The 523,702-nt window shown below is 34.5% G+C and overlaps 8 protein-coding genes across 14 annotated transcripts; 2 read left to right on the top strand and 6 right to left on the bottom strand.

The window, feature by feature from the left end:
* The first annotated feature begins 23,105 nt into the window (after positions 1 to 23,105).
* Positions 23,106 to 41,699, top strand: MS3_00002404 (uncharacterized protein). 2 transcript variants are annotated; one of them, XM_051209979.1, is made up of 6 exons: positions 23,106 to 23,287; positions 23,320 to 23,613; positions 23,646 to 23,720; positions 28,099 to 28,449; positions 30,880 to 31,171; positions 39,272 to 41,699. In XM_051209979.1, the coding sequence occupies exons 1-6, from the start codon at positions 23,182 to 23,184 to the stop codon at positions 39,315 to 39,317; spliced, it is 1,164 nt and encodes a 387-aa protein (XP_051075463.1). In that variant the 5' UTR covers positions 23,106 to 23,181; the 3' UTR covers positions 39,318 to 41,699. The 2 variants fall into 2 exon arrangements, with proteins under 2 accessions (XP_051075463.1, XP_051075464.1); XM_051209980.1 differs by lacking the exons at positions 28,099 to 28,449; positions 30,880 to 31,171; positions 39,272 to 41,699 and adding an exon at positions 24,027 to 25,815 and having other exon boundaries at positions 23,646 to 23,973.
* Positions 41,700 to 41,813: 114 nt separating this feature from the next.
* Positions 41,814 to 51,965, bottom strand: TMBIM6 (Bax inhibitor 1). Its single transcript, XM_051209977.1, has 7 exons — positions 51,657 to 51,965; positions 51,509 to 51,617; positions 49,079 to 49,214; positions 48,181 to 48,327; positions 46,599 to 46,779; positions 45,536 to 45,608; positions 41,814 to 45,145 (listed from the first exon to the last, which is right to left on the bottom strand). The coding sequence occupies exons 1-7, from the start codon at positions 51,716 to 51,718 to the stop codon at positions 45,122 to 45,124; spliced, it is 732 nt and encodes a 243-aa protein (XP_051075462.1). The 5' UTR covers positions 51,719 to 51,965; the 3' UTR covers positions 41,814 to 45,121.
* Positions 51,966 to 68,685: 16,720 nt separating this feature from the next.
* On the bottom strand, positions 68,686 to 91,400 carry MS3_00002401 (Tropomyosin-1). Its single transcript, XM_051209976.1, has 9 exons — positions 91,115 to 91,400; positions 89,517 to 89,694; positions 85,266 to 85,399; positions 84,861 to 84,978; positions 82,570 to 82,640; positions 78,347 to 78,422; positions 75,401 to 75,463; positions 72,516 to 72,585; positions 68,686 to 69,421 (listed from the first exon to the last, which is right to left on the bottom strand). Exons 1-9 carry the CDS (start codon positions 91,174 to 91,176, stop codon positions 69,339 to 69,341), a joined length of 855 nt encoding a protein of 284 aa, XP_051075461.1. The 5' UTR covers positions 91,177 to 91,400; the 3' UTR covers positions 68,686 to 69,338.
* Positions 91,401 to 96,159: 4,759 nt separating this feature from the next.
* Positions 96,160 to 109,085, bottom strand: MS3_00002400 (uncharacterized protein). 2 transcript variants are annotated; one of them, XM_051209974.1, is made up of 7 exons: positions 109,001 to 109,085; positions 106,641 to 106,899; positions 105,958 to 106,086; positions 105,023 to 105,111; positions 104,022 to 104,329; positions 101,350 to 101,495; positions 96,160 to 98,271 (listed from the first exon to the last, which is right to left on the bottom strand). In XM_051209974.1, exons 2-7 carry the CDS (start codon positions 106,784 to 106,786, stop codon positions 98,148 to 98,150), a joined length of 942 nt encoding a protein of 313 aa, XP_051075459.1. In that variant the 5' UTR covers positions 106,787 to 106,899; positions 109,001 to 109,085; the 3' UTR covers positions 96,160 to 98,147. The 2 variants fall into 2 exon arrangements, with proteins under 2 accessions (XP_051075459.1, XP_051075460.1); XM_051209975.1 differs by having other exon boundaries at positions 105,958 to 106,899; positions 109,001 to 109,047.
* Positions 109,086 to 117,284: 8,199 nt separating this feature from the next.
* Positions 117,285 to 221,458, top strand: MS3_00002399 (uncharacterized protein). The gene is made up of 9 exons (XM_035732448.2): positions 117,285 to 118,263; positions 136,826 to 138,181; positions 178,747 to 178,851; positions 196,437 to 196,566; positions 199,087 to 200,289; positions 203,335 to 204,281; positions 211,770 to 211,836; positions 214,825 to 215,312; positions 217,266 to 221,458. The coding sequence occupies exons 1-9, from the start codon at positions 117,874 to 117,876 to the stop codon at positions 218,517 to 218,519; spliced, it is 5,940 nt and encodes a 1,979-aa protein (XP_035587464.2). The 5' UTR covers positions 117,285 to 117,873; the 3' UTR covers positions 218,520 to 221,458.
* A 2,203-nt stretch (positions 221,459 to 223,661) lies between these two features.
* On the bottom strand, positions 223,662 to 365,770 carry PDE8A (High affinity cAMP-specific and IBMX-insensitive 3',5'-cyclic phosphodiesterase 8A). Of its 2 annotated transcripts, XM_051209972.1 has the most exons (22): positions 365,407 to 365,770; positions 361,456 to 362,458; positions 355,496 to 355,582; positions 350,756 to 350,870; positions 337,711 to 337,798; positions 292,143 to 292,304; positions 288,074 to 288,276; positions 284,048 to 284,105; positions 269,609 to 269,902; positions 265,299 to 265,447; positions 261,169 to 261,212; positions 252,139 to 252,212; positions 250,373 to 250,546; positions 248,297 to 248,363; positions 247,185 to 247,308; positions 244,963 to 245,161; positions 242,220 to 242,350; positions 241,537 to 241,623; positions 238,197 to 238,323; positions 235,942 to 236,196; positions 228,700 to 228,829; positions 223,662 to 225,522 (listed from the first exon to the last, which is right to left on the bottom strand). In XM_051209972.1, exons 4-22 carry the CDS (start codon positions 350,806 to 350,808, stop codon positions 225,386 to 225,388), a joined length of 2,556 nt encoding a protein of 851 aa, XP_051075457.1. In that variant the 5' UTR covers positions 350,809 to 350,870; positions 355,496 to 355,582; positions 361,456 to 362,458; positions 365,407 to 365,770; the 3' UTR covers positions 223,662 to 225,385. The 2 variants fall into 2 exon arrangements, with proteins under 2 accessions (XP_051075457.1, XP_051075458.1); XM_051209973.1 differs by lacking the exons at positions 269,609 to 269,902; positions 284,048 to 284,105; positions 288,074 to 288,276; ... (4 more) ...; positions 361,456 to 362,458; positions 365,407 to 365,770 and having other exon boundaries at positions 261,169 to 265,619.
* A 24,566-nt stretch (positions 365,771 to 390,336) lies between these two features.
* MS3_00002397 (uncharacterized protein) lies at positions 390,337 to 400,162 on the bottom strand. Of its 2 annotated transcripts, XM_051209970.1 has the most exons (5): positions 399,794 to 400,162; positions 399,692 to 399,751; positions 390,934 to 391,165; positions 390,742 to 390,841; positions 390,337 to 390,694 (listed from the first exon to the last, which is right to left on the bottom strand). In XM_051209970.1, the coding sequence occupies exons 3-5, from the start codon at positions 391,099 to 391,101 to the stop codon at positions 390,588 to 390,590; spliced, it is 375 nt and encodes a 124-aa protein (XP_051075455.1). In that variant the 5' UTR covers positions 391,102 to 391,165; positions 399,692 to 399,751; positions 399,794 to 400,162; the 3' UTR covers positions 390,337 to 390,587. The 2 variants fall into 2 exon arrangements, with proteins under 2 accessions (XP_051075455.1, XP_051075456.1); XM_051209971.1 differs by lacking the exons at positions 399,692 to 399,751; positions 399,794 to 400,162 and adding an exon at positions 393,668 to 394,718.
* Positions 400,163 to 427,573: 27,411 nt separating this feature from the next.
* Positions 427,574 to 523,413, bottom strand: MS3_00002396 (uncharacterized protein). Of its 3 annotated transcripts, none has more exons than XM_051209968.1 (12): positions 521,696 to 523,413; positions 500,502 to 501,245; positions 488,095 to 488,223; positions 485,134 to 485,331; positions 477,416 to 477,523; positions 465,648 to 465,797; positions 462,964 to 463,119; positions 457,953 to 458,262; positions 452,692 to 453,056; positions 447,125 to 447,172; positions 442,489 to 442,850; positions 427,574 to 428,468 (listed from the first exon to the last, which is right to left on the bottom strand). In XM_051209968.1, exons 1-11 carry the CDS (start codon positions 522,962 to 522,964, stop codon positions 442,782 to 442,784), a joined length of 3,546 nt encoding a protein of 1,181 aa, XP_051075453.1. In that variant the 5' UTR covers positions 522,965 to 523,413; the 3' UTR covers positions 427,574 to 428,468; positions 442,489 to 442,781. The 3 variants fall into 3 exon arrangements, with proteins under 3 accessions (XP_051075453.1, XP_051075452.1, XP_051075454.1); XM_051209967.1 differs by lacking the exon at positions 442,489 to 442,850 and adding an exon at positions 431,143 to 431,330; XM_051209969.1 differs by lacking the exons at positions 427,574 to 428,468; positions 457,953 to 458,262; positions 477,416 to 477,523; ... (2 more) ...; positions 500,502 to 501,245; positions 521,696 to 523,413 and having other exon boundaries at positions 442,254 to 442,850; positions 465,648 to 467,064.
* Between the last annotated feature and the right edge of the window lie 289 nt (positions 523,414 to 523,702).

Genomic DNA, 523,702 nt, shown 5'->3' with positions numbered 1-523,702 from the left:
ATAGTAAATTTTTTCTGTCCTCATTTTCTTCATGAGTTAAGATCTTTTTTTAATAGTTGAATTCATGAGTCCATCCAAGCTAGACCATCATGGAAAACCTGGAAGCGTTAGAAGGCCATTTCTTCCTAGCATGGGACTCCTCAACTGTGCGCACCCATGATCCCGCACGCGGGATTCAAGCCCAAGACCTTCAGTTTCACACGCGAACGCTTAACCCCTAGACCACTGAGCCGGCATCCAACAGTGTTAATATCTAACTTCTATCGATCTTTGAATGGATGCGCAGCCATTCATCCATTGTGTGCGGTAGATACTTGTCTCTACTCGACACAAATTGGACTCCACTGGTTATGGCTTCTCATTGGAACTCTAGGAAACCATCTCGGAGCCAGTCATTGATTGAAACTGGAACATGTCAACTACTGTTTAGTAATCAATTCTTGATTTGTAAATTGTCTCCACGTTAAAATTTATTGAATACAATATGGATACTCAACAATGTTTAAATATATCCATAATACTTACTTACGCCTGTTACTCCCAATAAAGCATAAGCTGCCGACCATGAATTATATTTTTCCAGTTAGCGTTTTTTTTTGTTGTTAGTGAGTTAATTTTCTACAGGATGAGGTCTCTAACCCTATGCGTAACCCTCCTCCTTTATCCGTACTTAGGACCCGCAGTAGTTCCAGTAGAACTCCAGGCACAGTTATAATACCTGTATCATATCAATCTAATCTATATACTAACACTCATAAGTATAAAACCAAGTCTTCTCAATTATATTATATACATATATGATTTTAAAGTCGATTCATTTCAAACTATAAACTTGTGTATATTCTATTGTTTACCCTTGTCTATTTTATTATTCTATAGTGACCAGAATAAATCAATCTACTCAGTGGAAATGTATATTTTATTGCTACTTAACGTAACTGCAGGTTACCACTATACCATACTATACTATACTATATATATAATAGACATATATAATGTTTTCCGTCTTGTTCTTTTAAAGCATTACCTTTTTATAAAAAACAAACAAAATTCATGTTAAAGAAGCAGTCAATTTTATTGAGTGTATTATATACTCGTGAGTAGTTGCCTGTTTGTGCATTATACACACACATATAATGTATAATAATAATATTATTATTACTATTACTATTATTATTATTATAGATAGATAGATAGCTTATACACTTAGATGAATATTCTATAAATTGTTCATATAGAAACATATGATCAAATGTATATACACAAAATTACTCACTATGAATAACACAGTTCACGTATACAAAATAAAAAAGACAAAAAAAAAATCGGTTGGTAACAGGAATATTTTTAACTAACATTTTCAAATGCTACTGACTGTGCAAATGATGATAATGATGATGGTATTCTCAAGTAGTTAATAACAAATTCAATAGCGTATTAACCCGTATATCTATCTATCTATAATTTTATTCAAATTAATATTGACTATGAGTTGATGATAGCCCTTCATCTTCTTAATTCAACTTATGTTCTTTTTCTTTTTTGTTTAAATATATTAACTGAACAGTTAATGTTTGAACTGTTTTATATTCAAGGTTATTTTTCTCTTTTCCAAGAACTCACAAACAAACAAATAAATAAACACACACACACATCTACACATAGGTGCCCAAATATGAATTAGTCAAATGAAATAACAGTACCAATTAAGGTCATTATAAAAAAAAAAGAAAAGAAAAGAGAGAACCTTTTCGATTACAATAGAAGATGAATAAAAATGAAAATATTACAGTAAAACAAGAAGAATAAACAATGATAAACTGAATTTAGTTAAGTAAAACAGAAAAGAAAAGAAAAAAAGAAAGAAAGAAAGAAAACACTCACAATCATCATATAGAAAACAATTAAAATTAGCTTAATTGAACCTTTCAAATATTTCATTATTAATTAAATTATACATAGTAACTATTCAAGCTGTGTTTTATCTATTCAATATTTATCATTTGAATAATAATGAATAAATGGTATTGGATAAAGTTATTTTTACTTCATTCTAACAAACATTTATATGTATACGTTTGTGATGTGTAGAAAGAAAAAAAAAAGAAAACAATTGTATGTATTATAAGCAAAGATGGATAGTGACTAGCAGTGGACTTGTCAGCTGGATGTATCTGTATCTCAGAGTTGATGTTCACTCTGCGATTCCAACCCAGTACCGTTCATTACAAACGATATATATGTATTGTATATTTTTGACATTTTGTAAGAATTTTAAAAATGAAAATAATCAGTAGAATAATCATTTAGTTTGGATAAACTAATGATAATCAATGAACAAGTGTTGAAAATTAATCGTTGATATCTCTATGTTTTCATTCAACAACAAAAAAAAAACACGACAGAATATCAATGCAGTCACTGCTTTAAATCATTCAATACTTTATACACTATGTTTCAGTGTAAAATATGTCATCTGTAGACGGTCCTTGACTTAGGTTACTTTGTAGATAGAAACTGTCAGTCAGTCAGTCAATAACAACGTAGAACTTCGTACGTACGTACATCAGTTCGCGTTGCCACACCACATTAGCACACAGATACAATTGTCGATTCGAATCCCATAGTGATAGAAGTAGTGAAAGTATAACCTGTTATCAGAAAAATTAGGGTTTGAAGATGTTATTCAAGGAGTATAATCCAGTGAAATAAATTTGGAAAGAGAAAAAAGAAAGGGACATGAAGAATTCAAAAGATTAGAATTTTGGAGAACACAAAGAGTGGATAGACCTGCGCCATTGCAAACGATTTTGAGCCATGTCATTCAGGGTCTCTAACCATCGGTTGCTATCATCTCGCGGTCCCCAACCAGGTAGTCTACACCTACCAACATGACTCAGTTCACTTGTCAGTGACTTCATGGACTTGTGCCATGTTTTGGTCTGACCGCCCCTTGCTTTCTTCCAACCTACTCCTATACCACTGAACATCGCACGTCGAGGCAGTTGGTGGTTAGGCATACGTAACACGTGTCCAAGCCATCTCAACTGATGAAGTTTCACTACGTCATCAATTGATTTTCCATCCTTACCTAGTAACCGTTTCCTAACAACTGCATTACTTACTCGATGATCCCAGGGTATACGAGTGATGTTTCGAAGACACCTATGATCAAATACTGGTAGCCTACAAATATCCTCTACTCTTACCGGCCATGTTTCACTGCCATAAAGTAGGACGGAACGAAATGTTTCACAATAAAAACGTCCTTTGGTTGGTAGATGAATAACTCGCCCACGTCATAAATGACGCAAGTTGGCAAAAGCTAATCGAGCCTTCTGTATCCGTGCTGAGATTTCGTCACACACCAAACCACAAGGGTTGATGAGACTTCCATGATAAGTGAATCAGTCGACACGCTCAATTACTTCACTCCCTATTATTAGTTTGGATGTCGATGCAACCCAATCCTGAAGCAACATTTTGCATTTCGAGGGGGAGAATCGCATCCCGAACATGCTTGCATTGTTGTTTAGAGTGGTCAGAAGACTCTGCATTTTGTCAGCGTCTTCACCAAATAAAACTATGTCATCGGCATATGCTAAGTCAACAAGTGAATCTCCCGGTAGAAGTTCAACCCCTGGAAATTTATATGAGGAAAGTGTTATCTCTAATAGCACGTCAATGACAAAGTTAAACAAGAATGGAGGGAGTGGACAGCCCTGAGATAGAAACCGTCAGTAAATATTAGTTACAAACTTGATGGAGTTGATTAATTTCGTGGAATTCGAATGCACATCATTCCATGTTACAGTCAGAGATGTTATTGAATTCCTGATCGAATGACCTTTTACAGGAATTAGATATTTACATTGGTTAACTAATGAATATTTACTACATTCAACTTGATATTTACGCTGGAGGGATGAATAAAATATGTATATCCTGATTAGTCGAGAATCGAATAATGTCTAATGGGTTTATTCACACTATGTAACAGTATGGATCAAAATAACATGCAAGGAAATCTTTACTTCATCGACTAAAAACCTGAAATGTTAGTATTTAATCTATCTTCTTCGTATCACTGGATAAAATAAATATTTATGCATACAGATGTTAGCAGAAGCGGTCTGTCATTTGAATCACTGAATAGGTCTTCGTAAATTTTCAGATATACTTCATTATTTAACGTCAATATTATATGAAACTTCATAAGTATAAGACTGGCTACCGATAACAGTTTTAACATCAAGTGCCTAGATCTCAAGTTAATGTCCGTTTGCCTATCATTTGGTGAGTATATTCTACAACAATTCACTTTATATTAGTCATGAATGTGAAATCCAAAATCTTGAAAGTGAATTAAAAAAGGTAGGTTGTTAGATGATAGACACTTTTCAACAATTACTTGTATACGGTGAAACTACCATTTGGTTAACGCAAAGATCAAGTGTATTTTTGCTAGCTAGAGATACTATAGCAATTGAGAAGACATGAACTTCCGCTGATAGTGGTAATTGAGACTGATAGGTCCTGGGCCCGAATCCCGTGACGCGGGGTCGTGGATGCTCACTGCCGAGGAGTCCCACAATAGGGCAAAACGACCGTCCAATGCTTCCAGGTTTTCCATGGCGGTCTAGCTTCAGTTGATTCATGGTCTCAACTATTAAAATTATTACAACCTCCACAAAACCCCTTCTAATTGAGATATATAAAGTACCTACTTAACCAATCAAGTATCTGAACATGAGCAACAGGCCAATACGGCTATATAATTAGAAGGGTTATGAAGAAATCGCTTTCTGACATCAATAATCATTTATATCAGCCTTTTATTTCTGAACGATCTAGAATTCGCAGATGATCTGGCTCTTATATCGCGAAAGCAACAACAAATGCAGGAGAACATGACCAGCGTGGCAGCAGCCTCAGCAGCAGTAGGTCACAATATACACAAAGGGAAAAGCAAGATTCTCCGATACAACACAGCATACAAGAATCCAATCACAATTGACGGAGAAGATTTGGAAGATGTAAAAACCTTTACATATTTCGGCAGCATCATTGATGAACATGGTGGATCTGATGCAGATGTGAAGGCGCGGATCGGCAAAGCAAGAGCAGCATATTTACAACTGAGGAACATCTGGAACTCAAAGCAACTGTCAGCCAACACCAAGGTCAGGATTTTCAATACAAATGCCAACACAGTTCTACTGTATGGGGCAGAAACCTGGAGAACTACAAAAGCCATCATCCAGAAAATACAGGTGTTTATCAACAATTGTCTACGCAAAATACTTCAGATCCATTGGCCGGACACTATTAGCAACAACGTACTGTGGGAGAGAATAAACCAGATGTCAGAGGAGGAAGAAATCAGGAAGAAGTTCTGGAAGTGGATAGGACACACATTGAGGAAAGCACCCAACTGCATCATAAGACAAGCCCTCACATGGAATCCTGAAGGCCAAAGGAGGAGAGGAAGACCACAGAACACATTACGCCAGGAAATGGAAATAGACATAAGAAAAATGAACAAGAATTGGATGGAACTAGAAAAGAAGGCCCAGAGCAGAGTGGGTTGAAGAATGCTGGTGTGCGGCCTATGCTCCATTAGGAGTAACAGGCGTAAGTACGTTTCTTTATGAATAGATATACTGATTGTGAAGTAACATTTATCTGTAGTTTCAGACAATGAGTGAAATCTGTGAAAACAGATCTCAGTTAGATAGACAAACAGACAGACATACATACGTAATTTTATCTCCATTTAAGCCAAGAGTTCTACTATTTTTTTTCCTTTCTATGGTTTTGTACATCTAACTTTGTCACTATCATCGTTACTAATATGTAGATTTTTTTAAATTTTTGTCTTGTTATTGATTTATTCAATAAAGACAGATTTAAATGAAACTGTAAAAAACATTTGTAAACAAGCTTCTCTTACTCTACACAGAATGTCAATTATTACTTTAAAAGGGATTTATCTCAATATCTTATGATGAATGTACCAGTACATTTTGTTCATGCTTTTTATTGATCAAATAATCCGACCTAATTTATACATTATAAATACTGAATGTTAACTTGAAAATATTGTGGTTTTTTGGATCTTTTGTTTTGTATCTTTTAATAAGGATCAATGCAATCATTTATCCATAGAAACAGTAAACAATTTATTGATTTAATTTATTGATTTATTTGAACACACAAATATTTGGTACAATGGGGAACCAGATACATATGCGCCACACAATAATAATGAGAATTGGAAGAGATAAAGAATGTAAGGTTTGTATAAAAAGAAAAAAAGAACAATAACGATCACAAATTAGTGTACGGTAGTGAAATAATTATGATAATGGGGGAAACAGAAAGGTACAATCAGAAAGAATTCTCTCAGTTAAGGAAGATACAACCATTTTCTATGAAGAAAGTAAAAGAAGGTTACAGCAGGATCATTACTGGTTTCTATTCTGAGCCATATCTGATAACGTCTCTGGCCACTATGTTGCACCATTTCTGGGACCGCAGCCAGGGAGTCAGGAAGGACCAACAGAAGCCAGTCTTGTGAAGCTTTCTTTCATACCACGACACCATGTCATACACTGACCACCTCTCCGTTTCTTCCAACTAGTCCCAGTGTCGGCAAATAATGCACGACTCGGAATTCTCTGGAACGATATTCGTAGAACATATCCAAGTCACCGAAGTCGGTGTTTCAAGATGGTGACACCAATTGCATTATCGTCTCTGTGCCCGAACGCCCGATGCCGAACCTCTGTATTACTAACATGCCAGCAATCCTTCGGAGACAACGATGATCAGACACAGAGAGTTGTTTAACATCCTCAACTCGGAGAGGCCAGGTTTCTCAAACATCGAGCAAAACTACTCTCACGGACGCATTGTAGATCCGACCTTTTACAGCCAGACTAACATCACAAAGTCTCCAAAGATTATCCAAATTGGCATAAGCCGCTCTGGCTTTCATCATACGTGTATTGATCTCATCACTCACATCATCACTAACACTTATGCAGCTACCTAGATACACGAACTTCTCGACTACTTCTATCTCCTCACCATCCAGGGTGAGTACAGGATCAAGGTCCTGCTATTCTTGTACTTAGAAGGTGTGAAGCACATGTCAGGAGGGGCAGTTAACAATCTAAACTTAACTCAATAATGATCTTTAATAATGCTGCTATTTTTTTTCTTACAGAAAAACTATTTCACATTGTATTGAATTCTTTACTCAAATATGTATTCTTATTTAAATGTAATACGTACACACGTATATGTATAAATATAGAGAGTGTATTTCTTGTTTAAACCTGTTTTCTTTAAGAGAAGAAAAATTATTCCATTGTAGTGTACAGAAGGCAGAGTAAGAAAGCGTAAATATAAGCACATGAGCTTAAATATTGACAAGATGAAACTTGAGCATAATAATAATAATAACAATAATAATAAGGTTACAGAGGTATTGATGAATCAGGTTATATGATGTTGTCTATTGTTAGAATCACATACATACACACATTCATGTTGTATATACTTACATTTAAGCACAGCATCGTGCATCAAAGTATGAAACTATAAGACGAGAGATAATATGAAACATGTTACAGAGAAGAAGAAAACAAAATTGAATATACAGAAAAGAACTTCCAAAAAAAAACATTTGACAACTAACTATGTTAAGTTTATTATTTCCTTTGTGAAACATTATTCTTACTCTACTGAAGGTATAGATTTGTTCATTCACGTAACGCCTTCTTTTTTCTTACCTTTATCATTGTCTAACAATGACAACAAATACAGTAGAAGTTAAGAAAATTTAAAGAAATTCAAAAGACAATGATGGATGTGTCGCTCAATTTTGTGGATTAGTTAAAGTTAGACATTAACACCAACGGATGCCGGCTCAGTGGTCTAGAGGTTAAGCGTTTGCGCACGATATCGATAGGTCCTGGGTTTGAATCTCGTGAGGCGGGATCGTGGATGCACACTACTGAAGAGTCCCACAATAGAATGAAACAGTTGTCCAATGCTTCCAGGTTTTCCATAGTGGTCTAACTTCAATTGACTCATGATCTCAACTACTGAAATTCAAAAGCGTTCAAAATTAAATAAACAAATTTATTAACAAAATACCTTCATATTTAGACTAACTAATAAACAGAGAATATAAATCCACTTGAAGCATCATCAAACTGATCAGTGAATGTTTTCTGTTATCACAATAAAAATAATTATTATCTTCATCCTTGAACAGTGTAATTGGTTAACTAATCTAGTTAATAAAGTTGACAAAACCCTGATTGTTTTTAAGTGATAGATATTGAGTCTCAGTGTGGACGTTAACACTGGGATACAGGTACATCTAGTTGATACTGTTGAGAAACAGGACGAAATCCGAGCTTGAAACACTACTGTTAGACAATATCTAAAAACATAATACAAACTGGTAGCAATTTCATGATATAATACTTAGGTGCATATATGATTTTAGATTTTGCGTATGCCACGACCAACCAGTGAGCGATTCTGAATTTGAGTGTATGGTACAAGGTTAATCAGTTGATGAGTTAGTGAGATGACTTGGATACATGATACGTATGCTTATTGACCACCTAGTTAGATCCGTGATATTGGCTGGAGTAAAAATGGATTAGAAGAAATATCTGAGGATTATCAATACAAGATATAGAGTCAGTTTATGTAAGCATAAACTTTTAAAATGAGCTATAGTGGTAGATTCAAACTGCTAGGTTAGGGTCTAGGTGACTATTTAGTTTGACACATTAGATGATATGAATCAGAATCAATCACAGTATTTAAGATGCATTCAATCTTTGTCGTCCATTGGATTTTGACCTTAAAATTTAATTTGAACATTCTTTCTTTCATGTTGAACTAGATTATGCATGAGTAATCATTTTTACTATCACTAATACAACAACAACTAATGCTACCAACAATTCTACGATTACTTTTTATTCATCTAATTAATTTCATCTCGGTTTATGTTGTAGCAACTTGGTCTGTAGACAACATGTAATATATTCTACGTTGTTTATGACTGACAAACTAATAAACCACTGAAAAAAATCCAATCACTTGAGAATAGTGAACATTACTAAATATAAATATTTTGTCAAATTAAAATACAAATATACATGGAACAATGTTAATATTAGGAGGATGGATTCATTATGATAGTTGTGCACAATACTGATTTCATAGCACACAGTTATTATCTTGAAACCAAAAAATAGTTCAACCACATTTCTGTCTCGTAAACAGACATTCTTTCAATAAACATACTGAATATTTAAAATACTAACAAGATATTCTGAATATGATAATCAAAAGTACACCAATTTACACACATGTTCAGATTTACACGAAACTTTCTACTACAAACACACAAATATATGCAATGATAAACGTGTCCTTTTCAAGCAACTGTAGTACCTTTACAAAATATACACTGAGTAGTAAAATTTAAACTCCGCCTCCAGCTCTTTTAGGGTTACTGCCGGTCACAAAATCGGGTAAAGAGGAAGATGGAGGATGGACTCAGCAAACCCATCATGCAGAATTAAACATTGCTAGGAAACACTAACCAAAAGTTGGGCGCCGTATGTAAGTAAGTCAGTATAATTGTTTATAATCTGGTCTGTAAGATAGTTGTACGTAGTTGACAGAATACAATGAACCTATGTTTCATACTATTTGATACTCATTAACAAGGTGAGCATGTAAGCTTGAGGTGACTGGTCCCACCGAGTAAATTTAAATCTGGATCAATCAGCTTTACAGTTCGAGACGTTACCATTAAACTATCCAGCACTATACTGATCTCCTGTAGGACCGATATTTTCAAATTTCGTTGGTCACTCCGTAATGACCAGTGTCACTTTTTTCAACACTATAAGGTGCTAGCATGAATCTTTGGTGAAACACCAATTTTAAGCATGAAAACCTTCAATGAAATTAACTAGATCATTTCCGATAGTGGTGGTTCCTATGGCTTCACCGTTGATGTCACGTCAACTGTTAGTCTTTCACATTCTATAAAGCATAAATATAACTTCTAAATAGGTTCCGAGTTGGATTTGAACTTGACACATCACGAATGAATACTGTGGCTCGTGTTGGAATACATTCTTATTCATTTTCCAAATAAAACACAAAACACTACGTCTCTTCACTCTAATTCAGGCTGAACGAAAACTCTTACTACTATCAAATCAGTCATTAATCCCATGTTCATATCGATTGCAGAAATCAGGTCAACACCATTATTTATCCAGTCAAAATAAATTCATAATCTAATCTAATCTCCTCAAATTATCAACAATCTCGACAACTCTCCCATACCACTTCTACTACTATTATTATTATTAATAATAATAAACATGGGCTCACTAACTACAGATTTCATACATCCTTCTCCAATTTCTGAACAAAAAACCGTAACAGCTGTAGTTTCTCTTAGTCTTTCCTCGGAATTCACACTACTATTCCGAATGACAGTAGATCATTAACATGGAGTAGATAGAGATTCAGCTCGTAATCATGAAAGTCATCTATTTCGATCCAGAGTATAGGGTCGACAGTGTGTATATATTCAAAAAGTCACAAACTACGACGAAACATCAGTTCAGTGCTTTTTGACATACGGTAACTGCATAGTGGAATTTTAAACAATTCTTACTCATAACACATTAGGTCAACATTTTGAAATCTGTCATGGTGATTAGCAAATAATCAAGCTTCAGTATTCTGAACTTTGATGTCTCTATCACAAGTGAGAAAAGCGATTGACATGTTCAAAATTAAACATTTCTCTGTTTCCCTAACATTAATTACGAAATCCAACAATCACCACAATCCCGTCTTATTAATCAACTTTATTCCATTATATTACAAAATGACTTCCAACTCCTTATCTCAAATGATGGTATCATTCTTTTATTTTAACAATCTTATTCCTGACTGAATGATCTCAACTCACATATTATGTTGTAAACTACCATTATACCTGTATTCAAGTACTTTGTTATGTAATTAACAGACATTTTTAGCTACGTGATCTGTGACAAATATCTTAGTGTGTACAGTTTTTCCTTGAACATTGTACTTATTTGTAATATTTTTTCAATCTTATCAACTTAATCAAAATCTTCACTTCATCAATGATAACACATATATTCACATTTAACCAATTCGTTCCGTTTTGTAAGTGTAATTTTGTTTATTGAAACATAAGAGATTGTAATCAGCTGATAAGGATCTAATGAAATAATTTCAATTCATATTGTTCTGTTCAAGTGTTTATTCTTATTTTCTTCTATCTAATGAAGAGAATTATATTTATAATATTTCAATAATTTACTAAATGAAATCATGAGTCAATTGAAGCTAGACCACCATGGAAAAACTAGAAGCACTGGACGGCCATTTCGTCCTAGTATGGGACTCCTCAGTGCTCCTCCAGTGCTTCCAGGTTTCCCATGGTGATCTAGCTTCAAATTGACTCATGATTTCAATCAGTGAAATTTCTAAAATCTCCACAAAAAGCCCCTTCTGATCTACTAAGTAACATCAGTCTATGTTAATAGTATTCATCAAGATTGAATCTGGAAAATAATATTGATTGATCATTTACATACATCAATCTTATTAACTCAGATACATGATAAAGAATTCATAGATCATTCATAGACTATATTCAATAGAATTTTATTTGTTCATTAGTAACACTTTCTCAGTGATTTGTCTCTTTGAAAAATCTTCAATAAAATGGAGGGATAAAAAGAAAAAAAAATTCTTTTTATAATTTAATTATTTTAAATCAGAAACTATATTATAAATGTCATTTAATTAATTCATCCGTAATATATAGTGTCACCAGGTTAATGTTCATTTGTGAATTAATTAGTTAGGTCTAATAATTTAGGACGATCTAGACTTGGCAGATGATCTGGCTTTTTTATCGTATACGCGCAAACAAATGTAGGAGAAGACGAGCAGTGCAGCAGTAGGTTTCAATATACACAAACGGAAAAAGCAAAATTCTTCGATACAACACAAAATGCACCAATTGAATTACAAATGACTGAGAAGCTTTCGAGAATGTAAAAACCTTTACATATCTGGGCAGCATCATTGATGAACATGGTGGATCTAATGCACATGTGAAGGCGTCGATTGGCAAAGCAAGAGAATCATATCTACAACTGAAGAATATCTAGAACTCAAAACAACTGTCTGTCAACCAACAGTAAGGTCAGAATTTTCAACACAAATGTCAAGACAGTTCTACTGTATGAGGCGGTAACTTGGAGAACTACGAAAGCCATCATCCAGATGATATAAGTGTTTATTAACAGTTGTCTATTCAAAATACTTCGGATCCGTTTGTTAGACACTGTTACCAGCAACCTACTCTGGGAAAGAACAAACCAGATTTCAGAGGACGAAAAAATCAAGAAGAAGCGCTGGAAGTAGATAGGACACACATTGAGGAAAGCACCGAACTGCGTTACATTGCAAGCCCTTACCTGGAATACTCAAGGTGAAAAGGGAAGCAGGAAAACCAAAGTACAAATTACACCGACAAATGGAGACAGACATGAAAAGAATGAATAACAATTAGATAGAACTAGAAAGGAATGACCATGATAGAGTGGGTTGAAGAATGCTGGTCGATAACCTATGCTCTACTGAGATTAACAGTAAATAATTTAGGAATACTATCGATTCACCTGTTATACATAATCGATCAAAAGAAATTTGACCATTTATAACACTTAACATTACCATTTTTAACTCTATAATAGTAAAAGAAAAAACTGACTTACTATTATCATACTAGACGTTTTAAGACTTAATATAAAGGGATTCCTATTTAGTGTTATTCATAAGGTTTGAATTCCTTACGAAAAGAATCGAAAAGTCTCTGTCACAATTGTGAGTTCCTCATCTTTACACTATATAATAATAATAATTTTTTCTAGTTTATTTAATGTAATACACTATTTGGTTCTAATTCTACTCTAATTATTACAGTTTTATTTGATCGGATCAAAGTTTGAAATTATGTTATTCAAACCCTTAGTTATTATTTAATGTCAATTCTCTGAATAATATCAACTCTTTTTTATTGCATAATACAACTAACTATGCTATAAAATAAACGTTAATTTTTCCAGAATTTACACTTTCAGGTTACATTATACATCACTTACTTACTTACTTACTTACGCCTGTTACTCTTAATTGAGCATAGGCCGCCGACTAGCATCCTCTAACCCACTCTTTCCTGCGCCTTCCTTTCCAGTTCTATTCAATTTTTGTTCATTTTTTCTCATGTCTGTCTCCATTTATTGCAGTAATGTGGTCATTGGTCTTCCTCTTTTCCTTTGGCCTTCAGGATTCCATGTGAGGACTTACCTTGTGACGCCGTTCATTGCCTTCCTCAATGTGCATCCTATCCACTTCCAGAGGCTACACATCACTAGTATATATATATATATATATATATATATATATATATATATATATATGATAACATTCGTCTAAATTTGATCGAATAGTTTCACAGTATTTGGGTTCCGAGTTAATGTGAGAAATTAAAAAGGAAGAATGTATTTGTAAACTTTCAGCGAATGAATATGGATCGTGGATGCGCACTGCAGAGGAATCTCACAATAGAACAAAACGGCCATCCAATGCTTCCAGGTTTTCAATGGTGGTTTAACATCAAACGATTCAAGATCTCAATCAATAACTTATTAATCTCCACAACCATATAACGAAAATGAATATGAAGTAAATATAACGTTTCATCTGGCAATCTGGTTCAAGCTTTTTCAAGTTCTAAACTTTTGGTCAATTGGTCACGAACTTGTGTTCTGCGCTATTCACCTATCAATAACATGATTAATCTGCATACAATAGATGTGGCTTATACGTATATAGAATAACCTGTAAGTAGACGATAATTTATGACACTAACTCTCTCTCTCTTATATGTTACAATTTAGCATCCACTTTGGAGATAAGGTAGACAAATGGATATCAGCAGATAATCAAAACAAAGAAATTGTTACGAATCATAAGTGGCGCAACTTTGTGGATTGGTTGAAGTTAGACATTAACACCGTTGGATGCCGGCTCAGTGGTCCAATGGTTAAGTGCTTGCGCGCGAAGCCAGTAGGTCCTGGGTTCGGATCCCGCGGGGTGCGTGATCATGGATGAGCACTGTTGAGGAGTCCCATACTAGGACGAAACGGCTGTCCGGTGCTTCCAGGTTTTCCATGGTGATCTAGCTTCATCTGACTCATGATTTCAATCTGTGAAAATGTATAATAACTTATGTATTTCTTTTAATCTACAATTAATCAGATGAATACGAATCAATTTTTTTAGGAGTTTACTGATTTCAAATGAAGTAAACGAACACTTGACCAACAGTTGGCTCTCTTTAAAAACGTCCAATTATTTTTTAAAAAAAAACAAAATATTATCATTAATACAAATTGGTTTCTAAATAGGGGATGGAATACTTTCAAACACTTAGTCAAATGAAGTATCAACTGTTATCTAGAAATTGATAATGTATAGTGTATCAGACATTATTTGAATGTATGTTATTCAATTCATTAGAGTTATAATCAGGGTGTCTAAATGTTATTTGGTTACTACTTCCAGGAAATACACACTAAATGATAATATCTAACGATAACAATATTATTATTAAAATAATAAAATGATATTTCACTGGTTGAGTCAATTGAATCTAGACCACCATGGAAAACCTGGAAGCACTGGACGGCCATTTCGTCCTAGTATGGGACTCCTCAGCAGTGCGCATCCATGATCCCGCACCCCGCGAGATTCGAACCCAGGGCCGACCAGTCTCGCACCAGGCGCTTAACCAACTAGACCACTGAGGCGGCATCTAACTTCAACCAATCCACGAAGTTGCGCCACCGTACATCATTGTCTTCAGTGAGTTGATATCTCACAACAGACCTGATTGAACTCCACTGGTAACGACTTCTCAGTAGAACTCCATGAGTATCTCCTGAAGTCAGTCACAAGTGAGCAGGTGATTATTATCAGAATGGGCTTTGTGGAGATTTTAGAAATTTCACTGGTCTAGCTTCAATTGACTCATGATTTCAACCAGTGAAATTTTTAAAATCTCCACAAAACCCATTCTGATAATAAAATGATACTTGTTTATTGATGATAATTTCAACAAGAAAACATGTATAAATTCATGAAATCTACAAGACAGAACTTACGAGATTGTTTTTGTAATCAACAAATGTTTTCCCATTTCTGTATGCTGTTCTATACTGAGATGGAAGTGAGTGCACTTTCTAGTCATGTGATGTAAAGAGGATGCACACTAAAGCAGTGAGCTTCAACTGCTGTACCATGGACAAGAAAGGGACCCACAACCATATACATATATATATGTGATGATTAAAGTTTTTTTAGGGGCAAAAAACAAAGTTCCATCACACATATATATCCCAGCACATAAAGGATAATCCATTTAAAAGGTATACTGAAATAAGCTAACGATGTTGAAGTAAAAAAAAAATAAGGCTAAATATCATCGTTATTTACTCTGGTCTTTTATTTAATTCAAATAGCTGAAGAAATAGTCTAGCGAAATATACACTATGTGCCGCCCACGTTGTTTTTTACAAACTAACAGAGCTCATAAGTCGTAAAAATTAATGATTTCTTGTAATTGTAGTCACGGCATAGAATATAGCACAATATATTAAAGTAACTAGGGTGGAATCACTACTCTCGTCCCTTTACTCGCTCACACGCATACATACACACACATACACATGCTCATAAACACTACATATATGTTAGGGTTTTATTATTGTCTTGAGACTCAGACCTATATATATGTGTGCATACATATAATATTTTGTAGTGTGTATACACCAACCATTACCTACAGACATATCAACCTTGGTTATTTGTCAAGGTATACAACAACAGCAAGACCTTAATAGTGTCTTATAGATAGACTATAATTTATGTCATTTTCATTGGTTAGTTAAATTATGACCTAGTCGAAAATGGTCTGAGCATACTGTGATAAGACCACAAGTTTTTGTAGTCAAGTTCACCTTGAATCTAGAATTAATTGAATAATACAAGTGGTGATTCTTACTACAATATTAACATACATGATTTGCATAAATTGTCACTTATAGACTAACACAACGGATACATTTTTATGCTTCTCTCTTTAATCATGTTATTTGTTTTTATAGACTGTTTATTATTTTTTTGTAATTCAAATCTAATATCTACTTTAAAGAAACTCAGTATGAGAAAACGGAGAGGTTTAATTCATACGTAAAGAAAAATCAATAAGTTTAACTAAACTATTGAGTAAAATATTGAATGTTCTCTAAGAATTACTTATTCTAATAGTTGAGATCATGAGTCAATTGAAGGTAAACCATTATGAGAACTCTGGAAGCACTAGACGATCGTTTCGTCCCATTGTGGGACTCCTCAGCAGTGTGCATCTACGATTCCGCCTTGTGAGATTCGAACTCAGGACCTATCGGTCTTGCGTGCGAACGCTTAATTTCTAGACCACTGAACAGGCATCCTTTCGTGTTAATGTCTGACTTCAACTAATCCACGAAATTGAGTGACACATTCACTGTTGTCTTCAATGAGTTATTATCTCACAACAGACCAGGATGCGCACTGCTGAGGATCCCCGAAATAGGACAAAATGGCCGTCCAGTGCTTCCAGGTTTTCCACGGTGGTCTAGCTTCAATTGAATCATGATCTCAACTATTAAAATTACCAATAATATCCATAAAACCCCTTCTGTTACTTACTTATTCATCTTTCAACTTCCAACTTTTAATCAACTCATGCTATTACTGAGATCAAGATGATATCATAAGAGAACACATTAAATCTTATTTAACAACATATATTAATCATCGTGATTAGCAGTTTCTTGCATGGTACTTTCAAAATTTTTAGTTACTATTTTAATGTATGACTTTACTTTTTGATAAATGGGATATTTAATGGTCACATGAAGGTTCAATCATATAAAGAAAGTTCATAGAAAGCTTTTACAAAGCTTTAATTTAAATTTATGGTATGATTTCAAGACGAGACGTTCTTCATCCATGATTTTGTAACGGATCCAATAATTTTGGTTCATTTATTATTGATCAATGAAGTTGATCAAAATAACTTTATTTACACAATATGGTGAATATTTTGTTTCATGTGTTACAAAATCCCGGGCGGTTCATCAGTTCTAGTGAACTTAGTTAAATGATCTTAAATGGTTAAATGTAACTATCAGAAACACTTCATTGATGTTTCTTTCTAACTGGAGTTTTTTTTTTTTAAAAAAAGTGTGATTTCTAGCTTTGGAAAATAATGTTATCCCAAATATCACAGTTAGAAATTATCACTTAGTTGTTTGAGGCACAACAGAATTTGTGTAAAATTTAGATGTTAATACTGATTGGTCAGTTTGTAGTCACCAATTTCACGTTGTTTAGTTCATAATACTAGTCGAAACCTATCAGTCAGGTTGATATTGTAGCTATTAAGTTAAATCGTTTTACATTCTTATGGTTTTTGTATGAACTAATGATTCGTTTGTACTCCATGTGAGCCTGATTCCGAATTCCAAATATAAAATGTTCATTTATGCTCACATAGTTCTAGCTGACTGAAATTGCATTATTTCGGGAATTCCTAATTTGTATAAAAATTCAAATACTCCTAAATATCACATTTTCTTTACTCATCGACCATCTCCCAAATATATTTTCGAACTCTTTTATTCCTGACTTCTGATGTGACTCGCTTTAGGATCTTCAGTTATCAAGGCATTAGGGTCAACAGCGTTGTCAAGCACTGGACATCCATGATCATTTTTAAAAAGATTTACTTACCATAATGACAATACTACTTAAAGGAATATAAGCACCAACAACTTTGAGTTCTTGGATCGTGGAATATCTGGGTATCAGTGGGGTTGTCAAAGTTTGATCACAAGATAATCACCTAACAAAAATCTGGTCAGTAAGAATGAAGCCACAGCACGCACTACTAGTAAAAATGCATAGTATACAGCTATGTCTAGCTAGAGTAATAGTAAGTAATGGAAATTGCTTGCTTAATTATTTACGCCTGTTACCCCTCGTCGAGGAGCGTAGGCCGTCCACCAGCACTCTCTGTCCCACCCTGTCCTGGACAATCCTTTCCAGTTGCTATTCATACTTTTCATGTCTGCTTCTAGGTCCCAAATTAGTGTGTTCTTTGGCCTTCATCTTTTCCGTTTCCCTTCACGATTCCAAGTTAAAGCTTACCTCGTGGTGCGATTTGGTGATTTCCGTAATGTATATCCTATCCATTTCTATCGTCTTTTCCTAATTTCCTCCTCAACTCGAAGCTAGATTGTTCTCTCCCACAGTGGTTGTTGCTGACTGAGAATCTTACGTGGACAAATGTTTATAAAAACGTGTACCTTTTGTTGATGGTCCTAGTAGTTCTCTACAGTAGAACTGTCTTGACGTTCGTATGGAAGATTCTGACTTTGCTGTTAGTTTACAGTTGTTTTGATTTCCATATGTTCTTCGGTTGTAGGAATGCGGCACTTGTTTTGCCAATCCCCACCTTTACGTCTGCATCGGATCCGCCTTGTTCATCGACGATGCTGTTCAGGCAGGTACGTCAAAGTTTCCCCTTCCAGAGCTCCTCCATCAAGTGTGATTGGATTGGTGTTTTCTGTATTGCATTTGAGGATCTTAGTATTTCTCTTGTGAATGTTGAGGCCTACTGCTACAGGGGTTGTTGTTAAATTGGCTGTCTTCACTTGCATTCGTTGGTGTGTATAGGATAGAAGAGTTTGGTCATCTGTGATATCCAAATCTTCTAGTTGCATGCAGCCTGTCCATTGTATTTTCATAGTCTAGGAAGTTGACGTATGGTGATGAGTTGCATTCAATTGATTGTTCAACGACGTTCCGTGGTGTCGCCATTTGGTCTGTACACGACTTATCCTTTCAAAATTCAGCCTGTTGATCTCGAAGTTGGGCGTCTACTGTGTCTTTCATCCGGTTCAGCAACACTCTGTAGAAAATCTTTCCTGATACCGATAGTAGTGTGATGTCTAGGTAGTTCTCACATTTGCCTAGACCTCCTGTCTTTGGTATCTTGATGAGGTATCCTTCTTCCTAATCCATCGGCTCTTGTTCTTCCCCCCAATCTTCTCGAATAGAACGTGAAGCATACTTGCAGTTGCTTCTATGTGTGACTTTAGTGCTTTGGCTGGTTTGTTGTCGGGTCCTACTGCTTCCGCACTCTTGATTTGTCTGATGTCTATGTTGATTTCTTCGGTTGTTGTTGGAGTGACATTTATAGGAAGGTCTGTTTGTTCTGCTTCGATGTCAATTGAATCAACTGACTCATAATTATAATTACTGAAATGAATGTGTGTTAATTTAATTCGTTTATTTATTTACCGTGAAGAAGTGGCTTACAGTAAGTCGCTAATAGTCAGAAATGAAATTCTACTCGGTGGGATATAGCAAAAAAGTTTTTTTATTGACTTTCTACCCAATGATCAATTTACTTGAAACTATCAAATCCAACCTTGACATTGGTACCTACAAACTCATTATTAATGGTAATTTATGTCATATAACAATTTATCACAGAATACAAGCCAGTTTACATGTGAGATCAAAATACCACAAACGTTACGGGGTTTGCTTTAATAGGTTACTCAGTTAGGCTAATACGTAATATGATGTAGAATAAGGGGGTAGATTCGTGTACATAAGAATATGAATAGTGTTATTGAAGATGCCACAGGTATTCAGAGCTTGATAACGCCTTTACACGTAACCCTCTTATAGTCGAAGTATACCAACTCAGTGAAATCGAAAGTTAGAAATGTGGGGGATCTAAGATATTGAGATGGTGGAGAAGATTTGTAGCTCAGGTGGATGATTTTGATTTGGTTTTGTTCTCTGAGCTGCATGGTTGGTTGTGGAGCTTTCATTGTTCTTCTGAACAACATCATCAGTTTGTACAAAGTCAAAAAAGTTCCGGCGTCGACATAACTAAAGGCCATACGTACTGACCATAAGGTTCTAAAACCTTTGGTGGTAGCGTGCAGTGGTTTTTAATTCTTGGCTAACGATGACTCCCAAGTCGTAGTGTGTCTGAACAACAGGTAGTTCAGTGTTGTTCACCATATATGTACCTGTACTTTGATGACCGATATGCATCACAATACACTTGGGAGTACTTATCGGCATCTGCCAAGTTCGAGATTATTCGGGTCTAAGCTATCACCCTTACGTCGTATCGCTCTCCATATCTTGAAATTGTCAGCATATAGCAAGACCGATGATGATAACGGACGATGAAGGTCACTTACAAACAAGAGGACTAACACTGGTCCCAAAACTATACCCTGATGCACTCCGCTAAGCACAGTTTCTCAGCTAGATAACTTTGAGTTTACCCGTACTCTTGGTTAGAGCCCAACTAGGAAGTCTGCAATCCACATCAATAGATTGCTTCCAACACCGACATTTCTTAGCTTACATAACGGCCGGTTGTGCGGGACTTTGTCAAAAGGTTTGCTGGAGTCAATGTAGGCTACGTCTATAGGTTTTTGAGAGCGCACCAGCTTTGACGGGAATAATCTATTCTAAAACCATGCTGCTTATCCGAAAGGATCCGATTTTCACCAAGGTACTTAAACAGCTCCTTACGAATAAATTTTTCCAAAATTTTAACGACCACGATAGTTAGGCTAACGGGTCGGTAGTTCTCAGGTTTATGTTTCATACCTGTTTTGAAGAGAGGACTTACTATGGCGCTCTTCCAGTCTTTTGGTAAACGCCCCTGGGTTACGGATGGATTAAAGCATGTATTCAAAGGGTTCATAACGAGGTTATGTAATTCATTTAGTAACCTAGGATGCAGTTCATAGGGTCCTGTGGATTCGCCTATGTCAAGCATACTTAGCAGACCAAAGAAATTGAGTTCTTTAATAGTTACGTTGTCCAGTGTGTGTGGGGGGGGGATTTGTATGAACTGACGAGAAGGGCGTTTCCATGGTATATACATTGCTAAAGTAGTTTGAGAATACGTGAACCTTACCAAAGTCGTCCTCCACTGATTATGAAGCATAACTGTCTCCTCATAGTGTTGGAATACTTTTCCTTCTTTTTTCTTCTGGTTTATATACGAATACAGACGTTTAGGGCATTCTATAAATTCCTTAACAATTTTTTTTATTTGTACAACCTTCTAGACTTACGGAGTGTAGAGGTACAGGTATTTCGACATTCTCAGTCCCAGTAACCTGAATCCATCCCACATTCTTCTCCTCTTGCGGAGAAGGGTGCGGACCTCCCTACTGGATTATGGTGTAGAGTTTCTTGGACCCATTGGTGCAGTCCAGAGGGTGTGGGGTGCAGCAACGTTTTAGTATAACCTTCGAAATACATCCCAAGCTGTTTCAATTGGGGGAAACTGGCTCTATTGTCCAATATATTGACGATGCTGAGTGTATAATGTCTTGTATATTTGCTTTCCAGACGTTAGGTCTGGATTAAGCTAACGCGTGCTCAAAGGTTAGGTCAAAGGTTAGAACTGCATGATCACTTTTACCTAGGTGTGGCATGTAATCTAGGTTCGTGATGTCATCCGCATGATCGGTCAACATAAGATCTAGTAAGGGTGATTCAGAGTCCGGGTCGTACCTAATCTCTTGCTTCACATGTTTTACCAGGGAACATGTGATAACCGCATCAACTAGGTCCTGCTCGAAAGAATTTTTTGACAACTCAGTCCTCAGATTTATTCAGTCTACCGTAGGTGCATTAAAGTCTCTTAGGATTAGACACCGACCACTTTGTGACCAAGTATTGAGACTGCTTAGCAGGACCCCATTCACCTCACAGGTTGGACTACGATAGACCGAACCAATCAGCAGCTCTTGTCCCTTGCATTTCAAGCGGCAACTAACTAATCCACACGTCTTACTCTCATGGGATACACTGTCGATAATGGCAAATGCGATAGTATTCCTAATGAATAGAGCTACTCCCCCTCCATTGCGCTTCTGAATTTCGCCGGCTCTTACCAACATAAAACCATCAAAATCAAGTTCCATAATATCTATAGGCTGTGTCAGCCAAGTTCCTGTGACTAAGATTACATCTGGCTTGGTAGAGTCAATCTGTACACCTATTACCGACCGCTTATTGAGCAAGCTTTGGGCATTAGTGTAACATATACGAAGCCTATTTAAATGAATTCGTGCTGCACCAATAGCGGTTTCGGCATCATTCTCCGTCGAAGCCTTACAACCCGAAAATTTACAATTTTTATGTCCTTTTCGCCAGGGTCTAACATAAGTTGTAGTCCCTTTTCGGCTTCTCATCTTTTTACACGGTTTGCGAGCGGAAAGTCCCTACTGACGAAAGTTCCTGAACCCTTTAGTTTGTGTTCATTTTTTAATATTTAGTCCCGTTCTTTAGGATATCTAAATACTACTTCAAGTATCCTGGTTTGATTTTAAGTTCGCTTAGCTACCTAGTCTGTACATCTTTAGTATCCCGAAGCACAAGCTGATTTAGTGGCTGTTTTATCAACCTAATGTCATGCTTAAAACGACTTTTAGGTTCTGAGCTTTTGTTCTCCTTGATTCTATAAAAGATAACCGGCCTGTCACTGGGATCAGTCATTAAATTCTCGGTTTTGGATTGGATTTTCTTTTATATCGTTCTGTCGTTTCTTGTTCACGACCTGTATCTATTCATCAACTTTCATTGGAATAGCAACCACATTCGCGTCAAACATACCGTGGGATTCCGGAAAGTTATCGACGACTTGGGCAGTCAGTTTGTGTTGTCTGCTACCAACAGATCTGGCTTTGAGCCTGGGATTCTTAGGCGTTTCCTGCTGACCACCATTTAGAGGATAGGACACATGTTCCGGGAATCACAAAGTTATGTTGTTAATAATCGTTCTCCACTCATCAGAAGTGAATTCCGAAGATCAACTAATCCACTACCCGTCGAGGAAATGTTGAAGCTTGAATGACACCACTCGCTTTCAAACGCGCTCAGGAGTCAGTTTTAAGAATGTTCGTGTTCCTGGGGTTTTTGCTTTTGAAGTTAGCTTTAGTTTGCAGTGGGTTAGAAGGTATTTCAGTTTGTGTAGTCACAGTGCTTTAGTTCGTCCTAAGGCTAATGGAGAAGTTGAAACTTATATGTCGGCGGTAAAACTGGAAGGTCTTCCGTATATCAAGCGTGCAGTAAACATCTCAGTTTCCGTGACTGTAAAATATGAAATCACAGGAGTTAGTGATCCATCCACTGTTACATTGTCTTGGAAGCGTAATGGCGAAGAAATTTCAGTTAGCCGACGTAAGGCAGATGATGCGCCTATCCTTTCCGGAGATTACTCTTCAGAGACATTCTCTGACACTACGCATACTCTGGAAGTTACTTTAAATTTAAATCAAAAAGGTATCCTTGTTATTATGCCTTACACAAATTAGGTCCAGTTCCTGGAAATTATACTTTGATTGCAACAATGGGTGGGGTTACGTCTTCTGGTTCTGGCCAAGCATATAGTATGTTTTCTTTTAAGTATTTATTATGATCACTGTTGTGGGTTTGTGTAATTTTTTATCTTGTCTTAAATGGTTTTCACAGTGAATTCGTCCCTAGGTATGATGACCTGTAACCCAGTCTCAGGAAGCATTGTCAGATGTAAGGTCACATAAACTAGGTTCAGGCAACTGAATAAAATTATCAGGCATCTCCAAGTTGTGTCGGAAAGTCTATGAATGGACGAGCAAAGTCATGTTTCAGTTTGGAAAGGAAGTAATATCGTTTGCTATCACGTAAAATATGCAAATCTTTGTTTTCCATGATAGAAAACAACAAGAAAGTCAATAACGACTTAATACAGTGTAGTACTCAGTCATGATCCAAGCCAAAACAGGACACGACCAAGTATTGTATTTGCTTGATAGTAAATGTAATTTGTAGTTATAGCTCGAATGGCTTAGTGTTTTAACATGTAAATTCGTAAAATACAACGAGAACGGATTAAATGATTTGTTTCACACAGAAATCCACTAACTGACCTTAGGTCTTGTATTTCCTACAAATTCAGAACTGACAGGAAGCGTGATGAATTTAGAGTGCTAATAGTGCATTTCATAATAGTCATATTTAGATTGCGGGACAGGCAATATACTCATTTGGCAACCAGAACGTGAATATACTGCTGAACAGTTTTTATCCTGTTAATATGGCTGTGAAATGTCGATAAAGGTTAAGACAGGATTTGACTGCGGGTTTTTGATCATGTGTCTTCGAATCCTTGGTTGTGTGTCAGGACAACTTCCTAATTAGGTAAGGCATAGAATATTGGATAAATATAGCAAGTCTTTATCAGGCAATAGTTTCATAAAGTAGGGTGACTAGGACATGTGCTATATATGTTCAACCTCCGCTTAACTAAACTCTCACTGATAGCTGGAGTAGGGATAGAGATGATAACATAGTTCATGGACGAACCAATTAGATTTGAGGTAGCAGGTCTTGAATTTTGTCGCGAATTTCATTCGTTTGGTGAAATTTTATTTTGGCATTGTAGCTTATGTCATTTCGTGATAAAAACACTAAATCTAATTCCTAACCCTAACGTTCGATCCTGATTCTTCATACTAACACAACCCTCACTTAACCATAGTAAGTAGTTGGACATTTCAGGGTTATTTTAGCGTTGCTCAAAGGTCGTCCATAATATATATCCTCACCGTGATAAATTGGAAAGGAACTGCAGTTGGCCATCACAAGGCATGGCGATAGTTCACAAAGTTGCTGGATGCTAGTCGGAGCCACGCTAGTAGATCCAAATGACCTTGTTCAGTCTTCTGAACAACTGTACGATGGTTAGGCGACGTGGCTTAGAATTTGGTTCAATGACATCCAATCTTTATCTTCGATTTGATCTTGGTTGACTGGTCCTCGTATATGTAGGTGAATGTCTCACCCATGCCACAGGTGTCTACTGATCTTCGTACTCCGTTCCCCATCGTCCCTAAGTAACATTTTGCCTTTTAAGACGCTTTGTAGATTATGATTCGATGACGGGTTTGGGGATTGTTAAGTTGTAGAGAGAGAATACTGGCAACACGATGTGATTGAGTAATAGCTGGTCGTTTTACTGAATTGTTGGCACGAGCCTTCGATTAGACTGGTATGAAAGACTACTAACAAGTAGTGTAGTTTTTTCGTCTAACCAAATAATACCCGCTTATAACAGTCATTTCGATAATGCAACGAGAAGACGAAGGCTATCAGAATTGTGATGTGGGCAATACATTTCGAACAATCTGATCACACATTTTATGACATTTTTGTACGAAAACTAGAAGGTCATCTAGACAGGCTAAAGGTGAGTCGTAACAGAAAACTAAAGTACACAAAAACCATGTGGTAACCACTCTGGATAACAAATCAGTAGTACCAGGGTAGGCTAAAGGTGAGAACAAATTGTTCTCGAACATATAGAGTTTCAGTTTCCGTATAGCCAAGGCTTCAGTAAACCTAATTATACGCCCTTGAAGGCTTTTGTACAACTATGATTTTTTACTTGATATCAACCTTATGACCAGTCTCAACCAAATGTTTCGCAATGGGGTAAGATGTCTGTCCTTCATGTGATCTTATTTGACTATTGGAATTCATTTGGGTATGTGTTCCGCCACCCTTATTTGCAGATCACAATTTCTCCTCTTTATGTACATGTTTCCGCACATATATGTAAATTGATAGGCACAGTGGGATGTGACAGAATCGCTCATGTGCTGTTTGAGTTTTTAGTGAAACATAGACCTTGTCTTTTCAGTAATGACAAGTTGGGCTGTATAAAATGTCTTGTTGATGACTGATTCAGGTCTCGGTTTCAACATGAGACTATTTGAGTCATTACCATGAAAAAAGCGTGATTAAACATCATGTGCAATCAAAGGATGTCAGCTGTGTAGGTCACTTATCAAGAAAATAAGACTTGACCATTAAGCTTAGTTCTTTCCTACCATATCAACTTGACTCTGAATCAATGTGTCGCAACTTCAAATCTCGATTTGATTTCAGCAACAGCATTGTACTTTCATTTTTGTGAATTGACTGGTCTGCTATATCATCTTATATTTGGGATGCCTAGTTCACCTTAATTTATGTTGTCCTTAAATTCAGGAACTAGAAATATTTAAGTGATCATAATTCATTCTGTTGACAAACGGACTGTTAATTGTTATTCTCTGTCTCCAAGGTTTGGTGTTTCATTGATGAACTGGAAATTTAAACAGTATATATTCCAATGTAAATCACATCATGCAGACGATTACCAGTTGTTTAATTTTTTACGGGTTACTTTCTAGTAAAAGAAATTGCTTCCCTATACGTATGATCATAAGGCTTCTATTTGCTACTACATACCTTCAGAGCAGTATCATACAGGATAAAATTTATAGATAAATCTGGAACATTCGAGGTAGGGACTAAGAACTAGTGAGGTATGGTACGAGGAAAGCGTAAAGTTACACGTTTACTTTATTTGTATGTAGTATTCTAAAAACGTGCTCATAATCTAATAGTTGCGTACGATTCAGTATTAAAGTACTAAAACATTAAATGCATAAGTAACAGCTATCTTCGCGTAAAAAACTGGGATTAAGAAAAACAAATTATAGATTTATTAATCCCCATTCTCCAAAATTGCCATAAAAGCCTTGTAGTCCTACAATGTTTCAACACACACTATCAAGCTGGTTTACTGGATTTTAACTAGCGTATGAAATAATTATTTCTTTATTTGTACTTATAATTTACAGGTAGAAAACTATTCTTTCATATATTTTTTTCGCCCGCAGAATATCCTAAAATGATGAATATATTTTCTGCGTCGCATTTTTGTAACGTTTGTTGTAGCGTATGCCTAAGTAAGGTGTTGTACTCCTGTAATATAAAATAATGCGACTCAATTACTACACTTGGATTTGAGCTGAGATATGACTATACTATCTGTTCTTCTAAACCTTATTTAGTGAAGGAAGTTCAGCCATTGTTTAGAGACTTAAAATGACATGTTTCAAAATCGCTCGCAGTGGCGCAGGTGCATCCATTATTTGTCTTTCAAATTCTAAAATTTCTTTTTATTTTGTTGATTTATATTGTCTTTATCTTCGATGCCTAATTCTTCCTATCACTGATACTGTTACTAACTCTACTAGTCTGGAATTTGGCCTGAAAACTTCATCTTTCTGTGCTGATGGAGCATGCCAACCTGAACCGATGTACGTACGTACAGGTTCTACGTTGTGTCTGACTTATGGAAAGTCAAACCTCTTGTTTACCGCTATCATTTTCTGTTTGTTTTTGGAACTGTAAACTAGCTAATTATCTTAACAATTGAGTCAGTTGTCATCATCAAAAAGGTACAAGTATTTATAAATAGTTGTCTACGGAATATACTCAATATCCGTTAACCGTATACCACCAGCAACAGCCTACTGTGGTAGAAAACAAACCAGCTTCCATCTAAAGAAGAAATTAGGGAAAGACGTTGGAGGTGGATAGGACATACATTACGGAAATGATCAAACTGCATCACGAATCAAGCGCTAACTTGGAATCCTGAAGGGAAAGGGAAAAGGAAGGTCGAAGAACACACTACTTCGGGACTTAAAAGCAGACATGGAAAGTATAAATAGCAACTGGAAAGGATTGCCCGGGACAGGATGGGATAGAGAGTGCTGGTGGACGACCTATGCTCCTCCACGAGAGATAACAGGTGTAAGTGAGTCAGTTATTTGTCAACTTAAATCCATGCCACGTGTTATTTCATACATTTCGCTTGGAAATCTAACTAGTTAGAATTGTAGTCCTAGCCTCAAACTAAATCATCTTTCGTTGTTAATCACTATTACTCAGGCGCACCTGTTCTTCCACTATTTACTAAGCCAAAACGTGTCTTGGAGGGTGATATTATGCGGCTGGTTTGTCGTGTTAGTAGTTATCCTCAGCCATCTTCAGTAATATGGAGTTTTGCATCGATACAAGCTAGTCAAATGGATGATGACAATGCCATTAATACAGCCTTATATAATTTACTTCCTCTGTTGACCAATGAAACTCACTATGTCCTGGAAACAAGTGATGGTGGTACGCCGAATGATACTCTGCGCTTCTTGGATTTAAAAGAAAGTGATAATGGTCTGTATGCATGTAACGTTTCAACTGAACGCGGTACTGATTTCGCTTTGATGGTTGTCAACGTTAAAGGTAATGTTCAAGTTTGATTATCGAATTGTAAGTTTTATAACTATTTAGTCTTGATTTAAGATATCCAATAATAAAAAACCTAAAAAACTTTGAACGGGGCATAATTGTAAGTACATAAACTCAATTCACCGTATTGCAATTACAAGCAAACTGTTATTTGTAATTTCATATGCGATTTCTCAAATGATTGGATTATACCACTCACTATTCTTCACACATCAACCTCTACTATCTCTAAAACTAAAATATAGTCAGTGTATTTAAACAAATTAATGTACAAACTGTATCCTTATTGTATAGCCGTTTTAGTGGATTCCTTTATCTCGTTCCTATCCTTATTAACTCCATGAACCATGTTCGGTTGAACCTTTCCAGTTGATATGCGTTTACCGGATTTCCTGTCTTACACTATACCTGGCTACGTTATAATGTATTTAATACCTCCATTATCTCTTCATAAAAGTCAATTCGAAAGTTGTCGGATTGATTTGAGTTTATGGTAAACAGATACTTGATTCATTTTCTCAATTGAGTAGTTTATTTGCTAAGTTCAAACTGTTTTGCCAGAAGAAATTGCTTGTGTTGCTTTTACAAACTAACCCAATTATTTGTCTTCATAACATACTGATCAAGATATAGCTTAAGAAACAGGTAATATTGTACATAAAATTAACCCAGTAAGGATGGCTGTGTTAAACAAAGTGGACATTCCGCTTTCATTTATATTTACATGCTATATGCTTTCGCACCATATAAGATAATGCTTGTAGAAACATACAAAGGGCTATGACTGATTTATCGCTTTTCATGTTTTGATTAGTAATTACCAAAGTTGATCAATGTTACACAGATAATAATGAGCAGATATTCCTAAAAATCGTTTTCTCCAAGAAGGAGGACATCAGCTACAGAATCGTCGAAACCAGGGAGTACTTGGCTACTTGTGTCCTAGTTTGGAACTCTTCAGAAATTCACAGTCAATTGACCCGTCCATCCGGTATAAGAGTTAGTACTTTAGACTTGGGTAGTAGTGCGTTACCTGTAAACCACACTGGGTTTGTGGGAGACCAATAAAGTTATGAAGATACCTTTACTCACTTAGTGCCCCAAAAGATATAAAAAGAATGAGTTAGTAGGACACAGAAACAAATATGTAAGAAATTTATGAGTTACTTGTTATTGTCAGAAGGGTCCATGTTGACACGTCCTAATATATATCTACAATTATGATAATGTAGGAAAGATAATTCCACAGTTCCAGATATAGATCCAATTTACTTGTATGTAATTGACAAGTAATATGCTGTATGACGTGAACTAAAACGTGTGCAACGGGATTGTTAGTAAACAGATTAAAAAAGGCAGCCAACAAAGTCAGAAAAAGGTGTGTATGCGAACACTTGTAATTAGCGAATGGCAATCAGTAAGACAGGCGAAAAGCGAACATGGATAATAGCAGTCAACTTCAACAAGATCCTTTATTTAATATAATCCTTGTATACATTGAGCGGAATTATAAAAAATCACAAATAATGAAAAAAACTGTACAAATTAGGTTCATTTCAACTATTCAGCTCCACGTGTTCCCAACTTCAATCATATATATTAAATAAACAAGTTAGACAGTCAAAACAAAAAAAACTGTACATCGTAGAACCACTTACAGTAAATTCATATGTTTACCTCATAACTTCTTGTTTGGGAATTCTTGATGACCTGGTTTGTTGTTTCCTGAATGTCCGGTGATTAAACGAACGTTTCAGTAAAGAAATTTAAGTCTTGTTTTTTGCTTTCATTGGTATGAGTTTCTGCATAATAGTTTAAATTAAATTCAGTCGTATATATTTGTCGTCCAACCTTCCTCATTGAGTGAAATTAATCAATGTGGACAGTAAAATTACCAAGTGAACTTTTTTATCACTAAGCACAAATGAGTCAACGCCATATCGTAGTAGGATGGTAAATTTGTGGTCAGGAGACTCGGGAGGTTTGAACCTCACTTTACTTGCGCCAGTTTGAGCATCTGGGTAAGTATCATCAGGCCCTATACAAGCTGATGTAGCTCGTAGTTGAATACATAGCTTTTGTTTATTACTTTTTTCACCATGGAACAAAACCATAGGGCTTGGATGGTGCTGTCTCTGATCCTCATATAAATTATTTTATAATTATATTCTTGACTTATTGAACTCATCAGTTTTACTTGAGTTTGTATAACCGCTGCTAAAATGATATGAATGTCATTTTCTATTGACTTTCTTTTTTAACCCGTCTATCTCTCTATCCACTGATGATTTGACAGTGAATTTTTCGTTGATGATATTATTACGTTTAAAATCATAATCAACAGTCCAGAGTTGAAAGCATAAATATTGCTTGTTTATTTTTTTTTTGCTTTTTTTTCAAAATTTATTCTTAACTGTATTTTAGATCGTTGGGCCGCTCTTTGGCCATTTATTGGAATTATTGTTGAAGTTACTATTTTGGTTGCCGCTATCCTATTATATGAACGTCACCAAATGCATACAAAACCAACTAATCTCAGCGCTAAATGTGATACTACTAGTGGTACTGGTGCAGTTTCTGGCCAAGATAATGTATCAGCAATACCTAATAATAAAATTCAAACCAATAATAACAATACAGGTCAAAATAATCTTACAGTTCCTGTTCATGCTGGTGATGTGCATACTGAAAATCTCGATGTAAATGTTGAAGGAAGGTAAGTTTGGTTTCGTTAGGAGTAGTACGTCATACGAACTTATTTATATTGAATAGATATTCATTAGTCATGAGGAAATAAACTGTTGTATTTATCATTATTATCTGGCATATAAGTTTATTTTTTGGCTTCATATTTGCTGACTAGTTGGTTTGACTACACTTACTAACGCTTGTTACTCCTCGTGGAGGAGCATGGGCCACCCACTGGCATTCGCCACCGAACTCTGACAATGTCACTAACCTCCATGCCAAAAATGTGACTGAAAAATAAGTAGATAAACGTATACCTGGAGAGTGAGCTACGTTTATATGCATTTTAAGAAGGTCGTAAATAAATGATTTGACACCGACTACATGGGTTTATTTCCTTGTCTCTGAGTCATACTTTCTAGGTATATTACCATTCGACCCACCAAACTGGTGTAATTGGGTGTGGTTCAAACCTAAGCACGTTGAGCCAATAATCCTCCTCTTAGCATTCGAATGGAGTCTGTCGTAGACGTTTTTCTCATCACCTTATGCGTTTCTGCGAATTGTATCTTACGTAAATCGCGTTTCTCACTTGTGATAGAGACATCAAAGTTCAGAATACTGGAGCTTGATTATTTGCTAATCACCATGACAGATTTCAAAATGTTGACCTAATGTGTTATAAGTAAGAATTGTTTAAAATTCCACTATGCAGTTACCGTATGTCAAAAAGCACTGAACTGATGTTTCGTCGTAGTTTGTGACTTTTTGAATATATACACACTGTCGATCCTATACTCTGGGTCGAAATAGATGACTTTCATGATTACGAGCTGAATCTCTATCTACTCCATGTTAATGATCTACTGTCATTCGGAATAGTAGTGTGAATTCCGAGGAAAGACTAAGAGAAACTACAGCTGTTACGGTTTTTTGTTCAGAAATTGGAGAAGGATGTATGAAATCTGTAGTTAGTGAGCCCATGTTTATTATTATTAATAATAATAATAGTAGTAGAAGTGGTATGGGAGAGTTGTCGAGATTGTTGATAATTTGAGGAGATTAGATTAGATTATGAATTTATTTTGACTGGATAAATAATGGTGTTGACCTGATTTCTGCAATCGATATGAACATGGGATTAATGACTGATTTGATAGTAGTAAGAGTTTTAGTGCAGTCTTCAGTAATAAGGATAGTAGGTTGGTGAACCTGTATTAATCCTGACACATTGCTTTCCAGTGAAGGTCCAACTTCTCCTTGAAAGTATTCACTGATAGGGCTGATATCACTTGTTCGGGTAAGGCATTCCAATCATTGACGACTCGATGAGAAAAACGGAGCCCCAATTTAAGTTTACTAGATCGCGGTTTGTGAACCTACTTGCTATGACCTCGGAGATTATTAGTGCTGGAGGGAGCAAAAAGATAAGACATATTAACACCCAAATCATAATTAGAGATACGAAATGCCAGTATTAGGTCACCTCGTATCCTACGATACGACAAGGAGAAAGGTTTTAGGAGTTTTAAACGCTCATCGTAAGGGAGTCGAGGAATACCCTTCACTAATTTCGTTCCCACACGCTGGACACGCTCAAGTGAGTTAGTATCCTTTGCCAGACATGGGCTAATTGCTTGGATACAGTGCTCTAAATGTGGTCTTTCATAGGTGGGACATAAAATTCGAAACATTTCCTCGTCAAAAGATTTGAACGCTCGGTGAAGTGACCATAACGCACGAAAACCTTTGACAGCGGCTGCTTTGCAATACGTAGTTGTTTATAAGTCATGACTTATTACTCCTAAGTCTTTATGTTCTTGAACGCATGGAAGAGGTTTACCCTCAATAGTATAACGGTAACTATTACCGTGACCGATGTGCATTAACACACTCTTCCTAGCATGGATTTCTAAGCCCCACTCTCGAGCCCATCTAACTAAATCGTCTAAGTCAGCTCGAAGATCCAGATGATCAGCCGCACTTTTTATTGTTCTCCAGATTTTTACACCATCCGCAAACAATAATGTCGACAACCTAAGCAACAGCGGTAACTCATTAACGTAGAGAAGGAAGAGCAGAGGGCCTAAGATGGTGCCTTGGGGTACACCACTTTTGACCGGCTTCCAATCGGATAGCGTTCCGTTGACCCTCACTCTCTGTCTGCGTTCACATAATAAGTTTCCTATCCACTCATGTACAGTACCTATTATTCCGAAGCTCGTGAGCTTCTGCATAAGACCTACGTGTGAAACCTTATCAAATGCTTCGCTAAAATCTATGAATATCACATCGACAGACAGACCGTTATCTAGGGCTGTTGTCCAATCCTCTCTCGCAATAAGCAAGTTAGTCAAGCATGAACGCTTGTTACGAAATCCGTGTTGCTCAGGAGCTAACAGATTTTGTAAATCTATGTGGCTTAGCAACCTAACCTGAATTATCTTTTCAAGTAACTTAACGACTATGCTAGTTAGACTTACAGGCCGGTAGTTAGATACTATCTGTCTCTGACCATCTTTAAATATAGGACTGACTATAGCGTCCTTCCAATCTCTAGGGAGTTGAGCGAGTGAAAGGGACATGTTGAAGAGTGTCGCGAGCGGTTTTGAAATAATGTCCGCAAGAGATGACAGCAACCGTGGATGTAACCCGTCAGGGCCCGGTATCTTACCAGGTTTGAGGTTAGTTGTCAACGGAAGGACAGTTTCCTCAGTCACCGGTACAGATCCAATGGTTGGTATCTCGGTGTGAGTGGGACAAGTATTTGTTACAATAAACGTAGAGTAGACTTCGCTAAAATAGTTTGAAAAAGTCTCAGCTTTTGCTCGATCTGATTCAGCTAGTAAATCTGAATTTTCGTGTAACAGTAACGGGAGAATACCATCACTACGTTTCATTCGCCGTTTAACATACGAAAACAATCGTTTCGGACAAGTATGGCTATCATATACTAACTGTCGTTCGTAAGTGGTACGGGATTTGGCTATGGTTTTCTTACAGATATTACGGAATTTTTGGTACTCACGCTTAAATGGTGCATGACCAGTCAACAAAAATAAGTCCTAGAAATGTTTCCTACGCTTTAACAGCTTCCGGGTTTCTTTATTAATCCATGGAGGGCAATGTGGTAGCTTACGTGCCGACCATGGGATAAACGGCGACGTTACGGACTCGAATGTAGCCTTAAACTTATTCCATTCATCTTCGAACAATCCATCCGCGTCGACCGACCAATCAATCAAGATAGCACAGTTTCTGATTGCCGGAATATTGGCTCGCCAGATATTGGGACGGGGTGGAGCAGATACGAATTGTATACCATGTGTCCTAAACTTAAAGTGAATTACAACGTGATCGCTGTTCACTAGTGGGGGAAGGTGCTGAATATCAAAGACATCCTCACAGTGGTGGGTGAGGGCGAGGTCCAGCAGCGACGGATCATGTTGCAAATCGATATGTGTCGGTTTTGTGATACATTGTACAAGTGCACACTGAATAACGGTAGATAAAAGGTCGCTATCGAAACCACTACCTGGAGCTGTAAGCTCTACCCAGTTGATATGCGGTGCGTTGAAGTCCCCAATGATGAGACAACATTCTGCCATACTCCAAGAACAGATGTGTCTTAGAATAAAGTCGTCAGCAAGACAAAACGGACTACGGTATATTCCCCCTATAGTCACTAACCCATTTCTAGATTTAATCTTACAATATGCAACCTCACATGTGCCACTGATATGAGCCTCCGATATGGTTGATTGTATACGAAAGTGATCCCTTACTTATAATATTATACCTCCCCCTTTGCGACTTGAAACTATCACTTCTAATACAGATATAGCCTGCAATGAAAGGAGAACAGTCTATATCTACTGTGAATCAAGTTTCTGTAACAACGAATATATCGGGATATAATTCTTCCACCATCAGACTTAGCTCGGACGTTTTATTTCTAAGACTACGAGCGTTCGTGTAGCACACACATAAGGTGTTTTGGCAATCAATCGTTCTACCCATAAAGGCGTCGGAAGCATTGGCTTCCAAGAACTGACTACCCGAAAACCATTAATGGTAAGGTTATTATCGCAATTTAATTTGCGAGTCCTCAATTCCGTAAGAGCATTCTTCAACTTGATTCGATACCCAAGCGGACAGTCTGGTCGAATACTGATATTTGAGTCACGAATCTTTAGTGCGTTTTTCAATAATATATCTTTCTTCAAAACTCCCGAGAACCAGCTTCAGGATTCTTCTTGGTTGGGTCTCGCCTCCAACCCATTTACCAAGTCGTATTACTTTTGTAATATGTACCCCTGAAATCTCTTCAGGTAGTACATTTCTTACCACAGACTCCACTAACTGCAGGTCATGTGCATGTCTTCTAGCAGGGTCGTTATCTTTCGACTCCTCTAGATTCCAAATAATTAAACTAGGGAGGGGTTTAGCTTCTTTTGAAACTGTGTTCACAGCTTTCGACCGTGACGATAGATCCTGTATTTTAACCACTGGTATCTTACGATTAGTTTTTATTGTAACAGAGTCCTGTGAGTCGAGCGAGTGACTCACAACAATGTTAGACGGAGCTTTACTTTGGGACTTTGGCGGATTGGTCTGAGAGTCCATCAAGGACTTATCAAGTAAACGCTCATTAGTTTTAGCTGTCTTTCCTACTTTTCTGCGTTTTCGCGTCATCCATTCTCCATCAGTCGAAACATTTACATTAGAACCACTCGGGACAGTAATTGTCTTACCTGGATCACTAGTCGCAGCTGTAGCAATATGGCCACCAACCTCTAATGAGGTGTCACTCACTGATCGTTTCAGGGGAGAACGTTTAACTGCGAGTTGCACATGTAGATGTCTGGCTTGCGCCGTGACAGCACTTACGACACTAACGCAATCTTCGCCATCAGTACCAATGTTGCCAGTACGGCCCTCACCAACCTTCTCATTAGCCAACATCAGGAGGCTAACTGCTTCCTGAATGAGTAATGTTTTGCTCGAGCGACAAAAACTACAAAGCCAATGAGAGTTGGGCTTTGAGCACCTTTTATATGCAGTGGGGCTTAATCGGGTGCACATCTTATGGAACCACTTATTACACTCATCACATTGCATCCCTTCCTCCACGGGAAATAAGCAATATGGTTGTCCACATTTATGAGCAGATCTAGCCATCTTGAAAATCAACTAAAACGGTGACACAAACAGGATATGTAAAAGGATTCTCAAACCTTAACTAAATAAATCAAGTAAAGTCGACCAAGTATGCTTCGATGCAATAAATACACAAAAGCAAGGTCGAAACACTCAATACAGTATCACTTTAACTGGGGTAGATGCAATTAAAGTGTGAACAGTAGTTTTGATACGTAATTTACTATCAAAACAGTTAATTAACTCAACGAGAAACAATACCACTGTCCTTTTAAATAGAGCGCGAAGTGAATGAACGTAGTGTTTTGTGTTTTATTTGGAAAATGAATAAGAATGTATTCCAACACGAGCCACAGTATTCATTCGTGATGTGTCAAGTTCAAATCCAACTCGGAACCTATTTAGAAGTTATATTTATGCTTTATAGAATGTGAAAGACTAACAGTTGACGTGACATCAACGGTGAAGCCATAGGAACCACCACTATCGGAAATGATCTAGTTAATTTCATTGAAGGTTTTCATGCTTAAAATTGGTGTTTCACCAAAGATTCATGCTAGCACCTTATAGTGTTGAAAAAAGTGACACTGGTCATTACGGAGTGACCAACGAAATTTGAAAATATCGGTCCTACAGGAGATCAGTATAGTGCTGGATAGTTTAATGGTAACGTCTCGAACTGTAAAGCTGATTGATCCAGATTTAAATTTACTCGGTGGGACCAGTCACCTCAAGCTTACATGCTCACCTTGTTAATGAGTATCAAATAGTATGAAACATAGGTTCATTGTATTCTGTCAACTACGTACAACTATCTTACAGACCAGATTATAAACAATTATACTGACTTACTTACATACGGTGCCCAACTTTTGGTTAGTGTTTCCTAGCAATGTTTAATTCTGCATGATGGGTTTGCTGAGTCCATCCTCCATCTTCCTCTTTACCCGATTTTGTGACCGGCAGTAACCCTAAAAGAGCTGGAGGCGGAGTTTAAATTTTACTACTCAGTGTATATTTTGTAAAGGTACTACAGTTGCTTGAAAAGGACACGTTTATCATTGCATATATTTGTGTGTTTGTAGTAGAAAGTTTCGTGTAAATCTGAACATGTGTGTAAATTGGTGTACTTTTGATTATCATATTCAGAATATCTTGTTAGTATTTTAAATATTCAGTATGTTTATTGAAAGAATGTCTGTTTACGAGACAGAAATGTGGTTGAACTATTTTTTGGTTTCAAGATAATAACTGTGTGCTATGAAATCAGTATTGTGCACAACTATCATAATGAATCCATCCTCCTAATATTAACATTGTTCCATGTATATTTGTATTTTAATTTGACAAAATATTTATATTTAGTAATGTTCACTATTCTCAACGACCTTTATAACATTCATTCATTGATTGTTTCACTGCAATTTCAAGCGTTGATAGGTTCAATCATACTTGCCGCAACGTTTTTTAAAAAAAAATGATAACATTATTCGGAAAATAATTGAATTTTTCTTTATCAACTTGAAATTCAAATATTCATAGTTTTGTTTGTAACAAAAAAACTTTCTTTTTGAAGTTGGTGTTTTAAATCAAATTCTTTACGCATGAATCAGAATTTCAACGTATTATGAGGTTTTTTAAAAAAATTATTAAACACGAGTACCAATTGGTGATTGATATTTCTTTAAAATTATTTTCATTATTTGATTGAGATCATGAACCGATTAATTTTAGACCACCATTGGAAAGTTGGAAGCACTGGATAGTTGTTTCGTCCTTTTGTAGGACTCCTCAGCAGTTCGCATCCACAATCGCGCTAGCGGGATCCAAACCCAGGGCCTTCAGTCTCGCATGCGAACGCTTCACCTACTGGATCACTGACCCGCAACCAATGGTGTTAGTGTCTAAAATCAACCAATCCACGAAATTGCGCGACCATCTTCCATTGTACTGAGGTAGATACCTTTCTCTGTCCGACACGGATTAGCTCCACTGGTCATGGCCTCTCACTAGAACTCCGAGAATTCCCTCACGAAGCTAGTCACTAGTGAGCACATGTTAATTAACAGTATAGTTGTGGAGATCAATAAGTTCACACGTAAGACTGAAGGCCCTGGGTTCGGATCCCGCTAGCGGGATCGTAGATGCACACTGTTGAGTAGTTCTACAATAGAACGAAACGACCGTCCAGTGCTTCCAGTTTTCCAACGGTCTAACACTAACCGGTTCATGATCGCAATCAAAAAAGCTTCATAATCTCCACAACCCCTATACTGGTATTTTCATCATCTTTTTCTCTTGGTAATGGTACGATTGTTTTATGGTTATCTATTCAAGTTTTGCATTGTGTTCAGATGCATTGGTAATGGATCTTTATGTTGCTGCGATAAGTTAGTGAAAATATTCAGTTCACAGATTAAGAAGAAACTTATTCTATTTCATAAACCTAAGAAAAAGATATTGACTATCCGTTAACCATGTGCTGTACATACACGCTAAATACGTCTTCTACTTGTATGTGCAGTAATGATGACATTGATTTATGGAACAAAGCATCATCTTGATACCAAACCCTCAATAGTTTATCACAACATTTACAAAATTCCTGGCTGCCGGTTAAAATGTATTTCCGATGCCTAATATTTACTATTACCACTGATGCTGTTACTCCCTCCACAACACTGGAATTCGCTCTGACAATTTCATCTCACTGTGCTAATAAGAGTGTGGCAATTTAAATGTATACGGGTTCTACTTTGTGTATAATTGACTGACAGGTGAAACCTTATTTATTAGAGATCATGAACCAATCAATGTTAAACCATCTTTTAAAAGCTGAAAGCACTGAACATTTGCATTTTTTCTCTCTCTTGAAATCTTTAAAAAGACTGCTTAAATTTAATAAATCATTGGTATTTATTAAGTTGCAAAATAATAAATACTAATCTCATTGTTTTTATTCTTGTAGAGACCAAAAAGCCGATGAGATTCGTTTACGTGCACATGTCAAATAAGAATGATTTTATTCATTAAGCACCCACATTTTATTTAATCGCAAAAAATAAAACACAACTATCGTGGTTAATGTTATTCGATGTGTAGATGCATACAATGCTTGCTGGTGTAATTATTAAACAATCTGCTTATATCTGCATAGTTTTATTGACTTCACTTATTCAGTACAATTGAATTTTGCATATTAGTTTCATTACTATTATTTTCTACTTGTTTGTTTTTTTAAAGAAAATAATCGTTAGAATCTCACTTTAGTTAAGATTTTTGATCTATCTGTTTCGTAATATTCCCCCCACCGCCATCGTCTAATCTCTCTCTCTCTCCCTCTCTCATATGAACTCACACGTTTTACGTTTGATGATCTGTTAGTCATTTTCCGCTGTTGTGTAGTTCCGACATTTGTTCAAATGATCATTTAATTTATAACATTGTTTCTCTTGATCAATTAATCAATCAGTTAATCGATCAACCAACTAACGATGCACATACACATGTTATTTCTGTCCAGTTCATTATTGTTTCCACACACACACAAAACGTTACTTTTTGTCTTAATGATTTATAATGCGCATTATTTTTTGTTCTCTGCTTAACCCTCATCTTAAAATTATTGTCAATAATGGTTATATTTATATGAAAGTATAGATCACCATATTTTTTAAGTAAATGCATTGAATGTTTTATTAGTATAGATTTATAGAAAGTTAATCGAGATTTTCTCGACTTTATTATTACATATTGTTTAATACATCAGTTAAGACGGAATCATAGTTTAAAAAACAAACATCTTAATTTATTTTACAGACAAATATAAACACTGGATGATCTGAATGAACTTTGAGTGTATGAAGTGACCTAAATTTCATTGATATACAGTTTGTGATATTGTGAACATTGAAAATACATGTAGACAAAGTACGTAAAATACGGTATTCATTGTATTATAAGTGGTTGGTGGATGAATATGTTTTTTTGTAACTAGCTTTATGAAAATTGTATTCGATTATGTACCTAAACTTAAGTTAATAGCTCTCATTCGGGTCGTAAAAGGACTTGTGTTCTTAGATAACGCGATATATCCGGCCGAGATTTAAACTTGATCATTGATATTGTGTTAATTCGACAGTTATCCCTTCCGTACTAGTGATTGTGAAGTTTTCAATTGGTACCGTGTATTCTTAACGATTACTATACGAAGAACATTTGTATCCAAATGAGTGTTTTTAGTAATTTGATGATTAATGCCCTAATAACGTCTATTTTAAGACATAAGACAGCATTATGTCGACAGGTTTATAGTGAGACCATCAAGCCAGCACATTTGTATCCGTGTTATGTGCTACGCAGTCGAAAAGGCTAATCGATTAAATAAAACCCAAATTTACGGTAGTCATTTTGATCTAAGTACTGTAGTTAATATCGACTATAAAGGGATGTACGAAGTGTGATTTAAAACATGTATTGACGCGTCGACTTTTGAAGGATTGACGAACGATCACATCTACAACTTAGTGACTGATATTCAGTAACTAGTTGAGGTCAATCCGGACCTATTTCAACGAGCAGGCTAGCTATGTTAATGTCTACCTCTACTTTGTGATGTACACGTGTCTTGTAATTAATGGATTAATATTTTTTTGCGTGAAACAAGTGTCAGCAATCCTTCCCATATTTCTATTTCATCAGCTACCAAGATGAACATAGTGGTCGACTTTCTTAGTTCTTATGGTTAGATGAATGGACGACACATACCATTACTGAAGCAACATTCTGTATTTAGGAGGGAAACTTTTAAAGACCTTTCTGGTACTGGCAAAGTACATTATATGTGAGAAAAAATTGTCTGTTGAACTGCTTAGAAAAGTTCAAGAGTGAAAGTGGCCTGCTGCTAATCATTAATAGATGTTAAGAGAGACTGATATGCTGTATGATAGTGGACGAGTCTGATTGTTATCGCAAAGTAAGATCAGGTAATACTTCAGTAAACCTCAGTGATATCCTAGGAAAAGTTACAGCCAGACTTCGCGCAGTATGTTAACACTTATGGCTTAATTGGTTATTTTGTAATGGTGTTTCTATCCGGTAAAGCATCATGTGGGGTAATCATCTTAGGTATCATTATAGTTAGGCGTATTGTTTTCGATGCCACTAGATTTGTTTTTTCATTAAATGAACGATTAACGAGTTCATCCAGTAAGATTGTGTTCAACTAACAACCACTTCATAATAACTATTGGACTGCGGCAAACTAACAAACAGTGATCGAGCAAGTTAGTTCTCAACAGTTCAATTAATATTAAGAAGCACATGACATATTCTTACTTACACCTGTTACCCTTCGTACAAGTGTGTAGGCTGCCCACCACCATTTTCTATCGAACTCTGTCCTAGGCAGTTGTTATTCATCCTTTTCATGTCTGCTTCCTAGTGTGTTCTTGGGTCTTCTACTCCATTCCCCTTCAAGATTCCTAGTCAGTGTTTACCTCGTAATTCGGTTTGATGATTTCAGCAATGAATTTCCTATCGACTTCCAGCGTCTTTCCCTAATTCCCTCGTTAGTTGGAAGCTGGTATGTCCTCTCCCACAGCAAGCTGTCGCCGGTGGTATCCAACCATCGGACATTGAGTAGACATTCTGTAGACAAATGTTTATAAATTCATACGCATTCTTGATGATGGTTGTAGTGGTTCCCCAAGTTTCAGCACCCTACAGTAGAACTGTCTTGACGCTCGTACTGACGATCCTGAATTAGATATTGGTTGCTAGTCGTGAGTCCCACGAGTTATTCAGTTACAGGAATGCTGCCTTTGTTTTGGCAATCCTCGCCTTTATATCTGCATCGGATCCACCTTGTTCGTCGATGATGCTGTCAAGGCAGATACCTGGAAGTTTCCACCTCTCCCAGAGTTTCTCCATCAAGTGTGATTGGATTGGTGCTCTCCGTGTTGTGTTTGAGGGTCCTTGTTTTGCCCTTATATATATGCTGAGGCCTATTGCTGCTACACTTGTCTTGACCTGCATTTGTTGATGTGTATGGGATAGAATGACCAGGTCATCTGCGAAGACCAGATCGTCTATTTGCATGCAAGCCGTCCATTGTATTCCGTGCTTCCCCTCAGATATATGTGTCTTCATAATCATGTCGACCACCATAAGAGAAAAGAGAGAGAGGGAGTTATCAAAGTTGTCTAACACCAGTATTCACTTGGATTAAATTTGTCAGCGGACCTCGATACATGGATGTGCATTGTGGTTCGTCGTAAAGACTCCGGATGATGTTGATGACCTCAGCTACTCACTCTATAGTGTCGAAGAAGTTTTCATAAGTTTATTCTATCCATACTGTCGAACGCCTCATTCTCAATGAAGTCGAGGTTTAGTGACGAGTTCCATCCCATTGATTGTTCAACGATGATTTGTGGCAACACTATTTCGCCTGTACACGACCAGTCCTTTCGGAATACAGCCTGTTGATCTCGAAGTTGGGCGTCTACTGTGTCTTTCATCCGGTTCAGCAACACTGTAGAAAATCTTTCCTGATACCGATAGTAGTGTGATGCCTATGTAGTTCTCATACGTATTCAGATCTCCTTTCTTTGCTATCCTTCTTTCCAGTTCATCGGCACTTTTCCCCCCAAATCTTCCTGAATAGAACGTGAAGCATACGTGCAGTTGCTTCTATGTGTGACTTTAGCTGGTATTTTGTCAGGTCCTGCTGCTTTACCGCTCTTGATTTGTCTGATGGCCATGTTGATTTCTTCCGTCGTTGGTGGAGTGACATCTATAGGAAGGTGTGTCTGTGTTGCTTCAATGTTCAGTAGATTCAATCGTACTGGCCTATTCAAGATTTCCACCCATCTGTTCCTCTTGTTGAATTTCAGTGATTGGCTTGCCTTCTCTGTTCTTGACCGGTCTCGTTGGTTTACTATATTTCCCTGTCAGTCTCTTCGTATAGTTGCCTCATATTTCTTTCTGTTGCAGCTTTTTCCGCCGTCGTTGTTAGGTCTTCCATATATGATATCGCTCAGTACAAATGACATACCTACTTCAAACATTTATTTGCCAACGATTACTGACCCATCCCATGCTGTTTACAGAATGAACGAAAATAAGTTTAGAATTCCACTGTTACCATAAGTAAGAAATCCAAATTATAATGTGGAGTTTCCCATTAATGATGAGCGCAACGATATGATGTGGTCGAGTGTTAGTTGCAATTGTCTTAAGCCTCTGAATGTTTAGAAAAAAAGATCTGGACCCAACGTTTAATTTTTGGGCATTGTGTCAGTTAGTTGACGCGAAAATTCGAAATGACTTCCGAGTAATACCATTAGTAACTGTAAACGACGTGCTTTCATGACTATCCACGGACAGACAGGCAATCCAGATAGATTCGGTGTTTCTAATCGTTGTGAACGTCTGAGCTATATGTTGCACCCAAACAGTGGTTGCTGAAATTCAGACGGTTGGACCACGTATTCCAGATACAAAAACCTTAAAGTTATTGTTTGCGAAGTAGCTTTGATGAACGGAATACTTAAGTGAACATTAGAGAATTTGACGTTTATTTTCATTAATTTCATGTAATATCATTGTCCTCCTAATGAGGCAGCCATTAACATATAAGTTCACAAAAGTACGAAATTTTGGTTCAACCTTTAACTTTAAGACTGCTAATTGATACACGGTTCCAGCATCAAAACAATAAACTTAAATAACACCAACAACTTGGACAATGTAGCGAAAACTTCAATCATGACACACTGGAACGACTAACACATTAGTCAACTAAAACATATGCAACTAATGTTCGCCCATTTGGATTATACACGAGTCCTCAGCAAATAGTAGAGAATAAGTGCGACGTTCTAAACGTGACTGAATGAAGTGCCAACCTTTCACTAAGCCCTATATAGTTAAGCAAGTGTCAAACACGTTTAGTCTCTCACAACTAGGTTTTATGGCTAAACTAAGTAAAACCGAAGTCCTTGAAGTCACTAACTTCTAGTCTGATCCATGTTAGTAGATGCAGACTACTTGGTTGGGGTCCGCGTGACTATTGTAACCAATGATTGGAGACTCTGAGTGACATGGTTCAGAATCGACTATGGCGTAGGTGTATACACTATCTATCTTCCCTTAAACTATGATTAAGATTATTTCGCATCTTTCTCTCTATGAACTAATTCTTTCTTTCTGTACTATATCCTTACATAAAATCTTTCCTCTATATATTACACCACCGAGTTAACTGCTTCTATGAATCCGGTGTTCGTCTTGCTGTGCTAATGAGGTGTGACAACTTGGACTGATCCATGTATGTGCCTGGTTCTACGTTGTAACTGATTAACATTCGGAACCTAATGAATGAATTAAATCTAAAAAATATCTCAATAGCTTACTCTTCTATTCAATATGGATCACAAGAATAGGAAACCAAAAGACGAAGTGGAAAAAAAACAACCAATTTTATTAGTGCAAGGTAAAGTTAGGGCATATTTCTCAATATATTTTGATATTCGAAGCAAAAGAGTTTTACAATACACTTTTTTTTATAAATAAAACAGAAATATATTTGTGTTAAGCCCATGTAAATCTCGACTTAATCAGAACAACGTAAATTTATAACAAATTATTAATTAAGTACTTTAGTTGTGTTTTTTTTATATAAATTTTGTTCGTAAGGTTTCTCAACAAAATGCGAAGTAGAAAGATTAAGTGAAATAATACCAATAAAGAGTAGTATTATTATTAAGCAATTTAAGCAAATTAACCGACTGCTAAACAAATGAAGACCATTTTTTTAATCGTCATCACGATCACGTCTCTAAAAGAGAGAATTGATAATATAAATTAGATCTGTTCAATAATTCATTTGAAAATCAAAATATATAGACGCTTTTAATCTAGTGGTAATTATACGTAATATGACCAGATTGTTAATAACATTTGCTTTACATTTATTTCGATTGTGTAAAAGTTCTTGGTACTTAGTTTTATACAAACATCTTGGAAACCAAGTCACACAACAGGATTATTACTATCATGCAGTAAAATAATTAGTGGAAGTACTAGGTGAAATACAATAAATACCTGTCTAGAACTTTAATCACTTGCAATAATAAGAATAGTGTTAAATGTTGGGAAGTAGACAGCAAAACTCTTAAGTTACAGTTCACATTCAAAATATCGTAGAGATATAAAACTAGGAACATACCCTTTTAGAGTTGAGGATTATAAGAAGATGACGGAATATTTCGACAAAATCAATGAACAAATCCAACGTGTGCCTGAAACAGGGCAGAAAATAAGCAAAATTGAGAAAAAGTTCAGTGAACGCTTCATGATATTTTACACTGAGTCTTAATACGTAACTTGTTGAACTGTGATAGTCAGATGAATATCCTATCAGATTATAATGTTGAGTGTATGTTTTATTTCTAAGACATATATACTGGACCTACATGCACTGATATCCACATGATTGACTTGTAGGTCAGGAATGGCAAATCCAAAACAAACAAGTTTTAGCCTGGTAGATTAGGTATCAATGTTTCATCTCTGCCATTACCATGTCCCAGCTATTGGGACTTTACGGTTGTTGGATTATTTAAACTTTTCTTCAAGTGAACTTCCATTATTCGGTATATTAAAAATCTATCAGTTTAGAGCGGTAACCACTTTTAAAAACATAAAACTATTATTCTATTTATGACCTTATCTTACTGAGAGAATTCAGGTTTACACTATGACATGATACTCTAGCAAAGCACTCGGTATCGAACTGAACATAGTTGCAAAATCTCTATATGTAAATGATTCAAATTGAACACTCAAGCTCTTAAACAGGTTGAAGTGGAACCAGATACTAGTAACTGGATTTTATTTTATTTCAACGCAGTAACCGGAAGCGGTTGCACACAGAAATTGATACCTGAATGAAAGCGATATGTTGACTACTAATTTTTAAATTTTCGTATTTTGTTTTGATCAATCTATTGGTGAGTGGACAAGTTGGCCTTATTATCTTGAATAGAATGTAGGTAGTGCCACGTTGCATTTAGCTTTTCATTGCAATGAATGTCACTTACTATCTTCTGCTCTTTATCATGTTAATATTCTCTTTTGCATTGTAACAATCTGGGTAGACAAACATTCGTGTCAGCCTTTGACTGATATTTTGCATTAATCCCGACTCGATATGCAGAGTACATAGTGTTTGTATGAATTCTGAGGTCAATCAGTAGTGAAAGCTCTACCATGTAACTCAGTGAACTCACCATACAAAATCAGTATCCCCATTACGGCGCTTTTCAACAATTAATTGGGTATCGAAAATCACAAATGCACAAAATATAGCCAATCCAATGTAAAGTTCAGCGTTATATATGGCCGGAGAACGAATAAAGAGGTTCATGAAGCTAAATGTTGTCAGCAAACTGATTGCAGACATCAATCCAGCTATGGAACAAAGAGAAAAATTCCAATGCATCGACACCAAAAAATCGTATTAGTAATAGAACTACAACTTTTTATCTATCCAGTTAAGCTATTATTTAAGTTTTCGTTCATCTATGATGATAAATATTCACCTCTAACAAGCTTCATCTGTATAGGTTGTAAGCAACTGAGAGAACCCAAACAAACAAAATGAAATTGTCATTCTGCTTAAAACTTTATTCTTACTATTTTCAACATGCGACATTACCAAATATAGATCAATTGTTTCTTTATCACTAGTTACATACTATATAAGTCTTCGCTCATTTTGCATTTTACGGATTTACGCACACGTATGGCACAAAGCCGAGTGGATAAACCTGTATCTAGTAAATGAGTTACTTAAATCCAAATTGTACAGCTAAATGAAATATAGTGGTACCAACGATCAAACACAAACTTACGTATGTAAATGTCGCGGAGCAGTAACTCAGTGGTTAACGTGTTTGACTATCAACCAATTCGCAAGTTAGAACTCCGTCCTACTTCGTTTTGGGAAAATAGGCAGCATTACTAGTCATCAAACCTAGATTATAACTCGAAGCTAAATACAAGAATCTGTACCCGAGAGATAAGCAGTAGACTAGATCAGATGTGAACACTAGAAACTGAGACTAAATAATCAAAGTGTGGAGGACAATTTCCTAGCTAATAAATACAATAGTTGTTGATTTTGAAATGACAAAAATAACTGATGAAAACTAGGATTTAGATTTAACCGATATTTTATTGTCGGAACAACAATAGCACTCACAGTATCACAACTAGCGTGCCTTCGAGGTTAAGGTGTCCATCGTCAGGGGTGACTTTATGATTACAATATTCAAATAACAAAAAGCACAAACAAATGAATGGATTGAACTTGATATATTACTCAATAAAATCACATTCGGTTGTAATGAATAGCTTTCGGTCACTCGAAAGTGGAATTCTAATATAAAAACACTGTTTGTCCCTAGACAGACACTGTTGTGAGATGCCACAGCGTTTGACAGGGCAAGGTCTCTCCTGCTCATTAAATTACAATGAAGCTGATCTGACTCAGTGGTCGGTTTCGATATAAGAACATTAATTTATGATAGCTTAAAAAGGCGCTAAGCAACACAAATTTACTATAACTTAATAAGTTATTGGTTGATGTTTGAATATATTTTAGCACTACAAACAATTCACATAGGGTTTAAGACCAAAATAATCTATAGTGGGATGTATGAAGTGCCAAATGCAAACTCATATTCAACTTCAACACCATTAGACATGAAATACATCAGTACTTGCTATTACACATAATGGTTGGGTTAGAAAACATACAAAACAAGGCAATTAAGTCATCAGTGAAACAAGAAAAAAAAACAAACTCACCACCAAGATAGATGTAATATCGTTTTCGTGTAAACAGTGCTGTTAATGTGAACGAGACGAAAATCAAAGCAGTACCCAAAAGGGCAGTTGGAATAGTATCAGGACTGATTACTGACAAAGCTTGAAGAAGTGGACCAAAACCAATACCTAGAATGAAAACAGGTAACTAGAATCTGCATGATGGGATGAACTAGTCTTATGCATTTAACTGATAAAAACTACCACTCATTCACCACGATTGACGTGACTGCACTTTAATAAATACTGATAAAAAGTTTGAATCCTAAAACTCTGCTATTCTAAGGAAAGGAAATTTGAACAGCTTCTATAAGTTTGTAGAGATCCTTGGTAGGATCATGGACAATTATTGCTGAGTCTTTTGCTAGGCTGAAATAGTTGGTCGGTGCTTCTTGGATTTTTAATAGCTGTCTGACTAATATCAGTTTGTAATGTAAACTAACAAACAGTTTCGTAGGGAAAGCGACATTAGGCTGCTAGGTGGAATGAAATGACATAGACCTGATGATAAGTCGAGTAAGTATGTATCAATGTAGCCTGGACTAATTAAACGCCTATGAACAGCAAACAATTACGCGAGATGAATTAACCTGAATCAGAGGTAAGAAATGAGCTTATGTAGTTCATGACACGTCAGGAACCAGTTACTTGGAAAGTGATGACTAGAAACTAATCCAAATTAACAGGACCTGCTTGCACTACAAGTCCTTACAAGTAGATGATCGTATCATTTTACTTATATTTGTTGCATTCCCACGTTATCTTAATTCTTTATGAGAAGGTTTAACGGATAACATTGTCGTGTTACGGATTGAAGACCAACAAGATAGGCAGACTAAAACCACCTTTCAGAACTACACTCAGGACAAGAAACTCTTACCTGTAGAAAAACAGAACAAGAAGAAAGCACCAAGTCTAGAATGAAGGGTTTCTCTTGAGTGTTGTGTGAAATAAATGAACAAAGAGCTTCCAAGGGATAAAATGAATGACAAGACCACCAAAGAAGTTGTAATCGACTAAGAAAATGGTGAAAAAAGTATTAATAAAAGTGATTATAGTATTATGAGATGTGATATAATGCACAGATAATTATGACAAAATTTTAGTGGGATTTTGAAAGAGCAAGTGTAACAGACGAAAACAGATATGAATCTAGCTTTTTAAGTCTTGGAACATCCTTCAATTTAGCACTGACGCCACTTACCATTGCTTTCCTTACAAGCAGTTTTATTTGGTTCAAACACAGTCCTGCTATGACAAAACCTATGAGGCCTTTATCGCTAGTATCTAAAACACTGGATGCATAAATGGACACAATTGTGACTGATTTTAAGCCATACCATCAAGCGTTCCTGACTAGTGGTTATAATAATCGTATAGGTTCTAAGCTGGAAGTCTGCAACTACCCAAACGACTCGTTTTAACAGCTGGTGAATTTGCGGACCAATGCCATATTCTTACCTACTAAATTTATTAGGACATAAAAACATTGATAGAAAGGGGTACCAAAAGCATATGCGCCACATAATAACAATGAGGTTGTGAAGAGAGAGAATGTAAAGTGAGGATAATAAAAAGGACAACAGTGACCAGAAATTAGTGTATGAGTGAAATAAGTGATAATAATAATAATAATCACAATAATTGGAGTCAGTTCAGTTGGGAAAAATATAACCAGAAAGAATTCTCTCATTTAGAGGAGTTACGTTTACTTTCACGAACAGAAAGTTACAGCAGGATCGCCACTGGTCTGATAACTTCTCTAACCAGTGTTGCACCATTTCTAGGACCCCAACTAGAGATTCGTGAATTTACTCATACCAGCCATTATTGCGGATAGTAGTGGTAGTTAGACATGAGTAATACGCTTCAAATGCAAGACGATGAAGGTTCATGGGTTCATTAACTATGACTTTTCCAAGTAAAACCTCATACGTAGCCTGAGTCACCTACTTTGTAGTGACGCCATATGTGAACAATGTTACGAAAACGCTCATAACTGGACAACTACAACCTGAATTTTTCTCTACTTTCATGAATTATACCTACATAGATTTGTCGAAAACCACATTTTTAGGGTTGTAAGAAATGACAATTTATACTTTGAAAACTAGTTATCCCAAGATGACATCAAACATATCCTATCTTACACTGTGAACAAGCTACTCGTGTATACTCGATTTTTCCTCTAATTTACAACTGGTAGGACCACTTTATGATTTTTTTTCGCTTTTCTGTGATGAAATATGTCATCTCAGATGAGCGTACTAAAACCGTTTTTAACATGAACCCTTCGACTAGAAGCTTACGAAAGTACAACAGAGCTAAGCTTAACAGCAGTGCTCAATTGTTTGTGGGTATTTTTTAAATAAGAACTAAACGGAATACTAACTTAAGTAGGAAAAATGTTAAAGTAAGTAGTCAACAAACAGCACTTAAGTTCCTTAAATATTTAGTTGTTCTCGACTCACCAAACTAATCTTAGGTTAGTTTGCATCAACACAGAACCTGGCATAATTGTGAGTCAGTAAAAGTTGCTTTATCATCAGATGAAATTAACAAAAACAGTAAACGAACTAAAACGTAATAGTAACGAGAAATTAGGTATTGAAAGCATGGTTTGTAAAGATGAAAAACGTATACGCGAACCAATAATGGGACTCGGAATCTACGGCAAGACAAAGCAAACGCATCTGCGTCACTAAGATCGATCCCGAAATGTCATCAATTGCCTTCAAACGATGAACACCACTGCTGTATAGATTCAAACCAGACGGACACAGTTCAATTCGACTGTTAGTGACCTCCCTGATTTATGTTAAATCCTGTAATTGATGTCCCAACCTTCACAAATCAGTGGATAACGCTTATGGCCAATCTTCAGAAAAGCCTAATGCCCTAGCTTCATCAACCTAAGACGGCGGCTGTTCTCTGTATACTCTCGGTGGTATGAATTTTATTAATAAAGTCACGACCCACAACATCGCTTTGAGAGTCATGTTTTAGTTGGTGACATCGTTTATTTTCTGCAGATACTTTGATTGAGGATTAGAAATAATAACTGGACGATTCTCCTGTGTCAGTAGTGTCACTTATAGATAAAACGACTGTAGATTTCCCGGTAGCATTGAGCAATAAACGAACTTCAATTATTCGTAAATGCATAGAGTAATTACAGTTTAGACTGTACTACTGTTAATCCAAATAGTTATACTATTACTACACAGATTTATAGCTTTACTACAAAGGACGGATTAGTAACAGTAACCAGTCTTCAACTAAACTAGTATTTAATATAAACGTAACTCACCTGCAGAAAAGAGTTTATTTGAAATAAGTATGCCCCAACACATGATATTATCATACCAACAGAGAGGGTACTGTATACGTTCTTAAGATGGACTTGAACATTTTTGTCACTAAGGTGGAGTAAAGCTGAGTAAGCACGATAAACTTACAGATCTCGAAAATTAAAAACAGTCCCCAGATTCATCCTCTGGGAATGCGAGTAGCGCGACATAGCCAACAGAATATACGTGTACTAAGAACGAAAGGAGCTTTTTAAAACAAGGGCGTACAAATTTCAACAGCTTCCTCTCACGGTACATTCATATTTCAATATAATTAAACGGGGTTAGTGTAAGCTGATTTACATTTTATTACTAAATATCGGTATTGGAGTGTAGCTTCTGTCCTTTGATAATATCTAGTATGATGTGTCAAGATGATCTGGCCAAACTATTTGTTGATATATGTAGTGTTCAAACAGTTCGAACTATTGAACACGAAAAATAAGTTTACATTAAATAAGTCTTCATGTTTATAAGCAGTGGATTACTGGCACTTCTGGATAAATAATTAGATAGTGAAACGAACAGCAATGAAACTGTCTTAGTAAATACATGTTATACACTGTATTAAGAATAAATCAAGTCTCCATTAAGAAGACAAAAATTAAGGCTCGTTCTCTGATTTAATTTTATTGTGTGGAGATAAACGAATCCCCGGAACAAGTGGGTTTTCTGGACCTTTGATAGTTCTGATGGTTCAAATGGTTGCGGACGGAATAGAAGAAGCTTTCGCGTAACGGGCTTCTGTGTCTAGTAGCAGTGGATCACCAATACCTTCAGGCAGGAACCTAGACATATTGACGATAATAGAGGCAAATAAAAATTGGTGAATCATAGTAAGATACTATCCTTAGTCCTTAACTCAGCCTGTAGCTCTTCTAGAGTTACTGCCGGTCCTAAGCCCGGGTAAAGGAGAAGAGTTGTGCATGGGGTTAGCGTCCCCATCCCGTAGAAAACTAACTCACTAAAAAACTGCTAACCAGAAAAAATAATTCAAACCATTTAAACTCTGTCCTGGGAGCTAGAAGGTCTTCATTTAGAAGAACTATGACGCTTCATGGTGAAAGCCGAGTTCCTTCGGAAGTTACGAGGCTGATGCCTCTTCTGACAACGAGAACAACAATTTTTATAAGTACATGTAACGTCCGGACAATGTGGGAGACCGGGAAGACCAGTCAAATAGCAATGGAAATGAGGAGATACAACTTAGCAGTACTGGGAATCAGCGAAACCCACTGGACCCAAGCTGGACAGAAAAGGCTAGCTACGGGAGAGATGCTGCTATACTCCGGTTACGAAGAGGAAAGTGCTCCATACACTCAGGGAGTCGCTCTAATGCTGTTCAAAGTAGCACGAAATGCACTTGTAGGATGGGAATCTCACGGATCCAGAATCACCAAAGCATCATTCAAAACAAAGAAGGAGGGTATCACAATGAATATTATCCAATGTTATGCACCCACCAATGATAGCAACGACGATATTAAAGATCAACTCTACGAGCGGCTGCAGTCAATCATATAGAAGTGCCGAAGAAAGGACCTCACCATTCTGATGGGAGATCTAAATGCCAAAGTTGGAATAGACAACACCGGATATGAAGATATTATGGGATGACATGGATTGACTGGGAGAGAGCAACGAAAATGGTGAAAGATTTGCAAATCTGTGTGCATTCAACAAATTTGTCATAGGAGGCACAATATTTCAACACAAACGTATACACAAAGCTACATGAATCTCGCCGGACCACACTACAGAGAACCAGATAAATCATATTTGCATCAATAAAAAGTTCCGAAAGACAATGGAAGATGTGAGAACCAGGAGAGGAGCTGACACGGCTTCAGATCACCACCTAGTTGTGGCCAATTTAGGACTGAAGCTAAAGAAGAACTGGACAACTGGACAAACAACACTACAAAGGTTCAATACAGCCTTCCTTCGAGACATACAAACTAAACGAATTAAAGATAGCCCTCAACAACAGGTTCCAAGCCTCACAAGACAACTGGAAAGGTATCAAACAAGCATTAACTTAAACGTGTCAAGAGGTCCTGGGTCTAAAGAAGCACCATCATAAGGAACCAATCTCTATGGTGTAGTGACCTACTTTTATCAGCAGAACGCGATTAGTGTAATGGAAACAGTTATTATTATAACCAATCGTACCAGTGATTGTTTTACTGTACTTTTTTGTTTAACTGTACCAAACACATACATTCTTCCGTTGCGCGTGACCTTGCACGAATTCGGTTACGCTCAGTAACCACACTTGTAATCTAAGACGATCTCGGTATTCTTTCGATACCACGAGATCGCCAAAAAATACATCTCGACTGTAACCATCAACTGCCTTCTGATATTTCGTCTACAGGGGATCTTATCGGTTAACTGGCACGTAGTCTTCCTGTAGTGGTGATCATAGTCAACCGCGACTCGACGCCACACTACAATAGAAACACTGGACAAGATCAAAGAAAGGAAGAACAAGAAGACAGCAATTAACAACAACCGAACACGAGCAGAGAAAGTCCAAGCACAAGCTGAGTACATAGAAGCAAACAAGCAAGTGAAGAAGAGCATTAGAGCCGACAAGAAGAAGTACGTGGAAGAACTAGCAACGACGGCGGAAAAAGCTGCAAGGGAAGGAAATATGAAACAGCTTCACGATACAACGAAGAAACTATCAGGGAAATACAGTGAACCAGAGAGGCTGGTCAAAGACAAAGAAGGCAAGCCAATCCCTGAAATTCAACAACAGCGTAACAGATGGGTAGAATACTTCGAGGAACTCCTGAATAGGCCGGCTCCAATGAATCCACCGGACATCGAAGCAGCACACACAGATCTTCCTATAGATGTCAACCCACCAACGACGGAAGAAATTAGAATGGCCGTCAGACAAATCAAGAACGGGAAAGCAGCAGGACCCGACAACATACCAGCTGAAGCACTGAAATCAGACGTCGAAGTAACCACAAGCATGCTTTACCCTCTATTCAAAAAGATTTGGGAGGAGGAACAAGTGCCAATGGACTGGAAAGAAGGACACCTCGTCAAGATTCCAAAGAAAGGAGATCTGAGCAAATATGAGAACTACAGAGGCATTACACTACTGTCAATACCAAAGAAGGTCTTCAGCAGAGTGTTGCTGAACCGGATGAAGGATGCAGTAGACGCTCAACTTCGAGATCAACAAGCTGGACTCCATAAGGATCGGTCGTGCACAGACCAAATTGCGACACTACGGATCATCATCGAACTCGTCACTATATATCAACTTCATTGGTTATGAAAGTGTGTTTGACAGTGTAGATAGGAGGACGTTATGACGGCTATGACGGACTACAATGCAAAGTAGTGCATGTAGGACAACTGACAGATGCATTCCAAGTAAGGACCGGAGTCAGACAAGGCTGTTTACTCTCTCCCTTCCTCTTTCTTCTGGTGGTCGACTGGATTATGAAGACCTCGACATCTGAAGGAAAACACGGAATACAATGGACAGCTCAGAATCAATTAGACGATTTGGACTTCGCAGATGACCTAGCCCTCCTATCACGTACACACGAACAGATGCAGATGAAGACAGCCAATGTAGCAGCAGTCTCTGCATCAGTAGGCCTCAGTATACACAAAGGGAAAACCAAGGTCCTCAAATTCAAGGCGGAGAACAGCAATCCAATCACTCTTGATGGCGAAACTCTGGAAGATGTAGAATCCTTCATATACCTGGGAAGCATCATCGACGAACAAGGAGGCTCAGATGCAGACGTAAAGGCGAGGATCGGCAAAGCAATGGTCGCATTCCTACAATTGAAGAACATATGGAACTCAAAACAACTTTCAACCAATATCAAAGTGAGAATCTTCAATACGAACGTCAAGGCAGTTCTACTGTACGGAGCTGAAACTTGGAGAACTACAACAACCACAATCAAGAAAGTACAAGTATTTATAAATAGCTGTCTACGCAAGATACTCAACATCCATTGGCCGGATACCATCAGCAATAGCCTTCTGTGGGAGAGAACAAACCAACTTCCAGCTGAAGAAGAAATTATTAAAAGACGATGGAAATAGATAGGACATACATTACGCAAATCGTCAAACTGCATCATGAGGCAAGCCCTAACTTGGAATCCTGAAGGAAGGCGGAAAAGAGGAAGGCCAAATAAATAGAAGCAGATATGAAAAGAATGAATAAAACCTGGAAGGAGCTGGAAAGGATTGCTTTGGACAGGGTTGGACGGAGAATGCTGGTGAGAGGTCTATGCCCCTTCACGAGGAGTAACAGGCGTATGTAAGTTAGTAAGTTTTACAACTAGTGACTGCAGATTAGATGGCAGCGTATTATCGACCGGACGAAAGACGCGTAAACACGTGAGAACAACTTAGAGTCCTGATTGGCCCTGCTTCCCTGCATAGCCCAGTCAGTTAAGTCCAGAACATAAGTCTCAGCCTCTGAGATATGAATCATTATATTTCAAACATACCCTGTTTATATACCAATCAAGCAAACCACATCGTACCATAAAATAGAAAATAACATTTGTACAGTATTTGGCCAACAGAAAAATGACACGTGAAATAAGTATTGACCAGTAGGAAAATGACACGTGTTATAATCTCTTTCTTACAGTTATGACCCAGCTAATACTATTGCTTAGTATTCTCGGACACCAATTCACTCGACAAGTCCCCAAATCAGAACACGGTTGAACAGGAAAGAGATTATATTCCAAACAACAAAGTTAGATGGAAGTAAGATGCACAATAGAGAAAACGTTGGTATATTTATAGTTTTTACATGAGAAGATTCCAGAGTATTCTCCAAGTGTCGACTAGTGAGGACTGGATAAGAATTCGCCAATCAGCGTGCACCAAAGCAATCATGCATTGAGCATGCTATAATCCAGTCTATGTCCCGCCAACACCTCCCCTTTGAGCAGATTCGTAGGATCTGGCGCTAGGAGGATGCTTACGCTGCCTCTTGGGCCGAGACGTACTATTCGGTGGACAATGAGCTTCTTCATGTCCACGTTTGTTGCACATCTGACATTTATGCTTCTTAAACTTGCCTTTGTGCTTAATCCTGGTGTCGTACGGCCTATCCGGGTGCATATGGATTCCATTTAGCAACCGGTATTTGTTGTCACGAGATGCTTCCATAGTTGCAGCCGCCATGTGAGAGGATGGGAGGGTTGTCTTCATCAGCCGGGTTCTAGAATCACTGTCCTTGTTAGCTAGCCTCAGCTCTTGTTGAGTCAATATGTTTTTGAGCTTCAAAGACTGCTTGATGAAGTTCCATCCCCTAATATCAGAGTTAGCGTGGTCAGGGTCCGTGTTTTCTGGTACGTCTCGCGACATTCCTTAGGGATGTTCCGGATGATATTGCGCTCAGAATACGATATGTTAGGCGGTATTTTCACGTTTTCATCTAATTTCAGTAGGTGACTAGCCAGTAGGGTATCCTCTGCGTCGGTAGCGTTAGTGAGTCTTACACGACGTACCCTTGAGTCCTTTTCCCATGTGAGCCGTGTGACACCCAAAGGCTCTATTTAGGGAAGTTCGAGCTTCTTGTTTCACTCTTCCCAGAACATCCTGTCATTTTTGTCCTGCAAACTGAGGGGTAGGTCAGGGCTGTCTTTACGGTTCATGACTGTGAGAGAATTATCGCCAAACGTTATTGATTTCTCAGATTTTCGGGTACGCCCAGGGTGAAAACCTGTTGTTTGGGCGTTGAATCGCGTTTCCGATTCCTGTTGCGTTTGCTGACCGGTTGGACATTATTTGGGGTAGACTGTGCGGCCAGATCACCAGTTGATTTCGTTGCAATACTTGGAATGTCCAGTTCCTTGGACGGTGACTCCAGATCACTCTTAACTTTGTTAACTGGGTCCAATCACCTACAGAGTTTTTGAGAACCACCGTTGCATTCGGAGATCCTGTTCTAGGAGACCCAATTCTGCTGAGGGAGTCTGGTACCGTCAATGTTGTGATGGTGCTAAGCTTCAGCATGTCCTCACTAGTGTCGTTAGATGCTCTATCAATTGCAGCGTTGTCGAGATCCCTCTTCTTGTCTTCACTGTGCGTCTTGGTTTGTTTACCCGTTTTAGGACTACCTCTTTTCAAGATTGCTGACGACTTATTTCGCACACCTGCTTTAGAATGATGATGTCGCTCAGCAAAACCTTAGCATTCGTGTTATTATTATTATTATTCACAAACATCTTATGGGTACATAAGTGTTGTGAAGAAACCATTTTGGGTTTCTTCAAAAAAATGCAATAATACACAATTTTCAATAATGTCAGCATTTTACTTGCCATTAAAAAAATTTTTTGAGCAATAATAGTAGAATATTAATAATAATAAATCGAGTCTGTGTAATTGAGAAGAATATTGAATTGAGTCTAAAGAAGGAAATGCAGAAAATAAGGGAATAGAAATAAAGGAGACGTGAAATACGCAAACATTCTAATAGGCGTGTTTACGAACACAGAACAAGAATAAACGACTGTGTGTATCGTTAAATTAGTAACAAAAAATAATTAAGAAAAAATAACTTATAATTGCAGTAAGATATGACGCTAGAGTATAAATGTTTGTGCAGTCACATAGTTTGGAGTGATGCTATGAAAGTCTCAATTAAGTGAAAAGGATAACGAAATATCAATATGTATGAGTCATATATGCATAGTGAAGATAAAACGGGTCTGAGAAGTTAATGTAAGTGTAACACAAGTTATTGTTTTAATTACAAACTTCGTAATCTTAAGAATAATATTTATTTAGAGGGAAAGAATGGAGTGAAAAGAAGTGAACACCTAGTGAAAAGTTTTGATCCATGATAAGAATAATAATTGTGTAATAAATATCAACCTCAGAAGGAAACCAGCAATTGAAAAAAATAAAATAAAAATCCGTTAAAGCACTCGGATGAATACATTTAGATTTATGTAATAGTATACAGAGTGAAACCGGATATTAGTATAAATATTTGTGCAATAATAATTAAGATTGATGCTATAAAAGCCAAAATTGATTTTAAAGGACAATCTGGAGTTAAATATGTTTAGAAGGATAAGAAGATACAAAAAGAATATCTAATGTGTCAGGGAACTAATAATGATATTAATAACGGAAATAATGATAAACACGAACATAATCAGATTTCATATATTAAGATAAATAGAAATAAAATAAAATAGACGTGGAAAGATTTAAAGGTTTTATTTTGCTTTTCAGTCAATTAGATAGATGACGGACCTTGTTTGTATAAATCATTATTGAATACATTGATATTTAATAGGTGACATAATCCACTTTCGGAAAGAAAATCGTCAAGGAGACTTTTGAACCGGGTTGTAGTTTCACTGCAACGGAGGTTCACTGGCAGTCTGTTCCACATGGTTGAGTAGCGAATAAGGAAAAAATTCTGACGTAAGTTTGTGTGGGTTCTTGGAATCGCTAGAATATTCTCCTTATTGCGTAGATTGTGGGATGATATCATAAGGTATGAAGGGGTGGATACCGAAGAGTAGGAAATACCGTTAATAAGCCGGTAGATAAAGACAAGATTTAATTTGATACGTCTGATCCAAAGAGGCTCTAAATTGAGTTGTTGACATCTTTGGTAATAGTCTTTGTTATCGGAATACCCCAGAACAGCTTTAGTGAACCTTCTTTGAACACCTTCAATTCTAATCAGGTCAGTATGTCTACAATTACTGTAAACTAAAATACCATATTCAAGAATGGGTAAGATACATTTTCTGTATAGTAACAATCTCGATTCGATATTATTGAAGTTTATCATTATCAATCCGACCAGCTTTCTAGCTTTGGATACTTGAGATATAACGTGTTCAGAAAAGTTCAGACTGTTGCTATATTTTAAACCCAGGTCACGAACAGTGTTAAGAGGTTTGAGTGTATGTGTCTGTACAGTCAGATTTAAGTTAAGACAGCGACCAATGTGAATAAATCCACTTTTGTCAACATTAAGTGGCATATTCCACGAAATAGTCCATTCGTACAACTTGTTTATTTCCTCTTGGATTACCGCTGAAATATAGCTTTCTTTCGTGGGAGAAGAGAATGAATAAACTACTTTCAGGTCATCAGCAAAAAGAAAAGGCTTACCATACTGAAAGAGGGAACACACATCATTGATAAAAAGGAGAGAGAGTAATGGACCAACCACACTTCCTTGTATAACCCCACTGGTTACATTCACAGGTTTAGAGTAGCAAGATCCAAAGCGAACGATTTGGCTATGTTCTTCTAAAAAAGATTTGAGCCAAGATAAAAGGGGATTCTGTATGCCAAATGAAGAGAGTTTTAAAAGAAGAAGTTTGTGTGAGACACTGTCGAAAGCCTTACTAAAATCGAAGTAAAGAATTATCACTGACTGACCAACATCTCTTTTCTGGGTAATTTGATCAAAAAACTCCAGGTGCGATGTGAAACATGAGCGTTTAGTCATAAACCCGTGTTGGGATGGGCTGATCAGACTAGCCGAAAGTAAAAATGATAGTAGCTATTTGTGGATGATTTTTTCCATGGTTCTTGAGAGCACGGATGTCAAATTAATTGGCCTATAGTTAATAATATCACTACGTGGTCCTGTTTTGAATCTAGGGGTGATAAGGGATGTTTTCCATACAGATGGATAGGTCCCATATTCCATAGATAGATTGAAAAGTTTCAAACATAATAGTGGAAATTCTCTACTTCCATATTTCACAAATGATGAAGGTATCCCGTCAGGTCCACCATCATAAGACTTTTTCAGGGCAGCTATGGCCTGCTTGATGTTGGAGAGTGTAAAATCAATTTTCGACAGATGTCTGGATGTCAGCATTGGAAATGTAATGATGGAGTTTTCAGTTCCAGTTTTGTAGCACTGCGAGAAGTGCTTGCTGAATTGTTCACATATAGTATTCGGGTCGTTAACGATGCTTCCGTTAACTATGAAGAATTTAGTCGTGCCAAGGGAATTTGACTTTACACGGGATTTAAAAAGCCGAAGTATTGATAATTCTGGGCTTTTACTACGTAGAGCTTTATTTTCTATATTCATAAAATACTTACGTTTAGATGAAGCATTTCTGTTGATTAATTTAAGTATACTCTGAAGTGCATACACATCATTCTGCTCGTAGTAGCGGCATTTTAATTTCCTCAGCTTTCTTTTAAAAGTATTTTGGCCCCTATTAGCATTATAAGCCACACGGCCAATAACTGGAGCAGTGCAGTCAAGACAATATATCAGGTTGTGGTATAGATTGGAAAGCGCAATGTCAACACTATTTGTGGTAAAATAAGTTTCCCATGGTAAAAATTGAATGAGAGTTCCAGTCCGTTTCCATGTTTGTTGATCAAAATGTCTGCTTTGGTACATCAATGAAGCTTTAGAGTTCAATTGTATGGCGTTTAAAGAGTGAATAATACCCAATACAACTCTATGGCCACTCATAAAAAACTCATGACTGGTATGTACTGAGATAGAGTCTATGTTGATTGTGAACATTAACTCAAGTGTATTATTCCTCCTGGTTGGTTTTCGGACCTGTTGAACCCATCCACAAATTTCTAATGTTTCAATTAGCTTGTTATATCGACCTGGTACCGGAGTCAAGCCCCATTTAATTTTTGGCAGGTTAAAATCGCCTCCGATGATTTTAAAAGTATGCGGTTGGTGCGAAGCAATGGAAAATATGTTTGTTAGTAATTTGTCAAACTTAGTATCCGCATGAGGTGGTCTATATATGCATCCCACAAGTAAATAATTTTGGGATCCACAGTTTACAGTAACCCAAGTGGAGTCGTCTATAGCATCAAGGGATTTATCCTCAAATTTGCACGCTTGAATGTCTGAACGGACATAGATAATTGTACTGCCTCCTATTCCATAACATCTATCGGTTCTAAAGAAAACGTAGTTATCTACATTCAAGGAATGATCGGATATAGATGAATTACACCACGTTTCCGTGATAAGTACAATGGTTGGATTAACAAGGAATAAAAGAGTTTTAAGATGAATAATTTTATTAGACAGAGAGCGGGCATTGAACGAAAGAATAAGAAACTCAGAGTCATCATAGTGAAGCAGGTTAGAGTATAAATCACAATTGGTAGTTCCATGAATACTCATAGGATTAGCTAAGGTAAGAGTCGTGTTGAGAGGGGAAATAGATTCAACCACTTTGTCATCATGTGAAATATGTCTACACGTGACATATACCTACCTATGACCCAACTCACTGAGTCTATTGTAAGCAGTTACTGTAAGGTATGTGGACGCTTCGTGGAACCAACCTTTTTATTTAATCACACTGCATGCCAGGTGTAAATGCAAGACAGAAACCGGGTCGCTTGCATGAGTTCTTTGTGACTATTTTGACGCAACTTGTTATGCAGATCTTAGCAAAAGTTTACGACCAAAAAACAAAAGCAGTACACTAAAAACGGGAAAAAATGGATAGAAACGGGTGGTACAAGAAGTTAGGATAAACTTAAACTAGCCTAGACGTAAAAAACTGAATAGTAAGCTGAGGCAAAACCAGTTATCTGTTAAGTTGGGTAAAACTCAAAAGGAAAAGTAATCTACCGGACGTAAAGCTCATGACAGATTCCTTAGATTAGAAGTAATACTTTTGTTGAGTAGGAACACAACAAAATTCGAGAAATGCGAATCACGTTAAGACTAAACTCTCCGTTCATAAAGCGCGTTAATTTTAGTGGATACCAACTAACGGGAGGGGGTCGACGAGTGTAATAAGTGACCCGATCAGTTGGTTGGGATTGTCATTGGAGTAAGTCCACTTATGAGATGTGTATAAACTCTGAACCCGATTAGCTTCTAATTAATTGAAACTGCACAAAATAAAAGGTATCGATCCAAACAATCAAGCAAACATTTTAAATCAAAAGTCGTTTTTATCCTATCATGTTGCTAACGCTACTCAAGCTTCTACACTAGGTTATGTTTAAGCCTCAACTGTGAAGCGCTATCTGCTCTTATCATTATTATTGCTGGCCGGTTCAGAAGACAAAACTTACATTGTCTCTGAATAATATTCAAATATATTATTTATGTTGATGATGTCACAGGTATTCAGTGTTTGACAACGCTTCTACCAGTAACACCTTCTAATATATTTCGTTCCCACTAAGAGAAATCAAAAGACAGAGTCGAGAAGATCGGAAAAGTATATTTGGCGATGACCAATATATCGGAATTCTCTGATCTGATCTGGCTAGCGATTGCGGTTGTTGTTGAGCACGGCGTTACCACACGTGATCTGGTACGGATGCCTGACCGAGCGCCTTCAGCTAGATGAGTCCACTAAAACATATGGTCAGCATCCAATGTCGAAAACTTACAGGGATATTTATTTTGGGGATTTATTTACCGCTACAATGTCAAAAATCATCAAGTGTGTTCGTTTTGGTATCACTTCTGCTAACTCTGTAGTATCTGAGTTATTTCTTGTTCATTCTAATGTGCTCCTTTGTACATCTAGTGTCATATTAAATTAATATAATGAAGAATCGAAAATCATCACTTTCGGTATTTGGTTCCTGGAGCTGAAATCCATGTGTAGCGCCAGTAAAGTATCGCTAAGACTCAGCCAAAAGAACAATCAAGCCAACTGATTTCGCACTAGACAAGAGATCACGGGACATAAGGTAGTTTCTTGAATATTGTCTATGGCAAAGATGAATGATGACGATTAATCAATTAAACATCTCTCGCTTCATGAAGCAGTGACTTAACCATGTGCTTCTCTGACATTTTCTCTGTAATAGAACATCTATGTGTTGTATGGCCCTGTTTATTTTAGGCAATCAAAGAAATAGCTATGATATAGGAATACCACTACGGGATAATCTAGACTGGGCATAAATCTGAGGGTTTGACCCCGATGAAAGTTAGCAATTCACACCATATCCATCCCAACTCCACTGAAACCACCTACCATCCACGTGTCCCGTGGGATTTAGGTGTAAGATCAGCATCAGTGCATCTATTTATCCGATAAGAATGATAGACTCCACCCAATATTGTGGAGATGCAGCCATATAAAGACCTGGTTCATATGATCTTACGTTAATGTGACATCGTGGGCCATCCTGAAATGCTCAGTTCTGGGAGTCAGGGGTACCTCTTGGTAAGACAGTAGAATAAATAGTCTAACCGACAGGATAATTTGTTGAATGTAAATATGAAAGAGATGAACTTGGGGTGACCACTCTCATATACCCGACCAATCATGTTTCGGCCGTGTTCCTGCGTCAGCCTTCTGACCTTCACCATTTCTCATCAGCATCCAGTGTTTTACTGCCTATTTTAGAGGCGGTTAAGATTGATAAATTATTTTTGGTGAGGGCTCAGTATTATCATACACTTTTGACACTCTTAAGCATGAATATCATTAGTTCCACGTTTATTCTAGTATTTTGAACTCGCGTGTTATGTCCTCTAAATTGCCTTGATCAATCTAGGACAGAAAACAGTAAATACGCTCGTTTCACAATGATTTCATAGAGTCGTGTACATTATCGTCTCGTTTTGTCTTACATTACAAAGGCCTGAATGCTAAAGCCTCTCGTTTTCAGGTTAGGCAGGTGTCCCTAGAATCATCGGGTAGAAGTCCACCGTACATTTTACAAGAGATATCAGTCGCTTAATAAATTAGGTCATGTGGATTGAGTACAACTCCTAATATGTACGTTACTAAGACTGAAAAAAATGACTCTTTAATTAATATCTTAACCCTGTCACGCCTAGTGTAGCACAAACCAACAATCAAGATTTCTCAAACAAAGCCGTCCTGGCCAATCTTTCCTAGTGGTTTTGAAGTGCCTCCACTTCATGGCGTATTATTTTTTGGTCTGCTTCCTTTGCTGTTGTATTTAAGATTCCAAATTAGAGCTTATCTTATTATGAAATATTTATCCTATCCACTTTCAGCGTTTTCCTCTCATTTCCACTTCAGTTGGAAGCTAATCTGTCTTCTCCTGCAGTAGGCTGTCGCCGGTGGTATCCAGTTATCGGACATTGAGTATCTTCTGTAGACAAATGTTTATAAATACATGCGCTTTTTTGAAGATGGTTGTAGTGGTTCTTCAAGTTTCAGCACCCTACAGTAGAAATATCTTGACGTTCGTACTGAAGATCCTGAATTTGATATTGTTTGACAGTTGTTTTGAGTCCCATATGTTCTTAAAGTGTAGGAACGCTGCCTTTGTTTCGGCAATCCTCGCCTTTATATCTGCATCGGATCCACCTTGTTCGTCGATGATGCTGTCAAGGCAGATACCTGGAAGTTTCCACCTCTCCCAGAGTTTCTCCATCAAGTGTGATTGGATTGGTGCTCTCCGTGTTGTGTTTGAGGGTCCTTGTTTTGCCCTTATATATATGCTGAGGCCTATTGCTGCTACACTTGTCTTGACCTGCATTTGTTGATGTGTATGGGATAGAATGACCAGGTCATCTGCGAAGACCAGATCGTCTATTTGCATGCAAGCCGTCCATTGTATTCCGTGCTTCCCCTCAGATATATGTGTCTTCATAATCATGTCGACCACCATAAGAGAAAAGAGAGAGAGGGAGTTATCAAAGTTGTCTAACACCAGTATTCACTTGGATTAAATCTGTCAGCGGACCTCGATACATGGATGTGCGTTGTGGTTCGTCGTAAAGACTCCGGATGATGTTGATGACCTCAGCTACTCACTCTATAGTGTCGAAGAAGTTTTCATAAGTTTCTTCTATTCATACTGTCGAACGCCTTCTCATTCTCAATGAAGTCGAGGTTTAGTGACGAGTTCCATCCCATTGATTGTTCAGCGATGATTTGTGGCAACACCATTTGGTCTGTACACGACCAGTCCTTTCGGAATACAGCCTGTTGATCTCGAAGTTGGGTGTCTACTGCGTATTTCAACTGCTTCAGCAGCACTGCTGAAAAGTTTTCTTTTCACCGACAGTAGTGTGATGTTTATATAATATTTTTTCGGCATCTTGATGGTATATCCTCCTTTCTGGTCTTTCGGTACTTGATCTTGTTACTAAATCCTTCTAAAATAGAACGTTGAGCATCTTTGTGGTTACCTTTGTGTCTGAATTCAGTGTTTCAGCGGTATGTTTTCTGGTCCATCTCGCCCTTCTTTCTTGGAGTGTTTGACTATCTTTTTCGTTTCGATGATTGCCGGTGGGCTAACAGCTGCAAAGATCTGTATAATTATGGTCTGACTCGGTGTGAGTACATTTATCCTTTCTACTTTAGCGATAGGCCTAATCCTAAGATTGTAGATATGTCAATATATGACTACCTAATCTATAAGATCTTACGTGGAATTCATATCATAGTCTTCACTGACTCGTCGTATTGTGACAATCAGAAATATAACTATTTTGTCCTTTTGGGGGATTCATTACGGCTCACGATGTTGCGGACTAGGTACGAAAACGAACTAACTACTCTAATACAATCAGTTTTCTTCGGAACTGACTACAGCAAATTATATTCAACACGTCAAGCCTCAACGGCTAAGACAGGCAGGAGACGGAATTGCAGGTAACTTGATGTTTTTTGTAGAACAAGCAACTCAAACGAAATTAGTAAAAAATTTGTTACGATAGTTGCAGAATATGACCCATGGGTATATGTCAATTTAGCGGACTAAAAAAGCATGACAACTAACCAGAGGGCAAAGATCATGCAGAAAATCGAATTGGTAGAAAGTGTGCGAGCGGTTATCGTTCCTGAGGAGACTATTCTTGCGACTTCCTTATCACCTCGTTATTTTTGAAGTTCTTTCACTGTTTCTGAATTTGACGGTCTTCGTTTGCCGTCGTTTACTTCTTCGTGGTAATAACTTTTATGCAGATTCATGTGATACTGCTTCTGTTCCGAGTTGTATCATTTCTGGAATTATTGAAACGTCTAGGATGGTATCTAGGCTGTTCTGTTTTCTTATGGTGGTCATCCTTGGGTCTTTTACGTTGCTGTAGGGATGGTAAAACCAGATTTTTTTTACGTATTTAGTTTTGTTACTATTTCCATTTGTCATTAATACCCACAATCTGCACAATTATCATTATTACTTGTAAAACTGTCATTTAAAAAGCATGACATTTGACTTTCCGTTTCAGTTTGTCAACACACATAACATGATCCATTGATTATCGCTCACAAATACACTGCTGCACATATAGGCTGTTTTAATTTCTGGTCAGACCTATCTATTCATTATTCCCAAGCCACATTTGCACCTTGTCACTTACTGAATTATAAACCCTGACTACTTTTATATGATCGTATTTGTGTTGATTGCTTATCCTATTCGTTACGTGTCTGTAATTTATTTTCGCACTGATTATAAATATTGAGTAAGGCGTGATAAATTCGACTTTTCTCACATAACTTGTCCGATTCGTTTCGTTTCGTTTCGCTCTCTCTCCTTCAATTCCTTGGCTGCATTTTCCTGATTATCTGTTCCGATCAACGATTGTGCGAAATATACTTATTCAAACTCCATTCGCGTCCATTTTTGGTTAGAATGCGTAACTATGTGTTTAATATGAAATCGTTTAAGTACTTTCTTCTGTAATTTTTGTGGTATCACCACACGTTCCCCAGATATAAGGCGTTCTCCGACTGAGCACATAGATTGCTTTCGTTGAAATAGGTGTAGTGACCTACGTTTATCAAGAGAACGCGATTGGTGTAATGGAAACAATTATTATAACCAATTGTACCAGTGATTGTTTTACCGTACTTGTTTGTTCAACTTTACTAAAGACATTCCTCCTTTCGTTGATTGTGACCTTGCACGAACTAACGTTTGCTCAGTAGTTCCGCTTGTACTCCTTTGGCACGATCTCGGCATTCTTTCAATACCACGAGATCGCCAACAAATATATCTCGCTACAACCCTCAATCGTCTTCGGATTTCTGGTTTACTTGGAGGTTTAGCCTGTTCTGGTACGCAATCTTCTTGTAGTGGTGATCATAGTCAAAAGTGACTCGACGCCACACTACATAGACGTTTTATTTCTTCATCTAAAGACAATGGCCATTTATTTTGAAGGAAATGAATCGCCCGTTGAACCGTCGAGTCTCATTTTGTGGCACATGCTACTTGGTAAGTAGTAGTTGATAAAATAATGCTCACTTTTCATTCAGGGATGGCAAAAATGCGGAGTAATAACTAATAAGTCTGATGAACAAGCGTAGAGTCTGTAGGTTGTGTGATGTCCAGCAGATCGGCTAGAATAGCATCAATCAATTTGTCAGTAATGTTGTTATACAGCAATGTACGTGTAACTTTGAAATTTTTAGGCTCATAAAATCTCACGAGGATATTACCAAAGTACACTCACTATAAGTTTTACCAACTTCTGAAGCAATTAACCAAACTCTCACTTAAAATTGCCTTTATCCATTAACGGAAAATAATTCTCCCATGCCATTGATAATTCTTACTCATGTGGCGGTCTTTTAGATGCAGATAAAAGCATCACGTTTATCATATAAACCACCAATCATAAAAAGGTTGGAGTTACTAACACCAATGAGACACATCACACCTGCCATCATACATCTAACTTCTATGGAGAGTTTAATCTTACCAATCGACCAAACTGATAACCTCCTTCGGTTGATGTACATGTCAATAACGCGTGTACCAGGAAAAATGAAAACTGACAATCATTCTGCAGATCAGTCTAGTTGAGCGAATTACGAGAACCTGGAAGACTCTTAGCACTGGTTACAAACGAAAGAACACCGAACTGGTTACCTGAATTTCCTTGAGGAACAAACTTAGGTGGAAATACGGCAATAAATGTCATATCAGGAAGTTAAGTATCGTGTCCAGCCATTAAAGATTAAAGTCTATGACCTAAATTCTTGGTGAATAATTCCCATAATTCTAGGTTCTATCAAACCAGTCCTTACTCGTGTGTAGTATTTCCTAGATACATTTAGATTACGAAAGTTGAACGAGCGGATTTTAATACAGCTAAACAATTTCATCAGCGTCAACAGGTCAAATCCATTAACGAAAATAAATTACTGAATGAAGATCTAATTGTAAAGACTGAAATCCGGAGAAAATGTGTTTGTTCACGGCCAATACGGAGTAATAATCTTAGACCTAACAAGAGTCGATACACTTCCAGTATAGATAGTATCAGTGGCTATGCTAGCAACACTTACGTACATCAGGAGATAGCACAACAATTGCCCACATTTGTGATAAAATTCGGCTGTTATCATAAAAATCACAACCAGTACTATGTAAAACTTCGAATCCCATACTTATTTATGGTTTCAGAAATATCAAATCGAACTTTTTGTCTACATATTTATGAATTTGAATAGCTAATATTTATCTTAGAATTGTCGATAAAAAGAAAAACTCTCATGTGGGAAAACGATTTTATTGATTTCGTTAGTTTAGTGCAGTGATTAGATAGGCTACAATATATAAACGCCTAAAATCGTATTGTTTAGATTGAAAGAGGGTGAGTGGGGGGGGGGAAAGATGACAATAAAGAAGTTGGTGCAGGTAGTAACGAATAATAAAAGCATATTTTGCAGAAGTGAAGTATTGCAAATTGAATATAACATAATAGTACTCTCTAGAGCACAGATTTGAAGATATAGTTTTAATTTTTTGAACAGGTTAATAATATCTTTACGACCAGTCTCGTTTTCTGGAAATGAAGATAATGGTAATGAATATCCTGACTGCATGTTATTAATAACCAGTGAGTTCTGCGAAAGTTTGATCCAGTTCACCGCTAAGAGCTTTGTATCGTTCTTTCTCAGCCAATAAGTCATCTAGATTGGGAAAAAGTTTTAGCATAGAAAAGGATGATAGATTAATTTTTGTGCTGGTACTCCTAAACTGTTCATATGAAACCAGCTTAAACCTTATTGCATTGTCAAATTAAAAGGGTAATCCTTATTCCATAAGGAATTCAAAAATAGAGGTATCCTCCACAGCCGATCTGTAATGTATACAAGGGTACCCTCTTAATTGTACTGAAAGTATTTGCACGAAAGTAGAAAATACTCATTTCATCTGGTAAATGTCTCCATGTGACTCGTATACCAAGCTCAACACTATGTAATTGATTTTGAGTCACATTATTTATGGGAGCTGGTGATACTATTCGGCTATTGAAAGTGATATAGGTGGGGCGAAGTTCATGATCATATTCATATTTCAACAGAACACAAAATTAAAACACTTAAATTTATTAAAGATTAAACAAACAAATAAACAACATGATGCTTTAAAAGTAAAATATAAATAAGCAAAATGCACACAAAAACTAGGACAAATTGAGCATTCACAAGAGTATAAACTGTGGAAGAAAAAAAAAGCCCAAACCAAGAATTGAACAAAAAAAATAAAGTAACAATGGACAAACTACATGCGTATTAATGATTCATATTTGATTTAGTTCAATTATGTTATTCATGACAAAAGAAGCTTGATAAATAAAATGAATAAACAAGCCGAACAATACAACCATGTGCATACAATACATGCAATTTTGTATTCAGGTTGTGAAATGTTGATGTAAACAGAAAGTAAGCTGAATAAATTAGATCGAATGAAATTCATTGATCATTGTATCCATTTCTTTGCGTAATGTTTCATACATAGTACGTTCCGTAATTATACGTTCTAAACAAGAAGACAAATTTATTGAGATTAATTATTGAAAATCTTATTAATGTAAGATATATATTTATACGAAAATACGGTGTGTTTAACAGAAACTGTATAGGCACCTCAATTTGTAGTTCAATTGTACGGTATGGCGTTATCAGCTTACACTGTAACTTCATCATAAATGACTTAGAATAATCTATTAAATGTAGATAATCAGGTCAATCTAACACAATAATCAATGGGAAAGTGAATCTGCATAAAGATAACATGATGGTAAATAATTGTTAGAATACACAGTCCACTCAAAGAATTCAACAACAATTAATTTTAAAAGGAAATTTCTAAACCATGTAGGTACAGTAAAACTCAAACGTTTCAAAAACCTGCATCCACAACATCTGATTTTTCAAGACATCAAAATCTACCTAAACATGGATACATTATTATGAGTCGACTCTAACCTTACTAAGGAGTACAGTGTAATTTATTTTTGCGTTGTGATTTTGAAACGCATAGCTTAAGACAGTCATAACAACTACTTTGACAGATAATCTTCGTCTTCTTATCACACTATTGAAATTTATCAAAGGCACTAATTGCTTTACATATATAACATTTATGAAATTGTTCTCAAAATAAGTTTGACACAATCGTTTAAATTTATCCATATGATTAAATTCAACTCATTCACAATAGAGGTGAATAAATTTCTTAGTTTAACTGAAGTGAATCCCAAAAATTTGACATAATATAAAAGCATTGAATAACATCAACTCCGCCTGGAGTCCCTCCGGGGGCTACTGCCGGTCTCAAGCCCGGATAAAGAAGGAGGGTTGGGCATAGGGTTAGCGACCCCATCCGGTAGAAAACTAACTCGCTAAAAAAACGCTAACCAGAAAAAAATTATTCAAGCAATTGAATAACATCACAATGTAACTATTCTTTCAAGGTCAAGTGGCAAATTATAATGTATATGTGTATTAAACAGTTCATTATATTTGTATCTTTTCAGTGTTTGTTCACTGACTATAATTAACCAGTGACAATGAGTGAATATTTCTGCCAGGTGGAATCTAATGAATAGTGAAAATCGGTTTTTGAATATTGTGCTATTGGAATGTATAATTTTTTACTTTTTACCTAATATTAGATATATATTCTCTGAAATCCACTTCTTTACTGACTTTAGTATTTGGCATTGCTTGTTATCAAATCTAGCTTACTGTGTTATTTGAATTAGTAGTAACTGGGATCAAGTGAATGCTGATTAAGGGTTAAATATTGTTACGTTCACCTAATTAGAGAAATTTTAATGGAATAGAATTTGATCGATAAAGTTACAATATGACCACTAGACTGGGTGACTCGACATTGCATACACTATGTTGAAATGTAAGGTGGTGGTTGAAGGTATTCCATGTCAAGTCATCTAGACTAGTGGCCACATTTCAACTTGGTCGATAGAATTTGATCTGCACTAGGAAGGACCTGACAAACGTGAAATTGGTTACTACCCAGTGATCAATCAATTGTAAATATATACCACTCTTACAGAAGGTCAGTCGCAACCCCAGTATCTCAGTGGTAACATCCCTGACTGTGAAGCTGGGTGACGCAGAATCGAGTTCGTCAGGGAGTATCAGTTCCCTCAAGATTAAAGGTACACCTTGATGACATAACAGTGTCCTGACGACTAGTTTTAATCACCACTTTACACAGATGTTCGTTGTGTCGTGGAATTACTACTGTCAACTATGATGGCAAACACTGACAAATGAACCACATGACCAGTCAATGAGGAAGAAGCATACATCTGGAATGAAGTTTAGAGTATCCAGACAAAAACAGCTAACACCGTAATAAATATATTTCAAAAAAGTCAATCCATATTATTTATTAAATCAAAATATCAGAAATATCATATTAATCACCTTTTGCTTTTTTTATTTCCATAAGACGTCGATTAACTTCCGCTTCAGCAGTATCAGCTCGAAATTCAGCCTGAATATTAGTATTTCATGGTAATGAGAGAAACGAGTAATACGAAAAAGCATAGACAAATAGAATGATAAATGGAGATCAAACAAAAAACAAAGGATAGGAGTTTAAAACATGCCAGAGCATTCAAACAAATATCTATGATCAAGATACTTTTAACCAATGTTTCAATGCACAATCCTATAATCTATACATAAGTACAGGCATGTTTTATTATCATAGTTAAGATGGAAATAGGAAAAAAATTCCCACCTTCCAAATGATCAACCTCATTTTGTAGTTTGGATACTTGACGTTCAGCTTCAGTTGCTCTTTGCTCAGCCTATTTATAATACATATAGATTAACAAAAGTTACTTAATTCAATAGTTTATCTCATGATTATTTCTTTTCGTAAGAAATTGATGCAACACTGACATTCGATAGCTAAAGGGGAGCAAGTAACCATTGAGTATAATTATTCTATTTCATGCAAATGTAGATCCTTCAAAATAAAATACACATGCAAAATAGAAAACAAGTCTTCTTGTGAATAGAATTATTCATATCTGAATATTGATTGATCGTAAAAGAAGTTATTGTTGTCAACAGCAATCTAACGTTATAATACATGAAATAATGAGTTCAATTAACGTTGTAAACACAATAACATTATTGGAAAGTGATATATAAGTCAAATCACAGGCTTATGGATTCGTTGTAAGAAAATGAATTAATATCAATGTTGATATTTTTCAGAAGGGGTTTTATGGAGATTTTAGTAATTTCAATAGTTGAAATCTCCTTCCCTAAAATAACCGGACTAACTACTAAGTTATTATATGATATGTTTAACGAACAAGTCAGTCATAGTTATAGTTAACATACAGCTTGGGATAATATGTACGAATAAAAGAATCAATCTTTTGAGTATATTAGTTTAATTTCACACACATAGTTCCCTTAATTATCTTGAAGAGAACAAAAACAATGATTGATACAGAATAATATGAGTTCATTTTATTTTGTTAGGTTCTCATCAGTTGTTTACAACCTATAATATTTTGAAATCAACATGAGATTTGTATTTAATAAATGAGTTCTACTTTACTTCCTTTAATCTACGCAGTTCACTTAGTAGCGATCAGTGTTTTCACACAATCCCAATCTTGGATAAGATTACATTTAGCTTCATCGGTCAGTCTGTCATTGAAAGGCGTACCTCAGAAGTACATAAACCTTGTGAAGGCTCTTTATTCGAACACTACTAGTCGAGTCAGAGCTTATGGCGAAATCTCAGCACGGATTCGAAAAGCTCGTTTGGCTTTCGCCAACTTATGTCACCTATGGCGAGATATCCGTCTGTCAATGAAGGGACGAATATACTGCGAGGCAGTTCGTTGCGTTTTACTTTTCGGCTGCGAAACATGGCTATCAAGAGTTGAAGATATTCGCAAGCTACTAATATTTGACCACAGATGCCTTAGAAATATTGCTCGCATCTGTTGGGATCACCGGGTAAGTAATAGTAAGGTACTATATCTTTATATACAATCTTTCTTTTATATATTACCACCACTGACTTAACTACTTCTATGAATCCGGTGTTCATCTTGCTGTGCTAATGCGGTATGGCAACTTGAACCGATGCATATATGTATGCCTGGCCCTACGTTGTAGCTGACTGACTGACTAAATAGTTATGTTGTAATATTTATCCAAATCCGCGATAATGACAGATACAAAGAATTGAACCTCAACAATGTAACATAAATCCTTCCGTGTTTCTAGGGTAATCTTTATCTTCATAATTAAAAAGATAATTAGAAAATAAAGATTTCTATTAGATTATGAAATAGACAACAGACTTCCTTCATTTGACTGACAGAATCCAACGATATTTATTTATTGCTGAAAATACATGATACACATATGTTTTTCTTATTATAAATAAGTCAACTTACCTCTTTAACATGATGAGTTAAAACACTTAAACGTTCTTCCAAATCTTTTTCAATTTCAGCAGACTAAAATACGCCATGCATAATCGATGAATATTTCAAATGCATGCAATTTTAGACAAAATAGATGTATGTATCGACCGAAAGAGAAACAAAATGTAGATAAATGAGTTTGTCATGGCAAAATGGAGTTCTAAAAATAATTTGTAATGATTTATAGTGTAATATCGAGGCATACGCACAGTATGCACATATGCCAATAACAAACTGATCAATTGCAGTCTTAAACTTCAATGGGAAGATACAAGCCAAGCAATACCAAGTGAATTTATAGTGTACATCTACATTTATAATAATTATTATATTCAGACTAGAAATGTTACATCCTAAGGATGAACACATTGCAACATGATCGATAGCATTCGATCTGCACTAATAGGGACTAGACAAGCATGAGATTGATCACCACCCAGTGATCAATCAATTGTGATTACATCTCAGTCCTACAGGAGGTTAGTCACGGCTCGGATAGCTCAGTGGTAACGTCTCTGACTGTGAAGCTGGGTGACACGAGATCGAATCCGCCAGGGAGCACCAGTTCCCTCAAGATTACAGGTACACCTTGCTGACGAGTGCCAAGTAGCACGAAACCCGGGTCCAGGGTTTCCTGTTGACTACCTCCAACCACCATCTAATCTCAATACATAGTGCCCGCAGTGTCGAGTCACCTAGACTGGTGGCCACATTGCAACATGATCGATAGCATTCGATCTGCACTAATAGGGACTAGACAAGCATGAGATTGATCACCACCCAGTGATCAATCAATTGTGAAGGATGAACTAAGCCCAGTATGAAAAGTAGATCAAACTACTAGTCCGGTAGAATGTAAAAAAAAAACAACAGATTTTGTCTATGCAAAGATATGTGTTTGTACTTATTTAAGAAATGTTAAGTAAATAAACAGGAAGTGAATAAAGGTCAGTTAGTACTAAGGTCATTCTCTGTGAGAATAAGTGGAACAATCATTCAATAGTAAAAATCGATGGCGAACAATGCAATGTAGAAAAATATCAAAACACATGCAAAACCGATTTGCACACATATATATTCCTACGAACAAACGATTAAATGCCAAATAATAAATTCATCATAACCAAACAGACACACACACACACACAAACTAAACAAGGCTTACAGCCTTCAATCGTTCTGTTAAATCTCGGATTGTTTCTTCATAGCTTTCCTCACGTTGGGCTGACTAGATGACAGAAAACAGTAAGTCATTTTTCCGAATAGAAAACAAGACAACAGTAACAAATATAAACATTTGATCAGGTAAAAACTGTCATCATTAGATAAGAACAAGAACAGTAGTCAGTCAATATCATTTTATTTGTTTACCAGTACTAACTGAGTTCTGTTGATCGAATTTTCAATATGGTCATCAAGCTAACTGATATGATATGAAATTACGAAACCGGCTAGTTCGAGTTTGAATTTTTCAAAGTGGATCAATTTTCAAAGAGATGGGGATATATCTTGTAGATGAATGTCGAGTAGAACAAGTGAATATCGAAGACGATAAATAACCAACCTGATTTGTATGAACTAAATTAGCAGTTGAATGAAATGTTTTGTAAAGATTTATCCAATTTGAAGATAGCTATGGTTACAAATTGGGAGAGCAAGGCCAGTATTCCGTTGATTGAAGAACATCTGGAACACTAAACAACTGTCAGGCAACATTAGTCAGAATTTTCAATACAAATGCTAAGACAATCCTATTGTATGGAGCTAGGACTTGGAGAACTACTACAGCCATTGTCCAGGAAGTACAGGGATTTATAAACAGTTGTCTACGCAAGATACTCTAAATCAGTTGACTAAACGCCATCAGCGACAACCGAATGTGGAAGAAGACAAACCAACTTCCAGCTGAAGAGAAAATTAGGAAAAGTTGCTGAACGCATTACGGAAACCATCAAATTGCACGAGGCAAGCCCTAACTTAAAATCCTGAAGGCAATAGCGAAAAAGACAGACCAAAGAACACATTACGCCTGGAACTGGAGGCGGACATAAAAATAAATTTCACTTGGTAATAATTGGGAAAGAGATCCCAGGTCAGAGTAGGTTGGAGAATCCTGACTGGCGTTCTATGCTCCACAAGAGGTAATAGGTGTACATAAGTAATTGTTACGAAGAGAAGCCAGCAGAGGAATTCTTATAAATCGATTGAATATCGAACAACCCACTCCCCTCGTTGACACTACACGACAGGATTTTATGATAGGCACAGTATCATTTGAGATACAAAGGATAACTATATTTAAATTTTACTAGTCAGCCACTTCCTTGTGACTGGTTTCATTCCACAGGTCACATATTTCCTACTTAAAAACTTTACCCAACCCATCTAAAACGAAATCACTGATGAAGGCGAAATTAATATTCAATAAAGTGGTTTGCTGAATTTTAAAAGGGTAACCACCACTTTCGTTTTCTACTTAATTTTGACAGCATACGCTATACCGTCATTTTGCTGATTCTACTAGAAATATAATTTTTAAGCAAATAAAAAACAAACTAACAAATAGATTTACTGACGCAAGGAAAATACTAGGCTATTATCCATAACTCTCCCAGAAGCACCACTAAAACCCATCTAATCATTGAGGAGTAGGGACTTATTGGTTAGAAAAGCTTAACTTCCAATCAGTAGGTCAGTAGTTTAAACATTGGTTAACCTATATAGATTAGAACATCCAGGTAGAAGTTGTGTACAAAAGTATGTACTTGGTGAATGAGTCGCATTACGATTATTATAGAGATTTATAAACAAAGGACACCCATTTTAAACTATTACATGTTTATACCATTAGGAACATTAAGAAATGTATTTTATATATGTTGTTGAATAACTTATCGACCAATGTGAGGCATAGACTCCATTTAAAGCCTAATTTTAGTCACATGGTAACAAATTATCAGTTCAGATTAATAAAGATTATGATACAAGTAGCACACCTCAACTTACCCACTGGATTTCAGTCTTCAGCACTAATGTCTTTAAAGTATAGAGCTAAGACATCAAGAACAACTCAAAGGAAGTTCGTGTGTGACTGGCCTTAAGCGATTGTCTTTTCCCTGCTTCGGTCTGGGAACCTAGGGGGTGTCGTAGCCCACACACAAATCAAGTGACTTGTGTGGCTCGTACGTATTCGGTGTCCCTTTGTACCAATATTTATGTGTTCAAATAAATAATAAAATAATAATTGTCTCTTGAGCCCTGGGATGACGCTTCAAAGTGGCTAAGACCGCCACTAGTTCAATTCTTTTTTTAGGTACCTTAAGAGAAAGTATCCTCAGATGATGTGGGCAATAGAAAAGTTATGACTGCTTGCATACTTCAAATGGCACTTGAGACCATGTTTAATGATAGTGAAAATACATCAAGAATGAAATTAATATATGGAGGTGTATAACTTAATGATTATAGTACTCGACTTCCACGATCAGTAGGTAGGATTTGAAAACGCCTTCTTCGTGAGTGACTGTCTGGCCAAAAGAATGGCAGTGGAATTGAGTTTGAACTTGTGACTTGCTGGTCAAAATCTGAGTGCTTTAACCAGTTAGCTAACCATCCCGATTGAGTGTTAAAATGAAAGTCAACAAACGTTATCACAGTGGGGTGGCAATTATAATTATTTTACTTAGCAACAAGCAGTTTTTATGTATAAAATTCTCAAAAGAATGTTGAATACTAGAACAGTGGCAGTGACTACTACGTAGCTTAGTAATTATATAGAAGCTTACTTTACGAATTTACGAACCATATCTACACATATATCAGGTGAAATGAAACGACCTGGATGGCTGTGATAGATAATTCAACAAAAGTCGAACTCTGAGTAATTTATGGACCATATCAACTCCCAGCATAAGACAAAGGTTAGACAATATTTATCATTCAGTTGTCCAGGTTAATACATATGAGTGTTTAAACTAAAATAAACATATTACGCACTTTAGTTATCTAGACTGTCAAATTTTCTTTAAAGAACGAATGAGCAAAGAAAGATTCTCATTTCTACATAGTCGAACTATCAATACAGATAAATATATACGTATTGTGAAATTACCTCTTGTTCGGAAATTTCAAGAGCTTTCATGTTATTACCAACAACTCGTAGTTCCTCTTCCAATTCTACTATTTTGCTTAAATTTGAGAGGGAAAAATGTATGATGGTTAATTATATAGCATTCCTATATTGGTTTGAAAGAGGTGTAGGATGCAGAAGCATATATTTGTCGATGTATATGTGATAAACAATCACGCAAACTAATCATGCAATACTACATATCATACAAACTTTCATACAAGTCAAAAACGAACAGCAGTAAAAAAAAGGTTGCAAGAAAGTATTGACAGGCAAGTTTAGTTAAATAAAACAGTAAAAGAAAAGCTAACTAAAAAGAAGTCTGGCAAAGTAAGTTATATTCACATGAATATGATGTACTATCTAAAGAAATGGTAAAAGAAAAGTGGAGAAAAAAGTAATGATTTAAAAAGAATCAGATTATGTTATTTAAAGCTAAATCTTGTTAGTTAGATTGCTTTAAATATTTTTAGTGTCATGTTTCACTTATTGTGATTGTTAAACTAAACCTTGTCACATGGAAATCTAAGTGTTAGTCAGTAACAACGTAGAACTTCTTACGTACGTACATCAGTTCGAGTTGCCACACCACATTAGCACAGAGATGTAGTTGTCGATTCATATCCCGTAGTGGTGGAAGTAGTAAAATTATAAGCAATAATCAGAAAGATTAGGGTTTGAAGATGTTATTCAAGGAGTATAATACAGTGAAATAAATTTGGAAAGAGAAAAAAAGAAGGGACATGAAGAATTCAGAAGATTAGAATTTGGGAGAACACGAAGAGTAGATGCACCTGTGCCATTGCAAACGATTTTGAGCCATGTCATTCAAGGTCTCTAACCATCGGTTGCTATCGTCTCGCGGATCCCAACCATGTAGTTTACACCTATCAATATGACTCAGTCCACTTGTCAGTGAATTCATGGATTTATACCATGTTTTGGTCTGGCCACCCCTAGCTTTCTTCCAACCTACTCCTACGCCGTAAAACATCGCAAGTCGGGGTAGTCGGTAGTTGGGCATACGTAACACGTGTCCCAACTATCTCAACTGATGAAGTTTCACTACTTCATCAATTGATTTGCCATCCTTACCTAGTACCCGTTTCTTAACAACTACATTACTTACTCGGTGGTCTCAGGATATACGAGTAATGAAAATCTAAGTGTATTTAATCCGGACAAATAAATTACTAAAACCAATTTTCAATAATTTGCACTTACAATACAGATGAGTATTTGTAAATTCTAAGAATTATTTGTCAGTAGTATCTATTCATGTGCATATTTCTTCTATCTGGATGATTTCAATTGAAATAGTGAATATTATAAGTTGAAGTGTATTTTCCACAATTAAAGATCCAAGTATGCTACATCAATGATCTTTGTTTCAAAATAATTCAATGTAACTTAGTGAAAAAATATCAGATTAATGATCTGAGATTTAGATTATAACATATTTTGTACGAGAATGCTAGTGACATGAGTTGGCTACTTTAAACGAAGTAGGTGGAGCAAAGTTTGAAAGTAGAACTCAAAGATTGAAAATTGGTTGCTTTAGTTATTATTCTATCTTACGAAGACGGTATAACACTACTATTTTGTTCGAGTAAATTGTTGGGATCGGTTTATACATCTTGAATACTGGGTTAAAAATTTAAGACATGTCTAGTTACATAACTAATATTGCCAATAGGAGTTGTAATTTCCATAAGATTTATGCATGTAAATTTACTAGGAAAACTTTCTATTAGATTAAAAAATGAGGATACATTTCAACTGAGTTAGTAAACAAAATATCGCCTTTGATACGAGTCGACAAAATAAAATAAAGTTGACGTTGACTGTCATCATGGATAGCTACCAGTTGAAGAACCGCCGAAGATGCATTGTACGGTCTTTTTCTTTCCAAATGGAAGCTCTTAAGAATTGCAAACTTACACAAAATCAACATTAGACTTTTACATAAGCACAACACAGTTCTAAATTCATGTATATAATGTTCGAACACGGTGGTAAGCCATCTTTACAAAACTACTGTAGACTAAATCAAAACTTGACATGAAAAAAATAATGTATATACCTGTTCTTTTTTAATCTCCATAGATTTCCATTTACCTGCCAAACCCCTTAGAGTATTCTCCAGTTCAGTGACGAGTCTACAGAGGAAAAACACGAGGCTGGTAAAATGAAAATTTTGAGTGAGCAAAATCAATTTTGTGAAGATAGCACTGAGGGGAAATTAGTCTCTACTATAAATCATGGTGATTTTAAACAATATTATTAACATTGATGGGACTAGAATCTAGCTTTTCGTATATCAAGAAAGTTATATGCACCATAACAATTAGTATTATTCTTTTTCCATTCCCTCTTATTATTTAAATCGTCATAGTTTTAAGATTGGTTTCTTATTTCCAAAAAGAGATTTGTGTACAGAAACGAAAACAAAAGGAATATGATTACATTTGTGTTGGGATATTCAGAAAAATATCCCAAAAATTATTTTGTTAAGTCTAATGCTATCCTTGGACTTGAGATGGTGTCATTTTCTTATTGGTCAATGTTTATTTCACATGTCATTTTCCTACTGGTCAATATTGTACAATGTTATTTTCTATTTTATGGTACGATGTGGTCTGCTTGACTGGTATATAAACAAAGTATGTTTGAAATATAACGATTCATATCTCCGAGGCTGAGACTTGCGTTCTGGACTCAACTGGCTAGGCTAGACAGGGAAGCGGGACCAATCAGAACCCTAGGCCGTTCTTACGTGTTTGTGCGTCTTTGGTCCGATCGACAATTCGCTGTCCTCTGATTTGCAGCATCACAGTTATAGCAATTTGAAAGTAAAATCATCAAAATTATGATTATCTAACAACTTCTATTTACAGAATAGGAAAATCAATCATCGGATATATATCACCGAAATTTGAACAGAATCGTATTTTTAGACAGAGTATGACCAAAGTTGTTATGCCACGTATATTTGTAATAACTTCACATTGTAAATGATAAGATATTGAATAGATGGGAAGCAGCTAAAATAAACAGTTATGGGATCTTCTTCAAGTTGTAGTTCAACTGACTATGAAATAACCGCTTCATCACAGGTCTAGGAATTAGAGATATTTGTCTTGCATTGTTTACCTTGATCACATCGTTAAGATCAGATAAAAAGATATACCTTACAATCTGTGATGTATTGGTGATTGACACTTCTAGCTATTAACTTTTTAAGGTCATTCGATCTAAGATAACTAGGAAGAGAAAAGTAAAAATTAGCAATGTAACCTCGCAGTCTAAGATAGAAATGGCGATATTATGTATGGATTTTTTGAATATTTACCACTACGTCGAGTTTATACTTTGAAATTTTCACTTCAATAACGATAAATCCATCAAGCAACATTTTTTAGCGCGCTGACGTTGCACCAAGAAACAGTTAACGGCATTTGTAATATCCCGATGAGTAGAAAAAATAGATTTTCTGACATCTCGTGACTCAGTGTAATCTAAGTTTAACCTCGGATTAATTTTGATTTGGTTATTTATTCTCTGAAGAGATGGCTTAAACTGAGTCAAGAAACGTTAGAAAACCTAATTTTTCTACTCATTGGGATATTACAAATATATTACTATTATTTATAACAATCTACCCAATTCTCAATTTATTCGAAATTTTCAAATCGAACCTTGATAATGATACCTAGTTAACAACATTACTTTCCTTTTAGACGTGACGTTTGCTGCTATAATACTTTCTTGGTGTGGATACGACCTTACGGAACAAGAATCTCAAGCAACTTAAAAGTAACAAAATAAACAACTTACAACGGATTGAAAAACAACTGAACACAAACTTACTCTTCGGATTTAGCCATGCGTGTTTCAGCTTCAGCTAAATTCTTCTCAGTTAAGGCCAGTGTACAAGAGATCTTCAGGTGATTTGAACAAATTCACAGGCAGTTATAATAAAGTGCAGATTATGGTCACGGAGTGGAAGACATTTTTAATACGAAACAAAGAGAAAGACATGCGGTTAATAAATGCACAAAAACTACAAATACTTAACACGAATAGTAATAATAATTTCAAGACAGTTGTTGACGTTTATTTAAACACAATAAAACCATGCAGCATAATGGACGATGCATGAAATACGTTGTTTGCTTGTTATGCATATATGTGTTTCTGGCTACCTTTCTGCAGCTTCGAGACGAGCTTCCGCACGCTCAAAATCAACTTCTGCAATAGCTAATTTACGTGCAGCCTAAAAAGGGAGAGAAAATAGCATCAAATAGGGCTTGCAATCGTGATAAACAAATAAATATATCAAAACACAAATGTAACTGTATAATTTTAATAATACCAATGAATATTAACTCATCTATTAATGTGATTACGACATATGGTCAGGGTTCAACCCATGGTCCATAAAATTTATTTATACTCTTGGTGGCCTGAGCGCTACAACATGGCGATTAATACATCAATAAAGAGAAAAATGGCATCTTTGAGGACTAGATAGGTATTTTTTCTGATTAACGGCAGGAAAAAAATAGGGATGCGGAAATAGCTTAAATGTGTTTACGTACTAAGCTTTTAAATAATGACTGGTTGGTTAAGGTCCTGCTCTATCCACGACGATTTGGGTAGCCAGGTAATATTATTGGGGTCTACGGGAGCGGTTAGGTTTAGAAACAAATCTAATAACTAATACATCGTTGCTTTAATTCATGATATTAATGGTAATTAATGCAGATTTAATGGATCCCGAACACGATCAAGGAAAATCACAGTTGGAAAAGAGTTTAGCCTTACAAACTAGTGGCAAATAGATGGAGGACAAACGTTCATGTGATTAAAAGGATACTGATAATCAGTATTATCGCTTGTACAACAATATATTTCTTATAAAGACTGTAGTTAACTATATTATTGCCACATAAGATGTCCGGTATTAATCTTTGAGAACAAGCGATAAAAACGTAACACAGAATGATTTGAAGAGTCTAATCAGACTCGGGTGTTTTAGAAGCTTAAAATTTATTTTAAGTTTTATTCAAGTGATAAAATTAACCTTCAAAAGTTATTATAGATTGAGTTGTACATTGTCCGTCGTACGAAATCACAAAATATGTTTAAATTGTGGTAAAAAAAGGCTAGGTAGTGATGTCAGTCACTTAAATGAGTGTAGGAAAAGTAAGTAACATTGCTAAATATCAAACAGATGACCAGCTTTCATTATATAAGCTCAATAAAAAATGATGGTTTTTATCAATGTTTGATTTGTGAGAAAACGGTTTTTGTAGGCCTCGTTGTAACATGGCTCCACAACGACTGAAGAGTTTTTCCATACATATTTGAGCCAGAACCAAAGTGTGCATGATCTCACTCTAAGTTGTCTACCGGGTACAGATTAGTGTAGTTGGCCTTGGGCAGAACATAACAGTTGTTTTGACGTATGGAGCCAAATACTTTTAACATACAAATGTGGCTTTCAGACTAATGTAATTACATGTGTAGTCGATAAATGGTGGCTTGAAGTGCAGTTTACTTACTTTATTGTGAATAACATTAATGGATCAGAAAGTCTAAAAGATACAGGTACCTCTACTGATTAACTAGCTAATCTTACGTACTATAGTGGTGAAACATCCATTTAACTACTAACTTTCAGTGATATAGTTCATCTAGTAACTTCAACCAAACAAAAAAAGTGTAGAGATAGGATACATTGTGTATGCTCAATTTACTACACTTTATGACGAAACGGAAGTCGGATATTAACACGAACGGAAAGATATTAGAATCAGTAAGAAGAGATGAAAAACGGATAATGAAATATTTTGGATTCACAGGAAAGAGAAATTCATCTACACCACTGCGATCGATTTGAAGCCGTGATGCCTGTCATATTTAATAGCTGATATCTATCACTTTGAAGGTCTTAATTAGGATGTATATACTTGTCTACACGACAGTTACTTCATGGACAGACAGGATGTTTTGATCTGAACTGTGACTATAATTGAGATGAGACTCCAGGTCGTAGCAGATGATCGGTTGGGATGTGAAGCAATAATAAGTCGTGGTCAGTGCAGACTTACAGCTAGTCGACTAGCATTCCTTGCATTTAGAATTGCACCTGAAACTAATATTATTTAGTGAAATGTTTCACTAAATTTCAGGCACTATTGAAAAGATACCTGTGACTGGATATCAATGATGTATATATACGCATTTTTTTAATGCCTCTAATAACTTCCCATATGCTTTGCCGACGCCACAGATGGTGTTGGCTGACAAATAAATCTATTATACCGTGAGGCTTCATCAGCGAACAGCCCACCAAGGTTGATGTAACACTAAGATTTTTCCTGCTCTTATACTATTAAACCAGATATCATTAAAAACCATGCTTATAATACCCAGTTCGCCATCTCTACAACACAAAGAATATATGCCTCATAAAGTATCCAGGACTCACCTCGTCATATTTACGGTCTGCATCCTCGGCAATATACTTGGCTTCTTTTTGTTGATCCTCCAGTTGGTTAAGCCGCTCATCATCAGCAATCGAACGAATCTCAAGGTCTTTTCGTCCACTATGTGCAGGTTATTAAATTAAAGAAAGTGTGGGATTAATATATAGACATTTAAAAACCTAACAAATCTTCTAAAATCTCTACCTCTTTATATTTCTTATCAGTTTCCTTAGCAGCTTCTGTTGCGTCCTCGACAGCTTTCTGTAGCTGCTCTACTTTCTTGTCGTACGTGTCCATTTTATTTTGAACTTGACGCCACGCACTGCATGCATACATGCAAAAAATTACGTTAAAATTATGCATGCGAAAAAGGTGAACAAGTGAGAATACTTGCCACGAACGCTTACCGTTCACTTTCCTCTGCGGTTTTACTTGCTTCCTCTAACTTGGTCAATGTTTCAGTTAGACGGCTTGAAGAAACTTCAAGATCTTCCTCTAACAAACGAATTCTACGAGTCATCGCTGCCACTTCAGCTTCAGCCTGAAAAAGCGACAAAGAGCAAACTATAAAATGTGCCAAATAACAATGTGTACACGGGGTACACAAGCTAAAAAATAATTAAAAAATTGGCTTGAAAAGTTCAACATCAAACTTTGATTAGAAATTAACAAGTACGTACCAAGAATGGTACTCTCATGTACCCATGTTGTAGAAACCACTAATTCATAGTATTCCTCTTTGAGAATGGAGGGTTGTACATTTGCGTTAGTTCTTTTATCAGTGGGTTTAATTAGTGTATCCTACATTTTCTTGAACAATCTACTACAAAACACTAATAACTTTTGACGTTACATGCTTAGAAAAGTTTTTAGATCGGAATAACAGTACCGTGGACGAGATTGATCAAATAGTAAGGCTAGACTATATGTTTAAGATATTATGAATTGTTATACATAAATAATTTCGAAAGCCTATGGAGATGTCATGACTTTTCAGTATCCTAATTGCAGTGGCTAACGTTAGCAAAGACCAGAGAACAAAAACAGAAGCTCATTGGATTTATTTTAATTGAGAATCATAGTAATAATATATTACATTTCTCAATATATCACTGTCTACAGTTACCATTCATACCTTTTCACGCAAGGCTGTCTCTTGTCTCAGTATTTCATCTTCTGCGATAACATCAAACTGTAATTTTTCTAACTCGGTCTGCATCTCCTTGATTTTCTTCTTAACGACAGTCGCAACATTTGATTCACCCATCATTGCTAAAGATGTAGCGCGACAGACAAGTGTACCTCTTTACCCAGCCTTGAGATGTCTAAATGTTTTTAATGTTAAATAAATTGTCGAGACACCAAAAATTTATTTCAACACTTTTTAAGGCATGTTTGAGCAACCGATCTAATCAGAGATTAGCTTTAGTATGATGTAGATAGTGCTTGACTTTCTCAGGGATATTAGACAGAGTTTCCCGGTAAACAAGTATCCACCGACGTGGGAATCTGTAGACAATAGAGTCCTTCAATGTAAAAGTCTTGTTGGTGTCTTCATTTGCTTTATTTAAATATATTCTCGAAGGTAGCAAAGTCATTTGTCTTACTCCATGCTGATGACAAAGATTTTGAGACCCATGCACTATATATATAAAAAAATGGTGCTTTTACAAAGCAACCAACATTTAACAATGGAATTAATGTACGGGTTGTCAAAGAAATGATTCTATGGAGAAAGTTACGATGCAATTGAATGACACAACAAGCGAGGTGCTGCAACCTAAAGTAATGAATTATAAAGATTTAGGGGTCATAATAAGCAACGACCTTTAAGTGAAGGGTAACTGTAAGACTGCTGCTGCTGAAGGCTTCAGGAACTTGTAGGCAACTTATAAGCCATTACATTACTTTGACGAAGGAATGTTTAAGGTTTTTTGCTCAAATTCCGTCTGTCTGCATCTCGAATATGGGATACAGGCAGTGAGTCCTTGTTTTAAGTATGAGATTGATATGATAGAATAAGTTCAACAGCGAGGAACCAAAATATCGAAAGGCCTCTCTGACCCATCTTAAGAGGACAGAACTAGGATAGCTCAACCTACTTCTTCTATATTACCACAGGTTATGGGATGATCTAATACGATGATTTTGGTATCACTATATCATTTCTTTTTCCTTTACTTAGAATTGATTCTCTGAGAGAACGTTTGTATAAAGCTCAAAAACTGAGACCCAATAGTTTATGTCTAGGGTTCCGTTTCTTGCACCGGGCATTGAATTGGTGGAAATCTTTACCACAACACGTAATACCAGCACCTTCTGTTAATACATTCAAAAGGAGATATGATCATTACAGTACTCAGTCAGTCAGTCAGTAACAACGTAGAACTTCTTACGTACGTACATCAGTTCGAGTTGCCACACCACATTAGCACAGAGATGCAGTTGTCGATTCAAATCCCGTAGTGGTAGAGGTAATAAGAGTATAAGCAGTAATCGGGAAGATTAGGGTTTGGAGATGTTATTTAAAGAGTATAATTCAGTGAAATAAATTTGGAAAGAGGAAAAAAGAAGGGACATGAAGAATTCAGAAGATTAGAATTTGGGAGAACACAGAGAGTGGATGCACCTGTGCCATTGCAAACGATTTTGAGCCATGTCATTCAGGCTCTCTAACCATCGGTTGCTATCATCTCGTGGTCCCCAACCATGTAGTCTACACCTACCAATATGACTCAGTTCACTTGTCAGTGACTTCATGGACTTGTGCCATGTTTTGGTTTGGCCGCCCCTAGCTTTCTTCCAACCTACTCCTATACCACTGAACATAGCACGTCGAGGCAGTACTACAAATTGCAGTGATTAACATAAGTTGATTGACTTCCTTTCCTTACTGCTGAAGACTAATATCAACCAGATGACTATTTCCACGGAATCTTTTTCAGGATAATCATATGTAACATGTAAGGAATGTGGATGCTTGATCATTTAAATGATATTATTTTAATTTAAACCTTGAGCAAAATAGTTTTAAATGACAGTAAGTCTATAAAAACTTAGGATGATTGATTAAGGGTTGACTGAAAACATCTAAGCAAATATCAAGACAGTAACGCTTAAGTATTCACTCACTTCCTTATTTTGTATGGAGATTATATCTCCTATTATGTCATGTTGAACGTTGAAAGCTTTGTGTGTTTGAAGAGGTAATATTGCACTCCACTGTATGCTGTCACACGATCTAAATAAAGAACTATTCGTTGCTGGTCTGGTTCCTATCAATAGAACGAGGTGTAACCACCGGAGCAAAAAGTATGTCTTACAACAGAACACAACTTATGAATTTAATTGTTGATCACCCAGAAATATAAGCAGTTGTTCAGTGTATTTTCAGAAGCACGAATTGTCGAGAAATTACTAAAACGATGGACGAACATCACAACTAAACCACACACTACATTGGATGACTCTACTGCTATTTTAGTAAATTTCAATCAATGGTTATTACTTGATGACCAGCAACTATAAACATCCCAACTATATGGGAAGTCAATTGCAGACAGATTAGCTCAGTGGTAACGTCTGGTAACGATAGTGAAGCTTGGTGGGGAGTATCCGAACCCCACATGTAACAACAGTTCCCTTATGATTATAGGTAAGCCTTACTGAGGAGTGCCAACTAGCACGATACATAAGTTCAGGGTTTCCTACTGATTATTTGGAATCAGTTAAAACATAGTGTGTTGTTCTAGTGATTACTGTGAATTATTTCACACTAACAATTTTCTGAAGCATGGAGTTATGCACAGTATAAATGAAAAAGAAATCATTCTACTTAATTGTCGCAGGTTTACAATCTCATTTACTCACGTAGCCGAACCTCCCAGTTTTTGCAAACTGCTTAAGCTCAATGGTCTCACTTTAAAGTCTGTAGCTATAACCAGTTACGGTGGTAGATTATTCTCAATGTAACTAAATTCTATGTGAATTTATGTAGATTTTTTGTCGAACTATTTGTTTCATGAAGACACATAAACAAGGAATAAGCATGATGATGTAATAAAAAATAATGATACTAGATTTAAGAAAAGGTTTTCAAATGTATATACGATTATACAGCTTGATGATAAATTCGTTGCAAATAGATCCTTCTACCGAATGTCGTTTTATTTATCTTTTAGTACTTGACATTAAATGACCTATTGAAAGCCCATTGATGTCTAGAGAGTGCATATAATTATTATTGTCAAAGTGTTAGTTTATTTTTCAATGATGAAACACATTATTCCTAGATCTTGACATCATTCTTAGCATTTCTTCGAATGCTTAAACTTGAATTTAATGAAATCTTAATTGAAAGTTGCTTTCTCACTCCTTTTAGTCACGGTGTAGTAATAATATTTACAAACTCTATCATAACCTATTTGCTAAGTAACAATTTATATACTTGATCTTGAATTGCACTTCAGGTATAAAAGTTGGTTGCACTACCGAAATGCTTAAAGATGATTGAATCAAGTTGAACTCGAACTTGTGACCGAAAGGTTGGCACCACTAGTTCATTTGCAATCATAATAACCAGTCACTGAAACATCTTCATGTGTATCCAAATAACAATCATTTATATATTATATAGTTAAAAGTTGTTATCAACTTACATTAGTAGCACGTTTGTCAGTTTCCTCTAATTTATTCATTTGTTCTTGTAATGTTTCTTGTACTTCATCACAATCAATTTGTGCTTGTTTCATTTTAGTATTTAATTCAGCAATTTCACTTTCACGTTTTTCACGTTCTTCTTCTTTCTTTTTAAGTAATTCTTCATATTGTACTGCTCTAAATAATAAATAAAATGAAAAAAATTTAACAAAATGAATAAAGACTTTATATCTTAAGAACAATTTTAATTGTTGCTATGTCCAAGTGATTACTTAGTCCAAAACATTCAATGAATAGAAAAAAAATGTTTTTTTTTTCATAATAAAATTAATGGAAATATAACATTTCATCATGTAGAAAGATGAATTTTCTATTCATTTAAAATTATCAGAAGGGATTTTGTGGGGATTTTAGAAATTTCACTGATTGAAATCATGAGTCAATTGAAGTTAGACCACCACAGAAAACCTGGAAGCAGCAGACGGTCGTTTCGTCCTAGTATGGGACTCCTCAACAGTGCGCATCCACGATCTCGCACCCCGCGAGATTCGAACCCAGGACCTATCAGTCTCGCGCCAGGCAATTAACCAACTAGACCACTGAGCCGGCTGGTATCCAACGGTGTCAATATCTGACTTCAACTAATCTACGAAGTCGGGCCAGCATACACCATTGTCTTCAGTGAGTTAATATCTCACAACAGACCTGGTTGAACTCCACTGGTAACGGCTTCTCACTAGAACTCCAGGAAATACCTCTTGCAAACAATCACTAATGAGCAGATGATTATTATCAGAAGGAGCCGTCCAGTGCTTCCAGGTTTTCCATGGTGGTCTAGCTTCAATTGACTCATTTAAAATTGTCAACTTAACTTCTAGTTAGTGATACTTGTAAACTTGCAATTAAATTTAGTCATTCATTGAAGTCTATAGATGATACAAATCAACGTGAAAAACACTGTTTCAATCAATTTAGGTATCATTTTTTTTGTTTGGTAAAATTGAAAATTAAAGGAATTTTTTCTTTAAAAAAAACGTTTTAAATAATGTTTACGATCACCTTTATTGAATCCATTTGATATATGAACTAATTCTTTCTTCCTGTATTATGCCCTGATATACAATCTTTCATTTATATATTATCACCATTGAATTAACTACATCTATGAATCCAGTGTTCATCTTGTTGTGCTAATGAGGTATGGATCGATGCATATATATGCCTGATCCTATGTTGTAGCTGACTGACTGACTGGTGATTATGATATGAAAACATTGTATATCTTTGCATATATGTATATGAGTACGTGCTTATTTCGTATGTGGAAAGATTTTAATAATAATAAGAATAATGATATCATTATTGGACGTTATCACTGAGCTAATCTAACTGTAACTGATCTCTTATATAGTTGGAACAACTACAGTTGCTGGTCATTAAGTTATAACTATTGATTGAAATTGACTAATATAGAGTAGTAGAGTTATTCAACACATATCAATTAGTTTCAATAACAAGTATATTACACATTGTAATCGTGTTATTTACAACAATGACATATTATTATTATTATTATTATTATTATTACACAACTAACCTTTCCATTGCATTCTCCTTCTCTAATTTCATTGCAATCATTTTCTTTTTAATTCCATCCATTTTTTATTATTATTAGGACTTTTTCTTTTATATAATGAAAACTAAAGTTACTTCTTATGGTTAATTCAGAATAGATCCTGTTATGAAGATTGAATTGAATTGAACTGAAGTGAACTTATCACTACAATGAATAATGAATACTGTAAATGATTTCAATAATGAAAATAAATAGGATCAAATGGAATTTATAATAATAAGAAGAAAAGAAATAATAATCAATTGTGCAACACATATACCCTAATGACATGTCATGTCAATTGGATACACAATGATTTTATAACCAATCAGAATAGGATTTAAAAAAATTCTTTTTCTGTATAAAGGTGGGGGGGAAGGAAAACACAAAAAAAAGGGGATACAATCACCTATTTAGAGTTAAACAAAAATGATGATACCAATGATCGATGAAGATTCTTTTCTTTTAAGAAAAAAATAATTTACAAATTACCTATTTTTCTTTATCATCATAATCAATTGTTGATTGTATTTGCACTTCGATTGTGATGACCTTGGGATTTAAATAATGTGTAGGGTAGAATGTATGATCCACCCACTCAAATATCTATTTGTTTAAATATGTATCAATATATACATATATAGGTGTGAACGCACATACGTGTGTGTGTGTATAGACACATATAAACAATTGGGAAAATGTTGAATGATTACTTCTGATAAGATAATCAATTTCATGTAATTTTAATATAACCTAAATTGATAGAAAATTAGGTAATAGGAAATGGGAATAAAATGAAACTGTTAGCCATTATCTATCTTTTGCTTGAACAATTTGTAACTTAAGGTTAGATTGAGGCAATCCCCGTACAAGATGTATATATGCCAATAAGAGACTTATCAGTTGTAGTCGTTAAACAATAACAGGAAGATACAAGTAAAACAATACCAAGTGAATTTAAACTTCATACTATTATTGCAAAATCAGGTGGCTATCAGGACTTGGTAGCTAAGTGGATAACGTGATGACATTTGAAATGAACGGTACTTGGTTTGAGGCCTAGAGTGAACATGAACTTTGAAATGCAGGTACATTCAGTTGACAAGTCCCAAATAGGAGGAAGCGCGCAACAAACTGGATTCCACTACTAATCTTTGCTTAAACAGCTTGTGTCAGTCAGTCAGTCAGCTACAACGTAGGACTAGGCACATATATGTATCGGTCCAATTTGCCATACCTCATTAACGCAGCAAGATGGACACCGGATTCATAAAAGTAGTTAATTCAGAGGTGGTAATATATAAAAGAAAGATTGCATATAAGGATATAATTGAGGAAGAAAGAATTAGTTGGTAGAAAGAAAGATATGAAGTGATTTTATTCTCTTAGTATACATCTACACCATTAACATCGATTCTGAGCCATGTCACCAGGATTCTCCAACCATTGGTTATGAAAGTCGTGTGGACCCCAACCAAGTAGTCTGCATCTACCAACATGGCTCAGACTAGAAGTTAGTGACTTCAAGGACTAATGCCACGTTTTGGTTTGGCCGCCACTAACTTTCTCCCAACCATCTCCAACATCGGTTAGCATTGCACTTCGTGGTAATCAGTGTTCAGGCATACGTAACACGTGGCCCAACCATCTCAGTCGATGAAGATTCACAACGTCATCAACTGAGTTACCATCATTCCTAATACCCTGTGTCTAACCTCACTATTACTTACCCGGTGACCCCAGCAGACGCTAGCCTGTGACTTGAGGATATATTGAGGTAATCCCCGCACACGATGTACATATAACAATGCGGTGATACAAGTAAAACGACACATAAGTGAATGTAATTGAAATAATTGATAGATTTAATAGATCAAGAATATTTTAGATGTATTTTCCACTATAGTCATCTTTTTTTTCAGATTCAAAATGTGATTACTTAAGGTAAAAGAATTCATATAAATTAAAATTGATGAAGTAACCATTTACTTTACTAAATCATTCTTCTAATCTTCTTATAACTGATAATAATCCACCATGAATCTGTGCATTAACATAATATAATATACTGACTATGTCTATGTATCTTTATGATTATTAAAACAATAGTTCGTATTAAAGTTGAAACAATTTTAATAAATAGTAAATTAGTGAACATATTGCCCTTGTGGAAAGTTCAAAGCAGATACTCATACTGTTTTTAATTTATAGACATCTACTTCCCCTTCCATTTTCTCCTAAAATCATCTACCCTCAACTGTTTTATTTCTCTTCCTATGATCCTACTGATTAAATTTAATATCAATTTCAAAATTATATCTTGTCATACTGAGTCGTCCTTTACTTACTTATTTACGCCTCTTACTCCTCATGGAGGAGTATAGGCCGCCAACCAGCATTCTCCATTCAACTATGTCCTCAACTATCCGTTCCAGCTGTTTCCAGTTACTCCTCATCCTTTTCATGTCTACTTCCGATTACCAACGCATCGTGTTCATTGGCCTTCATCTTTTCCGTTCCCCTTCACGATTCCGAGTTAGCGCTTGCTTCGTGATACAGTTTGATGATTTCCTTAATATATGTCCTATCCACTCCCAACGTCTTTTCCTAATTTCCTAATCAGCTCGAAGATAGTTTGTTCTCTCCCACAGTAAACTGTTGTTGATGGTATTCGACCAACAGATATTGAGTATCTTGTGTAGACAATTGTTTAGAAATAAATGTAATATTTTGATGATAGTTGTAGTAGTTCTCCAAGTTTCATCTAGCTATAGTAGAACTGTTTCGATGGTCATGTTGAAGATTGTGACTTTGATGTTGGTTGACAGTTGTTTTGAGTTCCATATGTTCTTCGATTGTAGGAATGCTCTTCTTACTTTGCTAACCCTTACCTTTTCGTCTGTATCAAATCCTCCATGTTCATCGATGATGCTGTCTGGGTACGTGAAAGTTTCCACCTCTTCTCCATCAAGCGTGATTGGGTTGGTGTTTCCCGTGTTTTATTTGAGGATCTTGGTTTTTCTCTTGGGAATGTTGAGGCCTATTAATGCAGAGGCTGCTTCTGCTACCCTTTTGCCAACGATGATTTCCCTATCTGTCTTTTGATGAATATTTGAACTATTAAGAATCAAACGATTATTAGTTTCCTTGTTTAAAAATTTTTTAAATAGCTTTGTTTATTCTACCTCACTTTCACTATGTCTAACAAAAGTTTATTATCATTATTATTGTAATTATTATCATCCTGAAAAAAATAAGTAGATATATGCGATTGTACAGCTTTGAAAATGAATTCGCCGAACCGATTTTTCTTATTTACTGTCCTGATAGATGTAATCCGTTTAACTAATATTCTAATTGGTATCTAATCTTCAGCTACATATATCACTTTGTAGAGTTCGTGTTGGTACAACATAGGATGCACCGATCAAATTACACTTGATGGAGCTTTGGAGGATGTAAACACATTTACATATCTGCGCAGCATCATTGATGAACATGGTGGATCTGATGCAGATGTGAAGGAGCGAATCAGCATAGTAAGAGCAGCATATCCACAATTGACGAACACCTGGAAATCAATACAACTGTCTGTAAGTCAACACCAAAGTCAGAATTTTCAATACAAATGTCAAGACAGTTCTGCTGTATGGGGCGGAAACCTGGAGAACTACGAAAACCATCATCCAGAAGATACAAGTGTTTATTAACAATTGTCTACACAAAATACTTCGGCTCCGTTGACCAGATACTACCAGCAACAACCTGCTGTAGGGGCACTCAACTGCGTCACAAGCCAAACCCTCACTTGGAACCTCAAGTCCAAAGGAGAATAGGAAGAAGAAAGAACACATCGCGTCGAGAAATGGATATAGATATGCAAACAATGGACAAAAATTGGATAGAAGAAGAAAGGAATGCCCGGGACAGAGTGGGTTGGAGAATCCTGGTCGGCGGCCTATGCTCCAGGACTCATCAGTCTCGCGCCAGGCGCTTAACAAACTAGACCACTGAGCCGGCCGGCATCCAACGGTGTTAATGTCCCATACTAGGACGAAACGGGCGTCCAGTGTTTCCATGGTGGTCTAGCTTCAATTGACTCATGATTTCAATCAGTGATTAGTTTATTGAACCAATTATGTGATTAGAATTTGTTTTATTCTGAAACTTGTTAATTCGAATGAAACTATCCTTTCCGTTTTAAAAGGATTCTATTAAAATGATACGAATTCAACTAGAATCAGATTTTTAAAAATGGTTACTAAGATGTAAGTAGGTAGTTAGAATTTCTTTTAGAAATATTTAATTACATATATAATTTTTCCTCAATACAAAATCATGTGAAAACACTTAGTCGGTTGAAAGAAAGATAGGAGCAGCTAAACTATCAAGTCATTTATTATTGAAATGAAGCATGTTGGTACCTGCCGACTACTTGGTTGTAGTTTAACAATTATCGTGACCAACATTTAGTGATAAAGAATATTGATTTCAATAGTGCAAATAAATCCACATTTTGCATTTCCTTTAGATCCTGAATTTCAAAATTGTCTTTATTCTTTTTTTTTCATTTATATTGTTTATGTCTAATAGTTTCTAATGTCAATGGTACTATTTGAATTTTACTACTCCAACATATATTCCGATAATTTTATTTAGTTGTGCTGATATGGTGTGGTGACATGAACCGACACATGTATGTTCCACGGCCTAGGTTACTTATAGCTGATTGATGTGAGAACGTTATAGTAAGCGAGTATTACGACATATTTTAACAGAATAAGCTTCATGAAACAATATTCATATCAAATTATAAAACGAATTCTTCAAGTATATAAATTTGTTTTTATCTCTTTGAATTGGATTAGATAACTGACTTAAAAACTGATACGGTAATGTCATATCTATCCAAAGAAATACGTCGGACTACTATTTAAACCTTCGGAATACTGAAAGCTGCTTTGAAATATTCATTGACCGAATTTAGCAAAGGATAATATATCCCTGGTCGTGGCCAGCGTTACGAACTTTTCAGAACACATCAAACTTCAAAGTCAAGACTTGATGGGTCGTATCGACTTGTGTCTAACAACATATTTCCAATTTAATAAGTAGTTCTATGAAGATGATGAAGAAATTAGACAAATGTTCTCAAAATATATTCAAAACAAACGAACTCGAGGAATGTACGACTTTTTGCCTACCACGAATTAATTGATCTCAGAGTATATATGAGGTGTCAAATATGAATACAAAGACTGGGTGCTGTATAACTGATACAATAAACTTTCCAATGCACAGATTTCTATTGGGAAATACATCGAATGTACCCCGGAAATCCAGGAGAATCAACAAGGGATCATTCATACAATCAGTAGTTGAAATAAATCAACATGTCGAGTAACCTTTACAATTAGCATTCATCATTAGCCGACAATCTTCGAAGATATCAGTATATAAATTTGTTAGGACAACAGAAATTAATGTGAAGAATGCTTTGCTTGGGTGACAACTTTCAACAAATTCCAACATACATTAGTATTTCTTTGCTAACTAGATTTACAATTTTGAGATTTGTATCAACCTCTTGGCTACGACAGTTCAGTACAGAGCTCAATTCAAAGTTATTAAATTTAATAGGATTGGTATAACTGATTCTACTAATCGAAATAACTAATGCAAATATTGGGTCCCCAAATGTAAACTTTTTTTTGTTACTTAACAATTGTAATATAGGGATCGGTGGAAACGAACTAACTTAAGTGAGACAATCGCTAAAAACTAGAAAGTGTGAAATAGCTTTTTTGTCTTAGTACAGGACTCATTCGTAGTGCACACCCACGAACCTACTAGCGACCGAACCCAGGACCTTCATACTTAGGAGAGTCGTCAACTATCAAAACGTCTTGAGCCTAATCCCCGATGGCCAAAAAAATTTGAATTTTTTTGGGGAATATAAAATATACTCAACAGACTACAAACAATATAAGTGAAGAATGTTGGTTAACAGTCATAATCAGTCAATGAGTTTTTAAATTAACTATTGCACTGTTAATAAAATAGTGTATAGATTGCTTAACTTTCAACTAGTAATCTTTATTTCTGTAAAGTTATAGCTTTCACTTCTTATCACTAGCCCTCGATTGTGAAAAGTGACTCGGCATCAGCTGTGTACTTTATTAGTGAATAATATCAGTGTAAACGTTGTGTAGTGAGATTTAATGAATGAAACAGAATCGTGGGATTTGTCATGCATGGGCATACGCATAAAATAGCATTTTAGATTAGCTTTCCCGCTAACAAAATGGTAATTTATTTTGTGAACGAATATTTTGAATATATAATCCCTTATTATGATCTTGTCAATCATCATCTGGAAAAAAATTCATGCTAATAAGTGTAGTTGTGGTGGTTACAATTTTAATAATTTCATCTCATTATGTTGATGCCCATGCGGAAACTTGAACCGATGACAATAAATCAAAGTTTATGTTGTTCTTGTCTGACTGACATTTTGAGAATGATTTTACATTAACAATTAACCCTAAATAAGCTATAAAAAGTCACAGTAAATCGAATGGCAACTTCGCCTGGAGCCCCTCTTGGGCTACTATTGGTCCTAAGTCTGGCTTCATATCAACTACGCTGTATGTAAAGACATTCACTGTTCACTTTTTCTTGCACACTTTCCACTCTATAACGTTGAATGCTTTAGCATTTCACCTTCCTGTGCTGATTTGTGATGTGACAAGAATGATTGACTAGAGATAAAATAGTTGGTTTTTCCCAGTCCCAAACTCCTTAGAAAAATGTAAATCAACTCTAATAAGCAATTCATTATAAGAATACAGAGAATGTAGAAATGGGGTAGAATTAAATTGACAACAATCTACAAATCAGAAAAATTATGATCACTGGTATATACATACAAATTCTACAAAATGTAAGTCAAAGACATCTACGTGTAAAACAAATTAAGCATAATTAACTATATATAATTGAAAGCTAACTATTGTCATTTGATCCAATCAAATATGATTAAACTATATTCATATACAAGAAATGTAATTCCACAAGCAGGAGTACATCGGAGTACATATGGAAGAAGTCCTTTATAAAATCCATGAACACCTTCACCTCTATATTATAAAAAAACAAAAAGATGAACAAGTATATATATATATATATATATATATATATATATATATATGCGGAACAACGATGACAATTACATATGTAAAGTGTGGTATCTAATTTGACATCAATACGTAATCTTCCCATACACGAGTACGACCGGCTACTAGAGTGAGAAGGAAGTTTATAAGCTATGCAGAATGGAAAATGTATGTACTCATCTGAATATATATATACAAACTGGTCATCAACAGAAGCGTGAAAGACGTTTTCGACTTCATTTCCAAGGTTGAGCATATGAACTTGGATGGGGAACGGATGTTATGTCTAGATGTTGCTTCCTTGTTCACCAATGTACCGTTAGCCGAGAATACTGAGTTTGTGTGCCAACAACTACTTGAAAAACAGATGAATATTAGAATTCCCGAAGTTAGTCTCAAAGAATTACTCCTGAAATGTACAGTGAATGTCCATTTTGTCTTTAATAATAACACATTATAGACAAATTGATGAAATAGAGATGGGTTCACCTCTAGGTTCTACCCTCGCTGACTTTTTTCTTGTGAAACTAGAAAACGGACCTGCCATAAAGGTCATTGACCTATTTCCCATTATGAAAGATTGATTCAAGCCTTTATTAGTGTTATCACAACTAACACACTACCAATTTTTACTTTTCACTTATTATTTTTATTTATGTAATCTAGTCCCACTGTTATCATTGACTCATAAACTGCCCTGATTGGCTTAATGATTTAAAATTCGTAGATGACCTGATCTGATGCAGACGTAAAGGCAAGTTTTAACAAAGTAATGACACTACTCATGCAATTGAACAACATACGGAACTCAAAACAACTGTCAACCAACATCAAAGTCACAATCTTCAACATGACCATCGAGACAGTTCTACTATAGCTAGATGAAACTTGGAGAACTACTACAACTATCATCAAAATATTACATTTATTTCTAAACAATTGTCTACACAAGATACTCAATATCTGTTGGTCGAATACCATCAACAACAGTTTACTGTGGGAGAGAACAAACTATCTTCGAGCTGATTAGGAAATTAGGAAAAGACGTTGGGAGTGGATAGGACATATATTAAGGAAATCATCAAACTGTATCACAAAGCAAGAGCTAAATTGGAATCGTGAAGGGGAACGGAAAAGATGAAGGCCAATGAATACGATGCGTTGGTAATCGGAAGTAGACATGAAGAGGATGAGTAGCAACTGGAAACAGCTGGAACGGATAGCCGAGGACATAGTTCGATGGAGAATGCTGGTTGGAGGCCTATGCTCCTCTACGAGAGGTAGCAGGCTTATAGGAGTAATATGTCTATGAACAGAGTTATGAACGATTTAATATCCTAGACTTTAAGAAGTAACTGATATTAATCAATGATACCTTCCAAAACACTGATCATGTATGGTAAAATTATTGAATAGCCAATACCGAAATAAGACCTAAGTTATTAGACAGCAGTGATAATTTGATTGGTAAAGTTTTGAATGTTAATCAATTAAGATTATTAGAACATGTGCTACACTAACAAACCAAAACTTGTAATTAATATACGTTAAGTCAGTCACCGTTAATCTGAACTGTGTGGGAAGTGGATGAGTTGTAAAATTTCAAGTTGTAGTCTTCGAGATAATCATGCATATACAAAGCTGTTAATTTCGAGCGATATGGTACAAAATTGACTGCAACAGTCAAATATGTTTGTTATTTATCCCCCAAAAGATTATAAGTCTCATTTTTTTTCTAATATACAAGATTTTGGATTTACGAACAGCTGAAATTATTATTGTCATTACTATTATGAAATGATTCTTTGTTTTCCTTCACTCTTGCTTTCCTGATGTAAGATGTCACCAGTTAATTGATACACATTTATTCTAAATCGTACATTCTCTATACTTTTGTGACGTGTGCTACCTATGCCCCCAAGTGCACTGGTATGGCCGAGAGTGGGGTGGGCCCGCCCTCCCTCTCGAAATGCTCTCACACGGCCACGCGTATACAGCCTCTGCCAGGGAAATCCTACTCACTGCCTTCTCATGGCACTACTGTTGTTTACCAAATTGAGAGGATGAAAAGCGAATGTCCGGCGCTTTAACCGGATTCCAAACTAATGGTGCACATGGGCTCCAGTATCCTGCGGGAACAAATGGCGTATGAACCAGTTGTTGGTCACCGGTTACCATGGGACTGCATCTCCTCACGATGCTCCACTGCCTTGTGGGTCAGACCTTTAGGTCAAAGGCTCGGGGTGTGGCCCCCTAAGAAAACCACCTGCTTCGGTCTGGGCACCCGGGCGGTATCACAGCCCACACACACAAATATGGTGTGGCGCATATATATTTGGTGCCCCCTTGTACCAATATTTATGTGTCCAAATAAACAATAATAATAATAATAATGATAATAATAATGTGTGCTACTTATATTGACATAAGTAGTATATAACGCGACTTAAGAATACAATGTCTGGCAGCAGAAAATTGAGAAGATCAAGAAAGGAACAATGGGAATAGAAAGTAATTAGTATGGAAATGCAAGAACAATGAAGTCCGAGACAATTATTAAACATTTCGCAAATTAAGTATTAGAGTATGGTTTTTTCTATTTTATCAAGTAACTCGGTAATTTTGTGCTAAATATAATTCGGTTGTCCTCACCTGTGTTCACCTTCACTACACCTTTACCTAGTAGATGTCCGCAATTGTATCCAAATGTAAAGGGTTCCGGGATCTAAGTTATCTATGACTGACTAACTATTGCAGTACACAGAAAGATTTAAAGTTGACAATGGAACTCAAATAAACATCATGAAATCTTTTATTCTCTTTTCGAAGGATTTTATTGATCATGGAATGTTACTTATATCAGAGTCTAATATTAAAGGGTATATGGGAACTTTATTTTTCTACTTTATATTTAACTAGTAAATTTAATAAAACTAAAACTCAAATTTTCATTTATGAATATAAAATTTCAATGAAATAATAGTATTTCCTTACGAACAAAAAAGAGTAATTCAATTGAAATTGAAATTGAAACTGACTAACCTCCACAATTGTCGAATAACATCAGTAACGCCATCGTATTTCCTATGCTGGTCTTGCATTCTTGAACGAATAACTTGATACGGATAAGTTATTACAGCTGCGATCAGTTTAGAAGCAGATGAAAATGTCAGGTACTCGACAGCGGACTGAAATTAAAGTGAAGAGAGTCAGAAAGAAAGTATTGAAAGGGGATCAAATGTTTTGCTTTAAAAAGTTTAACAATTTTTCTAGCCCATAAACGACAAGTTACATCTATTATATGAGAACTAATAACGCTATCTAACTAATGTAAAATATATTCTGAACACTATTTCTCTCTTGCTCGTTCGTTGTGTATCACACTAAACTACTTATTAATATTCAGTAGTTTTTGCCCTTAAATGGCATGATGCGGCGCGGAAGAGTCTACTCTCCCTATCGAAATGCTCTCATACGACCAAGTGTATACAGCCACTGGCATTCAAGTCCTACTCACGTCGAGGATGTTGTCCATGAAATTAGAAGAACGAAGAGCAAATGTCCGACAATGAGGTAGGGTTGGTGGGTACGGAAGATCTAGTTAGGAGAGTTGGAAAACACTAATACGAAACTAATGGTGCACATGGGCTCCAGGATCTTGAGAGAATAAATAGGGTACGGACAGGTATTGTAGTACTAACCGGAGACTTGAATGCACAAGTCGGGCGTCTAGGCATAGAGGAGAGTCGTTTGGTTGCCAATGGGGGCTTGTTGGTCTCAGGTCTGATAACGGCAGCTGTATCTGGTAACTACCAGAAGCTCTTTTAATTCATCCGACACACTGGCAACGAGAAGTCTTATGTGAGTGGAAGTCTCTGAAGCTGACGTAATGCCAACCAATAACATCTCCCGACGTTTTGGACGATGAACAGATTTTTTCGTGGAACAATTCAGCTGGTTTGTTGCCCCAGTAACATCGGTCAGATTGTCCTGTCCATGATGGCCGGTGACGACTGACCCGCTAACGAGGCGGAAGTCTGCAGGAAACTCCAACTTCAGAAGTGCCACAAACCACCAGACCCAAATGACTTTAAAAGATAGTGGCGACCTTCAGGTTAAAAAAATTGACTGAGTTGTTCACAAGTGTCTAGAAGTTGGAGAGTGTTCCAACATCGTGGAATGAGTCGATAGTTGTCTCTATCTTTAGAAAGGGTTCACTTCATCTATGTAACAACTACTGGAGAATAAATCTACTTCCGATTGCGTCCAAACTATTGGCTTCCGTCATACTTCGTAGATTGTTCAAAACCTGGGAAACATTGATTCGCGAATAGCAGGCTGGTTTTCGTTCTGGTCGAGGATGCATTGATCATATCTTCACTTTACGCCAAATGTTAGAGCACCGTCATACTTATCACAAGCCAAAAATTGTAGTGTTTCTTGACATTACGACTGCCTTCGATTGGTTGGACAGGGCTGTTCTCTGGGATTGTCTATTGAAGGTATGCATAAGAAGTTTATTAATATCTTGAAAGCCCTACATAATAACACCTCAGTCAGAGTGAGGACATACAACCACCTTTCTCCACTGTTCCATTCAGGTAGTGGGGTTAGGCGGGGTTGCTTGACCTCATCATTCCTCTTCAACTTTGCGATTGATGACCTTCTGGAATCAGCTCTGATGGTTGCAGGTAATGGTGGTGTGGATCGGCTCCCAAGAAGTATGTGGATGATATTGTCTTACTGTACGTTGATACACAAGCTAATCAAACCGAACTTAATCAGTTGGCTACAAATGTCCGCGAGCGTGGCACGTGCCTTTCACCTTCTAAATGCAAAGTACTTCTACAAGACTGTCAAGAGACTATGCCTACACTCACTCTTGATAGTGAGCATGTAGAATTAGTTGGAAATTTTATGTTTCTGAGTTCTTGCGTAAGTGTTAGTCGTGGCGTGTGACGAGATGGATTCAAGTATAGTGAAAGTAAGGGCTGGTTATGCCAATTTGGTCCATCTTTGGTGCCTTCGTGATGTTAGTTCGGCCGTAAACGGTCGAGTTTACTCGTTGGTGAAAGTAGTTTTGCCCCATGCTTGTAAGATTTGGCCTCTCTGAGTTGAGGATATTAGACAAATCTCTGTGTTTGATCATCGTTTTCTCCACCTATGACTATCCTGTTGAATGCACATAAATTTGCGAATCTGTCACCATTCTCGCTCCTTTCACCTAGTCCATGTCGGTGTTGTCCATCCCGACTTTGACGTTTAGATCTCCCATCAGGATTTCCAGGTCTTTTTCTGGGCACTTCACTGAAATCGACTACAGCCTCTTATATAACTCATTTTTATCGTCATCACTGATATAATTGGTGGGTTACTAATTGTTACTCTGGTTGTTAGAAGCGGCATCGGCCTCGTGACTTCCGAAGAATCATGGCTTTCATCATGAGGCGTCATAATTGTTTCGAAAGATCTTTCAACTCGGATGGTAGATTTTTAATGGTTTGATTTGTTTAATCTGGTTAGCGGTTTTTAGCAAGGTTGCTTTCTACGGGATAGGGGTTATTAACCCCATGCCCAACCCCCTCCTTTAACCAGGCTAAGGACCTGCAGTAGTCCTGAAAGAGCTACGGGCGGAGTTACTATTAATGAATAGTTATTATTCTATTTGAAGACATTGATAATAGAATAGTTGAGAAAAATGAAAGACAACCTACCAGTTTCTCACTAACTGACCTTCCTCGATAACGTGTATTATAAGAATTTTTAAAATGTTCATAAAACATAAACTGGATAGCACCATGACTAACGCCGAATAAACCGGGTACATAACCACGATACAACCCAGCAAAACCTTCATGAATCCATAGATTATGCAAAGCATGCCATGTAGATTGAGAATGTATTACTAATGATGGATTTGTAATTTGAGATTTCGGAAAAGATTTCGTTACCTTTTCATATTGTAAACATAATCTAGTTTTAATCACCCAAATTGGATTTACAATTGAAAGTGTAATCACACCTGAAAATGTAATTAGTTTGAAATATATGAGCATTTATAGTTCTTTTTATGGTTTTAGAAATCGCCTAATAAAAATTTGATTTGGAGTTACTATGAGGTTTTGGTGATTTAACAAATCTTATTAAGGAGATTATGATCGAATGTTTAAAACTAAAGTACATTTTAAAAACTTGCAATTTGAAAAGTATTTTGTCTTCTGGTATTCGAATCTATGTAATTCGACACGTCAACATTAAGCTATCTGTGCCATGACAGCTCAACTGTTGTGATATATATATATATATATATATATATATATATATAATTCATACACTATTCTAATTTGTCCAACCACTAGTCAGTACTGCTGATACTTGATGATGCATTATCCCGAACATACGCAAAAGAAATTTTGGTCGATGAATATGAATTTTCAAAGGTATAACGTTTATTTGGTGTACGACTAAATAATGCAACTGCATGACCACGAGCCGAAACATACACATCACTTTTGGACCTGATACTAAGTAGTTAGTCGAAAGTAGAGGGGTATAAACACTAGGGCATTGATCAGATAGTTTACCAACGTGCGTTAGCAATAAGCGTAACTCGGACTTTTTTAAAACTGCGTTTAGGTGATTTTAATACTTAGTTATTTAAAATTACACATCATTAAACGGGATAAGAAAATGAAGTTATTATTTTAGAAATTACCTGACAAAGCAGCAAATGTGAGATATTGATTGGTAGTGAGAGATTTGGTTTTATCACCGCGCTGAGCAAATCTTTTCAAGCTTTCATAGCTGTTAAGTGAAAGATAGATGTTCCAACGTGAATTAGTGAGGACTTAATTAGTTAAAATGTGATAAGGATGTTGATGTAATAATATAATCAAGGTAAAACTTGAAAAAGACAGTACATAAACTGTTTAAAAAAACGAAACTGTTGGATTTTGACGCAAATTGTACTGAAATATAACCGTTCGTAATTGGTACTTGGGTGTTTAGTTTTTTTATCTTGACATTTCAAAGATTTAGTCGCCTGGTTCAGTTTGAACGACTGGTTTTATTACCTCTACTACAAAAAGTTTGATCAAAGGCCTGAATGCATAAACCTGCATTTGGTTAGAGATGTGTATAAGCAATAACGATTGATCAAAGTTATCCGAATAATTGTCAAAACTCATTTTAATTACACTATAGACGTTGTACGTGTTTTATAATTACCTGGTAGCTTTTCAGATATTCCTAGCTTACTCAAGATGATGATAACTAATTTTACCAAGTATATTTACCTGTGATATAGAAATTAACTGCTGAAATTCAACCGGATCTGATGACTCAAGCAGTAATCAGGTTAGTGAAAAATAAGAACAATCAAGGTTTATCTTACACTTTTGTTGATGTTAGCCCAGTTTATGAATATATATCCAATTTTCAACCGAAATAACTTGTTGGGCACATAGACAGTCAAAGACATGCGAATGCATTTGTCTAGTTATTCACTAAGTTATCCTGTGTGACCCATATATATTTGGTGCCCTCTTGTACCAATATTTATGTGTTCAAATAAATAGATAAATAAAAGTTATCCTGTGGATAAACCAACTCTGGTAAATATATAGTTATACCACAGAAAAAATTACTTACAAGAAAAAATACAAACCCCATGAACTACCCGCTCCAATAGCATTCGGGGTGAAACCAAGATAAAGACCACGAAGACCTCTACACTGAACTATCTCATACAATGTTTGAATAGTTCCCGTTGTTTTGGGTCTACACAATAAATAAGTAGTAAGTACTGATGGCGGTCATTTTTATGAAATAACAAAATAATAATAACAAAAACTATAAAATTCAACCAGGGAATTTATGTTTTTCAAACATCTAGAATCGTTTATTAGAGAGTGACCTTTTATGCTCACTGAGTGACTAATGGTAACAAACATTTTGCGACAAAAAACGACTCAAATGAGATCAGTTACTAATATATAAAAAAATGCAAACTTCAGAATCTGAGCTTAATAAATAGGTGGTTTTCTTAGGGGCCACGCCCGGAGCCTTCGACCTAAAGGTCTGATCCACAAGGCAGTGAAGCAACGTTAGGAGATGCAGTCCCACAGTAGCCAGTGACCAACGATTGGTTCATATTGCCATTTCTTCCTTCAGGATCCTGGAACCCACGATTATTGGGATATGCAGTTGGTTCAATCAAAACGAACGTTCCTTAAACCACAGAAAGCTTATTGCGGGAACTAGTACACCGACCTTACTGACCTCACTGAGACCAAAAAATATGTGAAACGCAGCGACCAAAAACCAATCCCAACCTGCATGCGATAACACCTGTACCTTCATTCACCTGCAATCTGATCTTGGCCAAATCCAATGGATGCAAAACCAAAACGGATACAACTCCCCCAGTAACACCAGCCACCAAGTGCTGCCACTGAGTTTTGTCCAAAAAATTGGTCATATATTATGTTAGTTAGTTTATTGATATCCTCAGAAAAGAATGATGAAATCTTGAGGGAGTGTTTGAGAACTGATCAGTATTTTTAGATTAATTAAGGAGCTAAGAGTTCATACCTAAAGAACGAAGGCGAGAGAGATATGAAGATTGTGGTCTAGAATGTTTATAGGATTTTCAGAACAATTGTATCGTAGTGAATTCAAGAAAATATCAAAAACAGCCGTTTAAATTACAAGTTAGGTGGTGGCTTAGCAGTAATAAAGTAAAATACTCGATTATCAAGTAGTAAGTAACAAATTCGCCAGAGTAGAAATGTTACTAACCATTATAAAGTAGTTTTAGATTGAGTCAGTGGTCTTGAGTGCTGTTAGAGGTATGAGGGCGGTTATCAATTCCCGGTTGCCCACACCGCGGAAGGGTTGTTCTGGAGGTACTTGAAAAGGAAATTGGATTAGAGGTGGTCTTAGTGATCTGAGAGCGTGACCGCAGTGCCCAATGGACAACTACTTGAGGTCGGTCACACGCGACCTTTTTATGGGCAATTTTCGTGTTAGCTCCGTATTTGTTGAGAACTTACCGCCGGAGACGGATATCCGTGGGATAAGGCGAGGTGTGCATTTTTAGGGTTGACCTTTTCTAACCCCACCCCTCCTTGTAGGAAGGCAGCATCGCTGTCATGCTGGTCGTCTGAAGGAAACACCTTACTGCTGTCACACCTCTGTACAGTCAGCAGTACGACTTCACCTTCGGACCTTGGGTTTGTTGCTTTTAGTCTTACCGCTCTTCAACCGACCTGTCTAACATGGTAGGACCTTGAGGAACGGTTGTTCCAGTCAGTATAGCTCGGTTGCTTCATCACGATAGGCAACCCTGACCACCACGTCAAGGTAGCAACAATGGTCGGGAGTTTTAGATTGAAGCAATACCTGTTTACTAATTTGTAATGCTTCAACATCTACGAACTTACAGTAATAAGCAGTGTGTGTATCCTGACATACTCTAAATTTTTGGCCCTAACAGAGCCAATTTAGCTAAATAGTAGCTAACAGGAAATGTCCAATGGACTGAAACGAAAGTCTACATAAAGGCCTGAAATTATTCTACTCTGTGTTATCTTAGCTGCGAAACGTGGCCATTAAGAGTAGAGGATACTCGTAAACTAGTATTTGGTCACAGATGTCTTAAAAATATTGCTTGCATTTGCTGGGATCACTGGGTAAGTAATAGTGAGGTTAGATAAAGGGTATTAGGGAATGATGGTGAATCAGTTGATGACGTTGTGAATCTTCATCGACTCAGATGGTTGGGCCGTGTTACGTATGCCTGAACACCGATTACCACGATGTGTAATGCTAACCGATGTTAGGGATGGTTGGAAGAAAGTTAGGGGTGGCCAAAGAAAAACGTAGCATCAGTGCTTGAAGTCACTAACTTCTAGTCTGAGCCATGTTGGTAGATTCGGACCACTTGGTTGGAGTCCACGCGACTTCCGTAACCAATTGTTGGAGACTCTTAGTGACATGGCTCAGAATCGATCACAACGGCGTCAGTGTATACGCTCTTTGTCTTCCCTTGAACTGTGAGATTAAAACTGCTTTATATCTTTCTTTCCTCCTGTACTATATCATTACACACAATCTTTCTTTTATGTGTCACCACCATCGAAGTAACTACTTTGTGAATTTAGTGATCATTTTGTTGTGCTAATGAGGTGTGGCAACTTGGACTGATGCATATATGTGCCTGGTCCTACGTTGTAGCTGACTAACAATGTTATCAGAACCTAAAGGAATGTAGACAGGGAATATATCTATGCATAACTTAACAAAGGCGACATGACTGTATACAATCCTCAGTTTATAAATTGGGGATTAATTCACTATAGTTAATAAGTTTGGCGTTGAAGACTGACTTGATATATCAGATATGTTTACTTTTGGGATTTATTGAGTCTTTTCTCTCACTCAACAAACTACAGTAGTAATCACTACCCTTAAAGGTAGAAGACCCATTAACATGCGCCAATTCTTTTAAAGTATACCTGTGAATATTAGATAGAATAGGATGTAATGATTTATAAGACAGATTACTCGCCAGATGATTTTCCAAGACTATGGTCTTGGAAGGCTTATAAGCTTAAGAGTTTAAAAACTGCGAATTAGATGATAAAATTTGGATCATACACAGCAACTACCAGTATATTCAATTTACATTTACCTAGTAAACAATTCACGACGGTAGCGCTGAAGTTCGTAAAGAAAAACGAACATAGTTCAAATGGTTCAAATGGTTCAAATGGTTGTGGACGGAATAGAAGAAGCTTTCGCTTAACAGGCTTCCGTGTCTAGTAGCAGGGGATCACCAAATCCTCCAGGCAGGAACCTAGGTATGTTAACAATAAAAGAGGAAAAAGAAATTGGTAAATCATAGTATGATGCTGTCCTTGGTCCTTAAGAATGGGTCAAGTTGCCTCTTGAAGGACTCCTGGGAAGTCGCTTGGACTAGCTCGGCCGGTAGCGAGTTACAGCATTTGACAACTCTTAAGGAGTAGAAGTTGTGTCTACATTCCGTTTTGCTATGTTGTGTCTCCAGTTTCTGGGTGTTACCCCTTAGGTTAGTGTTGGAACTAAGCTTAAGTGGGTGTTTGAGAGGATGACCAGAAGTGTTAAGGATACTATAAGCCGTCAGAAGGTTACCTCTAAGACGTCTGTACTCTAATGGGTAAAGTTTATGTGAATGGAGGCGCTCTTCATAAGGTTTAACTTTGAGTCCTCGAACTGATTTCGTGTCTCGCCGTTGGATACGCTCCAGGGTGTCCTTATCCTTTTTGAATGAGGGAGGAAATACTCTGTTTCCGTACTCCAAATGAGGACGGATAAAACTATTGAAGATTATATGGCCAAAAATGAGCTTCAATGTTACCAGTGCAAGGTTTGCTCGGAAGGCATTTTTGTCACAGTTAGCGTAAGACTTTAAGTCATGGGGCACCAGGACTCCTAAATCTTTTTCGACTTGGGATACTACTAGAGAGGAGTTTCCTAAGTTGTAACTGTAGTCTGCGACATGTCGCGGATGGACTACTTTACACTTTCAAGTGTTAAAGGCAAGTCCGTTATCGTCTGACCAACTTTGAAGTCGAGTCAGATCCTCCTGGAGTGCCTGTATATCGTCTTGGTTGCGTATCTCTCTCCAAAGTTTCATGTCGTCGGCAAAAAGTAATAAGTCTGACATTAACTGTCGAGGAAGATCATTTATGTAGATCAAGAAGAGAAGAGGTCCTAGTACTGAGCCCTGAGGGACCCTACTAGGACATTCCATAGCCTGAGATAAAGTGAAATTAACCCTGACCTTAAAATGTCGATTTTTCAGGTATGAAGTGAGCCAATAGATTAGAGGTGGTCTGATACCCAATCGTTTGAGCTTATTGATAAGTCATGTATGGTTAACCTTATCAAAAGCTTTTGAGAAGTCTAGGTAGATGATATCAACCTTCCTTTTGTGATCAAGGGTGCTTGTCCATCTGTCCACCGCAGTCAGCAGGTTGGTAATACAAGAGTAACCCTCCCTGAAACCGTGCTGTTGGGGTGAGAAGAAATTTAAGGACAGTAAATAGTCTTTTATACCATCACATATCAGGGACTCCATGAGTTTTGAAGGTATGGAGAGAAGAGCCACCGGTCGGTAACTTGAAAGTTTCCTGAGTCGACCTCCTTTGAAAATTGGTGTGATGTGAGCCAACTTCCAATTTTCCGGTAGTTTTCCTCGACTTAGCGAGTGTGAGGACATCACGCTAAGCGGCGTTGCCAGGACTGAGGCGGCTTCCCTCATTATGGCGGAGTGAACCATGTTCGGGCCAGGAGAAGTGTCTAGTCTCATGTGCTGCAATTTCCGGAACACCAAGTCAGCGCTTAGGTCCACTTCGGAAAGTCCTGTGGAATTGCAGATGAGACTGTCATCAGTAAAGTTGATGTCGGTCGGTTGAAATGTCTGGGAGTAATGTTCAGCCAGAAGGTTAGCGGTGTCGCCATCGTTGTTGGTCAGGCCGTTAAGACCTAGCAGTTGGGAAACTCCGGTTTTGGCTTGACGAAGAGAGGCTGCATAACGGAATAAGCTTTTAGGATTAGAGGCAAATTTGTCCATAAGCTATGTCTGGTACTGAAGCATATCCTCTCTTATAGCCTTCGTGCATATGTTCCTGATATGTTTACACTGCCTATACGCTCCGTCGTTGTCAGTTCGCTTGTATTCCGCCCAACAGTACCTTTTGCGGCTTAGAAGGCGAAGGGTGCGGTTCTTGATTACTGTAGGTGATTTGCAGCTTTTGGGAATCGTTTGAGGAACTGAATGGTTTGTAGCACACAAGAAGTCCCAATGACCGTCCGCATCGAGTTGAGGGTGAACATCCCAAACTACCTGTTGTAGATAGTTGTGTAGAGCTGGCACATTCAACCGTTTAAAATTCCAATGCAAGTTATTGGTGGGATATCTTAGCTTAGTTTTGCTGACAAAACTGAAAGCTATGACGGTATGATCACTTTTTCCCAGGGGAGCCAGGATTGAGAGGTTGTCAATTAGGAATTCTTCATTCGTGAATACACAGTCTAAGCGCGATGGTGTCTGACTGTTTCTCCAACGAGTTGCCGACCTCACATTTTCGTATAATCCCAAATCATCGATGAGTTTGAAGAACCGAGCTTCAATTAAGTTGTCGCCTCCAGTATACGTGTGTTCCACGGAGTTGACTCTAGGGAGATTAAAGTCCCCTAGAATCAGGATGTGTGTGAAACCAAGACGAGTAGAGCGGGATAGTCCTTCCAGCGTACGACTGTCGTACTCGATGTCGGCAGTTGGCTTCCTGTAAATGACTCCGAATAGGCACCTCAAAGTACTAGAAAATCTTACAGAGCACCATATAGATTCCTCAAGATTGTTAAACTCGAGGTTATGAACTTGGTGCACCTCCAAGCAAGAACGTATGTAAACGGCTACTCTGCCGCCAATTCCTGATTTTCTGTCATTGCGAACAAAGACATCCCAAGTAATGCTAACTCATGGTCCGAGAACTGAGAAGATATCCAGGTTTCAGATATTCCTATCAGATGGGCCTTATTAGCATTGCTGAGTTCACGTAGCTCATCCAATTTGTTTGGTAGACTCGTGGCGTTCATATATAAGCAGTTTATGCCCTCAATTTGGAACGCGTGAGCTTCGTCTTGTTTGTCTGTATGAGCCTTACGTGAATGGACAGGTAGCCCACCTATATGAGGTTTGCCGAGGTGGTAGGCCCTGTCCTTTACACGTTTTTTATCGTCTAGATAGTCCACAAGTGAAATGGTCAGCTCCAACTTACCTTTGTGTTTGGTCCTAGCTTCGTATGGCCTATCCGGGTGCATGTGGATTCCAGGTGGCAGTCGACGTCTACTGGCACGAAATGCTTCCAGAATTGCAGCCGCCATACGGGAAGATGGGGAGGTTATCTTCATTAGACAGGGTCTAAGATCACCATCCTTCTTGGCTAGTATTGTCACATGCTGAGTCAGTATGTGTTTGAGCCTCAAGGACTGCTTGATGAATTTCCATTCCCTGATATCAGAGTTTGGTTGAGTAGGGTCCGTATTTTCCGGTATACCTTGCACGATTATATTCCTCCCTCGGAAAAACTTCTCGCGAGATTCTTTGGGGATAATTCGTATGAGATTGCGCTCAGAATACGGTATGTCAGGAAGTATTCTTACATTCGCATCTGACTTCAGTAAATGACTCGCTAGTAAGACATCCTCTACGTCGGTAGCATTCTTAAGTGTTACACGAAGTAGCCTCGGGTGATTTTGATGCTTAGATTCATTTCCTCGAGTAAGCCGTGTGTCTGTCACAGGTTCTATTCTTGGAAGTTCAAGTTTCTTGTTTAATTCTCCCCAGAGCATCCTATCATTTTTGTCCTGCAAACTGAGGGGAAGGTCAGGGTTGTCTTTGAAGTTCATAACTATGAGAGTGTCATCACGAACCGTTATTGTCGTCCCAGGTTTTCCGGTGCGTTTAGGTTTAGCACCTTGTTGTTTGGGGGTCGAAGCAAGTTTATGAATCCTTGGCTCTTTGATGACTGGACGGACATTCTTGGGGGTAGACTGTGCGAACAGATCATCAGTTGACTTCCGTCCAACAGCTGGGATGTTCAACTTAGACTGTGACGCCTGGCCCTTTTTAGCTTTTTTGACGTAGGTTCAATCACCTATGGAGTTTTCAGAAACCACTGTCGCGTTCAAGGACCTTGAGCTGTGAGACCCGAGTTTGCTGAGGGAGTCGAGTACCGTCGTCGTAATCATGGTGCTGAGTTTCAGCGTGTCATCATCAATGCTGTTGCATGCTCCATCGTCGGTAGACCTGTCGACATCCCTGTTCTCGTTTTCAATGCGCTCTCTTGTTTGTCTATCCACTTTTTGACCGTTTTTTCCCGAGTTTGCCGACAACTTGCTCTGCAGACCTGTCAGCAGGACAATGATATTACTTAGCAAGACTACAGCATCCGTGCTGCACGTAACACATTCCCACTTATGATCCGACTAGCTGAGTCTGTTGTAAGCAGTTGCCGTGTGATCTGTGCACGCTTCGCGGAACCAACCTTTGCAGTTGTCGCAGTGCATGCCAGATGTAACAGCAAAACGGCATCCAGTTCGTTTGCATGAATTTTTCATGACTGTATTGACCTAAACTGTGTTGTAGATGCTAGCAAAAGCCTAAGACCGTGAAAACTACACTAAAAAGCACACTGAAAACGGACAAAAATGGATAAAACGGATGAGATAAACTGAACTAGTCTTTACGTGAAAAACTAAAAAAACCGAGTAGTAAGCTGAGGCAAAACCACAGTTAACTATTAAATTGGGTGAAACTGAAAAAAAAGTAATCTACCAAACGTATTACTCAGGATAGATTCTTTTGTTCGGAAATGGTACTTTTGTTGCGTAAAAACACAGCACAAGTTTGATGAATGCAAATCACGTTAGGACTAAACTTCCCGTTGGAAGTACGCGGAAGCCAAATGGTTCAAATGGTTGTGGACGGAATAGAAGAAGCTTTCGCTTAACGGGGTTCCGTATTTAGTAGCTGTGGTTCACCACTACCTGTAGGCATGAACCTAGGTATATTACCGATAAAAGAGGAAAAAGAAACTGGGAAATCATAGTAAGATACTATCCATAGTCCTTAAGAATATGTCAAGTTTTCTCTTAAAGGACTCCTGGGGAGTCGCTTGGACTAGCTCAGCCGGTAGAGAATTCAAGCAGATTAATTCAAACTGTTTTAATGGTTATGGACAGAATCTGCAATCTGAATAGAAGAAGCATTCACTTAATGGGTTTCTTATCTAGTAGCAGTGGATCACAGATGCCTCAAATTAGGAACCTAACTATATTTATGGTAAAATGAAAAAAAGTATTAGAAATGCGCCTATGGCGGGCTAGAAAAAGCTGAGATCTGAGTTGCCAGAAAGTCCCTTCGAAAGGGAACTAGCTGATGTGGTTATCATATTTGCCCCGACGCAACATGAGAAGAAGGTAACTAGGTACGACCTGGACTCCAACTCATTCTTACTAGATCTCACCACTTGCAGACTTAAGAATGCTACCCATTATGCAGAAATATAGGCCGCTCATCATCCGACTATGTCATCAGCTGTCGTTTCCAGATGTTTCCAGTTGCTACTCATCCTTTTCATGTCTACTTCCGATTACCAACGCATCGTGTTCATTGGCCTTCATCTTTTCCGTTCCCCTTCACGATTCCGAGTTAGCGCTTGCTTCGTGATACAGTTTGATGATTTCCTTAATATATGTCCTATCCACTCCCAACGTCTTTTCCTAATTTCCTAATCAGCTCGAAGATAGTTTGTTCTCTCCCACAGTAAACTGTTGTTGATGGTATTCGACCAACAGATATTGAGTATCTTGTGTAGACAATTGTTTAGAAATAAATGTAATATTTTGATGATAGTTGTAGTAGTTCTCCAAGTTTCATCTAGCTATAGTAGAACTGTTTCGATGGTCATGTTGAAGATTGTGACTTTGATGTTGGTTGACAGTTGTTTTGAGTTCCATATGTTCTTCGATTGTAGGAATGCTCTTCTTACTTTGCTAACCCTTACCTTTTCGTCTGTATCAAATCCTCCATGTTCATCGATGATGCTGTCTGGGTACGTGAAAGTTTCCACCTCTTCTCCATCAAGCGTGATTGGGTTGGTGTTTCCCGTGTTTTATTTGAGGATCTTGGTTTTTCTCTTGGGAATGTTGAGGCTTACCGACACAGAGACTGCTGCTACACAGTTTGTTTTGACCTGAATTCGTACTATAGCTAGCGGAAATTTGGAGAACTACTACAACCATCATCAAAAGGGTACCAGTATTTCTAACTAGTTGTAATTAGATGACAAACAATACTACTTGTGGAATAAGTAACCCAAAATGGTATCAAAACTGTTTTTCACGATACCATGTCATATCTTTCTTGTCTATAGAGATACATTGCATGTGGTGTAGTTGGAAAACCCTGCAAAACAGGTACGGCCAGTAATTATACCTCAAAAATAGCTAGGAAATCGTTATGAAGCGGTTGAGGAACATTTTGTCTACTAGCTAACAATCTCGTAGGTGGTGGGCATTTTGTTGCGTGCAATGCTGTGAGTTTAGTGGTGATATTTGTTCCGATCTCTTCAGCCAATAACATACAATAAATCTTCCTTGGTTAGCGCAAATGACCAATACTTGGAAGGCTGTTAAGTTCAAAACTACTTCTGTTACTTTCTCATGGGAAAATTGTGGAGACTACGCTCAGTCTTTCTAGTCTGGGACGGTTGGCTACTCATTCTTTCATCTGAGAAGGTTGTTATGACCCACGACGCCTGATATCATTATGGTGCGTATAATTAAATGACTGGTCGTTATTGGCGAGGAATGAAGTCATTTAAAAGGGTTGGATATAATAGAATTTCATCCTGCATCTTATTGTCGTAAAAGTCTTAGTTTGAAAGATTTTGTGTGTGTATTTAAAACAGACTACTTACTACCTGTCTTAGTTTTTTTATAAGCTTCTCCGAGTGCCTAATCTTATCTTGATTGAGTTGATTGAAGGCGTGGTCATCACTTCTCAAGGTAAAGGCTTCAAGAATTGACGAGTTAGTGTAAAAACATGTATGCCACGAGTATTTTGTTCGTTCTTGGTGTGTCCTCTGAGTTGCCCGGGTATGATAGAAATGAAAAAAGAGAATACATTTGGTCCAAAATTATTTTTTGGCATTCCATAAACCAAAATAAGATCACCTCTTGACCTGTGGTATGATAGAACAAAAGGATCTAGCTCCTGAAGCAACTCTATGTATGGTAAACTCCGGAGTTCTGAAATTGCATGGGTACATTTTCCAAGATATCTGAGTCACCTTTTAGACAGAGGGTTTCAGCCTGAACCCAGTTTTGAAGGTTGTGTATTTCGTAGCCAACATAGTGATGTTTCGCTTAAGAAATGTCCGTTTAAAACCTATAGTGTTCTAAACCGCTTAGGTGATACATTATGACAATGGGCCGTGGTCTTAAGATTTTAAGACTCATTGTCACCTCAAGATCCGTGTGAGACTGGACTATGATCGCGGGCAACTCCTCTCTGATGTACCTAATTACCTTTGTATGCTCAATGTGCATGTAGACACACTTGGCCGCGTTGATAGACATCAATCAGAGCATCTTATTCCACCTAAAGCACACATGCATCTGCATCTCCTCTTATTTCTTGACAGATTATTATATCATCAGCGCATGGCAGAATCGAGGACTCAACTATATTTAGTAGTTAGTTTACGTACAGTACAAAAAGTAAAAGAACTTAGGACGGAGCCATGTGGCACTCCACTAAGTACTGGTTTCCAGGACTAGCATTTGGAATTTATTCTAACTTTCTGTTCACAATCTATCAAGGTCTGGTAATTCTTCGATTTTCCAGCCTCAAGAGTAGTCCATCTATCGGCACCTCATCAAATGTTTCCTTGAAATTTGTAGACAACATCCCCTAGTTTTGCATTATCTAGAAACTACATCCATTGCCCACTTGATATATGAGAGTTTGTTGTGCGAGACCATCCTTTCCTGGTACCATGTTGTTTTGTGTTTAATAAGTTGTTGGTTTCCAGGAATGTCACTGTAGTCCTTTAGTCATTCTTTCCAAGTTTTAACTACAACACTGGTGAGGCTGACAGGTCTGTTGTTTGATGTTAGTTGTCTTGGTCCTGTTTCATGTATAGGTGTGCCAATTGCATCCTTCAAGTCTGTAGGTAACTCAATTTAATCAAGTGACACATTAAATGTTGTAGCCAGCGTGGAGGCAAAATATCATGAAACTTGTCTCAAGATTTTATGTTATAGTTCATCCATTCCTGTTGCTTTTACCGTGTTCAAAGTGCTAATGGCCTTGAGTTTACCGTCACTGAAAATTCCATGTTAAATACATATATCTATTTATTCAGGATGTAACTCTGAGACGTAATCCCTACCTAGTGACAAGAAAAAGAAGTTACAAACATAATCGAACAAGAGCTTATTAGTCTGCATTTCGTTCTTTCAGATTTTTGTTCAAGAAATCTAAACAGCTTCAAACTAGAAGACTAGGTTCTACTTCGTAAACACAGATCTCGAATGGCATTCTTTTTGCTCATTTTATTCGAAGTATAGTTTGTTCTGAAAGTATTCAAGTATTTTGTTTTGTTTGTCTTGTCGATATTTTCCACTTGGCCTTGAAATGTGACAAGTTTTTAAAAACTGCAATTAGATTTCAATATCTGTTGTGGACTGAAATATTATTTTGTATTTAGACCTTCTAATACACACGATACCGTTAATTATATTCTTCACTTTGCAAAAGTCATAGTTCCTCATCTTTAATTGAAAATTCAGTAATTGATATTCGTTATTATTACGAAAAGATTTTCATAATGTAAGATACATTTATTTGACTTACTTTCGAACCCATCAAAGTGCCTTACCTTGGATTATGCCTGAAAGATGTCTTTCAATGACTTGAGTTCACTCAGGAATTTTTTACTTGAACTGTGAATGATAGAACTGGACGCTTCCCCAAAGAAGGGTCGATGGGAGGAGGTGACCAGTTTATTACCTTCTTCCAAGTGCACTATTGGTAACAAACCCTTTGAGATGAATAAAGCCAGTGGAGTGCTTTGCATTGATATTGAAAATTTAGGTTCATTCGGAGGAAACCAACAGTCAAATTATCTTAGTCCGTTACAACCACATTATAGTATAACGTTCAAAGACTATCCTTCCGAATACGGAGCACTACCTCAGGCCGATTGTGCAGCATCAAATGTTGAATTTCTTTCATACCCTCATTCCATGGCCGATTCACAAGGCAATCGTGACGAACTCAGCACTCCAATAACAATAACTGGATTTGATAATTCTTCTGGCATAAGCGCGGATTCCTATGTAAGTTTGTTTTGTTGTAAAATGATATTATAACACACATGTCGATCAGATTCGATTTATTATTAGTAACTAAACTTAAATAGCTTGATTTACATGGACACGGATACTGATGCAAATAATCTATATCAATTCTTGTATTCTTTATTTACTTAAATATTAGGTATTTTTAAAACGTCTTATAGACAAATCTCTATTGATTCCAGTTTTTAACTACCAAATAGAAAAGATAAACCTTTTTCCTCGTTTAACTGCCCACGGTTTCAATTTTTCAATGGTAAAAAACCTTTCCCAAACCAACCTCCGTAACCAAAAGTAGGAAACCACTGGTGCCGTTATGTAAGAACCTTGGGGTGAAAGAATTAAAACGGGAATTAAAACTTCTGGAGAATCGGTACTCATTATTATATTGAGTTCAACTGAGATCTTCAGAGTTTAGCTTAATTGTGTTTCCTCTAAGTTTAGCGCTTAGATCAGTCCTTCACATTAATCTTGGTGAAGGTCTACAAGTACTTAGGGCATTCTCAGTGTATAGGTCCGCACGTCATCTATCATTATACCTGTAAGTTCAAAACATTTATGTCACTACATGCTAGAATAATTTTTCTTATTGACGTAAAAAAAGAAACGGTGGTGCAAAACTTTGTTCGTGAACTCAGATATAATTGCGAAAATGTGTTGTGTTTTATTATGGCAGCCATAAATTATTTACCATTTAGCCATTTAAACCGCTATAAAGTTCTTATAAGTAACTTAATACTGTTTGGCTAACTGTAGAGAAGTATTATTTGTATCAGTAAATATCTAATTCAAGTGCTGCAACCAAAGTTAAAGCTGCTTAGATAGCTATCACGTGATTTCTATGACCTTTATCGTTTTCCTAACACTGTGTTTTTCCTAAAGCACATTTTTAGTACATATCTTGTGTTTTGAATAGCATCAAAGTCATTTTGTTCTAGTGTCTAGGGATAGATCTAGGAGTAATATTACTAACGTAACATTAAAAGAACCTAAATTATTTATGTGTTGTTAGTTGAATAAGAATCGTGTCAACTAGTTTACTCTAATCGATTATCTGAGTTTTTTATTACTCAGGAAAATGTGATCACAATATTATGTACATTATCTTGGTGTTACCTTACCCTCTGATCTCTCTTGGTCTTCCCACGTTTTACTGTTATCTAAGAAGATTTGCCGTCTGACTTACTACATAAAGAGATTGCATGCTTTTGGGATTACTCGTCATTTACTCTTACAATTTGTCAATTCTTGCATATTACCTATTATTCTCTACTGTTCTCCATTTTTCTTTCCCGGGCTTTTGAGAAAAGACCTTGCTGTATTGCGGAGAGTGCTGAGGGCAGTTAGCAAGATGTGTGGTGAATATTTTGAGGTCATAATTAATATGGTTGTGGATAGACATCCAAAGTCATGCAAACTCATAGCAGGTGTTATTTTATCAAATACTAACCATCCCCTGCACTCTTATCTTTCTCCTTGTATATCATCTGGTAGAACGAGACGTAATTACACTAAAATCTATGCACGCAAAAAAATAAAAGTTCTATAACACCTTACCTAGCAAATATACGCTGTGACAAACAGGTTGTTGGAGTCAATCTAATCAATAACCTGCATTCTTAACATGTCTCTAATTTGAAAAGCTGTACAGTTTTTCAGATTTCTTTTTTTATACCTTTTTTTCCTCTTTTATCTTTGTCACTGCTTTTTGCGTAAGTAACTTGTTGAAATACCCTGTGCTGAGAATTCTATATTGTACAAAAATATAATATTGAATAAAGCCGTTAATAATATAATATATAATTTTGTGTTTGAAGTTTGTACTGGCTTGACTCAATGATTTTGAGTGATCATCAATAACAACAGTTCAAGACCATTTAGTGTATTCTTTTGACTCTAAGACAATCAAAATTTAATTAAAAGTAGTTTATCATCCACCTCCTAAAATTCGTCAATCTACTAAACAGGACTAAGGTTTCGATTCTGAAGTATAGAGACTTTCGAAAAATTCTATTGATAAATATGTCACAAAGGATATGTTTCCCAATGTTTCTTCATAATCCTAATAGAGTGCTTTAATTTAAATGTTTGCGTTTGTAATATGTAAATGAAGGACAAACAACACTGCATTATTCATTATCATGGGTCTGGAATTTGTGATTCAACATATTTTATATTTATGATTGAGTAATTATTTGACAAAAGTAGAAAAAGCTTTTTATTTGTTTAAAATAATGATAGACAAACAGTCTCCACCAAGGTAAACTCTTAATATGAAACGTTTTATGATGATACTAATAAACGAATAAAAATATATATAGATTTACATATCACGGGATGTTATTGCGGCTATTATTTGTCATAAAGATATTTTGTATTGCCACAGTAATTAATGTTGAATAATATTGGCTTAAGCCTGAATCTACGAAGTATATTAAATAGATCAACTTTTATGATTGTTTAACCTAAGCAATACATTTAACCAAACACATATTATAGAACAAAATTATGCAATTTGAATAGAATTCTTTAGTCAAGTAGAAACGTGTTTATTAAAGTCTGAAAAGCAAAAAAGAACATTTTGAGCATCTTACCTCACAACAGCGTGAAGTGTACAAAACGCAAAGCTCTTAATTTGAAATGTATTTCAAGTAATGTTATGCCTGAATTTTTAACACTTCCTTAAACACGAAGAAGTTTCTGAAGTAAGTTATAGCAATTGTATTCTGACGACTTATAATAAATCTTCAAACGAAAAACAAAGTTTAGCACTGCATTACATTTTTATCAGCCGTAAATTTTTGTCTATTTCGTGGTAATGGTGTTTACATTACGATTACTTTACAACATTTTTCGAACAACACGGTCTAGATTTCGAATCAGTTTGTTTTGAAATCCGAAAGGTATTTGGCAGTTTGATTTAAGTCTAAATTTTCAAGCTTAACCAAATGCGCTACATGAAGGGCTCTAAAAAAATTACACTGGTTTGATTTAATTTGATTCACATTGCTACACGGGTATGGCGCGACAAAACTGCCGATTTCAACGTTAAATCATTATTAAATTCCTTGTGATCTCAACGAACATGCCGGACTCAAAATATGGAGCTTATCCAGACAATCATTTGTCACTGATCTCAGTAATACCAAGTGATGAAAAGACTGCCTGAAATCCACGGGATAATTGTGAACTAGATTTAGATAAGTTAGTCGGCATATCCTAGAATAACTTTTTAGTGACGTATGCTTATTCACCCTTGGTTTTTATTCATATGTTGAGCCTTATATTATCCTATAAGTTCCGTTTGAAAAGTACGTTTCTTTGCTTAAAATATTCCTAGACTTCTAAACCATTGCCAGCATTGTCATTTAAAACCATCGGCAAGTAATCTGGCTAATTTCTTCAGGCCATGCTGTGGTTAAATGTGTAAACTCAAACTTTATCAGATCTATATCAGATCGTAGGTCGCCAATGGCTGACAAACACTGATACGTTTTGTTCTGAATAGACAATATATACGTAATTTAAGTCCTTTTATTTTTAAAGACGCGCTAAAAAAATACTTTTCCCTTATTGCTTTTTTCTATTTAGGCTATTGAAGCAAAATAAAAAAACGATACCTTGATATCCATAAACGTTAGTTGATGGTTTTAAAAAAAGTATTTAAGACAAAATAAGACACTTGATACCTGATTTATGTTGTTCACTCTATACCACAAATTATGTCTTGAGTGTTTTAAAACTATATGCTAGAGCATTTAAACGTAACCATAGAAACAATCGTTATAAAGTTTGATGTATTAAGCAATTTTTCACCTTCTGGATTACAGGTAGTTATTTACTTGGACACTAAGACTAGTAAAGATGTTTGCGATAGCCATGTAGATTTTGGTCACAGATATGTTTTTCAGCACCAATATGTATTTTAGAATTCCATATTTTTAATGCTAACTATTTGATGCTGTGATTTACTGAGTGTTATTCTGGATGAGTTTTTATAAGAATACGCTTCCAGTCCCTTGAATTGATCACAGTTTTTCTGGTAAATTACTCAGTGTTATTTGGTTCTTAATAAAGAAGTGCATTTACTACTACATATTCTAAGTTTCTCATTTCTTTGTTGTTAGAAGTGGTTGGTATGTCACTTATATTATATTAGGGAGATAGTTATGTGTGAAGCTCTCCAGGCGTGAAACATTAAAATTCGTTTATTAATATTTAAAAGATTTCAAGTCGAAGCATTTTGAAGAAATCTTATGTTTATTCTTTGCTATTGTCGTGTATATCTTACCAGAAAAGAATAATTTCATCTTTTGTTCATTGTTATTGTATAATACATTGAATCGTTTTTTTTATCAAACTGGTTTAAATATGTGGTCAATAATCATAAGACGTTTAGTAGTATATAAATAAAATCAAAGTATTACTTGGTATTATCAACTAACGTGGATATTTAATTAAAGGATAATTTCTGTTGTGAGACAAGAAGTTCGTCACAAAATGTTAGGCTCGATAATAGTCATTAAATAATCGACAAATAGATTTGAAATGAATTTTTTCGAATTTCACATGGGACACTGACAGATATTTAGTGAATCCAGTCCAGAGGTCAAACAGTTATTATTGATCATATTTAGTTTGTACTGTTTTCAATTAACCAAGGTTGGATGCGTAAATTTCTTAAATTTCGAATAAAAATTTTGGAAGTAGGATTGTTGGTGCGGGATTAGAAGATGATGTGTTCAATCTTATGTAGGATCACTGGTGTACGATAGCGAGAATTATCTAACTTAGACTAAGCCTTTATCGATGACTCCATCATTTTAGATTGTTTTTGAGTGATAATAATTTGTGATTATTAGAGTCAGCAGAATAAATGAAGTGCAAATCTCTGAATTACATGTTAAATTGGAATCAAAGCGTGTAACACAGGATTTGCCTTTTCAGCAATCGACTAATTATGTTTACATAGAATGACAAGGTATTTTGACATCCTAATAAACTGTTGGGATTCCTGGTTGTTCGAACTCATCTATTTAGTATTAAATTAATATTTATGATCGTGCAAAAACGTTCTTGTCCTTGTCTCGAAGATATTTAGTAATGGTTAGGGTGAATATCCGTCAAAATATGGATCACTTGGGTTCCGGACTTTATCGGTGCTCACGAAGCCCTTATTTGGACAGGGGTTTATCAAGTGTAGTCTTAAATATCGACAGTGAGAAAACAGAGATCCCTAAAAATAATTATAGACACCGAATTCGTTGTATAATCTGGTAGCTATTTTTAGTCAGTAGTCGAATTGACAACCCATCAGTATTTAGAGGATTGGCTCTAGGTTTAAATGTCAATCTAAACTTTACTGGAATTGAAATGTATCCAGCTGACATCTCAAGCATCTCAAACGTCAGTTTCTGAACTCGATTGTTAATAGTTATTTAAAATATAAATCATATATACTTATAAAATGAGTTTGTGTATATTCATATTCATAACTGAATAAAAAAACAAATTAGGGTGTTGATTTTGTCGTTACATAAATCGGAAGATCATATGATTAACTACCTTTTCTTCTGCTGTTTTAATGGTGTCCTTAACCAGTTCAATTCCGAACAGAAGCCTGTATTAATGAGATTCTCTTTCAGATAGAAATTATTTTAAGGTCATAGATTTACAAATTATAAACTGTTATATGTTATTATGGTTAGTATTATTTAATTCTTAGTTGTCATTATTTCTGTGCCTCACTCTTTTTCTAGAGGAGAATAATTTATCCTGAGTGATGTAGTATAAATATATAAAATAGTGAGATATAAAGTTTTTGTGCCTTAGTTCCAATAAGTAAATTATGATGTGGTTGAGTCGAGTTCTCTCGGACGATGTACAGGGGAAAGATATGAATGGAGTAGATAGTTAATGTTTGATAAAATAACAATTTTCAGTAATTTGCAAGATTCTAAGTGTTTATTCACGATCATATTGGTAATGACATCAGATGACTCAACACTTAGCCTTAATAACAGCAACTCAAAATTCCAACAAAGTATGATAGAGTATTATATAAGAACTCACAAATTGAGTAATCCCAAAAATATTTGCAATTCGATATAATTAGTTAGACGAAAAACGTTCTTTGATATTCACAGAACAATAGTGAGTCAAGAACAATGCGACGAAAAAACTACACCAAGATAAGAGACATTTGATTTGATTGTTACAAAAAAATATCCAGCAATACAGATTTCATGTGAATTCGACTGTAATTTAATTACGTTTTACGTCTCAGGTAAAGTTGACAGTTTGGCAGTTATGGGAATTAGATGTCCTATCACTAAATTTGGATCGTCGTGTAATGAACATTAGGAAATTATATATTTCACGGTAACTTACAGGGTCGTGAACATGCTTAGATAAAATGTCTTTTTTAGATAGTAAGTCATTAGAAAAAAGGAGAAAAAGAAAGGAATTTAATAATTTCATGTAGTGCACCACCCTTGGACTGTTGCTAGCAGTGGAATCCTAAGATGTAGGATTGTATATTCAAGAAGACAAGTTATATTCCAACGAACAAGCAGTTCTTCTATAGACCTTTAAGTTAACAATCATATGCTTAAGTTTACAAACCTTTGAAAATCAGTTAGTTCAAAATTATTCGTTAGTTACATTATTCATTTTATTTAAAGCCAAAAATTCTTTGAAAATTCTAGATAATAATTAACTACTAGTATTTCTACTACATAGCCGGTTTGCGGATATTGATGGATTTCATAGTTAGGATCATAGAATGGTCTTACATAAGAAATCATTTAAAAATATGAAGTTTCAGACAACTGTTTGGATATTAGAATAGACCTCATCAGCTTACCTACAGCTCAATTATTCGAAAGTTAAGGGCTCGCTGAGAGACTTGAATTTCCTAGATTTTATCCCTGGCAGGGTTTTTCTATGTGCACAGTTAGAACGAAATAGGTGTCGAGCGCTTCGTGGTTTTTAATAGTTTTCTAACAAACTCAATCCGCAATGCAGATTATAAGAAAATGATTGCAGATAAATAATTGAAATTTCCATTTAATTCCCATCAAATTGTTTCAAGGTTCTACATTTTGATTATGTGAAGATTTATTGTCATGTTAGCTAGTATTATCTGGTTAGCGTATTTTAGCGAGTTAGTTTTCTACGGGAAGATGTAGAATCCTTCACATACCTGGGAAGCATCATCGATGAACAAGGAGATTCAAATTCAGACGTAAAGGCGAGGATCGGCAAAGCAAGGGCCGCATTTCTACAACTGAAGAATATATGGAACTTGAAACAACTTTCAACCAATATCAAAGTGAGAATCTTCAATACGAATGTCAAGGCAGTTCTACTGTACGAGCTGAAACTTGGAGAACTACTACAACCATCATCAAGAAGGTACAAGTATTTATAAATAGTTGTCTACGCAGGATACTCAACATCCATTGGCCGGATACCATCAGAAGCAGCCTTTTGTGGGAGAGAACAAACCAGATTCCAGCTGAAGAAGAAATTAGGAAAAGTCGATGGAAATGGATAGGACATACATTACGCAAATCATCAAACTGCATCACGAGGCAATCACTAACTTGGAATCCTGAAGGTAAGAGGAAAAGAGGAAGGTCAAATAACACATTACGTTGGGAAATAATAACAGATATGAAAAGGATGAATAACAACTGAAAAGAACTTGAAAGGATTGTCTAGGACAGGATTGGATGGAGAATGCTTGTGAGCGGCCTATGCTCCTTCACGAGGAGTAACAGGCGTAAGTAAGCTAACGTTATTAGTCAATTATTTGGTAGTGATGCCAATTACTACTTCCAGGAATTGAGTTGAATACTGTTTGACTGAACAAACATGTTTACATAGAATTTTTATCTTAGCTTAATAATAGGTTATAACTTGGTATTTTAAAGCATCTACCAAGGAAATAAATCAACCCTGAAGCTGTTAAAATTCAATTCCAAAGTTTTAATGACGATTACTGTGAAAAATTTTATTGAGATATTTTTCATTTGGGTAATTGTCCACGATTTATACAACATATACAATTGAAGTATATATTTCTTACATAATATTATTATTCGTATGACATTATATATGTTGATTAATCAGTCAGAGTATTGTTTACCTAGCCCTCAGCCTTAACTGGATATTTATTATTAACTACATTTGGAGTGTGACTATTCAACTTTTCCTCAACATTATACTGCACGATATTTTATATCGAGTGGTTGAGGTTACCCATAGAACTTCATTCAGCCGCCATATATATGTTGTCCCTTTGAAATTAAAATGTTAACTAAATTAACTACCGAAAAATATTCATCTAATTGATCATATCACAATCTTTCTTGCTTGTTCCGTTACCCTATGAATTGAATTGAATGTGAATATTAAAAGTCATTGTAATTATTTTTTGCCACTGAAATTAAATTAATTTAAGGATATTTCACATTAAATTACATAGTGACAATTTAAGAGAACGCAAACAGATGAAGTTAATTTATTTTACATCAACTCTGAAATGCAGGTATATCCAGCTAACAAGTCCCAGAAAGAAGACGAAACGCTCGTTAAACTGTATTCCACTGCTAGACACTATTCATCTTTACTTAAAAAGCTTTTGACTTAAGGCTATATCAAAGCAATCCGCATAGGATGCACATATGTCAATAAGAGACTGATCAATTGCAGTGCTAGAACGACAATAGGAAGATACAAGTAAAACAGCACCAATTGAATCATTTTAATAATACATGCTATTTTTAGTTTACATTAGCTTATCAAACAAATTAATTGTGAGAAATATCCCTAAAATGTTGGATATATACAGTAAATCAATATGATCTAAAGGTGGATATTGGCTAGTGGTAGAATCCACGACGTGCGTTCCATCGTATTTGGGACTCGTCAGCTGGATGTACCTGCATCACAGAGTTCATGTTCACTCTTTAGACTTGAACCCAGTACCGTTCACTTCAAACACTATCGAGTTATCCACTTAGCTACTAAATCCTAATAACCACCTGCTTGTGTACTGGGGTGAAGTTTAAATTCACTTGGTGTTGTTTTACTTATATATTCACATTGTTATTGAGGACTGCAATTGATCAGTCTCTTGTTGACATATGTGCATCGCCTCAATATAGCCTTAAGTCACAAGCTTTTTAAGTAAAAATGGATAGTGGCTAGCAGTGGAATCCAGTTTGATGCGCGTTTCATCCTCTTTTTGGGACTCGTCAGCTGGATATACCTGCATCCCAGAGTCGATATTCACTCCACTATATCGAGGCAATCCGCACAGGATGCACATATACCAATAAGAGACTGATCAATTGCAGTCCTAAAACAACAGTAGGAAGATACAAGTAAAACAACACCAAGTGAATTTAAATCCATACAATATTAACAGATTGCTTAAAAAGAGAGTTTTCTTATTTTATATTTATTTTATACCATCATTATAATCATCACTTCTCATTTATGCTTCTTGTCAACACGATCCAAGTTTTTTTTTAAATAAGATACGAATTACAAAATTTCAATTAATCTAAAAGTAGTGATTACGGTGATCATGCAAACAAGCGGACAAAAATGGTTATCGTTACTCTTTGTTTATTATTTATTGATAACACTATAGATAGTTGTAAGTATTAATAGTTGGCGTCAAAATTAATATTTGTCTGTTGATGCTTATGAAAGAGATAAGACAAACCAAGTAATAATAAAGAGATGACCTCAAAATGAACTGTTAAGTTGAATTGTAATGGGGTATTGAAATTCATTTGACATTTAATCATTAATAATAAGATTATTAATAATTTTATTATAAAAAAGTCCAAGTATAATTTAGTTGTGTGGCAAGAAAAAGAAAAATTTTTATTTCGAGAATATAAAATTTAAAAAAATTGTTTTTGAAGGTTAAAATGATTTTGATGGTAAAGAGTAGTTGGTACTTTTTTAAATCATTTATTTACTTATTTAATTACGACTGTTATTCCTTGTGGATGAGCATAATGGCCTCCCACTAGTACTCTCCATTCAACCCTGCCCTAGACAATCCTTTCAAGTTCTTTTCAGTTGTTATTCATCCTTTTCATATCTGTTATTATTTCCCGATGTAATGTGTTATTTGGCCTTCCTTTTGTTCCGCTTCCCTTCAGGATTCCAAGTTAGGGCTTGCGTCGTGATGCAGTTTGATGATTTGCGTAATGTATGTCCTATCCATTTTCAACGTCTTTTCCTAATTTCATCCCCAGCTCAAAGCTGGTTTGTTCTCTCCCACAGAAGGCTGTTGCTGATGGTATCCGGCCAATGGATGTTGAGTATCTTGCGTAGACAATTGTTTAGAAATCCTTGTAATATTTTGATGATAGTTGTAGTAGTTCTTCACGTTTCAGCTCCATTCAGTAGTATTTGTTCGTGTGTATGGGATAGAAAGGCTAGGTCATCTGCGTAGTCCAAATTATCTAATTAATTTCAAGCTGTTTATTTTATTCCATGCTACCCTACAGGTGTGGAGGTATTCATAATCCAGTCAACCACTGTAAAAAAGAGGGAAGGGAAAAATCATCTAGTTATTTAAAAAAAAATTGGATACGAACACTGATTATTCCGGGAAATATTTAATAGTTAATCATGATTAGAGTATTAAAATGAAAATAAATTGGTTATGATAATGATATCAGCCTATAAAGTTACTAGGTGTTAATTGGAGCTATGGGAAAGGATTTGATTTGTTTACTTAATGACTTCAACTGAAATGTAAATAAAAGTCTTTTTTTTAAAAAGTATGTTATCAGGAGTGAAATAGTTACCCATTACAAAGATGTTTGCAAAATATAATGATTTAACTATCACTATGACAGATGAACGTAGTGGGTTTATAGATTCGTATTACTCTTATTGTCTTTAGGGATCTTTGAACTTACAGTGTTTAGTTTACAAAGTGGAAAATAAAAAATAGAAAAAAGGTAGTTGAAATTAACTAAATTCCAATCTCATTTACTTAGAAGTATTTTGTATAAGCAAGGAAATGGGAGTTAATTAATTGAATAAGTTTTATACGGTAACCTTTGTCGAGAGAGCTTTATTCTCAATGCGACCAAATTTAATGATAGTATATTCGTTGATTAAAGATGTCGCAGTGCGGTTTTTAAAAAAAACAGGTTAGTATGGTCTCAGTAAACACTAGTTTACATGTTGTATAGGAAGCAATAGTTCAATCTTGATAATACTTTACACTGTAAGAGAATGTAAAGTCTTCTAACAGAAAAAGTGTAACCAATTTTATTTGGGGTAAAATAGATACACACAAATTTATTTTTACACAAACACTTTAATTAAACATTTGTGCCTTTTACTTACTGAATGACCGTATAACAAAAGTAAGAGTTGGTTTTCTTAGAAACCTGGTAAGCTGTCTAAAACCATCAATATTGCTCACTAGCAGTTCTTAGGGGAACTGATGTTACCTGTGGGATTCAAATCCATATGACTTAGTGTCAAAGCTCAACTTGGTACTTATAGAGAAACTGATACTTTCATGGAAGACAGAGATATTCAAAATGGATATTGGCTGAGTAATAACTAATATCATGTCATCCTATAGTGTTCATCAATTTACCTAAGATTATAAGTATGCCTTATTCATGTGAATCAACCAGCATGGAACTCAAGGAAAACATAGCTTCCTGTCTATCACATCCAGTTATCTAATGTTTCAGCTTACTAAAAGATGCTGAATTATTTAATCTACAAGCCTTAATATTGTTATCATTAGAGTCGTGCTAATTGTATTTGATGTAATACGATTTTCTCACATGTAATTTTTATATATCTCACAGACCTTTACCATAAGTATTTTTATCAAATATAATTTCAATATGTTTCTATTCACGTTAATTGCTACTACTACTATTACTACTACTACTACTACTGCTACTACTACTACTACTACTGCTGCTAATACTACTACTACAACTACTACTACTACTACCACTATTATCACCACCACCCCTACTACTACTACTGCTACTACTATTGCTACTACTACTACCACTATTACTACTACTATTTCTACTACTGCCACTATTATCACTACTACTACTACTACTATTACTACTAGCACTACCATCACTACTACTACTAATACTACTACTATCAGTTACAATACTGAAAAAATATTTTGATTTATAAATACATGAATTTAGATTTTTTATATACTAAAAATGTACTCAATTTTTAATTTTCTTCTAATAAAAAATTAGTCGATGTTTCCTTTGATAAAGTGCACTTATTGAAATATATATATTCATTATTTCCAACACTGACCTGCCTTTTCCCCCTCCCCTTGTTACCCAACACTAACATCATCAAGTAAGAAAATAAATTTTCTAAATAATCCGACCGCTATTCATGATATTTACTACACATTATTTTTTTTTCTTACACCGAATCATAGATTGTTTATGTATAAAGTTTTGTTTTTTTTTGTATTCATTGCTCTCCCTTCATCTTCCTCTCTTGTTTGCCTCTTTTTGTTATTCGAGAAAAAAAAAACATTGGAGTGCAATAAAGGTTGGTGGAATAAACAACAACAACAACAACAACAAAAAATTGATATCGATTAGAAAAAAAAGTTTTTGATAACAATGAGTAACTGAGATAAAAAAAACAAGTCACTTGGATTAGTAAAATATGTTAAAAATATGAGTAGAAGTGCGTGTGTATACGTAAACTTAAAGAAGGAAAAATATAATTAAATGTGAACTCATACTTTTTGTATGTTTGTTATAAAGATTAAATAGGGAGAGGGAAGTGAAGAGAATGAGCAAAATGGAAAAGACAACAATTATTAAACACCATTACTATTATGTACTAATATGGTTTATTGAATTTATTTTTTTAAAAAAAAAAAAAACTTTTGATCAATTAGCATGATAATGTTTATCTGTTTGCTTATTTATGTCGATATTATGATTATTATAATGATTTCATCTTTCGGGCTTGTAAACTGAGAAGACATCTATTGATTTAGACTAATATAATGCACTCTATGAACCACATCTAGAAAAATGACATTTTAAGATTAAAAAAAAAGAACAGTTGAAGAATACATATTTGAGTTATGTCTTTGTACCTTAGGAGGAAAAAAAAGAAACATCAACACAATGTAACTCTACTAGCTTTATTAAAAAAGGAAATCATATTTGTTAAAATATCGGTGATTGTAATAAAAAGAATCACTGTAACATTTTATTGGACAGTTTGGTTCAAGATTTCTTAAAGTTAACAATTAATCAGTATGAAAGTCGTATACATTGTTACTTCCTATTAATTTTATAAACTGATCTAAATTAGATAACCATAGTTCAACCGTGTCAGTTGTGAAGAAGATACGCATTGAAGATAATGAAAGATAGTCACAAAATACTATGGAGTAACTGAAGCTAGATTTGTATACTACCGAACTCAGGATTACTAATTCATAGGTTAAGTGTTCATGAGTGAAACTAAAGGTATTAGTTTCTATCACTGACAAGGTCGTGGAGGTGCACTATCAAAGTCCCATAATATAGCTGACTAGTCATTTGTTATTATCAGCTTTATTCGATAATATATTTTTGGTACAATATATAATTCTCAGTACAAAGTATTTCAACAAGTTTGCATTTCTTACTTCTTGGTTTATTCTAACCAGCTAGAAATTAGCAGTCCAGAAATTGACATCTGAATAATCTACATTCATTTCGTTGCATATTGTCAACAACCACGATGTCTCTGATTGAGCGTTTTTAAAACTTCTACAGCAGAAGGTTGTAAACTTTTCATAAACCCACCTTAAAAAAGTTGTACGATTAATAAACATAATGATCTGTTAAAACAAACAAAAACAGATAAATTGTTGAAATATCTAGATGGCAGAAACAGGTAGCCTAAATGATCAAGCAGGTCGTCGATTTCAGGTTTACATTAGTGTATAACTATTAGCCAGCTCATGTTCTCAATAAAATAATGACTTTTTTAATGTTTACCATTAACTCAGTGTCCAACTCCTATGAATTTATCCATTCAGATTTTTCAGTAATTTGGTCAAACATTTCGACTATCTAATTTCCAATTGTATAAATAATGCAATTAAACTATCAATCTTCGATTTGTTTGAACAGAATCATTCTAAAAGTTAAGTGTATGTACACTCTGATTATTTTAAAGGTCCGATGAATTAATTTAATACTGGTAAATCTGAATGCAAATAGTGATGACATTACCATAGAAACGGTATGCAATTACATTAGAAATGATTATGTATGATAAATAGGAAAATATATTTCCAAAATGTATACACGTAATAGCCAGATAGTTATTTGGATATATTTATAAAGTATTTTTTGAATAATGACAATTTCAATACAATGTGGTGGTTGGAGGTAGTTGTCAGGAGATTGTGGACCTAGGTTTTGTGTTATTTGGAACTTTTCAAAACAGAAACAATAGGAATCTGACAATTTGAGTAGGGAATTAAAATAAATACTAAAACATCATGAGGTTGATAATTTAATGAAAAGTTTTGTAACAGAAAATTATACTTACCACAAAGACTATAAGTTTCTGGGTTAAATTTTTGGCTAGGTCATGTGCACATACTGTTGAAAAGGTTTAGACATGGACAAAATTGTTTTGACTGTTTCTTTGGGATGATGGAGAAGATTTGTAGCTCAGGTGGATGATTTTGATGGAGTTTTGTTCTGTAAGCTAGATGGTTTAGTCGTGGAGCTTTCATCATTCTTCTGAACGACATCATTAGCAAAAGCGTCATGATAAAAATTATCAAAATATTTAATTTATCTTCATAAATTACAGTAATGTTTTTTAGAAAAAATTGTTAGTATTAATTGTGGGATAAATCTCATCTCATAACCATAATAATTCAAATGATACTTTCATCAAACTGTTTTCAAATGAAGTTGAGACATGATAGAGCGGTTCAATCTTTATTCACCAATTTTCATTCAAATAACCTTAAATATAAAGTTTAAACGTCCATATAACAAAAACTATACTTCATGTTAGTAATAATTACTATTTAGAAACATTATTGATCATTAGTGATTTTTATCAGAAGGGGTTTGTAGAGATTTTAGAAATTTCACAGATTGAAATCATGAGTCAATTGAAGCTAGACCACCATGGAAAACCTGAAAGCAGTGGAAGGCCGTTTCGTCCTAGTACGGGACTACTCAGCAGTGAGCGTCCACGATCCCGCACCTCGCGAGATTCGAACCCAGGGCCTATTGGTTTCGCGCGCGAGCACTTAACCACTAGACCACTGAGCCGGCATCCAATGGTGTTAATGTCTAAATTCAACCAATCCACGAAGTTGCGCCACCGTACACCATTGTCTTCAGTGAGCTGATATCTCACAACAGACGTGGTTGAAATCCACTGGTAACGGCTTCTTACTAGAACTCCAGGAGTATCTCCTGAATTCAGTCACTAGTGAGCAGATGATTATTATCAGAAAGGGTTCGTGGAGATTTTAGAAATTTCACAGATTGAAATCATGAGTCAGACCAGTAGGTCCTGGGTTCGAATCTCGCGGGGTGCGGGATCGTGGATGCGCACTGCTAAGGAGTCGCATACTAGGACGAAACGGCCGTCCAGTACTTTCAGGTTTTCCATGGTGGTCTAGCTTCAATTGACTCATGATTTCAATCTGTGGAATTTCTAAAATCTCCACAAACCCCTTCTGATAATAATCATCTGCTCACTAGTGACTGACTTCAGGCGATACTCCTGGAGTTCTAGTGAGAAGGTGTTACCGTTAGTGATATGTTTGTTAAGTAATTAGAAAGTTCTAGACAACGTATTAGATTTAGAACAACACTGGTGTTCTAGATTGTTTTAGATAAAGTTTATTATCTAACATTTCAAACAGTTTATAACGTTTTAATTATACAACGATCTTTCTATACTAACGTTCTTTTGATGCCATTTATTAAAGATAATTAATATAATAACAAGACTAATAACTATTATGGTATATAAACAGATACTGAAACAAGACTCTTAAATGATGTCATCATTGACAATGAATTCTTTGTCGGTGTTCTCTACTTTACATCATTGTAATAAATGTTTAATCACATTGTTTTATGAAGTCTGATCTTTCAAATAATATGGATTAATTTATTTCTTTTTCAATGTTATATTAATTTTGTATCCACTTGTTGATGCCTGTGAATTGGTATGCATTCTGTAACTATATGTATATAAACTTAGAAGCGTAAAATGGGAACATGGAAAGGTGATGAAAATACAAGGTCATAATTGCTTTAGAACGACAGTTATCACATTTTGACTAAGGAATATATATTAAGCAGTTTCTGTGACAAAGTGATAGATTGACATTACACAAAACTGTGTATAAAGTATTCATTAAGGAACAATTATTACTATTTAAACATTTCACATGCCGAAAAATTATAAAAGCCATTTAATTTTTACAAGAAGACTGAGTTGATGAGTTTAGAACTAATAATAGTAATATATTATGACGATATCACCATATTATATTCAGATTGATAAATGTTTACTAACTACAGGTTACAACTTGTGATAAGAAAACTGAAACGTCACCTTTGTGAAGATAATAAATGTGGTAAGAAATAGAACTCATTCAGAGAGGAAAACTTCTCATCAATTTCATTTATTTATACTCCTATTTTTAGTCAATTTATTTATTCAACAAGGTGAGACTATAATTGATGAATGACCTTTGAACGAAGATAAAATAACCTTGAGAGTATCTACCTACTTACTGGAACCAAATGAGCATTCTAAACTTGTATGAGGAATTTGAATTATGATTTACAGTTGATGATTAAGGTTAGAAATTATATTGAGGGTTTTCATCACGGACTGATATCAGCTATAATGTTAAAACTCCATTTATCTAAATAAATGAGTGCATGTCACGCCAAAATCTGAGATCTGTTATCTTATACCTGATTGGTTCATCCATAGATTATAGTCTCGCCCTAAAAAGTAACAGTAATTTACAATAAAATAGAAGGATGTTGTATCATTAAAAAAAATAATGATTAAAGACAATATTCAACGCTTCTTTGTTTTTTTTTTTTTTGATCAAAAGGTTACTATTTTAGTAGACAATTTAAATATAAATAGTATTGTACAGTATAACTTGTTAAACATTGTCGTAAACAAACTTTTTTGTTCTCATTTGAAACGTGTTTATTTTTTTCTTCAATGGTACAATAGATTTCATTCATTACTTAGTATAGTATAAGGGCAATTTCATTCTTGTCACAAAATTCACATTAACATTTACAGCTAAAATGCTCTAAATGAAAACAGAAGAAACAGGACGAAAAAATTACTACAATCATAAAGGATTTATGGAGATTGTTAAGTCTCACAGTTAACATCACAGATTGATCTTAATTAAATAATTATGGAAAACTAAGAGGTACTGAATAGTTGTTTAGTGCTTGTGGGAAGCCGTGACTAATGAAGTCTAGCCAAGTAAAATTTGTAGCAATTACCAACCAAATGAGAGTTCACTTGATATTGTTTTACTTGAATCTTCCCATTGATGTTTTAGGACTGAAATTGATCAGTCTCTTATTGGCATATGTGCATCCTGTGCGTATGCCTCGATACTGCCTTAATTTACAAGTATTATAATCAAAGATGGATAGTGGCTAGCAGTGGAATCCAGTTTGACGAACGTTTCGTCCTGTTTGGGACTCGTCGGCTGGATGTAACTGCACCTCAGAGTTGATGTTCACTCTGGGACTTGAACTCAGTACCGTTCGCTTCAAACGCCATCGCGTTATCCGCTTAGCTGCTGAGTTCGAGTCCCAGAGTGAACATCAACTCTGAGATGCAGGTACATCCAGCTGACGAGTCCAAAACAGGACGAAACGCGCGTCCTGGATTCCACTGCTAGCCACTATCCATCTTTGCTTACAAATGAGAGTTGACTGAAGTTGAACATTTAAACCATTTGGTGCTGAATCAATGGTCTGAAGGTTAGGCGTTCACGGGTGAAATCGACGGTTCTAGGTTCAATCTTTGATGGTTCGTGCAGTTATTTTGTTAAAGAGTCCTGTATTGAGCTGAAGCAGTTATTCAGTGCTTCCTAGTATACATAGGTTGTTTAACTTCGGATCAATCTATGGTGCAAACCGCAGAAAATAAAAACAATGTACTGTCTCACCTCGCGCATACTCTTAAATATTTCTTAATATGCTGATTTAATAGCGGAGAAGAAACCTCTTCAGTATATAATGGTTTTACAGCTTGTCTACGGTTTTTTGTTAGGACAAAACTTATTCTCAATATATGCTAAAATCGTCATTAAATACATTCATTCATATAAATAGTTAGTAAATAATTAAAAGGTTAATATTTTTTAAACTCAACTATTTTCATTGTTGGGGAACAAATATATTTAAAAAAGAACTTTATATATTTCTCTTATTCTCATTATTAGTTATCTAATCAATTCAATGATATTTCACAACAATTACCTGGTCATAATCCTTTCTATGCATTTGAACAATCAAATTTGGTAATTCCCAATCCACTTCATTCACATCCTCATCCATCTCATCATCTTCATCATCATCATCATCATCATCATCATGAACATCAGCATTATGGTATGGATCAATCAACAGATCAACTGCACAATTCTAATAATGATAATATAATTCCTAATGAAATTTCAACTAATCCAATTCCTCAAGGTGATTATATATTAACACAACAACAAAAAAATGAATTATATTCATCAATATTTTCAGAATCGAATTATTTTCTATCAAATACCACGGTAAATAATTTATCAAATGTACAATATTCCAATTCAAAATGTATTCAACAGCATATACCTGAATCATATCAATCAGTGATATGGTTAAATCAAGAACATTCACAAATACAATTACAAGAACATTTACATTATACATCGGATGAAATAATTACAACACATAATCATAATAATAATTATCCATTAATAATTAATAATGAGAATAATGAGAACATGAATAAAAATTGTAATGAATTATCAAATATTAAAGTAAATAATACAGAAATGGATAATATTTTACCTGTTCCAACTGAGACTGTGTCAACCACCATGACTGATGGTGAAAATATTCATGTTCAGGACAGTGATAATGATGTTATCATGATGCGACCTTTAGTTGAACAGTCAAATCATTTTGAAACGTCTGAACATTTATCTGGGAATACTGTGATATCAAATGATTTAATTGATAATATCTACTGTAATAATAATAACAATAATAATAATAATGAGACTACTGTTACTTCTGCCAATAATAATAATCATCATCATTATGATACAAATATAATTCCATTACAAATTTATCCTACAATATTTCAACCAAATTATTCACCGGCTACATCATCATCATTATCTTCATCGTCGTCCTCTTGTTCATCTTCTTCATTTTCATCATTATCATCATTGTCATCTTCAATGGTTTTATGCACAGAAACATTAACAATAACTCCAGCAACAGCAAAATCATCATTAGTAACAACAACCACAACAAACATTTCACCTTCATCTTCATATTATACAAATCAAGATTATAAATTGACTGGTTTGAATTTTCACCAACAACATTTAAAATCGAACAATCATACTGATTGTAATAACACTCTGGTTACTAATAATGTTAATAGTAATAATAATAATAGCAATAATCATTCTAATGAAAAAAAGTGTAAAGTGTGCGGTGATCGAGCTGTAAATCATAATTTTGGTCAATTAACTTGTGAATCATGTAAAGCATTTTTTAGACGTAATGCCCACAAAGTAAGTTAATTATTAATGTAGAAATATAATACTGGTTATGTATTATTTTAATTGAATAAAGTATTTGTGTTTTATAGTTGAATTCATGAGTCAATTGAGGCTAGACTACCATGGAACATCTGAACGCACTGGATGGCTGTTTCGTCCTAATGTGAAACTCCTCAGCAGTGCGCATCCACGATCCCGCACCCCGAGGGATTTGAACCCGGAACTTATCGATCTAGCATGCGAACGCTTAGCTCCTAGACCACTGTTTTGTTTTTTCAGGTCAACATTTAAAAAAAGTTGTACTTATATCGATATCATCCTAGGTATATTGCCTAATGTGAAAGATATAAATCGATTTCAGACTATATTAATGTTCAAATGAAAACATGTTGTACTAAGCCATTGATACAAAGAAATGTATATCAATCCTCCAAAGTTAATTATTTGTTGAACAATAATCCATTAATCAAGTCTATTTACTACAGATTGATAACTTCACTGAATTCTAATATTGTAATTAATTCTTTTCTATAGACTAGATAAATCATGGTAATATATATCATCGGTTTGCCTATCTGGTTGAATTTATACAGTTGAAAGCTATAAAAAGATATCATAACATTCACTATAACAAATAGTAGATATTATCATGTAGCAGATGAATACAATATCAAGTTCAATGAGACTATAATTTATGAACGACCTTTGAGTGACGCTAGACTGACCTCAAGCGTGTCCACTTGATAGCTAGGACCAAATGAGGATTATAAACTTGTGTGGGGAATTCGACTTATGATTTGCAGTTGATGATTAAAGTTAGAAATTACATCTAAGGTTTTCATCACGGACTGATATCATCTATAATGCCAAAACTATGTTTAACCAAATGGATGAACGCATGTCACACCAAAATCCTAGATCTGTTATCTTATATCTGATTGGTTTATCCATCAATTATGGTCTCACCTCAAGTACTGGTAACTTTTCTTAATATCTCTCAATGTAACAATGATATGACGGCGTAGATAGAAAAAAATTGTTTTTTTTCTTAAAATTCACAATGAAACCAACAATTCCAAAATATGTAATAAACTGTTATTTATTATCTCAGTCGTTTTGCTTTATGGCACCTACTTACCTACTTACGCCTGTTGCTCTCAATGGAGTATAGGCCGCCGTTCAGCATTTATGGTAGATATTAAATAAATATATTCATAAAAAAATTGGTAGAAATTTGTTGCAGCACTCCTACTTATGGATCGTATAGTATTGGTGTATACATATATATGTAATTTGTAGACTTGTTGGCCCTTATCGAACAAGCTTTTTATCAATAAATGCAATGAAGACGAGATCAAACTGAATTCCTCATCGAGGTTTTACGCACCAGAATAGATGACATTGTTATAATAAATTATCTGTTTAACACGGTATTTAATCATAATACGTTTAGTGTATTATAACGCATATAATGATTAGTATTAGATCGTTCCTATTTTCTAAATAAATTATTTGGGTATTGCTTTAGACTGACAAATATGGAATATATAATTTTCAACTCAATGGTTTAAAACCGGTAAAATCGGTATTGGCAAACTTAAAGTTTGAGGATTCAAAATCTAATATTTTGAGCATTGATGGATGATGGCTAGTATTGAAGTTCAAGACGTACGTTTTATCTAATTCGGGACTCGTCAGTTGGATATACTTATATCTTAGAGTTGATGTATACCCCGGGACTCGAACCTGATACCGTTCACTTTAAACGCCACCACATTTTGTTTTTCTTAAGGAACTGGTTACAATTCTAATTGATACATAAATACATAATCATTTGATTTACAATTTATATGTAAACACAATAATCCCGTGTACAATTTGTTATTGTCTTGTAAGAGTTTATTTTACAGAGAAAAAAAATCAAATTTTTTTTTACTGACATTTCTAATATTTTTGGCATTTCTTTATTCGAAACTTTTGTGTTAATCTATCATTAGATGATCAACAAAATGAATAGAGATTATATATATATGTATGTATATATGTATATAGTTAGTTTCTATTGTATGTATGCATTGTTGCAACATTAGTCTGTATTTTTTCCGTTAGCTGAATCAATACATTTGACAATTTTCAGTAATCATTTCTATTGTAAATCAAAATATTTACGAACATTTATTGGTTTATAATCAAATCATGAATAATCATAGTAGTACTCATGGTTACTTACTTATGCCTGTTACTCTCAATGGAGCATAGGCCTCCAACAGTAAATGGTTTGAATAATTTTTTTCTGATTAGTGTCCAACCCTCCTTCTTTATCCGGACTTTGGACCGGCAGTAGCCCCAGATGGGCTCCAGGCGGAGTTAGTACTCACGGTTACAACTGTAAAATATGAAGAATGAGATGAAAATTTCATTGAATTTGTATAGTTTGTTGTAATTTGAGTAAGAGACTAACTGATTGATTCTTGTGAAATCATTTGTCAATTCATTCCTAGTGTTTTAAAACAATAGCATCAGTATATTAAAAGAATTGATTAGAATAAGTTGTTTATCTCATGGTAACGTAAACTTTAAATGAAGAGATATGTCAGCTGATAAACATGGTGTACATAAAGGCATTTAAGTTGTTTGAAGTGTTTCATATAATGAAATCTCGCTCTTTATTGATAAACCATTCGATTGAAGGTAGAGAAGTAATTTTGTACAAAGGCTAGAATTAACTCAATGGTAGATATGATATCCATTTAAAAAATTATTAATATGTAGAATAGTATAAATTTCTTGACTATAGTCTGTGAAATGTTAAGCATCAGTTTAACATTTTACCCTTTAATCCTTTTCTGTTGTTTTTTTTTCACATTGATTAACACTTTACTTTTGTATTCAATACAGTTTAAACTTTGACTTATACTTTGTTATCTGTTACGTAATATGGAAATCCTATTGAATATAATTCGATTTGGAATTCTGAATGTATAAATATTTCAGTCTACTTATTTGTCCATTTATCTGTTATGTAAATAACAATATTTCAATAGTTGAGATCATGAGTCAATTGAAGCTAGACCAGTTCTTCCAGGTTTTCCATGGTGGTCAATGTTATATTCATGTTGTATACACTTGATGATGCCTGTGAATTGGTATGCATTCTGTAACTATATATATATAAACTGAGAAGCATAAAATGGAAGCGTGGAAGAGTCTTTAATAACCAGAGTAAATACTTTAGTAAGGTGATGGAAATACAAGGTCATAATCGTTTTAGAACGACAGTTATCACATCCTGACTAAGGCTTATCTATGTAAAGTACTCAGTAACAATAATTTATGATTTCAGATTTCTATAAGTCAGTTATAAATATATAAAAGAGATTGGGATAAAGTATTACAAAAATAAGTTTTAATGATTTATATCATAAAGATGTTTGTTCTAGAATTTTATTTGTTTGTTTAAATTTCTATTCTTGTGTTTATAAATCACATCTTACTGATATGTATACGTATCGTCAATCTATAGTAATATAAACTGGACAACTAAACTGTAAATTATACAGTCAATCGATAAATAAAGTGATAATCTAAAGTTTACATTTGGATTATCACTTTACATATATATATATATATATATATATATATATATATATATCGTTTCTCAATTTTCCAGTTTTGCTACTACGCTTATTTACACAATCTCCCCCCCCCCACTCTACATGCACACACAGTTACAACAAGCACTTACATATAAATATTCTTTCCGTATAAAACGAGGTGATGGATTTGTATCACATAAACAAATAAATATAATTTAAGTAAAAATTGCTATATTTGGTCTGTTAATTTTCAAAAAAAAACGATAACTACTAAGAATCATGTATATATATATGTATGTGTATCTTGGGTAATAATGAATATGATTTGTATGAGGGATTTTGGCGAAGAAACATGATGTTTAATAATGGATAATATAGGACCCTAGTGAAGATATACATTAGTTTAAGTTGTTACCCTAAACTATTAGAACAATTGGAGAAAAAAAATAATACAAATACTACTGTAGTGAAGGAGAATACAGGTGAGGACAACTGAATGTATTTGAGCACAAAATTACAGAAAATCTCACTAAAATCTGAGAACTATACAGTAAATAGTTTATTTGAAAAATATCAGTCAATCGTCTCAGATTTCATTGTTTATACATTTTCATGCCAATTGCTTTCTGTTTCCGTTCTTTCCTTCTCGATCTTCTATTAAAATACATTCTATTCCTGACCATGGTTATATACTACTTATGTGGCTGTAAGTAGCTCATATCACACTATTACTAGTAACAAGTTAAAATTTAAATACAGAATCTATAATTGAATAGGACAAATATAACTAAAAGACTAATTTATTTTGTAACCCAATAACCACGTAGTCAATTTATGGTCTCATTTTTTAATGTGATGAACAATGATACTAGCCACCTTGTTGATTAACCTAACAAAGATTCAAAGAGTCTATACATGTAATCTGATAGTTGAAATGTAACTGTCTCAACCACTAAGCTATCAATAATGGGTTTGGGTTTATTTCCTGAAATTTACTATTTCAAAGTTGTGAACTCTCAGATATTGAACTTCTGTATGCTATTTTATTTTATTCATTCGTTTACAATGCCTAATCAGTTTCTATAACATTTATTACCCCTATTTTTCCATATGATACTGTTTAGAGATGAAAATAGACTGTTATTTTGTTTCTAAAACTGTTGTGTAACGCGAATTCGTCTAGTGATGTCCCGAACAGTATATGTTGACGAAGAAGGTATGAGGAACTTTTAACGTAGCTAATCTTATGATGGAAATTCCTAGTGGACTCTTAGCGTCTACTCAATCAAAGAATAATTTACTTGAGTTCACCTCATCACTGTGTATAAATAAGTTCAGTTGCTCATGAGATGTTATTCATATTGGCCATACTATCAGACAACTTAACTGATAAACATGTAAATATCTCCCAGCTTTGATTGGTAAGGGCAAGACGAAGGCAATGGATATTGGCACAATCATTTGACAGTGGTCATGTGACTGATAAAACCATATGATTTTGAGTGCTCTACCATATACCTTCCTAGTTTTCTGTTCGTTTGAAACGATTCAGCATTGCGTAAATATAGCAACATACATGGGAACCATAGTTCGCTATATAATGATAATTCGTCCAAATACTCTTTTTCAGTTGAATTAGTCCCCACAAATCTATTTAAATGTTTACAAATAACAGAAAAAATTGGTAATTATTAGCTTAGTAAAACTGATATTCGTAACTTTTATGTTTCACACTACGAACCGATAACTACCAAAAAAAAACGAAATCACTGAATGGCCAGTTTGTAATAGTATAGGACTCTCTTGAACTGCTCTTTTTCTAGCACACTAGCGCCTGATGACAACTATTTAACCTTCACAATTACTGAGTTAGCATCCAACGGCTTAGATTTACAACTTCAGTCAATCTGTAATAGTTTACGATCATCATCTACTGATTTTGTAGATATATAGGTAAAGAAAAAAGAAGTGACAATACCAGTTATCAAATGCTCTATAACCAAAAAAAAACAAAAACAAACTTAATGTATTCTATGAAACGCCTCAATTTTAGATAAGTGATTTATTTGTATACATTACAATCTGACTGGTTGTTGAATTAGCAACAATGTATTCTGATACTTGTAAATATCAGTTAAATAATCTCATATTATAGTATTGTTATATTTTGTGAAGTACTTCTATGAATGGCATTATAATCACCATGTATGCAATTTAACTAAAAACAATATTTAGTGCATTTTGATTTGACATATCTATTGTGTCTAAAATGTCAGTAATCAAGGTATTTCCCAGTGTATTTGATAAATTTTTTTTATATTTTTCTGTTTTACGTAGTTTTGCCACTTTTTGTTTTTAAGTTTTAAAATTTTTGCACAGAATGACTTTTTTTCACAAAAATAACTGTTATACATCCTTATAACATTGTTACTTACTTACTTACGCCTGTTACTCTTAATCGAGCATAGGCAGTCGATCAGCATTCTCCAACACACTCTGTCCTGGGCCTTCCATTCCAGTTCTATCCAATTTTTGTTTATTCTTCTCATGTTTGTCTCCATGTATCGGCGTAATGTGTTCTTTAGTCTTCCACTTTTCCTTTGGCCTTCAGGATTCCATGTGAAGGCTTGTGTTGTGACGTAGTTGGGTGCTTTCCTCAATGTGTGTCCCATCCACTTCCAGTGCTTCTTCTTGCTGAAATCTGGTTTGTTCTCTCCTACAATAGGTTGTTGCTGATAGTGTCTGGCCAACGGATCCTAAGTATTTTGCTTAGACAACTGTTAATAAACACTTGTATCTTCTGTATGATGGTTTTAGTAGTTCTCCAAGTTTCTACCCCATACAGTAGAACTGTCTTGAAAATTGTGACTTCACTGTTGGTTGACAGTTGTTTTGAGTTTCAGATGTTCTTCAGTTGTAGATATTCTTCTCTTGCTTTACCGATCCATGCCTTCACATCTGCATCAGATCCACCGTGTTCATCAATGATGCTGCCCAGATATGTGAAGGTTTTTACGTCCTTCAAAGCTTCCCTGTCAAGTGTGATTCGATTGGTGCATGCTGTGTTGTATCAGAGAATTTCGCTTTTCCCTTTGTGTATATTGAGATCTATTGCTGCTGAGGTTGCTGCTACACTGGTCATCTCCTTATAACATTGTAGAACACTGAAAATGAGGAAGAATATTGACAATAATAGTTTTAACTATTAATCTATCATTACTGTTTGGGTATTTCTAAAACATTGTTTGCTAGGCGGTTGGAAGTAATAAAAAAATATGTGACTTAGGTTTTATGATGGGTATCACCTATCAGTAGGAGATACCTGTAATCTTGATGAAACTGGTGCCTCCTGTGACTGACGCTGATTCCAATTCTTCTGGGAATATCAGTTGCATCAATATTTCAGGAGCCCCTTAATGACGAGTATCATTTAGCACCAAACCTACGTTTAGTATTTTAAAACTAGTGTCCGTTATGTAAAGAATTTCTGAGTGATCAGTCAACTGTAAGAGATTGCTAAGATCTGGTCCATTATAAAGACCAGCAGTAGAACAAAAAGCACAACTTTCGTTTAATTTTACAGTTATATATTAATCACTTTGTATCGAACTACATCTTTATGAAATGAATTCACTTTAAAGTAATAAATAGAAGTCAGTCAACACTAAGGACTAAACAGCACTGGTTGCCATACAACGATCAATCATTTTAGAAATCTCAGTTCTAAGGGAGATCTGTTTAACCTGAAAAGTTTAATGGTTACATCTTTGATAGTGATATTAGGTGACGTTTGTTTGAATCCTACAGGAAGTATTATATCTTACAAGATTACACATACATCTTGATGAAAAGTGCCAATTAGGATGAAAAACAGATCAAGTATAGCTTTTTATCTCCTGTATTTGACCAATGAACATTTTCCCGGAATGCTCTGTCTCCCCCTCCAAAATGCATTCTTTATACATTTCATATGAATATCACCTTTAAACTATTGGTATCAGCATGCACATTTACTATTTTTGTCTATTTCCATATATTACTGTTACCAAAATATTTCAGGCTTGCACAATTTATAATTTATTATTTAATTATTGTTATTTATTTATTGGGAATATACATCTAGTTTCCATACAGAATAAAAATATACAAACTTAAGAATGTAGATATACAATTTGTAACTGAAATAGTATATTTTGAAGGCGTTGAATTCACTGAACTGAGAAAATACATGGTAATTAAACAAAATTGTTCATTTACTGAAGATGTTTATTTAAGTGTTTCTCATTTAACAGGGAACATGTTTTGATGACGTTAATTGAGATTATGAACCGGTCAATGGTAAACCATCTGAAAGCACTAGACATCCGTTTGATCTTAGTGTGTGACTCACCATTAGTGTGCATCCACAGCTCCGCACACAGAACTCGAACACAGAACCTTCGATCTCGCGTACGAACGCTTAAACTCCAAGCCAATGAGCCAGTATCTTACAGTATTAATATCTTACTTCAACTAATATACAATATTGATGGTGCTGCATTCTTTGATCTGAATAGTCTTACTTTAAAATTCATATTAATGTGAAAGCATTACACTTAAATTAGTCAGTTCAGAAGGTAGAAGAGCTTTTTAAACCACGTCCTAAGAGAGAAATTGTTCTCATAATCTGGAAAGATGGGATAAAACTAATAACTTTATATTGTATTCTTTTTTAAAAGATAGGTCTTTGTAAAAATTATGTATACATTCAATGAATTTAGATAGATGTTAAACTTGAAATAGTAATTGAATTTATCAATCATTTCGAAATTTAGACATTCAATCTATCTTGATAATTCAACAAAGGTTTAGTACATAGTTATATCTTCAATAATTTAAAGTTCAAAGCAAACTTTCAAGGAAAACGTTGTAGTTATGTGATTTGACAAGATTTGTGGAAATATACTTTCTTTTGTTAATACCATCTATTAAATAGACATTTATCATGAAACCAACAGTTCCAATTTAGATGAAAGTTCATATGTAGTTTAGTAAATCTCTAAATAAAGTTTGATTGTAGATGGAACAACTTGAATTACACTTTCTTCCTAAATGCATAATATCATCTTCATTTGGACAGTTTTTACAGCTAAAATAAGTACCAGATAAAGATTATTTCACAGGTTTATTGATGTTTGTTCACTGTATATATGCGCACTGCTGAGGAGTTCTACAGTAGGACGAAACGGCCGTCCAGTGCTTCCAGGCTTCCTGCGGTGGTCTAGCTTCAACCGACTCATGATCTCCTCTATTAAAATCATTATATATACCCTGTTAACTTTAATTTCAGTACCATTTGGAACATCTACATTAGAGACAATATGAACATTGACTTAGGACAAATTTCTTTCTTTCTTCTGTGATTTTGTTTTTATCACAAAAGTTATATTTCCAAAAACTGAAATTTCGTAAGATTCTTTAGATTGTATGTTTGTTTGTTTGTTTGTGTATGTGTATTTTGCAAATAAAGTTGATTAGGAAAGATGTAGTTAACTATTTAGACTTGATTATTCCTCAGCAAGGGGTCATTAGAGTAATTTTTAACTTTTGCAAAAGCATATTAAACAAAAAGGAAATCATTTTTCGTCTATATATATATATATATATATATATATATATATATACTAGATTCTTAAAATCTCAGTTTATAAAAGATAAGTTCTGTGGAGTATCTTTCTCTTTGCTAATGAAACAAACTATTTTTTTTGGTCATACAGACTTGAGATTTATGTAAAACCATGTGTCTTTGAATATCAACCATCAAATATCTCATGTTGAAACTTAGAACATAATTGAACTCCTTATTAAGAACAACCTACAATATTGAGGAAAATCATAATTTCTTTGAAACGTACAAATGACCTATAGTGCTATATTGATGACCATTTATATATGAATCCTATTCAAGTTCTTGTCTCAAATACAAAATTGATCAAAATGTAATATTAATTATATGAGAGAAGGTTTTTTGTGGATATTATAGTAATTTAATAGTTGAGATCACGAGTCGATCAAAGTTAGATCACTATGAAAAACCTGGAAGCATTGGATAGCCATTTCATCCTCTCAGCAGTGCGTATCCACAACACCGCCTTAGGACATATCAGTCTCGCGCAAGAGCAACATATCCACCATTGTTATCAGTGAGTTACTACCTCACAATTGACAACATTGAATAGGTGTTCAATTCATAACTATTTATAATGAAAAAAATTCATTTGACTAGTTATGTAATCTTCCGATCTTGCTGTAAAAACAAGCAAGCAAACATTCTCATTCTCTTTTGTTTATTACATTTATCTATTTTATTTTATCAAATAAATATATATTTATGTATTTCTCTTTTTCTTATCTCTGGAACATGTACAGACAAATAGAAATAAATAAACAAAATAAATTAAGTAATCATAACTATTCATATCAGTCACTTTTTATTAGACTGTCAACAACAACAAAAAAAAACAAAAAAAAACAAAAAATCAACAAATAAAAAGAAAACAAAACGGGAAGAAAAATAAAATCAAAATGGTCACTGAAATTATTATTGTTAATTCCCTTTTATTTGACATACAAAAAAAGGTGTGTTTAACACTAATATGTTTGCTATTAATTAAAATCATTGTTGTTTATTTTTTTTGTTGAGAAAAATGTTAACACCTTTCTTAAACTTGTTATTCATTGTTTGTTGATTCAGTTCTTTCTTTCTTGTTGTTGTTGTTGAAAAAAGTGACATTTTAGTCTCTTTTTGTTGTTGTTTTTTATAACATGAAATTGAAGTTAGACTATTATGGAAAATGTAGAAGCACTGAATGGTCGTTTTGTCCTAGTATGACACTTCACTAGTGCGTATTCACGATCACGATTTGCGAGATTTGAACTCAGGACTTATCGGTCTGAATGTTTAACTTTTAGACTACTGAGTTGGCCGGCATCCAATGGTGGTCATGTTTAACTTCAACCAATAAGTGTTTGCTATGTTGTGTATAGACAATAGACAGTTAACTATTTAACCCATTTCATCTAGTTCATATACCCTGTTGCTTATTTTGTTAAATAGCTAAAGTGTTTTTTGGAAGGTCATATATTTGTTTTATTAATAATAATAATAGCTTATAAAAAATTTTTAAGATTTTTCCCAGTGAAATAGTAAAATGTAATACGTTAATGATAGAAGAACAATTCTTTCTTTGAATACATTGTACTTCTTCAATTAGAGATTTTATTTAGTATATTAGATTATTATGTAATTATTAATGTAATTGTCTTGATTCATGTATAAATGCAATAACCATGTGTAATGTAGGTACACACAATTATAAATTACTTACTTACTTAGGCCTGTTACTCCTAATGGAGCATAGACCGCCGACCAGCATTCTACAAACCCACTTTGTCCTAGGAACACAATTATAAATAAGTAAACAATAATAATTGACATATTGAGACAAAATGATTCCTAGTTGTAACTTAATAAGTGAGAATTTTTCTATGGTTAGCGTCTTTTAGCGAGTTAATTTTCTACGGGATAAGGTCACTAACCCCATACCCAACCTTTCCTCTTTATCCAGGCTTGAGACTGGCAGTAGCCTCAGTGGGGCTCTAGGCGAAGTTAATAACACAGGATATAAATTTTATTAAGATCATATCTCTAAAATATTTAAAATGAAGAAAACAAATAAGAATATAATCAGTTTATTAATGAAATATCATTATTAGTGACCATCATCATTAATAAACGATAATATATATAGATTGTGTAATCCATATGATAGATCCTTCTGAAATTAGAAAATAGACAAGAACTGAGTTCAGTTTATGTTATATCATAGAATTACAGTTGCTCTAGTAATATTTATAACTGCATCAATTGAATGATTATGCTCATTATACAATAATGTCGTTGAAGGTATTTCATTACGTCATTTAGAAGTGGACACTAACTAATACATGTTCTCAACAGTTTTTTAATCATAAAGTTATATAAAAAAAGTATAAATAATATAACTTGTAAATAAATTAATATGTTTTTAATCTCCTAATGATGGATAGTGACTAGCAGTGGAATCCAGTTTGACGAGCGCTTCGTCCTATTTGGGACTCGTGAGCTGGATGCACCTGCACCACAGAGTTGATGTTCACTACGGAACCCGAACCCAGTACCGTTCACTTCAAACGCCATTGCGCTATCCACTTAGCTAATGAGCCCTGTTAGCCACCTGCTAGTGCAATAGGGTGAAATTTAAACTCACTTGGTGTTGTTTTACTTGTATCTTCCCATTCTTATTGAGGACTGCAATTGATCAGTCTCATGTTGTCATATGTGCATCCTATGCGATCAATTGCAGTCCTCAATAAGAATGGGAAGATACAAGTAAAACAACACCAAGTGAACATTCCAATGAGTAGAGTAATCGAAATTTCCTGACGTTTCGTAACTCAGTATAGGTCACTTCTTCAGAGAATAAATAACCAAATCAAAACCTTGGTAATGATACTTATTTAATATAACTTGACTTGGTTTTTAATTAAAAGATATACTATAATTCATAATGATTCAGTCCTTTACTGAATAACATTTATAATGGCAAAAATAGGTTTGAATTACATTGTAACGTTCAAGATTAGGATACATGTACACATCTTGATAATATGTCATAAAACAAGAAGAGGAGAAGGAAACACACTCTTTGGATTAAAATTTAATAATCTTTAAACAAAACAGGATTTAAAATAAATTTACTAATCATTTCTGGTTAGAGCATAATAACTTTACTATAGACTGCATCCATATTTTAGCAGTTAAAAAGATATACCGTGATGATGCCACAGGTATTTGGTGTTTATTCACAAACATCTATTATAAATCGTACCCACCTAGTGATATCAGAAGTCGGAAGGAAGGAAGTTCAAAGATATGTGTGATAGGCTATCAATAAGTCAAAAATCGACTGATCTAGACTGGCTAGCGATTGCATGAGGATGTTGAGCACGGCGTTCCCATTCGTAATCTTTTGCGGATGCATGACCGAGAGCCTTCAGCTAAGTGAATCCATTAAAACTAATGTGGTCAGCATCCAATGTCGAAGACTTACAGAGCTATTGATTTTGGGGATTTATTTATCGCTACAATTGAATAATCACACAGATATGCATAAACTATTAGTTTTAATACAACATTTGTACTCAGACTCTTAATGAATATTATTAAACTTCCCTCACGATTCTCTCTTACAATAACACATTGATTCGTTATATTACTTATATATTCTTCTTTATTTAGTTATTTTCTTTTTGAAGAAGGAATAAATCAAAGTAAATGCAAAGACAGTTTTCTTATTTTTTTTTTCAACGCATTAAAAATGTTTTAATTAGACTGTCTTAATACATTTTATGCAGGTTTTTTTCTTCTATGGAACGTTTATCTTTATTACAGTATAATTGTTCTTATCATTATAAACAAATTATAAGAACAAGGGTTGATTTCCAGCACAATTTCGGACAATTCTTTCTTTTCTCCTTTTATTTATATTATATTATATATAGACGTATATAAACTGTATAACTCTGTATCATTTTCATGGAACGTTTATTATCATTTACAGTACATAGATTCAAATAAAGCTGAGTCAAATTTTGATTGTAGTTGTAAATGTAGAAAAAATAAATAATAGTAATAATAATACAATATACATTAAGTACGAAAAAAAGCGATTCCACCCTTTTCCACTCCACCCCCCTCCGGTCAACAAAAAAAAAGAAAAAAAACGAAAGAAAGAGGGGGAGTATTCTAAATGAAACAAACATAAATGTTTGTTTGTCTATTTGATTGTTTGTTTAATGTGTATACATCAAATGAATGTAGTAACTCATTATTATTATTATTATTATTATTATTACATATGATATGATATTCATCGCATTCATATAATCATATAAGTAAAATGGCTAATAAAAAAAATATAAAAAAAATTAATAAGCGGTTTTTATGTTTACTTTAACTGACTTTTGATTATATCTTTCAACCAGCCTACAAGTCTTTTTTCATCGTCACCGTCATCCTTCTCCTCCTCCTCCTCATCATCATCATCATTATAATTATCATTATCGGCATCATCGTCATCGTCTTTCGCTTCATTTTTTATTTTTTCATGTATAATATAAAATAATAATAATAATCAGAGAAATTTGTTATTTACTTGATTATGATTCTCTATTCAACTCTATTTATTTGTGTATATTGACATTTGTTTAATTAGTTGTTTACAATGCGTTGACCTTACTTTTTCCCAAATGTGTATACAATGAAAACTATTATATACATATATATACAGGTATATGTATATATATTCACGTTGTTGTTACTTTGGGTATGGGTCCTGTTATCTACTATTTTATTTTCTATTGCTTTTCTCTTTTTCTTTTTCTTCTTTTTTTCTATACTTGTGTTTACTTTTATTCTATAAATCTACAAGACAAAGATTAATTTATCGTTCATAAAATACGAATGGGAGAAGAAATTTCAATGAAATTGACATTATAAAATTACTAGTGAATAATGCAAAAGAGGAGTAACTAAAAGAGACCTCCCATTTTTTCATTTATATCAACATTTATTCTACTATTACTGCCTAGTGTTAATCAAGGTAAAGTGAGAAAAGAATTTCATATTTTGAACAAACAAATCACTTTAAATGTGTCGCCCAGTTTTGTGGATCAGTTGAAGTTAGACATTAACACCGTTGGATGCCGGCCGGCTCAGTGGTCTAGTGGTTAAGCGTTCGCATGCGAGACTGATAGATCCTGGGTTTCTGATCTTGCGAAGTGCGGTCGTGGATGCGCACTGCTGAGAAGTCCCACAATAGGATGAAACGGCCATCCAGTGCTTGCAGGTTTTCTATGATGGTCTAGATTCAGTTAACTCATAATTTCAACTATTGAAATTACTAAAATCTCCACAAAACCCCTTCTGATACAAATTACTTTAACCCATACATCCACTTTTAAATCAGAAAAGATGATAGAATAGTATGTTGACATTATTTCATTAATCATTACAATATTGAAAAAGAGGAGAAACTATACAATGAAAGGAAAGAAAATGAATGAATTATGTTGATACATTTCGGATGCTATATATTATATAGTATGCTGTTGAATAATCTTTCTGTATTGTAAAATCGTATAATTCATTGAAGTTTATGCACTGTTTGAAAAGGTCTTTAATTCTTCCAAATGAGATTTTTCAGTGTCAACTGTGACCATAAGCAGTGAAGTAGTTAAAGATGTTCTGAATTTTACTTCATCTTTAAGCTTCATGGTTTTTGGTGAGCTGGTGCGCTGATAGGGATTAGCGCGAATACAAAAATTGAGCCTGCAGTTTGTTAACGTGGAATACTTGTAACATGAGAAAGTTATACTCCTCTAACTAGGCGGCATATGTGTAACGCAGACGACGAAAAAGCAATTGTACGGCATAACCAGCGGGTAACCAGTCGTGGAACTTGACACAAAGGTGTAAATTAGATATATTAGATTTTCTATAGTGAATTATAAAAATGGATTTTTATCTAAATTAATTGTCGTCTAAACACATTATTTCCATGGTTTAAATCATATACTGATCTTACCCAGATAACCAATGAATACCTTGAAGTACTGGATCGCCCTTGGTGAGAGAGATTGTCACTACAGACAATCGATGAGGGCTATTGAATATTGTGGACCGATTGGACTTAAACATATACACAGTGGTTTGGCGGTATAACGTTCATGGAAGAGCCCGAAGGTCCTGGTTTTGACTCCGAGTTGCAAAGTCTTAGGTGTGCAGTTCTGATAAGTCTTGCACCGAGACTAATTGACAGTTCAGTGGTTTCAAGTTTTCGGCGGTGTCTAGATAAGACCAGCTTGTGGTTTGAATTATAAAAACTATCGTCTTCGTTCAACTTCTTACAGAAATCTCCAACTAACTTGTATAAGGATTACTGTTATGGCAACGATAATATGAACTAACCCAAATATTCAATCAGTCAGCTACAAAGTAGGACCAGGCACATATATGCATCCGTCCAAGTCGCCATACCTCATTAGCACAACAAGGTGAACACCGAATTCATACAAGTAGTTAATTCAGTGGTGGTAATATATAAATGAAAGATTGCATGTAAGGATATAATTGAGGAAGAAAGAATTAGTTGGTAGAAAGAAAGATATGAAGTGATTTTAATCTCTTAGTATACACCTACACCATTGAGATCGATTCTGAGCCATGTCACACAGAGTCTCCAACCATTGGTTACGAAAGTCGCGTGGACTCCAACCAAGTGGTCCGAATCTACCAACATGGCTCAGACTAGAAGTTAGTGACTTCAAGGACTGATGCCACTTTTTGGTTTGGCCGCCCCCAACTTTCTTCCAACCATCCCTAACATCGGTTAGCATTACACATCGTGGTAATCGGTGTTCGGGCATACGTAACATGTGGCCCAATCATCTCAGTTGATGAAGATTTACAATCTCACCAAGTGATTCGTCGACATTCCCTAATACTGTGCGTCTAACCTCGCTATTATTTTCCCGATGATCCCAGGAGATGCGAGCAATATTTGCAAGGCATCTGTGATACCCAAATATTAATCGATGTAGTGGCATTTTGCTCCACCAACCAATTAATCATGAAGATCCATTAATATATATACATAGTTTTAAGAACTGGTTTTTCAACTGCATACGCCTGCCTACTTGTTTCGTATTCCATTCCGACTGTCTAGTAATAGAATCAACAGTAGAAACAGTCATGGTATTAGTAGTTGTATTTAAACTGATTAGCTTAATCAACAGTCTAGTCGGATATCATTTCATAAAAGTATTGAACTAGACATTTTTCAATTTAATTTTTCTTATATACATGTATATATAGACATATTTTATCATCAACTATTTAGTGGTTTACTTTTTACCACACCAAAATCTCTTATTCGTCTCCTTTCAATTGACCATGACAACATGCATTCAATATTACCCATTAACTTATACCTTATCAACCATTAAAAAAAACAAAACAAAACACTTTACTACTATTTTTGGTAAACTTTATTTAAATATACAAACATTTTTGTTTGTACAAATCTTGTCCTGTAGTTTTTCACTCACTTTGTGTCTGTTCTTTCTCTTCCTCATTTTTTTTCTTTTCTCTAAAACAAAAAACGATGGAGAACTAGAATTAGTAGAGGCGGTAAAGTTAGTCGACGATTGTACTTTCAACACATCTTGAACATGTATGTATATGTATGTATGCATGTGTGTATGTGTGTATATGTTTTTTAACGCCACTACTCTTAAAAATGTCAACTATTTTATTACATTTTTCAACAATATGTTTTCTATATCATAGAAAAACTATCATTTCATACTCTTCTTACTGAATACACTTTACAATGATAAATTAAGTAGATGTGAATGTGGTTTTTTCCACATGCGAAAATTAAAAAAAACTGTTATATTAGTTTTCATTAAACATGTCACTAACATTAGCAAATTACAATGTGTTTCACTTCAAGTCGATTATATCATAGCTATATATTAAATGTCTTGTTACTTCGGTGAGATTGTAACTTATGAACGACCTTTGAGCAACACTAAAGTGACCTTGAGAGTGATCACCTAACTACTAGGACCAAATGAGAGTTATAAACCAATGTGAGGAATTATGACTTACAGCTGACGGTTAAGGTTAAGAATTACATTTAGGGTTTTCATCATGAACTGACATCAGGTATAACGCCAAAACTCTATTTAACCAAATGGATGAGTGAATTTCGTGCCAAAATCCGTGATCTGTTATTTTATATCTGATTGGTTTGTCCATCAATTATAGTCTCGCCGTTATCTCTTATAAAAGAATCATTTTGGTTTCGATTATATTACCATACCTTCACTAAAACTTAGCAACAATACGATTTTATTCAGCTAAATTCCTTGGACTGTTACAACTAATGCATAGACATTGTATAATATATCATAAAATTAATAATTTATGGTGAAATAGTGACTTACATCTGCTATGTATGAACGATGCATATATATGCTTGAATTATACTTTTTTTTGCAATAAATACTCACATTCTTACGAGTCCAAACTAGATATTAACCCCCCGAAAAAAAAATTGGGTAGCCACAAATATATCTGTTTCTTCCAAAATCAATCATTGAACCAAGTTTGTCATTATTTAAAAACTTTTGTGTGACTAGTGTATAGTATATAATTGAATCTAGTTATGAGGTAAATTGAATTTTCCAAATGATAATAAATAGAAGGAAGAATTATATGATGACTAAATTAGATGCTTAAAATGATATAGACTGAGCAAGAGATGATAAATCTAATGAAGGATAAAAAAAATAATTAAATCGGAGATACTTAAGTCATTAGAATATAAAGAGAAGAGAAATAATAATTAAGTTAAAGAGAGCAAGAACGATGATTGATGAAGAATAATGTGAATTCATTTGATTTCGTTGGGTTCTCATCAGTTGCTTACAACCTGTAATATTCTCAAACCAAAGTTATGACAGATATTGGGATATTTATACACACGAAGGTAATTAGAGATGAATATGTTTATCATAATGTAACGAAGATTTCAATAGAGTTGAATAAGGTCATAAAAATTGTTTTGTTTTGGGTAAACATAGTTTAGGAGGGAAGGTTCCAGAACATCGGAATAATGATAAGAACTCTTGGAGTTAACAAACATTAGATGTTTATGTAATGAAGTAATTGAATATAGATTAATGGTAATAAAGATATGAATTGAAACCAATCAGTTACGAATTGAAGAAAAATGACAATGACGTAATTTAAGCTTCAGAAAGAGTTGAAATAATGAATGATGTAATAAATAAAAAGGGGTGTAATGTCATCAAGACAAAGAAAGATTATTACTGCCTCCTTTTGTGTATATAGATCTAGTTATAGACGTTTGGTTGCTATCACTTCGCCAAATTTCAAAAGGTTGGAGTTAATCATCTTGAAGGATTTTAGTGTGTCAATTTCATGTCCTGTGACAAGAAGATGTCTTGCGATGGCACTGCTGAATAATTTTATACCATTTAACTTTAACCTTTTTCTGAATATGTTCTTTGAATCGGACGTAGACTCTCCTTTCTGTTCTACCAATGTAATCGCTTTGACGGATACATGTAACTTTGTATACACAGTTAATGGTAACGTGAAAAGGATACCTATCGTCCTTCGATTGTGTTAAGGAAACATGTTATTTTGAACAAGATAATCAGTTTAGCTGCAGCATAAGTTCTTATCAACGCAGATTTTAGTTTCATATTGATTGACCCTGTGACATCATCACCTTTGAATTTAAGTTGAATACAAATAGGTTTGTCAATGTGATAGGCGAGGTTTGGTTTATTTTCTTTCTAATATACAACTGCAGGTTTTTAATTTCCACAATAATTGCTTCTATCATTTGTAAAATTTGAAGTTTAATTATTTCCAAGAAATTCTTCCCTAAAAATTATAACCTACCAGAAATGTTTGATTAGTTTTAATCATATAATTAGCATTAAATAATTTAAGATAAAACAGTTTGCAAAAATGGATAGTGGCTAGTAGTGAAATCCAGTTTGACGCATGTTTATTCCTATTTGCGACTTGTCAGCTGGATGTACCTGCATCTCAAAGTTCATGTTCACTCTGGGATTTGAACCCAGTACCGTTCACGTCAAACGCCATTGCGTTCTCCATTTAGCTACTGAGTCCTGATATGCCAACATAAGACTGATCAATTGCTGTCCTAAATAAAAATGAGAAGATACAACTAAAACAACACAAACTGAATTTATAACAGTTCTCAGTTTTATTCATATTTATGTTTAAACACGCAGCTGATAATGTTACCCCCCCGTTACCCCCGCAAAACACTTAATAAAATTGGTTATCATTATTGATAGAAAGTAAAACTGAATAAATCAATAAATTGGTTACCATCGGTGTAAACATCTTTTTTTGAATTTTGTAATAATATGAATGTTTTGTATTCTGGTTTCATTAATATGATAATAATAGTAATAACTATTATTGTTTTTATATTAACTGACATTTGATTTCATTATGATTACGTATAATAGTAATTCTATCAATTACATTAATAGTGTTTATGTTGAATTCATTCTTTTACTATGATGAATACAATGATTTGTTTTGGACGCATATTAAATTAGATTGTAAATAGATAGTAGTGCATAATGAATAAATCTGATTTTCTATGTATGATATATTGTATGATTAGAAATAAAACATGTATACTTTTAATTGACCAGTTATTCGAAGTAGCTAGCAGTGGAATCTAGTATGAGTATTTCATCTTATTTGAAACTAGTCAGTGTTATAATGCTTGGATTTTTTTTGTTTTTACGAATGGGATGTTAATTTGTCTTAGACGAATATCTATACTACATTCTTTCCTAGTGTCTATTCTACAGGACTTCAACATAACTCAAACCAAGAACACGTGATTGGCCGGACTAGAACGAAAATATATTTCCACACTGAAAAACAACAACAATCCGACATAATCCAACAACAATCAGTAATAATAATAAACATAGGAGAATGTATCACTCATCTAACGCGTCGTACTATCTACCAGTCTAAACCAACAAACGACCAATCATTATCATCCGCGCTCATACATCAGCCAGCCGAATGTTGTTGAGTGTATTACGTTGATTGATGATGTCTTAACGTTTAAAGCAACAGACTGCTAGGTACCAGACTCACTGGTAACACCAACATTAGGATAAGGGCATGTACAATTGAATTAGTATGAAACACGTATCCTATACTTTACTGCTAGCCAAAATCAATCTATTCCATAAAAGTGTAATAAAATGGTTATATCGAGGCGATCTCGACAAGATAGACTGGATGATAAAAATTAATTCAAGGATATCAATAACGGGATAATTCACGCCGATTATGATGATACGTAGATAAACTCAAAATTAACAAAATCAGTTGTTAAGAAATAAGTTTAATTCAATAATAGTCGTTTAATAGTTGAATTCATGAGTCAATTGAATCTAGACCACCATGGAAAATCTGGAAGTACTGGACATCTGTTTCGTTCTAGTGTGGGACTCCTCAGCAGTACTATTCATGATTGAATTCTGTCGATCCGATTTTTATTTGATTGTGTAATTTTTAATAAATCCAAAATAACTAATTTGAATGGTAATTAACAAGGATTTTCTTAAGACATATAAAATACGTTGTTTCAATTGACTAATCCATTTGATAGGATGACATAAGAGGTCCTTCCGGCCCACTAGTTAGACAGGCCACCCACCGAAGCATGCGTAAATTTCTGTAACAAAGTAACCACCTCTACTGCCCACATTAATAATTGTATTTTAATATAATGGTAATTTTTCAGCGATTAATCCATTTGAAATCATACTGAAAATAATAAAAAACGTCAATACAGCTATGTTTGAGTAATATGGTCATTTCAAGTAGGATTGATGAATATGCAATCTATTTATAGAAAGCTAACTTATTATCATAAAGAACGCATTATATGAGATATCTATACTAATATAAGTGGAATGATGTAACTAATATAAGTTAACGAGATAAACTAATATGGATATGACTAAAATCAGCATATAAAAAGCCAGAAGTTCAGTAGTAGTGTTTAAGGAAGAATTTACTTCACTTTAACATTCATCAACAATAATATTAAAGAGACAGTAAGAATAAGTTAAAAGATAAGTAGAGGTAAACAAACCTAACCATGAGATCAGTCCATGTATTCATTGATTGTTAGATTGAGGCTTGACAGTAGTTGCAGATTATTTTACCGTGTTCTGTGAGATAATTGCTAACACTGATTGAGAATGTTATATGTTAGAATGAGCTATAATATTGAAAATATATCTACTTTTTATCTTGCCTTAAATCTCGAATTCCAATATTATCCCGTAATTTTTATTCTATTATTTTTGAATAGATTTCTTTAGTGTTTATTTGTCCACACTATTGTTAGTAATGTCATCTTTCTGACCCATTCACCATGCATATTATTAACTTTATCTCGCTGAGCAAAGACAGTATGGTAACTTATAGCAATGCATGTTTGTGTTAGTCTTTATATTGATCAAGACTGACGAAATGAATGACTATCAAAATCTCCAGGATTCACAGTATAGTCTTTAAATATCGTATAAATTATTATTATTATTATTATTATCATTATTACCATTATTATAATTTATAGACGACCTTTGAATAATACTAAAGTGACCTTGAGAGTGTCTACCTACTTACTAAGAATAAATGAGGGTTATAAAGCAGTTTGAAGAATAAGGATTATTATTCACAACTGATGGTTAGCAATTAGATTTAGAGTTTTCATCACGAAATGACATCAGCTATAATGCCAAGACTCCATTTAGACAAGTTAGTGAATGAATTCCGCGCCAAAATCTAAGACTTGTTATCGTAAATCTGAGTGGTTCGTCCATAAATTATAGTCTCGCTTAGTTATTATCGTTATTATTATTGTTGGGGTGATCCAGAAAATTGCTTGCAGAAGACAAGCAAGCATCAGGAAACACTAAGAAGCGTTTCATTCAATCAGCGTTCACTTGGAGTTTTTGCCAAAAATATCAAGGAAGCGAATCGTCTCATGTAGAGGCCCTGATTAGTTGGTTGCTACATTGCTACTATGTTTAGTAGCATTCCCAGAATCTTCTAGCAACCCAAGGACATTTAAAATATTATAAAAACCCTGTATTTTCTGTATTAAAAGGAACTTTGGAGTAAACTACTTCTCTCTCGTGTTCAGGTCGCTGTTTAGTTCTAGCTTGAGGGTTTCCAGAATAGCTTTGGAAACGGATATAGCGTTCAATCCACAAGACTTATCAATTATCTAAACAGATTGTTTCTTCCCAGCAATATATTCATATCTCATTAATTCTAGTTCTTTTTATTTCTTTACCTCAAACAGTTTGTAGATTAAATAAAATCAATAATAGTAGTTTTCCGTATTGAATCAAGTTCAATTTCACGTCATAATTCATAACTGTCATACTGTTTACGTTCTTTTACTTTTCCATCTAACTTTTAAATTTATTCTAATCACAGCAACAAGCTGGATAAATAACTTAGCACATAAAGTATGTATAATTGGAAGTAATCAACCCTGAATTCACTTACATTACCAATGCAAAATATAAAAAACAACAGTAAAGATTAAGATTTGAATGCGGAATGATAAAATATATGTGATAAGTATTTTACTGACATCTATAAATCATTACTGGTTTGCAACAAACAAACAAAAAAAAACACAACAACAATCAAACCCAAGTTATATTCTCTTTTTTTATTTTTATTTTTTAAAAAAAACCCCTGATAATTGAGGAATAGAACAGAAATGAAGAAAAACAAAAAAAAAAACGTTGTTTACATAAACATTATGAATTATGTATACTTATTCACACCTACTACGTGTATATATATACATATGTCTCAAATTATATGCATATAAAGTGATATAAGTAGTATAAAAAAATATAAACCTGATTAGGATGCCTTTATGCCTTTAAAAGTAAACACACTAATAAATACACTAATAAAGATAAACGTCTGAAGAAAAACTATATGTATGTATGTATAGATATATATAAACTCTTTCTAAAACCTTTTTTATGTGTAAATTTGTCGCTGAATCTCCATTTGTATGCCTCATTATTATGAAGAAGGTGTGGTTTCTATTTTCGGTTACTTGCTAGCTAAGCACAGTTAAAATAATGATATAAACTAATAATAATTCTTATTAATCATACAATAATAATAATGATAATAAGCTACTTAACTGTTATAACACGCAAACTGGTCGTGATCGTGGTGGTGGTGGTGGAGGGGGGAAACAAAGTTAGTTTTATTGAAGAAAAAGATTAAAAAAAAGACACTTTAAAAATCTTCCCATTTTGCTTAGTTATTTTAATACGTGTGTCAACTTCATTTGTACATTTCCACTGTAAAGTTGTTCTCTTCATTCCATAAAAAGAAAATTAGACTTTTTGTCTGATTATTTTTGTCCCTAACGTTCTTTTCTCTCGTTTTCTTTTTGTTTCTGTATTTCGTTTGCTCACTCACTCACTCGCTTAGCAGCCCCCCCTCTCTCACACTCATTCTGTCTGCAGGCTTATTTCGTTGATTGACAGACAAGTGGACAAAATAAATGAATAGAGAAAGAAAGTGAAAAGGAATATTTTTTTAGAGAAAAAAAAGGAAATAAGAATAAACTAAAATTCAGAAATAATGATTATGATGATGATAACAGAATGTTAAAAAACTTTGTCTGATATAGAAGTTACGTCTGTGACAAAATATTTTGTATTGAAACATTTGAAGGGATTTTTTTTGTGTATTATTGATTGACATTTGATGAAACATTATTGATAAACAAATGAGAATAAGAAGAATTTTGTTTTAATTTTAATTCGAATAATCCTAGATGATCATTTCAATAAAAGAAATCTGAGATTAAAACTTTTTGGTTCTGTAGTTTAGTATAATGTGATTTCTACCTGAAGGTCGTGCTGACGATTTCGTTCAGAAGAGTGGTGAAAACTTTACAACTAATCTATTCAGATCAAAGAACAAAACTCCATTAAAAACAATATGTCTTTCCCTTGTGATGTTTTAATTAACCATTAGTCTACAATTATCAATTCAATTATATTAAGATATAACAGGCAAGTGGCTATCAGGACTCAGTATCTAAGTGAATATCGCAATGGCATTTGAAGTGAACGTTACTGGGTTCAAATCCCATAGTGAACGTCAACTCTAAGATGTAATTAAATCAAGCTGACGAGTGTCAAACAGGACGGAATACGCGTCAAACTGGATTCCACTACGAACCACTATCCATCATTGCTTATTAATCAAAATAGTTTTTAAAGATAAAAATAACGTTGTATCAATGATCCTCAAGGTCATACTCCATCATTATAATCTTTTATACTCATATAGTTATTAAACAAGTTTTGAATTCTTTTAATAAAATGTACTTTTAAGGTGTGGAACATTCTCTATATAACATTTATTATTCTGTTCCAACATGGAATTCTTTAAATTACAATAGGCTCTAAAGAGTTATTTCAACAACAACAACAACAACAACAAAAAGAACAACAAAAATGAGTAAAATTTACCTTGTGAATACATCATCTAATTATATTAACAAAACAATAATGATTAAGTTATGATCAACTAATAGTTTAATTAATAATAATGTAATAAAGGAATGTTATACATTAGTTAGTCAGTAATCAGTAACTGATATTGTACTCTCTTGATTCTTGTATTATTGAATCTATTCTACATCTTGTGATTAGTAATGAAAATAAATCAATATTTTTCTTTGATAAATGATCCGAAGGAATTGATATACAATTTCTTAATTATTTATTTACTTACACCTGTTACTCCTAGTGGAGCATAAGTCGCTGACTAGTATTCTTTAACTCACTCTGTCCTTCCTTTCTAGTACTATTCAATTGTCGTTCATTCTTCTCATGTCTATTACCATTTCTCGGCGTAATGTGTTCTTCGGTCTTTCTCTTCTCCTTTGGCCTTGAGGATTCCGATAAAGGAGTTGTCTTGTGATGCAGTTGGGTGCTTTCCTCAATGTGTGTCCTATTCACTCCTAACGCATCTTCCTGATTTCTTCCTTCGCTGGGATCTGGTTTGTTCTTTCTCACAATGGGTTGTTCCCGATAAAATGTGTTTATGGTTTCATAAAAGTAATCAATTCACAAGATGAATTTCACTACACATTAATAGTATCTTTAATGTAACAAATAATCATAGACTTGAATGTATTTAGAACATTTAAGCCAATTATTGTTTCTTTTTTTATCATTTATAATTTCTATTACATTTGAGTAGGCTAATAAATATCCATTTTCTACCTAAAATTGAAATGTTAATATAACAATTAGTAAACTTAAAGCTTAATATGCACTACTAAAGAGTCCCATAGTAGGATGAAACGGCCGTCCAATGCTTCCAGATATTCCATGGTGATCTAAATTCAATTGACTCATGATCTCAGCTACTAAAAGTTACTATATAATATCCACAAAACCCCTTGTGATATAAATATTTAATTGTTCCAACTGAATATGTTTGTGATAGTAATAGTTAAAAGAATATTGATACTATACCTGGTGAATTATTCAAATTTTTTATTTTTCACAACTATCTATGATTAAAATTATATTCCTTATAATATTAATGAGTCTCCATTCATGATTGCAAGTAATATGTAGATATTACAGTGCTGTGATGAATCTAAAAGTAAGGTAACATGTTAAGGGAGTACAGTATTTTCATGTGTTGTTTCAACTGTTCTTGTATAACTGTTAGTGTCTAACTTTGATCGATCCATAATCTTGTGAAATCATTCATCCATTGTCTGATGTGGATAACTGTCTCCACTCGACATGGATTGTGCTCTACTGTTCACAGATTCTCACTAGAACTACAGGAGATCCATTTTTGTACTAGTCACTAGTGAGCACATGACTATTATCAGAATGGGTTTTGTGGAGTCAGAGATTAACGCCATTGGATGCCGTCTCAGTGGTCTAGAGGTTAAGCGTTCGCGTGTGAAACTGATGTTCCTGAGTTCAAAATGTCAAAATTTATAAAATACTTGATATATTCTTCTGTATCGGTGTAAATCTTTTCATTTAAATTGTGCCACTGCATACAACTGTAGGTGGTATTCAACGTAAAAACGTTTTACATTTTAATTGAAGTGATAACCACTTATACATTACAATAAATTTTACTGGATCATTTCAAATGCACAACTCAACATTGATCTTGGTCACCACATTTTTAATTTCAATTGATATAATGAATGGATAACTATTATATCACCATTAAAAACCTGGAAGCACTAGACGGCCGTTTCGTCCTAGTATGGAACTCATTACTGAATGGCTTCAAGATAGATTTCCTAGAGTTCTAGTGAGAAACTGTGACCAGTGGAGTTCAACCGTGTCTGTTGTAGAGATAAGTACTCATTAAAGACAACAGAGGACGGTAGGACAACTTCATGGATCAGCTGAAGTTAGACATTAACACCATTAGACACCGGCTCAGTGATCTGAAGGTTACACGTTCACATGCCAGACCGAAGGTACTAGGTTATAATCTCACGTATGGAATCTTCGATATATGCACTGCTGAGGAGTCCTATACTACGACAAAACGGTTGTCCATTGCTTCCAAGTTTTCAATGATGATCCATCACTGATTCATGCATGATATTAATCTCATCTTAACAATCTTCACAACTCTATAATGACATAATCATTCACTTAGTTCTTACATAATAAAATGTAAATAAATACTTTATAATGATTCTTTCAATGATATATAAACAGTTTTTGTTTTTTGGACAAAATCTTAGTGAAATAAACTAGACACGTTTTCTTCATGTTCCGTTTGTTTATTTCTCTGTTTGTTTGTTTTTCTTTTTTTTTTAGTTTTTAACACCTGTCAACTTTACAGACAAAATGTATACACCTATCATATGAGTAAATTAATGATAAATAAATACATAATAATACCCTTGTGTTTCTAACCAAAAATTACAAAAAAATCATTGATTATTTAATATTGTTTATTTATAAATTAAATGGGATATCAGTCTGACAATTGACAATCAATTCATGATTAGATTCTATTCGTTTAGATTAATAGAAGAAAACAATGTGATTACTAGTAGACAAAACATTATTATTATTATTATTGTTTCAGAACAGTACTTAGTCTGACAAGTAATTACTGACTTTTATTAAACATACATAAACAAAGTTACGTCATAGACAGTTGATTACTGAAAGTATTCTAATTGGATAAAAACTGAATAGGGGATGAATCAATTAGTTAAGATGAATTATTAGTATAGAATTGTGGAGATTATTAAGTTATTAAGGAAGATGGTCACGCAATTTGAGGTTAAACATTAACACCGTTGAACGCCGGCCGGCTCAGTGGTCTAGAGGTTAAGCGTTCGAGCGCGAGACTGAAGGCCCTGGGTTCAAATCCCGCGAGCTTGATTGTGGATAAGCACTGCGGAGGACTTCCATAATAGGATGAATCGACCGTCTAGTGCTTCTAGGTTTTCAGTGATGGTCTAATATCATGATCTCAATTTAAAATGAATATTAGACCAGTAATAAACATAATGCTACTGCTACCAGTAACAGTAATAATACTAACATGATAATAACAATACCTTCATAAAAGTTGATTAAATTAATGACTATCTGGACCCATTATTTTAATGAACATACTAGATTCAAGCCTTAGTATAAGCATTGACACCTGAATGAATGTGTATTCAGCTGACGAATTGTGAGCAAGGTGAAACATGTGTCTTTGATTATAATGTTAACCACAAGCCAACTTTTCTATAACACTATGAAAATTATTGTCTACATAAATTTCTATTTAATAATAGGTCCCAGTTTGATTACATATGTGTGTTAGTATGAAGCAGTCATGCAGTTATTTTTTTGGAACATGTATTTCAGTTGTAGATATACATATATATACCGATTCTAAATAGTTTCTAGTTTAAGGTATAATTTTATGACCTTACAAAAAGAATCATATTGAAGTGTAGTTTTATAATTGAACATTATATGATTACGAAACGAGTGAAAAATTCTAGCCTACCGATTGTTAACTAATTTTTTTTAAAGGAACAACTCGATGTTTTATTTTTTAAAAAGAACATGTCTTATCAGGAGGGGTTTGTGGAGATTTTAGAAATTTCACTGATTGAAGTCATGAGTCAATTGAAGCTAGACCACCATGGAAAACCTGGAAGCACTTGATGGTCGTTTCTTCCTAGTATGGGACTCCTCAGCAGTGCGCATCCACGATCCCGCACGCCGCGGGACTCGAACACTGGACCTATCAGTTTCGCACCAGGCGCTTAACCAACTAGACCACTGAGCCGGCATCCAATGGTGTTAATGTCTAACTTCAACCAATCCACGAATCTGCGCTACCGTACACCATTGTCTTCAGTGAGTTCTTATCCCACAATAGACCTGGTTGAACTCCACTGGTAACGGCTTCTCACTAGAACTCCCATACTAGGACGAAACGGCCGTCCAGTGCTTCCAGGTTTTCCATGGTGGTCTAACATGTCTTATGTCCATTCTTTACAATTACATAAATTATCTATAATCGAACTAATATTGATTGTAGAATAGTAACATTTTGTTACTTTCAAAAAAATCACAATAAATCTCATTTCATTTATCACTCTCTCTTGTTCACATCTATAATCCCTCATGGAGTATAAGGCATCGAACGGAATTCTCCAATCTACTCTGATATGGGATCTCCTTCCTGGTTGTTACCAAGTGCTATTCACTCTTTCAACGTTCTTTCACTAGTCACTCTTTCTTTTGTGCCAATGAATTCAAGTTACAGCTTGTATTGTGATAGAGTTAGATGGTTTCTGTAATGTGTTTCTTATTGAACTTCAGTAATGTTTTTCTTAATTTCCTCTACATATGGAAATTCGTATGCTTTATACTACAGTAGGTTGTTGCTTAAGCTGTCTCATCAACGGATGTAGTGTAGCTTGGGTAAACAGTTGTCTAAAAATACCTGTTTCATTTGGCTATTCAATTTTGAGATCAATCAGCTATAATCAATATAAGATCTAGTTCCAATGAGTATCAATCTAGTTTGTTATATTTAACTTCAGTGGAGAAACAGAGCCGACTTATAATGATGAAGAATATTAAAAATGTTGAAATAATAATACCAAGTTAAGTTAAGCTTAAATATTAGTGTGTATGATGAGTAAAGATGTACACTACGAGTCTAGATAGTCCTTCAAAAGGACTGAATAAAAAAACTCAAATATTTTTGTATGTTGTCTATTGAACAGGTTAACCTTAGCATTGAATGTTATAGGTTCAGGTTTTTTATAAGAAATATCAATTTTCCGAATGTTTCTATTACATCTAGTTGATAAATATCAGCTAATATGAAAATTATCTTTAAAGTTTCTTGTTGTTAATCTCTTGTTACGTCATACGAAAGCATAGTATATGTAATGTTCTAACTTTGATCAATCATCACTTAATGTCATAATATCAAACACCTTGGTAACAAACAAATGTTCATAAGTTTACTTCATTGACTTAGATTAATAATTCTTTTACTCTGAAGAAGTGCTTTATATGAAGTTACGAAACGTCAGAAATACAATTTTTCTATTCACTGGGATATGACAAACTATATATTTATCATGAGTCAATGCAAATTTAAATGGCTTAACAAAAAAGTTTTCAGAAAGACACTAACACAGTTAAACACCGGCTCAATGTTCTAGAGGTCAAGCGTTTGCATACTAAACTGAAAGTACTGGGTTCGAATCCCTTGTGTGGGGTCGTCGATGGCGAGTCCAATACTAGGACAAAACAGCCGTCCAGTGCTACCACGTTTTCAACGGTAGTCTAATATTGATCCATTCATGATCTCGACTTAAAAAAATACATATATAAAACAGCCGATACTACATAGAGGTTATCTTGTTAAACTTCTTAACTACCCATCTATTTATTTGCTTCCATTCAATTGTATACTATTTTTAAAACATGTTTTAAGGTGATCATTTCATAGAACACAATATTTTTTCCCATTCATTCACACATACAAACATACATGCATGTGTGCACATACATGGCACATATACACAATGAAACATATATGTTTTTAGTCATTTTACACAATTAATTGGATTTTATTAATATTCTAATTATATAATACGGATAAATCATTTCTCCTGTTAAATTACTGTAATCTATTAGTTGTTAAGCCATAAACTATTTACTATATCTACGTATTTTTTTCAACAATTAAATGCAAAATATTCTATGTAGACAACAGAATTAGTGATTAGTTTTGTATGATTGATCAGAATTGGCGGAGGGGGTGAGGTGAGGGAAAGGGGAAACCATTTAACGTTGGATAAGTATTGTTTGATCAATGAATGATGACTAGGATTATCTATTGAAGCCATTTGAAGTATTAAGATTAGACGAATTTTTGTCTTTTATTTTTCTTTTTTTTGAAACAAAAAAATTAAAACGGTAGATGCAAATCAAGAGAAAAATGTATGAAATGATTGTAGAAGATCGATTGAAAGTTTTTTTCTCTCGAATCACTGTGTACACGGTACATAATGAAATAATTATAGTGTTAAATTTCTGCAGTAATTTAGATGACTCTCCCGGTCTCCCATATTGTACGAGCATTCTATGTATCTAAATTAATGATTGTTCTGGTTGTCAGAAATGATATCAGCCTCGTGACTTCCAAATGAAATTGGCCTTCAACATGAGGCGTCATAACTCTTCTAAATGAAAACCTTCCAAATCACAGGGCAAAGTTTAGATGGTTTGAATTATTTTTTCTGGTTAGCATTTTTTTTAGCGAGTTAGTTTTCCATGGGATGGGGTCGCTAACCTCATGCTCAACCCTCCCCCTTTATCCGGGATTGGGACCGGCAGTAGCCCCAGAGGTGCTTCAGGAGGAGTTAAACTTACATGTGGTATTTTGAATGCATACTTAGAAACTAATTATCTCACCTCTTAGTAATGTTCAATCTACATAATAGTTTTATTGATAAAACCGATGAAGTTTAACTGAACCAGTAACTGTCCATTACTATTTGATTTCCATAATAAGTTTGAAATTTATTAGCGTTGTTCCTCTACTATCCTAAAGTAGAGTTAAAATAAAGACATTTAATTCTTATAGTAGGTATAATATATTTCCATGACTAATGTGGAATTCAGTATTTTAAGTTTGAAGTTTTAGTCAATTTGTGATATTGTGAGATTCCTAACGAGATGAATTTTGATAGAAATCACGATACAATCTTTGTACATTTTATATTACATAGAACCACTCTATACCCACACATCTTACTGCATAGTATAACAGTAGATTTGAAAAATACAATAGAAAAGTTGAGTTAAGACATGGCTTTACTACATGGAACTATTGGTTATTCAATTAAACCGGTTTCGAAAGTTACTATTGTTTTGATGTGGTCCATTTTTAGAATTGTAATTCATGACTGTTAGCTGCAGAAGATAATTGTATCAATTCAGATGCATTCTAATTTAATGTGCCATTTATTTTGTAATTCACTATTATTAGATACTTTTGACTTTCTAATTTCATTTATTATTCTCAAAATTACATTCTTCAGGTTTATAAACAAAGATGGATAGTGGCTTGCAGTGAGAGCCAGTTTCACACTCATTTCGTCCTATTTGGGACATGTCAGCTAGATGTACCTCCACCTTAAAGTTGATGTTCACTCTAGAAATCGAACCCAGCATCATTCTCTTTAAACATCATCGCGTTCCCAGTTAGCTACTGAGTCCTGATAGTCACCTGATTGTGCTTGGTTCGAGTCCGGGAGTGAACATCAACTCTGAGATGCAGTTAAATCCAGCTGACGAGTCCCACATAGGACGAAACGCGCGTCAGACTGGAATCCACTGTTAGCCACCATCCACCTTTGCTTAAAAAGCCTGTGACTTAAGGCTATATCAAAGTAATCCGCATAGGATGCACATATGCCAACATGAGACTGATCAATTACAGCCGTAAATAAAAATTGGAGGATACGAGTATAACAACATCAACTGAATTCCTCAGGTTTAGTTTTCGCTAACACTAATAATATTATCATCGGTTGGATCGCTTCTCATTTTGTAAATTTATTCTGATATGAAATACCATGTCTTTCATCATCACATTCCGCATTTTATACAAGTGACTCACTAATGGAACATTGTCTTTCTGTTAATCTGATTACAAGCGCTATTATAATTTTTAATATGAGGTTGTGGAGATTATTGAATCTTATTCAAATCATGCGCCAATTCAAGTTAGATAATTTTGAAAACTTTGGAGCTTTAGAAGACTGTTCCGTTAACACATTTATATGACTGCTCGGTGGTCTAAAGATTAAGCGTTTGCACGGGCTTGATCTCTGCGTGAGAGTCGGGGGTGCGCACTGCTGAGGAGTTCCATAATAAAACGGAATGATCGTCCAAACCTTCAAAGTTTTCAATGTTGGTATAACTTAAATCGGTTGATGATTTCAATGAAACTCTTGTAACCGTATTATATTACCACTTTACTCATTATAAACCAGTTAGATAAGTAGTAACTGTCACATTTATAGAAAAAGAAAACTTTACTGATTAATATTAACATTATTGATATTAGAAGCTTAAGACATGGAATTTTAGTTAGCCGTCAAGCAAATTTAATTTAAACAAATAAATTCAGACATGAGAAATTGTCGCCGAAGAGTAAACTTTACATTATTTTGTTTTAACAACCATGATAATAGTGTGGTGCGCGCTACTTATATTGACATAAGTAGTATATAACGAGGGTCAGGAATATAATGTCTGGCAGCAGAAGATTGGGGAGATCAAGAAAGAAAGAACGGGAATAGAAAGCAATTAGTATAGAAATGCAAGAACAATGAAGTCCGAGACAATTATTGAGCATTTTGCAAATTAGGTATTATAGTATGGTTGTTCTGTTTTACCAAGTAACTCTGTAATGTTGTGCTAAATATAATTTGGTTGTCGTCACCTGTGTTCTTCATCACTACAGTAGTACCTCATAATTGGTGTATATATATAACCGAAAGTTTATTAGCTCTTTTGTTTCTATTTATCTTTTCAGTTTTTTGTTTATCTGACATTTTAGATCCTTTATTTATAGGTTCATTTACAAATACAGAATATTAATAGCTGAGATCATGAGACAATTTAAGCTAGACTCAACTATTAAAATTATTACCATATCCACGAAACCCCTTCCGGTTTTGATCAACATATGCTCACTGGTGACTGGATTCAAGAGGTATTTCCTAGAGTTCTAGTGAGAAGCAGTGGCAAGTGGAGTTCAACCGGATCTGTTGTGAGATAGTAACTCATTGAAAACAATGGTGGATGTATCGCTTAGTTTCGTCGATTAGTTGAAATTAGACATTAACACCGTCGGATGCCGGCTCAGTGGTCTAGAGGTACATGACCGATGGTTCCTGGGTTCGAATCCCGCGAGGCGAGATTGTGGATGCACACTGCTGAAGAGTCTCACAGTAGAACGAAATGGCCGTCCAGTGCTTCTAGGTTTTCCATGGTGGTCTAGCTTCAACTGACTCTTGATCTCAACTATTAAAATACAGAATACGAGGTTTATATAGTTCTGTTTGATAAAAATGTGGAGAATGAACACAGTCACACAAGCACTTTGAGCAACAATGTAAGAGTGTTCTGCACAAGATTTTCTCCTTGTAGATATTATATTTCACTTCAGCACATTTCATTGTATAGATTATAACAGTTATGGATATTGATCTTCTCGGTTAACTTATTCATTCCTGGTTAGTTGATGGATAGTGAAACTTCGTTAAGATTACAGAAAACATCTTTCTCTTTTGTCAGCTCATTGATAACTGGTTGTTATTATTTTCAACATTCCATTCATAGCTTGTAGAGTTTTATCAGAGCATTTACTATAGTTGTTGTACTTTAGAGTAACTTTGATCCAGAAACTATAATTTTGGCACCTTTATCTAACTAATAATGTTGGTTAAGAAATTTCATTAATCTATTTGTAAGTATTGTTCTACAACCCTAATTACTATCGGTGACTTTGAAGCTAAATCAAATATAACAATTATGTGGTATACTGAAAGCCGTATTAAAGAAAATAAAATATACCCCAACGAACGACAGTAAGCAGTAGATCTAATGATATTGTTAACAGTCTGATTTGTGACGATGTACAAAATCATTTCAAACGTTTGTAGTCTAGACCAATAACTAGACATTTTACTCAGTTCTTTTGTCATCTCTTTGATATATTGTTACATTGTAGTGTATGTTTTTCACCTTGGATAATTTTACTGCTTACCATTGTGTAATAACTGATATTTCATCGTTAACCATAATTACATAATTACTGATCCTGTATTTTTTAGAAAACTACTCTCCATCTGAATGATTTACTAGCACAACAGTACTTCTTTCCTAGGTTATTTCAGTGTTTTGGAAAAGATCAGCTATCTTAAATCCTGTGATTATATTGTTGAGGTAACAACTAGTAACTGTGTTTCATACAAAAATCTCTGTAACAGTAATACATACATTTTAACCCACGTGTATGCATGCATTCAAAATCCAAATAGATCATAGTAAATAAATGTAACATATTCAATAAAACAAACTAAAACTAACTCAGGTCTTGTTACGTATGCGACAGAAGAAAATGTTTACCTTTTTTGGAAATTCTACTTTTGCCCCCCATAGGTTTTTTGTTGGGTTTTTCACTTTCAATAAAGTAACAGTTTAAGTAGTTATGAAATATAAAAGATGTAAACAATGTATGCAATATCTAGTCTTCTAACGAAGTTATACTGTTTCAGTTATTAGATAAGTGTCTTTTGTTTCCTGCATTGTTTTGTATCAAATTGTGTTGCAAATTTTATTAGTAAGTTACAAGAAATTAATAATTCCAACTAATCACTGGTTACTATCTTAATGATTATCTTATTTGGTGACACAGATTTGCTGTGCAGCAGCCCGTTTTACATGAATAATGTCTTAGATCCCGTTGAAATGTAGCAGATGAATTCATTCTTTGTATTCTCATGGGTCTTAAATTTCAAATGTTGATTCAATGAATTCATTCACTGTTCTAAAATCATATGATGTACACCTAGTCTTTACTGTTACAGATACTGTTCTTCGTTTTGGCATATGTAATGATAATTTCATCTCAGTGTGCTGATATGAATCGATCACTTGAATCGATGTAAATATGTTTCAGGTTCTATAATGCTTATGGCTGATTGATTATTTTGTATAATAATGATGTTGACTAAGAATATTTGAATGAATCGAGCATTCAAAAAAGTCTTTCACTGGATTTTATTACTTCAGAGCATCTTGTGCTCATACAACTTGTATTTTGACTAGTGGTATTATTAACATATTTGAACACTACACCAATTTATTCAGATCTTGAAATAGTTTATGATAGACCTCCATAGAAAACTTGGAAGCGCTGGACGGCCGTTTCGTCCTATGGTGAGACTCCAGAGAAGTGTGCATCCACGATTCCGCTTGCGGAATTCGAACCCAGGGCCTTCAGTCTTGCGCGTGAGCGCTTAATCTACTGGACCACAACCCTATACTGATAACTAACCTAATTTATTAGTTAGTAGAAGTTGTATTTGTCTCGTTCGTTTTATATTTAGCACTGATCAAATGTTATCGATGAATTTGCAATATGATCACCAGTTTAAGTGACTTGTTATTAGATTAAATGTGATGAATATTAATCAGCTGTCAACGGTAATCCTCGGTTAATATTGTTTTTGTGATTATTGACATACCTCAACAATTTGTATTAGAGAGGGTTAGTCCTAGTTCGATTCGTTCACGAGTAATATCTGTAATTGTGAAACTGAATGAAAAGTATTTTAATTATGCACTAGCCATCTATTTCCCAACGATTGAAGATATATCCTTTTACCGAATTCATCCCACTATGGTGGAAAAAACCCTGGATACAAGTTTTCTGATTGTTGTTAGGTTCCATTTAATTGTTTTTTTAATCTTTAATCTTCATAAAAATAATGATTCATTATGCTACAAACCTGTTTAGGCCATTGAGCTCTGATATGTTTCATAGGATATCATCGTGGAATCTTTTTATTATATTGAATATTTTTCTTAACAATTAATAGGCTCCGCAAATAAATATGGCTGTTTTATTGAAATGTGAATATTTGATAAGTCTGTTTTTAAATCGGAAGATAACTATAAACAGATAGGGATTTTATGGATATTATAGTAATTTTAATAGTTGAATTCACGAGCCAATTGAAGCTAGACCACTATGGAAAACCTGGGAGCAGTGGACGACTGTTTCATCATAGTATGAGACTCTTCGGTAGGTCGCATGCACGATCCTGCCTTGCGGGATTCGAACCCGGGACCTATCGTTCTCGAGAGCGAGTGCTTATAATCATCATATTCTCACTAGTGAATAGCTTCAAGAGGTATTTCCTGGAGTTCAACTGAGAAGCAGTGACCAGTGAAGTTCAGTCGGGTCTATTGTGAGATAATAACTCAGTGAAGACTATATTAGACGGTGATACAATTTCGTGAATTGGTTGAAAATAGACAATAACACCGTCGGATGCCGGCTAACTCAATGGTCTAGACGTTAAGCGTTCACGCGCGAGACTGATAGGTTATGGGTTAAAATCTCGTGAGGTGGGATCGTGAATGCGCACTGCTGTAGAGTCCCGCAGTAGGACAAAACGGCTATCCACTGCTTCTAGGTTTTCCATGATTATCTAGCTTCAATTGATTCATGAATTCAACTATTAACTTACTATAATATCTACAAAACCCCTCTCTGATTATAAATGGATGAATGATCAAAAGATTTTACAATAAGCATTTATTCATTCTCATCTAAAATGATGCTTATTCAAGAAATCCTAGTTGTATTTCCATAAATATTTTACTCATATTGAAAATACTGACAAAAAATAAACACAGTCAATATTAATATGTAATTAGATAATGGTAAAACAAAAAAAACATTTTTTAGTGACAATCTAATATATTACTGATTTTCTCGTGTATTCTTTTTCTTCTTTCTCTCACTCTCTCCCTCTCTCTCTGACACTTTTTTTTCGGGTAATTTTTATCAAATTCAAATGTGTCTTTGTTAAAAAATAGTTTCTTTTCGCTATTTTGCAATATGACTCGTTTAAGCTTTACTGAGTAACTAACTAGGCTTATTTGTCCGCACATGAATGTATGTATGTATGTATGTATGTGTGTTTCTTGTTTTTACTTTTCATTGTTTGTTGAATCTCTATGGGGTTTTTTTTAATGAACAAATATTTTGTCAGAATAACGCAGAAACTCATTAAGTTCCTTTACTGTCGAAGGGTCCTTGGAATTTTTTAAAAATTCCGTTTGTATTCCGTTTATCAAACATTGTGTGACTTATTTATAATATTACTGTATGATTTCTTTTAATAAAAAGAAATAAGACAAAGATTACTCCATCACAATCTTTTTACAGTTAGTCCCTTTCTATGTATATATAACTTTTGTACAAAAATGCCTTAGGTGTCACTTCCTACCCACACTGGTATACATATATGTGTATATATACATATCGTTTCAGACTGTTTTCTTTTATATTTTACTGTCACCCATCTTTTTTTTTCTTTTTGACTATCCATTCACTTTTTTTCTGAAGTTCCAGTATTAAGTAAACATATAGATACTTTACATTTAAGATAATAAAGAAATAACTTTATACTTTATGTATTTCTACTTATTGTAAAAATATTTTTTTTTAATTTATAAACTCTGATTAAGAAACTAGACATATATTAATCTACATTTATTTGTGGCACTAACTTCTAGTCTTAGCCATGTTGGTAGATGTAGACTACTTGGTTGGGATCCATGTGACTAGTATAAACAATGGTTGGAGACTGTGAGTGATATGACTTAGAATCGATCACAATGGTGTCGGTGTACATACTTTCTATCTTGCCTTAAACTATGAGATTAAAATCGCCCCATATCTTTCTTTCTATGAACTAATTCTTCGTTCCTGTGCCATATCCTTATATACAATCTTTCTTTTATATATTGCCACCATTGAATTAACTACATGTATGAATTTGGTGTTCATCTAGTTCTGCTGAGTTATAGCAACTTGGATTGATCCATGTATGTGCCTAGTCATACGTTGTAGCTGACTGACTGATTGACGGACATTTATTCATTATTCATCGTGAATAGATCGAGTGTTCACTTTAAGTAATTTGTATTATTTTTCTATGTGTAAATTATGTTATATAATTAGTCAATACTGTTATATTTATTAAAATATTAAGCTTGTATTGACAAGTAACAAGACATATGTCATCCAGGTTGTACAGGATGTCCTATTAGATTACCTACAGACTAATGACGTTGAACCTAACCGATTTTTTGTTACCAATCATCAGTGTCACTATCATTGTGTTTACTGCTTAAACAGACTTCTTCAAAATTGTTATTTTGTACAGCCTAAAACTATTATTAAAAACATGTAATAAAATTAGAAAAGAGTGAGAATTCTAAAATAGCGAATAATGATAAGCCATCAATATGACCTTTATAATTATGTCGATGGAAGTACATTCTTTTAAAGGGATTGTATCATCTGAGTTGAATTGTCTGTTTGCATGTAGCTTTCCTTATCACTCTAGACAACATGATTATTGCAATCTTTGAAAAGAATTTAAACCTTTCGAATGTATCTCAGTGACTAATAACTTGTTCTGTAAACTTGAAATTTAATTGGTTGTTGTCCATAATGATATGGCCCTTGTTTGTATACAAAACTCGGTAAATAATGAACAATCCAAGCTTCTGTGATTCGTAATTAAGTGTTTAGCATAAGTTAATCATTTAAAAATGTCCTTGATCAAACACAACTGAAGTTGAGTTATTCTGTATGTCTATAAACATCAGGTTAACGGTTTAACTTTATTTAAATAACTCCCTAATCAAATTTGTAATTGAATTATCTTCCGTATGTTCATCGGTAAGCTCAATTAAAAAGAGTGTTATCCCTTATTGCAGACTAATATTCAATTTGGTGACTAGTGAAATTCAACCGGGTCTGTTGTGAGATAGTAACCCACTGAAGACTATTGTGGATGTGTCGCTGAATTTTATGGATTATTTGAAGTTAGACCTTAACACTATTGGATGCTGGTTGAGTGGTCTAGAAGTTAGGCACTCGCGTGTGTTACCGATAGGTTCTGGGTTCGAATCTCGCGAGGTGGGATCGTGAATGCGCACTCCTAAGGGGTCTTACAATGAGACAAAACGACCGTCCAGTGCTTCTATGTTTTCCATGGTGGTCTAGCTTCAATTGACTCATGATCGCAACTATTAAAATTACTACAATATCCACAAAAACCCCTTCTGATACTAAATCTTATAAGTAGCAATCCAAGTCATTATGTAAAATGTGTCGTCTCCGATATGATTTCGATATTACATTATTCTAAGCTAAAATTGTATGTCTACGCTCTACCTCAAGTTGTATTCTTCGTACTTACTCTGCATCTTTTCTTGTTATACCACTTTATCAAATAATACATCAAAAGATGTAGTAATGAAGTAATTTTGAAACGATAATTCTGGTTATACATATTTCTTACTGACAAACAACGATGACCGGTGATAGGTTGTCTACGAATTTCATTAGTTTTCAGTCAACTTCCATAAATTACGATAACTCCTGACAATACAGTAGAGCAGTTTTATAATGATGAGAAATGGAATGTTGATCTTAATCTTACAAATAAAAGAATTTTTTAAACCCTCATTATTAAATTTTGAACAGTTCATGCATTGCTGAATGAGACATAATTAATCTCGTACTCTGAATGGCTGATTTTCAAGGTCACTTTGAGTGATCGTCAGCTGAAGCGGCTGATGAACCTTTCACTTCTATTTACTAGTTAGGTATTTGTACATCTTACATTTCTTACATTAAATTTTTCGTTCACTACTGCTATAATGTTTAATTTTGAATAGTTCGTAAAGGGTTGTAACAATAATATACATCTATACATTTTTGCTGTCATTTTTATATGTAACGAAGTTATTTCCAAACTTATAAGCCAATTACTCTTATTATTATTATTACTGTTATTATTTGAGGGTCTATCCACTTTGATGGTAACTCGCATGCTTCGTACAAATGATACATCATCATTGATATATGAACCGAATCGTACAGCACATATAAAATCAAGAGGTCTTGTGGTAAGTGTTTGCTGGTGTTAGTGCATTGTGTGTGTATTACGGTTATTATTACCTTTGGTGTTTTCGCTTTTTGTTGCAAAGTTGTGTTTTTTTTATGTTCAGTGTCATCTTTGATGTTTGTATGTGTAAGTGAGTATGATGTGGCGAATGCATGTAATTTTATGCGTATTTAGAGGTTTTTACATTCTTTTAAGTATTCCATGTCATATTTTGATCGATGAATATTTTAGATTGAAAATTGTAATTCTCTCATTGTGAAAAAAATAGTAACTCACTGAGCAACATTTAGTTGCTCATTATTTATTTCTTTGTATTTTTTATAAATTTCTCCCTCATTTTTATGTATTCATTGGTTTGTTGGTGTTTATACATGTCGCTCATTTTCAAGCACCATTTCCTGTCTACTATTAACTTATTTCAGTAGATAATCTCAGAAGTTTCAATGAGAAGCTATGACTATGTCGGTTATGCGACAGACATCACTAAAGGTAAAAAAATGACCACTGTACAACTACGCGAATGGATTAAGGTTAGACATATGTTAACTCAGTAGTCTATAGTTTGAGTAATCACCTCGAGACTTGATGGGAGTGTGTTTGGCTCCTAGAGACGTCACTTATGTATACTGCTGAGAAATTCCATAGTAGAACAATGTAGCTATCTAATGCTACCTAGATTTTAATGGTTGTCTGACTAAATTTAGTCCTTGATGTGAACCTAGAAAATCAAAGGTTTTGGTATGTGTAAACTAGTCAGTTTCTCAAATAGAAACAAAACTGACTTTACTGTTATCACAGTGATGATTATAATTTAACCTTTAATACATCTAATCATCTCTATTTGCAACCTACGATTACTCTTCACTACGCTTGTATGTTCACACACACAGAGTTTATAATTGGCGTGTAAAATGAGATAACATTTACATGTTTACCAAAACAAATCAATCTCACTAAGGAGATAAAAAGGAGATGATGGACAACCTTTTCCTATATTACTTATCAGTTATTTGGGACGAATCATAGAAACAATCTCAACCCAGGCGTACAACATAGTTCTTCAGTGAACGCTGAGATTTTTTTAAAGCCGTAGTCATATGAAAAATCGTTCTCTTTGAAATGGACATCAAATCTGATCTATCTGTAAGGATGTTAATTCTTAATATTGACGATAGGATAACAAATGTTTATTTTTCTTCATCTTTATGTTCTTCTTATATGAAAGAAAATATTTACTGTCGATTACATTTATGAGCATTTAGTTCATTTAAGTTAAAATACTTACTTTATTACAACCAGTAGAGTAGAATGTCACTTGATGTTGTTTTAGTTGTATCTTCCCCTTGTTGTTTAGGACTGCAATTGATCAGTCTCTTGTTGTCATATGTGCATCCTATGCGGATTGCCTTGATATAGCTATAGTTGTAAAGCCATATATATAACTTGACTACTTAATAAAACATTCTTATTGGGAATGATAATTAGAATCTTTATTTCAGGTGAATACTTTAGAGTTGCTACATTCTTTGAATTTAATGGTTTAACTGGGTCGTTCTTCATTTTCGTCAACTATCTGTACATTTTATCAGATGAAAATTGTACAGTTACAGATAAAGGGAGTAGTTAAATAGATTTAATTCAGTGTGTAGCAAATATTGAGATAAACCATCGGTAACGGGCTACATGTTTATAATAATAACTATTATAAGCCCTTACAAACATTTATTAACAACTATCATAAGCAGAGTTGGTTGATGATTAGCAGTGGAGTCCAGAAAACGTGTTTCTTCTATTTATGGACTCGTCGAGTGGATGAATCGGCATCTCAGAGTTGATGTTCATTTATGAATTTGAACTCAATACCGTTTGCTTCAAATACCATCAAGTTACTCACTTAGTCACTATCCGAATGTTTTACTAAAGTTTGTGACTTAACGGCAATTTTGAAGTAATCCTCACACATGCCAACACAGTATAACCGATTACAGTGCTAAATATCAATGAGAAGATGCATATAAACAATACAAATGAATCAATTAACAACTGCTCTCAATAAAAACTGACCACCCACTATACTTTTGAGCTTATCACCATTTAATTGTCTACCTGCATTTGTTAATTGGTCATCCAACATAAATCACTGCCATCTTGTCAAATACTAGGAGATATAATCGACCAAATTGTAATGTAACCGTTACCTTTAGTATTCTCACGCTACCTTGAAAATCCCTTTCATTTCCTTCAAGTACATAATACTCTCAACATATTTTAACAGCATGAATTGGAGCTTTGCATTATTTAACTTTAATTTCTTCCCAAAAGTTTATAACCTTTCTCCATTTCATGCATCTATAAACCCATATTGGACATGATATATTTTCAATGTTTATTTACCTTCCATTAATCAAATCACTAATATTCATAATACTGCCCTCATTAGAATACTTTTTTTCCTTTTTTCCCTTGTTTTTACTGATTATCCTAGTTGCGTAATCAGTAAGAACACACACACACACGCGTGCATAGATACTGACACATGTATCTATGTATATAACTAAATCGATTTATGACCATTTATACATTTGAAATTTATAAATAAATTTAACCGATAAATAAATAATAATACACATAAAAAGCCATTTTTGTGGAAACAAAAAAATATATAAATAACTTCCAAATGTAAAGTTTACATTTCTTTCTATTACAAGGTATTCAAACCAAACTAGAACACTAATGGTAATAACAGTAATGGTAATCATAATCATAATCATAATAATGGCATTGATAATGAAGAGGTATAAAGATTGTTCCCTACTTCACTCAAATAAACTTCTAAAAAGTACATATATATATATATATATATATATATATAATGAAAATGCTAACATTACAATGTAATTCAGTCAGTTATTCAAAATAACATTTCTTAATTTAAAATAGATACTACTAATAATTTTATTAGTAGTAATCTGTTATATAATGGAATTGAAGTAATACAGAAAGAATTACATAATATATACAATTTTATTAAGTAATATAAATCGAACAAACGAAAAAATGTCTTATTTTCTTAAATTAAAAACAAGGATTGAAATAATATTAAGCTTATAGATTATTAAGTGGAAATACTATGAGCTAACATGATTATCCATTTTCAAATATTGAACTCAATGGGAAGTCAAATTTAAGGATTAATGAAGTTATTTGATATAAAAGTAGATTAAAAGAAATCTGGAGCTGATGTATTCACGATATATCATAAGTCTATAAACTTATTGAATGTTAATCTGTGTCATGTTAGTGGATCCGTACTACTACCGGTCAAAGACAAAGAAGGCAAGCCAATCACTGAAATTCAACAACAGCGTAACAGATGGGTATAATACTTCGAGGAACTCCTGAATAGGCAGGCTCCAATGAATCCACCGGACATCGAAGCAGCACACAAAGATGTTCCTATAGATGTCAACCAACCAACGACAGAAGAAATTAGATTGGCCGTCAGACAAATCAAGAACGGGAAAGCAGCAGGACCCGACAATATACCAGCTGAAGCACTGAAGTCAGACATCGAAGTAACTACAAACATGCTTCACCTTCTATTAGAACAGATTTGGGAGGAGGAACAAGTGCCGATGGACTGGAAAGAAGGACACCTCGTCAAGATTCCAAAGAAAGGAGATCTGAGCAAATGTGAAAACTACAGAGGCATTACACTACTGCCAATACCAGGGAAAGTCTTCAACAGAGTGTTGCTGAACAGGATGAAGGATGCAGTAGACGCCCAACTTCGAGATTAACAAGCTGGATTCCGTAAGGATCGGTCGTTCACAGACCACATTGCAACACTACGGATCATCGTCGAACGATCAGTTGAGTGGAACTCATCACCATACATCAACTTCATTGATTATGAAAATGCATTTGACAGTGTAGATAGGAGGACATTATAGAAACTTCTTCGACACTACGGAGTTCCTGAGAAGATTGTCAATATTATCCGGAACTCATACGACGGACTACAGTGCAAAGTAGTGCATGGAGGCCAGCTGACAAATGCATTCCAAGTAAGGACCGGAGTCAGACAAGGCTGTTTACTCTCTCCCTTCCCCTTTCTTCTGGTGGTTGACTGGATTATGAAAACCTTGACATCTGAGGGAAAACACGGAATACAATGGATAGCTCAAAATCAATTAGACGATTTGGACTTCGCAGATGACCTAGTCCTCCTATCACGTACACACGAACAGATGCAGATGAAGACAGCCAATGTAGCAGCAGTCTCTGCATCAGTAGGCCTCAGCATACACAAAGGGAAAACCAAGGTCCTAAAATTCAAGGCGGAGAACAGCAATCCAATCACTCTTGATGGCGAAACTCTGGAAGATGTAGAATCCTTCACATACCTAGGAAGCATCATCGATGAACAAGGAGGTTCAGATGCAGACGTAAAGGCGAGGATTGGCAAAGCAAGTGTCGCATTCCTACAATTGAAGAACATATGGAACTCAAAACAACTTTCAACCAATATCAAAGTGAGAATCTTCAATACGAATGTCAAGGCAGTTCTACTGTACGGAGCTGAAACTTGGAGAACTACAACAACCACAATCAAGAAGGTACAAGTATTTATAAATGGTTGTCTACGCAAGACACTCAACATCCATTGGCCGGATACCATCAGCAATAGCCTTCTGTGGGAGAGAGAAAACAAACTCCCAGCTGAAGAAGAAATTAGGAAAAGTCGATGGAAATGGATAGGACATACATTACGTAAATCGTCAAACTGCATCAGGAGGCAAGCCCTAACCTGGAATCCTGAAGGAAGCGAAAAAGAGGAAGGCCAAAGAACACATTGCGTCGGATAATAGAAACAGGTATGAAAAGGATCAATAGGAACTGGACGGAGCTAGAAAGGATTGCTTTGGACAGGGTTGGATGGAGAATGCTGGTGAGCGGCCTATGCTCCTTCACGAGGAGTAACAGGCGTAAGTAAGTAAGTAAGTAACTACTTGGATGTGGTTAGTTTCATAAGTGAATCAGGTTTTGACGGTTTTAAATGAAATGGTTTAGAACCGTTCTTAACTGTGTAAGTGTATTCACTCTTTATCTTCCTATCGATCTTAAATTCCAGTATTCCCATATATTACCCTTTGTCTTTTTAAACAATATTCTCAATATTTAGTTTTGCTCATTAGCATTCCTACTGAATATTTCTATTCATTTTATCATTGTGTTGTGATACGGCTATGAGAGTTAACTTACATCTTTACCAGACTGTGAGTTAATTAAGACAAACTGACTAGCTAGTGGATTGTATATCCATAACATACGTTTGATTTTAATAGATTTAATGCATTCTATATTATAATGATTAAAAGATATATAAACTGAAGTTGAGAAAATTAGATATTTTATAAACTAAATACGTTTAGTACAGTCGCACAGAAAGAATATCAGTAAGTTCGTTGAATGTTGATTATTGTTAATCGAGTACTCAAATTAAAGGAAACAGTAGCTTTCAAGTAAGTAAATCATTTCTGAGAAAGTTATGAATACTGATAGATATCACAACAAAAAAACGTTCACTCCTTGTGTTAATGAAAATATCTGTTGTATTTTCAGATAGCCAATAATTAACTACATCGAGAAGACCAACATGAGAGTACAATTTTTAATAGTTGAATCCATGAATTAAATCATCATGGAAAACCTGGAAGCACTGAACAGCCGTTTCGTTCTAGTGACTATCTCCAAGATGTATTTTCATGGAGTTCTAGGGAGAAGCCGTGAATTGTAGAAATCAACCGGGTTTATTGTGAGATAGTAACTCACCAAAGACAATGGTGTACGGTGGCGCAACTTCGTGGATTGGTTGAATTCAGGCATTAACACCGTTGGATGCAGGCTCAGTGGTTTATAGGTTAATTGTTCGCTCACGAGACTGATAGGTTCTGAGTTAAAATCTTGTGGGGCGGGATAGCGAATGCGCACTGCTGAGAAGTTCCATAATAGGACAAAACAGCAGTCCAGTGATTCTTGGTTTTTTATGGTGGTGTAGCTTTAACTGGCTTATGAATTCAAATATTAAATTACTATAATATCCACATCACCTCTCTCTGGTTATAATATGTATATTTGGTGAAATAAATTGATTGAAGTTGTGAATGGAAACCATCGGATTTTAAGTCAGTTTTCTAACGGTAAAAGGAAATTGGTAGTTTACATGGTCAATATTTATCAACCCAGATTGTTGGGATATATATTACGTATTCCTGACAAACGCTTTTATATATGTGTGTTACATGTTTGCGTAAAAGTAAGAAAACTAGGAGTAGCCACATCAAAACATATCATCATTTCATAACGTCTCGAATAACCGAAATAAGCTATATAATTAAGTGCAGACTACCTGATGGCGGTCTTTGAGATTATTATAATCAATGGTTGGTGACATTAGACATCATATCTCAGATTCAATCAAAATCTTTCTGATCCTTTCACGTTTTATCTTCGCTGTTATGTTTATTCTAATATCACTGATACTATTGCTTTTTCTACTACGTTTATATTTTTACCTTCATAAATTCATTTCATTATACTTACATATGTTAACACAAATCGATCCACAAATATGTCACAGTCTATGTTGGTCATGACTAATTGACAATTACTCCTGGAGTTCTAGTGAGAAGCCGTCACCAGTGGAGTTCAACCAGGTCTCTTGTGAGATATCAACTCACTAAAGACAATGGTGTACGATGGCGCAACTTCGTGGATTGGTCGAAGTTAGACATTAAAACCGTTGAATGCCGGCCGGCTCAGTGGTCTAGTTGGTTAAGCGCCTGGCGCGAGACTGATCGGTCCTGGGTTCAAATCTCGCGGGGGACTGGATCGTGGATGCGCACTGCTGAGGAGTCCCGTACTAGGACGGAACGGCCGTCCAGTGCTTCCAGGTTTTCCATGGTGGTCTAGCTTCGATTGACTCATCATTTCAACCAGTGAAATTATTTGTAAACCATGCCTATCAAGATTATGAATTAAGACTTTGATGAGACCATCAGCATACATATTTGTAGAGACACAAATTAGCTATAAAAAAACAATGCTCATCTGTTTTCTCAAGTTTCATAATGAACATTAGTCCATTAGAAAAATATTAAAAAAAACCCAACTATAAACCTAGATTATTCCTTACAAAATTTTTGTTTGAATCGAACAAGTTAAATGTATGTAACGGGAGGGGGGTGGAAAAAGTATTTTTTCCCATTCTGTACTCAATACATACCTCTTGTTTATTGTTTGTTTTCTGTTGTGGTTTTTTTGGTGTTTAATATTATAATAAACTATAAAAAAAACATTTTCATCTTATTTCAAATGGTTTCTAGGTTGACTTGATTTATTGCCTGTATACACTACTTATTTACATATATAAATTAGTATTCACGTGTAATCTTAAATATATTACATATTTCCTATAGTTCTTACTTACCTGGTGTTTTATTAGTTTAAAAGAATTCCTAATTCTTTTTCTGGTTCAGTTGTACTTATCCCTTTATTTGGAATATATATATATATATATATATATATATATAACTATGAAACGATATAACTAACTTCATGTTAAATTCACTTGATATTGTTTATATGCACCTTCCTATTATTGTTTAGGACAGTAACTGATCAGTTTCTTGTGTGCATCCTATGTGGATTGCCTGAATATGGCCTTAAGTCAAAAGCATCCAAAGCATAGATGGATAGGACTAGTAGTAGAACCAAGTTTGATCCGCATTTCGTCCCATTTGGGACTCGCCAGTTGGATGTACCAGAGTGGATGTCCTCTCCAGGACTCGAACCCAATACTGTTTACTCCGAACTCTATCTTGTTATCCACTTTGTTAGTGAGTCCTGATAGCCACTACATTGCGTAATCGGGTGAAGTTCAAATTCATTTGGTATTGTTTGCTTGTATTTTCCCACTGATGCTTAGAACTGTAATTGATCAGTCTCTTATTGGTTTATGTGCATCCTGTGCGGATTGCCTCGATATTGACTAAAGTCACAAGCTTGATAAGCAAAATTGGTTTAGAGTCCCAGAGTGAATATCAACTCTGAGATGCAGATACATCCGGATGACGAGTCAAAAATAGGACGAAACGCGTGTTTTGGTATCCACTGCTAGCTACTATCCATAATTACTTAAAATGGTTTAGTACTTAAACCTATACGTTATGGTTGTTAACATTGAAATATTGGAAATGATTTTCTTTTTGCACTAACATTAACGTTGCTAGAATTATCTGTCAAAATCCTAAGAAAAAATATATTCTTTTGGCTATGGGCTCCCAAACGTTTACTATACCTCTACAATCTTAGATGGACTAAAAAGCTGAAATTTCATAGAGCACTCATCAGCTAATAGGAATTAAACATATTTACTAGATTTGCTTAATACCTACCATGTCAGTTTGTTCCTAAGATGTCCGGTTCTCTGACATTCAATAGCCCACCGATATGCAACAATTAAAGAAAATTTGAGCATCAAAAACACTTTTTTCAATACTTATTTGCTTATCAATACTTACGAAGTGAATTGACGTTAAGATACTGATGACGAGCTTTTCAGTTTCACACACCACTGTAAATGCTCTTGTGAAATGAGGTCAGCCTTGATAGGACTTAGTCTGTCAATATGAACCAACACTGTCAGGAAAGGGAATCATAAAACCTTTTACTAGACTAGTACTTCTTCACCAAGTATGTATTGAAGACCATATCAAAATAGATGAATCTCTGTCGACTGTAAATTATGTCCTGAGAAATCTTCCTAGAAAAATGTGATTATATCCATTTCACATAGCTAAGGCCAATGAGATCAACTACGAAAAACCCAACATATGCATCTATTCCTTCTCCTTAACATTGCCCACGTTTGCGTCGCTCCATATACAAGCCATATATTCTAACTTATTACCCTCTCATTCTCGTACTGTTAAATACTTCATCTACATAGTCATCTACATCAATACGCATGTGTTTTTTTTATTATAATTACATTGGTAATATTTACTATATTAAACAATATATTCAAACAACTTTATTATTATCACATAACATGACATAGTATCCCTTCTATTATGCCTTATATTCATATGATTTATTATACTAGATTAACCGCGACTCGATACGTTACTAAGTTTTCCATTTCTTTTTTACACAAACTTCAAAATGATAAAAATATTTTTACCATCATTGAGATGGTAGAAGAAAGTCCTAATCCAAGTAAAGGTTTTTGATAGAGTTTCGTTCTCTGAGTTAATCGTTTGGTCGTTGAATTGTCGTTGTTCTTTTGAACAACATCATCAGCAAAAATGTCAGGTAGAAGCAAAGTATCCGACTTTCTTCACATATGCCTACCGAGAATCAGATCTAAATCAAAAAGCAGATAATGACTGAGCGAAGGTTAACAAAAATCAATCAAAATCGAATTCAACAGGACAACCTATGAGTTATATGTGGGGGAAGTTGAATACTTGACTTTTACCTAAAGTTTGTGCTGATGATCTTGTTCAGAAGAACATTAAGAATTTCACGACCAAACTATTCAGCTCAGAGAACGAAACTCCACAATAAAAATATTACGAACATCTTTAAACAGTAACCAAAGTAAAAATTAACTTTTTCATTTAACATAAAACCATAACCTTCTTCACTCATTTATGTACTCATTATTTTAGGCACTGGAAAACAACAACTATAATCAGAGATGGATAGTGGGTAGTACTAGAATCCATCACACTCATTTCGTCCCAGTTGGGATTCGTCAGCTTGATGTATCCTCATACCATAGTTGGGACTCGAACCCAGTACTATTCGCTTCACATAATGATCATAGTTTAGCTACGGTAGAGCATGATAATGTAGTAGTCGAATACAACTGCTCATTTAAATATTCCTTATTTTACGCATATTTAATGTTATCCAGACTAGGAAATTCAAAGCTTAAATGGAAAAAAATACAATCCAATGAATTTGTTGTTGAATAATCATATAAACAACACTGAACAATAAGGAATATTACTTGTCATAGACTAATCATATGAAGCTATCGTTTTATTATTCAGCAAATAGGTGAATTGCATTTTAACCATTTGAGATTTCGTCACTGAAAGTATTTGTTTTCGTTTAATATACAGAATAATGGAGAGTGAACATCTTAATGACTAGTATAGGGGTTGTGGAGATTATTAATTTTTTGATTGAGATCATGAACCGATTGATGTTAAACCACCTTTGGAAACCTGGAAGCACTGGACGGCCGTTTCGTCCTATTGTGGGACTCCTCAGCAATGAATTGGCGCCAAACTAATAGACAAGAAGAAAACTATGATTTTACTCAGCATTCAAGCTGGAATAAAGTCTTGTTACGTCGACTGTATATATATATATATATATATATATATATATATATATATATATATATATCATTATCATTATCAGGCTACGTAGTCGTCAATTGATTACTTACGATAACTGTCATCATTTTACCTTATTTCTATCATGCTTAAACTATGTCTCGTTCATTCTATTGATATACACAGGTAGATATACATATATACATACCTTAATAAAAACTTTATGATAAGATGAATATATTTGCTTTTATTTATCTAGTTGAATTTAGTAATAAAATAAGCATTGTTTATGATAGTGTTCACATTAAGTTTACTTTACTCTCTGTCTCTCACATTCTTTGTATATGTGAATTGATTTTTCAAGCTAAAGTGAATCTGTTTATTACCGATATCTACGTATCCACCTGGTTTTAAGTGACCAACGTCTTATTTTATTATTATTATTACCACTATTATTATTATTATTATTATTATCGACTTCATGTAACAACAAGGCGACTGAAATTAGTTCTTGGACATTATCTTCATGGTATATATGATATACTACTATGACTATCATAAACAGTTTAAATACTTAGTTATGTAAAAGATGTATATTGAAATGTCACTATTTACTAGTTCAATAGAACTAGGATAATGTATATAATAACATTTTACAACTATTTACAATATCAGAGTGAACACCATTCATGATAATTGATTATGATTAGTTCATGAATGAAGGGGATCCAGACTTCTAACTAGTTGGTACATGTTTGCTTGATGTATCTCTTATCTTAAGTGAACTGATGCTTATTACTTACCCTTGTGTCTATAATATCATAGTAATTGAAGCACTGATGTATGTAAATAGTAGTGCTCGGAAATGTTGAGCTTTCAAGTCTATTGTTTGTTAACTAGTACTTACCACGTATATACCACTTAATAAAACTCCCTACCCAGTTTGGCTCGTAAGTTACTTTTAGGCTTCGAATGGATGTTTATTAGGCTGACACACACACACACAACTGGTTTGCACTGATATTTTAAACAATAAGAGCTGTTGAAAACAAAGATTTCTTCATAAAATTGTTTATATTCATTAACCATCTTGTTTTGTGGATAAACCGAATATCTTTTTTTGAGAAAAATACAGTTGAATCATGAATACAACAATATGTTTACATTGTACTGGTAAACCTTAGTGACGTAATCAGAGTAGAAAAATAGTGATGATGGTTTTAGTCAGATAACTATTGTGTTATGACCTAGATCCGTCTGCCCACTTTCAGTGCTGCGGATACTTATCTAATCCATATTAAGACCTTGGTGCGATAGGCTGACCGACCTAACCTTGAGGCTAGTACGGGTGAGTTCGAAGTGGGGTAGAGAGAAGAAAACTATTCTATCACCTGATTGGCTGACAAGCACGCGAATGAGAGGAGACAAGACAACTGGAACACTAGTCGATCTATTCCCGGTATCCTGATTTCAGTTCAGTTTAGTTCAGTGTAAAAAGGTACACAAATAAATAGGTGAATAACCTGACCACAACGTACGATAATTAGGAAAAATACAATTATGTCCAAAGCTGGGAATTAGAGTAGAAAATAGGGTGCAAAATGTTTTGTTTAAATTACAATAGCTTCGGGACAAAAAGGGCTATGACAGTGAATCAAACGTCAAACGAAAGCTTATGTTCTGTAGAACAGATTAGGAACAAAAATAAATGTCAGTGTTTTACAAGCTTTGAATAAAATGGAATAACGCCCCGAAAAGCAGCTTTCTAGTTTGTCAGAGCTTCTTGTTTCCCTGTTCACATCATATTGAAATTAATTAACAATGAGCAGATGATTCCTTTCAGCACTCTATTCGTTAATATTGGTTATGCACCTGAAGTTCTAGTGAACAACTGTAATTGAGATCAATATCACTGATTGTAATAAGTTATCATCATGTTATGTCAGAAATTCTTTACAGTAGGAAATGTAAAGTCATTTTATGAGTCAAATTATTTCTAATTTATACGAAAACTTTACGAAGATATTAAACACTGATTGATGCCAATTTGAGTCCCACAATCAGTATTAGTCCAGCCAAAATGAATGAATAAGCATTATATATAAGTTTCAACCAGTATGAAACTTTATCTAAGGTCTTTCTCCAAACTGCCTTCAACGATAATAACATTAAATAAATGATGTCATCTAGCTTAGTGAATAAATTGTAAAGGTATTTGAGTATAGTGTTAGTTAACACATCAAGTGATACCATCTTAAAACTGATAAAATCCAATAGCAAATAGATTAAAAGCCAAATAAATTACATCCTAACTTTTGTATAATCTGTCAGAAATTCATATTGAGATTATGGAGATTTGTAGCTTAGGTGGATGATTTGGAGAGATTATAATTTATGGATGAATCAATCAGATATAAGATAATAGGTCTCGGATTTTGGCGAGAAATTCACTGATCCATTTGGCTAAATAAAGTTTTGGCATTATAGTTGGTGTCATTTCGTGATGAAAACCTTAAATCTAATTCTTAATAATTAACGGTAAATCATAATTCTTATTCCTCACAAAAGTTTATAATCCTCATTTGGTCCTAGTTATTAGGTGGACACTTTCACGGTCAGTTTAGCGTCACTGAAACGTCGTCCATATATTATAGTCTCACCGATGAGTTTGATGCAGTTCTGTTCTCTGAGCTGAATAGTTTAATCATGACCAAATTCATATGATTAAAGTTACAGTTGTGGTTGAGCCCTTTTTAAAAACAGTTTAGTACACTGATTTATAATAATTTCTCTTATTTAATATACCATTTAATAATCTAAATTAATTCTTAGTCATATGATAACCCACAGAAAATCGCTTTAGCATTGTTTAGCTTTGTTTACAGTTATAGTGTGTTCATGTGAAGTAATTGGTACCTTTTATGAAGAAAACACTATACAACATAAAAATACACAAAGATAACTCTTTCTTAGATGGTGATTGGAGGTAGTTGACAGGAAACCCTGGACCCGGGTTTCGTGCTACTTGGCACTCGTCAGCAAGGTGTACCTGTAATCTCGAGGGAGCTGGTGCTCGTCTACCTCCAACCACCATCTAATTTCAATATATAGTGCATGAAGTGTCGAGTCACCTAGACCGGTGGCCACATTGCAGCATGGTCGATAGCATTGGATCTGCAATAAGTAAGAACTTGAGACACATGACACTGATCACCACCCAGTGATCAATCAATTGTGATAACTCTTTCTTATTTATCTTTTTCATATAACAAATTAAGTTAACTGATCGATTACATATCACTTATACACTGAATGCAATGTATAATTTACTGTTTGATTTTAAAATTATTCAAATGTAATTATAATTATTGTATTATTATTATTATATTGCTCGCATCTGCTGTGATCACCGGGTAAGTAATAGTAAGGTTAGACTCAGGGTATTAAGGAATGATGGTAAATCACTTTATGAGGTTGTAAATCTTCATCAACTGAGATGGTTGGACCATGGATGGCCGTCTAGTCCTAGTGTGAGACTATCCAGCAGTGCGCATCCACAACCCTGCCTCGCGAGATTCGAACCAGCTCAGTGGTCTAGTGGTTAAGCGCTCACGCGCGAGACCGGTAGGTCATGGGTTTGAATCTCGCGAGTGGGATCGTGGAAGTGCACTGCTGAAGAGTCCCAATATAGGACGTATCGGCCGTTCAGTGCTTCCAGGTTTTCCATGGTGGTCTAGCTTCAATTGACTCATGAATTCAACTGTTAAAATAATTATGAGTTTATTAAGTTGGCTTGTGAAATTTTGTCTCATCAATAAAATAGTTCTTTATTAGATAAATTAAACATAACTGGAGGGGACTTGGAACTATGGGTAATATTTATATTTTAGATGCTTGGAGGTAGTCAACAGGAAACTCTAGATTTATGTTTCTTGCTAGTTAAAACCTGTCAGCAAAACGCAGATGTGATCTTGAGGATATTAATGTTTTTAGGGTGGCTCCAAGTGCGGCCATCCCACTGTATAGATTAAGACGTTACCATTAAGTTATTCCTGTCACAATTTACCTTCTGCAAGATTAACATTATTAAGATTTACATACTAATATCGTTCATTTTTTATTTGATGACATCAATTAAATGTGCAGTATAATCACTGGAATCTTCACATTATTTCATAATCGTTAACATTAGGGTGTACAAAACAAAAGCAGCAAATCTTAATTTGACAAGTTTGTTGTCATACAAGTTCCAAGTTGATTTATAATCTATTGACTGTGATAAATGTTATTTAAGTTAGTTTCACTTACCAAGGACAGTGTAAAGGTAAAATATTTGCATAAAGGGTAATCTAATAATGACGCTAAGTAATAACAGTGATTAGACATTTTATTACCCTATAGTTTAACTTGTAGGATGGATTATAGTCAAAGGTGTTAGCATATCTAATTCAGTATCCAAGCTAAAGTTCAAATTGATAATATGAATAAATGATAGTAGTATTTTGGTTATGTGAAGAGATTGCAGTAAATTATTCCATAGAAAATAATGTAACATACTAAAAGTTAGTCAGAACAAGTTCAAAAGATATGCATCTTTATTTCTACGAGGTAAGCAGTTAGAGCTTTCATACATCATAGTTCCCTTTATCATTTTGAAAAGAGTAAAAACAAAGATTCTAGCAGAATAGCATGAATTCATTTTTATTTCGTAGATTCTCGTCAGCTGCTTACAACCTGTGATATTTAAGAATCATAATTACATAATGGGTTTAGATTACATACATGAAAGAGTTTGATTGAAAGTTGTATTGAAGACACATTAGTATAGTAGAGAAAGGGTGTAAATAGATTGAATAGACTGAATATTGTAAATATATATATATATATATATTATGCAAAAGAGCAAAGTCCTGTATCAAGGAAATGTTTGATGATTGTACTGTTTAGATTCTTTCTTTCCCTTGTTCTGAGACGTTTTGGAACATGTTAAGAAAAATCTAAGGTTTGCCCTCCTTTCTGTTCGGCCAGTATAGCTGCTTTGGCAGGTACACGTAAATTTATAAATATAGTTGGTGGTAACATGAAAGGGTTGCTTGTCGATCTTTGATTGGGTTATTGAACACGTTGTTTTATAGAGAAGTAAGAGTTTGACAGCCGGATAAGTTCTGGCTAGCTCAGTATTCAGCCTCCTGTTGATTATGTATGTGACATCATTACCTTTGAAGTTAGAATTTATAGATATTGACTTTTTATTGACCGTAATTATTTTCGTCTTGTTTTCTTTAGGCTTTTTATATTTGTCAATAAACCTTTGTGGGTAAAATTTGTCTCTTAGATATTTTTCCACGTTCATTAATTCTTCCAGTTTGTCGATGGTACATTTCCTTTCTACCCTGAGAAATAGTGTTTTAACCAATGCTTTCTTGTAACTGATTGGACAAAAACTATTGAAATTCAGGTAAAGGCCATTTCAAGTACTTTTTCAATGAACCAAACGTTGAACTGTTAGAACGTTGGAACGTTAGAACTTTGTTTAGAACCTGAGACAATTGAAGTATTCAATCCTACTATAAATTATCTTATAAGAAATATTTCTTTGATAAGTATAAGTATATTGATTATGTTAATATAGTCTCAAAAATTACTAAACTATATTTATGACAGTTCAACTAGGTGATACCAATGAAAAAGTGAAGTAAATACGTTTTGTATACAATTCACAGTTTCAAAATTTAAAAGGGATTCACTAAGGTTTATTCCCTATTCATATTTCAAAAGTCAAATCATTCCGGTAGTGTTGGCTTCTAATTTTAGAATCTATGCAGAAAAGAATAGGTCTAAGACCCAAGTTAGTCGTTTTTTATTTACCTATTATTAAGAAGCCTGTACGACATTTACTTTCTTTTTATCCTTCAGTTTTACGATATAACCAGAAAGAATAATCGATGTGCTATATTAGTCAAGTATAGATGTATTTAGTATGATTCACTACTATGTTAAAGTCACTAAGTGAACAGTGTTGAGATTTGACTCAAACCCTTTAATTACTTCAAGCAAATCAGTTGATGAAACTATAAACCTACACAGATTGTGTTATTTATCAATCAGCTTGTAACGGATAAATAATCTAGGACACCGTAAAAATTAATGAAATAAGTGAGTGTTTCATTTGAGAATATGTATACATCTTAGTATTAGTCACTTAACCGGTAAGTTACCGGTTAAGGACCAGCCAAACGAGGATAAAATAAAACATAGATTTAAATGCTTCTACTCTTCGTATTCATGTATTCTCCCCCTATCGACTTACATCTATCTTTCACCACATTTCCTTCAAACATATTGTGTAACAAAACTGGGAAGACACGAATTCATGCAAGTTTCTAATCGATGATTTTATTTATATATAGTAGGATTTTAAGACTTTGATGTTGGTTGGAACTTCAACTGTTTTTCTACCTAAACCCATATCGATATTTATATTAAGACAAACACGAATCATTTGAATGAATTCATATCTACTAAATTACAATGATCAACACTTTTCTGAGCGTGAAATGTTCTAATGACTGAAGACTGTTTATCAATATAAATTTGAATACAGTAATCAATTTATTTACATCCATTTCATAAATCTTGCATAACTTGTAATATATATCTTGGATTTCATAAATGTTCACTACTACTTCTAATCCTGTCTTCTTCATTTCTTTATACTTTGACTCTATCTATTATATTTTTGTAATTAATTTAGAGATTTTAATCCCAATCAGGGTTATACAAACGAACAAATACAATTCCAGCCTTTACCAGTGGAGTTCAACCAGGTCTGTTGTAAGATATCAGCTCACTGAAGAAAATGGTGTACGGTGGCGCAATTTTCTGGATTAGTTGAGGTTAGACGTTAACACCGTCAGATGCCGGACGGCTCAGTGGTCCAGTGGTTAAGCACTCGCGCGCGAGACTGATAGGTCCTGGGTTCGAATCGGGATCGTGGATGCACACTAGGATGAAACGATCATCCAGTGCTTCCACGTTATCCATGGTGGTCTAGCTTCAATTGACTCATGATTTCAACTATTGGAATTACTAAAATCTCCACAAAACCCTTTTTGATAATTCCAGCTATGTTAATTTACGTGAGAAATTATTATTTTTCTTGTTTTTTTAGGAATTAACATGTACAGCGAAATCCGGAGAACATGTAATCACACCAACTACTCGTCGTGAATGTCCATCGTGTAGATTAAAACAATGTTTTCGAGTTGGTATGAGACCAGACCTTATACAAGTTCGTAAAAGTAAGTAAAGTGAAGCATTTAAAACTATTCAACTTTAAAAACTCTCCTTTAGTATATTTTTAAACTGATGTACTTTTATTAACACGATTATTTCATTCACATTCAATGAAACATTAAAATTTAAATAAATAGGCCATACTTGCAGACAACGGCCCATTTATTAGGGTTTAAATTTCTAAGTACAGTCACAGTTTATCTATACATGATCCGTATGGTTCCTAGCATTTTGCTGATTTATATTTCTGAAGGTTCAATGTTCATAACCTTCTACAATGCAAGATCATCATTAGCTTACTAACAATCTACTTCAAAGGATAATTCAACAAGTTCTAGTATGTTGAAACTGGTGAAATTTAAACATTCGACAAGAATCACCAGTAGCGACAGAGGATAGTCGCTTAACATAGTGAATCGACTGCAGTTCCAAGTGTAAATCATTTGATGTCAACTTAGTGATTTACATGTTAAGGTCTTCATCTGAGCTAAAGAGGTTGTCAATTCGAACTTAAGTGGAGTTTTGAATGAGGAACGTTATGGAATTCTATAATGAGACAGAAAAACTGTCCAGTTGTTCTTGATTTTCAATAGTTCCTCAAATGAAATCAATTTATTAAGAATGCTATCTAAATCATGATAATGTGGTTTATTAAGCTACCGTTTTTTGTGAAGTCCAATAGTTCTGACAGTGAACAAAGAAAACTAAATATTTTGAGCAAAGAGATCATAGAAATTATGTAATAAATTAATGAAATGAAATTGTAGTAGCGGTTAATAAGCACTTTACAAGTACAAAACTAGTAGCATAATTTTTAATGAAGTTTTGTTCTCTAAGCTGGATGGTTTGGTTGTGTGTTTTTTCTTTGTTCTCTGTGTCGTTTGCATGATATTTCGATGGCTGTTGTCAAGATTTTCAACTGTTCTGACGTGAGCGTCCTTTGTAACTTCATTTTTTGGTCTTCTATGACGTGTTGGTATTTGCGGATCCTGTAATGTGCATCCGTTATCTTTAGCTGCACCATTTTTCTTCCACTTTGCCCAGCTATTCTCCATCCCAATGGGCAGCTGATTGGAGGTCTGTATCTTACGCTTGTTGGTAGAAAATGCTGACAAGTCACCAGTGGAAAAAATACAGCTGTTCTTGAGTGGGAGCCTGCTTTTTGGAGAGATTCTCCCATTTTGTCATCACGACCATACCATCCAGCTCAGAGAACAAAACTCCATCAAAAATAGTAGCGTAATTGCTTATTTATGTTCAACATTTAAACTATTAGACTTCATTACATTGTAAAAATCTGTTGCCTATTACCACTGAAACGTTACTTGAATATCTAAAAGGTCAATATATATTATGACAAAAGTTTAGTCTGTTTTAACAGTCACAAACTGAAAGTAAAGTGAACATCATAGTTTATCCGAAAATTAGAATGAAATTGTTCTTCTTTTTTTGTCAAAGGCTACAACTTCAAGATATGATCATACGAAGAAATTTCAATTTAGATCCACTGATGATACAGAAAATTGTTTAAATTCTTTATTCACAGCAGATAATTAATTCCTAATTCACTGACTAAATGTTTTGAAATATTTTGCATGATTTGTACATCTTTACTTACTTACACCTGTTACCCATTATGGAAGAGCATAGGCTACCTACCAGAATTCTTCATTGAACTCTGTTTTGGTGTAGATCTTTGGTTTGATTATATTCGACAAGACTGTAATTTATGGACGAATCAATCAGATATAAAATGACAGATCTCAGATTTTGGTGCGAAATTCACTCATCTATTTGGACAAATAGAGTTCTGGCATTATAGCTGATGTCAGTTTATGATGAAAACCCTAAGTCGAATTCCTAACCTTAATCATCAACTGTAAATAATAATTCTCATTTTTCACACAGGTTTATAACCCTCATTTGACCGTAATTATTAGGTGGACACTCTCAAGGTCAGTTTAGCGTCACTAAAAGGTCGTCCATAAATTATAGTCTTACCAATTGTATTAATATTTTTATTATTTTTACTATTAGTATCCATGCCAAGGTTGGACTTGATAGTTTCAAATTAATTGAGCATTAACTAGAAAGTTGATAATGAATACATATTTTGGTTACATCCCAATGAGTAGAAAAATTGTATTTCTGAAGACGTTTTTCATAGCTTAATGTGAACCACTTCTTCAGAGGAAATAAATAGTCGACACTAAATTAACCCAAGTTTAAATAGTACAAATGAAATAATGCGGAATATTTTTAGTACAATCAAAATCATAATAGGTCAGAATAATTATGATTTTGATTGCACCCAAAATATTCTGCATTGTTTCCTTTGTACTATTCGGTTACTTATTTACTCTGAAGAAGTGGTTTACATTAAATTACGAAACGTCTTCAGAAATACAATTTTTCTAATCATTGGAATATAAAAAAAGTACATTCTTTATTATTATTATTATTATTATTATTATTATTATTATTTTACTCACTAATTTTTTATTGGTTTAATTATGTTTATTTAGAAGACGGAAGTAAACCACGATGGTTGGATAAAGTTCCACGTGCAGCTATTGTTCATGAACAACATTTACAATCTTCTGAAGCATTACAATGGTCAACAAATATTAATAGTACTACGTTTCACAATAATAATCACAGTGATAATAATAACAGTAATAGTAATAGTAATGGTAATAGTACAATTAATAATTCTAATCATCGCATAAAATACCGCTTAAATCCTGATAAATTTTCTAAAAATAAAACGAAAGAATTGAAGCCTCATCTAACTGAACATCAACCTATAGATATCAACAATAATAATAATAATAGTAATCGTAATAATAATAATAATAACAATAAAGAAAACAATATAAGCTGTATGGAAAAATCGATTAATTTGAAAAGATTCAACATTAACTCGAATGATTCGGTAGAAATCCTGTCAGATCCTTCATATCCTTCAATCCTTGCTCCTCATCAGCAACATCATTATCATCATCATTCAACTTCTATTTCACCTCGTTCCCATCATCATCATCATCATCAACAGCGTCAACAATATGTAAAAGAAGAAGAAGTGACTAATGATGACCGATTAAATGATTATATTATATGCGTAACATCAAGTCCGTCATTGAATACATCAAATATTTTAAATAATGTTCATTATTCAATTACTTCAAATAATCTTGATAAAGACTTAATTATAAATTCAGTAGCCACTGAAATAATTACTGATAACAATACTAATAGTAGTACAAGTGATAGGACAAGTCCTAGAATAACAACTACCATAGCAACTAATTATTTTCCAGCTGATACAGTTTTTCATTTCAATAGTTTAATCATTCCGAATTCATGTCAAAATAATAAATACGGTGATATCAATTTAACTGATTGGAATACATCATCGGAAAATGGTGACAATAATGAAACTACTATAAATAATGTCAACTGTATTACGTCCTCACCATTATTATCATCATCGTCTCTTATCATACCATCTACAACGACGTTGACAGAAGCGACAGTAGAGATGGTAAAAGTAACTTCTGGTAGTACTGTTACAAATACCAAGAAAACAACGATAGCAAATACAAGAATTAATAATAATAATGATGATAAGCAACCTTCATTGAATTTACTTTACACAGAACATCAACAACATCATCATCATCACCAAAATGTGGACTTCAGCACTTTGAATGATATCAATCACTTAGGTTAGTGGATTTTCAAAAAAGCTGATAATAAATTTGTTTGGAAATAACAGAATAAGATTAGTATAATTGTTTTCAGTGGTTTTTATTATTCTGAGATTCCTTGATAACACCTTGGAAAATTCTTCGAGAATCAAGTGAAAACTATGGATTAATCAGTGTTCATTTAGATCCTCATCAAACTTTGCTCTAATATAAAGTAATAGGCATGTCTATGTATGAAATACACTATTCTAACTAAGGCATTTAAGACTTAGTGTTTATAGGGAAACAGATTACATAAACGTTACACAATCAATGTTTCGTAATAGGAAATTGATGAGTGATCCAGAAAAATTGACCCTGAATTAACATTCATTGAAAAAAACCAATAAAATTAAGTAATAAGAAGTGTTCTGATAATTAGACAATGAAGAATGGATTTGACAAAGACGGGAATACAAATAAACGAACAAAATGTATAAAGACTAATAAGTAAGTAAAACCATTCACTAAGCCTAATTCGGTCAAGGAAGTGATAAGTACTATAAATATAGTACGAATTCAAATACTTAGGTCGTTACCTTGAATCCTTATAGTTTTTTTCTATATATAAAGAGACGAGATTGAGCCTCATGATGAAAAGTATTAAGTATACAACAAACTACTTACTTACGCCTGTTACTCTCAATGGAGCGTAGGCCGCCGACCAGCATTCTCCAACCCACTCTGTCCTGGACCTTCTTTTCTAGTTCCATCCAATTCTTGTTCAATTTTCTCATGTCCGTCTTCATTTCTCGACGTAATGTGTTCATTGGTCTTCCTTTTCTCCTCCTCCTTTGACCTTGAGGATTCCATGTGAGGGCTTGCCTTGTGACGCAGTTGGGTGCTTTCCTCAATGTGTGTCCTATACACTTCCAGCAAGTCTTCCTGATTTCTTCCTCCACTGGAATCTAGTTTTTTCTCCCCCATAGTAGGTTGTTGCTGATTCTGTCTGACCAACGGATCCGAAGTATTTTGCATAGACAACTGTTAATAAACACCTGTATCTTCTGGATGATGGCTTTCGTAGTTCTCCAGGTTTCCGCCCCATATAGTAGAACTGTGTTGATATTTGTGTTGAAAATCTTGGCCTTGGTGTTGGTTGACATTTGTTTTGAGTTCCAGATGTTCTTCAGTTGTAAATATACTGCTCTTGCTTTGTTGATCCGCGCCTTTATATCTGCATCAGACTCACCCTGTTCATCAATGATGCTGCCCAAATATGTGAAGGTTTTTACATCTTCCAAATCCTCTCCATCAATTGTGATTGGATTGGTGCATTCTGTGTTGTATCGGAGAATCCTGCTTTTCCCTTTGTGTACATTGAGACCTACTGCTGCTGAGGCTGCTGCTACACTGGTCGTCTTTTCCTGCATCTGTTGTTGCGTTTGCGATAGGAGGTTCAGAATACAGCAAATTACTTTAAACGATTTGTTCTTATGACAGCTATAGAAAATCTTAGTGTAATCATCAGTGTTCTTTGTAAATGTCCAGTAAAAATCTAAACAAAGGTTGCTTATTCCTTGTCTATTCTCACTCAACAATCACTCAATGCAGCCTCTTTTCATAACGCTTTATGAATTACAATGTTGTTTATTATTGTACAAATACAGATATTTTCAGTACATCCAAACATAAGTTCTTCAGTTTATTTCTAGCCATCTTTACGTTTAGAGTTCCAGAATAGACATATATCTAAGACTAGAATGCACTCAAGATGTTGGTGTTTAAAGTGTACATAGTACTCGTCAACTCATCGAAATACTACCGTAGACAGATGGATTTATTCTAAGAGCGATTCATATAAAAGCTTAATTTTTAATACAGTGATGTCAGCTAGAAAGCTGACCATGAGAATTAGACACAAACATTCGGGTTTCAATGTTCAATATCGGAACAGTTATTATATTTGACAAGAGATAAATCTTGGCTAGTGATTTTCGAATCTTGTTTTCCTTTATATTAAGACATAGGAGTGACCTTAAGTTAAACGCAAGGACTTGTGTTTTTCTTAATCTTCTGAACGTGACTCTTCGATATCTGGTAGATATATATTTGAATAAAATCTTCAATTAAAGCTGACCAATATTATTTAATGGTTTTGATGGAGTTCTGTTCTCTGAGTTGGTTGGTTTGGTCGTACTATTCTCCATCCCAATGGGAAGTTGATTGGGGATCGTATCTTCCACTTGTTGGGTGAACATACTAACGAAGTCACTTATAGAGAAAATATAGTTGTTCTCGAGTGAAAGCTTGTCTTTTGGTTCAATTCTCCCATTTTCGAACAACGAAAAGCGTACTACGCTCATATGATTTTTAGATAGTGGAGAAGGTTTGTAGCTTAGGTGGATGATTTTGATGGAGTTTTATTCTCTGAGCTGGATGGCTTGCTCAGAAAACAAAACTCCATCAAAACCATCCACTTAAGCTACAAATCTTCTCCACCACCTCATTATGTAATGCTTTTTTTGTTAATCAATAATTTCTTATTTGATATAATGTGTAGAGAAAAGAAATAAATTCCCAGAAACCAGCATTTATGGCTTTTTAATAATTTAATAGTTGAATTCGTGGGTCGATTAAACCTCGACCACCATGAAAAATCTGGAAGCACTAGACGGCCGTTTCGTCTTAATATATAACTCCTCAGTAGTGCGCATCCACGATCCTGCCCGCGGGATTCAAACCTAGAACCATCAGTCTTTCACGCGAATGCTTAACCCTTAATAATTATTTCATTCAAAATCAACTTGTGATATAAATTATCATCATCTTTTTGAAAACAGAATAGTGGTACAATTCTTTATATTGTTTGCGTAAAATTTGTTTAACTAGATGGTTTATGTTTTCTCGGCCAGAAAAAGGCTGAAAGAAGAATGCGGTTAACAGATTAGTGTTTATGACTGTCATGACGGATTATTGTACATCTTGAGTGAAATCAATTTTTATTATTTCATATTTTATTAAATACATTAATAAAGAAAATCTCATTGAATAATTGTTTTACTCTCATTAAAAAAAACCTAGATGACCTCATTCTATTAACTGATTCTACTGAATTGATTGAACAACAAGAAAGTACAAATCAATTAAAACCACCTTCGAAAATTCTATCACCATCAGCTTTTACACTACCACAACCACCACCACCAACAACAACAACAACACCACCACCACCAATGACAACAACAACATCTTTAACCTCGGCAATAATATTACATAATAATTTATCTAAAAATAATTTAATGTGCAATTTTATGAATGATCATTCAATTGTTTCACCCTGTATAACATCTAGCTTAATGTATTCAACTGATACATTAATTATACCTAATATACCGAATATACCAAATAGTTTGACAGAAATGTGTAAACATTCAAATGTTACACCATTATGGAGTACTTCATCAATAGATGAACAATTCACAATACCGATAATCACTACACAACAAAATGAATCTTTGTTATCAACTTATTCAACAAATAGTAATCATAATAATAATTCAGTCGATCAATCTTTAGAATGTATTTCAATAAATAGTCATGATAAATTATCATTTGATTTATCACTAAAAACTACAATGAATTCATTGTCAAGTGAACTGTCTCCATTATTACCAACTTCTTCTGTTTCCTTGTTCTCTTCTTCGTCTTCTTCTTTGTCGTCGTCGTCATCATCATCGTCGTCTATTTCAATTAGATGCAATGAACTACAATTAGATGTGAATTCTATTAAATCTTTACAATTTGAACAAAACAGTAATAACAATAATAATTACACGAATACTAATTACATCTTACCGGTTGATTTAAATAATATACTATTATTGAATGAAAGTAAATTATCAGATGATTATCCAGTAATAAGTATTCCCGATAGTGACAATAATAATAATAATAATAATTCTTGGTCAAATCTGAATCATCATCAATTGGATTCAAATAAACCAGAATTACAAACAAAATGTGAACAAGTAAGTTATTCAAAAAAAAAAAAGAATGCAATTAAAAAGTTATATAAAGTACTTTTTACAGAATTGATGGATCTATGGTAGAGAAGATTTGTAGATCAGGTAGATGATTTTGATGGAGTTTTGTTCTCTGAGCAGGATGGTTTGGTTGTGGAGCTTTCATCGTTCTTCTGGACGACATCATCAGCACAAAATTTCAGATAGAAGTGAAGTGTTCAAATTTCTCCATATGCGTTTTACAGCTTGTTCTGTACATCTCGACGTTAAGTTGGTTCTTATTGACCTTACATTTGTCATTGTTTACTCCTTTGTTTTGGTTGTGTCTCCCATTGGTTTGATTTTTGTTCCTATATTTGTGCATAATTTTCCTGATTGGTTGATAAATTGGATCTATTTCAATGTGCATGTTGATTGCTGATTGACCTGCCACTCATCCTATTTATGACCTATGTCGTGTAGAGGAATGTGAATACCAGTGTTAATGTTCACAATGAGACTTAAATCTGGTACCTTTTAGTTTTAATGGCAAAACATACACTGAACTACTTAGTTCAAATAACTACTAAATTCTTCATTGGATATGATGTTTAGATTATTGTTAGTAAGCGATTGAATCATTGCACTGTTAACATTCAGCACAGAAATTTCATCATTTTTTACTGGCAGAAGTGTATCCTGTGTAGATTGCTTCGATATAATTATTTTGTTACACGTTTTATGAAATATATAGATTGTAGTTAGTAGTGAGTTAGTGAGATTGAGGACAACGACTTCATTCGGTGTTGAATTTTTCAGCTCGCTGTAAGTGCATTGCAGTCTTAGTGTTCACACTTAGTAATCAAGTAGAAAACACTATTTTTCGTCATAACAACTATGATAATTTTGTAATTCAATAGATCGTTATTACTAAGCGTGACAACGGACCACGGGTAAACTCGAGGAAGCTGTAGGAGGCTCAGAAGGAGCCAAAGATATTTCATCCAATCACCTTTGGGAAGAATATTCTAGAATTCTTGCATGTAGCTTCCTGATTGGACGATGCCAATAACCCCCTGTATGCGGACTGAAGGACTGTAATGATGATTTCGTTCTTACTAAAAACTATAAATACCGAACAATTTTGTACTATAATTGACACTGTCTGTGAATAACATTGCTTTCATTAGTCTTCTGTCTTCTCATTGCGACTTGGAAGGGTTCTGGCGTTCTAGTGATCACGTTATACGCGGTATATCAAGTGCAACCTTCAAGATATAACACTAAGAATACATCTCAATATATTCATTTGTTTTAAGAAAAATACATACTCCTGGAATCCTAATCAGAAACTATGAGTAGTGGGGTTAAAACTTGTCAGGTATGGGTAGTTAGTCACATAAAACAATTGCAGGTGGTCTAAAAATATTGTGAGCTCGTTAAAGTTCGGCATGTACACTATTGTAGAGGTCTGAAGATTGAACCTTATCGGTAAACCGAAAGCCCTGAGTTTTGTCCTTTTTGATGAGGTTATGGATTCATTTTTTTAAGGAGTCCCACAATATGAAAAGACAGCTGTGCTGTACCGCCTTGTTTTCAGTTGATGCTGAACTTATATTGGTTCATGATATCAACAATATTCAACAATTTGATTTACAGTCTAACTATCGTTCGTTATTAACAACTATATTTTTCTTACTGCCAACATGGTTGAACTTCAATGATCATAAATCCCGACGAGAAATTTAAGAACAGAGTTTATAGTCAGCTATCAAGTTGTATGCGGTTTATGATTTTTCTTTATTCGTTTGAGTATATCAATATTTTTCATTCACAACTGAATGACTTTCACCTTAGCGATTAATGTCCAACCATAAAATGTTGTTCTGTTTGGGGTTTTCAACTATTGAATAGAATATTTTGTAGTCAGCATAGTCAGGTATTTTATCCATAATACCAAAATCATTTTACTATTAGCAAACTACATTCCGCAGGAAATTGTCACATATTTTTCATATGAAATAATGCGGCCAATAGACACTAAATAATTTTAACGATAAACCATCACTATTATACTGTATTTTTCTATCTTTTCATTACTATAATGTAATGCGTTATGTTTCATTTGTTAAACTTTCTAACATTCCCAAAACTTAGATTGGTGGTTGGAGTTAGTCAACAGGAAACCCTGGACCTAGGTTTTGTGCTACTTGGCACTCCTCAGCAAGGTGTTCGTGTAATCTTGAGAGAACTGATGCTCCCTGACGGATTTGATCCTGTGACATTCAGCTTTACAGTCAGGGACGTTACCACTGGGCTGTCCGGGCAGTGACTGACCTCCTGTAGGACTGAGAATTCGATCTGCATTAAAATGGACCTGACATACACGACATTGATCACCACCCAGCGATCAATCAATTGTAAATCCCTAAAACTTATCTATATTAGTGATTAATGAAATTCTATTACTTATATATTTAATAGTTTTGTATACTACTGGTAGTATCAGTCCCCTTAAGATTGCTGGTACTCCTTAGTGACGAGTGGCAATTAAGATATAACCTAGGTCAGGCAGGGTTTTCTACCAAACACCCACAACCACCTGTCATAAAAACTGTAGCAACAAAATATGAATTAGCAAAGTAAATGAATTTATTCATTAATAAATTTAGGATAGACGTTTCATAGTGAGTTTTCAATCTGAAGATTGTTTGCATCATGAAATGACGAATCAACAAACTAGACGTAATTCTCTAACCCCAACATCTGAATATCTTGAATACGAACAATCTTGATAGTTGTTAGTATCCATTGCTAACGAGTCCTAAACTAGAATGAAAAAGCTATTAATGGTTCCCTGGTCGTCAATTGGTGTATAGTTCAAGTCAATCCAGATTATTTTGTAGAATTGTAGTAAGCAAAAACCCAAGTAGGGTAAATCGAATGTGTTTGAATGCAAAATTACAGAACATCTTAATAAAATCTGTGAACCATACATTAAATACTCCATTTGCAAAAGTATCAATCAATCAACTTAGATTTCACATTTATTTCATTTCCACAGCAATCATTCACTGTTCTTGTTCTCTATTCTTCAATCAACCTAACCTTCTTCTGTCAGGTATTTCATATTCGATTGATGATACACATTACTTATATCTGTTGATATCAGTAGTATACACCGTAGAATGAACTAATCAAACTAACTAATTATTTGACTCCTCAGCAGTGCGCATCCATGATCCCGCACCCCGCGAGATTCGAACCCAGGACCTATCAGTCTACGGTATACGGTGGCGCAACTTCGTAGATTGATTGAAGTTAGACATTAATACCATTGGATGTCAGCTAATTATTTATCCACATCTATATTACTAGAATAAGTTGCTTTTAAAAATATTTAAAAAAAAACAACAAATATTTACATCCCTTATTCTAAGGTGACAATTATGACAGTTCAAAATCATTTACCATTTGAAATGAAATCATCTCAAGTTGATTTTATCATTACTTTCTTTGTTTTCATTTTCTATTACAATATAACTAACTGATTTCCTACTGAGTTAACATAGAATCATGTTACATAATACTGTTGCATTTCTTGACAGGCAATCTATATATATATGATCGAAATAAGTTGAGATCTGATCTTGTTAAGTGAATATAAGTTTTTTTCATTTCAAAATGTAGTCCCTAGAATTTTTTGTTCCCTAGAATTATAAAACAATGGGATGTGATAGAGTTGAATGGTAAGTATTGTATATTGTGTTAGATATAATGAATCTATCAAAATCTTAGATTGTTATGATTTAGAAAAGTCATTAATGATTAAATCTGAATAGAGCTTTAATGAATTAATGTCCTTAATAATTGATGGTAATTTTATAAGAATGATTAGTTGAACGAAGTATTCTGTTTTCAGTGAATTCATTATTAAAGCTGTACAATCACAGTGACTATCAGGATTCAGTACCTAAGTAGATAACGGCGATGATGTTTGAAGTGAACGGTAGTGGGTTTGAGTCCTTGGGGTGAACGTCAACTCTGGGATGCGGGTACATCCAGTTAACAAGTCTCAAATAGGACGAAACGCGTGTCAAACTGCATTCCACTGCTAGCCACTATTATCCTTTGCTTATCAAGCTTGCGACTTAAGGCTATATGGAGACAGTACGCACAGTAGGCATATATGCCAACAAGAGACTGATCAAGTGCACTCCTAAATAACAATGGGAAGATACAAGTAAAACAATACCGGGTGAATTTATGATTATTGTTATCGTAATTATTATCATCCTGAAATATATATATATATATATATATATTTGTGATTTTACAGCTTTGAAAATGAATCCGCCGACAAGAGAACTCTTCATTGAACTAATCTTTCTTACTTAATATCTTAGTGGGTGTACTCCATTTACTAGATAATGTTATAAACTGAATAGTTTAGAAGTTGATTTCCGCGTGGTTTTTGATAAATATGAATCACAGGTGATACTTAAAATAAATGCCAACTGTTGCTTAATACTTTATTTTAATCAGTTAACAATAACACTATGATCAGCTAATAAGTTTTTGTTACAATCGATATGATGAAACGATACTGCTACGTTCAGCTTACGATAACTTCGTTTAATAGATGTGTGATCTAATGAGAACTCAATGAAACGGCGAGCGATACAAGGCATTTACTCAGTAATCCTCAAAACAGTGAGAGATATGTGATCAGGAAAACGTTGTTTTCAAGAAGACATATTCGAAATGAAACAACTCTGTACATACAATAGCCAAACACGACCTTGGGACAAATGGTAAAATTCGTAAAATAAGATAATAGCAAAGATCAGCATAGAAATACGAATAAGAACCAAGTTATCATTGTTACTCTTACTAAAAAACAACAAAAATTCAACTACAAGAAAACTAAATAATCTTATGTCTCTTAAGTAGATATCAATTGGATTAACATTAAAAATTATAGAGAGAATTATACAAGTGTTTTGACTTTGTAGCTCTTCGAAGATGTACATGTATAACTTGGAGTGGGATACAACCTCTATAATCAAATGGGACACATTTCAATGACTGTTTCATCCTATTTCACAATAGGTGATATTTCAAACTGGCGTTAGAGATGTTTACATAAATATGACTATCATAACTATCATACGATTATATAATTTTATAGACTTATAATAGTGCAGTCGAGTAAAAAAATTCTTACAAAACTCGACATCTTGGTATTATATCTCGTTGAAAAACTTCAGTCGATAATATAAAAGTGATACCTTTACAAACAATTGAATATCAACCATGAATTGTATAGATAACTCATGAGCTTATAAAAGTAAACTTTGATTATTAAGAGTATTTATTACCTTACTTACTTACGTGTGTTACTCTCCATGGAGCATAGGCCGCCAACCAGCGTTCTCCAACTTACTCTGTTCTGAGCCTTCCTTTACAGTTCTATCCAATTGTTGTTCAGTCTTCCCATATCTGTCTACATTTCTCGACGTAATGTGTTCTTTGGTCTTCCACTTCTCCTCCTCCTTTGACCTTGAGGATTCCACGTGGAAGCTTGTCTTGTGACGCAGTTGGGTGTGTGTTCTATACACTTCCAGCAAGTCTTCCTGATTTCTTCCTTCACTGGGATCTAGTTTCTTCTCTCCCATAGTAGGTTGTTGCTGATTGTGTCTGACCAACGGATCCGAAGTATTCTGTTTAGACAGCTGTTAATAAACACTTTTATCTTCTAGATGATGGCTTTCGTAGTTTTCCAAGATTCCGCCTTATACGGTAGAACTATTTTGATATTGGTATTGAAAATTCTGACTTTGTTGATAGTTGTTTTGAGTTTCACATATTCTTCATAAGGGTCTTTATCTGTTCGATATTTGCAAAAAGAAATTACAAACATGAATAATGAATAATAGGGGTGTATATTTGTATAAACGTTTAAATAATGCGTGATAAACAATAAGGATGCCGATGTGATGATGTCTATCAATCAGTAATAATACTCATTTCATTGTAAAATAAACTTTCATATCATTAAATAGAACTGTATGAATGACTAAATTGGATGGAAACTGCCTATTAACTTAGTATGATAATCTTTTATGACTAAACTGCTTTATGTTTATTTCAAGAATCAGTTAGTTTATGTATAAATGTTCTTGCAGATAAAGAGGAAATTCATTCTTTTTGTGACTTTTCATTCTTTTTATTTCTTTCAACTTGAAAAGATGCTTGTATAAATAGAAAATACTATCTATCTATCTATCTATCTATCTATCTATCTATCTATCTATCTATCTATCTATCTATCTATCTATCTATCGTAAAGCTGAATTCTTTAACCCAATTGAATCTATTAAAATCAACTTTATGAACTGTTTGTTTAGATGAGAATTTGATTTTCATTCATTTTCTTTTAGATAGCAAACTATCGTTATGTAATGTTACAATTGCTGGCAGTATACTATGGTTTGTTATGTGAATTAATGAAATCAATAGGAAAACCTTCTTCACCTAGGTTTTATATTACATATGGATTGTTAACAAAAGACATCTATAATCCTGAGGTAGCTATTGATTCACTTGAGATTGGAATCTTTGTTCAAGACTGTTACATAAATGTTACCAGTACACGCTAGGTACTTTAATGAGTTGGTCACAACACTTTTCAAGGTTGTCTCATCATGCACTAATGGCTGATTTATCATTCCTTTTGTAAAGAAACTATTCTTTACGCATATTCAACTGTATCCTACTCTAGCCTGCTACGCTCGCTAGTATCTGGGTCGGTTGAAAAAGCCTAGACCAAACATGGATAAGTTATTAGTCCTTTAAAATCACTGAATCTTTATATGAATGTTGCCAAAGTAATATCCGTCCATTCTTTAGAAGTATGTTCCAAATGTGTTTATTATAAACTACAACTGTAACTATTATTATTATTTTCACTGTTTCGTTTTTAGCTTCAATTATCATGACCTCTCTTTTTATTTACTTTGAATTGATGAAAAGTTTGGAAAGTTTATTCGCGATACTTGTACCGGATCCTACAACATATATGTTAATCTGTTTCAGTCAGTTAGTCAGTCAGCTATAACGTAGGACCAGTCACATATATGCATCAATCCAAGTTCCCATACCTCATAAGCACAACAAGATGAACACCAAATTCATACAAGTAGTTAATTCAGTGGCGGCAATATATAAAAAAAAGATTGAATATAAGGAGATGGTAAAGGAAGAAAGGACTAGTTGGTAGAAAGAAAGACACAAAGTGATTTTAATCTCACGGTTTAAGGGAAGACTTATAACTACACCTTGGTCCACTGTATTCATAATCAACCTCTGTTAATCTCTTTAGTTAATTTAATGTTATCACTATTCAACAGTGTTGGTCAGTATCAAACTAATAGGTTACTAATACATTAAAAGCTTATCATTGAAATCAGTGTTTAAAAAAGCGTTTTTATATATTTTCATTCTTTTTTTCAGATTTTCACTGTTCTAAACAAAAATGATAATGAAATTGATGGAATGTCTGGTATTTTCCAAAATAAAAGTAAGTTATCCTATTATCAATTGATGTAATGTGATTTGTACTGATCCGAAATGATCGCAGATCAGATTGTTAGGTGAAATTAAGATTATGTATAATCGCTGAAAAATTCCCATTATATTAAAAACACAATTTATATGAATGAAGAATATTCTTTTCAATGAATTTCTCATCAGGTTCTACAATTATCTCATATCCAAATTAATAATCCATAAAATTGGCCAGATTTAAGGGCAAAGAGTACATCATCATTTGGAAATTGTAATATATGAATCAGGAATTGTTTGTTATATAAAATAAAATCGTTAATCATGGGGCTGACTAATATAAAGTGTTAACTTGAATCAGTTTATAAGCGAAATGAAATTGTGAGATAAATGATCAGAATAAATATGGTCAACATGGGGTAAGAAAGAGAGAGAGAGAATATTGTGATTACAAATCGGAAATTGCGTAATATGTAGAATAATTAGGTCAAATATAGTGTAGATTCAGGGATGGATATTGAATAAATTCCTCAAAAAGGGTTTATCAAGTGTAAAGACAATAATAGTAATAATAATAATAATAGCAGTAATAATGATAATAAGTTTGGGATATAAAATGAACATTAATCAGATTACGTCACCACATTATAAGATTGATTATTAGCTAGTTGGCCAGGGTAAAAGGAGTGGCTGAACATACTTCTTTTGGATACAAAGCTCTGACTTTTTGATCCGAATAGCAATTGCTTCAGCCGTCTGTAGGATTCGCAGTCTGACGGAATTACGTAGACTTCTGTTGACACGATAGATTATTGCAAAAGATTGCTCCATAATTGCTGTATGTCCTGTTTGGAATAAATGGTCTAAGATGGAGCTGTTAACAGTTTTGACAACACCTTTGATTAACCACACAGGTAGGTGCTCACGAGCCCGAATGTACAAATTCCTAGAACATCTGCCAATATAACTTGCTCCACAGGAGCAGTCGAATTTATAGATACAGCAGGAGGTGGCTAGTCTAGGTAATTTATCTTTCAACTTCGGAGTGATTATTGGTCGTGTGGAGAACATTAATTGTAGTCTAGCTGCGTTAAAAGTCCTTTGAATTGATCTACTCAACTTAAGTCTTAACATTTCACTTGGCGCGTCGCCTCTGAATTGTAAGCGTATATATAGAGGCTTTTTTATTCACCGTTGGGCATTCTCTACGCTGTCCTTTATTGGCTAAGTTTTTATTTATAAATTTCTCTGGATATTCATTTTCCTTCAGGGTTGTAAACAATGTCTTTGTTTCATCTTCAATCGTATCCATAGTGCATATAGTCTTGATTCTATGATATAGTGTCTTGATAAGGTTCTTTTTTCGTTGTAAAGGAACGAAACTGAGAAAGTTAGTATAGATTAATACTATTCAAATCAGGTTCTCATTTCTATCACATATACATATGATCAACATTAAGAGAATAAATGACATGTTGCTTGGTAATATTACTCAGTGATTAATAACTATGGGACTACAAGTGATTATGAATGATATATCGAGCAAAAATTAGATATTTAGCCGGGAAATTAAATGTTCTTGGTAGTTCATACTCATAACTGCAGATGTAATCGAATTCTAGGTCTTTTAGTCTAGTAATGTCTTATACTGTTCTTATCTCCCACTTCCGAATAACGTAAATTCTCGATGTAAAGAATCATCAGTTTTAATTAATATCTAATAGCTAACTGATCAGATAATGAACAGAGTTATTATAATTATAGATTCAAAAATAATAATACTTGTCTAAAAACCAGGTTTCTAATGCAGATATTTACCGCTTAGTATATATGGCTAATGTTACGCCGAACATTTCCAGTATGCACTTATTGCATCGTACCATTCACTTTCAGTATCGTTTCAGTTTAATTAGTTGCTAAGTGATGAATATTGTAGTGTAAATGTTATCAAATACAAGCGACTAACGTTATACATAGCAATCTACGGCAAATATGTTCAGTGAACTACATTAAGATATGTTCAATGAAAAAATTACTAGTACTGTTAATGTTAAAGCTGGAAATGGAATATTTAACGGTATCTGCACTCAAACATACAGAGCACAATTTTAAATTAAACAAAATATGATAAATTTCGTAGACGTTTAAATTTTAACGGATGGCCACAACCTATGACATCATTTCGGCATGAATATTAAAATGCCACAATATTTTGTTTATCTCTTTTTACTACTTATTAGTAGGCAAACATTTTATTTAAAACAATTAGTCCCTTTGATAAATTTCGATAGTGTAATAAGAAGACGAAGATTATCGGAACTATATGATGATATATTAGCGCAATACATTTCGAACAATCATATCACACATAACATACTTGTTAAGAACATTTATATATAAAAAAATAAAAGGTCAGCTGGACTGCGAAATGGGGTAAGAGGAGACAAGAATAATAATAAATGTGATAATAATAATAAAGTGAACATAATTTGAAACCTAATCACTCTGGATAATAAGCCAATATTACCAGGGTAGATTTAAGGCGAGAACAAACTGTTTTTGAATACTTAAAGGGGGTTTGAATAAGAAATGATAATGATACTACTTTGTTAAGGAATTTCACTTTATACAGTTCACTTTCAAATCGAATCTCGGCAAGACTATAATTTATCGACGATTCAATCAGGTAAAAGATAACAGGTCTTAGGTTTTGGCGCGAAATTCATTCATTCATTCATTTGGCACAATACCGTTTTCGGATTATAGCTGATGTCAGTTCGTGATGTAAACCCTAAATCTAATTCCATTACGTTGACAATCAACTTTAAATCATAATTCTAATTGCTCACACTGGTTTATAACCCTCATTTGGTCCTGGTTACTAGGTGGACACGGTCAATCTAGCGTCACTGAAAGGTCGTCTATAAATGATAGTCTCACCTTAATCTCTAATAATAAATTGATGTTAATTATGAAAATTTCTTATCTATTCATTCATATTTAGATCAATTATATAATGAAAATACCATAACAATTCCAATAAATTTAACTAAAGTAAAGAAATCATGGTCAAATATATGGCAAAATGGATTCATTCCAAATCCTGAAAAAATTGATTTAAATTTAGATTACACTGAATATCCTACATTGAAATGGTGTCTTACAATAGCTAATATATGGAGTGATTTATTTCTACGTCGTATTTCAGTATTTGCAATGTCATTATTAGGTGATCTTATACAAGATAATAATAATCATGATGATAAAATGGGATCTTTGTCAAGTTGTCATAACAACAATAATCATGAACATGAGGATAATAATCAAAGCATTAATGAATCTAATATATACATTTCAACAAATGAATATTTTAATGATTGTAATCAAATTCATGGATTATTTCAAAATGAAAGAGAAAATAATATAAATCATGTATTGAATGATATGAATGATCCATATTTAACATGGGATGATATGTTATGGATAGCAAAAGTAAGTGATTTATTGAAATTCAATATATATTTATCAATGATGTTTTATATCATCAATGTGAGGAATGGATAATTATACGATTCTGGATGAGTGATCTAATAGTTAAGCACTCGAGCGCAACACTGATAGGTCCAGGGTTCGAGCCCCAAGAGGAGGGATAGTAGATGCATAACGCTGAAGAGTCTCATACTAGGATGAAACAGTCGTCCTATGCTTCCAGGTTTTTTGTGGTGGTCTAGATTCAATTGACTCATCATCTCGCCTATGAAAAATTACTATAATATCTACAAAACTCCTTCTGATATTAATTAACATATGCTCACTAGGACGGTCTTTAAGACGTATTTCCTGGAGTTCTAGTGAGAAGTAGTGACCAGTACAGTTCAACCGGGTCTGTTGTGAGATAGTAATCCACCGATGACAATGATGTATGTATCTCTCAATTTCGTGGATCAGTTGAAGTTGGACCTTAACGCCGTTGAATACCGGCCGGCTCAGGGGTCTAGATGTTAAGCGCTCGTGTGTGTGACTGACAGGTTTTAGATTCTAATCTTGAATTCCAAAACCCGTTCTAATATTAATTATATGTTTATTTTTTAAATGTGTTGACCAATAAAATGGGGAATGAATTCCTGGTAAAGATTATTGATGAGCTTGACTTTTTTGTTGCCTTTGCATTTATGATTATTTCATCATCGTTGATTAGAATATTAAAATAAAAGAACCTCTGGGCCAACTTTAATGGTATACATTCAGCTATCTAATGATGTGGAATTTTTGTAATAAATTACATTTTCTTGACGTTTTATTACACTGAAAAGAAGTTCTATACTAGTAAACAATATGTTAGTTTTGTGCACATTCGTTGCAAACGAAAGCTGGCAAGATGTCTTGCAAATAGAGTTAGGAAGAGATGCACAGTTGACATATGGAGTTTATTCATAATAGATGATTATAATGGGAGGCAAATGTTTGGTGATCCCTGTCTTTCAATGATATTTCTAGTCGGACCAATGTGACGAAAGCCGCTAACAAATTATAATCAATCTACATATACAAATGTACAGATACCTACAAAGAGTTGTTTACGCAAGGTACTCCATATCCATTGTCAAGAAACTATCAGAAACAACGTTATGTGTAAAAGAACAAACCAAATTTTAGCTGAAACTTTACACAGGACACACATTACGGGTACTACCAAATTACATCATGCGGCAAGCCTTAATCTCTAATTCTTGTGGGAATAGGAGAAGAAGCAGGTCAAATAATACTTTGCGTTGGATATTGGAATCGGACGCAAAAATAGCGGATAGTAATTAAGAATAACTAGAAATGTTAGTGGGCGATATAGAATAGGTTGGAGAAACCTTATCTGTAGCGTATGACTCACAATGAGTAATAGCCCTAAGTAAGTAAGTAGGTAAAGTGAAATAGGTTTCAAAGATAGAATACATGGCAATGCTAACTTCAAAATATCCGATTAAATGTTTAGTATTTTAAATAAGTAAAGTAGATGCTTGCTTTTTAGTTTGAAACTTGTTCGTTCATAAACAACAATGATTCATATTATCAGATTAACAATTAAGCACGCATAGAACATTATTAAGCAAAAATGGATAGTGGCTAGCAATGGAATCCAAAACGCACGTTTCGTCCCATTTGGAACTCGTCAGCTGGATGTGCCTGCTTCGCAGAGTTGTTGTTCACTCCTGTACACGAACCCAGTACCGTTTGCTTCAAACGCCATGGCGTTATCCACTTATCTACTAAGTCCTCTTAGCCACCTGCTTGTGCATTAGACTGATCAATTGCAGTCTTAAATAACAATGGGAAGATACGAGTAAAACAAACCCAAGTGAATTTACAGAGCATTATTATTCAATCAATATGCACAACATCATATTAAATTAGTTATTGAGTAAATATTATTTTTGAATTTTTTTCTTCCAGAATCGATTTACAGATTGTGTCCCCGTTTTATTAATTGGTTGTTCTTTGTTGGTTAATAAAACTATGATACCATCATCATCATCATCAGCAGCAGCATCGTCATCATCATCAACATTATTATCAACCAATTTTAATCAAGAAACCCCAACAGATTTAAATCATTCAAGTAACCATTTTTCAATTGGTAACAATAAATTCACTGATGATTTAGAAAAACTATCATTTCAGTGTTCAATTAATCATCATCATCATAATAATAATAACAAAGATGGGGATCATTGTTTAATATCCTCCTCCTCATCATCATCATCATCGTCGTCGTGCTCGTCATCATCATCATCAACCAGAGTAACGACATCAAATAAGAAATATAATACAAAATTAATATATTTTCAAACAGAACCTAATTGTGTACATGTTTTAGATTTAACAAAATTAAGTAATGCTTTAGGAGATTTAAGTACAGAAGACTCACTTATCAATACTACTACTAATACTACTGATAATCACAATAATAATAACAGTAGTAGTAATGGCAATAATCATAATAATAATGGGATAATTCATTCTAAAATTGTAAATCATCATCATCATCATAATAGTAATAAACAAGTTGCTTATCCAATATTAAAATATCTTGATGCTTATATATCTCAATTAAGTAGTTTCTTAGCTCATCATCCATTATTATTAAGTGCATATATGGCATTAAAATTAACTGATCCAATATTAATAAAAAATGAAGAAATTTCTGATCAAATTATAAATGATTCTCATTTAAATCATATACAATATGAATGGAATATAATTAAAATTAAACGTAATCAACGTTTACAACGTTTACATGAACATTTTTTAAATTTATTTCATGAAGCAATTGATATTGTTGCTATGGAAACAACACAATTGAATATTGATTTACAAATGAATAATCATAATCAATATATCAATAATAATAATAATACATTTATATCACAAGAGAAAATTGCTGCAAATTCACGACGTATTATGTTAACAGAATTTTTAGAATGGAGTCGTGAATTTGATGCTACATGGCATCATTTTCAATATGATATATGGAAACAAGTTAGAATGAAACAAACTATAGAATTATTATATCATAATAATGAAAATTATGAATATAAAATATCAAAAGGATTAAATGGATTATTTAATAAACAATTAAAATTGAATGAAAATGATTTATTCAGTATATTATGGGATGCTAAAAATGAACAATCATTCACTATGTAGTAGCATATTGATGTTAATGATGATGCCGATGATGATGATGATGATAATGATGGTGATGATGATGATGCTGCTGCTGATGATGATGATGCTGATGATGGTGATGATATGGTTGAAATTTCGTGATATTCACTTCATGTGATCATCAAAATGTCTTCCAAAATTGATTTATTTTCATTTAAACAAAAAAAGAGAATTCCTTATCTTAATCTACTCTAATATAAAACAATATTCTGCTGAATAATTGTGACGTTTGGAGAATCAGAAAAGTATACACTCACACACACACACACACACGCATACACATATATACCTACAGAGAGAGACAGAGGGAGAGAGAGAGAGAAAGACATAGGAAGGAGACTAAAACTTGAGAAAGAATCCCTTACATAATTGTACAGATAAACAATCTTAATCATATATGCTTGTATAATTTAGAAAAGAACAAAAAACTAAACATGATCCAAATAAAGATATTCCTTCTTTTTTTTCTCTTCACATTCACATATATAGATCACTGCAAATACAGTAAAGACATGTAATAATAATAATAATAATAATAATAATAATACGTTGCAATTTACAAATTCACTATTTTCAGTACACAAACTATTTAAACAAGAATACAGAAATCGTTTGTTTCTTAAAAAAAAAAAAATTTTCTCCCGCCTTTTTTTCGTTTCTATTTGTACTCACGTGTGCACGTACATGCGCACACACATACACACATATATATACTCACACTCACATACATACAATCATTAAATAATTCATGAATAGTAATTGTATGATATAGTGAATTGTGTTCTTTCTAGCAATTGCTCAATGGAAACTAATGTGTTTTGGCTTTGTTAATAACTCTGTTTTCTTTTTCTTTTTCTTTTCTTCAGTAGTATATATTGTATTTACTTTATATTAATATTGATCTGTCATTGTTTGTTTGCATTTTGTTTGAGTCAAAAGTCTTCTATTTCTGTTTTTGTTTTCTTTCTTTTTCTTCTTTAATACCTGGTTACCTGGTTATTTCGAATTTCTTTTTTTTTCTTTCCAATATGTATTCCTTTAAATATTTTAGATCTATCAAAGTGCCTTCAATACTTTGTCAGATTATCATTTTCTTCTTTATCTTCTTCTTGTTTTTTGCATTTTATTCTTAAGTTATAACAATACAGTGTTGTTTTTGTTTTGATTATAATCATTTCTTCTATCTGTTTTCTTAAATGGATCTTTATATAATAGATAAAAATAGTTACCATGGCTACAATCATTTTAAGCGTGTCTCTATTCAAACATAATGTACATGCTTAAAAAAAGCCAATAGTATTCAATTCATTTAATGTTAATAAGAAATTTCGAATTACATTATTTGTAATTCCATAAAGATGTTTGTCTAACTGGGGATTGTTTTCTTTTTTTCGAGGAAAGTAACGATTACATAATATTTTTCTGATAACAGTACTAAGTGCCCTTCTGATTTTTCGGTTACTTCTAATCGATGAACATATTTCACGATTTTGCATTTGGTTTTCTTGGTTATTTTGTTTTGAATTAGCCATCTATTTAAGCACTACTGCAATGAACATTAATATTCTGATGAGGATGATGATAATATTAGCAGTAGTCATAGTTATACAGTAATATTGTACTGACTTTTATTGTACTCAAATCAATATCTTTGTGTTTTGTTGATAAATCTACGTTTTTTTTTTGTTTTTGTTTATATATACATACAATATTAGTAAGTTTTTGAAATCCAATCAACAAACAATGTTCTAGGCATCTTTATTTTCTTTTGTTTTTCTTTTTCTTTTCTTTTCTTTCTTTTATGTTTGTTCTTTTTCTTTTTTAAGAAATCCTTCTTATTGTATACAATTTTCTTGCCTTATATTCAATAATTCATTTCAATTGTTCCTTATACTAACTAAAACTTCATTATTATTATTATTGTATATGTATCTTTATTGTACTTCAACTTCAACATTATTCAATTGAAATTGAATTCATTGAACAAGTTACAAAACAAAGAAAGAAAGAAAAAAAGAAAAAAAACCAATTTTTTTCTTCTTCTACTTTTTTTTTTCATTCTGGTTTATAGTTTGTATTGTTCAGTTCATTTCAACTATGCGACATTTAAATTTTAAAGTCGCGCCAGTTGATTTTTCAACAAAAAAAAGAAGAAGAGGAAAGAAAATTATTTGTATAAATCAATGGAAGGAAAGAAATAAGAAAAAAAAAGAAATAGAATTTTAATTAATAAAAATAAACGTTTGTTATAAATTGGAATGTTGCTTTTTTTTTCTTCTTAAATCGAATTGCTACGTAGGTATGATAAAAAGTAAGCTAACCAACTTGTTCATTAGTCAACCAGATAGATAGATAGACAGATAGATAGATGTGTGGACAGATAGACAGTCATGACTGTCTGATACCGGTTGAAGTTTTGTTGAGACTTTAGGTCCCGACCGTTGTTGCTACCTTGACGTGGTAGTCCAGCTTGCCTATCGTGATCAAGCAACTGAGCTATACTGGCCGAAACAACTGTTCCTCAAGGTCCTACCATGTTAGACAGGTCGGTTGAAGAGCGGTAAGACTAAAAACAGCAAACCCAAGGTCCGAAGGCGAATTCGTACTGCTGACTGTACAGAGGTGTGACAGCAGTAAGGTGTTTCCTTCAGACGACCAGCATGACAGCGATGCTGCCTTCCCACAAGGAGGGGTGGGATTAGAAAAGGTCGACACTAAAAATGCACACCTCGCCTTATCCCACAGATATCCGTCTCCAACGGTAAGGTCTCAAAAAGTACGGAGCTAACACGAAAATTACCCATAAAAAGTCGTGTGCGACCGATTTCAAGCAGTTGTCCCTTGGGCACTGTGGTCACGCTCTCAGGTCACTAATCCAATTTCCTCTTCAGGCACCTCCCGAAGAACCCTCCCACGGTGTGGGCGACCGGGAAGTGATAACCGCCTTCATACCGCTAAGAGCACTCAAGACCACTGGACTGTAACTTTAGGTGGCATAAAGTTAATAATAAAGATCAAGTGAAGTTTATCAAAAAAACATTATTGAAACATTTCATTATTTCAAGATTAAAATTCAAAGGCCTAATCCATGTCGGGTAGAAACAGGTATTTACCTTTGTGCAATGGAAGATCGTTGCACAATTTCGTGGATTGGTTGAGGCTACACACTAACACCGTTAGATGCCGGTTAGGCATTTGCGCGCGAGACCGAAGGCCCTGGGTTTGAATATCGCAAGGTGTGATCATGGTTGCTCACTGCTTAGGAGTCCCACAATAGGACGAAATGGCCGTTCACTGCTTCCTGGGTTTAAATGGTGATCTAACATCAATTGATTCATGATCTCAACCAAAATATAATGTTTAGGAATCTTGTTTTCATTTATCACTTCTTGAGAGAATTCGCGTAACTAGGCGGCCTGCTTGAATATCTGGACTGCCTGTTCCTGCCATCTAGATATTTCAACAAGTTAACTAAGTTTCGTTTGTTTGAACAGATCATTATGTCAATTAATTGCACAACTTATTCAGTCAGGAAATTGCACAGCCAGTAACTTTCTGGTTACTGACATTATATATAGAAAATAATGTACATTATTCAGATATCGATTCCTAAACTGCCAACATCTAATTGGCGATCACTCAATATTTATCATCAGGATGGAAAACGAAACTTGTTGAAATACTTTGTGCTGAGAATTCTATATGGTACCAAGAATATAATACTGAATAAAGCTAATAATAATAATGTAACACTTAACCCATAACGAACATAGAATTTTATCAATGAATTGAAATCCGAGAGCCAACAAAGTTTGGTGGATTTATGATATTCTAATCAGTAAAATCAATGAACATGGACTTAATCTTCAAAATGGTTAGATTTACAAGTGGTAACTTTTAATTAGAGGTTGTATTTTTCATCACAAACTGGACATACATTACTTGACCTAGTTTTTACCAAGTAGAAAGCCCTTATCAGTTAAAAATTAGAGATTCCTTAAAATCTTCAGCTTCAAAACTCATATATTGAAAACTTAGTGAAGAAATGTTAGATGATATGTCAGAATAGTTTATCATCTTTCTAAATCTATCAAATGAACAAAGGACAATGGTATTTAGATAGTCAGGAAAGTTCGAAACCCACGAAGAAGAAGAATGATATTACTGCTATTACATTCATTGAATAAACTGCAGCTGGACGATATAGACTTTGCTGATGATCTGACTCTCCTATCCCACACGCAAGAACAAATGAAGGAGAAGACAATTAGTGTAGCAGCAGCCTCAACAGTAATAGGTCTCAACAGACACAAACGGAAAAGCAAGATTCTCCGTTACAACACAATATGCAACAATCGAATCACAATTTATGGAGAAAATTTGGAAGATGTGAAAACCTTCACGTATCTGGGGAGAATCATTGATGAACACGGTGGATCTGGTACAGATATGAAGGCATGAATCAACAAAGTAAGAGCAGCATATCTACAATTGAAGAATATCTGGAACTAAAAAGAACTATCTATAAACCAACACCAAACTCAGAATTTTCAATACAAATGTCAAGATAGTTCTAATGCATCAGGCGGGAACTTGGAGAACTACAAAAGCCATCATCCAGAAGATACAAGTGTTTATTAACAACTGTCTACTCAAAATACTTTGGATCCGTTAGTCAGACACAATTAGCAACAATCTACTATGGGAGAGAACAAACCAGATCCCAGTGGAGGAAGAAATCAGGAACAACCGCTGGAAGTGGATAGGACATACATTGAGGAAAGCACTGAACTGCTTCACAAGGCAAACCCTCACATGGAATCCTCAGGGTCAAAGGAGAAGTTGAAGAACAAAGGACATATTATGTCAATGAATAAAGAAAGACGTGAGAAGGCTGAACAACAATTGGATAAAACTAGAAAGGAAAATCCAGGATAGAGTGAGTTGGAGAATGCTGGTCAGCGGCCTATACTCCATTAAGAGTAACAGGTGTAAGTAAATGTAAGTAAGTAAACAATCAGCATACAATCCAATGAGAGTCAGATACTTAGTCACAAATCATCGTCAGACTATCAAATATACCATCGTATAAAAAAAACAAAAACAATACACAATGACAAGAATAATTTATATCGATTCATAATATTTTCTAATAACAATTTGCATACTGTTGATTTACAATAGTCTTATTACATCAACAACATAATAAGTATGATTACATCATCATAAGCTTATCTTCAATGATCTGGATGGATTATATGTGATTATAATGAATGTTAAGTTATCACTGTACAATACAAGTTGAGAATATATCTCAATCATAATTACTATTCACACAGTAATGATAATAATACATTTCTATTATGGAAGAACAATTCTTTGAGGATGTTCATAGTTACCAACAAAATAAACGAATACATTTAGACATATAATAGACATAGAAATATAAACTTATCCATATATATATAAACATTATTTTGTATCCATATATAGACATATGGTGAATGCTAGTCGGTAGCCTATGCTCCATCGATAGGAATAGGCGTAAATAAGTACGTAATGGATCAATAAAAGTGTCATAAATCAATATAATAACACAATCAAACATGATTCTACACGAGGTAGACAATTAGTAATATAGAATAGAAAGATTAAAGTAAAATTTGATTGTTTTACATGGTAGAAAACAAACAAACAAACAAGCAAACAATGAAATGAAATAAAATATTGATCAAGTTTTAAAAAAAATACTACTTATATTAATCTCTATGATTAATAATGGATTGTAAGACATAAATGAAGAATATCCATTGAATAATATTGAATTGTTGAATAATATGAATGAGTTAAAATGGTTTATTTGAATAAACAAAATTATTTTTAAGAAATAATACTACTACTTATAAGAGTAATAGTAGTAGTAGTACTAGAAGTAGTAGTAGTAGTAGTAGCGGCAGTGGTAATAGTAGTAGTGGTAGTGATGATGTCATTATGTAATTATAAGCATACTTGTACAACAACCAAAATCTTCTCTATCAACATAATTTGGCATCTTATTAAAAAAAAGAGAAAACAAAAAAGACGTCATTAAAAATGAATAGAATGACAAGTGACAATATCAATATGAATATCATGAAGATGGATCTAGAATTAGACGATGATTCTATTGAACGATTTCGAAGAATTTAACAACTGAACAATTATTTATCATACAAAACCAAAAAAAGAGAAAAACAAGAAAAAAAGAAAAGAAAAAAGAATGAACAATTTTTAGAAAAAAAATTACTCAGAAGAATTTTCAACAAAAATTCTAGACTGTTTTGTTTATTTTCCATTTTATTGTTTGTTTGTTTTTCTTCGTTTTCAAGTACACTGTGTATAGTTTGTACAGAATTAACTAATGAATGAGTATTCAGTTGGAACTGACTAATTGAATCCAATTAAAAACAATAACCACAACAATATTAATAGTGGATGAGTAAACAACCGATATGATTCTGTTAGATTATTCTTTCTTCTATATCAATGCGATAGATACATGGATTCATTAGTTGATTGATTGATAGATAGATAGGATAGGACAGGACAGGATAGGATAGGATAGAGTAGGATAGGACAGGAAAGGATAGAATAGGATAGATATAGATAGATAGATAGATTTGATGTATATGCATACATGCATATCTATGTATGTGTGTATGACCTAATATGTATATTTAATATGCTTACATTAATTTATTTCTAACCTGGTAACAAAGGAACAAATAAATGTGAAGTATTGAAAAATAAATATAAAACCGAAAACAAACAAAAACAAAAAACAAAAAAATAAAATAAAATAAGGTTTAATCCTGGTGAACAGATATTGATTTTGTTTCTGTTTGATAAGTTACATGTGTTTTTTTCTCTTTTTCAATATTATTGGCCCAATAAGCTGTATTACTTTCTAGATTACTCATTAGTTCAGGGATTGGAAAAACACCTAATAGGATATGAAAAGAAAACACAAAATGGAAAAAATTAAAATGTGTATTATAAATAAGTTAAGCTCAAATTAGTTTCTTAATAAGTTAAGTGCTCGAGCGCGACACTGATAGGTCCTGGGTTGGAATCTCGCAAGACGGGATCGTGGATGTGTAATGCTGAGGAAACTCACAATAGGACGAAACGGCTATTTTAGTGCTTCGAAGTTTTCTGTGATGATCTAACTTCAATTGACTCATGACCTCAACAATTGAAATTTATATTATAATAATTATCAGTATGTAGATTTTGGGATTTAAGTTAGACTATCGATAATCTGTAAGCAATAAATAGTCATTTCATCTTGGTTTTAGACTCCACAGAGGTGCCTATTTAGAACCTTATAACAAGGAATCAAACCGAGGAACTTGGGTTTTGTTCGTTTCTAACCTGTAGTGTCGATTACTATGTTAAGCCAATACAACTTATTCTAGCTTCTGAACAGGCCAATTTATCCATCCTTCTTGAGTCACGTTTTAGACTTCTTCATTATTTACTTATCCACCCTGACTATTTTTGTATGAGTGCATGTGCATGTACATCTTATTCAATTCATCACATATCTGTAACTTATTTTTGTGTGACTATAAGTGATAATTAACGCTTCATTAAATGGAGTTAGCTCACATGCAGTTTTCATTGAGCGTCATTTCGCTTCGTTAGTCAGATTGTCTGTCCAGATCAGCTAGCGTACAAATTATGTGTATTCAAAAATCCATTTTCTTATTCAACTTATTTAATTCCGTTATGCACCGACGCGAGTTAAGTCAATAAAGACATACGAGAATAGTAAGTATGTATATTTTGATAACAATCATTCACCCGATCTAATTAGAGTCAGATCTCTGGCCACTAAAGTGATGAACCCGTAAACAACATTGTCGGATCTAATTGATGTCTAAATAAATGGACCCACTAAAAACCCACTCCTACAGTGATGGCCAAGTTTGAGAGGGTTTAACCAAACTTTTTTTAGGTTGAAAAACTGGGTTCTGATACCTTCAGTGATAGCGAAAAGACAAACTCTTAATTCAGGTGGTGAATTTCATGTCATACAATAAATAATCTCAAAACCTTTGTTTAAGTCAACCTGATATCTGTTGTCCACCAAGTTATCGAGTATAAAACTCAGAATCATCCTTAATTATGCTTTGCTCAACTAGGTTGAATGATGTTCGACATTAAGATTATCTAGTTGTCGAAATGTGCCTCTAATGTAGCTGGTTGATAGATACTCATGAGTTTGGCGAATTCTGAAAGTCTGTCTTTGTTATTGGTTTTCACTATTCGGGCAATTGTAAAAATCTGATTTGAATCGGCTGTAGGGAATGTTTTCTGTTAAGCTTTTCTTGATCTCTGTATTAGTATCTGTCTGGTAGCATCATTTATAAACTGTAACTTCAAGAAAATTAACTTATTCTGAAAGATTGTTATCATCGATATGATTTTATTCACTTTTGTGCGACGAATTTAGTAAGAAAATCAGTTTTATTAAAAAGGTTACAGATACTCCTGAATTAATCTTCGATAATGCCATCGGTGCAAATCACTGTTGCACGATTGGTTATGACTTTCGTTAATTTTATTCATATTCGATTAGTACTGAGTTGTGAAAATGAGTATGCTAGCTGGTCACTGATCTTCTATGTATGCCTCTTTTTCTGAAACACTTCTACCCTGTTAGTGTTATCTTGTTGTTGTAAATCATATATATGTGTATGACGAAAAACTGATTGGAACGAAATACTTCTGTTTACTAAATATCCATTGATTTGAAATCCATGGGTAACATCATGGATGATTTCCTGAAGAATCAGTTGGCAACATCATTGAAGATAGCGTTTGATACAACCTTACTATGAGTACCATGCATTAGCTCATCATTAGTGCATATATGAGTAAGCAACGACATACTGTGACTTATTAATTGCATGTATATAATTAAGCTAAGTAATTAGCTGTTCATTAAAGAATATTTCTCAATAAGTTAGAAAGTACTTTCCATTATGACTTGTCAAAAACAACAGTGTTATAAAGTTTCTCTTGGATCAAAAATATGTACATTTAGTCGGGACAAACGTTTTCTTTAATGAGATTTTTATTCCAAAGATCTTTATAAGCTTCTAATTTTGCCAACAGTAATAAAAAAACGAAATCTTGCTAACTCAACTAACTCATTAGTAACATGTTTGACTGTGACTATGTGTGACATGAATCTCAATTTTATGAGGTACGTTTGTGGTATGTGCTACTGATATCGACTGATATCAGTAGTATATATCATCAGTCGAAAGTGAAATGTCAGGCGGCAGAAGATTAAGAAGATCGAAGGAAAGAGAACGAGAAACGAAAGAACATTGAAGTCTGAGACAATTAACTGACATTTTGTAAATCAGGTATTTCATGTATAGTTCTCAGATTTTATTAAAATGTTCTGTAATTTTATATTCAAATACGTTCGATTGTTCTCGTTTGTGTTCTCATTCACTAAATATTCAATCCCTCAAAACTGCAGATGGACTATTCTGACAAGTATCACTTAGGAAGAAACTGTGCTTTAAGTCTTCATGCTTATTTCCTGTTGTGTCTTGTGGATTGCAGATTAGATGCGCAGCGTATTTATCGATCGAATCAATGACACGTAAACACGAAATGAACGACCTAGAGTCCCGATTGGCCCTACTTCGCTGTATAGCGCAGCCAGTTGAGTCCAGAACGCAAGTCTTAGCCTCTGAGATATGAATCATTATATTTCAGACATACTCTATTTATATACCAATCAACCAGACCACATCGTATCATAAAATAGAAAACAACATTTGTATAATATTTAACAAGTGAAATAAATATCGACCAATAGGGAGTGTACATTTAAAGTCCAAGGCCATCATTACACTTAAGATGATAATTATTGGTATATTTCTCTGCACATCCTAACATTTCCTTTAACGTCGGACCATCTAAACTCTCATTGGTTATCCAAACAACACAGGGGGTGCCAACTGGAGTTTCATTTAAAAAAAAACACAATCTTTACTGTTGCACAATTTAATAACTTCTTAGTTTCCTATTAATACATTGAACTAATGGGACTAATTTTAAAATATATTTTTACCATAATATGTAACTGACTTACAGTCAAATCCTGAAAACATTCCTTTTAAAAAGAAATCGATAAATGATAACTGTGATTGAGAAATATTACAAGTTTGTCGATCAAAATTTGGCATAACAATAGGCAAATTGCGTCGTTTCTCTTCTTCCGTCTAAATTTTAAAATAGTTAAATGCATAGAATAAGAAAATGCTGCTTATACATTTTGGAAAACGTATCTTTGATATTTACTCGTTAAACACATTTCATTGACCATGAATATAATCACATTAAAAAGAAGAATGTTGTATTTGTGAAAATCTCAGCGAATGAATTTGAAGTAAATCCAACGTTTCACCTGACAATCTGGTTCAAGCTTTTTCAAGGAAAAAAATATAATCAAACAACAAAATTATCGAATATAAATAGTCGTTTAAAGATCCCCATCAAATCCCCCCGTCTTTTGAATATAAATAGGTACCATGGTTCTCCAGTTTACTGTATACTGAATAAGTCATCCAATCAAGGTGAAGGATTTTTTTTATAAATAGGTATTTGTATTAATGTGTAAGAGATATGTTTATTATCAAAATGGGTTTTGTGGAGAGTTTTAGAAATTTCACAGGTTGAAATCATGAGTCCACCATGGAAAACCTGGAAGCACTGGACGGCCGTTTCGTTCTAGTATGGGACTCCTCAGCAGTGCGCATCCATGATGTGTTTATATGAAAATAAATATGAAAAATAATAAAGGTCAACCAAATATAAGTTCATTTGAAAATAACCAAGGGAAGAGAAAGAATAAGAAAAATTGCTGTGTTATCCTAGGCCATATAGAATGACTTAAGGATTATCAAGGTAAATTCAAGGTTATGACAAACTTGTCATTGTACACATAAGGAACAAGGTGTGTGATTATGGAACCAAAAATGTATTAAGACAACAGAATGTATGTTATACGCAAGTGATGTGAGAAGAAATTTCATTCAACTAACTATTGACTACGGTCTGTGTATATTAAGAAAAACAGATGATTTTATATATGAAATGAATCAAAAAATGCCACAGCCTGCATTAAATGAAGATAAATAAGATTAGTAAACAAAATAAAAGAGGGATGTATATGTAATTGAAAGTGTGTGTCCGCCTAGAGTCCCTCTGGGGGCTACTGCCGGTCCCAAGACCGGATAAAGGAGGAGGGTTGGGCATGGGGTTAGCGTCCCCATCCCGTAGAAAACTAACTCGCTAAAAAAACGCTAACCAGAAAAAATTATTCAAACCTTTTAAACTCTGCCCTGGGAGTCAGAAGGTCTTCATTTAGAAGAATTATGACGCCTCATGATGAAAGCTGAATTCCTTCGAAAGTTACGAGGCCGATGCCCCTTCTGACAACCAGAGCGACCATTTATTTAGGTACATGGAATGTTCGTACAATGTGGGATACCGGAAGAGCCTTTCAAATTGCTGCAGAAATGAGAAGATACAACCTAGAGGTACTTGGGATCAGTGAAACACATTGGACACAAGTTGGACAACAACGACTAACTTCAAGAGAGCTTCTGTTATACTCCGGCCATGAAGAAGAAAATGCCCCACATACACAAGGAGTTGCATTGATGCTGTCCAAACAAGCACAAAATGCGCTTATAGGATGGGAATCTCATGGACCAAAGATCATCAAAGCCTCCTTCGAAACAAAGAAAAGGGCATTTCAATGAACATCATCCAATGCTATGCGCCTACCAACGACTACAATGAAGACGCTAAAGATCAATTCTACAATAGGCTGCAGTCAATAGTCGAGAAGTGCCCAACAAAGGACCTGACCATTATGATGGGAGATTTCAACGCCAAGGTTGGAACGGACAACACTGGATATGAAGACATCATGGGACGACACGGACTGGGAGAAAGAAACGAAAATGGTGAGAGATTTGCAAATCTATGTGCCTTCAATAAGCTGGTCATAGGCGGCAGCATATTCCCACATAAACGCATACACAAAACCACATGGACTTCACCGGATCACTATACACAAAACCAAATCGACCATATTTGCATCAACAAAACGTTCAGGAGGACTATAGAGGACGTGAGAACCAAGAGAGGAGCTGATATATCATCAGATCATCACTTGCTGGTCGCCAAGATGAAATTGAAACTCAAGAAACACTGGACAACGGGGTGGACAATATCACAAAAGTTCAATACAGCCTTTCTTCAGGATACTAACAAACTCAACAAATTCAAGATAGTCCTCAGCAATAAGTTCCAGGCCTTTCATGATCTACTCAATTGAGAGGGAACTACTGTGGAGAGCAACTGGAAGGGGATCAACGAGGCAATCACTTCAACATGTCATGAGGTCCTGGGTCATAAGAAGCACCATCACAAGGAATGGATCACTGTTGATACACTGGATAAGATTCAAGAAAGGAGGAACAAGAAGGCAGCGATCAATACCAGTCGAACAAGAGCAGAAAAAGCCAAGGCACAAGCTGAATACACAGAAGTAAACAAACAAGTGAAGAGGAGCATCAGAACCGACAAACGTAAATATGTGGAAGATTTAGCAACAACCGTGGAAAAGGCTGCAAGAGAAGGAAACATAAGACAACTGCATGACACAACAAAGAAACTCTCTGGAAATCACCGTAAACCAGAACGACCAGTAAAAAGCAAGGAAGGCAAAGTGATTACCAGCATTGACGAACAACGAAACAGGTGGGTAGAACACTCCAAAAAACACTTGAATCAATCAGCTCCACTGAACCCACCCAATATCGAAGTAGCACCCACGGACCTCCCAATCAATGTTGGCCCACCAACAATTGAAGAAATCAGCATGGCCATCAGACAAATCAAGAGTGGCAAAGCAGCAGGACCGGACAACATCCCAGCAGAGGCACTAAAAGCAGACGTAGCGGCAACTGCAAGGATACTCCACATTCTCTTCAATAAGATTTGGGATGAGGAACAAGTACCAACAGACTGGAAAGAAGGACTTCTGATCAAAATACCGAAGAAAGGCGATCTCAGCAAGTGTGATAACTACAGGGGCATCACTCTTCTCTCAATACCGGGAAAAGTCTTCAACAGGGTATTATTAAACAGGATGAAGGACTGCGTAGACGCCCAACTTCGTAACCAACAGGAAGGATTCCGTAAGGATAGATCGTGTACAGACCAAATCGTAACTCTATGGATCAGTGTGGAACAATCAATTGAATGGAATTCATCACTCTACATCAACTTCATTGACTGCGAAGAGGCATTTGATAGCGTGGACAGAACAACACTATGGAAACTTCTTCGATACTACGGCGTGCCTCAGAAGATAGTCAATATCATACAGAGTTCATATGATGGATTACACTGCAAAATTGTGCATTGAGGACAGTAGACAAAGTCGTTCGAAGTGAAGACCGCTGTTAGGCAAGGTTGCTTAATCTCGCTCTTTCTCTTTCTCCTGGTGATCGACTGGATTATGAAGACGTCAACATCTGAATAGAAGCACGGCATACAATGAGCATCTAGGATGCAGTTAGACGATCTAGACTTCACAGATGATCTGGCCCTTCTATCCCAAACGCAACAACAAATGCATGAGAAGACGAATAGTGTGGTAGCAGTCTCAGCAGCAATAGGTCTCAATATACACAAAGGGAAAAGCAAGATTCTCCGATACAGCACAGAATGCACCAATCCAATCACAATTGACGGAGAAGATTTGGAAGATGTAAAAACCTTTACGTATTCGGGCAGCATCATTGACGAACAGGGTGGATCTGATGCAGATGTGAAGGCGCGGATCGGCAAAGCAAGAGCAGCATATTTACAACTGAGGAACATCTGGAACTCAAAGCAACTATCAACCAACACCAAAATCAGGATTTTCAATACAAATGTCAAGACAGTTCTATTGTATGGGGCAGAAACCTGGAGAACTACGAAAGCCATCATCCAGAAAATACAGGTGTTTATTAACAACTGTCTATGCAAAATACTTCAGATCCATTGACCGGACACTATTAACAACAACGTACTGTGGGAGAGAAAAAACCAGATGCCAGTGGAGGAAGAAATCAGGGAGACTTGCTGGAAGTGTATAGGACACACATTGAGGAAAGCACCCAAATGCGTTACAAGACAAGCCCTCACATGGAATCCTGAAGGTCAAAGGAAAGGAGGAAGACCAAAGAACACATTACGCCGAGAAATGGAGATAGACATGAGAAAAATGAACAAGAATTAGATGGAACTAGAAAAGAAGGCCCAGGACAGAGTGGGTTGGAGAATGCTGGTCAGCGGCCTATGCTCCATTGGGAGTAACAGGCGTAAGTAAGTAAGTAAGTAAGTTATTTTAATGTCCCCGTCAATTGTATAACACATTCAGATAAGATAACGGATTTGAATCATTGAACAATTAGTTACTATGGCATAGATATATCAAATTGCAAAAAAGGAGATCAGGTTTACTTATTAATTATTAGTTTCCATCTCTCCTATTAATATAGTTTAAAGTAGCCCATATATGTAGGGCTTCGACTGTTAGTCGTTCTTTGTAAGAATTAAATCCTTTTTGAATGATTCTCGTGCCATTGAAATCAATTGTATGACCCGATTCAATCGAGTTTTATGCTGTCACTGATCTGTTCTCAAGCTTTTTTTTACATCAATTGATGATTTAGGAATGTGCTTTAAGCACAGTATGTGTTCCTTCACCCTCACATTCAGTTGCCTTGATGTTTCACCTACATACGTTGCATTACAGTCATTACATTTGATTTCATAAACACAATTCTGTTGATCATCCTTGTGTATTGGATCTTTGATTCTTACTAGTTTTGATCTTAGAGTATTATCTGTTCGAAAGAATACTCTTATATTTTGACGAGTTAAAATCCTTCTGATATCTTCTGAGATACCTTTACGATATGGGATCACTACTGTGTTCATCCAATCTTGCTTAACTCTTTTTTCAAAAATATCATTCCGTTCTTCATTCTTAATTATTCTTTTAATAAAACCTTTCGGATAATTATTCATTAATAGAGTGGATACAACTAAATTCATTTCCATTTTTATATCATTTTGTTCAGTGACAAGTTTTTTGACTCTGGTGATCAAATTTTTGGCCATTGTCACTTTGGTCGAGTGTCGATACACAGACTTAAAATCTAAAAATTTCCCTGAATATGTAGGCTTTCGGAATATATTAATTTTTAAACAATCATTATCCTTCCTTTCAATCAGGCAGTCTAGAAAAGGTAATCTGCATTCAGGCGATTCCAACTCTTTCGTAAACTTGGTTTTGTCATCTAAGCTGTCGTTGTTTGATTATATTTTTCTTGAGAAAGCTTGGACCAGATTGCCAAGCGAAACGTTGGATTTACTTCAAATTCGCTTGCTGAGATTTTACAAATATATATTATTCCTCTTTAATGACTCACATTAACTCGGCGCCCAAATATTGTGAAACTATTCATTCAAATTTAGACGAAAGTTCTTATTGAATATAATCACAGTTTAAGAAAGTATTGATTAGTGTAACCATTTAGGTGAACTAAGAATATCGTACAAATCATCAAATCTAAGACTGTATCCTCACTTAGATACAAGCATTGAGGAGCTACAATAGGACAAAACGGTCATCTATTGCTTTTAGGTTTTCCATAGTGGTCTAGCTTCAATTGACTGATGATCTCAACTATTGTAATTGGTCATTTACCTTTAACCTTATTTGATTAATCAACTTATCACATTAAATTTAAACTTGTTACATTGATTTCATCTTAATGTAATGCATATACACTGGTGAAGAGACATGTACTTAAATGAAATTGATGTTCAGTTGTTCTTTAGTTTTGGATGGTTCTACAAGTGACATGAATTTCTTGATAGAAACGATTTTTCATTCAGTATGTTTTAGTTCTTTTTAAAAAGAACATATAGAAAATAGCTATTACTTTTGTTATATCCGAGTGAAGATTAAATCACGAGTAACTTCTGCTGAGACATAGATTAATTGACTAATATTATCTATACATTCTTATGGTATAACTATTCAACAAGTAGATTATGTATATTTATATTCCTCTTATCATGAGCTTTATTTTGACCTATAATTTATTAATGTACGATTTACTGTTCTTAAGCTATGTTCAGTTTATTGGCTACTGCCTCCCATCTTCACAGTCACCTTTTGGCTTTATTGTGTATGAATGTTATTTCCTATTTTATGGTGCGTTGTGGTCTGTTTGGTTGATATATAAACCCAGTATGTCTGAAATGAACGATTCGATTCGATTCGCATAGTGGAAGCTGGTATTGGTGTTCTGGATTCAAGTGGACGGGCTAGGCGGACATACGGCCAATGAGGACGTTAGGCTGCCCATACCGGTTGAACCTCATTGGTTCTGGCACAGTGCTAAGATTGTATAAGTCGTATTTTGATTGGTGGATAAATCACGTGATAAAAAGCCGGACATAAAGTCATAACAACTTTGTGTTATAGGTTTCCATATTGTTATTGAATAAACTATTAAAGACCTAAATAGTTCGATAAATTATTTTTTTTTAATGAAACTTATAATACTGTGAGATACTACATGACTGGTATCTTAGTAACATAAATGAGTCTAGTTGTTAGCTCACATCAATTGAATCTGAATGAAGGTTTGCTTTTTATTATGATATCACAGAAACTATATGGAAAAATGCCAATAAAGACAAAATGATTTATGAAGCACTACTAAGACATTTGTTTGACATATCATAAAAAGTTAGTACATCTGTCTGCATCGGAATACCTTAATTTATTGACTGTAGGAGTTCTGTCAAAAAAATATATGAATTCAAACGTCTATTCACCTGTCTTATAGTTGAACCGTGGAAGAAATCATGATATAAATTTTTGTTTAGTAGACAAAAAGGAAACAAAGTTCAGCAAAGATGGATGGTGGCTTGCAGTGGAATCCACAACGAGCGTTTCGACCTATTTGGGACTAGTCAGCTGGATGTACCTGCATCACCAAGTTGATGTTTACTCCTGTACTCGAACCCAGTAGCGTTCGCTTCAAACACCATCGCGTTATCCACTTAACTACTGAGTGCTAATAGCCACCTGCTTGTGAAATGGGGTGCTTAAAAAGCTTATGACTTAAGGCTATATCGAGGCAATACGCACAGGATGCACATATACTAACATGAGACTGATGGGAACGTACAAGTAAAATAACATCAAGTGAATGAAAACAAATTTCAGTTTAAAAAATTTACTAACTTGACAAAAGTATTCTTCCGCTATTCTTGTTGCCCATTCTTTACATATAGATAATGGTCTTGTAGGATTATTAACATCGGAACATTTAATAATTAAACGTTTAATTAATGTTCTATTTTCTGCAGTTGATAAGTTTTCTAGTGTACTAGATATACGTTCTTGTCCAGGGCTTGGTGAAGTAGAATGAGACATTGTCATTCCCATAGAACACGATTCCATAGAACTCATACTACCGACAGATGAACGATCATGGTGCTATATTGAAACAAAATAATAAAATGTTTTGCGATCAGTGTATTATATGGAACTGACATACATATTTATGTTACAGAATTAGTTTGAAGAGAGATAACATTGAGTTAAAATACTTTAATGAAGTAGAAATGTAAGATGCTCTGTAGTACTACATCAATTGATCAATTCTGATTTAATGGTATTGTGGTGTGTGCTACTTATATTGACATAAGTAGTATATGATATTAGTCGTGAACAGAAGATCTGGCAGCAGAGAGACAAGAGGATCGAACAGTAACGAATAGAAACAGAATGCAATTTGTATGAAAATGCATGAACAATGAAGTCTGAATCATTTTGAGACAATTGATGGACATTTTGCAAATTAGGCATTGACTATTTGATTGTTAGATTTTATTAACAGGTCCTGTAATTTTGTGTTGAATACATTCGATTGTCCCCACTTGTGTTCTGTTCATTACAGTATGACTCAGGTGTAATGTAATCACAGTCTAAGTATATCAATGTAACGTATTCTACCTCTAAGACTGACTATTTTGACGGTTGTCATCATATTTCTATATATATTTAAAAAAAACGTTTACTTGCTAATCTTATGATCACTCATGATCTTTATAATAATAATGATCAAAAACGTTACTGATTTGAAAATTACTTATGATAAACTTAACTCACATTTAGGCTATAAGGCAAACTTCTAAACAAAGATGGACAGCGGCTATCAGTGGAATACAGGACGCACATTTCATCCAATTTGGGACTCGTCAGTTGGATGTAACTGCATCTCAGAGTTGATGTTCACTTTGGAACTCAAACCCATCTTTGCTTAGAATGCATGTAAATTAAGGCAATATCAAAGAAATGCACACATGATACACATATGCCAATAAGAGACTGATCAATTTCAGCCGTAAACTTCACCCTATGACTCAGTAGTTAGGTGGATAACGCTATAGCATTTGAGGCGAACGGTACTGGGTTCGAGTCCCAGAGTGAGCATAAACTCTATGATGCAGGTACATTCAGCTGACGAGTCCCAAATAGGAAAAAACGGGGGTCGTGGATTCCACTGCAAGCCACCTTCCATCTTTGTTAATAATGCTTGTGAATTAAGGCAATATCCAGTCAATCCGCATAGGATGTAAATATGCCAACATGAGACTAACCGACTGCAGTTTTAAACATCAACGGGAAGATTCAAGTAAAGAATACCAAGTGAATATAAGACAATCTGTTTTTAATATTGATTTGTTCATACAATCAACCATCTAATGCAATACTTTCACTATTGACTAGTTTCAAAATTAATGATTGAGATAATTAACCTGATGTAATAGAACAACCTCTGGGAAAATTAATAACCCCTTGATCAACTATATAAGTTTAAATTTCAACTAATCCGAATACAATCAAGGAGTAAAATTCATTTAAACTAACTTAATAAATAATAATTAGGAGAGACGGGTTTTGTGGATATTATAGTAATTTAATAGTCGGATTCACGAGTCAATTGAAGTTAGACCATCATAAAAAACCTGAAAGCATTGGATGGCCGTTACATCCTAGTATGGGACTCCTCAGCAGCACGCATCCACGATCCCGCCTCGTCAGATTCGAACCCATGATCTATCAGTCTCGCGCGCAAACGCTTAACCAATAGACCACTCAGCCCTCCGGCATACAACCGCATTAATGTCTAACTTCAACTAATTCACGAAATTGAGCAACACATACATCGTTGTTTTAAGTGAATTACTATCTTATAATAGACCCAGTTGAACTCCACTAGTCACTGCTTCTCACTAGAACTCCAGGAAATAACTCTTGGAGACAGTCACTAGTGAACATATAATGATTATAATCAGAGACGGGTTTTGAAATCTAACTTCAATTGACTCATGAATTCAATTATTATATCATCAGAAAAATGAAAAATTGAAGTTTATCTTCAAAATGAATTATCATCCAAAAACAATATTATATAGACAATAATCACTTACACGATTCTTTGCAAGCATTGGTTTACTTAATGTGTTTACAAATTTTGTAACAATATCAAAATGTCGTACCATTTCAGTAGATAATACCATATCAACAATATAGCTACGTATTGTACGATATTCTTCACTGTATAATGAATGAAGATTAAAAAAAACATAATCATCCAAATGAAACACTAATCATAACAATAATAAAACTTACTCACTTACGCCTGTTACTCCTCACGAAGGAACATAAGCCGCTCACCAGCATTCTCCATTCAATCCTGTCCCGTGCAATCCTTTCCAGCTATTTCCAGTTGTTATTCATTCTTTTCATATGTGATTCCATTTCTCGACGTAATGTGTTCTTTGGCCTACCGCTTTTCCGCTTAACTTCAGGATTCCAAGTTAGGGCTTACCTCATGATGTAGTTTGATGATTTGCGTAATGTATGTCCTATCCATTTCCTTCTTCTCTTCCTAATTTCCTCTTTAGCTAAGAGCTGGTTTGTTCTCGTCCACAAAAGGCTGTTGCTGATGATATCCAGCAGATGGGTGTTGAGTATATTACGTAAACAGCTATTTATAAATACTTGTACCTTTTTGATGATGGTTGTAGTAGTTCTCCAAGTTTCAGCTCTGTACAGTAGAACTGACTGTCTTGACGTTCTTATTGAAGATTCTCACTTTGATATTGGTTGAAAGTTGTTTTGAATTCCATATGTTCTTCAATTGTAGGAATGTGACCCTTGCTTTGAGAATCTTTGACTTTACGTTTGCATCTGATCCTCCTTGTTCATCGATGATGCTTCCCAGGTATGTGAAGGATTCTACATCTTCCAGAGTTTCGCCATCAAGAGTGATTGGATTGCTGTTCTTCGTTTTAATAATAATAATAATAATAATAACTAACAACAAAACTCATAATGATGGATTATGTCACTGGATAAATATCAGAGAGGGTTTTTACGAAGAGATTTTTCAAATTTAATAATTGAATTCATGAGTCAATTGAATTTAGACAATCATAGAAAACCTAGAGACTGATAGGTCCTGAGTTCGAATCTCGTGGGATGGGATCGTGCATGAACATTCCTGAGGAGTCTTATACTAGGATAAATATCAGTTGGTTAAAAAACAATTAAAAACCAATAGTAGACTGAAAAAGGTTCTGATCCTATTTTGTTTATTATCGAGAATGCTCACTCATAAAGCCATCGGATGTTATGAGGTACCTTTGGATTAATGGATTGTTTTTTCCCCAATATTGATATATTCGACTTCAGTTTGTTTATAGTATGGTGTGAAAACTACACAATCACATCGAAGAATAAGTGATTTTCACTTGAAATGACTTAGTGAAATCATTCATCATTTCTATTTATTAAGTCTTGATGGATTACATAATCCATTCAGCTAAATACGAATTATACATAACCTTTCTGAAGTAGAAACGTTTTAAGAAGCGTCTATTACAGTGTAAATAAAATAGATCTTTCGTATGGATGATATGATAGTGTAGGTGTTTAAATATCGTATAAATTAAATAGGCTAGCAGTTATCATAATCCATCTGTCTATGTGAACTCAAAACAACTTTCAACCAATATCAATGTGAGAATCTTCAATACGAACGTCAAGGCAGTTCTACTGTACAAGTACTATAAATATTACAAGTATTTATAAAAACGTTGTCTACGCAAGATACTCAACATCCATCGGCCGGATACTGTCAGTAACAGCCTTCTGTGGGAGAGAACAAACCAGCTCTTAGCTAAAGAGGAAATTAGGAAGAGAAGAAGGAAATGGATAGGACATACATTACGCAAATCATCAAACTACATCATGAGGCAAGCCCTAACTTGGAATCCTGAAGTTAAGCGGAAAAGCGGTAGGCCAAAGAACACATTACGTCGAGAAATGGAATCACATATGAAAAGAATGAATAACAACTGGAAATAGCTGGAAAGGATTGCACGGGACAGGATTGAATGGAGAATGCTGGTGAGCGGCTTATGCTCCTTTGTGAGGAGTAACAGGCGTAAGTAAGTAAGTAACTATCTGTCTATATGATACATCAACAGATCATGTACTTATGTATGATACTTTACAAACATTGTCGTAACATTTTGGAACTTCCGTCATTAGGATCGACTTGATTATTACAAATGATGTGATGTTGGTCGGACACTCAAACCTACTCCATCTGTCATGTAGTAATTATCGTCCTAGCCAGTGATCATGAACTGTTGTAATATGTTTCATTTTCCCTTAGTTATTTTTAACTAATTACGAAGAAATCGCTCAGTTTTGTGTTAATAGTGGCTTAGTTATGTACAAACTATGATTTCTGGTTTATGATGTGGTATGGTCTGATAGTGTATATCACTCTTGCGAGTGTTTAAGATGTAAGACATAGAAGGATAATATTAGAGATCTGCTTGTTAACTTCGTCCTCTGATTGGACACTGGGATTGGAAGTGTTCGTGGGCTAATAAGCGTTAAGGTTTGGGTCAGTTTTTCATATTGATTGGGTGGTTCGTCTAGAGTAGGTCATTGATTCTGATTATACATATAAGTCAATATTCACAAAATAACTGCATAAGCAACAGGAATTTCTCATGATATAGGTAGTTTTGAACGGAGAACTTTATTCTGTAATCAAAGCAAAACGTTGAATAAGTGAGCTTTTGTTACTGTCAAAATAGATTGAAACGGTAATTATTCCTCTACGATTTTGGTGCTGTATCCACCTCTAATTTGGAATTACCGCATAACAATTACCGTGAATGGATACTTGTCATCCACCGACTCAGTATGATGTTGCGGCGTTTTCTCTAATACTCTTGGTGTTTCGGAAATAAGAATATTTTGTAAGGTAGAATGAGATCTTCCTAACGTTCATTGGAACGGTGAGTTTGATGCATGTGTAGCGTGATGTCGATGTCGAAATTGACTATGAACGCCACTACAAGGAAACGTGTACCAAACAAATCAGAAGGCGAAGGTTGAACGTAACCAGATTTATTTCGTTGGCGATCTCGTGGTATCGAACGAATACCAAGATCGTGCCAAGAAATGGTACAAGCGAAAGCAGGAGAATGGAGTACGTGAGAACAAAGACAAAAACCGCGGAACAACAATGATGGAAGGTAATGGAAGCACAAAATGGCTGTAATTAGCCCAGTTAAACAAAAGCACATTAAAACAAGCACTGGTACAGTTGGTTATAATAATAATTGTTTTCATTAAACCAGTTGTGTTCTCGTGATAAAAGTGAGTCACTACACATGAATGGTCAACTTATAGAAAATGTGAGTGTATGAAATACACCACAAGATTTTTAAAGACGTCACTTACCGTGTCAAATTCTGAAAAATATTGATGTCAGGTGATCGGAGGGTTAATTCAAATGAAACAGCCGCATGATGACTTTCTAATACAGCACTTGAATAAAAAAAACAATAAAAGAATACAAATATATTGACTGAATAATTCCAGCTTAACATTTTAGATTCACTAAATAAGCATTAAAATACATGTTTAAGAAAGCCTAGTTATTGCTTTATAAAAGTGTACCAAAAAACAGAAAGACGAATATAAGCACGGATGTGTAGTGGCTAACTTTTGGATCCAGGATACGCACTTCGTCCCATTTGGGACTCATCAGTTGGATGTGAACAATAACTCTAGGTCCCAGGCATGTCCAACTTGAAGAAGTCAAATTCTACTAAAAATCATTCATATCCACCTTAGCCATTAAGTATTTATTAATTTTGAATTACATGCATTATGTGATCTTGTCCAACTATCGAAATCCGGACAAGTAAAGTATGTTTTTAATTACAGCTTACTTAAACTACATAACTAAGGTTGAATATGTCATTTAGTCAATTTCTAGATTAACTGGAACGACAGCTGCATAGGTATTCTGGATGATATTGAACCAATATTCATCAAAAATTACTCAATCGTAAGTCAAATCATTTCATAGTCAAACGATAATAAATAAGTTACACAGTAAATTTCACTTCAGCACTTACATATCATTGTATAGAATAGCTAATGGATCATTACTATTCACAAGAAATGGATTTGTTTTCCCCGGGTGGTCTACATCATGTACTATCGCGGCTAAAAGTGTAGCAACTTCATCGATATTTGTGCAAATTGACTGGAATTAAATAATAAGCAACAAGAATCGAGATAGTTATTTAAGAATGTATATGAAAAAGCAAGTCTAATAAGTAGATTTTTATTAGCAATGACTTTAAATCATATTCTTTTGTTGTGTCAGATAGTTGATAGTGCCAACTAATTATTCAATGAATTGCACTAAAACCATTCTTGACGAAGTTAAGTCCAAATAGCGAACGATTGAACAACAATGATCAATGTCACATTGAGAGACTTTAAAGGTAAACTCCTCATCAACAGTGCGATTATCGACCGACATTTAAATTACGTGGTTGACGCTTAACATTTTGAACATCGATTGTTTTACAACTATAAATTGAGTCAATTCGAGATATTTTGACTTCATATTCTAATTACACTAATGGGTAACTGTCTCACACTCGACTTGGTTAAACTTCACCTATCAGGGTTTTATGCTAGAATTCCAAGACTTATCTCATGGAATCAGAATACAGTGAACATACAATTACTTAAACATTACAGGTTTGTGAATATTATTCACTTTCATGATTTATGTATCAATTTGACTAGCAAATCAACATATGCTCACTAGTGACTGGTTTGAAGAGGTATTTCCTGGAGTTCTAGTGAGAAGCAGTGAATAGTAGAGTTCAACTGGGTCTGTTATGAGATAGTAGTTCACTTGAAACAACGGTGTATGTGTTGCTCAATTTCGTGGATTATTTGAAGTTAGACATTAATACTGTGGGATACCGGAGGGCTGAGTGATCTATTGGTTAAGTGTTTGCGCGCGAGACTGATAGATCATGGGTTCGAATCCCGAGAGGCGGGATCGTGGATGCGTGCTGCTGAGGAGTCCTATGCTGGGACGAAACGGCCGTTCAGGGCTTCCACGTTTTCCATGGTGGTCTAGCTTCAACTGACTGATGGTTTCTACTAATGTTTAAAATGTCAACCATTGGAACTCTTGATATCCTTTATTTCATCTTGTATAAAGTTGTAGGTGTGCAATGCTGCAAAGCCATATAAGATAAGGAATACAGCTGTCTAGTGCTTACAGGATTATATATTCCGGTTATTAAACTAGATACTTGTATTAAAACAGTTGATATTGACGACAAAATGTTCAGTTATCATATTTTCATCCAAACTAATAAATTACCACTGGGTTATAGACATTGAATCTTCATATATTGTTGCTCACATTAAAATGATCTTTAACTTCATTATGTACTGGAAACAGTTTTCTTTTCATAAATTCCTCATGAACACAAAGACGTGGATTGTTAACTCGAATTCTTATAGCTTTTCCTATGTGTAAGAGACGAGATTGAACACCATATGGAAACCTATTATGAATACGACAACTAACTTTAAATGACTTGTTTCTGTCCACTAAATGACCGCTATCGATCAAGTGTGATAGAACCGAGCTACGTATTGTCTTGACATTACCTTTTCCTAACGACGAAGGGAGATGTTCATTAACTCTTTGATTCAGTAGCCTGGTAGTGCGCCCAATATAACTTTCTCCAAAGGAGCAGCTGAATTCGTAGATTCACATGTATCTACACCTTGATTAGTTTAATAATTTCATATATGCATATAAATATTACTGTATATTCAAGTAAAGCTTGATGAGGATCTAATCGAAAACAATATTGTTCGCTTATATCTATGTTGTTCTAAAGTTAAATCGTTATGGGAATTAGAAACGAAGCAGTATAAGGGAATATCAACATCTCGCTAGGTTTGTACCATAGTTAGTTTTTTTTATAAATCCAAAAATGTCAAATAATGTTGAAACAATACAGTCTCTCCTTCCTAAATATTGATTAGTTCACTGAAGTTCGTTGAAATTTCGTAGTTAATGGCATGTACAAAATCTTTGTTATCTGAAAAGATATTTATGAAAGATCTAGTGCACATGAAATGGTGAAGTAAAGCCATCCCTCTTTTCGAAATGTTTAATTGTACGACTACGTAAGTTTCAGTTCGAATGACACAATACTTCCAAAATATTAGCAAAAAAACAACTCTCATTATTGATAACATATTATGCGGATACAGTTTCAGGTACAAGAAACTTGTACTGTCAGTTACTATGTTAAGCCAGTACAACGTATTCTAGCTTCTGGACAGGCCAACTTATCCATTCTTCTTGAGTCACGTTTTATACTTCTTCATTATTTACTTATCCACCCTGACTGCTTTTATATGAGCGTATGTCTATGTACATCTTATTCCATTCATCACATATCTGTAACTTATTTTTGTGTGACTATAAGTGGTAATTAACGCTTCATTAAACGGAGTTGGCTCATGCACGTTCTCTACCGTGAGTCCTTTCACTTTGTTCTTCTGACTATCCGCCCGGATCAATGATTGTACAAAATATACATATCCGAGATCCATTCTCGTATTCAACTTAGTTAATTCCATTATTCAGTAACGCGAGTTAATTCAACAATTCTATACAAGGATAGCCAGGATGTATATTTCAATAACAATCATTCATACAATCTAATTGGAGTCAGATCTCAGGCCACTAAAAACGTAACGAAAAATTCACATTGAAGTCATATGACTCTTAGTCTTTTCATTTTAATATTAGACTGGTAAACTTACTCTTATTAAACTATGTTGTAGAAAGTAAGCTGATGCTTGTAGAACATCACCTGCATGTGTAGCATTATGGTATGGATTATCCACATGATAATGTTCTTCAATTACTGTTAACCAACCGACTAAAATTTGACTAGGTACACGTAGTACACTAAGAGCATTGAAACTGTCCAATATCTTCATGCCTAAATAAGTGAGAGGTCTAAAGAAGAAGAAAAGATATACAAACAACGGATCTATTTTTAGAAACGATTAGGTTGCCGATGAAATAGTAAAGTTGAGCTCATATGAAATCAACTTGTATCGTTTTACATTTTTCTATTGGTTGTTTGAATCTTCATATTGATGTTTAGGACTGTAATTGATCAGTGTCTTGTTAGAATATGTGAATCCTGTGAGGATTTTCTTAAGTCCTAGAATAAATGTTAACCCTGGGATGCAGGTATATCCAACTAACAAGTTTCGAATAGAACGAAACGCGCAATCTAAAGTCCACTGCTAGTCACCATTCATCTCTGCTTATAATTGTATTCTTTTATGTTGTATGAATAAGAATTGTCGGTTGGTTACGACCAGCGCGTGAGGTGATTTAAATAAACTTTATGTGTCACACTAACACAATCAGTGAAGAAGTCAAAAACGGGAAGTACAGTAATATCATAGTTATGTGACTCAATATGTTGAGTCATTTGAACGACGTATCTATACAAGTCAATGAGAACAAACCATTACTAAACATTTTCCACGAACTTTAACCAGAACGTTCAGATAATCAGAATCCCATGTTTTGCAACACCGATATCTAAAACACATTTTCCTCTATTTTCATTGGGTACAGACTTTAGACAAAGACAAAGGGAATTTGAATATTCAATTAAAGATGAATTTATTTCATTTTCTATGGCGAATGCTTCAATAGGCAAATTCTGAGCGATTTCAAATCATCTAGTATATAAGTATAGTTTTTCAACTCAACCCTTCAGTTAAACTATGTGAATATTTAATGGTTTCAGACACTCAATTAACAAAGTATATTTACACTCTTGAAAGGAACTGATCTTCCTGATGGCTAATTTTGCAACTATACAAACAAATATAATTCTTTATATAATATTGACTACGAAAAAGCATTTGATGTGGACAGAACAACACTATGGAAACTTCTTCGATACTACGGCCTGCCTCAGAAGATAGTCAATATGCTACAGAATCCCTATGATGGATTAAACTGCAAAATCGTGCATGGAAGACAGGTCACAGACTCGTTCGAAGTGAAGACCAGTGTCATGTAAGACTGCTTAATCCCACTCTTTCTCTTTCTTCTGGTGGTCGACTGGATCATGAAGACGTCAGCATCTAAGGGGAAGCATGGGATAAAGTAAACATCTGGGATGCAGTTGGACGATCTAGACTTCACAGATGATCTGGCCCTCGTATCGCAAACGCAACAACAAATTCAGGAGAAGACGACCGGTGTAGTAGCAGCAGTAGGTCTCAATATACACAAAGGGAAAAGCAAGATTCTCCGATACAGCACAGCATGCACCAATCCAATCACAATCGACGGAGAAGATTTGGAAGATGTAAAAACCTTTACGTATTTGGGCAGCATCATTGGTGAACATAGTGGATCTGATGCAGATGTAGGAGCGCGGATCGGTAAATCAAGAGCAGTATATTTGAAACTGAAGGACATTTGGATCTCAAAACAACTTTCTGTAAGCCAACACCAAACTCAGAATTTACAATACAAATGTCAAGACACTCTTACTGTATGGGGCGGAAACATGGTGAACTACGAAACCCGTCATCCAGAAAATACGGGTGTTTATTGATAGTTGTCTACGCAAAATACTTCGGATCCGTTGTCCGGACACAATCAATAACGACTTACTATGAGAGAGAATAAACTAGATTATAGCGGAGGAAGAAATCAGGAAGAAGTGCTGGAAGTGTATAGGACACACATTGAAGAAAGCACTGAACTGCGCCACAAGTCAAGCCCTCACATGGAATCCTCAAGGCCGAAGAAAAAGTGGAAGAATACATTACGTCGAGAAATGAAGACGGACATGAAAAGAATGAATAACAATTGGATGGAACTAGAAAAGAAGGCCCATGACAGAGTGGATTGCAGAATGCTGGTCGTTGGCCTATGCTCCATTAGGAGTAACAAGCGTAAGTAAATAATATTATTTTAAATACAAAAATACTCTAATATTTACTTTTTACTGGTTAACCGTTCAAGATCAAATATGTTGAAGTCCCATTTATCAAAATTTGATAGGCAAGTTTCAATTTCTGGACTATTTTGTAAAGTTGACAGTGTTGTTGTAACATTTTCGGATCCTGAAAAAGAAAATCAAAAACATATAAAATCATTTGAAGTAACTATGCGAATAAGTACTAATTGAACTCTGTCTATTACGTTTCAGTTTTTGATGGAGTTTTGTTTTCGGAGCTGCATGGTTTGATTGTGGACCTTTCATTATTCTTCTGAACAATATCATCAGTACAAATCTTCTCCTGCATCTCCAAGTTTCAGTTTTCCCAATGATTTAAACGACTTGCTATCGAAATACATTTAAGCTTTCTCAAACATTTAAGACGTCCGTTTTAAAAGTGTTTTAATATTGCAATGATTTCTTTTCAACTTATTAATTATTCATGCTTATGGTATATACTCACAAGCTTTGATTAAAAGCTAACATCCTATCGCAATTTTACGAAATGGGAAGTTTAAACCTCGGCAGTGCAGCCGTTGATTACCTCCCCCCATGTTTATCCTTTGAATAAACGAAGGTGAATTACATTGGAATTCATGGAATCAATAATTGACAGGCCGAAAAAAAATAGATGCAGTAGCTAAAACGATGGAAAACCTACTCAATTAAGAATAGACATGAGACACATATGAAATATTCCATTGAACTATTACGATTCGAACATACATTAGAAAGAAATTTGTTGATGTCCTACTACTGAGAATTCTTCATTGTTCCAAAGTTCATGGCATAGAAAAAAAAACAACAAGTAATAATAGTTAGATAAATGAAAGTACGTTCTAGACATGAGATTTCGGAGATTGGAACTCATTAATGAGATGTATCCATACTCTTAAGAGAACTTATTATTCAAATATGAATAGAACCTAATATTACCTAGTCTCAGGTAAAATACATTATCAATTTTGTCATTTGGGTAATAACTGACCTTCTTCAAGATGAAATTGTTTACACCACTAAGTCATAGATTAGTTATCATTATCATATAATATTTTAGAGAAAGTGATTTAGCTATATCACTATTATCTTATTAAATGTGCATTATTACTTACCTTTTAGAGATTTAGCCAAAGATCGAAGTTTGAGTAAGTTCTCTGGTTCTCTAGCTAGGTTTGATCCCTATTAATAAAAAGGGATAATGTTCAAACATTCAATTTATCATATACTACTACTACTACTAATAATAATAATAATAGTAACAGTAATAATAATAATAATGAATAATTCGGCATAACAATACGCTACATAAAAGTATTTTCTTATATTAGAATGACTGCAATGCGACGTATGACGTAAGAATTCACTGATCGCATCCGGAATCAGATTAAAAATACAGTTAAATAAAAAAATATAGAAGATATATTTTAAAGGAGAAATTCTTAAATACATAAATAGATGATTGAGATCATGAGCCGATTGATGTTAGACCACCATTGAGAACCTAGAAGCACTAGACGGCCGTTTCATCCTAGTCTGGGACTCCCCAGCAGTGCGCATTCCGCCCGTGGGATTAGAACCCAGGGCCTTCAGTCTCGCGCGCGAACGCTCAACCTACTGGACCACTGAGACGGCATCCAATAGTGTTAATGTCTAACTTCAACCAATCCACGAAATTGCGTGACCATCTTCCATTGTAATGAGGTAGACACCTGTTTTTACCCGACACGGATTAGCTCCACTGGTCACGGCTTTTCAATGGTGGTCTGACACCGATCGGTTCATGATCTCAATCAAAAAATCTTAACAATCTCCACAACTCCTAAACTGACATAATTATATGAAGGGAAAATAGGTCGTAGTGTCGGTTACTATGTTAAGCCCATATAACTTATTCAAGCTTCTGGGTAGGGCAATCTATTCATTCTGTTTGAGTCATATTTTAACCTTGTTAATTATTTGCTTATCAACGCTGACTTTTTATATAAGTGCATACGTATGTGTACACTTTTACTCATCACATATCAGCAGCTTATTTTTGTGTGACTATAAATAATGATTAACGCTTGATTAAATCGAGTTAGCTCATATGCCTTCTCCACTGAGCGTCATTTCGTATCTCTCTCTTCTATTTGCTTCGTTCCTCTGATTGTCTGTCCAGATCAGCTAGCGTACAAAATATATGTATTCAAAAATCCATTATCGTATTCAACTTATTTAATTCCGTTATTCGCCAACGCAAGTTAAGTCGACAATTATATACGGGGACAGCCAGGATGTATATTTCAATAACAATCATTCATACGATCTAACTGGAGTCAGATATCGAGTTACTAAAAGCTATAAAGCGAATATATAATATGTGTTCATTAGTGACCAATCTTGAGAGGAAATTCCTGGAGTTCCAGTTAGTAACCGTAACCAGTGGAGCAAATCTGTGTAGCGTGTGAAGCAGTTAACCAACTAAAACAATACAAGATAGTCACATAGTGTCGTAAATTGATTGAAGTTAGATGTCAACACGGTTTGATGCAGACTCATTGATCTAAAGTTTATGCGTTCGTCCTAGGTTCGAGTCCTGTATAAAGTGTGGTAGATGAGAATCTCTGAGCAGTCACACATTAGGACGATACGGTCGTCCAGTGATTCCAGGTTTTCGATGCTGGTCTAACATAGATGGATTCATGATTTCAATGAAATTTAAAAAACAGAGGGTCCATATATATATATATAAGTGAACAATACTGTATTTGGTTAGATCATCGTCATACTTTACTCAGATATACAGGAATATTTATATAGATACATGGAAACATCAAACTAATCAAGGCAATTTTCTTAGTCAATGATCATGATGAACAAATTCCTTAACTACATATATTAGATAAAGTATACAACTGATATCAATTGGGTAAATGAACTAATGATAAGAATAATGAAATAACAAACTCCTAATCAATCATTAAACGTAGGAAGTAGGTCAAACTTGGCTAAACAAACTTTAAAATAATAATCACACAAAACCGAACACTCTCTTGTAAAATCAAACTGAATTACTGATACGGAGTGTAATCAAAAGTTGATTCACATGAATTATCAATAATAAAACAAAATAGTTTAATCTAATTTCATAGAAAGATCTATGAAAAATAAATTGATTGAAACCATTTAGCATGAATAATTAGACTTACAGTAATCAAACCTTCAATTAGATCTGCTGTGATAGGATCATTTGTTCGACTTAATGGTTTCATTATTTGATCAACAAATACATTTGAACTACATATTAAATTAATAGCTTTTTGTAAATCTTTTGCTACTGGTAATGGACTGCGAACACGTGCAGAGTTCAAAATTCCAATTACCTGAAATAAAAAAACAAAGTAAAATCAATTTTATGAACATTTTAACCGAATTATTCAACTGTTTTCAATAATATGATTTGTAACCCTCAAATGCTATGATACGGTCGAGGGTGAGGAGAGTCATCTCACCATTTCGAAATGTTCTCACATGGCCACGTGTATACAGGCACTACCAAGGGAGTCCTACTCACTGCCTTCTTGAGGCAGGGGTATTGTTTACAACCTAGAGGAGTTGGAAAATACTGATTCCAAACCAATGGTGCACATGAGTTCGAGTATCCTGAAGGGACAAATGACGTATGAACCAATTCTTGGTCACTGGCTACTATGGGACTGCATCTCCTGACGTAGCACCACTGCTTTGTGGATCAGACCTTTAGGTCGAACGCTCGGGGCGTAGCTCCCTAAGAAAACCATCTGAATTGATCTGGACACCTGGGCAGTATTACAGCTCACACACAAATAGAATGGTTTGTGTGGCGCATATGTATTCGGCGCCCCTTTGTACCAATATATATATATATATATATATATATATATATAATAAATATGACTTGTAAACCTGTTTTCTTTTCAGTTTTGAAACAACCATCTAGTGTACAAAATATAAACAAGAAAAATCAGGAAAATACCAAACGTATATGTAGATGGCTGACACAGTAAATCAAGAGAACTAACTGTCCTTATTATTTTCAGATAATATTTGGATAAATAACTATTTAAAGGTAATAAGTCTTCTATACCAGGATGAATTAGATGTCTAGTTTTATTTAGTTGTCCAGGTCAAGTCAGTGAATGATGCGAGCTGAGAGAGATTCAAAGTAAATGAATTTCTGATATTAACAGGCAAAACACTAAAATTTACCGAACCACAAATTATTAACTGGAAGTTACTTTGACATAAAGATACAAGCTATATAATGTAACACATTATCGAGTGAAAAATATCAACATTCAAGTGGAGAGCAGTGATGGTATTCGGGGATAGTAGGCTATATACCTAGTGTGTTAACATGAGTTCAACAGTTAACCTCCACTAGCATTAATCGGATTGTGTATTTTTTATATTGATGTATTACATTCATTTATGTTTACATTGTCATAAATACTTTGATTTTAGACAATTGAAACATACTACTAATTCAAATAACAGTAGTTTGTGTAGTTACTAAGTTTTTATGAAACCCTACACTGTTTAGTGCAAGTAATTAAATGGAACTAATAGGTTCATTATTTTTTCAAAATATATATTTAGTAAATATATTTAAGAAGAGGAACACCAACGAACACATTACGTCGAGAAAAATGGAGACAGACATCAGGATAATGAACAACAATTGGATAGAACCAGAAATGAAGGCTCAGAACAGAGTGGGTTGGAGAATGCTGGTCGGCGGCCTATACTCCATTGGGAGTAACAGTCGTAAGTAAGTAATTAGTGGTGTCACACAGACTGTATTGACTGTGTTTTTCTGCCTCCTATATATATACATTAAAGGATAAGTTATTAATTATTCGATAAATAACTTTATGACTACAATTCAAAATTGGGAATTATGTGAACAATAACTAAGAATATCTATGAAACTCACTTTACACATTGGTGACGAAAAGTCCGGACATCTAGAATGTAATAACGCACTTAAACCAACAATATTGTTTGTATCTATAAAACAAATCACAAATAGATAAATATAAAAACATTGTACCCAAAATGAATATAGAGTGTATTGATGTCAGTTAAAAGTATATAAAAACACACGTAATAATAAGCATTAATAATTTTAAAAGTGATTAGAATTGTAAACATGTATCTCGTTATTTGTTGTTTTCATTTGTATGCCTTTGCAGGTACACTAGTGTTGAATAATCAATTGAGTAGAACTCAACATATGGAACTCAAAACAACTTTCAACCAATATCAATGTGAGAATCTTCAATACGAACGTCAAGGCAGTTCTACTGTACAAGTACTATAAATATTACAAGTATTTATAAAAACGTTGTCTACGCAAGATACTCAACATCCATTGGTCGGATTCCATCAGCAACAGCCTTCTGTGGGAGAGAACAAACCAGCTTCCAGCTGAATAAGACATTAGGAAAAGACGATGGAAATGGATAGGACATACATTACGCGAATCATCAAACTGCATCACGAGGCAAGCCCTAACTTGGAATCCTGAAGGGAAGCGGAAAAGTGGAAGGTCAAAGAACATATTACGTCGGGAAATAGGAGCAGATGTGAAAAAGACGAATAACAACTGGAAGAAGTTGGAAAGGATTGTCCAGGACAGGGTTCGATGGCGATTGCTGGTGAGCGGCCTATGCTCCTTCACGAGGAGTAAGAAGCGTAAGTGAGTAAGTAACAGGTACTCTAGTACATTAATCTATATTGCTGAAGACTTTAGGAAAATATGATTTGTCCTTCGAAAGGTTAAAAGCTCCACGACTAAACCATCTAGGTTAGAGAATAAAACTCTATCAAAATAATTTACCTGATCTACAAATCATCTCTACCATTTCAATAAGATTTGTTATATGAAAATGGATATATTTGTAGTTTATGTAATATTATGTGATCTTTTTGATGACTGTTTTAATCTTTCACTGATCTCAAAAATTAAAAACTACATTAGTAGTCCATTTATTCATAGTTTCAAATGTATGAAAATGTCTTGGTATTATAAAGTGATATAATCACACGAAACGTTGAGATGGTGTAGAAGATTTGTAGCTCAGGTGGATGATTTTGATGGAGTTTTGTTCTCTGAGAAGTTTATCAATCTGAAGCTTGTGCTGATGATGTCGTTCAGAAGAACGATGAAAGCTCCACGACCAAACCATCCATCTCAGAGAACAAAACTCCATCAAAAACATGAAACGTTATCAAACGAGAAATAATATCTGGTCAACATTATAACTAATGATGATGATAATAAACATGATATAATTTTCAATAAAAGTAAGTAAAACCAACCTATGAAACAAAGATTTACGAGAATTATTATGTAATTTGAAATCGTTATGAATTTCAATAGTTGAATCACTTGAAGCTAAACCAGTGAGAACCTGCAAGCATTGGATAATCGTTTCGTCCTATCATGGGACTCCTCAGCAGTGTACATCCACGATCCCGCTCGGGGGATTTGAACCCTGGACCTATCGATCTCACATGCGAACCCCTAACCTCTAAATCACTGAGCCGGTCGGCATCCAACGGTGTTAATGTCTAACTTCAACTAATCCACGAAATTGAGCGACACATCCACCATTGTCTTCAATGAGTCACTCCCTCACAACAAACACGGTTGAATACCACTGATCACAGTTTCTCACTAGAACTCTAAGAAATGACTCTTGAAGGCAGTTACTAGTGAGCATATGTTGATTAGTATCAGAAGAGGTTTATGTGGATATTATGGTGATTTTTCTAATAGTTGAGATCATGGGTCAATTAAAACTAGACTATACTATCCACAAAAACCCCTTCTGATTATGAATTATCAAAAGAGTAGTCAATAAACAAATAATTCATTCTAATATCATAAACTAAAACGCTTTCAACTAATCACACTGGGTTTCATAGTAAACTTTAAAGAGATTAATGTGTTCATTAGATAGTGAGCAACATATATTTTACAAATGTTAATACTTTAGTATATTTTTTTAACATTTAACGAGATGTTCATCTGTTTTGATCGCTTTTGATATAAGTACAATAATGAATGTATGTATAAATGAAATGTAGAACCATATTGTCTTATTGTGTTGTGTGCTACTGATGTCAACAGATATAAGTAGTATGTATCACTAATCAAAAGTGAAATGTCAGGCGACAGAAGATTAAGAAGATCGAAGGAAAAGAACGAGAACATAGGTTAATTGGTGTGGAAACGAAAGAACAATAAAGTCCGGGACTATTGGTTGGAACTTTACTGTATTGTTCTCAGATTTTAATAAGATGCTCTGTGATTTTGTATTCAAATACATTTGGTTGTCCCCACTTATGTTCTCGTTCACTACACAATTATATGAAAAAGAATTCAAAACTATAGCTGTTCTATGCCAATCTACTTAACTGATTTATCAGGGTACAGAATGATAACTATCCTCCAATGGGTAAAACTTCAGAAAACTACTCATCTAAGTTAACACAGTGTTTTAGTTTATTCACTGGTAATGTATTGAGATACAAGATCTTTGCTTTAAGTAATGGGTTACTGATCATGAAAGAAAAACAAGTAATTAATATGGTTGATTAACTTAATATCAACATTTTACATCACTGATATATTTTTCTACCTTCGATTTTGATCGATTCTTCTATGTAGTTTGCATGATCATTTTGAGCAATTTACTTATTACAATGGCACAAAGCACAAGATTATTCTCTATTGAAATTTAAGTTTGGTTGAGATTTTATGCAAACAGCTATATTTTGACTCAATAAAAATTCTTTACATTTACAAAGTAGGTATTGTATACTTATATTCCCACTGTAAGGTGTTAGTTTGTAGTAGGCAACAGAAAACAGTGTTATTAGGCAATCATCACCAATAGGTACTTTTAATCGTGATAAAAATAATGCTTTTTGGCGGATTCGATCTCTTGTCACTCACTCTCACATTTAAAGACTTTACCAATGAGCTAATCGGGCAGTAATTGACCTTCTTTAGCATTCAGATATATCTACAACTAATTTATCACTGGGCAGTGACCAGTATCGTGTTTGTCAGATCGTTCTTAGCAATGATCAAATTCTATCGACCAAGTTTAGATGTAGCCACTAATCAAAGTGGACTACATCGAGAATTCAATCAGCACAAAGAAAGACTTGACATACATGACACTGGTCACTACCCAATGATCCGTGATTGTAAGTATACTCTAGCTTCTCATGGAAACATGGAACACCAGAAGAAATAATTCTTAATTTTTCTCATTCTTTTTGTTAATAAATCATAATTCTAATCTATTCATATTATATCAGAGACAATCTATAACTTCAAGAAGATCTTAACTCTCAACTAAAGTCAACCCAGAAAAACTCATTTACAAAAATTAACAAGAATCAAAATCTTGACACTACATGGTCCAATTTAATTCAACACTGAAATCGAACGCGTCGACAACTCCACTTATCTTGGAAGTTTGATCAGCCCTAATGGGTTGGTGTCTGACGAATTCTCAGCACCAATTCAAAAGGTTCGTTTGGCTTTTACCAACGTACATCACGTATAGCGAAGGCGAGATATCCATCTATCAATAAAAGGATGACTATACTGCGCAGCAGTTCGTTCTGTTCTACTTTATGGCCATTGAGAGTAGACGATACTCGTAATTTGTCAGGGTTCGATCACAGATGTCTCTGAAATATTGCTCGCATCTTCTGGAATCACTGGGTAAATAATAGTGAGGTTAGATACAGGGTATTAAGGAATGATAGTAAATCAGTTGATGAGGTTGTGAATCTTCATCAACCGAGATCGTTGAGTCACGTGTTATGTACGCCTGAACACCGATTATCATGACGCGTAATGCTAACTAGTGTTGGAGATGGTTGGAAGAACGTTAGGTGCAGCCAAACCAATACGTAGCATCAGTCATTGAAGCCATTTGCTTCTAGTCTGAGCCATGTAGATAGATGCAGACTACTTGGTTGGTGTCCACATGACTATCGTAACCAATAGTTGGAGACTGTGTGTGACGTGACTCAGAATCGATCACAATGGCGTCAGCGTATAGGGTAGTTTAATTTCATTTATGTTCTTTTCTTTTCTCATTTTTTTCCTTCTTCTTCTTCTTCATTATTTTAATTTTTTTATATTTTAATAGTTAAAATGTGATTTTGTTTATTACTTAAACCTTAGAACAAAAACCTTTTTTCTTTCTTAAAAAATATACAAAAACAAAAACTTTTTGGTGTAAAAATGAACAACAGAATGATGATGAATTTGAAAACTTTTAATTTACTTTAATAAATTCAGCCATGTTTTAAAAAAAAGTATTTGTTATTTATGACATGAATGTATATCATTGCATGTTGTGCACATGTTGAAATAGGTAAATGGTTGTTGCTATATCATTCTTCTTTTTTATAGAATAATCAACTAAGATACAACATAGCAGAACGGACTGTAGACACAATGTCTACTCCTTAAGAGTTATCAAATGCTAGAAATCGCTTCCGGCCGAGCTAGTTCAAGCGACTTCCAAGGAGTCCTTTAAGAGGCAACTTGATCTATTCTTAAACACTAAGGATAGTATCATACTATGATTTACCAATTTCTTTTTCCTCTTTTATCGTTAACATACCTAGGTTCCTGCCTGAAGTTATTCGTGATCCTCTGCTACTAGACACGGAAGCTTGTTAAACGAAAGCTTCTTCTATTCCGTCCACAATCATTTGAAGTAATTTCAATGGAAGTTTTAGTAAAAAGGATCATAATAGATTGTGTTAAAATCAGTTTGCTTTTTATGTTGTTGAAAAATCCAAACATATACTTATTAATTTAATAGATGAATTCATGAGTCAATTGAAGCTAGATGGCGATTCCGTTCAGTGTATAAGACTATTCAACTGTGCGCATCCATGATTCTGCCTCATGAGATTTGAACCCAACTTTGTGGATTGGTTAAAATTAGATATTAACACTATTGGATGTTGGCTCAGTGGTCTGGAGGTTAAGCATTAGCGCGCGAGACTGATCGGTCCTAGGTTCGAGTCTCGCGAGACGGGATCGTCAATGCATACAGCTGAAGAGTTTCAAACTAGAACGAGACGGTCGTCCAGTTCTTTTAGGTTTTCCATGGTGGTCTAACTTCAATTAACTCACGAATTCAAGTATTAAATCACTAAAATATCCCCAAAAACCCATCTCTGATTATATAGTTTTTTTGGAAATGAGTGAAACTATAATTTATAAATGAACCAATCTGGTTTAAGATAGCACGTTTTCAATTTAGACTCGAAATTAATTCGTTCATTTGGCTTAATGGCGTTTTGGCATTATAGTTTATGTCAGTTCGTGATCTAATTCTTAATCTTAACATTCAGCTGTAAATCCTAATCCCAGTTCCTCATATTAACCGTTAACCCTCATTTAATCGTGGTAAGTAGGTGGACGTTTTCAAGATCATTCTAGCGTTGTTCAAAAAATGTCCATATATTATAGTCTTACTTATCAGTCAGTATCAATACATAGACAGTAGATTGAATATTTTTTCGAAAGATTATTTCATTCAACATTGAATCATTCTTGTTTTCTGAAATCTACAGATAGCTGAAGAAGAAATTAGCAAAAGACGATGGAAATGGATAGGACATACATTACGCAAATCATCAAACTACATCATGAGGCAAGCTCTAACTTGGAATCCTGAAGGGAAGAGGAAAAGAGGAAAGCCAAAGAACACATTACGTTGAGAAATAGAATCAGATATGAAAAGGATGAATAACAATTGGAAGGAGCTGCAAGGGATTGCATTGGACAGGGTTGAATGGAGAATGCTGGTGAGCGGCCTATGCTCGTTCACGAGGGGTGACAGGCGTAAGTTAGTAAGTAAGTAAGTAAGTAAGAGATAGATCTGTTATTCGAATGGTTTAGTAAATGATTACAGCAATATACTACTGTTTTATGTTAGAAATTGATTGTTAATCATATTTAATTTTGGATAATCAGTTGATCTGTTTCTTTTTTTACATTCAATCATTAAAAGTGTTGAATCAAATAATTTTAGTTATGTTATTTATCATCACTTAGTTATATTTACTATTTAGATCATTTCCAAAGGATTGTTCATACTTACAAAATTAGATGATTTTCAATTCGGTATATTATTATCTAAAACAATGTGAATGAATTATGACTCGAGGTTTGAGTTCAGTGACTGAGAAAGAAAAATCAAAACAAAGAAGTAAACAATGATAGGTTTAAGTTCAACAAGAACCAATCAACATTGAGGTATACAGAACAAGCTGTGAACCGTATATGAAGAAATTCGAACATTTCATTTCTATCTTAAGTTTGTACTGATGATGTCGTTCAGATGAATGATGAAAGCTCTATGACCAAACTATTCAGCTCAGAGAACAAAACTCCATCAAAATCATCCACCTGAGCTACAAATATTCGCTATCACCTCAGAAAAAACTATTTCGTAGATTCATTGAAATGTCAATGTTGACATATAATGAATATATTCCACATCTTCTATTTAACAAAATAATGGGCATCATAACTAGATCTTTAAAATTAGAAATCAAATAAGGTGAATAAAATATTTATCTAGATCAATGAGATAGTGCTTTAAGTGATGTTTGAAGAGTATAGGTGTAATCATTAGGGTTTACTAAGTTTTAATCAAATACAAAATAGCTGTTTGTTGATGTTAACATATTGAATACTTTAATTTGAAAATCGCAACTATATACCCTGCCAACTCATTTCATCACTTTGTTGGACCCTAGAAATATCACCTCAGAAATGGATATTAAAAAAGAAAGTAAAAGTAATTTGAAGAAGATCGTGACTTTTGACTAAATATAACTTATTCAGGTGGTTGTTCTGTCTGAAATGGTTCACCTAGAAATAGAGTACATTCTACTTCAATAACGTACTATTTCCAGTATCATAATTCTCAGTTTATACTACTTACATACTTACCTACTTAAGCTTGTAACCCCCAATGGAGAATAGGCATTCTCTAAAATACTCTGTCCTGCACCTTCCTATCTAATTATATCCAATTGTTATTCAGTCTTCTCATGTCTGTCTCCATTTATCGGCATAATATGTTCTTTATTCTTCATCTTCCCCTTTCGCTTCGAGGATTCCAATTGAGGGCTTGCCTTGTGAAGAGGTTCAGTGCTTTCCTCAACGTGTGTCCCATTCACTTCTAGCGCATCTTTCTGATTTCTTCCTCCAATGGGATCTGGTTTGTTCTTTCCCATAGTAGGTTGTTTGCGATGCTATTTGGCCAACGGATCCGGAGTTTATTATTATGATTTTTATTGTTATTATTATCAGCTTTATTCAATATTATATTTTTGGTACAATATTAGAATTCTCAGCACAAAGTATTTCAACAAGTTTCCGTTTCTTTCTTCTTGGTCGGTCCTGGCGATAAATATTGAGTGATCGCCAGTTAGATGTTAGCAGTTCACTAATTGAACATCTGAATAATGTACATTCTTTTCGTTGTACATTGCCAGCAACCACAATGTCTCTTATTGAGTTTTTTGTAACTTTGATAAAGAAAGGTTGTACACTTTTGAGAAACGCGGCAGAATAGGTTATCCGATTAATAAACGTAATGATATATTAAAACAAACAAAAATAGATAACTTGTTGAAATATCTAGATGGCAGGAACAGGTAGCCCAGATGATCAAGCAAGCATAGACATCTGTTATTAAACACCTGTATCTTCTGGATGATGGCTTTCGTAGTTCTCCCGGTTTCCGCCTCATACAGTAAAATTGACTTGACATTCGCATTGGGAATTCTGAGTTTGGTGTTGGTTTACAGACCGTTGCTTTTAGTTCCAGATATTCTTTAATTGTAGATATGCTGTTCTTGAATTGTCGATCCGTGCCTTCGTATCTGTATCAGATTCATCGTGTTAATCAATGATTCTTCCCAGAAATATAAAGCTTTCTACAGCTTTATAGGAAATGGGTACTGGGTAAGGATGGAAAATCAATTAATGAGGGAGTGAAATGTCATCAGTTGAGATGGCTGGAACATGTGTTACGTATGCCCAACCAACGACTGCCCCGACGTGCGATGTTCAGTGGGATAGGAGTAGTTTGGGAGAAATCAAAGGGGGCGACCATACCAATACATGGCACAAATTCATGAAGTCTCTGACAAGTGGACTGTGTGAACCATGTTGGTGGGTATAGACTATGTGGTTGGGATCCGCAAGATGATAGCAATCGACGGTAAGAGACCTTGAATGACATGGCTCAAAATCGTTTACAATGTCTCAGGTGCATCCACTCTTTGTGTTCTCCCAAATTCTAATCTCAATTCTTCATGTCCCTTTCCTTTTTCTCTTCTCAAATTTATTTCAGTGGATTATGTTTCTTGAATAACATCTTCAAACCCTAATCTTTCAGATTACTGCTTATATTTTTACTACCTCTATCACTAGGGGATTTGAATAGACAATTGCATCCGTTTGCTAATGTAGTATAGCAATTCGAATTAATGTACTTACATACGAAGTCTACGTTATCACTAACTGACTAAAAACTTTCTACATCTTCCAAAACTTCTCCATCAAATATGATTTGATTGATGCATAGAAAACTAACTCACTTTCAACAACAACAAAAAAAACAAACAAACAAACCAATAACACACTAACCCATCTAATCTAATTTGAATGTAAATTAATTCAACTCTATCATTAAACAATAACATTTTACCAACTTTTAAAATATAATTGAAAGAGAATACATTTACATCTCTATAAAACGTTGTTGTTTGTTTTTTCTTTTTTTTTTTTTTTAAATGATCAAATTCATTAAAAAAAAATTTTTCCCCCTCACATTAAATCAATAAAAAAAATTGAAAAAAAAAATTTTTTTTTAATTAGAAAACTACCACATACCTGAGTTTCTAGTTTTTCGTACGGAGATAAATTCTCTAAATTTCCTGAGTTGAAAGAAGAAAAAAAGAACAACAATAACAGGAAGAAGATGTTATATAATATATTCTTGTGAGCTAGGGTATTTTTTGACATTTGATTTTTAGGAGAATTAAACATCATTCAGACTTTCATGTGATAACTCAATACAGTATAGCTCAATCCTGTTTAATAGGAGAGTGAAACACCGTCCAGGCTTAAAATTTGTAGTCAAAATAGTATGGTTCAATTGATGTTAGAAGTTAAGCGCGAAAGCGTGAGAGCGATAGGTTCCGTGTTTGAATTTCGAGAGCTGAGATCGTGGATGAGCACTGCTGAGGAGTACCACAATAGGACGAAACGGTCGTTCAGTGATTTCAGGGTCCAGTATAGATGTAAGTAGTTAGAAAAATATTGCATCATTTTTAATTTGAATAAATTATATCATTTGAAATGAGACAAGGAATGATTGTTTGAAGTGATGGAAATTACGTGATACTATATATATATATATATATATATATAAACTTAAATCCTAGTTGATAGCTTCATTCTACTACTCGTTGAACACGGAGTGTACCACCACACATCTTAACATTTGTAGACGTAAGACCTTATATACGTCACTAAAATGTTTTATATCAGTTAAATATATATAGAAGAGTATAAAACTGCTATGAAAGACAGGTATTTTAAGATTAAACAACTCATCTCATTTTGTGCATATTAATCTAAGATAACTAAAATCAAATTAATCACAATTGATTGGTCATTGAGTAGCGACCAATGTCATGTATGTCGGGTCTTTCTTAGTGCATAACGAATCCTATTGACCAAGTTGCAATGTGGCCACTAGTTTAATTGATTCGACGTTGCGTACACTATGTTGAGTTATGATGATGGTTGGAGCTAGTCAATAAGAAGGACCTGAAAAACATGACATTGATTACCAACCATTGATCAATCAACTGTGAATACATCTCAGTCCTACAGGAGGTTAATCACGATCCGTATAGCTCAGTAGTAACATCTCTGACTATGAAACTGGGTGACACGGAATTGAAATCATCAAAAAACACCAATTCTTTCAAGATTACAGATACACCTTACTGACGAGTGACAAATAGCACGGAACATAAATTCACGGTTTCCTGTTGAGTACCTTCAACCATCATCTTAAAATCAAATTAAACTGAATTCATGATAACATTATCATTGTGTTTTTTGTGTTGTTGTTGTTGTTTTAGAAATTTCACTATAGTATAATAAATTATAAAGAATCTATTTTCAGGATAGATCAATAATATATATATATATATATACGCATAAATCTATGCATATAAATCAGTTCATGTGAAAGGTGGAATTTTTATTTATTTATTTTTTCAAAACTAACAACCACATATATATATATACACACACACGCACACGCACACACACACACAAGATCGAACACAAAAGCGCATAGTTACAAACATGTAAAAATAAAAATAAAAAGGATACACATTGGTAATATAATGAAATTTATCAAATTTTCGTAAGTCTAATAAACTGACATGAAAGAAAGTGACATTTTGTGTAATACTTATTATGTGTACACGCAGTTTTCATCTATACATATGGGAAACTATGGAAAACTGAAAGTTAGATGGACAAAAATTAATAATAATAATAATAATAATAATAATAATAATAATAATAATAAATTAATATCGAACTTGATAATCATTGTATCGTTGTTAGAACGTTCGGTTATAGTAGTTGGGTTTCCACGTTTATACGTATGGGACGTTAATTTACCTTAGACGAATATCTACAGTAGATTTCCTTCCTAATGTTGATTCTACAGGACTTCAACACAACTCAGATCATGAACACGTGATTAGCTTGACTAGAAAGTAAATATATTTCCACACCAAAACTCGACACAATCCAACAACAATGAACAATCAATAATAATAATAATAAGGATAAGGGAAAATAAAACTCATCTGACACCTGTCAGACTATCTGCATGTTTGACTAAGCAGATAACCAATCATTATCATTCTCGCCCATACATCAATCGTGAATAGTATTTAGAATAAATTTATAATGTTTATGTTTGTAGATCGTAGTTATCACAGACTAATGTCAGTTGGAGTATTATTAGGAAGCAGAAATCTCTACAGCTGGTTTATCTTAAAGTTGAAGTACTCAGCAATGGGCACTCATTTATTCACCAGGATTCAAAGCAAGGACACCTCAGGGTCTTTTAGTATGTGTTTGTCATTCAAATTATTAAGTTAACATTTAATGACTTACGTCTCTAACCACAGTCAACACTAAGCAAGATGTTTATTATGTATTAGTGCCAAAGACTTCCTTGTATTTCCTAATTTCATAGTTTTTACTGTATGAATTATTGGATAGATATTGTTTTGGAAGATGTAAAAACCTTCCCATATCGGGGTAGCATCGTTGACGAGCACAGTGGATCTCATGCAGATGTGAAGGCACGAATCGACAACGTAAGAGCAACATATCGACAACTGAAGATTATCTGGAACTCAAAACAACTGTCTCTAAACCAATATCAAACTCAGAATTTTCAATACAAATGTCAAGACAGTTCTAATGTATCAGGCGTAAACTTGGAGAACTACAAAAGCCATCATCCAGAAGATACAGGTGTTTATTAACAATTGTCTATGCAAAATACTTCGGATCCGTTGACCAGACACTATCAGCAACAACCTACTATTGGAGAGAAGAAACTAGATTCCAGTGGAGGAAGAAATGAGGAAGAAGCGCTGGAAGTGGATAGGACACACATTGAGGAAAGCACCCAACTGCGTCACAAGACAAGCCCTCACATGGAATCCTCAATGTCAAAGGAGAAGATGAAAAATAAAGAACATGTTATGCCGATAAGTGGAGACAGACATGAGAAGACTGAATAATAATTGGATAGAACTAGAAATGAAGACTCAGGACAGAGTGGGTTGGAGAATGTTTGTTGGATGCCTATCGCCCATTGGAAGTAACAGGCGTAAGTAAGTAATTATTGTTTTTGTTAGGGATGCAGAGGAATGTATCAATCATTATCATGTTAAGTCTAATGATGTCCTTGGACTTTAAATGGACATTCCCTATTGGCCATTATTTATTTCACTCGTTAAATATTGTACAGATGTTGTTTTCTTGTTTTATGGTACGATGTGGTCTGTTTGGTTGGTATATAAACAGAGTATGTTTGAAATATAATGATTCATATTTCAGAGGCTGTGACTTGTGTTCTGGACTCAACTGGCTGGGTTAGACAGCGAAGTAGGGCCAATCGAGACTCTAGGTCGTCCGTACGTGTTTACGTGTCACTGAATCGATCAATAAAACACTGCGCATCTAATCTGCAATCCACCCGTTACAACAGTTTGGGCCAATGATCTCCGATCTGTTTGATGCGTACTGCAAAGGCGTTTCATAATAGTTCGAAACAGCTATAAACTGCTTTTTAGTTTTCAGCGGATAACCAAATTTGGTCGGTTCACAACACCAATATTATTTCTAATTACTTAGCGTCTTTTATGAAACTGTCTGTCAATGAAATTCGGCAATTTCCGTAACCACTTACTGGCATTTATAATGTGTCCATTAGTGACCAATCTTGAGAGGAAATTCCTGGAGTTCCAGTAAGTAACCTTAACCAGTGGAGCAAATCTGTGTAGCGTATGAAGCAGTTAACCAACTAAAACAATACAAGATAGTCACACAGTGTCGTAAATTGATTGAAGTTAGATGTCAACACGGTTTGATGCAGACTCAATGATCTAAAGTTTACGCGTTCGTCCTAGGTTCGAGTCCTGTATAAAGTGTGGTAGATGGGAATCGCTGAGCAGACCCACATTAGGACGATACGGCCGTCCAGTGATTCCAGGTTTTCGATGGTGGTCTAACATAGATCGGTTCGTGACTTCAATAAAATCCAAAAAACGGATGGTTCATATATATATCACTTGTTGCATATAGTATATTATTACTTTCTAGATACACGCATTGTTATTATAATTAAAATTTCAATTATATTTATCTCAAATAAGATGCTATACAATATTTGATAATAACAGTAAACTTACTTTCCTTGCTCATGTAGCACAGTGACTGAATCAATAACATTGGCTTTCAGTTCATCCGTTGATGCTATTTCATTATCTACGGACTCTTTAATTGTCGGCTGTCTAGTCTCTGATTTCATTTGAAATCTATACTCATCTTTTGGGAAAATCTAAAATGCAAAGTATGAAATTAATAATCATGGCTTTATTCGCCACAAAAAACTTCGGTACTAATTTCTTGAAGTATATATTCAAATAGTGATTATTCAACACATAATTTAAAATTACAAGTGAAGGTAGATGATGGTTAGCAGTAGAATCCAGGACACGCATCTCGTCCTGTTTAGGACTCGTCAGTTGGACAGACCTACATCTCAGAGTTGATGTTCATCGCGGTTCATCCAGCTGACGAGTTTTGAAATAGAAAGAAACGCACGTCCTGAATTTAACTGCTAGCCACCATCCATCTTCGCTCACAATGCTTGTGACGTAAGGTAATATGAAAACGATCCGCACAGGATGAACGTATGCCAATAAAAGATGGATCAATTGCAATTATAATCATCAATTGAAAAAATTCAAACAAACAATACAAAATAAATTCAAAATTTAAAATTGTCACTACCCTCATATAATCATGAAAGTTTGGTTACCAGTTTAGTTTCTACAATAAAAATTTTTCCCATCCTATAAAGTGTTTAAAGTTTCTAGTATTTAGTTTCATAGCAATATGTGATCCTTTTTAATTACCATGTGAGTACTTCCAGTTAGTATCCATAGTGATTCATTCATAACAAATTTAAAACAAGCAAGTTAAGTGCAATAATTGCGCATCTAATGATAATGATAATTAAAGCCTTCAAAATTAGGTATGAGGAATTGTGTTTTTAAACATAACAACAGAAACTGATCAAACTATGCTCTGATTCGTGTACATTCTAATTTTGAAGAATAATGATCAATGAAAAACTCATATGCAGAATGAAATTTAAACGTAGTTTTATTCGATTTCTTTTATCAAAACTGATAAGATGTAACAATCAAAGTAACATACAATAGATAAATTATGAGGATTTGGTTGGAGTTAATCGACAAAAAAACACTAGATCTATGCTTAATACTATTTGGTATTCATCAAAAAAGAAGTACTTGTAATCTTGAGAGAAATTGATAGCGCCTGACGGATTCAATCCTTTGTTATCCAACTTCACAATCAGAGATGATACAACTGAGCTTTCCGCGACGTGAATTTACATCTTAGCGAAGTACACGCGTTGTCGAATTACCTAGTGACTAATGACCATATTACAACTTGATCGACAGAACTCTATCCGTACGAAGAATGACTTGATATACATAACAACAACAACTACTACTACTACCCAGTGATCAGTCATTTATAAATGAACAGGTGATCTTAACATATTTAAGTCGTTCTAAAAATTTGTCGGCTGATCAGTTAGTCACTGATAACGGATAATCCGAGATGTTAGTGTATCGGTTAAAGCTATGAAAACCGACATCAACGAAATGATTGAGGAAACAGATACCGACATCACATCCAATTGATACACAATAAAAAACCTATTCACATAAATTCAATTACAAAGGAGAATAATGTTAACAGGAATTACTTATACAACTCAGTAAATAAGTAATCTTTGCTTGTTGTGATATTTTGATTTTACAATGTAGTATATTGTACTAATGCATTAATTTACTGATGAATCAAGGTTAAATGTTACACATTTTGGTTATTTTTTATAAAGATGGTTGAAATTAGACATTGACACCGTCAAAGGTTAAGCGTTCGCGAACGCGAGTGAAGATCCTAGGTTCGAGACCCACGAGCGAGATCGTGGATTCGCACTAGAACGAAACGGCTATCCAGTGCTCCCAGGTTTTTCATGGTGGTCTAACTTTCAACGGCTCATGAATTCAATTATTAAATACATATAACTATTGATAAGTGCAAAATAACAAATAAGAATCTGTATATTCAGGTATAGGATATCTTTTTGGATGTATTTTTCATATCTGTTATAACTAGTGACCTGCGTGCCCTGATAATGTATAACGTAATGATAGCACTAATTAAAAAGCAGTGAATTATCGATTGGAACAGTGATGCATAAACCAGTGTGAGATCAGTCTAGAGTACTTATCGGTTCTGCTTACCGCCTAGCCCAACCAATTAAGTCCAGAACACCAATCTCAACCTCTGCGATATGAATCCTGTATTTCGAAAATGATGTCTTCGGCCATTATTATTATTATTATTATTATTATTATTATTATTATTACTATTACTATTAGTGGCTTTATTCAACATTATATTTTTAGTACAACATAGAATTTTCAGCACAAAGTATTTCATCGAGTTTTCGTTTCTTATTTCTTGATCGATCCTGGCGATAAATATTAAGTGATCGGCAGTTAGTAGTTAGCAGTCCAATCAATCGATATCTGAATAATGTATATATTCTTTTCAATGAACATTGGCAGCAACCACAGTATCTTTGATTGGGCCTTATGTAACTTGTACAAAGAAAGGTTGTACATTTTTCACGAACGCACCTGAATTGTTTATGTGATTAATAACCATAATGATGTAATGAAATTAGATTACTTGTTGAAGTATCTAGATGATAGGAACAGGTAACCAAGATGTTCAAAGCAGGCTAAATTCATCCGGTAACTGTTGCGAATTTATGTCCGGCTTATTGTCACGTGATTTATCCGTCAATCGAAATACGATTTATACAATCTTCACACTGTGCCAAACCAATGACGTTCGACCGGTATGAGCAGCTTAGCGTTCTTATTAGTCCTATGTTTGCCTAGCCCATCCAGTTGAGTTCAGAACACTAATACCAGCTTCCAATATGCGAATCATTATTTACATATCGACCAAATAGACCTCAACGCACCATAAAATAGGAAATAAAATTCGCCAAAAAGTGGCTGGGAACATGGGAGACAGTAATTAATAAACTGAGCATGATTTAGGGGCAGTAAATCGTACAATAATACATTATAAGTCAAAACGAAGCTTATAATAAGGGGAATATACATAATCTAATTACTAAATAGTTATACCATAAGAATATATACTTACTTACGCCTGTTACTCCTCGTGAAGGAGCATAGGCCGCTCACCAGCATTCTCCATTCAACCCTGTCCCGTGCAATCCTTTCCAGCTATTTCCAGTTCTTATTCAGCCTTTCCATATCTGCTTCTATTTCCCGATGTAATGTGTTCTTTGGCCTTTCTCTTTTTCGCTTCCCTTCAGGATTCCAAGTTAGGGCTTGCCTCGTGATGCAGTTTGATGATTTGCGAAATGTATGTCCTATCCATTTCCATCGTCTTTTCCTAAGTTCCTCTTCAGATGGAAGCTGGTTCGTTCTCTCCCGCAGAAGGCTGTTGCTGATGGCATCCAGCCAATGGATGTTGAGTATCTTTTGTAAACAGCTATTTATAAATACTTGCACCTTCTTGATGGTGATTGTTGTAGTTCACCAAGTTTCAGCTCCGTACAGTAGAACTGCCTTGACGTTCTAATGAAGATTCTCACTTTACTATTGGTTGGCAGTTGTTTTGAGTTCCATATGTTCTTCAATTGTAGGAATGCGGCCCTTGCTTTGCCAATCCTCACCTTTACGTCTGCATCTGAACCTCCTTGTTCATCGATGATGCTTCCCAGTTATGTGAAGGATTCCACCTCTTCCAGAGTTTCGTCATCAAGAGTGATTGGATTGCTGTTCTCCGCTTTGAATTTGAGGACCTTGGTTTTCCTTTTGTGTATACTGAGACCTACTGATGCAGAGACTGCTGCTACACTGGCTGTCTTTATTTGCATTTGTTCATGTGTATGTGATAGGAGGGCTAGGTCGTCTGCGAAGTCCAAATCGTCTAATTGATTCTGAGCTGTCCATTGTATTCCGTGTTCTCTCTCAGATGTCGAGGTCTTCATAATCCAGTCGACCACCAGAAGAAAGAGGAAGGGAGAGAGTAAACAGCCTTATCTGACTCCGGTCCTTACTTGGAATGCATCTGTCAGCTGTCCTCCATGCACGACCTTGCACTGTAGTCCGTCGTATGAGTTCCGGATAATATTGATAATCTTCTCAGGAACTCTGTATAGATAATATTAATCCATTGATAGATCTCAGACGTTATTCGTAATCTAATCTTCATTAGGATATGACTGTAAAATTCTTGTTTAAAAAATGATTATATGAACCTGATTACTGAAATCATCATTAATAAAGAAGTATTTATAATATGAAGTTAAATAGAATTATTCATTATTGTAGATTAATGGACTTACCTCATTTAATTCTGTATTTGATTGAATGTTTTCAGATTCTACAATGTTTTCATTACTATTAGGGGTAGTAAAAATGTTAATTGTTTTTGTTGTTACTGTATTATTATTGTTATTTGTGGTAAAAGTAGTAGTGGTAGTACTACTACTACTAGTACTAGTTGTTGTTGTTGTATTGGTAGTAATATTGTTAGTACAAATGAAATTTCTTAATTGATTTAATAATTTCCATTCATTATTAGCAAAATTTTTTAATTCTTCACAAAAATCATCTACAGTTGTTGCTTCAAAAATACACTAAAATATAAACAAATAAAGATGTATATTAAACATTTCCAATACAATTTAAAGTAGTATAATAAAATTAACATATATATTAATGAACTAAAATATTACATTACTTAATAAGAAAAGATAGATAGTGGCTAGCAGTTGAATCCACGACGCGCGTTTCGTCCTCTTTTTTGGACTCGTCAGCTGGATGTACTTGCATCTCAAAGTTCACTTCAGGGATCGAACCCAGTACCGTACGCTTCAAATGCCATCGCGTTATCCATTTAGCTACTGAGTCGTGGAAGCCACTTACTTGTACAATGGGATCAAGTTTAAATTCACTTGGTGTTGTTTACTTGTATCTTCCCATTGTTATTTAGGACTGCAATTGATCAGTCTCTTATTAACATATGTGGATTACCTCGATATAGTCTAGTCACAAGCTTAATGGGCAAAGATGGATAGTGGCTAGCAGTGGTGTGAACATCAACTCTGAGATGCAGTTGCATCCACCTGACGAGTCCCGAATTGGACGAAACATGCGTCGTAGATTCTACTGCTAACCACTATCCATCTTTAATTAAAAAGCTTGTGATTTTAGAGTATATCGAGGCGATCCGCACAGAATGCACATATGCCAACAAGAGACTGATCAATTACAGTTCTAAGTAACAATAGGAAGAAACAAGTGAAACAACATCAAGTGAATTTTTACATTACTAAAAATAGAAATAACTGTTCATTGATCCTGATTTTTATGAATACTTTTCGATGTAGTTTTGTACTTTGAGCTGGATGTTTTGGTCGTAGTTCTTTCACCGTTTTTGTGAACAACATCATCAGTACAAACTTTAAGTAGAAGTGAAGTGTTAAAATGTCTCCACATATAATCCATAAATTGTCCTGTAGACCTTGATCTTCATTGATTAATGTTGACCTACCAAAGAAGATCGAGGTTAACAAGGCAAAACGTGAGCCATATGTGGAGAAGTTGGAACACTTCAATTCTATTTGAGGTTTTTGTTGATCACGTCGTTCAGAAGAATGATGAAAGCTCCACAATCAAACCATCCAGCTCAGAGAAAAAATCTCCATCCAAATCATTCACCTGATCTATAAATCTTCTCCACCATTGCTATGAATACTATCATACTCACTTCTTTCATATGTAATTGACACGAAAATGATATTCTTTTCAAAGATTTAGAAGTATCTAAATAAGCTTACAAAACTGAACAGACTGTATTGCAAATCTGTGTCAATTATAAGTAAATGTCAATTTCTACTGACATGTCTCAAAACTTCATGGATTAAATGTTCTAGTAACCAATTATCTTTGAATATTGATATAAATCAGTGATAATTCTTAGTTAATGTACATTCCATGTTAACTGGTATTAGACATTATGACTATAGTCTTTCTTGTATTGATACTTTCAATGAGTATCAAATTCAATCTGCTAAGTTTTATAGTTACATATGATTGAACTGAACAATTCAAATCACAACTTATTTTATACTATTAGTAATATTAAATCATTTGTGAAAGGAAGGGTAATTTAATGAAAAAGTAATTTTAATTTCACAGTTTAAACACTACGTCTTTTGTTTCAAAATTTAGCTTCTTATTCTTGTAATTCCCAGGACGGAGTAGATGGTCGATGGTCTATGCTCCATTAGGAGTAACAGGCGTAAGTAAGTAATTCTTGTAATTAAAAGTGAAAAATGTAATAAGTCATTTCTGAATGTTTTGTAGTATCGGTTATTATGTTAAGCCCATATACCTAATTCTAACTTTCGGACAGCCCATTCTATTCATTCTACTTTCATTCTACATTCTGACCTTGTTAATTATTCGCATATCAATCTTCTCTGTTTTTATATGAGCGCGTAAGTGTGTATACATTTCTTATCACATGTCTGTAACTTATTTTTGTGTGAATATAAATATTGATTAACGCTTGGTTAAATGGGAGTTGGCTTACCCGCCATCTCCACTACGTGTCCATTCGCTTAATATACAAAATATATGTGTTCAAAAATCCATTCTGGTTATTTGACTCATCTAAATCCGTTATTAATTAACGCGATTAAAGTCGATGATTCTATACGAGGATAGGCGACATATATATTTCAACAACAATCATCAATACAATCTCCTTGGGGTCAGATCCACGGGCCACTAAAGTGGAAAGTCCTTTCGACTACATTTGTTCGATTCAAATGACGATTAAATAACAGACCTCCACAAAAGTTTCATTATCAGGATACTTCAATTATACGCAAACAAGTACATTCATGAATTAACTTGACCTTTAAAACAAAATTGCTTTATAAATATAATATCTAAACTATGAAATGAGTGAAGTTTTAAAATGAAAAATACCCATTGGCAATATATTCCTGTATAAAAGTAAAACTGTGAATTACATGTTAAAAGTACTTTTGTATAAATTAGCTGATATCGGATAGACAACTATTGTTTTATTCTGGAACATATTTATGATAACTATGCATGAACATTTTATTATGAAACGAATAAACTGTCATATGTCACTTTATGAATTAACTTCAATTAGAATAAGCAGCAAAATGATGTTGCATAATAATGAACGATTTGAAACAGTTTATATTATTGTCAAAGCCATCCAAAAAGTTGAACTTCCTACGTACGTACATCAGTTCAAGTTGCTATACTACATTAGCAAAGAGATGCAGTTGTCTATTCAAATCTCATAGTGGTACAGTTAGTACAAGTATAAACAGTAATTGGAATGATCGGGGTTTGAAGATGTTATTCAAGGAGTATAATTCAATAAAATAAATTTGAAAAGAGAGAAAAAAATGGGGACAAGAAGAATTCAGAAGATTAGAATTTGGGAGAACACAAAGAGTGGATGCACCTGCGCCATTGCAAACGATTTCGAGCCATGTCATTCAAAGTCTCTTACCGTCGATTGCTATCATCTTGCGGATCCCAACCAGGTGTTCTACACCTACCAACATGGCTCACACAGTGCACTTGTCGGTAACGTCATGAATTTGTGCCATGTTTTGGTCTAGCCGTCCCTAGCTTTCTTCCAACCTACTCCTACACCATAAAACATCACATGTCGGGGCAGTTGCTGGTTGAGCATACGTAACACATGTCCTAGCCATCTCAACTGATGACGTTTCACTTCTTCATTAATTGGTTTTCCATCCTTAACTAGTACATGTTTCCTAACAACTGGGTTACGTACTCCATGGTCCCAGGATATACGAGTGATGTTTCGAAGACACCTATCATCAAATACTAGCAACTTACGAATATCTTTTACTCTTACCGACCATGTTTCACTCCAATAAAGTAGGACGGAACGAACTGCTGCGCACTAAACCCGTCCTTTGGTTGATAGATGGATAACTCGCCTACGCCATAAATAACAAGTTTGCAAAAGCTTGTCGAACCTTCTGTATCCATGCCGAGATTTCGTCACACATTAGACCACAAGGGCTGATGAAACTTCCAAGATAAGTGAAGCTGTTGACACGCCCAATTACTTCATTCCCTATCATTAGTTCAGGTGTCGATGCAATCCAATCGTGAAGCAACATTTTGTACTTCGAGCGGGTAAACGGTAAGAAGAACTCATAGATAACATATACATATAAATAGTATCATTTACTTACTTATCTTTTTTTATTATATTAGATAGTAATAATGTAAGCTTCAAATACACTAAATGATTCTTACAAATAGAACATTTTTAGTCCTATAATGTCGTCTTAAAATCATTCGTTTTATTCACATTTTATTCGTGGGATTGAGTAGCTCAAACAGTATTTTCAATTAGGTAAAAAATACGTTTCGACGATATGTTTTTATAGAATATAATCTCCTCAGGGTGAAAGTCTATGGATAATAATTTGTTCATTTACTTGTATGGTTTATCAATAATTAAATAAGTGAATACTCAGGTGGTACCAATTAACTTATAATTATACACCTGTCAGTTATAAAATTCATAACTAGAATGAAAATGCAATCTTGTTAGTATTCACTTCGATTCTCAACAAGTAAATTACTGAATATAAAGATGGAGACTTTTTAAATTTCTTTAGCTCAGTGGTTCAGAGGTTAAGTTAATTACATCTGAGACAGAAGGTTTAACCTCTGGTGGGAGAATCGTGGATGCAAACTATCATAGAGTTTCAGTGTCTCATGGCTTTCGATGGTTGTTTAACAAGGGTCATTATATGATGTTAACAATGAAACTGAAATACTGCCTTGATTTGGCTGATAACTAATCAAGCCAATTTACGGATATACAAAATTTTCTTTTTAACATTAATTCACATCTTTTTAAGCAAAGTGAATTTAAACTTCACCCCACTGCACAAGCAGGTGACTATCAGTACTCGGTAGATAAGTGGATAACACGATGGCGTTTGGAGCGAACGGTACTGGGTTCGAGTCCTGTAGTGAACATCAACTCTGGGATGCAGGTACATCCAGTTGACGAGTCCCAAATAGGACGAAACACGCGTCACACTGGATTCCACTGCTAGCCACTATCCATCTTTGCTTATCAAGCTTGTGACTTAAGAGTATATCGAAGCAATCCGCACAGGATGCTCATGTGCCAACAAGAGACTGATCAATTGCAGTCCTAAAAAAAACAATGGAAAGATACAAGTAAAACAACACCAAGTGAATTTAGTCACATCTTTCCTAAAGTAACTCAAAATGAAGTAGACAATCTAATGAATAAATTAGTTTTTCTAATTTCTACTGTGTATAGAATTGAGTAATATAACAGTAATATAACTAACCAACATTTGAATAATAAAATGGAATTTTTGTAAAAACCATTTAACATTGAATCCAAATACAAAATACCCAAAAAGAAATCACATTAATCTTAATTCTGTTATATCCCGATGAGAATAATGAATGGTAACAGTTTGGATTTATTTATGGACTAGTAACTATGCATATATTCTTATTGTATAATTGTTAAGTGGCTAGATTATGTATATTCATATTTCACTTATTATAAGCTTTAATTTACCTATAGACTGTTATTATACGATTTACTATTCCTAATTTATGTTCAGTTTATTAACTACAGTTTCCTACAATCATAATTAAGTTTTTGGTTTGATCTTGTACAAGTATGTTCGAAATAAATAATTCGTATATTGGAAGCTGAAATTGATATTCCAAGCTCAATAGGCAGGGGGCTAGGAAGAAAAAGGACCAATGAGGACGCTAGGCTGCTCACACAAGTCAATACGTCATTGTTGTGGCACAGTGCTAAGATGTTAGAAGTCATATTCTGAATAAGTCATGTGATAATTAGTCGGGTTAAAAGTTACAACAGGTTCCAGGAATGGTGTTTATCTGACTACACTAAAAATCTGTATAAATAAAAGACTTTGTCTTTATTAATTACTGTCAATATGAATAATAATAAAATAGAAATAACTACACAAATAAATAAATCACCAAGACCATTAAACAAATAGGCATATTAGCCTATGTTGAAATATATCAGACAATTATACCTGATAACATGAGTTTGAATTGTATAAGAAATTTCATTTTCTTGATAGTACAAGGAAGGTCTTATCGATGATAAGTGTTAGTTAACAATAAGAAAACCTACGTTCAAAGATTCCTAACTACCTCATACGAAAATACCTGAAATGAAGTGTAAAGATTTATATTGCATTCATCTGTGCAATTGTGATAGATTGCATGAGGATTCATCTAAAGTGTACATTAAATGATTTCTATCATCCTGACGCCACAATTAAGGAATCCTTCAGTTTCCTACTACAAAGTAATAACATCACACCGGAGTAATGCTGTTACATTGCTTAAAACTAGTTATCATTCATGTGAACCGTTAACTCATATACACTGCTAAAATATGTAATCACCTTTGATATCTCACGTATGTCGTCTAATCACAAATTACTTTTTAAACTTCTTATAGGAAAACAGTTACTTATACAATGTTCACACTTATCAGGTATTAAGCATTCAGTAAATGAAAATAAATTTTAAACATTCGATTTGATGTGTATTGAACCGATTGATGTTAGACCACCATTGAAAACCTGAAAGCACTGGACGGCCGTTTCGTCCTGTTGTGGGACTCCTCAGCGGTGTATGTTCACGATCCCGCTCGCGAGATTCGAACTCAGGGCCCTCAGTCTCGCACGAACACGCTTAGCGTACTTGACCACTGAGATGGACTCCAGAGGTGTTAATGTCTAACTTCAACCAATCCACGAAGTTGTTCGACCATCTTCTATTGTACTGAGGTAGATCCATGTCTCTACCCGACACGGAATAACTCCATTGATCATGGCTTCTCACTAGAACTCTGAGAATTCCCTCACGAAGTTAGTCACTAGTGAGCATATGGTAATTATCAGTAGAGGGTTGTGGAGATTATTAAGTTATTGACTGAGATTCCGCTAGTGGGATCGTGGATATGCACTGCCGAGGAGTCCCATAACAGGACGAAACGGCCATCCAGTGCTTCTAGTCAATCAATAACTTAATAATCTCCACAACCCTAAACTGATACTCTATTTTTATCAGAAACGGAGCTTTTGTGAAGACTGTAGTAATTTAATAGTTGAATTCATCAGTCGATTAAAGCTAGACCACCAAGGAAAACCTGGAACTACTAGTATGAGACTCCTTAGAAGTGCATATCTACGATCCCGTCCACGGAATTCGAACTCAAGACTTTCGGTTTCACATGTGAACGCTTAAACTCTGATGAGGAGTCCTAGACTAGAACGAAATGGCCGTCTAGTACTTCCAAGATTTCCATGAGGGTCTAGCTTCAATCAAATCATGAATTCAACTATTAGATTACTCCATAATCATAATTGTATTCATACATATCATAACTTATGATTCTATAAACCAAAAGTAACAATCAAATTTCATTATTTTTTTCTTTAGTGAAAAGTCACCATATAATAAATACTAATTTACTTTTAATATAAAATGAGTTAGAATCAACCTTAACAAATAAACTATGACAGAATATAACTATAATTTATAGCCACTATTCTATCTTTTGCTTAAACAGTTTATGAATTAAAGTAATATCGAGGCCATCCGTACAGTATACACATATGCCAATAACAAAATGATCAATGACAGTGTTAAACATCAATGAGACGATTCAAGTAAAACAACAATACCATAATTCATTTAGATTAATGAATAACCTAAGTGCAGATAAAGAGTATTTAATGTAAATGTAACAGAAAGTAAATAGATATAAAAAATAATCAGAAAAGAAAAAGGAAATAATAATGAGAACAACAAATTGAACCGCTACTACTAGTTTGTACTTTTACAAGAGAGAGAGATGGAGGGAGGGAGGTAGGGAGGTAGGGAGAAATAATTACTATGATAAACTTATAAATATAATTAGGTCAAATAAGGTGAAATATATACATTGAATAAAATGAGTAGGAAACAAATATCAGAAATAATGAAACTAAGCTAAAACATTACAGAGAAAAATAGTTAACTGTCAAAAAGGAACGTGATTAGTTCATCTTGATTTTGTTAACTGATGTAATGATTAATTCATTTTGTAAGAGTTTGAAACTTCTAATAGGGATAGATTTATCTTTGGTGATATATGTCTATCCAAAGCAGATTATCATAATATTGACAGCTGAAAGACTCGTTCGAAGTAAAGACTGGTGTCAGGCAAGGTTGCTTATTCCTACTCTTTCTCTTTCTCCTAGTGATTGACTGGATTATGAAGACGTCAATACCTTGAGCGAAGCATGGGATATAGTGGACAACTACGATGCAGCTTGATGATCTAGACTTCGCTGATGATCTGGCTCTTCTATTGCACACGCAACAACAAATGCAGTAGAAAACAACCAGTGTAGCAGTAGCCTCAGAAGCAATAGGTCTCAACATACACAAAGGGAAAAGCAAGATTCTCAGATACAACACAACATGCATCAATCGAATCACAATTGATGTAGAAGATTTGGAGAAGGTAAAAAACTTTCTCGTATTCAGGCAGCATCATTGATGAATATGATGGATCTCATGCAGATGTGAAGACGCTGATCAGTAAAGCAAGAGCAGCATATTTAAAACTGAAGAATATCTGGAACTCAAAACAACTGTCTGTAAACCAACACCAAACTCAGAATTTTCAATACAAATGTCAAGACATTTTTACTGTACGGAGCAAAAATATACTGAACTACGAATGCCATAATCCAGTTGTCTACTCAAAATACTTCCGATCCGTTGGTCAGACACACTATCAATAACAACCTACTGTGGGAGACAACAAACCAGATTCCAGCGAAGGAAGAAATCAGAAAGACGTGCTGGAAGTGGATAAGACACATTAAGGAATGTACCCAACTGGAATCTTCAAGGCGAAAGGAGAAGAGGAAGACCAATGAACACATTACGTCGAGAAATTGAGACAGACATGAGAAAAATGAACAACAATTGGATATAACTCAGGACGGAGTATGTTGCAGAATACTGGTCGGCGGCCTATTCTCCATTGGGGGTCACAGGCGTAAGTAAGTGGCATCATGTCACAAGCATTCGTGAGTTTTTTCCAGTGACTAGAAGTCAAATCAAAGAATCGTATTTCATTCTGCCTTGAACTCTTCAGTTAGATGTACCTGTATCTTAGTATTGATGTTCAAAACATTACACAAACCTATCAAACTTTTGATTCAAGTATTGAACGCACTATTCACGTAGCTACTAAGTTCAGCTAAACACCTTTTCATCTGATGAAGGTGAATTTTAATTTATTTGTATGAACATCAATGAATCCGATTGCTAGCCACCAACAAACATTTGCTTAACAAATGTTCCAACGATTGTTTGAAATATTAGCAGATTAGTTTTGTTAATACAGGAATTTCTGGAAAATGTTCAACTCATTAATTACTGAAACCCGTAATAAACTGGCTAGCAACTTTGTCCATTCCACAATAGTTTTATCTTGTTACTGGTTCGTTAACTGGATATACTTGTATCTGATTGTCGATGCTCACTTTGAGATTAGGATCCATTAGAAACGTTGTTACAAAAGAAACAATTTACTTACGCTATAGAGGATCAATAATGACAAATTTAGTCATCAAAAAGTAGTGAATTGGGCACTTACTGTGAGAACATTTAGTTTGATAACCAGACATTTAACAGTCACACTTCAGACATCATAAACTATGTTGTTTAGACAATGGTATCATAAACCATGGATGATTTTTGTGGTTGACTGACATGAGTATAGAAATCATTAAAAAAATTGGAGCAATGTACAATTGTTTCTACTTAATATCAAACTCCTTAGCATTGTTTATAGGTAGGAAAACAGACGGTTCAAGTTCATCCCGGAATAGTATTATTAGCTGAACTATGTCAGTGAACTATTACGTCATATTCATTAGATAATCAAAGTACTAACGATTTCTGTGTACGTGTAAAGCAAAATTCATTTGCTTTTTTGTGGAGGATTATTCTTAAACTACTAACAAATTCGACATTAAATAAAGAAAGCTTAATTTATAGGCTACTCAGTTATCATCCAACGATTTAAGTTTTTAAATTCAAGTTCGTAAAGTACATGATCATTATCTATTTGATACCTGTCTCACATCCAACACGGTTGAACTCCGTTTTTCATAAATACACGTTGGAACTCATTGTGTTGACTTTCAGTTTTACTCATTACAAAATTCGGCAATTTTCACACCCTTCTCCGTAAGAGGAGAAGAATGTGAAAGGGAACGAAACAAAATCTCAATATCCAGAACCTCTAAATATTTGTGCCTTGATCCTTTGGAAGTGTAGAAGTATGTAAAACAAAAATTTGTTAGGGCATCTATGGAGCTCCATAAACGCTTATATTCGTGCACAAACCAAAAGACTAATAGAAGAAGAAATCTTCCAACATTTAAGGGTAACAGTAGCATTATGGTAAAGATCAGGTATTCTCGAACTACTTTAGCAATGTATTTACCGTAGAGATGCCTTCAACTTCAGTTCATACACACTAGACACTGTAACCACTAAATAATTCGAAGTTTTCGACCTAATAAATGAGTTTGGTACAGACAAATCCGTGGAGCCCGATGAAATGCATCCTAGGTTATTAAAATAATTAGAAAATTTTGTAGTGAATACCTTAAGCATATGTTTCAATCTATTTGTAACCCGGAGTCGTTACAAAAAGAGTGGAAGAATGACATAGTAAGTCCTATCTTCAAAACAGATACGAGACATAAGCCTGAGAAATATCGACCCGTAAGTTTAACCAGAATAGTTGTTAAAATATTGGAAAGGACTATTCGGAAGGATGTTGTTCCTCCTGTTTGTAAAAGACCCTTCTAGTCTCCTATCACCATCGGTTTTGTTATTTGCTTACGATGTCAAGATATGGAGAGCAATAAGAATTAAAGGTGATATATTAGAACTTCAAAATGACCTGGAGAAATTATATGAATGTTTTACAATTTGGCAGTTGGCGATAAAAGATTATATGTGAATTGTGATGCATATTAGTCACCAAGGTACATATACATACACTTTGAATAACAGTGTGCTACCTGGTGTGCAGACACAAGACGACTAGGGAGTCATCATTAACCGAGATTTTAAATCTACTGCACACGGGCGTGCCGTAGCCGCCAAAGTTTTTAGAACCCCTGCGTAAAAGGAGACAATGAGCTGTTGGGAAAGGTTCAAAGAACCATAGATAAGTCGATTCTCGATTTAGAAAAAGCTACCACATGATGCTCGACTGGCTAAACTAAACCCATTTTCAATGTCATATAGGAGAACCGACTTTAGATTACTTATTGATAAATTTGCATCTGATATGCCTTCACGTTTCATGTTTTGCAGAACAGAGAATTTACGAGAACACTCACAAAAACTTTACAAGCTCAGAACAAATTACTTGTCAGCTGATGATCGATTTTCCCATCGATTCAATAATGAGTGGGACTCATTACTTCAACAAGTTGCTGAAACTCCATCTATGGATGCTATCAAAAGAAAGTTTCATCAACTGAGAGACCACGATTGTTAGGATCAACACAGGCCACCTAGCCTCCTGTCCTTTCCATACTGAAACTGTACTGTTTTAATAAATTACAAATTTAGTGCATGATTTTGCATAATGAAATAAATTAGTTAACTCTCAATAAGTTTTTGTTCATTACATTTATACAGCTCAACAGTATCTTGATTAAAGCCGTTATTCACTGATAACAATACATATACGTTTTACAGTATAACAAGTAGAACTTTAAACAATTAGTTATCAGTTCATAAGCTTAATAACAGCCAGCTCTTTTTAAAGTCTGAATGTTCTATATTCAATACATACACACTCTCATTCCAGATATTATCATAACAGTCAGTAACTTTATTTATTAATCTCTGTTTTTCAATATTGTTCTAGTTAAGAAAACATGCTGATAGTGTTATGCATCAGTTTTAACGATTATATGGTTAAACATATTTAGTACGGTGGAGAAGATTTGTAGCTCAAGTGGATGATTTTGATGGAGTTTTGTTCTCCGAGCTGGATGGTTTGGTTGTAGAGCTTTCATCGTTCTTCTGAACGACATCATCAGCACAAATTTAAGTTCAATAAGAACCAACTTAACGTCGAGGTGTACAGAAAAAGCTGTGAAATGCACATGGAGAAATTTGAACACTTCACTTCTATTTGAAGTTTGTGCTGATGATGTCGTCCAGAAGAAGAACGATGAAACCTTCACGACCAAACCATCAAGCTCAGAGAACAAAACTCCATCAACATATTTAGTACATATTACTGTAATATTACTATTCAATTAAACATCTTTAACATTGAAAAAAATCCTGAAAATTAAATTATTTAATTAAGGCGGCCTGCTTGAGCATCTGAGCTACCTGTTCCTGCCATCTAGATATTTCAACAAGTTATTTGTTTTCTTGTTTGTTTTAATATATCACTATGTTTATTAATCGCATAACCTATTCTGCTGCGTTTCTCAAAAGTGTACAACCTTTCTTTATCAAAGTTACAAAAAACTCAATAAGAGACAATGTGGTTGCTGGCAATATACAACGAAAAGAATGTACATTATTCAGATGTTCATTTACTGAACTGCTAACATCTAACTGGCGATCACTCAATATTTATCGCCAGGACCGACCAAGAAGAAAGAAACGGAAACTTGTTGAAATACTTTGTGCTGAGAATTCTAATATTGTACCAAAAATATAATATTGAATAAAGCTGATAATAATAATAATAATGATTAATAATCAAATCATATCAATAATGATTTTTATTGAAAAAATATTGATTTTTTTTAATAATAATAAATCAATAATCTGCCAGATCGATTCTGATATACTCATATAGACATAAGATCTGACTAAATTTTGATCAATAATTAAATCATTATTGAATTTTGTAATTTAATTTTTAAACGACAATCAAATTTATTGATTATTTATCATTAATTGATTGTAGTTAAAATGGAGAATCATATTGTGATTTAAATTGGTAATTTGATATAAACTTAGCGCATAGTTCATATGAATGATTCAATTATTGATTGAGTTTCGATTGATATTATAAATGGATCAATGTGAGATCACTATTGAAAACCATGGAAGCACTGGACAGCTGTTTCGTCTTAATATGTAACATCTCAGAAGTGCGCATCTACGATTTCACATGTAGGACTTGAATTCAATACAATCGGTCTGGTGTGTGTAAACACTTAACTTCCAAACCATTGAGCTGGCATCGAATGGTGTTAATGTCAAACTCCAACCAAACTGGGATATTACACGATCGTACTCCATTGTATTCAGTGAGTAACTGCCTCTACAACAAACACGGTTGAAATCTACAGGTCACAGATTCTCACTAGAATTCCAGGAAATCAATCTTGAAGTTAGTCTACTAGTGAGCGCATGATAATTATCAGTATAGGGTTGTGGAGATTATTGATCCATTAATAATGTCAATTTCACCTGAACAATCTCCACAACCCTACATGTTCTCTGAATTAACAATTTATACTTAATCAAGAATCATCCAACATTTAATCTTTTACACATCAGTGCATTATAAATATATTATAATTATGACAAACTGAGAATAATAAATTTGATAAGAAAAGATGGATAGTGGCTAGCAGTGGAATCCAGGATGCGCGTTTCGTCTTATCTGAATTCCACTGCTAGCCATTATCCATCTTTGACTATAATGCTTGTGAATTAAAGCAATATCGAGGGAATACGCACAGTATGTACATATGCCAATAACAGACTGATCAATTGCAGCCTTAAACTTCAATGGGTAGATTCAAACAAACAAGACCAAGTGAATTGAGAATGATGAAATTTAGTTTTCTCATATTTCATATGAATGTAAGACTACTGAAAAGAATAGAGAAACATAATCAAGGATGATAATTCGCAGACATTCACTTCCAGTGTATTGAATAATAAGCTGTAAGTTGTTGGGGTAAATCTAACACTTCGTTCGAATATACCACTTGGACAATTACAAACTTAAGTATAACTCTCTTTTCAATTACTAAACACAAAACTGAATAAAACGTTTTATGAAAGGATGTTTACACATTATTTTTCTTCGAAGAGAGTTGAAGATATAGAACATGGTGAAAGTTAAACAAGAAAACCAGTGAAATTTCTAAAATCTTCACAAAACCCCTTTTGATAATAATCATCTGCTCAATGGTGACTGACTTCAAGAGATACTCCTGGAGTTCTAGTGAGAAGCCGTTACCAGTGGAGTTCAACCAGGTCTGTTGTGAGATATCAACTCACTGAAGACAATGGTGTACGGTGGCGCAACTTCGTGGATTGGTTGAAGTTAGACATTAGCACCGTTAGATGCCGACCGGCTCAGTGGTCTAGTTGGTTAAGCACCCGCGTGCGAGACTGATAGATCCTGGGTTTGAATCTCGCGAGGTGCGGGATCGTGGATGCGCACTGCTGAGGATTCCCATAGTAGGGCGAAATGGTCGTCCAGTGCTTCCAGGTTTTCCATGGTGGTCTAGCTTCAATTGATTCATGATTTCAACCAGTGAAAACAAAATATGTTGCTTACTTACCTTATTACAACCAGATTTTAGAGCTTTATTCATGAGTATTTTTCTTTGATCAGAAGAGCTGTAAAATTGAATGTAATAAGTGGGAAGAATAATAATATATCCAAATATCGAATATAATGTTAGTACACTAAATAAACGTGTTTAGTTATATTAGGACTACAGTCATTCAAATATCTTTCAGTTTCTCATAATATTTAAGCTTTTAAGCAGTCATTTGGCTAGAAATATCTATTATGCAATGCATGTTGATAATTACTAGGCTGATTTACTTACAATCTCAAGGTATAGTCTTGTTTCGCTGGTTGAAATCACGAGTCAATTGAAGCTAGACCACCATGGAAAACCTGGAAGCACTGGACGACCATTCCGCCCTACTATGGGAATCCTCAGCAGTGCGCATCCACGATCCCGCACCTCGCGAGATTCAAACCCAGGATCTATCAGTCTCGCACGCGGGTGCTTAACCAACTAGACCACTGAGCCGGTCGGCATCTAACGGTGCTAATGTCTAACTTCAACTAATCTGATAATAATAGTCTTGTTTGTTTGTTTGTTTTGAGGAATAGATGTTGAATCTCTAACTGCTATAATCAAATTTGTTACCCTTGACAACAGAATGCGAAGAATACTGGCCGTTGTGATGTGTATTCAATAGGACAGGAGTAAAAAAACACCACTACATTTTGTATTGATTCAGTTTCAAATTCTTTTAATATGATGTGTGATTTTTGTTAAGTATGACAATTATATTTATTGTATCTATTCAGATGAACTATATTCATTGTATATTTTGAACAGCAACTTTGTATTTCCACTTATATGTGTTAATGTATAATGTATGTAAAATTTAGTAGATAAATGATTCTGTTTTGTTGTCATGATCAATGTGATTTGGAACGTGATTTTAGGACATGTTTGAAAACATGTTATGGAGAGCCAACATATCTTCGTTACATTAGACATTCATATTCTTACTTTGTGTTGTAGGAATTCCAGTAGTTCCGCTTTTTAAAGTATAAGCAGTAGGATGAAGTAATTGAAGTAGTTAACGATTGTCAAGTATAAGCATTAAAACTGTGAACCCAAAAGAGTCAATATGTACAAAACTGAGATGGCGTACGACTGAAGGTAACAAAGGTCCACCTCTCACATACAAGAGTATTAGAGCAAATTAGGAGCAACTCATAATATCAAGTGATTAAATTCACTTAAAGGTATCTAGAACGTTGCAAAAGTTTATTCCTCAAGTAAGAGAGGGTGAGAGCCAATATTGTTCACAGTGAAAAGATAGTAAATAGAAGCCAATTGTAGTCACTTTTAATTATCGTAGAATATGAACAAGCAATTGATGGATAACTTTAAATCTATAATCAACAACACATTTCTCCTTGACCACACCTCACTACATTCAAATTCTGTTGATAAGAAAGAATAATAATGACACCAATAGACAAGCGTTTAGGTGGCTCTTCATTTTGACGCCAATTAGATAGGACAGTGATGTTATTGACAGACTCATCACTTTTAGTGGACTGGTATCTGACTCCAATTATATTGTATTATGATTATCATCGAAATATACATGCCTTCAACCCTCGTATATAATCATCGACTTAAATCGAGGTAGTGAATATCTTTCACACAATCGTTGATCTAGATAGGAAATCAGTGAAACACAGTGAAGGAAGTGAAATGAAATGAAACGATGCACAGTGTACAAGACGAGTGGGTCAACTCCATTTAACCAAGAGTGAATCGATATTTATAGTTAAATAAAAATAAGTTACAGATATATAATGAATAGGGTAAGTAATGAACACATAAATGAACACATAGAAACGCGGACATGGATAACAAACAAATAAGTGACAATGTCAAAATGTAGCTAGCTTGGTAAGAATGAATAAATTGGTCTATCCAGAAGCTAGAGTAGCCTATGTGTACTTGACATAGTGCCAGACACATAAGCATACACATTATATTCGTACATTGTGTTAAATTACCGAGAACTGGATTTCTAATCGACATTTATCGATAAAAATAATTCAACATAGTATCACTAATTACCGTGTGTCAATGAATTCTACACCGAATTGAGCTATAAAGACGGTTATTTGTACTATGTACGAGGACTATTATTAGATTCATTAATAGATTAAACTTCTGTATGTGTGTCTAGTAAGCTTTCCCTAGTGGTGGTCTAGCTTTATGGCCTATCTCCATGGTGGTCTAGCTTCAATTGACTCATGATCTCATCTATTAAAATTACTATAATATCTACAAAACCCCTTCTGATCTAACAACTGGTTGACTTTGTTCATGTTTTTAAGGAATAACATTCAATTATTTTTGATTATATCTTATCATCCATTAAATAGTTTACTTACTAATTACAGAGACCAGTTAGTAAATCAGAGCACTTAAGTGATTATAGAACTTTTGAGAGTATATAGCGATTTAACAGCGATTGACCAACTGATTAACATTATAATAACATTGATCACATCTTGTATTGACATGGAATTAATGTATTTCAATATCTATTACCTGGGATGCTGTATATTATATTTGTATTTATTCCATGTTAGTCAATTTATAGTTGTGTTTGACAGACTTTGATTATTTATACAGGAAGTGTTTCTTATTGTTTTACATTTTACAAAAGCGGACTCTTTTATCTTTCTTCTATAAGAGAACTACATTGAATGTTTTTTTTTTCATCTAATCTTATGTTTAATTAGTATAAAATGTTTTGAGATATAATTATGATACTTACATTATCAACTAAATACCAGACATAAGATGAAGAGTGTTAAGTTTAACGTTGATTAACTTATAGTCCTAGTGAGAAGCTTATGACCGATGGAATAAACCAAGTCGTGATTGAGGTAATAACTCAGTAATGACATTTGTTGATGAGGTTTGTGTCTTCTACAAACCGACTAAAGTTAAAGATAACGTATAAACTGATTACTAAGATCTGTGTTTTCCAACGTCTTGAGTTAACACTGATTTTTGTTATTATCAAGGAATGATAGTTATCCTTTAATTCCTTTTTCCACCTCTTGTCAGCATGTTATTAGCATAGCCTTTAAACATCCAATATCAAACAGACATAAACAACATATAACCTAATATATTTATGCATTGTTACAAGTTGTCACATTATATCAGCACAGAGAGAGATGAAATTATCAAGACAAATGTCACGATTATGGAAGTAATAAAAATGTACCATAAAATAATAAGCATAAAAAATATTATTCGAGATGAAAGAACGTAATCATGGGATAAAAAGGATTAGATTACTTTTTAGACTGAAAGTCTATGGAAATAGGAGTTAATGTGCCTACATCATTGAGATCGATTGTGATAAATATCACCCAATGTTTCAAAAAATTGATCATGATGATCACGCCGATCACAATCAGGTAGTCTACACTTAATAACATGGACCAATCCAATAGTCATTCACTTTATGGACAGACTTCACGTTTTGGATTAGTTGGCTCTAGCTTACTTCCAGTCTAGATCTATACAAGCGAACATAAAGTATTGAGATATGCAGTGCTTGAAGAAACATCCAATAATGTATTAAGCTTTACATAAAAATGTATTTATTTTCGAAGCTACAACACTAGTAGTTTTCGATGTGACAGAATGATAAGAAGTTACAAGAATCGATACATGACTTTGTGAAGATTATGAAGTTTTTGCAAATCCTATGTAATAATCATATGGTCACGAGTTACCAGTGTCTATCACGAGGAATATTTTGAATTATCTTTAATCTTGACAATTACAGGTTCGATTTTGAGCAGATTTACACTAACACATATTTAAAGTGTTTTTCTAAACAAGTAATGTCATAAAACATTTTCAAATTATTTCCTAGGTTACGTTTACTCTTTTTGACTGTATAGGATTTAGCCACCTATTTCTTAGAATTCTTCATATCATTAGTATAATACAGTAAAACACGATAGTTTACCTACGTATAGATATTATAAGCAAATAATAACTCACCATTTCCGACTCAATAATCCTACAATAACTGAATCTTTTGTCGGTGAATAACTTCTAAGTTGTTTACACCAGTTGCTCAATGATGAACTAATGTTATTATTACTGATATTAATTTCTGGGGATTGTGATGATTTGGTACCGGACATACTAAAAGACCGGTTCGGCTTCAGCTTACGAATATCCAGTACAACCATATCAATAATCTACGTGGATCATAAAGAAAACAATGAATAGAAAAGTATGCCAAAACATTTGATATCAGCAAGAAATTTCATTGAATCTTTTATTTTAACACCAAAAAATTAGTAAAGTATAATTACATTGATTATGAAATAAGTAGCATTTCGTTTCTTCAATAACTCTTCAAATAGTGTGGTTCGATGTTCTATGTTCTGAGAGAAATCTATTCCTACAATAATCAGTCCTTGAGTAGCAATAACCAGCAATATTGTATGGTTTTAAGTTCACAAAGGATATTTTATACTAAAGATTGGTATAAGTGGTTATCCAGGTTTCTCAAGGTAAGATAATCAGATAAAAAGGATGCAATGAAATTCAAGGTAAACTCTGTCAAATTATATTCTTCATGGAAAAATATTCTGAAACTGAATATTGTGGCTCCTCTATCACACACGCAACAACAAATGCAGTAGAAAACAACCAGTGTAGCAGCAGCCTCAACAGCAGTAGGTCTCAGCATACACAAACGGAGAAGCAAGATTCTCAGATACAACACAACATGCATCAATCGAATCACACTTGATGGAGAAGATTTGGAGAAGGTAAAAACCTTCACATATCCAGGTAGCATCATTGATGAATATGATGGATCTCATGAAGATGTGAAGGCGCGGATTGGCAAAGCAAGAGCAGCATATTTAAAACTGAAGAATATCTGGAACTCAAAATAACTGTCTGTAAACCAACATCAAAGTCAGAATTTCCAATACCTATGTCAAGACAGTTCTACTGTATGGGATGGAAACCTGGACAACTACGAAAGCCATCATCCAGAAGATACAAGTGTTTATTAACAGTTGTCCACGCAAAATACTTCGGATCCGTTGGTCAGACATTATCAGCAACAACCTACTATCGGAGAGAACAAACCAGATTCCAGTGTAAGAAGAAATCAAGAAAAAGTTCTGGAAGTGTATAGGACACACATTGAGGGGAGCACCGAACTGCGTCACTAGGCAAGCCCTCAATTGGAATCCTCAACGTCAAAGGAAAAGTGAAAGACCGATGAACACGCTACGCTGATAAATGAAGACAGACATCAGGAAAATGAACGAAAATTGGATAGAACTAGAAAGGAAAGCCCAGGACAGAGTGAGTTGGAGAATGTTGTTCGGCGGCCTATGCTCCATTATGAGGAACAGGCGTAAGTAAAGTAAGAATATTGTGTTTCTTTATGATCTATCAACAATATATCTATATTTTTAAAAAAATGTAATTTTGTCAGTGTATAAAGATTAGTAACCACGTCAAAAATATTAATAGTAAGTCAACCAGCCTATGACCAATATCTTGCACCGATTACAATGAATATGAGTTGTATTAATCAGGTCTTTTCATTATATTTGATGTACTTTTCTACTTTAATTAGTGTATATCTAATTATAGTGTCTGTATGCAAAAAAAAATGTATTCCCACAAACGAATAACAAGATTTGATCGGGAGAAATTTAATCACCAACATATCAGAAACATAAATACATCCATATAAAGTACAAAGGAATTGAAACTCTAGACATGTATTGCTGACGTATCTACGCAGAACAATTAAAATAATGCTAGAACATATGATCTTAAGAAAAAAAAAATCTAAATATATTTTTTCTTTTCAATCTAAGCTACAGGTCATGTGAAGAAATGATCAAACCATCAAGGTAATCAATATTTTAATTATCTATCACCAATTTTCAGCTAAGGTTTCAGTTTTTGAAAGTTTGTTTATTCACTCCACCCCCCGGTCACCCCCACTCTTTGTGCTTCACTTCAAAGGATATTTTAACAAAAATCTAAGGTTGACCTTAAATGAACTTGGTTAGTAATGTCCTCATTACTTAAACACTATTAATCCTGTAAAACATTATTGATTTTATTCACTGAAATCATAATAAATTTCATCCATGTTTATCAGAAATGGGTTTTACAAAGCAAATCATTTAATTCAAATAAATGATAAAAACAACAATGATGATACAGAAGAATTTATTTGTTACATGACGACTAAACTAAGTATACATTTGATTAAAGAGACAAATTGATCTTAGTTCGATAATCAATGGAAACCTAAAGGTATTATACAGTGGTCTCGTCCTAGTATAGGGTTCCTCAGACGTACACCAGTATCCATCTACAACCTTATATCTGGAAATAGAATACATCATATTCGGTATCACGCACGAGCGATTAATCTTTAGATCACTGAACCGACATTCGACAGTATTGACATCTCATTTCAAATAAATTGCGATAATGTGAGACCGTGTTCTATTGGGTATTGTGGATAACTGTCTGACTCGTGACAAGTTCGGACTTCAATGATTATGGTTTCTCTCTAGAACTCTGGAAATTGTCTTTATTAGTTGGTCGTTAGTAATCAATTGATAATTGTCGATGGGACATTTTTCATGGTGAAACCAAAGGTTAGCCAGGTAGAAGCAGTAGTAACTATTACTAACTTTTAATAATTAAATTTAGGTCTCTCATCTTTCAAGGACTTTCATTGAGTCAGAATTTCGTTCGATCATAAACACTATATTGAGTTGACTGCTAATAGATGCATTCAAAATGTTAATATTTCTAAAGTCCGCCATGTAGTTTTGCGTGAATAGTTTGATGTGAATGACAAACTTCCTATGACAAATTAGAAGTTACTCCATTATCTCATTTCACATTATATTTTATATAAACCTATCGTTAGTAACTGCATGAAATCTTTAAGGAACCGTTACTAGTCGCGAGATTTGAATCCACGTAACCAATTATCATGGCTGGGTACATTCTCAATAAGTTATTCAGTTTACAACTGACCATTTGTCAAATAGACTTAGTTAAATGAACTTTAATTCTAGTCCTAGTAATTAGTAGTTCATAACATATGTAATGTATATTATTCTAAATTGATTTCTCGGTATAACCATGTCTGCTTCATTATAGATGAATGTGTTTAGTAATATTTTGTAAGAAATGACTTCATTATTTTATAAAGTTAAACAAATATTTATTGGAAGGGGTTTTTGTAGATATTATAGTAATTTCAATAGTTGAGATTATGAGTCAATTGGAGCTAAACCACAATAGAAAACCTCGAATCACTGAACGGCAGTTTTTTCCTATTGTGGGACTCCTCAGTAGTGCACATCCACGATTCCACTTCTCGAGATTCGAACCCAGGACCTATCGGTTTCACGCGCGAAAGCTTTAACTCTAAACCACTAAACTGGCGTCCAATGGTGTTAATGTCTAATTTCAACTAATCCACGAGACTGAACAACACATCCACCATCAGTGAATTCAGTGAATTACTATTTCACAACAGATCCAGTTGAATTCCAAATAGGTGTTCTTTTATCATTTCATAACAAATCTTATTTATTATGTTTTGTAATTAAACAGTATCTCTGTTAGATGAAGTTTAAACCAGAGATCTTACATTCAACGTAAGTAATATAATAATAAATGAATAAAGAAATAGAATGAACACTTGTCATGCATTTGATCTGCACTAAATAAGGACTTGATACGCATGACATTGATCATCACCCAGTGATCAATCAATTGTGATTACATCTTAGTCCCACAGGAGGTCAGTCGCGGCCTGGATAGCTCAGTGGTCACGTCTCTGACTGTGAAGCTGGGTGATACGGGATCGAATCCGTCAGGGAGCACCAGTTCCTTCAAGATTACAGGTACACCTTGCCGAGGAGTGCCAGGTAACACGAAACCTGTGTCCAGGGTTTCCTGTCGACTACCTCCAACCACCATCTAGAATGAACACTTGTATATGCCAATAAATACAGTAATATCGCTAGAGAGAGAGAGAGAGAGAAGTACTAACCTGTTGTACATCAATAAGCTTTTCATTAATAATCTTATCTATATCCTTTGTTGTTGTACCCTGTTTAATTGTATTGATCAATGTACAATTATGTTTTAATTGTTGAGCTGCATCAACCATTAATTGAGTTTGTTTATCAGCCTGTGAAAATATTAATACAATCTGAAAAAAAAAACCATAAAAGAATTCATGTATAAATAGATAAATGTTCATGATAAATAAAATGCTTTACTATAATTATAATGAGAATTCATGTATTCAATGAGATATTCCCTTATGATTGTATTAGTTATAAGTTAAATAAAAGCTGGTTTGAATTACTTTTTTCTGGTTAGTGTTCTATTTATGGCAAGGTTGTTTTCTACAGGATGGGATTGTTAACCCCATGCCCAACTCTCCTCTTTTAATCGAGCTTAGAATCGGCAGTAACCATAGCCTCTAGTCGGAGTGGAATCCTCATAGCCGAAAGGAGAAGAGAAAGACCAATGAACACATTAAACCGAGAAATAAAGACAGATATGAACAAAATGAACAACAATTGGATAGAACTAGAAAAGAAGGCTCAGGAAAGAGCGGGTTGGAGAATGCCTATGCTCCATTGGAAGTAATAGGCGTAAGTAAGTAAAGTAAATAAAAGCTATACTTGAAATATGTTTTAAACATAAATGCTTGTAAACAAGAAGGTATATATATATATATACTGATATACTTTCCACAATATTTCAGTCATAACTAGCAGTGTGTTATTTTGAGAAAAATTACAAATGTATCATACCCTACGTGAAAGATAAATAGCCAAACGTCTTCATAATGTAGAGGAGATTTCCTCACAAACCTTGAAAATTTCTTCTTAGCTCTAAAGTAAGAATATAATAGTATGTCATATATATATGTAGTGGAGCTCAGTAATGAAAGGACTCAACTCCGCCTGTAGCTCTTCCAGAGTTACTGCCGGTCCCGAGCCCGGGTAAAGGAGGAGGGTTGGGCATGAGGTTAGCGTCCCCATCCCGTAGAAAACTAAATGGCTAAAAAAAACGCTTACCAGAAAAGAATGAAAGGACTCAGATTTTAATCAGTAAATTTTAGGGCTTTTCTATTATTTCATTTTCATCAGTTTATGAATCATTACAATATTACTAACCTTCAAACCTAAAGTATGGTTCAAAGTCGACTAAAATAATCTGTACTTAATAAATGAATTGAATAATTATCATTATTATCTATTTGATCAGAGAATTAACCATTACAAAATGTTCAATACTTTTCACGTTCATAAAGTAAACTATATGAATTGAATCAGTATGAATATACTTATGATAACAGATTTCTACCTGTTCAAAGATCACTGGAAACTAGCTTATCATGAACGATTACTATCTTAATTGACAAGTCTAACACTTTAAAGCTTACAACACATTGTAAGACATGCACCGTATTACTTGTCAATTCATCTTGAAACGTTTCTTGATCAGCATAGAATTTTGTAGAGATAATGAAATTTACATAAATTTTAAACATCAAGTTAGTCTTAATTAGTACACAATTAAAAACTTAACAAAATTGAATGATTGGATGCTGATTCATAGTTCTAGATATTAAGCGTCCACATGCCAACCAAATCAAAAGTGTTCAGGCTCTGTCCCCAAATACCGGGTTGTCAAGAGTTTCATACTAAAATGAAACGGTCATCCAATGATTTCAATTGATGGAGTTTTGTTCTCTGAGCTGGATGGTTTGGTCGTGGAGCTTTCATCGTTCTTCTGAACGATATCATCAGCACAAACTTCAAATAGAACTGAAGTGTTCGAAGAAAACAATGACAAATTTAAGATCAATAAGAACCAATCAACGTCAAGGTGTGCAGAACAAGCTGTGAAACACATATGGAGAAATTCGAACACTTCACTTCCATCTGAAGTTTGTGCTGATGATGTCGTTCAGAAGAACGATGAAAGCTCCACGACCAAACCATCCAGCTCAGAAAACAAAACTCCGTCAAAATCATCCACTTGAGCTACAAATCTTCTCCACCATCTCAATGATTTAAAATTTCCAATGGTGTTCTAACTAAGAATAATTCCTGATATTTTGGTCAGTTTAAAACGAAAATTTTTTTGTTTTCTCTCATACTATTATCATTGAATATACTATAGTGTATATAACAGGCTCCAAATTGTAATGTAATGATATCTTCTTCTTCATTATAAGTATGATTCTTCTAGATTACATCATTCATTTAAAACATTGCTAACATATTACTTTTAGTCACATTGATCATAGACTACTTAAAGAAAGTAGGTTATTTAAATATATAATCAATAATTATGACAAGTAACTAGTACATTCAAGTATTATATTTATATACATGTGTATACATGCATGTATACCTATTCCCCCTCCCCCCCCCCAACGGTAACGAATAATAATAATAATAAATTGTGTGGTTATACTAAAAGTTGCCAACTGTCAAGAATACATTTCAAAAAGAGAGTGAATTAAAGAGTTAAACTAATGAATAGACATCTTTATCGTGTATCCTATAAAACTGTTTATCGATTATCGATGTATTGTCAGTTTATTCACTGAATAAGATAAACATTCGAAATGGGCATTATATTGACATTGTAGATTGATCGTATATGAAATATGAATGTAAATGTACGTTTTTCTTTTTATATTACAAATAAATTTGTTGGAATGATAATAACTATTATGATAAGTTAGCTAAAAATAAGCAGAATACTCAGTCAGTTAGCTACAATAAAGGAACAGGCATATATATATGCATCGGTTCAAGTTGCTATACCTCATTAGCATAGAAAGATGAACACTGGGTTCATAGAAGTAGTTAATTCAGTGGTGGTAATATATAAAATAAAGATTTCATATAAAGATAGAATACTACAGGAAATATATGCGATTTACTAAATACACAGAGGGTAAGAAGTAAGAAGATTTTCTGGAAATCAGTTATATGATAAGATTATTTTTAGACAGTTCTTCAAGGAACATCCTAGAATATCAACACCAAAATAATCAGAAGAAGAGTATATCTTCCTGTAAATGTCATTGCATATGATGGCACAAATATCTCTTCTGGGGATATCTGAAGTAATAAAGACCCTGGTAATTCAATAAATACTTTCTTCCCTTAAATATAGATTGATCTTAAGTGAAAAGCTTGGTTTGTATTCTTGGTTTCTTTTATCGTCCGAGATTAAAAAGTAGAACCTAGCCGACAAAACATGAAAAAGGATCTCATCAAGTTTATTGCTTATTTGATAGATTTTCTGGTTAGCGTTCTTTTTTTAGCGGTGTAGTGTCAGTTATTATGCCAAGCCCATAAACCTTATTCTAGCTTCCGGACATCCCATTTTATTCATTCTCCTCGAGCCATACTTTGACCTTGTTATTTATTCGCTTATCAATCTAGACTGCTTTTATATGAGCGTATATGTGTGTGCCCTTCTTATCCTATTAATCACATGTCTGTAGCTTTATTTTGTCTGACTATAAATATTGAGTAACGCTTGACTAAAATGGAGTTGGCTTCCCAGCCATCTTCCCTGCGTGTCATTTTGCTCTGTTCTATTACATTCACTTTACATACAAAATATATGTATTCAAAATCCTATTCTCGTTATTTGACTTATCTAAATTCCGTTATTGACTAACGTGATTTAAGTCGACGATGATATACGAGAATCAGCGATAGCAAACATTCGTAAGCTCTAAATAGGAGTCAGATTCACGGGCCACTAAAGCGGGTTAGTTTTCTACGGGGGGGGGGGTCACTAACCCTATGCCCAACCCCTTTTCGCATTTATCCCAGCTTGGGGCCAGCCGGAGACCCAGAGGGGCTCCATGTTTTCTATCTGATAGGTAGTGATACAATATAAATTACATAAATGTTTATAATAAATTTCGAGATGGGAAAAGAGACTAATCACTGTAAAACGTAAATTTCAGTTTGTAGCATTTTACTCTCACAATTTAAAGATATAGAAATGGACAAAAACTGACTGATTATTAGAATATGTACGGAAACTAAGTGACCATCATTTTATTACATTCCAATGTAAAAAGTAACTTTATTAAATACCAAAAGACACTAAACACGTATTTATTGCTAGTTCTGTCTTCTTCCTTCCAATCTTCACCTATTGTTCTGCACTCAGTAAAAGTGGACAAATAAGCCGAATAGCCCATTTTGAAATGATTGATTCACATTTACAGTTTAGCTCATAGCAAAATTTGCCGTTGGAGAAATAGGGTAATATACAACACTAGACATCATTCAAAAAAGAAAGAAAAAGACTACCGCAGTTAACAACACTCTAACAAGAGCATAAAAAGTCAAGGTATAAGATGAATACACAGAAGCAAACAACCAAATGAAGAGGAGCATTGAAGTCTATAGGGAGAAATACGTGGAAGAGCTAGCAGTAACAGTGGAAAAAGCTGCAACAGGAGGAAATACGAAACAACTATATATCTTAACGAAGAAACGCGAAAGGAAATATGGTAAACCAGAGAGACCGGTCAAGGACAAAGAAGGCAAGGCAATCACTGAGACTCAAGAACAATAGAACATATAGGTAGAATACTTCGAGGAACTCTTGAATAGACGAGTTTCGTTGAATCCACCGGCTATAGAGGCAACACACACAAACCTTTCTATAGCTGCCACTCTACCTACGATTGAAGAAATCAACATGTTCATCAGACAAATTAGGTTTGGGGCAGCAACAGGACCTGACAATATAACGGCTGAAGCACTAAAGTCAGACCTAGAAGTAACGGCAAAAATGATTACCGTTCTATTCAAGAAGATTTGAAAAGAGGAACAAGTGTCGATGGACTGGAAAGAAGGAGTGAGCCAACTCCATTTAACCAAGAGTGAATCGATATTCATAGTCAAATAAAATACGTTACAGTTACATAATGAATAGGGCAAGTAATGAACACATAAAAACGAACATGGTTATTGAACAAATAAGTGATAATGTCAAAATGTAGCTAGCTTGGTAAGAATGAATAAATTGGTCTATTTAGAAGCTAGAGTAACCTAAACGGGCTTGCCATGATACCGGCCACTACAATATATATATATATCTCCGATTTCATTTGTATCTGATCAGCATGGTAAACTAAAAATCTTGCCGGAGATCGAACTTTGAACATTCATGACCTGAATAGTAGGCATATTACTTTTAGATTACTGAAACAGAATTATTTTTGAAAAAAACCCTTTTCTCTTTTATAGGTCTCATTACCAACGGTTGATTTGATAATTTCGAATAAATTGAGCATTGGGTAGATTGTTATAAATAATAGTAATATATTTGTAATATCCCAATGAGTAGAAAAATTAGGTTTTCTGATGTTTCGTAATTTGGTGTAAACTATTTCTTCACTTGAGACATTTATTTCAAACAAATCGTTTTGAAAAAAAAGTAAAAAATGAATGGATCGGTTCATTTGGTTACTCTTTATTAGCTGTGTTTTTTTGTTGTTATTACTCATTTATTTATTTTCTTTTTAACACATAGATATTGGTACAAGGAGGCACCAAATAGATATGCGCCACATAAATCATTCGATTTGTGTGAGGTCTCTGATACTGCCCGGGTGCCCAAACCGAAGCAGGTGGTTTTCTTAGGGGACCATACTCCAAGCCTTTGACCTTAAGGTCTGACCCACAAGGCAGTGGAGCATCGTGACGAGATGCAGTCCCATGGTAGCCGGTGACCAACGATTGATTCATACGCCATTTGTTCCCTTAGGATACTGGAGCCCATGTGCACCATTGATTTGGTTTGGAATCCGGTTAAGGCGCCGGACATTCGCTTTTCGTCCTCTCAATTTCGTAAACAACACCCCCGCCACGAGAAGGCGGTGAGTTGGACTTCGCTGGTAGAGGCTATATACGCGTGGCCGTGTGAGAGTATTTGGAGAGGGAGGTCGGGCCCACCCCACTCTCGGCCATACCAGGGCATTTGGGGGCTTTTGTTGTAGGGATTGTGAAAAATTCGGTATCATAAATAAAGATTAATTTTAATTTCAACTGTCAATATTTAACCAATCAATTTATATTATTCATCAAAATTATAAATAAACACATTATTGGTGTCATCAATTTGTGCCAATCAATCGATAATATTACACTATACATATGGTTCACTAAATTTATGCATAATGTGTTGTAATAATTTCTAATGTAAGTTGAAAGTTTCCACATAAATAATAACTATGAAGGATATCAATGAAATGTTCACCATTGAGAAATTTCCATATACTGTTATCGACATATGAAACTATACTGTTTTACATATGAATAAAATAATTTACTTATGTCATTAGATAAGGCCTGTATCATAAAAAAAGTTAACAAGCAGTTTCTTAGTTAAGATGCATATAGGTTATATTTTCTCTATTCTGTATTGGGTCATAATTGAGCATTGTTAAAATATCTTAAAACTGTTGTTACATTTTAACTTAGTAATTTTCAATAGTAGTAGGTGTTATACGTTGTCGCCTGTGTGCCCTGCTAATGTATAACGTATTGATACCGCTAATTAGAGAGCAGTAGATTATCGATCGGACCAGTAACGTATAAACCCATGCGAGCAGTCTAGAGTATTTATCGGTTCTGCTTACCGCCTAGCCCAACCAATTAAGTCTAGAACACCAATCCGACCGTCTGCGATATGAATCATTTATTTCAAGCATACTGGGTTCATATACCAACCAGACAGACCACATCATATCATAAAATGGAAAATAACATTTGTACAAGATTTAGCCAAATGAGGCCGTGAGTGTGGGAGGTAGTAATTGATAGACTGTGTATAACTCAATAATGGTAAATCGTATAATAATAGTTCATAGGTCAAAATAGAGCTCATAATAAGAGGGACATGAATATGAATAGTTTAGTCATTTATCAATTATACGATAAAAATATACTCATGATACTGGTCCATAAATGGATCCCAAAAGTTACCATTCATTATACTTATCGGGATATAACAGTAGGTATCATCATTTTGATTGAAAAATTACCATTATAAGTGAATTCAATTTATCTAGTGAAATATTTGGCTAAAATATGGTTGTCTAATAAGGAGATTATTTTAATGATCAATTTTCTATAAATGAATTAAGAAAATCTTAATAAAAAACAGAAAAAAAAATTTTTTTTCTTTTTTTCAAAAAAAGGGAAATCCCTGCTATAAACCTAGACATGACGACTAAGTCCGGACAACATATTTAAAACATGTGATAAATGATGAATAAATGAAAAATCATCCCATAGATAATGCAACAACATCAATACCACCACCATCAACAACAACAACAACAACAACAATGAAAAGAACTACAAGTCAAATTAATTTGGTCAGGTAGTCTATGTTGTTTATTTTCTTCTTTTTTTGGGGGGCGGGTTTGCTTCTCTCTCTCTCTCTCTGTCTCTTTCTCCCTATAATGATTTCGTTAGTTTGTTTGTTCTATTATACACATTCGTGATATAAACCACTCCTTTCTTACAAATTTATTCAATGATAAAGCTTATGAATGAATTCAAATGTACTAAAACAAATCAGTATACATGTATATAATAGGCATATAGATGTAGATTTTCCCTATTATTATTATTATTTTTTAGATTTTAAATGGTCGGAAATCATTTTGTAGAGATTAATTAATTCAGATTATTAGATTTATGATAAATTAATATCAAAGAATGGACTAGTGTAAATAAGGTAATAGTAATTCTATTGATATATGACATTGAGAATTGTCAGGTGTATAAACTACATAACTAGTTGATTTTATAACTAATTGAATGATACAAGTGGGATTAGGTCTTGATAATGGTTGTTAAGACAAGAAAGACTCTCCAACACAACACAACATGCATCAATCTAATCGCACTTGATGGAGAAGATTTAAAGAAGGTAGAAACCTTCCCATATTCAGGCAGCATCATCGATGGACATGGTGGGTCTCATGCAGATGTCAAGACGCCGATCGGTAAAGCAAGAGTAGCATATTTAAAACTGAAGAATATCTGGAACTCAAAACAACTGTCTGTAAACTAACACCAAACTCAGAATTTACAATATAAATGTCAAGACACTTCTACTATATGGGGTGGGAACCTAGAGAATTTCAAAAGCCATCAACCAGAAGATACAATTGTTTATTAACAGCTGTCTATGCAAAATACTTCTGATGCGTTGGCCAAACAGTATCAGTAACAAACTACTATGGGAGAGAACAAACCAGATTCCAGAGGTGGAAGTAATCATGAAGAAGTGCTGGAAGTGGATAGGACACACATTTAGGAAAGCACCCAACTGCGTCATAAGACAATCCCTCATGTGGAATCCTCAATGTCAAAGGAAAAGTGGAAGACCGAAGAATACACTACGCTGATAAATGAAGAGAGACATCAGAAAAATGAACGAAAATTGGATAGAACTAGAAAGAAAGGCCCAGGACAGAGTGGCTTGGAGAATGCTGTTTGGAGGCCTATGCTTCATTAGGACTAACAGACGTAAGTAAGTAAGTTAGTAAGTAAAATGGTTGTTTAGGTTGAATGTATTATGTTATACATCATGTGGTCAAATATATATTACAGTATTCACCTTGAAAAACCTATTTTTTGTGAAGTCGCATTGAGCATCAGATCTAGAAATTAGTTATGACAAATAAAGTTTAACAATGTCAGGGTGGGAAAAAATTATCTACCAGTGTTACTGTATGATAATCGAACAAAATCGAGAATTGGTTAGAGTTAGAAATATACATCATTGGATTCTAGCTTGTTGGTCTAAAAGTCAAGCGTTCAGTTCAAGATCTGAAGGATTTAGATTCAACATTCAATGACGTCTTGAATACTTACTGCGGAAGTCTCGTACAAAGTTAAAACAGTTACCCAATGTTACCTGGTTTATGATGGTTATCTAATTAGGGTTAGTTAGTAATCACAATTACATTCAACAATCTCTACGAATGCTTATATTGAAAGATAGATTGAAAAACATACTTTGGATTTAAATTTGTATCATTGATAACTTCCTACACGTATCCGAACATTATGGAAATAAATAACATTATAAATACTGCTATTCAAAACTGAATACATTCCATATAAGATTAGGCTAATTAGTTCAATGTTGCATTTGTTGCTAAGCTAAACAAACTCTTTAATACATTTCATATTTGCTTCACTTGATGTCATCATACTTCTACGGAAAAATTCTCATTGCGTAATACGTTATTTGACAATTTATGATTTAAATATGCCAAAATTAGAATCTTATCTCTAATTGACATTCCATGTTTCTCTTATTATAAGCTATATTTTAACCCATAGACTATTATTATACGATTTACTATTCTTGAGTTACGCCCAGTCTATTAATTACAGTCTCTCACAATCACTGTCATTTTTGTCTAGATCTTGTACAAATGTTTCTTTTTTATTTTATGGTACAATATGGTCTGTTTGGTTTCTGTGTAAACCCATGATTTATATCGAGGAGGCTAAGATGGTGTTCTGGATTCAACAAGCAGGGCTAGGCAAGAAGAAGGACCGGTAAGGATTCTAAACTGCTCGTATGGATTTATGCGTCATTGTTCCGATTGGATATATATTAATAGAACTTGTGAGCCAATCTATTTTGAAGTCATCTAGATCATGATATTGATAATCAATTTGAAGGTTGAATCTAGTATTTATCGCTTTTACGAATGCCATGTTATCCTTTAGACTGATCGACTGAGTCCATTTGTAAACATTCGCACTATATTCTAGGTATATATATACAAATAATGGAGTCTGAAGTAACATAAAGAATACATCCCAAACTTTACTCTTAACTATTATCTATATTCTAACATTTGTTTAATCTTTTAACCAACTGCTTACGTCATTGTCTTGTTTGGATAAAATTCGGACGATTTACACAATTTAGTTTACATGGTATTAATAAATATGAAAAAAATTTATTATAAGGAGTAAATGAAAAGAAAACTAAACTAATCTACAAATGTTTATCTTGTCCTTTTATAGAAATCAGAAGCAAATACAAAATTCATTCGATTTGTGTAAGAGCTGAGATATCATCCAGGTGCCCAAACCAAAGCAGATGGTTTACTTAGGTGGGGCTACACCCGGAACCTCCAACTGAAAAATCGGATCCACAAAGCAGTGGAACAACATCAGGCGGTGGTAGCCAGTAACCAATAATTGGATCATACACCATTTGTTCCCTTAATATCATGGAGTCTATGTGCACCATTGGTTTGGAATCAGGGTTTTTCAACTCCCTTAGGTGTATACTCTGTGTCCACTAACGCGGCTAAAGCAACGGACATTCGCTTTTCGTCTTCTCAATTTTGTAAACAACAGTAATGTCACGAGAAGGCAGTGAGTAGGACTTCCCTGATAGTAGCTGTATACGTGTGGCCATATGAGAGCATTTTGACAGGCAGAGTTGACTCTTCCCACCCTCGGCTATACTAGGGCATTTGGGGGCTTTGTGGGAGAAGATAGATTTTATTTCTTAATTAAATAAACGGATGTTCAACAAGAAAATAATGACTTTGTAAAAAAATCAGCTTGAGTTGTACTAAAATCGTAAGCGCATTACGAATAGATTTAGAAATCAATTTGGTTATCCACAATGTTTGTTATATTCACCAATTGTATCATAACTAATGCTTCCAGTCATTTTCCGTGCGTTTAATAGATATGTTCAGTATATTAGGGTGTAATTTTGTATAAAACATTTCATGTACTAACCCATGTTGCATATGTGTTTTACATAACACATATCAGGTGCGCTACACTGAACATGTTTATAACAGACAGATGGAGATTATTTCAACAGCGTGAAATGTAATTCTTAATAAAAATCATAATCTAGTGTGCAATACTCAATTAGTGAACAGAAAAGTGACCTAAAGTTATGGATACGATTCACCGATCGAAGAATGTGAACATTTCGGTTTTCTTATTTGTTTTCTTAACATGTTAACTTTTAGTGTATTTATAATTTGTGACTAAGGGAGTATAACTATTCTAGAAATGAGCAAGTTACCTACCAATAAAAATGGTTGATTGTTCGGACTGTATCCTGATCTTTTAATACTGAATGTGATTTCCTTATGTCCTGAATATTGTGAATTCGACTCTTAATAGGTTTATTTATATGTTCTACAGAGTATTCCAGAACTGGGACGAAATAATTGTCCAATATTTCGTACTTTTCTAAACTTAATTACTTACTTACGCCTGTTACTCCTCGTGAAGAAGCATAGGCCGCTCACCAGCATTCTCCATCCAACCCTGTCCTGGGCAATCCTTTCTAGCTCCGTCCAGTTGTAATTCATCGTTTTCATATCTGCTTCTATTATCCGACGCAATGTGTTCTTTGGCCTTCCTCTTTTTCGCTTCCCTTCAGGATTCCAAGTTAGGGCTTGCCTCGTGATGCAGTTTGACGTTTTGCGTAATGTATGTCCTATCCATTTCCATCGTCTTTTCCTAATTTCTTCTTCAGCTGGAGAAATATTGGACAATTATTTCGTCCCAGTTCTGGAATACTTTTCTAATGCCCCACGTAACTCCTCAGTTGAGACGGAATTTGATGGCGCATATTCAGTGATATAAGGTGCTTAGAAATATACAATATAAATTAATATCTTATGAATAACAGTTGATGACTTAAAAAGCAACTAACAGTTGTCTGACCCTGCTATAAAATTCTTCAGTAGAGCATACTTACGATGCCTTAGAGAACTGAAATGAAGTATTTTAAATCTCATTATGGTTTACAATACTTTTCGGTTATTAAAATGGTAAATAATAGTCTATAGTTCTAAAGGATACCTAGCTAAAGTTACTGATGATGTTAATAATTATCAGTACAGACGGTCAATTCATTTAGATTGTGAGTTACTCATTCAACATCTCTGTTGAACTTAAAGTCGTTGTTCTGTTTGAACAAACGATAAAATTTGACATTTTTAATAGACTAACACAGGGATATGTAAAACGTTTACTAAAATAAATAAGAGTAGCAGTAAAATACTTGATGGACAGGAGTATTATAATAATAATAATAATAATAATAATAATAAGGATATATCTTAGCCCTGTTGGTAATTTGTCTCAAACCGAATAATTGAATGATAGTGTGTCTAATAGAGGTGTAGTGGCTGGTATATCGAACCCATATAGCTTATTATAGCTTTGGGACAAACTAATTTATCCATTCTTCCTGAGTCACATTTTGACCTTCTTACAATTATTCACTTATCAACCTTAATTGTTTTTATATGAGCGTATATGTGTGTACGCTTCTTATTCTATTCATCACGTCTGGCTATAAATATTGATTAACGCTTGATTAAATGGAGTTGGCTCATATACCTTCTCTGCTGCGTGTCATTTCGCTTCACTCTCTTCCCTTCGCTTCTTTCGATTAATCCCTCTGATTGCCTGTACAGATCAGTGACTATACGAAATATTTGTATTCAAAAACCCATACTCGTATTTGGCTTAATTAATTCCCTTATTCTCTAACATGTATTAAGTCGAGAATTATATATTAGGATTAACGGTATATATATCTCAATAAGAATGAGGAACAATCAAGCTAGAGTCAGATCCTAGGCCACTAAAAGATGCTAAACAATATAGAGATTGAAATATTATGAGAATAGAGATATTTTTTTGAGCAATTAGAAATTCACTTGGTATAATTTCATTGGAATCTTCCCATTGATGTTAAGGACTGAAAATGATCAGTCTGTTATTGGCATATGTGCATCCTGTTCGGATTGCTTCGATATTACGTTAATTTACAAGCATTTTTAGCAAAGATGGATAGTGGTTAGCAGTGGAATCCACGACACGCGTTTCGTCCTCCTTTTGGGACCCGTCAACTGGATGTACCTGCATCTCAGAATTGATGTCGACTCTGGGACTCGAACCCAGTACTCTTTTGCTTGAAACGCTATCGCGTTATCTACTTATCTACTGAGTTCTGAAAGCCAGCTACAGATTATACATTTGTTAATGTCCATTTATTTGATCTATATGTTTTAATTATTATGCTGAATAGAATCATTAACAGTTACATAAAGTAGGCCTTAGATAGTCTTATTGCAAACAATCAGGAAAGTTACAGTCTACTGATGTCACATGAATAAGTTCAAATTATTGTTTACGATCGATTTACAGAATAAAAAGATCGACTTGAATTTTCTTGTAATATCAAGTAACTTGACTTGGAATCTAACTAGACAATTTTCATTTGCATGACATAATCACCATTGTTGATTAGCAAATATGAAACCTTGTGTTACTGTTTAAAAGACTGATATAAAACAAATTAACATCAATGGTGACTATATTTAGTACACCTTATTTACACAACTTAATAAATATGTTTTCCGTATGTATTTCATGTTATTAACCAGTATAATGAAAATTAATAGTATGAAAAGGATGATTAGAAGGCATCTAATAACACCAAGTAATGAAATCATGAATAACCATCTAGTATGATCTAGTGATTTTGGATCAGTACTATACCTAATGACTCCGCCTGGAGTCCCTCTGAGGGCTACTGCCGGTCTCAAGCCCAGATAAAAGAGGAGGGTTGGGCATGGGGTTAACAACCTCATCCCGTAGAAAACGAACTCGCTAAAAATTACTAACCAGAATAACGCTAACTGCACCTAATCTTCTGTTTTCATTTTCTTTGGGCTAGAACCGAACATTATTCATAATTATTTTTGAAAGTCTTGTTAAATACGCAACAAGAGGATTTAGTAGGTGATAGAATGAACAATTTAAAAAACAGATATACTGGCTCAAAATCTCCTTGATAAATCGTCTTACCTAACTTCTGTGATGTCAACCATAGATAGGTCTCTTTCTTTTGCAGATTAAGGAATATGAATTCTTCGGTCCACCGAACATATTCAGTGAAGGATCTTTTTAAGCAGTTTCATTCCTATCATTGCACACTAATGTAGGAATATGAAGGCAAACGTAAAATATATCTTGACTAACTTAGGTAGTGAAGATTCATTACCTGAACAACCAATTTATCATCTGTACTTATAAGCCTGAATAATTTTGTATCGACAAAGGTTTTTATCAAGGTTCTTTTCTATAGAACAGGGTTGTTAGACCTATGTCTGAATCTCCTCCGTTATCCGAACTTGAGACTATCAGTAACTCTAGAAGCGCTCCATGTAGAGGCAAATGTTAAAAGAATGAGTAGCACTTGAGAACAGCTGAACAAGAGAGCACAGAACAGAGTTGGCTACAAATTCCTGGTCGGTGTTCTATAATCCAAGAAGGGGAATAGGCATAAGTAAGTAACTGATTAACCTAACCCTTACTTTGATCTGAATCACTTCATGTATTCATTATATACAAAAAATACTTTGAAGATATCACATATTGGTTGATTTCAACTATGGTTGTCTTTGACCTTAACAGTTCAAGTTTTCCATACATAAACTAGTGAACTGATATACACTATCTATAACTTAACACGTCTATAATAATCACCTTAGAAATCTCAACATCACCTTAACCTACATATAAATTTAAGTTCAATATAACAAAATAATTCACTAAAATAGCGTTGAAGGGGGCAAAAACAAGTGATAGTGAGATGATGGAGTCAAATTTGTTGCTCAGGGGGATGATTTTGATGGAGTTTTGTCCTCTAAGCTGGATGATATCCTATAGGACAGGTTGTGAACCACATATGGATAAATTCGAAAACTTCACTTCTATCTGAAGTTTGTGCTGATGATGTCATTCAGAAGAACGTTGAAAGCTCCACAACCAAACCGTCCAGCTCAAAGAACAAAACTCCATCAAAAACAACTGATCGTTCTAATTGAAATATATTAGGATATCAATAGTGACTACCTGATTGATAAGTAGAAAACTATTGCAAAAGACCATATATATATAACAATGCTGGTGGACGACATAGGCTCCTCCACGAGGGGTAACCGACATACATAAATGAATTAATTATCATATGTATATGTCAATATCTACTTACATTAATCTTCACACTATCATGATTATTATATATACTTTCACAATGAATTGTGTTAATCCTACTGAATGTATCCCTTCTATTATTTCCATCTACTGATAATTGATAATTGGTGTATTGTTCATTTAAATCAACAGTATTATTATGATTGTTATTGTATAAATGTTTTCTTATTTTTATTGATTGAATTGTTTGTTTATTGTTTATTTGAATGATTGATCTCTTTGATATATTATTGAATAAATCTAATTTATACTTGGATCGAATAGATTGTTGCTGGGTGGTTATAAGTGAAGAATTAAAGTATTGATTATGTGGTTTTTTATTGAAATCGTATGTTTGGTAATAATGATAGTTATTATTATTATGATTATGATTAAGTGTTGCTAAGGAACTTCGCTGTGGTTTACTAATATCTGGAAACCATAGATTAGACTGTGATATCAATGGTATAACATGCTTATGTGTATATTCCTGTCGGTAATTCATATTCATGCAATAATGTTGAATTCAAAAAAAAAGGAGAAACGTAGAATTACACTTGCTTTACTCTTTTATGTGTTCATTTGTTTGTTTTCTCTTTCCTTTTCTTTTTTTTTTAAATTTCGTATTGTTTTTATTCACTTTGAAATTACCATCATTATTATAATTAAATATAAACTACCAATGACCTAGGATTATAATTAGTCGTTGACTTAGCAACCAATAAATCTATCTAAATAATTAAGTTGAAATCAGTTAGTGAAAGAAACAGGTATGTTTTATTTTGAAGTATGTTAGTTTGTTTGTGTACTCTGTGCTATTGTTTATGATGTTACGTTTATACTATCTAGAACATTCTAGTTAAGGTAGAGGATTCGGGGAATATTAAGAGATAGTAATCCTATTCAAATGAATGACTATCGTTTGGAAAGTGTTCAATAGTCAATACTAATTAATTGACTTGTTGAATAGACTGGGTTTTATAATATTCAAATATCATTAACTTCAAATGTATTGAATGGGACTTGTTTCATTCTATGATTTAGTTAGTCATGGATCTAGAGGGTTATAAATGTATACTATTTTCATAGTTTAAATCATGAACTAATTTTAGTTAAACTAACTGAAATATTTGAAGTTAGACAACTACACCAGTGGATAAAATCATGATGGTCTATAGGTTGGATGTTCTTGTTCAAGATCTAAACCCCTAGGTTTGATTTCTGGATGAAGGTTTGTGGGTGCATACTACAGTAATGTCTGTTACTAGGATGAAGGAGAAGTTCAATGGTTCCTTATTTTCAATGGTTGTGTAGCTAAGATCAGTTCACAAATCGCCTATATTTTTACTACAATTAAAGGTTTGAAGAAATTTATGCACTTTTTTATATCAAATAAAGTGATTTCATTAAGAAATATTACTTTTTTCTTCAATAAAAAGATCACTATCAGACATGTATAAGTAAACAAGCTTTAACTATTATAACTAGTCGATCAATAGTAAATGCACTTGCTACGTTATTGTATTTGTTAAACTAGTAAGAAGATGTATAAATCCTTACATCTCCAATTCACTATATGAACTATCAAATGAATTTAATAATTAAGACTCATAACTCATGTGATTGCATAGACAAAATAGAAAACCGCAATGTGCCAGAAATATTAAATCTAAATAGATATATGCTGAAGATATTTTAATAAAGGACTTAGTAACAAGTATGTAGTTTATTGATTATAAACTATATCAATCAAATGAACCAATAGTATCTAATATGTTATGAAGTCAATGAAATGCAATTAGAATTCACTTGAACTAGGAAGTGTACCCCCTTTTTCACTCTAACATCTTAATAAAGTTGAATAGCTTGACAACCTTTGATTTAACCTAACAATTAGGATTGTATAAAAGACTATATATATATATATATATATATATATATATATATATATATATATATATATATATATATATATATATATATAGAAAACAGAATTGCACAAGCGGGTGGCTATCAGGACTCAGTAGATAAGTGGTTAACGCGATGGTGTTTGTAGTGAACGGTAGTGGGTTCGAGTCCCAGAGTGAATTTCAACTCGGAGATGCAGGTACATCCAGATGATGAGTCCTAAATAGGACGAAACACGTGTCAAACTGGATTCCACTAGTAACCACTATCCATCTTTGCTTGAAAAGCTTGTGATTTAAGGTAATATCGAGGCAATCCGAACAGGATGTACATATGCTAATAAGAGACTGATCAATTGCAGTCCTAAATAACAATGGGAAGATACAAGTAAAACAACACCAAGTGAATTTAAACGTAAGACAGTTCACAAAAAGGCAAGTGCATCATTGTTGGAATCAACAAAAAGACGTTAAGTTACGCTAGACCAGACAAACACAATGAGATAAAATCCCAGAAATAATATTCACTAAATAAGTTGAAATAATACTGATATCGATTGTAGTCATAAAAAATGATTGATTATGAAGAGAAATCAAAGGAGGGAAACTTATCTTTTTGACAAATTCATTTACTTAAGCTGTATATTCGTATTTATAACTATTTGAGAAATATATGATTTTATAATTACTAATGGAGCCCTTCTGAGGCTGCTGCCGGTCCCACGCATGGGCTCGGATAAAAGAGAAGTGTTGGGCATGGGGTTAGCAACCCCATCCCGTAGAATATTAACTCTCTAAAAATACTCTAACAAGAAAAATATTTAACTATAATGTGAGTATAAAATAAGCCGCGATCGGAAGTTATTGCTTTAATTATTCGAACCATCAGTTGGATTAACTCTTATCATTGTAAATTGCAGATTAATAATAATAATGACAATAATAATAACTTACATAATGATAATGAGAAATGAAGTAATTAATGATTGTTACAATTGATCGCATCATAATGGAATCCGTGATTTTAAATATCTAGAAAATGCTGCGTAATAATTTCTCGTTGCTGAATACTCTTAATTTCTATTCGATAATACAATAGGTTTTACACGAGCTCAGTTGCGGCCCTGATAGCTCAGTGGTAACATCTTTGACTGTGAAGTTGGATGACACGAGATCGAATCCGTCAGAGAGCATCAGTTCCCTCAAGATTACAGGTACACCTTGCCGAGGAGTGCCAGGTAACACGAAACCTAGGTTCAGGGTTTCCTGTTGACTACCTACAACCAACATCTTATCTCAACATAGTGCATACAATGTCGAGTCACTTAGACTAGAGGCCACAAAAGCAAAAACGCTAATTAGAATAAGCAATATAACCATCTTATACAATAATTACTATCAATAGTTTATTTCGATCGCCGACAGACTAATTCCATGCTAATCATTAGTAACAAAACAGTGATATATTTATATTATTCGAATGAGTAAAAATTACTTTTATTATTAACATCTATCCAATACACAATTTATTTAAAATTATTAAGTTAAACTTCACTAATGTTACATTAATAACCAGACTACTGAGGAAAGTTTATCAACCATTAATTTAAGCATTTTTCTAACCATTGATTGATATTTTCCCCACCGTTACCAATCACTAACCCTGTAGCCATTCTAGGAATAAGACATCTGGTGGAAACATTGATTAGATCAACGGAAGAACGCTGGAATTTCGACGGAGGACCATCATGGTTGTTTCCTGTGTTGTCCCGTTTCATGGCAACTAAGGCGAATGGCTACCGGGTGAGACTTATATTTATTGGCAAAGGGATATCATTAATCAGTATACATTACATATAATAGGATTTTGATCTAAAACGTTTTTAAAGATCCGTTTGATCGGTAATTGGTACAGTGAACACATATAAAGTCTCAAAAGATAGAGCTTAAAATCTTCAAGTTTCGAAGCTAGCGCATGATCATGAGACTATTGAATTAGTCTCTTACTATTTTAATCAATTCCAAAGAATGCTTAACTATTACTCAACATCATGAATGACGTTTGTTTCACATCTAATATGCATAAATTCGATCAGTCATATATTATCATTAGAACTTCAAGAACCTATCTGAAAGTAAATTACTTGTAAGAACACAATGTCAGTTATGATTACACAGTTTAATTGAGATTCTCTTTGATCTTGTAGTTGGTATTCATTATTAGTCAATACTAATGGGAATATCATTAAAAATCAGGGAATTTTGGAAAAGTGTTTCATTCGAAGTTAGTCAGTATAGAATACTACCTACAAATTAAACGAATCTACACAAAACTTCATTAGGATGATCCAATTAATACTGACCTGACCTATGCTGAATACCAAAAAAAACATGTAGTTTAATTGTTGTTTGGTTAACGTTTATTTACAATAATCCATTCGGACTGTAAAATGTGCACACACACACACACACATCCAGGTGCAAATCCATACGTATGAACTACTTATCAATCTAACATGGAGAGCATGTGACTGATATTACGTTGACTTGGAGTATATTTATATATTCGGTGTAGTTTATACTGTAAGGATTATGACAAGCTATAAGACAATATATATACACAGACATAAGTTTACTTACACACATTTGAAGGATGCAGTACCTTTACAAGTAATTAGCCCTTAAATGTTTGTTTATTGAAATATTCAATAATAATAATAGTAATAGTGGTAAGAATAATAACCATTACTATTATTATTACTATTGAATATAAATTTGAGTCAATAAATGTAGGCAAACGATGGTGACTTATCTTTAAAAAAATGAATCTGTCAATGATGTAGTCAATTAATCATAATAATTGGTTAGACAGTAACAATACATAATTCCCATGATGCAGTTATTAATAACAGTGATGGGAATAATAATAAAAAGAAGAAGAATACAATGACAGGTAGTATAGTTTTGCATTAGTTATATTAAATAATCGAATAATCTAATAATATAAACAAATATCCTTATTGTGAACATAGTTAGCATTATGAAAATAAGTATTATGTAGACATTATAGAATGATGAGAATTCAATGTTATCACATGTTGTCTGGCCTGTCCTCGCATCCTCTTCCTTGCCCCTCTCTTTGTATATATATATGATGGAAATTATAATATTTCCATAGACTATGTATTAAAGAAGTGATGTTAGTTCAGAAACTATTTATTACCTGATAGAAATGGATTCCCTAATCTACAAACCTGGGAATCCAAACCAGAGAATTCAGTCGCGATCCCGGACACTTATCTATGAGTGTTGATATTTAAAATTAATCTACTCACTATATCGTCTATTGTCAGAGGGTGGATAATTGTTTTACAGTTGATATGGTCAAACTACACTAGTCACTGCTTCTCTCTATAACTCCTGAAATTATATTCACAAGCTAATCATTAATGTGCACATACTTATTATCAGTGCTACCAGGTTTTCAGTGGTGATCTAACTAAAATCAGTTCGTGACAGAAAGTCTATGAAAATGAATATATATTAATTTTAATAGTTTAGATCATGAGTCAATTGAAGATATACTACCATGGAAAACCTAGAAGCACTGGACCGCCGTTTCGTACTAGTATGCGACTCCTTAGTAGTGTTCATCCATAATCCTGCCTAGCGAGATTCGAAATCAGGACCTATCAGTCTCGTTCTCGAGCGCTTAACCACTGGAACACTGAGTCGTCTGGCATCCAACGGTTTTAATGTATAACTTCAACTAATCAACGAAATTGAGCGACACATACATCAATGTTGAAGTTAGACATTAAAACCATTGGATGCCAGCCAACTCAGTGGTCTAGAGGATAAGCGCTGGAGCGCGAGATTGATAGGTTCCGGTTTCGAATCTCGCGGGGGATGGGACAGTGGATGCGCACTGCTGAGGTTTACCATACTAGGACGGGACGGCCGTCCAGTGCTTTCAGGTTTTCCATGGTGGTCCAGCTTCAATTGACTCACGATCTCAACCACTAAGATTACTATAATATCTACAAAACCCCTTCTGATAAGAATATATATCAACTTCATAGTAAAAGTGATATTTTATAAAATTTCAATTTTATGCTAAATATATGCCAAATAATTCATTCTAGTAGTAAAAACAACTAAAGCTAAATTATATGTAGGATCTTTATTAGATATTCAGAAATGATCTTATGTATTTGCTGAAAATAGTATGTGCTTTTAAGAATATTTTAACTCGCCAACGTTAAATTGATGTATAAAGGTGAGTAGTGTCCAATTATATGGTGTGGGTTACTTATATCTATATCAGTAGTATATAACGGTGGTCACTCATAGAATGAATTTCAGCAGAAGATTGATAAAGAAAGAAAAGGAACGGAACGCAATAAGTATGAAAATGTATGAACAATGAAATCTGAGACAATCGACTGATATTTGCAAAATGAACAGTGAAGTTTGAGACGACGGATTGATATTTTACAAATTAACAATTTACTATATGGTTCTTAGATTTGATTGAGATGCTTTGTAATTTTGTGTCAAATACATTCGATTGTCCCCACTCGTGTTTTTGTTCATTACAATGATTAGTCATGTTATGGTAACTTGAGTGATTGATTATAAATTCCTGATTGATTGTATTGACTATTATTAATTTTAGTATCTCATTTCTTATCATTATTGAGTGTATTAGATGTATTAGAGATTTTGATGGAGTTTTGTTATCTGATCTGGATAACTTGATCGTAGAACTTTCATCAGTATTCGAAACGATATCATCAGCACAAACTTCAGGTAGAAATGCTATATCGATTCTAGTGCATAAATTATTGGGATTTATTACGCTTTTATAAAGTAATGACATCAAAGAGAAAGTCTTAAATCATATTCTTTATGCTTCACTTAATAATAATCACGATACAAGGATTTCTCAAAACTTTAAAGAATTCTGAATATATAAAGAAAATAGTATTATAATAGATCACCATGTAATCTATATTTCATCTAATGAGGTTAGAAAGAAAATCTATTCAAATATGTCTGTCATAAAAATCAATATTCATCTATCGATAATCATTAATTCAATGAATTACTTTAACTTCTCCCATCCGGCAATATATCGGTAAGAAAGATTAGCGTTTCGTTTGTTTTATTAGTAAATATGGATAGTGGTTAGCAGTGGAATACACGACACCAATTTCGTTCTATTCAGCACACGTCATTTGGATTTACCTGAATCTGAGAATTGATATTCACTAGAAGACTCGAACCCACGAGCGTTCGATCTAATTGCCATAGCATTACCCACTTAGCTACTGAGTCCTGATAACTACTTGCTTGTGCAATGAGGTGAAGTTTAAATTCACTTGGTATTGTTTATTTGAATCTTCCCATTGAGGTTTGAGACTGCAATTGATCTGTCTGTTATTGGTATATGTGCATACTGTGCATATTGCCTCAATATTGCCTTAATTCACAAGCATTATAAGCAAAGATGGGTTCAAGTATCAGAGTGAACATCAACTCTGAGATGCAAGTACATCCAGCTGACGAGTTTCAAATAGGACGAAAGGCGCGTCGTGGATTCCCCTTCTGGCCATTATCTATCTTTCTTGATAATACTTATGAAGTAAGGTAATATCGAGTTAATATGCACAGTATACATATATGCCAATAAGAGACTAATCAATTACAATCCTAAACATCAATTGGAAGATTCATGCAAAACAATACCAAGTGAAGTTTCTTTTTTTTTCTTTTTTCCACGGCACACAAAATCCCAAAATATCTAATCAAAGCAAATAGTTAGTAGATTATGGGAACAACTGAATTTTAACCATTATAAAGTTTCTTCTTAAGGTTTTTTTTAAACCAAAGGATGAATAGTAATAATACTAATATATTTCTGTAAGCTTATCATAGAAACAAATAAGTGACAAATTAAAACAATCGATTAATATTATGAGGTAATAGAAACAATGTAAAAGCTGGGAAAGTTGTCGTTGTTTTTGTTTTTGTTGTTGCTACCGTTGTTATTGTTGTTGTTGCTGTATTCTTTCGGTTAAATCTATAAACTGAAAAATGAAACAATCTTTATTCTGTTAATAGATTTTATGATTAATAGTTCATTATTCCCTAAATAAATTGACATTCAATTATTGAAATAACTTCTAATGGATCTTGATAGTTTCATTATGATAAAAAGGAAGTTGAATACTTGAATTATTACGTTAACATTGTTGTTTAATAACGAATGAAGCTAAAAATAGAATACGACTAAGAGAAATATATGTTCTAGAGTTAGAAATATAGGAATTCTATTAGAAGAGAAACTTGATGGTGTTCTGGCGGTGAGACTATAATTTATGGACAAACCAATCATGTATAAGATTACAGATCTCAGATATTGACGTGAAATTCACTCATTCATTAGGTTAAATGTAGTTGTAGGATAACAGTTCGTGATGAAAACCCGAAATCTAATTTTTATTCTTAATCATCAGTTGTAAATCATAATTCTAATTCCTCGTTCTATTCCGCATTTGATCGTAGTTATTAGGTGGACACTTTCAAGGTCAGTTTAGTGTCACTCTAAGGTCGTCCATGAATTATATTCTCGCCATTCTGGCATTTAGTTTTTATAAAGTCATTTGTTAGTATACACTGATGAGAGATCATAAACTACCAGACATTAGCTATCAAGGATTAAATTTAAATGTCCTCATCACGAGCTCACATTAGATGAGCAACTATTGAAAATCAAAAAGAAATGGACAGCTGTTTTGTTCGAATATACGAGTCCTTGAAAATACTTATCCTAGACGCCTCCAGCGATACAAGTCAAAACTATTAAACTTAAATGAGTGTATTTAAACTTCAGGAATTCTGAACTTCAATGATTCTTTAGAGAACCTGGCGAGACTCTTATTTATGGACGACCTCCTAACGAATCTTAAGTGACCCTGAGAAATATTAGCCAATCAGTAGACAGTCAGCATAGAGTAAAAATATTTTATACAAAACCAAGGAAATAAAGTGCATACACTTCTTATACGTGGTTCAAAAACGTGTCAAGGTTAGGAAGAGGTTCAGAGGTTTTAAAATCGTAATGTATACAGTAGAGGAAGTCATCCATACGGCTACAGAATAGTCGGCCTCTGGAGTCATGATAAAGTCTCAAATACTCTTTCAGCCTCGATCACATAGCTTCAATATTGTTTATGTGCACTCCAGTTATTGAGTGCACAAAATGCCACTTGTGTATAACCAAGCCTATGCAGGAGTCTGTACGCTCTCCAAACATCCGTATATATTGTAGTATCAGGCTGTAGCCAGTGTAACGGGTGCTTCTATTACCCAGTTCACAATAATTGTCGTGATTTGCTTTAGTTAGGAATTATATATGGGGTTTACATCACGAACTGACATAAGCTATAATGCCAGAAATATATTTCGCTAAATGGATGAAAGGCTTTCTCGTTAAAATCCGAGATTTATTATCTTATACCTGATTGATTCGTCCACAAATTATAGTCTCACCGTTTTATTTGTTATAGCCGCTCAATTATCACGCTTTGTACAAAATTCCCTGTGAACTGATCGTACGCTAGCAATAAGCACTGAAGTTGGCGTCGTAACCTCGAACTTTTTAACACGCTTCTGATTGGCTCATCCATAAATTAGAGTCTCGCTGTGAATCTTACTTTACGATAACCAATAACCTCTAATATCTGTTGTATTCATCACTGTAGTTAATTATGAACAAATATAAAATATCGTCACTCAATAAGCTACTAAAAAACACTGTTCATTATTAGCACTTTTCATTTTATTATGGTAATATTGAACAGTATTCAACTACCAGACTTCTCATGAATCAACAATAAATGAAAATTTCCGATTTCTAGATTCTTATAACCTGAACCAAATGTAGAAATACAAAATAAAACAGTCATTTGTCATCATCATTCTTTTATCAACACTAACAATTTTGGTCATTTATTGTCATTGAGAATTATCTTCAACATAAAAATCGGCAAACTAAATGTTCGAGATCACAAATTAGTTAAAATTAGAAAAGTAAAACCATTGGATCCTAGCTCAATGGTTTCAGGCTAAATGCATTACTCAAGGTCTGAACATCCTTGGTTCAATTCTTGATGAGTTTATTGATTCACACTTCTAAGGAGTCTCAAATTGAAACAAGGAATCTATCCAGTCGTTTTTCTTATCTCAATAAACATCTAAGATTAATCCATGATGTAAAACTGAAAACGTATAAGATCAAAATGACTAATTAACTAAACTTCTTCATTGTTCATAGAAAGTTATTACCAACAATCAGACTTAAGTGTTTTATTACATTTATGTTGATTATTTACGAGTAAAACAACTTCACCCCATTGCACAAGCAAGTCATTATCAGGACTCAGTAGATAAGTGGGTAATGTGATGGCGTTTCAAGCAGAAATGTACTTGGTTCGAGTCCCAAAGTGAAAATTAACTGTGAGATGCAGATACATCCACCTGACGAGTCTCAAATAAGAAGAAACGCGCGTCGTGGATTCCACCGCTAACCACTATCCATCTTTGCTAATAATGGTTGTGAATTAAGGCTATATCGAGGCAATCCGAACAGGATGCACATATGCCAATAACAGACTGACCAATTACAGTCCATAATAACAATGGGAAGATACAAGTAAAACAACACCAAGTGAATTCTCATTTTAATATGATCAATCTTCATCTTTATCCATTGAAATTAGGCTTATCCAAAAGGCGTTATTTTCAAACGAACTGTGTCGACAAAAATACTAATCAGTGGTTTTGTGTGTTATATGAATTTGTTGTCAAAATTTCTGATGATGTAACTAAAATATTCACAGTTTATCACAATGACTCCAAATATTAATCACTAAGGAAGTGATCTATGAAATGTTTAATCGGATCAAGATAATTTAGACTCTCATGATGATTTTGAGTAAACATATTTTTAGTTGACTCCATTATTATTCAAAATATAAAAAGCTATCCAACAGAATAAGTAAATCATGTACGCGAAGATCGTAGACAGAGAAAAAAGACTAGTGGTTTCATGAATCTATTTCAATGTGTTACTTCGCGATTAATTTTTAGCTATTACAGACTGTAACAGAATGTAGAACTGGTTGGTTCAGATCTAACATCTCATGGGAATCTAACTAAGAAGTGACAACTAACATGAAACTTGGATTATGAGTATCTTGCCAACTACTTTCAACCACGTAACGTCTAGACAGAGGGCCGATGATGTTGAGTCACATAAACCGGTAACTATTTGACTGATAGGATTCGATAGATTCTTAAAGATTAGATAAACATACTTCTTGGCACTTCCCAGTAATATATACATATACAAACACATGGAGGGGATTTTGGGAATGATAGTGACCGCGTGCATATTAAACGATAATTAAACTAAATCAAAAACACATTGATTCATATATTGTAACATTTACTTCAGTTTCCAGACACATTAATTTTATCGAATTCATAATCCTCCCCTTTCCGAAACACAATATGGTATTCGATATCATGAATACTAATGGAATGTTAGGGTGTTTTTCAGTCTTTTTACCCAAACATTTATTTGTAATCACATTTTTTTGAGGTAATTTAAGTAGTATTGTTTATATCATTCGATAAAAATGTAGGACTTTACAAAAATTTCCAGCATTCAAATGATAAATATATAATAAATAATCCATGTTCCAACAATGAACATTTATATTCACTTGGTATTGTTTATTTGAATCTTCCGATTGATGTTTAGGACTGAAATTGACCATTCTCTTATTGGCATATATGCATAATGTACGTATTGGCTTGATATTGCCAACTGATATTCACAACCATTATTAGCAAAGATGGATAGTAGTTAGCAGTGGAATACATGACACGCATTTCGTCCTATCCGGGACTCGTCAGGTGGATGTACCTGCATCTCACAGTTGATATTCACTCTGGGACTCGAACCCAATACTATTTTGCTTGAAACGCCATCGCGTTATCCATTTATCTACTGAGTCCTGATTATTACTTACTTGTGCAATCAGGTGAAGTTTAGTGTTAAGCTACTTTGTAGAGGACCGATAGAGATTCAAACTTGATTTGAGGCGATTAATGCGGGTTGTTGTGTCGTTGATTAGCTCAGAAACAATGTCAAAGAAGTCAATATTCTGATCGACAACTATGTGACGTGATATTTGACTGGGTGATAAATCATAACATTGGATTAAAATTTTCATCGTGAACTAACATAAGTTATAACTTAGAACTGCTTTGTAGCCATATGGATGAATGAACCTTGAGCAAAGACGTGCTATCTAATTGGTTCATCCATACAACGTATAGGTTAAGATTTATCCGATGATTACGTGTATAAGTTTAGAATTTAAGAATCTTGTCGATTTTCCTATTATATTTTATCTACAAAGACAGAAATTGAGATTTTGCTCTTCAAATTAAAAGCATTGTTCTTGATTTTTGATTGGCTCATCCAGTCACCAACCGCCTATTACCATCTGTATGATAATAATGAATTCATAGCGTTACAACTAAGGAATAAATTAAAACAAACCGGGATGCATAAGATATAATTCAGCAGGTTTTACACGTTGATCAATATCAAATTTAGTTCTCTTATTTTGTGTTTTTCACCAATTATTAATTTTTTTAATAGTTGAAATCATAATTCAATTGAAGTTAGACCACCATGGAAAACATGGAAGAACTGGATGGCTGTTTCGTCCTAGTGTGGTTCGAATCTCGCCGGGCAGAATCGTAGATGCACACTGCTGAAGAATCCCACAGTAGGGCGATATGACCGTCTAATGCTTCCTGGTTTTCCACGGTGGTCTCGCTTCAACGGACTCATGACCCCAACTAATAAAATTACTATATTATCCACAAAACACCTCTTCTGTTGATTTTTTTCGTCTTAAAAATTCATCAGAAACTTTTGACAAGCAATAATGTCACCTTAAAATACACATTAAATACGATTTTATCACTAGAATTTACAAGGTGGATAATGAAATTCAATTAAGATAACAGATTTTGATTTTCAACTAAACATATTCATTAGTTCAATAAATGAAATTGAGTATGATTATCAGATTATTTATTTAACTAGTTAGAAACTAAAATTATACCATTAATTATTATTAGTAGTAGTAATTAACAAATAATCAAGAAATGTTCATCGTATGAAATGAAGTTGCCTGAAAAAAAACGAGTTTGACATTGTATAATCAGTCAGATGTCATCATCCAAGTTGTCAGTGAATGTAAGAGTTAATAAATCTTGTTCAATTCTGAAATATGAGGGAAAAACGACTTTATATGTATCAATTCCAAGGTTAGATTTGATCGTTTCAAATAAATTGATCATTGGATAGAGAGTTATTAAAAAATATATATTTTTAGTAGGGGTTTTGTGGAGATTTTAGTAATTTCGATAGTTGAAATCATGAGTCAATTGAAGCTAGACCACCATAGAAAACCTGCAAGCACTGGATGGCCGTTCCGTCCTAGTATAGGACTCCTCAGCAGTGCGCATCCACGATCCTGCTTCGCGAGATTCGAAACCTGAACCCATCAGTCTCACGATCGACCGCTTATCCTCTAGACCACTGAACCGTCATCCAATGGTTTTAATGTCTAACTTCAACATTGATGGATGTGTCGCTCAATTTCATTGATAGGTTGAAGTTAGACATAAAAGCCATCGGATGCAGGCCGACTCAGTGATCTGGTGGTAAAGCACCTGCGTGCGAGACTTATAGGTCCTGATATCAATCTCCCTAAGCGGGATTGTGAATGAACACTACTAAGGAGTCCCATACTAGGACGAAACGGCCGTCCAGTGCTCGCAGGTTTTCCATGGTGGTCTAGCTTCAATTGAATCATGATCCCAACTATTGAAATATATATTTGTTATATCTCAAGGTGTAGAATAATTGTATTTCTAATGTTTTGTAGCTTCAGAGTAACTTCTTCAAAGTCAATTTCTGTTATTTATTTACTCTGAAGAAGTGGTTTACATTAGGTTACGAAACATCAGAAATGCGATTTTTCTACTCATTGGGATATAACGAAAAATATATTTATTATGAAAAAAAAACGGTCTTATGATCCCATAAAATTAAGAATCCATCATATCTACCCTCAAAAGTAGAAGAATTTCTGTTATGATACTTTGAACGTTTTAGAACTGATTTGATCTATATGAATCAATCAATAAGTAATTAGAGAGAAATGATACTTTTGTATTTGAAGTACTGTTTATTATGGATCAACCAAGGAATACAATATAGTTTAAAGAATACTTTGTTGTTAAATTTAATGCTGTAAACAATCATTCTATATTCAATCATATTATTTATCTACCTAAATCAGTTCATGTAATTCATTATCATCTGCTCGATTTAAACAGTGTTCAATTTTAAATTAAGCCACTGCATAATTGACATATTGAATGAGAAATACAAAACAAGGATCAGTATAGGATTTTGTAGATTGACTGAAATTATTTTAATGGATCAATGTTATACTCCTTAGCAGGAGTCCAGTACTAGGATGAAAAAGCCATTTAATGCTTCAAGGTTTTCAATGATGATCTAATAGTCACCCATACCAGATCAAAAACAAAAAAACTTACTTCTTACTTCCGCCCGTTACTCCCAATGGAGCATAGGCCGCCGACCACCATTCTCCAACCCACTCTGTCCTCGGCCTTCTTTTCTAGTTCCATCCAATTCTTGTTCAATTTTCTCATGTCTATTTCCATTTCCCGGCGTAATGTGTTCTTTGGTCTTCCTCTTTTCCTTTGACTTTGAGGATTCCATGTGAGGGCTTGACTTGTGACGCAATTGGGTGCTTTCCTCAATGATTGTCCTACCCACTTCCAGCGCTTCTTCCTGATTTCTTCCTCCACTGGAATCTGGTTTGTTCTCTCCCACAGTACATTGTTGCTAATAGTGTCCGGCCAACGGGTCCGAAGTATTTTGCGTAGACAATTGTTAATAAACACTTGTATTTTCTGGATGATGGCTTTCGTAGTTCTCCAGGTTTCTGCCCCATACAATAGAACTGTCTTGGCATTTGTATTGAAAATCCTGGCCTTGGTGTTGGTTGATAGTTACTTTGAGTTCCAGATGTTCCTCAGTTGTAAATATGCTGCTCTTGCTTTGTTGATCCGTGCCTTCACATCTGCATCAGATCCACCCTGTTCATCAATGATGCTGCCCAAATATGTAAAGGTTTTTACATCTTCCAAATCTTCTCCGTCAATTGTGATTGGGTTGGTGCATTCTGTGTTGTATCGGAGAATCCTGCTTTTCCCTTTGTGTATATTGAGACCTATTGCTGCTGAGGCTGCTACCACACTGTTCGTCTTCTCCTGCATCTGTTGTTGCGTTTGGGATAGAAGGGCCAGATCATCTGCGAAGTCCAGATCATCTAACTGCATCTTAGATGTCCATTGTATCCCTTGCTTCCCTTCAGATGTTGACGTCTTCATGATCCAGTCGATCACCAGGAGAGTCTCTCCGGGGGCTACTGCCGGTCCCAAGCCCGGATAAAAGAGGAGGGTTGGGCATGGGGTTAGCGTCCCCATCCCGTAGAAAACTAACTCGCTAAAAAAACGCTAACGAGAAAAATTATTCAAACAAACAAAACAAGGAAATAAAAAATTCACAACTTCTCAGTCTAAAATTTCTTTTTTACTATGAATCTGTATTGTTCATGTGTACATTATGATAGATATAACAACATTTGAAGGTATACTGTTATTGATTAATGTAATTTTATCAGCATTAAGTAATATTACATAGTTCGTTCTCAACACCATATGGAAACATGTAAAATTAGTTAAATAGTTGTCATGTTTCATGTAGATAGATGTGACCTTGACATAAACAAGGTCAAAATAGAAAACTTCAGGTAAACTTTTTTTTATGTTACAAAAGCTAAGAATTCATGAATTGATTTATATTATATTTAGAATATTTGCCGACAAACCAAATGTTATTAAACAATAGTAATAAGAACAAGGTAACCGTTTTTCTTATATATGAAATCTTAAGAAAAATTGATTATATATGTATCTTTATAGAAAATTGGAACCACCCATTAAATCGCATCGTAACTGTTGTTATAACCATTTGGTTAGTATGTTTATAGTGTCAAAACAATGAAAGTAATTATTATCAAACATAAAGATTGGGAACGGAAATAAAAAAGTAGTGAAAGTAAGTAGGATAGTGTGAGTGTGAAAAAAGATGTATGTTTATTTGTGTATATGTATGTATGTGTGACTGTTAAAAGAGAGACTAGTGAATAGAAGTACACTTATACACATACATGTATGATGAGCAAATAATAATAATAGAACAATAGCTCATAAATGAACTTTCAGCAAAAGAAAAAGTAATTCCACTTGTTATTATTTATTTAGAACTAAGTACTCTATTCTGTTTTTCTTTTTTTTGCTACCTTAAATTTTATTATAACTAAGTCACTAATTCCGGTTTTTTTTAACATTCAATGGTATATCTAAGTGGTATGTGTGTGTGCGTGAGAGAGAGAGAGAGAGAAGGAGTATTTTCAAACACTCAGTTGGGATGAAACAGACTGAGTGATAACTGGGTGTTTTTTTTAGAATTATGAAAAGGTGAACATCAACTTAACCGTATATGACGATATGTTGTTTGTTTAATAAATACACAATAATGAAATGCAATTGTTATTGTAGATTTTTTAACAATAAAGAAAAGAAAAACGAAAGAAAGGAAATCACAAACCACTTAGTGACTCTGTATCTGACTTTAGTTAGATCATATGATGAATGTTATCGAAATATAGAAGCCACCAACCGTCTTATATATAATTATCGACTTAATTCACGTTAGAGAATAACGGGATAAAATAAATCAAATACCAGAATAAATTTTGAATACGTATATTTCACATAAATGTTGATCTGGATAGACAATTGGAGAAACGAAGCGAAGGATACAAAGTGAAAGAAGTGAAATGAAACGGAGTGACACTCAGTGGAGAAGTCGAGTGAGCTAACTCCATTTAATCAAGAGTTACTCAATAAGTGTATTCGGACAAAAACAATTTACACATACGTAATGAGTGGGGTAAGCAATTAACACACAGACGATCATCTAAAAACTGTCAGGGTTAATAAGCGAATAAGTGACAAGGTCGAAATGTGGCTTGAGAATAATGAATAAATTAGTCTGTCCATAAGCTAAAATAACCTACGTGGGTTTGACATAGTACTGGACCCTACTAAGCACCCCCTGTAGAAAAAAGCACATTAATTTGAAAGAAATATCCGTTTCTCAAAATAACACTGAGGTGGTATGCGGATAACGCTAACAATAAGTAGCAAAAATTGTACCATATCTGATAGAGTACAGTCTCACGTCAATGGTGAGTGAGCGTCATACTTATGTAAGAGGAATACATGAATATCGTAAAGATGCGGACAGAAATGAAAAAGTTAGCAAGCGATTATCAGCACGTCAATAAGAGTACAGATAATCAAAATGCATTTACATCATGACTGGCTAGCGTTCTTTCTAGCAAGACTGTGCTCTACAGGATGGGGCTGCTGGCTCCACTCACAACCCTCCTCCTTTACCTGGGCTTAAGACCAGTAGTAATCCCAGAATAGTATCATCAGTGAACAAGGAGGACCCGATGCAGACGTAAAGACAAGGGTTGGCAAAGTAAGGTCAGCATTCCTACAGTTCAAGATCATATGGAAACTAAAACCACCGTCAACCAATACCAAACTCAGAATCTTGAATACGAACATCAACAGAGTTCTACTGTACAGAGCTGAAATTTGGAGAACTACCACAACCATCATCGATAGAGTACAAGTATTTATGAACAATCTTCTACACAAGATACTCAATGTTCGTTGCCATAGTTTGGAACTCAGTAGTGAATGTTGATGACACGGTTAAAGTAATCATTTCAATTATCGACACATTACTTGTAGCAAACAAGATACCTTTTGATCATCAATTTAAAATCTAGTAGTTAACATTTACAACTTCAGTGGATTCTCAATATTTTATGAGTCATTAATGTCATCAATGATAAACGTCTTATTTCAATCAGCTGAAGTTCATTGGTTACAGTGACGAATGAACTGATTTTCGGAATGTAGACCGTTAAAATTCTGACTCACTGGTCTATGTATGTTGTGCTTACTTTAATTACTTACGCTTATTACCCGTCATGAAGTAGTATAGGCCGCCTACTCTAATCAATTCCTTGAGTAAGATTGGGAGTGTATACTAAGCGAAAACAAAATATTATTCATGTTTTATATAAACTAAATAAAATTTGTTCAAATCACCATATCTGATGTAAATAAAATAACAAAAGGTAAACATAAAAAAAGACAAAAACACTTCAAATGAGTCACTGGTGAGTAGATACATGAACTAAGTGGATTAGGTTATAATGAATTCAGTTTTGTTGTTTATTTATTTATTGAATTCATAAGTAAATAAGTGGGTCACTTATTCTTCAAAAGGAAACAGTTTCAATATGTAAAAGATAGATTTATGTGATTAGTTTAATGGCATATGGGTTGAAGCATCATTAACTTCTTATTGATCACTGGTAATCAGCTTCTAGAAGCTTTAAGTTTAGACAAGTTTCACACCTTGTGACCATTACCTCATAAAAAAACACTGACTATAACTATTCTTTTTAAGTTCACTAAACCAACTTCAATGTAAAATTTATTTGTTTGGAGCCCCCCAAATGCCCTGGGACGGTCGAGGGTGAGGATGGGTCAACTCTCCCTCTCGAAATGCTCTCATATGACCGCATGCATAAAACTACTACCAGGGAAGTCCTACTCACTGCCTTCTCGCGGCATTACTGTTGTTTACGAAATTGAGAAGACGAAAAGCGAATGTCTGGCACTTTAACCGGGTCGGCGGACACGTAGAGTCCACCTAGGGGAATTGGGAAGCCCTGATTCTAAACCAGTGGTGAACATGGGCTCCAAAATCCTGAAGGGACAAATGGCGTATGAACCAATCGTTGGTCACCGGCTACCATAAGACTGTATCTCCTGACGTTGCTTCTCTGCCTTGTTGATCAGACCTTTAGGTTGAAGGCTTTTGGTGTGGCCCTCTAAGAAAAACATGTGTTACGGTTTGGGCACCCGGATGGTATCCCAGCGTTCATAATGATTTGTGTGGCTCATATCTATTTGGTGCCTCTTTGTACCAATGTTTATGTGTTTAAATAAATATATTGGACGATATCAACTTCAACTAGCCAAATGTTTGATGATCCCTGGTTATTTTTAATGATGATTGATCAGGCGAATTACTTTACCAAAACGGAAAAAACAAGTACATTTATCTTACATAACCTATTTCTAGAGAAATTCTTCCAATCAGCTTTCCGATTGTCCGAGTGTAATTAACCTAACTTTCAAATCGGTTAATAACTAGGATCGATATACAATTAACTTAATAAAACGAGAACATAGACTTTTATGTTATGCTGAAAAATGTCATGATATATACTATAGGATGAATTAAATTAACCATACAAAAGGAAATAAATTTATCATTCGAATACTATTAGCCATGTATATTAAACTGATATAGATTTTAGAATAAATGATGTATGAAAGAAGATTTTTAAATAATCAAACAGTTATCAGTTATTATATCTAAGATTGTGACTTTATACTGGTAAAAATGTGTGAAGTTATATATTAACACCAATGGATGCCGGCTTAGTGATCTAGAGATTAAGCGTTTATACACGAGACCGAAGGTCCTGAGTTCGAGTCTCACATGCAAGATCGTAGATGCGCACTGCTGAAGAATGGTGGTCTAACACTGATCAATTCATAATATTAATCTAAGCTCAATAATCTCTACAACCATATACTAATACTTAAATTAATCATTGGATTTACCACTTATTGCTTATGGTTTCAGAACCTAAACTGACATTTGACTTTTTTTAATTGAGATCATGAACCGATTGATGCTAGACCACTACTGAAAACCTGGAAGCGATGGACGGCCGTTTCGTCCTATTATGGGACTCTTCAGCAGTGCACATCCACGATCCCGTTCGCGGGATTCGAACTCAGAGCCTTCATTCTTGCGTGAGAACGCTTAACCTACTGGACCACTGAGCCGGAATCCAGTGGTGAAAGTGTCCAGCCTCAATCAATCCACGAAGTTGCGCGACCATCTTCCATTGTACTGAGGTAGACACCTGTTTCTACCCGACACGGATTAGCTCCACTGGTCATGGCTTCTCACCAGAACTCCGAGAATTTTCTCACGAAGCTAGTCACTTAATAATCTCCACAACCCCCAAACTGATATTTAACCGTTCACATTTTCCGACCTTAAAACAAATCGAGTAAGAATAGGAAAATTGAAGAGAATTCATAAAATGTATTAATCTCAGTTTTAAAAGTTTGTGCCAACAACTAATTCATTTATAGAAATATTTCAATTTGAACTTAGTTTATTAAGGAATATCAAAATTTGGACGTGACAAACACAACGGAACAGTAAAATATGTTACATCAATATTTACTGATGACTATTGAGTCTCATGAGGGATATATTCACTTTAGTTTTTTGTATATGGTAATGTTAATCAACAACAATCTACTGTGGGAGAGAACAAACCAGATTATAGCAGAGGAAGAAATCAGAAAGAAGTGCTGGAAGTGGATAGGACACACATTGAGGAAAGCACCCAACTGCGTCATAAGGCAAGTCCCCACATGGAATTCTCAACGTCGAAGGAAAAGAGGAAGACCAAAGAACACATTACGCTGATAAATGAAGACAGACATGAGAAAAATGAACAAAAATTGGACAGAACTGGAAAGGGAGGTCCAGGACAGAGTGGGTTGGAGAATGCTGGTCAGCGGCCTATGCTCCATTGGGAGTAACCCGCGTAAGTAAGTAATGTTCATCATTCAATTGAAAATTTACAAGTTGAATACATTAGTAACAATATCTTACTCAAAATGTAGCAATACATTCCAATTATATTCACTGATGAGATAGATGATTAGCTTTTAAACTTGTAAAGTAATTAATATTAAATGATAAACAATAATGAAATTAATATTGTAACTCACCATCACTAAACCGACTTTCATTATCAATAAAGAATAAAATAACTTTAATAAAATCAAACTATTTGAGTACAACTTTGGGAAAATATAAACTAATTAAGTAATGGTATCTTATTGTAGATCAATAAAAATGTTGGATGTTTAGATTTACTTCTTTGTAGGAAGAAGTTGTATACATTACTAAACAGATTAGGAAAATATGTAATCAATGAACTAAAGAGATTCAGAAAGAATAGTTCATTAATAATATCTATTCCTGTCGTGCTTATGTCTTTGAACAAATGTCAACTTCAATATTTGAAATCATGAGTCAATTGAAGCTAAACCACCATGGAAAACCTAGAAGCACTGGACGGCCGTTTCGTCCCGGTATGGGACTCCTGAGCTGTAGGCATCCACGATCCCACCTCCCACGAGATTCGAACTCAGGACCCGTCAGTCTCGCGCGCTAGCGCTTAACCACTAGACCACTGAGTCGGCATCCAACGGTGTTAATGTTTAACTTCAACTAAGCTTCCATCGACTCATTATTTCAACTACTGAAATTATTAAAATCTCTATAAAACCCCTTCTGATAAAATGTCAATTTGTTATATCTAGAGCTTATATTCTTGATATACCGCGTATAACTGAGCACTAGAACGCTAGAACCCTTCCAAGTCGCAATAAGAAAACAGAAGACTAGTGAAAGGAGTTTTATTCCAGACAGTGTCAATTATAGTACAAAACTGTCAGGTATTTATGGTTTTTAGTAAGTAACGAAATCATCATTACAATCCTCCAATCCGCATATAGGGGGTTACTAGCATTGTCCAATCGGGAGGTTACACGTATGGATTCTAGAATATTCTTCCAAAAGGTGATCGGATGGAATATCTTTGGCTGTTTCTCAGCTTCTTACAGCTTTCTTGAGTTAACCTGTGGACTGTCCTCACACAATTACTGTTAAAAAACTGTAGTACTGACTATTAATTGTATGCTGTTGAAATGTATCCATCTATGCAAACAAAATGGTCAGCTCGTTATTCTTCACAGAATATCTGTTACTGTTGTTATTTTACTTTAAACTATAATGTTCAATGTATCCAGTATCAAATATGCGAACGTTTCAGTGTAAATTAATTGACAAGTAATTTTTGAAGGAAAGCTGTTAACAACTAGAGACCATTTATCGTCAAAACTAATCGCTTACCACTGTTAATAATATAAATCGAAAAGCATCTTTCTTCAAATACTACTTTTTTTAAAATGTTTGAATCAATGATAATGTGATGTGTGCTACTGAGTTTGACAGATATGAGAAGTGCGTATCATCATTCGAAAGCGAAATGTCTCGTTGCAGAAGGTTAAGAAGATTGAAGAGAAGTGAACGAAAATAAAAAGTGATCGTTGTAGAAATGAAGGAACAATCAAGTCTAAGACAAATGATTGATATTTTGCAAATCAAGTATTTACTGTATGGTTTTCAGATTTTACTAAGAAATTCTATAATTTTGTGTTCAAATGTATTTGGTTGTCCTCCACTGATGTTCTCATTCACTAAAAGTATACCGTAGTCGACTAAACGCTAGACACTCTTATGGTAATGATCATCGATAAAATTCTTCTACATCCTGCTGTTTGGCGTCCTTACTATATTACAAGCATAAATGTTGCGAACCTCTTATGTGATACCTCCATCATGCGCAAACATTATTGTTTCTATATTTCTACATTTGTAACAAGTCTATGTTCATATAAGTTCCTGATTATGTTTAACGAATTGATTTATAAAGAAGATTATTTTAGACATTTCGACCATTCTGTGTATTCTACTATGATAACAGTGTTGTTTCATTCCTTGGTGTTTTCAACTTTTTTTCTTCTTTATAATTATGGATGATAACGTGAATCTTGTAGTTGAACGAAAATAAGCTAATAATACACCAATTATTCAATCTCTTTGTAAAGTCGACATTTTAAACTTCGCTTCAAAAAGAATTACCAGAACGTAATGATAGTAGTCTTTTCCAATTTCGTTTTAAATTGTCAAAGCTTGAGATGGTGGAGATTTGTAGCTCAGGTAAATGATTTCGATGAAGTTTTGTTCTCTGATCTGGATGGTTTGGTCGTGGAGCCTTCATCGTTCTTCTTCTGGACAACATCATCAGCATAAAATTCAGGTAGAAGTGAAGTGTTCGAATGTTTCCACATATGGTTCACAGCTTTTCCTGTACACCTCGGTGTACAGGTGTATATATCAGTTAAATTAATGCTATTTAATTACATTCAATTCTCTTCTACAAACTAAACACATGATATAATCCTTTTTAAAGAGGATTGTATGTTTTGATGATTGATAACTAATAAGGAGCTATGTTTGAAGCGATTACGAGTTCACTAAATTTGCGAACGGAACAAAGGACTTCTGACCAAATACCAATAAACTAGCTATTCTGATGCGTCACAGCCCCGCTTACTAGAGAGGAAAGTCGAAGTTCGAACGGGGAAGTATATTCCACAAAAGCCAGAAACACGAGCGATGACGACAGACACAAATCAAAACGTATACATACAGCACAAAATCGTCCTTGGGAATCATTACAAAGTACCATACTAAAAGACACAACGGACCAATAGTGTTTAAAATTCTCACAAGTGGGAAAAACAACATGAAAGTGAAAAGAGCGCTTTCGGCGCGAAAACAAAGAATTTACAAAATTAGGACCTTTTTCAAGTGAGTTCTGGGGATCTAACGTCCCCAACATAAGGTATATGTTTCACTGATAGTATTGTGTTCTAAATTGATGCCGCCTCTTCATTATACATTTATTCGGATCATATGCTTTAAATTACTGACAACTCTCTGATAAATAATCAATCAAAATGGTTTATGAATAACATCTTTTTTTAAGTGACTTGTATGTTTACATGTTATCTCCCCTCTGTATCAACTTGATCATGTTTCTAATTTAGTGCACATCCTGTAATTATTTTCAGAATATAGATATGTTTATGATCACTGATTCATCTCCGTTCAAAAAGCATAGAACACACAATAGATACCAATATTTTCAAGTTAAATCTCTATGCATGCAAAGTATCATTTTAAACTAAATTTTGGACTTCATCTTACACACTATTGAGTCATATGTTGACGTCGGAATTCTACATTTACCAATATTCACACAAACTGTCTTAATAAATCTACGAAATGACTGTGGGAACATTTGTATTATGTAAGTCATATACGTATACAAAAAAAACTTTGTTCTCACAACTATTTGAATGTGTTGAATGTATGAGATGGTAGTGAAGTTTTGTAACTCAGACGAATGATTCGATTGAAGTTTTATTCTCTGAGCTGAATGGTATAGTTGTGTGGCTTTCATCGTTCTTCTGAATAACGTCATCAGCATAAACTTGAAGTAGAAGTGAAGTATTCAATTTTCTCCACAAAAGTCTCGCAGTTCATCCTTGTCCTGTCAACCTCGATCTTGACTGATCCACGATCAAACCATCCAGCTCACAGAACAATACTGTTTTAGTGATCGTTGTTCATATGTTCACCTTGTTATCCGATTTCGAGATTATCAACTCACAAAAAGGATTTACTATTAAGATCAATACTCTGACTAATCACATGTGGATTTGTGCACTATATTCAATTGTCTTTCTTGTTTAACTCTTCCAAAATCATTTCATCTTACCAAATAAATGAAGTTATTACTTTTTAATTATCAGCTTCTGTGCAAATATAATGTTATCCTAAAAGTTCTGTCTTCTCAACAGATATCCTGTCTACTCATAATTTTATTCTTTGAGTCGTATAAGAACCATCAATCTTTCGTAGATAAAAACTATCGTAAACGAACTGGAAACCTTAATGCCTTACACCTTCTTGTAAAGAAACAACATAATAGGTTGTACTTTCTGAAATTAATCATTACTACTAGTAAAGATGTATCAGGAGTATGATAGATTTTACATGTTTCTACATAAGACAAGATACTTATGCAAAAATGGTTGGTGGATAGTAGTGTAATCCAGTAAGCACGTTTAATTCTATTTGGGATTTGTCAGCTTCATGTAACTGCATCCAAGAGTTGATGTTCAATCCAGGACTCGAACTCAGCACCGTTTCCTTCAAATGCCATTATTCAGTATCTTTTATGTATTTCACTATAATTTTTTGAGTTGTAATTACCAAAATGTATACTAACATAATCAATCTGAGAGAAAATGCCAAGTAGGTTGTAAATGGCACGGTACCAAGAACTGGTATTATATACATGGTTTTGTCGGAAGTGTTTGTGTCGATGATAGTGATGATCATAGGTATCCATTATCCGTTTGTGAAGTGGTGGCATTTCGGCTAAATGAATACACCTTCAACAAAAAGTTATGACTTAAATGTTACAAGGTTTATTTTACAGCTGAACAGTATCCATTATCCTATCTTAAATAACATATATGACTGAAAACTTAGTAACACAAACATATACCTTGTCATATCATAAAAAAATTCCTACTTTATGGCCATATTCAGATATCATCTAAATTAATTGATTACTTAGCGATTATCACTTTTAGAAAATCAAAATCTCACTCCTAATCGAATTCCATGTATTAAGTTTCCAACTACAGAACTATGGGTTACAGATCCGAATTTCCACTTTGATCATTTATTCACTCCGATTCAGTTTCAAAGATTCCTGATAAATGCCTCTAGTTATCAAACAAACAGTCTCAGTGGTACAGTAGACAAACTGTTTATTATTATTATTATTATTATTGTCATGAGTCGACTTCTTGTTTAAATCGATCGATTAACATGTTCGGTTATTTTTCTTCTTGAATAGGTGTGTTTCTTAAAATATATTAAACCTTCAATGTGTTCAGTCGTATTGATTTCCAATTTGACGAAAGTAAATGAACGAAATGTGAAGAAATCAATAAAGTAATAATAATAATAATGGTAATAACAATAAGCTTTATTATTACTGTCATCTTGTCGGTTCTAACTTGTTATTATTTGTTTGAAAAAAGAAATACACAATGTTTTCTTCTTTAATTATAGAAATTAGTCATCATCATTGTAACAATGATAAACAGAACTGTTTTCATTTATTAGTTAAAATTGAAATTCGTTTATTTTTGATGAAGTTTTGTTTTTGGTTGACCAAACCATTCAGCTCAAAGAACTAAACTCTATCAAAATCATCCATCTGTGTTAAAAATGATTTCCATCATGTCAAATTAGTCTTATTTTTTCGTTTAACTGTTCAGTGATTTTCTGTCTGATAATCGCGTAATGAATAAGGAATGAATGAATGAATGAGTAGATTAGACATGTTGTTGATGAATTCGGTTTTGAACATACTTTCAAGGTATCTTGGCAAGTAATATCAAATTAATCTAAGGTGAAAAGTTATTGATACAATGCAGTCTAAATTTTGTTTTATCTACAGTAATTAAACATCAATTGAAAAGGAACATCTCATTCAATCGGTTAGCTTATGATTAAAAAAGATCTATTAAGTGTTAAACGTTAGATAACAAAAGATTGAATAGTTTTCACACTACCTAAACTATATATATTCATGTAATTTATCCTGAAGAACGTCAGTCAGAAACACCTCAAGACCTATCAGGCGTATACAACACAAGGAGTGAAATATGGAGGATATTGACATGAAAGTCTTACTCACTGCTTTCTCACGGTGAGAGTGTTGTTTACGAAATTTAGAGGACGAAAGGAAAATATTCGGTGCCTTAGCCAGGTTAGTGGGTATGGAGTATCAACCCATAGGAGTTGGAAAACCGTAATTCCAAATCAATGAGCTCCAGTATCGTAAGCGGACAAATGGTCTATGAACATATTATTTGTCACGGGCTATCACAGGACTGCATCTGCTGACGTTTTTCCACTTCCATGCGGATTAAACCTTTAGGTCAAAGGTTTAGGGAGTGGCCCCTTAAAAAACCATCTCACACAAATCGAATGTATTTTGTGGTGCATATATATTTGGTGCCTTCTTGTACCAATATTTATGTGTTTAAATAATAAATAATAAACATGATGAAAAGAAAAGAAGGTAAGATACCAGTGAGGATTTCTCAATGACCAATAGTTTGTTCAACATTGTGGGCATCCTTTTTTTAAAAGTGTGAATTAACACAAAACACAGGTCAAGCAGAACTTCCTGCTACTTGACTACAGTTACCCAACATTATAAGTTTAATGAAAATACAATTTTTTCTCTTGGCAACACAATAAATTAGTCAAGATGGTGAATTTAAAAAGCAAATCACACAAACCAACTTATTATAACCAACTAATAGTTTCACTAATTAGATTGTAAATGACAGACAGTTGTTCAAATCAATATAAGCAGTATTAATGTACGTTTAAAATACGTAATAGGGGAGTAGGATGGTAGGGAGTCTACATTCATCACAGTTCTAGCCTCTATCAACACGAATTTCAAAGTAATCACACTGAACGTAATTATGGACTTGAATAAGTTGTGTGTTTTTTTGTCAAGTAGAACAACACTTTTAGTTAAATATTAGAAGTCATCTCCCTTTAAACTTATCTCTCCCACTGAGTGAAATATAAGATTTAAAGATAGTAATTAATATATTTTAATAAAATGGAGTTTTACAAAAATAATGAATTTTGTTGTCATACCTCACGAGTTCATTTTAGTTTGGTGACCAACGAAAACTAGGGAAAAAAATTGAAAGTTTGTTATCCTACGATGGTACTCTTCAAGATTGCGTATAGGCAAACTAATTGGGAAACGAAGATAGAATCTTCAAGGCTTTTCGGTGAACGCTTAACCTATAGATCACTCAATGATAAGGAGTCTTATACAAGAACAAAATAACGCTCCAGCTATCCCTGGTTTTCAATGGTTCTATGAATAAAGTTATTCCGTCATGAAAAAATTAGTTGATGTATAAGTAATCATAAGTAATCAGATCAAGTTCTATTGTACACTGTCTTAACGATTTATACTAGTTTCAATACAGTGTTTTGTTTTATTTGCCTTTAATAAAATTACTGAATGTATAATTTGGATTACAATGTCATCGGAATGAGTGAATTCGGAAACGATTTTACAGAACAATGAGGAAACAAATTCTATTGAATGTTATTATACTGTTGAAAAAACCAAGCTACAGCTGATTGATTAGTGTTATCTTCTAAAAACCAAGGTGAAACACAAGCTCAATCATATTTATAAACGCAAACATCACAGCGGCCAAATAAAACAAACAGAATTCGAGTATCATGGAATAGTTAAAGTTGACAGAGTGAGCTATTGGTTAGTTACTCAAAAGTAGGGAGATCAACCGAAAGCCTCAAGATTCCAGAATCCTTCTCTGAAAGTCCATTGAGTTCATACTCTATTCAACTCTAACGCTCTACGTTAGGTTCCTAGCTAAAATCAATTGAAGATGTTAACTATGCCTTTAGCAAACAAGTATTTCGTTAAGTTTACTTTATACGAACAATAGTGAAAGTAAAGTGTGTAAATATTATTTGTAGAATACATATGTTTAACAACTTGATCTTTAACTTAAGAGGTGCGGCTATTAAAAATTATGATTACTACTAATTACTATCATATAATCAAAAAAATATGATAACCAGTTTCGTCTTTCCGTAAATTCTATAAACAGTCACAAACAGACAAACACTAAACAAGTTCACAATAAATAAATAAACCGTCAAGTTAGGCTGCAACACTTTCAGGTGCTGGATTAGCGGTACGAGTGCGAGATCAAAAATATCGAGTTTGATTTCCAGTCGCGGGGTTATAGATGAAAACTACTGAGTAACGCCGTACTGTGACAAAACATCTGTTCAGTACTTCAAAGTTTTCAGTGGTGATCTAGCTAAGATCAGTTCATAACTTAAACTATGGGGATTCTATAATCTCCACTAATCCCTATTTATCAATCCTGTAACAATCAGTAGCATAAATATTTGAGTTTATCATATCTTAATTTGATTGGCGTATAACGTTTGTAGTCACAAAAATATCATAGAAACGACATACTTCCATTTAGAAAATGTCTAAATTCAAGCTGATTATCTCAAGATTACAAACTATAATAATATACACATTATTGTAAACATATACACACTACACAACAAAGGAATTCCATATGAATATTGTAAATAGAAAGGCCTTTATTGATTATTATCTCAATAGAGCGATGTTCAGTTACATGGGATAATTAAAATGATCTACTCGAATGTCTTATCCTACCCTCTTTAAGTTCATTCATCCCAATTTACAGATAGTCAAATGAACAAGGGACATAAGAATGGAATCTTTTAGAATCACATAATGATCTGAAGTAACATGTACTACAAGTATCAAACCAAAGGGAAATCAATAACGCTTCAATTCTGTAAGTGAATTATTGTTTACACTATATCTTTATTTTTATATAGAATGTTACATTGTTAATAAAATACTGAACGTCACTTTAGTTAAAAAATCATTTAGAAAGTCATTACGTCAATATATATACACTTGGTATTGTTTGCTTGAATCTTTCTATCGAGGTTAAAGACTGCGATTGATCAGTCTTTTATTGGTGTTCACTCTAGTACTCGAGCCCTGCACCATTCGCTTCAAACGCCATCGCGTTATCCACTCAGCTGCTGAATGCATTCTAACTTTCAAATTTACAGTAAACGTTTGCTCAAAAGATACTTCATCTGAGTGTACATTTCTTGATGAATAAACGTTTTATACTGTATAAGATGAATTAGTCATCAATTCAATTACTGTAAACTTTAAACTACAACTTCTACACTAATACAAATTTCTATAATTCAAATAAATGTATATTTTCATTTATTATAACGATGACAAACTTGACAATGATGAATTTTATATTTTTAAATCATTTTCCAAGAATTAATCATTCCCAAATGCATTTGTTGTTTTACTTATTTCTTCTCATTGTTGTTTTAGGACTGCGATTGATCAGTCACATATTGGCATATATACATCCTGTGTGCATTGTCTTAAATCACAAGTTTTTTAAGCTAAGATGAATAGTGGTTAGCAGTGGAATCAAGGATACCCATTTTGTCCTATTTAGAACTCGTCAGCTGGATGGACCTACATCCCGAGACTCGAACGTCAACTCTAGGATGCAGATACATCCAGTTCTTGAGTCCCTAATAGGATGAAACGTGCATCCTTGATTTCACTGCTAATCACTTGTCATCTTTGATTAATTATTCCTATTAGAAATAATTCATCAGTTACTTATACACAAATAATCAATCATAACAATAAATTAAATAAGTAATTTATTTCATACTTACTTTCAATAAAATTTCAGGTTTTTCAATTTCTTCAATGGATTTATCTAAAACTGATTTTGTATTCACGCAACCCATAATTTTTCTCTTCCTTAGATTAACCACATAGTAAAAAAAAAATTTTTTAATAAGAAAAAACACGTAGTGATAAAATTAATCCCAAAATTGTTTTCCTTTTTAAGAAATATCTTATTGATGATGATGATCAAGATAATGATCAAGATGATGATCAAGATGATGATGTCAACTTTTAGTTATATATGTAGTTACGAGATAAATTTTAGTTGTTTTCCATTGTATTTTTGTAAATATACGAAATAAAATTTTGAATATTGATTTTTTCTTTTCTTCATATTATACATCATTTATCATTCAATGATGGTTTCTTTATTTTTCTTTATAATGGAATGTTGTTCATGACCTATTATAAGTGTAGAATTTATTATGTGCTTATGATTACTATTTTACATGGTAGAAAATGAATTCTGACCAATGATATATGAGATCTATATATGTATATATAAGGTATTTCGTTATATACTTCAATTTGATTGGTCAATAAAATAATTTTAAATAAGAAGTAACCAATCAAAATTTAGTATTAAGAGTAAATTTGAACGTTAGGATTCATTTCATTGGTTTGAACTAAATATTGGTAATATAAAGTAATCTTGATATTCAACGAAATTTCTTATTAATTAACAGTTTTTTAGGTGAATGTTTCAGTATAGAATAACATAGACTAACTATAAATAAAAACTTTCATCTAAATTTGATCGAATAATTTTACAGTATTTGGGCGCCGAGTTAATATGAGACATTAAAGAGGAAAGAAGTAACATTTCCTTGAAAAAGCTTGGACCACATTGCCAGGCGAAAAGTTGGATTTACTTCAGATTCATTCGCTAAGATTTTACAAATAGATTATTCTTTTTTAATAGAATAATTATATTAATTAATTGGAAGTAACCAAGAAAAATAAATGCTTGAAGCCAGATTTTTAACTAGTTGGTAATCTTAATGTAATTGCTACTTCTTGACAAATTGAAATGACTTAAATAACTGATCAGGGAGGCGTTTTTTGAGAAATTTCATACACATAGTTCCCTTTATCATTTTGAAAAGAGCAAGAACAAAGATTCTAGCAGAATACAATGATGGCAATGGCTCCAGCAAACTTCAGAAGACTGGAGTTTGGCTGCTTACTAATCACCCTAAAGGATTGTAAGGTATCTACCTGATGTCCTGTATCAACTTTTATCCACAAAAATTTATTGACAAATATAAAAGGCCCAAGGAAAAGAAGACGGTAATAACTATGGTCAATAAAATGCCAGTATATATAAATCTTAACTTGAAAGGTGATGACGTCGCACAAATTATCAACAAGAGACTGAATACAGCGCTAGCCAGAACTTATCCGGCTGCTAAACTTTTAATTCTCTATAAAACAACATGTTCAATAACCCAATCAAAGATCGACAAGCAACCCTTTCAGGTTACCGCCAACTGTATTTATAAATTTACGTGTACCTGCCAAAGCAGCTACATCGGCCGAACTGAAAGGAGAGCATATCTTAGGTTCTTTGAACATGTTCCAAAAAGTCTTAGAACAAGGGAAAAAAAGACTCTGAACAGTGCAATCACCAAACATCTTCTTGATACAGGATATCAGGTAGATACCTTACAATCCTTTAGGGTGATTAGTAAGCAGCCAAACTCCAGTCTTCTGAAGTTTGCTGAAGCCATTGCCATCAGGCGTCAAAAACCTGACCTATGTATTCAAAAGGAGACGGTGGTTAATCTTTCCTTGCCCTGGTGACAAATATTCCTTCACTACACCATAAATTTTTTTTCTTTTTTCTTTTGCATTTATTACATCATTCACTCTATTTTATTTTTTTCAACTATCTTTCAAATTAATAATCTTTCAACTGAACTCTAATCACTGTATTCCTATCAATGTTTATTCATTATGTAATCGATTGTTTCTAACCCACTTTTGAACTGTTGTCACAATTAATGTTGTAGAATATTCTTTCACATTAGGTACATATTTACAATATTCAGTTAGCAATTTAAACCCATTATGTAATTATGATTTTTAAATATCACAGGTTGTAAACAGCTGATGAGAACCTACGAAATAAAAATGAATCCATGCTATTCTGCTAGAATCTTTGTTCTTGCTCTTTTCAAAATTGAAATGAGTGTAACCTAAAGTTATAGTGAGAAAAGTAATCGCTTGGATTTTGAAACAGTATTTAAAAAAAAATCATTTAGACTGATATCAATAGTGGATCTTAACCTAGAGCATTCAATCAGATTTATAGGCTAAACAAACATGATACTATTCAGCAATTTAAGTTCTACTGGAGATCATTAAGAGTCCAAATATCTGAAAGGTAACGTCATAAATTATTGCATCAGCTGAATTGGTTAGAACTTCAAACAGAAGATCAATTCTTGCAAGGCTGTAGACACGTCTAACTAAATCAATTATAGTTTTCTCTTGATTGTTTCGAAACCCAATAAATGGAACTTAGTAATTATTATTACAGAATCAAGTGAATTATCATTCATAAGATGAGATGTTTCTCCATGTAAATCCCAAAGAAAGGATGCTTAAGACAGTAAAAGAATCATTTCCTATAGAACTAAATCAACTAATTAAAAATAAACGTAGAAAATCTTCAAGTTTGTTTCACATACTGAAAATGTACGGAAGTTTTTGTGGTTTGATTGTAATAAGAATCACAGTAAGATTTCATCGCAAAGCGTTCACAGATCTTATGGGACGCAATATAAACTCTGTTTAAATAAACTTCAGAGGAATTCCAAACAGTTAACAGTTTAGTACCGAACATTGCACAAATTTTTATGATGTCAACTCATCAAAACCATCTTTCAGAGCAGCATTTAAAGCCGAGCGGGTTGACCTAGAATGAACCATGAATCGTCAACTTGTGCACTGTAGGGTCATTGGAAGTTCCGCGTTTCAAAGTAGACTCTTCATGTAAAGGTAACGTGTACAATCTAGTTCCAGTTTTCTTATTTTGTTTTATCCATATCTTTCAAGTGGGCAACTATCTATTATATTTCTAATCCGTAAACTATTTTTATCTCACTAATATTTTAGCTCCGTTAGCTGGATACCATCAGCAACAGCCTACTCTGAAAGAGAGCAAGTTAGCTTCCATCTGAAGATGAATTTATGAAAAGACGTTAGAGTTTGATTTAACATACACCATGGAAATCCCCAAACTGCATTACGAAGCCAGCCCTAACTGGAATCGTGAAGGGAAACAGAAAATAGGAAAGCCAAGGAACACATTTCATCATGAATTGGAAGCAGATATCAATATAATGAATAGCAACTGAAAACAATTGGAAAGGATTGTCCAGGATAGTGTTGGATGGAGAATGGTAGTAGGCGGCTTATGTTCCTCCACAATGAGTAACAGGAGTAAGTAAACAAGTAATTATCAATAGAATAAAAGATCACTCAAGATAATATAAATTGTTAGCTTCCGATAAATAATAGAAACTGATCATTCTGTTATCCTAATGAGTTGTTCATACTGTCATTTCTAATCATAATCCTCTACCGTTAAGCTTTAATCTGTTAATTTTATTCTATAATACCTTTTTTAATCTGTTAAATAAGGTCATACTCTATATCCTTTGAGTAATATTTCTCAATATGTACGTAGATATATATATATATGTCTTAATGGGTGTGCATGTCTGCCTGTTGGTATACTTTGCATTTAAATTATTTTCTTTTGAAGAGATTCACATAAAGAATCCTTAAACTGATTACACAAGGGAAAAATGAATATTGAAGAAATGATTCACCATGGCAATAGGAATGAAATGATAACTTGAATCAAACTTATGATTATAATAAAAGAAAATATTAGCATAATTATTAAACCATTAGAGTAGAAGCATTTGGCTTCTCTTTTTTTAATGAAATGATATATGCTCGGTAAATAATAAAAACGTTGAATTATAATTGATTTGTCTGGGATGTATGATCCTGTTGGGATATTCAGGAAAATATCCCAAAAATTATCCTGTTAAGCCTAATGCTATCCTTGGACATGAAATGGTATCATCTTATTGGTCAATATTTGTTTAACGTGTCATTTTCCTACTGGCCATTATTGTACAATGTTATTTTCTATTTTATGGTACGTTGTGGTCTGCTTGACTGGTATATAAACAAAGTATGTTTGAGATATAATGATTCATATATCCGAGGCTGAAACTTGTGTTCTGGACTCAACTGGCTGGGTTAGACAGGGAAGCGGGACCAATCAGAACCCTAGGTCGCTCTACGTGTTTGTGCGTCTTTGGTCTGATCAATAATTCGCTACCCCCTTAATCAGCAGCATTATTTTTTCACAGTTATAACAGATCCCTATTAGAACGTCCGATCCTACACACCTGAACGAGTCAAATAAATGAATTTATGAATAGCAGATTGTCATTATATGACTGCTAGAATGTTTTGAATTATAGACAGTTCTTTATTTGATTTGATACTTGTTAACCGCTTCTGGAAATTATTCAGAATTTGTTGTTAGTTAGTGTATTTTGGTTTATGCTTGTAACAAATTGATCACTTACGCCTTTGATTTCCGTAGAAAATATGCCACCGACCTGAGATCTACAATCAACTCTTTTCTGGACTCTCTTTTCCATTTATTTTCAAGTGCTATTTGTTTTTTTTATGTCTGACTTTGATTCGCAGTACAATAAGTTCACTGATCTTCCTTTTCTCCTTCTGCCCTGAGAATTCTAAGTAGAGGGCTGGCTCATGACAGAGTTCGATTATTTCCTCATGTCGAAGCTTGTTTGTTCTTTGTCGCAATAGGTTGTTGTCGATGGTGTATCTGGAATATATAGTGTGTCTAACCGTTTGTACATATCTGTCCGATTTGGATGATACTTTTTGTAGTTCTCCAAGTGTAATCTCCATACAATGGGATTGTTTTGACATTCATAATGGAAAGTTAATCATTTATACAACGATATATTAATGAATAATGATTCAAATGTTTAGTAATTCCCATTACGAGATATCGGTACGGTGTGCTATATGTGTCATCAGTGAGAATAAATGTTCATCTTGTAATATCGCTGGTCAATTTAAATCAGAAATATACACCAACAGATGTTAATTCAGTGATCTGGAAGTTAAATACCAGTCACAATTCATGATGGTTAAAAGTTCTATTACTGGTTAATTCCCCAGATGAGTAATTTTGAGCGGCTCCATACTGCTCAATAGTATACTTGTTCATCATTTCCTGGTTTTCACTGTCCTAGTTAATTGTCTTTCATAATATAATCTGCAAAGTAAGAACTAATATTCCATATCAATAAAATCAGTATTGACTGAATAACAGTTTATTTTCACTTTATAAGTTCTCATCACTGTGCAACAAGAATTCCAGCGAAATTCTATGCATCATTACTGAGTGTGATACGTTTAGATTATTGAACCAGATTGTGAAACTTTTGAAAATTAGTTAATTTACTACTGGAAATAATATTGATTACTACTTGACCCGTACGAGCAGTCTAGATTATTTATCGGTCTTGCTTACCGTCTAGCTCAGCCAGTTAAGTCCAGAACACCAATCTCAGCCTCTGCGATATGGATCCTGTATTTCAAACATACTAGGTTTATATACCAACCTAACAGACCACATCGTACCATAAAATAGGAAACAACATTTATGCAAGATTTGGCCAAATGTGTCTGTGAATGAGGGAGGTAGTAATTAATAGACAGGACATAATTCAAGAATGGTAACTCGTATAATAATAGTTCATAGGTCGAAATAAAGCTCATAATAAGAGGGACATGAATATGAATAGTTGAGTTATTTATCAATTATACGATAAAAATATACGTATAATAATGGTCCATAAATGGATCCCAAAAGTTACCATTCATTATTCACATCGGGATATAACAGAGATATATTAAGGAAAGCACCAAGATGCGTCACAATGCAAATCTTCACTTGGAATCCTCAAGGTCAAAGGAGAAGACGAAAACCAAAGAACACATTACACCGACAAACAGAAATATACATAAGAAGAATAAACAACAAATGTATTTAACTAGAGGTGAATGCCCAGGACAGAAAGGATTAGAGAATGCTAGTCGGCGGTCTATACTCCATTGGGTGTCATAAGCATAAGTAAGTAATTAAATTGTCTACAAAATAATGAAATCAGTTTATGTTTTTATTTTGTTGTTGAAAGAATCAACTTGAAATTACATCAAATTGATCATGATTACTAATTAAGATAAATTTTATTAACCAATTGTATGTTCACTACGAAAGTGATAATAATAATAATAGTAAAAAAAGTAACCGACGTTCAGTAGAAAAAAAAACAGAAAAAAAGCACAACAACAAACAAAACGATTCACTTCCGTTGTAAAAACATTCTTTTCTCTTTTATACAATCGATATATATATAGATATGTATTATGATAGACATATTGATTGATCGGATATGGGATAGAAAAAAGTGAAAATGCCAAAATTATTATTACTATGATTATTTTTATGTTAAAATAAACAGCAACTATGGAAAAAGAAGTGGTATACAAGAGAAAGAAGATAGGCGATCTCAGCAACTGTGATAACTACAGGGGCATCACTCTTCTCTCAATACCGGGAAAAGTCTTCAACAGGGTATTATTAAACAGGATGAAGGACTGCGTAGACGTCCAACTTTGTGACCAACAGGAAGGATTCCGTAGGGATAGATTGTGTACAGACCAAATCGAAACTCTACGGATCATTGTGGAACAATCAATTGAATGGAATTCATCACTCTACATCAACTTCATTGACTACGAAAACACATTTGATAGCGTGGACAGAACAACACTGTAGAAACCTCTTCGACACTAAGGCGTGCGTCAGATGATGGTCAATATCATACAGAACTCATATGATGAACTACACTGCAAAATCGCTCATGGAGGATAGTTGACAAAGTCGTTCGAAGTGAAGACCGGTGTTTGGCAAGGTTGTTTACTCTCACCCTTTCTCTTTCTCCTGGTTATCGACTGGATCATGAAGACATCAACATCTGAAGGGAAGCACGGGATACAATGGACATCTGGGATGCAGTTGGACGATCTAGACTTCAAAGATGATCTGACTCTCCTATCGCACACGCAACAACAAATGCAGGAGAAGACAACCAGTGTGGCAGCGGCCCCAGCAACAGTAGGTCTCAATATACACAAAGAGAAAAGCAAGGTTCTCAGATACAATACAACATGCACCAATCCAATCACAATTGATGGAGAACATTTGGAAGATGTAAACTTCTTTACATATTTGGATAGCATCATTAATGAACACAGTGGATCTGATGCAGATGTGAAGGTGCGGATCGGCAAAGCAAGAGCAGAATTTCTACAATTGAAGAATATATGGAACTCGGAACAACTGTCTGTCAATCAACGCCAAGGTCAGGATTTTTAATACAAATGTCAAGATAGTTCTACTGTATGGGGCAGAAACATGGAGAACTACGAAAGCCATCATCCAGAAGATAAAGGTGTTTATTAACAGTTGTCTACGCAAAAGGCTTCGGATCCGTTGGTCGGACACTATTAGCAACAATGTACTGTGGGAGAGAACAAACCAGATTCCAGTGGAGGAAGAAATCAGGAAGAAGCGCTGGAAGTGGGTAGGACAATCATTGAGGAAAGCACCCAATTGCGTCACAAGACGAGCCCTCACATGGAATCCTCAAAGTCAAAGGAAAAGAGGAAGACCAAAGAACACATTACGCCGGGAAATGGAAATAGACATGAGAAAATTGAACAAGAATTGGATGGAACTAGAAAAGAAGGCCGAGGACAGAGTGGGTTGGAGAATGGTGCTCGGCGGCCTATGCTCCATTGGGAGTAACAGGCGTAAATAAGTAAATAATACAAGAGTAAATCTAGTTTAATGATCATGAATATCATTGGTAATAATATGAAATGATCAAATGAAATGAAATATTGGAGAGAGAGTGTGTGTATGTGTGTGTGTGTGTGAGGAAACTCCCTCTTATCTAAGTATAAATTGAATGAAAGTAGTAAGTTTATTATTGAATTCATGAATCCATTGAACTTGGACCACTATAGAAAATTTGGAAGCATTGATAGATCCTGGATGGTGAATGAACACTGCTAAGGTGTGCTATACTAGGATGAAAGTAGCAACTGAGTGACATTAAAGAAAGAAAAGAATTGGTGACATTTATAAAATATAAATGATTATAGGTGAAGATACAAATCAAATAGATTTATCATAAGCATACAAATGGATTATAATGATGAATCTATTGATAAATATATGTTCAAGATATGTTTGAATATTGAAATTTCTTTCAAATTATTCGGTTGATTCTTTATTAACGACGATGAATACATAATAGATTGATATAATAAGATAATTATTACAATATAACTATGTCCCTCCAAGGGAGTAACTGTTGTAAGTAAGTAAAAATGTAATATCAGAAGGGGTTTTGTAGAGATTTGAGTAATTTCAATAGTTTGTGGTGGTCGGTATTCAATATAATCCTGAAACTTCGTATACAGTTCGTCTTGATAACCATCCCTAGATAACGCCCCAACGGTATATTAATCGGAATGTGAATACGAAGTGTTGATTACGTTTATTATGAAACCCCACACAGATATCCAAAATTACATGTGCGTTAAACAAGCATGAAAGAGTTGTGCCGAAAGGCAAGCAGGCAAGCGAGCGAGCAAGTGAGTCAGCGAATATGAGTATGAGTAAGCGAGAGAGAGATCAATGAACGTGAATAACATGGACATATATGTAAAAAATAGTGAAACGAATGAAACATCGAGTCAATTAAGCGGTTAGTAGTAAGGCTAGTAGCGTGAATAAATGCATAGGCAGTAAGCAATGCTCAAGCATACATGTTCATACATTCGCAACAATAATAATAATAAAGATACAATGATATAGATAAGTTGTTGTTCTATGGATGATTCAGTTCATTAATAAGTTAACAAAATTACTAAACCGAATTAAATGTGAACAAACTCAATTGCACGTGAGTTGCTATGAGTCGAAATCATGAGTTAATTAAAGCTAGACCACCATGGAAAACATGGAAGCATTGGATGACCATTTTGTCCTAGTATGTAATGTAGTAACTTAACTAATTAAACTGTTACATAATTATATATTAAAGTGATAAGATTATAAGAGAACTCTTTGAAAATCACTAAAATTTTCAAATCATTTGTATGAATCCTTGTATATTTCACTACAGTGTCGAAGTAAAAACTTGATTTTCCCAGTCTTATTAGTTTTTGAACACATCAGTTAATAAAAAGTCGTTTATGATTAATGGCAAACATTTATAATTACAATTTAACATTAGAAGGAGTTTTTATGAATATTATAGTAATTTCAATAGTTGTGATCATGAGTCAATTGAAACTAGATCACCATGAAAAACCTGGAAGCACTGGTTGGCCGTTTCGTCTTATTGTGGAACTTCTCAGCATTGCGCATCCACGAATCCGCCTCGTGAGATTCGAACCAAGCATTCATGATCTCAACTATTAACAAATTACTATTATGTCCACAAAACCCCTTGTGATATCAATCAACATATGTTCGCTAGTGACTGCCTTCAAGAGGTATTTTCCGAAATTCTAGTGAGAAGCAGTGACCAGTGGAGTTCAGCCGGGTCTGGTGGATAAGATTTGTAGCTCAGGTGGATGATTTTGATGGAGTTTTGTTCTATGAGCTGGATGGTTTGGTCTGAAGTTTTTGCTGATGATGTCGTTCAGAAGAACGATGAAAGCTCCAAGACCAAACCATCCAACCCAGAGAACAAAACTCCATCAAAATCAACCGGGTCTGTTGTCAGTTAGCAACTCATTGAGGACAATGATGAATATGTCGCTCAATTTCGTGTAATAGTTGAAGTTAGACATTAACAACGTTGGATGCCGGCTGGCTCAACGGAATAAACGTTAAGCGTTCGCGTGCATGACCGATAGGTCCTGAGTTCGGGTCTCGCGAAGCGGGGTCGCGGATCCGCACTGTAGAGGAGCCCCGTAATAGGACGAAACGGCTGTACAATACTTCTAGGTTTTCCACGCTGATTCATGATCTCGACTATTAAAATTACAATTTAACAATTTACTGTGATCTTAATTTATCCAATTATAGACAGCTATTAACTAACAAGATCTAAATATTCAGAAATGTTTATTATGTTTATGTATATTTTTTTACTAGTTGTCACTGCCGATCAATAAACCTCTTTATATGAACAGAATATATAACAAATAAATTACCTTAATTGTTAATGTATTAATCTCTTTTATACAATTCACATTCACCATATACACCATTGGATGCCGCAACAGCGGTCCAGTAGGTTAAGTGATCGCGTGCGAGACTGATAGATCTTGGGTTAAAATCCCACATCATGGGATCGTGGATCCGCACTACTGAGAAGTCCTACAACAGGACGCAACGGCCGTCCAGTGCTTTCAGGTTCCCAACGGTGGTCTAACGTCAATCGCTTCATGATATCAATTTAAAAAAATCATATTGTGAGCATGAAATATAAATTAACTGTAACAGAACAAACATATTTCCTATTCAAACAACAGATTATTTACTTGGAATACCTTGTTATATTAAAAATAACAAGGTGGACATTGAAAATGTTTGTTTAGTTCGCTTGTTTTTGTTCATTTTCAACAAGTTACATTCACTATATACATCTCACTACATTCTTCTTAATGAATTTAGTACATGAAATATGGATTTAGATAGACTTATGGTGATTTCATATGATTAAAAGATTAGTCTCATTATGAAATGGGATAAATTTGACAAAAAAACTAGATATGCTAAGAATTATTGATTATTTGGTTTATTCTGAGTCTTATTTAAAGTTACAATCAGAGTGGTGTTTTGTAGATATTATAGTAATTTAATAGTTGAATTCATGAGTCAATTAAAGTTAGACTACTATGGAAAACCTTGAATAACTGGATGACCGTTTCCTCCTAGTATGGGTCTCCGCAGTAGTGCGCATCCGCGACTCCGCTTCGTGACATTCGAAACCAAAAACTGTCGGTCTCGCGCACGGACGCTCAATCAATAGACCACTGAACTGGCATCCATTGATGTTAATGTCGAACTTCATCTAATCCACCAAATTGAGCGACATGTTCATCATTTTCTTCAGTGATTTATTTTGTCACAACAGACCCGGTTGAACGTCACTGGTCACTGCTTTTCACTAGAACTCCAACAAATACTTCTCGGAGACCGTCACTAGTGGCAAGATGATTTTGAGTTATCTCTATGTATACTGATAAACAGCTTTTAATCTAGATCACATTTTGTGTAAATGTTTTCATTAATTTTCTAACTACTGGTGAGTTACATTAAAAATTTCTTAAAAGATTGTATATTATTTATTGAACTCGACAAATCAATCATTGATAAATACACTTTTGATGAAATTAGTTGTTGTATAACGATTAATTTCGTCCGAATAAAAGATCAATTATGAAGTCCATAGTTACAATTTGAAATACACTCATGTCTATTGAGTAGTTATTTCAGTAGTACAATGTTTGGAAATGCAAAAATAGTTATTTTTTAGTAATTTGTTGTCAGTATCGTGTTGTGAAACTAATTGAATTAATCTGAATCCATCTAAATTAAATCGTTACTGAAAATCTTGAATCTCCGGCGTCTGTTTAGTCATAGTATGATATGCTTCAACAGTGAGCATTCACGAACCCTCGTGCAGTAGTAACCAAACCCAACACCTTCGGACTCGCTCTCCAATGCTTAACTTCTAAATCAATGAGCCAGCATTCAAAGATACATTTATATAACTTGATCCATTCATGATTTTACGCTACCATTTTCCGTCCGATTACTAATTAATCAAACATCACAGATACATCCACAGTATTAAGGTGGAAGTTAGGCATTTGACTGAATTCACCAGCCAAATGAGTTGTTCAAATAAAAAGTGTGGTTGTTGACAAAGTATGAACGTTTCATGAAAACAGACTTAGTAGGGAAGAACCTAGAAATCCTTATTAAAGTTTTAGAATTTTTCGTGTTTGTTACGAAACTGTTGTTTTCTCATATCGCAGGATGACATAGACAATATTGGCACAAATTCAGCATTAGTTCATCAACACATAAAATGACGACTTGTCGAATTTATAACAATAAGACGTACTCATATTTCTTTGACAAACGCATCTTCTTCAATAACATCCAGTTCAATATTAATGTGTATTCCGAAAAACAACCAAAGTCAAATAATGCATAAAAGTTAAATTTTGAAGACTCAACTATATGAAATCATATCACATCATCCCCTTGAAATTAAACATCATAAATTTCGCTTCAGCGTAACTTAAATGATTACGTAGTCAGTTGGTAAGATAAAACAAAAGTCAACTACTCCAATGTTCCAAGTAATTATTCAGTTTGAGAAGGGGTTTCGTGGAGGTTATAGTAATTTAAATAGTTGAAATTAAGAGTCAATTGAAGTTAGATCATCATGGAAATGCTGGAATAAATGGATGAGTGTTTTGTTTTGTTGTGACACTTCTCAGCATTGCACATCCACGACTCCGCCTAGCGGGATTCGAACACGAGCATTAACACCTCTAGATGCCTGATCAGTGGTCTAGTGGATAATCGTTCACGTAGGAGACTGATAGATCTTCGGTTCGAATCCCACGTGGTAGGATCGTGGATGCACACTGTTGAGAAGTCCTATACTTGGAATAAAACAACCATCTAGTGCTTCGAGATTTTCCATGATCGCCTAGATTCAATTGACTCATCATCTCAACTATTGAAATTATTCAGTGATTGTTCGTTAATCAAATATACATATTGACAAACAATCTGTCATTTGTTCTCATTATACAAAAATGAAGAGTCAATTTTGAGATTTACATACTTACAATTTACAGTTGAAAATGTGATAAACAAACTTGTTATTCACTAAGCAATTCATAACAACAAAATGAAGTTTCGTTTGTTTGTTTGTTTGTTTATTCGTTTGTTCAATTTTTCCGACTACAAAAGGAATGGAATCGAACAATCGGATACTAATTTAAATGTAAACAAGAAAAACAACATTCTGATGACAACTATGAAAATAACCGAAAAACAGAAGAAGAAGAAGAAGAAGAAGAACAATTAAATAAATAAAGCAAAATTGATTTTATGAATATTTTATTTATTACTGTTAATAGTATTGTAGTGTGTGCTACTTAAATCGACATAAGTAGTATATAACATTAGTGAAGAACAGAATGTCTGGCAGCAGAGAGACAAGAGGATCGAACGGTGAAGAATGAAAACAGAATGCAAGTTGTATGAAAGTGCAAGAACAATGAAGTGTGAGTGGTTTTGAGACAATTGATGGATACTTTGCAAACTAAGCCTTTATAATATATAGTTCTCAGATTTTATTGAGATGCTGTGTAATTTTGGGCCCACATACATTCGATTATTCCCCACTGGTGTTCTGTTCACTGCAGTATTATGTTGTAAGTCAGGGAATATAAGACAGTTGTGTCATCTTAATAAGATTGATTTCAATAGTGTATATCCACGTCATGACCAAGGATTAAGTTTATGATAATTGAATCATGCAGTGAATACTTGATCAATAGCCTCATTGGACCAACTCTGATTTCAATCAGTCAGCCACAGAAGGATATCATGAGTTCAACCTGTAAATTCAACTAATCTTGACACAATCCATTTCAGTTACAGTAAAACTGTATAGATAGCGGCCTACCAAGACAGTTGTGTCATCTATTTTTTGACTTGATAAATATTACAGTAAATATCCTTGTTTGTTTTACATTGTTAAGCCAAACAATAAAAGAAAATAGAAATTGTATGTACTCATCAAGTGTTAAGCAAGGATTACAGATTACTGTAGTACAAACACTAAATTTAGTCATTTCACTATTATGCCCAACCGCCTTCCATTTCCTTATTATTGTAACTGCCTTACACTTTTTATGATTATATTCAATAAACTCGGGGAATTGGAGGCAGATATTAAAAGAAACCTCATAAACTATAATGTTTACAAAATGTTCCGAAGTGTTATTTAAACAGTTAGTTGAAAGAGTTTTCTACAAGATGAGAAAATCACACAATTATCATTTGTGAATTGAATAGTTTGTTTTTTTCAAATTCTTGATATTAACAGTATATGAGAAAAAATATGATACAGTTGAATGAATTATGAAATGTCCCACAATAGGATGAAACGGCCGTCCAGTGCCTTCAGGTTTCCAACATCAATCGGTTCATGATCTTAATCAAAATCCTAATGATTTTCACAACCCCTATACTGATATTTGTACATTAGTCCAATTTACTGAAAGCAGCCTCATATTTTTAGTGTAAATACAAAGGGTAGGTCTAATGAAACTGACGATTTTAACACAAATAGTGAGATAACAAAATTGCAACACGTTATACATTTCAAGTCAGTGCTCACTATTTATAGAATTCCCATGTCTTCAGTCTTCAGTGATAAAGTTAGTAGGTTGGTAAACATATGTTAGTCCTGACAGATTGTCTTCCAGTAAAGGTCCAACTTCTCCTTGAAAATATTCACTCATGTGGCTGATATCACTAGTTCGGGTAAAGCGTTTCAGTCATTAACTACTGGATGAGAAAAATGAGACCCTACTTTAAGTTTATTAGATCTTGGTTCGTGAAACTCCTTGCTATGACGTCGGAGGTTATTAGTGCTGGAAGTAGCTAAAAGATAAATCATATTAACACTTAAATCATAATTAAAGATACGAAATGCCAGTTTGAGGTCGCCTCGCGTCCTACGATACGAAAAAGGGAAAGGTCTAGGTATTTAAAACACTCATCGTAAGAGAGTTTAAAAACACCCTTCACTAATTTTGTTCCCACACGCTGAACTCGCTAAGGTGAGTTAGTATACTTTATCAGACATGGACGGAATAGAAGAAGCTTTCGCTTAACAAGACTTTTGTGTCTAGTAGCAAAGGAACACGAATAACTCCAGGCAGGAACCTAGGTATATTAACGATAAAAGAAGAGAAAGAAATTGGTAAACCATAGTATGATAATATCCTTAGACCTTAAGAATAGATCAAGTTTTCTCTTAAAGGACTCCTGGGACTAGCTCAGCCGGCAGCGAATTCCAGCATTTGACAACTTCTAAGTAGTAGAAGCTGTGTCTACAGTCCGTTCTGCTATGTTATATCTCCAACTTCTGGGTGTTACCCCTTAGGTTGGTGTCGAGACTAAGCTTAAGTAGGTGTTAAAGAGGATGTCCAGATGTGTTAGGGATACTGTAATATGATGAATAAGTAAAGTAACCCAGTTATCAACTTAAATGATATCGATTATTTATTTAATTTAAGTAATATCGTCATCTATGACAACTGAATTTAGTTTTATCCAAAAATGTTAATATTCAACATCTTCATTTTATTGATTGTTTATATGCATATCTATTCACATTTTAAATAAACCGCTTAGAATCGATTATTTAATTAATCAATTTAAACAACTCAAATGTCAACATATAAACAAATAATGATTTATAATTTGAAAGTATGTCATGGGAACAAGGAAAAAAATTGTTTTTTCGTTGTTGAAAAGATGCTTATGAACAATTTTCTCTAGTTAATCAATTGGGTAAAATAAAATTTAATACTTGAACAATTTCATTGTATTTAATTAATTAACATAATAATCTATGAAATGCACTTGGCATTGTATGGATTGTATCTTCCCATTGAGGTTTAAGACTGCAATTGATCAGTCTGTTATTGGCATATGTGCATACTGTGCGTATGCCTCGATATTGCCATAATTCACAAGCTTTTTGTGGATAGTGGCTAGGACGAAACGCGCGTTTTGGATTCCACTGCTAGCCACCATCCATCATTGCTTACAAAAATCTATGAAATGGATTAGAAGTTTGTGGGGATTATTTTATTTTACACTTTATAACCTAGACAGATTTTAGTAAAACAATGATTAAGAATCGAGATCTATTTGAAAACTGTTTCTTCTTAGATTTCATTAGAAGCAGGTATATATGATATTATCAATGATAGAAACTGAGATCTTTATGTTTAACTGTAATCGCTAAACCATCAAACTACCGAACTGATATGTAATGAATTGCGTGTTTGACTTCTGTCAGTTCACAACAGTAAACAGACATCTTTTAACATCGTTGATAGATTTATCTGTTCTATACCTGAGTATATATATATATATATATATATATATATATATATATATATATATATATATAATGTGTTTGTCATGATCGTCGAAAATTTGTCAGTAACATTACGAACTGAACGGTTTTTGGTTTTTATCTAAATCCAGGATCTTAGTAAGAACTAATTCAATTTTCTACACCACTATAAAGCTCTTCATGGTTGCAATGCAACTACTAGTAAATTGTTCCTATCAGAACTGTGCATCGAACTCTCAAGTTACTCGTTTTTCAGGTAATTTCTAGGCTTTCTCAATTTTCGACATTTGAACCCTAGAAAGTGGGATGAGAAACGTTGTATGTTCATATTTAGCAAAACTACAGATAACGAAGCGATCAAGGTTTATAGTACAAGCTGTCAGTTGTATGTGAAAAACTCAAATACCTCACTTCTACTTGAAGTGCATGCTGATGATGTTGTTTAGAAAAATGATGAAAGTCTTATGATTAAACAGCCCATCCTAAAAATCGAAACTCCACCACTAACATATATTTGAAATGTCACCAGTTAACTTGAAATAAAACTAATATAAGCCATAACATTAAAAACAGATTAGTCAGATGAAGGAAGTACTTAATAATTTGGCATTTCGAATTTTCTAGGAATATTTCGAAAACGTTGAGTGTATTTGAACCATGTAATATATTCGCCCAGTGAAGTGAATGTTTGGTTATCAAGTGAGAGTCATGTCCCCTTGGTCAAAAGTTCGGATTAACTTTTTAACAACTATGTGAATAATAGAGTAAACATTCCTCTCTTGAATGTGTTTGATCTAAATAATTGCGAATCCTAAATGTGTGTACTCACCCACTAATACGAACGGCTTATAATCCATTAATATACTGAAAATAGTGTATATCTTAGACCAAAATACTGAACTTGTTGCCATATTCTTCTCTGTGTTTTTCCTTCAAAAACAATGAGAGACGAATATGTTTGAAATCATATAATGAATACCTGACGGATAGAAAGTAAAAGTTATAACGTTTTAACTGATTAAAAACCTTCACCTTTGAAAATGAATGGTAGGTATTGACTATTGAGAAAAAAACATGATTTCTCACAGTTACAATGTATGGCAAAATGAAAATGTTATATCTAGAGCTTAGTTTCTTAAAATACCACATACAACTAGAGCACTCGAACGATAGAACCCTTCAAGTCGCAAATGTGAAGACAGAAGACAAGTGAAAGGAATGCTATTCCAAACAGTGTCAATTTATGGTTAAAAAAACTGTCAAGTATTTATAGTTCTCAGTAAAAAAATGAAATTATCATTATAGTTATCCAATTCATATACAGAAGGTTATTAGCAGTTATCCAATAAGGGAGCTACATGTAGAGTTTCTGGAATATTCTTTAAAAAAATGATTGGATTGAATATCTTCAGCTCTTTCTTACCTTCTTAGAGCTTCTTCCAGTTCACCCGTGGTCCGTCATCACAGACACTTATCACAAGATTGCACATGTAATGCTATGGATTTCGTTCTGTAACAAAATTTACAATAATCCAAATAGTTATCATTGTAATTACTATAATGATTTCTTGATAAATATATCATACTCAATAAACAGAGTATGAGTGATACAAACTACTCTGTATGATTTTTGATTGAGATCATGAACCGATTGATTTTATACCATGATTGACTGCATTGGTTGATCTTAGACATTAACCTTTCGGCTCAGTGGTCCAGTAGGTTAAGCGTTCGCGCGCGAGACTGAAAGTTCTGGGTTCGAATCCCGCAGGCAGCATCATGGACGCCTCAATCAAAAACGTAACAATCTCGACAACCCCCAAACTGATACTTTGTATGACTTGATTTTCAATGTTAGAAAAATTTACCATGTAATATCTTCATTCATAGCTTTTGGCTACAAGAATTTAAAATAAAATTTAAGTTATTTATATTACTTAGACAACTATACTACTACTAATCATTTGATAGACCTCAGATACTAAAATAATTATTGATTTAGGCTAATCAGATATAAAATTGAAAAAAAAATTATTCAAATAAGAAAATGCAGTTAGAAACAATAAGAAAATAATAATTTAAAAAGAAAGAAGATAAAAGCTACTTGATGAATTCGAAATTAAAATAAACGATCTTTCCTTTCTTTCTTTCTTTCTTTCTTTCTTTCTTTCTTCCTACTCATGTTACATTTTCAAACATAAGTCAATGAAAAAGGAAATTCAAAATTATAAACTATTCAATTTCATCGTTGAATTCGTGAGTCGATTAAAGCTAGACCCATCATGAAAAACCTGGAGTCATTGGATGGTCGTTTTTGACGTACTATAGGACTTCTCAGTAGCAGGCATCCACGATCCTACCTTGTGGGATTCGAACCTAGGATTTATCTATCTGGCTCATGAACGTTTAACAACTAGACAATTGAGCCGGTTTCCAATGGTGTTAATGTGTAACTTGAACCAATCCACGAAATTGGGTCACCGTCCACTATTGTCTTTAGTGTGAGTTACTGTCTATACAATAGACAAGGTTGAACTTCACTGGTCACGGTGGAATCAAAATATAAAATCTTTTTCTTTCTATCTTTCTTTCTACTCATGTTACATTTTCAAACATAAGTCGATGGAAAACGGAATTCATAAATATAAACTATTCAAGTTCAGTTCACTAATGTAATGGAAAATCACCTAGCATTTAATTTAAATGTTCAAGTTTTGATCTCTGGAAAGGTAGTGGCCAAAGCAAAACGTGGCATCAGTGCTTGAAGTCACTAACTTCTAGTCTGAGCCATGTTGGGAGATGCAGACTACTTGGTTGGGGTCTGCGTGACTATCGTAACCAATGGTTGGAGACTCTTGGTGACATGGCTCAGAATCGATCACAATGGTGTCTGTGTATACACTCTCTGTCTTCCCTTAAACCAAGGGATTAAAATCGCTTCATATCTTTCTTTCTACGAACTAATTATTTCTTCCTGTACTATATCCTTATATGCAATCCTTCTTTTATATATTACCACCTTTGAATTAACTACTTTTATGAATCCGGTATTCATCTAGTTGTGTTAATGAGGTATGGCAACTTGAACGGATAAACATATGTGCCTGGTCCTACGTTGTAGCTGACTAACCAACTGACAGCTGATGACAAGAGCTTTGACGAACCAACAAATTTGTTTCATGCAACTGTAATATGTGCTCAGTATGATATTCTTTTGTGATAATTTAGTAGGACTTTTGTTCAGTATAACATCCAGCATCCGTTATATCAATTCATTATGACATTTCTTCAGTATAACATTCATTTGCACAATTCCAGTATAAAATCCAGTTGAAGTTCCACTATTTCAATTGTGTATGATATTTGTTAACAAATGACATTGAAATTTATATATCAAGAAGTGTATTCAGTTAATGATATTCTTAGTGTTTTGTAAGGTGAATATGATATGTATCAGCTATAAATTTTCTACCTTCTCCATTGTGCCTCAAATAACTCATTTCTAGTTATTTTAAATACTGCATTTCTACTGGTTACATTAGAAAACGGGATGCCTGATCTTTCATGGTTGATGGGAAAGTGTATAATGCTATTGATGTGTGCTAGGTTCAAAGAGAATTGTATGCTATATGCATCCGAATCCGCTCCGTTATTGTTACTGTTGTCACATTAGAAAACATTCTTTAAAGCTTTTTATAACTCAAGCTTAGTATTGATTGATAACAACAAGAAACTCATTTTTACTAAAACAAAATGAACAAGAATGTATTCTAGTGTTAAACTTCTTGACTCAGCGATTTCATTATCAGTCACTTTGTATTAATTTGCTTGTATCTTCCCATTGAGGTTTAAGACTGCAATTGATCAGTCTGTTATCGGCAGAAGTGCGCATCCACGACTTCGCCTCCTGCGAGATTCGAACCCAGGAACTACTGGTTTCGCGCGCGAGCACTTAACCACTAGACCATTGAGCCGGCATCCAACGGTGTTAATGTCTAACTTCAACTAATCCACCAAATTGAGCGACACATCCACCATTGTCTTCAGTCAGTTACTACCTCACAATTGACCTGTTTGAACTCCACTGATCACTACTTCTCACTAGAACTCCAGGATATATATATCTTGAAGCCAGTCACTAATGAGCATATGTTGATATCCGAAGATGTCTCCATTCACTTAATTCATCCCGATGTTTGGGACCTGATGTTATCTCAAACCTCCTTTTTAAGAAATGTGTTATCCATTCACGACTATCTTTAACAGATCCTTCTCATCTAATCTCATACCAAGAATGTGGAGAATGATGAAGATAATCCCTGTACCAAAGAAAGTATTTGGTGATAGGAATGTGAAATTTAGACCTATTGCAATAACTTCACCCTTCATCAAAACCATGGAAAAATTATTAATACTTCCATTTCAGCCTGCGATAATAGAGCATAATGATCCGTATCAGTTTGCCTACAGATGCAAAAGAAGCACCTTACATGCTGTTGCTGTTCTGCATCACAGTATAGTGTTCAACTTAGAAAAGGGTAAGAAGTATGTTCGATGTGCTTTTCTGCACTATACTTCAACTTTTGATTCTATACCAAGACAACGTTTAATTAACAAGTTAATCAGCGTAAAATACTGACAGCTGGATAACCAACCGGCTATGTCCCCACCTCTCTGGAAGGGAACAGTACACTGTATTTGGAGGAAAGTGTCCAGAGTCTTCACTGTCTCATGAAAGTGTACCACAAGCAGCTGTTCTTTTACCTCTACTTTTCTCTTTTTTTTCTGTATGATCTGCCATCTCCCACAGAAAACACTTTTGTGAAATATGCGGATGATCTCACTGTATGCATGCCTATCTCTTCCTCCTTACATCCCACAGAAATGAATGAGTTTTTGTCTCCTATTGATTGTTGGTCTGTTGGTAATGGTCTTATACTTAATCCGTCTAAAAAGTAAGCTGTTAACTTTAGCATGTGGCATGAATGGAATCTAAACACCATTTTGAGATCCCATAATGCTTGTGCCATTGGGGACTCTTTGATAAACATGGTGTCGAAGGTCATTTATCTTGGTGTTACCTTTTCCTCTGATCTCTCTTGGTCTTCTTATATTTTCTGTTATCGAAGAAGGTTTTCCGTCTGACTTATTACATAAAGAGATTGCATGCTCTTGGGATTACTCATCATTTACTCTTAAAATTTGTCAATTCTCGCATATTACCCATTATTCTTTACTGTTCTCCATTGATCTTTTCCGGGCTTTTGAAAAAAGACTTTTCTGTATTGCGGAGAGTGTTGAAGGCAGTTAGCAAGGCGTTTGGTGAATCTTTCGAGGTCAGAATAAGTATGGTTGTGGATAGACATTTAAAGTCGTTTTGTTTAGTTTTTTCGGGGTTTTTTTAAACCTTTTTTCTTTTTTTGCGTAAGTAACTTGTTGAAATACCCTGTGCTGAGAATTCTATATTTTACCAAAATATAACATTGAATAAAGCCATTAATAATAATAATAAGTATCAGAAGAGGTTTTGTTGAGATTGTAGTAATTTTTCATAGTTCAGATTATGAGTCAATTGAAGCAAGACCATCCAGCGCTTCCAGGTTTTCCCTATTGATCTAGTTTCAATTGACTCAAGATCTCCACTGTAGAAATTACTACGATTTCCATAAAACATAATTTTACAAAAAAAGAACGATTTAATTATTCTCTTTATTGAATTCAATCAACCATAAATGAAGATTGAAATAATAAACATGTTCAATATACCATTCAATTCAATGATCAATCATTTGTATAATTTGAAATTGAATTTGAATAAAATTGGGAACATTTTACTTAGTTGAAAGCCAAAAAAAATAAGACAAATAAGTTTAAGTTTCATTTTCGTTTGTTTGTTCGTTTGTTTGTTTTTTTTGTTTGTTTTTGTCAGAGAAAAAAGAAATCAGATAAAGAAGAAAAAAAATAAACTTTTTGAAAAACAAAAAAGAAAAACTTAAAGGGGGGTATTATGTGAAAAAGATAATTATTTTGTTTCATCATTTAAGTTGAACTCAATCTTGTTTTTTTCTTGTTTTTGGTTGACCTTATTTTGTATAAGTTCACATGAGAGACTTTTTTTCTATATGGATTATTCTTTTCTTTTTTTTTCTTTTTAGAATGGGGTGGGGTTTGTAGAGATTATAGTAAATTAGACCATCTATAAAAACCTGGAAGTACTGGAGAGACATTTCGTTTTACTGTAGGATTCCTTAGCAGTGTGTATTCATGTTTTATGACCAGAATGTGAGATTTGTAGAGATTATAGTAAGTTAGAGCAAGAATAAAAATCTGGAAGTACTGGAGAGACATTTCGTTTTACTATGGGATTCCTTAGCATCCATGATTTTGGTCGCAATACTTGAACTTAAAACCTTCTATCTCAGGTGCGAACGCTTATATGTTAGATAACTGAGTCAGTATCTATTATTTTGTTTGAATAATAAACTTTTACAGGATGGATTACATTTAAGATTTTATTATCAACAACAAGTTTGTATAAATTTGATCTAAACTCATTAAATAAGTCAGTTACTATCTGAACTCAATAGTTTAATAGATATCATGTTCGTTTTTGAATTGAAAATGAATGATTTGTAGTTTTAACATCAAGATCTTTAGCTGGTGAGTTGCGAGTAAGTTGAAATTCACATTCCGCATTTCATAGATAATAACAATTCATCTATACTGTGATACGTTTTTTATAATTAATCAACTGTAGACAATCTTTAGCTATTCGTCTTTACTAAATATGTTGTTTGGTACTTTTTAGTACATTGATAAAACGTTGCTCGTCAAACTAACACTTATACATGTGTGATTAAAGTCTTCGTCAATAAATCTTACAAGTGTTAACTTAGTTCAATTTACTATAATATCCACAAAACCCATCTGATATTAATCAACATATGCTCATTAGTGACTGGCTTCATGAGGTATATCCTGGAGTTCTAGTGAGAAGTAGTGATCAGTGGAGTTCAACCAGGTCAATTGTAAGGTAGTAACTGACTGAAGACAATGGTGGATGTGTCGCTCAATTTGGTGGATTAGTTGAAGTTAGACATTAACACCGTTGGATGCCGGCTCAATGGTCTAGTGGTTAAGTGCTCGCGCGCGAAACCAGTAGTTCCTGGGTTCGAATCTCGCAGGAGGCGAAGTCGTGGATGCGCTGAGGAGTCCCATAGTAGGACGAAGCGGCCATCCAGTGCTTACAGATTCTCCATAGCGGTCTAGCTTCAACTGACTCATGATCTTAATCATTGAAATTACTATAATATCCACAAAACCCATCTGATAGTAGTTTAATTTGATCAGTACTTCAACATTAGACAACATCACTTTACTTACTTAATCCTATTACTCCTAATGGAGCATAGACTGCAGACCAGCATTCTTCGATCCACTCTGTCCTGGGTCTTCCTTTCTAGTTATATCCAATTGTTTTTCATTATCCTCATGTCTGCCTCCATTTACCGGCGTAATGTGTTCTTTGTTCTCCCTGTTCTCCCCCTTCTTTTGCCTTGAGAATTCCATGTGAAGGCGTGCCTTGTGACGTAGTTGGGTGCTTTCCTCAATATGTGTCCTATCCACTTTCAGTGCTTCTTCCTGATTTCTTCCTCCACTGGAATCTGGTTTGATCTGTCCCACAGTAGGTTGTTGCTAATAGTGTCTGACCAACGGATCCGAAGCCTTTTGCGTAGACAACTGTTAATAAACACCTGTATCTTCTGGATGATGGCTTTCGTAGTTCTCCAACATTCCGCCCCATACAGTAGAAGTGTCTTGACATTTGTATTAAAAATCCTGACCTTGGCGTTGATTGACAGACAGTTGTTCCGAGTTCCAGATATTCTTCAATTATAGAAATTCTGCTCTTGCTTTGGAGATCCACGGCTTCATATCTGCATCAGACCCACCGTGTTCATTAATGATGCTATCCAAATATGTAAAGAAGTTTACATCTTCCAAATGTTCTCCATCAATTGTGATTGGATTGGTGCATGTTGTATTGTATCTGAGAATCTTGCTTTTCCCTTTGTGTACGTTGAGACCTACTGTTGCTGTGACTGCTGCTACACTGATCGTTTATTCCTGCATTTGTTGTTGTGTGTGCGATAGGAGGGTCAGATCATCTGTGAAGTCTAGATCGTCCAACTGCATCCTAGATGTCTACTTTATCTCATGCTTCCCCTTAGATGCTGACGTCTTCATGATCCAGTCGATCACCAAGAAGAAGAGAAAGAGTGAGATTAAGCAATCTTACCTGACACCGGTCTTTACTTCGAGCGAGTCTGTCAGCTGTTCTCCATGCACGATTTTACTGTTTAATCCATCTTGATGGTGATGTTACCTACATATTATAAATAAATATCTTAAAAAAAACCCACAGAAACATGATTTTACAATAATGATATATTCAGTGTCTGCTTAGCCTCTTCCTAAGGTTCCTATAATCAGATATATATGTAATTAAGTTAAAATACTGTCTATGATGGTTTAAAAATAGATGTACTGATTGTAGAGATTACATGAAATAAACAATAAAAAAATGAACCATCTTACCTGTTGTACGAAACGATTACCAGTTAAGCACATTGAACAGAGCCTAGTTGTTTTCATCTATCATACATTTAAAGCAATTAGTCCCTTTTATAAATTTCGATAGAACAATGAGAAGACGGAGTTGATCTGAAAAAAATTTTTCAGATCAACTCCGTCTTCTCATTGTTCTATCATACATTTATTGAAATTCCTAATTATGTGATATTTAGAAAGTCAAATGTTTTTCATGAGACCTGATAGCATTGAATTCTATCACTTTATCAGTCATGTTATGGATTTCACTAGATGACAAGTCTCATAATAAAACGAAGCAGCTATTCAATACTCTTTGATTTTTAATGAACGGATAATTAATTGGTCCTAACTGTTATCATCAAACATAGGTTACCGGAAGAAAAATTAACCAAACTTATTCATTACAATAGGACATTGATATAAATGTAATTGTACAGAACTTGAATATGAAGTCTTGGAAAATGAACAACTTTTTTAAACATACATTTATAAAAAATGAATAAAGAGAACTTTTGGAGGATGTAAAAACCTTTACATATGTGGTGGATGTGATATAGATGTGAAGGCGCAGATCAACAAGGCAAGATCAGCATATCCTCAAATGAAGAACATCTATAACTCAAAACAACTGTCTGTAAGCCGACACCTAAGTCAGAATTTTCAATACAAATATCAAAGGAAGGCCCAGGACAGAATGTGTTGGAGAATGTTGGTCGGCGGTCTATGCTCCATTGGAAGTAACAGAAGTAAGTAAGTAAGTAAGTATGTAATCATTACCAAGGTTTGACTCGATAATTTTGAATAAATTGAGCATTGAGTAGATTGTTATGAAATGAAATAATCCCAATGAGTAGAAAAATGGGAACTTTTAGACTTTGTATGACTCAGTTTAAAACACTTCTTCAGAGAATTAATAACCACATCACTGCAAAGGTCACATTTGTTTCACTCCTGATCTTGGACATATACACACATATATTTACATACATATCGCTTATAAATCACTTTAACCGATATGACATGATATTGACATGTTCAAACCTGTTTTTTGTTTGACCACATATGATATTCTCGTGCTGTTCCTTTGTACTATTTAAACTCTGAAGAAGTAGCTTACACTAAATTACGAAATGTCCGAAAATTTTAATTTTTCTACTCACTGAGATATCTACAAGTATATTCTTCTTATTTAATTACAATAATTTACTTTATACATTCTGTTACGTCTTGCTAATTGAACGCTATATTCGATTCTTTAGCTATTCTCGTAACCTCCAAGCTAGAACTACACAGAGTCCTGAACATGAGAGAAAAAGGTGCAAAATATGCGGGAATCACTTTACTCCAAAGGTTTTTTCTAGTACAAGAAATATAGGGTTTTTATAGTATTTTAGATGTCCTTGGGCATAACAGTGATACGTTTGACATGAATGGCGCACAAGTTAGTGTCTTCAAAAAGGCCAACAAGATAGGCTTCGCTCGCTTCTTGAAGGGCAGAAACTGCAGAGCTTTGAAAACAAAGGTCGGTCCTCAAGTTTTGCGCAATCTCCCGGACCAAACACTCTAAGGGCAGTTTGGGTATTAGTAGCTCGGTCGACTTTTGATAACGACGAATCTCATGTAGGACAACTGTTCCAGGATGATAACGATGAGGTTTCTTAATACCACCGGTAGCTGTTGCACTCTTACTTACCGTTTTGGTAGCTAACTGCTTTCTTGGAGCCTTCACACCTGTACTCTTACGGGCAGTCTGCTTCGTACGTGCCATGACTGTGAACAATCAACGACGACCAGATATAACAAGTAGCATTCAACTGACAAGTTATAACACATTCACTTACTTATGAAATCGATAAATGGAATAGAATTACTTGGTAACTATTCATCGAATATTCCATTAAAAACTCATTTGTTACTTTAAAATTATAAAATAAATAAAATTTTGTTAAAATTTTATTAAATCACAAACTAGAATCTTTCTGTATTCACGTAGGACAAACATTTAAAAAAAAACAGCAAACGAAATAAATGAATATCATCATTGATAATTGGGTTTATTAATTTATACACGTTTCTATTAAATGGATTCATGTTAAATAGATGAGGAGGAATAAAGAAAGTTATTATTACTATTCTTTTTGTTAAATGTTTCAAAGCCTCTTCTAAAAACGAATAAAAGAATAAAGAAACTGTTTTAAAGAATTAAGGGAATTCAGTAGTAGTAGCAGTAGTAGTAGTAGTAGTAGTAGTAGAGGTTTTTTACCCTGTAAAATGGTTACCTTATATTACCGGGCTTCTGACAATTAAAAAGAACAAAACAACATTTGATGAAATAAGATTCAAGCTTGTTATATCATAGTGGAAAGTTGATTTACATAAGTAACAAACAACTGATTCTAACTGATCTCTTTAAAATTCATTTGAATAATATAAAAAATTTTATTACCCTACTGACTGGATTCATTCTGATAGAAAAAGACATGATAATTATGATGTTTACATATGATGGCATTATGAGCGCCATAATGAAATAAAATGAATTTCTGTAATCCATCGAAGTATTATAAAGTTTATGTAAGATCTAAAGAAGTAATTCAAAAGTAGTATATCTTTGTCATTATACATACTTAAGGGTGTATTTATCAGAAGCAAAACTCTTCTGTTAACCAATATTTCTTTGATCATATGACTTTCTTTTTCATAATTTGAATACTTACTTACTTTCTCCCTGAGTATGTGGAGCATTTTCCTCTTCGTGACCGGAGTAGAGCAGCATCTCTCCCGTATTTAGCCTTCGTTGTCCAGCTTGGGTCCAATGGGTTTTGCTGATTCCCAGTACTGCTAATTTGTATCTCCTCATTTCCGTTGCTATTTGACTGGTCTTCCCGGTTTCCCACATTGTTCGGACGTTCCATGTTCCTATAATAATTGTTGATCTGGTTGTTAGAAGGGGCATCGGCCTCGTGGCTTCCGAAGGAACTCGGCTTTCACCATGAAGTGTCATAATTCTTCTAAATGAAAACCTTCCAACTCCCAGGGCAGAGTTAAAATGGTTTGAATTATTTTTTCTGGTAAGCGTTTTTTTAGCGAGTTAGTTTTCTACGGGACGGGGTCGCCAACCCCATGCCCAACCCTCCTCCTTTACCCGGGCTTGGGACCGGCAGTAACTTTAGAAGAGCTACAGGCGGAGTTATATTTTTATAGTTCAAAATAATTTCTTAATAAGATTATATCTGATTAGATAAACCATCGACTGGATTATATTTATTTCATTGTTTATTGTAATGAGGTTAAATCTGAAAAGCATTTTATATTACATCATTAATCATTCGAATGATTTTTGTCTTTAATAAACAACTGAACCAGAGTTATAAGCAAAGATGAATAGGGGTTAGCAGTGGAACTCGTCAACTGAATGTAGCTGCATCTCACAGTTGATGTTCACTCTGAGACTTAAACCCAATAAAGTTTTAAATTCACTTTGTGTTGTTTACTTGTGTTTTCCCATTGTTATTTAAGACTACAATTGATAAGTCTCATGTCGGCAATATTTGCAATGAGAAGATACAAATAAACAACACCAAGTGAATTTAGTACTTATATTTTACCAGTAAACTATTACACTTACAGATCTTTGATCGAACACCTTCAACAAGTATTAGAAATAACACTAAACTAGCTTATAACTGTGTAATAAGTGTAGAATTATCGATTAATTCAATGTGACTATCGCTCAGTGTATACCAAGTCTCATTTTATAAAAATAATTATTGATTATTTCAGTATGATATTATGTAATCTCCGGTTAAATTTTGTTTTATTTATTTCACTGATTCATGAAATATATTCAGTAGGAGAAATAATACCAGAATGGGTTTTGTGGAGATTTTAGAAACTTCACTGGTTGAAATCATGAGTCAATTGAAGTTAGACCACCATGGAAAACCTGGAAGCACTGGACGGCCGTTTTGTCCTAGTTGGTTAAGCGCCTGGAGCGAGACTGACAGGTCATGGGTTCGAATCCCGCGGGGGGCGGGATCGTGGATGCACACCGCTGAGGAGTCCCATACTAGGACGAAACGGCCGTCCAGTGCTTCCAGGTTTTCCATGGTGGTCTTGCTTCAATTGACCCATGATTTTACCCAGTGAAAAAAATAATATTTCTCCATTATAATTATTGAAATATCATTAACCATGATCAAAATGTAAGTTTGTAGAAAGTATTACTTTTTAGTAGCATATATTCCTCCACGCAAACATGTTTATATTTTACTATAGGTTGTTGGATTGGAAATAATAAAGATAAACTTTTAAAGTGAAATTTCAGTGATCAGAAGTTCTGTTCGTTTATTTTTTTCTATGCAATATCGGTATTTCTCAGTGGAGCTGATCCGTATCAGGTAGAGACAGGTATCTACCTCAGTACAATGGAAGATAGTCACGCAATTTCGTGGATTGATTGAGGTTGGAATGTAACACCACTGGATGCCGATCGGCTCAGTGATCTAGAGGTTAAGCGTTTGCGCGCGAGAGTGAAGGCCCTGGGTTCGAATCTTGTGAGTGGGATCGTGAATGCGCACTGCTGAGGAGTCTCACAGTGAGACGAAATGGCCGTCCAGTGCTTCCAGGCTTTCCATGGTGATCTAACATCAATTGGTTCATGATCTCAAAAATTTTCCGAATGAGTATCTAAACACATGTTGCAATGCTTTAATTCAAAATCTTATGCAATTTTCAGAGTAGAGGCTTAGATCAATGTAACTGTTAACCCTATTACAATCATTAGAATCCAAATATTCGAAAAAAAATTTCAAAAAATGTTTGTCTGTCATTCTTGTTATTTATTGTGAAATATTTACAGTCGTTCATAAGCATTCCAAAGGAGATATACCCACCAAGTTGACTGCAACGATTGAGTATATCTCCAGTGAATCATGCTTTTGAACTTTATTCCTGTAATATACAGGATTCCGCCCACTCAGACTCACTTTGATACCTGTTCTTTGACATCAACTTTAATATCATGGGTACCCATGAGGCGTTGCCCCCATTTTGACTGATGTAGTTAAGGCATATGCTACGTTTGCCTAATGAATCCCTAAATCTAGGTTCAAGATTTCTAATGTAAGAGTTAGTGAAAAGAAGCTAGGTATGATCAAGCCGAAGATAGGTATCAGGTCATTCAGCCACTAACCATTTTCGTAAGTCATAGTGCTTAATACAGACTACCTGGTTACTGTTCGCAACCACCAGTTGGGATTTTGAGTTACATAACTCAGAATCGTTTTTAATTCCGCAGATACATTCATTCTTTCAATCATAAATTTCACTTTTTCTCGTTACATACCTTTTCTTTCTGTATTTCTGAACCATCTCTTTAATGTTTAATCTTTCTCATTATGATCTCAACAACAATGTTTCTATCTTTCTTCTTATTCAGTTCGTCGTTTTAAAAGAATATGGCAGTTTACCCATTACACTTCTATGCCCGATTCTATATTGACAACTGAGTGATTAGTATAATATTAAAATCTGATAATTATCATTAGTAGTCTTTTTAAATTCATAATAAGGGGTTAGAGATAAATGTTACTTACAGAAACACTATTGCAGTGAACAGAACACCAGTGGGGAATAATCGAATGTATGTGGGCCCAAAATTACACAGCATCTCAATAAAATCTGAGAACTATATATTATAAAGGCTTAGTTTGCAAAGTATCCATCAATTGTCTCAAAACCACTCACACTTCATTGTTCTTGCACTTTCATACAACTTGCATTCTGTTTTCATTCTTCACCGTTCGATCCTCTTGTCTCTCTGCTGCCAGACATTCTGTTCTTCACTAATGTTATATACTACTTATGTCGATTTAAGTAGCACACACTACAATACTATTAACAGTAATAAATAAAATATTCATAAAATCAATTTTGCTTTATTTATTTAATTGTTCTTCTTCTTCTTCTTCTTCTTCTTCTGTTTTTCGGTTATTTTCATAGTTGTCATCAGAATGTTGTTTTTCTTGTTTACATTTAAATTAGTATCCGATTGTTCGATTCCATTCCTTTTGTAGTCGGAAAAATTGAACAAACGAATAAACAAACAAACAAACAAACGAAACTTCATTTTGTTGTTATGAATTGCTTAGTGAATAACAAGTTTGTTTATCACATTTTCAACTGTAAATTGTAAGTATGTAAATCTCAAAATTGACTCTTCATTTTTGTATAATGAGAACAAATGACAGATTGTTTGTCAATATGTATATTTGATTAACGAACAATCACTGAATAATTTCAATAGTTGAGATGATGAGTCAATTGAATCTAGGCGATCATGGAAAATCTCGAAGCACTAGATGGTTGTTTTATTCCAAGTATAGGACTTCTCAACAGTGTGCATCCACGATCCAACCACGTGGGATTCGAACCGAAGATCTATCAGTCTCCTACGTGAACGATTATCCACTAGACCACTGATCAGGCATCTAGAGGTGTTAATGCTCGTGTTCGAATCCCGCTAGGCGGAGTCGTGGATGTGCAATGCTGAGAAGTGTCACAACAAAACAAAACACTCATCCATTTATTCCAGCATTTCCATGATGATCTAACTTCAATTGACTCTTAATTTCAACTATTTAAATTACTATAACCTCCACGAAACCCCTTCTCAAACTGAATAATTACTTGGAACATTGGAGTAGTTGACTTTTGTTTTATCTTACCAACTGACTACGTAATCATTTAAGTTACGCTGAAGCGAAATTTATGATGTTTAATTTCAAGGGGATGATGTGATATGATTTCATATAGTTGAGTCTTCAAAATTTAACTTTTATGCATTATTTGACTTTGGTTGTTTTTCGGAATACACATTAATATTGAACTGGATGTTATTGAAGAAGATGCGTTTGTCAAAGAAATATGAGTACGTCTTATTGTTATAAATTCGACAAGTCGTCATTTTATGTGTTGATGAACTAATGCTGAATTTGTGCCAATATTGTCTATGTCATCCTGCGATATGAGAAAACAACAGTTTCGTAACAAACACGAAAAAATTCTAAAACTTTAATAAGGATTTCTAGGTTCTTCCCTACTAAGTCTGTTTTCATGAAACGTTCATACTTTGTCAACAACCACACTTTTTATTTGAACAACTCATTTGGCTGGTGAATTCAGTCAAATGCCTAACTTCCACCTTAATACTGTGGATGTATCTGTGATGTTTGATTAATTAGTAATCGGACGGAAAATGGTAGCGTAAAATCATGAATGGATCAAGTTATATAAATGTATCTTTGAATGCTGGCTCATTGATTTAGAAGTTAAGCATTGGAGAGCGAGTCCGAAGGTGTTGGGTTTGGTTACTACTGCACGAGGGTTCGTGAATGCTCACTGTTGAAGCATATCATACTATGACTAAACAGACGCCGGAGATTCAAGATTTTCAGTAACGATTTAATTTAGATGGATTCAGATTAATTCAATTAGTTTCACAACACGATACTGACAACAAATTACTAAAAAATAACTATTTTTGCATTTCCAAACATTGTACTACTGAAATAACTACTCAATAAACATGAGTGTATTTCAAATTGTAACTATGGACTTCATAATTGATCTTTTATTCGGACGAAATTAATCGTTATACAACAACTAATTTCATCAAAAGTGTATTTATCAATGATTGATTTGTCGAGTTCAATAAATAATATACAATCTTTTAAGAAATTTTTAATGTAACTCACCAGTAGTTAGAAAATTAATGAAAACATTTACACAAAATGTGATCTAGATTAAAAGCTGTTTATCAGTATACATAGAGATAACTCAAAATCATCTTGCCACTAGTGACGGTCTCCGAGAAGTATTTGTTGGAGTTCTAGTGAAAAGCAGTGACCAGTGACGTTCAACCGGGTCTGTTGTGACAAAATAAATCACTGAAGAAAATGATGAACATGTCGCTCAATTTGGTGGATTAGATGAAGTTCGACATTAACATCAATGGATGCCAGTTCAGTGGTCTATTGGTTGAGCGTTCGCACGCGAGACCGACAGTTTTTGGTTTCGAATGTCACGAAGCGGAGTCGCGGATGCGCACTACTGCGGAGACCCATACTAGGAGGAAACGGTCATCCAGTTATTCAAGGTTTTCCATAGTAGTCTAACTTTAATTGACTCATGAATTCAACTACGAAATTACTATAATATCTACAAAACACCACTCTGATTGTAACTTTAAATAAGACTCAGAATAGACCAAATAATCAATAATTCTTAGCATATCTAGTTTTTTTGTCAAATTTATCCCATTTCATAATGAGACTAATCTTTTAATCATATGAAATCACCATAAGTCTATCTAAATCCATATTTCATGTACTAAATTCATTAAGAAGAATGTAGTGAGATGTATATAGTGAATGTAACTTGTTGAAAATGAACAAAAACAAGCGAACTAAACAAACATTTTCAATGTCCACCTTGTTATTTTTAATATAACAAGGTATTCCAAGTAAATAATCTGTTGTTTGAATAGGAAATATGTTTGTTCTGTTACATGTAATTTATATTTCATGCTCACAATATGATATTTTTTAAAATTGAGATCATGAACGGACTGATGTTAGACCACCGTTGGAAACCTGAAAGCACTGGACGGCCGTTTCGTCCTCGTGTGAGACTTTTCGTAATTCATTAAACTGCATCATATTTTTTCTCTTATACTGTTAATATCAAGAATTTAACAAACAAACTATTCAATTCACAAATGATAATTGTGTGATTTGCCCCATTTTATAGAAAACTCTTTCAACTAACTGTTTAAATAACACTTCGGAACATTTTGTAAACATTATAGTTTATGAGGTTTATTTTAATATCTGCCTCCAATTCCCCGAGTTTATTGATTATAATCATAAAAAGTGTAAGGCAGTTACAATAATAAGGAAATGGAAGACGGTTTGGCATAATAGGGACATTACTAAATTTAGTGTTTCTGCTTGAATTTTCTATTATTTTGTTTAGCCTAATAGTGTAAAAATAAAACAAGGATGTTTACTGTAATATTCATCAAGTCAAAAAATAGATGACACAACTGTCTTGGTAGGCCGCTATCTATACAGTTTTACTGTAACTGAAATGGATTGTGTCAAGATTAGTTGAATTTACAGGTTGAACTCATGATATTCTTCTATGGATGACTGATTGAAATCAGAATTGATCCAATAAGGCTATTGAGTAAGTATTCACTGCATGATTCAATTATCATAAACTTAATCCTTGGTCATGTCGTTGATATACACTACTGAAATAAATCTTAAGATGACACAACTGTCTTATATTCCCTGACTTACAACGAATATTACTGATAAGGTCAATCTTTGATAAATATAAAATTTAAGTAGTATATACACTAATTTTGTAAATTTCATAATTACTGCCATTATGGTAATACTGCAGTGAACAGAACACCAGTGGAGAATAATCAAATGTATGTGGGCCCAAAATTACACAGCATCTCAATAAAATCTGAGAACTATATATTATAAAGGCTTAGTTTGCAAAGTATCCATCAATTGTCTCAAAACCACTCACACTTCATTGTTCTTGCACTTTCATACAACCTGCATTCTGTTTACATTCTTCACCGTTCGATCCTATTGTCTCTCTGCTGCCAAACATTCTGTTCTTCACTAATGTTATATACTACTCATGTCAATATAAGTAGCACACATCACACTATATATTGTATCCTTATCGTTTATTCAAGTATTTACCTACTTAAACACATATATACTTTTAATAATTATACAAATTGTACTTTATAAATTCTAGATAAATAATAATGAAACTTTTCCTGAACCATTTCAATAATCTCTATTCATGTTTTTTTTATTTTCTTTCTATTCTTTATAATCTAAATGAATATTGTATTTCGGTTCAGTGGTCATAGGGTTCTTGTAACTATCTATCTAGTTAAACATTCAATTGTTCTCTTTTCATATGTATATCTGTATAGCTGACCTATATAAATTACATTTTGATTCAGAATACATTTGGATTATTCTAAGTGCTATTTCCTCTAACTAACTAACTAACCTAAAATATTTAAAGTTCATTGATAAATGTAAAGTATTACGTTGATTTTATCTCCCTTTTTCTGCTTATTTAGTTATGAAGTTCATCACTTGTTTAATATCAAGCATAAATATTAATGAACTATTTAAAATAATTCAATAGAATATAGTTCAAACAGAGATTTGACGGCATTGTGGTGCGTGCTACTACTATGGTGTGTACTACTTATATTGATATAAGTAGTATATGTCGCGAGTTAAAACGTAATATATGGCAGCAGAAGATGAGGTGAAGATCAAGAAAGGAAGAGCGAGAGCACAATGCAGTTTGTAAGAAAAGGCATGTGCAATGGAATGGGAGACAATGGATTAGTGTTTGCAACGGAAACAGTCCAGTTTGATATGATGCATTAATATTTTGCAAATTGACGATTGACTTTATGGTATTCAGATTTTATTGAGATAGTCTGTAATTTCGTGCTAGATTAGATTGTCCCCACCCGTGTTCTTGTTCACTACACTACTACTACTGTTATATCCTGATAAGAATGATGAGTAGTAGTTTTTGGGATCAATTTATGGACCAATATTATGGGTATATTTTTATCGTATAATTGTTATACAACTTAACTGTTCATATTCATGCCTCTCTTATTATGAGCTTTATTTTGACCTATAAACTATTACTATACAATTTACGGTTCTTAAGCTATGCTCAGTCTATTAATTACTATCTCCCGCGTTCACAGCCACTTTTTGTTTTATTTGTGTACACATGTAATTTTCTATTTTATGATACGTTGTGGTCTGTCTGGTTGATATATAAACCGAGTATGTTTGAAATAAATGATTCGATTCGTATTGCAAAAAAAGAAGAAGAAGATGGGGGAAGATCAAGAAAGGAAGAGCGACAACACAATGTAATTTGTAAGAAAACGCATGAACAATGAAATGTGAGACAACGGATTGATGATTACAACAGGAACAGTCCGGTTTGATATGATGGATTAATATTTTGCAAATTAACGATTTACTATATGGTTTTTCTATTTTACAAAGTAACTCTGTAATTTTGTGTTAAATATAATTCGGTTGTCCTCACCTGTGTTCTCCTTCACTACATTTGGTGTCACTGCCAATCATGAGAGGGGAAGGGTGCTGTTCTGTGGACACCGTTGCGGGCCTGGAGCTGAGGTGCTAGTTGGGGCAGTCTGGTTCAGAGAGGTGGAGTCGAGTAGAGTGTTCTGGCGGGGCGGCGTTGGCTGTAGCGGGTGCTGTCGATAGAGAGGAGCGGCGGGACGTGCGGCTGCTCGGCGGACATCGGAGGTAGATGGCTCAGCAGGCCAGTGGAGCACGGGTGTTAAGCATCCCAGGTGCCGTGTGAATTTCGGACGATGTTGCCTCGGCAGGTCGGCGTGCCGCAGACTCAACGTTTTGACGGAGAGCGTAGCGCAAACTGAAAAAACGAAGAATGCGGCATCGCGAGCATGAAACACCACGAGAACGACTGCTTTAAAGGGGGGACGAGTGTGGTGCGCGCTACTTATATTGACATAAGTAGTATATGACGCGAGTCAGGAATGTAATGTCTGGCGTCAGAAGACGAGGGAAGATCAAGAAAGGAAGAGCGGGAATAGAAAGCAATTAGTATGGAAATGCAAGAACAATGAAGTTCGAGACAATTATTGAACATTTTGCAAATTAAGTATTATAGTATGGTTTTTCTATTTTACGAAGTAACTCTGTAATTTTGTGCTAAATGTAATTCCATTGTCCCCACCTGTGTTATGTTCACTAAGGCATTAGTTTAATGTAATCCAAGTTGAGAGTTCACCATTAAACACACCATAGGTATTCAGAATTTGACAACGCCTCAACATGTAACATCTTCACAATCGACGTATGCCAATTCAGTTAAAACAAAAGTCAGAAATGAAGATTTTCAACAATATATTTGAAAACATATCAATATATCGCAAAGCGTTTAATTTAAACTGGCTAACAGATGTAAGACATATGTAGCACGACGTACCCATTGTTGATCTGGTCCATATGTGTAACCAACTGTCTTCAGCAAAATATATCCGTTAAAACAAATAAGATCATGTATCAATGTTAATCACTTACAAAATCTATTTATTTTGGAGATTTATTTACATCTAAAACACAATACAATGAAATGTACATGAAAATGCAATGAAATAAAACTTATAAAAGAACTTTTTTGATTGAGATCATGAACCGATCGATGCTAGACCACCACTGAAAACCTGGAAGCACAATACGACGAAACGGTCGTCCAGTACTTTCAGGTTTTCAATGTTGATCTAACATCAATCGGTTCATGATCTCAATCAAAAACTTAACAATTTCCACAACCCCTTTACTGATTATAAAAGAACGTTTATTAACAAACCAGCTACCAGTTGAAGAGGAAATAAAGAAAACACTGTAAAAATGGAGAGGACATACATTACGCAAATCATCAAACTGCATCACCAGGTAAGCCCTAACTCGGAATCCTGAAGGAAAGCCGAAAAAATGAAGGCCAAAGAACATATTAGGTTAGAAAATAGAAGCAGATATGAAAAGGATGAATAACAACAGGAAATAACTGGAAAGGATTGATCAGGACAGCGTTGGATGAAGAGTGCTGGTGGGTGGCTTATGCTACTTCACAAGAAGTAACAAAAATTAGTAAGTAATAAATGTTTACTTATGATTAATTCTTCGTGCGCGGGCGCTTAACCAGTAGACCATTGAGCCGTCCGGCATTCAACAGTGTTAATGTCCAACTTCAACCAATCCACAAAATTGAGCGACACTTCCACCATCCTCTTCAGTGAGTTATTATCTCCACTGGTCACTACTTCTCACTAGAACTCCAGGATATACCACTTGAATCCGATCACTAGTGAGCATATGTTGATTAATATCAGGAACGGTTTTGTGGATATTATAGTAATTTTTCATAGTTGAGATAATGAGTCAATCGAAGCTAGACGACCATGCAAAACCTGGAGTCGTAATTGAGATTCATTCTAAAGTATCAATTATTAGAATACACATTGCATCTTTGGAGAAGCAAGTATACAGGAAGCTAAGTCACACGGATTAAGTATTAAATTACAGTCAGTAACATCCTGAAAATTCACTAAGTTAAATACAGACGTTATTTAGAAACTCAAAAAGTGACTGCAACTCTGTCACTAAAAGGTTTATATTCTATCTTTTTCTGTAAAACTGACTATCTCATTGATTTAATCCAAAATGTATCTTACTAAATTCTATCAAGAAATCAACCTCAGAAACAAAGGAACGGATGATCCTACTAAGTACGAAAACATCTCAGGAACTAATACATGAATACTAAAATCCTAGGAAATCGTCATCGCTCATAAATAATCACAATAAGATTCAACAGTAAGGTAAGAAAAATACAACACCATTCACAATATGGGTTGCATTGTGTGAGGAGTGTTACATTAGATGAAGTGGACAAACAATTTGTCTATTCAGTTTACGGTCATGGCTCACTAAATTATGGAGTCGTATGAGCCGCTAAAAAGTATGACATTCGGATCATTTATTAATCAACAGACATATTGACATATATTCAGTCGCATGGCCAGTGGTCAACCAAAAAGACACGGTCAAGAGTAATGCGAAAACCGTTGTACACAATAAAACCTATGCAGATAATCAATTACATACAAAACCACTATAATGAAATGATTCAACACCTGTGGAATAATTTAATGGTTGAATTCATGAGTCAACTAAAACTAGACCACCATGGAAAACCTGAAAGCAGTGACCTAGGTGTGAAGTGTTTTCGCGCGAAACCGAAGGACCTGGGTTCGAATCCCGTGAGCGGGATCGTGGATGCACACTATTAAAAAGTCCCACACTAGAACGAAACGGCTGTCCGGTGCTTTCAAGTTTTCCATGGTGGTCTAGCTTCAATCGACTTATGATCTCAACTGTTAAAGTTACAATAATATCCACAAGACCCATTCTGATATTGAGGTTTTTAATAAAATTTTTTATTCAGAGTATCATTGTACTCATTAACATGTTTACAATAAATTTTCTTTCATTCCAATGTTTTTGAGTTCACTCACTCTCTCTCTCTCTCCTAACTTACATTCATGGATATGCGTACCTAGATGTTCATTTTCTATAAGACCTATATTAAAAAAACAGATGCTGTGTAATATTTGTTTTCTCAAGATGAGACAATATTGTTTTTTTTTTTGAAAATAAACCTGAATTATTTTCCCATGAGCAATAATCTAGAACTATTTTAGATTACAAAAACCTGTTATGTAATCATTTGTGAACAAGATAATATCGACATTTGTTGGAGATAAGCTAGAGATTGATGCAGTTACACAGTTACATCTCACCATGGGAAAATAGTTCATATTAAGAGATGTTAAGAAATAACTGTTACGTGGTATCGAATATCATGTCCACTTGATAATGAAACCATGATAAATAATGATTATCACTTTTAAATTGATGATATATTACCTATTTGTGAGCGATTATTGTTTTAAAATCAACTGAATTATTTTGTTAATGTTAATAACTTTGTTTAAACAAGATGAAGGACTCCGTAGACACCGAACTTCGAGACCAACAGACAGGATTCCGTGAGGATAGATCGTGTACAGACCAAATCGCAACTCTACGGATCATTGTGGAACAATCAATTGAATGGAATTCATCACTCTACATCAACTTCATTGACTACGAGAAAGCATTTGATAGCGTGGACAGAACAACACTGTAGAAACTTCTTCGACACTACGGCGTGCCTCAGAAGATAGTCAATATCATACGGAATTCGTATGATAGATTAAACTGCAAAATTGTGCATGAAGGACAATTGACAGACTCGTTCGAAGTAAAGATCGGTGTCAGGCAAGGTTGCTTACTCTCACCCTTTCTTTTTCTCCTGGTGATCGACTGGATCATGAAGATATCAACGTCTGTAGGGAAGCACGGGATATAGTGGACATCTAGGATGCAGTTAGACGATCTAGACTTCGCAGATGATCTGGCCCTCCTATCGCACACGCAACAACAAATGCAGGAGAGGACGACCAGTGTAGCAGCAGCCTCAGCAACAGTAGGTCTCAATATACACAAAAGGGAAAAGCAAGATTCTCAGATACAACACAGCATGCAACAATCCAGTCACAATTGACGGAGAAGATTTGGAAGATATAAAATCCTATACATATCTGGATAGCATCATTGATGAACAGGGTGGATCTGATTCAGATGCGAAGCCGTGGATCTCCAAAGCAAGAGCAGCATATCTACAACTGAAGAACATCTGGAACTCAAACAACCAGTTGTCTACACAAGACAGTTCGGATCCGTTGGCCGGACACTATTAGCAACAATCTACTATGGGAGAGAACAAACCAGATCCCAGTAGAGGAAGAAATCAGATATAAGCACTGGAAGTGGATAGGACACACATTGAGGAAATCACCCAACTGCGTCACAAGACGAGCCCTCACATGGAATTCTCAAGGCCAAAGGAGGAGGAGAAGAGGAAGAATAAAGAACACATTACTCTGGGGAATGGAGATAGACATGAGCAAAATGAACAAGAATTGGATGGAACTAGAAAAGAAGGCCCATGACAGAGTGGGTTGGTTAATGCTGGTCGGCGGCCTATGCTCCATTAGGAGTAGCAGGACTAAGTAATAACTTTGTCAGAAATCTGTGGAGCAAAAATAATTATTTCATTTATTGTGTCAACCTTTTATTAATGTCTACTTTAGTTTCTGAAATATCTAGATTATCAAATACACTTCTTTCATTATTATGATGAATATTTCACTGTATCTCTACTCAAAGACTAATACTCTTCCGAGAATAGTAGACTTTTAAAAACATAAGGTTAGGATTTGGTTAAGAAAACAAAGGAATCATAGACACATATAAACACTTTCCATTACAACGATCACGTTTCAAATAGTAATTAAATTAGGAGTCTTTTTTGATGAAGTTTTGTTCTTTGAACTGGATAGTTTGGTCGTGGAGCTTTCGACATTCTTCTGAAAGACATCATCGTCAGTATAAACTTTAGGTGATAGTTTTTCAATTACATTGTATGATCAAATGTTTTGAAATTGTTATCATTAAAATTATTATGATTATCATTAAGATAAAAGATTCATTTTAATTAACCAAATAGCTTACTTAATTCCTGTTATTATTTACCTAGGGATTAAATAATAAGAATATATAATTTATTAACCAAATATCATTTTTGATCGAGGCATACGCACAGTATGCACATATGCCAACAACAGACTGATCAATTGCAGTCTTAAAACCTCAATGGGAAGGTACAAGCCAAACAATACCAAGTGAATTTAAATTCACCCCATTGCACAAGCAAGTGGCTATCAGGTTTCAGTAGCTGAGCGGATAACGCGATGGCGTTTGGAGCGAATGGTATTGGGTTCGAGTCCCAGAGTGAACATCAACTCTGAGATTCAGGTACATCCAGCTGACGAGTCCCAAATAGGAAGCAACGCGCGTGAAACTGGATTCCACTGCTAGCTACTATCCATCTTTGCTAACAAATATCATTTGTCGGTAATTATATACATTTTTCAATGGTTAAGATCATGAGTCCGTTGAAGCTAGACCACCATGGAAAACCTGGAAGCACTGGACGGCCGTTTCGTCCTATTGTGAGACTCCTCAACAGTGCGCATCCATGACCTCGCCCCCTGTGAGATTCGAACCCAGGACCTACTGGGTTTGTTGTCTGGTATGACTGAAAACACTCTTGGTTCGTCCTAATTCTCTCTTCTTTTTTTGTAACTCAGTACTAACGAATTGGAAATTTCTTGTTGTAGATCACCAACGTAGACGATCTATGTCGAAAATGATTGCAGGCCTACTCGAGTTAGACGTGAATGGTGTGACAAACTAGCTAACATCGAAGTCACACCTCATGGTCAGCACCTTACGTGGACTACCCCCATTGACGTAACAAGGTACTATAGATGCTTTGAAGACTGTACAACACAGAGGACGTTATTACAGAAATATATTAGTTAAGGTAGATACAAGCGAAAGTAAGACCACTGCCGCATGGGCCAGTCCATGGCATATATTTAACCAATGCGCGTTTTTTGTACATGACCTTGGCAGGGAGCGACGATCTGTTCGACATTCAGTGATCTAACTGCCGGATGATTTGGCTAGGGCTCAGTGACATTTCACTGGCCCTACAATACTCCCCCACCAGATTCAACGGCCGTTTGAATCGGTACCAAACATGTTGGGAGCAGTCGCGCGCCGGAGAGTGCCAAACGAATATTATAAATTCTCCAGGTATTGCTTATCTGTAAAACAAATGGAAAGGAGGCGGCAGAAACTGGTCGGGAAACAGCGAGTCATAATATGTTAGTAGGTCGTTGCTTAAACGTAAATTGATTAACCATAGAAATAATGAAAAGAACAAAACGTTTTATTGTTCTATCAAGTCGCGCTGAAATATATAGCCTTGACAAGTAATTCAGTTCCTCCGATGACAAACGTTAAGTCTGCCGCAAGAGTAATGATGCTATAGCGATAGTAGGATAAGTGTATTATCAATCGATGTCCATATTTGTACTGTCATTAGTTTAAAGTTGTAAGTCGGACAGTGTCGTTGACAGCTATTAATTAGTGTCAAATTCTAGTTATATCTATATGTAACAGACTAACCGTAAGTACAGAAGTATAACCGTGAAGAGTGGTCGTGATTTCGTTGTGCGAAGCTGTTGACCAACTTGTAGTCACAGTTTGAAAAGTCGATGACTGCTGTTACAGTCAGTAAGGGTTGAAGGCTGCAAATCCACAGCAAAGGTGGCACGATGAAGTCTCTAAAAGATGATAAACGGTGAATGCTGCGTGTTTGTTCGGTTAGTGAACAGAAAAATATCGAAAAGAACATAAGAAACCAAGAGTGTCACTCTGGACTCATGTCATTGATACCCGTGAAAAACGCTGTCAGTGTTGGGATAGAGGCGACAATATCGTTTTCAGTTTGCAGGAGATTCGCTCGACTGCATAAACTGATGATTCGCGCGAATGATATTGTCGTCAGACCACCAATTGAACTGGACAGGTTGTAAATCGTCGAGTAGTTGAACAGCCGATTGATGTACCGGAATCATCTGTTAAATAACAGCCACGAGGAAACAATACTTCATAAAATGAAGTACGACATCGAAATAGAACAACTACAATAGTTCAGATGTGTTACAATGTCAAGTCTAAATAACATCGTTCTTACGTATACTGACAGTTGCACTGAACGTTCGTTTAGGTATGATTAGCGTAACAGTTGGATGTGTGAATAAAAACATATACGAAAACTATGGTTGGGTTCGTGGAGAATTTTCGAGGACGTTTAGATATTTTCCGAACCCGTATCGCATGTAAATAAACCGAAAATAGAATTAAAATGACTGTCGTGTAATAAGGAAATGGAGCCATGATTACTCGTGTGAATTAATAGCAAATACAAAGGGTATAATAAACATTAATTAAAATGGTAACCACCAATGTAACTAAGGTTTAGAGGGTCCAGGTAACGTGGCCATTTCGTAAAAGGCTGATACAAAGAGCTTATTACCTAGCGTTAAGTGACATATTAAGTACGACAACGTGTGCACTTGGGACATGGACTAAGCGTGCTCGTGTACATGCAATATGTTTTACCACAGTATGTCGACTAACGAGTCATAAATGTACATGATTTCGACTAAAACTTGACGGCAGTGACAGAATATATGACTAGTTTACGTGAAAGCAACTACGAAATGTTATCACGCATCATAAATATAGTACGAAATAATCTAATGAAATTATGAAACTCGCCTGGGTTACTCTTGCCTTTAAGTAATGAAGTAGGCAGTAGTTTGAATCTGGATTATGTACGAGGTACTGTTGATTAAATTTTTCGATTAACACAGCGTTGTAGACTGAATTTGTATAAGTCCAGAATTAATGTAAGCCGAATACATAGCATTACCTGACGAACAGTCTAAACGAGATCTAAGATCGCAGGAAATTTATAGTTCAAACTCACCGTGAATTTTTAGCATTCGTATCCTCTGTTTGGCCATGGAACTCAGCAATTGGAAATTAGGCAGGCAGTGGTAAAAAAAAGCAGAACATTCTAGTGGATAGTGGTTAAGCAGAAACATGAATTTATAGTCGATAGTTATTCTTGTCTTATTTATACCAGTGGATAAGTTACAAAGAGATATGCGTTCGTGTTGTCTTGTGGCTATACTCACGAGTGGTTGATATTTTAACAGACATATTACACAGGAGCATTTACATGCTGCTAATGCTTGTTAAAGAACCACGATAGCCGATTATAATCGTAGTTGATTGGTTAGTTCTGTCGATTGAACTAAGTATTTAAGTTTAAATACTAATCAACATTGACATGAAGCAACGAAAGTTCACAGTGATAGATTAACATAGGCGATGATAAAAATGAAAAAGAATAAGTATAGAATACAATGATAAAGATTATAGTGATAGGTTGCGTTACTCGAAGTCTTGCTCACCAGTGTAGATCACCAACGTAGACGATCTATGTCGAAAATGATTGCAGGCCTACTCGAGTTAGACGTGAATGGTGTGACAAACTAGCTAACATCGAAGTCACACCTCATGGTCAGCACCTTACGTGGACTACCCCATTGACGTAACAAGGTACTATAGATGCTTTGAAGACTGTACAACACAGAGGACGTTATTACAGAAATATATTAGTTAAGGTAGATACAAGCGAAAGTAAGACCACTGCCGCATGGGCCAGTCCATGGCATATATTTAACCAATGCGCGTTTTTTGTACATGACCTTGGCAGGGAGCGACGATCTGTTCGACATTCAGTGATCTAACTGCCGGATGATTTGGCTAGGGCTCAGTGACATTTCACTGGCCCTACAATACTCCCCCACCAGATTCAACGGCCGTTTGAATCGGTACCAAACATGTTGGGAGCAGTCGCGCGCCGGAGAGTGCCAAACGAATATTATAAATTCTCCAGGTATTGCTTATCTGTAAAACAAATGGAAAGGAGGCGGCAGAAACTGGTCGGGAAACAGCGAGTCATAATATGTTAGTAGGTCGTTGCTTAAACGTAAATTGATTAACCATAGAAATAATGAAAAGAACAAAACGTTTTATTGTTCTATCAAGTCGCGCTGAAATATATAGCCTTGACAAGTAATTCAGTTCCTCCGATGACAAACGTTAAGTCTGCCGCAAGAGTAATGATGCTATAGCGATAGTAGGATAAGTGTATTATCAATCGATGTCCATATTTGTACTGTCATTAGTTTAAAGTTGTAAGTCGGACAGTGTCGTTGACAGCTATTAATTAGTGTCAAATTCTAGTTATATCTATATGTAACAGACTAACCGTAAGTACAGAAGTATAACCGTGAAGAGTGGTCGTGATTTCGTTGTGCGAAGCTGTTGACCAACTTGTAGTCACAGTTTGAAAAGTCGATGACTGCTGTTACAGTCAGTAAGGGTTGAAGGCTGCAAATCCACAGCAAAGGTGGCACGATGAAGTCTCTAAAAGATGATAAACGGTGAATGCTGCGTGCTTGTTCGGTTAGTGAACAGAAAAATATCGAAAAGAACATAAGAAACCAAGAGTGTCACTCTGGACTCATGTCATTGATACCCGTGAAAAACGCTGTCAGTGTTGGGATAGAGGCGACAATATCGTTTTCAGTTTGCAGGAGATTCGCTCGACTGCATAAACTGATGATTCGCGCGAATGATATTGTCGTCAGACCACCAATTGAACTGGACAGGTTGTAAATCGTCGAGTAGTTGAACAGCCGATTGATGTACCGGAATCATCTGTTAAATAACAGCCACGAGGAAACAATACTTCATAAAATGAAGTACGACATCGAAATAGAACAACTACAATAGTTCAGATGTGTTACAATGTCAAGTCTAAATAACATCGTTCTTACGTATACTGACAGTTGCACTGAACGTTCGTTTAGGTATGATTAGCGTAACAGTTGGATGTGTGAATAAAAACATATACGAAAACTATGGTTGGGTTCGTGGAGAATTTTCGAGGACGTTTAGATATTTTCCGAACCCGTATCGCATGTAAATAAACCGAAAATAGAATTAAAATGACTGTCGTGTAATAAGGAAATGGAGCCATGATTACTCGTGTGAATTAATAGCAAATACAAAGGGTATAATAAACATTAATTAAAATGGTAACCACCAATGTAACTAAGGTTTAGAGGGTCCAGGTAACGTGGCCATTTCGTAAAAGGCTGATACAAAGAGCTTATTACCTAGCGTTAAGTGACATATTAAGTACGACAACGTGTGCACTTGGGACATGGACTAAGCGTGCTCGTGTACATGCAATATGTTTTACCACAGTATGTCGACTAACGAGTCATAAATGTACATGATTTCGACTAAAACTTGACGGCAGTGACAGAATATATGACTAGTTTACGTGAAAGCAACTACGAAATGTTATCACGCATCATAAATATAGTACGAAATAATCTAATGAAATTATGAAACTCGCCTGGGTTACTCTTGCCTTTAAGTAATGAAGTAGGCAGTAGTTTGAATCTGGATTATGTACGAGGTACTGTTGATTAAATTTTTCGATTAACACAGCGTTGTAGACTGAATTTGTATAAGTCCAGAATTAATGTAAGCCGAATACATAGCATTACCTGACGAACAGTCTAAACGAGATCTAAGATCGCAGGAAATTTATAGTTCAAACTCACCGTGAATTTTTAGCATTCGTATCCTCTGTTTGGCCATGGAACTCAGCAATTGGAAATTAGGCAGGCAGTGGTAAAAAAAAAGCAGAACATTCTAGTGGATAGTGGTTAAGCAGAAACATGAATTTATAGTCGATAGTTATTCTTGTCTTATTTATACCAGTGGATAAGTTACAAAGAGATATGCGTTCGTGTTGTCTTGTGGCTATACTCACGAGTGGTTGATATTTTAACAGACATATTACACAGGAGCATTTACATGCTGCTAATGCTTGTTAAAGAACCACGATAGCCGATTATAATCGTAGTTGATTGGTTAGTTCTGTCGATTGAACTAAGTATTTAAGTTTAAATACTAATCAACATTGACATGAAGCAACGAAAGTTCACAGTGATAGATTAACATAGGCGATGATAAAAATGAAAAAGAATAAGTATAGAATACAATGATAAAGATTATAGTGATAGGTTGCGTTACTCGAAGTCTTGCTCACCAGTGTAGATCACCAACGTAGACGATCTATGTCGAAAATGATTGCAGGCCTACTCGAGTTAGACGTGAATGGTGTGACAAACTAGCTAACATCGAAGTCACACCTCATGGTCAGCACCTTACGTGGACTACCCCCATTGACGTAACAAGGTACTATAGATGCTTTGAAGACTGTACAACACAGAGGACGTTATTACAGAAATATATTAGTTAAGGTAGATACAAGCGAAAGTAAGACCACTGCCGCATGGGCCAGTCCATGGCATATATTTAACCAATGCGCGTTTTTGTACATGACCTTGGCAGGGAGCGACGATCTGTTCGACATTCAGTGATCTAACTGCCGGATGATTTGGCTAGGGCTCAGTGACATTTCACTGGCCCTACATTGTCATATTTATAATCTCTTTAATCATAAGAATAATTTTTAGATCAAAATCGCCATGAAAGTATTTCGTTGCTTGGCTATTATTTACTATTGATGATATATACATCTTAAAGTAACTAATAACTTAAAAACAAGGGATTCTTAAGATGGTGGAGAAGATTTGTAGCTCAGGTGGATGATTTTGATGGAGTTTTGTTCTCCAAGCTGGATGGTTTGGTCGTGTAATGGGCAGTTGATTGAAAGTCTATATCTTACACTTGTTGGTAGAACATGCTGGCGAAGGCACTCATGGAGGAAATATAGTTGTACTCGAGTGGAACCTTCCAGGTGGAGCCTAATACGCTTCTCGTTGTCCGAAAATGGGAGAATTTTGCCAAAAGGCAGGCTTCCACTCGAAAACAACTATATTTTCTCCATGAGTGTCTTCGCCAGTATGTTCTACCAACAAGTGTATGATATAGACCTCTAATCAACTGCCCATTACACGACCAAACCATCCAGCTTAGAGAACAAAACTCCATCAAAAACAAGGAATTCTTCTTTCTATAAACTGGTCTGAAGATGAGATGACTCTCAAAGACTTTCATGCTTGTAATCATTAATGGAATAAATAAGTGGATCTATGAAAATAGATAGGATAAGTTTTTTTCAGTATGGGGTTGTGCAGATTGGCGAATTTCATTAAAATAACGAACCAGTCAAAGTAAAAAAACCTGAAAACGCCGAACAACTGTTTCATTCTAATATGGGGTTGCTTCACGAGCCTGAAACCAAAAACCGAGTCCAGGACCATGGGTTTATTGAAAGTTTAAATTCTAGACCATTGAGCTAGTATCTAGTGGTGTACATGTCTAACTCCAACCAATCCACGAATTTGAGCGACCATTTTTTATTGAAATGGTTAGGTATCTTCCTCGAATTTTAATTTCATTCCTGTTAGAAGAGATGTGGATGTGTAGTGTCCAGTACTATTTCAGGCCCACAAGGATTATTCTGGCTTCCGGACATACCAATTATTTCATTTTTCTTGAGTCACACTTTAACGCTGTCGGTTATTCCTATAATATTCGTGACTGTTTTTATATGGGCGCACGTGTTTGTGTCACTTACCCTATTGACCACATATCTTCGGCTTACATTTATCTGGCTATAAATATTGAGTCACGCTTTCTTAAATGGAGTCAGCACATTAGCCTTCTATGCTATGCTTTTGTTTCCCACTTCTCATTTCTAATTTCTGTCTAAATAAGTGAGTACCTAAAATAAATTTATCCAACTCAATTCGTATTTGTCTTCTTATTACCACCGTAGCACAAACAGCGTTATCCTAGGTGTGATAAACGAAATCAAGTAGATGGTTTATATTCATGGCGTATTCGTTCGTTCTTCCAAATCGGAATTATATCAACGGCCTACAAGAGATGAAAACTCCTGAAGAGTGCTAAACTAGAGCGAAATGTCTGTTCATTGATTTCAGGTTCTCGATTGTTTCACAACTTAAATCAGTTAGTGATCTCAATATCACAATCAAGTTGGTGAATAACTTATTATTCTTTTGTATTTTGTATTATTGTTTGGTGCTATTGAACAAATAGATAGCAAAATTTTACCAAGCATACTGATCATTTTTAGTTCGTAAAAGAAACAATTAACTGTTTTTACCATCCTGTCAATCATGATCTAATGAGTTTCATCTGATAAGAAATTTATGGTCACAAATCAAATTAATTTTAATGAAATGGTTTCAATGCTTGTAATTTTGTAGCTTTCTTTATTATCACAACGTGTTAAATAAAACAAGAATCCTGTAGTTTATATCACTGATTGTTAGCAGCACAACCATTTAGTTATTGTAAGAAGCCGTGTTAAGTGGATTGTAAGACAATGGAACTGAAACATGGTTGTTCATCACAATAACTTAATTGAACTAAGACATGTAAACCACTAGATCGTGGATCATAGCTGAAGTTTCTGGGTTCCATCGTAGAATCACATACTAGTACGAAAGAGCTTTTCAGTGCTTAAGAAATTTTCAGCGGTTGTCTACATGAAGTTAGTTTATCATGTAAGCTATAAAATGCAAGGAATTCCACGAACTTTATTAAAAACATAAATCAGTTTACACTATATCATCAAGAAACATTCGAGTAAATAGGTGTTTCGTTTAAAACGGACAACTAATATAAATTTATGAGTTTTAAGCTAATGATAAATTAGCACAGTGTCTCATTACAGTCCATTGTTTTTGGATGCTCAAATTCCACACTTTGTCATCAAATTAACCAACCAGAATTATATCTGGAATGATCTATCTGAGGAGTTAAAGTATGGAACAAACGATAGTGATCTTTGAAATCTTTACAAACTACTCAACTTATTCAAAATCGTTGAAGATCTAGTAACAATTCTGCACCAAAGTAGCTTAAGCTCGAACTTATTTCTGATAACTCGATGTAATCAACAGAGAGCCGACAATCTAAGACTTATGTTTACTGAAATTCATAAACAGAGATTTTCGTAACCTTTAAGAAATCCGTACCAACCACCCGAGTCTTAACTAATAGGTACCGTAATATTACTCACCTTGCCCCAATAAAATCACGTAACCTACATTTTTTCTGAGCATAAATATTTTGTAGATTGATTATTTATACCTTCACAGTATTTTCATTGGATTAAATCTCGGGAAAAACAGTGTCTGGTGACGTCATCCTTCAGCTCGTTTCAACTACCAAAACAGATTTTTGTTGGTTTATTTCTTGAAATAATTGGCATTTTAACATGACATACCCAGTTAGGCATGTCGCGTAAGGTTCTGAATTACTGATCTAAATGGATCGACGAATCATGTTCAGGCAGCTTACATTTTTTCTTTAAACATCTCGAAACGATAGTTAATGAATAAACGTTTGGTCACTCATAACATTTTCTAGTTTAATTCTATTGAAACCAGTACCGCGAACCAAATCTGATAAATCCTTGACTGTCGTAATACCCACTCTAGTTATTTCAGCTGAAGCGAATTCCCCGTCTCACTTCCTAATGTATCCTACTTATCTAAACAAGACATAATTCACTCAATGGTCCCATAACTCACAAACAATGATCTTGTACTTATAACCTCAGCATGTCTTTTATTCTGGATGGTTACATCTCACGGCCCTAAAGTGGCAAAGATTAGAAGATGGTTTACTTCATATAAAATTTTATCCAAGATGTGGATTCCAGAGGAAAGGGGAATGGATCTAGGTCTAATTATATGTGTGTAGCTTTATAATTACCATGTACACTAATAGATCTAAATGTTGAGGAAGTAAAGTACTAAAACGTCTATACATTACTTACTTACTTACTTACTTACTTACTTACTTACTTACTTACGCCTGTTACTCCTAATGGAGCATAGGCCGCCGACCAGCATTAACCAACCCACTCTGTCATGGGCCTTCTTTTCTAGTTCCATCCAATTCTTGTTCATTTTGCTCATGTCTATCTCCATTCCCCAGAGTAATGTGTTCTTTATTCTTCCTCTTCTCCTCCTCCTTTGGCCTTGAGAATTCCATGTGAGGGCTCGTCTTGTGACGCAGTTGGGTGATTTCCTCAATGTGTGTCCTATCCACTTCCAGTGCTTATATCTGATTTCTTCCTCTACTGGGATCTGGTTTGTTCTCTCCCATAGTAGGTTGTTGCTAATAGTGTCCGGCGAACGGATCTGAAGTATTTTGCGTAGACAACTGTTAACAAACACCAATATTTTCTGGATGATGGCTTTCGTAGTTCTCCGGGTTTCCGCCCCATACAGTAGAACTATCTTCACATTTGTATTGAAAATTTTAGGTTTGCTGTTGGTTGACAGTTGCTTTGAGTTCCAGATGTTCCTCAGTTGTAAATATACTGCTCATGCTTTGCCGATCCGCGCCTTCACATCTGCATCAGATCCACCCTGTTCATTAAGGCAAATTAATTATCCTATAGTTCTACGTTTCCATAAGCAATCTACCTAATGTTGATTTATAATGAAAATCATCTTCGGAAATCTTTCAAGTATTTTACAATGAAGGAGACTTTGTAAACTAACAAAGATCCACAGAACTAATGAATTCAAAATAATTATTTGTGTATAATCGTTCGCAGATATCTTCCTTATGCAAAGAGCTTACTTCATTGTTAGAAAGTAGTGTATTACTTTTAAATTTTAATTTCAGATATACTTAATTTTAAACAGTAGCTGGTATAATGATATAGAATCCTTAGGCTAATCAAATTTAACTGACTATGTTGCATTTTGGCGACTGGTCTAGTCTGTTAGACAGTAATGTGAACTATCTACTAATGGTAAGCAGATGAATATAGGTAACACTACATCAGGATTTTGTGCTACATGTCACCCGTTGTCCTGTAATATTTAAAGAATTTATTCATCCATAAGATTTCAAATACTCTTATTAACTCAGTTGTTAGTTTCGTAAGCTTGAAGAAGTTATTCTTTATTTTGGTTAGATCATTCAAGACTATATAGCACCTGCTGGTATATAGAAGATTAATGATGCATTTCAAGGTGCACCAGTAAGAATTCAAGAAAAGCTATTAGAAGTGAATAAGAAATACATTGAGGAAATCACTAAACTGCATCACCAAGTAATCCCTAACTTGGAATCCTGAAATGGAAACAGAAAAGAGGTAGGCTAAAGAGAACATTACGTCGAAAAACAGGAACAGATATGAAAAGGATGAATAACAACTGGAAAAAATGGAAATCATTACCTAAAATAGGTTCGGATGGAGAATGCTGGTCAACAGCCTATGCTCCTTGACGAGAGGTAATAGTTATAAGTAAATAAGTAAGTAAGTAAGTAAGTAAGTAAGTAAGTAAGTAAGTAAATAAGTAAGTAACTAGTTAAATACTAGTTGGTACATTCGATTTTAATCTTTCCTTATTTTTTTTCAAAATAGAAAACTATTAATTTCAACAAGAATTAAGTAAATTTATCATTTTAATTTTATTCTCACATAACAACTACAATAATATCTATATGGTAACTCATTTTAAAATCAATACTCAATCATGATAGTTTTTTTTGTGTAACGTTTATCTATCATATAGTAACTATATTCAAACTATTGATTCCATCTATCATTTGTTTAAAATCATTATTGAATTGTTTCTCCATATTTTGAATTAGATCATTAACATTTTTCGAATCTATTCAATATTGAATTAAACAATCAAACAAACAAAATTAAATTTACCAATTTTAAATTGAAAAAGATCATGTAAATCATTGGGAGTAATTGAACCAACTTTTTCAGCGGGAATTTCAGTATTTAAATTTAAAACTGGAAAATTATCCTAAAAAAAAATTTAAAAAATAATTATTTTTTTCAATGAAATATATTCCCTTTATTTTATTTTTTTAATTTATTTTTTGACTTATCACTAACTATATTATAAAATTGTAGAAATTCATGTAGATCTTTTGGAAACCAGATTTGATTCATTTGGATTTGATGGAATTTTTTATAGAAATCAATGAAAAACTTTGTTTCTTCGTTTTCTTTTTCTTCTTCTTCTTCTTCTTCTTCTTCTTCTTCTTCGTCATTTTCATCCATATTCGTATCTTCTTTCTGTCTTTTGGTAATTGGTAATTTGTTCAATTCATATATGAAATGTTTCCTAAACATAATTGAGAAGAGATAATTGTTCATTTGTTATTGCTGCCGTTTTGACTTTTAATATAAATTCATAGAAAATTCTTAACAGTGTAAGGTTATAGAGACTGATCTCAATCAAAAACTTAATAATCTCCACAACTCTATACTGATAATTACCATGTGCTCACTAGTGACTGGATTCGTGAAGGAATTCTCAGAGTTCTAGTAAGAAGCTGTGGCCAGTGAAGATCATCCGTGTCGAGTAGAAACAGGCATCTACCTCAATGCAATGGTGGATGTGTCGCTCAATTTCGTGGATTAGTTGAAGTTAAACATCAGCATCGCTGAATGCCAGCCAGCTCAATAGTCTAGTGGTTAAGTGTTCACGCACGAAACCGACAGGTCAACGATTCGAAACTCGCGAAACGGGATTGTGGTTGCGCATTGCTGAGAAGTTCCACAATAAGACGAAACGGTCATCCAATGCTTCTAGGATTTCCGTGGTGATCTAGCTTCAATCAATTGATGATCTCAACTATTACAATTACAATGATAAATTTGTCATGAAAGATGAAAAAACTGTTAACCTGTTTTTTATTATTTGTACAATGTGAGTAAATCAAATAAATTCACTTTAAAAAATCAATATTTCTCTCATTATTTTTGTGTATTGTTTTCTAGTTAGATTATATATGTATGTATATACATGATTTGCTTACATCAACATTATTTCAGTAATGATGAACATGATTATAGTTTCCATGAAAAAGATTAGAAAATGTTTTGAATGTTTAATCAATCACTAAGTGATCAATAAATGATATTAATCGATGCGCACTGCTAAGGGGTTCCACAATAGGACGAAATGGCCGTCCAATGCTTCTAAGTTTTCCATAGTGGTCTACCTTTAATTGACTCACGTTCTCAACTATTAGAAAATTACTATAATATTCACAAAACCCCTTCTGATATTAATCTTCATTCAGTTATTATAGCTTAAGTATTTTTCTTATGTACAGATGTTAAAAATTAGTAAACATTATGAATTTGGATAGACAATTAATATCATGTAGTTGTTGACTGGGCCTTAGATAAACAATCAAATCCGGTGAAAGTTTTAAAAATTCATCACTTTTGTCAACCAGAAGTTGTTAAATGAATTGACATATAATGAAGTTAAGAAAACTGTCAAAATTTGTAACAATCTACATCATGAAGTTATTATGGTTAGGAAACCATTAAAAATCAAGACAAACTGAACAGCTACGATGTAGAGTTACAAAATTGACATTTATAAATCTTAATCAAAATTAGAAAATTTACTATTAAATATTGCACAACTGAAGTGACTTCAGCTAAACAACTAAAAAATTTAAAAATCAGCAGACCACTGAGTTACGATCTAGTGATTCGAATTACTGAGTGAGATCTCCGGTATAGTCATGGATGTGCATGAATATCTAGCCTTAAAATAGAACAAAAAGGCTTCCTGTCGCTGCTTGTTTTCAAGCGATTTTATAACTTAAATTGGTTGATATTGTAAACTGTCTTAGGATTAGACAATTTTAGTAAATATGTATGACAATATATTAATAAACCTTGTAAAACTACTTTGAAAAAGTGGGAAAATGATTAAAAGCGAACATGAACTAACTTGAAGCGATAAGTTAACACGACAGGAAGATGTATCCGTTTTAAATCGAAAGGGTTAGGATCCTATGAGCACGTCAGGTTAAATGAGAATATTTCAGATATACAATTTGGTTTTACTAATATATATCTCTTTTAATTTTTAACCTAATATATTCATATACATGTACTATTACGGCTATTTTTACTGTCATTTAGTATCTATCTTTATACGCCCTTTTAGACTATGTGTGGTGCCATAGGTGTGGAATCTTATCACCTGCTTCTACTTTCGGAATACATGAAGGGAAAATACTTTGTCAATACGGGATGCTTTCTTTCTCAGTGAAAAGCCAATCAAGACCTTTCTTGTGTTAAAACGCAGTGGATAACTTTGTTGTCATATCCGGAAGTAAATAATGACTTCTTTATTCATATCACTAGTAAGTTAACATCCGGGACTTTTGGATTTATAGAACCACGCTACTATGCTATGCCACTAAACGATCCCGTGGAGTGGACTCAAGCTAGCCAATGAAAAATCTTTGGCATATTTACAGCTGTGGATATTCTTAAATAAAAAGCAGAAATCAAATAACCGATGAGATTTCCCATTGAGTTTTGATGAGTAAATCAACTTATAATAACCAACCTCAATCAAGGTTTAAAGTTTCGTAGTTTATTTTTCTTACTAAACGTAGCATAACTATGAAGTAAATAGAAGTTCCAACAAATTATGCTTTTGAATCTACATAATTTCAACGCACTGAACAATATTGTCGGAGAAACGGCGAAAATCTTGATACATTAAAGGTAATAAGGTTACTTAAATGATTTGTCTGTCACCTCTCATGACTTTTCAACATTTTAGGTTTCCCAAACCACTAAAACTTACATTTTAAGGCTATTAATGGAATCTCCTCACACAGTGTTGTTTTTCTGATGAACACAACCGTTTGAGTCGTCTCTGAGTATCCAACTTACACAGTCGGTCTGACAGAGGTACTTCTGAAATTCTAAAAAAGAATACTAACTCAGAAGAAATTGCCATGCAATCTAAAAGCGAATCATGCACTCAATTTAGAGTGACTCGCGTTCTAGTTGCTCGTCCCCTTCCGAATGGATCACAGGCTAAGACAATATATCCTTAGCTTATGTAATGTTTTTGACTTTAGTATAATCTTTCGGAAGCTTATTTATTCTACGACCTAACCAAAGCGCACTGGACTTGTGATTTATAAAAATTAGGAACAAGATAAGGAACTTTCTAGTTGGCAGTAAGCAAAATGGTTAAAGTTATCAAAGTACCACTTTAGTCGGACCACGTTAAAGATGAGGTTTAATTTTCGTCATAAGTGCGATTAAACGTAGTTGGTTTTGGGAATTTATCCGAAAGTACGGATCGTATTTTTGGAGTTAATGCAGAAGAGTGTAGAAATTTCGAAATCGACGTTAGGTTGAAGTAATTAATTAAATAGGATGAGCGCTAGTGTTTAGAAAATTTATTGGAACATTGTGCGTCATACATACTACCATTTAGAAGCATTTTAACTACTACAAACGAAGCAACTGTGTTTTATCTTGTTAAACCAATAATATTCAGAGTGTAGCGGTAAATAAATCCCCAAAATAAATAGCACTAAGTTTTCGACATTGGATGCTGACCATATGTTTTAGTGGACTCACCTAGCTGAAGGCGCTCGGTCAGGCATCCGCACCAGATCACGTGTGGTAACGCCGTGCTCAACATCAACCGCAATCGCTAGCCAGATTAGATCAGAGAATTCCGGTATATTGGTCATCGCCAAATATACTCTTCCGATCTCCTCGACTCTGTCTTTTGATTTCTCTTGGTGGGAACGAAATACATAAGAAGGTGTTACTGGTAGAAGCGTTGTCAAACACTGAATACCTGTGACATCATCATTGGTGAAACCGACGTGATCTGGTACACCTAATTGCAACTGTGAGTCTGTTCCTTTTTGGGATTTTTATATATCATTGCCTTATTTTTTATTTTTTTTTAAGCATTGTGATTTTTTTTTTCGTATTTTTTCTTGGATATATATATATATACATATTTTCCCCTCGTTCATTATCGTACTTCATACTTCATCATGACTGAACAGACACCTAAAGTACTCAAGCTTAAGACTTTGTCCCCACCTTCGTTTCAACTGATGCCTTTCTGGCCCGACAACATCGAAGCCTGGTTTTGCTACGCAGAAGCCGACTTCTCCGAGCACGGCGTGATCGACACACGTGCACAATTCCTCGCAGTAGTCAAGGCACTACCGCGCGAATTCAACAGGTACGTAACACCTAGTATGTTTACTAGTGATGTTTCCGATCCTTACGAAATCTTAAAACGCTCGATTCTTAAACGAGGAGATCTAACCGATCGACAAAGGTTAGATCAACTCTTCAATAACATCGACCTGCAACACGGTTCTGCGACAGACATGTTGCAACGGATGAGAGAGGTTATAGGCCTAAGAACTTTCGACGAAGGTCTATTCAAACAACTCTTCTTGTCAAAACTTCCCCAACAGGTGCAAGCAGTTCTGGTCTCGTTCCAGAACAACGCCTTAGACGAGCTAGCTGCATCTGCCGACCGCATTCTAGAAATTACGAAACCTTCTACTACCGAGGTATTTTCAGTCAAAGAAAAGCCTCACACGACTCAGAATGATATAACCGACTTATGTCACACACTCACGCGTTATCTTAGTCTTCGTACCGACCGTAAGAGATCGCGCACACCAAGTAGAAGCATTTCTCGTAAGCGATCTGTCTCTAGACCACGAGAGACAGATAACCCCGACTGGTGCTGGTATCATAACCAGTATGGAAAGTTTTCCAGAAATTGCAGAAAACCCTGCAATTTTCCCAACACGAAACCGACTGATTCGAAAAACATTTCGGGAAACTTCCAAGCCGGCACGCGTTAACGGCAACCGTAGCCGGCGAACAAAGCCGTCTGTTATTCGTCACAGATGTGACAACGAGAGTTCGCTACCTCGTCGACACTGGCGCAGAAGTTAGCGTTCTCCCAGCAAATCCTAACGACTGGCTTCACGAATCGACCCTAAACTTACAGGCGGCAAACGGAAAACCGATCGCTACGTATGGCAAAAGGTACGTTTACCTTAACGTGGGTTTACGCAAACCCATCCACTGGATTTTCGTTGTTGCAGATGTTTCTATGCCAATCATTGGTATGGACCTTCTACAACACCACAATCTGATCATCGATACGCGCAAACGGAGGCTAGTAGACGGGAACACTAATTTGTCCGTTTGCGTAACTTCTTTTACTGGTTGTAGAGTATCCCCAGTCACAGTTAAACATATGATAGACCCACTTTATCAGCCACTTCTCGATAAGTATCCTGGGATACAACAAACGCAACCGAGATTACCGTGTGTAACCAGCAATGTTACACATCACATCACGACTACAGGACCACCTGTATTCTCTAAAGCACGACGAATAGCCCCTGAAAAGCTAAGGTTGGCGAAAAACGAGTTCGATCACATGATAGACTTAGGAATCATACGACCGTCAAATAGCCCATATGCATCTCCGTTGCACATGGTCCCTAAAAAGGACAGCAACGATTGGCGTCCAACTGGTGACTATCGGCGATTGAACGCGAAAACCATTCCCGATCGTTACCCGTTGCCTCACATTCACGATTTGACAGCTACCTTGAAAGGTACAACTGTCTTTTCGAAAATCGACTTGGTTAAAGCGTATAACCAAATCCCTATGGCTACTGACGACATACCGAAAACAGCTATCATAACTCCTTTCGGACTCTATGAATTTTTGCGAATGCCTTTCGGTCTAAGGAATGCTGCTCAAACATTCCAAAGATTCATAGACGACGTTTTTCGAGGTCTCAACTTCGTACATGCGTATGTTGATGACTGTCTAATCGCAAGTCCGGACAGAGAAACACATCTCAAGCATCTGGATCTTGTTTTCGAACGACTTCAAAAACATGGCATTACTGTAAACGTTCAGAAATGCCAATTCGGAACCGACTCGTTAGACTTTCTGGGACACACTATCGATGCTCAAGGCATTCGACCTCTTAGGACCAAAGTGGCGGCCATTCTGGATTACCCAGAACCGACCACCGTCAAGCAATTACGCACGTTCAACGGCCTCGTAAGTTTCTATAGACGTTTCATACCCAAATGCGCATTACTTATGAAACCTCTGACCGACCAACTTCGTGGAAATGCGAAATCCATTAATTTGGACGACACCGCACGAAAAGCATTCTCCACAGTTAAGGAACTGATTGCTAAAGCAACAATGCTCGCACATCAGGACACCCGAGCACCCATTAGCATCGCAGTAGACGCATCCGACTCAGCAATCGGAGGAGTCTTACAACAATGGGTTAACAACTCCTGGCAACCCTTGGCATTTTTCTCTAGAAGGTTGCTAGACACCGAATCGAGGTACAGCACATTCGGTAGGGAACTCCTAGCTATGTATTGTGCTGTACGGCATTTCCAACACTACATCGAAGGTCGTGAATTCACTCTTTTCACGGACCATAAACCGCTCACTTTCTCGTTAAGCTCTCCTTCTGACAAGTACTCTCCCCGTGAGTCTCGACAACTGGACTACATTTCGCAGTTTACTTCAGATATTCAACACATCTCTGGAGCAAACAATGTAGTTGCAGACGCTTTATCTCGCATAACTTCCTTGAACAGTTTCCAAGGTATCGACCTTCTTAAACTCGCCGAGCTTCAAAAAGAAGACAGTGATCTTCAGCACGAGTTATCGTCCACAACACTTAAACTACGCATCAAACAGATGGGAACAGGTAAAGAAACCTTACTTTGTGACACATCTACAGGTAGGGATCGCCCAATCGTGCCGAAACATTATCGACGCAATGTCTTCAACACATTGCACAAACTTTCGCATCCAGGTGTTCGTGCAACCATCAAGCTTATAGCAGAACGGTTTTGCTGGCCTGGAATGAATAAAGACGTGAGGGAGTGGGCACGCTCCTGTGTAAGCTGCCAAAAACCTAAGGTTATCAGACACAATAAATGTCCCTTAGGCTCGTTTAAAACTCCCGATGCTCGTTTCGACCATGTTCATTTGGATTTGGTAGGACCTTTACCAGATTCAAATGGATACTCTTATCTCTTAACCTGCGTTGACCGTTTCACTCGATGGCCAGAAGCAGTACCTATTAAGGACATCACTGCTGAAACAGTGGCCCGCACCTTCGTCGAACGATGGGTAGCAAACTTCGGTTGCCCTTCAACCATCACTACAGACCGCGGACGTCAGTTTGAATCTGATCTTTTCCGTCGTCTGACCACACTTTTAGGAATCACTCGCTTCCGAACGACCGCCTACCATCCACAAGCAAACGGGTTGGTAGAACGTTTTCACCGACAACTGAAAGCTTCGCTATCAGCTGCAAACGTTTCACAATGGACCGACGCTCTTCCACTCGTCTTACTAGGTATCCGCAATGCAGTGAAAGCTGACATTGGATACACTGCGGCTCAACTCGTTTATGGAACGACACTTCGACTTCCAGGAGAATTCGTGGATCCTTCATCCTCTTCAATGAACATGGATCTAACCTCCTACACGAACAGGCTTACAAACGCAATGCGTTCAGTTAAACCTGCTTCCACTCGACCTCAATCAACTGATGTTTTCGTTCAACCTGGCTTACGATATAGTACACACGTTTTCATTCGTCGAGACTCGCATCGACGACCATTCGAATCAGCATACGAAGGACCCTTCAAAGTTCTTCAACGTGAATCTAAGTACTATATAGTCGATAAGAACGGAACAAACGATAGCATCAGCATCGATCGCTTAAAAGCAGCGTATTTAGAAGGAAATCCTATCCACGTCGATTTTCCTTCGGTACAATCGAACGACACGACTCCGACACTTACAATACCTCATCCGACAACCAACACACACGATGATACTTCGACAGTATCCGAAAATAAACTTAAAACGACGCGTTCTGGAAGAAGGGTGAGATTTCCAAAACATTTAAACGACTATTGCACGTAAGGCACTTCTCGACATTTTATATTATTTTTAAAAAAGAACAATTTTAATATGCTTATATATTTTTATTTCTATTTAAAAAAAACAAAACAAAAAAAACAATTTTTTTAATGCTATTACGTGTTCATGAGTTTATTTTCCATTTTTTTCCGCCGACATTGTGTTTTTACGCACATACGAATGTATTTCGACATGCACTTACATTTTCTTTTTTCTTTTCCAGGACGGCTGGAAAAGAACGATGACGTTTATGAGGATCCGAAATTTTCATTGTACATTTTCTTTTTTTACTATGTTGTACCTCCGTCCCATATAGTAAGGAAAGACGACCAGACGCTGCTAAATTTAGCAAGCTATCAGAAGAGTGTTTACCAACGACAAACTCGTTGGGTTTAAACTTCTGGCTGGCCACGTCTTAGGGTCGTCACTGCCCCACTAGGGGGGGAGTGATCTGTAGCGGTAAATAAATCCCCAAAATAAATAGCACTAAGTTTTCGACATTGGATGCTGACCATATGTTTTAGTGGACTCACCTAGCTGAAGGCGCTCGGTCAGGCATCCGCACCAGATCACGTGTGGTAACGCCGTGCTCAACATCAACCGCAATCGCTAGCCAGATTAGATCAGAGAATTCCGGTATATTGGTCATCGCCAAATATACTCTTCCGATCTCCTCGACTCTGTCTTTTGATTTCTCTTGGTGGGAACGAAATACATAAGAAGGTGTTACTGGTAGAAGCGTTGTCAAACACTGAATACCTGTGACATCATCAAGAGTATTACTATTTTAAACTAGTTTAAAAACTCATTCATGTTAAAGACACTTGGTAAGAAATTTACTCAACATGATCAACCAGATATTTTTTCGATGGATAGCCTTTAAAACTGCGGGACGTGAAGCTAAATAAAGTAGAAAATTAAATTAAAGCAGACATAAGATACCATCATCCATTTCCTTGTTCCTTCAACATCCTAATTAATCTCATTCAACTTACCCACTTCAAACACATAGTATGCACACGAACAAAAATGCTATCCTCAAAGAGTCCGTATATGCTTGTTTTACGGTATTTTAAATCTCATATATACAAACGGTTCTCCACATTTAATCTCGCTAGAATTCAAATAACCCATGTATCCGAATGATTATGATGAGTGGTCTGTATGAAATGTAATTTTAACGCACACTGAATATGTATGATAAAAACGACAAACATTTGGACAGGCGAGGAAATAGTTGTTAGCGATTTCACATACATGAATTCTTAAAAACAACTTTTTAGTTTCTATGACAGCTATTGGAAGGGGAGGATTAAAACAAAATTAAATACTGGACACTCTTCTGGAACGAGGAAATGTGGTTCCATAAAAAAACATCTCCCTTGATCACTAAATTACATAATAATCTTAAATTTCTAGTGTACCAAAGGTTAAGAGCTAGGTCCAAATTAAATGACACCTATAGTCTTCAGTAATAAATTTAGTAGGTTGGTTAACCTGTGTTAATCCTGGCAGATTGCATTCCAGTGAAGGTCCAGCTTCTCCTTGAAAATATTCGCTGATAGCGCTGATACCACTTGTTCGGATAAGGCGTTCCAATCATTGACTACTCGATGAGAAAAACGGGACCCCACTTTAAGTTTATTGGATCGCGGTTTGTGAACCTTCTTGCTATGACCTCGGAGATTATTAGTGCTGGAGGGAGAAAAAAGATAAGACATATTAACACCTAAACCATAATTAAAGATACAAATTGCCAGTATAATGTCGCCTCGCGTCCTACAATACGAAGAGTGGAAAAGGTCTAAGTGTTTTAAACGCCCATCGTAAGGAAGTTTAGAAAGACCCTTCACTAATTTTGTTCCCATACGCTGAACACGCTCAAGTGAAATAGTATCCTTTATCAGACATGGGCCAGCTACTTCGATACAGTACTCTAAGTTTGGTTTTACATAGGTGGAATATAAAATTCGAAACATTTCCTCGTCAAAAGATTTGAACACTCGGTGAAGTGACCATAACTCACGAAAATCTTTGACAGCAGCTGCGTTGCAATGCGTAGTTGTTTTTAAGTCATGAATTATTGTTACTCTTAAGTCTTTATGTTCTTGAACACATGGAAGAGTTGTAGAACTATGGTCTACCATGATACTAGTAATGCTCTAATAATAGACCTAATCCTATAATTGTAGATTTGTCATGATATAACTGCTTAATCTATAAGACCTCGCGTAGAAGCCACATCATCTTCTACACCAACCCACTACATCGTAACAATTACCAACACATGATTGAGAACAAACTTAGGCTAGAGATAGAACAATATATTTGATATGAAGTAACATTCAGCAGGGACCACGCCTGCATAGCCGAGCCATGTCATACGATCAACTCCACCTAATTCAACTCCCTGTTCCCCCTTCTCCGTCGTTAGGTATTTCTCCGCGTTAAATACTGAATATATATTTTCCGAGTGGTCTCGTGTTCAGCTTCGAGGATTGTGTGGTTATGGTCCAATTAAACAACAGAGGTTTACCATCAATGTTATAATGGTAGCTATTACCGTGACCGATGTGCATGGGCACACTCTTCCTAGCACTGATTTCTAAGCCTCAACCTCGAGCCCGTCTAACTAAATCGTCTAAGTCAGCTTGAAGATCCAGATGATCAGCCTCACTTTTTATTGCTCCCCAGATTTTTACGTCATCCGCAAACAATAATGTCGTGGACCTGAGCAACAGCGGTAACTCGTTAGCGTAGAGAAGGAAGAGCAGAAAGCCTAAGATGGTGTTTTGGGGTACACCACTTTTGACCGGCTTCCAATCGGATAGCGTTCCGTTGACCCTCACTCTCTGTCTGCGGTCACATAAGAAGTATCCTATTCACTCCAGTACAGTACCTATTATTCCAAAGCTCGTGAGCTTCTGCATAAGATCTCAGTGTGAAACCCTGTCAGCTGTTTTGCTGAAATCTATGAACATCGCATCGACAGACAGACCTTTTTCTAATACTGCTGTCTAATCCTCTCTCGCAATAAGCTGCACTAAATACGTGACTACATATAACCTCAATGAACAAGTGACAGTAGAAGTTCGCTGAGGATAATTTCACTCACTACATTTATTCCTTTAGTATCACAATTTCGCTCCATCAAAACTAATGACTGGGAAATGATACCTCTGAAGATGCCACAGGTATTCAGAGTTTGACAACGCTTTAACCAGCAACACTTTCTAATATGAAGCGTGCCCACCAAGTGAAATCAAAAGACGGAAGCGAGGAAGCTTGAAGATATATTTGATATGATATCAATATATCGAGAATCGTCTGATCTAATCTGGCTCGCGATTGCAGGGGTTGTTGAACACGGCGTTCCCACTCGTGATGTGGTGCGGATGCATGACCGAGCGCCTTCAGCTAGGTGAGTCCATTAAAACATGTGGTCAGCATCCAATGTCGAAAACGTGCAGAGCTATTTATTTTGGGGATTTATTTTCCGCCACACTGCTAAGCTTATTTTATATTCCATTCTTGATACACTGTTGAATATACTTGATAAGCCCTAGAATGCATATGAAGTTAATATGAGATATGTATCGGGCTGTGGCGATAAGTCTTCAAAATAAATAGTTCCGTGTGCTTCTGACATTGATATTGACCTCATTAGTTTTAATGGACATATCTAACTGAAGACGCTCAGTCACGCATCGAGACCAGATCACAAAAAGTACATCATGCTTCTCACCTGTTGCAACTGTTAGCCAGCTTACATTAAGGGCTTCGCGATATATCGGTAACCTCTTGAATATGTCTCCAAAAATCTCCATTTCAGACCTCTGATTTGACTGGATTAGCATACTTGGATTATGAAGATGTTACGTACTAATGCGTTGTTAAACTCAGAATACCTGTAGCATCTTTAGAGTTTTGATGAGTTATGAAGACATTTAACATACTAGAATTTTCTCATGAAGCAGATCAGATGTATCACAATATTGTTGCTACCACCAAAATAGATTTAAAATGAGTTGTACGGCGATAACTGACACTTAATACTTTGGTTTATCTCATTACATGAAGAATCGTTCTATGAAATTAGAGTATTTGTGTAAGCTACAGATTTAAATCTTCAGTGTTTCCGAAGCACTACCCCTATGTTGCTGAATAATCAGAATAATATCCTTGAGATATGATATAGGGCAACACTGAGATATGCTGGATCAGCTGATAAGGGTGGAAACCTCTGTCGACCAAGATGTTCGGGACTTGCTGCATATCCATAACCACTTTTATCTTGCTGACAATGTTCGATAAGAGTCGGTTGAGTTTAAGCCGAAAACTGACATTAGCTCACAAAATTGTTGACTATTGGACTGAGTTATGTTAACAGACTGAGTCAATCTGTTGAGTTTAGATCATCTTCATTTAACTCCAATGTGTGGTGTCCTGTTAACTAAACATTTTAACAGACCACTTTTACTAGCAGTTCTGTGAATTTACTTGAGTATACTCAAAAGCCAGAACACAGGTTGTTTGGTAGGTGTGCTAGTAATAATCAATAAAATTTACAAGCAAGAGAAAAAAGGCAATATGGAAAGTGAGTGTGTGTGTATAAGCAATAACTAGAAATATCTATGTGTATTTTATGAGGTTGATAGGTTCTGGGTCCGAATCTCGTGGGGTGCGGGATTGTCGATGCGCACTGCTAATGTGTCCCATGCTAGGGCGAAACGGCAGTCCAGTGATTCGAGGTTTTCCATGTTGGTCTAGCTTCAATTAACTCATGACTTCAACTACTGATATTTTATGATTTTTGGTCAGTTGTGGATAAGTTATTGGTTGTCTTTTCTTACAACTCGTGGGAGGATAGATGACGATTGAGCTGCAAACATACGCTCAGTCAGGCTAATACATGCTTCTCCATAATAAGTTAATTGTTTAAATTACAGCAAGTAGGTGGTGAACAATTCAATGGGCCAAATATAAATCTGGCTGGCGTCTTAGGGATGTCCTAGACCAGGCGTTCGATAGTATGTAGTTAAACACTGGATGTGTCCTTCTCTATCGACTTATAACAACTATCAAACTACCAATTACGTTTATCGTTTATTTTGGATAAGCTTTTTCGTTAGTATACTTAACAGACAATTTTATTCGAAAAGTAACAATTTACATATTTCTTTGCAATAGTGTGATCACTGTCTTATCTTTAAAAGAGTGTACGCTTGATCAGATAACAGCCTATTCACATATCTCTCTGGCTAAAATGCTAATATCTTAAATATCGCCCGATGAGACACTCACTTTTCCATGTATATATACACTCCAATCTTATTATTAGCCTTTACTTTGCCTTGTTTTGCCCTTATTCTATTTGACTATGCATTCGCCTCTGTGTTTGCTTACTTGCACACACATTCGCTTCTCTGATTCAAATTTTTTCGATGTGCTTAAAGCTTTGTGGTCTATGCTATCCGCCTCTTATTGCCTTCTGATTTCAAAACCCGTTGAAATTTATATAATAACCGCTACAAATGTGGTTGATTAACGAAGCAAAGATACTATAGAATAACAATGGGTTTCTTCAGTGAAAGAAAGAGAAACAGAAAACAGCCTCATAAAATATTTGCACGGGTTGCAGAGGCTTTGTAGCAGCCGTATTTTATTTACTCTCAAACATGAATCAGGATTCTCCACCGTTTCATCATTTTACTCGATTAGATAGCAATACACTTTCTGTGATTAGATGGTGATTGGAGGTAGTCAACAGGAAACCCTGGACACAGGTTTTGTGCTACTTGGCACTCGTCAGCAAGGTGTACCTGTAATCTTGAGGGAACTGGTGCTTCCTGGCGGATTCGATCTCGTGTCACCCAGCTTCACAGTCAGAGACGTTACCACTGAGCTATCCGAGCCGCGACTGACCTCCTGTAGGACTGAGATGTAATCACAATTGATTGATCACTGGGTGGTGATCAACAGCAGCAACATGATCGATAGCATTCGATCTGCACTAATAAGGACTAGACAAGCATGACACACCTCAACAAACGGTTAAACGGTGGAGGTTGGTTTGCTTTTTGATCACTGTTTCATACAGCAGATATCTTGTACCACGCAAATGACCAGCCTTAAAATGTTAGAGACCCAGAAATTTCCTGGACAAAATGCCAAAAGGAGTCACGTATCACACATCCGATTTGAAGATTACCTATTCTGTTGCTATGTTCATGAGGGTCCTGGGACTTTTCAGAAGCCTAAGAGGAGTTTCTGTGCATAAACTAACCGTGCAGTAAATCGTCCTTCCCATGTTTCGCGTCTGTTCTTTCGTGTTCAAGTTGCAGTGTCGATTTGGCCTGGAGGTTACTAAAGAAGCTTAGGAAACGGAGTCAAGCGTTCAGCCAGAAGGTTTATCACAAACACTATCCCTAGTTTCAGGAGAAATTGTAACGTGGTGTCGAGTCGCGATTGACTTTGAACATCACTACAAGAAGACTACGTGCCAGTTAACTGATAAAATCCCCCGTAAGCCAAATATCAGGAGGCAGTTGATGGCTGTAGTCGAAATGTATTTGTTGGCGATCTCATGGTATCGAAAGGATACCGAGATCGTGCCAAAGGAGTACAAGCGTGGTTACCGAGCGTAACCGAACTCGTGCAAGGTCACATTCAATGGAACGATAATGGAGCAGTAATATTGCTGTCTTTAGCACAGTTAAACAAACGAGCACAGTAAAACAACCACTGGCATAATCGGTTATAATAGTGATTGTTTCCATTAAACCAGTCGCGTTCTCTTGATAAAAGTGGGTCGCTACAACGCTTATCAGGTATATTAAGGTTTCCACATATTCTAGATTTTCTCAGTCATATGTGATTGTGTTTATGTTCTTCATGTTGTATTTAAGGATCTTGCTCTTTCCTTGGTATATCGAGGCTTACTACTTCACAGCATTCTGTTACATTGGTTACCTTGACCTGCATTTATTGGTGTGTATGGGAGAGAAGAGCTGTTCGTCTGAGAAGTTCACGTAGTCTACTTGTATTCAAGCAGTCCATTTTATTCCGTGCTTCCCTCTAGATGTCAAAGTCTTCGTATTTGTTAGGTCACGATAAGCATAATGAATGGTAAATTTGGTATCCATTCATGGACTAATACTTAACGTATATTCTTATTGTATAATTGTTAAATAACTAAACTATTCATATTCCTTTTATTATAAGCTTTATTTTGACTTACGAACCATTATTATACGTTTTATCATCCTTGAATTATGCTTTGTTAATTGGTCACTACCTCCCACATTCACAGACACATTTGGCAAAATTTTGTACAAATGTTATTTTCTATTTTATGGTACGTTGTGGCCTGTTTGATTGGTATATAAAACCAGTATGTTTGAAATAAATGATTCATATTTCAGAGGCTGTGATTGCTGTTCTGGACTTAACTGGCTGGGCCAGGCGGTAAGCAGGACTGGTAAGGACTCTAGACTGCTCGTACGTGTTTACTCGTCCTTGGTTTGATCCATAATTCACTGCTCTCTGGTTGGCGGTATTATTACGTTATCCATCGACAGGGCACTCAGGCCACAAGTTATAACAGTACTTCAGTCGACCACCAGAAGAAAGAGAAAAGGTGATACTAAGCAGCTTTTCTGACTCCGATCCCCACATGAAATACGTCTGTCAATTGTCCTCTGTGCACCACTTGGCAGTGTAGTCTGTCATATGAGTTCCTTATGATGTTAACGATTTTCTCGGCTACTCACTACTTAGCACCGTGGATGATTCCATCATATTCTCTTACCCACTCTGTTAAACGCCTTCTCACGGTCAATGGATTTGATGTATAAAGACGGATACCATTCAACTGGTTGTTCAACGATTATCCATAATGGTCTGTACATGACCGATCCTTAAGGAATCCAGTCTGTTTATCTCAACGCTGGATGTCTACTGAGTCGTTAATCCGGTTCAGCAAAACTGTTGGAAAGTTTTCCTAGTACCAATATTGATGTGATGCCTCAGTAGTTCTCACACTTTGTAAGATCTTTATTCTTTGGAATCTTGTTGAGGTGTCCTTCTTACCAGTATGTTAAGACTTGTTCTTCCTCCTAAATCTCCCTGAATAGAACGTGCAGCATGTTCTCAGTTACTTCACTGTCTGACTTTTGTACTTCGGTTGGTAAATTGTCAGGTCCTGTTGTTTTCCCACTGTTGATTTGTCTGATGACCATCACGATTTCTTCGATCGTTGATGAAGTCACGTCCATAGAAAAGTCTGTGTGTGCTGCTTCGATCTGCGCCGAATTCAGTTCTGTTCTTGAATCTCGGTGATTTTCTTGCCTTCTTTGTTCTTGGCTTGACCTTCCGGTCGTTTGCTTCTGTGTATTCAGCTTGTGCCTGGACTTTCTCTCTTTGTTGCTTGGCTGTTGTTAATTGCTGTCTTCTTCCTCCTTTCTTGAATCTTGTCCAGGATTTCTATTATGATCCATTCCTTATGACGATGCTTCTTGAGACCCAACACCTCCTGATACGTTGAAGTTAGAGTTTCTTTGATTCCTTCCCAGTTGTCCTCCATAGTAATTTCTTCTACTTTGAGTAGATCTTGTAAGGCTTGAAACCTACTGCTGAGACCTATCTAGGATTCGTTAGGTTTATCAGTATTTCGAAGATAAGCTGTACCAAACCTTTGTACTGTTGTTTCTCTAGTTGTCCAGTGTTTCTTTAGCTTCTGTTCTATCTTAGTCACAACCGGATGGTGATCTGAAGCTATGCCAGTTCCTATCTTCGTTCTCATGTCTTCCATCGACCTTCCGAGTTTTCTTAGTGATGCATATATAATCGAGCTGGTTCTGTGTTGTGTGATCTCATAAGATCCATGTAGCTTCTGGACATTCATACTAAAGAAGGAAAATGAACCAAGTAAGAGATTTAAAGTAAAAAATATGATAAACAAGTCGGAAATTAATAACTTATGTTTTGCTTATTTTATGGATTCTAAACATACACTTACAGTATTAGTTAAATCAACACAAATTATTTGCTTCATCGATCATCGCAACGTGGTGTTAGTTAGTCAAAATACGTCAGTTTATATACCGGAAACAAAGAATAGCTCCCAATGAAGTTTACTTATATCCATTTTCAAAATCTCGTTCACGTTTAGACAGGATACATACCTCATTATTAAACTGAAAGTATATATTGTGCACTAATTGAAAAAATATAGAATGGAAATTATAATAGTCTAGAAAACATAATGATATCTTTTGAAAGATCACTGGAAGCTGTGTAGGAATAAACACGAATGTTACGTTCTGGTGTGTGAATACTTGATCAATTTCTCATTTTTTTAAGATAAATATCTTACGGTATATTGAAGAGTTCATTGCCGTCACAGTCTCAGTCAGTTTAAAGTTAACACCAACAAATATATTAATCCATCCTTATGTATCTGGCTCACTTTCTATACGGTTTATGTACAGGAGTTATGGGTCATTAACACGATCTTTTGACAATCAACCTATAAGTGGAGGAATAGACTGTTTTATAAACGCTTTTAAAACCAATTGATTATGATTGGGACAGATTTGATATGTGCGTAGACGCAGTTTCAAAGAAGCGTTTACAAGACATAAAGTATGAGGTTGGTGAGAAACTTTAAATCAACAAAAGAATACATTTTTTCTTGAAAATGTCTGAGAAATACGTCTCTAATACCTCACTGCCCACAACTCAGTCATAAGTATGTAGTGGCTGTGTTTTGTTGACCAATCACCCTCGTAACCGTCATCATATAATCCTCAACGGTGTTTGAAATCAGAAGGCAAAGAGAAGCAGAGACTACAGTTTTATTAGCAGATAACTCAGATCACATGGCAGAGAGGCAAATGAATGAGTCAGCGAACCGAGAGTGTAGAGTGTTAAATATACATGTATCTATATAGGGAAATGAATGGATCATCGAATCAATTAAGCAGCTTATAATAAAGCTAGCAGAATGAATATATGTGTAGGCGGTAAGCAATGTTCAAGCATACATATTTCATACGAGCACAACAATAATAAAGGTGCAATAAGTTGTTATAGTGCGGATGACTTTGTCCGCTAAATAAGTTAACAAAAGCGTTTAACTGAGTTAAATGAGAACAAACTCAATTGCACGTGAGTTGCTATAAGTACTATATTACCAAAGCATCTAACATTCTGTCGGATACCAATAAAATCTTTCGGGAAAACATTCTCAAAAATGCTTCACAACAAACTGTTTATAAGTTAACAAAATTCCTGAGGAGTATAAAAGATGAATCAGTCATTAGTCTAGACATTTACGAATGCATTAAACCATATTGGTCTTTTATCGCCCGGCTATATCACCTCTTTGAACTACACAAGGAAATTGCTTCTCTTCACCTCACATATTTCCTACTGCTAAATGACTGACAGTGTATTGAACGAGAACACAACTGGGGACAACTAAGTGTACTTGTACATAAAATTACAGATCATTTTAATAAAATCTGAGAATAATGCAGTAAATACTTCATTTGCAAAATATCAAACAATCGTTTCAGACTTCATTATTCCTTCGTTTCCACACCAATCATTTCCTGTTCTCGTCCTTTTTCTTTCGACCTTCTTAACCTTCTGCCGCCAGACATTTCACTTTCGACTGATGATACATACTACTTATATCTATCACTAGCACACACCACAACAGAACGTCTGCAACCAGTGAAGGATCAGCACAACAAACTCATTACAATCCACTAATTTAAATTTTCAGTTATAAAATCTGATATCAGCGTGACCAAAAAATGCTATCTCATTATTGTCCTGTCTAAAAAACACGTAAAAACCTTCATCCTATGTGGACACATTAAAAACATCAGACATGATGTCGATTTTCTAAGGCATCATCCAAAGAAGTTACTTCTTTGATGTTGTTTGGACATCCAGTTGAAGCTAAATGATGAATTTCGTAGGTAAACTGATTTTGTATTAATGAAAACACTAATCAACCCACTTCTAATTCACTGTTCCATTGTCCATTTCGAAAGCACCATGATTAGACTAACAACTGACGATATCTTTCTATACTACAGATATTAAGATTAAACTTTCATTGCATCCGGGAAGAGTTCAAAATCTCCCCCCAAAATTATTTAGTTTTACAATTCAGCGTTCCACTTTCCAAACATCACGTAAAATAAAGTTTCAAATTCTCTAAGAAAAACATTTTATTCCAATTGAATTAAAGTTTGTTTTCAGCGTTAGGGATTAGATTATTGATTTGCATGTAAAAACAAAACTTTTTTTCAATTAAATCAATAGATCCTGGATTCGAATCTCGCAAGGCATAGTCGTAGATGTGCACTGTTGAAGAGTCCCACAAGACAACGTGTAGTGACCTACTTTTATCAAGAGAACGCGATTGGTTTAATGGAAACAATTATTATAACCAACTGTACCGGTGATTGTTTTACTGCACTTTTTTGTTTAACTGTACCAAAATACATACATTCTTCTTACCTTTGATTGTGACCTTGCACGACTTCGGCTACGCTCAGTAACCACACTTGTCCTCATTTGGCACGATCTCGGTATTCTTTCGATACCACGAGATTGCCAACAAATACATCTCGACTACAGCCATCAACTGCTATCTGATATTTGGTCTATGGGGGATTTTATCGGTTAACTGGCACGTAGTCTTCTTGTAGTGGTGATCATAGTCAACCGCGACTCGACGTCACGCTACAGAGGAAAAAGTCGTCCATTGCTTCCAGATTTTCCATGATAATCTAGCTTCAATTGACTCATGATCTCAACTATTGAAATTATTACAATCTCCACAAAACCTCTTATATGATACAAAATCAATATACGTTTATTATTTTTACTTACTCCTATTCACTTGATTCTAGTAACCATGTCATTTATTTGATTGAAAGATTTTCTAAAATTAGTAACCAAAAGCAAAAAAAAGAGAGAAAAAAGAAAGAAAAATATCTATCATCATCACCACCATATGAAATTAATCACAATGATCAATAATGCAAATTTACAATATTGAAAAAAAAGAAGAAATTTAATCTTCTATGTTTATTACATAACAATGTTGAAGAGGTGTTAATTAATTACTGTGAAGAAACGAATAATGATATACCCGAATAGATACTAATTATGATTACGTGTTTGATAGATTAAATACATTTACAGTATGATGATATATAAATAGTTCTATGTAATGATAGAATACTTTCATAGAAAAAAATTAAATAAAGTGATTTTTTTCAAGATTATTCTATTAGATTTGAGTAGATAGTAAGTAGTATATTCATGTTTTTAATATAAATCCTGTTTTATTTAATTAATAATAAATGGATTAAATGATTAGAGATTTCAATGAGACTATCATTTATGGACGACTATTAAGTGATGATAAAGTGATTTTGAGAATGTCCACCTACTAATAATAACTAGGATCAAATGAGGGTTATAAAAGAGTGTGAGGAATTCGATTCAGGGTTTTCATCACGAAATTGACATCAGTTATAATGCCAAAACTCTATTTAACCAAATGGATGAGTGAATTTTGCTTTAAAATCCGAGATCTGATAGAGAAGATTTGTAGATCAACTGCATGATTTGGATGGAGTTTTGTTCTCTGAAATGGATGGTTTAGTCAGAGAACAAAACTCCATCAAAATTTGTGACCTGTAATCTTATATCTGATTGGTTCGTCCATAAATTATAGTCTTGCCGAGATTTCTTTATTATATGACAAATAATCAAGATGAATAAAGCAACATAAAAAAAATGAATTGGAATATTATGTAATATATGAGACAATTTAATTATGATAAACTGATTTCCAGGTATTCATTTCGACTTAACGACTATGTTTAATGAATGTAGTTTGTTGAAAGTCATTTGGATCCCTTATCACTTACGCTTGTTAATTCTTGTGGTGAAGCATAGGTCGTAAACCAGCATTCTCCAAACAACTATATTTTGACCAATCCCTTCCACATGTTCCCAGTTCCTATTCATTGTTTTCATGTCTGATTCCAATCATCAGTGTAGTGCGTTTGAGCCATGTCATTCAAGGTCTCTAACCATCGATTGCTATCGTCCCACGGATCTCAACCAGGTAGTCTACACCTACCAACATGGCTCACACAGTCCACTTGTCAGTTACTTCATGGATTTGTGCCATATCTTGATCTGACCGCCCCTAGTTTTCTTCCAACGTATTCCAACACCACAAAACATCGCACGTCGTTGCAGTCGGTGCCTGGGCATACGTAACACATGTCCAAGCTATCTCAACTGATGAAGTTTCACTACTTCATTAGTTGATTTGCTATCCATACCTAGTACCCGTTTCCTAACAACTGCGCTACTTACTCGGTTATCTCAGGATATACGAGCAATGCTTTGAAGACACATATAGTCGAATACTAATAACCTACGAATATCCTCTACTCTTACCGGTCATGTTTGATTGCTACAAAGTAGGACAGAAAGAATTGCTACGCAGTAAACCCATCCTTTGGTTGGTAGACAAATATCTTGCCTACGTCATAAATGACGCAAGTTAGCAAAAGCTAGTCGAGCCTTCTCTATCCGTGCTGAGATTTCGTCACATACATTGTATACCAATATATAAGTATATACTAAAGCAAATCAAAGTGTTTCATTCCTGAATAACTATCGACATCAATAATGAGCACAATGAACAATTCACTATATACTGAATTACTTTAAGTTGATATTCATTAATCACACCTTATCTGTATTGTTCAAATTGTTTACCATTCTAATGAATACTTTTATTTTATCCTATAGAATGTACTCGCTTATATTATTAGTAAGATAGTTTACATTTTTGCTTGTTTTATTGTCTATCAACAAATTACATTATTTATTTGTACACATCAATTGTGTATACATAAGGTGTTGAGTTCTTTCTTTCTTTCTTTCTTTCTTCTATTTTTGTTTTGTTTTCTCCTTAAATTAACAATAAGTTAACATTATATATACATTTAATGATTGGTTACACCCTTCATTGTGTAGTTCTGTTGCACAATTGTGCTAAGTAAATCAAATTGTTTTGTTTGGGAAGCAATTACAATCAGTTATATATAGAGAGATATATATAGATAGATAGATAGATGGATATAGATATAGATATATAATTGTATAGTTTCTAACGATTGAGCACATTTATTTATCCCTTGATAATTTACTTATAAATCAATATTAAAATATTAAAGTTTATCCAATATATATATAGTCAATAATAATAATCATAATAATATTATGAAAGAAATAGTAGCCATGGTTAAAGATGCTGATATGAATCGTGCTATGCAAGAGGATGCTGTCTATATAGCTGCAAATGCAATTGATGAACATAATACTGAACAAGAAATTGCAAGATATATTAAAATACAATTTGATCATAAACATAAACCTTATTGGCATTGTATAGTTGGTGGAACATTTTCTAGGTAAGTGTGCGTTTGTACGTTTTCTTAATACCCTTTTGTTATTATTATGGTTATTTTCATTGAATATATTATGGTTATCATCATTGGCTATTTTAGTTACGGATTGTAATGGAATTTACATATCGAGTACTATATTGGCTAAGACATCCTTCCTTTAATACATTTCTAATCATTATTTAAATATACATTACCTATGTTAGAACTGGAGTGGTAACTATGACTTAGAAGCTAAGTAAATGTTGGGTTAAGTTGCTGGCAAATTTGTCTGTGTGCAATAAAGCATTCATTCTTAATCAAACCGACAGTTCCCGATCGTTGTTGCTACCTTGATGTGATGGTCGGGCTTGAATATCATGATGAACCAATCGAGCTTTACTGGCAGGAAAAATCGTTTCTCAAGGTCCTACCATGCCAGACAGATAAGGTATCTACTTCAGACACCCAGCGTAACAGCGATGCTGAATTCTTGCAAGGAGGAGTGGGGTTAGAAAAGAGCGACCCTAAAAATGCACATCTCGCCTTATTCCACGGATTTTCGTCTCCGGTAATAAGGTTCCAATAAGTACGGAGTTAACACAAAAATCACTCACAAAAAAATCGTGTGTGACCGACTTTAAGTAGTTGTCTATTGGACACTGTGGTCACGCTCTCAAGTCACTAAGATCAACTGTAATCAAATTTCCTTTTAAGGTACCTTCAAGTGAACCCTTCCACTGTGTGGGCAAACAGGAAGTGACAACTGCCCTCATACCTAAAACAGCTACTGTAAACACTATTTGGTTTGAAGATGTGGAATTTCGAGCTTACATAATACGAAACGTCGTGTGACAGAGATTGAGAGAATTTGTAATCAAGCATACGTGTATATATACATCGTCATCTATATGTGGAAAATATTTAAATTAGTTCATAACAGGTTATTTGACTATTTTGATTTACTATCTTTCCTTCCAGTTACATTATGATGAGTTAGTAACAAGGATTTATAGTTCATATTAGAAATTCCATTAAGTAATTTAATTATCAAGCTATTGTTATCTTTCTACATAACATTATCAACATAAACCACAAATAAACGTATGTTGTGAGATATGAAGTTAACGATCATAGAGGTGCGAAAAAATAAATAAAATGATATGATGAGTACTGATGAATAAAATAACATCATTGGATGCCGGCTCAGTGGTCCAATGGTTAAGCGCTAGCACGCGAGACTGATATGTCCTGGTTTTGAACCTCGTGAGACAGGGTCGTGGATACGCACCGCTGGTTGCTTTCTCTTGCATCTGTTGTTGCGTTTACGATAGAAGAGCCAGATTATCCTGCTGCATCCTAGCCGTCCACTATATCCCATGCTTCTCCAGAGATGTTCACGTTATCATGATCCAGTCGATCATCAGGAGAAAGAGAAAGGGTGAGAGTAAGAAACCTTGCCTGAAATCGGTCTTTACATTGAACGACTTTGTTAGCTGTCATGCATGCATTTTCTTTTGCAGTTTAATCCATCATATGACATCCGTATAATATTGACTATCTTCTCAGGAACACCGTAGATAGTCAATATCATATGGTATAGATATAATGATAGATTTAAAAAACAAAAGGTAAATAACTTATTGAAATATTTAGGTAACAAGAATAGATAATCCAAATGTTCAAGTAAGTAGCCAAGTTGTTGTTCTCCCTTATCAATTGACCATTTAATATTAGATCCCTGTTTGTTTGTTTTTTGTTGTTGATAATATCGATTTCATTATATTTTTCTCTTTTTCTTCATTCAAAAAAACAAAAAAACTTTAGTTTTGTATCCCATGAAGCAAATAAATTCATCTATTTCTTCCTTGGAAATCATTCAATCCTTTTGTATAAATCCTTATAATTATGACATCACACTTGTATTATAATTTCTTTTTTGTATTTTTCTATCAGTAATGTAGCTATGAGATTTCAACTATTACGTAATCATGGGAAAAAATGTGTAAAACAAAAAGAACAAAAAAAAGAGAAGGAAAACAACTTGTACATTTAATAATGATTCCATAGTGTTACTATTTTGTTGTTGTTGTCGTTGTTGTCATTGTTGTTGCTGTTGCCCTTGTTGTTTGGAGTCACCAATATGAACATGAAGAAAACAAAACAAAAAACAAAAAAAACATGAAAAATATGCATTTGTGTTGTTGCATCTTCATTTATGTACATTATTGATCTTTTTTGTTTTTCAATATCATTCCACTGATAATTGATTTTCTTTCATATGTGTTGATAATTTAAAAGATCATTATGAATTATAAGTAAAGATGAATAGTGAATAGTAGTGGAATACAGTTTGATGCGCATTTCGTTCTATTCAACACTCGTCATATTGGATGTGCCTGCATCACAGAGTTAATGTTCACTCTAGGACTCTAATCCAGTATCACATTATCGACTTAGCTACAGAGGGAACATCAACTGTGAGATGTAGGTACATCCAGCTGACCATGTCCCAAATAGGATGAAACACGCATCAAACTGGATTCCATTATCCATATTTGCATATAATGCTTCTGAATAAAGGCTATATTGAGGCAATACGCATAGTATACACATATGTCAATAAGAGACTAATCAATTGTAGTCTTAAACATCAATAGGAAGATCTAAGTAATGAATACCAAGTGAAAATAATGATAAATGTTTTATGGGAAAACAAAATGTTTTACTACATTTGAATTATACTTCAGAAATTCAATGAAACTCCTAAATGTTTACTTTTCGAATCATCTTGTTGTTGTTGAATTGTGGATATTTTAAGATCTTTAATATATTTCATTGATTGGTTGATTAGAAACTTAAGACTTGGATTGTTTGCTAATTGACATTTGTTAGTACAACAAATAAGTAAACTATTTTTTCCAGTATTGGATTTGAATCTGAATAACCCTACCTCAAAATATATGACGTATTCATTGAGCTATTCAAGCTATGATTGACCTTCTTTGTGTGTTAGCACAAAGAATAGATTGTTTGATTTCAGATACGCCATCAGTTGTTGGAAATTATATCATGATTACTTATGAAAGCCGGATTATTAACACAATGACCTAGTGAAATAATGTCAACAAAAAATAGTAGAACGGTTAGTCGGCAAAGTGATTCGCTTTATGTAACAAAAATAATCGACTTTTATACAAAGATTTTATACAAAATAAAAGTGATTAGAACTGATAGAATTTATAAGTTCTGGGTTTGAATGTCTCAAGTCGAGGTTGTGGATGCGCACTACTGAGGAGTCTCACAGTAGAATGAAACGGCCGTTCATTACTTCCAGATTTTCCATGAGGGTCTAGCTTCAGTTGATTGATGATCTCAACTATTTAAAATTACTACAATATCCACAAAACACCTGACATTAATACATGATATGTTGCAATATATATAGAGTGATATTTTTATCAATTTCAAAAGTACCCTACATAAACAAATTTCTGGGTTCCATTTAGGTCTTAAACGTGCGTTGATGAGGCATCCTAAAAAAAATGAATAAATATTTGTCTACTGTTTCTTTGTTTTCAATAATCTTACAGTCGACATTACCTATGCTCCTCGATTAGGGATAACAGACGTAAGTAAGTAAGTAAGTAAGTAAGTAAGTAAGTAAGTAAGTAAGTAAGTAAGTAAGTAAGTAAGCAAGTAAGTAAATAAGTAAGTAAGTAAGTAAGTAAGTAAATAAGTAAGTAAGTAAGTAAGTAAGTAAGTAAGTAAGTAAGTAAGTAAGTAGTCTTAAGTAGTCTTGTAGATTATAAAAAAATTCCACTAATTCGTTGAATCTTAAATAATGAATAACAAATATTTACTTTTAACAGGTAAATTGGTAAAAAAAAAAGAAGGTTCATAATGATCGATTAATATCATTTATTGATCGCTTATTGATTGATTAAACATTCAAAACATTTTCTAATCTTTGTCATGGAAACTATAATCATGTTCATCATTACTGAAATAATGATGATGTAAGCAAATCATGTATATACATACATATGTAATCTAATTAGAAAACAATACACAAAAATAATGAGAGAAATATTGATTTTTTTTAAAGTGAATTTATTTGATTTACTCACGTTGTAGAAATAATAAAAAAGAAAAATAGGAATCACTAAAAGGTTAACAGTTTTTTTAATCTTTCATGATAAATTTATTATTGTAATTGTAATAGTTGAGATCATCAATTGATTGAAGCTAGATCACCACAGAAAACCTAGAAGCATTGGATGACCGTTTCGTCTTATTGTGGAACTTCTCAGCATTGCGCAACCACAATCCTGTCTCGCGAGTTTCGAATCGAGGACCTGACTGTTTCGTGCGTGAACACTTAACCACTAGACTATTGAGCCGGCTGTCATTCAACGATGTTGATGTGTCACTTCAACTAATCCACGAAATTGAGCGACACATCCACCATTGTCTTTTTCAAATATTACCTCACAACATACCCGGATGAACTCCACTGGTTACTGCTTCTCACTAGAACTCCAGGAAATACCTCTTGAACCAGTCACTAGTGAGCATATGTTGATTAATATCAGAAAGGGTTTTGTGGATATTATAGTAATTTTTCATATTTGAGTTCATGAGTCAATTGATTCTAGGACGGAAAGAATGTCTGATGCTTCCAGGTTTTCCATGGTGGTCTAGCTTCAATTGATTCATGTTCTCAAGTGTTGTCATCATTATATGAAAGAATAAACCAAAATAAAAGAATGTTGCTACTTTAAAGTCAAAAATTTGAATAGGCTCCAGTAACATTATAATCGATGTGAGTATTTGTTTACACCCTAGTAAATGTAGAGAGATTATACGAAATCCTATTTTGGACTTGTTCTGCAGCTAAAATTGTTATAAGATTGTTTGGATCAGAGTTAATTTAATTCATAATTGATCAAGAACAGGATTAGCATTAAAATCTATAGAAGGCCTAAATATAAAGGTCATTAAACAACCCCTGTCAAACAAACAGCATGTCTATTTGACATTCCGTAGATGTATGTTACACAGTGATTTCGCTCTGTAATACATCGAAGTTGTGGAATTACTCCTGTTAACATGCATGGAGGAACATAGGCTGACCAATAAGGCCGTCTCACCACTAGGTAGCGGCAGGAAGTAAATCTTAGATGGAAAACGTTTTACCTCATTAAATAATCGATTATATACTGCAATCGGTATATTTCATATTCAAATAGGTATTTCTTTAACACTGGAAGTTTTAGTAAGTACAAATTACTATTTATCATAATTGACTGTAAAGCCGCACAAACCACAATAATGAATTATTTTGAATTTTCAGCGGTAAATAAACATTACATACCTACTTACGCCTGTTACTCATCGTGGAGAAGCATAGGCTGCTCATCAGCATTCTCCACTCAACCCTATCCTGTGCAATCATTTCCAGCTATTTCCAGTTGTTATTCATCCTTTTCATATACGATTCCATTTCCCAACGTAATGTGTTGTTTGGCCTTCCTCTGTTCTGCTAACCTTCAGGATTTCAAGTTAGTGCATCTCGAGGCAAGCGTCAAAGTGCCAAAGAACACATTGCAACGAGAATTGGAAGCAGTTGTGAAATACGGTCAGTAAAAATAAAGAACAGACATATGATTCAATTACTGGATTGTAAACATTCACAAAACACTGCTCATATATTATGTAATCAGGATGCGGTTATTAATGAAGTTCAGTTACATTAGGGATACTGGGCAAAAGCGATATGTTTAATGATGAAGCTATAAACATCCATCAAATGATGTGATCGATTCATATGTTAAACATTACAAGTCACTATCTAAGCAGACATTTGATGTTGGCTGTGTTGTTATTTAATTGAAAAAAGAATATACTAGACAGCTGTATCATCCTTGTATGTGACTTCAGCAGTGAACATCCATGACCCCACGACCGGAGATTGGATACAGGACCTTCCGTCTCGTGCTCATGCTCGTAATCTCTAAACACCAAGACGACATCCTCTGGTATACGTATCTAGATTCAATTAATTCACAACGCTGTGGTGTTGGTTTAGAAAATGAGAGGTCGCTCACGAGATCAAAGACCCTTTAATCGATGCGTGATGGTAGGGCCGTGAATGAGCACTGCTTAGGAGTTTCATACTAGGAATATGGTGAATGATCGCTCCATTCCTTCAAAATCGTCGGCTTTTATTTTGTTTAACTGAATAAGAAGTTATTATATGCATGAAATATAGATAAAAGACTGAACTACGTTTACAATTATTACAATATTTTTAATGTAAAACTGAAAGAATTGAGGTTTGTTTTGACAAAATCAGTGTCTTACATTTCATATTGAATGTCAGATAAGTAAACTCTTTGATAGTTAACATCAATCTATACCTAGTGATATAAGCTAAGCAATTAAACATTACTGTAAGATAACACTTTACGCTGATGATTATTTATATGATTGACAATTAATTACATACCTACTTACGCCTGTTGCTCCTTGTTGAGGAGCATAGGCCACCCAACAATCACTCGCCATCCAACCCTGCCGTGAGCAATCCTTTCCAGTTCTTTCCAATTGTTATTCATCCTTTTCATATGACAATTAATAATTAATAGTAAAAATTGAACTAAAACATCAAGAAATTGTATCTACTGTGAAGAGGTCATAACGATACCATATTAAAAAAAAGAAACTAAACACATCGTAAAGAAAACAAAACTCCTCTTCGAGATGGTGGAGAAGATTTGTAGCTCAGGTGGATGATTTTGATGGAGTTTTGTTCTCTGACATGGATGGCTTTCATCGACCAAACTCCTCTTCTTCATGACGTCATTTACCTCAGTTGAATAATCATATTTATTCTTACTTAAACATAATGTCATATCAATCAATATGTGGTGATCTATTATAAGTGTCAAATAGGATAAACGTATTAACTTGTATTTATTTTAAGAGTTAGTTAACCAACGACAATTGGAAAGACAAATGTAAAGTATCTTAACCAAGTGGTCACTTAATAAAGAATACTTATAAAGTGAAACGAACAAGAATACAGAAATAGAGCTAGATCTAATCCATGGTATTAAATCCTATCGTAAGTACAATTTTCTCATTGTTACAAGCACTCACATGAAATCCTCAAGGTCAAAGGGAAACAGAAAGATCAAAGATACATTATGCCAGGAAATGGAGATAGACATGAGAAAAATGAACAAGAATTGGATGGAACTAGAAAAGAAGGCCCAGGCTAGAGTGGGTTGGAGAATGTTGGTCGGCGGCCTATGCTCCATTGAGAGTAACAGGCGTAAGTAAGTAAGTAAGTAAGTAACTTTCTTTAAGCCTATACATTTAACCTGGTAAATCATTTTTTGAACGATATTTTCAATGAACCAGAGATAAAGGAGTTTGTAAAGACTAAGTTAGTTTGAAAAAAGAAAAACCATAATAATTCAGATATCATTACTATAGTACTGTTTCATTTGAATTTTTGATGGTACTATCCATAATGTTAGTTTCACGTAAATTGTTCAGGGTGGCTAAACCAAAACGTGGCATCAGTACTTGAAGACACTAGCTTCTAGTTTGAGCCATGTTGGTAGATGCAGATTACTATGTTGAGGTCCATGTGACTATCGTAACCAATGGTTTGAAACTTCTGGTGACATGATTCACAGTCGATCACAATGGCGTCGGTATATACACTCTTTGTCTTCCCTTATACCAAGAGATGAAAATTGCTTTATATCTTTCTTCCTGTACTATATTCTTATACACAATCCTTCTTTTATATATTACCATCATTGAATTAACTACTTCCGTGTCCATCTTGTTGTGCTAATGAGGTATGGCAACTTAGACCGATGCATATATGTGCCTAGTTCTACGTTGTAGTTGACTAACTAACTGACGTAAATTGTTCTAGAATAATTAACTTCAAATGATTACCATTCAATCAACGATGGTTGCCCTGGTATTAAGATATTCGTTTTTCAATACTCACCAATTTGTCCATTTCATCTGAGTTGTATATTAATAAACAACTATCAACTAGAACATTCATATCATTCATAATGAATCAAAACATTTACAATTACATATTCATAATCATAGATCAATGAATGAATATGCTTACTATTAGAATGATTTATAGATGTATAAATTAGACAATATCTATGATGGATTCTTGTTTAAACAAGTAAGTTAAATAATTTAAATCATGAATATGTTTTGCGATAAACAAAATAAACAAAGGTAAGCTTTATGCATCTTTATGAATGAACTCCTTTGATATTAAAGTAAATGATGTTTGATTATAAGAAGAAAGTATATAGTTGTAAAATCTCAACGGTTAAGTTTAGATTAATATCATGAATAGATCAATGTTAGACTATCATTGAAAGCCTGGAAGCATTGGATGACCATTTCATGACTATTATGGGACTCCTAAACAGTATGTATCCATGATTTCGCATGTAGGACCCGAACCAAGGATATTTGGTCATTACCAATCTAATAAGTCACTATGATTTGCTGTCACGCAACAACAAATGCAGGAGAAAGCAACCAGTGTAGCAGCGGCCTTAGCAACAGTAGGTCTCAACATAGACAAACGGAAAAGCAAGATTCTCAGATACAACACAACATGCACCAATCCAATCACAATTGACGGAGAAGATTTGGAAGATGTAAAAACCTTTACATATCAGGGCAACATCATTGGTGGATGTGATACAGATGTGAAGGCGCAGATCGGCAAAACAAGAGCAGCATATTTACAACTGAATAGCATCAAGAACTTAGAACAACTATCAGTAAGCCAACACCAAACTCAGAATTTTCAACACAAATATCAAGACACTTCTACTGTATGAGGCGGTAACTTGGAGAATTACGAGAGCTATCATCCAAAAGATACAAGTGTTTATTAACAATTGTCTACTCAAAATACTTCGGATCCGTTTGTAAGACACTGTCACCAACAACTTACTGTGGGAGAGAACAAACCAGATTCCAGTGGAGGAAGAAATCAGGAAGAAGCGATGGAAGTGTATAGGACACACATTGAAGAAAACATCGAACTGTGTCACAAGGCAAGCCCTCAATTGGAACCCTCAATTCTAAAGAAGAAAAGGAAGATCAAACAACAGATTACTCCGAGAAATGGAGATAGACATGAGAAGAATGAACAACACTTGAATCGAACTAGAAAGGAAGGTCCAGTACAGAGTGTGTTAGAGAATGCTGGTCGGCGGCCTATGCTCCATTGGAAGTAATAAGCGTAAGTAAGTAAGTCAGTGGTTTGCTGTAAAGAAAACTCTAATTATACATAAATATGGCTATTTTAAAACCTTAAGATCTGATTTATGCTAAATAATTCTCTATTCTACATATATTCAATTATAAAGTCACGTTTTATACGGATCATAAGAGGTCATCGAAAGCAGACCTCATGTTTTACTTCAATGGAACACTCTTTATGAAATAAGTCACGAATAACTAATTATATAATTAAGCAATTAATATATATATAGGTTAAAATGAGCACATACGTGAAATAGTGACCCAACAAGAGCTGATGACAAAGAAAATTATGATGATTATAATCAAAACGGATGATCTAATAGGATTATCAGTTTAATTGTTTTATATCTTACATATTGATGATTACAGTTTAGGTAGTGGGTAAAATTCATCTTATAAATGTGTTTGACACAGTCTGTGACAACGTCTTATACCAATTCGAACATTTTGATCATTTCTTCACAAACGTAGACAGTGTTACTGACTTCCTGACATACATATCAATACTTTTTACTGTGTCGTATTATTACTACTATCATTATTATTATAAGCAGGGAATGATGGTGACTAATGGTGGCGTGCAGAATGACTCGTTTTGTCCTGCTTGAAACTCATCAGCCGTATGTAACTACATCTTCGGGTTGATCTTCAGAGTGAACGTCAACTCTGGAATGTGGTCAACTCTAGTTGATCATTCTTAAATAGGACGAAAAGAGAATTCTGAATTCTACCACTAACCACTATCCATCTCTACTTATAATACCTGTTACTTAAGACAATATTGAAACAATTTTCACAGGATACACATATGTCAATAGGAGACTGATCAATTGCATTTCTAAACGTCACTGGCAAGATTCAAATAACTTGTACAAAACATTAGTATTTATTATTGTTATTATTTAAAGTTAACAACACGGAACATTGTTAATGGTGAAAACTCATTTCTTGATATTCAGACATTCATTGACATTCTTGTTAATCAATCTGCAAGGTCAAATTGATGAAAACGAATCATTTATGTGGAGATATTCCTTTTGAGCAAGTTTATTAGTGTCAAACATAAGGTCTTATCTAAATTTGTGTATGAGGGCACAAGCTGTATCTGGAATCTTTGAAAGCTTTCTACATGTCTTTGAGATAAAGATACACTACATATCCTACATTATAATCCGGAACATCACACAAATTGACTAAATGATATTTGAAGGGGTTGTGTGGATATTATATTAATTTAATAGTTGAGATCATGAGTCAATTGAGGCTAGACCACCATGGAAAACGTGGAAGCACTGAACAGCCGTTTCGTTCTACTGCGGGACTCCTCAATAGTGCGCGAGGCGAGATTGTGGATGAGCAGGTTTTCCATGGTACTCTAGCCTCAATTGACTCATGATCTCAACTATTAAAATTAAATGATATTTTCTAGCATCACTTCACATTAAATTTTAAACTTTTATCAAAGTATTATCTTCAAGTCGAAATGTTTCCCAATGTCTGTGGATCAAATCGAAACTGTAGCCATTCGAAACAGTAACCTAACACTGCAGCACATAATGTCCGACATTAAGCGGAAGAGATAGTAATTGGATTAGCTACGATTATTTGTCTGCGAATTCGGAGAGATTGCAGTTTATTAAGAGACTACTGAAACATTTTAGTCAAAGACATTACAGGTGATCTAACTTTATGTATGATCAAATTAATTCTCTGTAGATCAAATGATAACACGTTTGATATTTATGGTTGCTGCTGTTTATTATCTTCGTAAATTATTGTTCCAAAGACAGGTCAAATATCATTTATGAACTAAAACAACCTTTAGAAACCTCACTCATTTAAACTTTAATAGGCAGTTCACTGGAAGGTTACGTCAAGAATAAATCCTTAAGTTCTGGTGAAAATTTCTCAGCGTTATAACCCGGAAATATCCTAAGTGAAACATTTATCACAAATAACATGCCATAACTATCTCACTATTAACCGAGTTAGCTGAACCTGAAAATATGTACCACTGGAACATAAATTATTAGTTGACTGTTCGCCAAAGAACTTGAAATGAATGGAGTTCAGTTACTGTCATGGCCACATACCTGTACATCTAAGCTCATTACTAGATATCACTTATTTACAACTCCCTAAGTATTGATTGTACCCCAACTCAAGTAAATCCGTGACAAATATCATTCACAAATGATCGTCAGGTACTTTAGACTTTCAACTTCACCAGAAAATAAACAAATTTGTTCTAGGCTACTGATTTGCGTTATCAGTAGTTAAAATATACTTTTCAATTAAAGATTTAGCTCAGAGATTCATTTGTTGTTTTGCTTGAATCTTCCCATCAAGGTTTAAGACTGCAATTGACCAGTCTGTTATTAGCATGTGTGCATCCTGTGCGTAGTTCCTCGATATTGCTCTAGTTCTCAAGCTTTATAAGCAAAGGTGGGTAGTTCAGAGAGGAAGTATTTCTTTTAAATTGGCTCCACGTCATGGCTCTACAATAATAGACAAGTTTTACAACTAGATTATAAAATTAATAGCGAATAAACAATGGTGAACCAATTGGACTCTTTTTTTCATTACAGTCTCTAAAAATCGTAATCAGTTAACAATTTGGCCGTTGTGAACATAAAACTAAAATGGGTCACATGTTTGGTTAATTATATAACTGATTTCACAACGATAAGAATAAGGAGCTAAATGTAAGTGTTTGGTGTTATTTAACAAAGAATAGTAAATAATTAGTAAGGTGGAGGCTAAGAAAATTAGGTAATCAAATTATCAAGACAGTGTTTTATTCAGTTTGCACTTTTCCTACAAGGTTCTTTTGTCAAGGCGGGCTTGCTAATCCAATTCCCAATCCACCTTGGACACAAAGAGTTGGAACCGATAGTAACGTTAAAAAGGCTCCATGTGGAGCACCACTAAAATAGTTGGCTAGAACAATAAAAATCAAAGTTCCATCGAATATGCGATGTTAAATCTATCAAAGCATTTGAATCACACAACTGAGATACGAGCGAATTCGAAGTTCACAAAACAACGATTTGTCCAAAACAAAACAGTTCTCCATTGAGTAATATACATAAATTAGCTGCAAAGTTCAACTTGTGCGGTATCTGTGGCGTTTGAAATAGAAGAGGCTTCCTGAAGTAGTAACATATAGAATAATTACAACATACAATAGTGCAAGTGTCAGCTAACAGCTGTGTTCAATCTTGATAACAATTTATCGACAATCAAAAATGCAACCAAGAGCAAATAATATGGAAACCGTTGTGTTTAAGCAATGACAACACGAATGCGCAGAACTGTGCATAACTACCACAAGGAATGAGGGAAAGTAATTATAGTGATAAATACAATAAATGTTATAAGTATATGTAAATATTTTAGAATATTACACTATATACTTGAGTTACAACATACGCGTCGACGTTGTTAGGATTACACCGTTTACTGAATATTAATAAGTAGTATAAAATAATAAGCGAAAGAGTCGAAGGGAAGTTGATGAATACACAGTATTTAAAACAGACTTAACATGCCCTATAATTCCAGTATTCATTTCCGAAATGCATAGTAATATAAATCAGTAAAGCTGTTTTCTATTTAAAGAAAAAGCTTGTTCAACTGTGCAAACATACGTAACCTTGCTATAGTTTGAATTATATATCCGTTAAGTTACTGACAGATTACATACAATCTCTAGAGATGATGCTGAAATTTATTGTCAGTTTAGTTCTCCACTATTTATTTGGTATTAATTCAATGCTTAATTATATAAAATACTGGTTATTTTAGAGCCATAATCCATAACTAGTTGAAAAGGAATATTTCTTCATTAAATATTTTTATTATTGTGTCTAAATGGTAATATATCAGGAATCTCAAACATTTTCATCGGGTTTTAATGAATTCATGGGATGATGACTATGCATCAACAGTATAGTTCTATCCAATTGTTGTTCATTTTTCTCATTGCACCAATTCCATTAAGATTGTAAGTACACCTTGCTGATAAGTACCAAGTAGCCTGAAACCCAGGTCCAGGGTCTCCTGTTGACTATCTCCAACCACCATCTGAATCTAAACAACATGCTCGTTGAACAAATCAGTTATTAATTGAACTCAATAATTCATTAGATAACGTACTAAAACATGAAGCAATACGGATTAGATTCTAATCCTACTTCAAATAACTCAAGGGTGTAGGTACATCTATCGAAAAAGTCCTAAAGAGAACAAAAAACACGGGTCTTCGATTCTTCTGCTAGCTACAATCTGTTTGTTTACTGTTGATTTTAAATTTGTTATTCATACTGTTTTGTAAACAGATTTCATCCTTAGAAAGAATTCTATGAGCAGGTCTCGTAATCATACACTTGAAATCCTTTAACTACTCTATGATTTCCAATTTTATACCTGGTTGACCAAACGTTACTTTTCCTAGAAAAAAAATCAGTCAACAATTAATGAAACTAGATATATTTGTCACAGCATTCATCTATAATAAGAGCTTACTGACTAATGTTCATCTTTAGATTGATATCATGAACCGATTGATGTTAGACCACCATTGATAACCTGTAAGCACTGGATGGTTATTTCATCCTATTTTGGGACTTCTCTGCAATACGCATCCACAATCCTGCTCTCAGGATTCGTAATCAGGACGTTCGGTCTCGCGCGCATTGGGCTCGAAACCTTTCTTGGTTTTCACTAGTGATCTTTATTTATTAATTTTTATTTTAACACATAAATGTTGGTACAAGGAGGCACCAAAAACATATGCGCCACACAGATCTCATTTGATATGTGTGAAGGCTGGGATACTTCCCGGGTGCCCAAACCGAAGCAGGTGGTTTACTTAGGGGACCACACCCCGAGCCTTTGACCTAAAGGTCTAACCCACAAGGCAGTGGAGCATTGTAAGGAGATGCAGTCCCATGGCAGCCGGTGACCAACCATTGGTTCATACACCATTTGTTCCCTCAGGGTACTGGAGGACATGTGCACCACTGGTTTGGGATCCGGTTAAAGCGCCGGACATTCGCTTTTCTTCCTCTGAATTTCGCCCCCTAAGTAAATCACCTGCTTCGGTCTGGGCACCCGGACAGTATCCCAGCCCTCACACATATCAAATGAGATCTGTGTGGTGCATATGTTTTTGATGCCTCCTTGTACCAATGTTTATATGTTCAAATAAATAAATACTCTTTCATACAACGTAAACTGGTCTTATGGTTGTTTGTTTCTTAAATTTCATTCATCTTCTTCTTGATCATTAAACCTCATCAGTAACACAGAGAAATTTTGAATTAAAATCATGCTTATAGTAACTAGGAGAATAAGAGGATGAGTTAAACACTTTAATCTACTACAATATATCATATATATTCATAAATGAAATAAAAAGATTTGTGTACATGTCATAATCATCTCAATGCATAAATGGATTTGAAAATAAGTTCATGTCAATACTTTTATCTATATTAAAGTATCTAAGTTTGTATACAAGAACTCAACTATGCATTAGTGTACACCTTATGACTAAGAAAGTGTGTGTGTGTGTATGTGTGCGTATGCGTGTACGTATGTGTGTGTAGATATGTTTATGAGTACAAGTGAAAAAGAAAATAAGAAATTATGTGCAAACCAATGCAAAATAAGACAATACAAAAAGAAAAGAGAAGAAAACTATCAGACAAGTTGGATATTTTGATACAGATCTTTGGAATTGGTTTCATGTCTCCAATTGACTTAACTAGTTTCCAGAACTAAAAAAAGAAAATAAATAAAATAGAATTAATATCAGATGGGTTTTGTGGAGATTGTAGTCATTTCAATGGTTAAGATCATGAGTTAGTTGAAGCTAGACCACCTTCGAAAACCCGGAAGTACTGGACGGCCGTTTCGTCCTATTGTGAGACTCCTCGGTAGTGCGCAACCACGACCTCGCCCACTACGAGATTCGAACCCAGGACCTCCTGGTTTCGCGCGCGAGCACTTAACCACTAGACCACTGAACCGGCTGGCATTCAACGGTGTTTACGTCTAACTTCAACTAATCTAAAAAATTGAGCGACACAATCACCATTATCTTCAGTGAGTTACTATCTCACAACAGACCTGTTTGAACTCCACTGGTCACTACTTCTCACTAGAAATCCAGGATATACCTCGTGAAGTCAGTCACTAGTGAGCATATGTTGATTAATATCAGATGAGTTTTGTGGAGATTGTAGTCATTTCAATGGTTAAGATCATGATTCAGTTGAAGCTAGACCGCCAGTGCTTCCAGGTTTTCCATGGTGGTCTAGCTTCAACTGACTCATGATCTTAATTAAAATAGAATTATAAATAATGTAAATGAAATTTATTCTTAGAATCATATGTAGTGATTAAATCACTTTTATTTTGAACAGAGAGGTGTTTTTGTAGATATTATATAGTAATTTCAATAGTTGAATCTATGATTCAATTGAAGTTAGATCAACATGGAAAACGTGGAAGCAAATGGATGGCGGTTTCCTTTTTAGTATAGGATTTCTCAGCAGTACGCATCAGTGGAGTTTAAACGGGTCTGTTGTAAAATAGTTACTGACTAATGACAATAGTGGACAGTGGTGCAGTTTCGTGGATTGGTTGATGTTAAGCAGTAACACAGTTGGATACTGGCTCAGTGGTCTACAGGTTAAGCGTTCGTTCGCGAGACCGAATTGTGGATGCACACTGTTGAGGAGTCCCATACTAGGACAAAACACCCAACCAGTGCTACTAAATTTTCCATGGTGGTCTAGCTTCAACTGACTCATGAATTTTCGGTAGCTATTTTCGTTCACTGAAACAGAGAATTTGCTATAAAAAAAAACACCTATTTTATGAGGCTACATCTTATTATGTAATTAAACAGGTTATTTCATGAATCCACAATTTGGAAAAAATTCACTTTCGAATCATTAACCATGTAGGTTGAGAAGACGCTTCTTTTACTTAAGTTCAAGCAACTAACTATAATTACTACTTCTTATACAAAACTTGTAACTAAAAGTTGATTACATAAACATATACTTCTTAGATATCATTATTATCAATACTTCCGCGAAGATATTAAAATGAATAAAGTTGAGGAGTTCCAATACTAGAACGGAAACGGCCATTCAAAGATTCCAAGTTTTAAAATATTTCTCAAATAAATACTTAGCTGGTTAATAACTTTGCTTACACATGTTGTATTCAATTCCATCTTTGCTAATTTACTAATTGTAAAGTTATTATTTAATTACGGTTATCCTAATCATTTAAAGAACAAATTTAGGATTCGATCTGCACTAAAAAGGGCCTGATAGACATGACAGTGACTAACACCCAGTGATCAATCAATTGTAAACACATCTTAGTCTTACAGGAGACACGGGATCGAATCTGTCAGGGAGCAACAGCGCCCTCAAGATTACAGGTACACATTACTGAGGAGTACCAATTAGCACGAAACCTATGTCCAGGGTTTCCTGTTGACTACCTCCAACCACCATCTTAAACTTTAAAATCACCTCAAACCTATGGCTCACTAATTAAACATTATAGTAATAGAACATCTTGAAATGTTACTTAATATCAGGAAAATAAACTTTTGAATAGATTCCCTATTCGAGTATAGTTTCCCTCATTTATAGCAACTAGCTGGAGACCTATTGAAAAAGAAAAGTGTTGTATGTTTGTTTAACTTTGGTCTTTAACAGTGCATCATTACTGTATAGTATGCACTTTATATACAATGGAATACAGGAAAACTTTCTATTAAGATTTTGTTAAACTATCACTTAAATACTAAATTAACAATATAATGATCTATCAATTTCTAGAAACGGATCAAAATGCAGTTTAGTGACCCGAGATCTGACTCTAATTACATCATATGAATGTTTGCTGTCGAAATATATATATGTCGCCTATCCTCGTATATAATTATCGACTTAACTCGCATTAGGGAGCAATGAAGTTGAATAAGTAGAATAAGATAATGAATTTTCGAATACGTATATTTTGCACAATCATTGATCTGGACAAACAATCAGAAGGACGTAGCGAAGGTAGAGGAGAAGAGAGAGCGAAGCAAAAGGGCGAGCATTGGAGGTGTGTGAGCCAATTCCATTTAATCAAGCGTTAATCAATATTTATAGCCAGATAAAAATAAATTACAGACATATGATGAATAGAATAAGATGTGCACACACATATGTGCTCATATAAGAATAGTCAAGGTTGATAAGTGAATAATTAACAAGGTTAAAACGTGACTTAGGTAGTATGGATAGATTGTGATGAAGCTAGAATGCATTATGTGGGATTAACATAGTAACCGACACTACAGCATAATATACATCAGGCAACAGTATCAATATTTTAAGCAATTGTTGTTTAGACTACTTTATGAATATCTTAACTCACTTATGACATATACCTTTGAGCATTTACTGGTTCATACAATAGATGAAATTATAGTATGTGTTAATTGTGCATATAATATGCATATAAAATATTGAATAGCTGATGGAAATCATTGTGTTCTCATACATATCGATTTATAATGATGTTCCAGATCCAAATTCTCTCTGATTAATTGGTCGTTTAGTTGCCTTTAAATAATAGAGATTTTGTAAAGAACATAAATTACTTGTTTTGTTTTTTAAAAAAGAAGAATTATTTCAACTTGGGACAATCAACGTGTACGTTAACGTTACTGACAGTGCTGAATATATGACTGCGATGCATATCATTATATATACATATATATGACTTACTTACTTACGTCTGATACCCCTCGTCAATGAGCATAGGCCGCTGACCATTATTCTCCAACTCATTCTGTGCTGGACCATCAATTCTAGTTCCATCCAGTTATTGTTCATTCTTCTCATTGCCTGTCTCCATTTCTCAAAGTAATGTGCTCTTTCGTCTTCCTCTTCTCCTTTGGCCTTGAGGATTCCAGGTGAGGGCTTGCAGTGTAACGCAGTTCGGTGCTTTCCTCAATGTGTGTCCTATCCACTTTCAATGCTTCTTCCTGATTTCCTCCTCCGCTGGGATCTGGTTTGTTCTCTTCCACAGTAGGTTGTTGCTGAAAGTGTCTGGCTAACGCGACGGAAGTATTTTGAGTAGATAACTGTTAATAAACACCTGTATCTTCTGGCACTATAAATGTATTTATTGTTCACAGTCGTGTTCATTGATGTTTGTACAATATGACTAATCAGTAATTATAGGTCGTTTTGAAGAGATCGTCAGTGATGTATTACTTTTTAACAAAGTACTTCATATTACTTATTAGCAATAGTACCTTCGGGTAGTTGCAAATCTGAAGTTAAAATATGCTCTATTGTGTACTTTTATTATTGTATACATTGCCAAGCTCCAATCACTGTGATATAGTACCCGAATATCATTATTGGTTTACTTATGTAGACAGAGCAATCCTCTAAGTAACAAATGTTGTCCTAATCAGAATTTTATAATTATCAATTAGACTGCTTTTGTTGAATGAGTTATAATGACCGAAGTTCTAAGAATTCACACTTCAAAACTCGTGAACAACTTTCAGAGAGTTATTAACCAAAGATGTATTCAAGATAATAAACAGATCGATATTAGACTATTTAGTGTAAATTGGAGTTATTTGAACATGTCATTTCTATCCGAAGTTTGTACTGACGATGTTATTCAGAAGAACAATGGAAGTTACATAATTAAACCATAAAACTCAAAGGACGAAACTCCACCAAACAAAACTGGTCATAGTCGTAGTGAAGTATGTCCTTATTCCTATGACCTAATTCCTATATATACATATATATATATATAAACCTTTACATATCTGGGCAGCATCATTGATGAACACGGTGGATCTGATGCAGATGTGAAGGCGCGGATCGGCAAACCAAGAGCATCATATCTACAACTGAAGAACATCAGAAACTCAAAACAACTGTCTGTAAGCCAACACCAAACTCAGAACTTTTAATACAAATGTCGACATAGTTCTACTATATGGGGCGGAAACCTGGAGAACTACGAAAACCATCATCCAGAAGATACAAGTGTTTATTAACAGTTGTCTATTCAAAATATTTCGGATCCGTTGGCCAGACACTATCAGTAACAACCTACTGTGTGAGAGAACAAACGAGGTTCCAGCGGAGGGAGAAGTCAGGAAGGATCACTGGAAGTAGATAGGAAACATAATGAGGAAAGCACCCAAATGTGTCACAAGGCAACCCCTCAATCGGAATCCTCAAGGTGAAGGAAAGCAGGAAGACGAAAGAGCACATTACTTTGAGAAATGGAGTCAGACATGAGAAGAATGAAGAACACTTGGATCGAACTAGAAAGGAATGTCTAGTACAGAGTGGGTTGGAGAATGTTAGTTGATGGGAGTAACAGGAGTAAGTAAATAATTAAGTCTGTTAGTTAGTTATGCAATCTATTTCATTTTAAACATTGACTCAAATATTGCTTTGACCTATTCAATATTTTCAAATACGGTTTGAACTTTGAAATGGTAAAAATCATGATACAACACAATAGTTACTTTAGGTATAAAGATGTTTTAAGAATACAACAATATTGAATTTAAAACCCTCCGGTTTATAAAGTTCCACATTTAAAAATCATTATTTCTTTTTCAGCACACTGGTAGAAATAAGCAGTGTACTGGGCAATAACTCAAGTTGAAACAATCGAATATTTCGAATCTCAACATTACAGAATCTCTTCGTAAAGTCTGAGAATCAGACAGTAAATACTTAATTTGCAAAATATCAATCCATTGTCTCAAACTTCACTGTTCCTTTTGTAAATATCAATCAGTCGTCTCAGATTTCATTATTCGTCCATTTTCATACCAATTGCTTTCTGTTTCCGTTGTTTCCTTTTCAACCTTCTGCTGAAATACATTCTATTCTTGACTATCATCATATACTACTTATGAGTCAATTGAAGCTAGACCACTATGGAATACCTGGAAGCATTGGATGGACGTTTCGTCCTATTATATTTTTATGCCTTAGAAATAATAAAATATCGTAGAAAGTGTTCGAATGTTTCCATTTAATGTTAATTGAAAGTAACCGCTAATATCCATGTAGATATACATATTTATTTACTACAATTTAATTTCGGATAAGGGAACATGTCCCAGTGTGATTCTACAAAGGTGAGAGGAAAGCAATTAGGAGTTCCATACTTGAACATCTAGTCGACTGTAGTTATTCTGCCAGTCTGTAGTTTGAATTTAAAGTTGTATATACGATTCGTTTAAATCTACCTAGATTTCTTCGTACTGAACTCCTAAAAAATAGCCGAAGCCCTTACCATCCTTGAGCTCAAGCCAGAACTATGCGTACAAAAGAAGTATGTCCTGTCGTTATAGTTGTCTTGGCCTTTATCATTATTATTATTATTCGTATTACGTAATCTAGTATTATAATCTTCTATTACCTCATCTTGGTTATTCCTTGTTCACATTTCCTCACGGAACTAGTAATTTAACAAAACATTTTCATATATCTATATACACGATTGTACAGCTTGATAATAAATTCGTTGAAAATAGATCCCTTCGCTGAACTTCGTGTTCTCATAGTTTAAATAGGAATTATTTTTCAGTTTTATTCTACAGGTTAGGCGCTCGTGTGCGAGACTGATAGGTTTTTGGTTCGACTCCCACGGGGGCGGGATCATAGATGCGTACAGTCACAGCAAAATCCCATATGGGATGAAACAATCGTCTAGTGCTTCTAGGTTTTCCATGTTTTTTTTTAGCTCCAATTGACTCATGAATTCAACTATTAAGTTTTGTTACTGTTCACTGATTAAACTTCTAGTATTCGGGTGTTCTACATAAATGTCATCAATTTATTTAGTAAAGATTTTATAACATTGTTTTTCCTTCTCTTTTTCTGAATATGTTTGTTATTTCATTCATTCATTCATTCATTCATTCATTCTAAACAAACTCTACATTTCACATAAAATGATAAACTCTAAACCAGTTTGTTCTACATAAATGAGAACATGCACAAAGTCAAAGAAAAAAAGGAAAAAATAGACTCTGGAATATAAACAATTATTTTAGATTAGATTTATGATTTCTTCGACATTCTTCTATGAGATGTAGGCAGTCTAATAGACTATCGTATAAGATAACTTTTACGATGGTGTTTTTGAGAAGTAGTTTGTTTACATACAGTCGTCTGTTATGTACATCTATTGTATTTACTGACTTACTTACGCCTGTTACTCCTCGTGCAGGAGCATAGGCCGCTCACCAGCATTCTCCATCCAACCCTGCCCTGGGCAATCCTTTCTAGCTCCTTCCAGTTGTAATTCATCGTTTTCATATCTGCTTCTATTATCCGACGCAATGTGTTCTTTGGCCTTCCTCTTTTTCGCTTCCCTTCAGGATTCCAAGTTAGAGCTTGCCTCGTGATGTAGTTTGATGATTTGCGTAATGTATGTCCTATCCATTTCCATCGTCTTTTCATAATTTCTTCTTCAGCTGAAAGCTAGTTTGTTCTCTCCCAGAGAAGGCTGTTGCTGATGTTATCCAGTCAATGGATGTTGAGTATCTTGAGTAGACAACCATTTATAAATACTTCTACCTTTTTGATAGTGGTTGTTGTAGTTCTCCAAGTTTCAGCTCGATACAGTAGAACTGCCTTGACATTCATATTGAAGATCCTCACTTTGATATTGGTTGAAAGTTGTTTTGAGTTGCATATGTTTTTCAATCGTAGGAATGCGGCTCTTGCTTTGCCAATCCACGCATCTGAACCTCCTTATTTATCGACGATGCTTCCCAGGTTTGTGAAAAATTTTACATCTTTCAGAGTTTTGCCATCAAGAGTGATTGGATTACCGTTCTCCGTTTTGTATTTGAGGACCTTGGTTTTCCCCTTGTGTATGTTGAGGCCTACTGATATATAGACTGCTGCTACACTAGCTGTCTTTATTTGCATTTGTTCATGTGTATGCGATAGGAGAACTAGGTCATTTGCGAAGTCCAAATCGTCTTATTGGTCCTGAGCTGTTCAATGTATGCCGTGTTTTCCCTCAAATGTCGAAGTCTTCATAATCCAGTCGACCACCAGAAGAAAGAGGAAGGGAGAGAGTAGATATTCACATTACCTTTATTTAAAAATCTCAGACATTTCATCGTAATAATTATGAATATACTACTCATGAATTTACGATTCGATAAGGGCTCTTCCAGAAAAAAATGTAAATTTTGGTTCATATATATGCTTAAAATAGTTAGGAAATTAATAATAACTATCAATCATATATAAGCAAAGATGGATAGTGGCTAGCAATGAAATCCAGGACGCATGTTTCGTCCTCTTTGGGACTCGGCATCTGTCTGTACCTGCATCTCGCACTTGATGTTCACTCTAGGAGTCGAATCCAGTACCGTTCACTTCAAGCGCTATGGCGTTAACCACTTAGCTATTGAGTCGTAGCAGCCACTGGCTCGTCGTGGATTCCACTATTAACCACTATCCAACTATGCTTATAATGTTTGACAATATCGAGGCAATCCTCACAAGATACACATATACCAATAACAAACTGACCTAGTCCTAAATATCGATGGGAAGATTCAAACAAACAACACTGAATGAGATGGTGGAGAAGATCTGTAGCTCAGGTAAATGATTTCGGTGGAGTTTTGTCCTCTGAGCTGGTTGGTTTGATCGTGCTTTTATTGTTCTTCTAAACAACACCATTATCAGCACAAACCTCAGGTTGAGGCCTAATCTGATTCTCAGAAGGCATATGTGAAGAAAGTCAATTACTTTGCTAACATACAAGCACTATTAAACGAAAGATTAGCATGTATGATAATGTAGGATATTATCAATTTATCCCTTTATCTTTAACTATTTAACAACAATAAATATCAAAAGGGGTTTCATGGATATTTTATAGTAATTTCACTAGTTGAGACCATGAGTCAATTGAAGCTAGATCACTATGCAATACCTGAAAGCACTGGATGGCCGTTTCGTCCTATTGTGGGACTCCTTAACAGTCTGCATTCACGATCCCGCCTCGCGAGATCCTAACCCAGAACCTATCAGTCTCGCGTGAAAACACTTATCCTCTAAACCACTAAGCTGGCATCCAACGGTGGTAATGTATAACTTCAACTAATCCACAAAATTGAGCGACACACTGCGCACTGCTGTGAATTCCTAAAATTGGATGAAGCGGCCGTCCAGATCAGACTTCTACCTGAAGTTTGTGCTACCGGTGATGTTGTTTAGAAGAACGATGAAAGCTCCACAACCAAACCATCCAGGTCAAAGAATAAAATTCGATCAAAATACAAAATGAATTATCAATTATATTAGTTTGTTTTCTTGCATTTATAAAACTTTTACAATCTATGTTTAGATAACTATTACAGATATTACACAGTGATATCATAGTTATCAATGTGCATATTTTACTTTCTACATACATATCTAAATATTTGAGGTAAAATAAGAATTCTTTACACGAATTACAATGTTCTAATTAATTTGAAGATTGTTATAACTTGTACCCTGTGCCCCTGTGGTGCGTGCTACTTATATTGATATAAGTAGTATATGACGCGAGTCAGGAATGTAATGTCTGGCGGCAGAAGATGGGGAAGATCAAGAAAGGAAGAGCGGGAATAGAAAGCAAATAGTATGGAAATGCAAGAACAATAAAGTGCGAGACAATTATTGAACATTTTGCAAATTAAGTATTATAGTATGGTTTTTCTATTTTACCAAGTAACGCTGTAATTTTGTACTAAATATAGTTTGGTTGTCCCAACCCGTGTTCTCCTTCACCAGACCCCTATCAATACATAACCTAGTGATACCACCAATCTGAGGATAATGGGTTATCGACCTGACCAATGAAGCATACAGCCCATACGAGCAGTCTAAAGTCTTTATCGGTCCTTCTTCCGACCTACTCCTGTCTATTGAGTCCAGAACACCAATCTCAGCCTCTACAATATGAAACATGAATTCCAAACATACTGGGTTTATATTATACACAAACCAAACAGACGACATCGCACCACAAAAAATATTTGTACCCTTCATTATTCTCATCGGGATATAACAAACATATTTAGAATAAAAGTTGAAAAAAAGAAGACAACATTATTGTTTGCTGTAAACATACCTTTAGAATAGTATTTCTGAAAAGCTACATTGATTGAAACGTAACCTGGGTACAATTTATTTAATTTTTATGGTTCAACTCTACCGTTTTTTTTTTTTTGAATAAAGGATTCCCTAAAGTTGTTAAAATCAAATTACTTTTGAAAATAATCCTCCCCCCCCCCAAAAAAAATAAAGAACCTGTGGTTTATCTTCTTGTTTATATTAGAAATAAATACATAATGGTTAAATTGTACTATGTAAGTGATACATTTAAACATATACATATATACATTAGTTAGCAACTAAACTTTGACATTGAATTTACAAGCAAATAGACATTTTCGATACAACATAGAAACATGTAACAAATCCTTACACATATAAATATATATACATATATGTATACAGTTGTATACGTTTCCTTGGTAAGTAAAATGCATACATTTACGAGTATATATGAACAAATATGCATGCAGTCACACATAGATTATTATTATTATTTATACAATTTGAAATCAACCTACTACAAACCAGCTTCCAAATGAAGAGGAACTTAGGAAATGATGTTGGAAATGGATAGAATATACATTGAAGAAATCACTAAACTACATCACTAGGCAATCCCTAACATAGAATCCTGAAGGGAAACAATAAACTGGAAGGCCAAAGAACATGTTACATCGTGAATGGGAAGCAAACATGAAAAGATTGAATAAAAACTACAAAGAACTGGAAACGTTTGCCCAGGACAATATTGGATGGAGAGTGCTAATGGATGGCCTATGCTTTTAGACAAAGTGTAACAGGCGTGAGTAAGTACTAAAGAGTTGTTACTGAATAAATTGACTTCGATTAAACATGTATGAGTTAAGTTTTTACGGTGGCATTATGTTTTATCAGTGGCCCTATATCTGACTACAGTTGGATTGTATGCTGATTGCCATCGAAATATACATGTCGCCAATCCCCGTTTATAATTAGTAACTTAACTCACGTTAGTGAATAACGGATTTAATATAATTTAAATACGACAGTGAAGTTTTGAATATTTGATAAAATCGTTGATCATAATAGATATTCAGGAAGTCGGAGCAAAGGAAGCGAAACGGATCGGAGAAGGCATGTTAGTCAGCTCGAATTAATCAAACGTGAATCGATATTTATAGCCGAACAAAAATAAGTTACAGACATGTGATGAGTAAAATAAGAAATTTACACGCGTACACTCTTATAAAAATCAGTCAAAATTGTTAAGCGAATAGTTAACAAACTCAAAATGTGACTGAAGAAGGATGGACAAATTGATCTGTCTGAAAGCTAGAATAAGTTCTGTGGGCTTGACATGGTAATCGACGCTACAATGGCATTTTCTAGCTGCTTGGCATTAATTTCGACTAGCAATTGCGCATATCTACCATGTTCTACAGAAATTAATTTTATTCAATACGAATGTCAAGACAGTTGTACTGTGCGGAGCTGAAACCTGGAGAACTACTACAACCATCGTGAAGAAGGTACAAGTATTTATAAATAGTTGTCGACCTAAGATACTCAACATTCATTGCCTAAATACAGTCAGCAACAGCCTACTGAGAACAAACCAACTTTCAGCTGAATAGGAAACTAGGAAAAGATGTTGGAAGTAGATAGGAAATACATTACGGAAATCACCAAACTGAATAACGAGTTAAGCCCTAACATGGAATCCTCAAGAGAAATACAAAATTGGAAGACCAAATAACACATTACGTCGCGAAATAGAAGCAGATATGAGAAGGATGAATAATAATTGGAAAGACTTGGGGAAGATTGCTCAGGACAGGGTTTGATGGAGAATGCTGCTAGGTGACCTATGCTCTTCCACGAGCAGTAACAAACGTAAGTACTTACGTAACACGAATAATGTAACACATTACATCATTCGTTAGTAATTCATTTAATAATTTCCTTAATCACACATATGAATCTAATTCCAAAAATATTGTACAGTATTAGTCTTAAAGTATAAACGGAATGGGTGCTTCACGAATCAAATAGTTACTGCTATACAAATAGATCTACTTTTAACTGATATATCTGTAATATGAAATAGATAATGTTTGTATATTTTTCAAAGATTCAATTTCACATTATAAACAGTATTGTATGATGAGTTCATCGTTACTTGGTACTTGTTAAATACATGTTATTAAACAATCTATTTTACAATGATACATTGTTCTTTACCTAATCGTAATGAGAGTTATTCCCTAACGCATCAGGAAGTGTTTATCAGTCGATGATCTATGTACCTAGATCAAATAAAACAGGATAAATAAAAATTCATACACAATAAAGTGATCAGTTGAGTTAACTACTTCATTTACAATGTATGTAGATTAGTGAGTAATTATAGTATGATAATTGTATAAGTTTGACCAAATGATTCATAACAACACCTATATTATCTCAATCCAACTCAAAATAATAAACAAAGATGGATAGTGGTTTGCAATGGAATCCAGGACGGGCGTTTCAAAGAAATAAAACTTGAAAAATTTAAGGACTTTAATGATTGAGACTCATTTTTTTCTAAAATGGATTAATGAAAGATAAGGACATGAATGAAAATGGACATAGGACATAGATTAGTTTATCAACTATTTCTGTAATAACTTATCAATGTATTTTATTAATTACTATGAATTTTCAGATGGGGTTTTGTGGAGATATTAGAAATTTCACTGATTAAAATCATGAGTCAATTGAAGCTAGACCACTATGGAAAACCTGGAAGCACTGGACGACCGTCTCGACCTACTATGGGACTCCTCAGTAGTGCGCTCCCACGATCCCGCACTCCGGGAGATTCGAACTCAGGACCTATCAGTCTCGCGCGTGAGCAATTAACCATTAGACCACTGAGCTGGTATGCAACATTGTTATTGTCTAGTTTCAACCAATCCATGAAGTTGCGCCACCGTACACCATTGTCATCAGTGAGTTGATATCTCACAACAGACCTGGTTGAACCCCACCTGTAACGGCTTTTCACTAGAACTCCAGAAGTATCTCTTGAAGTCAGTCACTAGTTAGCAGATGATTATTATCAGAAAGGTGCCGGCTCAGTGGTCTAGTTGGCTAAGCGCCTGGCACGAGACCGGTAGGTCGTGGGTTCGAATCTCTCGGGGTGCGGGATCGTGGATGCGAACTGCTGAAGAGTCCCATACTAGGACGAAACGGTCGTCCAGTGCTTCCACGTCTTGCTTGGTGGTCTAGCTTCAATTGACTCATGATTTCAATCAGTGAAATTACTATGAATTTGTCGAAATTCTCTACAAACCGAAAATAATTTTTCATCATTAATTGATATCATCTGAAGAATGTCAGAAAAAGATCTAAGAAAAACAGGCATTATAAACAAAAATGGACAGTAGCCAGCAGTGAAATTTAGTTTGACGAGCGTTTCGTCCTATTCGGGACTCTTCAGTTGGATGTACCTGCACCTCAGAATTCATTTTTACTCTAGGATTCGAACCCAGTACTGTTTGTTTTAAATGTCATCGAGTTACCCACTTAGCTATTGAGTTCTGTTAGCTAGTAGTTTGTGCAATGAAGTGAAGTTTAGAATCATTTGATATTGTCTAGTTGAAGCTGACGAGCCGCAAATAAGGTGAAATTCGCGTTCTAAATTTCACTACCAGCCACCATCTATCTTTGCTAAGAATGTTTGTGAATTCAGGCAATATCGAGGCAATACACAGAAGATACACATATGTCAATATGAGACTGATCAATTAAAATTCTAAACATCAATAGGAAGATTCAATTAATGACTACCAAGTAAGAAACACAAATGTTTCATTTGATAATAGTTTATAACATTAATCCTTATTAAAAAGACGGTACACTTCTAAGTAAATCATTCGAATTCCTAAAAATCTTCAATCAATGTATTCGGTCAATATGATCGTTATATTATTAGAGGGTGTCAACAGCAATAACTTTTTCATCTTTATTGGTTATTTAATTTTAGTTCAGGTTTAGAAATTTCTGTTTAACTATTCGTTTGTAAAATAGTTGAATTCATAAGTCAATTAAAGCCAGATCACCATAGAAAACCTGGAAGCATTAGACGGCCGTTTCGTCTTAGTATGGGACTTCTCACAATAACAATGCATATCCACGACCCCGCCCCCAAGGGATTCGAACCCAAGATCTATTCTATTTCTTTATGAATAAATCCAATAGATCTAATAAACAGAATGAGTTTTGTGGAGATTTTTTTAGAAATTTCACAGATTGAAATCATGAGTCAACTGAAGCTAGACCACCATGGAAAACCTTGAAGCACTGGACAGTCGTTTCGTTCTAGTATGGGTGCGCACTGCTGAGGAGTCCCACGATAGGACGAAACGGCCTTCCAGTGCTTCAAGGTTTTCCATGGTGGTCTAGCTTCAATTAAATCATGATTTCAACCTGTGAAATCTAATAAACGTTCTATATAGTCAATATATCAACCGTATACATCAGTTATTTAACAAACTCTCTCTCACACAAAAAAACTAAGAGAAGCTTAGATACAAAAAATCAATTTTATGGAACAATAACCTACATGAATTCAAAATACAAACATCATAGTCGATCATTCAATATTTTAGATGAAATACAACCTTATATGACGTAATCATCGGAACAAGTACAAGTTACTACATGACGACGTTTAAATGAATTGAAATGAAAAAGAAGAAAAAAAACGGAGAAAAAAAGAAGAGAAAAAAGAAAAAACAAAAACTAAACAGAAATTATATTTGTCATCATATGGATTTATACATTGTCATAAATACTGAATGAATTCTCTTTAATTCTTATTTATGAACATGCAGTTTGTAATGAAATTGATGAATGTTAATTAGTTGCATGCATATCTTTTTGTTTCTCTATATTTTGCCATTGACGATTACGTTGTAAAAATGCCTAGTTTAAACGTATACAGACATATATAGATACAGATATTATGACGTAACCGATAGGTAACAAATAAAGCCATTGATTATTATTGAAGTGTACAGATATTAGAGAGACATTTAGTTAGCAACAATATGAAATAATATCCATATGAATTACACATAATTGACATGAATTATACATGCAAAATGAAATTCAATTAAACAATACAGGCATTGGAGAACATTTTGATTTGTATTTTATTATGGACATTGTGAAACAATTAAACAATAAATGAACAATAATGAATTACATGCAGTAAATAAAAAAGAGAATATAGAAGAAAAACAAAGATAAGTTTAAAGTTGATGATAATTCAAATGTCAATTTATGATATAGAATACTTTGGAAAGATACAGATATATATATAATGTTGATAGATGAGATCATGAGACAATTGAAGCTCGACCACTATCATGTAGAACTTGAAAGCACTGGATGACTGTTTCGTCCTAATATGTGACTCTTCAATGGTAGTGCGTATCTACAATCCCATCTCGCGAGATTCGAATCTAGGATCTATCAGTCTCGCATGCGAGCGCTTAATTGTTAGAACATGAAGCCGGCATTCAATGGAGTTAATGTCTAAATTTAAGTAATCCATGAAATTGAGCGACATATCTACCATTGTCATCAGTAAGTTACTATCACACAACAACTCCATTGGTCACTGATTTCCACTACAACTATTAAAATTACTATAATATCCACAAAACTCCTTCTGATATATATATGTCTTGAAATTCTCCGGCTAACATAGTGGAACTGTTCGGTGAACTCTATCTGTGTTTTACGACAGATAATAAAAAATATTCAACTTGAAGTTCTTATGATTTTTTATTATGCCATTAAATATCATTTATATGAACTTCTCAAGGTTATTATCATTTCCTTGAACAGAAGTTTGAGGTTTATTTAGCGAGTAATAGAAAGAAATTTAAGTCAATGATCGGTTTACTGCTGATTTTCTTCATCTACTTTATGTAAATCTAATTTGATTATAATATTAAGTCATTTTAACTGAATATAACAATACAAATTCGTTTGATTATATCCATTCTTCATAATAAAGTATTGGAAATAAAGCCTATTGACTGATGAAAGAGAATATTATTTGCATTTAGTAAATGAATTCATCAGCAGTTACTTTCTATTGGTTAGAATATGAACGAGCATAAAGCAAAAATCAACTTAGTCAAAGACTTTGAAGGCTAAGTGAATATTTCACAATGATAGAATATACAATGAAATACTTGAACTCCGAAGAATATTCACTAGATGTTGAGTCGGCTTCCGGAGAACTTCAACGGAGCCTCCAGAGGCCCAAAAGGAGCCGAATGATCCTAGCCAATCAGAGTACGATGGAACGTTCAAGAATTCCAGCGTGGCGTGCTATTATTGGTCGGTAGCATATTATGACGTTAACGGATTGGCTGAAATATGATGTTGATTTAACAGACGCCAATATCTATAAATACCCTTGATTTTCTGTACAAAAATGAACCTTGGGATAAAGTATTTTCTTTCATACTTGTATCTTCTCTCTGGTGTTCAAGTCGCTGTATAGTTCTAGTCTGCGGGTTACCAGATAGCTTAGGAAACTAAATATAGCGTTCAATCGACGAGACGTATCACTAGAAATGGGTTTTCTTAAACTTAGTTCGTTGATAGAAGAATGAAACTGAAGGTACAATCTGAAAGATCATCCTTATTTCAAAAGAAAACACCATTCATAAATATCGAATTTAAAGGAGATACTGCTGAGAAAATGATCATAAACAGGATTGTAAAATGTTAATAAAAATCAATCTATGTAGCGAAGCTTTGAATTGTCTTCTGCATGACCTCAGTTAAGGTGAAACTTCCGTTTAAGGTCACATTAATCTGTAACTATATGTATATTCACTCTTGTAAAGTAAATTATATCGACCGTACCAAATAAATGCTTTCTAAACATACCTCAGAACATAACCAAAAGTAGCTTTTGAAAGGCGATAATACGTTGATATTCAGATATACAATATACTATACTTAGTCGATGACCATTGTATGTCTTTGAAAGTGTATATATTTAAAAAGAAATGATGTATATAGTTCTGAACTTGGTTATTAATCAATTAAAAATTACTCTACCATTTAGCAGAGTCGAACTGATTTCCATCTGTAATGCCTTCGATAATCCACGTACATTAACTTTACCAGAAACAGACTTATGAATCAATAATCAGATTAATAATAATAATGATAGTGATAATAATAATAATGAGATGAACAATGACTATCAGTAGAATCCAAGGTGCATGTTTCGTCCTATTTGGGTACCGTCAGCTGGATGTACGTGTATCTCAGGATTGACGTCCGACCCGGGACTCGGACCCAGCACCGTTCGCTTCAAACACCATCGCGTCCTCCACTCAGCTACTGAGTCCCGGTAGCCACTAGGTTGTGCAATGGGGTGAATTTCGTTTTACTCAGTATTTTTTTACTTGAATCTTCCGATTGATGATGAGGATTGCAATTGATCAGTCTTTTATTGGCATATGTGCATACTATATGTATTGTCTCGATATTGCCTTAATTCACAAGCATTATATGCAAAGATGGATAATGGCTAGTAGTGGAATCCAGTTTGACGTGCGTTTCGTCCTAATTGGTAATATCAAAACGCGCTGATAAAAAAACTGATCAATTGCAGTCTTCAACTTCAATGGGATGATTCAAGCAAAACAATACCAAGTGAACTTATATTCCTTCCTTACTCCTTGATTATTGTGTAACCTCATTTGATAATAAGAATCTCAAATCAATTGATGATGCAATCTTTTCTATGCTTCTATAGACTTATATTTTCCATGTAACTATAAGTATAAATGTACAGTTTAAGGAAATGATTTCATCGAAAAGGAAATTATCTTTGCTGAATCCTCTATGTACAAGAAAAGCATCCAAGTACTTCTTTGAAATTAAAGTATATAGTATGTCAATCATAGATAATAACTAGTTAATTACAATACTAGATGTCAGTGAATGGTGAAATAAATAGAAGAATAAATATATTCAAACTATTCTAAAACTGATTATGTAATAAGATGTTCCTTAACAATGACATTATAAAATGCCAAAAAAAACACTATTTATGTATATATATTCAGATAGATGAATAAAAAGTATAGAGAAATTACTGTACACAGAAGTTATAAAGCAAATTAGAGCCTACGTCCAATTCAAAGAACATATTCCAAAGGGTTTGAGATCAAATGGACTAAAGCATTCAGCAGCACTATCGCAAGACATCTCCTTGACACAGGACACGAAGTCGATATATTGAAGTCCTTCAAGGTGATCAACAAACAATCAAATTCAAACCTATTGAAATTTGCTGAAGAGATAGCAATCAAACGTATAAAACCAGGTCTATGTATACAAAAAGAAACAGTAATAAATCTTTCTTTGTCCTGGTAACATTGACCCTCCCCCCTTTTACTTATTACGTCATTGACTATTGTAACTCTTTCTGAATTTTTAAAATTACATCATTTATAACTGACTGATTTCAATTCATATCTTTCTTTATTGCCATTAACCTATTTTCAGTTAATTCCAACGTGTTTTTTTTTAGGAGCATTGTAGGAACTGTGAAAAAGGGAATCTGCTTTGAAAGTATTCGTTGAATGACAAGTTACTGATTTTATTAGTAAAATCTAATAACCGTTATTTCGAAAATGACTTTTATCCATATAAAAAGTAATTATACTTTTTTTATATGTAGTGCCAATGAAATGTCATTGAGCCCTAGTCAAATCATCCGGTAGTCAGGTCAGTGAATGTTGAACAGTTCACCAATCTTCGACAAGGTCAAGAACAAACAACGCATATCAGTTAACAGCACACCATGGATTGGTTCATGCAGTAACGGTTGCACTCTGTTTCTTGTAACTACTAACTACTAATAAATTTCAGTAATAACGTTGTATGTGTTTTACGGCTATCAAAGCAGGTTTTGTACACGGATACAACGAAATTGTAATCTTCATTAGGTACTGACCATGAAGTGTGGCTTCGACGTTAGCTGGTCAATCTCACCATACCTGTCTAACTCGAGTAACCCCCCCCTCAATCATTCGATAAAGATCAACTACGTTTCTAATCCACATGTAAAACAACTGATTATTGATAAACAATACAACAAGATTACAAAGAGTCCAGGGAAATCAATAAAATAGTTTGTCAAAAATTAAACTTACTCTATAATCTTTATCCTTCTGAGTCATTTCTCGTCTACGTCTACTTGCCTAAAATGTTTAATCGAAAACAACCACATAAAAGTTGATTTAACTAATTCTTATCTATGTAAAGTAATTAATAACAATCTATAATACCAATGGCTCAAGTCACTTACTTACTTACTTACGCCTGCTACTCCTAATGGAGCATAGGCCGCCGACCAGCATTATCCAACCCACTCTGTCCTGCGCCTTCTTTTCTAGTTCCATCCAATTCTTGTTCATTTTTCTCATGTCTATCTCCGTTTCCTGGTGTAATGTGTTCTTCGGTCTTCCTCTTTTCCTTTGGCCTTGAGGATTCCATGTGAGCGCTTGCCTCGTGACGCAGTTCGGTGATTTCCTCAATGTATGTCCTGTCCACTTCCAGCGCTTCTTCCTAATTTCTTCCTCCACTGGGATCTGGTTTGTTCTCTCCCACAGTACGTTGTTGCTAATAGTGTCTGGACAACGGATCCGAATTATTTTGAGTAAACAACTGTTAATAAACACTTATATTTTCTGGATGATGGCTTTCGTAGTTCTCCAGGTTTCTGCCCCATACAGTAGAACTGTCTTGACATTTGTATTGAAAATCCTGGCCCTGGTTTTGGTTGACAGTTTTTTTGAGTTCCAGATGTTCCTCAGTTGTAAACATGCTGCTCTTGCTTTGCCGATCTGCGCCTTCACATCTGCATCAGATCCACCGTGTTCATCAATGACGCTGCCCAGATATGTAAAGATTTTTACATCTTCCAAATCGTCTCCGTCAATTTTGATTAGATTGGTGCATGTTGTGTTGTATCGGAGAATCTTGCTTTTCCCTTTGTGTATATTCAATGGCTCAACTTAAAGGTAATTATTCAAATAATATACTAGAATAACATTCTATTTCCATATAATATAATCACTGGGATGTCAGTTAGTCAATAAAAGACATGTGTAAATTGTTTACAGTAAAACAAAACACTATCTTTTTTAATATTTGAATTTATGAATTGATTAAAGCTAGACCATCATACAGAAGCTGGAAACACTAGACGTCCATTTCTTCCTACTGTGGAACTCCTCAGCAGTGCGCATCCACGATTCTATCCCGTGGAATTCGAACCCAGGACCTTCGGCTGTCAAGTGCTACCAGGTTTTCCATGGTGATCTAGCTTTAATCGATTCATGAATCCAACTGTTAAAAGTAATTACAATATCCACAAAACTCAATTCTGATACTTTCTTTTTGTTTTACAAATCATCTGTTAATAACGGAAATATTTAATCTTAAACTTATTTAGATGAGAGAAATTAATTCAATATATCATTCAACATAGGATTTTCAATTTCAAATGAATTATTTTTATGGTGAATACTTTAATTTGTAGGTGATATCCATCATTGATTAATCTAATTTGTGATATCAGTGAAAACTGGGGAACACTTAATCTAGTGTGAGACTGCTAAAGAATACACACCGCTAACCTCAACTGAAATCAAACACTAACAAACATCAGTATGGGATTGTGGAGATTACTAACTTTTTGATTGAGATCATGAACCGATTGATGTTAGACCACAATTGGAAGTCTGAAAGCACTAGACATCCGTCTCATCCCACTTTGGGATTCCTTAGCAGTGCGCATCCACGATCCTGCTGGCGGAATTCGAACCCAGAGCCTTTGGTCTCGCGCGCAGACTCTTAACCTCTAGACCACTGAGCCGGCCAGCATCCAATGGTGTTAATATCTAACCTCAACCAGTCCACAAAATTTCACTACCATCTTCCATTATCTGAGGTAGATACCTGTTTCTACCCGACACGGATTATCTCCACTGACAAATATGACTTTCAAATTTGAAATTTATATCTTTACTTAGATAATAATTGTATGTATCCATTCTTTGCTTTCTATTAGATGCTGAATTCTAAAGTTTCCATCCTAAGAAATAATTTTCCATTTCTAAATCATTTTTACTAAAGCTAATTTAATAGTTATATTTATTACTTTAATATTCATTATGGACAGCCTGATGCTGCGCAAGGTATATATCAGATTCTGTGTTGTAAAACACCCAAGTGACTGATTGATGAAATATTCCACTGTGAAATCTGTCATTATTTGATCCATAATGTGATAGTTAACTTAAATACACGTTAATTCAGCAGTAAAGGCTTTATACAATGATTTATTACAAAACCAACATACAATATATTAAATTCGATCTCAACTCGATGTTCTACATAATTGGGATGGAAAGATAAGAGTTCAGTGAATGCCCATTCAACACAAGCTTTTGATGCTAACTGTTGAACTTCAAACATAAGCATTGATCTAACACACTAAATAATCTTAAGTTATAAATTGATATGGATAGTTATTTCCAATTTTTTTTGTTTGTTACCAGTGTAAATAACTAATTCCCAAAAAATAAACTACCTAAGTACGGTTAACTTATACAGTGATAAACGGTAGTTAGACGGAAAAGTATAGTGCAACATTAAAAGTGTGTATAATAAATAATGAACCAAAGTACAAAAAGAAATAATAAACATCACGACCAGTACACTAATCTATTACATTTGGATCCATATTATGACAATAAAAATTCAATGATAACCATCTTGATATGCTTTTCAGTGGGGTTTTTTTTTAGAAAGAAAAACACTAATGTTACATTTGGATATGTTTATTGGATAATCTTTAGAACGATGATAAAATGCAAGGTTAAAGAAAATACCTCAAGGGAACAAAAGAAAACGTTCCAAGTTATTTTCCTACTGGGACATTGAGGAAAGTACCCAACTGCATCACAAGGCAAGCCCTCACTTGAAATCTTCAAGGTCAAAGGAGAAGAGGACAATCAAAGAACATATTACGCCGAGAACTAGAGACAGACATGTGAAGAACTAGAAAGGAAGGCCCAGGAGAGAATGGATTGAAAACAGTGGAGATTACTTGTTAACATAAGTTTAATGTCGAATTTACATTATTTAAATAGACTATCGGTTACTAGTATGTTATTTTCCATTAATGACGGGCTCACCACTTTAGAGGCCAGGGATATGACTCCAGCTATATCGCATGCTTGATTGCTGTCGAATTATACATATCGTCAATCCTCGTACATAATTATCGATTTAGATCGCATTAGTGAATAATGGAATTATATAAGCCAAATTCGAGAATGTATTTTCCAATACATATATTTTATACAATCGTTTAGCGGAACAGATAATCAGAGAGACGTAGCAAAGGAAGGGAAGAAGTGAGCGAAACGACGCGCAGTGTAAAAGGCATATGAGCCACCTCCATTTAATCAAGCGTTAATCGATATTTATAGTCACACAAAAATAAGTTATAGACATGTGGTGAGTAGGATAAGATGTACACACATATAAAAACAGTCAAGGTTCATAAGTGAATAATTAACAACGTTAAGAAGAACGGATAAATGGACCTATCCAGAAGCTAGAATAAAGTATATAGGCCTAACAATATCAACCAACACTACAGATCGTTGTTAACATTGAAATTCATGATATGCATTTCATATAGTTAACCATCACCAAATAGGAATTAGAGCAGGTCCTAGATTCTATTTCTAATCACAATCCAAATATATCATGATTAGTGTAGAGTCTATAATATGCATATATATATACCCTAAAGATCTTGCTTTTAACCTTACGAAAAACAAGACAGTTGTTCAAACTTCAACTATTCTTTGGATCATTTTCGACCATCACCCGACAGTAACTACGGTAAGAATTTGTACCTTTTTTCTATTCCAAAAATAAATTCTTTTTTGGAGTAAAGAAAACTGTTTTGACCAAGTCTTAATTATATTTAACATTAATATTACATTTCTATTACAATAGAATTATAGTAATAATAATCACTTAGTAATTAGTTAATACAGATGTTTAAACAACAACAACAACACTCATACACTTCAAATATACATTATGTTGTTGGTGCTATCGTGGTTGTTGTTGCTATCCTATTGTTGGTGTTGCTGTTGTTGTTACCATTGCTACTGTTGTTAATAATTAGAATGCAATTAAATTGTATCCAAGTATATGCTGACATTTTATGTCTTTTAATTATGTCAGACAAACATATGGTACTTATATCTATGTCATCTTTTAGTTCTTTAATTATACATGTGTTCATTTCCAGAAGCCATGATATTGTATTATTGTTATCATAAATCTTCAACAAAATGACACATTTTTATATGTTTTATAAAATAATCTTATTGTAGTGTAGTGACTTAGCTTCGTTTAATCAGTCACCTTGATAATCATGTTTGAATTTAGAAGATAATATGAAGCGGTGAATGTAGTTTATTAGCGGACAGTACAGGTAACAAAGTTATAAGCACATCGAACGATTATGGAACAGAGAGGAAAATGTGTGTATATAAACGAATACAGAGGTAAATTTAATAATCAAATCATATCAAGGCGCAGCTAGGTAAGACAAAGGCTAATAATAGGTTTCGAGGACATATAGACATGGGAACAAGAATGATTCATCGAATGATATTTAAGAGATTAACATTTAAGCTAGAGAGAGATATGTAAGTAGGCTGTCACATGTGATCAAGCATACACCTTTACACAAACATAATAATGATCATAATGATACAAATAAATAGACGAACTATTACCGTCCGAATAACACTGTCTGTTGAATAAGTTAAAAAAAAGGGTTTGATCAAAATTAACTGTAGGAGTGTTGGCTATATTAGTTCCCTTTTTAACAGATTTTATTGATTATTAAAATTTATCGAATAGGTGTCATTTTTAGTTAGAGATTAATTTTCTTTTAAATATCAATGTAACTTTTATGAATAATTAATAAGTAGAATAATTGAACAGGGACAGAGTGCGTTGGAGAATGCTGGTCGATAGCCTATGCTCCATTGGGAGTAACAGTAAGTAAGGATGTTCCTTCTCTAGGATCATGATTATCTCAATTAAACGAGAGTATTTCAGTCTTTTATTTTGAGTAACTGTAACATTTATTGATCCCGAGAGAGAGAGAGATTGAGAGTTCTATCCAGTAATTCCTCTTCACAGAACATTAATGAACGTACTATAAGTTAGTATTGAGTCGAATTCATTTTACGATAAAACCATTTTCATTCTTACTATCTAAATTCTTTGTTAATATATTAGACCTCATTCACATACATGTACGGGGAAGCTTTAAGTTATTCTGTAATGAACAGAAACATAAGTTGCGACAGCTTGTAAATACCATATGTCCAATACTTCATTTGAAAAATGTCCATCAACTGTTTTAAACGTTATTGCTCCTTCATTTCCATAAAAATCACTCTCTATACCCGTTCTCTTCGATTCAATCTTCCCAATTTTCTGCTCTTAGGCATTTCATTTCTGACTGGCGTCATATACTACTTATATCAATATAAGTACCGCACACACACTATAATATGATGCTGATAACTTAACAGAGATTAGGTAAGATTTAAATAAAATTATATTACAATGTATTCTTTTAAATTAACAATTTCCCCCCAAGATAACTTACATCGAAATAAAGCCAAAATATAAAAATTGCATGTGCCAATATATAAATTGTAACAAATGATGTGAATACATGTTTTTCTATTTGTTGTACCATTTTCCAATCGGAACATGCCATACGATTAGTCCGACTACATCCATTGTTTTGTTCTTTTAATAAAGAGTTGAATGTTTGATTAACAGGTGTTGCCGTCATTAATGGTGTTCCTGTTTTAGATAATAGTGTAAAGGAATCATCCTGTAATAGATTATTGTACATAGACGGAGTAGATAACAAAGACAATGGAGATAATGATGAGAGATTATGCAATGAAGGTAATGCATCTGAATTATTCATTTGTTCTGATAGTTGAGATGTATTTGAAAACTCTAAAATCAAAATTAACATAACATAATGAACTATTTAGACAATAATATGTACTTGAAAGACTTACATTAAACATTGCTAGGTTATTTGTAAATTGGCAAGACTATAATTTATGAACCAACCAATCAGACATAAGATAACACATCTCGGATTTTGGCGCGAAATTCATTCATCTATATGGTTAAATAGAGTTTTGGCATTCTACCTGATGTCAGTTCGTGATGAAAACCCTAAATCTAACTCTAACCCTAACCATCAACTGTAAATCATGATTGAAAATCCTCATACTGATTTATAACGCTCATTTAGTCCTATTTATTAAGTGGACACTCTCAAGGTCAGTTCAGTGTAGCTCAATGGTTGTCCATAAGTTATAGTCTTACCTGATGATGATTAAAATTAAATAAATAAATAAGAGGCCTTCTCTAGGTTTGTTACTGACATTCTATAAAATAGCTGATGCAAGTTCATTATAAACGATTCCCATATTAATACACATAGTTCCATTCGTTAATGTGAATGAAGCAAACAAAGATTTTATTTGAGATTATGAATTGATCAATATCAGACCACTGTTGGAAACCTGGAAGCTCACGGAGGGTTGTTTTGTCCCAATATGGTAATCTTCAACAGTGCCCATCCACGGTCCGCAATGTGAGATTCGGATCCAGGACCTTCGATCTCGCGGGTGGACGTCTAACCTCTAGATTACTGAGACAGTATCAATGCCTATCTTCAACCAATTCACATTTTTAATGAGAGTTTTCAATGATAGTCTAACATTGATCGATCCATAAACTCAGTCAAAATTCAACAACCACAACAAAACTATACTGACAAAATGAATTTAGTAAAACTATATGGAACAATTTCATTTCATCATATTCTTATCAGCTGCTTACAATTATGCATAGATGTTAATATATCTATCTAAGTAAAAATGAATAGATTTGAATGTTGATAATCATTGATAGATCAAAGAGTTTATTCAACATTAATCATATTGAGAAAGAAGTGTTCCAAATAAAGACTCATAAGAAAAGACTGATAGGAACAGAGAAACAAGAAGACTTGACAAACTACGGAAGCTATTTTACGGGACGTTATTTCATTTTATGAAAAGCTGGCAAAACATTAACATTTATTTATGTCCCTAGTCTATTCTACATATCATAAGCTTTCGTTCGATGTATGATTCACTGTCATAGCCCTTTTTGTTCCCAATCTATTGAAATTTAAACTGTTAGGGATGCTGAGGAATATACCAATCATTATCATGTTAAGTCTAATGATGTCCTTGGACTTTAAATGGGCATTCCCCATTGGCCATTATATATTTCACTCGTTAAATATTGTACAAATGTTGTTTTCTATTTTTATGGTACGATGTGGTCTGTTTGGTTGGTATATAAACAGAGTATGTTTGAAATATAGCGATTCATAACTCAGAGGCTGTGACTTGCGTTCTAGACTCAACGGGCTGGTCTAGACAGGGAAGCGGGACCGATCGGGACTCTAGGTCGTCCTTACGTGTTTTACGTGTCACTGATTCGATCGATAAATACGCTGCGCATCTAACCTGCAATCCACCCGTTACAACATAAACATAATATTTTGTACTCTATTTTCTACTCTAATTCCCAGCTTTGGACATAATTGTACTTTTCCTAATTATTGTACGATGTGGTCTGGTTAGTCATCTATTTATTCATGCATCTTTTTACACTGATCTGAAATCAGGAACCAGATCGGAATTGGGAATAAATAGAGTAGTGTTCCAGTTGACTTGTCTTCTCTAATTCGCGTTCCTGTCAGCCAGTCAGGTGATAGAATGGTTTTCTTGTTTATACCCCAGTTCGAACTTACGCGTACTAGACTCAAGGTTAGGTCGGTCAGCCTATCGCGTCAACGTCTTATTCTGGATTAGCCAAATTATCCTCAGCACTAAAAGTGGTTAGACAGATCAAATACGTAACAAAAATTACTTCAGAAAATGAAGCAAAATACTAATTAAAAATCATAGAGTGAAAAACTCAGTTGATTATATGATCAAGTATTTGAAATCAAGTTGAAAAGAAAACTATGAGAAGGGTAATAATGATATTATAAATGTTTCTTTTGAACAAATGAACTAGGTTTTAAGTGTTAAATAGTTCTAGTGTAGTGAATGAGAACACCAGTGAGGACAATCGAGTACATTTCAATACAAAATTATAGAACATCTTAGTAAAATCTGAGAACAATACAGTGAATAATGTTAATCAGTTATCTCAGATTTAATTGTTCCTTCACTTTCACAGTAATCATTCACTTTGCTCGTTCTTTTTTCTTCCATCTTCTTAACCTTCTGCCTTCAGGCATTTCACTTTCGATTAATGATACATACTATTTATAGCTGTTGACATCAGTAGCACACACCAAAGTAGCTTCAGTAAATTTAAGTGAAATGTTTGGCGGCAGACGGTTAAGAAGATCAGAGGAAAAAGAACGAGAACAGAAAATGATTGGTATGAAAATGAAGGAAAACTGAAGTCTGAGACAATTGATTGACATTTTGCAAATGAAGTATTTATTGTATGGTTCTCATATTTTACTAAGAGATTCTCTAGTTTTGTGTTGAGACACATCCGGTTGTCCTCACTGGTGTTCCCTGTTATGTCCTTTGGTCTATATACCCACTTTTGGTGCTGAGGATACTTATCTAATCCAGATTAAGACCAACGTAACCTTGAGGCTAGTATGCGTGAGTCCAAAGTGGGGTAGAGAGAAGAAAACTATTCTATCACCTGATTGACTGACAAGCACGCGAATGAGAGAAAACAAGAGTCCTGGAACACTATTCGATCTATTCCCGATACCTTGATTTCCCTGATTTTCAGATTAGTGTAAAAAGATGCATGAATAAATAGGTGACTAACCAGACCAAATCGTACAATAATTAGGAAAAATACAATTATGTACAAAGCCGGGAATTAGAGTAGAAAATAGGGTGCAAAATATTATGTTTAAATTACAATAGCTTCGGAACAGAAAAGGGCATGGCAATGAATCATACATCGAACGAAAGATTAGGGACAAAAATAAATGTTAGTGTTTAACAAGCTTTGCATAACATGAAATAACGTCCCGTAAAATAGCTTCCGTAGTTTGTCAAGGCTTCTTGTTTCCCTGTTCACATCATTCTCCTTCACTATATTTTCATGAATTATGTATCCTTGATCAAGGGTAGTCGACTTAGAATTGCTTAGATGTCAACAATGGAGCTTTGAATTTATCTAGATATCCATATCACGGTTGAATTGGATAGTTTTAAATAAATTAGGCATTGAATAGAAGGTTAATAAGAATGAAACAGTTATATTTTTGTAATATTCCTGTGATTAGAAATTCGAATTTCTGACGTTTATATAGACCATGTAAATTTGTATTAATTCAGTTAGGTTATTTCAGTTATTTACTCTGAAGAAGTAACTCACATTAAGTCTTGAAATGTCAGGAATCCAAAGTTTTACTTATTGCAATCTATCTACTATTTCTTCCTTAATTTTCTGATGAAATCGACTTTTAAAACCAATTCCAATAGAATATTGTCCATTCCTTTATAGATGATCTATGTCGAACGATTGGAGGCCTACTCGAGTTAGACGGGAATGGTGTGACGAAACAGCTAACTTCGAATTCACATCTCGCAGTCAGCATCTAACGTAGACTACTCCTTAGACCTATCAAAGTACTATGACTGCTTTGAAGACTGTATAACACAGAGTTCGTTATTACAGAAATATATTAGTTAAGGTAGATAAAAGCGAAAGTAAAACCACTGCCGCATGGGCCAGTCCATGGCGTACGATTAACTGATGCGAGTTGATTGTCCTTGACCTTGATAGGGATCGACGATTTGTTCGATATTCAGTGACCCAAATAGGGTCCAGTTACATTTCACTGACCCTACACATTTATTATCTTGACATTTTCGTGTTGTACCCCATATAGTATTTCTAAAAAATATTTCGAGTAGTACTATCATAGTTTAGTTTATGTTCACTAAATTGAATCTTCTCAGTTCGAATGAAGTTTTCGACGAGACTATGATTTATAAACGAACCAATCACATTTAAGATAGGAGTACTTGAATCTTGGCGCGAAATTCATTCACTCATTTGGTTAAATATCATTTTGGAATTACAGCTTATGTCAGTTTGTGATAAAAACATCAAATCTAATTCTTAACGCTAACGTCCAACTGTAAATCCTAATCCTAATTCCTTCACACTAACCTATAACCCTCATTTAACCTTGGTAACGTGGTGCACATTCCAAGGTTATTTTAGCGCTGCTCAAATGTTGTTTATAAATTATAGTGTCATTAAGTTTTCTTATCCGAATTGTCTCTTGTGACGGACCAAATTTAAATTAGTCTCCGTTTAGTTGTATTGGTGCTAAACGTAAACAATCGTACAATTTATGTTCGTAACATTCATATCTTCAATTGAAATTAATGTGTATTATTAGTATGGGGTTATGGAGATTCTTAAATGTTATTGAGATTACGAATCAATTGAAATTAGACTTATACATCATTGGATCGTAGATTAGTTTTCCAGAGGTTAACTGTTCGCTTACGAGATCGAAATTCGTAGAACCGTCGGGAAGTACTGTTTAAAATTCCCGTACTAAGACGAAACGATCGTCCAGTTCTTCCAAGTTTTCACTGGTTGTCGTGGTTAGATAGGTTCATGATCTCAACAAAAAATATAAACTATTCTTTAGTTTGTTCGCTTGCTTATTCATAAATTGATATCACTCTGTGTTAAAACATAAACCTACATTTTATTGTTTACTGATAGTCTATCATAGAAATAACAATAACAAAATAAATGTGCATATATTGTTCTTACTGTAATTTGATATTTTCATTTGAGAATGATTAGGAGTAGACTGTATTGATTCTGATTTATTATGATTAGGAAAATATAATCTAGGGCTTTGATTTGTTGTATTTACATTTAAATTCGGTGAAATAATAGCAGATGTAGTAGTTGCAGTAGTATTAGTAGTACTTGTAGTAGTAGTTGTAGAAGTACTAGGTAAAGATGATCCAAATCCAGGTGAATCGGGTAAATCAAAATCTAAACCAATCAATGTAACAACTGCATGCCAAATACTGATTATGCACAGAATGAATAACGACATTAAAACATACTTATCCTGAAAGTAAAAGTAATTGAATACCAAGAAATAGATAATAACTTTTTTATAGCAAACACTGAATGTGCATATTTATTGAGTAGAAAAATAAGAATCTTCGCTAATCAATCACTTCAATAACCGTTATAATATAAAAATCTCAACGGTGTTTAAAATCAGAGAACAATGAAAAGCGGCAACTACAGTTTATTAGCTGATAGCACAGATCAAAAAGGTAAAAAATATTCCACAAAACCCTCATTCCAATAATAATCATCATGTGCTCACTAGTGACTGTCTTCAAGATGGATTTCCTGAAGTTCTAGCGAGAAGCCGTGAAGAGTGGAGTTCAACTGGTGTGAGATGAAGACAGCGGATGAATGATTGCTCAAGATCATGGATTGATTGAAGTTAGACAGTAACACTGTTGGAAGCCGACTCAATAGTCTAGAGGTTAGACATCCACGCGCGAGACAGAAGATCCTGACTTCGAGTCCCACATGTGGGATCATACATACATACTGTTGAGAGTTCATGAACTAGGACGAAACAACCGTCCAGTACGTCCAAGTTTCCAATGATGATCTAGTTTAGATCAACTTGTGAATTCAATTATTAAAAACTTACTTTTTAAAAAATTTTATTCACCTCATTTGACTATATAATTAATCATGAACATTGAGTTTAGGATTCTTCTACACATACGTAACTAGTACTCTATAAGATCTATAAGACTAAAAATCCATATAGAAGTCAATAATAACGTATTGTTAACCAATTGTATTTATAGACAACTATCTCATTAAAGAAACTCCGCCTGAAGTCCCCCCCTGGGGGTTACTGCCGGTCCGAAGCCCGGATAAAGGAGGAGGGTTGGGCATGGGGTTACCGACCCCATCCCGTAGAAAACTAACTGGCTAAAAAACGCTAACCAGAAAAAATTATTCAAACCTTTTAACAGGCGAAACATCTCATTAAAGAGAAAGTAAGTTCAGTAAAAGTACAACATGAAAATATTTTGCTTCATTTACTAAAAATGTTTATTGTTTCATTCACTATTGAATAGGAAACATTTCAACTATGGATTTACCAAATAAACACAGGTTATGTAAAAACATAATATAACAGAAAAAAACTATAGAAAACAATTTATCATCATACGTATCTATATATATATAGGGTCCAAATCAAAATATAATTACGTCATAGAATTTCAGTTTAATGAATTCATTAGTTCAATAGCTTCTTATTTTTTAACAGTACAAAATTATACATTGATAATGTAATAAGAAGACGAAGATTATCAGAACTATATGATGATATATTACTTTCTTACTTACGCCTGTTACTCCTAATGGAACATAGGCCGCCGACTAGCATTTTGCATGTATCATGAGGCGTCATAACTGTTCTAAATGAAGACCTTCTGACTCCCAGGGCAGAGTTTAAAAGGTTTGAATGATTTTTTCTGGTTAGCTTTTTTTAGCGAGTTAGTTTTCTACGGGATGGGGTCGCTAACCCCATGCCCAACCCTCCTCCTTTATCCGGGCTTGATACCGGCAGTAGCCCCCGGAGGCACTCCAGGCGGAGTTGTGATGATATATTAGCGCTAAATATTTCGAACAACCTGATTACACGTAATATACTTGTTAAGCACATTTATATATAAAAAAATAAAGGGTCAACTACACTGGAAATGGGAGAAAGAGGAGACGAAGATAATAATAAGAGTAATCTACCAGTTTACCTGCTCTTGTGGAGCAAGGCACATTGGCCGTAGCCAGCGCTCGCTTTCAACTCGGATACGGGAACATATCCCAGCTTGGTTCTATAAGGATGAAAGGAAAGCAGTTAGGAGTTCTATACTTGAACACCTAATTGACTGTAACCATTCCACAGATCCAAAAAAATGAATTTAAGGTTGTTTATATGATTCGTTCAAATCTACCCAGATTTCTTCGCACCCAACTTTTAAAAATAGCCGAAGCTCTTACCATCCAGGAGCTTAAACCAGAACTATGCGTACAAAAGAAGTACGTCTTATCGTTATCGTTACCTTGGTCTTAAGTATTTTGATTATTCAATTATTATTATTATTATTATTATTATTATTATTACATTCCCCCTTTACTTATGTCTTACATCCTCATTATTTTATTTGTATATGCTCATCATAGCATGATAATAAATTCGTTGAAAAGAGATCCCTTCGCTGAACTTCGTGTTTTAATTTTAATAATAATAATAATAATGTGAACACAATTCGAAACTTAATCACTCTGGATCATAAGCTAATATTACCAGGGTAGGTTTAAGGTGAGAACAAACTGTTTTTGAATACAGAAAGGGGGATTTGAATTTTCGTATGCCTAAAGATTCAACAAATCTTAATATACGCCTTTTTACACTTTTGTACAACACCACAAAAGACGAGTTAAGACCAATCTTATGATCTGTTTCGATTATATGTTTAGTAATAGAGGATGATGGATGTTTATCCTCTGCTCTTATTGGGTCACTTGATTCTATTTGTTTCTGCAACCATTTTGGTATATGTTCACACACCCTAATTTTGAGATCACGATTGCTCCTCCCTAGGTATGTGTGACCACAAACACACACAGTTAAATTGGTAAACACAGTGGGATGTGACACAATCGTTTTCATGTCTTTTAGGTTTTGGATGAAGCATGCACCTTGTTCTTTCTTTGATAGTTCTGATAATCTTCGTCTTCTTATTACATAATCGAAATTCATCAAAAGAACTCATTGCTTTAATGTTTTTAAAACAAAATTATACACCAAGAATATAAGACATTAACTTGACTTCAATTTGTTTAACTTGTTTCCTATAAAGAAATTCAATCCATCGCAGATGTTTACTACACTAGAACGAAACAATCGTACAATACCCTGTAACTTTCAATAGTATCTAAGCTAATTTCATATTAATAACATAAATGATCTATTAAAATCTTAAATCAATATTCTGTCCAATTTTGCCATTTTTATTTAAACCCGAACTTTGTACGAAAAAAAAAATCAAACTTGTTTCAAATAATCAATAAAAAATGTACAAGTCAGATAAATATAGAATGCTAATTTCGTTCATTTTCTCTATTTGTCCCTCCCCCTCTCCCTCTCTCTCTCTCTGTCAGACACCAGATGTAATAATTGTCACTGGGGCCGAAATTTTTAAATAAATTTGACTTTTATGTATCGGAATTTTATTTTTATTTCAGAAGTGATACACACAAAATACCCACATTTCTCTTTACTCTTTTTTTTTTAGAACTTTTTTACTGTTCAAATAAAGTTGCAAATGAAAGCAATTTCTTCGAACGTGTAACCATGCATGAATGTCTATGTGTGTGTGTGTGTGTGTGTGTTAACCAACAACTGAACCCCCGAAATTGTTCACCCTGTCATTAAATTAGCGGTTAATTTTCAATGAAATGATTCAGATTAAAGTTAACTTCAATTGATTGTTAATAAGTATATGGTAATTAAATCTAAATTTTAGGACATTCAAATGACGTACATAGTGCAATGTTGGTTTCAAGATAAACAAAATTAATTCTATAAATGAAGATAAGTGGTAGCTAGCAGTAGAATCTAGGATACGCATTTTGTCCTATCTGAGACTTGTCATGTTCATTCCAGGACGCGAATTCAGTATCGTTCGCTTCAAATATCATCGCGTTATCCACTTAGATACTGATTCCTGATAGCCATTAGTTGTGCAGTTGGATAGAGTTATGACTCATTTTGTATTGTTTGTTTGAATCTTCCTTTTTATGTTGAAATTGATCAATTGCAGTCTCAAACATTAATGGGATGATTCAAACAAACAATAGACTTTCCATTAACCCTAAACAATTTAATAATCATTGTTATCATAATCTAAATTCAATTAAAGAAGTGGTAAAAAGTAATAAAGACTGACTTCATATTGAATAGTATTCATAAATGTACTGTTTTACCAAAACTTCGGTGAGACTATAATTTATGGACGACAATTGAACGATATTAAACTGACCTTGAGAGTGGACACCTAGTGATTAGAACTAAATGACGGTTATAAACCAGTGTTAGGAATTAAAATTATGATTTACGGTTGATGGTTAAGGTTAGGCATTACATTTAAGGTTTTCATCACGAACTGTCATCAGATATAATGTTAAACCTCTATTTATCCAAATAGATGAATGAATTTCGCTCCAAAATCCGAGATGTGTTATCTTATATCTAATTGGTGTAAGCCACTTCTTCAGAGAATAAATGACCAGATCAATATCAAGGTCACATTTATTTCATTCTTGACATTGCACACATACACACAAAAATTTACATACATGTCAATTATAAATGACCTTAACCGGGATGATATGACATTGACTTGTTCAGATCTGTTTTTTTCCGTTTGATCACATAATATTTTTGTGTTGTTCCTTTGTACTATCTAAACTCTGAAGAAGTGGCTTACACTGAGTCACGAAATGTCAGAAAATCTAATTTTCTACTCATTGACATATCCACATATATATTACTTTTATTTCATTTATAACAATCTACCCAATGCCTAATTTATTCGAAATTATCAAGTCAAACCTCGATAACGATACCTGCAATGTCATCATTAGTTACAATTATAATCTTTACTATATAAATCTATTCGAATGAAACCAGTAAATGAAGCAGTACTAAGTATAAATAACTTACCATATAAGTTAAATATGAAATTTTTGGTAAACTTTGTGTAATCACATATTTAAATGTGACACTGGTCAGAATTAATGTAAATGATAAACGTAGACGAAGTTCTGCTTTATCCGGTGAAACAGCAAATGTAGCAAATGCCAAACCAGAAATCATGAACTGAATAAAAGAAGAAAATAGTTTTATTATTCGAATTGTTTGTAAAGATAATGAAACATTGAAATGAATGAAACAGGATCCAAGAATTACATTGATAATCATAATATTACTTCAATAAGAACTTGTAATCAAAAGGTAGTATCATTCAAAATGTACATACATGAGAAATGGCTAATCGAAATTCGTTACTTAAATCAATAACGAGAAATTATAAATGTTCCTAATACCGTCATACTTGATGAACAATTTAGTGGGCATTTAGACTCAGTAGACTAGTTGAGAGTCATTTAAAGGGATAGGTATTGTGTTGGGGTTCCAAAATGAAGATCAAAACAATGATGTAAATAGCAAGTACCTAATAGAACAAGACACATATCCTTGATTCCACAATCTGACATCCGAATAACGTACAATCTTTTCAAAGTATATTGCTAGTAACCACAATGTCTCTGATTGTACTCTTTCTCACTTGTATAGCGAAACGTCGTGAACTTTTCTCAAATCCACATGAATAGGTTGTGCAATTAAGTGACTTTATGATCTGTTAAAACAAAACAAAATACAGATAAATTCACTTGATGTTGTTTTACTTGTATCTTCCCATTGTTATTTAGTACTGTAAACAATCAGTCTCATGTTGGCATATGTGCATCCTGTACGGACTGCAGGTATAACCAGCTGACAATTCCCAAATAGGACGGGACAAGGGTCCTGGATTCCACTGCTAGTCACTATCTATCTTTGCTTAAAAATACAGATAACTTGTTGAAATATCTAAATTGCAGGAACAGGTAGCCCAGATATTTAATCAGGCTGCTTATCAGTTCATAAATCATTAGCTGATCTTCATTTTAATATGTGACCTGATGGTAGTGGCAAAGATAACAGTAAAATATATGCCATTATTCAATTAGCAATTTTAAGAATTTTTTTTCAGATCACATGGCAATTTAAATGTAGTTTAATTTGAATCAGTCCACAATATTGTGTAACTATCTTTTATTGTCTTCAGTGGATAACTGCCTCCTTACATCCAACATGATTTCATTGAAATTCTACTTGTCTTAGCTGTCCATAGGATCTAATATCAAAATAATCATTTTAATATTGAATTATGTTTCCAAATATATGTTCATTCAAAAGTGGATAATCAAATTATTCAACATTCATTATCTTCTGTTATGTTTTAAATTTTATCAAGACTATTTCCGTCTGGAGCCCCCCTGGCGCTACCACCAGTCGCAATCCCGGATAAACGAGGAGGGTTGAGCACGCGGTTAGCGACCTCATCCCGTAGAAAATTAAAAAAACGCTAACCAGAAAAATAATTTTGTTAAGACTGGGAATTAGAAATTTTTTTCGACTTTTGCATGTATGATGAGTTGAAAATTTTGTTCATGTCTCTCTACTGAGTGCTCTTTTATCCGACTCATTGAAACAATCCAACTGTTTCCCTCCACATTCTATTTCAATTAAAATGGAATTATTATTGGTTAATGAAGTACTAATTAGTAGTATGTCCTCATGTATCATCCTAAAATAAGTCAATAAAAGACATTCGACAAATTAGACTAACTAAAACATTCATATTCTATAGTATCAAAACTACATGGTCTATTTAAGTCACAGATTTCAGTCACCACTGTGTTTCATTGTAGACATGGCTGAATCACCTTACCAATCGATTATTAAGTGAATCATTCATATAATTGAAACAATAAAATGATGATCTCATTCGACGCCAAAAGTACCCTTAATATTAACTCGTTATTTCATTTGTAACGTTATCAGTATTAATAAGATATATCTAGAAATACTTACTGTCTAACAAGAACAAATTACAATAGCTGAGATCATGAGTCAATTGAGGCTTTTGGTGGAGTTTTGTTCTCTGAGCTGGATGGTTTGGACGACCAAACCATCCAGCTCAGAGAACAAAACTCCACCAAAATCATCCATCTGAGCTACAAATCTTCTCCACCATCTCAATTGCGGCTAGACCACCACGCAAAATCTGGAGGCATTGGACGGTCGTTTCGTCCTAGTATATAACTTCTCAGCAGTGCGCATCCACGATCCTGATCGCGGGATCCGAACTTAGGACCTATCAGCCTCGCGCGCGAGCGCTTAACCACTAGACCACTGAGCCAGCCGGCATCCAAGAATGAATGAGCACTGCTGAGGAGTCCCACAATAGGACGAAACAGCCGTCTGGTGCTTCCAGGTTTTCCATGGTAGTCTAGCTTCAGTTGACTCATAATCTCAACTACTGAAATTACTACATTCTCCAAAAAATCCCTTCTGATAGAACAAACTAATCGAATTCATACTTTGAATACAGCGTTTAGCTTTAGCAATGAGATATATCAACAGGTAGATTGCATACCGATGAATCCATTACTAGCCAATTTCTTCATAGACAGCATTGAAATTAATAATCTAAGAACATGACAATTAATAAACTACTTTTGTATACTCAGTAAATTAATGACAAGTTCATTCATCATATATAATATATGTTATCTTACCATTATAAGAAATACATTCCAATAAAAATATCCGGGTCGTCTAGCTGCTCGACATGTTACCGATAAACATGGATGACTTTTCATTGAACTAGAATATTCTTGTTTAATAATTCGTTTTTTAATCTCTACATGTTCATGTAATTTCCATTCCTAAATTAAAAACAATAATCATAATAAATAAGTAGTGACTTGAAAAGAAATACCATCGTCTGATTTTATTTTCTAAACGTTGATGAAAACAACTAACAGTAGAATGTGATGAGATAGCAAACTACAGTTCAGTGTTTGAACTAAAGGGATCTATTGAAAGAATACTTAAATTCATCAAGTCAAAAGTCATTTTCTGAAAGAAAACTATTCTGGCGTATTTATAGCGAGATTTTTTTTTCTATAGGATAGGGTTGCCGACCCCATGCCTAACCCTCCATCTTTAACCGGGCTTGGGACCACCAGTAACTCTAGAAGAGCTACAGGAAAGTTCTAACTTAGAATCCTGAGGGGAAGCGGAAAATAAGAAGGCCAAAGAACATATTACGTTGGGAAATAGAAGCAGATATGAAAAGGATGAAAGCAACTGGAAACAACTAGAAAGGATTGCCCAGGATAGGGTTGAATGGAGAGTGCTGGTGGGCGGCCTATGCTCCTCCACGAGGAGTAGCAGGTGTAAATTAGTAATTAAGTTCTAGTGGTGACTACACTCATCTATGCATTTGAGTTTTAATACCAATTTGTAGTTAAGTAAAAAGGTCTTAACCTTTTCGTTCATCATTTCTAACATATACCTTTATGATTTAAGAAATGAATTATTAAATCCAAGAGTTAAACTGAACTTTTTCATTCTGTAGGGTGGTAACCATCACATTTATTTTCGTACCAGTTGCTCAGTAACTTAACAAGCTTTTAAAAATGACTCAAAGAAGCTTGAGTTCGAAATGTCATCATTTTAGTTTCTCTGTTTTCTCTTGTTAAAGTCATTTTATTCTTAACTAAATGGGTTACATCATTTAATTATTACAACCTCCAATTTCAAATATTTATGTTTGGCTATGTGGTTAAACAAAAGTTTGATTAAGAAAGTGAACAGCTTAATATTGGTCTATAGAGTGCAAACTGACCATAGTGTTAGTATAAACCAATCCGTTTCAATTATTTATTTGGTCAATAATATTTTGCCAAAGGTGGTTAGACTTAAAGTCCTTCAAAAGGCTAAAGCAATAGCCAAGCGGATTAAGAAACCGCAGCTGTGCGTACAAAAGAAATATATTCAACCACTCCTATTTGGGACTCGTCAGCTCGGTGTACTTGCATCTCTGAGTTGATGTTCACTATAGGACTCCAACCCGGTACCATTCGCTTCAAACGCCATCGCGTTATCCACTATCCATCTTTGCTTATAAAGCTTGTGAATTAAGGCAATATCGACCCAGTACGCACAGTATGCACATATGCCAACAACAGACTGATCAATAACAGTCTTAAACCTCAATGGGAAGATTCAAGCAAAACAATACCAAGTGAATAATAATAATAATAATAATAATAATAATAATAATAACAAAGATTTGTGAATAAACATAACAGAGACAATTATAATTGACTAAAAAAGACCTTAATTACAATAGTCAAATTAGATCATTGAACAGCTAAGATTACTGTTGATTAATTGGCCATGATGTTGGCCAGGGGAGAAGGAGTGGTTGAAGGTATTTATCCTGTACGTTATAGCTCCGGTTTCTTAATCCGCTTGGCTATTGCTTTAGCCGTTTGAAGGAATTTAAGTCTGACTAGCTTTGGCAAAATGTTACTGACCAAATAAATGATTGAAAAGGGTTGGTTTATAATAGCACTATGACCGGTTTATATTAAATGGGCCAATATCGAGCTGTTCACTTTCTTCATCAAAGCTTTGTTTAGCCAACTTTATAGTATTTTGTTTAACAATCCTACATTCACATGCTTTCACTTTAAACGATGTACTTTACCCTTAACCTGACCAATTTTCGGATTATTAATTTGGATATATGAATTGTAGAACTTAAAGAGAATTAATCGAAAAGGATATTCTTCATTCACTATAAATTAGTCTTTTAATATGATGGGAATCTTTAAATGATTTATGTTTTTCTCTATTAATAGTTTTATAAATATTCAGGTTACCAACGATATAAAATTCCCTACTGATTAGTTTAACGGAAATATTATTTCTATACTTTATACTGACATTTAAAAAAATAGTTAAGATCATGAGTCAATTGAAGCTAGATCACCATGAAAAACCTGGAAGCACTGGACGGCCGCTTCATCCTATTGTGCGACTCCTCAGCAGTACGCATCCACGACCCCGCCTCGTGGGATTCGAAACCAAGACCTATCAGTCTCGTGCGCGAGCGCTTAATCTGGAGTTCTAGCGAGAAACAGTGTCCAATGGAGTTCAACCGGGTCAGTCGTGAGATAGTAAATCACTGAAAACAATGATGGACGGTGGCTCAATTTTGTGACTTGGTTGATATTAGACATTAACATTGTTGGATGCCAGCCGGCTCAATGGTTTAGAGTTTAAGGGTTCGCGCACGAAACTGATAGTTCATGGGTTCGAACCTCTTGGGGCGGGATCATGAATGCGCACTGCTGAGGGGTCCCACAATAGGACGAAACGGCCGTCCATTGATTCCAGGTTTTCCATGATCATCTAAGTTCAATTAACTCATGAAGTTAACTATAAATACACTAAAATCTCCACAAAACCCCTTTTCTGATATTAATAAAAAGGTTCAAAATTAACCCCTATCTAATAATCAGATCATACCATAATGATAATGTAATGCTCTTTCAAATACCATGTTTCTAGAATGAACTAATTCTTCATAAATTGTCAGAAAAGTAGTAATCATTCATTGTTGTTTCTGTTGTTCTTCTATGTAAACACAGCATGCCTAATGTGTTGTTTTTTTTTCTAATTGTTTGTTTAAAATTACACTAATCTATAAAGTTGATTATTTATTCAAATGTCAAAGATTACAAACAATACAAAACAAAACAAAACAAAACAAAAAGAGAAGTATGTAGCATTATACTACTTAATATGAAACACAATAACAAGAGATCTGTCAAGAATAAACAAAAAACACATTCTATTATTTAATTATAAACAAGAAAAAATGTGAGTAATTAGTAAATGAAAGGTGTATACTACTACCAACAACAACGACGGCGACGACGACGACGACAACGACAATCTGTAGTAATTTGTTTAGAATAACCGGTTTCATTAAAAGTTCATTACTCCCAAAAACACATTTTGTTTTTCATTACTACTATTGAACATGTTTACCACCTTTCAATAAGAAGTAATAAAGTGTAAAGCTAAATTGTTTTGATTTCTTATAATATCAGGTGAATCTATGTGTGTGTGTATTTATTCATTAAAATAATGTAACGTTAATTATATTTGGTATTCAATACATAAGACTTATTTTGTTTATTTATAGTTAAGTAATGTAAACATTATAAGTTATATGGAGGAACATGTACATGTTTTTATGTTGGCTTAACCTACAGGTGAATTCAATTTAATAATAAATAAGTAAAATAAAAACACTTTTACAAAGAGGATAAAATACAAATGATGATATTTCATTTGAATTTGTCATTGAATTCAGTCAGTCAGTCAGTAACAACGTAGAACTTCGTACATACGTACATTAGTTCGAGTTGCCATACCACATTAGCACACAGATACAATTGTCGACTCAAATCCCGTAGTGTTAGGGGTGTTGTAAGAGTATAAGCAGTATTTGGAAAGATTAGGGTTTGGAGATGTAATTTAAAGAGTATAATACAGTGAAATAAATTTGGGAAGAGAAAAAGGAGACAAGGAGGAATCAGGAGATCAAAATTTGGGAGAACACAAAGAGTGTATGCACCTGAGCCATTGCAAACGATTTTGAGCCATGTCATTCAAGGTCTCTTATGATCGGTTGCTATCACTTCGCGGTCCCCAACTAGGTAGTCTACACCTACCAACATGACTCAGTCCACTTATCAGTGACTTCATGGACTTGTTATTGAATTGATATTATTGTGTTCCTATGCAAATTGATTAAGAACACAAAACGCCGAAAAATGGAGATAGACAGACAGACAGACATAAGAAGAATGAACAACAATTGGATAGAACCAGAAAGGAAGATTCAGGACAGAATGGGTTGGAGAATGTTGGTCGGCAGTTTATGCTTCATTAGAGTAACAGATGTAAGTGAGTAAGTAAGTTTGCAAGTTGATGAAACATTAAGACAATAATATCACTAAGTAGAAATATTCTTTAGATAATATTACATAACAATAATAATATAGCAAAAATATCGACGAAACTATAATTTATGCACGTACCAATCACGTCTCGCATTTTGGTGCGAAGTTCACTCATCCATTTGGATAAATAGAGTTTTAGCATTCTACCTGATGTCGGTTCGTGACGAAAATCCTAAATCTAATTCCTAACCTTAACCATCAACTGTAAATCATAACTGAAAATCCTCATACTGATTTATAACGCTCATTTAGTCCTATTTATGAAGTGGACACTCTCAAGGTCAGTCCAGTGTCACTCAAAGGTCGTTCATAAAATATAGTCTCACAAAAATATATATGAAACAGATAAGAGGATTAACAGATGAGAACAAGTGAAATATTCAAAAATTCAACTATGGTTACACATTTTATATATCTCGATCTTTGTATTTGATAGTAGACGGGATAATTTCCAGTCATATACTGGAGTTAGTCAATAAATTGATTCTTGGTAACAAACCTAAGTAATATGGTTAATAAATATACGAATATGTATTATATTTTTCTACGAACAATTAGTAGCATCTACTAGCCTAGTTACACTAATTCAATCAGTCAGCTACATTGTAGGATCAGGCACATATATGCATCGGTCCAAGATGTCATACCGCATTAACACAACAAGATGAATACCAAATTCATCAATGTAATCACTTCAATGGTAGTAATGTATTAAAAAAAGATTGTGTATCAGGATGTAGTATAGGAAGAAAGAATTAGTTGGTAGAAAGAAAGATATGAAGCGATTTTAATCTGATAGTTTAAGGGAAGAGAGAGAGTGTATACACCTACTCCATTGTAATCGATTCTGAGCCATGACACCTAGAGTCTCCAACCATTGGTTACGATAGTCATTTGGACCCCAACCAAGTAGTTTGCATCCACCAACATGGCTCAGACTAGAAGTTAGTGACTTCAAGCACTGATGCCACGTTTTGGTTTGGTCGTCCCCAACTTTCTTCCAACCACCTCCAACATCAATCAACATTGAGGAGTTACCTTAATTAGTTACTGAATAATAAACATTTTCGTATTTATCTATTGTTGATCGAATTCTATCAATCTATTAGCCATCTAATTGTTATTCTAAATGATTGAACATCATATTCATTATAACAAATATTATGAAAACTATATGAAAAGCTTCCTTCTAACTGTCTTTCATCATCTGACTTCAATTTCTATTCTTAGATTTCTCTTACAAAAATGTTTGCTAAAATATATTCTTCATTAATATCACCATGACGTACTATCTTAATGTCATTACTATTCAAAAAGAAAAAGAAATAAAAGAGAATCATCGAACCCTTGAACATCATTTTTATTCTATTCCGTTAACCTGGTAACCAATTCCATAGTAACATTGATTAATAGATTTCACTTAACAACACATTAATATTTGTCCAAAATAATACTTTTTTTGTTGTTGTTGACATTTTACATGTACATTTTAATCATTTATCCAGAAAATGTTTCATAAAGATCTTTTTTTTTTCTTTTTTTGCTCAATAATTTATTATACATCGTAAAGATGAAAAGAACAATGTTACACTTATTGTGATGTTATTATTAGATTGCTTTTCTTTTCTTTTCCTTAACAACAATGTACACTATACAGTGATCATTAATTAATTGACATTAAATAGCCATTATGATATATGATCAATGATATGACATAATTTCTTTTCCATTACAAAATAATTGTTTAGAAAACATTGTTTATAATACATCTTATACTAAATAGTTTGTTTATTCAAATGAAATAAATCTGTTTTATAAGGAATGATGGATAGTAGGTAGTAGTGGAATCCAGTTAGATGAGCATTTAGTTGTATTTGGAACTCGTCAGCTGAATATATCTGAATCTTACAGTTGATGTTCATTCTGAAACAAGAATACTTATGAATTAGGACATTATCAAGGCAATATGCACTGGATATATAAATACTAATAAGTGACTGATCAATTACAATCTCAAACATCAATAGGAAGATTCAAATAAACAATACCAAGTGAATTTCAACTTCAACTCATTGCACAAGTAAGTGGTTATCAGGATATTGTAGTTAAGTGGATGACGTGATGGCGTTTGAAGCGAATGTTACTGTGGTCGAGTCCCAGAGTGAACGTCAACTGTGAAATGCTGTTACATCTAGCTGACGAGTCCCATCAAACTGGATTCCACTGCTAAACACTATCCACCTTCGCTTAAAAAGCATGTGATGTAAGTCTATATCGAGGCCATCCACATATGATGCACATTTGCCAACAAGAGACTGATCAATTACAGTTCTAAACATTAATGGAAAGATTTATGTAAACAGTACCAAGGGACTTAATATCTGTTTTATGTTACTTCTTCACATGATAATTCTTTTGTGTGTGTGTGTGTGTGTGTGGTAATTTATCATGTTCTGTTGTAAAACATCCATTAAAGTAGTTAATTATAATATAAAAGAAAGATACCAATTTTACAATTTACAGTAAGTGACAATTGAATAGTTTACCTTAACTACAAGAAACCAACACTATAAATCAATAGTAATTAATTAACTGTTCAGTTGAATAAAGGGGAACTAAGCATTCAATCTATTTTCTTTGATAAAGATACACTTAATGTAGTAACATATTTGTAAATTACCACAAATGATTTATGGTTTTCTTCTACTTCTTTTTAAAAAGATTTTTTTTCTCTAATGTCAAAGTAATTTCTATTATTATAATGGGGAAACAGTCGACGAATAATTGTAAATCAAGAAGTCAGTTAATCAGTACGCTACAACTTACGACCAGGCACATATATGCATCGGTTCAAGTTGCCACATCTAAAATTATGAAGTGGTGACAAGTTGTTTTATCATTCTTTTGTTGAATATACTTTTATGGTATATATTTACAACTTTATACAATGTAGAATAATGATGAGCTAGATTTTACTCTAGCTATGATACTTTCTAGTTATTAAGTAAAAACGATCTAGTGCAGATCCATTTAACTTCATGAAGTTCATTAACGAAATAGAAGTAACTGACTAAAGAGGAAATTAGGAAAAGACGTTGGAAGTGGAAATCATCAAACTACATCACGACGGAAGCCCTAACTTGGGATCCTGAAGGGAAGCGAAAAAGAGTCAGTCAGTAACAACGTAGAACTTTGTACGTACATACATCAGTTCGAGTTACCATACCACATTAACACAGATACAATTGTCGATTCAAATCCCATAGTGTTAGAGGTGTTGTAAGAGTATAAGCAGTAATCGGAAAGATTGGGGTTCAAAGATGTTATTCAAGGAGTATAATACAGTGAAATAAATTTGGAAAGAGAAAAAAAAAGAAACGGACATGAAGAATTGAGAAGATTAGAATGTGGGAGAACACAAAGAGTGTATGCACCTGCGCCATTACAAACGATTTTGAGCCATTTCATTCAAGGTCTCCAACCATCGGTTGCTATCATCTCACGGACCTCAACCACATACCAACATGACTCACACAGTGCACCTGTCAGTGGCTTCATGGATTCGTGCCATGTTGTGATCTGATCGTCCCTGATTTTCTTCCAACCTACTCCTACACCATGAAACATTGCACGTCGTTGCAGTCGGTGGTTGGCAATTCGTAACACATGTCCCAGCTATGTCAACTGATGAACTTTCACTACTTCATCACAGTACGTTGGGAAATAGAAGCAGATATCAAAATAATGAATAGCAACTGGAAAGAATTGCCTAGAACAGGGTTGGATGGAGAATTCTGGTGGGTGACCTATGCTCCTCTACGAGGAGTAACAGGGGTAAGTAAGTAAGACAAATATTTCTCCAAATAACATACATTTATTTTATACATCAGGATGGTAACTCAGTGGTTCAAAGGTCCTCGATTTAATTTCTCGTGTCTTCGTGTATACAAATTCCTGAGGAGTTCCATGACAGATTCAATAAACTTTCTAGTGCTAAATCGTTTCCAGTTGTTGCTTAATTGAAGTCATTCTGTAATAAGAAAGTCCAAACCTATACACTTCAGTGAATATTACTTAAGTGAACGTATCAGATGACTTTATGAGATGTTGTAGGTCATCTTTTACAAATCAGCATATTGAGATGTACCAATGATTTGGTTTCAACATCCAACAAATCTTCATCTCTTTGTCATCTCTGCTTTCCTCCATCAAATGCCCTGCTACGGCTGAGAGTGGGATGAGTCAACTCTCCCTCTTGAAATGCGGTCAAGTGGCCACGTGCATACAAATACTCACTGCATTCTCGCATCAGGGTTGTTGTTTACAAAACTGAGAGGAGGGAAAGAGAATTTCCGGCTCTTTAACCGAATTGGTGGATACGGAGGATTCACCTAGGGGAATTGGAAAACTCTGATTTCAAACCAATGGTGTACATGGGCTCCATGATCATATGGAAACAATTGATATATGAAACTATTGTTTGTCACCGGCTACCATAGGACTGCATCTCCTTACGTTGGCCCACTGCCTTGTCGATTAGACTTTTAGGTCGAAGTTTCGGTGTGTGGCCTCCTAAGAAAACCACCTGTTTCTGTCTGGACACCCGGGTAGTATCCCAGGCCTCACATAAATCATTCAGTTTACGTGGCACATATCTGTCTGACGGCCTCCTTGTAACAATGTTTATGTATTTAAATAAATAAATAAAAATAATGTATTAAATAATATCTTTTTTGGCTGGTTACAACACATAAGGTTTTAGAAATCTCTTAAAAGATTGAATTGACTTGCCGTGGTTTTACTTGTATCATCCCGTTGTTAGTTAGGACTTCAATTAATCAGTTTCATGTCGGCATATGTGCATCCTGTGCAGATTGACTCGATATAGACTTAATTCACAAGCTTTTTAAGCAAAGATGGATAGTGGCTAGCAGTGAAATCAAGTTGGACGCGCATTTCGTTCTATTTGGGACTCGTCAGCTGGATGGACCTGCATCCCAGAGTTGATGATGATATCAATGGAAAGATACAAGTAAAACAACACCAAGTGAGTTTAAACTTCACCCCATTGCAAAAACAAGTGTCCATCAGGACTCAGTAGCTAAGTGATTAACGCGATGGTATTTGAAGCAAACGCTACTGGTTTCGAGTCCCAGAGTAGACATTAACTGTAAGATGCAGTTACATCTAGCTGACGAGTCCCAAATAGGATGAAACGCTCATCAAACTGCATTCCACTACTAACCATTATCCATCTTTACTCTTTAAAGATTGTTTGAATTTTATAACGATCTGTATAATTCATACTTATAACATTCGTAAACATTATAAATACGATTGTTTTTGGTAATATTCTCTTGAAATGACTAAAATCTAGTAAATAGTTGAATGTAAGTTAGGATTGTACAAAGTTTTCGCATAAATAAGTGGGAACCTTTACCATTACATTCAATCTATATTAGATATTATCTTTACTATTGAATGTTATATTTGATTTATGCCTACAACTAAGATGAGATTTGTATGAAATATCTGATTTTGGAAATGTTTGCATTACATATTACATTTACCATTATAATTATTCATGTTTACTGTAATCTGATTATGTAATAGGTTAATTCTGTTTATTGAAACATCAAAATTCTTTCTTATTTTCTATACACATGAATGGTTTTATAAATAAGAGAGGGATTTTGTGGATATTGTAGTTAATTTAGTAAATTGAAGCTAGATTACCAAATATGGAATTCCTCAACAGTTTATATTCACGATCCTGCTTTACGAGATTCGAATATAGGATCTGTCGGTCTCGTGCTCGAACGCACTGCTGCGAAGTATCATACTAGGATGAAACAGTCGTCCAATGCTTCCAGGTTTTCCATGGTAGTCTATTATTTATTTATTTATTTATATATTTATTTTAACACATAAATATTGGTACAAGTTGGCACCAAATACATATGCGCCACACAAATCTCATTTGATTTGTGTGAGGGCTGTGATACTACCCGGGTGCCCAGACCGAAACAAATGGTTTTCTTAGGGGGCCACATCCGGAGCCTTTGACCTAAAGGTCTGATCCACAAGGCAGCGGAGCATCGTAAGGAGATACAGTCCCATGGAAGCCGGTGACCAACGATTGGTTCATTCGCCAATTGTTCCCTCAGGGTAATGGAGCCCATGCGCACCATTGGTTTGGAATTGTGGTTTCCCAACTCCATCAGGTGGACTATCCGTGTCCACCAAGCCGGTTAAAGCACCGGTAATTCGATTTTCGTCCTCTCAATTTCATAACCAACACCCTCGCCAAGAGAAGGTAGTGAGTAGGACTTCCCTGACAGAGACTATATACGCGTGGTCATGTGAGAGCATGGTAATCAAACTTCAATTGATTCATGAATTTAACTATTAAATTACTCTTATAATAATTAAACTTTTATAAGAAAACAATTCAGTTTATTTACTTACTTGTTTATCTATTACAAAGAAAATAAATAAACAACCCATTTGTTTATCAAGAGATTAGTTCAAAATTACTAATTATTGATTCATGAAATTGTTCAGATCAGTAGAAAGAAAGCAAATTAGAAGAAAACATTTTAAAGAAAAGAAAGGAACGAATTAGATTTTTTTTCAAATGATTCCCCAATTATTTTGAATGTGGACAAGATTACTATAACATTTTAAAGATAAACATCCTTTTTTGAGGTGGGAGGGTCCGATAAATAATAAAAATTATGGATTTTTTGGGGGGGATATTTTCTCCACTGGTAACTATACATGTAAGGTTATAGGTAGAGTGTAGACTTGATTATATTCGGAAATCTGGATTATTGGATTTAAATTCAGTATGGAGTTGTGGAGATTTTTGTTAAGTATTTGATTGAGGTCATGAATCGATCAAAGTTAGACCACCATACAAGGCCTGGAAGCAATGGACGGCCATTTCGCTCTAGTATTGAACTTCACAGAAGTGCGCATCCACGATTCCACTTCGCAGGATTCGAATCCAGGGCCTTCGGTCTCGTGCGAAAACAATTAGCCCCTAGACCACTGAACTTGTCAGCATCCAACGATGTTAATGTCTATTTTCAAATTGGGCGACATATCCACCATTCTCTTCAGTGAGTTACTATCTCACAACAGACGCAGTTGCACTCCATCGTTCACTGCTTCTCACTAGAACTCCAGGAAATACCTACTGTGGGTGAGCACTGCTGATGAGTCCCACAATAGGACGAAACGGCCGTCCATTGCTTTCAGGTTTTCCATGGTGATCTAGCTTCAATTGATTCATGATCTCAACCATCAATATCACTAAAATCACCACAAAACCCTTTCTGATATTTGGGTTATGCCAGTGAATTCCACATAGTTTAATATTTAGTTAATAGAGAACAAGCCAGAAAATTACATTAAAATGTATAAGGTTATATGTAATGACTCATAAAACTTACTTGTTGATCAACAAATGTTTGTATATTGATAGCAGACATTTCTACTTGATCAGGAATAATATCAACTTCTGTATCAGGTCGTTCTGTTGTCACAGTAATAGTTAAATCCTAGATAAATAGAGGGAAAGAATTGATAACTTAGAAGAACACACTAGATGTATACACAGTAATAGTTATAATGATATAGGGAAACAATGTAACCAATTGGAACTTCATATAGGGTTCAGTAATAATTGTAAGTAGTTTATGGTAATATATGGATTCATATGTTTAATTTCGAGCCAAACTGTTTAAGCATAGAAGAAGGGTTATCAAACAACTTGATTGCCCATATCAAAATCAGTGGGAGTGGAGTTTGGATTAGAAATGAGCCTAATGAAAAAAAACCCAGAACGCCAACAAACTAATTGATAACGTTAAAAAGTTAAAGTTACTTTGCAGTTTTTCTCTCTTTCTCAAGAATGTCAGTAGACGTTAACTATTGATGCAATGATCAATACTTCAATAAAGCCTTTTACTTTATTGAACGTTTGATTCTATATTTAATTACAGTATCAAACCTAATAACTGAACAATAAAATAAAGTCTTGAAAGCCTATTGGCCAACAACCGGCTACATTTTAGATAAATATGAAATAGTAATAATCATCTTTGCATTAGTTCATTAGTTCTAAATGACGTCTTTATATTCTTTGCTTATTTACAAATTGATTAGAATGTATCATTAACATTTAAAGGTTTCATCTCACAAGTAAGATTTATTTCATAGAATTTAGATTGAATAGCAAATGCAGTTAGTAACAAATATATTTTCTTCTAGTATCCTAATGAATAGAAAAATTGTATTTCCAACGTTTCGTAACTTAATGTAGGCCACTTCTTCAGAGTAAATAAATAAACTTGTGTTAATTTTATTTCAGTTGTTTATTTATCTTGAAGAAGCGGCCTATGTGAAGTAACGAAATGTCAGATATACAATCTTTTTACTCATTGGAATGCCACAAAATATCTGATTATTCACTCTTAACACAATTCTTAGTTTATTTAGAACTACCAAGTTCAACCATGGCACTGATGCTTACAAATGCAACTAACATATTTAAAAAATGTATTAGTGTTTTGTGAACATGGAGGATCGGGTTCAGACATAAAGGTGAGGATTCGCAAAGCAAGTGCCGCATTCCTATAATTGAAGAACATTTAGAAATCAAAATAACTGTCAACCAATATCAAAGTCACAATCTTCAATACGAACGTCAAGACAATTCTACTGTACGGAGGTGAAACGTGGGGAAGTACTACGACCATCATAAAGAAGGTACAAGCATTTATAAATAGTTATCTACTCAAGAAGCTCAATATCCATTAGCTGTATAACATCAACATTAGCCTTCTTTAAAGAGGACAAACCAACTTTCAGCTGAAGAGGAAATTAGGAAAAGACGTTGGAAATGGATATCACTACACTGTATCACGAGGCAAGACCTAACCCGGGATCCTGAAGGGAAACGGAAAAGAGGAAGGTCGAAGAACAAACTACTTCGGGACTTGGAAGTAGATATGAAAAGGATGAATAAAAACTAAATTTATTTCACTGATTGAAATCATGAGTCAATTGAAGCTAGACCACCATGGAAAACCTGGAAGCACTGAACGGCCGTTTCGTCCTAGTATGTGACTCTTAAGCGGTGCGCATCCACGATCCCGCCGTTACCAGTGGAGTCCAATTAGGTCTGTTGTGAGATATCAACTCACTGAAGACAATGGTGTACGGTGGCGCAAATTCGTGGATGGGTTGAAGTTAAACATTAACACCGTTGGATGCTGGCCGGCTCAGTGATCTAGCTAGTTAAGCGCCTGACGCGAGACTGATAGGTCCTGGGTTCGGATTTCTCGGGGTGCGGAATCGTGGATGCGCACTGCTGAGGAGTCCCGTACTAGGACGAAATGGACATCCAGGTTCTCCATAGTGGTCTAACCTCAATTGACTCATGATTCCAATCAGTGAAATTTCTAAAATCTCCACAAAACCCCTTCCGATACTAAATTTATTATCCAAAGTTTAACAAATACTGTAACAAAACGGGATGTAATGTAGAAAGCATTCATCAAATAAAAGATATATTTTACATAATATATGATATTGCCTAACTATTTCAATATAAAGAACATTGCTTGAACTGAAAATAGGATTTATATTCATTGTTGTAATGTATTTAGAATAAGTTAAATATCCATCTACCATTTGTTCTTTGAAATTATGCATACAATTTACACAGATTACAAACTCGATGTTACATTTCATATTGTACATACATAAACACACATGCATACACACATACATATTTACATACATATACACACACACATTTATACTTTATTAAGCTAACCGGTAATTTATATCCAATACTGCATTTACAGTATCCATGACTATTATAACATTAAACATAGTCAGTAAATAAACAGAAAAATGAAACTATACACAAAGTAGTAAATTATTTTCTTTTCTTTTTGTTTGTGCGTGGTTCCTAGTGAGAAGTTTCCTTTTTACAGATAGAACTGTAATTGAAGAAATGTTAGAAATCAGAGAACATTTCATAGTTATTTAATATAAATGTATCATATATCCATTAATGAATAATTGGAAACTCCGTTAGCAACCCTTCTGGGGCTACTGCCAATCCCCAAGCCCGGATAAAGAAGAAGGGTTCGGAATGGGGTTAGTGATCCTATCCTGTAGAAAATCAACTTGCTGAAAAAAACAACTCAAATCATTTAAACTCTGCCATGGGAGTTAGAAGGTTTTCATTTAGAAGAGTTTTGACGCCTTATGGTGAAAGCCGAGTTCCTTCGGAAGTCACGAGGATGATTCCTCTTGTGACAACCAAAGCAACCATTAATTTAGGTACATGAAATGCTAGTACAAAGTGGGAGACTGAGAGAGTTATTCATATTGCTGCAGAAATGAAAAGATACAACCTGGATGTGCTTGGAATCAGTGAAATACATTGGACGCAGGTTGGACAATAAAGACTAGCTTCAAGGGAGCTGCTGTTATACTTCGTATAACTGAAATAATACTAGTCACGAATCCATACTAGAACGGTAAAAATCCATGTTAAAGCCTATCTCTAGTGAACACATAACTCTTATCTAGCTGAATGTTTATGAAAATTATTTTAGGCTGGAAATAACTCTTGTCATCAACTGATGGTAATTAAAGAAATATACTAGTATAAAGTAAATGATTAGTGCTCTTTAATTTGCACAGTTGAATGCACTATGCGGTGATATTATCTTCAAGTAGTATTCTAATTTTGTAAAACGCATTTGGAGAATGCTGGTCGGCGGCCTATGCTCCATTGGGAGTAACAGGCGTAAGTAAGTAAAACACATTTAAGAGCAATGATGAAACGTTATTCCCGGTAAAGCTGAAACAGCAGTAAAGTCAAATTCTGACGATTTATTCAAATATCAAAGCCTCTATTCTGCAACTGTGTAAAAATTACAACATTTATTTCACTTTCAAATTTGCTTTGATGGACAAAGTAATATGTCTAAACTCCTAATGTATTTCAGCTCTCTTTTTAAAATCTTACAACTGAACATTAATTCATTAAAGTGGTTCATAGATTTCCTTACTCTTATATGTTTTAGCCAAAGAAAAAATAAATTCATTGTTATTCATGAATTAAATATTAATACTGCCATGACTAGACAGATTAAAGTTGTCAACTGCATGTGGAGAAATTCGAACATTTCATTTCTACCTAAAGTTTACGCTGATGATGTCGTTCAGAAGAACGATGAAAGCTCCACGATCAAACGATCCAGCTCAGAGAAAAAAACTCCATCAAGATTAAACAGCGTTTTTTCCTGAAGATTTACGACAGATAATCATATATTTTATGTGTTACGGTAACCAAATACTTGATATTGATTAGAGCGATTATTGTTATTATTGTCATTTGAATTAGTCAAGTTAATGACACGAATTATGAGGATATATATGTATGCTTTCATTCAACATATGACGTAAAATCATCATTACACAAAGTAAAGTAAAATGCCCTGGTACGTCTGAGAGTGAGGAGAGTCAGCTCGCCCTCTCAAAATGCTCTCACATAACCACATGTATATAGTCTCTGTCAGGGAAGTCCTACGCACTGTCTTCTCATGGCAGGGGTGTTGGTTATGAAATTGAGAGGAGGAAAAGCGAATGTCCGGTTGATGGATATGAGGAGTCCACCTGGGGTAGTTGCGAAACCCTGATTTCAAACCGATGGTGCATATGTGCTTTAGGATCGTGAAAGAAGAAATGGCGTACGAACCAATCGTTGGTCACCGGCTACCATGGGACTGAATCTTCTTACTATGCTCCACTGCCTTGTGGATCAGACCTTTAGGTCAAAGGCTCCGGATGTGCCTCCTAAGAAAACCACCTACTTTGATTTGTGCACCCGGGTAGTATCACAGCCCTCACACAAATCAAATGAGATTTGTGTGGCGCATATGTATTTGGTGCCCCCTTGTACCAATATTTATGTGTTCAAATAAATAAATAAATAATAAATACTTTTTCATACAATGTAAACTAGTCTTATCGTTGTTTGTTTTTCAAATTTCATTCATCTTCTTCTTGATCATTAAACCTCATCAGTAACACAGAGAAATTGATATATAGATCAATTTAGCCAATGTATCAGTAATTCAAGTCAATGATACTTAAAGCCTTCTTAATCAATAATATTGGACAGGATGGTGTTTGGTATCATTTTGTTCTTTCCATTACTATTCAAATTTGCCATGACATCTTTAATTTATGAGGAACAGATCATATCAGATTATAATAATGTCTAATAGTAATTTGATGAAAGAACATTAGAGTTTTCAGTGAGACTATAATTTATGGCGGACTTTTGGGCAATCCTAAAGTGACCTTGAGAGTGTTCAGTTTATGGTAAGGCTTAGGGAATTAGATTTATGGTTTCCATCCCAAACTGACATGAGCTATAATGCCAAAACTCTATTTATCCAAACGGATAAGTGAATTTCGCGACAGAATTTGAGACCTGTTATCTTATATCTGATTGGTTTGTCCACAAATTATAGTCTCGCCAAATTTTCAATCGTGCCTACTTGAGATGGTGGAGAAGATTTGTAGCTCAGGTGGATGATTTTGGTGGAGTTTTGTTCTCTGAGCTGGATGGTTTGGTCGTGGAGCTTTCATCGTTCTTCTGAACGACATCATCAGCACAAACTTCAGATAGTAGTCTGAAGTTTGTGCTGATGATGTCGTTCAGAAGAACGATGAAAGCTCCACGACCAAACCATCCAGCTCAGAGAACAAAACTCCACCAAAATCGTGCCTACTACATTGATTCAAATAGTCAATGCATACAGTTATAAATGATTTATACTTGAGACAACTGTTATTATTATTATTCATGACTTTGTTCAATATTGTATTTGTTTCATCTGATTAGACTAATAACATATCGGTCATGCCTATAAATAAATACTACTACAAAGATACTCACTAATCAATAGGCATAATACTGATTAATACAATCTAGTTTCTCTTTATCATGAATGTTCACATATGCGCTTGTCATCATATTAGAATTTCATACCATCATATAAATGAAAATTGTCATTGAGTTACTACGGTTATGTGACATTGTTCCACACTGACTGTCATTACTTACTCTGAGTTTATAAAAACTACTTGATTAGTTGAAGTTAAACATTAACACCGTTGGGTACCGGCTGGCTCAGCGGTCTAGTGGTTAAGCGCCTAGTGCGAGACTGATAGGTCCTTGGTTCGAATCCCACGAGGCGGGGTTGTGGATGAGCACCGCTGAGGAGTACCACAATAGGACGAGACGGCCGTCCAATGCTTCCAGGTTTTCCATGGTGATCTAGCTTTAATTGACTCATGATCTCAACTGTTGATATTAATCTTTGTTCGGACATTAAATTGTACCACATTACTTTATTTTACATTGATTACTAGCGATTCAAAGGAGTAAATAATCCTCTCTAAGTAAATGTCATTTCCAAATCTAATTTTCAACGCAGTGATATTAAATGATAATATACCAATTAGTATTGAGATTGTGGAAAAGATTTGTAACTTAAGTGGATGATTTTGATGGGGTTTTGTTCTCTGAGCTGGATGAAAGCTCCACGATTAAACCATCCAGCTCAGAGAACAAAAATCCATCAAAACCAATAAGCATTAAAATATCTAACAAGGGGTAAATATAATTAATCTCTTTTAATTTCAATGATTGAAGTTATTTAAAGTTGATGAATAAAAACACCATCTAAGACATTCAATACTTTTAATCTTGTATAGTGAGTAATTCAAATGAAGGTTTATCTAATGTTCACATGTATGAAAAATAAAAAAGACCTTAGTTTACAACCGTGTTTGGATCTTATTATGGAACATATTTTCCTGTTAGTTGCTTGAAGGTTTATTTCTTAGAGCTGACCAGATTAAATGATCCAGATTGTAATGTAGTTGCTAGTCAAACTGACTTGATGTTATATACATCATGTTTTCACGTTCGGTGTCCGATATAGCCATGGTGTTAGCCACTAGTAGGTGATCAATCATTACAAACATCTCTGTTCTACAGGAGGTCATTCACAACCTGAGTAGACCAGTAGTAAAATCTAAGACCAAGACACTGGGTGATTACGTTTCGAATCACATAGGGAGCATCAAGTCCCTTAAGATCACATATACAAATTGCTGAAAACTGTTAGCTTGCACAAAACAAAGGTGTAAGTTTCTTTGCACATGACTTCCAAACTCCATCTTGCACCTCAACATATTGCATGAAGTAACAAGTTAGTTAGACTAGTACCTAAAATTTCATTTAATCAATTGAATACGATCAACACCATGGACTGGACCAACTCTCAGTAAACAATTAATTCACATTGTTTTCGACACAAGATTTCGATAAGATAAACAAACCAAAAGTAGCGCATGAAAGTTTTCGTTAAAGTGAAACACAAGTTGTAAAATCCTTAAAGCTTATATTACATATACAAGTTACAAATTCCAGGATGTTATGTCCCGATAAGCATAATGAATGGTAACTTTCGGGATCCATTTATGGACCATTACTATAAGTATATTTTTCTCGTATAACTGTTAAATAACTAAACTATACATATTCATGTCTCTCTTATTATTACCTTTATTTTGACCTATGAACTATTATTATACGATTTACCATTCTTGAGTCATACGCAGTCTATCAGTTACTACCTCCCTCAATCACAGCCACATTTGGCTAATTCTTGTACAAATGTTGTTTCATATTTTATGGTATGATGTGGTCTGTCTTGTTAGTATATAAACCCAGTATGCTTGAAATAAATGATTCATATCACAGAGCCTGAGATTGGTGTTCTGGACTTAACTGGCTGGGCTAGACAGGAAGCAGGACCGATAAGTACTTTAGACTGCTCTCATGGGTTTATACGTCACTGTTCCGATCGATAAGTCACTGCTCTCTAATTGGCAGTATCATTACGTTATACATTAACAGGGCAAACAAGCTACAAGTTATAATACGGGACAAACCTACTACTTTTAGAATGTTAAATTAGAACTCAAAAGTGTATAGAACATTAAGTTTATCATGTAAATACATCTTGAAATTCATTAGATATAACATAAATTTATAATAACTAACCTGTACATCTAATGGGAAATCATTTAATTCTAAAGTTTCTAAAAATACACCTTTAATACGTCTACGTTCCATTAAATAAACTTCACCATATTCATTTCGTACAGCCATTATCCATTGAGTATCTTTTGTTTCACTTAATATATTATCAATATACAATAAAGGATTCCAATATTGTTCCAATTCAGTAATACTTAATTCCTAAAATAGTAAACAAAAAAGAACATAGAATGAACAGACTAAAATATTGCTAAACGTTGCCATTAAGTTTAGAAGAAAAGACTAGGAGAAAGCTAAATATTTAGTTTCTTTCTCCGTTTATCAAATGTATTTTAGAATAAAGTTCATTTCTGAATAGTTCAGTCAAGATTTGTAGTGTTATTTACTATGTTAAGCCCATATGACTTATTGTAGGTTCTGTATAGGCAAATTTATCCAGTCTTCTTGAGTCACGTTTTAACCTTGTTAATTATTCACTTATTAACCAAGACTGTTCTTATATTAGCGTACGTGTATGCACACTTCTTATCCTATTCATCACATGTTTGTAGCTTATTTTTGTGACTAAGTGGAGTTGGCTCACAAGCCTTCGTCGTTTTGCTTCGCTCTCTCTGCTTCCCTTCCCTCGCTACGTCCCTCTGATTGTCTGTCGAGATCAGTGATTTTACGAAATACACGTATTCAAAGATCCATTCTCATATTCAACTTATTTAATTCCATCACTCACTAACGCGACCTAAGTTGATAAGTATATACGAGGATTGACTATATATATATCGACATCAATCAAACGAGTCAAATATAAGGCCACTAAATACTAATTAATGTTAGTCCCTCTACTAACAGTATAGCTATGTGATATGAGTTTAAGTCCCACAGACATATATAGAGATATCTGACACATATGTTACACAAAGAATAAAAAACTGAGCCTCCTTTATGAGGTGATTTCTTAAGATCAACATATTCTAAAGATCAGTGATATAATTTACTATGAAATGCCTAACCAGTTTTTCTGAGGCCTTTAAAGTAGTTTTATATTTGATATCACTCGATGGTAAAGATTACTTCCAGTTTATTTTAATATAAATATTGTTTGTCGGCTGTAGTAAATTACCATGACTTGACATCGAGGAATTATTTTAGTTAAGCTGCGAGTGATAGTCAAAAAAAGAAACTGAGCAGACATCTTTTACTACCATGGAACTCCACAGCAGTGCCTATACACGACCTTCAATACTTCACATCAGCATCTCATTATTCAAATCGATTTGGAATCCATAGGTCTACATTTTCGATTATTGATTCCAGCAATCTGACTCTTGACATAGTTGAGACTTCAGACATTCTTCTCGAATTAATTTGTTAGTGAACTGTTAATTACCATTATGGTAAATGTACGGAGGTTACTCGATTGAGATATAGTTTACATCAGAAACTGATTTTAACTAGAAAATAATTACTGTTGTGCTAGTGATATAAATAAATACATTGGGATGCGCAATATACGGACGATGTGTTTGTGAATATAGTAACTATTATTATTATTATTACTATTATTATTATTGTGTTATTATTATTATTTCAATAGTTGAGATCATAAGTCAATTGAAGCTAGATCGCCATGGAAGACCTAGAAGCACTAGATGGCCGTTTCGTCCTACTGTGAGACTCCTCAGCAGTGCGTATCCACGACCCCGCCTCGCGGGACTCCAACTCAGGACCTACCAGTCTCGCGCGCGAGCAATTAACCACTAGACCACTGAACCGGCCGGCATCCAACGGTGTTAATGCCTAACTTCAACCAGTCCACGAAATTGAGCGACATTATTATTATTGGCTTTATTCAATATTAGGTTTTGGTACAATAGAGAATTCACAGCACAAGATATTTCAACAAGTTTATTTTACAAAAACTGGAAACAAAAAAGGGAGAGTGCAAGTCACGAAACGCCAGAAAATCTAATTTTTCTACTCATTGGGATATTACAAATATATTATTTATTTATATTTATCAAATAGGTTAGCTGTAACAACCTGTTGGTCACAGAGTTTATTTGCTGAGTAGGGTATTATAGAAGTTTTGTACATTAGCTTGCGTGCATGAATTTTAATATATTGACGTCTCGTTCTACCAGCAGATATACAAGGAGAAAGATGTGAATGAAGGGGATGGTTAATATTTGATAATATAACACCTGCCAGGAGTTTGCGAAATTTTAGATGTCTATCTACAACCATATTAATAATCACCTTAAAACATTCACCACACACCTTACTAACTACCTTCAGAACTCTTCGCAATACAGCAAAGTCATTTCTCAAAAGCCCATGAAAGAACAATGGCGAACAGTAAAGAATAATAGGTAATATGCAGGAACTGACAAATTATAAGAGTAAATGTCGAGTAATCCCAAAAGCATTCAGTCTCTTTATGTAGTAAGTCAGACGGAAAACTTTCTTCGATAATAGTAAAACATGAGAAGACCAAGGGAGAACAGAGGAAAAGATAACACCAAGATAATTGACATTCGACACTGTTTTTATCAAATAGTCTGGAATGGTATAATCATTATTGGACCCTAACATGGTGTTTAAGTGCTATTCATGTTTCAGGTTAAAGTTAACAGCTCGACATTTAGATGGATTAAGTATGAGTCCATTAACAACGGACCACCATTCAATACAATACAAAAACTCATTCATTTCTATGAGATGTAAAGAGGTAGAAATTAGCATATGTACAATGAGATCTTCCGCATATTTCACAAAAGTGTTTTCTGCAGAACAGAGCAGATCATGCAGAAGAAAAAAGAGAAAACAAAGAAATGCAAGAACAGCTCCTTGTGTCACACCTTCATGAGACAATAAAAACGTTGAATCAAATAAGATAGACAAATGTTAATTTATCGATTTTACATATCATTAAAATTATCAATATAATCACTATAGTCATTCACTTACTTCAGCTGTATGTCCATCAAGTTTTGGTTCTCTCCATTTGGCTTGAAGAAATGCATCAGCATAATATAATTCTTTCAATGTATCAATTTCACCAATTTTTAAAAATACTACACGTACTTCAACAGCAACCTGATTCAACAGATATGAAAGGAAAAGAAAAGAAAAGAGAGAAAAGATTTTGTATACCAACTATTACCATCTGTTTACATTGTCTATCGTTTATCAGTATAGTTATTACTGTTTATAAATGAATGAATATGTTGAGAGGTCATACAGAACAAGTTACTTTGTTTCCAGTTGTTGTAAATAGTAAACTTAAGAAAACAATTTAATTAAAATACTTTTACATTAACCATCAAAAACATGTTTTTACTAAGTTACTTTATTACTAATAATATATGAAATACAATTGACTTTATACAATAAGGCAAACACTATCAGCAGCAATCTACTATGGGAAAGAACAAACCAGATTCAAGCAGAGGTAGAGATCTGGAAGAAGCTCTGGAAGTGGATAAGACATATATTGAGGAAAACATTCAACTGATTCACAAGGCAAGCCTTCACTTGGAATCCTCAAGGTCAAGGGAGAAGTGGAAGAACAAAAAACACATTACGCTGAGAAATAGTGACAGAAATGAGAAGAATGAAGAACAGTTGGATAGAACTAGAAGGGAAGGTCGAGGACAGAGTGGGTTAGAGAATGATGGTCAACGGCATATGCTCAACTGGAAGTAACATGTGCAAGTAAGGTTAGTAAGTAATAAGGCAATAAGAAATACGATTTACAAAATGAAATGTCGGCATTATAAACAGGTAAGAAAAATTTGAAATTATATGATTCGAGAAAAAGTATAAGTAAAACTCCTACGAAAGGATACTAGAGATGAAAGAATAGCGTTACTTAATTCTGTTCTAGATCGTTTTACGATAATACCTAAATGTTTCGAACCTGAATACTTCAATGTGCCGAGTGATTTAGCCAAAATGTTTTGAACGACAAGTCTGTTCATACTCAAACTAAATATGTAGATAATGACGAGCCAAAAACCAACATTAAACGATTAAAATCAAGGTCAAAAGATAAAAGGTATCAGTCAAATGTGGAAACATTTAGTTAGTCTTATTCTATCTGAAGACGTTTTTCGTGATAATAAAAGCTTAAAGGCTAAAGTACCGTGCTCAGAAGACGAAAATCCACCAAAAAGTCAGTGAACAGTAATAAATCTCAATGGAATAACAGATGATTGCATAACTAACAGTTATTTATTCCACTGAGTCTAGTTATAAGCTTATAAACCAGTATTCACATCCATTACTAAAGTTTACTTTAAAAGCAACCATAAAGAAATAAATTAATAATCCCAAAGTATTCTTATTCAAAGTTCAACATAATCCGTCTAAGTAGCTAATTAGTACCTAAACCTTAAATAAATACATACCATCTGTGGTACATAGGGTACATAGTCCCCGTTAAAAATTATTTATAACTCATAGGATAGCTTCATGACATGGGCACTGCTGAAGAGTACCACAATAGGACAAAATAGCCGTCTAGTGTTTTCAGGTTTTCAATCGTAGTCTAGCTACAATCGACTCATGATCTCAAACATTAAAATTACATTTCAATTATGTTTAATGCTGAGTGTAATATGCATGTGTTATTTAACTATAGGATTTAGTATGGATTGAAACAAATGAGTTGTTCACATAGGTTCTCATCCATTCAAACAATATAAAATGAGTCTATAAGTATTTGTATCTTTATACTTATCTAAAAAAAAATGGAATTGGTATGTGGGCAACCTGAGCGGATCACTCCGATATTGTGAGATATTCACGAGTCCCCATATGAGCATCACCATCATGATACAGATAAATCCAGCTAACGAGTTCCGAACAGGACGAAATATACTTCTTAGACTAAACACTTTTCTACCCAACTACATACATACTAATTTAACGATGAGTAGAGTTTGAATTATTATCAGTATAGGATTGTGGAGATTATTAAGTTTTTGATTGTAGTCATGAACTCATTGATATTCGACCACCACTGAAAACCTGGAAGCACTGGATGAGAATTCTCGGAGTTCTAGTAAGAAGCCCTGACCAATGGAGCTAATCCGTGTCGGGTAAAGACAGGTATCTACCTCAGTATAATCGAAAATGGTAGCGCAATTTTGCAGATTTGTTGAGGTTAGACATTAACACCGCTGGATGCCAACTCAGTAGTCTAGAGGTTAAGTGTTGAAATCCCGCTAGCAGGGATTGTGGAGGTGTACTGCTGGAGTCCGACAATAGGACAAAACGGTCGTTCAATGCTTCCAGGTTTTCAATAGTGGTCTAACATCAATCATTTCATGATTTGAATTATTAATTAGATTAAACGTAGATTCTGATTTCCCAATAACAGATCAAACAATGAAATTAGTTGTTTCTTTCAAATCCCATACAACTTTGTTTGTCATTAACGAATGAAGCATGTTTAAAGTGTTTTACACTTGCATAAAATTAACACATTTTTTTTAAAGATCCACTTTACATTGTTCATTGAAATTCACATACAAAGCTTAGACTTCATCCATTTAATCAAATAAAAGCAGATTTATATAGAATGCAAACAACAACAACAACAACAGAAGAAGAAGAGAAAATGTAATCCTACCGTACATAGAATGTGTTTTAAGAGTTTTTCTTTCATCAGTGGGTAACTAGGAGATAATTAAAATGATCCTATACATGTCATGAATAAAATAAATTGGATCCGAATAGCATGTTAAATACAAAGGAAATGATTTGAAATTACTAAACAGTTTTTAATTATCGCTCTGGGCAAACCGAACATTTGTGTGTGTTAAAAACGGTCGGTTGCTTTAAAGAAAAAATGCAAATTTCATTAATTTTTTTTTGGGACAATGAAAAAGATTTTTTGTGCAAGAAGATAATTTGTCCTTGGATTTAGTTTATGAAGTTAATGGGTGTTGGTCTGAGCCTTATAGGCACATTCAGACAAACAGAGTGGCGTTCATGAAATAAACACAATGATGATCCGTAATGTCAGGATCCTTACAAAACTCAACCTGTCGACCTCAAAGTGTTCGTCTACTGAATCTTTCATTTGATTCAAGAACACTCTGATAAGAAAGTTTCCTGGTACTTGCAGTAGTGTAATATCTCTGTAGTTCACACACTCTCTGACACCTTTCTTTAGTATCATGATGGGATATCCTTCTTTCTGGTTGATCGGCACTTATTATTTTTCCCAATTCTACCTGAATAAAATGTGGAGCATCTTTACAGCTATTTCTATGTCTGAATTCAGTGCTTCAGCAGGTATGGATATGCTGATTTCTTCGATTGTTAGTGAAGTGATGGCTATAGGAAGTCTGTGTGTGTTGCTTCGATATCCGGTGGGTTCATTGAAGCTGGTTTATTCAAGAGCTCTTAAAAGCGTTCTAATATGCAGTTATTTTGCTCTTAAATGTACTTGTTTAATTGCCTGTTCGCTTCTGTGTATTTGGTCTATGGAATGACTTTCTCTGTTCTTGTCCGACTGCTTTTAATTGCTGCCTTCTTTTTTTCCTTTCTTGAATCTTGTCCAAGGTTTCCACAGAGATCCATTCCTTATGATGATGCTTCTTATGACCCAGAACCTCGTGACACATTGAAGTTAGTGCTTCTTTAATCCCTTTAAAGTTGTGCTCCATAGTAGTTTCTTCTTCTAGTAGGTTTTGTATGCTTTAAAAGCTGTTGCTAGGACCTCCTGAATTCGTAGAGCTTATCATCATCTCGAAAAAAGGCTGTACTGAACTTTTGTAATGTTGTTTCTTTAATTGTCCAATACTTCTTTATCATCAATCTTACCTTGACTACAAGCAGGTGATGACCTAAAACTACGTCAGCTTTTCTCTTGGGTTTCATGTCTTCCATTGATATTCTGAATCTATTTATTTTGTAATAAGAACTAACATCATCTAAATTATACATTAAAAGGTCCGCATGAGAACCATTCAGATTAAAAAAACAAAATTTTTTTGAAAATCTATCTATATCTGTTACTTGACACCATTGGTAAATTTAAGTTGGTCTTAAGGAGAATTCACTGTCATACCTTCAATAACAGCTTGAAGTGAATAATTATAAATGGTTTGACAGATCATCATCCGAAGGGGTTTTGTGGAGATTTTTAGAAATTTCAATAGTTGAAATCATGAGTCAAGTGAAGCTAGACCACCATGGAAAACCTGGATGGAAGAAACGGTTGTCCAGTGCTTCCAGGTTTTCCATGGTGGTCTAGCTTCAATTGATTCATGAGATCATCATCTATTGGAATGTGTCTTCAATCAATAATTTCTAGGTGTTTACTATACAAATTCTCTACTGGTTGAATAAAATTTCAGAAATAGCAAACATTAGAAGAAATCCTTTATTAAAGGATAATAATGTTTGTTAAAGTAGATTTCAATCTATTTTAGTTTCTAATGAAAAAATCAATATTTTGTTTAACTTTCTAGTGCAATAAATTAAATTGTGTACTAAGCTTTAATCACTGGTAAATGAGTGTCTTTTAGTTTTGTTGTAGATTACAGGTTTCTACATGGATTTTATGAAATATGACTTAATAGTTCCGAATTATTTCGTGTGTCATTTAGAGGTATCACCGAGGAATATTAAGCAAGCCACTATATGCCCTGGTACGGCCGAGAGTGGGGAGAGTCAGCTCTCTCACTCACCCTCTCTTTCGAAATGCCGTCACATGACCACATGCATACAATCACCACCAGGGAAGTCCTATCCACTACCTTTTCGCGGCATTATTGTTGTTTACGAAATTGAGAGGACAAAAATCAAATATCCGGTGCTTTAGCCACGTTGGTGGACGCGGAGGGTCCACCTGAGAGAGTTGGGAAACCCTGATTCCAAACCAATGGTGCACATGGGCTCCAGTATCCTGAAAGAACAAAAGGCTTATGAACTTATTGTTGGTCACCGGCTACCATGAGACTGCATCTCCTGACGTTGCTCGACTGCCTTATGGATTACAGTTTTAAGTCAAAGGCTCTGGGTGCGGGTCTCTAAGAAAAACAACTTACTTCGGTTTGGACACCTGGGCAGTATCCCAGCTCTCACACAAATTGATTTATGTGGCGCATATCCATTTGGTGCATCGTTGTACCAATGTTTATGCTTTTAAATACTAATACTAATACTGATACTACTATGGTGTGTGCTACCTATATTGACATAAGTAGTAGATGATGTTAGTTGTGAACAGAATGTCTGACAACAGAGAGACAAGAGGATCGAACAGTAAAGAGTGGAAACAGAATGCAATTTGTATGAAAATGCAAGAACAATGAAGTCTGAGTCATTATGAGACAATTGATGGACATTTTGCAAATTAAGCATTTACTTTGTGATTGTGAGATTTTATTAACAAGTTCTGTAATTTTATGTTAAATACATCCGATTATCCCCACTGGTGTTCTTGTTCACTATACTACTACCAATGATATTAATACGAAAGTGTTTCGCCAAACTGTGCTCATTTATATTCGATATGTACTCTATTGTTGAAAGAAACCAAAGTTTGGTATTTCTAAAATTTCATTCAGTCAGTAGATCGTTTATATCGTAAACATCTTGAAATTACTGATCGAATATAAATTGATTGAAGACACATTTCAATGGATGATGATCTGTCAAATCATTTATAATTGTTCACTTCAAGCAATTATTATTATTATCTATGTTATGAAAGTAGAAGTTTACAAATAGAACTGTCTAATTATTGAAGGTATGACAGTTGTACTATATTATGAACTTTAGTTAAAAGTAAATGAAATATTCATCAAAAGCTGAATAGTACAGTTGAACTTCCATTTGATGAACTTTTCAACATTAAGAATAAGATAACGTTTTATTATTGATTTTTGAAGTGATTCTGTAGTGATTCAGTGATTCGATTGTTTCCATAATGTTTAATGAAGTAATTGGTGAGTTCCAGCCTTAATATTATAATCCATGTATATTTAGGTGATAAAATCACAATATGATAACTAAAAGCTTTATGAGCAAAGATGGATACTGGCTAGTATTGGAAACCAGTCCGACTCACGTTTCGTCCTATTTGGGACTCGTCACCTGAATGTACCTGCACCTCACAGTCGATGTTCACTCTGGGACCCGAACTCAGTACCGTCCGCTTCAAACACCATCTCGTTCTCCACTTAGCTACTGAGTCCTGATATCCGCCTGCTTCTGCGATGGGGTGAATTTAGATTCACTTAGTATTGTTTTGCTTGAATCTTTGCATTGATGTTTAAGACTGTAATTGATCAGTCTGTTATTGGCATATGTGCATACTGTGCTTATTAACTCAATGGAAAGATACAAGCAAAACAATACTAAGTGAATTGGTATCAGAAGGGGTTTTGTGGAGATTGCAGTAATTTCAACAGTTGAGATCATGGACAGATTAATGTTAGACCACCATAGAAAACCTGGAAGCACCAGACGGCCGTTTCGTCCTATTGTGGGGTCCTTCAGTAGTGCGCATCCACGATCCCGCTTCGTGGGACCTATCGGTTTTGCGTGCGAACGCTTAACCTTTAGAATATTTTGTTTCGTTCTCTTCTATTCGCTTCGTCCATCTGATTGTCTGTCCAGATCAATGATTGTACAAAATATACGTTTTTGAAATCTTTTCTCGTAGTTGACTTATTTTAATTCTGTTATTCACTAACGCGAGTTAAGTCGATTATAAGTGACATGCAAATTTTGATAGCAATCATTCAATAGCTATCAACATATGATCTAATTGGAGTCAGATCCCTGGCCACTAAAAAACAAACCAATTTGATTTACAGTAAGGCAGATTTTTAGAAACTTGTCATAGTTTGCGTAAAAATACACCAGGTAGTAATGTAAAACTGTGGAGTGAATTTAATTCGACAATAGCAGAAACAATCTTCTATTGCACCCGCAACAACAAATGCAAGAGAATACGACCAGTGTAGCAGCAGCCTCAATAACAGTAGGTATTAACATACACAAAGGGAAATCAACATGCACCAATCAAATCACACTTGACGGAAAAAATTTGGAAGATGTAAAAACCTTTACATATCTGGGCAGCATCATTGATGAACACAGTGGATCTGATGCAGATGTGAAGGCGCGGATCGGTAAAGCAAGAGCAGCATATCTACAACTGAAGGAAATCTGGAACTCAAAACAACTGTCTGTAAGCCAATACCAAAATCAGGATTTTCAATACAAATGACAAAACATTTCTACTGTATGAGGCGGAAACCTGGAGAACTACGAAAACCATCATGCAGAAGATACAGGTGTTTATTAACAGTTGTCTATTCAAAATACTTCGGATCCGCTGGCCAGACACTATCAGCAACAACCTACTATGGGAGAGAATAAACCAGATCCCATTGGAGGAAGAAATTAGGAAGAATAACTGGGAGTGGATAAGACACACATTGAGGCAAGCCCTCACATGGAATCCTCAAGGTCAAAGGGGAAGAGAAAAACGAAAGAACACATTGAGTTAGGAAATGGATGCAGACATGAAAACAATGAACAATAATTGCATAGAACTAGAAAGGAAGGTCGAGGACAGAGTGGATTGAAGAATGCTGGTCAGCAGCATATACTCCATTGGAAGTTACAGGCGTAAGGAAACAAAAGGTAATTGGTGTACTTATTGATGTTATATTTTTTTAGTTTAGAAATGATCTACTCTATGGTTTTTACTTTTATCTGAACTTCGTATCTTCGTTCCATCAAATTTAAGACTTACAGTTTTCCTTTACCTGAATTTCAATAGACCAGTGTTTAAATTGAAGATTGTAATCCATACATTTAAATCTAGAAGTGTAAACGACTTGGCAACTAAACTGTGACATCGTATTTTTCTCACTAGCAACCTATTGAAATATTTTGTACAGTCAAAATGAGACAATAATAATAATCCATTTAACTCATATAATCAGAAATCTTCAAAATACCATAATTTCACAATACCATGACATATTACGCTTCTCGTTGTTCCAAAATAGGAGAATTTCGCCAAAAGGCAGGCTTCCACTCGAGAACAACTATATTTTCTCCATGAGTGTATTCGCCAGCATGTTCTACCAACAAGTGTAAGATATAGACCTCCAATCAACTACCCATTAGGATGGAAAATAGCTGAGCAAAGTGGGATAAAAATGGTACACCTAATGATAACAGATGCACACTACAGGATCCGCAAATATCAACACGTCATAGAGGACCAAAAGATGAAGCTACAAAGGATACTCACGTCAGAACACGTCCAAAACATCCAGCTCAGAGAACAAAACTCTTACCATATTTTTCAGAATAAGAATTTCCTTATCAGTTATCCTGAGAGATACCTGATGCTTAGTATAGTTTTCATTATGAACCTTTACTGAAACTTAAATAAGCGCTTTTTATCCAATTCAAAATAGATCAAAGAAATCGAGTTATCATTTCTTTTCAAACAATTGTTAAACTGGTACAAGTTCTGAGTGAAAATCTTCTTTGGACTGTATAAACAGTTTGTACAACACCGCCTACAAGATTTATGAAGCTTTTTGAATTTGTTAGTAGTTTGAAAAAAAAGCCTGAACATCTTTTCTGCAACTAAGTAGTATTTGATATTCTTGTGACACTATTCAGTGTACTAAAATTAGGGTGTATAAATCTATGAATTTTGTAGTGCTACGCAATGATTTTGCAACTCGGAGTATTTTAAACAGTCAGTAAGTCAGTCAGTAACAACATAGAACTTCGTACGTACATACATTAGTTCGAGTTACCATACCACATTAACACACAGATACAAGTCTCGATTCAAATCCCATAGTGATAGAAGTAGTGAAAGTATAAGCAATAATCACAAACATTACGGTTTGAAGATATTATTCAGAGTATAATACTATGAAATAAGTTTGGAAAGAGAAAGGAGAAAGGGACATGAAGAAGTGAGAAGATTAGAATTTGGGAGAACATAAAGAGTGGATGCACTTGAGCCATTACAAACGATTTTGAGATATGTCATTCAAGGTCTCTCTATCATCTCGCGAATCCTAACCAGGTAGTCTACACCTACCAATATGATTCACACAGTACACTTGTCAGTGATTCATGGGTTTGTGCCATGTTTTTTATCTGACTGCCCCTAGTTTTCTCCCAACCTATTCCTACATCATGAAACATCGCACGTCGTTGCATTCGGTGGTTGGGCATACGTAACACGTGTCCCATCTCAACAGACGATAGTATAGATCTTTCTGGGTACATAAATATGAACTCTGAAACTTATTGTATGTTATGTTGCATAATCATGAAAATTGATTAAATCGTCTGTTTTCGGTAGTAGAAATTACACGGTTCATTGAACTGCGTAATGAATATAAATAGTCGTTCAAAAAGCATTAAGTTTTTCAGTAATACAAAATGAAGATATAAATGTTATTGGTGTGCTACTGATGTTAATCACTAAGTTGCAACAAATGTCATGTATGTCTAGTCTTTAATGTATAGTAGGCTTAAGCCTATATGGATGAACATTGTTTCCATTTAATTTGGTCGTTAAAGTTCGGTCAATACTTAGGAGTTCATAAGTATGACCGTGGGTATTTTATCTTCATTTAGTATAAATGTCCTAGATGGTGGAGATTTGTAGCTCAGGTGAATAATTTTAATGGAGTTTTGTTGTTCGAGCCGGATGGTTTGGTTGTGGAGCTTTCATCATGACTTCACTTTTATTTGAAGTTTGCGCTGATGATGTCGTTCAGAAGAACAATGAAAGCTCCACGAACAAACCATCCAGCTCAGAGAACAAAACTCCGTCATAAATGTTCTAGTTTTACCAAAGGTTAGAGACAGATGTAGTAACTCAGTGAAAATTACTCCAATCATTATACTGGGTAATGTAAGTTAAAATCACACGGAGGATGTTAGATCCTTTAGCATCGTTGATGCTTCTTGATAAAAAGCCTTATTTATCTTGAGACTATGTTTCCAACTAATAAGCCAATCGCTTTCAACAACCGACTTAAACTGGAAATAATTATTCTTCGTGTTAAAAATCAAAATAAATTGTACTTAAACCAAACAATACTTTTTTCACTTAAAATTCAGTTGTTGACATATATAAAAGTAAAACAAGACGGCAAATTTAAAATACATGAGGTTTTCGTAATGGTTTATAACATCATTGATTATTCCTAACCAAATCACCGTTGAAAAACATTAGGGAATGTTGTTTCCGTATATGATAATTATCAATAATACACCTCTCTGATCATGTCAGAGACTGAACTCAGAAACCTCAGGTCTCATGACAAACGCTTAAACTACAGACTCTTGAGTTGTCATCCAAGAATTTACATGTTTAACTACAATCAACTCAATGTATTGTTCAGCATCCTTTCAAAGTTGTTGGTAGATAACTGTTTCATGCTCAACATGACTGAATTCCGGTGATCATAGTTTTTACAAAAGACTTCCAGTAGTTACCTCTCAAAGTTAGTCATTAATTAGCGAATGATAAATTAAAAAATGCTATCTTATCTTTCAGTGGTTAAGATCATGAGTCAGTTGAAGCTAGATCACCATGGAAACCTGGAAGCACTGGACGGCCGTTTCGTCCTACTGTGGGACTCCTCAGCAGTGCGCATCCACGACCTCGCCCCCTGCGAGGTTCGGACCGAGGACCTACTGGATTCGCGCAAACCCCATCTGACATTAATCAACATAAGCTCACTAGTGACTGGCTTCAAGAGCTATATCCTGGAGTTCTAGTGACCAGTCGAGTTCAACCGAGTCTGTTGTGAGATAGTTACTCACTGAAGATAATGGTGGATGTGTCGCTCAATTTTGTGGATTAGTTGAGGTTAGACATTAACACCGCTGGATGCCGGCTTAGTGGTCTAATGGTTAAGTGCTTGCGCACGAATAAAACCTAGGTTCGAATGTCGCAATGGGCGAGGTCGTGGAGGCGCACTGCTGAAGAGCTCCACCGTAGGACGAAACGGCCATCCAGTGCTTCCAGGTTTTCTATGGTGATCTGGCCTTAACTGTATCATGATCCTAACCATTGAAATTACTATAATATCCACAAAACCCATCTAATATCTTATTTTTAACGAAAAATTTACTTCTATTAATCTGATATTACATTTTTGATGAAATTTTGTTCTGTCAGATAGAAGTTCTACTTAAAGTTAATGCTGCTGGTAATACCGTTCAGAAGAACAATGAAAAATTCCACAATCAAACCATTCAGCTCAAACAACAAAACTTCATCAAAATCATCCACTTGAGCTATAAATCTTCTCTATTATCTCTAATATTACATTTTAAACATTAACTTTTCCATGGTCATCTTGCTTCAGTTGACTCATGAACTAAACTATTAAAAAATTACTATAATATCCACAAAATGCCTTCTGATATTAATCAACATATGCTTATTAGTGACTGACTTCAACAGGTATATCCTGGAGTTCTAGTGAGAAGCAGTGACCAATGGAGTTCAACCGGGTCTGTTTTAAGATAATAACTCATTGAAGACAATGGCGAATGTGTCGCTCAATTTTTTAGATTGGTTGAAGTTAGACATAAACACCGTTGAATGCCAGCGGCTCAGTATTCTAAAGGTCAGGCGTTTGCACGCAAAACTGATAAGTCCTTGATTCGAGTCTCGAGAGGCGGGATCGTGGATGAGCACTGCCACTGAGGAGTCCCACAATAGGACTAAACGGCCATCCAGTGCTTTCAGGTTTTTCCATGGTGGTGATCTATTATAATATCCACACAAAACAGAACTCTTCTGACATTATACTTTATTATTTAAATAAGTAATCTTAATTAATGTATATATATATAATGTACATATATATATATCACAGATTGAAATCATGAGACAGTTGAAGCTAGACCACCATGGAAAACCTGAAAGCACTGGACGGCCGTTTCGCTCTAGTATGGGACTCCTCGGCAGTGCGCACCCACAATCCCGCGCCCCGCGGGACTCGAACCCGGGGCCTACTTGTTTCGCACGCGAGCACCTAACCATTAGACCACTCGGCCGGCATCCAACGGTGTCAATGTCTAACTTCAACTAATCCACGAAGTTGCGTCACCGTATACCATTGTCTTCAGTGAGCTGATATCTCACAACAGACCTGGTTGAACTCCTCTGCTGAGGAGTCCCATACTATGACGAAACGGCCGTCCAATGCTTCTGGGTTTTCCATAGTGGTCTAGCTTCAACTGACTCATGATTCCCATCTGTGAAATTTCTAAAATCTCCACAAACCCCTTCTGATATATATATATATATATATATATATATATATATATATGCTTACTTTTTCAATTCGATTATGATTCAATTCATCTGTATGATTTACACCAGCTGATTTACGTTTATATTCATGACGATTAATAATACCATATTTTGTATTGAAACTTTTTGGACGTAATTTAGTTGTTAATGATGAATTTCTATGTAAATTAATATCGGTATTTTGTAACATCAATAATGATTGTTTATTATCTAAATCAATATCCTTTAATTCTAATTCAAGATTGATATTATTCTTTTCTATAGAATTTGTTAATGATTCTAATGCTTCAATAAGATATTCAGTTTGTTTGATTGAATAAAATCGATATTTTTTACGTTTCTTTTTAGATATATCCGTTGTATTTTCCATAGTTACTATTTTATTGATTTGTTTTAATGGTATTCCATCTTTTTGATCGGGTATTAATAATTGATTATTGATTTGTGAAGAATATTCGTTTGAATATTGTGAAAGTGTTTTATATGAATTAGATTGATTTGATATAGAATGATCATGTAATTGAGTTGTTTTATTATTATTATCATCTATTGATTCAATATGAACATTAGGAATATTTGGATTACGATAATAAACTGTCCATTTATCACCAGAATCATCTCCATATGTTTTAATAAGTGTAGTTGGTTGATCATATAATGATGATGATGAAGATGAAGATGGAAATTGAGATGAGTTTACAGTAGCCGGTATATTATTTGGTTGAATATTTAAAGGTAGATTTGTTTCGGTTTTATAGTCTGAAGGCTAAAATGAAACATGAATTGAAACAATATTCAATTGAAACTTCTGATGATCTTTATATGCAAATAATAAATGGAACGTTAATTGGTTCAAAAATGTTATTACATTAAACTCTCTGACGAAATTTAATACCAAAAACAAGAAATAGAATTGGGAATTCAAAAAAAAACATTCAAGTACTAAATCATGGAGGGTCAATGGTCTTGAGATGGTGGAGAAAATTTGTAGCTTAGGTGGATGATTTTGATGGAGTTTTGTTCTATGAGCTGGTTGGTTTAGTCGTGGAGCTTTCATCGTTCTTCTAAACGACATTATCAATAACACAAACTTCAGATAGAAGTCATCTATCAGAATCAATGAGCTTACAACAAGACGTGACTGAACTAGGTTCAAATATCTTATTCACTTTTAAACATTTGAAGAGGTGAAAAGCAGTCTATAAAGGGTACCAAGTAAATTGTAGTTTTCAACTATACTTTAAATTCACTTCACTTAGTAGCTAAACCATTTAAGTGGAAAACAAATGCCAGTACTGATTATAATATTATTGTCAATAAGACAAGATTAAATTTAGCGTGAACACCATTGAAATTCAAGCAAATTAACGATTACGTAATGTACAAATACGTAAGAGTCCAGAGCAATAACAGGGCGGATTTACATGTATGTAGCATACAATTCTCTTTGAATTTAGAACACAACAATATCATCAATTCATTGATACATTTAAATCTATGTATCTGCCCACTGAAACTCTATATCTGAATGAATACGCAACATGACCCAAGATGTTAATTTATCTTTCAGAACGCCTGAGTCGATTTCTAGGTGAAATTTTATGAAATAAATCATACGGGAAAAAAATCCAGTTTGGTTTTCATTTGAATTACGGGTAAGGTATTTCGGAATGGCACGAACTAAGCAGACTGTTGGTAAATCAACCGGAGGTAAGGCACCTCGAAAGCAGCTGGCCACCAAGGCAGCGCGCAAAAGTGCCACAGCAACCGGAGGCGTGAAGAAGCCATATACGTTCAGACCTGGGACTGTCGCACTCCAAGAAATCCGTCGTTACCAGAAGAGTACCGAACTTTTGGTTCGTAAACTTCCATTCCAGCGTTTGGTCCGAGGAATCGCCCAACACTTCAAGACCGATCTACGATAGATATCTTAGTTCTCTTATGGTTTTTAATTATCCATTAGATAAATTGTAGCCTAATCGAATACAAATTTTATAATTTTACTGAAACAATAATGCGTAACTTTTCTTTAGGAATCATAGTCAATTCAATTTTAAAGACAAATGACAAGTACATCAAATACACAGTTGATCGATCTTTCCTTACAAAAGTATACCTATCATTTCTTCCTTTATGAGTTAATATAAGTTGTAAGTTGTTGCCTTGGAGATTTTACAAAAAAAAAATAGAAATTTCAGCCCTATCATCTGTTATTAGAATTTAAGAACATTTTCGTGATAGAAAGAGCAATTATATCAGTTAACAGCATTTTAATTGTTTAAAAACTTCGGTCATACTTAAAATACAGTTAAATGGATTGACAATTCTTATCAGATTCTCAGTCAGTCAGTCAGTAACAACGTAGAACGTCGTACGTATCTACATCAGTTCGAGTTGCCATACCACACAAATACAATTGTCGAATCAAATCCCATAGTGATAGAGGTAGTAAGAGTATAAGCATTAATCAGAAACATTAGGGTTTGAAGATATTATTCAAGGAGTATAATACAGTGAAATAAATTTGGAAAGAGGAAAAAAAAGAAAGGGACATGAAGAATTGAGAAGATTAGAATGTGGGAGGACACAAAGAATGGATGCACCTGAGCCATTACAAACGATTTGGAGCCATGTCATTCAAGGTCTCCAACCATCGGTTGATATCATCTCACGGATCCCAACCAGGTAGTCTAAACCTACCAGTATGATTCACACAGTGCACCTGTCAGTGGCTTCATGGATTCGTGCCATGTTTTGATCTGATCGTCCCTAGTTTTCTTCCAACCTACTCCTACACCATGAAACATCGCACGTCGCTGCAGTCTGGTGGTTGGGCCTACGTAACACGTGTCCGTGCCATGTCAACTGATTAAGTTTTACTACTTCATCAATTGATTTGCCATCCTTACTTAGTACTCGTTTCCTCACAACTACATTACTTACTTGGTGGTCTCAGGATATACAAGCAATGCTTCGAAGACACATATGATCGAATACTAATAACCTACGGATATCCTCTACTCTTACCGGTCATGTTTCACTGCCATAAATTAGGACAGAACGAAATGCTGCGCAGTAAACCCGATTCTACATTGAATCATCCAAAATAAAATTCTAAATTGAAGAATCTCTAATAAAATTATCACTATGTGAAGACATGAAGACATCTAGATTACTTCTATGAAAAAATTTGAAGTCTCATTAGTAAGGATTAATCTTAAGCCAATTAATACTCTATAGAATCTGAACCAGTATAAGAGATCCTAATGGTCATAGATGTTATCATTAAATTACTTGATTGATGACACTTCTTTAGGCTAAATCAATTATTTATCATATTCTCATTAGGCAGAATCTTGTCTGATACTTTCCCTGTATGAAATACAAACCATATTTCATTGTGATGCTTAAAAGCAATAACATTTTAGTGCATTTGATTGAAACCATGAATCCATCTAAGTTAGACCACTAATGAAAACCTAGAATCACTGGACGGACGTTTCATCCTAGTGTTGGTTCTTCCTCGACAACCTTGAGCGCGGACGCCTAACCTCTAGATCACTGACTCTGCATCCAAAGATGTGAATTGGTGTTATTTAATTTGGATGATCTAAACATCATGCTCTCACTGATCATTCTATGATCAAAATCAACGCCACAAACGATAGACTGAAGTGATCTATTAGAATTTCTTCGCAATCAACTGATAGCTCGTCTAAAAACATCTAAATTTCCCTAAACTATTCAATTTACAGAATACAACTTCATTAAAATTATTCTCCTAATTAAAAAGCAAACCCTTTCTACTATTATTAACAATATCATAAACAATTGACTGGCCTGCGTCAACACCTGAACTAAGGATAGGGAGTGAAGCAGTCGAACGCGTCTGGTCAACCCTAATGGATTGGTGTCTGACGAAATCTCAGCATGGATTCGAAAAGCTCGTTTGGCTTTTGTCAACTTACGAAAGCGAGTTATCCATTTATCAATTAAGGAACGAGTGCCTTACGCGGCAGTTCGTTCTGTTCTAAATTACAGCTGTGAAACGTGCCCACTAAGAGTAGAAGATATTAGTAAGCTACTAGTATTTGACCACAGATATCTTAGAAATATTGCTCGCATTTGCTGGGATCACCGAGTAGGTAATAATGAAGTTAGACGCAGGGTGTTAGAGAATGACGGCAAATCAGTTGATGAGGTTGTGAATCTTCATCGACTGAGATGGTTGGGCCACATGATGCGTATGCCTGAACACCGATTAACATGACACGCAATGTTGACTAGTGTTGAGGATGGTTGGGAGAAAGTCGGGGGCGGCCAAACCGAAACTTGGCATCAGCCCTTGAAGTCACCAAATTCTGATCTTAACTATGTTGGTAGTTGCAGACTACTTGGTTGGGATCCACATGACTATCGTAACCAATAGTTGGAGATTCTTGGTGACATGGCTCAAAATTGATCACAATGAAGTAAGTGTATACACTCTCTGTTTTCCTTTAAACTATGAGATTAAAATTGCTTCATATCTTTCTTTCTACCAACTAATGTTTTCTTCCTGTACTATATCCTGATACACACTATTTCTTTTATATATTACCATCATTGAATCAACTACTTCCATGAATCCAATGTTCATCTTGTTGTGTTAATAAGGTATGGCAACTTGAACCGATGCATATATGTGCCTGATCGTACGTTGTAGATGACTGACTAACTGACTCATGAACAATTCAACAGTATTTCTTTTCACTAATTTTACTGATTATCTCTATTGACAAAAACTGTAACACTGTAAGATTGATTTCAATGTTTTATTGAAGAAAATTTAGTATAAACAACCAAAATTCTTCTTATTGTGCTATAAGTAAAAGTTAAATTCTTAATGTATTGGAAAAAAACATCGATCAGTCATTGTTTTAATGACCAGGATACTTAAAACATAACTGACAGTAAAACATTGTGTTATTTTATAACAATTAAAAATGTAACATCATGTATTTTTGATGTTTTTTTTTAATTTTTTTTTTGTTCTCAAATGATTAATGGGTACTAAAACTAGTGTGCATACGGTTTCTATACATTCATTCAAATGAATGACATTCAATTTAGATCAATATGAACAGAAAATGAACAAAACAAATGATAAATGCACTTGGTATTGTTTTAATTGAATCTTCGTATTGATGTTTAAGACTGTAATTGATTAGTCTCTTATTGGTATATGTGCATAGTGTGTATGTTACCTCTATATTACTTTAATCCATGAGCATTATAAGCAAAGATGGATAGTGGATAGCAGTGTAATACAAGACACGCGTTTCATCCTATTTTAAACTCGTCAGATGGGTGTACCTACATTTCACAGTTAATGTTCACCCCAAGACTCGAACCCAGTAATGTTCACTTCAAACCTCATCGCGTTATCCACTTAGCTACTGAATTCTGATAACCACATATTTGTGCAATGGAGTGAAGTTGAAATTCACTTGGTGTTGTTTACTTGTATGTTCCAATTGATGCTTAAAACTGCAATTGATCAGTCTGTTATTGGCATATGTGCATACTGTGTATATTGCCTCGATATTTCCTTAATCCACATGCATTCGAGTTGCAGAGTGAACATCAACTGTGAGATTCAGGTATCTTCAGCTGACGAGTTCGAAATAGGACGAAACGCACGTCAAACTGGATTCCACTGCTAGCCACTATCCATCTTTGCTTATAATGCTTGTGAATTAAGACTATATCAAGACAATACTCACAGTATGCACATTCATCAATAACAGACTAATCGATTACACTTCTAAATATCAGTAAGAAGATTCAAACAAACAGTACTGTGTGAATCTTCAAACATAGGTGAATGTTTTTTGTATTGACTAAATGTTTACTTCCCTATAACCAATTCACAGTATAAAACAATTACCAGATAACGGTTATGTAAAGTTGTTTTGTTTTGTTTTTCAAGTCTAAAATAATGATTTTCTAATTCCTAAACAACATTCAATACGGTTGTTTCAGATTACCACATTCAAAGTACTAAATAAAAACTTTGTTCATGCTGTCAATCAACAGTTAATCTCTTGTACAATCATTTCTGTGTATACTTAATCATTACGGTTAAATAAAACAGTGAGAAAATCTACTAAGGTATGCCAACTTATTTGAATGTATATTAACCCATAGATTGATGTACTAATCGAAAGTGAAAATGTTGACTATGATTTTTTTTCTTTAGTTTGATTGTTTAGAGATAAATTGACTAATCCATGGATGGTAGTTAATGTTGTGCTAGTCTAATCTTTATTCTTGATAGGATTCTGTCTATCAAGCACCGATCGGTATAAAACCTAGGTCATAAGTATCCCGGTGACAACATCTAAACTTCTGCTATCTCTACATTGTGCGTGTAATGTCGAATCATTTGAAATAATAATGGCTAAATTACAATTGAACCGATAGAGTTCGAATAATATTAGAGACTTAATGAATACAAAATTGGTCACCATTCAGTGATCAATTTATTTAAATATCTTATTCGTATGAACGGTGAAAGTGAGTGATGTGATTGTGAATCTTCCAGGTAGAACACTAGTTATCTCAAGATTGCAGGTATGCCTGCTTGACCTAGTGTTCACTAATAAGAAACCTTTTCCCACAATTTCCTTCTGACAAGTTCTAACTATCTAATATCAAAACTTGAAGATTGTCTGACCACCTAAAAGACTCATTAGTCCGGATTACATTTTTCAGTCTTTTTGTGAATAGATTCTTTTAAAGTATCTTAGACTACAATCAAACGGCTTCCTCAATAAATTTCTAATTTACAAAGATTGTCAAAATGATGTAAACATTTTGTGATGAAAGTACCTTCAGTATATGCTGCAAAGAAAATATCGTTCACAAGTTCAAGTAACTTAGAATAATTACACTTAGATTGAATTATCGATTCTAACTATATGTAAATTATTTTATATTCCCATAAATGTATGCTGTAGGATTCATGATTTTGTCTACACAAAATACTTCGGATATCTTGGCCAGACACTATCAGCAAAAACCTACTATGGGAGAGAACAAATCTGCTCCAAGCGGAGAAAGTGATCAGGAAGAAGCGCTGGAAGTGGGTAGGACATACATTAAGGAAGGCACACAAATGCGTCACAGCTCAGGCCTTCGCACGGAAACCTCAAGGTCAAAGGAGGAGAGGAAGACCAGAGGACACAATAGGCCGAAAAATGGAGACAGACATGAGAAGAATGAACAACAATTTGATGGAACTAGAAAGGAAGGCCCCGTACAGAGTGGGTCGGAAATTGCTAGTCGGCGGCCTCTGCTCCATTGGGAGTAAACACATTCTAACAATTCAAACATTTACTAGTTAATACAATTATGTATTTTATAATAACATATATATATATAAACACAAATGTTTGAAGAACCAGTGCATCATCCACTATGCTTCCCCTGTTATAGTCGTTATTGTTTTCATTGTCATACAACTATTATTGGTCATGATGATGTAGTTAGTGTTTCCATTAAAAGAAACATCAAGCGAGAGGAGGGCAGAATTTGAAATCTTTGTGAAAATGTCCAAACCTAATTTAATGGAAATTACTAAAACTAGTATGTAGTTTGTCATATGATCTAATAGGCAAGATAGTTTTCTTCTTAATTGTTTGATGAAAAAATAAAACACATTTTTTCACACCAATTATTGAAAGTTATGAATATTTATTAGTTGGAGTTAGACATTAACATCGGTGGATGCTGGCTTAGTGGTTAAGCGATCGCGCGCGAGACTGATAGGTCCTATGTTCGAGTCTCGCGTGCAAGATCGTGGATGCGCACCTCTGAGGAGCTCCATAGTTGGATGAAACGGCTGTTCAGTGCTTCCAGGTTTATCATGGTGATCTAGTTTCAATTGACTGATGAATTCAACTATCAAATTAAAGAATTATACACAACTAACACACCGACTCACCGAGACGTTATCATAAAAGCCTGTTGAATATTAATGGGTTTTTGAGTGAATAATGTACGTAATACAAAAATAATATTGAATACAAGTACTATACTGACTACACTTTTTTACAAACATTCATATATTTTTACTTAAGTGTTTCAAGAGGAAACATAAGAGTTACAGTACTCGCGCTTTATTCCGAGGAATCTCGTAAGAGTTAGTTATGTTGATGTATTTAGATTAAATATTAAAAACTCCCATATTATGAATTACATTAACAAACAATAGATCCTCATTAAGCTTTATTTTAATATATAATATTATTTATACTGATATATAAAATTATCAAGCTAATCAAGGTAGTTATTTGAGCCGGTGATAACAGTGCAACAGATTACATACATAAACATAATCAGTAATAAGTACACACTGATAGTATGATAACAGATGATCTAGTTGTGATGTGAATAATAAATGTATGAATCAATGTTTTTTCATTTGAAGTAGGTAATCAACTTGGAAAACTAGACATTCATTAAAATTTAGAGTCCAGGAGTGAACATGAACTCTGCGATGCAAGTACATCCAACTGACGAGTCCCAAATAGGATGAAATGCCCGTCACACTGGATTCTACAGCTAGCCACTATCCATCTTTGCTTAAACGACTCATTAAAAGCTAGTAAAATTACTTAGTAAGAAGTGTTCAGATAATGAAACACTGAAGGACATATTTGAAAAAAGGAGTGGAGAAAAAATAAACAAAAATAGGGTATGGGGAACAAGCCTCTGTATTCATAAGAAGTTTGTATCACTTTCATCTTTCTTCCTTGACCAAGTTAGCTTTAATAAATGATTTTACTTATTTCATTTGTATTGATTGGTTAAATGTTTCCATTGAAGTGAAGGACTGCAATTGTTAAGTCTCATACTGTGAGGAGTTCCTCGATGTTGCCATTAAGTCACAACCGGTTACATTTAAAATTAAATGCAAATAATCGATTATCGGTATATGAACACGAACAATATAGTTAATGAACAATAATCTCAAAATGAATAGATCTAACCTACAAAATTTTACTAAAATTAAGTATTTGATTGAGATCATGAACCGATTGATGTTAAACCACCATTGAAAACATGGAAGCGTTGAACAACCGTTTCGTCCTCAACAGTGCGCATCCACGACCTCGCTTGCGGGGTTAAGTAGTATGACTGAGAATCAAGTAAGCTAAATAGCCAAATCGGAATTTCATAGTCGATAATTTATCTATAGTATAGTATTCTTGTAATAGAAGCAGATATGAAAAGGATGAATAACAACTGGAACGAGCTGGAAAGGATTTCCAGGACAGGGTTGGATGCAGAATGCTGGTGAGCGGCCTATGCTCCTTCACGAGGAGTAACAGGCGTAAGTAAGTAATAGTATTCTTGTAAGTTTCATCCATGGACTCATTGCCGAAGGCCTATAAGCATTAGACAACTATCTTGTTTTAGTATGGAACTTCTCACCGTACTATTTTATTGTTAAACAATCTAAGTAGTTGGAATCCAATAAAGACTTTTGTTTTAAAAGAATTTATCTTGTAAAAGAATATTCTATATATGAGTCTATTATTTTTGCTGTATAAAACAAATCATGGTGAAGAAGATTTGTAGATTTGTTTAGACAATCAATGAAAACAAGGAGGAAGTGGACAATTTGTCCTTTCTAGTATACGACACCATGAAAGTACCCACTCATGACCCTACCAGAGATCAAACGTTAGACATTTTGCATTTGATAGTAAAGAACCTTTAAGATACTAATATCAGTAGTGGTTTTTATAGTTAACCAAACACATAAGAAAAAAGCATAGTGGGTTGGTTTCCAGAATTTTACAGGAGCTTTCTCAAAGTGTTGAATTTCACCTCATAGCTATTGAATAATTATTTGATCACGGATATCAATTCTTAATGTATTTGAATTATGACTGATAGTAAAGGACAGGATAGGTGCCTTTTATACATTTTAAACTGATCATTTCAATATACCTTCAACCCATCGTTGATAATTACATTTATACTAACTTAATATCTATCACTCTAAACAACAGCAACAACAGATCGATAAAAAATGTGAAGTTGCAAAACTTCCTATATAAACAATATATAATATTAAATTCACTTGGTGTTGTTCTACTTGCATCTTCTCATTATTATTTAGAACTACGATTGATCAGTCTCATTTTGGCATGTGTGTATCCTGTGTGGATTGCCTTGATATAATTTTAATTCACAAGCTTTTTAAGCAAAGATGGATAGTGGTTAGCAATGAAATACAGTTTGATGCGCGTTTCGTCATATTCGGGACTCATCAGTTGAATGTACCTACATCTCATAGTTAATGTTCACTCTATAGCTAAATGGATAATGCGATGGTGTTTGAGGCAAACGTTAATGGATTCGTGTCCCGAAGTGAACATGAACTCTGAAATGCAAGTTTATCCAACTGATGAGTCCTAAATAGGACGAAACGCACGTTAAACTTGATTTCACTACTAACCGCTATCTATCTTTGCTTATCATATATAATACTTATTAAATTTCAATAAACTAGATAGATATTAATGTGTTAATAAGCTGAAATATCAAATCTTTTGATCTTGTACATATATTCCTGTCACATTTATAAATGTAGCATATGATTAACAAAATTTCACTTTTATTCTAGATTGAAATGATTTACAGAAAAAAGAATTCATTGAACATTCTTTGTTTAAATGAATAGAACCCATAGATACATATACATATATTGTGACTTTTAAAAAAAAAACTGGCGGTTAATTTAAAATACACCGATGGTTTTTGGTTTTATTGAACTGTCAAATGAATACATTAAAGAAAAAAAAAGTTTTTTCTTCTTTTTTTGGTTTTTGAAAAAGATGAAAACAAACATTGTAACATGGAAACAGTTGACAAAGGAGGGTATTGCTTTTTATTTTTTCGTTTTTAACTCTTTCACATAGTTAAATGTTAATGTACATCTTAAGTGAATGTAATTTCTATTGGAGAGATTATATAATTTACAGATGAACCAATCAGGTATAAGATAAAAGGTTTGGAATTTTAGCGCGAAATTTACTCATCTATTTGACTAAATAGGGGTGGATTTATCCGCAACGTTTCCCATGTAAGCCTAATATATCGGTCAGTGTAATAACGATCATGTCTACGTTCATGTAATCATAGAATCTGTCATTTTATAATGTACTTTTTTTATTAAACAACTATATTATGCTGTAAATTTTATAATGAGTAGCATCAAAAACCCAGAAAACAATGCTGAATCGAAATAAATTTTACACCAACATTTAGAACATTACACTAACTGAGGCATTTTAGCACACTGAAAAATTAAATTATGTAGCAACACAAAATAATAGCTGAAAAGACAAAGAATGTGGAAAGCCGACCGCCATTGCTTACAAAGATGGCGGATACAATAATTCCTGCTTCATTCTGATTGGTTGCTAAGCTGACTGCCACGTTTACGAAATCGAGTTGCGTTTAATAGCAGCCCTAAATAGAGTTTTGGTATTATAGTTGATGTCAGTTTGTGATGAAAACCATAAATCTATTTCCCTAACCTTAACCATCAACTGTAAATCGCAATTGGAAGTCCGTACACAGGTTTATAACCCTCATTTAGTCCTAGTTATAAAAAGAACACTCTCAAGGTCAGTTCAATGGCTCTCAATGGTCGTCCATAAATTAGAGTCTCATCTAATTTTTATTTTATAAATTAACAAATTAAATATTTAATTACTTTGATTATACTAGTTTACTAAACAGTTCAAGCGATAGCAACTATCCTACAAACAAATCCAATTATGATTAATTTTGGTTAATCCCTTTTTAGAAATCTTCACAGATTGAATTCATGAGTCAGTTGAAGCTAGACCACCATTGAAAACCTGGAAGCACTGGACGGCTGTTTCGTTCTAGTATGGGACTCCTCAGCAGTGCGCATCCACGCTCCCGCACCACGCGGGGCTCGAACCCAGGACCTACTGGCTTCGTGCGCGAGCACTTAACCATTAGACCACTGAGCAGGCATCTGACGGTGTAAATGTCTAACTTCAACCAATCCACGAAGTTGCGCCACCATATACCATTGTCTTCAGTGAGCTGATAATACCTTTTTGTTAACTTACTTAACAGACAATGTGTTATATGAACACTAACAATTCGCATATTTCTTTGTTACCGTCATGATCACTAGATCACATGACAGACTCGAGCTAAAATATTGATTCCTTAAATATCACTCGTTGATTCATCCTTCTACCCATGTATATATGTAATCAAATCCTACTATTAGTCTTTACATTTGCCTATATAATTGCTCGCATATACTTATTAGCCTATCCGCTTCAAATATGCTCGATGTGCTTATAGCTTTGTAATCTGCGTCATCCGCTAATAAACTATAGTTACCACTTCTCTTTACCTTCTGATTTTAAACACCGTTGAGATTGATATTATAATGGTTATCGAAATGACCGATTAACCAAGCAAGGTTACTACAAATCTCATATTAAAAATATGAATTTCAATTTATCTTCTCATGTTTAAATGGATATTTTTTTTATAGTATTCTTGAACTCGATTTAATCCATAACATTGTTACATTGTATTATTATAACAGAATCATCAGCTGATAAACTTAGGGAATGACTGACATACTCCAGCTACTACTTTTCTCAAGCAATTAATACTGAATACTTAACTAGAATAAACGGACATACTAGTTGAATGTATATATTACGAAATCAAAGGTGTCGTTTTTATACAAAATTATGACATCATATAACAAACAGTTTGTTAAAGATAAAAACTATTATCAGAAATAAACCACAAACTGTTCAACCCATTGCACAAGCAAATGGCTATTAGGATTCAGTACTTAAGTGGATAACGCTATGGCGCCTTGAACGAACGGTACTGGGTTCGAGTCCCAGAGTGAACATCAACTGTGCGGTACAGGTACATCCAACTGACGAGTCCCAAATAGAACGACACGCGTGTCGTGGATTCCACAGCTAACCACTATCCATCTTTGCTTATAATGCTTGTGACTTAAGGTTATATCGAGGCGATCCGCAGAGGATGCACATATGCCCAATAAGAGATTGATCAATTGCAGTCCTAGTTAACATTGAGGAGATACAAATAAAACAACACCAATTGAATCTTTTTATTTTTCACTATTATATAAAGCATCATGTGTATAGATCTTCTAAATCAAAGTTTGTCGTAGTTTCTCATATCGCTTAATTCTTAACATGCTATTAAGCTTATACTGGATAATGTCAAACTGTAATCTAATACAATTCAATAGAAAACAGCTTGGAATAACATAAATCAATATAACAGATTGATCATTAATGTTACCAACCAATTTGATCATTTCAAAGTGGATAATTTTGCTATTTGTCCATTAGAAGAGTAAAAGTACACTACCCAACAGTGATAAAGATACTAATGCATCAAAAAAATAGTTGACATGTTTGCTTAACACATTGTTGAATGTAAAGTTAGAAACAAGAAAAAAGAAAGAGGAGGGAGAAAAGAAATCCCTAAATTTAACTGTCAGTCAAAATGTTACATTACAGAATATTTTATCCATTACATAATACGATGTCATAATTTATTCAATTAGTTTGCTTGTTTTGTTTATATGATTACCAACTTGTTTCATAGTTGAATGAAATACTCAGGTTTAGTGAGATGGTGGAGAAAATTTGTATCTCAGGTGGGTGATTTTGATGAAGTTTTGTTCTCTGAGCTAAATGGTTTGGTCGTGGAGATTTCATCGTTCTTCTGAACGACATCATCAGCACAAACTTCAGGTAGACTTCTTCCACGACGAAACCATCCAGCTCAGAGAACAAAACTCTATCAAAAACTCAGGCTTAGTTTTTTATTTAGATAATATAAGTTTAATCTATTAATCATATACGTATATAAGTTATTTGAATCATTCGATCAAGGTATCGGACTGTAATTGTTTAGTCTCATTTTATCATATATGCATTCTGTGCGAATTTCTCTGATATTACCATTCAGACACAATCATCGTAGGCTGATAAGTTTCAGATGGGTTGAAATGAGCGTTTTTAATTCAACTACTAGCCAACAGCAATCTCATCTGATAAATCATTCAGTTATGGTTATTCTAGATTTTTATGATTTTAAATTCACTAGTTTCAAACGCTATTCCATTAAATAAACTTTAAACAGTCAACTAGACTAAATTTGTGATTCATGAGTTTGTATTTTCTTTACTCTGTTTTGACTAATTATGCTGTACTTATTATAATTCTGAAATAGTAAACTTAGGTGATAGGAGGTATCCTAAATGAAACTGTATGTTATCCAGCTTCATAGGCTGTAGGTATATTTTAGTGACGAGTATCACCTAGAATGATATCTAAGTTGGGAGATTCTTAGTGGCAACCTTCTACGGAATTATGTCAAAACATAGTGTACTTGAGGTTGAGTCACTTGGGCCAGTAGTCTTATTTCAAATTGACCGACACCAGTCTTGTCTCCACGAAGAACCAGACAAAAATGTAGTTGGTCACTACTCATATTCACTAAGTGCTTGAGGATAAACCAAACTCTAAATGTGAAGGCTAGTGACTACTAAGTTATCAAAACCGAATTCGGTGAGCAGAAGTTCGAACTGCGAACTTATTGTCTACCCAACGACTAATCAAAGTTGAGTAGTAACATATCTAATTACAGTACTAAAAAAACAACAATCTGAATCTCTAGAAGGATGTTCTCTGTCTCAAAATGACGAATGGATGGTTCAATTTTTTAATAAATGGCTTACAGATTTGAACTATATTCCTAATCATTTCGGTTTTGAACAAACTTTTATTATTGACGAATGGCATACGAAAAGCATACTGTCGATTTCACTCAACTATTTTAATATCATATCAAGGAAAATGCTAGAAAAGAATGCATTCGTCTTTTGAATATATTCACTAAAATTCATTTCATAAAATTCAAATGTCTATTTAAAAACCCGAATCGTGATGACCCTCCGGAAATTTTCACAAAAATACTTAAGAAATATTTGATATCAGTATATTCAAGTCAATAGATGTCCCCAGCTCTCTCTCTCTCTAAATGCTCTCATATGGCCACGTGCATACAACCACTACCAGGGAAGTCCTACTCCCTGCCTTTTTGCGGCGGGGGTGTTGTTTACGATAATGAGAGGATGAAAAGCAAATGTCCGGTGCTTTAACCGGATTTGTGGATATGGAGGATCCACCTGAGGGAGTTGGAAAACCCTGATTCCTAACCAATGATGCACATGGGCTTCAGGATTCTAAGGAAACAAATGACGTCTAAACCGATTGTTGGTCTCCGGCTACCATAGGATTGCATCTCCTTACGTTGTTCTTCTGCCTTATGCATTAGACCTACCCTATCTATGGTGATTCCTCAACTAAAGTATAGGTTACCTAGTTCGGACACATCTATGTGTATCTACGTGTTCATCTGCTCATGTGGAGAAAGCTATATTAGGCGAACAGCCAGGAAACTGAGTCAACATGTTAATGAACATCTCCCTTCATGATCACAATTGATTGACCACCGGGTGGTGATCAATGTCATGTGTGTCAAGTTTTTATTAGTGCAGATCAAATGCTATCGACTAGGCTGCAATGTGGCCACCAGTCTAGGTGGCTCGACACTGCGTGCTTTATTGTGAGATTAGATGGTTGTTGGAGGTAGTCAACAGGAAACCCTGGACCCGAGTTTCGTGCTACTTGACACTCGTCAGCAAGGTGTACCTGTAATCTTGAGGGAACTGGTGCTCCTTGACGGATTCAATCCCGTGTCACCCACCTTTACAGTCCGAGACGTTACCACTGAGCTATCCGTGCCCGGCCAAGTAGCACAAAACCCGGGTTCAGGATTTCCTGTCGTCTAACCTCGCTTCATGGCTAGGCAAGGGGATTGTCAAAACAATACGCAGTTCAGTTCTATCACATCCGATCGATAGCGGTCATGTAGTAGATAGAAATAGGTCGTTTAAAGTTATTCATCGTTTATGCATATAAATATTACTACATGATAGAGTAAAGCCTAATAAGGATCTAATCGAAGACAATATTGTTCGCTTATGTATATTGTTCTAATTCACAATTTGGGTATTTTTCTTAAAAAAGTTTGTTAAGCATCGAAAGGTTAAAGTATAATAAACTTAGTAAATCAGTTACTGGTTCGTGTCGATGTTACCTCTCTTAATCTTGTGAATAAGGATTGCAATATTAAGAATCATTTCTTTGAACAATAATGACAATTCAATGTACATCATTAATTTGAATGGGATTAAGTACAGCTACTACTCATTTAAGTAATAAATTTCAAATTGAATAAGTTACAAATTTTGGACTGTACAGTTATTCATAATGAAAAATTAAATATGAAAAGTTAATTAAATTAAACATAGGTCCTAGATTCGAATCTTGCGGGGCGGGATCATGGATACGCACTGCTGGGGAGTCCCATACTAAGATGAAATGGCCATCCAGTGCTTTCAGTTCTAGCTTCAATCGACTCATGAATTCAATAATCTATACAAAACCTCTTTCTGATTATAAACATACTTTATTCAGCATATTGATTATTTTCAATGGTTAAGATCATAAGTCAGTTGAAGCTAGACCACCATGGAAAACCTGGAAGCACTGGACGGCCGTTTCGTCCTACTGTGGGACTCCTCAGCGGTGCGCATCAACGACCCCGCCCCCTGCGAGATTCGAACCCAGGACCTACTGGTTTCGCGCCAGGCGCTTGACCAACTAGACCACTGAGTGGGACCGTGGATTCGCACTGCTGAGGAGTCCCATATGATTTCAATCTGTGAAATTCCTAAAATCTCCACAAACCCCTTTTGATAAAATATTTACTATGTTTAAATTGTTTCTGGTTTCATTTATGTTTATGTTTTAAATTAGCTTTATGGTTAAATGATTTTATAGATTTCAAAAGGAGAAATAATTAAAGCGTGTAGAAATAATAATTCACCTCACTTCAAATGTTCGGTAACTAGAATAAATTTACTTCAATAGAATCAGAAGATTCATAGATAAATTGTGATGTTAATAGTTGAATTCATAAGTCAGTGTAAGCTAGACCACTATTAAAAACCTGGAAGCGCTGAACAGCCGTTTCGTTCTATTATAGAATTAGTATGACTCCAAGATGATTTCCTAGAGTTCTAGTGAGAAGTTGTGACCAGTGAAGTTCAATTCTTGTCGTATAGAGACAGGTATCTACCTCTTACAATGGATAGGTGGTTGCTCAGCCATTCATGGATCTATGGAAGTTAGACATTGACATCATTGGATGCCGGCTCAATGGTCTAGAGGTTAAGCGTTCGTGAGCAGGTTCATTCGGGTTCGAATCCCGCGTGCGAGGTCGTGGACGCCCACTGCTGAAGAGTCCGATTCTGGGAAGAAACGGCTTTCCAGTGCTTCCAGGTTTTCTATGGTGGACTAGTTTATATCGACTCATGAATTCAACTATTTTAGTTACTACATTCTTCACAACCCTCATTCTGATCATAAAATACTGATTTCACAATTTTATGCCAATTGTTTAAGATACTCTAGTACGTAGATTCAGTAAACTCAAGAAATAAAAACATCTTGATCTCAAAAGTGTTATACTAAATGTATTCATATTTTAGTCTACTTATATTCTGATATTTTAGTATACAAAAACAATGTACAACTTCTGTCTTCAAAATAATTGTTGATCTGTTCTAAATACCGCTTGCTTTGATTTATACAACCGGACAACATTATCAGTTATTGTTCTGGAGGTAAAATATGCCTCAAAGGATAATGAACAAATTTATACTGAATATCTTCGTGAAACTACTGTCGGATATGTCTTAATGGTTAATCTACATTTAATAACAGTCTACAGCTAAAAATTATTAAAAAGAAATAATTCTAGTGTTTCAGCTAGTAGTCTAATCTAAGGATCTACGTGAAGGATTCTACATCTTCCAGGGTTTCACCGTCAAAAGTTATTGGATTGCTGTTCTCCATTTTGAACTCGAGGACCTTGGTTTTCCCCTTGTGTATGTTGAGGCCTACTGATGCAGAGACTGCTGCTACACTGGCTGTCTTCATCTGCATTTGTTCGTGTGTATGCGATAGGAGGGCTAGGTCATCTGCGAAGTCCAAACCGTCTAATTGGTTCTGAGCTGTCCATTGTCTGCCGTGTTTTCCCCCAGATTTTGAGGTCTTCATAATCCAGTCGACCACCAGAAGAAAGAAAAAGGGGGAGAGTAGACAGTCTCGTCTGACTCCGGTCCTTACTTGGAATGCATCTGTCAGCTGTCCTCCATGCACGACCTTGCACCGTAGTCCGTCATATGAGTTCCGGATAATATTGACAATCTTCTCAGGAACTCCGTAATGTCGAAAAAGTTTCCATAACGTTCTCCTATCCACACTGTCAAATGCCTTTTCATAATCAATGGAGTTGATGTATAGTGACGAGTTCCACTCAATTGATTGTTCGACGATGATCCGTAGTGTCCCGATTTGGTCTGTGCACGACCGATCCTTACTGAATCCAGCTTGTTGATCTTGAAGTTGGACGTCTACTGCATCTTTCATCCGGTTCAGAAAAACTCTGTTAAAGACTTTCCCTGGTATTGACAGTAGTGTTATGCCTCTGTAGTTCTTACATTTGCTCAGATCTCCTTTCTTTGTAATCTTGATGAGGTGTCCTTCTTTCCAGTTCATCGGCACTTGTTCCTCATACATAACATACATAACACAATAGAAAATTTCATTACGTAATATTTCCATTTAATTCAGTTAACTAATTCTGTCATTTGACATTTAATCAGTTAGAACTTAAAAATCTGTTCACTGAATAAATTACCCATTCAATATCTTCAATCATTTCGGTCAATTGACTTTACAATATTCTGTCTTAGCTAGTTTATAATGTTTTATTGTGAAGTTGAAATTCGGCTTCATAAATTCTAAATCTTATTATTTACAAGTGACATATTATACCTTTAAATTTACAACACATTTAATTATCGTTCTTTTTTGGGGGGATTGAGATCATGAATCGATCAATATTAGACTAACATTGAAAACCCGAAAGTACTGAACGGCCGTTTCATTCTAGTATGGGATTCCTCAGCAGTGCATATTCACGATTTTACTTACGGGATTCGGACCCAGGACTTTCAGCCACGCGCATGAATGCTTAACCTTCAGAACATTGAGCAGGTATCCAACAGTGTTAATGTCTAACTTTGATCAATTCAAAAAATTACGCCACCGTTCACCATTGTCTTTAGTGAGTTACAATCTCGTAATGGACCCGATTGAACTTCATCGATCACGGCTTCTCATTCTTCTTGAGTCACATTTTCACCGTATCAGTTATTCGCTTATCAACTTTGACTGTTTTTTATATAATCATGTGTGAATGTATTGCTTATACTATTATTCATCACATATCTGTAACATATTTTTGTCTAAATATAAATATTGAGTGATGCTTGGTTAAATCGAGTTGGCTCACATGCCATCTCCGATTTGTTTCGCTACGTTTCCTTAACTGTATATACATATTCAAAATCTATTCATGGGTTTGACTTATTTTAATCCCGTTACTCACTAAAACGAGTTCAGTCCATAATAATACATGAGGATTGATGGCATATATGTTTCAATAACAATTATTCATACGATCGAATTGAAGTCGGATTAAGAGCCATTAAAATACCCTTCTTTTAATTGGTCAAATATTCATTATCGACAACTCATTTGATAATAGTTTCTATCATAAACTGATATCATATGAAGAATCACTAAAATCTACAAGACTTATATTCTTTAGACCGTATACTCCATATGATGATATGAGTTATTATTGAACCTTTTCAACTCATATCAATTAATGACGAGAACCACTTTTGATTTTTAGTGGAGCCCATTATTTTGTCGTTGTTTAGATCGGACAATGTTTGTTGACGGGCTCTTCACTTTAGTGGCCCGTGGATCTGACTCCAAGAAGATCGTAATGAATGTTTGTTATTGAAATATATATATATCGCTTGTCCTCGTATATAATCATCGACTTAAATCGCGTTAGTCAATAACAGAATTAAATATGTCGAATAACGAGAATAGACTTGTGAATACATATATATTTTGTATATAAAGCGAATTGGGCAGCATCATTGATGAACAGGGTGGATCTGATGCAGATGTGAAGGCGCGGATCGGCAAACCAAGAGCAGCATATTTACAACTGAGGAACATGTGGAACTCAAAACAACTGTCAACCAACACCAAGGTCAGGATTTTCAATACAAATATCAAGACAGTTCTACTGTATGGGGCAGAAACCTGGAGAACTACGAAAACCATCATCCAGAAAATACAGGTGTTTATTAACAATTTTCTACGCAAAATACTTCAGATCCATTGGCCGGACACTATTGGCAACAACGTACTGTGGGAGAGAACAAACCAGATGCCAGTGGAGGAAGAAATCAGGGAGACTTGCTGGAAGTGTATGGGACACACATTGAGGAAAGCACCCAACTGCGTTGCAAGACAAGCCCTCACATGGAGTCCTCAAGGCAAAAGGAAAAGAGGAAGACCAAAGAACACATTACGCTGAGAAATGGAGATAGACATGAGAATAATGAACAAGAATTGGATGGAACTAGAAAAGAAGGACCCAGGACAGAGTGGGTTGAAGAATGCTGGTCAGCGGCCTATGCTCAATTAGGAGTAACAGGCGTAAGTAAGTAAGTAATATAAAGCGAATGGGATAGAGATAAGAGAAACGACACTGAGTGGAGATGGCTGGTAAGCCAACTCCAACTTTAACCAAGCATTAATCAATAATTATCGTTACACAAAAGTAAGTTACAGACATGTGATGAGTAATGGGATAAGAAATGTACGCACACCTACCGCGCTTATATAAAAACAGTCAAGATTGATAAGCGAATAAATAACAAGATCAGAATGTAACTCAAGTAGAATGAATAGAATGATCTGTCCGAAACCTAGAATAAGGTGGTAATATGGGCTTAACATAGTAACACCGACATTACAGATTATTATTCATGCATAAATCAATATTATATCATTGAAAGATCAACTAATGAACTATACTTACAATCAAGTTTTGATTCAATAAATGAGTAGTTTGACTTTTATTCCAATGTATTGATGATTTACATGAAGTACTAAGTGGATGTTGTAATTGATTAGATGGAATCAGTGTTTTTGTTGAACCATTTAATTCATATTTATTTCCATGAAATTGTTTTAATGAATTTGAATATTTATTTAATAACTTCATATTCTCTTCATTATTATTATTATCATCTATTGTATTTAATGAAACAGTTTCATCATCTGTATTAATTAGACTATTACCATTATCTGAATACATTAGATTCATATTCATATCATCATGATATAGAGTTAATTGTTGTTTTGATGAATTGAATAATTTATATTTTTGATTAGATAATGATGATCTAATTGTTCGAGATTTTGATTGTCCAATTCCAGTTGATGAACCAATATTCCAAATATCCGGTTCATTATTATTATCATTATTATTATTCTCTAATACATTACATTTTATAGGTGGATGAGTTCTTCTTTGTGAATTCATTATATGACTTGTATTTATTATAGAATTATGAGGTATCTCTGGTAATATTATTCTTTTTGAGTTGAATACATTCAAAGATGGTTTTAATTGAGTTTCATTTAGTTGACTTGATCTATAAGATGATAAACATGGATTTAGTTGTGATCTATGTTGATTGATTGGATTTTTATTTAATCGATTCATTGATAATATTGTTTCTGGCATCATTTGTATTGATGATTTTGTATATTGAATAGGATAATATGGATTTTGTTGTTTTATCATTGATTTATAATAAGAATGATTTCGTTTTTCTGTTTCTAATTTATTTTGAATAATTAATGGTGAATATGATTGTTTAGGTATACAATATGTTTCATTCATAGGTTGATAATTTCTAATTGATTTTTGAATCTGTGATGGTGGTGGTGGTGGTGGCGGTGGCGGTGGCGGTGGCGGAGGCGGCGGTGATAATACAATTCTTGGCATATTACAATTGAATGCATCATTTTGCCGTTGTTGTTGTTGTTTCGAATGATACAATGTATCATAACGATTTTGTGAATGATTATATGATTTTGAAGTTAGTCTAGTGTTATAATTAGAAAATGGATCATAATTACAACTTTCTATGATATGTTGTAAGGTTGGATTAGTATTATCACGTATATAGAATGATTTATTTCCTATCCATTGATTAGACGATGATGGTGATGATGATGGTAATGATGATGATGATGGTGATGGTGATGATGATGATGATGTATAATTTCCTGACATCATAATAAATATTTCTGTCACCTTGTTTATCTTTCAATTAATCAGTCAATCAATCAATCAATTAATCGATCAATCAATCAGTCAAAAAATACTTTTTATAATAATAATCATCGGAGTAATTGAAAAAAGAATTCAATATCATTACAGAAGTATGCTGATAATCATTGAATAGATTATGAAAAGAAATCATTGATGTCACAATGAATCAGTATGTAAACAGGTGAAGAATATATTCTTTTCATGGTTATTCTTTTTTTTGTTTTGTTTTCTGTTCATCTCTTTCCCTCTCTCTCTCTCTCTCTCTCTCGCTCTTTTTCTCTCTCTCCCAGTGATTACCACATTAACAACAAATAACAATAATTATAGTTGTTTCTAAGACGAATAACAACATAACAACATGTCCGCCTTTCATTGAATATTTCTTTCCTTTTGATTTGTTTTATATATATATATATATATATATATATATACTTTTGAAGAAAATAGTTTGGCATTGTTCTTAAAATTGAACAAACTAATCGATTAATTTATGAGGGATTCTTTCCGTAGTAATAGTTCATGTAACTCTACTGTGGACAAATATACACAAAACTACACACACACACACACGCATGCACATGAATTTCACTTAAGTACATAAAACATGTCAATATATATATATATATATATATATATAAATATATATATATATATACACATGTAAAGTTTAAGACATGATCCATATACAAACTAACAAAATGT

This window comes from Schistosoma haematobium, chromosome 1, assembly GCF_000699445.3.
Source record: "Schistosoma haematobium chromosome 1, whole genome shotgun sequence".
NCBI classification, from domain to species: Eukaryota; Metazoa; Platyhelminthes; class Trematoda; order Strigeidida; family Schistosomatidae; genus Schistosoma; species Schistosoma haematobium.
The sequence above is the reverse complement of the archived record's forward strand: the minus strand, read 5'-3'. Positions and strand labels throughout refer to the sequence as shown.

Excerpts from the sequence above, each read along its gene's own strand:
- MS3_00002404 (XM_051209979.1), top strand. The coding sequence starts at position 23,182 with ATGACACCACTCGCTTTCAAACGCGCTCAGGAGTCAGTTTTAAGAATG. Across the intron at positions 23,721-28,098 it reads TGGTTCTGGCCAAGCATATA|GCGCACCTGTTCTTCCACTA; the intron begins GTATGTTTTCTT and ends ACTATTACTCAG. Across the intron at positions 31,172-39,271 it reads GATGTAAATGTTGAAGGAAG|AGACCAAAAAGCCGATGAGA; the intron begins GTAAGTTTGGTT and ends TTATTCTTGTAG.
- TMBIM6 (XM_051209977.1), bottom strand. The coding sequence starts at position 51,718 with ATGTCGCGCTACTCGCATTCCCAGAGGATGAATCTGGGGACTGTTTTT. Across the intron at positions 48,328-49,078 it reads CTTGTTCTGTTTTTCTACAG|GTATTGGTTTTGGTCCACTT; the intron begins GTAAGAGTTTCT and ends TTTTCATTCTAG. Across the intron at positions 45,146-45,535 it reads TAATCCTCAACTCTAAAAGG|AGACGTGATCGTGATGACGA; the intron begins GTATGTTCCTAG and ends TCTCTCTTTTAG.
- MS3_00002401 (XM_051209976.1), bottom strand. The coding sequence starts at position 91,176 with ATGGATGGAATTAAAAAGAAAATGATTGCAATGAAATTAGAGAAGGAG. Across the intron at positions 75,464-78,346 it reads TTGAAATTTCCGAACAAGAG|TCAGCCCAACGTGAGGAAAG; the intron begins GTAATTTCACAA and ends TCTGTCATCTAG. Across the intron at positions 72,586-75,400 it reads TAACAGAACGATTGAAGGCT|GCTGAGCAAAGAGCAACTGA; the intron begins GTAAGCCTTGTT and ends TATTATAAATAG.
- MS3_00002400 (XM_051209974.1), bottom strand. The coding sequence starts at position 106,786 with ATGACCAATTTTTTGGACAAAACTCAGTGGCAGCACTTGGTGGCTGGT. Across the intron at positions 106,087-106,640 it reads ACAGGTGTTATCGCATGCAG|ACCCAAAACAACGGGAACTA; the intron begins GTTGGGATTGGT and ends TTTATTGTGTAG. Across the intron at positions 101,496-104,021 it reads GGTCAGTTAGTGAGAAACTG|TCCGCTGTCGAGTACCTGAC; the intron begins GTAGGTTGTCTT and ends CTTTAATTTCAG.
- MS3_00002399 (XM_035732448.2), top strand. The coding sequence starts at position 117,874 with ATGATAGAACTGGACGCTTCCCCAAAGAAGGGTCGATGGGAGGAGGTG. Across the intron at positions 196,567-199,086 it reads CCTTATACAAGTTCGTAAAA|AAGACGGAAGTAAACCACGA; the intron begins GTAAGTAAAGTG and ends ATGTTTATTTAG. Across the intron at positions 204,282-211,769 it reads TACAAACAAAATGTGAACAA|ATTTTCACTGTTCTAAACAA; the intron begins GTAAGTTATTCA and ends TCTTTTTTTCAG.
- PDE8A (XM_051209972.1), bottom strand. The coding sequence starts at position 350,808 with ATGAATTGCTTAGTGAATAACAAGTTTGTTTATCACATTTTCAACTGT. Across the intron at positions 252,213-261,168 it reads ACGAAAAACTAGAAACTCAG|ATACAAACAATATTGTTGGT; the intron begins GTATGTGGTAGT and ends TTTGTTTTATAG. Across the intron at positions 241,624-242,219 it reads GCTATTCTATACAATGATAT|TGCTGTATTAGAAAGTCATC; the intron begins GTAAGTGCTGAA and ends TTTTTATTCAAG.
- MS3_00002397 (XM_051209971.1), bottom strand. Across the intron at positions 390,842-390,933 it reads TTCTACAATTTTATAATATA|GATAATTTTCCAGTTTTAAA; the intron begins GTTAGTGATAAG and ends ATTTTTTTTTAG. Across the intron at positions 390,695-390,741 it reads TCTTTTTCAATTTAAAATTG|ATTCGAAAAATGTTAATGAT; the intron begins GTAAATTTAATT and ends AATATTGAATAG.
- MS3_00002396 (XM_051209968.1), bottom strand. The coding sequence starts at position 522,964 with ATGATGTCAGGAAATTATACATCATCATCATCATCACCATCACCATCA. Across the intron at positions 488,224-500,501 it reads ATCATAATCGAATTGAAAAA|GTTGCTGTTGAAGTACGTGT; the intron begins GTAAGCATATAT and ends CTGTTGAATCAG. Across the intron at positions 447,173-452,691 it reads TATTTTGGCTTTATTTCGAT|GCAAGTAGACGTAGACGAGA; the intron begins GTAAGTTATCTT and ends TAAACATTTTAG.